Raw genomic sequence first — 500008 nt, 5'->3', positions numbered from 1 at the left:
CCAGCTGCTGGACCCCAGAGGACAGCACCACCGGGATCCCCATTAAGCCTGTACCTGTAGCATCAGGAACTTGTGTGAGTAATAAAGTGTTGTGTGATTTTCAACTGCATATGTTTCATGTGGTGTAATTCCTCTGGCAGTTAATTGAATTATTTTGCGTAGGCTTAAAATTAAAATTGAAGCTTCTGGTCTTTTCGGTCCTAGGCCTTCCCTTGCTCCTGCTTGTGTAGAGTAGCCTCTTTGCTAGCAACTGCTTGAATGTCCCGCATCTGAACAAAGTTTATCTCAAGGGACGTCTTAGATAAACACCCCAGATCTTTTCCCAGGATTTACTTGGGACAATAAGGTCTGAAGCTAAGAGACCAGTTGGCTGGCTTCAGAAATGCAGGTGAAAGTTCCTGGTATGATGGATCAGAAGAATAGAATAATAGCAGAAGCAGTGAAAAAGCATTGGTTTCTAGAAATATTCTGAAAGGTAAAGCCAACAGGATATGCTAATGGCCTTGACAAGGGGCATGGGAACAAGAAAATCTAGGTGACTACAAAGTGTTGGGCCTGGGAAACTGGAACCGCAGAGTTAACTGCATGAAAGAAGAGGCTGCTGGAGTGGGCATGAGGAGCCCAGGTGCAGGAAGACAGGCAGAGGGTGGGTGAAAGGCAAGGAGTGCGGTTCTCTGCATGGCCCATGAAGTTCATACTGAGACATACTGATACTGAGACATACAAACTGGTAAAACAGAGTGTGCTGGTCCATTGTGGTCAGATCACAGGAAACCGTGAGTTCCAGCAAAGGACTATGTAATCTGCAGTGTTTGTGAGAGAGTCTAGGTAAAGCCTTTGAGGAACTCCAGTGAAAAACTAAAAGTTTACAAGAGCTTCACACCCAAGTTTTGAGTACTGTGCAGATGCTGCTGCCATGCTAAAGACAGGGCTAAATGGAATTCTTTAGTAAGAGCTTCTCCCGGAGTTTCTGAAACAGCAGCTAAGCCAATGTGGCGTAGCTGTAAGATGCTGAAAGGAGTTTTCAGGGGTGAAATCAGAAGGTTTAGGAAATTCAAGGAATTAAGGGGTCCATGGCAAAAGCACAGGGCTACAGGGCTGCAAAGGGTACATTTCCATTCAATAGGGGGACTGGGAACTGCAGAAGGGTGTACATTTACAGAATAAAGGAAAGGAAGCCCCTCATTCACAGAGAGAAGAAAGCCCAAAGGGAATAGGGAAACAATAAGGGAGAGGGGAGCCTCACTTGTCCCAAGTGAGGTTCAACCTTTGAGCTCAGGAGTTGCTATAGTGACCAAATCCAAGGGGAATAGTGACCAATCAGAGCGGATATCAAGGCACAAAGATCAGCAACCTTTGTAAACCTTGAAAAAGGGACTCACTGGGACTCTTTCCCTCTCGCCACGTGAGAGTCTGTGCTTACTTCTCAATAAATTTCCACCTTTGCTATATCACCTTTTTTCCGTGGTTTCATTCTTCAACTCCACCAGATAAGAGCCCGGGGAACCATCCTGCCCAGGCAAACACCAGGCGTTTCCAATCCAGATGTCCTATAGCAATACTGAGGACTACGGCTCAGGCGGAGTTGGTATATAGTAATGAATGATGCAATGCTGTGACTCACTTTGAGCAAAGGCCTCCTACAGGCTGTCATACACCAAAACAGAAGTCACAGATGGCAGGTGACACATGGATGAACATACTGTGCATGAAAACAGGGCCACATACTAAAGCTGACAGGTTCAGGGGAGGTTTACATGGCAGGTCCTACAAACTCAAAGACCAAAAGTAATGAATAGGATGGTCTGAACATAAAAATGCCTAATGGAAAGCAAGCCATGGTGGTAGTCACGTCCTACACCTTGATAAACATCAATCTTTACCTTGAGTAAGCCTGTCTATTGTCTTTTTGCATCTAAGATAACATACCTTTGAAATGCCAGAGTAATTTCTTCCAGACCCCTCAGGGTATAACCTCCCACCAGAGCACCAGACCACAGAACCTCTCATTGTTACCTTGTTGCCCAGCAATTATCACCAGTTTGGCTCAAATGAACTCATAAAAAATCTCTACAGGTTTAGACATTTCCTAGTCGATAATACAAATGTTAATATACTCAGCTCTGTGAAGGAAAGGGATAGCAGGAAAAACCCAGGATAGATAGGAAGTTTTGGAGTAGTCCTAATTTCACTGTGGCCAGCCATGATGTCTAGGTAAGGCATATAGTTGCTCAGTGATTTAAATGTTTTGTCACTAGATTAGAAAGAACATCTCATCTACCACTTAGAATCAAGTGAATTCAACAAAAAGTCAAATGACTCTTCCTACTTCTCCCTTCATGTGATAGTTACTTTTATGTGAAAACTTGAGAGTCACAGTGCTTGGGGGAATGTTTGTGAAGGTGTTTCCAGATGAGATTAGCATTTGAATCAGTGGGCTCAGTAAATTAGGTTGTCCTGCCCTATGGGGATAAGCATCATCCAACAGGTATCATCCTTCTCCCCTGCCTCACAGACTCCCTGATTGAACCAGAATATCTCATCTCACCTTCTCCTGCCCATGGACTACCAAGCATGTCAAAAGCAAAGGCTAACACAGGCCAAATAAACAAGGTTTAAGTTTATGTGGGCTGCAAAAAAGAAAAAAAGCTTCAATTTTCATAGAAACACAGGTTTATTTCGATAGAGACATGCTGAATACAAAGGGCCGAAATAAATGAGTAATTTTTAACATAATAGAACATTTTAATAAAAATTAATATTATTTTCTTGAACATTAACTGACCAGACAATGAATAACTGCACAAATTAATAAGTGTAAAGCTAATAAACATATTTTTCTGGTTCTCCGAAAGCAAAATATTTCCTGTTGTGCACACCAAACAAGTCAGTCCAAGACTAATGATGTGGCAATCAGCTGCTAAAATATTTGTTGCTAGTATTAGTGGAGAGAAATGGTGCACGTGTAAGGGAAATGAATGCAACACGATTATAGTAATCAGTCATTAGCAAACCTTGTAGTTCGTTATTAATAATTATGTGTAAGAAGATATTGTAAAAATTAAGTTACAAAATTTTTTATTAAAACATTTCTTACATACCGTTATATTGGCTTGGACCACAAAAATATTTGTTGTGGGCCACATGCAGCCTGCGGGCCGCGAGTTTGACATGCCTGATTTACACCATGTACTACCCTGGTTCTCGGGCCTTTGCACTTGGACTGAATTACATCACCAGCTTTCTTGGGTCTCCATCTTGCAGAGAGCAAAATATTGGAGATGATTTAGCTATCTACCTATCTATTATACAGCTTCTTATAACTTAGGCATACTAAGCAATATTGACAATTTGTATTTAGTAGAACATAAACACATGAGCACTCATTTAATATATTTTCATGAGCCATGATATGAGCTACATCACCCCTCTCTGTAGGCTACATGATTGTTCCTGGAGCTTAGCATATGCAGAAACAAATTGGATGTTCTCTTAAAACAATTGTCTCACAGGATAGAGGTAATATTTCTATTTGAATGGAGGAATATGATGGCCACGGTCAGTAAAAGCAAGACCTAAGGGTTTAAATTGTCTTCATAAGCTATGTATATGAAAAAAGGGGACTACGCCTATTAATTAACTCATTTATTTTGAATATTTCATACCCTTTGTCATTTCTGTGAATTTATTTTTGCTATTCCTCCATGCTCTGTCTGCCATTCTGTGCCCAGAAAACTCATCTTCATTCACATGCCTACAAAGGGCACTGAGTCTTTCACTGGGGGGCCTTGTCACCAAGAGCTACATGTGCTCAGTCCCTCATTCCCAGATGGCAGTTCTATGGCAGTGAAAGAATCTAGCCAATGGTTCTTGCAGGTGGCAATTTTATCTTACACATCTCTTCTCTGCTTATCCTGAGGGTTCTCATAGTAGATGACTTTATCTTCCTGTCTCTTGATCTTCCTGGATTCCCAAGAATATCACAGCACTAGCCAAGTATGTTCAGTAACTATATCCTGGTGGAAGTCAACTGGATTTCTTGAATATTTTGTTTGTCTTCTGCTAAGACAAGGCCTTAGAGAGCTAGGTGCTATGGAAGCAGATTTATATAAATACATCCATATGAAATGCGCTCTGCCAAAGCTCTCAGCTACTTAGAGTGAATTTCTTTAAACTAAAATCTCTTCAAATAATTTTGCTGGAAACCTGTGCAGTCGGGCCATGCTTTTTAAAATGCTTTCTATCAGATCACATTACCTACCTACACACTGTGGGAAATGTCACTTTAGAAAAGCCTGGTTGGCACAATTTCCCTTGCTCTATCACACGCTGTCTTAAATGGTTACCTTCATCACTGTTTAGGATAGGTAAGTCCAGGTGAGAGGTTGTACTTTCTTTAATGTTATTTTATTCTGGCCTCACCTAAAGCATGTAGGAAGCGTAAAAACCACCAGAGTGAGGAAGAAGAAACCTTTCCACTTTGACATTTTCTGCGTTTATAATATGCATATCTAGATACATGCATTGACTCACTTAATAACAAAATTTATGAATATTTAATAAGCATCAACTATTTACCAGGCAAATTATTAAGGGAGAAGGTACAGTGGTAAACAAAGACCATGGCATCAACCCTTGTGGATTTATAGTATATGATATATATTTTAAATAAGGACCCAATGGGACTCAAAAACTAATATATTCCTTAAGCATTGAATAATTTGACTCCAGTCCAGATTTCGTAAGTTTCTGTTTTCAGTGATATCCACTGGTTTTAACAGCCTCCTTAATAGTGATAATTAAAATTAAATTAACACATTGCTTTTACTGATGGCAAAAAAAAATAACATGCTGAAATTTATTTCAGAATGAATCAAAATTATTAAATAATTAGAAAGAACTATTCTGGCCAGAAAATTTAAAAATGGGGGTAATTAGAGCTGCCACCTGGGCCAGAATCCCAAGATGGGTGGCACAGTGGGCAACGTGCCCAAGAGTCACATAAGCTGAGAATCTGATTCATTGTTCTCAGTGGGAGCAGTTCCTTGATATTTGCTATATTTTCATTATCTCCCATGCCCATGAGAATCTCCTACACAAGTTCAGATTTTTAAATCTTAAGAGAGAGTTCATGACTAAAAAATAAAATAGAAAGAAATATGCAGATCCAAAGTCATAGAAGCCTGAACAGACTGTTGAACCTCAGAGGGAAGGCAGGGAGAGTGGATGAGAAGAGATCAACCAATGAAATTGTATGCATAACCCGTGGACACAGACAATGGGGTGGTGAGGGCCTGGGGGGTTGAACAGGTGCGGGCTGGAAGAGGTTTATGGGGGGAAAAGGAGGATCTATGTAATACTTTCAACAATAAAGATTTAAAGAAAAAGAAATATGTAAGTAGAAGAGGATGAAGAGGAGATGTATGTATGTATATATGTGTATGTGTGTATATATATATCCCTGCAGGGATTGGGCTGAAACCAGCTTTTTGACAATCCCAAGGGGTTCAGGATTGCATGAGGGTGCAGGCCAGGCCAAGAGACCCCACCCTGGTGCATGATCAGGGCTGGGAAGGGACTGCGGGAGGGCTACAGGGCGTGTCCAGCCCATCTTGCCCAGTCCCAATTGGCTGGACCCCAGCAGCAAGCTAACCTACTGGTCAGAGCATCTGCCCCCTGGTGGTCAGTGCACATCATAGCGACTCATCAAATGGTCAAATGAACGGTCAGACACTTAGCATATTAGACTTTTATTATATAGGATATTTCTTAAACCACCGCTCCCTTTCCAGGAAACAGAAAACTAACATTGGCTTTACTTGAAAGGCTGGTTCCCAAGAATTTCCACTGTCTCAGGCATAAGTCATGACAAAATATAAATAAGACATAGTGAGTTGGGGAAAAATTGCTCAGCCTGGGGTCTAACTATGTTCTCTGTTCTCCTACAGCAAAACCTCTCAACCTGTAGGACGAAAACAGATCTGCAAGGAGCCCCCCAGGGGGACAGACTGTCTGCCTGGATGATAGGTCTGTGTCCAAACAACAAAACTCTACAAGGTTTTAGAGCAATGCTTCCAAGAGAATAGCAAATACAAGCTGAACTTCCATTTCCGGCAGGAAGGAATGCAAGCATCTAATGTCTGCTTGGTGAAGCCATGAAAATAACCTGCACGTGATCACATTACAGCAGATGTGGAAGAATGAACATATTGGTTAGTAAACACTCGAATATTGTCAGCTAGGGCTCCGTTTGATTTCTATGCAGGCACATCAAATCGAATGACTGCCTCAGCTCTCTCTAGAATCCCAAACTACTCCTTAATGACCAGAAGGAACGGAGGTTTTCCACCAGGATATCTTCTCCACTAATTTCCTTTCATGAGCAAATTAACATTTTCTGAAATTAAGACAAAAGTAACACTTCTGTCAACATTTGGTCTTAGTTCACAGGAGATTTAAATGCCTTTAACCTTTAAATGTTGGTTATTTGCCCTCCAGAGTGACATAACTTCCATCTCGTGAGTTCTCTTTCATTCTCCGCCTCTTCACAATCATTATCTAATGGGAAAATTAATACACTATTTTTCTCAGTTGTAGCAAAATTCTTCTTAGGAAAGATGATGGTTTTTAGGGATTTCTCAGACACAAACACATCTCATTCATTTAGGACGTGTACATCTCAGTTGCCCAACCCATTCCTCTCCACCTGCAAGTCCTGCATCCTAAACACCTCCATGTTTTCTAAATAATGTACATATTTTTACTATATTCATTTTATAAATGTTCTACTCCATTTTTATGAAAAAAGTTATGCTTTTAGCACTCAAACATTATTGCATTTCCCTTTCTCTCTCTCTATCTCTTTCAAGGGCACACACACACTCATAGCCACCCTTTGTCCCTCCAATATAATTGTATTACATAAATAAAACTTGTGGTTGAATCAATATTCATATCTACATCACTGATTAGCTCAGTATTATTTATACTTTACCCTAGTAATATACTGTGATTACCTTTCCTTTTATGCTCATTGTTTTGCTTTTTTTAGAAATAACAATGGCTTTGTTTTTTTTTCATTTAACATGTTTAATCCTTTCTAACACAACAGCAAAATCCCTCTAAGTACTATTTCTCACATGACTGAACCCTGACATTTTCATTATCTGTCTGTGTGCTTGTTATTTATTTAAATAGCTTTGCATCTCCCATAGCAGTCACACCTCACCATTCCTTTTCGCCTCAGTTCCTCTACCCCAGTTTCCAAAATTCTCTCTTAAACCAGCCGTATTATTTTGGTGTTATCAATGAGTTAAATGAAACTGCCACATGTGCACTATTTTCTAGAAATTTGTAAATCATTTTTTCAATAAGGCCTTTGACAGATATATATATATATATATATATATATATATATATATATATATATATATATATCAAAATGAGAGAAACTACAAAAAAGAAAAAACAACAACAAAGAAAATCTTGAAAGAAAAAAGGAATAAAACAATATGCTTATATATGGGCAAATCTAAAGGAGTATTCATCATCTTTGTTTGAACTAAAATAAATAATTTGAAGGAAATTTAAGAAAATAGAACTAAAATTGGATAAAATTAAGAGTAAGTTGATCATAATTACTGTACTTTATGTTTCTTATATTATTCAGGAGAAGGCTAAAGGTATTACTTAATCTAAGACTTTATTATATAAATTTACTATAAATTAGAGGCCCAGCACATGAAAATTCATGCACTCAGAGTTCCCTCAGCTTGGCCTGCACCCTCTTGCAAGGAGCCCTTGGGGGATATCTGATTGATGGCTTAGGTCCGCTTCCCCTCCCCGCTCCCCATTCAGTCAATTTGCATATTAGGCTGTTATTATATAGGATAGGGTAACCATAAAAACAGAAAAAGTTGAAAAAATCTAACTATTTGAGAAAAACATTGAATTAAAAAGCACTTCAAGCAGTCATAGAAATAAACATAAAGGAGAAGCATTAAAATATCAAAATAATTAGCATAAAACATGATATAATTAAAATAGTAATAGTAGCATAGACTGAATTTTGAAATGTGTTTTTATTTAGAAGGCACACACTTAAAACATAAGGACACTGAAAAGCACATAGAAAAGTCAAAGACTGAAAAAAAAGTATCAGGTAAGTGCTAACCAAAAGACAACCATACCTCAATTTGTTAGAGATAAAATAGTTAAAGCACATTATTATACATATGAGGACCTCTGAGTTATGATACAATGTATAATCAAAATGAAAACATAAAAACTTTCAATATTTACCCATCTATTTACAACACATAAAGAAAAAATTGGCAGGACTAATTTCATACTACAATTGAAGCCAAATATATCAATGAAAAATACGTTCGTTCAAGCCTCTTTTTTTGTTAAATGAAAGTACATAATTGGAAATGGTAAAAATAAACCATTTTTAAAAGGGAAAAATATTACTTCACTAAATGTTACTTGTGGAAACATTGTCTTCTGATAAGTAGTTATACCTCTATATCATAGGAATGTTTCAGAATAATTTTTTGAGATATTAATTTCTGCTTTGCTTTGCTTTTTTAAAAAATATATACTTTATTGACTTCAGAGAGGGAGAATGAGAGAGAGAGATAAAAACATCAATGAAGGAAGAGAATCATTGATCGGCTGCCTCCTGCAGGCCCCACACTGGGTACTGAGCCCGCAACCCGGGCATGTGCCCTGACCAGGAATCAAACCTTGACCTCCTGGTTCAATGCTCAACCAGTGAGCCACACAGGCCAGGCAAGAATTATTTTCCCATTCACCCTACTCACATACACCCAAGGACTAATAGGGATTGGAGACTCGTCCCCTCAGGCAACATTTAAAAGATTTGATTTTTCAAAAGGAACTGAATTGTATTAGGCTCCATGGAGTAGAGAGAAGCCCTGGGTTTAGAAAGTACGAAGGCTGGGGTGTCAAAAGCTGGAAGGCAGCCTCCAGGAAGGTAGAGCTGGAGATCTGGTGCTTGTGTGTCTGTGTTTCCATGGCAGTAAGAGTTGGGTAGGGGTTACATGGTAGAGATCTGGTCCCCTCTAGAGCCTCTGATAGGTTGGCATTTAGACACAGAGGCTCATGGTGCCCAAGGGCCATGCCTGGGGAACTACCAAAAAAGACTTCTTGCTCCAATTTGGTAAGGGGATGTGGGATGGAATGAACCACAGCACCTTAGCAGGAGGCACAGTACATAAACAAGACTGAAGCCTTTTCTCCTATTTTCTTTCCTTTTTTTATTTTATTTTATTGATTTCAGAGAGGAAGGGAGATGGAGAGAGAGAAACATCAATGATAAAAGAGAATTATTGATTGGCTGCCTCCTTCACACCCCCGCTCCCTCTCCCCCCCACCCTCACCCCCACTGGGATTGGAGCCTGCAACCCAGGCATGTGCCCTGACCTGGAACCAAACACTGACCTCCTGGTTTATAGGAAAATGCTCAACCACTGAGCCACACTGGCCAGGCCTTCTCCTATTTTCTAAATTCCACCAGCACCAGCACCTCACCTTGAATATGACTTCAGGGAGGTCAAAGGGGAGGTCAAATCATCCCCCAAAGCACAAATTAGGTTAAATTGCTCTCCCCTTTCTAGCAAGTGAGAGTTGGGAATATGACTTAATTTTATTTTTGAAAGTGTTACCACATTTTTATTCACTAGAGAATTAAAGAGTACGATTCATATTAATACATACCACAAAAAGTTTTCCTGTAAAACATTTTATTTTCAATGTGCATATGTTTGACATTCTCCAGAGGACTACATTTGAGGCCTCCAGGTCTTATAAAAATCCTTTGGTCTAATTGAAACTGATTTTATATTTTGCTGTCTACATTTTTCTGAATCTGTGTGGGTTATTTTTGGTAAAATGATAAAAAAAAAAAACAAAAAAAAAAAACAGTGTAGTCTTTTCACTAATGGAAAGCATCCTCAATAAAAATCAGCTATCTTGATCCCCTTAGCATTTGAAAAGGATGCAGCACATGGTAGATGCTAAGTAAATAATGGATAAAGGAGCCCTGTGCCACCCCAATTCCCTTTCTCCTGTGGAGTAGCTGAGCCAACACAGTCAAGTGAGCTGTACAGAGTTACAGAGTCAAAGTCAGAATTAAATTGCAGATCTAATTCGAATGTCTTTTTCTTGGCACCGAACCCCTATGTTTCAAACTTTGGACCATGATCCACTAGTGCGCCTCAAAGTCAATATAATTGGTCAGGACTGGCACTTTAAAAATGGACTAAAAGAGAGAAAAAATGACGGAATAGCTCACAGAGCACAACCAGCACAGCACAGAATAACACAGGCTGCTAACCAGAACAAATCAAAGAAAATCCAGTGTGTTTAGCACAGTAAGGACTCAGTAGTGTTTTGTAAAACTTTTGCATATATAGGGTCAATAGGTAAAATGCATTTTTTTGCCATGAGCCTAAAAGGGTAGGAAGCCAATAAACTAGACCGTTTGTTTTCCCCAATCGCTCTTTAACATTTGCCAGAAGAAAATATCAACTTCTGACCTGGCTTTTCTAACTCTGTCCCCTTCATCTCATTTACATGTTGTTGTTTTTAAATCATGAAATTTTCTATATTTACCAAAGGTTAAGAAAACAGTAATAGGGATCCCTATGCACTAATAGACATTAACCTAGAGCCCCATTTGCCCTCCGTCCTCCCCAGCCCCCTTTTCCTAAACCCCCTTCCTTCTTTCCTCCAAGGCTCCACCCTAGTCTTAGTATAACCCCCATTTCTTCCCAGAGGGCAACTAGTACAGTAGGTCCTCAGGTTCCATCGGAGATCCGTTCCGACGCCCTGACATAATGCAATTTTCGCGGTAAGTCAGAACCCACCTACATAAGCACCTATGTCACTCACATGGAGCACATACACAGCAGTAAGGAAGTGAAACAGTAAAAAAAAATTAAAAGAAAGATAACAATTCCTGACCTTTACTTGTGGTAAATAAATAATAAGAAACATAAAGCACATATGTGCATACGTCAAAATGACAGAACTTTTTTATATATATAAATAAATGGGAGATGGCGATGTAACCACGAAACCACGTACTTCAAGTCCGACGTAACCTGAGGACTGTCTGTACTTTGAAATTGCTGTGCATCGTCCCATATATTGGTATGTGGTTTCACCACACAGCTATTTACCCACAATTCATTTATGCATCGTTGTCTATGTGGCACTCATTTGGTTACACATCCTCCCCAGCCTAAGTTTTTGAGCTGTATCCATTCGCCCTGAGAAGGACTCTTAAATTACCTTCACAAGCAGTTTACAATGAATATCTTTATACAGGGTCTCTTGTGCGCCTGTGCTATGAAATTTCTCTACCTTAGATCTAGCAGTGACGTTTATCTGCCTTAGTAGCTTATGGGCACCTTCAACATTCCGAGGTTTGAAGAAGTGACCGCATGTACCAATTTAGCCTTGCACCAGAAGGTATAACTTTTAGGGGAGCACATCCTTGACAACATTTGAAGTTATCAGACATCATTTTTTACCAGCTATTGGGTATGATATTACTCATTTAATTTGGATTTTGCTCATTATTAGTAATGCTGAGCAATTTCTCTGCTCAAAAAAATGGTTTATTGGCCATTCCTGTTTTTTTTCTTTTTATATTACTTGTTGCACCATTTTATTTTTTTCTGCTAGGAGGGGGAGGGTATTCTTTTTCTTATTGATTAGTAGAAATTCTTTATATATTGTGATTACTAACCGGACCTATATACAAGTCTCTTCTCTATCCTGTGACGTTTATTTAAAATTCATGATATGTTTCATTGCATGGAAGCCTATTATCATTGCTATTGTAAATTAATCAAAATTACCAACCTATTACTCTATCAGATAATAATTTATTTCTTCTTAGAAATCATTTCTCATTCTAATAATATACACATAACCTCTGAATTATATTTCAGAAGTTTTATAATTTTGATTTCCACATCATCTTTAATGCATATAAAATATATTTGTGTTTCTGGAGTGAGGTGAGAATTTGGTTTACTTTCCATTGGATAGTCAATTATGTATGAGCTGGCAATCCCTTTTGGCATGATGTCTAATACTATTTTTCTCATATGTTTTTATTGATTTTTTTTTAGAGAGAGAGAGAGAGGAAGATAGAGGGGTAGATAGAAACATCGATGAGAAAAATCAACAATCAGCTGCCTCCTGCATGCCCTCTATGGGGAATCAAGTCCTCAACCAGGGCATGTGCCCTCACCTGGAATCCTGGAATCCAACCAGCCACCTCCTAGTTCCAGGGTCACTGAGTCACACTGGCTGGAAGGTCTAATGCTATTTTTAATTCATGTATCAAGCACTCATATAAATTCGGCTATTTTGAAACTATTTTATTTGTTTTATTTTTCTGACATGCATAAACAGCAACTTGCTTTATTTAGATTTAACAACTTAAAAATTGATGAGCCATATTTTTCCTCTTCTTCCTTATGGATTTCTTACCTACTTTAGGCCCTTCCTCTTATGTATAAATTTTATAACCAGCTTTTTAGGTTTTATGTAAAACTTTTGTGAAATTTTGATTAAAACTAAAACAAACATACAGATCAATTAGTGAATAATTCCCATGTTTATAATACTGAGGGTTTTCTTCTAAGAAAAACGACATACTGTATTTTGGTATCCATATTTTATTAGTTTATTCCCTAAAAGTGTATTATTTTGTTGCTATTATAAATGGTTGGGCTTATTTTTAATATATATTTTTACATTTTGTAATTGCTTGTGCCTGGAATTATAAATGATTTTTATATACTGATCTTAGGTTCTCTAAACTTGTGGAATTATTTTATTAATTATAACTATTTGTCCACAAAATCTTATGGATTTCTGATATTAACAATCAATTGTTTGAAAAAAATTATCATCTGTTCTTATTTTAGACTTTCTTTCTCTGATTCCTATATCACTTTTTAATATATTAACTAATTTACCGATTACAGTTTGAATAGAGGCAATAGTAGGGGGAATCCTCTCCTGTTCCTGATGCTGTTTTTATCATGTATGTACACAGAGTTTTATCTAATTTGTATACACTTCTGGGTTTGTTGTGGTTCTTGTTTACTTTTTTACTGCTGTATAACAAATGACCACAAACATAGTGGCTTAAAACTACATACATTTATTATTTCACAGTTTCCATTTCCATGAGTCAGTCCAGGCACAGGTGTGCTGGACTCTCTACTCATGATCTCACCAGGCAGAAATCAAGGTGTTAGTCGGGCTATCATCTCAGCTGAGGCTTCAGGTAATCTATCAACCTCATTGGTTGCTGGTATAATTTCATTGCTATCCTATATAAAAAAGGCTAATATGCAAATTGACCAAACTGTGGGAACAACTGATCGCTATGACACGCATTGACCACCAGGGGGCAGACGCTCAATGCAGGAGCTGCCCTCTGGTGGTCAATGCGCTCCCACAGGGGGAGTGATGCTCAGCCAGAAGCCCTGAGCTGGGCTCATGGCTGGCAAGCGCAGCAGCAGTGGTGGGAGCCTCTCCCATCTCTGTAGCAGTGCTAAGCATGTCCGACTGACGGCTTAGGCCTGCTCCGTGTGGGCCTAAGCTGTCATTCGGACATCCCCCGAGGGCTCCCAGAATGCAAGAGGACACAGGCCAGGCTGAGGGACACCCCTGAATGCACAAATTTCATGCACTGGGCCTCTAGTGTGTTTCTAAGACTGTCCTCCCATTTTTTCCCTGCCTATTGGCTGGGATTAGTTTCAACTCTTAGAGTCTTACTTACCGAAGCCATCAGTAGACTCTCTTATATAGAGCTCACCTGATTAGATATAGAAATCATACTTGTAAATAAGAAAAGATGCAATTATTATTGGCAACCAATATGATTGTTAATATCAGAAATCCACCTAGAATAATTTGCCTTTTAATTGATGCAATGTAAACTGATTAGGGACTTCAATTCTGCAAATATCTGTTATAATTGCCATATGTTTTTACCTACGCATGAATCTACTTACACTAAAGAGGAGAAATTAATACAAGATGGGAATCGTGGGGGCCATTTTAAAGTTCTGCTTACCACAGTTTCCTAACTTTATTTTGGAATTTTTAAGTTATGTTTGTGAGATGAACACATTGTTTTCCATTTTTTTACTGTTTGTAGCATAACTTATTGCTGTCATTATGGTGTTAGAGAGTATTGACTCTGGTTTTATTCTTTGAATATATACTTTAATATATGCATTAATTTTGAACATTTTCAAAGTACTGCTTTAGCTGCATTTAAGCCACTTTTCCCTTCATGGGTCCATCTTCTAGTTCTGTTATACTGGATCCAGACTGGTAGGAATGATAAATATTATTCCAAAATTCTCACTTTCACCAATATATAGGATTTTCTCTGTCTCCTATACGGACACACAATACATGTGGGATAGAGTGTCAAGATGATGGGATCGGAAGTTGGAAGACTAGATTTTAGCTTCAAATTCACCATCAGCCACTGTAATATTCATGTTAATTAAAGAACTTTCTAATTCCTGTTGGAAGACAATCTCCATTTAATATATTTTTTATGTTTTTACATGCTACAGGTTTTCTGATCCAAAAGTATTGGCAAACTTTGCTAAACAAAGTTTTTTGACACACATGCCTTGGAAATTATAGGGAGTATAGTGCTCCAGAGAGATTCCGAGGTTTATCTGGCCCAGAACCACTTATTTACACACCAGCCAGAGAGCTTTCCTGCTCCTACCCAGAGAGGATTTGCTTACATTCTAGAGCAGCAGTTCTCAACTTGTGGGTCGTGACCCCTTTGGCGGTCGAACTACCCTTTCACAGGGGTCGTCTGAGACCATTCTGCATATCAGATATTTACATTACAATTCATAACAGTAGCAACATTACAGTTATGAAGTAGCAACGAAAATAATTTTATGGTTGGGTCACAACATGAGGAACTGTAAAGGGCCAGAAGGTTGAGAACCACTGTTCTAGAGTAAAGGCCACTATAGGGAAAGACATGCCAAAGTGCCTGAGCCTCATAAATTTGGAGGTTCCTCTATGTGATACAATCCCAGTACACATGAAGATGAGCATCTGGCCTTTACCTTGTCTAGAACAGGGGCATAAGGAACAGGTCCTGAGATGCTCTGAGTAATACATGGACAAATGTTCTCGTCTTTAATCCAGAGATTCTGTGTTTGCTGTCAGAATATCTATACATATATATAAAAGCCTAAGCGACCAGTTGACCAGTCGCTATGATGTGCACTGACCACCAGGGGGCAGACACTTAACACAGGAGCTGCCCCCTTGGTGGTCAGTATGCTCCCACAGCAGGAGCACCATTCAGCTGACCGACGGGCACCAGACACTGGTCTCACGGCTGGCGAGCACAGCTGTGGTGGCATGAGCCTCTCCCGTGGACACTCCCCTTGCATGCCCCCCCACCATCAGGACCAGGACTGGGATTGGGGCCAGCATCAGGACTGACTGCGTGTGACCCCACAGCTGCTTCTTGGTCATGAGCATGCCGGTATCGCCCTAAGACGGGCACGCAGAGACCGCAGCAGAGCAGCAGTGAGCCTACCAAGCGGCAGTGGCAGCAGGTGCAGCAGGGCCTAGGTGAGTGGGAGCAGCATGGCGCCTGGTCTGGGCTCAGGCTCAGGCTCCTCTCTGGCCTCTTGCCGCTTTGTGCACTACTACATCCCTCAGGGGATGTTGGACTGTCGGTTTTGGCCCGATCCCTGCAGGCCACTCTGATGGAGCCCACCAGTGCACGAATCCATGCACTGGGCCTCTAGTGACTCTATAATAATAAAAGCATAATATGCTAATTTTACCAAATGACCTTCCTGATGACCTTCCGGACAGGCACACTATGACACCCACTGGTGCCAGGCCAGCTAAAGTGGGTGTGATGCAATTGGTCAGGGACCTGCCATCGCCCCAAGATCACCCCTAAGAGGGAGACCCAGGTCACCAACTGGCAGGCTGCAGCAGGTGGGAGGGGCCTCCTTCTACCAGGGAAGCCTGGGTCCCAGGTGCCAGAGGGAAGCTGGTGCCGGCAGCCGGGGGAAGGAAGGCCCACTCTTGCAGAATTTCGTGCATCGGACCTTTAGTAGATATATAACTTAAACATTCTCAGACTCTTTTGGTGATGGGAGTGCTGTCACAGCCCAGTCTAGCACACAGAGCTTTCCTAAGACAGATGAGGTTGTGTTAATGGATATAAATGGGTTTTCACAAAGTGGAACAAAATCTGTAGCTCAAAGATATGAAGTGGACATGGTTGTTTTTTTGTTTGTTTGTTTGTTTGTTTTAAATATATTTTATTGATTTTTTACAGAGAGGAAGAGAGAGGGATAGAGAGTTAGAAATATCAATGAGGGAGAAACATCAATCAGCTGCCTCCTGCACACCCTCTACTGGGGATGTGCCCGCAACCAAGGTATATGCCCTTGACCGGAATCGAACCCAGGACCCCTCAGTCCACAGGCCGACACTCTATCCACTGAGCCAAACCGGCTAGGGCAGATGTGGTTGTTTTTACATGCAAGAGGCTGGGCAATATTTGAGGTGATCAATGTCAATTGTCCAGATGTGTTTATGTCCATAGTGTCTTTGTTTCCAGAAAGATGTGTACCCACAGAAACCATTGTGTGACAATAGAACTGTTTCTTAACAGAGAGGAAGGCAGAAAGGAGTTCCTCACTTGCCTCCCTGGCATAGTCTTGTCTAAAGGAAAAACCTAGATGGGAGGAGGGAAAGCAGGGAAATCCCTGCAAACATCAACAAAAACAAACACCTAAATGAAATTAACATCAAAGTTCACTATTTATTCCATAAGCCAAAGAGCGTTTTAGAAGAGAAGGGGGCTTGTCAAGAATAACTCATAATTTAAATATTTCTTTACAGGACCTCTTCTCTATTTCTCCCCATCCACCCACCCACAGATACCTCACAACTGTGGTACTTTGATGCTTTTTTTTTTTTTAATCTCTTCACTAGCTTATGTTCATCAATAGACTATAAAGCTCATGAGAGTACGGGCTATGATTCCCCTGATCACTCAATACCTAGCCCCGTGACTGGCCCTTGGTAACGCCTTGTAGAAAGGAAGGAAGGCAATGAGGAAGGAAAACATATGGAGAGAAAGAAAGGGAAGGACAAGAGAATGCCCACTTTCTGCCACCAGGACCAAGATGCTAGGAGGAAGGAGACCATGGATATGGATATTGAGGTCTTCCACACACAAGACCTCTGAACTTTTCAGAAAAGAGCCTTTACGCACACTTGACTCTCCTTGTTTTCTCACTTGGTTTGCCTACACATCTCTTTCTTCAGAGGTTACCAGTTTTCAAAGTCCCATCTATGAGCCTACCTGTAGAAACCCTGTCAGGGATGCACATGCTTTTCTTCCTTTCCTACCCTTTTGACAAAACTCTGTCACTTTATGATGAGTAGGAATGTATTGCCTACATAGCCCACGTTCGCTTCAAAGTCATGTTCGACATTGAAAATGTGGGGAGAAAATGACTGATTTGCAGGTTTGAAAATGTAGCGGAAAATGAAGAGCTGACAAGATTTTGGAGTTTGAGCGATGTGAAAACGTTCCAGTGTTTTCCATATCACACTCCACATCCACCACCTCTTATCTCCTAGAAGTGAGTACAATTTTTTTAAAGTTCCTACTTAGTAGTTATAGATGAGCCTAATAAAAAGTAGAATACTTACAGACATTAGTTTACATTTTTTTCTTTTTCTATTTTTTTCTCTTCCGAACATCTTAGCTTAAATATAGAGTTTTAGTCTGACATAAAGCTTATTTTGTTACTCAAGTTATTATATAGAGTTGAGCTTTGCAGCTTGGTTTGCTAAACCTATAGTTGAAAACTAAACATTTCTGGAGAAAAATGGATAAGAATATCTTATATTTATTGAACACAGCCAAGAAATTTATTTTTAATAAGTGAACCACAGATGGGATGCCATCTGTCAGCATATGGCATTGGCTCTTAAAGCAATGTTTACATCTGGGAGATATGACGCTTTCTTTGAGAGAACAAGAGGCATTATTGGACTACACATGAAAAGGAGTGATTTTAGATTCATGAATATTGTAAGTTTTCTAAGGATAGAATCAGCATGTTTATATGCATACAGTTTTCATATATTTGGGTGGATAAGAAAAAAGAAAAATCTGTTGTGTGTTTTTTTCTTCCACGACAGGAAAAACTATTGGTAGGAGATAAAAATATCACCAGGTTTCAGGTTTTTAATATAAATATTCTATTTTAATGTTTTCTATAAGAGTACTAATAATAGTATTTTAATTTATTAAAATCCAGACTATAAGCTTTATTTTATTCAAAAACATGTAGGGAAGACAATGTCAGTAACCTCAAAACATTTTATCTGGTATACTTACACTTTTTGTCTGCTTTACGACTTACACATATTTTAGTCAACTTCCAATTTAAAACATAATTGGAAATAATTTTTATTATTTTTAAATATAAAAGCACAAAACTGATTTTTTTTAATTACCATATATTGAAGGGAATTGTGTTTTTGCTTATTTGCATTAAACTCCTTGACTCCAAACAATTTGAATAAATTCTGGTTAGTATTAACTTTTTTCAATGTTAGTTCAAAAAAATTCAATACAGATTTTCTCTTTTCTTCTACCTAATATAGCAAACTTTATAGCTCTAATATATGCAAAATTATGCAAATAACAGAACTCTAGTGAGAAAATTTATTGAACAAATAGTCAATAATAATAATGACAAATACAATTCTAGTATATTATCTATGTAGCAGATACTTAGGGGATTTCCAAGCATTCTCTTGAATCTTGAAAATAACCTTTCTAAATAATAATTTTCCCCTAAAAACAGCTGAGAAAATGGGTTTGATGAAGTTAAGTAATAGGCCTAAGATCATAGAACATAATCAGCATTATCTGCTTAAAGACCCACATTCTCTCTACTATGCGATTCTGCCTCCCTTCATGAGAAACTACTATTGAAAAGCAAACATAAAATATTTATTAATTGTTGAATGGGAAAAATACTTGCTGTCCTAGTAATTACAAGAAATTGAACTCACAATGAGGTTGCAATTGCTATTTAGCAAGCTGAATGCTTTTTGTAAAAGATTAGAGAAATGGCTGCCATCAAATACTTCATACCTAGTTCTGCATGTATAATGTGTTTTGGAAATACCAAATAAGAGCCCCAAAGTGTTCATAATTTTTGATACCTTACTCCATTTTCTGAAGTTTTTATTTTAATAAAATAAAATATTAAGGAAGTTAAATTGATAAAAGTTTTTCCTGCAGCAAAATGCGTCTAGGAAGACAAATGTGATGAGATAAACCATCTTTAGTACAAAAATTGTTACATATTACTACATAATACATATTTAACACTTTTCTTGATGTAATATATTAAAAAGGTGATTATATAAACATAGCAACAAGGGTGAGACTTGATCTGATAGGCATCTGAATCTCTGCTTTTTCTTAGAAAAGTTCCTTATTTAACTTTGGAAACTTGGTTTCTCCATTTATGAGATGGAGATAGTAGTGATAGTAATAGAAACATCCCCATAGATTGAGCAAATAAATGAAAACTATTTAATATAGTTAAGATATTTAGATCATTATCTAAAACCTAATAAATGCTCAGTAAATTAGATTTTTTATTATACAGAATTAAGGAAAAATAGAAAATGTTTTTATTGCTGTAATCAAGGGTTTTACAGCAATACATATGAGGAAGTAGGCAAAAAATTTTTGAGTAATTATTTTATGGTGAATATATTCTTTTCCTTTGATTTCTTCTAGTGGCATCTAGTTAAATTTTTAAATTCTACTCCTAAAAAACCACTCTGGAAAGAAAACATTGGTAAAGAGAATTGTGACTGTCCAAAAAAAGAAAAGTTGCAAATAATTGATTTTTCAACATATTTTTTAATAAAAGAATATTTCCTTAGTACAAAAACAAAAAAAACTATAAACCTTAACTTCCACTAACCATACACTCTACCCAGAGCACTGAGTACCATACATTCAATTAGATCTTCAAAATGAAAGGCAAATGTAGATACTAATCACCTTACATCATTTTATTTTATTTTTTTACTCCAGAAAACTAACTTGATCTCAATACAAAACAGTAGAAGGTGTCTAAGGTGTGTATGTGAGTCTGTGTGTGCCGGCATTTTGTTCTCAATGAGTTGGGAATTCACTACTCTTACAGTGTCAGAGATTTGGGTATTGGCAATAAATAATCTTCTTCACCCACAAATTCATTTAATCCAAACCACAGTATAATGGTAGGTGCAGTTTTATTACCAAATTTCATTAAGACCTCTGAGTAATTTCTTTGAATCAAAGAATATCAAGTGGCTCTGCTCTAAGGATTGGCCATTCATTAAAAAGGGAGACTTGGCCAGGCCAGTGTGGCTCAGTGGTTGATCACGGACCCATGCACTAAGATGTCAGCATTTGATTCCCAGTCAGAATACATACCCAGGTTTCCAGCTCAATCCCCAGTAGGGGGGCCATGCAGGAGGCACTTGATCTATGTTTTTCTCATTGATGTTTCTATCTCTCTCCCTTTCTCTGAAATATATGTAATTTTTTTTTTTTAAAGAGAGAGAGACTTGCAGGTCCCTTTTGCATCAGTAGGAGAACATGCCTCAGAAATACAGTATGTTTTGCTAGTGTAGATTCAAGGTGACTGTGATGTGTAGGGTACTCAGGGGTCAGATCAGGTTTCTGACTTTATAAGGTATTTCTCTGTTTCCATTGGGGTTCTGTTGCAGAAAACAATCCATTCTAACTAGTTTGAACAGAAAGAGATTACTGGGTATTGAATGATTTTCAGAATTCCTGGAAAGCAGAATAAAACAGATCAGAGGAACAACTCTCAGTGACAATAAACCTATAACATGGTCATATCTGCCTCTCCTAACATCAAGGCCTGTGAGAGAAAGAAGTTGCTAAATCAGGACATCGAGGGAGCAGCTTCCTGATCCTGAACCAAGCCACCTTCATTGTGATCCACAGGAGCAGGATGGATGCCCGCCACCCCCTCTCTCTGAGCTTCACCTCAGTTCTGTACTCGGATCTGTGTGATCACTTTGATTAGTGGATCCTTCAATCACATCCAGAAACCTGCTAAGGAAAGGAGTCTAAGGAAATTTTACTTTCTAGCCTCTTTAGCCCAACAAAAAATACTAGAAGGAAATTGGAAAAATAATGAAGCAGCCAATTTATTATAATTGCTACCATCTCTAAATTCTATAGTCAAATTCAAGTTTCATTGGCTTGAAACAAGGTTATTCGGAAAATGTTTACATTTCATACCACAAAGCTGTGTATCTCTCTCTCTCTCCTGATTGATGCCACCTTTCCCAATGAAGTAATGTCTTATTCTTTTGAAACACCAGATCATTTAATCTGGACCCTACCAACATGTGTCACTTTGTACCATGTTCTATAGATATCAGTTATTTTCATTACTGTTCCAGAAAAGAATCCATAAAACTCTTTCAGTCCTGATTTATTATATATTTCCCAACTTTAGTGTAGTTCTTTCCAATAGAAGATGTTGATTCTTAAAAATGTTTATCCAAAAATGCATGATTTTAACATTCCTGTTTATTTATGCTGCCATAACTTTTGAATAAATAAATGAATGCACAAATTAATGTTTCAACTTTGACTATTCTCAATTGTTGTAAGACATTATAGAATTATGTTTATATAGAATTTAGAGCTATTATGATTTGATATAATGTCTGTGTATGTCAGTCCCCTGCCAAACTTTACTATCATAGCATAACACTGGAGGCAAAGCCCAATAAAGGCAATTTTGCAGAAATTTGTTACTGCTCTTCCCAGAATATGTTTCTTTCCTTCAAAAATAGCAGGTTCTCACTTTCCTGGACTCAGTTTATATTCCATGGGCTACTATTGTAACTATTTATTTGCATGTACCTACCTTTCCCCACCAATCCCTGCATTCTTATTACCAGGAAAACCCCACTGTTGAATAAATCCAACCCTCTTCCCACTTTTTACCTGCGTTTGCTCACTGGAAAGTGCCCAGAGGAAAACACAACTGTATGTTTGATGTATTTATGACCTAACAGGGCTCGTACAGGCACCGAATAATACTCTTATTTGCTGGGGGCAGCCATTCTCCCCTCTCCCAGTTGACAATTTAATACTTTTTTTGTCTTTTTCCTACAACCTCCAGCTATTGGCCCCTCCCTATCATCACCTAATCGCCATGTTCCTACAGCAATACAAACACTGAAGAAACAATAAAACATCCAGGCTCCCAACCACACATCCACCCACCCACCTACATCTGTGCTTATACACCGTGCCTCATCCCTTGTGCATATTGTACAGAGGCATTCTGCATATTCTTATCTAAAGCCAACTCCTCAGACCTGTCCACTGTCTCCTGTCTTCTCAAGGACCTTGCTCCATCAATTATCCCCCTTGGTGGATTCATCAAACTTTTCTTCTTTACTGGATTATTTCCATGAGCATAAAACATGAATATCTTAAAGAAGAACCTCTCATGAAACCTCTTTCCCTTCCAACTGCCATAATTCTTTGCTCTTTTTTATTAAAAAAAACTCCTTAAAATGTAATTTATATGCAGTATCTGAATTGTTCCTTCCATTGTGCCCTTAAGTCCCTAATAATGAACTTTTACTCCCACAATTCTACTGAATCAATCATTTCCTTATTAATTCTACTACCCAATCATGTGTTCTTTATTACCAATGATCTATGCATTGCTAACTTCCATGGTCAGTTCTCCATCCTTATCTTACTGGACCTATAAGAAATATTTAGCCCAGCTGATCACTCCCATCCTTTGTATGGCTTCTTTGTCTAGAATCTTAGACATCACACTTTCTTATTTCTCTTTCTACTCTATAAGCCAACCCTTCTTTTTCTCCATTTCTTTTCATAAACTTCTGATCTTACTGTTTGAGTTCCCAGGTCTCAGTTCTCATTCCTCTTCTTTTTCCTGCCTATATCCCGTCTAAGGGATCTTATCCAGTCTCCTGACTTAACTAGCATCTATAACTCTTAACTCCACCCAGTACTCTGTCTTGCAGTCTGGATTAATACAATCAACAACCTACTTAATATTTCCAGTTAAGTGCTAGTAGCATTTCAAAATTATTATGGCTGAAACTCAGTTTCTGATCTCCCCAAAGCCTATTTTTCCTACAATATTGTCCATCTGAGTAAAAAGCAATCCCATTTTTTCCCAGTTGGTTAGAGAAAAAACATGGATTCATCCGTAACTCCTCATTTTACTCACACACCTCATATCTGTCAGCAACTTCTTATGGGCTTGGCTTTCAAAATATAAACCCATATCATACCACTTCTCCACACCTCTACTGATAACACTTTAGGCAAAGGTGTTATTTGTCAAGATGATCTTTTGCCTGGATTATGTTAGTAGTCTCTAAATTGATGCACCTATCCCTTTATCAATCCATAGTCTATAAGTTACACCATTTCAAGAATTATATTTTTAAAACACAGATTAAAGCATGTCATTTCTTTCCCCCAAAATCTCAATTGGCTCCCATCTTACTAAGAGAAAAGGCAACATCTTCATTTCAGCTACAAAACCCTACTAGTCTTTTCTTCACCAAAACTGATATCATCCATTCCCTCTTCATTGTTCATTCTAATCCAGCCCCACAGGCCTCCCTTCTGTCTCAAACATGGCAAACATGCTCCCATATCATGGCCTTGATCTCTCTTCTGTGGATTGCTCTTCTTCAAGTAAATAGCTACATAAATAAATCTTTACTTACTTCAGATCTCTTTATCAGACCATCCGTTCTGGCTATTCTTTAAAAACACACACACACATATTTTTATTGATTTCAGAGAGGAAGAGAGAGGGAGAGATAGAAACAGCAACGATGAGAGAGAATCATTGATTGGCTACCTCCTACACATCCCCTACTGGGGATTGAGCCCACAAACCAGACAAGTGTCCTGACCGGGAATTGAACCGTGACCTCCTGGTACATATGTCAAAGCTCAACAATTGAGCCATGCTGGCTGGGCCTGGTTATTCTCTTAAACAGAAAATCCTCTGCCCAACACCACTACACTCCCTAGTCCTCTTGCCCACCTCTATTATTCTCGATAATATTTATGTTTATCTGGTACACTGCATATTTCCTTATGTATGTACTTATTTATTTGTCATTGGCTGTTCCCACTAGAGTATAAGATTCATGAGATCAAAAGATAAGATTCTATTTTAGTCCCTGCTTTCTCCCCAGAACCTAGAATAGATTATGATCATAACAGGTGCTCAATAAATACTTGCAGAATGGATGCGTGAACAATTCTTGCAACTTTCATTTGGAATTCAGTGTTGCAGCCCCTGTAGGTGAGTGGGCGCCTGGGATCTAACTGGGTCAGTTTGTCAAATGACCTTGGCCATAGTGATTAGTTATGTGAACTGAGCTAATTCAGTAAGATGTCTGCGGTGGATACTATTTTAAAAAGGGGGTGGGGCTTTGCCCTAGCTGGTTTGGATAGAGTGTTTGCTTTCAGACTGAAGAGTCCTGGGTTTGATCCCAGTCAAGGGCACCTGCCCAGATTGCAGGCTCGATCCCCACGTGGGGCAGTCAGGAGGCAGCTGATCAATGATTCTCTCTCATCATTGATGTTTCTATCTCTCTCTCCTTCTCCTTTCCTCTCCGAATAAATAAAATAAAAAAATAAAAAGGGGGGTGCTCTAGTTTCCCCTGAACTTGTGAATGAGAGTATGTGAGTCTATAGCAGTGATGACGAACCTATGACACGCGTGTCAGAGGTGACACACAAACTCATTTTTTGGTTGATTTTTCTTTGTTAAATGGCATTTAAATATATAAAATAAATATCAAAAATATAAATCCTTGTTTTACTATGGCTGTAAATATCAAAAAATTTCTGTATGTGACAGGGCACCAGAGTTAAGTTAGGGTTTTTCAAAATGCTGACACGCCGAGCTCAAAAGGTTCGCCATCACTGGTCTACAGCTATTGCTGCCAGAGTCCACCTACTAAAGTATGAAAGAGAAACTAACACACACTCAATAACTGAGCAAAGCCAAGAGATGGAAAGAAATTCAGAACTAATGATATTTTTGAACCTTCAATCCAACTGTGTTTAAAAGCACTATACTCCTAAACTTTTTAAATACTTAACCAAATAAATCTATTTTTAAAGCCATTTCAGGGTGGGTTTTCTATCACTTATAGACAAAAAAAATCATTACAGATATGTCCCAAATTAGGCCACGTAGCCTTTATATGTGCCCCATGATATCAATTTTATCAGCATTTACAAAATTTTAAATGTTGTTCTCTCTTTACTTGTCTGTCTTCCACATATAGACAATATAAAATAAGGCAATATAAGTATTCACTTGTTCTGTCCATTGCCTGATCCAGTATCTAATTCCTGGTAGGTAGTAGAATTGCTGCCCAGCTGGTGTTGCTTAGTGATTAAGCATAGGCCCATGAATCAGGAGGCCACGGTTCCATTCTCAGTCAGGGCACATGCCCGGGTTTCGGGTTTGACCAACAGTGTGGGGCGTGCAGGAGGCAGCCAATCAATGATTCTCTCTCATCACTGATGTTTCTATCCCTCTCTTCCTCTCCCTTTCTCTCTCTTACATCAATAAAAACATATTTAAAAAAAAAAGAATTGCTAAATGGATGTAAAAACTACCCAACTGTCCTTAAGTAATATGTATAATTGTTTTAAATATAGTTCATTATAATAAATGTTTGTTAAAAAAAAATATCATGGAAAATTTATTGTATTCCTTTTTCCTTTTTTCTCCAGCCATGTACATGCCTCATTTCAGTTGTCTCCATCTAAAGGCAGGATAGTGAAAAGACAGAAATATCATGGGCTTTGAAGTCACCTATGAAAATTATGTATCACCACTCTACCAGAAGGTAAATAATATGTGAGTTAGTTTGCTTATTTCTGAATTTCTCACTATAGGAAGGATCCACATTTCTCAGACTGCATTCAGAGGAAATCAACAAGCATGGTAGTTAATTTTTTTTTTAATTTATCTTTATTGTTGAAAGTATTACAGATGCCCCCTTGTTTGCCCCATTGACCCCCTGGTAGTTGATTTTAATTGTTATATAAGGAAAACTCATTCATATATTAATTCATTCAATAAATAGTGCTTTAATGAGACCCTTCCATGGATGGGTATTATAGTAAGTGCTGTTATGGACTGAATTGTGTTCCCCCAAACTCAGAGTTTGAAGCCCCAACACCCAATGGTCTATATTTGGAGATAGGGCTTTTATAGAGATAACTAAGGTTAAGTGAGGTTATAAGAATGGGGCATTAATTCAATAAAGCTGGTGCCCTTACGAGAAGAGGAAGAGAGAGACACTAGAGTTTTGCATCAGTGCTCAAACAAAAGAAAGACCATATGAGGACATAGCAGAGGATAGCCATCTACAAGCCAGGCATTGAACCCTCACTAGAAATCAAATTTTCTAGCACATTGGGCATGGAGGTCTAGCCTCTAGAGCAGTGGTTCTCAACCTTCCTAATGCTGCAACCCTTTAATACAGTTCCTCATGTTGTGGTGACTCCCAATTTCACTGTTACAAATTGAACATAATTAAAGCATAGTGATTAATCACAAAAACAATATGTAATTATATATGTGTTTTCCAATGGTCTTGGGCGACCCCTGTGAAAGGGTCATTCGACCCCCAAAGGGGTCATGACCCACAGGTTGAGAACCGCTGCTCTAGAGCAATGGACATACAGAAGGCCAAGAGACATATGAAAAAATGCTAAAAGTCAATAATCATCTGAGAGATGAAAATTAAAATGACAATGAGATTTCAGCTCATACCTGTCAGAATGGCTATTGTCAGCAAATCAACAGAAGACAAGTGTTGGCAAGAATGTGGAATAAAGGGAACCCTAGAATACTGTTGGTGGGAATGCAGACTGGTTCAGCCAATGTGGGAAACAGTATGGAGTTCCCACAGAAAATTAAAAATGGAACTCCCATTTGACCCAATGATCCCACTTCTAGAAATGTATCCTAAGAAACCCAAAACACCCATCAGAAAGGATATGTGCACCCCTATATTCATAGAAGTTTAACTTACAATAACTAAGATTTGGAAACATCCCAAGTGCCCATCAGCAGACGAGTGGACGGAAACCCTGTGGTATATTTACACGATGGAAAACTATGCAGCAGTAAAAAAGAAGGAAATCTTACCATTTGCAACAACATGGAGGGACCTGGAGAGCATTATGCTAAGTGAAATAAGCCAGTCATTGTAAGATAAGTATCACATGATCTCACTCATATGTGGAATCTAATGAACAAAATAGATCCATGGACATAGAGGCATGGAACAAACTGAAGAAATTCAGAGGGAAGGTGGAGGTATAGGGATAGGTGGATGGGGCGTGATTAACCAGGGAACTTATATGCATATAAGTATAGGCCATACAGGCAATAGTGCTATGAAAGCCTGGGAGGGGTGGGAGTGGGGTGGAGGGGGTCAATGGGAAAAAAGGGGGGTACATCTATAACACTTTCAACAATAAAGGTAAATTTAAAAAATAAACTAAAATAAACAAAATAAATGAAAGATTTATATTAAAAAATTTAAAAATAAAGCACCCATTTTTTTTTTGGATATTTTATTATGGCAGCCCCAGTTGATTAATACACCAACCTTCAAACAATTGAGGAAAAATCAAGTTCATGTGCTAGCTTTAAAGCTAATGTCTACAGGCTTCAATTACTTTAGGAAAAAAAACCTCAAACTAAAGAAAGCCTAATTACAAAGCAGCATCTGCCTGAAGGATTCCAGAGAGGGTGTGCTTATAATTCCACACTAAAATAAAGCATTTTACTCACTACGGAAACATAAGTACATAAATAGGTTTATCCTTATTATAAATAAAAATAGACAGATGGCTTTGGTTATATTGTTATAAATGTGTTGTTTTATGGAAAGAAGGACAGGATGAATGAGATAAAATGCATTAGTAGGTTCTTAGAGAAACCCATGAAATAAGCAATTTTGGAGAGTTTCTCTTCTGATTAAGATATAGTAGGACAAGGGCAGTGAAGGCCTGGCATGGGGGAGGGGGTTGAAGGAGTCAATGGGGGGAAAAGGGGGCTTGGTAATACTTTCAACAATAAACATAAATTTTTAAAAAATATATACAGTAGGATGTGGAAGACCACAGCACCACATTAACAATAAGAACAAAATAAATAAAATATAAAGTATAGTTTCCCATAAAGCTATTGAAGAGGAGTTGATTCAAAGTGCCATAATAAATTAATACCAAAGAGGGATGAAATTTTCACTGGTGGACAAAGACATGCAGATGCTTCAGTACCGACAGACAAGTGTCTGGGGACAGTGCCAATGTGCAGAGGAGAGGCAGGCCTTTGCTGGAGTGACTTTACAAGGAGAAATGAGGTGAATTTTAAAGGACAACATGGGCAGCAAGATAGATCATCTGGAAAATCCCCAAGTGTAAAAAATAAATATCCATCTTGACAATCCTCTCCTTGAGGAATGTTGATGAGGGAATGGCAGAAAAAGTGGCACAAGTAGCAAGGGATGAGGCCTGGAAAACAGTGTTTGAAGAGTCTCCGAGTGTAGAGATTTCGGGGCTTGCTGAAGTATAATATCAAAGGGAACCGAAGCCAACTAAGGCTAGAACCCAAACTACTCACAGCTCAAATCCTGAAAAGATGGAGGATTAGCTCTTCTGAGACTGCTGTCCTAAAAGTTTGGAATTAGGCTATCAGGCAAAGTGCAGCCTCTACAATGGAACCTGAAACCAGTGGTGAACACAAGCTAATTAAAAAGTGGGGGTGAAGGGAGGGATGAATAATTAGAGCCCATAAGATTGTTAGGGTAGTAAGAATACTCTCTGATTCTATAACGACGGATACATGTCATTATACGCTTGATCCAACCCCACACAATGTACAACACCAAGAGTAAACCACAATGTAAACTCTGGACTCTGGGTGATCATGATGTGTCTATGTAGATTCATCAGTTATAACAGATGCACCATTCTGGGGGAGATGTGAATAATATGCGAGGCTATGCCAGTGTGGAGGTAGAGGTCATATGATACGACTCTGGACCTTCCTCTCAATTTTGAAGGGAATCTAAAACTGCTCTGAAAAAAACACACAATTAGGTACTTAAACAAAATTCAGTCCAGGTCTTGCTGGAATCCGATAGAGTAGCCCCTTACCTTAACTGCCCTATGAAAGTCAGGGCTGTGCACTCTGAAAGATAGAGACAGAGACAGAACAATTTAAAATAGCATTATTCATGCAGATATACACATGCCATACTGCCATGTGAAGAGATATGAAGAAGTAGGAAAATGGGACTCAGAATCAAGAGTAAAATCAATCAACAGAAGCAAAAATTACTGGTAGTTCAGGTGGCAGAATTAATCATCAAGGACTTTAAGATAACTATTATAAAAAGTGTTAAATGATTGTTACATAAGACAGAAAGAATGGTTGAACATATGAATTATTCTAGGAGCACTATCATATAGATAATGGAGAATCAAACTGATGCTTTTGAAGGGAAAAATACAATATAAGAAATAAAATGTATTACATTGTTTTCAGAGCAGACAGAATGAAAGCAGAAGAGAAACTGGTGAACATAAAGCTACGACCCTTGTAATTATCCACACAAAAGTACACCTGGGATATAAGAGTGGATAAAACCTGAACAGAGGACCAGAGGCCTTTGAGAAATAGTAAGTTCGTACACATATGTCTAACTTGAGTCCTAGAATGAGAGGATATAAAGAATCAGGCAAAAAAATATTTCAAGAAATAATGGCCCCAAACTTTTAAAATTTGATGAAAAATCTCAACTTAGAACCTCAAAAAGCATAGAAAACACCAAAGAAAACAAGAAAAAGGAAGTTCATAGTGAGGCACAGAGTAGTTAATGATTTATATTATGATTGCTGGAGCTATTCTTAATATAAAACAAACACTTATTTTATATAAATATACAAATTTTATATATAAACTAGAGGCCCAGTGCATAAATTCATGCACAGGTGGGGTCTGGCTGGCCCACCCCAATGGCACCCGATTGGGCCAGGCCAGCAAGGGGGAAGGGACACAGGAGGTTGGCCGGCTGGCCTCGGAGTAGGGGGGTCGATAGGGGCCAGGCCAGGCAGAGGGGGCCTGCGGGAGGTCGATGGGCCTCGTCCCCAATAGGAGGGGACAATCAGAGGTGGGGCAAGCCTAGGTGAGGGGCTGCGGGTCATTGGGGGGGCCACTTGGGGCCCCAATCAGGCTGATTGGCCATCGCAGTATGCGTCATAGCGACCAGTCGTTCCAGTCATTCTGGTCGTTCCAGTCACTTGGCTTTTATATATAGATATGTATAAAAATAATATGGCTATAAAGCTAATAGAGGAAGTAAAATAAAAAAATAAAAACAGAAAAGTATCCAAAGGAGGCTGTAATATTGACTACATGACAAAACACATTTGTCAAAACCCATAGAATTTTGTAGCACAAAAAGTATATGGAAACGTTATTTATTAAGTTTGAGTTTCCCAGGATAGACTGCAGGATGCAAAAACAACAACAAACCCTAATTACTATATTATAAATATTTGAAACAACCTGACTGAAGAGGGTGGGGGGGAAAAAGGTGCCAGCCTAATTGACTTTGTAAATGAATGAAATCTGTAAGAATAAATCTGTAAGGCAAAAAGAACTGTTCTACTGCATGACAGTCTAGTGATACAGTAATTTCCCACAGGGGTATGAATTAAGGAATCTGGCGCTGTTATACATGTAAAGTGGAATTGAACAATTAAGGGAATTGATGGTAGATTGTTGGAGCCACTTTTCTCACTGTCGAAGTGGAAGGTTACAAATAAGCAAGAATGTAATGGATTAAAGATAGACATAAGCAGAAACTGACATTTAGCTAACAAAAGAGGTAGATTGTTCCACATATAACACATTTTTAAAGATGTAGGTGTATACGTGGGTTAAGTATTGACCACATATTCTGCTGCTCTGTCACTATACAGGGCCTGTAAGTATCAACACCTCAGTATAAACAAGTACACCTTGTGCTGAGAAGTTGTTTTCTAATACCATCTTCAAAAAGAGTTCCCTGGCGAAATGGCTAAAAATGAACCTTGGGTCAGGCATTGCACCAAAGGAGGCTGGAGCTTTTTGAAGTGCCAGTAATAGACAGTGTTAACAGAAAAGAAAAAAAAAAATAGCAAGTATTCAAAAGATTTTAATTTGAGGAACTTATAAAACACTACAATCAAATGAGAGCTACACATTCTTTTTAAATACACATGGAACATGCTAGTTCATAAAGCACATATTATTAATTGTAAAAACCACAGGATAATTTCATTATACATAAAAATATTAAAAATTTAACATCAGCTCAAGTTTAAAAAAAATCAAAACCTCTCAACAGAGTAAGAATAGAAGGAATTTACTTAATCTCATAAAGTATATCTATGAAGTGCCTGGAGCTAATCTCATAGACAATGGTAAAACACTAGATAATCTCTTCCAAAGATTAGGAATATGTAAAGTATAGATATCCATATACTCTAATCTACACAATACAGGAGTTTCTATGTAGTAGAATAAAAAAATTAGCTGAATAGATAAGCAAACAACATGGAAAAAAAGATGCAAGACTGTTATAATTCACAGATGACAGGAATGTGTATAATTCAAAAAAATTAAAATTTTAATGGAACTTGCAAATGAATTAATCAACTTTGCAGTATTACAAGGATTATATAAAAATCAATTGTTTTTATATGCTAACAAAGGACAAATGAAAAACAGAATAGAAAATAGTACTTACAATAGCAATAAAAGCATAATACTAGTATACTTAGCCAAAAATGTAATGAAAGGCAAATAAGATCTCTACAGTGAAAGCTACAGAACATTGCTGAGGTAAATTTTTAAAAGCATTAGAAAGGCCTTGCTGGCCTGGCTTAGTGGTTGAGCATTGACCTATGAACTAGGAGGTTACGGTTCCATTCATGTCAGGGCACATGCCAGTGTGGGACATGCAGGAGGCAGCCGATCAATGATTCTCTCTCATCATTGATGTTTCTAACTCTCCCTTCCTCTCTGAAATCAATAAAAATATATATTTTTAAAAAGCATTAGTAAGTGAACAGATATATCAATTTCATACTTCAAAAACATAATATTGAGAAGGAAATTCTTTGCAAACTGATCTATAAATTCATGCAATTCTTGTCAAGGCTATTTTTTAATAGAAATTGATGAGTCAATTCTAACAATTACATAATATGCAAGGAACTCAAAATAACCTCCAAAAATACAGAAAAAGAAAGATATAGTCAAGAGATTTGTACTACCAGATTTTATGACTTAAAGTTGTATTAAATTTAGAAAAGGAGTTATTGGTGTAAAAATAAAAAGAATTAAAACAGTGTGGTTTTGGACCTCATCTCCAGCAATGACAGAGTCATAGAGGTCAGATTTACTGTATTAAAACAAATGAAAAATGGGGAAAATATGAAACACCAGCTTTAAATGCCTGGAACTTCAGGCAGTGACCCCTAAAAAACGGTAAAAACTAAAATGAGCCTTATGATTGCCAGCTCCCTTGGCGAAAGCTTCCAGACTACAGTGATGAGGAAAGCACTGGAGACTGTTGTCTTCCCTGGGCTGAAGGGACTAAGTTAAGAGACTAGATACACCAAGAGAGAGAGAGAGAGTTTTGCTGCCCTTTGTAAGGGAGAGACAATACTAGCACAGGCAGAGGGATCCAGAGATCTGCAGAGGATCCTGCCTCAATCTCCAGCTAAGTATTGATTACCAAACACATGTGAAGCTAGAAAAAGAATAGCCCTAAAAAGTTAGAGGGATAAAACCAGAAGTTCACACAGGGCAGAGATGAATGGCCATACACCATATCACGATGTTTTGGTCACGACAGACCGCATAGATGAACCTGGTCCAATCTATAGTAATAAAAGTGTAATATGCTTATTAGACTGGACATCCTTCTGGACGACCTCCCGGATGACCTTCCAGATGAAGCCAGGGCTGAGGCAAGCCACCATGGTTGTGAGGGTCAAGGCAAGCCGCCATGGCTACGAGGGCCAAGCCTTCTATGAATTTCGTGCATCAGGCCTCTAGTAGTATTTATAATAGCCAAAAAAGTGAAAATAACCCACATTTTCATTAACTGACAAGTGCCAGGTAATGACATCATGTAGCAATGCCCGGCTTCCTCTCCCTAGTGACAACTAGCCTCCTTGCAGTTTCTTCAGCCCAAGAACACTTTACACTTTAACCAAATGTCTGTGAAGCATTTTCCCATGCCTCATCTCATTTGATCCTTACAGAAGTCCTGGAGCAGGTAGATAGGAGACCTGGTGGAATCCTATTTTCTTTCCATTAGCCAGAAAAATGGAGATTTAGAAAGTTTAGAAACTTGACCCGACTGAAAAGAAGAAATGGTGGACCTTGAAAATGACTTCAGGTTTTCTCCTTGTGCAGAGTATAGTCCAACACTGCTGCAGTTAAATATTTTACCCTTTGTTCTCCCTATGTGATCTACAATAATAATCTTCTTCATGTTGATATTTACTGCTGTGTTGCTAACAATTACCTGAAAGAGAAGTTGGGGTGCTTCACTGGGCTGGAAAAAGTTTAGCCAAATAAGAAAGCAGGTCTAATTAAGCAAGTTTGTTCTATATCTATAAAAGGCTAAGTTGATTCACACCTGCATGATACATATAAAGCTCTCACTGGTGCCAATCGCATGCATGTGTTTTGATCGGTCATTGTCGATCGTGAATTTGGTTGACACTTCTATTTAGAGAAAGGGTGAATAGCGATATTAAAATATTTCTTCTAATTAATTTCCTTTCAATGCGTACAAGTTTGTGTACTGGGCCACTAGTTAATAAATAAAATGTGACATATCCATATAATGCAATATTTTTAGGCAATAAGAAAGAGTGTTGTACTAATACATGTTACAGTGAGGATGAAACTTGAAAACATTATGCTAAGCAAAAGAAGCAGTTATATGATTTTATTTTATAAAATATCCAGTATAGGTTAATCAATACAGACAGAAAATAGATTACTGTTTATGTAGGACTCTGGGGTGGGAAGTCTGTTAATGGATATAGAGTTTCTTTTGGGGGTGATAAAATATTCTAAATAAGTGAATTATATCTCAATGAAGCCATTAACAAAAAAATTCTGCCTGAGAAAAGTAAACGACTGTGTTGTGTGAGTGGTCACGATAGCAGGTCTCCCTTAGGAGATAGCAGAGGAAGGAGTCCTTGAAAGACACTCAAGGGAAACACCGGTGTATTGACAGGGTCCTACTTCTTGACCAAGAGGTGGTTACATTAGTGTTTACTTTATGATCATCCTTTGAGGTATAAATGTAGGTCTTACGCACTTTTCTGGATCTGTGTTTTACTTCAAAATAAAAAGTCTGAATAATTTTTTTAAAATAACAGTACATGTATTTATATTCATCATAAAAAAGAAGTAATAAGAGTTGGGAGTATTATCATAGTGACAGTGCTCTAATAGTGATAAAATAAGTAAAAAGATACACGAAATAGTTAAGAACTTAGAATCCAACAAGAATTGGAGGTTGATCAGAAAGCAAAAGAGAGGGCGTTGTTAAGGATTACTTTTAGCTTCCTTACTGTCAGGCATATTTCCTTTTCAACATCAAGTAGAGTGGATTTAGATGGGTGGCGATGGTTATGAGCTTCAATATATTGGGTCTGAGATGTCTTTTAGACATCCCATTGATGTCAAATGAGAGATTCATTTATATATTGGAGCTTAGAGGCTTGGACATTCTGCTGGACTTTGTCCATTTGTGCCTAGATGTACCCCAGATCCTTCTCTTCTCTCTGTATATCCAAAGAAGGCTATCCTTTATGAAAGTCATCAACTTTATCTATTGACCTCTGGGCAGGGTTATCCTGATTGAGTTTGTTCATTAGAAGGTACTGGAAGAAGATCAGAGGATGGAAGGAGAGTAAAGTTCATGCCTCGGGGTGGTCAAAGCTCCCCGGTTTTGACCCTATACAAACATCTGTAACTTGTCCTCTATTAAACTTTCCTTAATTGGTCCATTTAAATGTGTCATCTGTTTCCTGTCAGGAGCTGATGTAATTCAGGAATAGGCACAAGAAGTGGCCCCAGGAAACACCCTTAAAATAGGTTTCTGGGATTGGTGTTAGCATATTTGAGAAGCTCACAGCTTCCTGGCTTCAGGAAGCAGGACACTGATAATCTCCGGCACGCTGTGACACTGTGATTAGTCAAACAATCACGGGGGTGCAGGAGATGAAGTACAGACGTGATGGAGGCAGTGGAGGATCAAGTGACTGTGACACTTAGTCACTACAGCAATAATAGTTACAACAAAGATTGTAGCAAAGAAGAAAAAAAAATGGAAGGTCCCCTTCAGAACATGAATGAAAAATCAGCAAGCTTCTATGGAAACTTAAGAGAGTCCCTTATCTCCAATAGCTACAGGGTAAATATAAATGAGAATCGAGTCTAAGGACTGAAAGTAATTGAATGGTTGTAAGCCAACTAATGAAAAAACCAGCCACATATCTTATGCTAAAAAGGGCACTGAGGGAAAAAGAACAGGACCCTGCAATTGGGCAGACAAGGGAAAGGATAAGAATTATGAATTTCCAAATTCTAGGTATATTCATATGAGATTTGAAAGGTAATAAATTGGACTTACGTACCCAAGGAATGGTGTTGACAATAAAAGACTAGAAAATTGAATTTGGGGCTCCATGATGGCTTACAAGTAATGAGGAAGAATGCTAGAAATTCTCTGGCATAGTGGCTCTCAGCCTTGGTTGTACATTGGAATCACCAAGAAGCTTAAAACAGAAATTAATGTGTAGGTCCCACATTAGAGTCCAATTTTAATATTTCTGGGGTACATCCTGGGCACTGGGTTTGCTGAAGCTCCCCAGGTGATTCTAATGTGCACTCTGAGTTGAAAACCACCTGATGATAGAGAAGGAATCTGAAGGTTTAGGGATATGGGAAAATTCTAGTAGATTTCTTATGTGCAACTTGCTAAGCTCCCTTCTATCAGTCACCCTGAAAGAACCAAGTGGACACTCCCTTAGCAACGCATCTTTGAAAATCACTGTGGTGAATGTCTTCTATAGGCCAAAGATGACTGATGGTGGGAGATGCTTCAGTAGAAATGGCTCTGTATTTCTGTGGAAATAATGGTATGCCAAAGAAGTTGAAGCCAGATTAAGGGTCATAGCCATAAAAAATAAGGTGCTTAAAATTGCATTCATAAGGCAAGGGTTGCAATGGCAATAGTGTGCTGATTTGCATTAACCTGTGTCAGTGACTTACTGATTACTAAGTCCCTCAGAATGAAATAGATGAGCAGCCTACTGAGGTGTGGCTTAATATATAAAAGAAGAAAATTTCTTAAGTCTAGTGTTAAAAATCTAATTCAAGTCATCATGATGCGAATTTATAGCCTCTTATCTAGTTCCAAGATCTAAATGAAAACATAGGCCTGGAGGCTCTCCATTGAAGGGGAGGTTGGTTCCCTTTGAGATAGGATTTGCATCATAGCCATTGATCAATATTGGGTATTGATCATAGCATATTCCCTAGACCTCTGTGTGACCTATAGCCAGTTACCTGGATAGCCCTGCACTGGCAAAAGGGAACTACTCAGAACTTCAGGAAGATTACTAAATAAAGTCTCTGAACTGCCACCAATCACTAAAAAGTCTAAATGCAGCCTGTCCATGAGGAGTAGGCATTTATTGAGGTCCAGTGATAGATGGAATCTTAATTCATCTCATAGGGACCACTGGCTTATCCTATGGGTTATTTGTGGAGGATTATGACAGTATAAAGCAAGTGGAACTTCTAAAACTGTGTTCACTGACAAGAAAGCAAAGCAAAAGCAGTGCTGCATTTGTCTCTTCAGGTCCACCATCTGCCCTGTCCCCCCTGATTTATGTCTCTCACAGCGTCAGCAAACTCCCTGAAATCCTGGTTGCTGGGATTCAGTCAATGGCAAGCACCAAAGATCAGAAGGCAGAAGGAGAATGTTGTTGGGTTGTTTATTCCTCCAGTTTCCTCTCCTCCAGGCCTCAGACTGACATGAGCTGAGAAAGATGAGGGACGCAAAGTATGAAAAGCATTCAGGAATAGGCTGATACAGTAAAAGGGTTTTTCCTTTTGTTCTCTTTATAGGTGATAGATTCCTTTTTATGTAAACCAATTTTATCATTCCGTGCCCCGGGAAAAACAGATGTCCCATTCAAAAGGTCTTAACTGAAGTTTAATGAAAGGACTACTTACAGAGATGCGGGCAGAAATGACAAAACTAACAAGGGATGGGGAAATGACCAGACAGTAGCAGCCATTGGAAGCCATTATTACCCCTAGAGCTAAAGGGGAGGTAATGATAGAATCAGCCCTCCATGAGAGCTGAGTCCATGGAAGAAGGGCCAAGCCATGAGGAGATACCACTGTGGAAACAGAAACTAACCAGGCCAGGACACAGAAGAAAATGGAGACTATATATTTAACCTCCTTCTACTCATCACCTTTCCTTTCATGTTGTACTTCCTTGGCCAAATACAACTAGAGCCCAAAGGGCTAAAGAATCAAGTCATGCAATCTAGAAAAGTCAGAATTCCAGGGCAGAGACCAGAAAGAAGATTAAGAGCGATCTGGAGAATATATGGTTGGGATAGACAGACGGTATGGGGTGGGTGAGCGGGAGAGCAAACAGATAAAAACCAGCACACCACGGAATCATTTTCAACTGATTTCGTTAATGAGCAAAATTGAAAACAAAAGACCGAATGGAAGTACATTAAAAAAAAAAAATAACATTTGTCAAAAAATGCTTTGAGTAAAAAATCACTGTAAAAAAGGATATAAAAAATGTTTTTGGAACCAACATTATTTATAACAGTTCCAAGAAGCTGGATTGAATAGCATAGCTTTGATTCTTGCTTCCCCTTGATCCTGAGGTACATGTTATCTTTGAAGGTTCAGAACAATGAATACTTCTGTGGATTCCCTTGCATCTCTGCATTGATGCCTTTGAAAAAGGTAATTACTATAAATAGCTTCATTTCTGCTAAAAATTATAATATGAATTTTTTATGCACAAACAATAAATCAACCCAAACAGCTGCCTCACTATTATTCATCATAACAAACGTATGATGTAGCCAATTGGAAAAAACTGCAATTTTCCTAAAGTGCCTCTTTGAATTATTCAAAGTTTCTGTTGCTGCTAATTAACTTAGTTCACATTACCACAATGAATCTTTGAAAATAAACAAAATACTGAGCAAAAATAGAAGTACAGATGCTAGTAGTGTTTTATTTTCTCTGATACTATGCTTGATACATCTGTCCCAAACAGGCAGAAATTAATGTAGTAAACTGATATCTTTAATGAGTTTTATATATAACCAAATATATATTAACAATGATAATTTAATATGTACTCTGTATAATACTTGAGATAGATAACTTGGTAATTTCTCTGGGGAAATGGTGTTTGTAGCTATCAAAAACTGAAGTGAGAAGTGGGTTTGCAGTAAATGCACCATCACTTCCACTGCTTCCTTATTTCTCCCAGTTTTTACACACAAGAGGCAGCCTACTTCTCATATTAGGCTATAGACATCTCTTATATCTAACATTAGATCTCTTCTTGGTAAGATCACAAAAGAAATGATGAGGAGTGATAAAAACAATCCACTTCTGAATGAAAAACCAATGTATTTTTACAACCACGTCCACTGAATTGCTAAACTGCCATCCCTCAACTGGAAGTCACATGTCCCTAACTTGAAACTTTTTCCATTTAAAACATCATTGAGCTCAGATCCATCTGATTTAATGAAAGTAGAGACACTGAAGACTGATAATTCTATATATATATATATATATATATATATATATATATATATATATATATATATATATATATATATAGTATTATATAACCTTGGGCAATCTCTCAAACCTGACCTCCTTCATCTAAGAGATGTACAACTTATTTCACAGTCTTGTTCAAAGAAATAACTAGTAATATCTGCCAGGTATGTTGGAATTAGATGAGACAGAATCTTTATGACATTAAAGGATCTATTGTAAAAAGATAACAAAATAAATCATGTACTGGGAAGCAGAAGCAAAGTGATTAATTTTTTTCCTTATGCTAATTAGACATTTATGAATAGGATTGGAAAAAAAAACTTTCTCATGGTACCTTTCTTAGTCTTTTGGCTACTATAACAGCAATACTATAGACTAGGGGCCTTAAATTACAAACATTTATTACTCACAGTTCTGGAGGCTGGGAAGTCTGAGATCAAGATGCCTCCAGATTTGGTAGCTGGTGAGAACCAGCTTCCTGATTTATAGATGACCATCCTTTCACTGTGTCCTTATACGGCCTAAGGGGAACAAGAGAGTTTCTGAGGTCTCTTTTATAAGAAAACTAATCCCATTTATCGGGGTTTTATCTGCATGACCTAATCGCCTCCCAAAGATCCCACCTCCAAATGCCATCACGTGGGGGATCAAGCTTCTGCTTTGAGTTTTAAGGGAAGCAAACATTCAGTCCAGAGCAACACCTGTTGAAAAAAATAAGTCAACTAAGCTGGAATTACAACAGCCCTTTTGAGGACAATACATCCCATGCTCCAAAGAGTATTACACTGAGGCAGAAATTTTATCAATACTGTATAAAACTGAAGAACATCTGTTTGTGCTACTTCAAGTAAATGTATTATAGAACAAGAAAAAATTTTAAATTCCTTAGAGATTTGAGAAAGAATAAGATGTGAAAACTAGTCCCCATACTTTCTTGTTATCTCTTAGACATGGGAAGGTAAGTGGAACAAATACAATCCAGACAAATTATGCTCTATAAAAAGATGACAGCCCTAGTTGGTTTGGCTCAGTGGATAGAGCATCGGCCTGCAGACTGAAGGGTCCTAGGTTCGATTCCGGCCAAGGTCACATGCCCAGGTTGCGGGCTCGATCCCCAGTGGGGGTCATACAGGAGGCGGCCAATCAATGATTCTCTCTGATCATTGATGTTTCTATCTCTCTCTCCCTCTCCCTTCCTCTCTGAAATCAATAAAAGAAATATATTTTTTTAAAAAGATGTCAGTAACATCCTATATAATAAAAGAGGGATATGCTAATTAGCCAAGATATGCTAATTAGTCACAGCCAGTATGCAAATTGACCATCACTCCAACACCCAAGATGGCCTCCCTCATGTGGTCAAAGAAGACTGCCCCCATGTGGCCACAAATATCATCCAAGTATTATACATGCTCCAACAAGTTTTTAAATTTTTATTATTAATTTTAAGACTAATTTTAAGAGCAGTTTAAGATTGACAGCAAAATTGAGCAGATGTAGAGATTCCCCAAATATGCTCTATTGCTACAGAAGCACAGCTGCCCCCATTATCAACACCCCTTCATAGAGTGGTACATTTGTTATAATTAATGAACCTACATTGACACATCCTACTAACCTAACATCCATAGTTTACAGTATAGTTCACTCTTAGTGTTGTACAGCCTATGGGTTAGGGCAAATGAACATTGACATGTATCCATTCTTAGGGTGTCATGCAGACTAGATTTACTGCCTTAAAAATCCTCTGTGAATGTTGTCCCCTTAAGCATATTGTAACAAGAATAAAAGTGAAACAACTATTCTACTCCCTTTGATTATATATGTTCCTGACTGTGCATCTTATATTCTTTCAGGATATCACTTAGTGACTCTTCACAGCTAGTCTTTCTTATTAGGACTAAACAATAAGACTTTCCCTCAGCCTTAGCCAGTGGCTATGTGAGAATTAAGTAATAAAATGCAAACAACATAAGTCACTAATGGATGTTTTAAAAATCTGATTGTTCTCTCATTGAAATCATTACTTGAAAATCATGTTTCTTTTTGATCATTATGAACCAAAACTGGCTGCCACTATCATTTCTATATGATCCACAGCTATCCTATATAATAAAAGCCTAATACGCTGTGTCCGGCCATTTGTTCCACTGTTTGACCAGTCACTATGACATGCACTGACCACCAGAGGGCAGATGCTCCAACCGGTAGGGACTGGGGGAGATGGCCGGATTGGCCCTGATCAGGACTGGGCAAGAGAGGCCGGTGCAGTCCCTCCCCAGACAGCCAACCTCCTGCAGTTCCTCCCTGGCCAGCTGGCCCCAATCAGCCCCATCTGGACTGGGCAAGACGGGCCAGACATGCCCTAGATGAATCCATGCACCGAGCTGGTTTCAGCCCGATCCCTGCAGGCTGGGCCAAGGGACCAGGCAGCTAGTGTAATATAAATAGGAAATTTAAAAATATTTCCCAAGTAAAGGAGAGGAATTTCCTGGTTTGGATATCTCAACTTGACTTAAGATTAAAATGGTAAATAGAAAGTTGGTCATTTGGCAAGTAAGCAAAAGAGCATATGATAAAATGATACTTTAATAAGCAGATGTGCAATGTTAATATAGAGGTTATATCATTATATCAAATTCCATTGTTGCAATGGACATATGTTTATTGTAATAAACTATCATCAAATTTTTCAACAGACACATCTACATTTTTTTAGTGTAGCTTTTTCTTCCAAGTTGTCAAATATTGAATGTGACTGTGAATTTATTTGGCCAGAAAGGGAAGAGGATGAGAGGAGAAACTGGGAGTCAAAAGTGATTTATTTTAAGAATAATTCATGTTTGTCCTGTAAATAATCCATCAATTTGCCAAGTCAGCACACTTAATGTATTTACTTAGTTAAGATTGCATGTTTTGCTTATATTCACGTGAAAAGAGAGATCTGGAGTCCAAAAGAATTCAGATTATATTGCTTTTTAAAGTAAATTCAACAACGTGGAAAGGAACTTGGGACTAGATAAACCCCAGTATAGCTTGATAAAGAACACCTATATCTGACTAATCTAATTTAACAAAGTTCAAGATTGATATATATGAAAGATTTAGGAAAAGACAAATCATTTAAAGTATATTGATTTTAAAAAGATATTTTGTTACACAAGATGATATGCCAATATAATATATACTAATTAATGAGGAAAACCTGGCTTAGATATCATATACCCACGAGGCCAGTGGTTCTCAACCTTGGCTGCACATTAGAATCACCTGGGAATCTTTTTAAAATCCTGATTTCTGGGCCTCATCCTCCAGAAATTCTGTATTTTTGTTACTAATGTTGTGGCCTCACCCTAAAACAAAGAAACAGAATTTCCGGATGATGAGGCCCAGAAATCAGGATTTTAAAAGGATTCCCAGGTGACTCTAATGTGCAGCCAAAGTTGAGAACCACTGCACTAAGCCCATGGTCGGCAAACCACAGCTCGAGAGCCACATGCAGCTCTTTGGCCCCTTGAGTGTGGCTCTTCCACAAAATACCATGTGCGGGTGCACACGTACAGTGGCCCATAAGCAGAAGTCGGTATTTTGTGGAAGAGCCACACTCAAGGAGCCAAAGAGCCGCATGTGCCTCGCGAGCAGCGGTTTGCCGAGCCGCAGTTTGCTGACCACTGCAGTAGGCTAATATATAATTGGCTGACTAATAATGTTCACAGATTTTCCTCATCTTTGCTCAGAGATTGAAAAGATAACAGGATTTCATAGAAGCTGATGTTGAAATCTTGGTTGTATTTATATCGTTTATTCATAATCTAGAGCATATCTTCAAACAATCCCAGAATTCTCTATAACTGGATAAATTGGGCTTAATAATGATAATGAGATTTAATAGAGAAAAATTCAAGGGAAAGATTTCACTTAAATGGAAAAACTACAAAGATACATTAGAGAGAATAATTGGTAATACACCTAAACGAATTCAAGGTCATCTTTTCTTTGAATTTTTATTATACTTATTGCCTGAAATATCTATTCTTTTATTATAGTTATGTTGCATTAATCAAGAAACTTTTCATGTACTTATCATTGAAGCCTTTAAAAATATTTCAACTCCATTGTAGCAGAAATCATTTTTACTATCTTATATTTTACATTATATTAATTTCAAAGAGACAAAATAATGTTCCTCTGATTATGTTGGGAGGATAGTTGTTAGTATGAAAGATGTGCTCAAGGTACTGAAAAAAATATAAAATAAATAGTTGATATTACAAAAATAAAGGAACATGTTCAACACAATCTCATTTGCAAAAAAGAGAGAGAACCAAGATAAAAATTACAATAAAGGGATACACAGAGAAAGAGTAGCTAATAAAATGTCTGAGAAATTATAGTTAAGGAGGTAAAAAGAAAACTAAAGTCAAGGGTTTTATGAGTCAAGGATAGAGAATGTATAATGAGACCACCATTGCATAAGAGAATAATGAGCAGTCATCAATTAAGTTCCTGAAACAGCTGAAAACTTGGTTAGAACAAATATAGTGCTAGGCACATAGGAAGTTCTAGAACTGGTTTTGAACTCTTAGCCTCAGTGTCAAATGTTCTTTGACAAGAAGAAAGTGGAGGTCATTAATGTTAAAAATATAAAATAATTAATATAAATCCTTCAAAACAAATTTCAAAGAAAATGTTTGCAGATCACACCTCAATAAAACTAGGGGATGTGTATGTGTGTGTGTGTGTGTGTGTGCACGCGTGTGTTTGCCTGTGTATAAAACAATTATATACATCAAATATATGAAGAATTTAAAATATTCTATAAATATAACAAATACAAAGAACCTTTGGACAATGGAAACAAATCTGTTATTAGAAGGTTACAAAACAATTACCAGCCCCATCAAAACTAAGGCGTGACCATTACCAGGATGGAGGCAAATGCAACATTGAGTTGAAAACAAAGGAACTAAGTAAGCATTGAATTTAAAAAGCTTGAAAACAAAAATAAAACAAACCTAGTGAAAGAAGCTGAAAGACAAGGCAGAAATTAATACACGTGAAACTAGAAAAATTAAATTAGAATTAATTTAAGTATATAATTAAGAGGTGAACTTTTGAAATATAACAGTAAAATAGACACATTTTCTAAATAATCTAATCCAATAAAAAATAAAGACTGTTATTTGGAAACCCAGGAACAGGTGAGATTTTGAAAAATTACAGTGCTAAGGTGTAATTCTCTGAACACATAACAAAACCAATGAGGAACATTTTTTCTAGAAAAGTTGAGACTGTCAAATTGACTTAATAAAGGAACAAAATCTAAATATGCCAATAACCAATTGAAATACTCATAAAAAAAAAAAACAAGCTAGTCTCTGAAAAGGCATGAAGCTCACATAGTTTTAGCAAAAAATTCTTCCAAACCCTGAGAAGGAGCTGATATTCTTGTGTTGTTTAAATTGTTAAAAGGCCTGGAAGAAATGGAAAGTGTCACAATTCATGTTATCAAATTATGTTGCTAGTCTCTAGCTACATGCCCCTACTCAGCCCTAAGCATTTATGGTAGAAATCAGTTAGTTGCCTTAAATGATTCTCTTCCTCTTTTGCAAAAGCGCCACTGAAGAGATTCTTCCAGGTGGAGATCAGTTTTTACTGAGAGGGAAGAAAAGAAGAAATTCCTCAGACTGGTGAGAAAGGAGAGATTTATAATTCCCTAAAACCTCAGGGGCCTGCACTCTGCTCTGGCATCATCTAAGAAGCAGTAAAACCTCCGAGAGAAATGGCAGCTTGGGGATCTAGGACAGACCAATAGGTGGCTTGGGAGCAACTGAGGAGCAGAGATGACTGATGACAAGGGTTTCCTCCAATGCCTGGGTGCTTTGTAAGACCAGAGAAACTGTACTGCCTGAGTCTACTAGGAAAGAGACCCGAAAATAACTGACACTGAATTTCCTGCCAACCCAGGGGCACATGGACTTGAAGTTGGAATTAAATTGATTTAAAAGTAGTAAAAACGGTGATGCTTCTTTGTTTGTGCATCAAGATCATACCCTCCACATATAGATTGTTTAAAATCTTAAATACCGCCGAAACCGGTTTGGCTCAGTGGATAGAGAGTCGGCCTGCGGACTGAAGGGTCCCAGGTTCGATTCTGGTCAAGGGCATGTGCCTGGGTTGCGGGCACATCCCCGGTGGGGGATGTGCAGGAGGCGGCTGATCGATGTTTCTCTCTCATCGATGTTTCTGACTCTCTATCTCTCTCCCTTCCTCTCTGTAAAATATCAATAAAAATATTTAAAAAAAAATTTTAAAAAAAAATCTTAAATACATTCCAAGTTAATTAAATCCAGGAGACTGCAAAAAAAAAAAAATCAAGCAGGCTTAATTCTACAAATATAATAATGGCTTTTTCAAAAGTCTATTTGTATAATTGATCAAGTTAATAGCCAAATGTTAAAATTATGATTGTATTTCTAGCTGCTGAAAAAGAATTTGAAAATTTCAGCATTCCTGAGTTTTAAAAAATTTTGATTAAACAAAAAGCTCCAATGAAATTTGTTTAAAAAGGGGCACATGCCTCTCTTATGATACATTCTTTCACACAGTATTATTTTATTTTCATAACAATTCTACCCTGAATTTTGGACATAAAAACTTTACCCTGAAAGATTAAAAAACAGAACGAAGATCATACAGATTTAATGATGAAGTTAGTATGGAGGTAGTCTATTTCTTTGCAGACTTACTATGCCATGAAATTACATTGTCAAGCCTGCTGGTGTGGCTTGGTGGTTGAGCATGGACCCATGAACCAGAAGGTCACGGTTCAATCCAGGTGCAGGCCCCAGTGTGGGGGGCGTGCAGTAGACAGCCAATCAATGATTCTCTCTCATCATTGATGTTTCCATCTCTCTCTCCCTCTCTCTCTCTGAAGTCAATAAAAATATATAGTTCTTAAAAATTACATGGTCAAAATAATAATAAATGAAAAAGTGAAGAATTAATCTAAATACCGGACTCTGGATCCAATGCTTCCATTACTGGAGTTGGGTCTGTCTCTCTCTCTAATTTACACACTCTTCCACTACAACCTTGCCTCCGGACTCAGCTTTCCCAGATATCAACATTGTGCTTACAACCTATGACAGACTCCATGAACCTGTTTTGCATGAATGAATGAACATTTTGAGTTGAATCTGTGTGTGTGTGTGTGTGTGTGTGTGTGTGTGTGTGTAGGGTGGGTGGGGGAGTGGGGGGGAAGGGCAGTGATATTGAAATGTTTAACTTACAGGACATTGTATCAGTTGATCAGAACAGGCACCAGCCAGAAACAACCATCACGATTTTATCCGTGTGTCCTGGTAGTCACCAGGCCTAGCCAGACCCTAATTTTCTCCTCTCCCATGAAAATGCCATTGGAGTCCCAGCTGCATCTGACCTAGTGGTGGGTGCCAGACGCGCCCCATTTCTTCCGTGGAACGCCCCCTCCACCCCAACCCTGAAACAGCAGCTGGCTCACCACCATGGATTCATATGTGTTCAACAAAGTCTGTATCTTGAGACTTAGAATTTGTCGTGAGAGGCAAACAAATACTAAGGGAATTAGTGTCTCTTTAAGTAGTTGGGCGTTTAAGTAATCCTCCTAAACTCGCTGGGCAGTATTTTCCAGGTTTTCTGGACATGCACAGGGAAACCGTGTAAAGAGGAAAACCTCGAAGCTAAACTGCGGAGGGATGGAGACGACGGGCAGCCTTGGTTTCTCATCTCAACTCTTGCTCGCTAGCTCTGTTCCTGCAGCAGCAGGCAGGGTGCCACCCGGGGAGAGAACCCACGGCGCATGGTGAACATTAATAAACAGAAACCTCATTTAAAGCGGAGGATGGAGGAGAGACCTCTCACTCACCTGTCACTCAGCGCGGGAAACTGCCCCGGCATCTCCCACAGGAAGTGGTATTTCTTTATTGCAACTGCAGGAGGAAGAAGAGCGTCCTCCTGGCCCAGTAACAGCCCAGCCAATGGGAGGCTGCCATAGTTCAGCCAATGAAAGGCCACCATACTTCTGTTCCTCCAATGGACTTTTTGTTTACAAAAGCCCCGCCATAAAAAGAGATTTTTGTCTCTCCTAAGTTTACCTTTTGCTAGGTTGCTGCAATTTTTTGTTGATCCCTGATCGACCCATTTTGTCCAGCTGTCTATCGGGTTACCCTATGTCGGTATATATTAAGGAATTTATTAGAGATTATTTGCTCACCTAATGATGGATGCTGGCTAAGGAGTCAACACGTGGGGGCCTGGACATCTAACAGGCGAGAGCCCCAAGTTCCCCGGGGAAAACCGTCGGGTAGAGGAGACCACAGCAGAGTGGAACCCCATGAGAAGAGCTGGAACTCCACAGGGGAGCACTGAAGCCTGTGTCCATGCTTGTTGCTTCTGACTTTGCAGTGAGTACCTTGCGCAAGCTGGACCCTTCTTCAAGTTGTTGAACCTGTGTCCGACACACATAAGCCCCAGAAATAAGACGATTTGAAAGATTCAGGAGTGAAGGAGGTAAGTCAGCCGATTGGCAACAGCTGATGTGTCCTACAAAACAGCTGCTACCTTCCTTCCTCGCTCCAGCTCTGGAGAGAATCTTCTTTATCTCTGAGCCTAATGAAATGTACCGTTAAAGGGGATTCTGGGAAACAATTCAGCCCAGCCAGGTGGACCCATTACAAAGCTGTTAATTACATTGTGGCACTAACACAGATGAGTCCTTGTTGCTTGTAACAACAAATCCCAACTTATGCAGCAGGGAAATGGAAACTGGGAACTGAAATATAGTAGGAAAGAAGATATATGGGGCCCCAGAATCAGATCACAAATGATAATACACGAATAATAAAATGTTTTATAGTTTAATTTGCAACAAAATATATTCAAATGATTCTACAATCCTAAAAATTACCAGAGGGCAGAATTAACCTGGTGGGCTTGTATTGTATTTTCTAAATCGTTTGGAAAACAGGGCAGATATCCATTTGTTGGAGAGGGTGATAAATGGAAGGTTGGCGGTATCCTTTATTTTAAATACAATAGTTGAAGTAGGTGACTTTTCAAGATTCTTTCCACCTACGTCATTGTATTGTAAACCAAAATTGTTCAATTGCACTTATTCCCCTGGCTTTAATTAGCTTTTTCATATTAAGACTCTTTTGGTCTAACATAACATACCCATGACTTGTTGGCTGGTGCAAGTGTTTTCCATGAAATGCCACAGGAAATAAAAAAAAACTTTCAAGAATAACTGCTTCCAAAATTTGACTTGGAACAGATATGCAATACCTCCACTGCTTATGGAAAGCATACATGATCTGACTCTAAAAAAAAGCTTCTTGATTTCGGTAAAATGACTCAAGGTTAAACTTTAAAACTGAATAAAAGCTGAGCTTATCAAACTTCTCCCAATTGGCCTAGACAGCCCTTGTACTGGACCAGGTTTAAGCCAAGGGAGGATGTCTTTGTTTGATACAGTTTGCCTGTATTTTCTGAGATATTCTTCCCCCACCTCTCAACTCCCAGTTCATACCCAACCACAGATCACATTAATTGCTACTAATTATACACTATAAAAAGATACCATTTGGACGAACACATTCATACAGCCTTGCTCTGTCCTTAATTTGGTCTTCTCAGGAGAATGCATTCATTGTGTGTGTGTGTGTGTGTGTGTGTGTGTGTGTGTGTTTAAAAGCAAGAAAGGGAATATAATACATAGAAACTAATTTTATTTGTGGATTTGTCACCCTTTTAATTATATTATGTCCATTGGGAAAATACAGATAGAAATAAATAATTAAAAGCACCAAAAATTGAGCAATCATAGTTCAGTGTCTATCTTTTCACATATCCATATATTTTACATGATACTGACTAGTATGTATATAGATATATATTAATGATATATGAATATTTATGTATAATTTATATGCAAATATGTATGTAAATTATATGTATATGTATCCCCAAAATGTATACACATATTTTGAATAATTATAAAGGCAGTGTTTATTAAAATACATTTCATTTTCAAAATTGAGCTATCCATTAAAGTGTGTATGCTTGTTGGGGGGACACCCTGTTTATGTAATTTCATGCATCATATCAGTCAAGCTGTTTGGAATATGGAGCATGCAGATCATTTCAGTGCCCTTTTTTGGGTTTTGGAAAAGGAAGTTGAATACTTCTCTCCCTCTCCCTCAACCACACTCTTTGAAGACATGTGGGTTGGTGAAATTCCACAATGTTTTATGGGCCTAAGTTCCAGAGGCTTGTGAATTCACTAGGCATTTTGTGGAACCTGTAGGACTTGGTGGTTTCTCAGTGCTGGAGAAATGAAACCTCTCTCTGGCTCCTGCCTTTTCTTTTCTGATAATTCTCTGCCTTCTGAATTTATTACAAAATAAAAAATGCGCATAGGTGCCACATGTGCCCAGTCTAAGTAGGCCTGAGATGGGTGCCTGGGACCATATTTGCCTACACATTGGCACAACCCCCCCAAACCAACTTGGGACCTTATGGACTTTAACCCAAAGCTTTCCTAATTTACTTTATCTTGTTCTGCAAAGATGGAGTGCAATGGTAGTTTTTAAACATGTAAACTAATACACATATCTTTAAAATTTTTAATTTTACTATGATTTTTAATTCTCACCTGGGGATATTTTTTCCATTGATTTCTAGAGAGGGTGGAAGGAAGGGAGGAGGAGGAGGAGAGAGAAATAGAAATATCAGTGTGAGAGAGACACATTGGTCAGGGCTGGGGAACTGGCAATTGGGGTACATGCCCTTGACCAGGGATCTGTGACCCACATCTTCTTTAAGTACTCTGTCTGCTCTTCGAGGCAGAGGATCACTTCGGTGCCCCAGCCAAGAAGCTCGCTGTGGTGAGGTTGTACAGTGAAGAAACTCCCAGCAGAGTCTTCCAGGCATACTGCTCATCTTCACTGTGCTTTGTGATTGCCACCACTTTCTCTGCCACTAGGTAGGCAGAATAAAAGCCATCACCAAATTGTCCAATCATGGAGATGTCCGAACCAGCCTGAAGACCCGCCATAGCTACTTTTGTACCAGACTTGGCAATGGCTCCCAGAGTATTTATGAGATGAGCTTTGGTCAAGCCAATGCCTGTGTCCACCAGAGTCAAGGTGCATGCCTGGGGGTTTGAGATGATGTCAGTTTTCAGCTATTTTTCACTGTCTAACTTGGATGGGTCTGTCAGGCTCTCATAATATATCTTATCCAAGGCATTAGAAGTATTACTGATCAATTCCTTAAGGAATATTGCCTTGTTGGAATAGAAGATATTGATGATGAGAGATATGAGTTGGCCACTTCTGCCTGGAAGGCAAAAGTCCCCACCTCCTCCTCTCCATGATGTACTTCCTCAGGCAGCTTGGAGGTGAAGACATGCAAGTACTAGGGAGCAGGGTGGGCAGGGACTGTGTTTTGCTCACACACTACAAGAAGAGTACACGAGGGTAACTCAGAGCAGCTTAAACAAATCTTAACTATGTCTCTGAACTTAAAGTCACATAAGTCTCACTTGAACCCCAAATAATTCTGACTAATGAAATCCTACTTCTATTGCCTTGTAATCGACTTCTGGCTATTTATACAGCCTGGCTGTTTTCTTTTTCCTATCTTTTGATCCTAGTGCTTTATCTTTTGTCTCCAAAGGAATAAAAACATTACTTACTTTTATTCTATTAGTGGATGCCTATTTGTTTAAGACTTTGAACACCTAATTCTCTTGCAATGTAATTATCCATTTTAGAATGAATCATTGATTCTGCCTCATGGGATGAGCAATTTGTATGCTGTATTTTTTTTCCTTCACATCCCACAACTCTCACATTTTGCAGAATAATTTTGAGTTTTATAATCAGATGATTAGTATTAATTAAATTGCTACATTATGCATCTAACATCTGTTTATATCCATTTTAGCAATTGTTTGGAAATCAACTCTCAAATTTTACTGTTCCTATGGCCACATGTTTTAATCATATCTCAGTCATTATATTTTTTCAGTTCTCAGGTGGCCTGAGTATTTCCTAAATAATATTTTTTTAGAAAAGATATTTAGGTTCTTTATATCATGAGTCCTTAGAAGCATATGAATAGTGTCTCCCCTTTTGTAAGTCATATTGGTTAGGATCATATTTGGTTATATTTAATAACAAAAAAACCCACCCAAATGAAAAATGGCTTAAAATATATTAAAATTTATTTCTCATATAAGAGAAGTCTGAGCATAGGATGTCCAGACTTCACCTGATAGAGTCATGAATGTTGTTGGTGACCCAGTTTTATGCGTTTCCTCGCTGCAGCAGTTATCATATTCATGATCTCAGCTGGTTGCTCCAGTGCCAGTCATCATATCCACTTTCTAAGCAGGAGAATGAATGAAAAAAGAGATGGGAAATGATGTTGTACTTCCATTTCTAGGAAAATTTACACACTGTCGGTCACATTTCACTGGATCAACAAGAAGAAAATAGTCACAATTGCAAGGAAAAAAATTATAATATGTTTGACTAAAATTGAAGGAAAGAATGAACATTAGAAGTCACATACAAGTTCTGCTCACACATTTGAGCAATACCTTTAATGAACATATAGAATTCGTGGGTTATAAATATTCTTTCTAAAATCTCTGTCAATATCTCTCCATTGTCTACCTTTTTAAAAAAGAAAAGAAATTATCCAAATTTTCTCTTTTGTAGGTAATATTTTTCTTGTGCTTCTTCACAATGGATGCTTGTTTAATTTGTTCTTTTTCTTTGAAATTATTTTTAAAAATATGACATATGTTTATATACATATTTTTTATTAACTTATTTGGTATTCAGTGGTCCTTTTAATGTTAAAATTACAATCTTTATTTCCTCACAGAAAAGTTTTCTTTTTCTATTCTTTTTTTTGTTTTGTTTTGTTTTTGTTTCTCTTTCATTTGTTCTGATTTTATTTTCTGGAATTTTGTATTATTAATATATTGTCTTTCTTAGAGTTCTAGCCTCAGTAAGATTTTTTTTTCTCCCTTATCTTTTTTAGTTACTTCTGAGAGAATTTCTTTAGCTTATTTCCTAAGTCCCTACTTGAGATTGTCACTTGTAATATATTTCATTTGTCTGAGGTTTGCTTTGTAAAATTTAGTAATGATGTTTTCCCCAGGAATATGAGTTCCTAATCTCATATTGCTCCATGTTGGTATATACAATGTTTCTCCAATTATCCGGTAAATAAAAAAAGGAAGAAATTTGGGTTTCTTTCCTCTTTTATGAAGTCCATTTCACAGGATTGCATTTGTACTGATTCTTCTGCACTACCTTCTGTTAGCCTACTGAGTCCTTTCACACACCTGGTGATTTTGCTCTGCATGCTCTTAAACAAGAGGTCTGTGCTTGCCTAGTAATATAACTTGTGGTTTATTTTTCGGGGGTTATGCTTAAGTTTTCATCCCCTGCAAAAAAGGAGGAGGATGCTTATATTTTCTGTGGGTTGATTGTGGTAGACTGGGGATCCAGATGGCCACAAGGCACAGGGAAGGATGTGTTTTTGCTTGTCTAGCAGGTCCTGTCCAGCCACTAAAGCAGGTGACTGATTCCTGGCCCACTCCAGCCTGTAAGGTAGCCAAGAATTAGTTGTGAAATGCGTTTTCAAATGGGAAGGTAAAAGTTACTAGGAAGCTAAGCCTTGAAGAAAATTCTTTACTATTGCAGTTGGTGGCGGTTGCTTCTCCGTGTTTGTTGTATGTCAAGAGAGGTTTAAAGGAATCTGCTGTGACTAGTCACTTGAGTACAAAGAGCTCTGACATAGTATTCACCTCCATATCATCTAGCTAGCTAACTCTCACCTTCATTCCTTATTATTCCAAGCTTAGGTTGTTATTTTCTGGGTCTTGTGATGAGAAAAGCTACCCACCTACCTAATAGACAGACCTCTCCTGTGCCTCCATCTGCTTGATACTTGTCAACAATTTTTCAAAGAGCCTCAACCTTTGATGGAAACCCTATGCTTCCAAGTCATGATAAATATATTCTTATTTTTAGACTCCTGTGTAATGATATTTAGTAAGAAGAAGGGAATGCATGAGCCCAAATAACCATTTTGAATCTTAAAATGTGAATTTGTAGCCACACCATTGTATAAAGGCCAATTTTCCAAACCACAAATATGACTTATAATGTTTCTACTGATCACAGTATGTGCTAATGTAGGATAAAATATCTTAATTATTTTGAGAGAAATAAACTTGTTTTAGTTTTTAATGTTGGTAAACCTTATGCACATATGAGTTTTTTGAAGCTGAAATTATGTTAACTTTATCTAAAAACCAGGTTTAGTACAATTTAGGAAGGACTAAATTGATAAAAAGGATATACCTCAAGTATTTCAGGGTGTTTTTTTTACTACAGAATTGTGTACTTGATATTTTTCCAGAGTGTATAAAAATTGTCAACTAAATCAAACTCTAAAAATGCCAGTGGTCTCCCAGACTCAAAGGCCTGTGGAGCAAAGTTTTATCTTTAATTAAATATTGGTAATACCTACTTGACAGATTAAAAGCCATTTTTATCTGGTTAACTTGATTAACTATATAATAATATGTTTTTAAGAAAAAATATTAAGCCCATGCACACAATCTTCCATAACTGTAACATGCCCTCACAGAGGTGCATCCCACCTGCTGTCTTCGCTTATAGTCAGTGGGAGCTGCTGAAATCGCCAAATCTGGCCACCAGAATCCCAGATGCAGTCACTGGGTGAATCCATCTGGTACTAGTGAGCGATAAAGGACAGGATTCTTTCATTTCAAACTTTCAGAAAGTTAAAAATTATTTTTTAAAAAGATTCATTGTGAAGAACTTTACCCACATTAAACACACACACACACACAGACACACACACACAGACACACACACACACACACACACACCCTCATCAATGAAGTTTGCTAAATTATTAACCTAAAGTAAAAATAAACATGAAAGGTTGTGCTATACAATGGTAATTACAATGCCTTTCTCCAAACATAGGTAATACTGATAGTGATAGTGATGGTGATGATGATGGTGGTGGTGGTAGTAATAATGATAATGATGATGATGATGATGATGATGATGATAGAAGTTATTATGGCCTCTGTGTTGAATTTTCTTTTCCATTCAGCATCCATTCACCCCATGCCTTTTAACAGCTCTGGATTTTTTGTTTTAACATCCCTACCCTATTGTGCTTGGGCATCCCTGCCTTAAAATTAGTCCACTCCCTAGTCCCAGGTATAATAGGTTGTATAATCCAAAAGCCAGGTCACAGGACCAATTTCTGGTCCTATGATTTTTGTAGGGGTGCAGCCATAAGGTGGTGAAATTACAGAGAATGTAGGGGTTCTTCCAGAGCTACTAGGAGAGGGTGACTCCCTTTTAATGAATCCAGGATTGCTGAAGCTACAGAAGTATTTGGATGCTGCCTTGAGGAAGAAGTTCACATGAGGATGGATTCAGAAAGAAGGCAGTAGAGCCAAGAGATTAAGATAGAGAAAAGAACTTTAAGTGACTTTGAGGAGTTAAAGCAGCTAGGGGCAGTTAGGAGCTGGACGGAGGGGTGGGAGGGGAGAGGTGAGGAATGTAGAAGGGAGGTGCAACTGAAGCCTGCCAGTGTGAGCAGAAACCAGTTCCTCAGCCCCACCCTGGACTGTGTAAAATCCCAAGAACAAAGGGCCATGATCCAGGGCTGAATACACAGGATGAGGAAAATGAGCTGGAACCCTGAAGTTTAACATGTATGGATGTTGTTAGAGCCGATTTTTTTTAAACGAACCAATGGGAAGTGAATAGGGCACGTAGTAACCCCTAAACAAAGGAACTGCCCCCGTAACTGGGTTGGGTCCCCTCCCCAGATCCTGTCAGAGGTATACATTTATAAGTAGGAAGACTTATGGGACTGCTATACATTTATACATAGGAAGACTTATGGGAAAGCTCCTATATCAGGGAGCTTTTGTGTAATGAAACTTTGCTTTTGCTCATCTCTTTGTGAACTCATTCTTTGCTTTCATGAGACAACAAACTCTAACCCAAACGGAAATTTTGATATCATCTTCATTTAAACTCTGAACCAAGTCTTTCCTGAAGCCATTCCTACTCCTGGACTTCTCAGGCCATTCTTCCCAGTCAGCTCACACTCTTTCTCCCTTGCCCACTCCTCTGTAGCAATAAATTTGTTTTGAAGAGGCCACTCTAATTCTTACTCAGGACATTGCATTTTCTGTTTCCTCTGCCTAAAATGCAACCTCCGCCACCCCCTCTCCCACCTCCAACCCCCCCGCCCCCTCCCCCATACACACAAAGCTATTCTCCTTACTCCCTCCTGCACTTTCTTCAAATCTCTGCTCAAATACCATTCCTAAGAAAAACCCACCTGATTCTTTTCTAAAGAAGCACATCTGGCCATTTGCCAGCTTTCACCTGCCAAAGTTTCCTCACTGAACAGCATCTGCCATTTTATAATATAGCCTTTGTTGTTGTTGTTGTTATTGTTGTTTGGTGTGTGTGTGTGTTTGGGGGGGGGGGAGACTTCTCTGCTCTCCCATTAAGGTATCAGTGTCACTTGGGCAGTAGGTTTGTCTGCTTTTTCACTGTTGCATTCCAGCATCAAGAATCTTGCCTATTGTATAGTGAGTACTGTTGTATAGAAGAGATATTGATATATCTCAAGATGGTCTCAGAGGGAAAGGGGGGTGCTATTCATTGTTATTGCAGGATTACAACAGGAATAAATCAGAACTGTCTCAGAAAAAATCTGGATGTATGTTCACACTAGGTATACGTCAATGGCAAATAGTTTGCTACTAACTTAAAAAGTATAGTAATCTTCTGAGTAAACTATGGGTATAGTTTTCAGAAGACCCAGAATTGTCATTCTGCCTCATTCGTAAACAGAAACATAGTACATTTCTGAAGCACACCGGCAATTCCTATAAACAGAGCTTTCATAGATAGGCAATTATTAGTTGAATGAAGGAATACATAAATGTATTAATAAATCCCTATGGTGTTATTTTAGCTTAATCCTGGAGTAAATATTCTCTCACAGCTAAAAGTATTGTAACTGTTAGACTATTCTGTTAGTGTTTTAGGATATAGAAAGCTTATATGGTTAAATAAAAAGTAAATGGAGGAAGAGATAGACAAGTAGGTTCTGCTTGACTGGAGCTCTTAAAGGCTAGTCTCTAGTGCTTTCCAAATCACTGAGCTTAGCCAGGAGAGCTTAAACATATTACCCTATGATGTTTCTGTTTCCTTTATCTAATGGATAATAAAATAATTTCATAGAACTCTCATTATTTTGCACTTAGTGAAGGAAACTAATAGCTAATGGACTTTCGCCCAGCACAGATCCTGTCACAGGTATACATTTATAAGTAGGAACACTTAATGGACTGCTATACTTTTTAAGTTGGTAGCAAACTATATGCAGCAGATGTATACCTAGTGTGAACATACACCCAGATTTTTTTCTGAGACAGTTCTGATTTATTCTTCTTGTAGTCCTACAACAACAATGAATAGCACCCCCTATTCCTCTCAGAACATCTTGAGATATATCAATATTTCTATCTATTCCCCTTCCTAGGGTTAGTCCATTGTAATCGTCTGAGTAAACTATTGGTACAGTTTTCAGAACACCTGGAAGTGTCATTCTGCCTCATTCATAAACAGAAACATAGTACATTTCTGAAGCACACTGGCACTTCCTATAGACAGAGCTTTCATAGATAGGCAAGTGCGTAAACAAACAATGACAGTGCACATGAAAAGGACTAGGGAGGAAGAGGCAGCTAAATCTCCAACCTTTTCACTTATTTCCATTTCCACAGCTGCGATTCTTTTCCAAACCACCATCACCTTTTATTGGACCATCTCTATGAACTCCTAAGTAGGCCATCGGTTTCTCTTTTCTCCTCCTTCTATCTGTTAGCAGCCAATGTGAGCATTCAAGACACAAACTGGATCTTATCCTCCCATCACGAGGATTACCCTAGTAAATAAGTGTCTAAACCAGGTGCTCTACAAAACAGAGCCTAAGGCAGTGATGGCGAACCTTTTGAGCTCAGCATGTCAGCATTTTGAAAAACGCTAACTTAACTCTGGTGCCGTGTCACATATAGAAATTTTTTGATATTTGCAACCATAGAAAAACAAAGACTTATATTTTTGATATTTATTTTATATATTTAAATGCCATTAAATAAAGAAAAATCAACCAAAAAAATGAGTTCTCGTGTCACCTCTGACATGCGTGTCATAGGTTCGCGATCACTGAACTAAGGCAAAGCCTTTGCGCTAAGACTCTATTGAGGGGCTCAATTCCAGGATGGCTGGAGTGAGGGAAAGGGGAGTGAAGCAGGAAAGGAGATAGGAAATGGGAGGCATTTGGCCAATACCAGTCTCTGTGTGGCTGTGCAGGTATTTTTTAGATAAGGTTACCATTTCAATTAGTTCACTTTGAGTAAAGTAGATTATCTTCCACAGTGTGCAAGGGCCTCATCCAATCAGGCGAAGGTTTGTGAGAGAAGTCAAAACTCTCTCTCCTGAGAAAGGAGGATTGAAGGATTTCTGCCTCCACAAGGCCTTTGGACTGGGGAATGCAACATCACCTCATGCCTGGGCCTCCAGCCTGCTAGCATGCCCTGCAAGTTTCAGACTTCTCAGCCTCTACAGTCACGCCTGAGCCAATTCTTTAATATCTCTCTCTCTCTCTCTCTCTCTCTCTCACACACACACACACACACACACACACACACACACACACACACCCTATTGGTTCTCATTCTCTGGAGAACTCTGGAAAAAACAACTGGGCAAAGGCTCTGAGACCACCAGAGAGAACAGATTGTTCAAGGTTCTGAGAAAAGGTCACTGCAGTAGAGTGAAGGTCAAGGGTATGAGTTGAGCCTGGAAAGGAAGGCAGGAGCCAGATATTCAGGACCTAAGGCAGCAGATTTTCATCATTATTTGGAGTGCAATGAAAAGCTATTGAATTGTTTCAAGTAGGCTGGATTGGAGACACTGAAGTTTAAAACCTGGAGACCTGGTCCTAGCTGGTTTGGCTCCGTGGCTAGAGCCTTAACCTGCGGACCAAAAGGTCCCAAGTGCAATTCCGGTCAAGGGCATGTACCTTGGTTGCAGGTTCCTCCTCAGCCCAGGCCCATGGTAAGGGCTCATGCAGGAGGCAACCAATCGATGCATTTCTCTCACATCAATGTTTCTGTCTTTTTCTCTTCCACTCTCCCTAAAAATCAATGGAAAAATATCCTCGGGTGAGTATTAACAACAGAAAATAATAATAATCGTCTTACCTAATAATAGACAAACATGTAAATTGACCATCCCTCCACTACATTCACCAGCCAATCAGGAGAGTATGCAAATTAACCCAACAAAGATGGCAGTTAATTTGCATACATAGGCAAGAAGTGGTGGAGCGAGACTGAAGGCTCTGGCTGGAGCAGTGAAGACTGAAGGCTCTGGCCAGACCAGCGAAGGCATGGGTCCCGAGTGCTGGAGGAAAATCGGTGCTGGCAGCTAGGGGAAGGGAAAGCCTATTGAATGAATTCTTCATCCAACAGGCCTCTAGTAATAATAATAAAATGAAATCTGGAGACCTGTGTAATATTATAGGTGATAAATCATGTATCCTGAACTGGGCTAAGGCCAAAGGAGAGGGAGAAAGGAGTCAGGTAGCATTTCCTTAGCTTTCCCTATTGTGTTTACACTGTAGGTGCAACTCTGCTAGGAAGTTTCCTGAATTCTGGGGTAAAGATTTTCTCTTCCAACCTGCATCTGTAGCCCTGGAAAAGGTTTTTATTCATAAAGCCAACTTCTTACAGGCCAGAGAGGTAAGTTAATTTTAAATTCATGTTCCAAAGTCTTCTTTGTTTTTGTTAGTTTATTTGTTTTAGACTCTGAAAAGTTTAACATTTTACTCAAAAGTTTTCAGACATCTTACAGGAACTCTTCCTCTGGATGAGCCCTGAAATCAGTGTAAAAGTGATATTAGTATACTCCTGAGTCGTTTCTCTTTTCCCCTTGACTTGGTGTGCTAAAGTATAAGTTGCAAGTTCCAGTAAAAAAAAAAAAAAAAAAAAAAAAACTTGCAATTAATGCTCAAGTAGATATAATTACCAGTAAAATTAGACAAGAGCCAACTTTTAATTTTCTAGGTATATGGATCTTATGCTGAGAAATTCACCAGTGCTTAAAGGAGTCTTCAAATCTTTTCTGTAGCCCATTATATTTTTCTAGTATTCTCATTTTCTCCCATAACTCACAGTATTTCATATCTTTAGCACCTCTCCTTCCCACCCAACTCTTGAAAAATTTCAAGTATGGTTTTTTTCTCTCATACTTGATGGTAAAAACAGAAGCATTCAGAAAGGAAGTCCTTCCAGTGATCATCTAAATCCTCCCTGGTCTTCCCCCCACCAACTTCCCTTCTTCCTCTGATTTCAATGAAGAAAATGTTCCTTCATATTTCAAAGATCAGTCCCTCCAATGGTCAAGTTTCAATCAATTATCCTATTGTCTTCTCCAAGATTTTAATTCCTTGGTTATTTCTCTACTACTACTAATTCCTCCTCCTCCTCCTTTTCTTCTTCTCCTTCTCCTTCTCCTTCTCCTTCTCCTCCTCCACCTCCACCTCCAACTCCTCCTCTTCTTCCTCCTCCTTATTCTTCTCCTTATTCTTCTCCTTCCTCTTCTCTCTTCTTCTTCTTCTTCTTCTTCTTCTTCTTCTTCTTCTTCTTCTTCTTCTTCCTCCTCCTCCTCCTCCTCCTCCTCCTCCTCCTCCTCCTCCTCCTCCTCCTCCTCCTCTTCCTTCTCCTCTCTCTCCTGGATTATCTATCAGCATAAACACAATGTAATTCCCATTTAGAATGAAAGAGAAGGAGGAAGAGACACTGCTCCTGTTTCATTTCTTCTTCCAGCCACCACCTCTCCTCTCTTCTTTCCTTCGTCAAATGGTAATATTCCTGGCAATTATGGCAGAGTCCCTCTGTTCCTGGGATAGTAACTAACTTCATTCATCTTTGACCCAGTCATCAAATATTTACTTTTGGAGATGCGACTATATTTTCAGATCATAGTAATTAAGGCTGCCTTACAGTCTTAAAATGGTAACAACCTCTGTGGCAAGGTATATGGTCTGTCCACTTCTGGAAGCCCACTAGCCCACAGATATTAAACACAGTCTCCAATAACAGATCCCTCTGTAATAAATAGTGTAGATTCCAGCTGCCTTATTCACTGTCCCATTTCCGAAAGGTGAGGGAGAGGAATGATAACTTTGCTTCTCTTGAAGATTCCCAAATGCCTGAAAGATACCCATTATCACCAAGTCTTATGAAAGATGTTTCAGGCAGGGACTTTCCTACACATATAAATAATACTGTTTGATTTACCAGGCTCTTAGAATTATCTTACTTCCCCAAAGTATCATGCCATCCAGCTCTAAAATCCTATATAATAAAAGGGTAATATGCAAATTGACTCTAAAGGCAGAACAACCAGGAAAGACTGGTCGCTATGACACACACACTAACCACCAGGGGGCAGATGCTCAATGCAGGAGCTGTCCCCTGGTGGTCAGTGTGCTTCCACAGGGGGAGCGCCACTCAGCTAGAGGCTGGCTCATGGCTGGCCAGTGCAGTGGTGGTGGTGGGAGCCTCTCCTGACTCTGTGGCAGCGCTAAGGATGTCCAACTAATGGCTTGTTAGTTGGACATCCCCCAAGGGCTCCTGGGCTGCCAGAGGGATGTCTGACTGCCAGCTTAGGCCCAATCCCCAAGGGAGCAGGCCTAAGCTTTCAGACATCCCCCAAGGGATCCCAGACTGCAGAGGGCACAGGCCTGGTTGAGTGATAGCCCTGAGTGCACAAATTTTCATGCACCAGGCCTCTAGTCTATATAATAATTCCTATCTTAGTTAATACTTTGATCTGATTTTATTAAAATGTGAAATCATGCCAATGTCTTTAGCTATTAATGTATTATAATATTTACATCTTTAGTTAGCAGATATTATTTTCATTTTAATTTTGGTCCTGATGACAGAGCTAAAGATAGACTCATTGCCTTTGAGTTACTAGTTATGTGGGTAAAAGACAATTATGTATTAGCAGTTAATGAAAAGTAAACAGCGTAGGACAGCAATTTTCAACTTGTGTGCTGCCAGAATTTTTAAAAGATGCAATACCTGACCATGGAGTCAAGGACACTGACTTCTTTTCTCTTCAATTATCAAATAAAAAAAACCTACAACAGTCAATACAACAATAGCTATCAGTGTGAATCAATAAGAAATTATACCTATATTTTTCTCAGATTGGGAAAAATATATTTTTAGGTGTGCTGAAGAATTTTAATCATTAGTTTATGTATCCCATTAGATGAAAGTGGTTGAAAATCACAGGCATAGGCAATAGTTAATGATGAGGTAACCAGCTAAGGGCAGAAATGTTCCTAAATTGGCTTGGGAAGGTCTCACAAAGTAAGATTACATGTGAGCTGAGATGGAGTTTTTAAGTGAAAATATTAAAGGAAACATGATAATACCTTAGTTTCAATTATTTTATTAGGTTGAGAGATCCAGGTGAAATGATATTCAGTACAAGTAATTTGGGGGGAAGGAGATAAATAACATGGTCAAGAGAACAAGGAATCCCCAAAGAATACACCTCAGGAGATAGCAGTCATCTATTACGGATTAAGCTCACACCATATGCATTAAATGATCTTTACTGCCTGCAGTTTTGGTGCTCTTACTGTCACTTGCATGTTTGGTAGAGGAGGTAGATTTGGGCTCCATTTGAGGGAGTGTTTCCCACGTTTCTAATAAAAGAAGGTGATGGAACCAGGATGGGAATTGACACAATCAGACTTCACCCCTACGGTCTTGTCAGTGACCCTATGGTATCTCCAGCAGCAGCCAGTGGACCCCCTGGGTGGAGTTCCCAAAGGAGGAAAGAAAGTGCAGAAAGCACTGCAGGGTAGTGAGGTTCAGAGAAAGATAAAGCGAGAATGAGCCCAGCCCAGCTGCGTGGCTCAGTGCTTGAGCATCAACCTCTGAACCAGGAGGCCAAGGTTTGATTCTGGTCAGGGCACTTGTGTGGGTTGCAGGCTCAATCCCCAGTGTGGGGCATGCAGGAGGGAGCCGATCAATGATTCTCTCTCAATATTGATGTTTCTCTCTCTCTCTTCCTTTCCCTTCTACTCTGAAATCAATTAAAAAAAAATGTTTTTATGTGTTGTTGTTTTTTTAAAGAGACAGAATGAGCTGAATCTGGCAGTCAAATCCACCAGCATTGCTTTGAGGGGCTGGGGCAGCACCGGAAACTCAATGATTTACCTTCCCAGGACACACCTGAGGCGATGTGGCTTCAGGAGAGGCTGGCAGCCAAGGGCAGGCTAGCCAGCATTCCTGAGAACCATGGGATTAGGGGGCCCGCCAATTTTCCATCAACTCCCGTCTCTAGATAAAACAAAAACCGTCTTACTGAATATTAGAGAAAAGTCCACGAGAGGAACTCCTTTAAAATATCTGGGATTTCAACAGCATCTTCCTATTGATAAATTTCAGCTGTTTTTCCAAGTTAAAATTCAATTCTCACCCTTTAACATTTTCCTTAAGGCTTTAAAGTATGTTTGAAAAACAGTATTAATGCAATATTAATATGGGGAAATTGCTCCTTTTGGGGTTAAATAGATTTTGTTTGGATCATTTTATTGTCTTGTCAGTAAAACATTAAAACCTTGATGCTATATTTACTTTAAAATAATCTAAACTTTCAGTTTTGGTACTCTGTAATCTGAATAGGGAATTTTGATTTATGACTTAATTTGGAATAAGTTGAAGGGAAGGGACATATTAAAAAAGAGTAAACATCATCCCATATCTTCACTGAATTTTTAAGTTCTTATTTAAAATGATATAAGTAATTTTTCCTTTTTAATGACAGTTTAGTGTTAATTTTTCTGATCTTCTCAAACGTAGTTAGTTCGGAAATCCCCTTGATCATAGCTATGACTAATTTATTTTTAATTGGATACAGATATTGCTTAACTTCCTCTAAATGTGGCAGTTTTCTACCATTCAATGCAGCAGTCTTCTTGTGAGAAAAAAATATTTATTCCAAAGTGAAAACAGGTTTCTCGGTGGGTGTTCTAATGTATTTGTCACTTGCCTGTTCTTGATTATTTTGGCATTGAATGTATCTATTTGACTTCATAGAAGATTTTGAAACAGTTATTGTACTTTAGTGTTCTTTCTCAACATCTTCAAGTTAAACTTTAGAATTTTGCTTTCTGCACCTACTAATATAAGGAAACAGCATCACGTTCAATCGGAAATATGTAATTAGATTGTGACTATATTTATGCTGGTTACTAGCTTATATATGGAAATATAATGAAGCTAGGCTCTGAAGGGACCATTTAAATTGTGAATGAGTATGTAGATTGTATATTAATATTCCCATTTTTAAAATGACGTAATTCTGCCTCAGACAGGTTAAGTGATATGTCTAAGGCAAGCATGTCAAACTCAAAGGCTAACATGGGCCAAATAAACGAGGCATGTGGCCCGTGGGCCACGAGTTTGACATGCTTGGTCTAAGGTCACACAATTAGGGATAAATAAAACCTGCTGTCTGGGCCCACCACTCATGCTCATTCAATTAGCAAAATGGCTCCTTAAAATTTTGTTATTTGGGTGCCTGAAATTCAAAATATCCCAAATCGAACATGTGACTTTTCATCCTTCGGGTTAGATGTCTCTTAGTTACAAACCAAGAACCTGAGTCATCCATACTGCTCCCTCTTCCTCAACCACCCCCCAATCATTTATTCCACGTTCTGGCAATTTTATTTCCAAGATGTCTCCAATCCATTCACTTCTCTTCATCTCTGTCACCACAATCCTAATGCAAGTTCCCATTATCTTTCTCCTGAGTGAGATTATTAAAATAGCTAACTTGTCTACTGTCAGCCAGTCAGGCATCTCTGCACTGCAATATCACATTAAATCTGATAATGTGGCCAGATGCTCGCAACTTCCAAAATTGTCCTGTGAGGCTCCTTATCAGCTGTCCTCCATCAATCTCTTCAGCCTCACCTTGCTCTCTTTGCACTAGACTCACTGAGCTTCTATCTCTATTTGTACTTATCCTGATTCCACTCAGTACATGGCCTGGGTTTTTAATATTCTCTCCTTTTTGACCAAGTTAATATGAACTCATTCTTTGGCTTTCCTCTTAAATGGCACTTCCCATGGCATCCCCCTGACATACCTAACTAGGTTCAATCCCTATTCTAAGCTCTCATGGCACCATTTACTTTTTTCTTGAAGTACTCAACACCATTATCCCCTTTAATTCTCAAAATAACTCCATGGAGGTGGCTTCAGTATGTTTATGTTCTATCATTGAGGGAACTGAAGACTAAAGAGGCTAAAAACATTGTTCAGGATTCGAGGGATAATAAACAACAGAATCTGTGCTCTTGATGCTATAGCTGCCTCTACCTATTTGCCAAACGGATGGGTGGACAGACAGCTGAGTGGGCAAACGCATTAACATCAGCAGTTGGTTTTGTGTATTTGAAAAAAGAAAGAGGAGGAAGAAAGGCCATGTGGTGGTTCTCAACCTTCCTAATGCGGCGACCCTTTAATACAGTTCCTCATGTTGTGGTGACCTGCTGGGGTCCAACCCCAGCGGGTCCAGGGGTCCCCAAAGGTGTGGACGGAGTCGGCGAAGAAGGAATGACACGGAGACAGCGTTCAGTTGATCAGCAGCCTAGCCAGGATCTCCAGCCAGGATCTCCAGCGAAGTTCTGGTCTGGATCTCCAGCGAAGTTCTGGTTAGGATCTCCAGCCAGGTTCTGTGTCCATGTTCTCTTGCTAGGTTCTCCAGGTTCTCCAGCCAGGTTCTGTAGCCATGTTCCCTCACTAGGTTATCCAGCCAGGTTCTGTCACCAGGTTCTAGTCAGGTTCTCTTGCCATGTTCTATAGTCAGGTTCAGTCCAGGATCTTTTGCCATGTTCTCTCGCTAGGTTCTGTCTCTGGGTTCTGTTGCCAGTTTCTGTCCAGGATCTTTTGCCATGTTCTCTCCAGCGAAGTTCTTCTGTCTCTAGGTTCTGTGTAGGTTCTGTCTTCTAAGTTCTGTCTCTTTCTGTCTTGTTACATCTGTATTTATACCAGTTGATTCAATCCTATCAATCTCTATTACAAAGGTTAGGGCGTTTCTTATCTCCATTCCAGGGAGTAAAGATTATGTAGCTTAAGCATGATTGTTCATAGTTAAAGTGATTAATTACCAGCCTGGCACTTAGTTGAGGGGTTTTATTCCCTCCCTAACTTCAGGGGAAAATCCCTACCTGGGGAAACAACCTTTCTCAGAGAGGAGACCTTGGTTAAAACACATAGTGCCAAGAAGGTGAGCAAACATTTTAAGAACAGTATGCCATATATGCCAGGTCCTTTGAAACAGCAAGGATGGACCAGTTCCTGGCAGTGACCCCCAACCATAAAATTATTTTTGTTGCTACTTCATAACTGTAATGTTGCTACTGTTATGAATTGTAATGTAAATATCTGCTATGCAGGATGGATTTAGGCGATCCCTGTGAAAGGGTCGTTCGACCCCCAAAGGGGTCGCGACCCACAGGTTGAGAACCGCTGATCTATAGGTTGACAGTGGCAATCAACTGTTTTGATCATAGGTGAGATTAATGGAAAAAGATCTGAAGAGTGCCTCTGCAAGACAGTGAGGAAGCAACAGGTGCTGGCTGATTTACCAAGGTTGGGACTGAAAGAGAAGTTGACAGCAATTCTAAGAGTATGACCTATGGGATTGGGAGAGTAATGCTGAGAGTATTTTGAAAATGCCGTGAGACCCCTCAATTTCAAAGATTGTGTCAGTTATGTTCTTCAAATGAGTTTTGCAAAACTTTCTCACATCATCGCTTTGCATGACTAGAATTACTTATTCTAATTTGTAAATCCCTCTGAAACGTATCATTTTCATATCTTATTATTGGGCCGATACACAGTGTTGTATGGCTCTCTTGAGTAGACCTCATCTGTGCTCTTTTATATCAGCTAGCTATTTATTGATCATTGAGAGTTCAGCAATTTCATTTTATTACTGATTTCTGCTCGAAACAAAAGTCAACATTACTAATTATGCAGAATACAAATTTGGAAGGCAATTGCTCTGAGGTTAAACTTGCCTCTCCATTCCCCATTATTAGCAGTTTTATAATGCTTTTGACAGTAACTATTTTTTTTCTGGAAATTTTCTTTTAGTCAACACATTTTCAAAGCATCATTTTGCCTTTTGGGAGATTTCACTAAGACAAACAGCATGTTTAAATAATAATAATATAAATTATATACAATATAAAAATAGAGCCTCTAAGAAACAATCATGACAAAGTAAAACATTTCAGAGTCTATAAAGCCTGTTCTTAGAGCTTTATTTATAAGTACACAGGTGTTCTGTAAGAAACAAGAGTGACTCTGTAGATTACATCCATGAAATGGTTTAACTTGAGCACTGGGTATAGCCTCAGAAGCTCATCTACCCTTGCATCACACAGAATGGAACAGTATGAGTTTGTTTTTCTCTCTTTTTTTCTCCTTTTAAACATAGCTATGTCAATGTAAACTTATATGACTGATGATTTCTTAAATGAGCTTTTATACCTAGGCTGTCCTGGCTCTATTCTATGGAAATTCTTTAAAAAAAAAAACACAAAAAAACTTTTTTATTGATTGTTGAGAGGGAGGGGGAGAAAACATCTACTTGTTGATCCACTTATTTATGTATTCATTGGTTGATTCTTATATGTGCCCTGACCAGGGATCAAACCCACAACCTTGATGTATGGAGACAATGCTCTAACCAACTGAGATACCTGGCCAGTGCCTTTATGGAAATTATTGAGAGGAAAATTATCTTGAAAAAGAAGTCTTAGAAAAAAATATTCTTGTAACAGACTTGTTTATTTGGTTTTTGTTGTTCTTGTTTGGGTTGATGGGGAGTGATAGAAAAAAAAAGAATAAATCCATGATACTATAAAAATAAGTTAATAATGAATAGAATTATTCTTTTACTTAAAAGAATAAATCTGTGCTACTGTAAATAAATACAAATTAATGATGAAGGCAACTAAAAGCTATGCAACCTTGAAAATATTACTTGATTCTTTTTTACCACTTCTCCATGTGTAGAATGAGAGTAAAAGTAATACCAACTGCATGGAGTTTTCCCATGGGCTAAATTGATTGTAAAGAAGTTGGAAGAGTTCCTGGCTTAATACAAGGACATAATCAATGCTAGTTCTTATCATTGTGAAATGTTAATTTCAGCACATAGGTCATTTGTCCAAGGAGTTTCATGGCATCCCATAATCTTCAAATCAAACTTTCTTTCTGTCTTTCAAGGGAATCCATAATCAGTTCTTGCCCTTCCTGTCTAATCACTTACTCTGTGCAAATACAAGTCACATGCCCTGGTAAGACTGTCTCTTCACTGACCTGTAAATACCGTATACTAATTACTTTCAGTGTACCTCTTTTAAGAACTCCTGCATACACTAATTAATTAATATCCCCTTATTGAGTTCGTTGATATCCCTTATTGATGGTAACAAGGATTTTGCATATTTCTCATTTTATTAACGATATGGTGCACATATTTATAAATATATTGACATTTAAATCCCAATTTGAGTATTTTATAATAATAATTTGAAGCTTATCTCAAAGTTTAACATGTAGAGAATTGTTGTCAATAATTTAAGAAGATGAGTGTCGATTTATCTCCAACACTTTAAAATGTCCTCAAACCTGGTTCAATGAAACAAAACAGATATAGAAATTCTCATCAAAATATACAACAAAGGCAAAGCAGAAAACCCACTGGACAGAAGGATGACACAAAATATACATATTCTTAATGTTTTGAAGGCCAATAATGAAAATCAAACACTTACTAGAAATTTTTAAATAGAACATTTGAATATGTCAAATTAACTATTTCTAGCAAAGCTGTTTCTATATATTGATGGTAAAAATAAATTTAAAATAGCCAAAAAAACTGAAAATGTTTATATTATTTATCAAAGATGTCAAAGGATTCATAACTTTCAATGACTGCAGTCATCCCATTTTTAGTATCATAACCTAAGTAAAAATGAAAAGAGATAGGAATTAAATATATCTATAAGGATGTGCACCATATCATTAAAATAGTAAAAAAGAAAATCACAATCCTTCTTCATCAACTTGGCAAGATTATTAGTTAGTATAGGGGTTTTATTTTCAAATAATGGCTAATGACAGGAGAACATGCTTGCAAATTTGCATGATATGACAAAAGCCAGGTAGCTCAAAAATATGAAAACTTAAATGTCACTTTCAAACCATATGTCACCCTCTCAAGAAACTAAACAAAACGATCAAAGACAGTAAAGGTGTAGGACATTTTAATCAGCAGCGAAACAGGGAACAGCATCAGACACAAATGTCAAGGATTCTTGACTAGTGTGTTGCAGATGGAGACAGATTGAAAGACAGACTCATACTGCTCTGTCCAAGAAAGTGATGCAGAATGGCAGGAAGAATTAAAAAATTCTGGCATAACATCAGAGTCATCCCTGTTTCAGAGACAAGGTGAATAGTCAAGAGTTTTCTGCATGAGCAATGAGGACCTCAACTTGGGGTTTCTTTATTTGCACTGGATTAAACATAATCAGATGCAGCACCTGTGGACTTTTTGAAATATTTGAGGAAAGAACACTGGGGACTGCACTTCTTTCTCATGACTCTTCTCTCGATAGAAGACCAGCCTGGATGTAGTATGAGAAAATGGACATGCTCTTTATCCTCCCTAGGTCTCTGTTTCCTCATCTGAGCATTGGGAACAATAGTCGCGCCTACATCATGGGGTGGTGAGGATGAAATAGGTAATCCTAAGCAAACTCAAACACATAGGAATATCTCCCTGGGTTTTGAAGACCATAAGAATTATAACTGACAGTCTGGAAGTGTGAATTTTGAAGGTGTGTGATCCATTGGATTAGAGAGATGGAACTAGAAAGGTCTGTAGTGGAAACTTGCCTGCACTAGTTGTGCCCTGTGGGGAAATTAGAACAATAAGACTGGGCAGAAGGAGAAGTTGAAATTCAGTGTAGCTGCAACTAGGGTTTCATGTGAAGCTCTGAAGATGCAGTGATCCTTCAGAAATCACAAACCAGACATTGTGTAGGTATGGACTGTCCTTGGACAGGGACCTAGCTCTAGGGGTTTGGCGACGGGGCTACTTTTGGTCCAGGGCACCTCCTAGGGAGGCTTGTGCTATGAGTCGTGGCAAACAAGGCACCCACCAGCTGGAGTACAGGCACCTCAGTCTAGGCTGGGTCTCAGAGCATCCGCTACAGAAGAAGCTTGGAACCTTTTAGCCACATCGATGTTTCTCTCTCTCTCTCTTTCTCTCTCTCTCTCTCTCTCTCTCTCTCTCGCTCGCTCGCTCTATCTCTCCTTGCACTCTCTAAAATCAATAAAAATAAAATAGCAAAGATTTCCTTGGCATGCGCTGGGATCGAGGTGCTGCATTGTCTAGTGTGATGAGAATTCTGCCACTGGGGAGCTTTGGGGGGAGGGGTTCCTCCAGGCTGCAGTGAGAGAAAAACTCCATACCAGGTTGTGAACTCAGAGGAAGAGAGACCTTCTGTGCTCTCTGGCTGGAGCCTGCAGAAGCTGAAACCCTCAGAGCTGTGTGGTTGTCCACTCAGAGAAGTTTAAACCAACTCGTTAATGGATCCCTGCCAGTATTATGTGTTCTATGGTTGGAGGAGATTTTAGAATGTTTCATGTTATATTGTCAGGATGAAAATTTGATATTTAATGTAAAAAAATAAATTAAATTGTAGGATAAATCAACCCAGTGAATATCTCAATATGATATTAGCTTTTTAACTAATCAAAAGATTTAAAAAAATGTTTTTATTGATTTCAGAGAGGAAGGGAGAGGGAGAGAGAGATAGAAACATCAATGATGAAAGAGAATCATTTATTGGCTGTCTCCTGCATGCCCCTTACTGGGGATTGAGCCTGCAACCCAGGCATGTGCCCTGACCATGAATCGAATTAGGGACCCTTCAGTCTGCAGTCCAGTGCTCTATCCACTGAGCCAAACCAGCTGGGGCTCAAAAGATATTTTAAATTGAAGATGGGTAGATATCTATACACATGAAAGAAGGTTTTTGTCTGTTTACTGTTTGACACTGCAACTACACACACACACACACACACACACACACACACAAAGGTGAGAGGCGTTTTCATAAAATTTATTAAAATAGGTCATGCTTATTATAAGTAGGACCATGGAAAAGAGAATGGTGATTTCCAGAGAACTCCTGAAAAGTAACAAGAACACCAATTGCAAAGGTGATTAGCAAATGAATTATATCTCCTGTTTGAATGCTCAGTGGTGACAGTGATTTGTTTGTTGAACATTTGGTGGGATAGCTGTTTGCTAAATGTTTTCAGAATCAAGATAATCACTCCTTAACAAAAGAGCCAATCCAATTTCATGGATGTTATGCAAGTTTTCCCTAAGCTAGAATAAAACATAAGACACCAAAGCCATATTGGCGTAGTAAACACAATTTTAAGCAAGGATCATTTATATTTAACTTTATTTATAATTCTGGTTTTTTAAAAGAATTTTCATGTGAAGAAGAAAACTAGAATTTTCTAAGTGAGATCTTTAGAATACCAAACTTTAAATAGAGATGAGAACATATTTTGAAAAAGTAAATTTTCAGCAGGACACTTTGAGAGAGATTATACAATAATGTCTTTAATGTTGCAAAAAAAATCACTCCTCTTTTTAAAATATAAGATTATCTTGGCCTGACCAATGTGGCTCAGTTGGTTGAGTACGGCCCCATGCACCAGGAGGTTGCTGGTTGATTCCCAGACAGGGTTCAGGGCAAGTGCCCAGGTTTTGGTCTCCATCCTCAGTAGGGGGCATGCTGGAGGTGGCCAATTGATTGATATTTCTCTCTCAGCTATGTTTCTCTCTCTCTCCCCATCTCTCTGAAATAAAAAGAAAACATATTTTTTTAAAAAAAAATTAGCTTGGTCCATAGGTGAATCATGGACACTAAAATTATCTACTTCACATATCTACACAAAGTCTGAAAATTTGGCTTTAACCAAAGGATTAGATAATTTTAACCATATCTGATGTACCTATCTAGGTGCTGGGAACATAGAATAAAATGAACAAAGCAGAGGTTCAGATTTCATAAAGATTACATTCAATTTGGAAGACATATACAATAAACAATCTTTAAAAGATGGACAATTTTCTAGCTCCCATATTTACACAAAGATTGCTGATGTGTTTTATTAAGACCTCCTATTATGCAAAGCACTGTGGCAATCAGTTTTAAGATGGTGAATCTACTTCTTGACCTTTCATACAGGCAGTAGCATGATGAACATGCATATTTAGAAGTATGGAACACTGCCAAAATTCAGACACACAGTACTAGGCAACTGGGAGTGAGGGGGTGAGGGTGGGATGTTCTATGCCAATTTCTTAGCAATTGATTATATACACAATAAAGCATGAGTGATTTTCTATGGAAATCTGTGTAAAATTATGAAATCCCGCTCCACTTATGGGAGTGAGTCACCACTTGTACATTGACTCTATGGCTGCATCTTGTTGGGAAGAGAGTTCATCCTTTATTAAGTCCAAGCCCTGTAATGCACCACTGAAACGAGATAAAAGAAGGCTGTCACCACGATCCAAACACACACACAGAAACATTCCAGTGCTTCAGAGTCTGCACCAAGTAACTGCACAATTGAAGAAAACGTTGATTCCAACGTATATCAAGTTCCCTTGCTAATCAAATATTCAAATGCCTGTTTAGTTGACACGAGGAATGAAGTGAAAGTTGCAATGCAAGAAGGTAACTTTTCTGAAGGGCTCTTACTCTAGGTAAAATTTCAGACAGTCTAATTTTCACATTCAAAAGAAATTTATATGCCAGTTCTTTTTCAAATTGAAGGATAGAAATTGCATCTTTGGCACTGTGTTCTTTCCTGTGATACTTTGCATCATTGCACATATTTAGAAAGCCAGAATTAACCCTTAAATTTGAAAAAAAATAGAGATAAATATATTTCAACATTGCTACCAGTTAACCTTTTCTGATTGGGTTGCTTAAATATGAGATGTTACTAATAAATGTTAGAAGATTTTAAAGTCATTGTATAAGAATTTACACATGTAATACTAAAAGTTCACTGTAGTGCCCTGGGAAGTAGGCAGTAGTACAAACACTGCTGTCAGTGTTCCATGAATATTAACCTTTTCTCAGTCAGTAGTAATTCAAATGGATTTGATGTCCATGTCTTCCTATGCTGCAATAGGTCATTTTTTTTTCTTTTTGGCAGGTAGCTCTTGTAATGTAAGTTCCCTTTCTGTTTAACTACTCATATCTTTTCATCAGCATCATGCTTGGCTTGACCCTGAAGTCATCCCACACGCTTGGTGCAGAGAACCTGAGTTATTTTGTGGATGTCTGTTACATGATTAATTTATACATTCTTAAATTTGGTAAATATTTTTTAAGTGGCTACCATGTCGAAGACAGTCCTCTGGGTGCTGGGATTATAGAATAAACTGTACAAACCAGAATTCCAGCTTTCATGAAGCTTACATTCTAGTGGGAAAAGATACATGATGAAGAAGTAAGTAAAATGTGTAGCCTGTCAAATGTAAGTGCTCTATAAAGCCAAGAAAAGAGAGAGTGTGCAATGAGTAGGTGAGAGGAGTCTTGCCATAGTGAAGATGGTTAGTGAATGCATTGGAAATACAGTGATATTTGAGCAAGAATGGAAAGAAGAAACAGGGTATGCAGGCGTCTGGGTGAAGGGGGTTCTATACTCAGGAAACCAATGCAAAGACTCAGCAGTAGAAGTGAGTCTGGTGTGTTCAAGGAACAGCGAGAAATATTTAGGCTGAGTAAACTGAATGGTGGATTTTCTCATTGCTGAGACTAAGAGGGGTAGGGTTTGGGTTGGGAATGAGCATCAGAATTCCAGGTTTTGAAGTATTCATTGTGAGATGTTATTTGACATCCAAATGGAGATATCAAGTAGCAGGTTGTATATATCCATCTGGAGTTAAGGGAGATCTCTGGGCTGGAGATATAAATATGGGAGACCTCACTTTGTGTGTGTGTGTGTGTGTGTGTGTGTGTCATGAGGTTGGATAAGTGAGTATAATGAGAAAGAGAAATGATCCAAGAGCAAATTTTGGAAACAATAAACAGAATTTCTAATTGGCCTATGTGTACCCTGGGAATGTCCATGGAACTTTCTAAGAATTCAGACTGAGAGAGTTTGGGGGAAATCAATTTCCATGTTCTCAACATTGTTACAAGTAATCATGGCTAGAATTAATTGACCAGAGACCTTTCAGTTGAGCTCCTAAATGTTCTTATTTCCCATCTTTCCTTTCAAAATATTTTACCTTTACGCACTATACGAACAAATGATACTCTTTTCACACATTGTGAATCTTTCTATGTTGCATTGACCCCAGGGGTTAATAACTTTGGATTTCAAACAAAGAGAAATGTGAAAGCATGAATGTCTAATTGGAATCTAAAGACCGAGAACAGATTTTTATACACATCATGACATGGTTTCCAATTCTTCTATCACCACAAAATTGGATGAGACTTTAATACAGTTATTATCTAAAACATTATTAAAGGTAATTTGTGATGATGAATCATTTAATTTGGGGGCATGTAGTCTGAAAGATGATCAAAGGACTAAGTTTCATTTTTATAAGGAAACCTCTCCTATTCTCAGCTATGTGAATGCAGTTCCTTAGGGAGCACACATACAACAGTGAAAAAGGAATATGCATGGAGCAGAGTAATAATACATAATATTCCCTGATGGATACATGAACTACAGGAAAGAAAGCTCCATACAACACATAAAGAAATACAAGTGATAACGTTAAATCAGAGAGGGAGACAAAGTTTGTGATGGGACAGGGGAGGTTTCCGCATTGCTGTGAATGTTGTCTCCCAACTGGTGGGTACATGAAGCTGCATCGTGATAAATTATGAAGTTGTCCATCTCTGGGGAATTTTTCTAAAGGTATATTTCACAATATAATGGCTTAAAATGACACTAGGGTAAAATTCTATGATGGGAACACAATAGAAAGAATCATCTAAGGAGAAAAAGGAACCCTATATAATAAAAGCCCAGAGACTGAAATGGTGGAACGACCAGAACAACCAGAGACCAAGGCTATCAGGCAGACGAGTGGTTAGGGGCAATGAGGCAGGTAGGCAGAAGCAGTTAGGGGTGATCAGGCAGGCAGGCGAGCAGTTAGGAGCCAGCCATCCTGGATTGTGAGAGGGATGTCCGACTGCTAGTTTAGGCCTGATCCGCAGCAGGATTGGACCTAAATTGGCAGTCAGACATTCCCTGAAAGGTCCCCGATTGTGAGAGGAGCAGGCCGGGCTGAGGAACTCCCTCCCTGCCCTCCCCCGTGCACAAATTTTGTGCATCGGGCCTCTATTAGCTTATAATTTCCTACTGCAAAAGAAAACTGTGTTCATGTATGTAAATGGATAAAGTTATGCATCAGTCTACTACAGTTGAATGATTTCACTAGATATATTTATAGATATGATGTCATGGTTTTATGGGAAATGATTGTATTTAAAATATGTTGGCACTTATAACTGCGCAACTATTTAACCTTACCATGAAAATATTTAGTTGTTAACTAAAAAACAAAATGGGCAAGAGGTACACAGATAAAAAGTTTGAAGACCACTGGTTTAGAGGTCAGGAAGTACAGTAAAGGATACTGACACTGAATTGCCAATAGAAGAGAAGCAAAACTGGAAGCAATGTGTAAAAGGTGTATCTTTTTTTTTTTAAATATATTTTATTGATTTTTTACAGAGAGGAAGGGAGAGAGATAGAGAGTCAGAAACATCGATGAGAGAGAAACATCGATCAGCTGCCTCCTGCACATCTCCCACTGGGGATATGCCCGCAACCCAGGCACATGCCCTTGACCGGAATCGAACCCGGGATCCTTCAGTCCGCAGGCCGACGCTCTATCCACTGAGCCAAACCGGCTTCGGCAAAAGGTGTATCTTTGAGAAGGGCATTTGCATCTCTGATCAATACATAATACCCTGAGAGTTTAGCTAAGATAGGACTGAGCACTCACCACTGGATATAGCAACTAGTGATGGTAGGTAACTTTGCCAAAAGCTCTTTGGGGAAAGTTGTTGGGGCGAGGGGGGGGGGGGGCGGGAGCTTAACTGAACTGTGTGAAATGTGTTTAAGCCACATTCCCCAGATAAATGTGGGTCAACCATTTTCACTCTTTGTGTTACTACAGTCATTTGAAATTCCAAGAAGAGCACATCTTTGGCCTTGGTTGGTTCATGTGCCTATTCCTTGGGTTGGCTGATTAGGGCTCAATAATGAAGACAATGGTGCAATTTTATTATTATTTTTTATTGATTTGAGAGAGAGGAAGGGGGAGAGAGAGAGAGAGAGAGAGAGAGAGAGAGAGAGAGAGAGGGAGAGAGAGAGAAACATTGATGTGAGAGAGTGGGCCGAGCCAGCTCAGCCAAGGGTTCGAAAGCCTGAGTGAGGGCAGTGAATGGAGGAAGAAACGACAGACAGAATAAGCTGGGTCTAGGTCAGTGATGGTGAACCTTTTGAGCTCGGTGTGTCAGCATTTTGAAAAACCCTAACTTTGGTGCCGTGTCACATATAGAAATTTTTTGATATTTGCAACCATAGTAAAACAAAGACTTATATTTTTGATATTGATTTTATATATTTATATGTCATTTAACAAAGAAAAATCAACCAAAAGAATGAGTTCGCATGTCACCTCTGTCACGCGTGTCATAGGTTCGCCTTCACTGGTCTGGGTGGATCTTCCTGTGCCTGGCTAAGGCCACAGAGAGAGATCCAGAGGCAAGCTGAGCCTTTATTTTATAGCCAGAGGTAAATAAGGTAGTGGTCACCACAGTTACAATGTTCTTGTGAGTTTCACTTGTTTTGGCAGCACTGGCTACATCTCCCTCAGCCCATTAGCTACCCAGATAAGATCTAGGGAGCGTCATAAGGTCAAGCCTAATTATGCTAAGAGGACTGTGCCCTCTAAGCTGGGACTTGCTTATGGCTTTGCCAACAGGTCAGTCCGAGGCTTAACCCTATAGCCGCGCCCTACAAGAGAGAAACATCAATAGGTTGCCCCTCAAACATGCCCCAACTGAGAATCAACCTGGGTATGTGTCTGGACTGGGAATCGGACCCACCACCTTTTGGTGTACGGGACAATGCTCCAACCAGATGAGCCACACTGGCCAGGGCAACAGTGGTGCATTTTCATTTTGTCTTTCCTATCTGCCATGTAAGATAAAGTGTCAGCTTCATTTGAGAAGGGTGCCCATGGAGTTTGTAGCAATGGCTGTCCAATTGGTTAGGGATTACTCAGGTAATTAGATCACAGCTGTTTATACCCATGGGAGAGAGAAAACTTCTAACATTCTAGGCCTGAGTCTGAAATTAGTTCTGAATTGTTGTGAGGCCATGGAATTGGAAAATGATCTTTTATGTGAGGTAACAGGAGACTGTTCCTACAGCTTGTGATGATGGTCATTTTTTCTCCATTCCCATAGGCTGTGTGGGGGAGGAAAATACCCCAAATGAATATCTGATTCTCTTTAGGAAATGTTTAAGGAAGAATGGGTGCAAGCAAGCAATGAACTAGTGTCAACTATACATAGCAAATAGCACTGTAAGTCTGGAATTTACTGAAATCTGCACTGTCAGTCAGATATTTATATAATGGATGTCCTAGAAGAAAACATGTGAATATATAAATCTAGATATTGGTAGAGGAACATAGATGACAACATTGAGTAAACCATGCTTAGTTTCACATGGCTGAGTTCTTCATAGGTGAATAATACTTCCCAATATTAAAAAATCCATATCATATATATGCATATTTAGGTATGCAGGACCACCAGGGAGCGCCGCTCAGCTGTCTGACAGGTGCCAGACGCTGGGCTCAGGGCTGGGAAGCGCAACTACGGTGGTGCGAGCCTCTCCTGCCTCCACAGCAGCATGCTACCAAGTGGCAGCAGCCCCACTACTACATCCCTGTGAGAATCGCACAAAAACCTGCATTCCAACAACCCCAAGGGGTCCCTGTGAGAGGCAGGAGGCCAGGCTGAGGGACCCCACCAGTGCATGAATTCACTGGGCCTGTAGGATATATATATATATGCTTATATAGGGTGGGACAAAAGTAGTTTTACAGTTGTGAGTATGCAAAATAGTTTATTCTTGTATTATAATTTATTATACTAGAAGTCTGGTGCACGAAATTTGTGCACTGGGGGGTGGGGTTCCCTCAGCCCAGCCTGCCCCTCTCACAGTCTGGGAGCCCTCAGTGGATGTCCTACTGATGGCCACAGTCTGGCAGCAGAGGCTTGGAGCAGGCGTCGTGTGTGTGTGTGTGTGTGTGTGTGTGTGTGTGTGTGTCTGTCTGTCTGCTAGGGCCTGCCCCCAGCCATGCCACGTAGGCTCGAAGCAGTTGCCGTGTGTGTGTGTGTGTGTGTGTGTTGTGTGTGTGTGTCCCCACTGGGGGTCTACCCCCAGCCACATTGGAGGCTCAGAGCAGGCACTGTGTGTGTGTGTGTGTGTGTGTGTGTGTGTGTGTGTGTGTGTGTGTCTGCTGAGGGCCTGCACCCAGCCACACTATGGAGGTTTGGAGTAGGATCCCCTCTGTGTTGATCTCTCAGGCTCCTGGTCTCCACTGCATGTTGTACTCTCCCTTGAGCTATGGCCAGGATAGGGGTGCTGCTTGCAAGCCGGGCTTTCCTGCTCCAGGATCTCAATGGCAACCCAGGTCTCCATGGCAACCGGGGAGCAGGCCCAGCTGGGGGCTGTCTGCAGGCCGGGCTTTCCTGCTCCCGGATCAGGACCAGTTGGGGGCTGCCCTCAAACCGGGCTTGCTTTCCTGCTCCCGGATCAGGCGCAGCTGGGGGCTGCCTACAGGCCGCACTTTTCTACTTACCAATGGCCAGATCACCACAGCGACCCAGGGCCCAGCGGCACTTTCCTGCTCTCCAATAGTCATAGGGTCCCTGCTGGGGGCTGGGCTTATCAGTGTGGGGCTTAGGCGGCACGGGGGTCCCAGCTGGGGGCTCAGGTGGCACACAGGGGTCCTGGCTGGGGGTGGGGCTTATGCCCCGCTGCCCAGGAATGCACATGGGGCCTGGATGGCAGCTCGCGCTGTCCCGCCCTGTCTGTAGTATAGGATAGAGGCCTGGTGCATGGGTGGGGGCCCGCTGGTTTGCCCTGAAAGTGTCCCGGATCAGGGTGGGGGTCCCGCTTGGGTGCCTGGCCAGCCTGGATGACGGGCTGAAGGCTGTTTGCAGCTGGTCACACCCCCTTCAGGGTGGGGGTCCCCACTGGGGTGCCTGGCATGTCTGGGTGAGGGTCTGAGAGCCATTTTCAGGCTGGAGGGCAACTTAAGCTCCCAGCCTCTCCTTTTTTTCTTTTATTCTGGGATTTATTTACCTTCTATAGCTGTCACTGGAGCTGAGAGCCGGCTCCAGCTCTGAGGGCTGAAAGCAGGTTTCTGGGTCTGTTTGGCTTCTATAATTGAAACTCTGTTGCCATCACTGCAACTCCAAGCTCTGAGGCCAAAGCTGGCTGAAAGCAGGTCTCTGGAGCTTGTTTAGCTTCTATAATTGCAACATAGTTTTTAGAGTGCAGCTCAGAGCTGGGCTGCGGCAGGCGGGGAACCTTGGCTTCCTCTGTCACTGGAACAAGCAAGCCTCCTGTTCACTTCAGTTGTGTGGCTGCTGGCTGCCATCTTGGTTGCCAGTTAATTTGCATATCCTGCTGATTAGCCAGTGGGAAGGGTGTCAGGGTTATGGTCAATTTGCATGTTTCTCTTTTATTACATAGGATTATTTTCCATAAGAACAACTGTAAACCTACTTTTGCCCCCCCCGTATTTGTTAGAATTGCTTTAAATTTTGCCTTAAATCATTTTGATTTAAAATTTTTATTTTGAAATACATCCTATATAGCAAAGCAGTGTATCTTTCTTTTTAATGTAATATATACTTTTAAATGTTGTAGGAAAAACTTTGAAAACATAATTGTCATTTTCAGTATTTTTTGTTTTATTTGACTTATGCTTTTGGATGAAATTTAACAGTGTGAATTTTGAATAATATTGTTTTATTTTTAACCCTTTAGAATGTATAAATTGAAATGGTCATTGGAATAGGCAACAAAGCAGTATTGATGAAAAAAGGGTTATAATTCGCATACATTCACATTTGTAAAGTTTATAATTCAATAGTTTTTTGAAAAGAAACTCCTTACCAATTATTCTTCACCTCCTATATCTCCCTCCTCTCATGACCATCCGCATCCCTCCACCTGAGGAAACCACTAGTCTATTTTCTGCCTCTATAGATTTATCTTTTCTGGACATTTCATATATAGAAGAAATGTGGCCTTTTTTCAATAAATATAATGTTTTCAAGTTGCATCATTCCTGTTAATATACTACCATTGTATGGACATACCACATTTTATTTATCCATTCATCCATTGTTGAACATTTGGGTTGTTTCAACTTTGGGGCTATCCTATACAATAAAAGCCTAATATGGTAAGTGTCCAGTCATCCAGTCGTCCGTTCAACCAATCAAAGCATAATATGCTAATGATATGCTAAGGCCACTCAACCACTTGCTGTGATGTGCACTGACCACCAGGAGGCAGACACTCCGACCGGTAGGTTAGCTTGCTGCTGGGGTCCAGCTGATCGAGACTGAGTGAGATGGGCCGGACATGCCCTGGAGCCCTCCTGCGGTCCCTCCCCATCTGGCCAACCTCCCGCGTCCTTCCCTGGCCCCAATCATGCACGGGTGGGGTCCTTCGACCTGGCTTGCACCCTCTCACAATCCGGGACTCCTCGGGGGACGTCAGAGAGCTGGTTTTGGCCCAATCCCGCAGGCCAGGCCTAGGGACCCCCCTGGTGTATGAATTCATGCACCGGGCCTCTAGTTATACATAATGCTATTATGAACATTTGTGTACAAGTTCTTGTGTGGAGATATGTTTTCAGTTCTCTTGGATATATATCTAGGAGTTGATTACTGGTCATATGATAACCCTATTTTAACTTTTTAGGCAACTACCAAACTATTTTTTTTAAAGCAGTGGCACCATTTTAAATTTCTACAAGCTATATATAAGGGTTCTAATTTCCTCATATTCTTGCCAACACTTGTTATTATCTGTCTTTTTAATCTAGCCATCTTAGTGTGTATAATGTGGTTTGCCATGGTGGTTTGGATTTACTTTTCCTTAATGACTGGTGATGGTGAACATCTTTTAATGTGCTTAATTTTCAACTAGTGTATTTTCTTAGGAAAAAAAAGTCTATTTAAATACTATGCTCCTTTATAATTAGATTATTTTAATCTTTTTAAATTTACTTATATTTTGTGCCATTTTAAGGTTAAAATATAGGCTTAATGAAATATAAATTTGATAAAATTGAACAAATAGTGCTCTTTTTAGTTTGCCTTATATCATTCAATATTTTAAAATTTGCAAAGCACTATATAAGTAATACAGTTGGATCTAAATATCAAATTAGAAAGATGCTAAGTATAATAGAAGTAATAGCATTTCATCACATAAAATATTTTAAATATTTTTATGATCTGATAATTTACCTATGGGACCTTTTTACATTGTTTGAACACAATATATAAAATCCATAGTTCATTTCTAAATTTAAGCATTATTTTACAAAATTTGTTGATAATTTCAGTTACTACTGCCTCTGCAGAGCAAAATTTTTCAAAGTTGAACTTTATACAGACAATAAACTATCTAAATTTTATAAAGTAATTTACTTTGGCATTATTGTCAGTGAAAAACAAATTATGTGGAACGTTTTTATCATAAAACATTAGTTATGGGAAAATTTTTCTCTCTAAATATATAGTACTTTATGAATTATATATTTTATCACTAATATAAACATTTCCAACTCATCAACAAATCACTCAACCATAATCCATAATAATAATGCAGTAGTCTTTGGTATTTTTCCTTCTTTCAATCAAATAAAAAACCAAACCACAATTTTATACATGATTTCCAATTGTTCTGATTTAATGTCAAGGTCAATATATGAGAATTGGTGTATTTATATATCAGCTCATTCATTTATTTATACTTCTTAAATATTTATACACATCCATTTGTTGTCTTATGCTGAGCTGGCCTGGTCATGCTTATTGTTAAAAACTTGCACATGGATTGTGATGGTATCCATTTTATAATTGTACAAAATGAATCAGTGAAGATAGGCCAAATGTGAGTCTCCTAGTCCTGCAAGGCCCAAGCTTGATACTCATAATTGTGTTGAGAAAAAAAGTCATGAGAGTGAGGAAGCAAAAGAATACAGCCAAGCTAAACATCTATCTAGCAAAGAAGTGTAGGCAGCTATCAGCACATCCTATATTATAAAAGCCTAATATGCTAAGTGTCCGACCGTTCTTTCAACCGGTCACTGTGATGTGCACTGACCACCAGGGAACAGATGCTCTGACTGGTAGGTTAGCTTGCTGCTGGGGTCCAGCCAATTGGGACTGGGCGAGACGGGCTGGACATGCCTCCTGCAGCACCTCCCCAGCTCCAGTCTTGCACCAGAGGGGTCCCTTGGCCTGCGCCCTCTCACAATCTGGGACCCCTCGGGGGATGTCAGAGAGCCGGTTTTGGCCTGACCCCTGCAGACCAGGCAAAGGGACCCCACCAGTGCATGAACCCATGCACTGGGCCTCTAGTGTTGACATAAAAGGGGTTCCCAAAACATGTGTACACACTTTAACTCCTGATAACTCACTTAATTTTCACAACTTTCAGGTTTAACTGATTTGAAATAATGGGTAAAGCCAGATCAAGCTTTGAACAAAGAAAATGTATCCACTGGACTTTTTTATGGGAACACATCCTATATAATAAAGAGGTAACATGCAAATTGACCCTCGCACCCTCACAAGATGGCTGCTTACGACCAGGCCAGCAGGAAGGTTAGTGAGGAACGACCAAACAACTGAACAAACAGGTTGTGTGGGGCGACCAGGTTGCCAGGGAGGTTAGTGAGGGATGACCAAATGACTGAACAGCAGGCTGTGTGGGGTGACCAGGCCAGCAGGGGGGGCAGTTAAGGGACAACCAGGCTGGCAGGGGGGCCAGTTAGGGAAAACCAGGCTGACATGCAGAGGCAGTGAGGGGTGATCAGGCTGGCAGGGGTTGCAGTTCAGGGCAACCAGGCAGGCAGGCAGGTGAGCGATTAGGAGCCAGTGGTCTAGGATTGTGAGAGGGATGTCCGACTGCCGGTTTAGGTCCGATCCCTGGGATCAGGCCTAAACCGGCAGTCGGACATCCCCCAAGGGGTCCTGGATTGGAGGGTTCAGGCTGGGCTGAGGGGACCCCTCCCCAATGCATGAATTTAGTGCACCGGGCCTCTAGTCTATATATATATAAAAGTCTAATATTCTAAGTATCTGACTGTCTGGGTAATGACGTCATGTAGCAACGCCCAGCTTCCTCTCCCAAGTGACAACTGGCCTCCTTGAAGTTTCTTCAGTCCAGGAACATGACTGACTTTATAGCCAGGTGCAAACATTTCACACTGTAACCAAATGTCTGTGAAGCATTTTCCCATGCCTCATCTCATTTGATCCTCACAGAATTACTGGAGTAGGTAGATAGCAGACTTAGTGGAATCCTATTTTCTTTTCATTAGCCGGAAAATTGACATTTAGAAAGCTTAGAAACTTGACCCGACTAAAAAGAAGAGATGCTGGACCTTGAAAATGACTTCAGGTTTTCTCACTGTGCAGAATATAGTCAAACACTGCTGCAGTTAAATATTTTACCCTTTGTTCTCCCTGTGTGATCTACAATAATAATCTGCTTCATGTTGATATTTACTGCTGTGTTGCTAACAATTACCTGAAAGGGAGGTTAGGGTGCTTTACTGGGCTGGAGAAAGTTTAGCTACATCAGAAAGCAGGTCTAATTAAGCAAGTTTATTCTATATATATATAAAAGGCTAAGTTGACTCACACATGCATGATACATATAAAGCTCTCACTGGCACCAATCTCACGCATGTGTTTCGATCTGTCATTGTTGATCGTGAATTTGGTTGACACTTCTATTATAGAGAAAGGGCAAATAGCAATATTAAAATATTTTTTCTAATTAATTTCCTTTTAATGGGCACGAATTCGTGCACCAGGCCACTATTAAAAGATAAAGTTGATGGTAGAAAACTAGCAACAGTTGAAGAATTGAGGGCCTACAAATACAGAATGAAATGATTTTTGATGTTTGCAATTCCATTGTTTCATGTTATTAGCAGTGCTGGGATCAGAATGGCCATCAGTTTGAAAACAGGCATTGACCAAAAAAAATAGATATAGATATAGAGATAGATATAGATATAGATACATATTCATTTCTGTAGGTCCTTTTAAGTTTTTGAAAATGGACTGGATGTTAGTAAACACTGACTTGATAATCGTTCAGAGTGTGTCTACATTTTTTGGGACATCCTGTAGATAAAAAAAAAAAAAAAAACACCCCTAGAACATTAGTAAAAAAATTGTACAACTAGAGAAAATAAAAGCCCAAATTGTAAATGTCTAAGACTGTTAAAGGTTTAAATTGACACTCGGTTCCCCCCTTTTAGTAGGCACATATCAGAGTGCAAATGCTATGAGCCCACAAGGAAGACATGTTCCAATATAATGCCCACTACAGATGGCAAATACGGCAGAGCCAAGGATCATGGAGAAAAATAATGGACTTGAGACTCCCCTGCAAGGGAGCAAAATTGTGGTCTAATTAAGGAAACATTATATTCCATTCTCACCCCACAAGAGAGAAGATCCTGGCCATCTCTGCTTAGTGGGATTTCATGATAGCTGTGGGTCGGGTTAGTGCCTGCCACGTATCTTTCATTCTTCTTATTAACACATTGGGAGTGCTTAGTGCAGTTACTCTGTCCCTGTTCTGCTACTGTGTAGAGAGCCTGGAGAAATAACTCCTGTGTTCAAGAGTGTCTGCAGCAAGAGGAATCACCCTCAGATTTGATATGGAGTCTACTGCATTGTACCCAGAGAGCAGGCTTTGAACTTGCTGCCATGGCAAAGTGGGACTTTTGGAGTGACTTCTTTCAGGGTCGAGTATATGTTGCTGTGGGAGGTAGAGTGGGTTGAATATCTGGTAACCTGAAGGACAAAAAGTGATAGTTTGTAATGTTGTTCTTCAAATATTTCCAGCTTTCAGCCTCCTGGGCATGTGGAGGACTGTACATCCTCTCCCACTTTTTGAGTGAATTATGTGACCGAATCTGGCCAGTGGGTTATGATGCGAGAAGGATGTCATTTTCAGGATGGAGCTTTTCATTGTGGTGTAAGACTCAATGACTAGCCAGGTCTGAGATAGTGGCCGCTCCATTAGCCTTAGTCCAGAGAGAGTAGCATGAAGCAAAGCTCAGAGCCAACCCCCAATGCACAGGAAGATGAGTGAGAGATCACTTTTGTTGTTATGAGCCATTCAGGGATGCAAATTGTTTATTACATTATAATGTAGACTTTCCTTATGGTTATAGGGGCAGTAAACATGTTGGCTTCTGTAACTAAATTAAAGCATTTTCCAAATTAAATGGTTAAACATTTGATGGTTGAACTGCTTGAGGATACATTATGAATAAGAATATTAGCTTGTTTATTTTTGAAGTGTGTTGGCCTTATGATGAAGTGGGATACCTTTCCTTGTGAAAAGCAGGTTACCTTTTAAATAGGCAACCCACTTACAGTATTTACAGTGACGACCAGTGTGCAATGACTTGGGAACAATGGAAGTTAATGTGGCGTTTTACTTCCCATCTCTCCCCAGGATACTTGGCACTTTCTCTCAATCTTCTGGTTGCTTTCTCAAAACAGCTGGGACTTAAATCTTAAAACAGAGAGACAACATTGTTCTACAGATTTTAATGGCCAATTAAGCAGGTTTCAATTTATGAATCCATCTAATATGTGATTTAAAAGGGAGTTGTTTTTTTTTTTAAAAAAGGTTTTTTTTACAAACTCTGAGTACCTCTTCACTTTCATTACCTGAGTAGATAGGGTTAATAAGTTTTAATCTACAGCCATAAATAAAAATAAACTAGAGGCCCAGTGCATGAAACTGGTGCATGGGTAGGGTCCCTAGGCCTGCCTCTTGATCAGGGCCAATCAGGGCCTTCTAGCTGCCATCTGGGACTTTCCTTCTGGCTGCTGGCCAGGGCCTTCCTTCCCCAGCTGCCAGGTATTGGTGGGGGCCTTCCTTCATTTCACACTGCCCCTGGTGGTCAGCACACATCATAGCGAGCGATCAAACTCCTGGTAGAACTCCCGAGGGGACACTTTGCATATTAGCCATATATATGTGTATTATATTATATATATATATATATATATATATATATATATATATATATATATATATATATATATATATATAATAGTTGAAGGGAAATAAAATATTTATTTTGTCATATTTCTTATCTGTGTAAATTTTAATAATATTAGATTATGTTTATAGGGATACCAAGCAGATAATTACATGAAATATTTTCATTATAAATTAATAAAAAGCTACTGATTTACGCAAAAAGTATAAGCATCAGAATACCAAAATATCATATGTATGTGTCAGAAATATATATATATATATAATCTATATATATATATAAAAACCTAAGCGACCTTTACCACCAAATGACTGGACGACTGGAATGACCAGTGGTCCAGTTGCTATGAAGTGCACTGATCACCAGGGGGCAGATGCTCAATGCAGGAGCTGCCCCCTGGTGGTCACTGTGCTCCCACAGCCAACCTCCGTCGGCCCCTTCTCCCTCCTGCTGGCCAGCCCCTTGGAATAGTCCTCGATCGCCAGCCAGGCCAAGGGACACCACCCATGCATGAATTCGTGCACTGGGCCTCTAGTCATATATAATATCATTTATATGATATTGCATGTGGCTCCTTTTGTTACTAATGGCATATTGGTTTATAGCTTTCCCCCATAATCTATTTTTCTCTCTTTCCATGGACTCCAAATTGAAGAAAGACATAGGGTTTGCCACCACCACATACACACACACACATATTTTATTGACTTTTAAAGTAGCAAATACTAATACTAAGTCAAAAAGTTGAGGGGAAAATAAAGACCCTATTTACTTAACATAGAAAACCCCAACAGTAGTCCTCCCAGTTTTCCCAATCCTCTATAAGGGGGACCACCCTTTTGTACATTGATTCCTAATGTTGGCTGCACATGATATCACATGGGAGCTTTAAAAAATGTTGATGCCCAGCACACCCTGAATCAATTAAATATAAATACTTTGGAGAATGTTATAGTTTATGTGTCAACTTGACAGGGACAGGAGGTGTTCAGATATTTGGTCAAACATTATCCTGATGTTTCTATTAGGATGACTTTGGATGAGTTTAATAATTAAATTGACAGACGGAGTAAGGCAGATTATCCTCCCTAATGTGGATGGGCCTATCCAGTCAGTTGAAGGTCTGGATAGAATGAAGACTGACCCTCTCCTGAGCAAGTGGAAATTCCTCCTGTCTTACTGCTTCAAGCTGGAATATTGTTTGTTTGTTTGCTTTTTCCTGCCTTCAGACTTGAACTGAAACATCTGCTCTTTTGGGATCCCAAGTCTGTTGGCCTTTACATTGGAACACACACTATCAGCTCTCTTGGGTTTCTAGCTTGCAGACAGCAGATTTTGGGACCTGTCAGCCTTCATAATTATGTCAGCCAATTCCTTATAATAAATCTCTTCGGATGGATGGATGGATGGATGGATGGATGGATGGATGGATGGATGGATGGATGGATAGGTAGATAGGTTGACATGTGATTTCATGTGGCCAATGAAATACAAGAAGTCATGTTTGCCACATGATGTCATGTTCAAGAGCCAGAGGGAGGATCTCTATATTATCTTTCACTCCACTATGATGATCACAAATGTTTAGGAATAGGTTGCCCAGGGGGTTTGATTCCTGGGGTGAAGATGATATGGAAAAACAGTGAAGATGACATGGAATGGAATGCAACTGACCAAGAATGGGCAGGAAGCATGAGTGAGAAATAAACATTATTATTAAGGGTATAAGTTTTTGTGTAAGTTTGTATAAGTTTTTCAGAACGTTGTTTACATACACATACAGTACCTGATTCTGCCTCTGGGTTTATTGTTACGTGAGATAATGTATTTTCATATGGGCTATGGCATTTAGGTCATGGTTTTATGTCGTTTGAATTGGTATTTATTCAAGTTGTATACCAGGAAGACTCCTTTCAATTCTTTAAACTTTCCTTATAGTTTTGTCTTCCTTGAGTCTTCCCTGCTCTCACAGGATAGTATTATCTTTCTAGTTTCTCTCACACAGCTGTACATATTTTTCTGATCACAGCATGAAAGTGATTTGTAATATCTTATTTTTATATTGCTTACCCACTAGTCAACAAATTCCCCAACAGGAAGATCCATGTGTCTCTGGCATGTAGACCAGTACCAAGCACTTAATATGATCCAATATACATTTGAACTAAATCAAATAATCCCTTAATGTGGAAATGGAAATACTTTCAACTGTTTATAATTATTTTCAATATTTACATGCATTGACAATCAACTATCACAGTCTTGTAATTTTTCTAAAACCATCAAACATAAGTTAGAATGCATAAAAAAAGAACAATATATTTTCTTTACGTATAATTTTACTCTTTCCATTATTTTTTCTTCCTACCAGGTATTCCTTCTTTTATCATTTCCTTTTGTCTTAGAGAACTTCTTTTAGCTGTTCTATTAGAGTATGTCTGTTGCCAAGACAAATTCTCTTCATCTGAGAATGTCTTAACATCCCCTCCACCATCTGAATGGCATCAGTTAATCATCTTTTCTCATTCAAGTTGTGGTTTTTTTCTGTTCTGAGTAGGATGAATGACTTTCCTAATGTACCCTGGACATTGTGTTTGTTGTGGCTAGGAGGCAATTTAGACTGTTTAAACCTTCTATTTTCGCTTGTAGGCACCATGTTTGCTTTTAGCACATAGGTTCTGGCCTACTTCTGTGGGCTCTAGTACCAGTGACAGTTAAGTTTTCATAACCTTTTCGTTGCAATTCTGACCTGTTTCACTGTCTTGATGCTGCTCAATTCCTACTGGTGCTAAATTAATATCCTGGGTCATCTTCTGCCAGTGTGGGGAGGAGAGCCAGAAGATTGTGAGCATGGGTCTCATGCCACTGAGTGGAGGGCAGGGGTGGATCACTTTGCCTGAATAGTAAGTGTCTCAGTGATTTATGCAACTGTGGTTAGGTTGGTCATTGGGAATTAAAAGATGCCCTTCAGCTGGATCTCAGCCAGCTGGTGCCCTAGGTATGAACAGGTCTTGGGGCTCTCCAGGAGGTCTCTCTTAAGCTTTCCCTTTCCCGCCACTATGTGAGATAGAAAGAAAACCTAGGACACTGCAGTGTTGTCATTCCTCAGGTCCTGAGCTCCATTGCTGGTCCACATTCTTCTTCCCAGCTCTCTGAGTCCTTTTATCATTGGCTGTGAAATTATTTTCCAGGGCATTAAGTTGTCCTCAGAGGGGAAGGTGTGGGGCTATGTAAGCCTATACCATCTTGTTCCAGAACTGGAAGTCTCCAAGTGCTTTATATAATAACTTATTTAATCTATACAACTCCTTTGAGATTGGATATTACACAGTCCCTTATTTTCCACATATGATAGATTATAGAAGACAAATTAAAATTAATAAGATCCCTACAAAAGCACCAAGGAAGGGGAACATATAAATGAAACACATGAACATATGTGTACATGCACACATACACACGCAAAAAAAGAATTATGACCATGATCCTGAATGGATTTACAGTTATTGTACCTACTTTAAACACAAAATAAAGCAATTTGGAATGAACGAACAAGTTTTTGGAAGTTACTTCACTTTGATATACTTTTTTTGAATGACATTAGAATGCACATTTTATTTTTCATCATATTGCTTAGGAAATCATACATGGGAATATTATTCACTGTGCTATGCTCACTAGTAAGAACACAGCTTTATGAGTTACTATTTTTAGAAGATACCACTAGTTAGCAAGACCTAAAGTAACATTTCTAGGTTTTCGGACATTGTATTTGTTCAAAAATTCAACTTCTTTGTTTATACTTACAGATTCTTCTTTATATAATGTTTTTTCCCCCTCAATTTACATGGACTTGTGATATTTATACAGTGTTTTGGTGGGAAAATATTCCTTTTGTCTAATGTAACTAAGGAGAGTGTATCTTAGTCATAGAAAAGAAATGAGGTAATCCTATTAATATGGACGGGAGATGAAAGGGTTGACTCAAGTCAGATTATATTCACTCCAGTAATTCTCTATTAAATGTCTTAATATTGTATTTTGCATTCATCATCCTCAACTAAAAATAATAATCACAATGAAAATAGGAACATTAATACATTATTTTACTGTTTATATAAGTTCACAGACATAGTTTTAATTTCATTATGATAAACTTCCTTCATGAACTACTGAGTGGTCTAGTTCTTTGGACCCTGGCTGGTTGGATTATGATCTTGGCTCTAGCCTTTCCTAGCTGAGTGACCTTGGACATGTTTTTCAACCTTTCTTGGCTTTATTTCCCTCATCCCTAATTTAATGTAGGCAAGTTACTCAACATTTTGTCCCTCAACTTCATTGTCTGTAAGATGATACAGTTTTCAAGGAGGATTAAATGAGGAAATAAACAAAACACTTGGAATAATACCTGCATACAGGAAATAATAAATGTTACTTATTATCATCTTTATTTTATGCATGGTTCTACAGAAAGCACATGCAAGAAATGGATGTTACCTTGTACTAACTTATTTTATATTGTCGAAGTGAAATTGAATTTTCTCTATATGCTCTTTCACAATTGCATTTTTGAGTTAAAGAAACAGAGTGGTAGCCCTGGTCAGTGTGACTCAGTCGGTTGGAGCATCATCCCATGCACCCTAGGGTCATAGGTTCGCTTCCCAGTCAGAGCACATACCCAGGTTGTGGGCTCACTACCCAGTCAGGACATGTACAAGAGGCAACTGACTGATGTTCTCTCTCTCTCTCTCTCTCTCTCTCTCTCTCTCTCTCTCTCTCTCTCTCAAATCAGTAATAATAATAAAAAAGTTTAAAAAGAAATAGGGTGGTAGATAGCTCTGAGGAAGACATTCACTGCTTGTCACAGGTATGCCACTTTGGAGGTCAGAGCTTTTTACAATATCCTTTCGAATTTTAGCACAACCCTTTAGGAAACTGTGACCTCATGCATGAATAACCACCTCTTTGGACTAAGGCCAAATTGGCATTGCCATGTGTTTGTGTATTACCAGTGAGCAAAAAATGGTTTTTACATATTAAACTTAGCAAATGATTTGATGATAGGAAACACTTGGGGCCAATTAAATAAAACGGTACCCCCTCAAAAAGAATTCCACAATTTTCATTACTAGATCTGTAATTCTGCAGTAAATTGTAATGAATTGTTATGTTTTTAATTACAACAGGAAAACATTTGTGGAAATGTGTTTTCTTTATTTATTATATTACGTGTATACATAATATTCTTGATTTTGACTATAGGCCTGCAAAGCCTAAAACACTTATCTGGTCCTTTTCAGAGAAGGTTTGCCACCTCTTGGGCTAAGCCACTAATGTGACTCTTTGTATGAGAAAATGGCTTTTTGGGCATTAGGTAGGCATTTACTTTTAACTACATATTTTTCCAATAGTGGTTATGAACTGCCTCGGTTTTTCAGATTTGATTTACATCTAAGATATATACTATTTAGCTTTGGGATTTACAAATATTTATTTTGAGTTTATGCTAGATACAGCAAATTTCTTTGTACTTTTAGCATGATATGATTACCCTGTAGGAGAAAGGTCAACCTTTCTGAAATTAGCAGAAGGATGTTGCAGAAGGTTTGAGGGGCTCCTGTCCCTTCCCTCTGAAATAACACAGAAACATCTTTTTCTTCTGTGCAAAGTCAGAAGGCACATTATTAGATTTAGTAAGTCAAAGATTAGGCAATTTAAAACTATTTATAACTGCATTTCCTTTGCCTCCATCCTTAAATTCTTGCAAATTTATTTTAACCTCATAAAGCCATTAACATTTTCACTGTGTACTCTCCCTTGGGCCTTTAAATGTTAATGAGTTTTTTAACTTGCATCATTGAGTATTAACTATTTCTTTTGCATTTTTTGGTTGTTGTTCTTGCCCAAGAATCTTAAGATATTTAATGTTCAAATGTCACTTGACTCCACCTTCACCTCCATAATACACTTTTAATTAGATATAGAACAAGTCCTGCACAGCACCCTCGAATCACAGAACTTGAGATAGTTTATTATGATGTTTATAAAATGGGATTTGGTGTCAGACCCGAACACTGATTCCTACTTTGCCACGTACTAGCTGTATGAACATGACCAACTGAATAAAATTCCTGCGAGCCCCAGTTTTCTTAACTGTAAGTGGGGGATAAAAATAACCTCTAACTCAGAGAATTGTTGTGAGAATTAAAAGTGATTGTCCAGCCCTAACCGGTTTGGCTCAGTGGATAGAGTGTTGGCCTGCGGACTCAAGGGTCCCAGGTTCGATTCCGGTCAAGGGCATGTACCTTGGCTGCGGGCACATCCCCAGTAGGGAGTGTGCAGGAGGCAGCTGGTTGATGTTTCTCTCTCATTGATGTTTCTAACTCTCTATCCCTCTCCCTTCCTCTCTGTAAAAAAACCAATAAAATATATATATTTTTAAAAAGTGATTGTCCAGTGTTTGGAACACAGACGTTATTTAGTAACTATAGTTATATTATTACTGAGAACTGGGAAGGACTTATGGTTCAACTGGTCTATCCCAAAATTGCAGACATGAAAAAAACTGAGGCCAGAAAAATCTAAGTGATAGATCTTCATAGCTTCCCAAGAATTCCACTTAGCAATACAGTAAGATTTCACACTTTTAAAAAATATATACATGTTTATTGATTTCAGAAAGGAAGGGAGAGGGAGAGAGAAAGAGAGAGAGAGAGAGAGCGAGTGAGAGAGAGAGAGAGAAACATCAATGAGAATCATTGATCAGCTGCCTCCTACACGCTCCCTACTGGGGATAGAGCCTGCAACCTGGGCATGTGCCCTGACCAGTAATCAACCATGACTTCCTGGTTCATAGCAGGGCAAGATTTCACACTTTTCTTTCTTTTTTTTTCTTTTTTTTTTTTTTAATCCTCACCCGAGGATATTTTTCCATTAATTTTTAGAAACAATGGAAGAGAGAGGGAAAGACAGACAGAAATATTGATGTGAAAGAAAGACATCGATTGGTTGCCTCCTGCCTGCACCTTGACCAAGGTCCAGACCAGGGAGGAGCCTGCAACTGAGGTACATAACCTTGATAGGAATCAACCTGGAACCCTTCGGTCTGTAGGCCAATGCTCTATCCACTGAGCCAAACTGGCTAAGGCCACACTTTTCATGTTAATTTCACTAAACACAACTTCACCCCTTCCAAAGAGTAATGTGGGACATCATTATTATGAAACCAATCTTATCCATGTCCACTCTTTTGTTCATGGGATCCTGTAGGCCTGGGAAGGGCTTGATCTTCTATTCTTCAAGTATAGCCTCAGCCCCACCCTTCCCAGGGTTCTCCAGGCCTTCCTACAAAAAGCTACTTGTGCCCTAGCTGGTTTGGCTCAGTGGATGGAACGTTGGTCTGCGGACTGAAGGGTCCCAGGTTCAATTCCAGTCAAGGGCACATACCCGAGTTGCAGGCTCTATCCCCAGTAGGGGGTGTGCAGGAGGCAGCCGATCTATAATTCTCCCTCATCATTTATGTTTCTATCTCTCCCCTCACTCCCTTCCTCTCTGAAATCAATAAAAACATATATATATATAAAAAAAGAAAAAAGAAGCTACTTGTCATAGTAGCAGTTAATGGAAATATCTAATCTAGACTCACATTGCATATAGGTAATTTTAAAATGTTCATTTGTTAGTAGCAGTAATGATAAAAATAACAATATTGCCCTTTATTTAATGAGCACCTAGCTCTCTGCCAGACACTGCTGTTAATTTGAGAGATACCATCTTTTCTTATTTAACAAGTTTAATTTTATTCACATCTTGTTACCATTAAAGGTTAATTCATAAAAACGTTTTTTGCTATTCTAACATCCTTTGCCTCTCATCTCTTACAAATAAATTCCCACTACATAGCAGAAATATTACACTTGCAAATGGAGCACATTGAGCATCTTTTAAATCTTTAAAATATGGCTTATGAACAGTTTTACACAGCAGGGTACCTATTGATATGTTACATATTAACAGATCTATGGTACCATATGGATAATCAGATTTCGTTGATAAAGATGAAGTTGGCATTTTTGTCAGGAAAGCTATTAGGGGAGTTGCTATAGTGTGGAATTTCACTTTACAAAATAGATCTTGAGCATATCACTTTTAAATCAAACCAGAAACTAGACCAGCTCTGGGAAAACACTCATATTTACCGTATGCATCATGTAAACCAGAGAGATAGCATCTTTATCTTCGCATAATCATGAAAAGTATCATTCTTCCCATTTATAGGAAATATTAAACTGGGGGAAAACAAGTATAATAAATGTTTTAACTGGCTGAGAAATAATATTTGGTGCAGCTTGCTGAGATGGAGGCTCTTTCCACCTCTCAAGGTCATGGCTTTGGAATAGGAGCCTAAGCTCTGGTGGCCTCTGTGGGGCTGTACATGAAAATATTTTGGTGCCCCCTAGAGGTTATCCGAAGAGTGCCATTGTTTAATGGCAGTGAACTGAAGCCAGCCAGTTCAGCAGGTGCTACCTATGGGACATTCCCGGCTTGATTCTCAGTACAGGCTCAGGTCCAACCTCAGAGAAGCTCCCACAGAGCCGTGGCTCTCAGACTTCAGTGAGTATTAAAACCACTTGGAGGACTTGTTAGAACTCAGATTTCTGGTCTCCACCCCCTGACTTTCTGATTATGTGGGTCTGAGGTGGGGCCTGAAAATATGCATTTCTAACTACAATTCCTGGTGTTTCTGAGGCTGCAGGTCCAGGGCCCACAGTCTGAGAACCAGTGCCCTCGGGAATCATCTCAACATTTAAGCCAGTTGCAGAAGCTGGTTGGGTTTCAATTTCCTTGGGGCGCTGGTGCTGTGGATATTCTCTCTCCACTGCTCCCTTTAGATGACCATAGACATTTATAGCAATATATCTTCTGCCCGAGGAGCCATTTCTGACCAAGTACAGATATCTTGACCCCTGGGAGTTCCAGAGGTTCTATAATAGGGTTGATTGTAGGAGAACCAATTGGGATTTGAGATCAGAGAACTCAGATTCTGATTTCAGCTCTGCATTGAATCAGACCTGGCCAAAGACTAACACCCTCACCTGAACTCAAATAAAATAGCAACCTTCTAGAACCACACTGTGGTTTTAACCCTATCCAATGGCTTGGCACTTAAGAGTGAAACAAATTTTGGTTCAACTTTAATCTTTAATGATCTGAGGGTTCCATATCTGTATTTTCAATACAGAGATATTATGAAAAAATTATAATTAACATGAACATCTTTTGCAACAATGCAAGATCATAGTATGAAAGCAGTTAAATCAACAAAATTATTCTGTAAGTTTCATGAATTTGATACTAATACTGTTATTTACCTTTGTTTTAACTCATATTTACCTTTTTTAGTAATTCTCTTCTCTTTTCCTTTCCCCCTTATATCCCAATTTCACAAACTCTTTTTTCCAAAGAAAATGCAAATAGAGAAAATGTCTTGCTCTGTATTTTTTTTAAAAAACTGTATAGGTTGTTAAGTGTCTAAATTGTTTTCTAAATTACTTCAGTAACTGTTTTTGTTCTTGTTTTTTTTCAACGTAATAGGAAATGTGAATGTTGACTCTAGTGGATTCCACTTCTGGTTAATCCAGGTCAGGATTTATGGAGACCTCATGTGGTGACAAGAGGCACCACAAAGGGCTTCCTTCAGGAGGGGGGGAACAGAGTCAAAGAGAAACTCAGAACTCATTTGGGAGCAACATAGAATTAAGACCTAGAACTTAATGGTAGTGAAGCAAGGTAAGGCCTCTAAAAACACATTGAAATAATACTGAAGAAACAATATAAACTATTTGTAAAAATGAGAAATCTGGTCACTCATGTATGAATTTCCCTTTATTACCTGAAAAGTTGATAACACAGAAATTAATGTGCCATGTCTCTTATGGATTAGTTGCAATCTTCCTCTTTTTTTCTTAATAAAATCCTTTGGACATACCTTCCTATTTAAATTTGCATCAGGTTAAATTATATGTTTCTGTTGGCCTGTTGCTCTGAATGCTACTTTCAGCTCTTTTCTCCATTGTACACAGAATGGAAAGTGAGCCAGAGAAAGAATCGAACTTGAACTTATGTCTATGACTTGCCTTGTGTAACGATCACACAGCATTATTTGTGAACTAGAGGCCCGGTGCATGATATTTGTGCACTAGTAGGGGGGTGGGGGCTCAGCCTGGCCTGTGCCCTCTTGCAGTCTGGGAGCCCTCTTGGGATGTCTGACACGGGGAGTGGGCTAAGCTTTACAGTCAGACTACCTTAGTACTGCTATGGAGGCAGCAGAGGCTCCTGCCACCACGGCTGCTCCTGCCACCACGGCTGCACTCGCCAGCCATGAGCCCGGCTCTGGGCTTCTGGCTGAGTAGCGCTCCCCCTGCTGGAGCTCACTGACCACCAGGGGGCAGCTCTGCATTGAGCATCTGCCCCCTGGTGGTCAGTGCATGTCATAGTGACTGGTCTTTCCACAGTGTGGTTGATTTGCATATTAGCCTTTTATTATGTAGGATATTGGAATACAGGATATTTTTTTTTTTTTGCAAATAAAATATAGAGAAATGATTCTATGTGGTGGGTAAAATTGAACATAAATCATCCTGTTGCTAAGACGGTATAAAAATTGTGAAATTAATGAATTTAGTGTGGTAGTAAACATATTTCAACCATATGATTCACTGGTATAGACTAAAGAAAATTCACTGGGAATAGAAGGGGGTAGAGAGGGATAGGAAAATTCTTTATCAATGATAGGTACTTGTTCTTTATCTCATGTTCCTTTAAAGAAAATGTGAATATAGCTTCCACCTTCTCCTTCTTAAGAACTTTAAGGTAAAATCTAGAAGGACAAATGAGAGTTAATAAATGTCTGGGATTCTTTAAAAGAACCAAGCAATGTAAATCTATGAGTATGCTAAGAGCACCTTGTCTTTGGAAATGTCCTCAAAATGCCCTTAAAAGTTTTCGAGGGCAGGCAAAATGACATAGGTAGAGGTAGCTATTATGAAAAGACATTTTACATAGACACAGACTATATAGTGCAGTGAAGGCCTGAGGAAGGGCCTGGAGTGGGGTAGAGGGGGACCAAGGGGGGAAGACATTTTGAAAAACTTAAGTAGGAAAAATGTTAATGGGGATAAGGGAGAAACTTCAGATTGAGTATATTATTGTGTTAAAGAAATCAGTCCGTTTCAGAGTTCCTACTGTGTGTCCAGCCTATTGTTAAATGTTGGACATAAAAAGGGGAACTGAACAGATCCTATTTCTTTCAAATGGGTGACAGATAATTATACAAATAATTATCACACTGTGAAATTGGCATTAGGCTGGGGGCTTGCACAAATTCCCCTGACAGCCCTGATGGAAATGGGGCAAGGGAGGGTTAGGTGAGGCATTTAAATTCATGCAAAGTTATTGATGGATTTATATGTCAACAAACCAATAGCGACATTGGTTTAGTTGGGGGGGGGGGGGGGCGGTGAGGGCGGAGCTGGAGATTGGCAGCAGTTGCCAGACACACATCACATTAGAAAGACAAAAAGAAACCAGGAAATTCTCTTCCAAGACATAGTGGGGGAAAATATTCGTAACTTCCTTCCGATACAAGGTGCTTGCTAGGAATTTATTTTTTCCCTCCTCATTAAAATCACACACATACTCAAGCCCTTAGAGTTTTGTGAGCATATTACATATTCAAGACATCAACTGAGCATGGTATTGTCAAGCGTGTGATGATAAGGAAAGGGTTAAACGGAAGGGGGTGTTCCAGACAGGGGAAGGCTGGATGGAAGGTGGAAAACCACCGTTTTCCCACTTGCAAAAACTCTGAACTTTGAAGCTCCCCAAAATACACGTGTGCGTGTCTGTGAGCGCAGGCAGATCTATTTCGGTAGGATTTAAAAACATTTTTTTAAAAAAATCATCCTCTGTCTGTCTTGCTGCGCTGCAAACCCCGAGCAGCCCCCTTAGGATCGCGTGGCAAAGGCTGCAGCAGAAGCACCAACTGGCAGCGCTGTTTACGCCGCGTTCCAAGCCGCCCTCTCCCCAGTCCCCCACTGGGAGCCACCATCTCCGAGGCTGGGTCACCCCTGGGGACCTGGAACTGGGGGCGGGGGCCCGGGAGCCCGGGAGCCCGGTTCCTCCCCGGAAAACTTTGCTGCGCGTGGGAGCGAGGGCGCTAGTCCTGGTGCATGGGAACGCGCCGCCAACCGCCTCCTCGCCGGGCGCTGGGCTGTGGCCCTACCTCTCCGGGCGAGGTGCGGGCTCCCTGCGCAGCCAGTGGGCGGGGCCAGCGGCGCGGGGCGGGGCCGAGGCTGGGGGCTGGCCGGGTATATAAGGCGGGTGGCGCCGGTTTAACTTGGGACTTGGGGTTATTTATTTGGCCAGCGCGCCAGCCGCACAGGCTGGTGGTGGAAGTGGTGGCGGTGGCGGCGGCAGCGGCCTCAGAGGCTGCCACAGAAGGTGATTAAAAAAAAAAAAAAGCAGCAGCGAGTGATGGGAGCATCGTGGCTCCCGGGCGCCGGCTGGAGCTGCGGAGTTTTCGGGGCGCGGCGGGAGCGCTGAGAGGAAGGGGAGCGTCCGGTCCGGGACCCGGCAGCCGCTCCGGAGGCGCTGGCCGGGCGGTTGTTCGGCGGGGCTCGGCGCCAGGCAGCCCAAGCGAACAACTCCAGGCACCGCCGCCAGCCACCTTCCCGCAGCCGCGGGAGCCCAGGCTGCCGCGTCCATCCTATTGTTTAGACACTTGCCAGGAGCTCCGGAGTCCGCGGAGCCACCCAGCCCTCGCTCCGGGTCGCCGCCGGCCCTCGCCCCCGCTTCCCAGCCCGGAGAAGGGCGAGCCGAAGCCGCCGGGAGGGGAGCAGGGGCCCGGAGGAGACGGGCTGCTCCGGACGGGACTGCGGCCGCCGCGTCAGGTGCAGCGCCGGGAGCCGGGCGTCGCGACGGCGGCAGGAGGACTCCCCGCGTGGCCGCGGACGGGCTGCTGAGCCTGGGAAAAGTTCCTCACTTGGAGGAGGAGGACCCACTTGTGGGCGGCCGTCGAGGGGCGGAGCGGGGGGCTGCGCCCGCCCGGGAGCCCGCTCTGGTTTCTTCCACCTTTGCCATCAGGTGTCTGCAGCGGAGCTGCGCCGTTTCCCGGAGACCGGACGGGCCGGCACCGGCGCGCACGCGGACTGCCATTCCGCTGCCCCCTGGGCGCCCACCGGCCAACTGCCACCACGCCATCCCCCCTCCCCCGGACACTCCCGCAGGACCCAGCACGCGGACACCTCCACCTCGGCCTTTCCACTCCTTCAGGCTGGCCTGCCAGCGGTCCTCTAGGAGCTCTCGTCCTCAACTTGGCCTCTTGGATTTCCTCTGCCAGGGTCGTGACTAGTGGATATTACCGCCGGCTGCTGCGGCCCCAGCGCCCTTTTGTCTTTTCTGTTTGACCTCCGGGCAGGCCCGAGTGCCAAGCATCGCCTAGGACGCCCGGCGGGAGGCGGGATTGCGGAGGCAGCCTTCCGCGAAGTGCATGTGTTTTTGCAAACCGCCCTGAACGTGGGCTGTCGGGAGACAGCGAGGACTAGCCCCCGCCGCCGAGGAGCCGCGGGTCAGGGGAAGCCCTGCGAGGCAGCCGCGCTGGTCTCCGGGAGCAGCTCCCCGCGCCCCCTGGCTGTGCGCCCGCCTGTGCGCCCCAGCGCGCCATGCCCAGTGGCCCTGCACGCACGGTTCCTGGCCCACCGGGCTCCTGCGCCTTCTAGCTCCAGAGAGCCCGCTTTCATCAAGGACAGCGTTCCTATTGAGCCTCCCTCTTCTGCCTCTGAGCCTCCCGCCGGAATCGGATTCACAGAGGAGGTGGTGGAACCCGAGCAGGCCCATTCCCCGCGCCACGGGCTCTTGCCCCTTCCTGGCTATTGAGAGCCCAGGTCTTTCCCACCAAGTTGGTCTTGGCGACTCGTGATCTCCTCCCGGCGTCTCCAGGGTCTTCGAACAGCCTGAGCCAGACCGATTCATCTTCAGGACCTAAAGTTCTGCAAGGAGCGCCCGCCCCGCCGGAGTAGGGTGGAGGGGAGGTGGGAGGCGGGTACCTGTGTCAAGCTCTTCTACCTTGAATATTAGAACTGTCACGTCCGCCGTATTTCCTGCACATTGACCCGGGCACTCTGGGTTGCTAGCCCTGCACCAGACCCTGGGCCTCAGCCCCAGCGCGTTTGGCGCCCAGCAGCGTGCGGTAGAGGAACCACCGGCACTGGCGAGCGAGGAGGCGGCGGCGGGGGAAGATGCGCGGCGGCGGCTGGCAGACGCTGTCCCTGGCTCTGGGCTTGGTGCTGGCGATCCTGAACGAGGTGGCGTCTCAAGCGTGTCCGGCGCAGTGCTCCTGCTCGGGCAGCACGGTGGACTGTCACGGACTGGCGCTGCGCAGCGTGCCCAGGAACATCCCCCGCAACACCGAGAGGCTGTGAGTATGGGCTCTTCTCCCCCCCCCCCCCCCCAACCCGCCCCATCAGGGTCCTGTGCCTCAAGCATGGAGACTGGAAGGACTTAGCGGCACCGGTCCCTGTGCCTGGGGCAGCCCCCACTAGCTCTTCTGCACGCGCATCCTGAGGTTGGAGGCTTTGGGGGGGCGAAGGACAGGAGGGCGCTGCCCAAGGAGGGGCGGGACTGTTGGCAGCTGCACTGGGTCCCTTCTCCCCGCTCTTGTCCTGACGCACGTAGACCTGTGCGGTCCAGTTCTCTGACCTGGGGCGGCAAGGAGATTGATGGAGGACAAGTGATCTCGGGTGCTCGGGGCAAGGAAGACGAGACTTTGCTCCCCAGACTCAGTCAACAGAGTCACCTTGCGTTGCCAAGACTCGCGGGGCAGTTTCCAGGCCGAGTCCCCACGCTGGTCGCCGCGGGGTGGCGCAGGGACTGGCGCGGGTCTCAAAAGCAGAAACCTCCACTCCTTGGCTTTGTGTAGCCCCCCTGGGTCCGCAGGGAGGGGAGAAGGGATCCTGAGGCGTCTGGATCCACCCAAGAGTCACGGAGGGAAGGATGCCCCGGGAAGCTGTGGCCACGCGTGACTCCCTGTCCTGTTTCCCGCCCCCCCCCCCTTTCTCTTGGGAAAAGCAGGCTGTGGTGGGCCCCTAGGGACCTGTCCCAGAGGCGACTGTAGAAGCGGTCCACTTCCCAACCTTAGGCGAAGTTACGGCTGCCTCTCTAACCAGACCCAGCCCAGTTCAGGTCTCACTGTTCAGCGACTTTGCAGCCCTTGGCTGCCCCCTCCAGCCCTTTCGGCGGGGCCTTAGTGCTCCCGTCCACCTTTCTGGCAGTCTCTGTGTCCCTTCGTCTGGCAGCAGCTCCCCTGCCTTCCCCTCTTCCCGCTCCACTGCCCGCAGACATCCCCGCCTCCTTGTCTCTGCGAGTCTCTAATGAAGAAGTAATCCCAGCGCCGGTGTTGATGGCCGGCCCACGCGCTCCTGGTGGGGCACCCCTTGAGTTCAGGGAAGTGGAGCATGGAGGCCGTTCTCTTTGTGATCACAGTGGGCAGTGCTGGTCGCTGCCCAAGCGCCCTGGGCGCACTCCACTCGCCATTTCGCATGGGCCTGGTGGTCAGGGTGGGTGCGGGACAAGGACGGCCAGGGCCAGCGTTCCCGACTTAGCTTCCAGGCCTCTACGCCCAGGATATGAGGGTTGCACGCTGCAGAGAGGACTTGCTCCAATCTGCACGTCTCCACTAGCAGGGCCCTCACTCAGCACGTAAACCAAATTGAACTTATCTAATCCACTTGCCTGGCCCACAGTTTAAAGGCCAGAGTTGAACCCTTGATAGTTTGCAAATGGCTCCCCCGTCCCAGCCTCACTCCTTCCCTCAGCGCTGGGTAAGTTGGCGCCTTACTAAGGGTGTCTTATTAAAATGTGAACCACCACATGTGTCCAGGGTTGGGAGTAGGGCATTGTATTATGTCAACTAGCCAGTGAAGACCTCAGTAATTGTAGGGACAACTTGATGGTACTTCGCTCAGCTGATGTGGAGAGTGGGTTGGGGAGAAAGCAATGCAGAATTCTGTTTCAGCACTTGGCATGTCATGCTATTCAGAACAGTTCTAAGTTTAAGTACTAATATGTCTTAACTTAACAAAAAGGGACAAAATAGCAAGTGAGTTTTATGTCTTTGGGGGAAAAAAATCCATATGAGGAATCTACTAGTATAGAGTTTTCAGAAAATAGTTTACTCAGTGATGGCGTATACAATTCTATCACTGACTCATTAAATATAGATTTCAAACACAATCTTATAAAGTCAAAGTAAGAGAAAGCTTACTTCCGTGAAGGAGAACGTTTAAACCACAGCGAAGCCTGGTTTTACTTGACATGATTGGAACCAGGGCAAGTTTAGATCTTGACCTAAGATGCCAGAGAAGGGGTTGTGTGACTCTTGAAAGAAACTTGGTGCTGAAATCTGAGCAAAAAAAAAAAAACCGTCAGGGCCTGAATACTATTTGCATTATTGCCCCAGCTAGTAGTTTTCACTTTACAGCCACAGCAGGGGGCGGGTGGGCTGGAGGGGCGGGGGGGGGGGGGGGGGGTAGAAGGGGCTCCCTAAGTTGCAAAAGAAGAGTTTAGTTTTCATACAAACATAGAATTGTTGGAAGGTAAATGCCTATAAATGCAAGTCTTTGAAGTGTAGGTCTTTTGATGGCACTTTCTTCTTTGCCTTAGGAAGTTCAGCCACCCTGCCACCTCAGGAGAGAATTTGGGATATTCAGGATATTTAAAATTTGAGAGTAGTATTAAAATATTGTTCCTTTAACTTTTTGAAGGGAACTTTTTTGGGGATGTGTCTAACAATAATAGCAGAATTCCTGTGAAGTTAATATACATATGCTTATACAAACAAAAGTTGAATAATCTTGATTGTAGGTCCTTGCTTTTTATCACTTTGAATATTTCTTGCCACTTCCTTATGTCCTGCAAAGTTTCTATTGAGAAATCAGCTGACAGTCTTATGGGCCCGCCCTTGTAGATTACTGTTTTTCTCTTGCTGCTTTTAACATTTTCTGTTTGTCTTTAACCTTTTGCATTGTAATTATGATGTGCCTTGGTGTGGGCCTCTTTGGGTTCATCTTGTTTGGGACTGTCTGCACTTCCTGGATTTGTATGTCTATTTCCTTCACCAGGTTAGGGAAGCTATCATTTAGAATAGAAGAACTTATAAATAGATTCCCAGACAAGAAAAAGCTAAAGGAGTTTATTACCACCAAACTACTATTACATGAAATGTTAAAAGGTCTTCTTTAAGAAGAAAAAAAAGATTAAAAATATGAATAATAAAATGGCAATAGATACATATCTATCCACAATTGAATCTAAAAACAAAATAAGTGAGCAAGCAGAGCAGAAACAGGCTGATAGATACAGAGAACATTTTGATGGTGCCTAGGTGAGAGGGGTTTGGGGAATGGATGACAAGAGGTGAAGGGATTAAGAAGTACAACTTGATTATATGAGGCTGTAAAGCATAGCAGAATCAATGATGTTCTAATAACTGTGTACGGTGTCAGATGGGTGTGAGATTTACCAGAATGATCACATAGTAAGTTAAACAATGTCTAATCACTGGGGCATACACCTGAAACTACTATAACACTGAATGTCAACTATACCTGAAAAATAAGAAAAATGATTAAAAAATATAAAACTAAGAAACGAAAATTGAAAGCACTCCTCTACATGCAAAAAAAGAGCACTTCTTGTGACAAGATAATCCGTTTTCATGTCTCATGCCAGCAAGTAGGGACTCTGTAAACTTGTTGATGATCATTTAAAAAAATTCCTACAAAGGTTACCCCTTTATCTCTTTTACTTTGTAAACTGCTTTAGTCATTGGAACTGATCTTTAACTTCAAGTTCTCATTTAGTTTATGTTTTTAATTTTTAACTAGCTATTGATAAAAAAAATTGGGACTTTCATTTTCTTTTTTGTTTTCTCAGGGATTTGAATGGAAATAACATCACACGGATTACCAAAATGGATTTTGCCGGCCTTAGACATCTACGAGTTCTGTAAGTGCGTTCTTCTGTGTTTTGAATAATTTTCTTTCTTTTTTTTCAAGCTTGCATATTTTGAATTGTTACTGGTGTCAATATTAAAAACTGTCCCAATAACAAAAACATAAACATTTCCAAGGTCTTGGTTTTCTTTCTTTTTTAGTTTATCACTATATAATACAACTTTTATTAAAATGTAGGCTTTTATTTTAAGGTTGGATGCAGGCCATAGAAACAGTACTGTAGAAATGGCCTCAAGTGTTTGCAGTGCCATACCCTAAGTGCCTTAGACATATAAAAATGTAGAATAATTACTTTCACAATATGAATTAGTAATGTGAGACATTTGATGCACTTTTAGGATTTTAGATTTACTAGAAATAATTTAAGTGGGTCTGCATTTTTACTACTAATATAGAAATGTTTAGCCTTTTCTGTCAGACAACACACATATAATTTCTAAAATTAAAATCAAGCAATCCAGCTTTCTACAGAGTTTATGATGGGACATGTTTTTTTATGAAAGTACACTGGTCATATTTTTAATTCTTATATTTTATATCTCTGTAACTTTTATAAAATTCTTGTAATTGAATTACTTCTTTCATTAGTGAGTTAAATTAGTTCTGAGTGAAACATCATTTGAGATTCAATATAATGTAAAATTCTTTTCCCCTCAGGTTTGTAAATATTTCCATCACAGTGAACATATACTTGGATCATTGTGTGTTCAGTGTTCTTTTAAAAGACACACTTGAACATTATGAATGTGTCCAATTTCTGATGCATATCCATAAGTTAACTGAACTATGTGTATGATGAATTATTATATATTTATTCTCTTAGTTAAGACCTCAGTTGAAAGTCAGTTTACTGAAAAACATCCATCAGAACTGCAGTGCCATAGGTTGTTTTCCAGAAAATACTATGCTTTAAGGTGCAGAGTTTTGGCCAGTGAATTTCATGTCACTGCTAGGATTTTTTCCTGGAAGTTTTGGGGTGTGGATGCTATTTCTCCTCCCTGACTTCTCTCAAATATATCATCATTGAATTTGATATTAAATCTCAAACCAGAGCAAAATTTAACTTCATAAAGAGAAAGAGAAAGAAGTTGCACATTTTAGTTGCTGAATTGAAACTTATTCTGACGGTGAGGGCTAACGTTAAGACTCCTGCTATATTTTGCATTTCAGTCAGCTCATGGAGAATAAGATCAGCACCATTGAAAGAGGAGCATTCCAGGATCTTAAAGAACTGGAGAGACTGTAAGTATTTTCAATTCCAAACTTATGACGACATAACTGTGTTTTTAAAAATACTTGAATTTCAAAGTCCCTGCCTTTAATTTCATGTCTTAGTCTTTGAAAGTTTATAGAAACAAGAGGTTGAATAAGTGGCTTTCAGACTCATTTAAAAAAAAAAAGACCCCCCCTTTTTTTTTGCATAAACAGGACTAACTTGAAATGAAGCTAAAAATACAGACTTACTTTCCTGAAACATTTACTCCCTTGATAAGCACTGCTTTGGTACTTTGAGATGTACATGGTTTTCTTATTGTTCATCTAGTTTGTTTTATTTGCTTATGTAGGAAGAAAGGTGGTCATTTTATTTGCAATTATGCTGAATTATGGAAAAGAAAAGTTTTGCTAATAGTATTTTTATTTCCATGCTGTTTCTTTGTGTGTCATCAGTGATAGTTGACGAATTATTTTAAATTCTTAATGATAAAGATTTGCTTTCTGATATTTAACACTGACGGTGAATATTGTTAATTACTTCTATTCACAATTGTATTTCATTATTTTATAGTGACTTTCTAAGTTTTTCTGCTGGAAAAATCATTTAAAGATTAACAGATATAGAAGTAAGAATTATGTCTTCCAAGGGTGGTTATTTTTTTCCAAAAAGGGAAATGGAATTCAGACTGTAAAATACTTTTTTTTTTCAGACACAAAATTTTAAGGATTGGTATATATTACCTGAGTGCCATTACTATATTATATCTACAGTGTGTATCTACAAAGGACAAAACATCTGTCTGTAATAATTAGGATAAATTACACACTTTGTAATTTGATGTATGAATTCCATCTCTCATATGTCTTGATAATTCAAGTTTAATAGATTTGCATTTTAAGGGCAAATACAACTTTTTTAGATGTAGCAAGGATTATTTTAATGTTTCCATGCCTGCTTTAATAGGTACTTTAGGTAAAAATAAAGCGCTTATTTAAAATAATGAAATATTAAGTTAGTTTTAGGCATTGTACATTCACATTCACTGGACCTAAGGGCAAAAGTAATTGTCTCTAAATAGAAAAATGCTTGTCAAACTCTAAGATATGTGTAAATATATAGGATACATGTTTATCACCTCAAGTACATTAAACACAGAGATGCCTAATTTATTTTACTATAAAATTTTATCCATGGTAAATCTTACAATATAGGGAATATTATTCTGGAATTAAAAGTACATTTAAAATCACTACTTTGAGGTTGTTAGGGAGAGAGGAATAAAAATAAGGCAAACATTTCATTAAATTTATAAACGAAGTCCGTAAGTTCATTACCTATTCTTCATATATAAAAATACTCTGAAAATATTTATTCTTTGATTTCCCTCATAGGCTTTTATGAATAGCGAATACCTAGTATCTTGTAAAGGTATTTTAATGTATTCATTTAAAAAGAAGTATCGATATAATTTTAATGTTTAGTAAGTTGAATACATAATTTTAAATGATCATTTAAATATTAACAGTTTTTTCATGAATAACTTAACTAGTCACCACATGGAAACCTATATGTTTGATTCTTAAACAACTTTCAAATTATTGTGGGAAACTTAGTGGCTTTTCATGCAGCTTCTATTTAGGTTGTATAGTAAACGTTTTCAGAAATATTCCAACATATCAAACTTTTAGAAACATTACAACATACCAAACTTTCTCATTATTTTTTAAGCCACTCCAGGGTATCATTTAATCTTTCATCTTGAATAAATTAACTTTTCTTAAAAATTATTAACCAGATGCCGTATCATCTGAAATTTGATTGGAGTTGTAAGTAGGTACTAGTTTTTGACTTTGACCTCCCCTGGGAATGTCACTTCATCGCGGAACAATTTTCTGTTCTACTAAGATGTGATCAGATGTTGCAGAGTGGGAGGAGGATTTGTAATTTTGAATGAAAACTAATATATATGCAGGACTTCTTTAAATCACCCAGCTGTTGGCCGAGAGCAAATATTTCATATTTGTGAGGAAAAGCTGAGAAAATTCCTTTTGTTTACAACTGCCAAGTCCATCTGATGGAAGCACATTGTTATCTGACAGCCAATTCATCTCCTTGGGACTCAGGAATTCAAAACCATTTCTTAGGAACATTGTGGATACACTTTTCAAATATTTATTTTTAAAAATACATTAAATGCGAAGGCAGTTTTGCTTAAGAATTCATGCATCCAGTTATTGTGCAATAAACTATTTTAATTTTTTTTAGTATATTATATTAAAAAGTGAAAATAAAAGAAGCTATCCAGGGAGTTCTTTAATAACATTTCTATGGCCTGTGATATATATCCTTATTTTAGTTGGTGGTATCCTTAACATCACAGAAATTGCCTTTTTTTTTTTTAAGCTCCAAGTGTAAGAGAAAGGAAATAATCAATGAGTTAACTTTTACCTAATTATATGTTTTATGAGCTTACATGTTTTTTTTTAGCAATTTAGATGTGAATTTTTAATGGAAAGTCCAGATTATGAAAAGGTGTATGATTGCAGATTTATGTTGTAAATGCCATTCATACAATATTTATAGTAACTTAATTTTCATTCTTTGTGAGAAGAAAAATAAATAAATAAAATTAATTTTATTTGTGTGCAAGTTATGGTTTTAAGTTATTTTTTTACATTTTAAAATGGTAAAAATCAAAGCAATTCCAAATGATGATTGTATTTTAAAACTATAAGCTTTTTTCCCCATTTTATTTCATGTTTATAGAGTTTTATATCTAGAGAGAGAAGACAAACCTGAAAACAGAAAATAACATCTGTGCCTTTTTAGAAATCCAACTTTTTATCTATACGAAACAGGGTCATGTTGTTAAGTTGAATTAAATTTTATCATAGAATGAGCAAGTCATTATTTGTAAGCCAAAGCATTATAGTTAGAAGAGAGGGATTTATTCCCACCTAAAAGAATCAATGACATGTAAGACTATTAGTGAAAATCTCAAGTAGATAGATATTAAAATCTACCCCCCGCTCCCTTTCTCTTCACACTTCTTTCTGTTGTGTAGAAAACAACATCAGATGGTATGATCATCATCAGAATTCATGCTTACGAATCATTGTAAAAGAAATAAATTTTAATCAGGCTTACAGAGCATGAGCACACATTACTTCGGTATAGACAGTTTCTGACTGTACTCCCAGAGCTGATGTGGGCAGCAGCACCTTTTCATGGGTGCTCTATGCTGCCAGTAGTGCCTGCACATCTGGGATGAAAATGAAGCCGGGAGAAGGTTCCCCAGGTAGATTCTATTGGCAGGTCTTATTGCTTCATCCAAATGTTCAAATGAAATCCAATGTACTTGCATGACTAGTTATTAATTAAGTGCAATGGAAATTAATTAAGGGAAACAAACTACAAATAAGCTATAGTAAACAACTGAAACTTTTAGGAAATATACTTTTTTTTTAATACTTCACAGAAGATACCTGTATATATCTGCAATAAAGCCTCCATTTAGAACTGTCAATTCAAGGTATTTCTTGGCTGGTACATAACGTTTTAGGGCTAAAACAGTCACTTTGGGACCCAGGACTTTTGTGTGCTGGGCTAAAGTTTTGTTTTTCACTTACAATTTATGGGCTTATGCTATAGTCCTTAAAGTTCTAGTTTAGGCCTTTTAAGGAGACCCAGGCCACTTCCGTGTTTCATTAGTGAAGTTCATCTGCTTTAGCGAGTTTCTTAATAACACAAATGCAAGAGCGTGAAAAGGTCTTTGAAAATGTTTAAGGTTATCAAAAGAATATTAGGACATTTTATCCTACTTGCAATGAAATGCTTAGATGCAAAATAAAATACTGATAGGCCTAGATTATGTTAATGACAACCAATCACATACCATAGAAAGCCTGGGACATTAGGCTTTTCATTAACTTGACCCTCAGTTTATACCCTCACAATAAGGAAACTGCAGAAATGAAAAAGGCAAGGGCTAGGACTGCTCTTCTTTTCTTACCAGTCCCGTGTAAACGTGTGCTTTTCAAACCAGGATTGCTTTAAACTCTCCAAGTTGTAGACTCTCTGGGTGCAAATTGCAATTTTCCTACTAACTTGGTCATGAGTCCTGAAAATATGATAGTAAAGCCATCTAAGGAATCCTGGAAAATAAACCTGTCCCCTTACTATTTTAAAGTTTCTACCAAGGTGATATAAATGTACTCATCTTAATTCACAAATAAATCCCGGTTTAGCAGAGCCTAAATATGCCTCAACACTACACTGTCCTGAAAGGATACGTAAAAGACACATCGATTATTATTTTTTAAGGTGGCTCTGCATTTGTTTTTCTGCATGCACACACCATTTATATGTAAGCCTGTGGCAGCCAGTGTGAGGCTGAGGCTGAGGTTTTGTCACAGGTCGTTACACATGAGTTCAGGTAGAGAAAAGGCTGAGGAGCCGGTCTGAAGGAGAGCACCCCTTATCCCTTGTTCACCAGGGATGGGTAGGGTAGGGAGTCCCTCTCCTGACTAATCCTGCAGTTTGTGGGCAACACAGAACACATTCCTTTTCTTAACGTGGGGGCAGACTCACATGCTAACCTCCTTGGAAAAGAACGCAAGCTCATCTCAGAAGAATTGTTCTCTGGCAACTTTACACCCGAGTTTAAAACCAGTACAGTGATTTTCTTGGGAAAGGCTCTTTGAAGAGCATATCAAACCTTAGAAACTGGGGCAGAGTATGTACACTGCATCATATAAAAATGTTCAAGGATAGACTCTATTGCTTCATCTGTGATATCGATGAAACGTCCACTCGCACCTGTATGTAAGTGGTATTGAACTATTTTACATGACATTTACGGACTAGAGTCTCATAAGGCTTTACTGCCCGTGCAGTGTTAGAAGTGTAGCCTAACACTGAACCCATCCGACAGCGTTTCTCATGCACCGTTTTTATGGGCCTTGAAGTTGAGCGGTGGTGAGAAGGCCTGTTTGCTCTTTGGGGGCCGTGTTATAAATGCTGAAGCAGCGGGCTGTGTATTTTTCCCACATCTGTTTTGGGCCCATCCTTTGTGACAGTGTTTGCTGCATGCTGTGTCTTTTATACGTCTCCCGAAACGAGTCGTTTACTTTGCACTGTTACAATGTATGTGTGGAAGCAGTGAAGGTCAAATATTTTACATTGAATTGTCTTTCATTCCTGTTGGATACCTTTCTGCTTGAAGTATGCCTTCTAGACTGAATATTCCAATTTTACATGGAGTGAGAGGCTTGCCTACATAGATTTCACATGGCTCTCTCCCCTTCCCGCGCCCCCCCCCCCCCCCAATCCAAAGCAGTTTTTTTACTGCTGGTCGGGAAGGAATATTGGTGAAAATGCTGTCAGAATGAGAGTGTGGGAACAACAGGACTGGTTTGGTATTAATACCAAACGTTGGTACATTGCTTTAAGATAATATTTGCAACAAAAGTATCTGATTGTCCGACTTTCTGGGTCCATCCACTATCCACTCCGCTCAGGTGGGTGTTCCCCAGCCATGAGCTAGGTTCTGCTGAGGCATCTGGTCTTTCTATACGCAGTTGCCTGGTATCCTATGGAATGTGTCAAATCCTCATTGGTTGTGCTGTTGACTATGCTTTTTAAGCTGATACAGATGCTTTTCCCTCCTTTTAAAATCAGAAAGAATAGATAGGAGTGACATCGGAAACCCTTGGTTTCAATTCCACTGTGAGATCTTGATCAAATTGTTTTATCTTTGAAAACTTTAGTTTCCTCACTTTTATTTAGGACAGAGTTGATTATTATATCTCATAACGGTGTGGAACATGATTTAAGTAAGATAATACATAGTTTTACAACAGGCTCAGTACTTAAAGAATTATGTGGGGTTTTTTAAGGATTATGTGTTTCTTTATGTATTTCAAAATTTCCTATTTTTTCCAAAGCTCAGTTTAAGAATTATTTTATATTATGAATCTAATAAAATGTATATATAATGAATTTGACTTTTGAACATTCATATCTACTATTGTTTTCATTCTGACTCTTATCATATGGCATATGATTAGAAGAGATGTGAAGAAAGTACAAAAACCCCTTCAAGTTTCATTTTAGAGTATTTCTCATAATCTCTCTGAATATGCAGAGAAATACCAAGAACTAAAGGGCGTGAAGAGGAAGCAACATTTTTACTACTAAATTTTGATCTCTCTACCATCTATATATATAAAAGCCTAAGCGACCAGACGACCGGGTGACCAGACGGTAGCTATGACGTGCACTGATCACCAGGGGGCAGATACTCAACACAGGAGCTGCCCAGATGCTGAACATAGGAGCTGCCTCCTAGTGGTCAGTGAGCTCCCACAGCTGGAGCACAGCTCAGCTGATAGATGGGGGTCAGATGCCAGGCTGATGGCTGAGGAGCTCAGCTGTGGCAGCACCAGCCTCTCCCTCAGACAGTCCCCCTGCAAGCCTGAGCAGCAGCACCAGGCGCAGCGGGGCCGGGATGAGCCGGAGTGGCCTGATGCAGCGCCCAGGCTCAAACTCCTCCTGGCCGCCTGCCGCTTCATGCACTACTTCGTGCTGTGTGGAATCAACGTGGACAGCGGGCTGGAGCCCGACGAGCTAGTGGGTAAGGCTGGGCTGTGGCAGCCTGGATGTCCACTGATCCCCGCAGCCCAGGCCAAGGGACCCCACCATGCACCGGGCCTATAGTGAAATATAAAAGATGAAATTATCAATATCATTGTTGAGATATACATTGTATATTATTCATCTAATGGTAGCTAAGTGTTAAAAATCTTTGCTTTAAAAAATGTGAAGATAATACATTTTGAAAAGACCAGTGAAAATTTAACTGAGAAGGTATTTATATATGTGAAATGGGAGACTGTAAATGATATACTCTCTAAGGCAGCATTTATCAAATACTTGTTACAGACCAGGCACGCTGCTAAAACACCTTATGTTTACAATTACAGGTAAATATGAGGCATACATTTTTCACTGGCTTTGGTAAAACTGTTTTCACTTCACATTTTGAATTGGGGTGAAGGTGGCGAATCCTGACTGAACCGAGGTGCACATTGAAACAATAAGAGACTGTAACCTCTATCAGCGGGCAAATCGCAGGAGCAGCAGACAGGCAATGTGAAACAATGCTTGTCAATAATGCTCAGGCTGCCCTTCAGATGGAGGTTGTGAAGAATCAGCATTTCAGAGGACAGCTGTTTGGGGCGATACAGACAGATCATTCACCCCACTGAAGGCACAGTCAGAAACAGCCCACAGCACAGAGAAAACAGTTATTGGGATCCCTCTCATTTTTGTCTTACGGAAAAGTGTCTCTGAGACTCATTGTCCACCTTTCCGAAGCCGTGAATTCCCATCCAGAGGATTCTCAATCAGCCCTGAGATCTTGTGGGCAGATTCCATCCGGCTGGTGCTGACACAAGAGCTGGATGTCACTAAATCCGTGTCACCTCTCCTTGGATACAATTGAGTATCCTTGCTCGGGACAATAGGTAACTGACCCACCTAGTCTGCCCATGGAGCTAATGTATGCTGGCTCCTAGAAATCCTCCTCTGAGATACCCTTAATTCGCTGCGTGCTGTTTTCCTGTTCGGGGACTATTAGGTTTTAACTTCTTTAACTCATTTGCATTACAGTTGTTATTATGACACTTGCATCTTCAAGCTGCTAGGAAGTATTCTGTGGCATTAAAAGAAGAGAGGTTACTTGTACTCCAGCTCTATTTAGAAATTGCTATGCACCTTAATAGTCTTTAAAGTAATTTTGGATTTTTTAAGTATCCTCTTCATTTAAGGATTTAATTACTGGACATGGCACAAGAAGTTCTGGTTATAATTTTTTTTTTATCTTGATTGATGATTATGGAAGAGTGTCACTTTTTATTTTAATGTTTCTGTTTCCACTTATTCTAAGTATTGATGGAAGAAAGAATAGAAGAACAGGAACCAGAAGTGTATTAATACTCTTTTAAAGGAGAAAGCATGGTCATATTGCTTTTCTGTGCCTGTTACAACTTCACTTATCTGTTCTATATTGTATGATACTACCTTGTCTTGTAAGCATGGCTGGTTTAGAAATATTAAGATCATTCATAATAAATTTCATGGAATGATGATAAAGGACTTGAATTCAGAGAAAATAAATGTATTTTTCATTTTGTGTCAACTGTAGCTATTTTAAACAGATATTTAAGATAGTAAGCTGAACATAGAGCCAGTTTGTTTTTAAAATAAAACTTGGTGACTTACTTTCAGGTGGTTCATTCATTGTTAAGAAGTGGGCTATATAAGGTATGTTTTTCCCAAGGAAAGATTGGTGAGAAGGAAATTTTCAGCATCCTATTATTTTGAATCATTATTTAGGAATGCTTAGACTGTGTCCCTTTGAGAGGAGTGATAGGTTCTGGACTTGCCTCACCTGAATTCAAGTTCCAAGTCTGCTATCTGTGTGCTGTGTGCCTCCCTCAGGACAGCAGTAATAAGAGCACCTACTCATGGGGCTGTCCTGGAGAATGAGTGAGGTCATTCATGTAAACCTCTCAGAACTGTGACCATCGCATAGTAAGCTCATGTGATGTGTTAGCTATTGAGAACCACTGGAAATGTGAAAATAAAAATTAAGAAGAAGACACTGCACCCCATCTGAAATATCTACTTTCTCACAATATCTGAAATTGTACTGATGTAGGCCCATCAACAAAAAATCTAATAGCAGCTATCACTGCATTATATATCTGAATTTTTAAAAACATTGAATTCCTGCCTAGCTAGTGTAGCTCAATGGTTGAGCATGGACCTATGAACTAGAAGGTCAGGGTTCTTCTTCTATTCCTGGTCAGGGCACATGCTTGGGTTGCAGGCTCGATCCCCAGTAGGGGGCGTGCAGGAGACAGTTGATCACTGATTCTCTCTCATAATTGATGTTCCTATCTCTCTCCCTCTCCCTTCCCCTTTGAAATCAATACTATATATATCAAAACATTGAATTCCTCCCAGTTTGTAGATGGTATTAAGAATGGCAGAGGGGAGGGAGGTGGATGGAAGGGAAAGGAGGTAATTGCTCTATAGGGCACATGAAAGCAGGTGTGGCAGTAGGTAGGTTCATGGGAGAGCATGTAAAACGCAGGGGCATATAGCTCAGGGAGCAGGCCAGAGGAAAGTTGGCAGAATTTAAAATACATATGCTAGGGCTTTGCTGGATTCCATCACAATGCAAAAGGAGCAGTCTATTCTCATTCCTAGAACCTACTGAGTGTCAGGGAAGAAGGGAGAGAATACAAAGATGCCATCTTTATACTTGAAGAGACACAGACCAGTGGGAGTGAGTACCTATAATACAGCATGACTGCCTCTTACTTATCAAATGCTGTGGGGATGTGAGATTGCAGCACAGGAAGGAACTAACTACTGGAGGAATCGGGGGAGTTTCACAGAGGATGTAAGACAGTGCCATTTGGAGAACAGGGAAAGCAGTCCATACAGAGAGCAGCCTCTGCAGGGACAGGACTGGAAGGAGTGTGCTAGAGCGTCTGGAGAATCATTGATGATGTTCGTTAGTCCGATGGTTTGGTGCAGATGATGAGAGCTCATCTCTGTCGTTCAGAAATCCGGGTTGGCTCTTGAACAATGGGGATCTTTCCAAGACTGGTTGCTTCCCTAGAAAAATTCTCATGGCTACTCTTGTGAATCTTTGTAACTCACTTTTAAAAAAAATAACAAGTCATAAGTAAATAATATTTTATGACAATCATGTAGTAGTAGACTCTGAGAGCATTCCTTCCTCAGAGTCAGGCTCAGCAAATAAAAATAAATAAATAGAAGCTTTTGTTGCACTTTAGCATTAACCTTGTTTTGTGCTTTATTCGTAACAATCCGTGTAAGTGGGGAATAAGTGTACCCTTTCAGGACTAATTTTACTATGTCCCCCTATTTATCTTGGCATGTTTTTTATGAGTATGTATTTTATTAAGTGCTGAGAATGTTTCCGAAGATGACCAACTTCTCCACAGTATGAGTCACTAACGAAAGTTGTGGTTGCTGTTGTAGCCTCATGGCATTTTAGACCTGGAGGAGGTTCTGAACTCCACCTGGCCCAACTTCTCACCTTGTGCAGGATTTCTTGTCACTACACTTTTCGCAGGGGGAAAAAGAAATCGGGAAGCCTCTGAATGAATATGGGACACAAAGTTGGGAGTCTTAAAGGCAGATCATTCCATTTCTTAATATCTGTGATTCCTAGAATGGTCTTTCCCATGATCTACTTTCTTAAGAGTTATAATCCTTTGGCCATGTCTGCCCTCTGGAGACCAAATGTATAATTCTGCTTACACCAAGGTGGCCATTTAAATATGTCACCATCAATTGATATGCCTTCCTTTACTGTCCCCTGAACATTTATCTTTAAGACTTATGAAATACCTCCAGTTTCTTCAGTGTGACATTAGTTTTTGGGATTCCTTACCCTTTTCTAGTGCTTTATAGCAGCTTGTATGTCATTTAAGTGTGAATTTTGCATCAACTTTTCATCATTTTATTCAAATTTGGGAAAAGCAGAGTAATACAAATTCATTTTTATTGAAAGGTTAAATTGTATACCTGAAATGAATGAGGTTGGAGTATTCATACATCTAGGCCTGAATTGGCCCACTCTTTAGCGAGAGTGCATGATTCAAAAGAACTTAGCATTGAGGGTCTTTCCAAGACTGGTTACATAGCATTGAGACTTAAATTAGTTAGAGTTGGAATCAAATTCTTTTCTAAAACATTGAAATCATTATAATATTAGCTAAACATTTTAAAAACATAATTTAAGCATCTGGGACACCAATTAGTAATAAGTCAGTATCAAATTCAGTCAAGGCTCAAGAACGATGGGTTCAGGATTGAACTTTTTGGTTTCCCTCAGATTTTGCCTATCACACTGACACTTTTGCACACATTTCTTTCTGCAACTAAATCAGAGGTAAGGAACATCTGGCCCAACGGCCATATAGGGCCCTGCAAAGTCATTTGGTATGGCCCTGCCCAGGCTTTAGGGATGAGTTAATTAAATGTTTGACCAAATACAGCAGGCTAATTTTAAAGTTGATAATTTTGTATGGGCTGCAAATGGTGTTATAAATATCCAAATGGACCTTGGCAGAAAAAAGGTTTCCCAACCCTGAACTAAATGAAAACCTAACAAAATTGAGTTTCATCTCCCCACAGTGCCTTGGCTGATAACATAGGCCTTTTGGGACAGAGTATGAATTATTTTAGGGTGCCACTTACTGTGATATTTCTGCTGAAGGTTGAACTCTCTCCTTACCGAGCCACCAGAGTCTGAGTCAAATCCTTTTCCATTGAGTATATTCCGGTTGACTGATACTGCACGGGATGTGGCTGTAGCCCCAGTAATCATGATCTGAGTAAGCATAATGGAAAATTGCCTTAAAGACTCATCTAGCAAAAGGTGTAACCAACTTTTGATTTGCAATGCTTGGATTCTCTTGAATGTCATTTCTTTCTCTCCTGCAAAACAGGATGAGGCATGACACTACCAAATCAAAGTGTCATTGTTGGGTATTTTCTGTGTAACATACGCTTTTTTTTTCTTTTTCTTCCCCAAAAGGCGTTTAAACAGAAATAACCTTCAGCTGTTTCCTGAGTTGCTGTTTCTTGGGACTTCGAAGCTCTACAGGCTGTAAGTAGACCGAATTGGTGACCATTGCTCTGGGTAGCACCTTGTGTTTTATGAAATGTATTTCGGATTTGTTTCCGTGTGCTTTCTTGGAATGTATTCATCGCTAGGTTCATGGATTAAGAGTTTGCCTTTATTGTCAATGGAAATTTAAGGTTGGTTTCCCCGTGATTCCAGTGGTTTTGTTTGCTTAGCATTGACTTGTTTATGAATGTGTGATTGTGATTGCATCATTCTGGTTTGCTCATGTGATGCTGGGGAGGAGATGTATCTAACTTCTCTTTGAACACTTGATTCAGTTCTGATGGGAAAAATGCCACCACACTTCTTTTTCGGGGGAAGTTGGCCTCGTTTCCTTATCAAGTTAGGGTTCTGAATGTGAGTTTTTTAAACATTGTTTCTGTATTATAAGATATTTAAAAAGGACTGAACATTTCTTCTTATATGTTCCTTTTAAGGCCAGAATTCCAAACTTCGCAATCTGAATGACTAAGGGTTTCGTATCAAGTATGTCACTGAAGTACTTGGGAAGGGGTGTAATATGAGTTTTAGGCAGGATCAGTTTTTCCTCCCTGAAATGCTTGTTCTCTGACCTAGTATATAATAGTGAAAACACACTTTTGAAAGCTTTTACAATTAGATTTTCAGCCATGGGAGTGATTTCGTGCAGATGGGCGATAAGCCACAGTGTTGGGAAAATACATCGCAGCAATTACTGATGTTCACGGGTGTTGTGGGAAAACTGTTGGGCTGTATCTGCTCAGGATGGCCCCCGCTGGGATGGTGGGAAGTCCCACATGGTCGTGTGTGTAGGGATTGCTCTTTTCTGAACTTGATTCTGTGGCCAAGGCTCCGCAGCCTACAAATTCAGTATTGTTGTCAATTCCAGAAGAGGGGAGACCGTCCTTCCACAGCCCTGCCCCCAGGGGAGCCAGGATCTCTGTGGGGACCTCCCGGTACCTCAGCTCACTATAGAGAGAATCTCCCCAGCAGGAAAGGTGTGGCCCGCTAACAACACACCGGATCTTCCTCTAGAGTCTGACTTTCCCGATACTGTACCTGCAAGGAGAGCCCATCACCTAGCAGTATTTCTAGGCTTTGTGTTCCCTGCTGGTTAATTGACTCCGTTAAGTAAATTAAAAAAAAAAAAAATCAAAGAAAGAAGCCCAGAGACTGCCTTTTTAAACAATAATTCTCTCTGGACTAGTTTTACCCAGGAAATAGGATGTAAGCTGTTTTAAAGATTATATGTATGTATATAAATTGATCCTTATCCTAAATAATAAAAGCCTACTATACAAATTGCCCCCTCGGGCAGTCGTTCGACCAGGAGTTCAACTGGGAGACAGTGAGTTCGACTACTTGTTATGACATGTGCTAACCACCAGGGGGTGGTGCAGAACATGGCAGGCGTCCGCCAGGAGAGAGCTTGTGTCCAGGAGAGAGCATGCTGCCTGCCTGTCTTCTGTGTGGCAGCGCTGTGCAGCCCAGAGGCCCACACTGTGTCCCAGCCTGCAGTGTCCAGCCTTCTCACCGCATCTCTGCAAGGGGACTCAGGCAGAGGGGGGCACATGGGGGCCCCAGGGCCCAGAGGTCAGCTGGGACCTGCCCTTTCTTGCCAGACCAATATGAGTCACTAACTACCCTCTGGAGACCAAATGTTTCATGCTTCGATCACTGGCCAGGCCTAGGGGACCGCACCTGTGCACAAATTGCGTGCACCGAGCCTCTAGTGTTTAAATGCTTGTGCTTTGTTTCTAAGAAGGATCATAGAAACGGGGTTAAGAGTATTCTTTCTGCTTTAATTTTGGGTGACTGATGGGACTTGGAAGCTTTGGGTTCAAGGCTAGTATACAGTGAGCACTGTTAAACTACCACTTTGCTAATTGTGTGCTTCTAGAAACAATTCACATTGTTTAGGAAAGTGTCCATTTCCTAAGAAGCTGTGAAAATAGAATTTAAACAGAATGACTGTCATTTAGCATTTAAATTATGAAGCCAAAAAGGTGAAGAAACTTAACACTATCTCTGAGAAACAGGAAGTTTGATTTTTTAGAAGTACTTGGGTTAATTTTTTTAAGAGTCTTCATTTCAGGTGGTATAATCCAGTTCAGAGTCCTCTACCAGCCAACCATATTCAGTTATCATTTTTTTCCTTTTCTTTTTTTTTATTTATTTACAATATCACATAGTACAATATCACAGGGGATTTTCTTTAATGGTTTGTTATAATTTTGTAACTTAAGCTGCTCTATGAATGACGGAGACTTCAAACCTTAAAGAAGTGAATTAAAGAAAGAGAACCCATGAAACTGTAAGGCAAGGATTTTCAGTTATTTAAAAGCGTTTTTAAAATGGGAAATGGTTAGCTAGGCAATGGGTCAGGGCTGTGATTTCCTGTATAGCTCCAAGTTCTCCCCTGGGGAGTGAGGGAAAGTAAAGTTTTGTTTGTTAGATGGCACTGGTTGCAAGTGGGACTTGACTGCTTTGATATTCCTGAAGTTAGCCCTTGATGGCTCAGTGTTTACAATCCCTGGGGGGTTGACACCTGACACAGACACTGCATACACTTAGAAACTTGGAGGTGTCATGTTTTTCAGCATCTTCACATCAGGAATCTTCTTTTGAGTTGAGGTGCTGTTGTCTCACTTGGATTCCATTTAGTGGCTTGTTAGCAGCGAGTGATCTTTCTCTGAGAGGATTACTCACAAGCTACATGAGACGAGTTGTTTATGATGAGGACCACTAGTTAAATTAAACAGCCACCATTAAGAATTGTTAATAAATAAAGGAACAAAAACTTGGGAAGCCAACTGCCTGGTTAGTGTAATTTCCAAGAGGAAGGGCGTAAGTTCACATTTTCTTTAGATGATACAGGTGCCTACTAGCTCACCCTAAGCAAATATTCTAACACGTAGGAAAATGGGCTTCGGGAAGCTTCATTTTTAAATGAGCATTTTAAAGGATAGTTTTGTATGTAGATGTGTGAGCTGGAGAGCATTATGCTAAGTAAAATAAGTCAGAGAAAGATAAATATCACATGCTCTCACTCATTTGTGGATTATAATGAACAACATAAACCGATGAACAAAAACAGATGCAGAGACAGAGAAGCATCGATCAGATGCTCAAAACTCAGAGGGTAGATAGGGGATGGTGGGGGTGAGGGGGAGAAATCAACCAAAGGACTTGTATGCATGCATATACGCATCAGCGATGGATTAGGACAACAGGAGGTGAGGGTGAGGGCAGGATTGGGGGGGGGGGATGAAGGGACATTGGGGGGATAAGGACACATTTGTAATATCTTAATCAATAAAGTGAAAAAAAATAAATAAAAATGAAGCTTCCCTTCACAGCCAGAGAACAAAGGATGTAGGATTTTTGACAAATAACAGGAAAAATATTTGGGGACAGGGAAAGTATTTGACTGGTTATTGCATGTGCATATTAATCGATCCATAGTTTCCCCATTATGTGATGTAATAAAGGCATACACATCTAGAATTCATGAAAGAAACACACTTAGAATTTAATTTCTCGTTATAAATGGTTGCATAATGCTAATTAACATCTCTCTTTTCCCAAACCTACTGTATCTCTAATCCTTACTTAGGACAGTTTTACAGGATATATAAGCAATGAAAACGTTTACAAGTTTAATACATTGTTCGTACACTGATGTTTGATTTTTATCATTGTTTGCTTAGATTAAAGCTAGTCTGATGTACTGGAAATGGCAAAGGTGGGCAAAAGTAGGTAAATAATAATAAATAATGCAATACTTACTTAATAAATAATAATGCAAGGATAAACTCTGTTTCTCATACTCACAACTGTAAGCCTACTTCTTCCCACCCCTGAGTGTGTACATATTTGTTGCACTTGTGTAATGACTAATCACCATTTGACTCTTGGCTGAACATGAGATGCCAGGTGAAGAGCACACAGACTACCCTTTGGACTCTCAGTGCAGTCTGAAGGGAAGAGAGGGCGCACTGTATATGAATTATGATTCGGCACGGTTGGTTGCTGCTAGCGGCCAAATATGCTTTTCCTTTGCTGTCTGCTCCAATTTCTCTTTGGACGGGTTGAGAGAGCACTACATGTTCAGGTCAAGATGTTTGCTCAGAAATAGTAGTACAGTTGCAGCTGTGTTTGTTGGAGCAAGAGACTAGTTTAAATAGCATTACCATTTATCCAGTCCATTAACAGAACTCTGTAAAATAATACCAACTCTGCATAAACTAGAGGACAGCGTAATAAAATTACAAGCACTTGTTGACAGATGGAAAGTGTAAGTGGAGGGGAAGTAGAGGGCCTTCGGTTGGAGGTTAAAAGAGACAGTGCATAGTTTTCTTCAGGTATGTAGATACTCCATCACCTCCTTGTTTCCTCCTCCAAAACCGAAGTTGTGTTTTTGGTATCAGTGTAAGGAGTGGAGAAAATTATGTTTAGAGCTATCTGGAGCTGGTTAACTGACAGCTTTTTCGGTGGCTTTTGAAATGGTCAATTACGATTGGTTGAAATGTGTGAGTAGCAGTTAATTATACATATGAGTAGCATATACAAATCTTCCTGAGAAATGTCACCTGAAAGGTGACTTACTAGGGAGTGATTCACACTTTTCAACTTGAGTTTACAACTACTAAGCTGGGCTTATTAGAGAGGAATTTCACTGGCAGCCCTGTGGTGGAGTATTTGGTTATAAATATTTGCTTTGTGGTTTTCAGTTTATTTCTTTCAGTATCATTATATTTACCCAGCCTTTGAACATAAGCTTAAGTATCCAACGCATGTAGCAAAAACTCATTTTTCACTTGTATCTACCAAAACAAAACAAAATTAACAAAAATAAATACATAGGTCCCATGATTCATTTTCTTTACTTCTTTGAATTAAAGTTTTTTTTTTAATTTCTCGTTCATAAGGGGCATTTATTATTCCCCAGGGAGCTTCAGAGCCATGAAATCATCTAACATTATAGATAGTAATTTTAAATCTAAGGACTTTTTCATGCCCCAGTGCAGGGGTCCTCAAACTACGGCCCGCGGGCCACATGCAAATACAAATATTGTATTTGTTCCCATTTTGTTTTTTTACTTCAAAATAAGATATGTGCAGTGTGCATAGGAATTTGTTCATAGTGTTTTTTTTTAACTATAGTCTGGCCCTCCAACGGTCTGAGGGACAGTGAACTGGCCCCCTGTTTAAAAAGTTTGAGGACCCCTGCCCCAGTGACTAGTTACCTGAGACAAATAGAGTTTGGCTGCTGAATTTGATTGATCAGGTCCACTTATTTGCTATCATATAGGATCTCAGATTCTCAAAGTTGTTTTTGATAATAATAATTGGGCTTTTTTAGAGGGAAACATAACCTTTTGTTTTATGATGTTAGAAATGAATTTGCAAAGTATAACAAATATACAGTTAAGCAGCCTTTTTTTCCCTTTTGCTTCGTCCCATAGAAGGAGCCTTAGTTTTTGATTTTTTAATATTGATAAGAGTAACAGATGTTCCTGTCAAAAAGGCTTAGACAATTCAGAAAAATAAAAAAGAGGAAGTAGAAATGATTCTTTATTTCACCACCCAGATATAACCAGTAGGATACTTGTCAACTATTAACTTAGTTTTCTTTTTCCATGCAATGCATATAAATGCTGGTATACATGTGTTACGGAAACATTTTGTTTTATATCCCCAAAGTCTAGTATAAGGCTTGGCCTTTAGAAGGCTCTCAGTGTTTGATGTATTGAATTCAATCGCTGTGGGCTCCGGGTTTGTAACTTGCATGAGCAAATAGTAACACTGGGAAGGCATTATGAATAATGGAAAACCAGATTCGATTTAAAGGATATCTTGGCAAATTAAATGTTTAGTCCCCTTAAGTTTTCAAAACTGTAGGAGGGTTTTGGTAGACACAGCCAAATCAAAATGAGCTATTTTTCACCTAAGCAAAACATCTACCCCGATTTAACATAATACTGTACTTATATAAAAGGAACCTTCCAGGTCTCTGATGTCAATGTAGTCTCATAAGAGTCTTATATTTAAGGATAAAAGCGGAATACAACCGCGGAGACCAAGTACAAATTCCCCTCGAATTAATTTCTGCCAGCTCTGGTGAAAGCGCGGGCGCCCGGAGGCGTTAGGTGCCACCGCTATCTGCGGCATTGTCCTCTTGGCCTGTTTGGCCCCAGCCACCATAAATCCGCCGAGATTGTGCAGGAATTGCAGGTTGCAGTTGCTACGGTTACCGTTGTCCAGCCAGATCGACATCATTACTCATCTAGTGAGCTGCCGTGAGAGCTGCAGCCGCGTGCTAGAGCTGGGGCTGCCCAAGAGTTCAGGGGCGGAGGAGAAAAGTTCCTCAGAGCTGGCAGTGCCTGTGTGACCCTCCCGCGCAAGGAGATGCTACCTGCATTGTTAGCACTGGCATTTTGCTAAGGGGAACAGGTTGACTCTTTAGCTTTAGAAACAAAGAACCAGTAAGAGAGATAAAACTTACAAAGTGTTAACTGACAGTGAATAAAAAAAACCAAGGCCCTTATTATTAAGTAACTTATTAATCAGTATCTGGGCCCAAGGGACTCTGTTCTTGCCACTTTAAAAAAAAATAGAGATATATGAGGAGGGTTTAATTTAAGGAGATTACATAACCAAAGATTTGTTTATAAGAAGGTGGACAAAAGACTTGATATGGCGGTATCTGCACCCATGTCACAGTGGCCATTCCCATTTGCTATGAAAAGGGGGGGGGGCCATTGAATAGGACTTACTTTTGATTTTGCTTTTAGAGCAACATGTAATCCTAGGATTTAGAAGTTATGCATCCCATGGAGATTAAGATTGTATTTGAGATTTTGGCCAGGCCTCATGTTGATAGTTTTTACTTCAAAGCAATCTCCATTAGAGGACGTGTTGCTGGAGAAAGTCACAGCTTTGCAGGTTTCTGTTATTGCCCGCCACAGAGCTGTCTACGAGCATGAAATCCACAGCATCATTCGAGGCCCAGGAAAGTCAAGTGCAAGGGTCTCTCCTACTCCCCTGTACTTGTCTAGAGGGCTGCTTTCCCAAATGCAAATGTTTCCATCCCCACCAACAAATACCCATGGCGTACTAACTTGAATCTGGAGGACACAGTGATGCATGCTGGGGACAAAAAGTGGCATAATATTCAGCCCCATATAATATGTGGTGTCTGTGGGCCTCAGCCAGGCTAACATATGACCTGTGATATGTACATCGAAGCATAGAGAGTTCACCTGCGAGAGTGATTGTGTTTCCTGAAACATGGATTAAAGTATGTGGTTTTCACATCAAAAAGATGCCAATAGAGTCACATCATCAGGGGGTATTTTAAAATTTGACTTTAAGTCATAAAATTGCTATTGCCATCTCAAGAAGATAGTTTGGTGACTGACGTTTACATAAATATTAATTTTAGGAAGAGGGGTCCGCAGCATTTTTGTTCTCTTTACATTACGTTTTAAGACACTGAGGTCAGTTACTTGATATTGTGAGAGCGGTGGTGTAACGCGCTGGCGATTCGGGGCCTCCTCAGCCATTAGTGGCTCTGCTGTCTTGGGAAATAGGTTGACTCCTGCGGAGTCCAGTTTCCTTATCTGTAAAATGTGAAGGATCCTATTTACCTCCTGAGGATATTCCAAGTGATAATTTCGATTCTGTATTCAAAAAAAAAATTGTCAACATTCAAGTATGGTAGGAATTGCATTTGTATTATCATCATCCTCTCATTGCAAACTGAAGTAAAAGTAATAGTCACACAGAAGTCCTTGCAACTTGCCCACAGTCAGCAAATCACCCCTTTCTTGCATTTATTCTCAGTGTAATAACATGTGCATAAGCATAGACAATTTTTTACTACTATAAATTAACATAAGATGTGCATTTGTACCATTTTATTTCTCCTTATTTGGCCACGTGAGGTATATGAAGGCCAGACTGTTCTTAATAAGATCTCTTACCCTCTCACAGCTGATGATTCATATAGTTTTAAAATTCCTATATAAAATGAAACAGGGATGGAAACAGAGGCTGTGACTCAGAAACTACTTATGTTAGTCACGTATTTAGGCTGTTGTTTTAATGATGTGTTTTCCTGAGTAGCACAATGCAGGAAAAGTACAAACTAGGATATCTGACTAGGCTATTCTGAAAGTTAAGAAGATTTACATATGTTGCTAAAGAACATTTTTATCGCTAATTAGAAATTTCAATTTTTGAAACAATATAAGATAATTTATTAATGTAGCTTGTAACATGAAAATATGTTTACATCTATGGAACATTCTGTGATCTTTAATAAACGTCACTTGACTTAAAAGTTCATTTTTAGACTAAACACTATGTCTGAATGCAGTGCAAATTGCAAACCTTTTAACACTTTGGATTTAAACAACCTGAAATAGGTTTGAGCCAGAAGTTAGTTTCGTTTTGTTTTGTGTTTTTTTTTTAACCTAAACATGAGCTTCGCAGTCAGATGAAGGTGGTGTTTGTCCCTTCATTACCTGTTGCCCATAACCAAGTTAGTTGCAATCACTGAATGTTTTTATAGGGAATATCTGATAAATTGTGATATAAGAAACTTTAGGCAGCAATTTAAAAAAAAAATGCACAAAAAGCAATCCTAAATTCTACAGAAGGAAGCAAAGAAAAGTAAAAAGTCCTATCGATAGCAACAGCCAGGGTCTAGGGTCCGACATGGCTGTGTGAAATGTTATTAAGAGAACATCTGTGCCTCCCCCACATGAATGTGTACAGCTAAGTATGGCAACTGGATTCAGTATTTAAAAAAAAGAAAAGAGAAATAAATAAGTCTGGAAACAGAATGGGAAAAGATAGCTTTGCCCCGTCATGATAGGTTCCTTCTACCAGTGAGAGATGAAAGCTTGAAGCATGTGAATAGCTGAGAACCACAGAGAAAGGTCGATTGCTTCCCCTCCAACAGTTCCAATTGATTGAAAAAAAGCCTAATTTAAAGTTCTGTTTGTTCTGTGTCTTAAACCATCAGGATTCTCTTTTAGGACCGGGAGGAATGCTCGGGCGGAAAAAGAATCTGAGGATAAAAAGTCATTGCAAGCCGACAATTGTTCCTAATCCTCACAAAATGCTGGAGAAATTAAATTTATTCTTTATTGCTCCAAGTGTTACCTAGGTCACTGGGCGATGGGAAAATTGGACTGGAAGTCGAGTAGGCGCAAGCTTTGTTTTGTGTCTACATGCTTAACCTTAGACACGACAAGGCATCTTAGAGTGTTGTGGGAACTTGGTTCAGAGCATTAACACCAAGACTTTTATTACCCCGGATTTTAATAGGCCGTGCTGTCAGGAGATGAAAATGTTGTGTTTACATTTCGGTGTTAAATGATCATTTAATTAACACCTGAGGGGGGAAAAACTTGTGAAATTCTTAGTGGCTTTTATTGTTGGTTTCCTGGGAGGTTTTAATATCCAAGTTTCATTGAGATTTTTTTTTTCTAAGTAGAGACACAAAAGACATTATGAACTTCTTAAGGAAGACAAACAGTTTAACCTTGACCCTTTTTTCTAAAATATTAATTTAAATTACATTTAAAATTTGGTGTACTTAATTTTCAAGTTTTTGACTAACACAAAAAATAAGTCTTAATTGAACACTTTATTTTTGTGTAAACATTTAATATTTAAATATTATTTGATTTACATTCTAAACTTTCTACTGTAAGACATTTGAAATTGACAGTTTATCTTAAGTTTAATACAGTTATAATACTAATTATAAATATTTTACATTTTTTAACTACCATTATAGTTATAGTGTTTAAAGAATCAGGCTTAAAGCAGGTAATGATAGGCAACGAGATTTTGTGGAAGGAAAGGGGTACATTATTATTATATTTTCATGATGATTTAGTTAGAGCCAGTTACTATCATATGATGAAAGAGGTTTATATGTAGACAATAGGGAGAATGATGCCATTAATATAAGAATTCAAATTCACTTCATCAAGTACTAAAAGATTAGACGTTATTAAATGTCTTAATTTATTCTTGATCTTTATTAAAACAATGACCTCAAAAGAAAAAAGTCTTGAGGCCAGTTATTAACATTTGGAAAATATAATATGCTCTCTCAAAGGCAGCCGCACACTCTGAACACTTGGTGACACTTCATTTTTCTAAAAGTATTAGAATTTATACCTGTTATTCCTCCTATTTTATATGGATATGCCACTTTATACTGAATATATGGAACTTTAAAAAACAGTATTTACTGGAGACATGCTGTTAAAGTAAAATCTTTCTTAATTTTTCCAGAAATGAGCATGCCATTAAGTGTAGTTTTTCTAAGTACGCTATTTTTATTCATACTGAAACTAAAAAAGTATATGCTTTTTTTAAAGTTTAAATTCAGATGCCTCAGGATAAAACCTGCCTTTCTGTGTTATTCATGGTAAAAGAGTGCAGGGAGGATTGAATGTTATTACAATCTCTTAATAGAAAGCCCTGCTTTGAACCAAGAATTAGACTCTCATTTAGAAAATACTGCTGAGCATTACATAGGCACGTCGTGCAGTGTTATATGCTCTCCTAACTTCTATCAAGTTTCAGCTTTTTTCTAAAACTTCCCTCGTTTTTGTTTTGACCCACATTGATCATTTCCTTCCCAAAGCTGCCTCTCCACTCACTTTCTAATAACAAAAGCCCCCATGTGGGAACATTGCTTTAAACTTTATCTGTGTTACATAAGGATCTTACACTTTGCTTTTTAGGTAGTTGCAAGATACAAAATGCTTGGAAGTTTAAAAGTATGAACTAGAAATAGAATAAGAGAGGAAAAACAAAATCTGATTATTTCACATACTGGATACCCATTATATTCTAAATAATATTGTTCATTATGCCAACCAATATTCCAAACCTACTGTGTGTGTGTGTGTGTGTGTGTGTGTGTGTGTGTGTGTGTGTATGTGTGTTTGGGAGGTGGAGATACTAAGAGCTAGAGAAACACAAATACTCTGTCAATATTAAAAATGCTTGGAGAATAAACATTGAGGGAAATTATAGGAAATTTCATTTAACATAAGATAAATGCCTTGCTTTTACACTAAGAAAGCCAGTGATGTGTACTTAGACTGAGAAAGTCAGTGTTGACCTTTTATACACTGATAATTTGGAAACTATGGAAGTTAAAAAGAGAGATTCCAGGATTTATTTTAGATAAGGTCTCCTGGTTTGTTTCTTAAAAAAAATAGGAATGGCTGTTCTAAATACAAATACTATACTTAACAAATATATTTGGTAGTTATTCTATTAAAATCATTACATATAATGAGATTGAGAGCTGGGATATCTATTCTACTCTGTAGTGATTAAGAAGTTAAAATGAACTTCCCTTCTGAATGACGCTCTCTTTGCCTGACTTTCAAGACATTAGACTGATTCAACAGGCAGTCTTCCATCTAATCATTGCGACCACAGCGCGCATGCGTTGTCCCAGGCAGGCCCATTTTCCTAATACTGCTTGGAAATTTCAGCTCATTTCAGGACCCCTTCCTTCCTTCCAATTTATAGTAGCTTGCCCTCCTCATATAACCTTACCTCTAATGACACTGTGTAAAGGCTTCGATTTCCTCCAAATAGTCATCCATCATAATGCAGTGATTTTGAGTACAGACTTGTCTCACTCTGCCAGAGTGTGAATCTCTGAATGTGTAACCATGGGCATGTCACGCATTTACCGGTCCCGTGACTCAGTTTCCCCTTGTGTAAAACTAAGATGATGGTAGAATTTACCTGGTGGAAGTATTGTGTGGATTAAATCATTCAGTCAATGATTAAGGCTGAGTGAGTATGATGCTTGACATTTAGTAAGTGCTAAGTATTTTGTTGTTTATTTTTTGTTTTTATAATTATCTTCCTCTGTTATGATCTGTCTCATATATTGTGCTATTAAGTATTATTCCGTGCTTATAACACATGCTAACTTTTCAAAGATCCCTTTTCTAACCTTTGTCTTTGTTTTGCATACAAAGATCTAGGCTAGTGCAAGTTTGGTTAATAAATACTTGCTGGCTGAATGCTCGATGGACATTAAGCCTGAAAAAGACAGTAGCAATAGTTTGGATTTGGAGTGAAATACATTGTGGCAGGAAGGGAACAGTGGATCTGACGTCAGAAGGCGTGCTAGTTATGTGCCCAGCTCTGCTGGTCTCTAGATGCAGATTCCGAGCAAAGGTACTTGATGTCTTTTTAAGGACCAGTTTCTTTGCCAATGTACAGTAGCTGAGATAAGAGAGGAACCACGTCTGATGTGTTCACCATCACATCACCCCAATTTAGCACAAGGCCTCCTGGTTTCCAGGGGATGCTGGAACAGAATTGAGAGAAGGAGAGGAAATCTAACATATCAAAGATTTGTTCTAGCTCTTTTTCAAAAATGTATAGGGCCTTCTTCATTGGACTATTATGAATGATAATAGTGGAATTATTCGTGCTAATAAACCAAGAAAGAGATCATTAGATTGCGGATGAATGAGTTTGAGGTTGCTCTCTCCTATTAGCATTTATAAAATAAAGGGGGTTCCTTTACTAGATAAATAGAGCCTGCTTATATTTTTCGTGGCTCTGCTATTAAATGTGAATTGTTTGAAGGTTTAGATTTAAAAAAAAGATTAAAGGAGATTTGATGGTTATGCATTATTAAGTGGTTATCCTGATACTTGATAATCCCTCCATATGAGGTAAGTGGTGTAAGATTGAAGTAGTTTCAATAATCACCCGCCTCTCAAACATCACTAATGATAGCATAAAGAAATGACTCAAAAACCAAGCAAGGCAGATAAAGGGGGTTGGTTGAGGCAGGTTTTTAGGTTCGGATTTGTGTGGTGGTCTTTTGATTGAAACAGGTTTGAGAGCCAAGGTCGACCAGGATTTTCCGTGATTCTCCCTAGTAAATGCATCGTGCGCCCAGGACAATTTGATTTTCCTGACCTTTTGAGGAAAATAGAATGTATAGAACCTGAGTGCCCTGGAGGCAACTGGAATCTGGAGCCTGTTTCTAAAGGACCAGCTCTCGCCCTGCCTCAGTGCGGGTTTTCTTTCCCCCTCTGTAAGGGGAATGAATTCCACACCTAATGAATAGTTTCAAGGAAAGTTGTTAATCAGGTACTCCAAGTGACCACCCTGGATTCTTCTTTCATTACACAGGGACGTGATGGAATGAGAAAGCAGCATAGTTACATTTGATAAAAGGAAATACCTTTTTCCTCTCCCCACCCACCATGTAATCCTCTGGAATTTAGTTGACGCAGGGAAATTACTGCAGCAAACAGCGTTTGAAAAAGCGACGTTGTGTGAATAACACTTGTAGCTACAATAGCTACATTAAAAATCACATCACCATATTTCAGGGCAAAGTGTTTTTGCCCAAGGGGGTCTGGAAAGGTTTTTTGCTCTTTATTCTTGTCATTCTTACAGCAAAGCATTGCACCAGGGGCAGGGTGACTATTATCAACATTAGTTCTTATTCTTCTCTGAGTTGTCGGTTATTGTTCTGCTGCCCTGAGATGGGGATGCCAGATCAGAATCAGTTGGAGAACTTGAAGGCAGTAGGACAGAGGGGCTGAAAAGAAGCATGAATATAACAGGATGTTATGAAAATGGCCAAATGTTGTTCTTTAACCCTTTCCCATTCAAAAACCATACACTGATGTAAAGAGAGAAGAATGGTTTAATACAACAATGGAATCCAGATATTGCTTTATTTTTAAGTTAAGTGGCCTGGTTTAACACACTATAAAAGTGCAGAGAAGCATATGTTGTAGAGGTTTAGTTATTTCCAAATGAATGCTATACCCATATTATCAGTATGGTATCTGTTGCAAGTTACTTTAGCTGTATTTTTATAAGATGACTCAGGTTTAGATTTCTTCTCCCCAGTTCTGGTCATCTTATATTTATTGTATTTTAAAGCAGTGAGTCCTAGAGAGTGCTTTCTGATGATACAGGATAAAGTGCTGTGTGGGCAGCTGTGTCGGGAAGTAATGGAAGTCATATCCCCCGTGGTGACCGCCGGGCACACTGGTGCGTCTGTCTCCACGGCTCTGTGCCATAAAGACATAAAGAAAGCTATGTGACTGCATAAGCCTCCTCTTTCTCTGCTTCCCCCACTTCACTCATTAACCCAAGTGACAAGAACAGCCTGATAACTTTTCCTTAATTGTAATTGTGATTTGAAAAAAACCAACAACACAAAAACTATTTTAGAAATGGTAGGTCGAAATTTAATTTTATTTTTTGTGTACCAATGTGGTCAGATGAATAATTTTTTATAGCTCATTAGCTTGAGAAATCTGTTGTTTTCTTTTTTTTAGCCCACCTTTGAAGGTAAACTTTGCATATTTTTGTTAATTCCAGGGATAAAGAAATTTAGAGTCTTCTGTAAGAATTTTAATAACTTAGCACCAGTATTTGCTTAGATGTGTGTGTGTGTGTGTGTGTGTGTGTGTGTGTGTGTGTGTGTTAGGTAAAAGCATTCGATTTGTTACATGTATTCACACAAACATCTAAGCAAATGCGAGTGCTAAGTTATGGAAACTTTTACAAAACGATTAAATTTTTCTAGCACACATACACACAGCATCGCTCAACTACTACTTTAACGACTGAGGATATTTTATGACCTCACTTTCTCCTGGCCTTGCTTGTGTAGTTGTGGCACTGAGACCTGCACTGTGCAGCATTCTTCAGCAACACGAGGCAGGGTGCATCCTCTAGGTGGGCTGCAAGCTTGCTGGCATCTTTCTCATTCCAGAGAGGGCGTTAAGCCACAAGTGTTTTATGTACAATTTGTATATGGTTGATGGATTTTGAAATCAACATAGAGTTCAGTTTGTTCAGTGTTGTGTGTTTTTTTTAATCAAAATCAATCTCTCTAAGACTAAATGGTACACACACACACACACACACACACACACACACACTTAGATATGATATGATGGATTAGGGATAGGAATAAAAAGAAAAAAAGAATTAATAATATGATAAATCTCCTAAGACAACTGTTTTTCATGGATCTGACAGGTAGGTGCTTCTTACCAGGATACTTATATCGATCATTACTGAAAATTACAGCCCCTCTCTTAGCTCCCCCAGTGTGCTGCTTCAACTGCCAATTCTTATTTATGTAAATATCAAGGGAAAAGATATCAAAGGAAACACCAGGTTATGACTAAAACAAAACTACTTTGAAGCCTGATGGTAAATAGGTTTAATAGAAATAATTCACTTCAAATATATCCACTATTTACAAACATTTATTTTTTGGATTTTAATTAAAGCATAACAACAACCCATTTTGTAATAGTTAGGTGCACTCTGCATAAGGAAGCTGATAATCCCAACCCTCTCTACTTCCCTTTTCTCTTTTTCTTTTTCTTACCCCCATCTCCACAAAAATGTTTGTTTGTTTTTCTTTAGTTGGGTAAGGTTGGAAATATCCTTAATCCAGTTCCATATTGCAATATAAAAGGGGAAGGAATATTGTACATGCAGATTACCCTACGTAGGATACTGACAAGAATATGGGATTTTCTTTTTTTCTTTGTTTTATTATTTTTCCCCATCACCATTTATTCTCCCTCTACCCTCTTTTTCTCTTTAGGCTCATCGCCATCTATCATACTGTTTATTTTACTTATTTATCTGGTTCCTGTCCCTCCCAATTAAAATGCCAATTTCCTGGAGGCAGAGAATAATAGTAGGTGCACAAGAAATATTGAGTGAATGAATATAGCTTTGCAGCAACATTGACAGAATTGGAATCCTAGTTTCAAACCTTCTTAGTATGACTTGGAGCATGTTGCTTTTCCTCTCTGCCTCAGTATCCCCTTCTGTAAGATGGAGATCATTAGCACATCGATGTCACGGACCCATAGAGAGGAGTGGAAGATGCACTACATCCGCCACAGAGTTCAACTAATGTTAAATATTTGTTCGTAAATCAAATAACTCTTCAGCTGGTTGAGAGAAAGGAACCAAACATCTATCATCATCTGTTAAAGTCATTGGTTTATTGCTTTCTGGCTTTGGGCTGAGTACCATCCCACACCCACCTCCTCACCACCCTCTAGTATCAGAATGGGGAGCCGAACTGGACAGAGTTACATCGCAGGCAACGTATTCTTTCCCTCTTTCCTTCTGCGAGTTTCTGAGTTCACCTTTTTCTGTCTTCCCCGTCCTGCTTTTGAAAAGTCGAAATCCCACCTGGCTTTGCTGTGAACCAGACACCACTCCACTGCCCCTCAACAGCGGCTGCTGCCATTCAGAGGGTGCCACCTCCCTGCCTGGGCCAGCTGCCTTCCCTCCTGTGGCTGTGCAAGACCAGACAAGAGACACCTTCCAATGTGCAAATAGGCTTACTTACTTTGTTTTTAATATGTTTTTTTATTGATTTCAGAGAGAGAAAGGGAGAGGAAGAGAGAGATAGAAACATCAATAATGAGAGAGAACCATTGATTGGCTGCTTCCTGCACGCCCCCTACTGGGGATCAAGCCCACAACCTGGGCATGTGCCCTTGACCAGAATTGAACCTTGTCCTCTTGGTTAATAGGTCGATGCTCAACCACTAACTAGGCAAGCCAGGTGGTTTACTGACTTTTTAACATGATTAATTCACACACAACTAGCTGAGGAAATTAAAAGTATGCTACCTTGACTAAGTCTAGTATATTGTAGAAATTGTTTCATTTTGATATTCTGATTGTTAACAGAATCCCCTTACTAGGTGGTTCACTCCTTGAGGGCTTGGGCCTCTTCTTTCTATTCACCAGAGAACAGTATTCACATAGAGCAGACACTCAAATACTCATAGGCTGATGGACAAGTGCAGTCAGGACAAAGGATCCAGCGCCATCCTTCATGACAGCCGGGCCACAAAAAGCATTTGAGGCTTGAACTTTTCAATATCGTTGCATTTGTTCTTCCTTGATGGTGTTTCAGTTTAAAGGGAGTAGCAATCCGTACGCTTGTTTACAAAATCAATATCTCTCTATCTATATAAGATGCGCACTTATATATAAGCGGCTTTTTTTGTGCCGGTTACTTAGGGTGATATTGTCCCTTCTATTTGTGAAAGCCTGCACAAAATGCTCTTTGAAAAATGGCATCTTTTATAGCATGTATTGATTCTTTCTTAACATTTTTATACATTTGTCTGCGTGTGTGATTCTGTTTCATTTGCAAATAAGACAATAGTGCCTCAACACTACTACAAAATCGAACTTGCTGGAGTCGCAGGAAGTGACCGAGGCAGCTGGTTTTGTGTCCTCACGCTGTGTCCATCCGTGGACTGCCACGGCCCCGCTGACATCATTTTCTGTGCTTCCACGGTTCTTCGCCATTTCTATTAGGCTTCCCATTTGGTCACTATTAAATCCAGCAATTTATTCCTTTCCACCTAAATTGTCTTCCCTGTACAAAGGAGTTCACAGCGCCCGCACCTGACAGGCCATTATCTTAGCTGAGCAAATCCAGTCCCACAGACAGTGAGTCATCACAGCTCAGCTGGGATGCTGGGAAACGGGGAACAGTATCGTGGAGGGCAGGACAGGGGGAGTGAGTCAGCGATGCCTGGGGGGTGGGGATCGGCCAGCAGCAGTGAGGTTATCAACCCTCTGTCCACCCTGGCCTCACAGACCATGGGGCAGACAGACGGAAGTTTGCATCCGCGCAGTGTGCACTGCCTCTGCTCCTGATTTGGTTGTAGTCTGTAGGAGCTCCTCAGGGGACTGTACTACCCATTTTACTTTTCTTGCCCCAATTCAAAGCGCTTGTTTGTTTAATGGGAGGAGCACACTGACATTCCGTGTGTATGGCTGGAGGCAGCTAGGTAGAAGCTTTGGTGCATTAACACCTGCTTTGATCCCTTCCTTCCATGCAGAGAAGTGGTTTCTGATTGGAGGAAGAGGTGGCAATGAGGATGGGATGGGGGATGAAGTATTGAAGACATTGAATAGCCTTCGTAGATGGAATACATGACCCAGGAGCCCTGCCAAGTGCTATATTCATGTTACTCAGGACTCATTTCTCCAACACCATGAAGGAGAACCAATAACAGATGAGGAAATTGAGCCCCCAAAGAGATGAAGTGGCAGGCTGGCATTTGAATACAGCGCTGTGCACCCCAGCACACATAAATGCACTGGGGACAAGCATTTCTTTTAATTAGGTTAAAAAAAAAAAAGACTAGAAATTCATGAGCCTTCTCATGTATTTCACATCCTCACCATGTTTTATGCATTGTTAGCTGTGCTTACACAGGTGCCTGCAGGGAGCTTGTCACGCTCTGTGTCCCGCCCCATCCCATCACTTACCCAAACTTGGAGCTGAGTGTCACCTTGACACATTCCCTCCCGTGATCTCCCCTGTCGAGTTCTGCTGACTACCTCCCGAGGACCACAGCCATCCATCCATCCTCTCCTGTCCTGTCTTTCGCAGCCTTCCTAACCAGGCTCCCTGCTCCGTGATTTCTCCACCCACACCATCGTCTGTCCAACTGCCAGAGGTGGCCTGAAGGACAGCCAGGATCCTGTCCTTTCTCCAGTCCAGAATCACTGTGCACCTTAGCGCAGCAGTTTAGATTTTACAGGACCTTTCCCCATGCATTGCATTCAAAGGAACTCTGATATGTAATTTTCACTGCCTCAGTTTTATAGATAAAATAACTATGCCCTAAAGTGCTTAACTGAGTGACTAGCCCACCATTACAGGGCTTGTAAGTTCATAGAACCCTTATTTTTCTCTAAATGTTGACTAATACCCACAGTCTGTAGTCTAAATTCCTGCCTTGGCCTTCACATTCCCTCTGTGGTCCCAAGTCATCGTTCTTATTTCTTGACGTTTTCTTATTTTACCGTACACTGGAAGAGTGATGCACGTAAGTTAGCTACTCTGGAGCCTCTGGACATTTGCTTCTGATATTTTCTTCATCACCAGGGAAACTTCTATTCACCACCCAAGATCCAGATTGTGCCTCCTCCACCATGAAGGCCGACTTGATTTCACTAAAGAAATTTACTTAATGCCTCAGGCGAACAGTGATATCCATTTGGAGGTCTCAGTCCAGCCAAGCACAGATCATACCACTTTCCTGGGATGCCTCTTCCTTCTGGACTACCTGGAAGGATACCCCTCACCCCCCTTTTTGCTAACAGTATGCCTTGTCTCTCAAGAGGATGTTACAGCAGAGGTCCTATTTTATTTATCTCACCATTACCTTAGGTCCTGGCCCCTTATTGGGACCGCCTTCTTGACTCGGGGAGAGCTTACTTCCTTTAAGACTGAACCGAAGGAACTCAGATGTGTGTGTGTTCTCTGAGGCTTTTTTGGGGGGTGGGGGATGGTGGAATTGAATCCTAGCCTGCTCCCCCTTCAACCCCGCTTGGCAGCTTTCTTATGCCTCCGTTCATTTCAGGTGACAGCTGTCTGGTAGCAGAATGAGTTTGTCCCCCTCTCTCTCCTTCCAGACTTCAAGCTGTTGGTGGCAGCTCCTAAGTCCCTATCATTTGCATGCTTCCTGCACCTACCCTGTCACTAAATCCATAGTACAGGCTCCATAAATGCTTGTTAAGTAGATTTAAGAAGGACATTCCATTCTTTGCCTCCAACTTAAATTTCTATCATGGAAAGAGAAAACTTCCTTTTGAAAAAAAAGAAAGCCTTCAGTAACATTATGTCTGATTTTTAAACAGTTCATATATGCAAAAACTATGTTTATGCGTGCAGATTGGTAAGGCAACGCAACATCAGGTAAACACTCCTGGCAATTATTCTGTTCCATCATGTTGATTATGGGGGCGTATTCTGTTAATTTGTTTGAGAATTTGTAAAGAAAGGACAGGTGAGCCAGCATACTGTGGTTAAGAGCACCACGATTTTGGGGGGGGGGGCGGACAGGACAGGGTTAAAAGTCTATTTTGCGCAGCGTGCTGGGTGGGAAACACTGTCCTCTCCTGGCTGCCTTACGGGTAAGTGAAGGTCATAGACCACATTTCTTACTGGCTGCTGTGAAGACTGAGTGTGTGATGTAAATAAAGTGCCTACACCATCACTTCTCAGTGCACATCACTAGTGTGTTATTAGAAACTGACACGTTGCTGGATTGTGTGCTTTCTCTAAATCATGTACTTGAAAATTAGGACCTTTCACTTTAATTTCTGAAGTGCCAGGATGATGCTTCATGCAGTGGATGCCTACGGAAAAAGCTCTAGTTTTCTTTAATTTATCAATAAGACATAAACTGAAGGCCGGAAAATAGGTGGCATGGTTAGTGGGTTCATTATATGCTTTTGGCTTCAGTAGTAAGGAAAACTAGCCCCTCACCGAGCAAAACATTGAGAAGTAGGGCAGGCCATAGCCTTTCATTTCTTTCTGTTTCATCATGTTTCCATTCTCAACTTCAGCTTGTCCTAAGGCTTTGCTCCTGGTTTCAAAATGGCCATCATTTAGGGTTTCAGGCTCACAGGTTTCTACTCAGTGGGAGAGAGAAGAGGAAAGAGGGGACAGAGAAAAGGGGGGAAAAGGAGGGGGAGAGGAGAAGATATGTGCTCTCCTCAAATGGATTCTGAATTCCTTCCTTCTGAATTGAGCCAACTTAGGAGAGGTGCATAACGGTAGACCAAGAAATGCCATGGGGTGATTGATTCAAACTAGTTGAGACATCTCTCCGGGCTTTGGAAGGATGGGTAACTGAATCTGATTAGGATTCTGTTAAGAAAGAGGAGAGACGGCTCATGGATGTGGGGAAGTAATCCACAGTCTGCCAGGGTTCAGAACTTAAATTTTACTTTTTCATTTGACTTTACCATGGGGATTTCAAACGTTGCTGTTAGAGCAAGTTTTAGTTTAGGTTAGTTTTAGTTTAGTTTTGTTTAGTTTAGTTTCTTACCTTCTGGCCCTTTAAATACAGTTCCTCATGTTGTGACCCAACCATAAAATTATTTTTGTTGCTACTTCATAACTGTAATGTTGCTACTGTTATGAATCGTAATGTAAATATCTGATATACAGGATGGTCTTAGGCGACCCCTGTGAAAGGGTCGTTCGACCTTCAAAGGGGTCGTGACCTACAGGTTGAGAACCGCTAGTTTAGGTGCATAAAACTGCACCTCTTAGAACTGCTGATTTCTTTTTGCTTTCACATGGAGGGATGGTAAAGCCTACCTTTTGGGTTCCCTCATAGACCTGGTCATTGTGACCCAGAGCATCCCTGGTTTACTCTGTTTAGGTCCTTCATATTCCCATTCAAACATCACCTCCTCTGGGAAGCCTTCCGTGATCCTTCAGATTAAATCATCTTCTCTTTACATATCCCCACTCTATTAGGATAGTTTCCAGAACTGTTTTTAAATACATGTGTACTTGTATTGTTGATGTAAGAAATGTCCGAACTTATGCAAAAGCCACTAAACACAGCTTGGGTGGGGCTGTAAATTGGATGAGGTGGGGTCTCGGGCAAGACAATACAGATCCTCCTTAATGTGTTTGTGGCCCCCAGAGCCTCGCCTTGGTGCTGGAGCTCAGAGGAAGCAGGACCTTGTAAGTTTAGTTCATGGTGCTGGCCTTTTAAGAGGAGCAGTTGGGTCTCCAGCAGCCTCTGTGTCACAGAGCCCCAATCTGAACTGGTTTTTACAGCTCATAGTTATGGGACTTCTTTCCCCAACTCTGGGAGCCTAGGCTAGGGGTCTGGCGTGGGGCTGGGACCCCTTGCTCCTCCATGCGGCCTCCGCACAGACAATCTCCCTCCTGATTAAAAAAGCGGCCCACGTGGACGCTGGTCCAGCCCGTTCTGCACCTCCGCACCTCCTACCAGTCTCAGTGCACTTTCTTCTTTACTTCTCTACTTGTAGGACTTCCATTCAGCCAGCTCTCCGGCAGGTCTGGATGATGGTTGTTCTGTATTTTAGTTGTAATTTGATGTGGTTGTGGGAGGCAGCGAGTGCAGGCGTTTGCCTATTGGTCTCTGGATGTCATTTTTCATTCGCCTTAAGAAAGGGATGAGTGAGTTTAGGGTAGTGACATCCTGAACATCCCATGCACCACTGTGGGCATGCATGTGTGTGTCCTGTGCACCACAGCATGTGTGCATGTGTGTGTATGTGAGTCGCATGTGTACCAGCTGTCCCTGTGCATGTGCTGAAACAGAGCCTGGACCGACTGTGGCTACGGTTTGGCTTCAGGCTTCCCTCAGGCCCAGCCCAACACCTTCTGCTTTGGAAAGGCAGATCCACTAATTCTAAGCCAGTTCCGAGCAGATGAGTTCTTTAGGGTGAGTCTTCTGTTCCCCTCTCATTGGCCTCCTCTAACTCTTTAGATGTAAAGCAACTACTTCATTTCTTGTCTGCCTCTGGGATATGATGCTAATGAATGAATGTTAGGCTTCTAATCACAACCAGACAGCTCTGCTTGGAGTCAGAATATTGCTCACTGGAATCATGGCCCAGTCATTTTCTAAATGTGTGAGTGAGGCAAAATAATTAACCACTCTGAACTCGTTTCTTTCTCTGTAAGATTAAAATAATATGAATTCACAGATTTGTTATAAGAAGTAAGTGGCTGGCATGGTACTAAGCGCAGAGTTTATAGAATTTTTGAGTTTTGAACATGTTAACGGCAGGATCCTTTTTTTATGTTTAGTAGCTGTAATAAAATCACAGCTGTTTGTGTGAGCTTTGATGTGATGGTTACCTTAAAAGAAAAGTTTGGGCCTGGCTGGTGTGGTTCAGTGGTTGAGTGTCCACCCATGAATCAAGAGGTTACCGGTTTGATTCCAGTCAGGGCACATGCTGGGTTATGGGCTCAATCCCCAGTGCATGCAGGAGACAGCCAGTTGATGATGTTTCTCTCTCATCAATGCTTCTATCTCTTTATCCGTCTTATCCGTCTTTCTTCCTCTCTCTCTAAAAATCAATAAAAACATATTTAATAATAAAATAGAATGAAATAAAAGTTTGTTCCTTGCCCTATCTGGTTTGGCTCAGTGGATAGAGCGTCAGCCTGCGGACTCAAGGGTCCCAGGTTCGATTCCGGTCAATGGCATGTACCTTGGTTGCAGGCACATCCCCAGTAGGGAGTGTGCAGGAGGAAACTGATCAATGTTTCCCTCTCATCGATGTTTCTAACTCTCTATCCCTCTCCCTTCCTCTCTGTAAAAAAATCAATAAAATATATTTTTTTTAAAAAAGTTTGTTCCTTATCTGTATTAAACTAGTTAAAAATGTGACTACTTGGTTAGTTAGTTGGCTAATGGCTGAATCTGTTTTCTGAGAAAATAACAACCTTCTAGCCTTTTTTGGGTCTACTTTAAGGACCAAACAACACAAGGTTGCAACTGTGGAGCTGTCATCAGTGCCTGGAACCAGGCTGAGTCAGATGGGTGTTACAGGGCCTGGAATAAAAGTCACTTCTGACTGGAGCACATAGGAAGCAGCACAGCAATTCCATTTTAGGGGATTTCTGTAGTTTCTAAAAGCATGAGAGAGAAAAAAAGCATCCATGCAGAGAGAAGGATATTAGTTGAAGTGGTTAAAAAGCTGTGTTTATTGGTTTTGTTGTATTAAATTAAGTAGAGATCACCCAAGAAGTATACATTGGAATCATGTTAAAGAACCCGAAATGCTGGGCTAAGGACTTCATTCAGACTTTATCTAGCAGGCAGGTGTCATCGGTCAAGATAATTCCCTGGGAAGGCTAGAGATCGGTCACGAAATAATGCCAGGGTACAAAGCCCTCATTTGGGGTAACACTAGAAGGACACATAAGGAGATATTTGCAATGAAATTGCATAGCTGTGATATGATGGTTTTAGGTAAATAATGAAAGTTAAAATTTTATTAAATACTTTTTAATTGATTTCAGAAAGGAAGGGAGAGGGAGAGAGAGAGAGAAACATCTATGATGAGAGAGAATCACTGATAGGCTGCCTCCTGCATGCCCCACACTGGGGATCGGGCTGCAACCCGTGCATGTGCCCTGACTAGGCATTGACCTGTGACCTCCAGGTTCATAGGTCGATGCTCATCCACTGAGCCATACCCAACTGGGCAAGATTTTTAAATTGTAATCAAAGCCTCTATAAACAACAACAAAAAAGCTAATTCCTTAAGCGTTTTGATTAGTTGAGGCACTAATGATGACCAAGTGGAGTTCCTAGCCTGTGACTGTGTGACATGGATCACAAAAGCAACTGTTGTATCAGGGTTTGGGATCACTTAGCTTTATTCCTGACACATATACCAACCCCCCTTACTCCGTTGTTTGAGGCACTGGAGGCAAAGGTGTATGACTGTGGCCTTCATTTTCCATAGGAGCATGAAAGAATGATACACCCCCATGCTGGACAGGCCCTAAGAGACTTAGGTGAGAAACAGGTGCCCGATGTCATGTGAGCTGGCCGAGGGTGTTCAGCCTGCGGAGGAGGCACCTTCACTGTGGCTCCTGAGTCGAGCCTCCCCGCGTTAGGGCTCCCCTGAGACTCTGCTGCCTAGTCTACTCCAGCTCCACGGAGCCAGGTCGTCTTTCTTAGAATTTCACCTTGTTGGCTTTTGTTGTTATTTAAAGACACCTTTCTGAAATTCACAGAACTACATGTGATGCTTATTGTATCTCTTTGTCTTTAGAAAGCACCTGTTCGAGGTGCTATGCTGGGCTCTGTATAGACCCAGGTAAATATACAAAGGCCTTAGCCTCCACTGGGTCTCATGTTTCATACATTTTGAGATTTATATCTTGAGGCCACCGGAGTAAATGTTTCACTGTCAAATTTCTCCCGTAAATTCTCCAATCTCACTTAGAGGGTATTTTGCTTTGTTTTGTTTATAATCCTGGCTAATATTTTTTTAGTCTAAAGTAGAGGGAAAGGAAATTCACGTATTGCTTGTCTTTTGCAAGGAGCTATCTATGGATTTTTAAATTATACAACATTCTTTCGAGGAGGAGCCATTATATACTTTAGTTTACAGATGAGAAAGCTGGAAGTTGACTAGTAAAAGGTAAAGCCATTTTTAGAATTCATGTCTTTTCAGGTCCATAAAATAAGCCATCTCATGTTACGAAGTGACATCATAATATTGACAGAGACAAACTGAAAGACATTCAGAGAAATTCACTGAGGGTATTAAAAGGCCTGAATTGCCTAGCGGGATCATTTGAGGAAAGTTGAAATGTATAGAGGAAAGTGATGGGTATTTAGGTGCTACTTAATCAAACATTTTAACATTTCTGAGGGGTATCTTCTCAAAAAAAAAAAAAAGAATCAAATGTTAGACGTCTAAAAGGACCACAGTGATTTGGCATTGGAATAAACAATCACTGTTTGCACCAAAGGCCCCTGGGGATGGCTTGCATTGGGGAGATCGCACAAGGCCCATGTCTTAAATGTTTCTAATTTTAATGTTACTGTCATTGAATTCCACTGCAAAGTGAATCTGATACAAAATGACAAGATGTAACATAGGTTAACCAGAATTTCTCCCAAGCAAGGATGATAAGGAGCCCCTCCCCCGAACACTTCCTGGGGCCCCTCTCCGAACCACGGTGCAGGCAGTCATCTTAGTTTATTAATCTCTGGGGTAAATAATTTCCAATTTCCATTTCAATGGAAAAGTACTAATTTCACTTTAATTTAAAGCAAGGCCAGTTTGTGTCACCGACTCCTGATTTTTGGGGGGAAGTCCTCACTCAGATTTGTACTTGGGCAGAAGACACATCAGCTGTCTTAACAGCCAGTCAATGCAACTTGTATTTATAGCAATTCCCCTTCAGCTGTGGATTTGCTTGCCTTGGTTTTGGCTACCTGCGGTCAACCATGGTCCAAAAATATTTAATGGAAAGTCCTGGAAATAAATAATTCATAAGTTTTAAATTGCATGCCATTCTGAGTAGCATGAGGAAATCTAGGGCTAGGATGTGAGTCATCCCTTTGTCCAGCATCTCCATGCTGTAGAGCTCCCCACCCGTCAGCCACATAGTAACTGTATTGGTGATCAGACCAACTCAGGTTATTGCCTTGCTTGTGCTCAAGTCACCCTTATTTTACTAAATAGTGGCCCCGAAGCGCAAGCATCGTGACGCTGGCAATATGGAATGCAAGGAAAGCCATAAAGTGCTTCCTTTAAGTCAGTGGTTCTCAACCTTGGCTGCGCATTAGAATCACCTGGGAATCTTTTTAAAATCCTGATTTCTGGGCCTCATCCCCCGGAAATCCTGTTTCTTTGTTACTAATGTTGTGGCCCCACCCCATAACAAAGAAACAGAATTTCCGGAGGATGAGGCCCAGAAATCAGGATTTTTAAAAGATTCCCAGGTGATTCTAATGTGCAGCCAAGATTGAGAACCACTGATATAGTGCTAATCACAGTTCAGGCATCCACCTGGGGAATTGGAATGTGTCCCCCGTGGATAAGGGGAACTATTTCATTGCTAATTCAATTCAGTCCTCACTCCACCCTGCTCCCCTCAAAAGTGACTTGGCACTGCCTGAGAAGCTATTTAACCCAATAAAGTGAAGTAGATCAAAACAAAATCTTATATTATTTCCAGGATTTTAAGAAGTTATCTTGAAACATCCGATTTGTGCACAATCATCTTTTTCTTCTAAAAGTCTTAAATCTATGTTCAGTTGAAAGGGCACAACTCTAAGTAAATCTACTTATGTTTACAGGCTTGATTTTTCGACAGACGACTTTTGAAAAGAAAGAGCAGGGAACGAGAAAGGACAGATGTTGTTAAATAAAGTGTTAGCAGAGTTTTGTGCTCAGATGATCTCATTCTTTGACACAGAATACGCTAGAGGAGACTACATTTTCGCTTTATTTGTACAGTGGTCCGTGTCATACATGAAATCTATTCAATCCAAGAACATGTCTAGGAAACAGTACTATGTTCACACATGTTGTATGGATTGGTCATCCACTGATTTTTTTTACATATGGTAGATATTTTAGAAAAACTAACAATTCAAACAAATGTCCATTAATTACCTCCTGTTATACCAATAGGAACAAACTGGTAATGCAGTTCCTATTTTCTTGCTCTAAACACAGAGATATCAGTTAGCTTATTATATTATTCCACCCACTTATAATAATGTCAAATATTTAAAGAGATGTCATTAGTAGCATGTTGCATTAAACAAAGAAAATAAAACTAAAAATAGACCCATGACTTGAACTGGAAACAAGTCATAAAAATGTAATTTTTCAGTTGCACAAAAGTTACCATGGCGTTACCTTTCCTTTAGTGTCTGCTGGTGATTTAATTTAATAGTTTTAGAAAAAGTGTCTATGGCTGTGTTTAAAAATTCTAATTACACTGATTGGCAAAGCAGTTTCCAAATACCAGGGTTATTTGTAGAGGACCAGTGAAACCGACAAGTGATTGGCATGTAAACAACCCCACTGTGCCCTTATATTTCATTCTGTGATGCTCCAGTATAGACACCAAGCCTCAGGAAGTTACCCCTGTGCCATTTTTATTAAACTCTTGGCTCTCTGAATGTAGACAATATTGTGCCTTAGCTGTCTAAATGCACCCCTTTCTTCTGTGCTTCCACACCACCCTTTCTCAGTGTGGTGGGATATCTGTGAAAGGAACAAACGCTAACTTTCATTTAACATGTTTAACTGAATTTAAACTCTGAAAAGGAAAGCACTTTGCACATTTCGTCAAACAGATTGAGACCATCTAAAAGAGAATGAAAGTTATAGCCTTTCTAAGTTGAAATTTTCTGCCTATGACTTAACAGGTGTCATGGAGAAATTGCCCTTTCTTCTCTGTTGCCGGGGTCCAGCCCCAAAGTCCAGGGGTCCCCATAGGTGTGGACGGAGTCGGCGAAGAAGGAATGACACAGGGACAGCATTCAGTTGATCAGCAGCCTAGCCAGGATCTCCAGCCAAGTTCTGGTCTCGATCTCCAGAGAGGTTCTGCTTAGGATCTCCAGCCAGGTTCTGTAGCCATGTTCTCTCGCTAGGTTCTCCAGCCAGGTTCTGTCCAGGCTCTCCAGTCAGGTTCAGTGTCCAGGTTCCAGTCAGGTTCTCCTGCCAATCTCTGTAGTCAGGTTCAGTCCAGGATCCCTTGCCATGTTCTCCCGCTAGGCTCTGTCTCTAGGCTCCGAGGCCAGTCCCGGTCCAGGATCCTCTGGCATGCTCTCGCCAGCGAAGTTCTTCTGTCTCTAGAGAACGTTCTGTGTAGGTTCTGTGCCTAGGCTCTGTCTCTCATGGTCCTGTCTTCCAAGCCCTGTGTCCTTAGTTCTGTGTTCTGAGTTCTGTGTTCTGAGTTCTGAGTGTTTCTGTCTTGTTACAACTGTATTTATACCAGTTGATTCAATCCTATCAATCTCTATTACAAAGGTTAGGGCGTTTCTTATCTCCATTCCAGGGAGAAAAGATTATGTAGTTTAAGCATGATTGTTCCTAGTTAAAGGGATTAATTACCCGCCTGGCACTTAGTTGAAGGGTTTTATTCCCTCCCTAACTTCAGGGGAAAATCCCTACCTGGGGATTCAACCTTTCTCGGAGAGGTGACCTTGGTTAAAACACAGCGCCAAGAAGGTGAGCAAACATATTAAGAACCATATGCCATATATGCCAGGTCCCTTGAAACAGCAAGCATGGACCGGCTCCCGGCAAATTCCCCCTTTTTTATTTTTTAAAGGCAAGCATTAAAAAGAAAAACCTGAAATGTTCTCTTGTATCCATTTTAAGAGTAGGATTGGCGCTTTCTGCTATTACCTGAGTCCTGATCTATCACCCCAGGGAGAGCTTGCCAATCCTGCACTTTCCCAGGGTAGAAAGGCTGCAGTGGGGTTAAGGATAAGGCTCCTTGGGCCTACCTTCTCCCATGCCATTACATTTACCTTTCCTTCCTCAGAAAAGCATGGACATACTTCTTGTATAAAACGTTCTGTCTGACTGGGAGTAACCTTAATTCCTCTGCTAGCAAGCATATATGTTAAAAGATCAATACAGAGTCTTTTTTCTTTAGACTCAGTATGGCACATCTTCTTAATCTAAAGATCAATACAGAGTCTTTTTTCTTTAGACTCAGTATGGCACATCTTCTTAATCTAAAGATCAATACAGAGTCTTCTTTCTTTGGACTCAGTATGGCACATCTTCTCAATCTAAGTTCTGTACTATCCACCTTCTTACCCTACTTATCCTCTATAGGGGGGTCTGTAGCACCCTGGTGGAGTCCTATCCGTCCCGAGTGTGGGGTTTCAATGGGGGGGGCTTACCTAAGGGAATCCTGTTCCAGGGGTTCCCAAAGGTGTGGACGGATTCGGCGAAGACTATCCACCCTCTTCCTACGGTGGAGTCTGATCCGTCCCGAGTGTGGGGGTTCTCAATGGGGGAGGGGGGCTTACCTAGGGGAATCCTGTTCCAGGGGTTCCCAAAGGTGTGGACGGAGTCGGTGAAGACTATCCACCCTTTTCCTATGGTGGAGTCCTATCCGTCCCGAGTGCGGGGGTTCTCAATGGGGTGGGGGCTTACCTATGGGAATCCTTTTCCAGGGGTTCCCAAAGGTGTGGACGGAGTCGGCGAAGACTATCCACCCTTTTCCTATGGTGGAGTCCTATCCGTCCCGAGTGCGGGGCGCTTACCTAGGGGTCCCTGTTTGGGCGCCATATGCCGGGGTCCAACCCCAGCAGGTCCAGGGGTCCCCAAAGGTGTGGACGGAGTCGGCGAAGAAGGAATGACACGGAGGCAGCATTCAGGTGATCATCATAGCCGGGTTCTCTTGTCAGGGTCTCCAGCCAAGTTCTGGTCTCAATCTCCAGAGAGGTTCTGCTTAGGCTCTCCAGAGAGGTTCTGTCCAGGTACTCCAGTCAGGTTCAGTGTCCAGGTTCCAGTCAGGTTCTCCTGCCATTCTCTGTAGTCAGGTTCAGTCCAGGATCCCTTGCCATGTTCTCCCGCTAGGCTCTGTCTCTAGGCTCCAAGGCCAGTCCCTCTCCAGGATCCTCCGGCATGCTCTCTCCAGCAAAGTTCTTCTGTCTCTAGGCTCCGTGTAGATTCTGTCTTCTTGATTCTGTCCTAAGTTCTGTGTGTTTCTGTCTTGTTACAACTGTATTTATACCAGTTGATTCAATCCTATCAATCTCTATTACAAAGGTTAGGGCGTTTCTTATCTCCATTCCAGGGAGAAAAGATTATGTAGTTTAAGCATGATTGTTCCTAGTTAAAGGGATTAATTACCCGCCTGGCACTTAGTTGAAGGGTTTTATTCCCTCCCTAACTTCAGGGGAAAATCCCTACCTGGGGATTCAACCTTTCTCGGAGAGGTGACCTTGGTTAAAACACAGCGCCAAGAAGGTGAGCAAACATATTAAGAACAGTATGCCATATATGCCAGGTCCCTTGAAACAGCAAGCATGGACCGGCTCCCGGCACTCTGTCAATAAGTAGGTGGCAGCTTGGCAATGCAAGCACAGTATTATGTTGTGTGCAATCAGAAACTCTTGTCATTGTTCTTGAAAGTGGTTTACTGTTAATATATCCGGGTTTCCAGAGTGCCAGTTTGTCCCCTCTCTCACACCAAGGCTTTGTCTCCCCACTTCTTTACAAGGAGCTTTATCTTTACCATTTTTAGTTTAAAGTCTTTTTTGTCTGATATAAGTATAGCTTCTCTTGCTTTTTTTTTTTTTGGTTACCATTTAAGGCTAAAGTAAGCCTCTCATAGGCAGCATTTTGTTGGATCTTGTGTGTGTGTGTTTTCATCTATTCTGCTATTCTATGTCTTTTAACTGAAGAATTTAATCCATTTACATTTAAAGTAATTATTGATAAATGAGGATTTACTATTGTCATTTGCAACTATTTTCTTATTGTTTTAAGATCCAATATTTCTTGGTTCTTATCCTTCTGTGTTATTTTTGGGTGTTTTGATGACTTTTGATATCAGTACACATTGACTTCTTCATCATTACCTTTGTGTAATTATACAAGATTTTCCCTTGTAGGTACCATGAGGTTTATATGATTAAATATGTAGCACCCTATTTTAAACTTACAACAATTTAACTTCAATAAAATGTGTATACTTCACATGTTTATGTCTCCTCACATTTTAGATTATTGTTGTTAAAATTTACATATTTTATGTTGTGTAATTAATAACAGATTATTATGTTTATGGTTATTTTTACACCACTATCACCATATCTTTTTTATGATGTTAATTAACATTCTTTTACTTTTACTCAAAGAACCTCCTTTAGCATTTCTTGTAAATATACTTTCTGTCCCTTTGTCAAATTATTCTTCAGTTCAATTATAATTTTTTTTTCAACTCTAGGATTTCTGTTGTTGTTTGATGGTTGCTGTTTTCTTGTGAAACTTCTCATTTTTTTCATGCATTGTTTTCCTAATTTTATTTTTATTGTCTGTGTTTTTTTAGTTCATAAAACTTTCTTATGATGAAAAAGAACCTTTCTTAGGATGATTTTTCTGAATTATTTGTCTGATAGTTCATAGACCTTCTTTTAGAGCATCTGTTATTGGAGCTTTGTTAGTTTCCTTTGATAATGTCCTATTTACCTGACTTTTGGTGCTCCCTAATGCCTGACATTGGTATCTGCACATGTGAGTTATGAGGCTCCTCTTCCAGACTTTGCAAGCTTTACTTTGGCAGAGATAGTTCTCCACTAGTTAGTTCAGTTGGGTTTATGGGTTTTCTTACTAGTAATGCCTTTAGGCAAGTGGCGCCTGCTTTTATGGTCTAGTTTGGGTTATGTAACTCTTCCTGCCGTGATGACAGGGATGGGCCATGTGCAGTGGGCTAAGAACAGTTGGCTAGGCCTGCTGGCTTTGCTCCCTACCTGAATGAAGCTATAAGGATGGCTTCCGCTGTTGCCTTGATTTCCTGGTTAGGCTTACTAGGTGGTTGAGACTGGGTACTGTAGTCAGTATTAAATGGGATTATGAATTAGAGTTCCTGACCGAGAAGAGCCTGTATAGCTTACTGTTTGGGGACATAAATCAGGCCTGAGTGTGCATTGAATTTTTGGTCCATTGGGGCAACAGGTTTTGCTCTGCAGGTGCTGTAAGCCATGGGCTGTTCTCTCCGTTCAAGTGCCACTGCATGTAGGACTGTTAAATGGGCTTCACAGCTTCCTATGTGCTTTCGTTAGGTTCGCGGGCTAGAGAGGCTGATGGCTGTATTTGGCAAAAAGAAGCAACATGAATTAGAGGACCTGCCAGGAGCTGAGGGGCAAGCACTTCTGAAACTGGCAAAACTCTGTTTGTTGACCTACACTCCAAGTTCCATGACCAAACAAGGCGCTGACTTTGCTGTGGGGCTATCAGCTGTGCCCGCCTACCTCCTGGATGGGTGCTGTTGGGCCACACAGCTTCCGGGAATTGTCACCAGCCTTCTTATCATATGGGGCTGGGAAGTCACAGCAGGTGGGGCTATGACTCAGCACCTAGCTCTGGCATGGGCAAAGCAGGCTGTTCTAGGTCCAGCAAAACCACTCCTTTGAGAACCCGAATCAGGCCGATCTGCCTCCCGCTGAGCTCCCTGGTCAGTGTGCCCCAGCTTGATTCTGCAGATGAGCAAAGCCGCTGGTTGGGATTACTACTTGGGCACTGCAGTTATGAACTCAGTCTGCCAAGATCTTGAGCTGGTTCTTACAAAGCTACCCCCTTCTCCATCACTGCCAGGTTTTCAGTATTGGGCCCTGCACATTCCATTGCCATTCGTGTGGTGAGAGATCAGAGTAGGGGCTCCTATGAAGTGGCCCACAATGTTGAGGGAGGCTGGTTGTCCATCCTGGGTTCTTTCCCTTTGAAGGAACCAGAGGCTCTGTGTGGTACTGTGCTATACTGGGGAGATGCAGTTAATGTGTAGCTGCTTCTCTTACTCTTCTAATCTGGTCTGTCTTGGTCTCTGAGGTATAGGGGGTGTTTCAGCCTCACCCCTGTGTTCTAGAATTCCCTCAGTGTTGTCTTGTACTTGAATAGATATTAGTTCTTCTTGTGAGGAGGAGCAAAGTGACATCATTCTAAGAGTAGTTTTCTTAACTCACAGCATTTCTTACTGTACTTCTTAGTCCTTATTTTTAAAAAAGCTTTATTTCAGCCTGCTTTGGTAACATATTTTAGATAGTTAATAAAACTAAATGAGTACTATCATAATAATGATTCTTTTAAAATAGTTCACATTTTCAGTAATACATTAAAAGTGAAAGCATGTTATCTAAATTGAAGCTTTTATGGTTCTGATTTTTTTTTTTTTTAAGTTTGGAAGAAATTCTTTTGGTTTGTAATCATTTTACATTTCTAAAATGTTCTAATGATTGCCTCAGAGTTTGGAGCCAAAATGTTCTTATTTTTTTTTTCCTCTTCAACTTGAATGCTAAGAACTTGGATGCTTTCAGTGAGCTATTTGCCAGCAGATGACAATTTATTCCAGATTCAAGAGAAACCACGCACAGTAAAATCTGTGTTTGCTAACCAGCAAAATCTGGAAAATAACATTTTTGAGATTCCCCAGGCAAAAATGGTCAATCTAATAAATGTCAACAAGGCTAACTCTAATAGGGGAGGGTGACTATGGTGGAACCAGAATAAGGCTGCCAGAGATTTATTATATATTCTTGCTGCTAATTTTAACAATCCCATAGGATGTTTACAAACAAAAACTGTATACCTGTATAAACCATGGTCTTATCATTCCTTTGTCAGACTGCAAAGGATAAATGGGAGGGGGAAAAAATAAAAATAAAAGAAGAAAAAGATCAACATGAATTCAACTATATCCTATCTTCATGATGTAGCTCTTAAGATTTTTATGTTAGTATATACCAAATGTTTGTAAATTATTTAGAACTTGGAACATGGTTTTCTATAGAAACCCGATGTTGTAAATATTGGTTCCGTTCCCAGGCCAGTGGCCAGTACATACATCCTATTTAATTCATATGAATCTGAGATACAATGCCAATGTTTGCTTCAGTCCTGGGTTCTAAAAGCATCTGTGTAGGAGGGAGCACTGGAATGGGTATTTCTCTTGGTTTTCTGGAAAGAGAATGGTTCCATAGAAATTTTCAGAGGGAGCCATTTTCCCTATTTGTTCTTTCCTTTTGCGCATCTTTCTCAGGGGTTCCGGAGCCGGTCTGTGAACCTATATGAAGGCAGGGCCCAGAGGTTGTTACCTCACCTGCTCTTTAAAGGGAAAGCAGTCAGCTGGGACAGATTCGCTGGAAGTTATGGCATTTGGACTATTTTATTGCTCTGGACTTTTTGATAAGGCTCATTAACCTCAACTTTCTAAATGACCAAATTCTAAGTAACAAGATAAAGTTCAAAAATAATTTATGAAGTATGAAAAAGACAAATGAGGTACAATAGAAACATCTCAATACATTTATGGATGTTTAAGGACTTAGGTCTTCGTGGTGGTTTTTAATTTCTTTTCCTCGAGTCCCCCTTCAGAATGCGTCATTTCTATCCAAACTTTATAATTTTTCCAATAGGCCTTAAAGTGATGATGGCTGAGCCTTTGCTGAGGTGAGGTAGTATCAGGGATGTTGATGGTAAATTCTTCGTTTGCAAATTGGAGTTTGCAAATTAATTCTTTATTTTTCAATAAAGTAACATTGTTATTACTCAACAAAATTGAATTATTTTATTATACAATAAAATTGTTATTATTGTAATTTTATATTTATTTCAGTGGCTGTATTACTTTGTATAATATGTTTCCCCTGCTTTCCTACATTCATAAGTGATTACGGATTGTATCGGTTTCTTTGCGCTGTGTTAATTCCCACTCTCGCCACAATCGTTGTTCTCAGACCAGCTCAGGCAAGCAGGTTAAAGAAAGCTCACCCAATGGCTGAATCGTAGCAGCCACTCTTCATTAAGAGATGTAGCTGTTTCTTAAGAGAGATAAACCTCTGCACTGCTTCGAGCAATCGGAATGAACACACTTAAATTTTTTAAAAGTTCCTTCTGAAATATTTATGCATCACCAATGGTAAAAAACATTTTGTTACCAGGATGTTAAGCCATATTTTTTATGTAGGAGTAACTTTCATTTTTGTGTGTGTTTAGTTCAAAAAGTGGCTTTTTTTTTTAGATGACAAAAGAAAACAATATTATTCATGAGATTATACATCTTACTTGGACGTTTTATCTATTTTATTACATTGCAATTTAATGCCTCTTTTCTCTAGTGACTATATGCGAGTCTTCATGATTTCTTTTCAGTTATAAAAAAGATATAATATAAAAGTAAAATATATTAAAAGCCAGAGATTTCCAGTGTGCTGGTAGGTCTTTCATTTTATTTGCATTGTCTATTTTATTTTATTCTATTTTAAGCTCTGGGGTGTGCTGGTCAAAAATGTGCGCTGTTCAGACCCAACAGGGGGAGCCGCGTCCATGTCCTATGGAGGTTTCTGGGCATCACTGCTGTTGCCCATTTGTCAAAGCCAAAGGCTCTCCTAGTCTTGGCCATCTACACGGCCGATAAAAGGAAGTCGTCATTAAAAACGCCGCAGTATTTTGTACTAATTATGATTTAGCCTGTAATACTAAGTTTAACCATCTCCAATGGTCATGTCAAGGGAAGTCTGAAATAAAAGGTCACTGTTTTCCAGTGTATGATATTTTTATTCAAGGTAAAGCTAATTTTGTAGTCTTTTCATAATAAAAATCAGTGTAAAACATATAGGACATTTTAATACTCACAAAAATCATTGACATGCATATTAGTTTTAGATGAATAAAAACGGGTGTTTTTTCTGCTTCATAAACTAATAAAATATATAAAATAATTAAAATCACATGAGTCTATTATGGATTTTTTTTAAAATCCACATGTGTTGTTTTCTTTAGAATAAAGATTTTCAACTAGGTTCAAGGTCTTTCACAATGAATCAGTTAGGGTGGTATTGGATTTCTATAATTGTTTGGTTCTGTGTTCTATTCTCAAGGTAGAAAGTGTGGTTTTACTTATTTGAATTACTGTGGGGTATATGGTTCATAAAATATTCTCAGAGATTATAAAAATTTTCAGTCTGATATTTACATTTATCTTGACAAAGGACATGGAGTTATATTGTACAAGGACATCTAAATATTTTCATAGTTTACAATATATATATATATCATGACATAATTTTCTGTGCAATTAGCAACATATCTGTATATCCTAAGTTATAATCTATGAGGAATGTGTTTGGGTTGCCTCACATTTAGATACACACACACACAAACATCCTTTTTGTTCTGAATTATAACAAAACTTTGGTCTTTACTTCCAATATCTTTAGTGACTAACATAGTGATGAATGTATAGCATATGCTAAATAACTGCTTAATATTTGATTGCTTATTTAAGTTTTAAGGGAAATAAATCTCCAGCGTATTGTTTGGTTTTGGCAAAAGAAGAAATTTATGTATTTTTCCTCTATGAAACCCTTTTTCTTTTTTTCTTTAACCTTAGCCTCTGTGATGCCTAGAGCTTCAATGGAATATTGCTATGCTAGTAGGAGCCAAATTTGCAGTTTTTAAAACTTGGATCTGCTATTTATAATTTTCTAATTAAGAGCTTAATATCATTAGTCCTTTATTCCTTCAGTGTAAAGTACAGTGTTTGCCACCTAGTAGCTATTGCCCAAAAGGTGGATCAATGAGTGAATGAGTGAATGAGTGGGTGAATTATTACTTGCTATGGAAGATTATATAGTCCTGTTTTCTTATATATGAAATTTGGTGCTCACTGCCCTGTTTGCTCACAAGGTTATTGGGAAAATCCCATGACATGTGGAAAAGTTTAAAAAATTATAAATATTTTACAATTGTGAATTTATGAATAAAGATAACACTACACTTTTATCACTTGGAATATTGACTATTTTTGGATACAGCTTTCTCATAATATCAAGAAAGAAGTTTTTGAAATTTTCAATTTAAAGTGTCTAATTTTTGCAGTATTGTAGTGCATCACGCTTGTAGGAATGGCCAAGATCCATGTTTGCTAAAATGATTTCCCTGTTATATCCATATACCCTTTTGTTCTTCATGGCTTAGAACGTCATTTTGCCCCACTGGCCCTGCATTAATGGAGCATGCTAACTCTATTGTGTTTGCTACTTTTATAACCTTAGTTCCAAACACCCTGCTTTTAATTTAAGTGCTACATGGTTAAGTCTTCATGTCACGAATTCTAATTCCGTGATAGACCTAAGGAAGAGAACTTTATTGAAACCTTTTCCAAATAACATTTAAATTGATAAGATTATTTTGATTAGTGATATATTGAAGGAATTATGTGTTTTCATTTGTAAATAAGAATTGAGATTTAAAAAAAATTGTTAGACTATTTTAGAATAATCGTATCCCTCATGAGGAAAGTTGTCTTGACAACAGTAACATTTATAATTAGAAATGATGAATATTTTATTTCTCAAAGGGAAATTCTCCCTAAGTGTGCTAGACAGTGATTGGGCTAAATGTTCATCAGGCTTAATCATTTCTAATGCAAAAATACACCTAATATCAACTTTCTGACACAGTAATAATAAGGTTTTGCATTTTAGCTTAAGGAAAGAATTTTCATATGCATTTTCATATCCATATTCAGTGAGATAAGAAAAGGATATATTATTGACCTCATTTTATGGAAAGATTTCATATCTAATAAATGGCAAAAATAGAACTAGAGAAATGCAGATGAGTTTTTTTTTCTTTTCATCATTTTGCCATGGGTACAGAGGCATATGCCACATTTCAGAATTGTGCTTTTGCTCGTGTTGTAATCTATTTTTTCATAATCTAGGATTTATGTCTTTTTAATTTGCAGTGTTTTATTTTAAAGTATATGAATGAGGACTGAGCTAAAATTAAAATACCTAATACAAATGTCAGTCTTTTTGTTCATGATTTAAATAATTGACTATTCAAATGAAAAGTCAAGATTTAAACTTCATTTTGTTCCGTTCATGGTTATAATCAGTCTGAAAACATTTATCTGGTGCCAACTACATGCCAGTCAACATGGAATGTTCAAGTTGAATAGAACACATTCCCTCAAGGACTCCTGTGGGAGGGAAGGAGGAACACACCTACACAAAGCAGTGGCCAGACCTCAGAGTACTGAAATGGAAATTGCTGCACAATGTCAAGGATAGAGCATTAACTTCCAGATAGAAGGTCATAAATGCTATGTGGACGAGGTGACATTGGAGGTGGGTCATGAAAAGGAGTTGTATTTGTGTAGGGAGTTTAAGTTGGGGGTGTAACATCCCCTAGAGGAAATGACATGTGTGATCCAAAGTAGTGAAGGGGCAAGGGTGAAGAGCAAGTGATGGGGATAAGATGGGATGTTAAATGGGTCAGACCAGCCGTGGGCAAACTGCGGGCCGGATCCGGCCCGTTTGAAATGAATAAAACTAAAAAAAAAAAAGACCGTACCCTTTTATGTAATGATGTTTACTTTGAATTTATATTACTTCACACAAACACTCCATCCATGCTTTTGTTCCGGCCCTCCGGTCCAGTTTAAGAACCCATTGTGGCGCTGGAGCAAAAAGTTTGCCCACCCCTGGGTCAGACTCTAGAAAGCCCTGTGCTTCTAAAGCAAATAGTTATCATCCAGTAAGGTCTGTTATCATGCATTCAGTGGGTTATGGATCACACCATTTGCCTGATTACATGGGATCTGGAGCTGACATGATACAAATTCACAGTCTGTCATCATCTTTATGACCATGTTAAGAATCTATTCACTTACTGAAATCTCATGACAACATTGCAGCAAAGTTTAATATGAGAGATACTGTGTCATTAATTCAAACAGTATACTTTTGAAATTTTCAGTGGATGTATCCCTGTGAAGAATTGGAAATAACAGTAGTGTTACAAGGAATACCTTAGTTTTACTCTTGTGCAGGAATTTTAATGCAGGTTCACTGATTTCTATTAAAAATATAGAATTTAATTCAAAGATTTTCAGTGGCTGAATTTCAGGAGCACGCCTATATCTTATCAGCACCCTTAGAAGTCAGTCCTTTGCCCTAGCCGGCTTGGCTCAGTGGATAGAGCATCCGCCTGCGGACTGAAGGGTCCCAGGTTCGATTTCGGCCAAGGACACATGCCTGGGTTGTGGGCTCAATCCCCAGTGGGGGTGTGCAGGAGGTAGCTGATCAATGATTCTCTCTAATCATTGATGTTTCTATCTCTCTCTCTCCTTCTCCCTTCTTCTCCGAAACCAATAAAGAAATATATATTTTTTAAAAAAGTCAATCCTTTTGCTTATTACATGCAATGAAACAAGGATTGAACCAAAGTATATTGGCTTCGTATATTTATCTAGAGGCCTGGTGCATGAAATTTGTGCACAGGGTTGGGGGATTCCCTCAGCCCAGCCTGCACCCTCTCCAATCCGGGACCCCTCAAGGGATGTCCAACTGCCGGCAGTCAGACATCCCTCACTCAATCCTGGACTGCTGGCCCTAATCGCTCACCTGCCCGCCTGCCTGATCGCCCCTAACTGCCCGCCCCCTGCTGACTTGATCACCCCTCACTGCCTCTGCGTGCTGGCCTGATCGCCCCTAACTGGCCCCCCTGCCAGCCTGGTCGCCCCCAACTGTCCCCCCTGCCAGCCTGGTCGCCCCCAACTGTCCCCCCTGCCAGCCTGGTCACCCCTCATGGCCAACCCCCTTGCTGGCCTGGTCACCCCACTCAGCCTGCTGTTCAGTCGCTTGGTCGTCCCTCACTAACCCCCTTGCCAGCCTGGTTGCCCCACGCAGCCTGCTTGTTCAGTCATTTGGTCGTCCCTCACTCACCCCCCTGTTGGCCTGGTCGTAGGCAGCCATCTTGTGAGGGTGTGAGGGTTAATTTGCATATTACCTCTTTATTATAGAAGATTTCATTTATTTTTCACTGAAGAGGAATTTTTTATTTGCATTTATCATTAAACATATTTAATCTTAGAGAAGCTCTAAGTTCGATATATAATTTCAACTGTGATATGTTTATTTTGGAGACAGTGCATGAAGGCAGCAAATTTCATAGACATGAAGGAAATTACATGAGATGCCTCTTTCTCTCCTCCTATGTACCAAGCTGTATTAGGACTAAAAAACATCGAGTTCTATAACCTTGGGCTTAAGGCCCTCAAGGGGCACTCTGAGTCCACTGTCCACTGAAAGGACAAGCATGCTAACAGTGGAACAGCATTAATACTAAGTCAGAGGTGTGATCACAGTTTCTGTGGGTATAAGTGTGCATGGGAACCATGTCAAGACCCTGGATAATCAAGGCTGGTAGGAGCACAAAGGCCTTGCTATCAATACACCAGAATAACCAAAGGCTGCTCTGGGCATGTGCCTAAAAGGGATGTCCAAGGACTCTGAGCCTGGGAATCCTAATCAGGCCAAGATACCATGAGTGGGTGCAAGGACACAAGGTACACTGTGCCCTTGTGTAGAAGATATGATTGAAGTCACTGTTGGCACGAAGCCTTCTTTGTCTAAATGGTATAAAAGTAGGTTACTGACCAGCTACTTGGCTGGAGTAGGCTGGAGTCGGCTGAGGATGGAGTGAGAGGTCTGCTGGAGAGAGAGCAGCTGGGCAGGAGAGATCAACCAAAGGACTTGTATGCATGCGTATAAGCCAAACCAATGGACATGGACAACAGGGGGATGAGAGCATGAGTGGGAGGGGGGGATGGGGGTTATTGGGGGGGGGGATGATGACACATTTGTAATTCCTTAACTAATAAAGAATTTAAAGATTAATTTAAAAAAAAGGTAATTACATGCTCCTGGGGCTAAGGACTGGGGCAGAGCCCTCCAGGTAGACAGAATGAAGACCCAGACCTACAAAAGAGAATGAGAGGTAATGAGGGGAGCAGTGGGAGATGAACCTGGGAAGACTGGGTTGAGTCACCCTTAAATGAGGTGATGGTTGCCAGATGGGAGGGGCGTTGGGCTGGGTGACAAAGGTGAAAGAATTAAAAGGTACAAATTGATTACAAATAGTCTCAGGGATGTAAAGTGCAGCACAGGGAATACAGTCCGTCTGGCAGTTACACTGGGAAGTAAGTAAGGCAGAGGAAATGTGCTCAATAATATTGTGATAACTACGTTTGGTGCCAGTGGGGGTACCGAAATATCAAGGGGAAGACTATGTAAAGTATATGATTGTGTAACTACTAAGCTCCATATCCAAAACCAATACATAATAAAAAAATAAAAAAAAATAAGTATTTGTTACACTGGAACTGGTAGATCACAACACACTGGGAAAAAAAATCATGATCTATAGCATGTTAAGATACTGAAATTAATAAACAAATTTCAGTAACATTGGCTAAGCCAGGCTTATGTTTTATATTACATTTAATCAAATGTATACAGAATACCATGTGTGGGAGACCTCCAGTTATACTTACAGATTGTGTACTTGGGTTAGAGAGCTTGGGGTACCATCTGAACCAGGGGGAAATGATGTGTTTGGGGGTTGGTTCCTATTTTCTGATGAAAATGTACAAGTATTGAAAAGTCCTAAGTAAGTTCTGATGTCCACATTGAATTGCTTCAGTGTAATTTGAAAATTACAGATTTTCAAAGCTGTAATTTCCTTCTGCGAAGCTTTACAAAACTCTTACCCCTTCATTGCTATTAAAATTTAGTTTGTCTAAGAAACAAGCCATAGAGCCTTGCTCATCCTAGAAGAACAGGATGGAAAAAAAGTAAAACAATGGAATCAGTAAAAGATGATAAAAGGGGTGTGTGTGTGTGTGTGTATGTGTGTGTGTGTGTGTGTGTTTTAGCTTATGAAATTAAAGCAGCAGGGGGCAGTAGAACATTTTGAGTATGGATAGAGGAAAAGGAGGACTGGTCAGTGGAGAAGGACATAGGCAGTGTTTTTTATTTTTATTTTTTTATGTACAGAATTTCTTTTTTCCTGTTCTCGAAATCCTGTAAGCTGGGGCTAAATATTCACATGTAGTCAACATTAGTAGTAAATGGAAGTCAGCCATCAATAGTAAATAGAATTTGTTTCCACTGACAGAATATAATATCTTTCTAACTCCCTTTTCTTTTTGTGTATAACTGAAAATTCTGATAAGTAGTGTAGAGGGACTTAAATTAGGAAGTGTGAGAATTATATGCCAGATAATGAATTGACAGTTTAGGCTTGCACAGTATGAGGTCTTTATCTCACCTCACTTTCTCATACTCTAACAAGTCAAACCGAACCCAGTTGGCATTCCCAGAGAAATTTTCCCTGCATCTGTGCCTTTGCTCATGCTGAATCTTCTACAGAGCCTTCCAATGCTTTTATATCCATGACTCCAACTTAAAATCTGTTCTTCAAAACTTATACTCAGGTTCTAGGTCATGGGGACCACTTCTGGTGTTTCACTGAAAGCAGCTGCACCCTTCATGGCATTCCCCACAGCAGTATCCAAGCACTTAGTTTAGGGTACTCAGTATTTTGCCTTATTTTAAAAGTGGTCATTTGAATGAAATTTGTATATTCCTCATAGGATTGTCAACTCTTTGAGTGCAGAAATTTCTCTCTCTGACACGCATGCAGCACCTACTATAGTGTTTATTCTGAGTTGCAGATTTGAGTGATATTTGTTTAACCATTAAATGTACTTACCCTTTTAACCTTACCTGCTCTGCATTCAGGCATTCAAGAAGATGGGGGGAGGGGGGAGGGAGGCGGCTAAAAAGACAGGAAACTAACGTTTATTAGTACTTAATTACATACCAGGGATTCTAATTTTTTGTGTCCATTTTTTTAAAATCCTCATAGCATCTCTTTAAGGTAAGTATTATGACGTCTATGCGGATGGGGACACAGGGCTCACGGACTGTGACCTGCCAGAGCCACAGAGGTGCCCTGAGGCAGCACTGGGATTGGAGATCCGCACACCTCTCCTCTCCCCGCACCACCTCCAAGGCCCACGGTGTTTTCACTACACAGCAAGCAGTTGCTTATTATCTACTATGTGCCACACGCTGCTTTATGAACTATTGATTCTACATTGAATAAAATACTATCCCTGTCTTTGAAAGACTCACATTCCCACAGGGGAGAGATGAAAGTAATTATTATGATTCTGAATGAAAAGTGCTTGAAATGTGTCCTGTGGATACATGGCAAAGGGACCATTAGCTTTGACAAGAGACACACCTCATGAAGAACTGGAGATCAGATTTTTAAAAATTACATTTTTTAAGGTGACATTAGTGGCATGCATATATATATATATGCATATATATATACTAATATATATGTATATTAGTATCTGTATATTGCCTTGTGTAGTCATCACCCAGAGTTTAGTCTCCTTTTGTCACTATATATATTTGACCCCCTTTACCCTCTTCAGATCATATTTGAATGGTGATGGACCTTGAAAGATTACAGTTCACCAGATGGAGAAGGTAGAAAGCCTTCATGGGCAGAGGAAGGAGTATAAGATTGAGACCCTGGAGAGTATAGTGAAAGTCTATCAGTTCATAGGGTGGGAATGAGTTGGAGTTTGCATAAGTGATGAGAAGAGTGTGAAGATGCCTTCATATGATCATAGAGTCCCTGGAGCTCTCCAAGGTGCCAGTAGGTCACTGGATGCATTAAATCACAGGAGAGCAAAGGCTCAGAATCTATGGATTAGATGTGAAAGGAGTGGTTTGTACTGAATCTTTCAGGTCAGACAGCACGTGTGAAAGGAAATAACATGATGAAGGACCCATGAGCTTCGAAGTCCAAGAGAAGAAACTTTGAATCCCAGCTCTAACACTTTCTGGCTAGGCCATATTGATTGGCAATCCAACTTCTTTGAGTTTTAGTTACTGTTTCTGTAAAATTCCCACTACTTCTCAAAGACGAGTAGTGGGAATTAGAATGTGGGATATAGCACCCAATTGACAGTGGTGTTTAGTAAACACAGCTTATCTATAGGTTTTACTTTTCTACAGCCGGACATCCTGTTATAAACATTTATTTGCTTTATCTACTACCTGATTTCTCCATCCACTATGATAACCTCTGCCTTTGTCACACCACTAAAACTTCTTTTGCTAAAACAATGGGAATCTTCCTAATTTCCTCTCACTAAACCTGATGATCCAGTCTTTGTCTTCATTTTCTACAGTGGACAGAATTTACCACTATCTTATATTCATACATGAGTATATCCTCAAATTTCTTGCTCTTTTTTTCTTCATTCTATACATGCTTTCTGGACAAGCTTGGCAATTTTCAAGTATTTTTGTTTATTATTTTTTCTTTAATCCTCACCTGAGGATATTTTTCCATTGACTTTTTTATAGAGTGGATGGGAGGGGAAGGGACAGAGAGAGAGAGAAACTTCAATGTGAGAGGGACACATTAATTAGTTGTCTCCCACACATGCCCCAACCAGGACCAGGGATTGAGTCTGCAACCCAGGTACGTGTCCTTGACTGGAATCGAACCCCAGACCCTTCAATCTGTGCGCAGGCTGATGCCCTATCCACTGAGCCAAACTGGCCAGGGCAGGAATATGTGGTAGTTTCAAGTTTTAAACTACCACTGACAACCCTAAAATCTAGATCTCCATCCCAGAATTTCAGATTCATATATGAGAATTCTTGCTATTCATATAAACTTGGATTAAAAAGTTAGCAATCTAAACTTAACTCCCGAAAGAGTTCTCTTTCTCTCTCCATGCCGATCTTCCTTCATCCCATCACAAATTGTTCAATTTCCTCTATTTTCTTTTGCAGTTCTCAGGACACTCACTATCTGAGTCACCTAGGACACAAACCGGGGTGTCAGACTTGGACTTTTCTCTCATCTCTGCCTCCAGTAAACCTTAATCCCCGACAGTCTGACTTCTAAGTATTTCTTGAATTTTCCTCTTTCTTTTCTATCCTGTTTACCAGTGCCCTAGATTTTCACATTGGTCCAAAATGGTCTTGCTGCCTAGCAACATGCTTCCCATCAATAACTTTACCCCAATTGCTGCAGAGCGCTCTGTCCCCAACACCACTCTCCCCGTGTCATTAGACCGAAACTCTTTCATGCTACCAGGCCTTATTTTATAACTTAATTTCAAGTTAGTTTCCATTTATAAACCTTCAAAAGAAGGGAATGTGTTTATTATTACCTGTATTCTCAGGCTCTATCACAGTATAGGCAGTCCACAAATTTCTGTGTTCTGAACCCAGTATTTTATACCAAAATAATTTTTTTACATTTCATTTCTAGTGAGTTTATTGGGGTGACATTGGTTAATAAAATTATATAGGTTTCAATTGTAAATTCTATAATATATCATCGGTATATTTCATTGTATGTTCACCACCCACAGTCAAGCCTCCTTTTATCACCATTTCTCCCCCTTTACCTTCTTCTACCTCCTCCCAGCCCCACTTCCTCACTGGTAATCACCATACTGTTGTCTGTGTCTATGAGGTTTATTTTGTTGTTGTTTTTCTTTAATCCCTTCCCCTTTTTCAAATGAATATATAGGAAATTTAAAAAACACACACAGTTTTGAATTTAAACTCTGCATCCTACTTCAAAAACATGCTGTTATAACAGGATTATCCTGCAGATATTTATGTTTACAGGTAAACATTTATAACTGAAAATGTGATGCAATAATGTTGCATGTCTTTACCTTCTATTTGGAAGGCAGTGTTAAAAATTAAAAATGAGGTAATAATCTTAGCACAGGACTTGGTGCATTGTAGATGGACATTCTAGTATGTTATTTTATTTTTTAAAAATTTTTTTATTGATTTTTAAGAGGAAGGGAGAGGGAGAGATAGAAAGATCAATGATGAGAGAGAATCATTGATCAGCTACCTCCTGCATGCCCCCCACTGGGGATTAAGCCCGCAACCCTGGCATGTGCCCTTGACTGGAATAAAACCCAGGATCTTTCAGTCCTCAGGCTGATGCTCTCTATCCACTGAGCCAAACCAGCTAGGGCTAGTTGTATTTTAAATACAAGTTAGTATGGAAACACTTATATTTGTACTATTTTTTCCCCTCAAAGTTATATCACATACTGTTTCAGGCAGTCAGTAGTAGGTTGGGAGGTTTTCCTTATTTTTTTTTTACTATTATAATTGTAAATGGACTTTATAGACTAGTTAGTAAATTATACAGAATATTGAGGCTTGATTGCTTGCTAAATTAATGCCAATTTTATTTGAAATATAGTCTATGAAGTCACTGAAAATGCGTATCCAGAAGGTTATTTGAGTTAGTATTCAGATGCAAACAGACTGAGTATTTCATGCCTCTCACTCCAGTCATTTCTGTGAGCTTTTCCCGTTCTGATCGAGGAATGCAATTGAAATTGTTCCCTGTCTAAGCCGCTGGTCATTCCACTGGAATAGAGCTCTTTAGCCTTGGTGTTCTCTACGAGCACTGCGCTGCTTCCTGGGCGAGCTTAGCTAAAGCATTTAGTCTCCTGTTATGACCATGACAGTGTAGGTGTGCAACATGAGAAGTTTGTATTTTCAGAACAGTTTCTCAGAACTTTTCTTTTCTTTTTTTTTCTTTTTTTAAGAAAATGAAACTCTTTCTTGTAGGATGAGATATTGGGTTTCCACGAACTGTGTTAAATATCTGGTTTTAAGTTACAGCGTGTAAAATGTAGGTTACTCACTATTTAGGCATTTTAATGGGAACCACAAAGAGTTTAATGATTATAATTAAAAACTGTCACTTATGTCTGATAGTGTGATTGTCAATTTATTCTGGAGTGAAATACTAAGGGCTGTATAATTGCATCTCCGTCAGAATGTCTTGGGAATGTTGTGTCTTGCCCTCCACTCCCTCTGCCCTCACAGCACGCAGTTTGCTGTGTGGTGGGAGGAGGGATGACACAGGGGAACGTTCTGGGTGGCTGGACCAGAGCTGGGATGGAGCATTCTTTTCTAGCTAAACCTCAGCAGCTTCTTTGGTTAAAAAGTAAACTAGGAGCAAAGTTTCTTGTTTCCTGCATCACGCCTGGATTTTGGATTTGTCAAATTGGGCTCCATTTAATTCTTATAATCTGTATAATAAATGTGTCTTTGTTGTTGTGAAGATCTTTTAAAAGCACAGAGAAAGTAGTTGCATAAAAATATTCTTAAAATTCCTGGAAATATCTCCTGAAGGAAAGCCAGTGTGATAAATATTAGAATGAACTTTTGAGCAATATTGTATTATTAACTTATGAGAAATGTTATATTATGAGATAAAGATTTTTCATGATTAAATCATATTGAGTTTCTCATCAAGAGAAAGGTAGATCACCTTTTATTTATCTTGTATGGACTTCATAAGTTCACATTGAAAGTTATAAAAATTTTGTCAGTTTATTGCATACTTTGGAAATAGAAATGTGTATATCTGAGGTATAAATTGTTTTAGATTATTATTTTAATTAATGTTCTCCAAATATTTGAAGAGTAATTGCCATTCTTAAATTGTTATAGACATCATGTGTTATATTAATTTCACATAAAATTAATATACAAAACATATTAAAGGAAAACCCACAACATGTTATTTATGGTAAAACTTATAATTAATCATTTTATCTCTATTCAAATGACAAACTTACAGCAGTTTACTTTCTTTTAATAATTATTATTCTAGTAATTATCATGGGGCTCTGTCTATAAGTAATTGTTTATAATTTTTATTATGAATTTTCAATATAGAGATTATTATTGTGCTACTACTTAAAATGTATTTGATCAATATTGACCCTTAATCCAAGCTTTCTTGTCTTTGAGAATGTTTTTTCACATAGAAGATTGACAGAAAAGAACTCTAACCCTAATAAGAATGACACCAAAGGCTTTGGATTGCCACAGCAGACTGTGACATTTTGGTAGGAAGGCTTTTCATTGAATAGTGTTAGTCGAGTGATTCCATGGCATTATTACCTTCTATCAGTACCCACCAATCCCCAAGCGTGGTAACCATTGGTATTTCCGCTAATACTTCATTATCTGTGTCTCTGCTTGCCTTTATAGATTCTTATCTGAGATATTTGCAGTGTGATCTAACTTTACAGTGAAAACAAGCCGTGATGTATCTGAATATAAGGAAATAACCCAACATTTTTGCCTGTGGAAATTTTTAAATTATAAATGCTGATTATAAACATACACGCGAATTTGAGATAGCCAATAATAATCCCTGACAATCACTATGAAAATATTGAAAAAAGCATTTAAATATGAAAAAGGATAAATTTAATGATTCCACTGCATTAATATGATTATTCTAGAGCTACAGAGAATAGTCCAATCAATGATAATCAAATTTTATTCAGATTAACTGAGACTTAATTTGCACACACACGTGGTTATTAAAGTATATATGTCTTATTTCAAGTTATTATTAAATTTATTTTTTGGCCTGAAAGCTTTTTTGTTTTTATTGTTAAACATGTATCTTAGACTATCTTTATATGATTATGTTGGAATTTGACATGATTAGGAGACTTTTTAGTTCCATGGTTAGAATAGTGTTTCTAGACTAGTTGCAGGATTTTGTTCCTAAACCACATTGATTGAATTAATTACACTCTTCTGGAGTCTCTTACACAATATTTGCCTTTTTCAAAAAGTAGACTTCTGATTGTTTTCTGTCTCCTATTTTTTATTTTTAAAAATATCTACATCACCGCTTAAATGTCTTAGAGCCTATATTTTTACAGATATTTTTATGGCCACGAAATAAATATTTTATATATTGGGACTGCAAATGAAATGCTATTTTTGGTTCGTAGATCTTACATTGTTTCTCTGTCCTGGGGCTAGTACAGTTATAACTTAGATGGTAAGCATATTGCCAACCCAGATCAGATATACTGCTATGTGCTGACAGGGAAAGATATACATTCAGGTTTCTCTGATGCTCTATCCAGTATCAAAAACACCTGACTCTATATTCCAGCTCTCTGTTTATTGACCATATTATCCTGGACAACTTTCCGAGTCTTGAGTTCTTTATCCATATATGTAACAGAAATAACCATATCTTTCCCCTAGGATTAAAGAGATGTTAAGATGTGGTAAAGATTAGAAACACTAAATGATGGCAATGTACAAACAACCTTCCTTCCCAGTTGGAGAAGCCAATTTCACAGTTTTAGAGGTTAACATACATACATACTTATGCAGCAAACCTCTGCCTTGAGTAAATGTATGAGTACATATTTACTGAGTTCCTTCTATTTGCCAGGCTCTGTTCTAGATTGTTGAGACACATGATTTAACGGAACAAAGATCCCAGTCCTTGTGGAGCTTAATGTTTTAGGAAGTATCACAAGCTTTCTTTAAGCTCACTAGTGTTTGTTTCAAACCAGGCCAGCAGTCCTAGCTATCTGTTTCCGTGGCTTACTCTATGCACATATTCCCATGAACTAATGGAAAGAAAGAAAAGTAGAACAGGATAAGAGTTATATATTTCTCATATAAAAAGATGTTTATGACTTGTTTTAAAAAGACAAACAATATAAAGGAAATTGAGTAAATGATATTAACAGGTAATGCACAAAGAAGGACTGCAGATGGCTAATAAGTTCATGGAGAGCTGCCCAAGCTCACTAGTAACATGGGAAATGCAAATCCAAGGATATCCGGTACTCTCCTCATAAAATTGGCAAAAGGGAAAAATATCGATATCATCCAGTGTTGGTGAGAGGATGGGGGAAATAAGCACATTTCAACATAGGGATGTAAATTGTAACTTTTTTGGAAAGGGATCCGTATTCGGTAGCAAAATGAAAAATGAAAAAAATGTGATCATGCCCCTGATTCAGCTATTGGACTTTTAGTAAACTTCCTTTTAGAAATGAAAGTACCAGTATATACAATGATGTGAACTTTTTATCAGTGCGGAGATCAATATAGAATCTACTGTGATGTTTTCATTATAGGTGTTTAGTAAACATTTCAGTCATTCACTAATTGAAAAGTCTATATCCAAAAGCTTTCCCCCCCTCTCTCATATATATCTGTTCCTTAGGTTAAATGAAAGCTATTGTTACCAAGGTACCTTTGTCCAGAAATGATTTTCCTGCTGAGTTTGGACTTTGCTTGATAATAGGAGTGAGCCAAGCAAGGGTAAGAACAGAGCCCATAATAAAGTAACTTCCTTCTTAATTCCCACCAATCTCCAAAAATGTAAACTGGGCAAAGCTTAATGAACTTCATACATTCATTTGCTCTATTATTCCAAAGTTTATTGCTTGCTAAGTCTTGGGAACCGGGGAGGGGGGGGGGCGGGTGGTAGGCGGGCCAGGGGAGGTCGAGGAGAGATTTGTTCATGGTCTTTTTACCTACAAGGGGTTTACAGGTCTACAGGTTATAAATATGTCGTCAATTCCATGTCACTAAATTGCTAATCTTCATCTTAGGTTAAGGTTTTATTACATGCTTATTATCAACTTTACACAACAATCAAAACCTCTTCATTTCTAACCCATAAATACATACTTAGTGAAGGAGATGAAGCAGGGGTGTGCTCATGCCCTGAAAACAAGTGAGAAGACAGTTTAGAACTACTATAAAAAGGGCACCATGGACACTGTGTGTCGGGTCCCAGTAGACTCAGGCCTCATATTCTAGTTTAAGAAGCTTTGCTTAGACTAATCTGCTAAAAATGCTTCCGTTTAGTGAAACTTCTATTCTTCAAGCCCAGAATTTTAAGCAGGAAAATGTATTCTAGTAGGCATTTATCCCCAGGATTCTCATTGTGAAACTATTGGCTTTTATTATATTTATATTTTATATACTTATCTTTAAATAAAATAATCAAAAGAATAAAATTATATATTTTATATAATATAAAATATTACATTTAATGTGTTCAATAAAATATTTATTATAATTACTTAATATGACAATATTTTTATAGATTTATATTTATATCTTATTATATATTCCTTTGGAATAGGTGTACTGTGCCAGAATGACTATGATTTTATTTATACCTATACATTAGTGTCCACTGGTATATTATAAATTTTTAATTCTTGTGAATATTTTTCTGTAGCATTAGCCTCATATTTCTGGCAACACTTGGGCTTTTTTATTATCTAATTTCCAATTCACTGTTTTTTGTTTATTGTGAGTAAGGAGAGCACATAACCAAGTTGGCTGGATTATGTTTGAAGTAAGTATTCATAGGCCCAGAAGGAAGTCCCACAGTTATCTCCTATGTGCAAAATGCATGGCCTTCCTTCATGGACACATGTGTAGGATATTTTGACTGCTGGGGGCCTTCTTATTTATTTGTTTGTTTTACTTACTGGTTTTGGCCATATTCTGAAGCATGAAAGGTGTCAGATGATTTGCCAAAGGTATATGCCAGTAGGAGAACTTAATTAATGTCTGCTACAATTTTATGAGATTTTCTTTCTATATATCTATCACTTAGTATTAATGATGACACAACTTTTTTTAAAAAATATATTTTATTGATTTTTTACAGAGAGGAAGGGAGAGGGATAGAGAGTTAGAAACATTGATGAGGGAGAAACATCAATCAGCTGCCTCCTGCACACCCTTTACTGGGGATGTGCCCGCAACCAAGGTACATGCCCTTGACTGGAATCGAACCTGGGACCCTTCGGTCCACAGGCTGACGCTCTATCCACTGAGCCAAACCGGTCAGGGCTAATGATGACACAACTTTTATAGGTCTCATTTACATATGCCGAAAAAGAGCTTCACTCTTGAGGTCAAATTTGTAAAGAAAACAAATTTGTCAGAGAGCCTTCAATTTCATGTGGAATCTTGCAGGTAATTTATTAACAGAACTTTCAGTTTACAGGAACTTGTTTTGTCATTGGAAGGCATTGCTGGAATGGGAGGTGCCATGAATTGACATTTCAGTCAGACCTGAGTTTGAACCATTGTTCCTTTATGAGGTGAGGTAGAGTGAGTTATTTAACCCCTCTGAGCCTCGGTTTCTACATCTGTAAGATGGGATAGCAATACTGCACTTCCCAGTGTGTTGTGGAAAATATTACAAATACAACCAGCCTCGGGCCGGGCCCTGTTCCCGCCACAAATATTGTTTGCGATGAATTACTGCTGCACAGGGTGAACCATGATGCTGGCTGCAGGAATGCACTTTTCAAAATCGTTCTTTTTCTTCTCATTAGAAGATAAAAGAATAAACGATGAGGCAATCCTAAAGAATGTACATCTCCATGTTGTGGCTGATTCTCAACAAAAAGGCGAAGCCATTTAAATAAAGGATTTCTGTTGGATTTCCAGCTAGAGAAATGAAACATTTTCCAAAATGCTATGTGATAATTTCCTGATGTGTTCTTGGGGGGGAGAAGGTCCATTTTTTTTTTTTGCACATTCATCATGGCTCTTAAACTGAGTAAGGATGAAAAGCATGTAGTACTTGCCTTGTTCTTACATCAGAAGAATTTTTTCTTTTGTCCATTTCATGCTTGTTTCCAAAGGCTTAAAATGAAAGCTTTGTTTCTGCAATAATGGCTTAGTGTAGGCTTACGTTGTTGATCCCCTCGGTAGATGCAATGTAATCCACTTTGGTAATGTGAATTTTTAAACAATCCTCGGCCTTTGCCATTAACCCTTCTCTACTAATGATAATACTCTCCACAAACTACAAAGGAGCCCGGGCCCAGCTGAACAGTAGATTTGGAGCTCACTTAGCTGAATTTGCATTTCTTATTTTAGTAGCAGTGAATTGCTGAGCATATGTTGAACTTCATCAATACCAAATGTGGAAGAGGTGATTGTGAAACTAGCTTTCAAGTGCGAGCATTCAAATACAAACACGGGAAAGGAGGGGGAAATAATGATGAAACGAATCACAAGTGCTTCCCATCCCAAATTTCCCTCCAAGCGGCTTTGGCTGCTGTTGCTTTTTGCAATATTTTTTAACTTGACCTGCTGCTTTGCTCAATTCATTGTAGTGCAAATGTCCCCCATACAGCTGCGCAGGAGTCACTTTTGCCCCCTCCTCGGTTCAGGCTACTTGGATAATAACGCACTTTGCACACAAGCTTGGGAACCTATTGAACGTTTCCTGCATCTCAAGCCCTCAGAGCCTGGCTCAGCCGCTCGCCACGTTGCTTTAGGAGAGAAATGGTAAATTAGTGAAGAGTAATTTTACTCCATGACATATTTTCAAACTAACTTTGAAAACACATTTCCACTTGGTGTTTGGATTCCACTTTGGGGACTTGGGAGAGGTTTCCTGCATTTGGTTAAGTAATAGAGACGGTGGACGGCTAAATTAAGATGTTCTTTGGGGATTTGTAGATATTTAAAATTTTGCCTAAAGTAGAGAGGACTTTACAGCGATTCCTATCGAAGCTGTGGTACTGTATGCCTTCAGGGCTATGGATTTAATAAACAAAAGATCTGTCTCTGAGCTTGCTGCACAGTAGGGGGCGGGCATAATTATATACTTTAAAGGGGAAGGACTGTCGTTATTATTTCACATGTATTGAGTGCCAACATTTCGCAATGCTGTTGTACCTGACATAGAATTACACACAGTCCTTGCCCAATGGACTATCTATTTAAATTAGACACAATCTAAATATTTCTCTTAAGTAGTTCCTGTGTTTTCCAGTTTGTTACACAGTGCATTGTACAAGTACAGAAATATCATTGCACTTGCAAACATTATTTAAAACTATGAAGGCTTTCAAAGACAGAAGATAAAATGAGATGTGATTATTGAACTGTAAATTACTCCTATTTTTCAGTTTTTTTCCTTCAACTATTATTATAGATCTAACTTGGAATGGGAAACAAGAGGGATATTGCATTTAGAAAATTATGGATGCACCCTTTTGATTTTTACATGGGAAAAATTATAATTTAGCAATAATAATGGCACATATTTATTTAACTGGGTTTGGAATTATATTTATTTGTGTTTTTTAAATTTAATTGTGTGTGTGTGTGTGTGTGTGTGTGTGAGATTTTTTAAGAATTTCTATCAGTCTGAAATTCCACAAGGGCCAGGATCAAATTGCACATATTAGGCACTCACTAAAAATTACTGAAGGGATGAATGCAAAGGGTGTGCAAATGGATTTCCCTGTCAATCATTTTCTCAGGACCATTTTTTCATTAGATTTTAGAGCCTGAGGGGATACTGCTACACTGGCTTTGGGCCAGCACGAAAAAAACAAAAACAAGCAAACAAACTGAAAACCTTCCTGGGAATTCTGTCCAGGAGTCCTTGTTTGGAATGTCTTCTTTCTAATGAAGCTGTTTCTGGTCTCTGAGCAAGGCATGGGCCTGAGGATTGTCTCAGGGCTGTGGAGGGCTTAGGCTGCTGCGATCCCCGCCAGTGATCAAAGGGCTCTTTCTCACTGGATGCTGTGTCCAGGGAGGTGTCCCCATATACAGCCGTCAGCTTATTGACCTGCTGTGTGGACACACGATTTCTATCAACTGTGCTATAGGCCAGAGAGTATTAGGGAAGATGTGCAGGTAACATAGAAAAGAATATATGTCTTCCTGTTGGTGCGGGTCCAGCGGCAGCCTATTCATTCAGTTCCGTCTTGATCTCAGTGCACATCGATTCTCAGCTGTAAGACTTTGGCTGTCCTTTCAGTGGTCAGAACAGAGGACCCTTGGCATCACCATGCAGTTATCCAGCCTCAGTTTGCATTTTTGGTCTGCTATGTACTATCTGTATTATCTAAGTCAGGTTACTTAGCTTTTCTAAGTCCTCACCTGCTTAACTGTAAAATGGGAATAATAACAGGACTGAGCTCTGATTTCATGTGAAAATTAATCTAAGCTATGTACAGTATTTTGAACATAACTGCTCTGTTACTATATTACTATTATTCTTATTGTTGTAAATTACTGTGTATCTCAGAGTGTCATGGTCAAGTACAAATATCAAAAAGTCTGATGCATATATATATATATATATACACACACACACACACACACACACACACACACACACACACACACACTAGGGGCCCGGTGCCATCGTGCACTGGGTGTGTGTGGGGGGGAGTGTCCCTCAGCCCAGCCTGCCCCCTCTCACATACTGGGAGCCCTCAGGCGTTGACCCCAGCCCAGGCCTGACACCTCTGACAGAGGCATCAGGCCTGGGCTGGGGGCAAAGCCAGTGATGGGGGGAAATGAGGGTCCCCTGCTGGGCAGGAGAGCGGGTTGGGGGCGAGTCGCCCTGCCGGCCCACGTGATCGGGTCCCAGGTGACCACCGGCACTCACGCCCCCAACCCGCTCTTCCGGGTTGAGGGCGTGAGTGTAGGCAGACGCCGCAGCTGCCCCGCTGGCTCGCATCCCGGTTTGCCGGCCGGATCGGGTCCCGGGTGACCGCTGGCACTCACGCCCCCAACCCACTCTCGCGGGTTGGCGGCGTGATTGTGGGCGGACGCTGCAGCTGCCTCGCCGGCCCACGTCCGGGTCTACTGACCCGGACGTGGGCCTGGCGGGATCAGGTCTCAGGCGACTGCTGGCACTCACACCCCCAACCCGCCCTCTGATGGCGCTGTACCATCCTGCCTGCAATATGCAAATTAGCTGCCATCTTTTTTGGCAGTTAACTGCCATCTTAGTTGGCAGTTAATTTGCATATCTCATTGATTAGCCAATGAAAAAGGTATCGGTCGTATGCCATTACCATTTTTCTCTTTTATTAGTATAGGATATATATATATATATATATGTGTGTGTGTGTGTGTGTGTGTGTGTGTGTGTGTGTGTGTGCGTGTGTATCTACTCTTTTGATTTAAAATACAAAATGTGCCCTGGCTGGTTTGGCTCAGTGGATGGAGTGTTGGCCTGCGGACTGAGGGGTCCTGGGTTCGATTCCGGTCAAGGGCATATGCCTGGGTTGCAGGCTCGGTCCCCAGTGGGGGGTGTGCAGGAGGCAGCCGATCAGTTTCTCTCTCATCATTGATGTTTCTAACCCTCTCCCCCTCTCCCTTCCTCTCTGAAATCAATAAAAATATATATTAGAAAAAATAAAATACAAAATGTGGATATTGCAAAACAATTTTATAAGAAATTATCGTTCTAATCTGCCTACACTACAAAGGTAAAGCTTAGGAAACAGGCTGATGGTCCCCTCTTTAACCATCACAGCCACTCTGCCTACTTCCTCCTGCCTACACATCCCCTTCCTTAAGCTCCTTATGCTTCTACTAGGATCCCAGCGTGTGATTCGAAATCGTGCGGCGCCGCCCACCCTCCGGTCCAGCCCTGCCTCCCTCTCCAGCCCTTGAAGCAGCTGTGGCCACTGCTGATGAGAGGCTCCCCCAGCGCAGGCCCTCCCCCAGCGCAGGCGAGACCCCTGCAGCTCTGTCCCACGAGGCTGCAGGCACAACCTCCTGTCCTGTCCACCTGTTATGGTGTCCTGGTTAATTAGCATATTTCTCTAATAAATATATATATTCCTTCCTATGCTAGGTCCCTCCTGCTCTAAGCTTCCTCCTGACCCAGTTGAACCTGAATACTTTTTTTCATTTAAGCCTTGACTTCTTACTCTCGGCAATGGTCTCACTTTCTACTTTGGTGAGCCTCTGATCTAATTTCTTGAAATATTTCTTCTATTTTCCTCAACAATTCTTCTCTTTACCCCTAGGCCTTTTTACTCCCCTCCGGTTTCAGAACACAAAGTTTTTTCTATAATATTCAAAGTCAGTAATTTTGTCTTACTCTCCATGTAAACTTCCCGTCAGTTGCTCCTCCAATCCTCAGTCCTTTCCCCTTTTTCTTGGATTCTCTCCTTTATGCCCTCAAGCTTCCCTTTATCTGTTTGTCTTCCATTCACTCATCATACACTCTTCTCCCTGCCTCTTGGCTGAGGTTGGGATTCCAGAGCTCACTTATGTTATCACCAAATATGCTGGCCTCTGTAATCACTTAGCTTTCTTTACTCTCCCTGCTCCCTTTCCCCATCCCTGCCTTTGTAAGTTCGTGGGAGGGTTCTCCTCTTATGTGGAGTTCTCTTCCCCTCTTTCCTCTTCCTTCACTTCTATGTAGGCCTTCCCTGTCCAATATCACGTGCATGTAGACAATGTACAGATCTGTATATCCCTCTCCAACCCGTTCTCAAGCTCCAGGCCTTTAATCCAGGACCCTGTGCTAGACACCCCCATCTGTCTGATTTTGAAACAACCCCACTCAGCCATCTACAAGCTTAACTTATAATTATAACCTTTCCTCCAAACTAGGGTCTCCTTGTGGTTTTCTCGTTCTGTTAACAAGCCCACATTCTACCCAGAAGCCCAGGCTGCAAGCCACTGAGTCGTTTGATAGTCGCTTCATTGCCAAAGTTCTGCTGATTTTTCCTCCATATGGTCCTATGGATCTGCCACTTCCTTGCTTTCTCTGGGCCTGGCCCGTACTGCTTCTTGCTCTGCTAATAACCGGCAATCCCTCCCTGACCACACCATTTCTAGTCTCTCTAGAACGTGAGGCACATAAAGTCCAAATGGCTTGACCAGCCATTCAGGGCACTGGCTCACAATGACTAGCTTCTGGCCCGGGACCAGCAGATCTAAACACATATAGATATTTCCCTGATGCTCAGGCCCAAGGATGCTGCCCAGGGGAGACCTCATTGTGAGAAGAAACAAGAAATACTGTCTCACACTCTGCTGCCCATTCACTGGAGTGGAATCAGGACAAGGAGAGTCCAGAGCATGAAGAACAGAGAGCAGCACCCGCCTCAGGACAGGCCAGCCAGATTCCAGGCACATGGCTCCTGCCTGCCTCGCTCTCCAGAACCTCCCTTCACAACTGAGCCCTTTGTGAATGCTGGGCCCTCTGTGCCTGCCATGCTGCCCATCTTTCTTTCTGTTTGTTTAATCCAACCACTTCTTCCTCACCCACGTTTATGTCTCACTTCCATGAAACTCCTCTGAAATAAAATCCAATCCTGTTTCTCCAATAGCGAGACTATTTCTTTAAGGACAATCATGCATTATTCTCCTTAATCATTATATTCTACTAGAGGCCTGGTGCATGAAATTCGTGTACAGGGGGAGGATTGGAGGGGTGTCCCTCAGCCCGGTGTGCACTCTCTCCAGTCCAGGACCCCTTGGGGTATGTCCTACTGATGGTTGGATTGGGCCTAAACTGGCATTCGGACATCCCTCTCACAATCCTGGACCGCTGGCTCCTAGCCACTCACCTGCCTGCCTGCCTGATCGGCCCCTAACCACCTCTACCTGCCAGCCTGATTACCCCCTAACTGCCCTCCCCTGCTGGTCTGATCGCCCCCTAACTGCTCTCCCTTGCCAGCCTGATAGCACCTAACTGCCTCTGCCTCAGCCCCTGCCATCATGGCTTTGTCCAGAAGGATGTCTGGAACATGCCCAGTCTAATTAGCATATTACCCTTTTATTAGTATAGATGTCTTATGCCCAAAAAAGAAAGTCGATGCTGAAGCCCCATTTCCATTCCCCTAGTGTCTAGCACAGAGCTTTTTAATAGTCTTTGATGATGAATTTTCAGAACGACACAGACTAATGGTATTGAACATTCTGGACTCTTTATTACACCTTGTCAATATAGCATCAGGCTCTAACCACCAACTCTCAGGGACACTATGCCACTGGCTTAGGTGGATAAGTACTGTTTTAAAGATGCTTTAGAACTTACGAGTCCTTTCATAGGAAAACGGCATTAGACCCTCATAAAAATCCTGTGATGTAAGTACTTTTATTATCCCCATTTTGCAGATAAAAAGACTAAATATCTTTGTGTCTAAAAGAGCTGTTCTCTTTGTGAGAGTGGAAAGACTATGGAGTTTAGAGCAGGAATCTCCCGCATGGGCAAATGTATTAACACATTTAAAGTTCTTCTTAAATTCTAAGGAGAACATTTCAACTGAAAATGTATTTTGACCTTGGACTTCCAGAGTATTTATGCATATCAAGATTCTGATATTTTGCTTTCCAGGAAGAGTAAGCCAGCCTTTCAGTCAAATGTCACTGAAGAGAGTAAGGCACTTGGAAAAGAGAATGATGCTGTCCTTTAACCCTTAGAGGGTTGGAAGGAATTATCAGAACAAATGCTTATAGGTACACACATTTATATTGAAAATTAGTGGAAAATGAGAGCTGTAATATAAATTGAATAAATAAGATTTAAAGACTTCTTTAAAATTTATGACAAATGCACATAAGTTTCAATCTAAATTTTAGCCTTTTTTCCTGCAAAAAAAGCAGATGAGGGAACAAATCCATTATCTATGCAGATACAAGAATTCAGACAAAATGGAAAATGTCCTTAACATTCTATTGAAAAAGGGATATTCCATTTCAATTCATTGAGCTGTAGACCTTATTAGGTACAGAAAAATTCCTGGTTGGGCAGCATCAAGATTATGTAGGAGAAACAGCTAGGCAGAAACTTTCATAGGCTCAATTAAGTTACTCTGTCACTAGGTAGGGTGCTGTTGATTTTTCCTCTTTAATTCTTCCCATGTGTCTTGCACAGTATATTGCATATAATGTGTTCAATTTATTTTCATGAAATCATTTACTTTATGCCTAAAATAATATTTTTAATTTGTAAGTTCATAACAAGATACTTAAGATACTTTGAAGAACATTTGATTAATGACAACTGAAAATTTGCAAGGCAGAAGCATTTAAACACTTAAGGAGGGGAAGACGTAATAAGATGGTAAGCAGTTGTGTGTGGGTGGGTGGGTGGGGGAGGGGGGAGAATGAAAAGCAAGTCAGGACCATAGGGTGGTGAAATGGAGCTTGCTACAAAGTAACTGAGATTGGCCAGGCATTGTGGCGAGACCTAACCAGTTTGAGGACCAAATCACGTGGCATTTGCGACCCCTGGAGTAGAAACCTTGGACTCAGGACCTAGGCGTGACAGCACCACTTTTGCTATTTCCATATTCCCAGTGCTTTGGGCCAGTTGAGATGATGTAGAATATTGTATTGGTGAGGCACTGCTCACCCCACTGGACTAGGTAGTCCCCTGCTCTCGTCCATTGGTGTTAAAGCAGAGATGGTCATTATGGGGATATTCTTTTAGAAACACTTTTTAAACAGGAGGATGATGTAATGATGTAACCAAAGGGGAAAAAAGTACCAGTTCTCAATAACCCCTGCAAATAGAATCAGGAAAAAGGAAAAGCCATTGGAAGCCATGCAGCCTCCCTCCTTCTTTCCTCTCCCTTCCCCTCCCCTCCCCCTCCCTCTCCCTCCCCCTCCCCCTCCCTCTCCCTCCCCCTCCTTTTTTTTTCCCTTCCTCTATTCCACCCTTTCCTAAGCTCTTCCCTTCTACTTCCGTCACTCCTCTGCTCCTTTGCCTCCTTTCTTCCCCTCTTCCTCCTTATCTTTCACCAAGTGCAAAGAGAAGCTGTTATAGAAGCTGGCTTTCTAACTGCTCTCACGTTTATCTCCCTTCTCCTTAAAGGAACAGCCTAAACTAAATGAGAGTCTTTCAGAATAATGCTCTAGGACAGTGGTTCTCAACCTTCCTAATGCCGCGACCCTTTCATACAGTTCCTCATGTTGTGGTGACCCCCAACCATACAATTATTTTCGTTGCTACTTCATAACTGTAATTTTGCTACTGTTATGAATCGTAATGTAAATATCTGGTACGCAGGATGTATTTTCATTGTTACAAATTGAACATAATTAAAGCATAGTGATTAATCACAAAAACAATATGTAATTATATATGTGTTTTCCGATGGTCTTAGGTGACCCCTGTGAAAGGGTCATTCGACCCCCAAAGGGGTCGCGACCCACAGGTTGAGAACCGCTGCTCTAGGGACAAACAACAACAACGATGTCTTACAGGACAGCTTTAGTCTGATGTCCAGTAAACTGTGATGCAATTAACTGTGGCCAATGGCACAGGTCAGGAAATCCAAGCCCACCCCTGTATAGTGGAGAATGTAGGTGTAGGGGTAAGGTGTGGCAGATTAAAGAAGAAAACAGGAGAAAGAAAAAGAAAATATTAATTTAGCAAAGTAAATGTCCTGAAAAGTATCTGCAACACCAGTCTACCAAATCATTACCTCAGATTACTAAAATGTAACTTGCCTTTATATAGGTACTAGAGGTGCACCGGTGGGGTCCCTTGGTCTCGCCTGCGGGTTCAAGCCAAAACCGGATTTCCGACATCCCCTGAGGGCCCCAGATTTCGAGAGAGTGCAGGCCAGGCCAAGGGACCCCACTGGTGCATGATCGGGGCCAAGGAGGGACGTAGGAAGTTGGCCAGCCAGGGAGGGACTGTGGGTGGGCTCCAGGGCATGTCCAGCCCATCTTGCTCAGTTCCAGCCAGCTGGACCCCAACAGCAAGCTAACCTGCCAGTCGGAGCGTCTGTCTACCCCCTGGTGGTCAGTGCACAGCATAGCGACTGGTTGACGGGTCAACTGTCTGTCCCCTGGTGGTCAGTGCACATCATAGCAAGTGGTTGAGCAGCCTTAGCATATCATTAGCATATTACGCTTTGATTGGTTGAACGGATGACTGGACACTTAGCATACTAGTATTAGGCTTTTATTATATAGGATAACCAGGTATTTTGTCCGTAGCTTGACCAAGGTTTGTTATAAGCCCTGAGTAGCAGGTTACAGTTTTTGTAATGTTGTTATAAAGAGCATAATCACTTATTCTCCCAAGTTTTTATATTAGATGATTAATATGGATCATACATTTATTATTTTTGAAAGCATCTCTTTTACATAATAATTACAAATATTCTGCCCTAAATTTCATTAAAGTTTATTTTAAGAAATAATCCTAAATGGAACATTCGCAATATCTGTAACTTTGACATGAAGGACACCATTCCTTCCTTATGCCCATTGGTATCTCTCATTTAAATATCAAAACATGATCTCACTCATATGTGGAATCTAATGAACAATATAAATTGATGAACAAAAATAGATCCAGAGACATAGAAGCATTGAGTAGACTGTCAAACCTCAGAGGGAAGGCAGGGGAAGGTGGGGTGGGAGGGAAGAGATCAACCAATGAACTTGCATAACCCATGTATGCATAACCCATGGACACAGACAACAGGGTGGTGAAGGCCTGGGGTGGGGGCCAGGGTGAGCTGGGAGAGGTCAATGGGGGAAAATGGAGAAATATGCAATACTTTCAACAATAAAGATTAAAAAATAAATATATTATCAAAACAACTAAATGACTCGTTGAATCCCAAACTGGAAGGGATTTAGCTCTCCATAAACAAAGCTTTTTCTTTATATTTGACCATAGTTTTATATATGCTGTGCAATCAATAAATATTTGCTTCATGATAAAAGAATAAATAAACGACTGAAGGAATTCATCTTAGCTTTTGCTGTGACTCCCAGAAATTCAGTCCTCGGTTTTGCTTAAATGGTGGTGGCTTTTCTTAGATAAGTGTTCCTGCTAGGTTCTTGCTCATCCTCATTTACTATGTTAATGTTCTTTTAGGACTGTACTCTATCTGTGCCCTTCAAAAATCTGTTTTAGAAGTAGTTGGAGTATAAATAGTGTGAAAAGTAAACTGCGTATCCTGACATTTACAGTGGTGAGGATAGTTCCTGCTAAGGATGACTCAGCCTGCAAATCAAGTTAATGGAGGGCTATCTAAATATATTTTAGAATAATTCTGATCGCAGAAGAGCTCTTCTGAGACTCTAGTGTTTCTTGTTTTGTTGCTGTTTTTCTTCCCATCAAAACGGTTCTCACTCTATGCAAAAAGAAGTGCATTATGACTCAGTTGGGCTAATTTTATGAAATGAATGTTTTGAAGGGCACTTAACTCTCTTGAAGCCTGTCATAAGCCCTACATTTTTTCACTGTATGAACCCAGTTTGGGTTTCTGTACCTCAGAGAGCACAGCTACCCATCTTGCTCATTCCCACATTTGAGCTTTTATTCTTTCTGGATCTCTCTTTGCATGTGCCTGCTTTTTTTATTTTTTTCTTCTTCTTTTCAACTATTTTAATTTTGTCTTGCTTTTCAAAAGCTGGCTTAGGTTTAACCTCTGTTGGTAAGACTTAATGAACTCTAAGTGAATCTTATTCCAAGTCTCCTTGGAATTACTACTCAGTTTTTACTCTATTAATTTGCCCTTATTTGTCTGACATGTTGGAAACATTCTGAAGCCTTTTTTTTAAGCATGGGAATGAGTTCAGACTCTCCAGTTAGAAACTTTGCTAAGTGTTTCTTAAACTGCGCCTTCTTTTCCTTTTTAGATTGTCGCCTAAGCACACAATTTAGTGTTCTGTGAGGTTAGGGAATGCTCATTCAATGATGTTGCCTCCTCGACTCTCAGATTAAAAAACAGAATATGGATTATGTTTGTTTTAACAAACATTTGGTTAGGAATTAGCACGGGAATTGTTTCCTGAAAGCTTAAATTTAAACTTCCAGAGCTGCAGCATACTTTTTGATAATGTCAATACATTCAGCCCTTTGGAACAACAGGGCTCTAGGCTAGTTTCTTTGTTTCTTCTCCTATTATTCCTATACTTTCCAGATTGATGGGTGCATATGGCTTTAATTAGCAAGTATATGCTGAGGGCATGCAGAGCTATAGCTTTTTCCCTGGCTTTTCTAATGAAGCTCGTTCCTAACAGCAACATTTGCCAGATTATTTTACTGTATTATGACATTAAACATGGACCAGCACACAGGTCTGCCTGGTTGGGAGTGATACCTTTCCCCCTCTCACTGCTTATTTATTTTCCAGGAAACTAATTTAGTTTGGTTATAAAATGAAACCTCAGAATTCCGTATAAATGAGTTAGGTTATATAATATCGATAGCTAGGCTGAGAGAGATCCTATAAATAAATAAATAAAAATTCTTAAAAAAAAAGATTTATTTTAAAAATGAACACATGAAGCTGTATTGCTTTTATTGCATACCTTTAAGACTGGAAATGACGTTGAATAATTGTTTTTCTTCCTTCTTTTAATTAATTGGCTAGCATTCTTTATAATTAGTAGGCAAAGACTATTACTAAAGTGTTTTAAAATTAAAAGTTTATTTTATTTCACTGGAAAATCAGCAAAACTCACCCTTATTCTGCTAAGTGATTAACATTTTAAAAACTTATTATAATTAAAATTTCAGCAATAAATGTTCCAAGTATAATTTATGCTTATGTATCAAAAGTTAAAATGATATGAAACCATAGAGCACTGTGACCTCTGCCCTTATTTGAATATCTATCTTATTTGAACTTGACAGTCTGATTTAGGTCAAAGCCATCCCCACATTGCCTGTTTCACATATGTGTACAAATATGGGCCTTTCAATCTGAAGCTTATGGACATGTATTAATTTTTCAAACAATCTCAATTACCACATGGACCATGATGCATTTGGCTTTTAGGTCATGCTCTACATTAAATAATTGTAGAAAATGAGAGATATTAGGATTGTGTAGAGTGCAGTGGTCATCAAAGTGTTGTTCCAGGGAACCTAAGGGTTCCTGGGTACTGTCCCAGGGATTTCAGTTCTTTGAATGGTTTAAATGGAAATATGGGATTCAACTGATACATTTTGATCACCACTGAGGGTCCTGAAATTTTTTTTGGTAGATGAAAAACTATCCAGACAAGTGAAGTAATTTGATGAGTGATACATACCAAATATTTTGCTAATATTTTAATTTGAACCCATGATTATGAGCTTTTAAAAATGTTGTTATTGATTTTTTACAGAGAGGAAGAGAGAGGGATAGAGTGTTAGAAACATCGATGAGAGAGAAACATCGATCAGCTGCCTCCTGCACACCTCCTACCGGGGATGTGCCCGCAACCAATGTACCTGCCCTTGACCGGAATCAAATCTGGAACCTTTCAGTCTGAAGGCCAACGCTCTATCCACTGAGCCAAACTGGTTAGGCGATTATGAGCTTTTAGGTGGATAAAACCCTTTAGGTAAAGAGGAGAAATATATTTTATTTATATTTTTACTATTAAACAAATAATTAGTTTTTGAACTTGAAAAAGTGGAAAAATACCAAACTTCTAAACTCTATAATAAGTTTAAATTAGTTAGCTAATAAACTGCATTTTCTGTTTGCAGCTTGTCTTTTTTTTTATCTTTAGCTCCAATTGACAGCTTTTGCCACAATAAATAGGATAGAATAAGAGGTACACAAGTCATTTGAAAAACTGAATTTGGATATTTAGAATTTTCAGGAAAAACAAAAAACAATGGTTATTAGATTTCAGTCATATACCTGGCATTCCACTAGACGCTGTATTTCAAAACAAAGAGCAAAATAAGGGCTCAAGGAGAAAGGAATTCACGTTCCAACAGGAAAGACAACCTGAAAATGGACTGTGGTAGAGTGGTGATGATGCTTTAATGGATAAATGGCTCTGGGTCGGGCCTTGAACTGAGAATAGTGTTCCAGAAATAAGAGCGTTGGCGGAAGGGAGGCAGAGAAAGACAGGCCCGGGGAGATAGAGACACAGGGAGATATTGATTCATGATGCTGCTGCTAACCCCAGTCATGGGAGCTGGAGAATAGGGCAGAATTTGAGGAATAGGACATGGCCAGTCCCAGATATTACCTCGACATATCCAGTAACAGAAAATAGCTTAGCATTCAGGCAAGAGATTAAAGATGGAGATATCCATTCACTCACTCATTTGCTATTTCATTCATTTGTCCATTCATTCATTCAATATTATTGTTAATTGAGACTCAGACAATAAAATAGTCATGATGTTAAGGAAGGGAATACAAGGATGAAAAGACATGGACGATTTATTCAAGAAATGTATAGTCCATTACAGACATTGATATGTAAACAAACTTATTTAGTTATTAAGAGAATTAGAGTAACACTTATATGAAATAAGAGATATAACTACAATTTTTGTGTAATCGTGGTAAAATAATCACAATACTTTATAATTATATATTACATAATTATATTACATTATCCTATATTATAAAAGCCTAATATGCTAAGTGTCCAACCGTTCATTTGACCCTTCAACCAGTCTCTATGACGCACACTGACCACTAGGGTTAGCTTGCTGCTGGGGTCTGGCTGATGGGGACTGGTCAAGACGGGCCAGACACTCCCTGGAGCCCTCCCGCAGTCCCTCCCCAGCCCTGATTGTGCACCAGTGGGGTCCCTCGGCCTGGCCTGTGCCCTCTCGCAATCTGAGACCACTCGGGGGATGTCCGCAGGCCAGGCCTAGGGACCCCACCTATGCACTGGGCCTCTAGTAATTCAATAAAGATAATTGCTTTCATGGGGACATTTCCTAAGTGTGTTTATTGCATAGAAGAAAGAGCAGCATATACAGTCTGGAAGGTTTCACAATGGAGGTAGCATTTATGCTGAGGATGAATGGATGGTATCAGAAGTCCCTTCTAGTAAAACCATGAGTACATTTGATCTAAATAAGCCAATCAAGTACACATTTGGACTGAGAAATGAATTTTGCTCATAGGTCTCAAAGTCAGACTTTGAATTCTTCATAAAAAAAAAAAGGCCTCTACAGTTCCTAAAACAGTCTAAGCTGAGTTGATAATACTTGGTCAGAATAATGCTTGTGGTTGTCATGGGCAATGAAGATGTTCAGAGAGGTACTAATTATTTGCCTGTGGATAATGTGCTTAGTTAGGGTCATGAATAATTCCACAGCAGACACTGCCAGGTTTTAGTTGCACCCCAATCATCCTGAGAAATACATGGGCTGCCTTTTAGAGGGATGAGTTTGCCTTACCTTGCCCACCTTCTTTAGGGTTTTGTTAAGTTCCATAGCTATTGCCCAGCCTGTGTGGCTCAATGGTACAGTGTCGACCTATTAACCGGGAAGTCATGGTTCAATTCCCGGCCAGGGCACAGATGTGAGTTGCAGGCTCAATCCCCAGTGTGGTTCATGCGGGAGCCAGCCAATCAGTGATTCTCTCTCATCATTGATGTTTCCATCTTCCTCTCCCTTCCTCTCTGAAATCAATAGAAAAATATATGTATAAAAGAAAGATAATAAAATTAGAATAGCTATGGAATTTTTAAAAAATGTATTTGTAATGATTTCAGAGAAGAAGGGGGAGAGAGAAAGAGAGAGAGAGATAGAAACATTAGTGATGAAAGAATCACTGATCGGCTGCCTCCTGCATGCCTTTTATTGGGGATCATGCCCACAACCCTGGCACACCAGAATCAAACCAGGGACCCTTCAGTCCACAGACCAATGCTCTATCCATTGAGCCAAACCAGCTAGGGGTCTTTCTTGCATCTTTCTTTTCCTGTTACCACTTAAGTTTTGTCTTGTTTTCCCATTTAAACCTTTAGCAGTGATCTACAAACTTTCTGACTTCACACCTCTGTGACCACAACTTTGTCAATATTGGCTCTGAAAATCTAGCTAAGGGATCAGTCTTTTTCTTCTTCTTCTTCATCTAGTGTATAGATTTGTCTTTTCAGCTGGTTTAGATTAAATCAGTATTCCAGGAGACAGCACTGCTAAACCAGATGTGTTTGCCAAACTCTTCTCCTTATAGACCCTGATGTTGGTTTGAGGTCTCCAAATACCGCTGAAATCTTAAATGTAATTGTGCAAAGTGTGAGTGAAAATAACGTATGTGGTGATAATGACGTGGTTGATGTTAGATGAGCACTATTGTGAATTCTTCCTCATTTACTAGTATAACACAGCAGCAGTTTGGGATTTTCAGAAACCAGTTATTCTTTTCATTTGGGTCCTGTTGTGGAAGGCGGGGGGATAGTGATAACTGCTGATTCACAGCATGTTTGAAAGGAAAAACTAATTAATAGCTTTAAAGCACTTGCAAAGCATGAAGTGTTCTATACATAATAATTATATAATCCCCCAAGATAGTTATTAATGTTTGCTAGCATGCACTCACTAACTGTCATTTCTCACACTCGGGTTGGGGACTTCTTTTGATTTGGGAAGGATATTTTCTTCCTTTCTCCAGAAAAATGACAATGGGGGAGGAACCTATATAATAGTGAGGCTTAATTTGTGCCAAAATATTCATGTTAAGATATAAAATCATGCCCTATGGGATTAAAATACTTTTGCAGATCATATAGTCCAATTTTTGACAAGGAAACGGGAGTCATAAACCAAAGGTAAATTTATAAACTCTCAATCCCCATGAGTATATTAAAATTTGGTTTCCAATTGCAACAGCCTTTAGAGTAAGCCAGTAAGAAAGCCAGCAAAAACAAGTAAACAAACAAAACTTGCTGTAGACAATTAAACTCTTTTGTAAACTCATTACACCCAGCTTTTTGGGGCATGGACATATACCATTATGTTGTAAATTGGTTTTGCATTTTTGGCAAAAGTACTGTTAGAGGCAATGGTTATTCAGTTGTTACTCAGTGTCTTTTGTGATGCCTGGCATGTTATTAATGTGTAACTTTTATTAAAATTCTGTATGGATTTCTGTATATTAACACAATAAACAACATTATAGAGAAAGGAGATCATGGTGACACAGGGGAAAAAAAACAGTACTACTTGGAGACAAAGAATTGTGTCAGAAGATAACACTTTCTAGGTATAAAGTGAGTGAAGTACACTTTACAGCTATTGTTATGAAATTATATTTATCTACAAAAGCAGTACTATGGATATGCAAGAGTAAATTAGTCAGGCAGTGGGTAAGAATACTGCATTCATATTGAAAAAGAGAAATTAAATGTTTTGTATGATGTTATAATCTACAAATCAATTATGTAAATGCATTTATGTTTCCAAATAGTAATCACAGCTAATTATAGCTAACAGTCCTTGAATACTGTGATGCCTGTCACAGTGTGTGGGTTTTATATGAAGTTTCTCACTAACTTTTTGTATCAATCTTTGGCACTAGTTTTTTAAAGAGCTTGGTTGAGATATAATTCACATACTATACAATTTAATTTTTAGAGTGTGTAAGTCAGTGTTTTAATATATTCATAGAATTGGGCAATCATCACCACTATCAAATTTTAAAACTTTATCATCATCCCCCAAAAGAAACCTAGTACCTATTAGAAGTATCTCTCAATCTCCATACCCCTATGCCCTTGGCAATCACTTTCTGTCTCTATGTATTTGTCAATTCTGGACACTCATATCAATAGAATCACATAATACATAGCCTTTTTTGACTGGCTTCTTATGCTTACTGTTTTCAAGGTTCTTTTATGATGTATCATGCATCCATATGTTATTATTTTTTGCTGCAAAATAATATTCCATTGCATGGGTACACTATGTTTTGCTTATTAATTCACCAGTTAATGGCCATTTGGGTTGCTTTTACTTTTATAACTAGAGGCCTGGTCTTGGATTGTGAGAGGGCACAAGCTAGGCCGAGGGACCCCACCGGTGTATGATCAGGTCCAGGAAGGAATGCGGGAGGTTAGCCATCCGGGGAGGGACCATGGGAGGGCTACAGGGCATGTCCAGCCCATCTTCCTCAGACCCAATTGTCTGGACCCAGCAGCAAACTAACCTACCGGTTGGAGCGTCTGCCCCCAGGTGGTCTGTGCACATCATTGCAACTGGTCAACAGATCAACTGTCTGCCCCTGGTGGTCAGTGCACATCATAGTGAGCAGTTGAGTGGCCTTAGCATATCATTAGCATATTATGCTTTGATTGGTTGAAGAGCTGACTGGTTGACCAGACACTTATCATATTAGGTTTCTATTTTATAGGATGCTGTGGTAGGCATTTATGTATCAGTTTTGTGTGGATCATTGGTTTCAATTATCTTGTATATATACCTAGAAGTACAATTTCTGGGTCATATGATATTTCTTGAGGAACTGCCAATGTGTTTTACAAAATTGCTGGATCATATTATAATTCTACAAACAGTGTATGAGGATTCCAGTTTATCCATATCCTTGTCAACACTTATTATCATCTCTCTTTTATATTAGCCATCCTACTCATTTTGAAGTGGTATATCACTGTGGTTTTGATTTGTTTTTTCCTATTAACTAATGATAATGAGACTTTTTCATTGGTCACTTGTATATAATTTTTAGAAAAATTTCTATGAGAATTTTTTCTCTATTGTTTAATTAGGTTATTTGCCTTCTTATAATTGAATGTACAAGTTCTTTCTGAATTATGACTACAAGTCCCTTATTTGATATGTAACTTACAAATATTTTTTCTTATTCTGTGTGCTGTCCTTACATTTTACTGATGGCATACTTTGTAGGAGAAGTGTTTTTAATTTAGAAGTCCTCTAATTTATCTTTTTTTGTTGCTGCTGGAATTTTATTGTCATATCTAAGAAAGCATTAGCTAATCTAAGATTAAAATATTTATTCCTATGTATCTGCTAAAACTTATATTTTTAGCTTATATTTTTATTTATGATGGGAGATAGATGTATGGCTTTATTTCTCTTCATGTAGATAGCAAGTTATCCCACCACCATTTGTCAAAAAGGTTACATATTTCACAACTTGTTGAAATCAATTGCCCAGAAACATAAGGCTTTACTTCTGGACTTTGAATTCTTTGCAATTGATATATATTTATGTTCTTATGCCAATATCACATTGTCCTGCTTTCTGTAGCTTCTTAATCAGCTTGAAATCAAAAAGTATAAATCTTCCAACTTATTTCCCCCAGAATTATTTTGGATATTTTTGATCCATTGGATATCTACATGAATTTTAGGATTAGCTTGTCAATTTCCTGGGATTTTGATCAGGATTGTGTTGAATCTGTAGACCATTTAGGGGAATATTGCCATCTTTAATAACATTAAGTCTTCTGATCCACAGACCTGGAATAGCTCTTCATTTGCTTTGGTTTTCTTTAGTTTCTTTCAATAGATATTTCATTGTTTTCTGCCGGAAGCCGGTCCATCCTTGCTGCCTGACACAGTCGCTGCAGGAAAGAAACATCTGCACAGCATATGTTTCAAGGGACCTGGCGTATATAGCATACTGTTCTTAATATGTTTGCTCCCCTTATGGCTGTGTGTTTTAACCAAGGTCACCGCTCCGAGAAAGGTTGTTTCCCCAGGTAGGAATTTTTCCCTGAAGTCAGGGAGGGGATGCCTCTCCTAGAAAGGTTGTTTCCCCAGGTAGGAATTTTTCCCTGAAGTCAGGGAGGGGATGAAACTCCTTAACTAAGTGCCAGGCGGGTAGTTAATCACTACAAACAATCATGCTTAAGCTACATAATCTTTACTCCCTGGAATGAAGATAAGAAACACCCTAACCTTTGTAATAGAAATTGACAGGATTAAAATCAACTGGTATAAATATGGATGTAACAAGACAATAAACAGCAGAGCCTCTCTGGAGATCAAGACCAGAACTTGGCTGGAGATCCTGGCTAGGCTGCTGATCAACAGAACGCTGTCTCTGTGTCATTCCTTCTTCGCCGACTCCGTCCACACCTTTGGGGACCCCTGGACCCGCTGGGGCTGGACCCCGGCAGTTTTCAGTGCACAAATCTTGTGCTCCTCTTGTTAAATGTATTCCTAAGCACTTTTGTCTTTGTAATGCCATTTTAAATAGACTTGTCTTCTTAATTTCATTTATATTCATTGCTAGACTATAGAAATATAGTTGATTTTTGTATATTGATCATGAACCTGCAACCCTGCTGAATTAATTAGTTCCAATTGTGTGTGCATGCATGCGTGTGTGTGTGTGTTCTGTAGGATTTTCTACATACAAAATAATTTCATATGTAAAAAGAAGTACATTTACTTCTTTCCTTCCCAGTCCAGATGTTTTTTAATATTGTTTTTCTTGCCTACTTGCACTGGCAAACAATTTCAATACAATGTTCAAAAAAAGTGGCAAGAGCAGACATTTCTGTTTTGTTCCTGATTCTTGGGGACTGCTGTTTTTCACAACTATGATGCTTGTGGGGATGCAGGTTCCTAAGCCTACCTTGTTGCTGGGGAGTGGGAAATGGTAACAGACAAATCAAAGCATTAAAGTCTTGCTACGTTTATTCCAATTTAGCTGTTTTTCTTATGTTCTCAGATTGCTGCAGGCCTTTAGTTAATTTTCAGAGCTTTCAAAAAGTTAAATCTGATAATTTAGCCATTGCTTTTCATGCTTTTATTGAGTAGTACATTTTCAGAGATTCTGACAATCATTCTAGAAGTGACACGAGATTTTTCATGGGACATAGGACAGGAAAGGAAAAATTTAGCCCAAATCAAGGTCTTACATAAGTATTCTTCCCTATTTTTAAAAGAAAGAAAACATTTCCTCCAGAAACATTTCTTAAAAAAGTAATGCCTTCTAAATTTTTGAAAATGTCAGTTTATTTAAGAGTATCTACAAGTTTCCAGTTACAAAATGATTTAATGACTTTTTAGAGATTATCTTTTTCTTTTCAAAACAAAAAAAGTATTTAGAGGAGAATATTCTTATTTATACTAATTTAAAATGAAAAGTATTAAACTTTATAGTGTGCTATTAAATTCTGAGGGGGGAAAGAAACTTTCGATGTATTAGTAGTTGATTGAGAAACCTTTTATGTTTTATTTTGTGAGCTGAGAAGTTGGAAGTAAGTTCACTCTGTGGTTGTCAGCACACTCAGCGTTTCTTTGGGTGGAGTAAACCTGAAGGTAAAATTCAGTTTTTTGCTTCGAATCCAGCACATGCCCCTGAATCATTCCTTAAGCACTCATTCTTAAATCATCATATGATTACACACTTTTCACCTCCCTTTTTTTTCTTTGAGAACAGATTGACTTTGGAACACTCCAAAGTTTGCCAGTCACATTCCAGCAGCTGAGAAATTTGCTTTGTTCTGAGAGAATCTGAACCAAGCGTGGAGCCTGATCTCAAAATGTGTTCACTGACAGATGTTTCTCTCTAGTCCATTGTTGCTGCACTGGACACGGAGAAGGATGCTTTGGCCCATTGAAGGTGGCAAGACATTGATTTTTCAATATTTGTTTCAAGTGTCGAGCCACAGAGAGTTCTTTTGTTAATTTGTTTGAAAAATAATGCAGGCCCAATACACAGTATTGTATTGTTTTTATTTCATGTGTTTGCATAGTGATCATTTAGGAGAAAACATTATGAAGAATGGATTCAGAAGAGAACTTGATGAAGGACTAGTTAAAAATATTTTGTCAGGCCCAGCCAGTGTGGCACAATGGTTGAGCATTGACCTATGAACCAGGAGCTCACAGTTCAATTCCAGGTTAAGCACATGCCCGGGTTATGGGCTCGATCCCCATTAAAGGGCATGCAGGTGGCAGCCAATCAATTATTCTCTCTCATCATTGATGTTTTTATCTCTCCCTCTCCCTTTCTCTCTGAAATCAATAAAAATATGTTAAAAAATATTTTGTCAGTTGCATTTACTTTAGAAGGTTGCTTAGTCGTAATAAATAGATATTTGCTCCAAAGTTTGGTGCCAATTGACCTAACCAGTTGTAATTTTTGTAATATTATTCAGCTATTTTTTCCAAGTTCACTGTGATTGGCTTGATAAAAGAATGAGAAAACTCAGGAATTTACTTATTGTATCTAGAGCCATTGATTTGCATGGGAGTTACAATAAAATGACTGATGGGGATGAGCTTAAGGCCACCCCACTTAAGGGACTACTTACATTTAGAGAAAGAAAAACCAGAGGAATCCCATTGAGGTGGAATAGAAGAGTGGGCCCAGGAGCAGTGTGTTCCAGAAAACAGCCAGGGAGGAGGGTAACTTCTCATCCCTTGGTGATGCTTAGGCACATCAGAGTTTGCACGTGGCTCAAGCACATGCATCAGCTTAGTGCAGTTTTGAGATTGCCCTTCTAGCCCACACTTTTCTCTCCTAAAGAGAAGAAATTTGTTTTTCTTTTAAAGTGTGAAGATGTGGACCTAAAATTAAGCCATTAACACAACTGAGGAATGGTTTTCACATGTTCAAAGTGTGAATAGGGCCGTCTGAATCCCATTAACTTTCAACTACTGACCCCTCTTCCGTCATCACTGTGGTCATTGGATCAACATTCACAGCATCTTTAAATCAGAAGTGTTGATACCATGTAGGACTGCACATTATTTTCTTCTTAATATGTTTAGTGCATTATACATTTTTGTTAGAGGTTGGCTTCTGATAAAACAGTTAAGAAATATGCATACATTTTGGGGGATCTAATTGCTTCCCTATGTCTCTCATAAGAGTATTCAAATTGTTTTATTAGAATTCTTTCAATAAACTACTGTAATAGGAAGTATAGTAATTATTGCTTTTTTTAAGGAAGGGCAGGTTTTTAACTAGCGAAGAGTTTAAGTAGTAGTCACTAGATTAACTGGGAAGTTAGTTGCAGAGTCAAGAGTGACATTTGGGTAACAACACTTAATTCAGTTGTCTCTTCAGAGCTCAGTGCTAACAGATGATAATGGTACCTGTACATAAGCCAGTCAGATATGAATTATTAAATATTTTTGGGCAATGTAGACCCAAGTGGGTAAGAAGCAAAAAGGCTGATATCCACTCGCAGCAAATGGCTTAACCGTTCTTTTCTAAACCGATCCATCTTTGACCTTTTCCTTTTTGCTTTTCCTGGGTTAAAAAGAACAAAAAAAAAAAGGCCATCCGGCATGGCTAATGGTTGAGCGTCAGCCTATGAACCAGGAGGTCACAGTTCGATTCCAGGTCAGGCACATGCCCGGGTTGCGGGTTCGATCCCCAGTGTGGTGCATGCAGGAGGCAGCCGATCAGTGATGCTCTCTCATCATTGATGTTTCTATCTCTCTCTCCCTCTCCCTTCCTCTCTGAAATGAATAAAAATAAGTATGTTTTTTAAAAATGAACCAAAAATTTGTACAGGTACCAGTTGATTTTTATTCTAAAAGAAAAAAAAGATGTCACTAAATATGCCAGATTTTTCAGTGGATTAAAAACCCTAAATTCAGTTGCTTCAAACCTGCTGAATAAATTAGTTGTAAATCCAAGGGAAAAGCAAGAAAACCTGCCAACTGTCACTCATTGGAATGGAGGTGCTCATTTTGGATAAATTATTAGGTAATTTTTCAAGGATATCACTCACAAGTAAGGCCTTTTTGGTGTGTATTTAAATGATTTATTTTCAGTCTTTCATAAATTTAAATTTTTTCCTCATCCACATTGTCACAGCTTGACAGGGCTGCTCGGAAGCTTTTTCCTCCCTCATGTTAGAATTACAGAGGATGGAGGTAATTTTTTTAATATCTGATGCTGAAGAGGGGCAGCGCTCTCCCGCCCACGCTGGTCAATTTTACTGCATCAGTCCCTTGTTGGTCACCATGACTCCCCTCCTGATGGCGAAAATGACTTCCATAACATTCAGGGAATTAAGCTGGTGCCGCAAGCTGCCCCTGAAAGATTCAGAATGTGGCCCTTTGATGTCAGCCTTGGGGCAGGCTATTCCCAGCATCACTTTTAGTCAGAAGTATGGAGGTGTGTATGGGGACAGGATTTACATATCTCACTCCCGTGGAGCCTCCTGGTAAATAATAGACATGAGCAGGCAGTCTGGCATGTATCAAGGCGAATCCACCTTATTTCCTGACACGCAGAGTGAAGCTTCTTTTGGGCTAAGGGCTACATGTAGTCAGGGTAAGTAGGCTTATGAGCCCACTGTCTGAACCTTTTTCAGTAAAGAAATAAGTAAAAATGGAATGTATGATTTGATGAGATCAGGGAAGAGTTCCTCTGTTATTTATGCAATCCCTGTTTATGAGAACAAATGCCAACCATCTACTGTTCTCTTGATCAATAAATGGACTAGGAGGTTAACTGAATATTTTGACAAAATGTCATACATTATGCATTCCGTATGGATTGCAAATGTTTCCAATATTGAAAAGATAATACCAGGCTCTTTAACATGATAATATAACTGGACCTGATTTAATTTGGGTGGTAGGAGAGGAAGGGGGGATTTCTAAAAGGCAGTTTAGGATTTTATAGTTTCTTAAGAGTCTACTTGCTCCCGTACTCAAGAAATATTTGTTAAAAGCCATTGTATGCCAGGAAGAATCTTAGTGCCAGGGGTGTGAGCAGTAATTGAACACACTCTCTGCTCTCCAGCAGCTCAAAATGTAGTACCGACACAGGCACACAAACGAAGATTGTAGGAGAAAAATGGGATGTTTCTAATTCTACTCGGGCTGCTGGGTGGAATCTTCAGAGGGAATGTTTAAAAGGAAGGAAGCTTCGCAAATGAATCTGTATGTGGTTTTCATGTGTACTCGGGCAAAGGATGTTGTCTGAAGGGGGTGACAAGTGCAACATTACAGAGGCATGAAATGCATTACCCTTTTTAGATCTCACAAGGGGATTGGGTGAGTCTACAACATAGATTGTTTTGAAGACAGTGACAAGATCTGAACCTCCAGTCGAAAGACCAGCCAAAGTGTAATCCTGAAACAGCTTGTATGCCCTGCCATGGTCTTAGATTTTTATCCTAAAGACTCTAAATCAAAAAAAAAAAAAAAAAAAGCACAGCACCTGGGGAATGAGAGTAAAATATCTGAGGTTTAGGAATACTTTCTGTTTCTCACAATGTTGTTCTTATCCTTACCTGTCTCTTCAGGGTTCCATTGGTGCCAAATACATAGTCAAGTGAATCTAAGATCATTGTAATTTATCCTTAAGTAGTAGTATTTTGTTCATAGATCCTTGCTAATCTTCTTTACCTGTATTCTGAATACCTCGTCCCCCTGTCTTGCCATTTCCAAAGTCTTGTTTTCTCATTCTCTCTCCCTCCCTTTCTCCTCTCTCTCTCCTCCCTCTTTATCTCCCCTCCCCTCTCTTAGTTTGTCCCTCTCTTTCCACATTCTATCTTTCACAAGTTAACTGCCATGCATCCAAAACGGAAACCATCCCCTATTTCTTCCATAGGCACTGGCATATTTACGAATTTAAGTTAGCATAATTTTCTTTACACACCCAGAGATGTCACTAACAAGTCTGATTTTAAAATTGGGCGACCAGAGTTGATACGCGAGGTTTGCAGCTATAGATGCCCATGGCGTGTGGGGGAGGTCCATCCCTTACATCTATAGACACTTATGGCGTACAAAGGGTTCATATTCCTCCAATCACAGGAGGAGAGGGGGAAACACAACCCACAAAAACACATTCAGCGGTGAGTTATGGTTATTTATCCATGTATTACCATCTCTTTTAAAGCAAGAGGGTACCTGTCTCTTGTTCATTAAATATTGATTGGAAACCTGGTGCTGCTTCTCTTTTGGGCACTTAGGATATAATAATGAATAACATAATCAGAGAGGCCCGGCCTCATGGTGTTGACATTCTGGCCGGATGAGAGAGACAATAAACAGTAATATATTAGAACATGGTACGTTTTTTAGGGGGAGAAGATAGAACAAGTAAGGAGGGTGGTTGGTTTCGATTTCAAACAGAGTGGCTGGATAAGCCTCACTGAGAAGGTTTGGGATGAAACAAATCCTTTAAGGTGGAGAGGGAAAGTGGAGATGCAGATACCGGGAAGGGCAGAGAAGGCAGCATAGAGACATTAAGGAGGGGTCGTCAATAGTCCCCAAGATGGTGAAGGTCTTGCACTTTGTGGATGTGCTTTCAAAGTATTGGAAAAAAGAGCAAGGAAAGCATTGTCCTGCTGAGCATAGAGTCTGGCAAAGAGAAAGTTAAGGAATGGCTTTCCCCTTCCATAGCCATGGAGAATGTGTCCTCTGTCGGGTAAGAAAGAATTGGACGAGATACTATTCTGAGTCAGTGTTTGGACCTCAACAACTTATCCCTCAAGCAGACAGACATCTACTAGTACACAGCTCCACCCATTGCTTTGTTTACGGTGCCTTTCAGTGTTTCAGATGCAGTTTCCTGTGATTGGTAATCCACTTGTTTTCAAATAGAGGGAGAGAAAATTTCCTCCAGGCATTTGTCATTCCTCATTCAACATGGACCCAGAGCAGGTCAGGACTGAGAGGATACATCCGTCTGCAGGTTAATCTAGTGGAACGCCGCTGAGAGGGGCCTTTGATAGGAGACGTAATTATCGCAGGAAAGTGTTCAGGCCTCCGCTGTACAGTCAGCATCCTGCCCTTCTAAAATTCCCTGAGTCTGAAAATCAAATCAACACAAACTTTACTCCACTGAATAATTATCAGCTTGTTGATAAATACACTTTTTAAGAGACTAATTACTACTAATTTATTATAATGCCTGCCCACACTAAGTATTTAAAATAGTTGTAGCTTCTTTTGGTGTTACGTAGATCCTATAACTTGTGCCTTTTATTTGCAAAAATCACCATGAATGTACTGATTTTTAAATTCTGTTTATTTGACAAATAAGGTAATTTTTTTGTATAAAATTACATTTTTTGTTCAGGTGATTTACTTCACAGAATTTGTTCTTGTTTTTAGGAGTCATAATCAAAGATAAATTTATTAGTAATGGTCATAGGTTTCAAAGGCAATAGAACACATTTTGTGTTCAGTGGGTTAAATTAAGTTGCTAGATTTCTTTGGATAAATGGGCAGATAGGGACATGATTCTTAGAAATGTGTACAATTTATGATTACTAATGATTAATCACATTTCTAGGAAATTAGCGTTTTTTCCCCCTTAAGTTTTCATCCCATTGTGCCTTTAAATTATCTGAACATCTGCTTAACACTGTGTGCCAAAATCTGTGGTTAATAATGTAGATTGCATACGTACCTTTTTTTGATTGTTGGAAACATAATAAAAATAACGGAAGTCCAGGTAAATCTTCCAATATTTCATGATCAATAACTCAGTGCTGACATGACAAAATGAAAAATTATAGTGTTGTTTATTTCATTCCTGCTATCAGGAATAATCAAGACTCAGTACATCTGTTAACAGGGTTGTACCAAGTCATTTTAACTTCATAGATTCTCCACATAGCTTTAGATTTTGGAAGGGCTGAGTACGGAATCTGACTCATGCTACATACACGTCTGAGCTGTATTTCATAATGAAGTTTTACTGAGGCTAGAATACTGATTACAAGTCTAATAATTCTAAGACAAAAAAATTACATTAGAATATGCTGCTTTAAAATAAAAATATTGACTTTATTTATCTCTTTGTCCCTTTGTTAACTCTTTAAAATAGGTATCTGATGGTCATTTGGGTTGAGCCATTCATTCATTCATTCAGCAAATCTTTATCAAACACCTATAGGTTCTAGCTGTGAATACACAGGTTAATGATTAAAGCTAAATGTTTATGTTAGGAAACACATCAGCTTTCTATTTCTGATAATTGGTTTGGTCTTTAGAAACATAAAACTTTTAATACAATTGTGCATTGACATTCAATCATTTAGCCTTTTTGTTTGTTTAGGATCTAGTCTATGCAAAGCATCTTTTTAAAAAAATCTTTATTGTTGAGAGTATTGTAGATGTCCCCCTTTTTCTCCTCATTGCCCCCCTCCACGCGGTTCCCACCCCACCCCAGGCCTTAGGTAAGATCCCTGTCCCTGTCCATAGATAAGATCTTTGGTTAATCTCTTCCTGTCCCCTCCCCCCAACCTTCTGAGATTCGTCTTTCCTAAACATTGAAACCACACAGATAGAAGCATATGATTTTTTTGCCATCGTAGCTCATAATCTAGCAGACCAGGGTAGACAAACACACAGAGACACACCAGTGATCAGGGGATAGTGATAAAGTGTTAAAAAAAGAAAAAAAAATAAAGAAAACAACCTGCTATAAAATAATTAGTAGGGCCCTGACCAGTTTGGCTCAGTGGATAGAGTGTTGGCCTACGGACTGAGAGGTCCTAGGTTTGATTCCAGTCAAGGGCATGTACCTTGATTGCGGGCACATCCCCAGTAGGAGGTGTGCAGGAGGCAGTTGATTGATGTTTCTCTCTCATCGATGTTTCTAACTCTCTATCACTCTCCCTTCCTCTCTGTAAAAAATCAATAAAATATATATTTTTTTAAAAAGAATTAGTAGGGCCGAAACCGGTTTGGCTCAGTGGATAGAGCGTCGGCCTGCGGACTGAAGGGTCCCAGGTTCGATACCGGTCAGGGGCATGTACCTGGGTTGTGGGCACATCCCCAGTAGGAGATGTGCAGGAGGCAGCTGATCGATGTTTCTCTCTCATCGATGTTTATAACTCTCTATCTCTCTCCCTTCCTCTCTGTAAAAAATCAATAAAATATATTTAAAAAAAATAAAAAGAATTAGTAGGGGACAGAATTTGTTCTGATTAGGGCAATCTAAGAAGAATTATTTGAGAAAATTTTTAGATAGTATCTACCTTTTCATGGTGGGCTTCAATATTTTGATGATAATCCCTCTCCCCCTACTCCTTCACTGAAACACTACTAGCAAAAAATTTGACATTGCCTGGATATAGGAAGATTTACATTTATAGAATAGCCAGCCATCTGTTGCCACTGACTGAGGCAGGGAGAGTAGATATATAGTTAACATTGTCTTTTAACTTTCCTTTTACTGCCAAACTCCTCACACATGATTTGTGTCCTTTCCCATCTCCCATCTTGACACCCTGGATATTTGTACTCCATCCACTCTAGTGAATTATTTTCTGAATGGTCACCCTTGATCCCCATCTAGCTAACTATAACCTTTAATCATATTAAACCTGCTTAACCTCTTTTATTTTTTATTCATTTCTTTATATATGAGAGCTGTTTTTCCCTCCATATAACATATTTTTGAAAGGCAAGGAAACATGGTTAATTTTATTTCCTGTAATGTACATCTTGCCAATAATATAATTGATGCTCTATAAATTCATGCAGATTCATTTTGGAAGAGATTGTATTGGTGGCATCCACCATTAGTTATTGCTTCTAGAATGTGGAAGGATGCAAAGAGTATTTCATTCATTTAAATTTTAGACAGTAAGATATATTGCTGTCTATCTTTTCAATAAAAGAAATTTTATTTTAAATTCCCATCCTACAAGGCAGATGGGAAGTTAAATCTCAGACACGATGGCATCCTTCAGGATTCTATAAGAATTGAATACTACCCAGAAAATAATGGCAGGGCCAGTCTCTTTAGTTCATCTTGGTCAGTGCTGATGCATCCCCACCTCCACAAATCCCCATGGGTCCTTGAAAACCTGTAGCTCTTCAGCCCTTTGCCTCAGTTATGGATTTTTTCCAAGGCTGAGCATTTGAGTGTCCAGAGCCAGCATCCTATTGCACACTAGGACCTTTTCCCTATGGTCCCTATGGGTGCTTTAAGGTCCTTTGGCCCTTTTCTTGTCCATAATGAACTCCGCTTCCTGTGTGACTGTTCTTGATCCTGCTTCTCCTAGCTTTGTAGAGCCAGCTTCCTGGAAAGAGGCACCTAGGAGCAAGAAGTCTCCAAAGTCTGCATTTGTCCCATAATCCAAGGTTTGTCAACTTTGGCGCTATTGACATTTTGGACCAAAGAATTCTTTGTTGTGAGGGGATGACCTGTTTATTGGAATGGTTAGCAGCATCCCTGGCCTCTGTGAAATAGATGCCAATAGCATCCCCCAATTCTGACAATTATAAATGTCTCTAGACATTGCCAAATACCCTCCGGGGAACAGAATCACCGTGCTTATGAGTCACTGTTATAATTCAAACTTACTGAGATATGAAAGGCTCTCAAACTATACTGCAACTAATATATAGTTAGGAAATATTAATTCTCCTTTAGAAAAAAAAACACATTAGAAAATTAGTGGGAATAGTAGCCAAATTGGAGGATGGTCATCAAAAGGAAGGGAGAAGGCAGTTATGAATTAGCAAGATATTACTCATTTTCCAGAACACTAGAGACTGGATCAGACAGAGGAGGCAGGTTTCACATTCATCCGACCTAAGAATTGAAGTATACTTTTCATGAACCATATACTATTTCAGCTATGCAATTCACTTTGCAAGATATTTCCATGCACACGTAAGAAGACTGCATTCTTTTCCTTAGTTTGGAATATTGCATTTGTAGTGGGCACTAGATTACAGACATAAAATAAACTCTTCACTAAAGATAAGTTGAAATGTGAAATGCCCATTAGTTTATTCAAATTTGTGTGTCAGGAATGCTAATGGGCTTGGACTTCCATGGACTATCTGCATAAGAAACATCAGGCTTAGCTCAAAGCTGGTGCTCTTTCCTGTTTTGCTAGACTCTCATTCTTTTAGGACAAGTTAGCAACTGAAATAGAATTTGAGAGAATTGAATGTGCAAAGGTCAGAATGTGGAGGACTTCTAAAGAGGAAGAACAGCATGTAGAAATTATGCAGAGTATGATGACTACAAGTGGTGTGATATGGCAGATGCAGCAAATGAGAAGGACAGAGTGAAGGGAAATGAACCTATAGAGTCAGGAGTTCAGTTGTGGGGCCTTTATATGCTATACTAATGAGCATTGACATTATTCTCTAAGTCACTGGAGAGCCATTGAAGGATATTAAGCCATAGCATTTCACGAAGAGATCTATGTCTTAGGGAAAATAGACCCCAACTATTACTATTATAATTTGAACATTGGATTTGAGCAGATACAAGTCTCTTTAAAGATGCTACGTGTGTAAACCAATCAAGAAAATTGAGGTCCATCACCAAAATTGTGCCAGTGGTGACTTAAAAAAATTAATTAATTGTTATTAAGTTTCTTTTTTTCTAATTCACAACTTTGTAAATTTTAATATGCATCCAAACCACCTGTTAAAATGCAGATTCTGATACAGTAGATTTGGATGAGGCCCAAGATTCTGCATTTTATACAGGCTTTCAGATCATGCAAGTGCCTCTAGTTCATGGACAATACTGTGGGTAGCCAGGTTCTAAATGACATCCACTATGCTGGGTCTTGGAAGAATAGGTCTAGTCATGTAGTATTTGAGATGTCCTAGGTGACTGGAATATAGGTGCTTCGACTCTGTCAGTAGGAGTTGGTTTGATTCCCTCGCCAGCTTTGACCTTCATCTCACTTTCTAGTTCTACACTCTCTGGTAGCTCATCCTCCATTGTTCAAGCTTTGCAGAAATAAATGACTTGTCTCTTTCCTAATCGTCTCAGTGGAAACTCTCAATACATTGCCTTGTTTCCAATTAAGTCGTTTATCTGCTTGTGATACAATTGCTGTGGCATGAAGACTGTGATGTTGCTGCTAGCCTGGCCTCAGGTTAGTCTATTCCTAGACTCAGAAGTAAAATCAACTTCAACTGAAGGGCTTGGGCTAATAATGGGGAAAGTATGCCTTCCCCAAGGGGAAAATCAGGGTGCTGGACTGAAAATGTGATTAGATTTCTACCATTTACAGTGATTGGACGTGTACCAGAACTTTACAAATGTTCTTGATGTCTTAGACATTTTTTCATGTTGCCATAGTCCAAAAGAAATACTCACAACTTAATTTATTTGGTTGTTAAGTCCAATAACTTAATAAGGATTTATGTTCTAACAACTTACAAGAGTTCTGTTTATTAAATAGTTAAGTGCAAACAACTTAATAAAGATTTATGTCCTAACCACTAAGTAGCTGTTCGATAAAATAATACATATAAATTGAAAGAAAAATAATACTTTATCCTCTAAGGAGATGTGTGCACCTGTTGAACTCCACACAACTTCTTGACCTGCGGATAAGATTAAATTTTGCCACCCTCATTTCCTGTTCTACATTGATTTTTTTTTGCAGTAATTCCCCTTTTTTTTCTAACAGCAATCCCTGAATCCCAGCTTTACAAAGATATGATGTCATCAAAAGGAACATAGTGTGAGCACCGTATTTCTTGGAACTGCGAACTACCTTCAGAAAATTGCTGGTGTGGTCTCCAACAGATGTTCAATATCATTGTGTTTCTCTAGAAATTTTAAAATATCCTGAGAGCCCTGCGAATTCCCCCAAGTTGCCTTGGTGCATAGTTTGGGAACCATGGCCTTAGACATTTTATATTTGAACTTCCTATGAGACATCTGTGTAAAAATGGAGAATCAAATGTTGGCTCTGTGGGTTGAGTTTAGGTAAGAGGTGTAGGTTGATGGGCCATCTCAGTGTAGGGGTCTGATTCCTTCTGTGTCTTAGCCTCAAGACCTCTAGGATGGTAGACATCTTTCCCTTCTCCTCAAGAGAAGAATGACATATGTCCCCTTGGCCACCACACAGCTTCATAGTACACTGTCTTACTCTTCGATCTTTTGAGTGCTGAATCAGTCTAATTGATGTCCTCCATGGAATATCTCATCTCAGTATTTGCATTTGCCTTTAAAAATAAGCTACAAAAATAGTGATTCTTTTTGGTCTTCGAAACTGAATTTTTCAGATATTCACATAAATAACAGAGGTGGCCATCATATATTTTTTGTAATCATGAAGCTTTAGACTTTGTTCCTTTAAATGTAACCACATGTAACATAGCTTAATTAAAGTCGTTAATAGAGTATTTTCTCATTGATTATGTTTTTCTCCTTGCTTGTTTTAATGATGTAGTAGTAATACCCTTCAACCTTGATCGTTAAAATAATTTAAATGTAGTGTGGAACCAGCAGCTTTCCCAAAGCTTGTGCAACTTTCATTTTACTAGAGTCAGTAATGTTCGTATCTCCCTAGTCCACATATGAGATAGAATAGGCCATCGTTATCCATCATTACATCATCATTATATCACTGTAACTCATCTTATAACATTTCTCATCATCTCATGAAGCTGTCACTCATACTGATAGTTCAGAACTACCTCTGTTACAATTTCTACCCATAGTTCAGAAAATAAGATGTATTGAAAATACTAAGTATACTACTGTTATATAAATAATTTTTCAGTTAAAAAGTGAAAGGTACTAACAGTTATTTAGTTACAAAGAAGTACTGTTGTTTTTCTCTTTGAGTATGTACATAATTTCAACTTTATTTATAAAAGCAATATAATTTTAGACTGCTTATTTGTTCCTGTTAGGTTCTCTTTATAGTATCTTTTAATACGGCAAATGAAATATTTGAGAGTATTAGCAAAAACATTTACAATTGTTTATAGTAGACTTTGAAACACAAGATCATTGAACGTGTTTGTTTTTGAGGTTTGATGTAATTTGTTTCTTAAATAACATAAACATGGCTTGGCTATGACATGTAGTTTTGACGCGATGATATTTTGGGACATGTGTTAGCAATGAGTGTCTGTGAGTACTTATCACGTCACATAAACAATGCTGCTTTAATGAGGTGCTGAAAAATGTTCCTGCCTAGACAGCTGAGTTTGTTTGTGCTCACCCATGTCAACAGAGTTCCACAAACGATAATGCAGTTCCTGTTTTGAAGCTTGTCCTCCCCACAGGGCTCTTAAAAGCTTCTCTTAGTTCTTGTCTTGGCATTTAATTTACTGGGGATTGACATGTGACAGTCATATTCCTGAGTTCCATTTGTGTGGGTTTTTTAAAATATATTTTTGTTGATTTCAGAGGAAGGGAGAGGGAGAGAGAGAGAGAGAAACATCAATGATGAGAGAGAATCATTGATCATCAGCTGCCTCCTGTATGCCCCACACTGGGGGTGGAATCAGCAAACCTGGCAAGTGCCCTGACTGGGACTCGAAACATGACCTCCTGGTTCATAGGTTAGCGCTCAACCACTGAGCCACACGGGCTGGGCCCATTGTATTTTTATCGTGAAAATATTTGAATTTCTCTTATAGAACAAGATAACATCGCATGTGTTGCTTGTTGAATAGGTTCTCAGTTTATGCTGGCAAATGTCCGAGCTGCATGCCTCTGTGTATGTGATTTTTCCTTTGGAGAGCCTTAGTATTCCAATGAGTAATTGAACGACTATATTACGGCAGTTCTTACCCTGGCACTGACTGAACTTAAAATCATCACCGTAGCTCATTACATGATGCTGTTCATCACTGGCTGACCCTGTCACCTCTGCAGGTTGTGTGGAATAGAAGCCACTTCTCACCTTGTAGTTTTTCTTGATAGTTATATAATTCAAAAATTTCATTATCATTTCTCTGGTGTTTATTATTAGGAGTTAAGATATTTTTCACTCAAATTAATAGAAGCTAAAAAGTAGAGCAATTTGTTGATGCATATTAAATATTAATCACCAAGCCTAGAGGTTTGGGGCATAAAATATGTCAAATTGGGTAAACTGTACATAATGTTTTGGCTGTTGGAATGGGTCTATTAACTTGGACCTTCAAATTTGCTAGTTCTCACAGCATATTAATGTCATGGCAGAGTTTGATCTTTTGTCTTTGAAAAATTTTATTTAGTCCACAAGTATACGATAAAACAGGAAAAAGTACTTTATGCTAAATCTTTAGGAAGCATGCTGTTGTATAATCAGGAGATGCGATTGGACTGGGCAACAAGGAGTAGCATCAAATGAGTCCTCAGAGCGCATCACACCTGCCTGTGTTCTAGATTGGGTCCTGAGATTGGGTCCTGGGTTTTCACTAGAGGCGCTGTAATAAGAAAAATAGGTTTGTATTGAGTCAAATTTGGGGTACACATAGCAAGTATAGATGTACATGCTTTCTGACATAATTAATACGTGTCAAAGGTAGACAGGTCTTCATGAAAATTAAGGCTTGAACTTTATAGAAAAAAACAACCCAAAACTAGCAAACCCTTACTTTATTTTTGTGTGGGTTTTTTTTTATTAATCCTCACCTGAGGATATTTTCCCATTGATTTTGAAAGAGAGTGAAAAGGAGGGGGAGAGGCAGAGAGAGACACGACGACTGGTTGACTCTCACAGGAGCCCTGACCAGGGCGGGGTATTGAGCCTGCAACCCAGATACCTGCCCTTGACGGGAATTGAACCCAGGACCCTTCAGTCCACGGGCCAATGCTCTAACCACTGAGACAAACCAGCTAGGGCCAGCAAAACCTTACTCTAAAGGATGATGAAATTGTAAGATTAATGCATAACTCAATTATTATATTCTGAATGTAAAGAAATACTCTCAAAGGCATCCCTTAAAAAAGCAAGCATCGTGGCAACAGTACTAAGCTTCTTTGGGATATAATAAAGCTTTTTTACAGCAGCCAGGCGTGCTATCCAAAAGTCTTTAAAATTGCACAAGCACCAAGGCAGGATCCAGTGCCAATAATGCCAAACATTGAAAACTTTAAAAAGCAGCTTTTTTGCTTAGAGCAGACTCATGTACCACTTACTGCCCTGTACACAAATGGTTGTTTTACAACCATATTTGCACACTTAGAGAGCGCAGGTAAGGACATCAGAACCCGTGGATCCTGAGCGCAGCTGCAGTGTCCCTTCAAGGAGCCATGTGTCTGGTCCCCTGGTGCTCTTGTGCCAGACAAGGAAGTGAATTTCCTTGGAGAAGAAAGGTCACATCCTTGAACAAGGAAACTAGAACCGGATTGATTCTGGGGACTTGTGGTGGGGACGGTCATTGCACTAAGCGTAGCTTATTCTAAACTCAAGTTACTAACTGAGATTCTGGTAACACTGCACATTCAACTTTGAGAATAGGCGGGATCACAGACAAATGTGCACTTTTCATAACTTAAAAATAATCACGCTCTTTGCAGAGGATATGCAGTGATTGGTAGTTATTCTAAAACCAGAGCAAACTGCAAAGAAAGGTGAACGCTAGCATTAGCAGTTACTCAAATACCTTCTCAGATATTTCTTCCATTTTGTAATGAACTTTTTCATTTTCTCTCAAATTGAATCCCAGGCAGGCCTTATTTTCTCATTTATGTGTATTACATAAAAGCATTTGATGCTAAATTGAGATGGAAAGGTGGTTTTGCCTTCCCTTTCTGGGGAAAAAAAATCAAATATTTATTAACTGCTTTCTATTGTTGTCTTTCTCTTTGGAAAGTAATTTGTGGTCAGCGGAGCCCAGCGGGGAAGCTCCTTTTCCTCCAGATGGCGGTGACATTTGAGAAAGCCCTGGGGGATTAAAGGCACTCTAGTGAGCACTCACCGAAAAGTCCTGACACAATTTGACAGTCCTAATCTGGGTCCTGAACTGATTGGACGACCAAGGGCACGGAATTCTCATCCAACTGTGCAATCACCGTGCACATTTTTAAGGGCAACGACAATGCTCCCAAGTTTTGGTGCCTATCTTAGACAAAAAATATATATATAAACCTTTTCTTCATGGCATGTGCTCAGAAAGGCTCATGAAGTTACCTTCATGCCTTAAAAAAAAAAACCACCCAAACACTACCAGTATTTTTGCATGAATGAGCACAGCGTGTTGTCAATGTCTTTACTCTTTATTAAGTAGGGTTTGCAAACAATCTAAATGGTTAAATGGTAGAGGAAACTATAGAAATTGATCTCAGTGAGCAAAGCCTACCAAATCTAATTATATGTTGTCACCATCTGCTGAAATATGATAACAATTAATACAATTACTGTCAGAATTTCAAAGAAAAGTAAATAAAAATGTGTGCGCATGGGGTGTGTGTGTGTGTTAGAGAGTGACAGAGGGAGAGAATATAGCAAGAACAAGAAAGAATAGCATCTTATATGTTCCTTCTTTTTTTGCTTTCCCTCAATTTGTTAATTTTTGTTAAAACTAATTGGAAAGATATTTTCCTAATTTTTGAGTTGATTAAAGTTATCAAGTTTTGGTAAGGTGATTTTATTGGTTTGGAATTTTAATTATAACCACTGCAGCTTCCAAAATTACCATGGCAACAGGTGGGTAATTATCAACACTGCATATAGCTTCGGTGTGTAATGCATTTCTTCTGGTTGAATGGATATTAAACCATACTGCTTAACACCTACTCTGCTAGGAAACAGAGTAGGTTTGACCATGGCCTGTAAATTGATCCTGCTTCTATAGCTTTCTTTTACTGCAAAGCCATTGAATAAGGGTAATTTGTGCCTTTGAGGGTTTCTAAATGTATTACAGCTTGACAGAAAGCTCGTTTTATTTTATTTTATGTCAAAAAGTGATGTGTTTAATTACTACTCACATTTCCTTTTGTAGAGTTCTCTGCAAGAGAATATACCACTGTTGTTTTTGGTTGCAAAATATGTGTTCATGACAGATGACATTAACACACACAAAAAAAGTATTTTCCTAAGAACATCTTGTGTTTTTAATTCTGTTCTTCATAGCAAATGCAGGTGAGCCTTGCATAACACTCATACCAAATTAAACCTTTGAATGAAAACATAAATATCGTCTAAGTCATATCAGCTCTAAGAAGATAGTATAACCCATGCTTTTTTAATGGTCCAAACTTTATTTATTTCTAATATTCCAGGTGGTCTTTTCAGATGACTTCCAGCTGTAAAAAGGCAAAAGTGAATGACCACCTATCAGAAATTATCCTTTATATAATTCTGATTGTTATCAAATTCAAATTTTTTTCTTAAATAGCCAATGAAAGAGATAATACTCAGTTTATTCCGAGTATTACTGCTAATTATTTTTTTGGTCATCCAATATCATTCAATTTATAAACCCAATGCATACATTTGACTGAAGTAGTGATGCTTTTAAGGAGCTAGCATTATAAGAAATCGATTTATGTTTAAAATACACAGATCAAGTAGCCCTATAAGTAATAATGTTAAATAGGAAGTCAGTTAAATGATTATAAAGCTGCATGGAGCTTTTTATTATTCAGTCTATTTTTAATGGACATTTCATTCTGGATTGCCATTCAGGATCTTGAGATCATTAACTGAAACATAAGAAATCAATATTAGAACAACAGTGAGCCTAAGAAGATGTAGTTAAAACTTGGGAGTCTAGACGCTTGGATTTCCAAGGTAGATGATTCTACAAATTATCAGAGAAAAGCTATATGTGACCTTCTCTTCTACTCTTCCCTCTCTGTCCTGGCCAGATGTCCCAGCATATATCATTAGTTATCATCAATTTTCATTTAGTGTGTTTCCATTTCCAACTAAAGTTGAGCTTACCAGTGGCACAGGATGAGATCGCCTCACTATGTATCGGTGCATTGTGAAATGGAGCCTAACGCACTATATTCATAATATGGATTGACAACTGAGAAAGAGGTGAATGCTTATTCACACAGATAGGTTAACCTTCCTGAAATAGAGCCCAGTGCATGAAAAGAACATGGAGAGTATATCAACTTTCTCTAGATGGGTTTCTCTAGTTCTGTCTTTATTATTTACTCTAGGTCATATTTAAACACTCTCTCTCTCTCTCTCTCTCTCTCTCTCTCTCTCTCTCTCTCTCTGTGTGTGTTAAAGGAAGGATACACACACAACATGTTTCTGTGGACTCCCCTTTAATGGATCTCTGCCAGTGTGACCATTGTTTCAGTTGCTGTGGCTGCTCAACTGTGCGAGGTTGCTTGGAAACGCTCCTCCTTCAGCGCAAAGCTTCCCAGCCACTTGCCATACCTCCCAGTCCAGGGCTTAGAGATGCAGGAAATCCAGCCACTGGCGTTTCTTTTCAAAATCTCCTCAGTCAACTAATGATCTTGTACATGGAGAAAAGAGAAAAATAGCTTCCCAGTCTGTGGGGCATGCATGTTTACAAAAAACCAAAAGTTTCAACAAGTTATAAAGTTGTTGGCCCAAGGTAAAACAAACTAAAATGTTCCTCTCAAAGTGAACGTCTTATAAAACTTTGTCAAACCAGTGTTTTGTCATGTGCACGATTATTTAAAAACATTTAAAATGAACATTTACCCCAGTCTCTTCATCTGGAAATTTGGATCTATTCCCATTAAGGTTGCATCATAGTCTCATCACCCCTTTAAAAATGGGGAGGTCAAAAGTCAGATACCTTGATTTGGAATTTTAATGCTTTTATTATACTTTAAATAAGTTTCATTATTAGGTAACAGGACATTATATTGCTTACTTTTTTTCCTTGGTTAAATTTGTCTGAGTCAGTCTTGAGGGCTTATCTATAATAATAAAAATGTAATATGCTAATTAGACTGGACAGCCAAACAACCTTCCGGACATCCTTCCAGACAAAGCCAGGGCTGCAAGGACTGAGCCCCTTGCACGAATTTCATGCATTGTGCCTCTAGTGGAATATAAAAGTGGCCTTATGTTTATAACAGATTACCTGGCTTTGGTATTAGGTCACTTTCTCTTTTAAAGTCATTTAACAGCAACCTAATAATGAAAAACATTTTGATGTGATATTTTTTTCCACTATTAATCCAAGTATATACTTCTGAGGTATAAAACAGGAATATTATACCAACACGTGTGAATTAAATATATGCCACTACATAATACGTAAATATCATTACTAGCTTTATAAAAAAAGACTCTTTTTAAAGTAACACTAGATAGTTTTCATTTTTTTTTTTGTTATAAGTAGTAAGAAATTATATGTTTGTTATGTAGGACAAGAAAGGAAAGATGTTCTCTGCATTGTTTAAGAGGCATGCTATCATTAGATATGACTTAACCTAAATTTAAAATTACTTAGACTTTTGTCTCCTAACAGTTTTCTCTTTTTTCCAGTTAACTTCCAAATTCTGATAGTCTATAATTTTAACTGACTAATTAAACACAACAACACACCCTTTTACAGCTCTCTATTGGCAGGTCACATAGATTAAATTGGTTATTAGATATTGAAACTCTCTTATATAATGGTTATGTACATATTTGAATACTATTTCCTAACTTATTTTTTTAAATAATTTCTTCATGTACATGGATTTTAGTTTTTGTAGAAATACATTTTAAGTTTTTTCATGTCATTTTTTTTTACTTTTAAATAACTATATGACCCATGATGGTTATTGATTTGAATTTATCCATTATATTGTTTGTGAAATAAAGAATTTAAATCATTGGCCAGGAAAATCAGATATATTTCTTCATAATCTCATTCCTTCTATGTCTCCTTTGCCTAAGTGTGCCTCAGGATAGCTCTTGGGATCTGTTGGTCAATTGCTGATGATATTAAGTTATACCTCAAATATCATAAAGTGATGATACAGGCCTTACTACATCTGTATTGGCAGCAAAGCAGAGGCATATTGCTGCCTGTTTAAGCACGTACCCTCTCTGTTTTTAATGCAGACCAGTTAATTGCGGGCCACAGATTACTGTAGTAAATACACATCTTGTGTTTTCATTGTCATCAGGGTGGGAGTCTGATTTTCATGTGAATGTAAATGGGTAAGGCAGGTAGAATATCAAAATAAGCGTCATGGAGTGATTTTGAAATAATTATCAAGGAAAAGATGAAAGAGCTCAAGTACTTACTCTGTGGGAGACAGCCTGTCTCCATGGTGCTTTATGTATTTTGCCTCATTCAAGCCTGAGAACGGCCCTATGACTTAAGTAGCATTGTTTCCATTTTACAAATTGAGGAACACTTGCTCATTGAGATTAATTTAACTTAGATTCCTCCCAGTCTTTCCTAATTCCAGAGGTTATGACTCTCTACTACACCTCCGACTTTCTTACTATGATAGGCAGAGATGATATCTGCAATGGCCTATGAAGTCATCACCTTAAGGTAGATAACCATAGCTGCAGGAGTTTAGAGGGTTCAAATCAATAGCGCACTGAAGAATAGATGCACCGTGTGCAAAGCAACAACCACAACAACTAAGGCACAGTTACGATTTCTGTAAAATTGGGCCCCATATTTTGAGTTCTCAATAAATAAGGGTGAGTAGATATTCTGATGTTTCCATAGAAACCGGGAAAAATACTCTGGATCTTTGAGGACCATTACGTGCCACGCCCACAGTAAGAGATGTGAAAATAAGACATGGTCTGTGTCCCTATGGAACTCCTACTCGTGGACTTCACTGCCTTAGCAAGTCATCATGACGAGCTGCGGTATGTGAAGGCAGGGTGATGCGTGCTGTGGGAGCGTGGACGGCGTCCCTGTGGAGGTGACATTTGAGTAGGGTCTGGGAGGATGTGTTCACCTGGGTTGAAGGAAGGAGGGGTTTCAGATGGCACAGACGGGCCGGTGAGGCACTCCACGTGGCCTACTAAGTCCGTGCTTTAGTGAGTCAGGAGAGGTTTCTGGTGATTTTCAAGGAGCCAGTATCATGAAGGGCCTTTCATGGCATTCTGCGGGATTCACATGCCACCTTGATAGATAAAGAGGAGATCTATAAAGCACGTATTAATTATAGACAAAAGAAGTTCAGATTCAACTGTTGGAAAGACTGTATTTGTGGTAGTCAGGAGGATAGGGTACAGGCAGAGAGGTAAGAGGCAGTAATATTAATAAGGCGATTATTACCTTAGGCTGAGGAGCTTAGGCTCTAGGCAATGCTCGGGGCTTGAACCAGTCATAAGAATAAGACCAAAGAACAGGTACTGAGAAACCTTGAATTAATGTCATTTATTATATTGAAAAAACAACAACACGCAAAACATCTTCAAGTCCTTGCTTTAATTCTTATGGATATATACGTAGGAGTGGAATTGCACAGTCACATGGCAATTCTAGGTTTAACTTTTTGATGAACTGCTATACTCATTGGCTTTTATAATTATAACATGAGTTATAACACATGTTTTCTAACAATGATGCTATTAGGAAGCCAGTGATTGCCACATGAAGAACTCAGACATTTTTTTTTCTTTAAATGAGTGAGTGCGTTTGTGGAGGCAGTAAATACAATGTCAGCTGTGACTTTCCTGGCACTTAGCCCTCCTTATGACCCATGCAGATTGCAAGCAGGTAGTAGATTCATCATGGTGGATGGAGATGGCTTAATAGAATGAGGAAGTGGAATGAAAGTGCTCTTCTCAAGAATGGGACTGCACCTTAGAGAGGATGAGAAAATGAGGTAATGGATGAGAAGAAAGAGTATTCAGTGAGCAGCACAGAGGAGAAAGGGTGTAGTATGTAGGTGGTACACTGCTCATCCCCTGTCTTCACTTTAATCCAGCTCCACTGAAAGGTGCATAGGGATAGGAAAGCTTTGTACACTCTTTCCCTTTAAGTCCTCCTACTAAAAATCCCACAACGACCAATAAGCCTTGCATTTTTCTGTAGAGAGCTGAATAGAGATTCTATTCTATGTCAGTGAGAGTTTTTGGTGTGTGTGGCGAGGGAGGGAAGGCATTTTGCATTTTGGCTTAACCTTCCCTTGAAATTTCTAAGTGCTTTCACCCCCATTTCATTCCAGACAAATGCTGCAAGGCTTTAATATGAAGGGAGTCTCAAGAATCCAAATTATAGATGTAAACTTTCCTTTTGACCAGTTATTTTTTTTTAAAGGACAATAAGAGGAAAGAAAGGAGAGAAGGAAAGAAATAATGAAAGAACAAAGAAATACTTAAACGGTATAGCATTTTTATTAATGCTCCTTCAATGAAAGTAAATCCCTAAATTCTGAAAGCTCTGTGACCTTTGGGTAGGTTGTTTAAACTCTCAGGTCCTAAGGCCCTCTTTTGTAAAATAAGGATAATGATTTTGTTTCTGTTTTGGAAAATAGGCTTTTACTACTCAGTGTGAAGGAAAGTCTGCATACTTTTCCTCTCTCTCCCTCCCTGCTTCCTCTCCCACACTAGATTACATATTCCCTGAGGAAGGTGACAGAGCCTAAAACTGCATTCTGTGACATAACAGACCAGAACAAAGGAAATACTGATATCCCTTGAAATTTTAAACCACCTTACTAAAGCCAGTTCTATACACCTAACTTAAAACTTCTGGAGTTGGGGAGTGGAGGGTGGGTGAGGGCAGGGAGAATACCATGACAAGAACATGGAGCAATGTCTGGAGAGACTATAATACGTGTCCTGGGTACTTGAGAAATGACAGACTCTGAATACTTTTACTGGATTCTGAGAATTTGCAAAAAAGTAAAAGCTTGTTTTTCTTGATTTAACTTTCTAAGCCAATTTGCAAATTGTCCTAATTTTGATGTGTATATTTCAGTTAAATTAATTTTTATATTCTAAGAATGTTGTTTCAGTTTTTTATATTTAGTTTTTGAACCTTGTATCTTTTTTATTCCTCAGCAATGTGTATGTTTTCTTTTAAAAGAGACTTTTTAAAATATTTAAACTATATCTAAAATACATATGCATAAGGGTTTATTTTTCTTGAAACTTAATCCTAAAGGTTTTGATTTCCTGTTTATTTTTTATAAATTTATTTTAACCGCACACTTCTGTTATAGAACTTAAATATCAGTGTTATTTTTCTTAAAATGTTTTCTTTAGAATTTATTTTCCAGGAGGAATAAAAATATTTAAAAGAGAGATTTTCATGTTTATAAATCACATTGGGACTGGGTCTCTAGGTTAAGTACACCTTCCAATACTGAAAAAATAACAGCATGTATGTGCTATCAAACCATGATAATAAAAGCAATAAAATATAAATAAACCCTAGCACTAAATTTTGCTTCAGATGTCTAATTAAAATTATGTGATTAGTTTGGACATTTAGAGTGAATCTCATGAAAAGTAAATATAGAGTAAAGGACCATAACATTAAAATAGGATATTACAAACATTTGTGATTTATATGATTTTCTTAATTTGGATCATGTGGATGATCTTTAACATGTATGACCAAAAGTAAAAGCACAATTGAGCCACAATGCCATTTTGAAAACAAAACAAAATTCAGGTGTATTTCATTCATCTGCAGTGATCCTTTAAACGATAGTAGTGTGTCTTCCTTACCGTAATTACTTTTGCAGACAAGAATAATAACTTGGGGACGATTGCATCTCCATTTGCTTACTTTGGTTTCTGTCCTTGGGTTTCACTCCTGTCCCGTGGTAATATGTCAGAGTAGGAGCACCTGTTTTCCACTGGGCTTTCAGGGTGGGTAAATTCTTGTAACACAGCTATGTATTCCTAATCAGAATTCTTCTGGAATTCGGAGGGATATTCATAATACCAATAAAAATAGTAAATCAACTGCAGCCAATGAAATGAAAGGTCTTACAGACAGACTACCACCCTCACAAAAAGAAAGAAGGAAGGAAGGAAGGAAGGAAGGAAGGAAGGAAGGAAGGAAGGAAGGAAGGAAGGAAGGAAGGAAGATGTCTACCAGGTATGAGCACACACACACACGCACACACACACACACACAAACTTTCTATGCAGACTTAAAAGCTTTATGATTCAAGTTGATGAATCAGGAAATCAGAGCCATTAGAATCTAGAAGTAATGTAAAGGTTGATAGAAAAAAACTAGGCAACATGCATTTTCCTACAACAAATTTTAAGAGGAAAGATCACGACAGAGTAATGTTTTTAATGCACTGGAAATATTCCCATCTTGAAAGAGATCGCTGTGAATTGTGGAAGGCGGAGGAAAAACTGTTCCTGGCTGAGGAATTGCAAACGTATTTTGAAGTAGTGTTTCCCAGTTTCTATGTTAAGATAGCAATAGGAAAGTTATTTTCTTGAATATGTGTCAAAAACACACAAACGATCAGATCAGAAAGGCCATCTTCAATTGATTTTCAACCTGAAATAAACAAGGAAGGGAAAGCTGGTCCATCAGGGTATTAGGCCTGTCAGCTTGTGTGCAAATGATTGATTCTGAGAAGCAGACTTTACACTCGGAGACATATCGGGTGCAGCCTTTGTGCCCCATGGAGTGATTGCAAATGGAATAAGCTAGCTTTCTGCATCCTGTCTGATTGCTCGTAGGCAAATATGTGTAAGCATTGGTTTTAATAATGGTTCAAATAGTTGAAAAATAAAGGGTCTGCATTTTAGGAGAGCTGGGCTATTCACCCACTAGCTCTCCACGGCAAAGATCCCGGGGTTGGGGGCGGGGGCGGGGGGAGCTTAACTGCTCTGTGTATCATTTTCGAAGATAAAGAAAAGTAAGAAAATCTAAAAATTCTTAAGTCAAATTAAGTTGTAGAACCTAAAAATCAGACAGTTACCATCCTATAATAGCTTGCTTTCTAGTTGCCAACATTTTATGCTTAATATCTTAACTGCCATTTCGTGTAATTACATGTAAAGTTGTTTTCCTGTAAGACATTTTCCTGTTCTGAAGGTTATTTTGAGAAAAGCTCGAACTTCATTTTCTCTCGCTCATATATGTAAATTAGCCAGCGCAAGCAAATAGCTTCTGTGGGAGGCCAGGTGTTTTCAATGATATAATAACTAATTCCAGGCTATGAATTTTATAACCCAAATACTCAAGTTAATTTTTAAAATAAACTTTCTGGAGGTCACAAAATTAAACTGTTAACTGCAGCATACTATGAAGTTTTTCCTGGTTTACATGTTAACGTTAGAGAATTTCTGAGAACTATTCTCACTCTTCCACAAAATTAACTTATCAATATAGCATGTTTTATGTGCACATACGTAGATTTTTATATGCTCTCTACTAAAGTTACACTTCTTAAAATGGTATTTCAAGTCCACCACAATTTATTCCCAATCTCTTTCCAGCTCCCATTCTCAATGTTTCCTAACCTTCAATTGACTATAAACTTTTTGTTATTCTGAGTGGTCATTCGCAAATTGTTTAACAACAGGTTCAGCATAGATACCAGCTACTCAAACCTTTGTATACCCTATAAGCGTTTAACTGCTGGATATTAGCTGTAACTTTTTTTCATATATACTGTATAATGTCTTACATCCCTATATCAGTTAAAAGTGATTTATGTAGCCCAGCTGGTGTGGTTCAGTGGTTGAGCATCGACCCATGAACCAAGGGGTCGCTGGTGTGATTTCCAGTAAGGCCACATGCCCAGATTGCAGGCTTGATCCCCAATAGGGGGGTGTGCAAAAAGCAGCCTATCAATGATTCTCTCTCATCATTGATATTTCTAATTATCTCTCCCTCTCCCTTCCTCTCTGAAATCAATAAAAATATATTAAAAATGATTCATGTAATAGAACATACAATTTGCTGAATCTCAGACACAATATTGATATATCCTATATATTAAAAGCCTAGTATGCTAAGTGTCCCGTCATCCAGTTGGCTGTTCAACCAATCAAAGTGTAATATGCTAATGATATGCTAAGGCCGCTCAGCTGCTCGCTATGACATGCACAGACCACCAGGGGGCAGGCAGTCAACTGGTTGGCCAATCGCTATGATGTGCACTGACCACCAGGAGTCAGACACTCTGACTGGTAGGTTAGCTTGCTGCTGGGGTCCAGCCGATTAGGACTGAGCAAGATGGACTGGACATGGCCTGGAGCCCTCCTGCGGTCCCTTCCTGGCTGGCCAACCTCCCGCATCCCTCCCCGTCCCCAAACATGCACCGGTGGTGTCCCTTCGCCTGGCCTGTGCCCTCACGCAATACGGGACCCCTTGGGGGATGTTGGAGACCCTGTTTCAGCCCAATGGTGGAACAACCAGTTGCTATGATGCACACTGACCACCAACATAGGAGCTGCCCCTTGTTGGTCAGTACACTCCCACAGGGGGAGTGCTGCTTAGCCAGAAGCCGGGCTCATAGCTGGCGAGCACAGTGGCGGTGGCAGGAGCCTCTCCCATCTCCATGGCAGCTCTAAGGATGTCCAACTGATGGCTTAGACTCACTCCCTCTGGGGTTCCCGGACTGCGAGAGAGTGCAGGCCAGGCTGAGGAACCTCCTTGAATGCGCAAATTTTGTGCACTGGGCCTCTAGCAGTATGTGTGTATGTGTATATATATATATATATACACACACACATATATATATATATATACACATACACACATATACATATGTGTATGTATATGTATATACATACACACACACACACACACACACACACATGCTAGAGGCCCCATCCACAAAGATTAGTGCAAGAATAGGCCTTCCTTCCCCTGGCTGCCAACACTGCCTTCACTCTGGCCAGAGCTGCCTTCTGCCTCTAGCCTTGTCACGTCAGTTTGCATATTCCCTCATTGGCTGTGGGCTCCACCATCTTTATCATGAAGTGACAGTTAATTTGCATATTACTCTTTTATTAGATAGGATATGAAAGTCTAGAGGTAGGCAGGCAGTTCAGGGTTAGTATAGCTCCTCAATAATAACTTCAGGACCCCAGGCTCTTTCTGTTTGTCTGCTGTACCATCTTAATATGTTGGCTTTGGGCCTCATGATTATCAACTCATGTCCACAATATGGCTGCTGCTTCTCCAACCTTTCATCCATATTCCAGGCAAGGAAAAGGATGTTGTGGAAAATGGCAAGATAAAGGACTATACCAGCTTTTGTGTTTTTCTTTTTTTTTTTTTTCTTCAGTAAAGTAGGAACTCTCTCAGACACCTTACCTAGCAGTCTTTGGCTTACATTTCACTGGCCAAAACTCTTGCAGGGATGCCCCTACCTGGAAGATGGCTAAGCAGAAGGAATGTCATTGAATGAACAGTGACTAACACACTGCTTTTTATTCACACTCATCCTCCCCTTGGAATGCTCTTTCTGTCATCGCTCATGTGATTTTCATCCACATGGTGTGTAGAGGTTGCCCATTTTCTCCTATTCTAACCGCAGAGCCACCCCTCTGTATTTTCCTATGGAATAGCACTTTTTAACCTTTAAAATATGTGCAACTTTGTCTTAATCTTGAGATCAAAGACTATGAATCAGACTCTTTCAGCTACAAGTGTCAAAAAATAATTTTAACTAATTTATTCCATAATTGATTGGCTCCTTTAATATGGGAGTCTAAGGTTGGCTGGCTTCAGGCATGTCTGGAACCACAGGCTGAGATGTGTCCAGTATTTAGCCCCTGAGTCTGTTTTCATTCTCAATCTCATCCATCCTGCTCCATCGCCCTCTCTCCTCCCATGTTCGCCTTCTCCCTCTTCTTTCTCCCATTCTTTATTCTACTTTCCTTGTGTGTGTTTTTCTTTTATAAAATAGATTCATAACACATTGTGTAAAAGATATATATTTGCAGCTCCTAACTTACCTGGTTTTTCATTATGGGAGAATCAGGAGACCCCCACCTCCCACCTTGCTCCCACATGCATTTAATCAAATATTTCTGGAAGGAATATGATTAGCATTGGTTGGCCACGTTTTCATCCTTTCGCAAATCAGTGTGGAGGGCAATAGGATATTAAGATTGGGTAGGCCTAGGTCCGAGGACCATTGTGATGGCCCAGATTGGATGAGGACTGCCATTGATGGTCCCACCACAGCCATATGTGACGGTGGGAGAAAATGCTTTGCAGGCTAAATAAGCACTGTTATTTTCCTCTCATCTCTCATAGCATGTGTTTCAGTGTCTCAGGAGCCGTATTTAGATCATGTGATGCCATTTTGTATTTTGAATTCATATGAATTCCCAGTGAATAAGTTCAATTTTTTTTAAAGTAAGGAAATGCAGCCCCAAATCACATCCAAAAAAAAAAAAAAAGTTACCTCTGCTATTGCTCTTTCAGCAAATATTTATTGACTGCCTAACGCTACACCAAGGCACAAATTGAAAGATGTTTTATTCTTTTAGTGGAGATAATTGAGATGTTTTTCTCTGTACTTAAAAACATTAATCTGACAGAGGCAATAGTAGGCAATACCTAGTCCCAAGCAGAATATATTCAGGGAGCCATTTGTCTCAAAGCTTCTTATAAAACTGTACAGCATTGTGTTCAACTTTAGTGAGTGGAAATAAGAAGCTGAAGAGAATGAATTCAGGTATTTACTTTTAAACCAGTTAAAGAAGCATTTGGTTCATTTGTAGGTCTCTCAGAAAACATCCTAAGCGTAAGCATATACCTCCCAGTAAAATAAGTTCATATCTGTACTTATTATTTCTCTGTTGTCCCCTTGACTGATCCAGAAACATTGACAGGTGAAAGATGTTAGCATTTCTTTCTCCTGCAGATTTGTCACTTGCTGTGAATAACTCAGTTCATTAAGGACTTCCGGTATGTTCAAGGTCATTCGCCTCCTGGTCTCTGCCATGGGGTTTGGAATGAGAAAAGGATGGACTTTAAGTCCCATTGCCTTTTTTGTCACCGTTGGATAGAGTCATTATCTCTCCAGAAAGCAGGTATATTCTGTCCTGTGAAAGCTCCTGGGGATGGATCCATTCAGCCCATTCTCCCAGGGGTGAGAAGGCTTGGAGGTGGTATCAGGGGCCTTCGCTGGAGGAGCAGCCCTCTGGGCTTTCTTTGGAGGATTGATTGGTTTGTAAAGGAAGACAGATAACACTGTCCTCTTTCACGCTCTCTCTTACTTCCATTCTTGAAAACTTGAAAGTTGTATACAATCAGAAGTCTTACTTGACAAATTCTCTAAACAGCTGAGGAACTTTTAATGGGACTCTTCAGCTAAACTGAAATCACGTATATAATCCAGCTCTGTATTGTTAGGTTTTCAGATTTTTTGAAATAGTGTGATGAGGTAGAAAAGATAGAAGGGCAGGGGGTAGGGTGGGTGAGGGGGAATGCAAGGGAATTTCTAAGACCAGTCATCTCCCAGACTGACTCAGATTAAAGGTCTCAATAAGCCTCGGGAAAAGGACATTTCTAAACACAACTTTTAGACTTTTTTAAAAAAAGATAGTTGAAAATAGTTCTACGTGTTTGAGATAAGCCATACCATCTCTCTACACTGTAGTGCTCAAAGTAGATGCCACCGAACAAGTGAATGAGGAGGATTCACAGCAATGACTTCCATTTCAGTCGAGTAAAAATCAATGCAAATAAATGCAGTATCGATATACACAGAAAATGCTGAGCGAAACAATGGACCCTTTTCCTAGAGCAGTGGTCGGCAAACTGCGGCTCACGAGCCACATGCGGCTCTTTGGCCCCTTGAGTGTGGCTCTTCCACAAAATACCACGTGCAGGCGCGCGTGTACAGTGCGATTGAAACTTCGTGGCCCATGTGCAGAAGCAGCAGTTTGCTGACCACTGTCCTAGAGGAAAGCCTTAGTTGTTGAGTGTGTCTTATTCTGGACTCGTGTGAACAGAGTAAACCAGAAACCTTGATAGATTATTACTCAGTATTTTGTAGCAATGAATAGGCTTTACCCAATTTTCTGCTGAGGAATGGGAGAGGGAATAATAAGTGTTGACTGAGAAGGTAGGCTTTTGGGAGGCCTTGAGGAAAGGCAATTGAGGCATCGGTGCTCCACACTGTGAATAGGATTGACCTCATATCAGTAGAACCAAACCAAAATGATGGGAGGCAGGGCTTATTTATTATTTTGGTTGATGTTCATTGTTTTTCTTGAAGAGGGAGGCCTTATATTACACAGAAAGTTCACAGTAACACTTCTCAAAACTAGAAACAATATTTTAATCATAAAAATAAGGACTGAAGCTTAAGATACACTCTTAGGCTCTTCCTGTTCTCTACTTGACTTTGAACTGTAAACTTTATAATGACTTCTTTGTCAGGCTGTGTCCAATCAGGGTAAATAAAAAAACAACAACAACCAGAAAAAATAAAATAAATAAATAAATAAATAAATAAATAAATAAATAAATAAATGCAGTATCAAATTCGAACACCTACTGTGTGCCCCGGGTCTTTGCTGGGATCTGGAAAACTCCTTTTAACTCATTACTATAATCATGGCTTTGGGTCTAGTGGAGGGGGTTTTTTGAAGTAAAGAATGCTCATGATAAAGTTACTGGGAGAAGTCTAGAAACTTCTTTGTTCTTCTGCTTCATTCCTTTGGTAAAAAGGAAGTGGAGCTCCAGCTTACTCTCAGCCTGTCCCTATCGCTTGGCATGTCTGGGAGTATTGGAAGTGGCCCTATCTTACATTTCCTCCCTCTTGGCTGAAGGGGTTTGGCATCTTCTTACTAGCAGAGACCCATGTGTCATTCTGAACCTAGTGATGATGTCTCTTCCAAATCTTTATTCTCCTTTGGATGAAAGACTTTCTACTTTGTATCTGGGGGGAACTTTCCTTACATGAATAATTCTCAAGGTGTTTTCTGTGTCGCAATGCCATATCATATGAGACCTTGCTAGAAATAACAATACTGCCCCCCGCCCAGACCACTGAGTCAAACATCTAGGGGAGGACCCTCCACTGTGTTTGGGCAAGTCCTCCAGGAGATTGTGCCTCCCACCAGAAGTTTGAGAACCACCTGTGCTTTTCATCATATCTGTAACTAACGCTATAGCCTGCCTTAGCCAGGTTTAATTCTTGATGTGTGAAAAATCACATTCACAATGTAGAAAACACCTTTCTCTTTCCACAAACATTGACCAGAGTAGACTCAAATAGGCTGCTTTGAAAATTAAATACCTCCACTGATTTCTTTTTCTTCTTGCATTTCTGAGCTAGTCATTCTCATCCTTCCCATTAAATAGGGAGATAGGCACAAGAAAGGAGAAGCATCTTAAGGGGATACAGCAGATTTCAAACGAAATACTATTTTTTTGTACTTAAGATACAAAATGGTGGCGTACATGCCTGGAACCAGCCTCACTAGTTGTGAGTCAGGAATTTCAAGTTCAGTTTCTAAGTGGGACAGCGGCTCTAAGATTGGAATCTTTAGCTTGCTCAGTCATTTTCATTTAGACCTGCCATGGGCATCTCAAACTTAGGTGTAAAAGGTAATTTATTATCTTTCCCCTCAAACCATCCTCCATTTCCTGAAGTCACAACCTTGGTGAATAGCCATGTGATGGTAACTGTAAGCATCAGTTTGGGAGCTGGATTGATCTGGATCTAAATAGTAATCTCATCATTTATTACCATTGCGACCTTGAACAACCAACTTCTTAAGTCCACATTTTCTTATAAAATGGAGGAAGTCCCAATTCCTTTGTGTCATTGTGGAGATTTGGATAAAACATATGCCTGATCAAATGTTATTTATTATCCTAAAAACACCTCCTCCTCAACAGCCTCTAAGTCAGTGGTTCTCAACCTTCTGGCCCTTTAAATATAGTTCCTCATGTTGTGACCCAACCATGAAATTATTTTTGTTGATACTTCATAACTGTAATGTTGCTACTGTTATGAATCCTAATGTAAATATCTGATATGCAGGATGGTCTTAGGCGACCCCTGTGAAAGGGTCGTTTGACCACCAAAGGGGTCACAACCTACAGGTTGAGAACCGCTGCTCTAAGTGACCGAGTCACAAGGCAGCACTGTGTGTTCTTCAGAAATACCTTTCAAATAGTATTGCTTTTCTCTCAACTAATTGCTCTTCGAAAAGACAATCTCCAGTTATTTGGAAATGACATGGTTTCCTATTTGCTCTCCCTGCCTCTAGCTGGCTTGCCCTCAGAGCCACCGCTGTAGTTATGCAGGCTCTGGAGTGCACATGAGCATCATGTCCAAGGGGCACCATCAGATGCGAATGAGACCTTGTAAGGGTCTGCCTGCACACTCACACACACTCATGCTGACACACTTACACGCTCTCAGTCTCACACAGCCATGCACACATCACACACATTGACGTTGACACCCACACAAATGTGCACACTAACACCAACTCAGAGACCCCTCCCTTGCCGCGCACACCCATTCAGACTCATTCACATTCACACACAAATTTGTATATTTTTTAAAGACGAAACAGCAAAATGCTTTTTCCCCAACAAAATATATGTTTCTGTAACTGTACTGAAGGAGGAATACCTCTTTAAATCCACATACAGGTGTCATTGGGGCACCTCTTCTGACTCCTCTTATCTCAGCTCTCTATCATTGGTACCCACCATTATTCCTGACCAAAAGGAGTTGTGTAACAAATTACTTTTCCTCCACTGAATACATATAAATTCATCCAAAATATTGTGTTATTGTAAGGATTTTTTTAATTTGGCCTAAGATGGCACATTTATTTATTTTAATTATAAGGAAGAACTCAGTAGACATGCCTAACTACTTAGGTTTCATTAATGACTATTCTGTGTGATACATTTTTAGCAAAAAGAGAAATTCCAGTCCGGCATCACTGCTCTCATTGCTCTGTCTCATGGAATGGTTAGAGGGATTTGGATCTACTTCCTCGGCCCCTTTCAGAGTCCTGCTATCTAACATTGTTTACATGTACCACGCACTCCGCCAGCCACTCTGACACCTAATTTCATTTAGTCCTCACACCAGTCCTGGGGATGGTGTGATCTTCACTACCATTCTACAGATGAGGAAAAATTATTTTGAGAGGAATTTGCTTGATGTCAAATGGTGCTTAAAGGGCAGAAATTGACTTCAAATCCAGATTTATCTGCTTTCAGAGTTAGTGACTTTTTATGGCCAGTTACTGGACATTCTTTTGTGGCCTCATTAAATTTAATAAAGATTAAAGTAGAAAAGAAACCCAAAGAGAAGAGGTGAAATACAGTTCAATATAAGCATTCTTTAGACTTTTAAAAGTCATGATTTTATGTTACTTTTAAAATATAAAAATATATTTATATATTACTTTTCTAATTTCCAAAGTTAACTTTGTTCTATTTAAAATGTACATGCCTTTGGAGATTTTTATATTTCATTCTCTTCGATAGCATGGATCCTGCTAAATTTTGGCTTTACACTCAGCAAAATACCTTATTTTTTTAGTTTTATTCTTGTTGATATATTTACTTGCTTTCTTTCAATTTTACACTTTACTTCTACAATTGCTGTATAATATAAAGCAAGCCATGGACAAGATGTTTAAGCCCACTCAAAGCTTCAAGCATCATAATAGCAAAACTGAAGTAAAATCTATTGATGTTGAACAATATTCATCTCTAGAGTTGGAAAAGATCTCTTAGATTATATCTCTTTTATTATGTAACACCCTTTTGTTTTAAATGTTCTGCAATGGGATAAACATCTTATTTTATAAACCTAATGGAGAGGAGACATCACCGTTAAAGGAATCATCAGATGTGGATATGTTGTCGGAGTGTGTTTACACATGGAAGTATTATTTACTCATTGCTTGCTCAGTTCCTTGTAAATAACAGGTGTTAGATGCTGTTATTATATTTATATGTGAAGCAGCATTTCTAATCTCAAGTCACTTCTTTCAACTAGCATATCTTTGACCCCCCCCCCCATGACATTTTTTAAAGCTGCTAGGGGATTTATAATCAAAATTAGTTTGGCAGCTTTCTGGAAGAGAAGACCTTGCTAGAAGAAAAACTTCTAGTCCTTATGCCTCTATCATCACACTCAAGAAAACCACTTTGACACTGAGTTTGACTCTGCTGTTGACTTCTACTGGATTGGCTCCTCTGTATTTCACTTTCCAATTAAAAATGGAACACAAATACCAGTGTTTGAAATGCCTAACTCATTAATGTATGCAGTGCTTCACAAATAGGCTATTCCATTTGCTTTGAAAAAAATTTAAAGAAACTCAAGTATTTTTCTTTGCATATATGTTTAACGATGCTCAGTATTGAAGTCTTGGTGTCACTCCTTATAAATTCTGTCTGTCTTTTAATATAATAGTAGCTAGTACGTATGTATAGTTAATACACACACACACACACACACACACGTGTGTGTGTGTGTGTGTGTGTGTGTGTGTGTTTAATATATTAGCTTCTACAGAATTCCGTAGGGCTTCCTTTAGCATTAACTTACTCACTTGACAAATATGTATTGAATCCTTTTGATGTGAAAGGCTTGCTTCTAGGAGCCACATACATAAAAATGACCAAGTGTGACACCCATCCCAGTTCCTCCGGGAGTTCCGAATCTGCTGGAAGAAACAAACAATTGAAAACCAATGACGACACCATGCAATTATGGCACCATGCGTCTCTGGAGTAGCACTTAGAAGAGGCACAGCCCACTTCAGGAAATGCTGTAGCAGAAGTGGGAGTTAACTGGGACCTGTGTGGCAAAAGAATGTTTGGCAGCATGAACAGTGAGCAGAGACTAGAACAAGCGTGTCAAACTCAAAGGCTAACAAGAGCCAAATAAACGAGGCATGTGGCCCGTGGGCCTCAAGTTTGACATGCTTGGACTAGAAGAAGGAAATAGTAGCAAAACCAGGTGAAGTTTTGTCTCCTAGGAATTGTTCTTATCTATGAGAGTCAGTGTGTATAGCGGTCAAACTCACACTCTCTCGATTGTCTCCATTTGAATCTCTGCTCTGCCACTTAGGAACTAAATGTGAGTTATTAGCATCACTTCTCTGCATCTCAGCTTCCCCACTTGTGTAAGCGTGGGTTTTGGAATCATACCTACACTGGGGAGGTACAGTGAGGATTTCATATGATAATGTGTTGAGGGAACTTAGAGAAAAGGGCTGCAGGTACACAGAGGGCACTTAGATTAGTTTCCTAGGGCTGATATGCAAGTACCACAAACTGGAGGCTTGACATCCAACATCCAGTCCCCTGGTTCTCTCTGGATTGTGGGGGAAGGATCTGGTCCCAGCCTCTCTCCTTGGCTTATAGATGCCCCTCTTCTTCCTGAATCTCTCTGTGTTATCTTCCCTCTGGGTGTGTCTCTGTGTCCCAGTGTTCCCTTTTTTATACAAGTCCTATCGGTTAAGGCCCATCCTAATGACTTTATCATAACTCATTATATCTGCAAGAACCCTAATTCACACTAAGGTCACATTCTGAGTTACTGAGAATAGAATTTCAAAGTGAATGGAGGAGGACAGAGTTCAACACATACAAGTACCCAATCAAAAAGTGCTCATTTTTCATTGTGTAGTAAGTAAACGTTTAGACAAAGTAGGTGGGAAGAAGGAGGAACTTTGAGTGGGACCAGCTGCCTCTTTGGAAGGTAACAATCATTGCTCAGAACTACACAAAGGTCCATTTTGGCTTAATTTTGATAGTTATGTGAACAATGGGAAAATCAAAGTTTTCATTATGTACCAGTTAATTTTTTTCACATCTCAAGTTGAAGTTCTACTCTTGGTTGTCTCTTACTCAAATTCACAGTTGCATACTTCAGAGCTTTGGTGGAACCTAGAGGTCAGCCATTCCAGCCAACCACTCACAGTGGAGGAATCAGGTCCCACAGTTGAAGGAAAGTGGTTGCAGCCCTATTAACACCTACTAGCCACAGCTATCTGCCCCTCTGCCCTCTAAGTGCCTTGAGGTTACAAGGACCCTGGTAGCATATAGGTGCTTCTGCCTGTAGGCACTTGATTCCCTGATACTTTCTTTTTTAAATAAATTTTTATTATTGATTTTAGAGAGGAAGGGAGAGGGAGAGAGAGACAGAAACATCAATGATGAGAGAGAATTACTAATCAGCTGCCTCCTGCATGCCCCCTACTAGGATTGAGCCCGCAACCCGGGCATATGCCCTGCCCAGGAATCAAACCATGACCACCAGGTTCATAGGTCAACACTCAACCACTGAGCCATGCCAGCCGGGCAACTGCTACTTTCTTAACCTGCTTCCTATTTGTGTGAAGAGAAAGATTGCTCACTGAATGGATGAAGTAAGCTTGCACTTCAATCTACTGCTTTCACTTGACCCTAACCGCTCTGATTTTGGACTTTTGCTCTAGATTTCCATTTCTCTGTTCTCTGGCATTGATCTACCGCTTCTTAAGGAGTTTAGTCCTCTTAATTGCCTAAGAGTCGATAGTTTCCTGCTGACCCTCTGATAAAGGGAGTTTTTGTTAATTGAAATGTAGCCTATTCCTGTTGCTCCATTCCTATCCTCCTCCCACTTTTTCTTTTCTTTTTTAACTCTTTCCTTCTCTCTTCTCTTCCCTTTCCTCCCCTTTTCTCTTCTTCCATTTCCTCTCTCCTTCTAGTCCTTTGCTTCTTCATCCTTCTTTTCCTATTTCTTCTATAGCCAGTAAGTAGGAAACATACCTCCAGTTGTTAGTGAATGTTCATAAATTAACACCTTAAAGAAATGATTGTGGGGTTTTTAGCTGTGATAATATAAACTCAGAGTTTATATGCACTCAATACATTGATCACTTTTCTGCCAACTGGAAAGACCACAGGAGCTGCAATTTGTTAACATTTCAGACACAAATATGTTGTCAAATTTGACATTGAGCCTTTTTCCTGTTGCTCTCTTTTTCTTCTCTTTTTCTCACAGCATCATTGGCATTCTAGTTGGGAAGAATGGAGCAATGGGACATGGAGAAACATTGTTACATGGTTAATGTGTGTGTGTGTGTGTGTGTGTGTGTGTGTGTAGGTGTGTGTGTGCGCGCGCAGAGGATATTACACAATTAGTTACAGTCAGTGTGATTTCCAACATTTTTCGCTTGCAGAACTGGACCATCCTTACGTTGCTTATCATGTATCTGTTTATATTTTAAGTGGATTAATAATAGTGCACACATCCATCCCTTGTATAACTGTTGAAGAAAGAATGGCATCATCAGTCCTGTTGATGAGTTCTGCTCTTCATGTTCTGTTGTGTCTCATTGGATATAATGGTAGGAAATGTGCAAAAGAAGACTAATGCATGACTAAAATATGCACATTCTGTGACAATGGACACATACAGCTTTGCCTCTAATATTTGCAGCAATTCTCTTGGTCTGCACTTAGAGATCTGAAACCATATTTACATTTTTGAAGTATTTATTATGATAATTTATTGATGATGAATAAAAGAGTAGATGTCATATCACTGAAATTTGAAGAAGCCCAATGAAAGTGAATGTATATATTAAGAAATTTGAAATAGAATGGGAAAAAAGTCTCTAATAATATACAAACATCTGTACTTGTCTGAAATGATGGAAACATTTACTTGTATAAAATAACAATCATGAGTCCTATTCTCTCCTGCTAGGCAGTTGTAACAAGTCATGCAAACAAGGCAGATAAAAAGCTCACATGTCACTTAGAGTCAGATCACTTGGATAGTGATGCTGTGACATAAGGCAATTATCATAAACTCCTTATTCAGCATATCTGGATTTATATACCCTCCTACAGAATAAATTTGTAATGATGGGAGCAGTTTAAAAGGCACAGCTGCTTGTGAGGTTGTTTTCTAAGGTTTCAAGTAGAAGAAGGTAGACAAGATATCCAGGATGTTGGCCACATTCAGTGATCCATGCAAGTTTGGAAGCTTCAAAGTCTGTAGAAACCAGTGCTCCCCTTTGAGAACAGTAGCCAAAGTACCCATATTCTACATTAGACAATAAGTGAATTGGGAGCAGAAACCGATTCATGGCCACCAAGGGCCCTTGAGGTAAAACTTAGGTGGAGACCAAGGGAAAACAATGTGACAGACCAGTAAACCCAGTGTGTGATTTTAAATGTGTTTTGGTTAAATCTGAAGGTTGTGCATGTGAGAGGATAAAGGGTACTTGGAAAAGCTTTGTACCTTCTGCACAATTTTTCTGTACCTAAAATTGTTCTAAAAATTAAATTAAAAATTGAATAACAAAGTTTCCCACAAGACAAAACATCAAACAAACAAAAAAGCTACAAACCCAGGTGTCTTCATTGGTGAATTCTACCAACCTTTATAGAAGAAATAAAGTAAACTCTAGATAGACTTTTCCAGAAAATAGAAGAGGAGAGAATATGTCCAAGCACATTCTATAACAGATCAGACAATTTTTGTTACAAAAAAAAATCCCCCAACAAAACTGCAATTCAGCATACATGTACATAGATGCAAAATTATTTTTCAAAAATTGAGTGAATTAACATAGCAATAAATAAAGAGGTTAATCCACATGACCAGTTGGGGTTTATCCCAGGAATACATTTGAAAAATCAATCATTGCAATTCAACCTATTAAAATTATTTTAAGAAGAGAAAACACTTGATAACATTTAGCACTTATTCATAATAGAAAGAAAAACACTCAGCAATCTAGAAATAGAAGGGAACTCCTTCAAATTGATAAAGGGCATCTTTGAAAAACCTAGAGTTAACTTATTCTAACAGGGTAAATGCTTTCCTCTAAGTTCAGGAGTTAGGCAGCCACTCCCTTCTGACCTTGTTTAAAATATTCTAAGCAGCCCAATAAGTCTTAAAACATCATATAGCTTGGCAAAGAAGCAGCAGGACTCTCTAACATTATTGTTTTTGCAAAAATCTTGGGGAATCATCAAAAAATTACTCAATCTAAGTGGGCTTATCAAAGTTGCAGTATGCATATTGCTTACTATTCTTGCCTCTTTTTCAAATAAAAAATTGAAATTATTGTCCAGACAAAAGCTTATATGCAAATATTCACATTAGATTTTTAGATAATAGCCAAATAGCAAAAAAACATAAAAAAAACCCCAAACAAAACAAAAAAACTCATTGTTCAGCTATTACCACGCTTAAACAAATGTGATAAACTTATACAATGGAACACTGCTACTCAGCAATAAAAAGGACTTAACTATTGGCACCTAGAACAACTCTCAAAAAGTATTATGCTAAGTGAAAGAAGGTAGATAGAAAAGACTCCAAACTGCAATTTCATTCACATAATATTCTAAAAGAGGCAAAGTTATAATGATATAAATAGACCAGATGTTGTGTGGGGAGGTCAAGACTGAGGAGAGAGATTGACAGCAAATGGGCATGAGGGAGTTCTGGGGGTGATGGACTAATTTTGCATCGTGATAGGTTTAGTGATTATATGACTGCATACACTTGTTAAACCTCTGAACTGCATACTTAAAATTACTTAAATTTCTTTCTCCTTAATTATACCTCAGGAAAGCTGACTAAAAGTAAGAGACAAAAATCTATCTTCAGATAAATCTTAACAATTATACTGACAGATGTGTCACTAAGGATATTTTTCAGTAATTGGTTCAGAGTTGTGGGCTGATAAATGGATTGAAGCAAATCATGAGAAGAGCTTAATATTACTTTAGAAAGCGGCCCTTGGACGATAATCCTGGAATATAGCCATACAAGGAGATCAGCCAATCCTAGCCAGAAGTTTAAGTTTTCCATTTTTTAATGAATTCAGGTCAAGCAATGGCACTTGTTTTATAATGATGGTGACAAGTTTCATATGTATTAGTACATGCTTTACAGTTCTGAAAGCAAGTTAGCATAAATTACTGTATTGGCTGAAAGATCTTAAGGCCTGAGACATGTTCTGGCTATGGGAGCAGTTGATAATGTTCATGGGATCAGATAGGTGTCATCAAGAATTGGAATGCTGCCTGACCTGGTGTGGCTCAGTGCTTGTGTTGACCTATGATCCAGGAGGTCTTGGTTCAATTTTCTGTCAGGGCACATGCCCGGGCAGCCAATCAATGTTTCTCTCTCATCATTGATATTTCTATCTTTTGCTCCCTCTCCAAATGTATGTTCTTTTGACATTTATTTGGTCATAATTAAGTAACATCTCAAATTTAGTAAAATCCAATTTACCTAGAAACTCCGTATCACTTAATTTGAACTCTTTATAACTAAGCCATAATCCAGAAAGTAAAGGAGATTATTATTCAGATCACTCTTTTCACATAAGTGCCACAATGTATATGATGAAAGCATGTGTATAAAACTCACACATTTGACTCATAGGAGAATAATTTGAACTGTATTCAAAGTTGTTGACTCTTCTTAAATATAAATCTATTAAACTGAATTTTCTGATTATCCCACACAGCGATTACTAAAATTAGCCAATTGAAAGGAGGCAAGAAGACAGATGACAGTTGGAATTAATAATTTCTCAGTTACTCTTCATTAACCTTGACAGATTAATGTGTATGGCTTTATGTGAGACTTAAACATTGTTTATACAAACCTGTTTCTTTGGCAAAGGGTTGTGTTTTTGTTAACCAACACATTATATCTTTACAAATCATCTCAAACATAAATCTCTCAGAAAATATTCTTCATTAAACATTTGATGTCCTATGAATTTAATTTAACTTACTGAGATATGAATAGTGATGATCCTGCAATAGAACCAACCAGAAGTATGATGCAAAAACCTCATTTTTCCATTGTTAAACATCATATCAAAAATCCGTTCTTGAGTTCTCAGCCACTGATTTATTGAGAACTATTTATACATATCATACAATCCAATTTCTCCTAAATGGGTATTGGGAGAGATTGATACCAGGCATAATCTGGAAATAGGGATTATAAATATTTAAGAGGATAATCTGGGATGTATCACATACAAGGACCAAAGTAATAGGTTATCAGGCTGTGTAGTAATGCATCATTATCTCTCTTGTATGCCTACAGTTTTAAGTACTTTGTTCTATTAGAGGAATTGAAAGGTAGCATTTTCTGAATAGCAGTCTCATTCAGATGAACCCACAGAGTAATGGTGGGCATTTGTTATGGAGTTAGCTCCCAGCCTCTTGTACACTTTTCCTTTGGGAGGAAAAGTGCCTCTTGGTGGAGGCAGGACCTGCTTTCTGAGGTGGGCACCAATCTTCTCTTAGCCTTCTGCCTTACAGAATAGAATTTCCTGCCTGTATCCTGGTGGGGAGGGGGGCCTGACTACTTCCCACCAGTCAGACGTGAGCAGAGGGAGGGGGCCTTTCGAACCAGATCATTTCATAGCTGGGGAAAGGCCCACTAGAGTAGTTCTTAAACTTTTTTTTTTTTTTTTTTGGTCTCAGGACTCCCTCATATTCTTAAAATTTGTTGTGGAATGTAAATAGATTGGTTTATGTTAGTTACATCTATATATTATCCCCATGCTATATCTATATCTACATTTACTTGGAACTTAAAGCAGAAGTTTTAAAAATGTTTATTAAATAATTTTTTATATATCTTCAACCTCTGCTTTTACCAATCTTTAATTTTTTTAAGTTTTTAATTACATTTATTGGATAACATTGGCTATTAAGATCATATAGGTTTCAAGTGTAAATGTCTATGATACATGATCCATACATTGAATTGTGTCCGCCATTTTAAATAGCAAAATAATCCTGTTACAACGTTAACTTTATGTATAAAATGTACATATATTTTAAAAATATATAATATATATTATATAGCATATAAAATAGAAATATTTATATATAATATACATATATATATACAGACAATAAAATAATTTACATACTATATGGATACAGTAAATATACTAAAATAAACAATGAAAAGAGTAGTATTGCTTTACATTTTTGAAAATCTTGATTTTTGGCTGAAAAGAAGACAGCTAGGTGCTCATATTGGCTTCCGCACTCAGTCTGTTGAAATATCACAGTGTCATGTAGCCTGTAGACAATTCTGCTGAACATTAGCTAGGATGAAAATGAGACTGCAAAAGGAAAATACTAGGCATAGCAGAAGAGGAGGCAGAGGAGATGTGGCACCTGGTGGAGGAATCCATGTGCCATTGCTGAATCCAAGATGTAAAACACTCTATCCAGGGTCCAGAGCCAGGCCTCCAGGAGCCAAGGGCAGTCCCTAGCGGACCCCGCAAGGAAATGAAGACCTCGTTCTAGCGCCACACTTAACTGAATTCTGCCAGCATCCTGAATAATCCTGGAAGTGCATTCTCCCCTTCTGCCTCCAGAATGGAATTCAGGTGTGAACACCTTGATTTCGACCCTAAGAAACGAAGTTCACTGAGCTCTAGACTTACAGGCTGTCCTATAATAAGCTTGTGCTGTCTTTAAGCCACTCCTATTAAAATATATATCAAATAATTTAGTTTATTATAATAACAAACCATAAGGAAAACTATACCCATCTCTACACAGGTAGAAAAAACAGTTGACAAAATCCAACATTCTTCCCTGTTTAAAAACAAACAAAAAACTTGATGAAACTGAGAAGAGAAAGGAACTTCCTCAAGCTGATAACTGACATGTATGAAAACCCCCATAGAACATCACACTTATTAGCGAAAGACTGCAAACATTTCATAGATATGATACCAAAAACATAATCCTAAGAGACCAAGTTGAAACTCTGGACTTCATTAACATTTAAAACTTCTGGTCTTTAAATGATACTGCTCAAAGAATGAAAAACAAGCCATAGACTAAGGAAATATATTTGCCAATATTATATCTGATAATGAATTTATATCCAGAATACATAACAAATTCATAGAACTCAAAGTCCAGTGAAAGTCAGTGACTTCTGAGCTCAATTTTAGAGTACATTTAGGTCACTTACAGAAAAATAGGCTGAAAAGAGAGAAGTAAATTCCAAGAGCAGCATTAAAAATATTGTGGAGATATGAGCTAAATGAAGGTTTTTAAAAATGTAGTTAGTTCATTGTAGCTTGAACTGAAAATATCTGTTTTGGTCTCCTTATCTTTAAATTTGTGAGTGTGTGGTGGGTAGCTATTAATACATATCTATCAAGTGTAAGATAATCAAATGAGATCATTTCTGATAATGTAATTTATAAGTAAAAATTGCCGTAGGAGGTGTTATTATCATCAGTAATATATTATTTTAATTATTACTAGAGGGTATTATCAATATGTTATTGTAATTATTAAGAGGAATGTCATCAAAATGAAACAAAATACAGGCAAATAGCATCTTAATATTATTATAAAAACTTTAGGCTCAATGCAAGAAATTTGTGCAAGAGTAGGCCTTCCTTCCCCCGGCTGCCGGAACCAGCTTCCCTCTGGCACCTGGGACCCGGGCTTCACTCCAGCCCCAGCTTCATCCAGAAGGACGTCTGGTCTAATTAGAATATTACCCTTTTATTATTATAGATGGTTCACACTTGCAGATCCCTAGGAATGCCTCCATTGCTCTTTGAGGACTGCTCTATGAGGACTCTCTGTGACATGGCAACTAGATAGAGTCTATCGAGGTGAACGTATGTAGCAGAGTCCTCAGCTGATAAACATTGGGGTGCACAAAGAGGCACAGCATTTATATGCCTATTAGACTCCTTTCTGGCTCTCTGGATTCAGAGCAGAGGTTAAGAAGGAGGAATGGTAGAGTTCAATCTAGAGAGGTGGTGGCTGTAGGATCACCAGGGACCAGAGCAAGAAGCCAGGGGTGCCTGCATCTGTCCACCTCTCGCTGTTCAGCAGTAGAGGCCTCCTTGCTAGACATTTATGGATATCTGATTTTTTTATAAAACCTGAATATCTTGGTTCTTACCTGCTTACAGAGCTTGGTTCTCCGGTCCTTAGGTAAATCCCTTCTCTGACTTAAATTACCCAGAGTTCTATTTTTGGCATCCAAGAATACCAGCTGGCTGTGTATGGTCAGGTAAATGAAATTTTGCTCTGAAAGACATTAGAATTTAAAACTCTTCAGGGGTCCCCACACTTTTTTGATATTTTTTCTCCTGTCAGGAAAAAAATGTGGGCATATAACCTCAGTATATCTCCCTGCAAGAAACTTAGATCATTTTTACAGACCAGACAAATCAGAATTAATTAATCAGTGTTTATTACTGTACAATGTAACCTTACTATTCTAATTAAGTACAAAGGCTGCTGTCTGATAGAAATGCAAAATTTTCTAGGTAGGTGTTATTTGAAGAGAAAAGCTGCAACGCATTAAATAATCGGCACTATTGGTCTTACCTGCACCAATGAGCATCTTTAAATGTAAACAACTTGCATGGATGTGGCAAATCCTATCAGAATTTTCAAGGCTAATGACTTGCAGTGGAATATAGGAAGATTGATGTGGAGATGTATTAGGATACAAGTTGTATAGGACTTGATATTTTCTCACAGAAGGATTCCAGGGCATGCATTGAGTTCCTAAAACTACTCCAGTAGGTTGGGTTGAAAAGTCTTGAAACATACATCACAAAGTTCCTGTGGCAAGGCAGGCCTATCTCTGCATTGAAGAAGGAATGTACCAGATGCCAAGAAATCTGTACTCTACCAAGAAATCTGTACTCTACCTTTTTCATTTTTTTAGCATTGGATTTAACCTTTTTTTTTCTATTTTTTTGTTCTATTCTTAGTTTTTGTTGTATTCTTCATCCAGTGTAGTGCTTCTTTGACATTTTACAATTGAAATTTATTAAAACTTAACTGAAAAACGTATTATTTTTCAATCATAATTGTTGAACATTTTTTAAAGTCTTACGTTTTTATAATATACTAAGTTAGTGACACTATTCCTAAAATACGTTAAGCAGTGCTTTTGTTTTTACTTCATTGAAAAGTACTGAAATCCATTACTTAATTATATACTACAAAATTCTTAAAACAGTGCTCAATTGCTTTAAAGTTAATTTTCAAGTTAATTGAAACAAAAACTCACATTTCCAGAATTCATAAACTTACATCATTTTGTTGCCAGAATTGTAATTTTGGAGTACCCACAACCGATCTACTTACAAATGGAAAATATTCTGTGCCTCAGGGAGTATTCAGACAAGTCGCTTTATCACAAATATATGTTTGGTCGTAAAGGCCAAAAAGCCTTTTAGTAAAAACTATTAGAGTTGTTGCTGCAACTTTGTTTTTCTTTTATGGCGGATGCATTAGATTGGAGCTGGACTTCTTATGACATAATTTATTTGTTGGAACCATATTGTTGAAAATCTGAATACTTTAAAGTATATGGTTAAAAATATGTTTTCACATGATTTCTGACTATCCACTGTAGCATACTGATGATAGAATATTTGGGGAAATGATTGGTGGCTTGGTTATCTTTCTGAATTATAGATTCTGATAATTCCTAAACAGACTCATGTTGTCAGGGCAAATTTATATAAGGCATTGTAACTATTTTCGTAATTCTTTACCACAAATTGTTTTAGTTTTCTAAATTAAAAAAAAAAAGTTTAAATCCAATGCTAAAAAAAAGGAAAAAGGTAGAGTACAGATTTCTTGGCATCTGGTACTTTATTTGTTTTGAAGACCACTTAGTCTTATGAACTCAGGTTCAAAACAGGTATCGTTGACCGCACTAGTGTGCTGACCCCTAGAGGAAGAAACGGGTACTGACTCAGTCATGAATGCAGGATTATAAAGGGACTAGTGGCCTGGTGCAAGGATTCATGAACATTGAAAGGAAATTAATTAGAAGAGATATTTTAATGTTGCTACTTGCCCTTTCTCTATAATAAAAATAAAAGCGTCAGCCAAATTCACGATCAACAATGACAGATTGAAACACACGTGTGCTATTTGTGCCAGCAAGAGCTTTATATGTATTGCACATGCACGAGTCAATTTAGCCTTTTTATATATATAACTAGAGGCCTGATGCACAAAAATTTGTGCACTTGGGTGCGGGGGGGGGAGTTCCCTCAGCCTGGACTGTGCCCTCTCTCAGTCTGGGACCCCTTGGGGGATGACCACCTGCTGGCTTAGGCCTGCTCCCCAGAGGATTGGGCCTAAGCTGGCAATCAGACATCCCTCTGGCAGCCCAGCAGCCCTCAGGGGATGTCCACTTGCCAGCAGGGAGCAGACCTAAGCTGCAGTCAGACATCCTTAGCGCTGCTAAGGAGGCAGGAGAGGCTCCCACAACCACCGCTGTACAGACAGCCATCAGCCTGGCTTGTGGCTGAGCAGAGCTCCCCCATGTGGGAGTGCACTGACCACCAGAGGGCAGCTCCTGCATTGAGCATCTGCCCCCTGGTGGTCAGTGTGTGTCATAGTGACCAGTCATTCCCAGTCTTTCTGCTGTTAGGGTCAGTTTGCATATTACCCTTTTACTATATAGGATAGAGGCCTGGTGCACGGGTGGGGGCCGGCTGGTTTGCCCTGAAGTGTGTCCCGGATCTCGCTGGGGCGCCTGGCCAGCCTGGGTGAGGGGCTGATGGCTGTTTGCAGCTGGTCACACCTCCTTCAGGGTGGGGATCCCCACTGGGGTGCCTGGCAGGCCTGGCTGAGGGGCTGATGGCTGTTTTCAGGCTGGCCACACCCCCTTCAGGGTAGGGGTCCCCATTGGGGTGCCTGACCAGTCTGGGTGAGGGGCTGAGGGCCGTTTTCAGGCTACCCTGCAACTGAAGCTCCCAGACTCTCCTTTTTACCTTTTTTTTTTTTTATTCTGGGATTTATTTACCTTCTATAATTGCAACTCTGTTGCCTTCACTGGCGCTCCCAGCTCTGAGGCCACGGCTGGCTGAAAGCAGGTATCTGGTGTTTGTTTAGCTTCTATAATTGAAACTTTGTTGCTTTTGGAGATCAGAGCCGGGCCGCAGCAGAGGAGGAACCTTGGCTTCCTCCATCACTGGAGCAAGCAAACCTCCTGCTCGCTTCAGCTGCGTGGCTGCCAGCCGCCATCTTGGTTGGTGGTTAATTTGCATATCTCACTGATTAGCCAATGGGAAGCATAGTGCAGGTACTGTTAATTACCCTTTTTGTCTTTTATTAGATAGGATAAACTTGCTTAATTAGACCTGCTTTCTGACTTACCTAAACTTTTTCCAGTCCATTGAAGCACCCCAACTTCTCTTTCAGACAATTGTCAGCAGAACAGCAGTAAATATCAACCAAAGCAGATAATTATTGTAGATCACACAGGGAGAACAAAGGATAAAATATTTAATTGCAACAGTGTTTAACTATATTTTGCACAGTGAGAAAACCTGAAGTCATTTTCAAGGTCCACCATTTCTTACTTCTTTTCAGTTGGTTCAAATTTCTAAACTTTCTAAATCTCTGTTTTCCAGCTAATAGAAAGAAAATAGGATTCTACTGAGTCTCCTGTTTACCTACTCCAGGACTTCTGTGAGGATCAAATGAGATGAGGCATGGGAAAATGCTTCACAGACATTTGGTTAAAGTGTAAAATGTTTTCACCTGGCTATAAAGCAAGTTGGGTTCCTGGACTGAAGACACTCCAAGGAGGCTAGTTGCTAGGGAGAGGGAACTGGGTGTTGTTACGTGACGTCATTACCCAGAGCTCACAGCAACCATTTCTGGGCTGGGTCGGGCTGTGGGCCGCATTTTGCACCAAGGAGTTTCAGTAGCGTTGGCTGGGATTTGGTGGGCTGTCACTCCGGGGTGGTGGCGAGGCCTGTGTCTCACTTTGGGGAAGCCGAGTGTTTCTTTGTCAGCTCCAGGTCTGTGGTGCCATTTCTTTGTAAATGGCCAGTGTGCATTATGGCAGCTCCTTCATTGCTCATCTGCCCCCTGGTGGTCAGTGCATGTCATAGCAACCAATCAAACGGTCAGAGAGACACTTAGCATATTAGCCTTTTATGTATAGATAGATACCAACTATCACCAATCAGTTCACTAGAGACTACTAGTAAGCCTGTGTTCTTCCGGTGAAAATATAGTCTGCCTGTTGTCAGCAACAAGGGTGTTTATGTATATCTAATAGTTAAGAGACACCTATAAATGCTTACTTGCTCACACTGTTTGAATTCCTTCTGATTTCTTCCACTTTGAGAGTCTATGGAACAAATAGAATAGCCTGATTAGATTTGTTTGCTTCTGGTCCTCGCAGTAGCCTGAGTGCTTGGGCCACTGGGAAGGACTGACCAGAGTTATGGGGAGGTTGTCTTCTGGCGAGCCAAGTGTTAGCATTGCTACCTTCAGTCAACAAGTATTTTCCAGTAGGTTCATTTTGCTCTTGAATATTAAAAAATCTTTAAAACCTTGATTTTTAAAGTAATATTTCACCCTCTTGGTTAATTTAGAGAAGCCACCCCAGCATGTTTTGGGGCTCCCCTGACTGGACTTCATGTTGCCGACCACATGTGCATGTGTCCCTGGGAATGTGAAGTAAACGACTAAGCCTTTTGAGTTATGAGGTTCAGGCTTGCATGCTTTTCTCACGCTGCTCCTCCATTCACACTTTTCTTTCCACAACAGCTTCCTACTGGAGAGGATGAAGCCATCATCATATTTTAACTTGGAAAGTTTAGGCTCATTACTAACCAACCATTCATAGCTTGTCAGGCTGGGCCAGGGTTAGCTGCTTGGCCTTGCAAGCTACCTGCATTGGCATTCCCGATACTGGTGACCACAGGGACTGAAGGCAGTGCTCTTTCCTGGGACAGCCAGCAGGACTGAATCAATTGCATCCTTTTGTGCTTGGAGCTAGATGCAGATTGCCTTTGCACAGCATGACTTAATAAAAGATGCCGCCTCTTGGCTGTATTATTTTACGATGATTATGATGACGTTGTCTCACTTGCATTGGCATCAGCCTCAAACACACAATGAAAGAATTCTTGGTGACTGTAGTAGGAAGTGTGAGAACTGCCAGCCTTTGACTGTTTCACAATTCGTGCCTTAAAGTCAGGCAAGTATAAAGGGTTTTCAGTGACAACAACAACAACAACAACAACAAAACATAGAAAACTTTTGAAAACATTTAACTAGGGAAGATAAAACTTCAAAAAAATTTACAGCACGAACTCCATTCCAGAAAGTATTTTAATTTTTTTAAAGTTATGTTTCTCAGTATTTCCTTATCAATAACACAACTTTATTTAAAAGATTCCTTTAAGAAATTGGAAATTCTATGAAGTTCCTGTTTAGAGTCATGGTTGGATGACCCTTTCAAAATAAGGTTTTTCGGCCATGGGTGTGTTCTGTAGCATTACACCTCTCCAAGCAACCTACTAATCCTGTCTATTCAAACGGGACTTCCTTAAAGCCCTGTGTCCCTTATAAATGGATGCCACCTATTCTGCTATTCTTCACACTGTAGGACCACATGGAGAGAGAGGCCCAAACCTTGCTAAAGCACTTTAACTTCCACTTTTTCATGCTACTCCAGAGCGAATCCATTAGAAGGCAACAAAGCCTATGTGTGTTCCTGTCCCTCCTGACTGTCAGCACACTGCATTTCCATAATTCTGCAGGAGGCATTTTTATAAAAACAGCTCTCAAGCTCTGTTCTTGAAAAGGCATTTGTATACTCATTATGCAATTCTATTATTTGTCAGTTGGGAGTTCTGTAAATAAAGCGCTGAGGTCTAAGACTATAGTAGCTGATGGCAGTGATCTTGGACAGAGTAATTTCTTTTTATCTTGATAGCACACAGCTGGTCATGAAATAGTAATATCAATCTTTGCTGGTGGCGGTGGGAGCTGGTATTTTTGGACAGTAAACCCTGATGGCTCAGAGACTCTCTGGTAGAAATGTTGCTTTTTGCTTGCATACCACCCCCCGCTCCCCCGTCCACTGTCCTGACCATCTTTTACTCTAAGATAAACAATATGGAAAACTATTTACTGGAAGTGTATGATCATGTTGCCATTTTAATTATGTAATTACAATTTTTCTATATTCTGAAAATATTAAACATTGAGGAGTAGGTATTTTGCTAAATAACATAAATTAGAGGGTAATTCCTAAGCTGAGACTTGAAGGATGAATAGATCTTTGTTGGCTCACTCCAGCATAAAGAGGCACTGCATTGATCAGGAGAACGCCTTTGGGCAAACCCAACATACTTGGGATGGCTGTTTTAGAAGATGCCTGTAGTGGGCAGCAGGTCTGAAGATAAAGATGCCTAGGGGGAAACCTGGCTAAGCTCCTGAATCAAAAGATTTTACATTTTGCCCTGCAGGCATTAGGGCCCTTTGAGAGAATTTGTTCAGGAGATAAATGATGTGATCCAACTCACCTATTGGAGCATTTCAGCAGCAGTGTGTGGGTGAGCCATTATTCTCTTCCTTAGCCAGTTTAAATAATCATAGCATCATTGGCCACATTGCTAATAAAAATGCTAATTGCCTTTGTAGATAGCTGCAAGCTGGCTCTCAACATAGATGATTAAGTTTTAAAATTTTAACCAGTTAATTGCTCTCATATAGACCAAACTTTAACTGTTGAAAATATGCTTTCTATAAATTAAACCCTGACCTTTTACCTGCACTAAAACCCAATTATGGATTTTTTTTAGAATTAAGCAAACAAAAACAATTTTTTTTCACTTTTCTTAGAAATTTATTATATGATGATGGAATTTCTGAAACAGCTTAGACAAGAATTGTTTTGTTTTTTTAATGTTAAACATTGTAATTAATTAATATAAGTAAACTAATATTTTTGAAAGATGAATCATAAAGATAAAATGTCCCCTTGGCTTGTAGCTAGCCATCTCCTCCCTGTACCTTTATATGGACTTTCCTCTGTGTGTATCTGCGTCCTAATCCCTTTCGTACAGACTCCTATGATACTACGATCCTAATGCTTAAGACAGGTGCAGCTATTGCCTTGAGGCATCTTGTACTCTGGAGGGCAAGAGTTATATCAAATAAATAAACTTTACAAATAACAACTTCCAATGACATTGGGCTATAAAAGAGGGCATCTCTCCTAGTACTGAGTCGCAAAAGCCACACTAATTAAAATGCTATATAAGTTGAGATCAAAGAATGAAACATTTAGTTACCTAGGAAGGAACAGTTTCAGTGAGTGTTCCAGGTGGAGAGTATGATGTACGGGAGTGGACATGTATATGTATTGACTGTAGAGATTCTGGAGACAGGCAGAGGAGCCAGATCTCATAGAGCTCAGCGTTTCTGTAAAGATTAGTGACTTGATGCACTCTAAGCCTTTCTGTTTGTGTTGCTAGTATGGAAATGAAATGATTAGGCTTATATTTTAATAGGAAGGTACACTTTAACATTCTATACTTTTGAACTGTATGAATTTGATTTACTGAGCATACCTATACATCTATAAATCTGTGGGGAAAATTAATTGAATGGGAGATGTGGGTGTGGAGGAGGCAGATAGGAGGCAATTTAATAATGCATAAGGGAGACTGTAGCATGTTGGCCTAGAAGGATGACTGAAGGAATGAAGAAAAGTAGATAGATTTTAGAATCTTTAAAAAAGAGTATGTAAGACTTTGTGATTGCTCGGTAGAAAGATGAATATACCATGGTTTCCAGGTTTCTCATTTGAGCATCTGATTTATGAAATATAGGATGAGGTGCAGGTTTAGATATGGGGAAATTTATAAGTTTAGCATTAAACTTTTTTTTTCTCTTCAAATTAGGCCTTTAGTGCTATGGACTAAGGAAAATGGTTGGATGGGTATCTGACTCTGGAGTACAGAAGAATGCTCAGGACTGTCGATATAAATCTATGTCCTAAACATAGAGATGGAAATTGAAGACATTGGGTTTGGGTTATGAAGGAGGAAAGGATGTGGAATACTAAAGAAGAGTATCTAGGAGCACCTATGACTTGAAAAAAAGCCAACATTTAATGACCAGTTAAAAGAGGAAGTAATAAAGGAAGCAAAAGAGGGAAAAAATGGAAATGTGATGATCTCTAGGAAAGAGAGTTTTGAAAAATGAGGGGATGGGCCCTCTGGGTGCAATACTACTGATAGGTCAAGTACAATGAGGGCTAAGTATTTTCCATGCAATTTAGTGAAATGGATATTGAGGCCAAATTAATTGTAGTGAGATCACATGAGGTAAAGTAGTGAGAATAGAAGAAATATTGGAAAACGCAGGAAGTGAGGACAAAGAATATGAGTAAAAAAACTCTTGTTTGATATTTGACTTTGAAAGATGTGGGCAAATGTGACTGCCTGGAAGAGGAAAGGGAAATGAGCGTTTTTTGTTTTTATTTAAGATGGGAAGTAAGACTTGCTCACTTATGGAAAGGAACCTATCGAGAGGGTGTGACTAAAGTTAGAGGAGAATGTTCATAACAGACATCTCCAGGGTTCTGGGAAGATAAGACAAATGTAGAGCATAGAAGAGAAAGAAAAAAGGTGCAGAAGCTGGTAGGTTTATAGCCTCAGATTTTGGCCATTAAGAGAACTTCTCTTTAATACCTTTCTATTTCCTCAGTAAATAAAAATCAGTAGCTTCTGTAGCATGTTAGGAAGGCTGGTAGAGGGAGATCAGAAGTTTCAGAAGAGCTGAGACCTTCAAAAAGAGTGATCATGAATCTACATAGATATTAACCCACTCTGAGATTGTCCCATGAGCCCTCAGCAGCTAAGATGCATGTGCAGGGAAGATGGGCAGTTGGATTCATTCATGGTGGGGATCTGAGGGCATGAGCTACAAAAGTCCAAAAGGGCAAGTGAGCTTAGATTATTTGTGAGGATATGTTTGCAAGAATGAACCACTGAATCCATGCTAAATGGGCTCCCTCGTTGTCATTATTATCTTCATTTATCATCATCGTTTGAATAAATGTAGAATTGAAGTCAGAAAGGCCTGATAGAAAGAAAGTAGAAGAAGTGATTGTAAAGGGTGAGTGATTCTCTTATGTCATCACCATGCCTCTGTCACCAAAAAGGCACTTTTTAAAATTGCCTCTCTCTGCATGCTGACTCCAACCCACTCAATTTAGCAGACCTGCATCCGCATCTATGCAGGGTTGGTTCACTTACACTCAGCTCAGGTATCTCTGCAGACATACCTGGGTGAGCAGTTCCAATATCTAGATTTAGGGGAGAAAGTAGACAATCCCTTTCTGCCCCAAGACTAACCTCTGTTCTGCCATCTTCTGTAAGTGGAGAGTTTATGAATGGATTTTACAGTCTGTGTTTGATGCCTAATTTGGGACTTTGACTAAGTTACTTCATCTAAAAATAGGATAGAATCAATATCCATTTCATAGGTTGGTAGTGAAGACTGAAGGAGTTACTGCATGCAAAGCATTTGCCCAGTGACTAGAACATCATATTTAATAAATTTTAGTTTTTTTAAAAAATAGTATTCTTATTCGTGAGTTCTAAATAGTGGTTTAGAAGATACTTAGATTGTTTTTAAATTTTTATTTTAAAATGTTTGCTTTACTCTTTTCTTATTTGATTGGTGATCTTTGAATAGATGCCTCTCCTTTACTCTGAAGGCAAAGGGGGATACGTGGGAAGGTGAGCCCCTCAGTGCAGTGAAACAACAGACATCCTGGAGGTATCTGAGCAGATGAAAGGAAGAGACAGGATGATGGGCCTTGAAGGATGGGCACAGTGAATAAACAATAAGCTTCGAATCACATAAATGGGTAGATGGGAAAGCCAACATTCAAATCAAAGACTCAAAAGGCTCCCAAGTCTTAATCTTCTTCTAATATTATTCTCTAGTGTTTTCATGGCACCTAAGAAAATTGAGTTACAATTATTGCTGAAGTCACATGTAAAAATCAGCATTAAATTATCTATGTAAAACTCGAATTATTTTAACTCATGTACTTTTTAGTTTATATAAGAGCAAATAGGAAAACAATTATAATTCTGCTTCTTTCTAAAAGTAACACGAACAGTTCATATTTATTATGTGGCTTTTGTTTTTCTGTAGCACTTTTTTTTGGTTTTCTACAGTCAATTTTTAAACTGCATATATATCAACTATCTAATTAAAGAAATTATAAGAAATGTAGCATTATTGCTATACTGAAGAAGGCTATTAGTGAACTGTGAATAATGTGGGATGTTAGTTTAAGCATATGTATTGCTCAACTGATATAGCTTTTATTTTTTTTACATACCCCTGTACTTCCTATCCTACACAATTTACCTTGAGGCTCCAGGTTAATTCAACACATGCTGGTCTATGCGTTTCTGGGTTAATGCCCCTCAAGAATGCAACTAGTGGCCGAAACTGGTTTGGCTCAGTGGATAGAGCGTCGGCCTGTGGACTGAAGGGTCCCAGGTTCGATTCCGGTCAGGGGCATGTACCTGGGTTGCGGGCATATCCCCAGTGGGAGATGTGCAGGAGGCAGCTGATCAATGTTTCTCTCTCATCGATGTTTCTAACTCTCTATCTCTCTCCCTTTCTCTCTGTAAAAAATCAATAAAATTTATTAAAAAAAAAAAAAAAGAATGCAACTAGTGGTCTACACATGAGAGGCCAGAGGTTACTCAAGCTTTGACAGTCATCAACAAATGCCACTTGCAACCTTAGATCCTCAGTTCTTTGAGGAGAAATGAGGACAATAGCATTGACCCATTTTCTCAGAAATGATTAGAGAAAAAAATTAAGTATCTACATGAGAAAATGTTGAAATCATGAGAATTTTTTAAAACTAAGATATGGCAAAATATTTGATTTAGATGTTAAATACTTTTTTTGTTTTAAAACAATAAAATGGTGAGATACTAAAGAAAAGTAACACAAGTAGAACTACTTTGTTAGCTCTACATGGTACATAAGTGTAAGGTGATATTGTTATTACAAAAATATTCGCTCAGTTAAAATTCTCACATTTTTAAAGAAATGTATCGTAAGTTATTTATTATATTTAAAAATTTAATAATTGTTCCCATCAAATTTCATTTGGATCTAATATGTTGCTTGTATTAGACTAAGAAATAGCTTGTTAAAAATGAAGGCTACTTTTATATATTATATTTTGGAGTTGAATAAGATACAGTTGGAAAATTGGAAAGAAACCATATTAATTTTAAAATATTGCTATTCCATACAATATTTAGTTGGTCCAGGAAATACAAGTAAGTACTATTAAATGAAAAATACATATAGATGGTAATTATAATTAATCTAGATATCTAATGATGCAATAATATTCCTATTTTGACCGACCATGAATTTTTGCTTAGTAACATACATTAAAATACTATTGGTGATCCACACACCAAGTTCTAGGAGTTTCCATTGAAGACAGCATTACAACAGGCCATTGAACGTCCCTTTTTTGAGCCTTGTTGCTGGGGCCATGGTCTCTGGATTGCTGTTCTGTTAGCATGATGAACTAATTGACCTGGCAGGGCTCCCTGGGGCCCAGCAGCTTCTGCTGAGTTCATCAGGAGTACAATTTGTTGTTTCATTTCCTCTTCTTGTCCCATTGGGGAAATTGAATTGTAAAAAGACTACCTACTGGGAGCATTCAGTGCTCAGGACTGAATAAGGGACTTTATTTATTTATTTGCTTGGTACTATCTTAATTAGCAAAGAAGGAAGGACTTTATTAGGGAAGAGTATGCTGTGGTTTGGATACAGATGCCTAAGTGCTGTTAGAGAAGCATTGGAGGCAAGGTTTGATTTACGATTCTCCAAGTGGAGGCCCTTTGTAGGTGAAAAGTTTATATATGACGTTACTTTGCTCTTTAAGTGCTGTTTCCAGTTTTAATATTTATTAGTCATCCAATGTAGAAGTTGAAGAGAAGTCAATGTTTTTATATTCATTTTTAAAAATGATTAAAACACCCACAGTTATGAAGTTTGGAAGATTAATTCTGTGAACCATACACACTTGAAGTTTTCATTTTTCCTGCAATAAAGATGGATTGCCTGTCCATAACTGTATCCAAATGTTGACTTGGACAACTTTTTAAAATCTTCAAAATATCCCAGTTGCATTATTTTTCATTGTTCTGAGCACTCAAAGGCAACAACAGAGACCATGTGACCTAAATATGATGATGAATGAAATCGGATAATATCCTTATCTTACATTTTTGAGAATTTAGTACTAGTTTCTACTGTATCTTAGCAAATTCTTAAGTGTACTAATGAGGTTTTCTAGGATGTGAGTTAAATATCTTCTAAATTAAATTTAAAATGTTTTCTAGAATTCTAGAATGCCATTCGATAAGCCACCTATCCTGAGCGTAGAGGCAGGATATGAACATAGGCTCTAGAAAAAGACAGCCTTGACTTTGGTCTTGCTCTGTCGCTAGCTTTGTCACCCTGGGCAAACAATTTAATTCTCTAAATCTTATAAGGTTAACTCAAAGATGATGAGAGTTAATACAAGGGAAGCTCTTGGAAGCGTGCCTAGCACATAAGAATTGCTCAGTGGGTATTAGTAGTCATATATGGTTTTTGACAGACTGGCACAAAACCTGGTGCCAGTCATGTGTTCAATAGAGAATTCATAAACGAATTAATTAATGAAAGAATGGGCAAGAGGAAGTGTTGCCCCCCCCAACCTAGAATCATTACAAATCCATGTCTGTCTTATACATTGAAACAAACAATATATATCTGTATAGTTATAAAATTATAGTTAAATGTAGGAAAGGTTCTGAAGAGCTTAGAATCTATATTTAGATAGGTGGTACTATAAATATGCTATATTTTCTAAAGAATTTGAAGGTTAATTTGTATTGTTCAGTAAGTCTGGATGACTAAAATGAGAATTTAAAGAACTGATCATTATTAAAATACTGTGAAAAACTCCCCAGGATTTTTTAAAAATATGCATTATACTAGTAAGCCCAGTAGTATGGACTGCGTGATTTATTTTACATAAATCTTATTTATATAGAGTTCAAAAAATTGATAAAAGTAATCTACTCTAAGAAGATTCAAAATTGTGTTATCCTTCGGGAGGTAAATGACTGGGATGTCATGGGACAGGGAGTCGCTGAAAGTGTTTTGTATTTTGACTGTGGTTACTTGAGTGCATTCATCTTGTTAAACCCTACCAAGCTGTGCTCTTAGACGAGTGCACTTTTACATGTATATGTTATGCCCCTATAAAATTCAACACTGCCTCTGTAAGCAACTTGCTGAAAACGCTACTTTGATCATTACTAGAAACATCTCTCCTCCCAGATCAGACAAGTCTTACTACTTTTTGTAAAAATATGTTTTTATTGATTTCAGAGAGGAAAGGAGGGGGAGAGAGATAGAAACATCAGTGATGAGAGAGAATCCTTGATTGGCTGCCTCCTGCGCGCCCCACACTGGGGGTCGAGCCCACATCCTGGGCATGTGCCCTGACCAGGAATCAAACCTTCACCTCCTGGTTCATAGGTCGACGCTAAAGCACTGAGCCATGCTGGCCGGGCAAATCTTATTACTTTTAAAGCCAGAATTTTGTGTGGCATAAATGTGGCTCATGTGCACCCTCATCACACGCCCAGGCTCCTGCTGCTGTCTCTAAACACAGGATCGCTGCCACCAGGAGATTTCAAAGGGCCACAGTGTATTACATGAACACTAGTAGCTGGTTTGCTGATGAGGAAGATTTTTAAAAGCGCAGGCCTCTCTTCCAAGCACTAGAATGTAATCCCCCAATCCCTGCTCTTCTTTAATTTCTATTTTAAGTCAGAATTTTATCTTGAGGAAAAAGAAATTGAAGGGATGAATATGGAAGAAAATGGACTGACATGTGATTAGATATGGTAATGCTGAATCACCAGTCCCTATAATCTGGATCAAAATACTTCCTTCTCCAAGTTGTGAAGGACAACACTGGACTAAAAATCATTCTGGAAATGTCTGTCTTTTGTAGTTCTGTTTGGTTTGAACCCAACAATACCTTCCCTTTTGCCAGCTCTGCCTCAGCGAACCTCCTTCAGCACTGCTTGCTACTGGGAGAACTTGACTTCGGGATCTTACATCTTGGTCCCAAACACACCAGCAAAACATCAGGACACTCAGCTGTCAGGATCCTGGCAGTGTCTTTAGAAGGCCAGGTGACTGTGAAATCTCTCTTTGCCCACTTCTTTTTTGTTTGAGCAAAGCTCAGTGGGCAGTGGTTTCAGCACTACATGAGATGCCCATAGTCAGCAGCTTTTGATTGCACACTGGACCTGGAAGTAGCTGGGGAAAACTAAAATGTCTTTGCATAGTTTAAGCTCCTTAGGTATCTAATGAAAAATGAACATAGTGGAGGAGAGCCAAACACTGAAGTTTGTGTCCATTGCAGTGTGGAAGGCCTGTTCTGTGGTCAAAAGCAAAAACAAAACAAAGCACTTTGATTGGCAGTGCTTCTGATAGACAAGTCTTTTCCTGTAGAGGCTGAGATGGGGCTCCTGATAAAGAAAAGCAGAGGGAAGGTGAGGAAACAGTAGTAATCAGCTATTGTTCCTTATCTCCACCTGCATAACATACTATGAGATAAATGTAAGTGAATTATAATGTTCCATATGAAGTATAGTCAGTTTTATGCTTCTTATTTTTACTCATTTGTTAACCAGAGGGCTTATTAAACAGCTATCAATCTCAGAGATCAGCTGTAGACACAATATCCATGACATGACACCTAGCTCAGAAGCTCACAGCCAAACGATAGGAGACAGAAATTGGGTAGAAACAAATTAGTACAATATAATGTAATAAAAGTAGACAAATAAAATTATCCTACCAGGAGAATGTAACCCCCAACTTCAACCTCAGGCCAAAAGACCCTTTCGGGCCTCAGTTTTGTATTACTATCTCTGTTTGAATCTCAGGACTATGCACATCCTGCTTCTTATTCTAAGGGTGACAGTGTGGGGCCCTAGCTACCTTCTCTAATATTTATGCTCAGATCACAGAAAGAGGATGCTTTGCCCCAAAACTGACCCTCACTCCATTCCTCTGTAGGCTAAATTTCAGGTTACTGACCCTATGCCAGTGATGGCGAACCTATGACACGCGTGTCAGAGGTGACACGCGAACTCAGTTTTTTGGTTGATTTTTCTTTGTTAAATGACATTTAAATATATAAAATAAATATCAAAAATATAAGTCTTTGTTTTACTATGGTTGCAAATATCAAAAAATTTCTATATGTGACATGGCACCAGAGTTAAGTTAGGGTTTTTCAAAATGCTGACACGCCGAGCTCAAAAGGTTCGCCATCACTGCCCTATGCTGTGCTCAATTAACCTCCTCCCCACCCCTCCCCCTAAGCACCCGATGATACTGCATTTGGTTTTTGCCTGCTTCTAGTCCTTCTAGATTATAAATTCATTTGGGGGCAAGGACATTACTATCTCATTCAGTATGGAAACCCAGCTTTTGACTCTGGAATTCAATTTAGAGTTCTTGAAAGTTTCATCACCCTAAATAGAAACCTTGAGTCCATTAGCAGTTGCTGCCTACTCCAGCTCCCAGCACAGTAGTTGTGTTTGCTCTACTGTTTGACCAACTGCTGTCTACTCTCTGTCTGTATGGATGGCCTATTATTGACATTTTATATAAGTGTAATTATACAAAGTGTGGCCTTTGTATCTGGCTTCTTACTTCACTTAATGTTTTCAAGGTTGATGTTGTAGCGTATATCGATACTTACTCCTTTTTATGGCAAAATTATATTCCCTTATATATTTTATTTATTCATTCTTTATTTGGTGGACTTTCAAATCGATTTCACCTTTTGGCATTTTGAATAGCATTGTTATGAAGATATTTTAGATGTGGAGTGTGGAGTCCCTGTCTAAAGTGCACCAGATGTTTAAGGCCAATCTGAGCTTGGGAATCCTAATCAGGATGTTCAAGGCCAAGTTACCATAGGCAGTTGCATGGACACAGCAGTTTCACTGTATGCACTGCGCAAGCATGCCCTTCTATAACCCAAGTATTGTGGTCACTATTTGGCCAGAGGCCTCTTTTGTCTAAGTGGGTATAGAGATACGTTACTGACCAGCCTGTGGCTGGCTCCTGTATAGTTCCTATGAGCAGCGGGGCTGCGTTGTATGGAAGATGTATTACTGACCAGCTGGTGTTGGCCGTTTTGCTAGGCAGGCTCCTGTGTTTGCCACTGTGTTAGCAAGAACTGCTTTGTCTAATGGCTACTTGGGCTGCAATAAAGACTCTTGGATATGACCATGACTTCTCATGTCTTCTCTGTCTTCAGATGCCCAGCGTCCAAGGAGGTCCAGTCCCTAGCAGAGGAGAAACTTCCTCTAACATGGAAATCAATGTTTTTATCAATTTGGGGCCCTGGCTGATTTGGCTCAGGGATAGAGCGGCAGCCTGTGAACTGAAGGGTCCCGGGTTCGATTCTGGTCAAGGGCATATGTCCCGATTGTGGACTCAATCTCCAGTATGGAGAATGCAGGAGGCAGCTGATCAATGATTCACTCTCATCATTGATGTTTCTATCTCTTTCTCCCTTTCCCTTCCTCTCTGGGGAGGGGGAGGGGGGGCGGGGAATGGAAGTTTTTAGTCATTATTTTTTTATTCTTTCCTCCCCGTTCTTTTTCCCCCTCCCTCTCTCAATGCAGATTTTGGTATATTAATGGTGTTTCACAGATCTCAGACAATGATTAATTTTGATGAATACCTTTGCATTTGAACACAATATATTTGGGGCATCTAAGGACGCTCTTTTTGAATTTCCCAGACTAGAGGTAACATTCTACTTGTGTATTCTATTTGGGGTACTTATGATGATACAGAATTGATTGAGAGTAGGTATAATCAAGTTTGGATACTTTCAGGGAATGAATGTCTACAAGTGTGCAGCTGGAGCAAGACTTATCTCATTTGAGATCAGGAAAAACCTTAGTAAATATTTAAAGCTCTGGGTTGTGCAACTGGTTAGAGGAAGTGTTTGCTACGAGGAGTGTTTCAGCTGTTATAAAAATAGCAGGTATGGTTTTTACTGCTTACTAAGTTTCCATATTCTCAAATATTACCACATTCAGTTCTTTACACAGATATGACTATAGAAGCGTTATGAATATTTTAAGAGTTTTAAAACAATTTATAAATAAGCCTATTTATCTCAAAGTCCTAAGTTACTGCCTTATTACAGTTTTAGCTACCATCTCTTGTGGGAGAGCAGGGTCAATGCACTCTTCCCATGGAAAATGAAAGTTTGAACTTTGATAGATCATATGTAGAATGGCTCTGTATTCCTATTTTACAGAGAGGAAACTGAGGCTCAGGGAAATTAATCATTGTAGTCAAAATTATTTTTTTATATTTATATATGTTGGAGATAGATGAAATTATGTTCAAGAAGATTATGAACATTTTGTGGACAGGGATTTTGATTTATTCAGTTTTTATACTCAATTCCAGATAAGTAGTAAACATTCAGTTAATGAACACGTAATATTAATATCAGTAAATTTTATGTTTTATTCTGGCCCTTTTGTTCAGGCATTTGTTTCTTAAGTTCTCACTTGTATTTCCAAATCCTTGGAAAAAGAAGAAGGGTAATGTTTAGATATTGAAAATGCAACTCTTGAAAGTATTATCGTCCTTTCTTCTGCCATAACAAAATACTGCAGATCAGTAGCTTCAACAAAAATTTTTATTTTCTCACCATATGGAGGCTAAAATCTAAGATCAGTTACACACTTTGGAAGAGAGAAAGAGGGAGGAAGGGAGAGAGATTCCGTCCTATGGATTAAGAACCCACCCTTATGACTTCCTTTAACCTTAATTACCTCCTTAAAGGCCCTGTTACCAAATATACTTACACTGTGGGTTAGTCCTTTAACCTATGAATTGCGGTGGGTGGGGGGGGAAAGGCAGATTTCAGTCTATAATACCTTCCTATCTAATAAAAGACAAAAAAGGTAATTAACAGTACCTCCGACACGCTTCTCATTGGCTAATCAGTGAGATATGCAAATTGACTGCCAACCAAGATGGCGGCCAGCAGCCATACAGATGAAGTGAGCAGGAGGTTTGCTTGCTTCAGTGATGGAGGAAGACAAGGTTCCCCCACTGCCACAGCCTGGCTCTGAGCTCCGAAAGCAGCAGCTCCAAAAGCAACAAAGTTTCAATTATAGAAGCTAAAAAAAACCCAGATACCTGCTTTCAGCCAGCCCAGGCCTTAGAGCTGGGAGTGCCAGTGAAGGCAACAGAGTTTCAATTATAGAAGGTAAATCAATCCCAGAATTTAAAAAAAAAGGAAAAAAGGAGAGGCTGGGAGCTTCAGTTGCCTGCCAGCCTGAAAACGGCCCTCAGTCCCTCACCCAGACTGGCCAGGCACCCAGTGGGGACCCCCATCCTGAAAGGGGTGTGACCAGCTGCAAACAGCCATCAGCCCCTCACCCAGGCTGGCCAGGCACCCAAGCGGGACCCCCACCCTGATCCGGGACACCCTTCAGGGCAAATCAGCCAGCCCCGACCTGTGCACCAGGCCTCTATCCTATATAGTAAAAGGGTAATATGCAAACTGACCCTAACAGCAGAAGGACTGGGAATGACTGGTCACTATGACACACACTGACCACCAGGGGGCAGACGCTCAATGCAGGAGCTGCCCTCTGGTGGTCAGTGCGCTCTCACATGGGGGAGCTCTGCTCAGCACAAACCATGCTGATGGCTGCCAGTACAGTGGTGGTGGTGGGAGCCTCTCCTGCCTCCTCAGCAGCGCTAAGGATGTCCGACTGCAGCTTAGGTCTGCTCCCTGCTTGCAAGTGGACATCCCCTGAGGGCTGCCGGGCTGCCAGAGGGATGTCTGATTGCCAATTTAGGCCCAATCCCTCGGGGAGCAGGCCTAAGCCAGCAGGTGGTCATCCCCCGAGGGGTCCCAGACTGCGAGAGGGCACAGGCCAGGCTGAGGGACTCCTCCCACCCCAAATGCACAAATTTTTGTGCACCGGGCCTCTAGTTTCTTATATAATGATTCTGAGATATTGAGGAAAATAACCACTTGAAAAAATTTACAAATGAAGAAAAATCATATTGCCCTCCTATTTAACATTTAAAATTGAGATATTAAAGTATTATTTGTATTAATTAAAATATTAATTGAGTAAAACATGAGCTTTACAACAATTAAGCAATTTAAGAATGAGCAAAATTGTTCTGATAACAAGAGGAAAAATGCAATTCCTGTTCAACAAGTCTTTCATTGAGTTCTCATTCAATTCACATAGGAGTTATTTAGAAAGTTCCTTGTTCAGTTAAACAAGCAAAGCCTGATCTTGAATGTATCTGACTGGCCTCCTGTGATTTCCCAGCCCCAGGGAATTCCTCCCTGCGAGTCACTTAAACCTTTAAGGAATCTTTTCTTCACTCAAGTTTGAACATGACTACATCAGCATCCTGGAAACAGAACGGAGCCTTGAGTTCAAATTTGAGCTTTCCCCTTTACTCATCAGGGAGACGTTGAGGAAATCACATCATCTTGTCTTTTATTACCTTATCTCTGAACTGGGATAGTAATATCCACCACATATGGGGAACCTGGAGATTTCACAAAGTTCATAGATGAGGGTTCATTACATTGCTTGATTCATCCTCATTTCCTTCCCACTTCACAGTGATGTTTCTATTGACCTATTTTTTATCGATTCATTTTTAGGAGAGAGTGCTACCAGTTCTTCTATCTTTCCTACTACTCTCAGCCTCTATTAATAACCTGAGAGCTGTCTTCTTCCTTCCCAGCTTGCTCCCACTTCAAGACTTTATATGTGCTTTTCCCTCTGTGTTCCAGATCTGCACCAAGCACCCTCTTCCTCATATCTTCTGTGCTCACTAAAACCACCTCCTCCAGTGTCCTCTAATCCACTTGTCCTGAGTAGCACAGTAGCACATGCCTTCCTTCCAGCCCCAACCCCAACCCCAACGGTAGGCACAGTGCCTCCCTCTTTACGCTTCACCTTGATAAGTTGCCAGCACTCTATGAAATGGTCTGAAGTGTTCGCTGTGTCTCTCCTACGTTAGAATGTACTACTTGGAGACACAGAGACATTTTGAACACTGTCAGGTTTGACAATAAGTATCTGTTGAAGTAGTATACATACGAATGGACAAATCAACACATGTAGCTATATAAATAACAATTTAAATGCCTTTTATCTGATTTAGGAACCCATTTTATCCCTTGGACTATTGTTATTTTAATTTCCTGAGGTTTCAATAGTAGGTAAATAAAAAGCGCTAATTAATGGAATTTCTTCATTAAAAGAGTATCAGAGAATATTATTTTCTGTTTCCATGAAATGCATACCATGCCATTATTTGCTTAGTTCTGTAGCTTCCCAGTAGATGGCACCATTGCGACTCTCAGTGCTGCTCCATCTTGATAAGGAAGTGTTAGGAAACACTTCTAATTTCAAAACATCTGCAAATAGTGCAGTGTAGTAACACTCACAGTGTTGCATTCGAAAACAAATACTCCTACAATACCTAGAAAGTATGTCAACTGTTAGAAGCCAGTAGCTATGACAAGAACGCCCACAACTGGTATGTTTGTATAATTTTTTACATCTAATGAATTTTATAATTTTAAGATTTAAATAATTTTAATTATTTTATATAGAATGTGAATGCACACACCTTTGCTATCTCTCTTACAAATTCTGAAAAATTTCACACATTTTCTGCTAACTCCTTACATTGTCTGTCGTGTCGCACATATTCCCAAATGTACAATAGCCACGGCGGGTGGGAGCATGCAGTCACTAGCCTGCTGGGCTTCTTTCCGTTCTGGTTGATTTAGCTTTGTCCTACCTGGATACACATGAGTTACCTGGACTAAAGTAGGCTTCTAGACCCACAGATCTATGAGTCTCTCAGTTACGAGATGCTAGATGTGGTTTCCTATGCTCTCAGTAATATACAGTCAGACTTGCCCATAACTTGAAAGCAATTCCCTCATTTTATGTCTTAAAGCCTTCTGTTCAAGTTTGCTTTTTAAAATGGGGAGCACATTTTTCTCTAGGAACACTGCTTAATGATTGTTATGCTAGCTGGGTAGTCCATAATGACATTGTAAGCTGTGATCTGATAAGTCCTCTGTGACTTTGAGACAATAGGGTGTAGTGGTCAGAAGCAAAAGAATTGGTGTCTAATGAACATCAGTGAGTTTCAGTACATGCCCAGCTAATTATTAACTTATTATTTATAATCATTTACTTATTTTATTTACTACTATCCCTAAGTATTGCTATTGGGATGAATTTTGGCAAGTCACTCAGAGAAACTGAAAACACATACTGATGGGCTCCATGGAGTATGTGGCCCGATTATTCCTGTGGGAAACAGGTGTCGGAGAGTGATTCCAGATCCAGGCAGCACTGGATGGCAGTTCCTCTTCCTGCCACCTGTATAACCTAAAGCAGGTGACGTAACCTCCCTGAAGCTCAGTTTTCCATCTTCAAAATAGGAGAAGGTGATACTTACCTGGCACTATTACTATATGTACTTAATTATGGTATTTTATGACCTCACGTGCTTTCAAATGCATTCAGACATTTCAAACATTGTGTATAATGCATGATAGCTATTACAAAAATCCATGTAAGTATGTGCAAGTCAGACTTTAAAAATATTCTTGACCAACCCAATAGATACCAAGGTGAATGAAGTTCCACACTAAAATAATCATCAACATAAAGACTTTATGTAGCCCTAGGGAGGAGCAAAGATGGCTGCTCTCTGGACAAAGACAAAAGGGAAGTAACACAGCATTGCTTGAGTTTGAGGATAAAGTCAACCAAAGCAGAGAGCTGCTTGACCAGTGACAGTTTGATGCTAAGTCAAATGTTCAAAATGTCACTGTGGCCAGATGCCAGAACCAGCGCATGGGTTACATGTTCAGGTCTGAAAGTTGAGGGAATATCTTTGATTGGATTCTTCAGAAACAAACTCTGATACACAGATACATGTGAAATCATTTGTAGGAAGTGTTTCTAAGCAGGGAGGAGGAACTGGGAGCAGGAAGGCTGAGATATCAAGTTTGGAAGGGAATCACATTGGCTCAGTCCCATAGGAGAGCACTGAAGGCATCATATGTCAGACCAAGACGTGTTCTGATCCTGGACTTGGATCTTAGAGTCAGTCCTTGGTTCAAGGCTATGTGTGAACAGTCAGGGGGGAAGTTTGTCCCGGCCTTCCCAGGGTGGGCTGTCGGAAAGGCGGCTCAGGTGTTGGTTGTAGAGAGTGAAAGGATGCTGAGAACTGCACAAACAAAAGTGATAAAGGGCTCCATCCAAGGAGACATGGCAGAACACAACTGGCTTCTGCTACAGAAATCAGGGTGATTTATGTCCAAATGTGAGAATGAAAGGTGAAAGTCTTTTTTTTTCTATATTTATGTTTTAAAAAGCTGGCTATTTTTTGTGATATTAGCTGGCTATTTGGGTGATATTATGTTTCCCCCTAGCCATAGACTGTTTTATATTCTTGCTATTTTTAAGGTATTTAAAATTCATGGTGTTGCATCTGTAAATATAAGAATCACAGAGATCTCTTAGATGTGTGCAGTTTGTGGAGTTCTTGCATGCATATTTTGTTCTTGAACCTATGAAAACTTTATGAACTAGGGAAAACATGAAACCCTTATTGCTGGGACAAAGTACTTACATTGCTAGAGGATATCCAAGTCACAAATAAAACCCAGAAAAATGTCCCTCCTGCCCAGCTACTTAACCAGCTACTAATGAAGGAAAGCTCTAGACAGTGTGAAAATGTTTAGTCACAACAATAACTGTCATTATTGTTATCAGCATTATGCAGGAATGGCCATGGAATAGATACTGTGTTTATGTTGCATATATAGAAAATGTGAGGTCTACCATATTGCTTCTCCTCAAACACTTGATGTCATTTACATAACTCTGCAGGTACCAGATAACTTTTGTTTTCCCTGGACATTTAGGTCTGCTTGAGAAATCTATATATTTTGATTCTTGGAGATAAGGAGAATGTTTTCTATGAGTTTTTAGCTTAAATCAGGGACCATCCACACCCATTAGTCCATTGACAAAGCCAGTGATTCAGTTAGAAACCAGTCACTGGGTCACAGTGTCAGCTCAGGCATTTAAGAGTAACTTTTCTTAACCAACAAAGAGCAAAGTTACAGGTGTGTTTTGCACAATCCTTGCTATGTGTCAATTTTATATTGTTCTTTTCTCATGTCTTCATCTCCTAAATCTTGTATTTTTTATAATTTCATCTAGTCCCTCTCCACTTGCTAAGGACTAAATTGTGCCTCTGGTCTCCAAATTCATATATCGAAGCCTTATCCCTTAATATGACAGTTTTTGGGAATGGGACCTTTAGGAGTAATTTTACGTGAAGCCATGAGGGTGAGGCCCTTATGTTGGGATTAGGAGAGACACCAGGAAGTTTGCTTTCTTTGTCTCTCCTCCCTGTGAGGACACTGAGAGAGGGCAGCCATCTGCAAGTCAGGAACGGAGCTCTCACCAGACACCAGTCATGCTGACCCTCTGGTCTTGGATTGTGAACCTCCAGAATTCTGAGAGAAACGAATGCTATTGTTGAAGCCACCCGGTGTATGGTATTTTGTCCTGGCAGTTGACTAACACCATCTTATGGAACTAGCACCTAGGACAGTGATGGCAAACCTTTTGAGCTCTGCGTGTCAGCATTTTGAAAAGCCCTAACTTAACTCTGGTGCTGTGTCACATATAGAATTTTTTTGATATTTGCAACCATAGTAAAACAAAGACTTATATTTTTGATATTTATTTTATATATTTAAATGCCATTTAACAAAGAAAAACCAACCAAAAAAAATGAGTTCGCGTGTCACCTCTGACAAGCATGTCATAGATTCGCCATCACTGACCTAGGACTAGAATAGAGGGAATTAACAAGACTAGTTAATCAACATTGCAGCACTTGGCCCAGATATTAAAATGGAAACAACCTTCAGGTCCCTAAATCTGATGAAGAAGAATCTGATGAATGTCATTTGTTTATTAGTTGTTTGCCTTTCCCAGAAAGTTAAGCACAGCTTTCAAATCCAAAGTTTGTCTGAAAGTGACTTTAGTCTGATCATTACATGCTGCTCAGAATTCTCAGTCTTGCTGGTGGAACATTTTGTAGTAACCTTTAAAAATATAAACATTTTATTTTTCTCCTGCAGCGAGGAGAGCTGAGTCATGATGCGTTCCTCCATCCCTCTCTTCACCATATGTCTCCTCCTCAGTGTTGATTTCCTGTTGACATTAAAAGGAGCAACACATATTAAGGAGTTAAGAAGAAAGCTTTAAGCTTGATGATTAAAAAGCTTTAAGTTGAATGATTTTTGAAAAGCATAGGTCAAATTTTTTTATGAGGTCATTAAAATGCATTGTGAATCATATCGTTCCTATTATACAAGAGGTGGTTGTATTGAAAACATCCATATTCCTTTCTCCACATCCCCCAGAAGGCTAAGAAAATAACATAAATCAATGTATTTCTACAGTGCAGTGAGAGAAGGGGGATCCTGTGAGAAGCTGGCTAGAATCTGACAATTCAGGGACACAGGGCCTATGGAGCCAGCTCTGATGTACAGAGGCTCTCTCAGGATCCTACTTCAGACCTCCTAATACATTTTGCATTGCCATTTTAGTGAGATGGCTCAAATTTACATATCAAGATATCTATATCACAGAAAGGTCTCCCAGATTGGATGTGTTTCCGGTGTGAATTATAGATAATCTGTTATAAGGAACTTTTAAAAATGTTTTCTGATTTGTCCAACTTTTCATCAAGGTGTCCATATGAAATCAGGAACTAATCCAGGCATGAATTAACATGGTTGATATATTTAACACAGGCATAGCATGTGGCCTATTTTGGGAAAGAGATACATGTTAAAGTGAAAATTAGTGGAGAAACTTCTGTGCCGGTGATACATTTGTGCTCTGTTCTCTACATAAGAATATTCATTTTAACCATAGGAAGTTGCCAATATTTGACCATTTCGATTTACACATAACCCCTGTAAATTTCAACTGGTTTGATCTAATAGTATGATGCCATTTAAAATGTAATTGTTTATGCTATTGTGGGGCTAGTTGAATTCTGATACACAACATTTTTTATATACAACCCTCAGCTTTAAAGTTTCAGCTTCTAAAATGTCCAGTAAGAGGAGAATGCATAATTGGAATGCTAAGACCATATGGAGGAAATTTGATTAGGAAGATTGCTGCTTGCAGTGAGCCTGTGAAAGCTCCATTCAGTGAATAACACACTGAACGATGTAAATATTGATGATCATTTTGCACACATGTTAAATTAGAAATAATGAGTCTTAACTGTTGATTTCTACATATTTTTCTCAGTAATTTTGGAGATTCCCCCACTTTCATTTCTCCTCCTCCATACAGATGTGAAATCACTTATTTTGTTTTATTGCAAATAATGTACATAAAGCTTAATGTTATTCTCTGTTTAGTTCATTTCTTTTATTCATATTGTGTGTTGGGCACTATTCTAAGTGCTGGGGACATTGGTTGAACAGATCTAACAGGGTCCCTACTCCCAGGAAGTTCACATTCTAATGTAAACAGTTAAATGGCTTTGGTGTAACGAAAGACAGTCACCAAAAGGGGGCGTTAGAGGCTCTTTTAATTACTCAGGTCAGGCCCGGCCTATCTGAGAAGACATTTATACAATGACCTGAATAAGATGGAGCCAGAATGCCATAGAAGTGACTTCACTTCTGAGGGATCTGATACAAGAAGACAGGTTTTTTGGGAAACAGAAAGGACAGTGGCTATGAAGCAAGAAATGAGGATATTGAATTATCTTTCTATTTTTTTCTCTCCATTTGGAGGTTTTAAGTCCAGAAACGCTATTTAAAATCACTTGGGGGGCGGGGGGATGCTTTAGATAATGTGTATTTAATCTATTCACCTTACTTTTGTTTCCTCTACCGAAGTTTCTTTATACTTTCTAAGACGCTATTCTGTCATCACTGCTACAACTCAGCCATCTGGTTTACCCCATGTTCCTTCTGTTTCTCTCCTTCCCGCCCAGTCCCATCAAAGGAGAGACACAATTTGCATTGTACTACAACCAGATTTTTAGAGTACACCCGAAGTAAATTTACATTTAGACAAAAAGGGAAACATTGAGATTGGGTGGGATCCTAATTTTGTCAAATTTTCTAAAAAACAACTTAATTGAGATGGAGTAGGGATGTTTGAAAACCAGCAAGAGAGACTTGGGGAAATGGAAAGATTACAAATAAGTACCCTTAGTGAATATATCACAAATATTCATCCTCTACTCTTTTTTGCAAACTTCCTGAATATTTACCAAGAGAAATAACCTAGAATTCTAGAATTATAATCCCATAGTCTGACTCATTCAGAATTTGAGAAATACAATGTTTCAAATGTTTATACAGACCTATCATTTAGAATTTAAATTATGTTTTAAGGTAGCAGACAATAGTACTCTTCTAATTATAAATGATTAAGTGATAGAGTTCTCATTAACCATGGAAAAACATTTGGCTCTTACTGCTTGAAATTTCACAGGGGAACTTTCTTTGAATTGGCATTTAAAGGACATATAGTAAATATTCGTTTACTGAATAAATAAATGAAATAAAGGCACTATAATGTACAAACACAATACAAATGTAAATGTTTTGAAATCATGCTATGTGTTAACATTGTTTTAATGAGTGAGGAAAGTTGCAAGCTTAATTTGTGTTTATTTACACCACTAATAATTGACGACTATAGGTTTATTTAAATGTTTGAGTTTTAAATATAGCTTTCCATTACATATCTTTTATAAAAGGAATGTAATCTTGGCTCATGCAATCAATCTGATGTACCACTTTCTGGTTAAAGGGTCTATTGGATTTGTCTCTCTCTTTATTGCTTAACTTTTTTAGACTGATCTTGCAGGCAAAGGCAATATTTTTGCATTGCTTTATAGAATTAGTAAATTAAATGTATAAATGAAACAATTCATTCGTTGTCAAGTTACCCATTGTTGACCCAGAAATAAGATGCAGGGCACAAATGTTTTTGTTGGCATCCTTTCCATTGGTTATTGCCACTTTCCAGGACTGTTAAATTGAGTCAAACTAACCATAAAATACCTTTATCTGCTCATCAAGTTCAGAGCACCTTAGCTTCATGAAAATGACAAAGTTCCATTGTCCTCTGACACGTCTTGCTTCTGAATTAGATTTCCCTTTCTATCTATGGAATTCTAGAATAAAATCCTAGTAGAGAAATGTTTTGAGAGATAATTAGAGAAAATAAGTCAAATAGTTAAAAGCACTGAAGAGACCTATGAAATTTGTCATAGCTTTAAAAATACTAACCATGTTAAAGCAGCTTACATAAATGTTTCAATATTTATTCAAATATTGTAGTGACCATTTATCTATAATAATAAAAGGATAATATGCTAATTAGACCAGATGTCCTTCCAATGTCCTTCCTGATGAAGCCAGCCCTAGTCCTTTCTGGGCATTTACATATTTTTATAAGTAGTCACAGGAGTATTTGTTAAGATGCGGTGAGATACCTTTCTGTTTTCAGAGATTTACAGTTGTCATCAGCCTTTGTTTTCCATCCCCAGACATCTCTTAGTAGTTATTTTTATAGCGATCAGTTTTCATTGGCCCCAGTTCAAGAGTAACTCAAATTTTTAAGTAACAATGAATGAGACTTTACTAATGTCAGATTTGCAAGTCCAAATAAATTATATCTATGTATTTCCCCTTGTCTGCATGCTTATTTTTGCTAAGTAGTTGATTGACAAGGCATCATTCACCCCATGAAAACCCCCATCTGTTTCCCAAGGAATGGTGAATGCTTGTTTCCCTGTGAAATGTTTATACATCTTAAACACTTTCAAGTTCATTGTGTTTATTGCAGTTTTGTTTTAACTCTAGTTATTTCTAGATTGGTCTTAAGCTTCAGACTTTATGGACTTGGGTAAACTTTATGTGTTTAATAGATGGCTTTCTTTTCTTAAAAAAGGATGCTTTATTTTGTCACAAAGTTTTATGCTTTGTTCAATTTCTTGAATGTTTTTGTTATTGCTTTGAGGTTTCTTTAGTGTCATTTTTTTTTAACCTATGGCCCATATATTTCCAAGCTTTCAACAGATGTTTTGTTTTTAATAAATACTGTCCAAGAGACTGGTGACTTTTATTTATATAAATGAAATATCTCTGAAAAAAAGTCTATAGTTATGTGTGTGGTGTATATATATGGTAGAAATCCAAATGCCTATTCAAAGACATGATATATTGATTAAAATGCAATTAAAACTTACCAGAAATAATTTTCTAAAAATGTTTCCTAAATCGTCCTGTCTATAATCAGTTTGACAGATAAAAACCCACCTTCAACAAATTGAAATTCCTTTAGTAAATTCAATTTTAAGTTCCTAAGAAATTCTTAGAGTCTTTCAAAAATCAGAAAAGATAATAAAATTTATATGGATACTTTATTTATGAAAGTGCTCTTTAGCTGAAACCTTAAGGTAGTATATGGAGACACTCAAGTATAGGTTTATTTTCAACTGCATTGAAAGATTGTGTTCCCCCATTGGCTCCACATTTTTTCAAGCATGGCCTGCCACTTCCTCCCACCCCAATCCTTTGCATGACCACGTGATTTTCAGGACTCTTCTGTACCATCCCTGACCCCTCCATTTGGGCTTTGATGCCATCTTTGGTGCATCCTGGAGACCTGTGTTTTTCCCTATTACACTATTGGATGAATGAGTGTTTTTGGTCAGTGCTCCCTTCTAGGCTATGAGCTTCTTTTTTATTGGGATTTTATTTTTTTTAAATATATTTTATTGATTTTTTTACAGAGAGGAAGGGAGAGAGATAGATAGTTAGAAACATCGATGGGAGAGAAACATCGATCAGCTGCCTCCTGCACATCTCCCACTGGGGATGTGCCCGCAACCCAGGTACATGCCCTCGACCGGAATCGAACCTGGGACCTTTCAGTCAGCAGGCAGATGCTCTATCCACTGAGCCAAACTGGTTTCGGCAGGGATTTTAGAGTAGAATTATATTTATTTTTTTTTCTTTTCTTTTTAAAAATCTTTATTGTTGAAATTACTACATATGTCCTCCTTTTTTCTCTTGACCCCTTCTAGCCTGCTCTTGCCCATCCTGTCCCAGACCTTCACCACCCTATTGTCTGTGTCCATGAGTTATGCATAAATGCATACAGGTTCTTTGGTTAATCTCCTTGCACCTACCCACCCACCCCAGCCTTCCCTCTGAGATTCGCCAGTCTGTTCCATGCTTCTATGTCTCTGGATCTATTTTGTTCATCAGTTTATTTTGTTCGTTAGATTTCTAGACTGTGAGCTTCATGAAGGCAGGATGCTGCCTGCTTCATCATTGCCTTCTCAGTGCCTAGTGTGGTACCTGCCCCATCCGTGCCTGCTGACTGTGGCTCAGCCAATGCTTGTTGGGTGACACAGCTCTGAGCCTGGAAGGCGGAGGCGGTGGGGCAGGAAAGGCTATCACCAGAATTGTTACACATGAGCACAGCACTGACTAAAATCTCCACCATGTAGGATGTGGAAGAGAAAGGGAAGATTTGTCGAATGCTATCCATGAATGAACACATAGTTGAAGCTAGGAAAAGAATAAACATGGTGCCCAGGAATCAGATTATTTAGAGAAGAGGGAGTTTAGTATAAAAGAAGGTTGGAGAAGAAAAATATTCCCCAAAATAATCATATTCCACTGGATTTGGCAGGGGGTTAATCAATCAGAGATGACCTGGAGAAACTTCAGTGTAGAGCTGTATTAATAGGAAAGACTCCAGAGTTTGACAGGTAGGGCCACTTGCATGCTGGTGATAACTAAAATGGTGAGGAACAGATAAATAGTGTAGCTTTCAGTTCTGCAAATTCATTGAAGAGGAGAAGAAAGAGAGAAAGAGCCTTAAATGTCACTTAAGGAAGCAGAGCTGAAGCCTCGAGAGCAGGAAGTGAGACTTGGCTGAAAAGCCATTGACGCAGAATAAAAGATTACCTGGTACTTAATGATGATGGAAATGATGATTTAACAATCTGTGGTGATGAGTAGTGTACAGAACGGGCCAGGCTCCCATGGCTGCATTTACTTTAGAACAGTCATCTGGAGAAGACTTCACAGTTATCTACACAGAGGTCAATAGTGACTGAGAGGTGGTTAACCTGCCCAAGGTCCCCAAACTAGTACATTTTAGAGTTGGGAATGGAACTGAGTGAGAGGACCTTACCCTCCACCCTCTACACTTTAACCGCACTCTAAGCTGCCTTTGTGGTATAGCTGTCCTGGGTTCAAGGAGTATGTTTATCTTATCTCATTTGACCTTGAGAAAATCTACAAGGTAAGCATGAAAGGTATTCACATCTTCAACTGAAAGGCAAAGAAACAGGCTTACAGGAAGCTAGAGAGGTGCCTGGGTATCCATGTTCTGTGAAGGATAGTGATTCAGTCTGAACCAATAGCTGTTAGACTTAATCGCATCTGTTTCCACTAAACCAGTGGTTCTCAACCTTCTGGCCCTTTAAATACAGTTCCTCGTGTTGTGACCCAACCATAAAATTATTTTCGTTGCTACTTCATAACTGTAATGTTGCTACTGTTATGGATCGTAATGTAAATATCTGATAAGCAGGATAGTCTTAGGCGACCCCTGTGAAAGGGTCATTTGACCGCCAAAGGTGTCGTGCCCACAGGTTGAGAACCACTGCACTAAACCATGCTACTTCCACGGAAGGTACACCATTAGAAAAATTGTATTTGTGCTAATACTTGTACTATAAATCAGTACGTGTGTGTGTGTGTGTGTGTGTGTGTGTGTGTGTGTGTGTGTGTGTGTATGTGTACCTGCACCTGTTAGATAGCTGTTAGATGCAGGTTCCTGTTAAAAAACATTGCACATACTCAAAGGTCATAGGGAAATCTGTATTCTTACGGAATAGGTCCATACATCCAGAGAAGCGGAAGGCATTTTGTGAAAAATTTATCGTTGTGGATTCTAAACGTTGAAAGCAAATGGCTGCATTTTAAACCACTCTACAGGAGCTAGTCATGGTATGGTGTTTTGTGCCCCAACTTAGTAATAGCTGCATGCCAGTGTCCTCGTAGGAACTGTCGTGCCCAAGGTTGCCAGGTGTTTTTGATCAAGGAAAGGGAGGCCACCCAGGCAAAGCTATGAGTTTGCATTCTTTTGAACTGCAGCCTGACAACAATGTCAGATACTAACAGTCGTCTCTAAAAATTTACCAATAATGATTAGATATGATACTGCTTTTTCTTTCCAGGTCTTTTCTTCTTTCCCCTCAAGTATGTGTTCTCTACTGCTTTTAACCTCCCTTCCACTCACTCCTAAAGCTTCTGACCTAAATTACTAACCTGAAGGAGGTAGAGAAAGGAAGGCGGTGGGGAGGGAGAAAGGAAGAAAACCCATTTCGAGGTCACTCATGATGCATGCTGTGCCGACTGCCTTCACGCTCAACTAATTCACACACCAGCCCTGCAAAGTCAGTGTTTTCACATCTACTTACACCAGAAAGAAAAGCGAGGCCAGAGAAGGAATAACTTGTGCCACGTCTCACAGGGAGGAAGGGAGGAAGATTCATAACCATGGTTTTTAACTCTGTGGTAAAGATTCATTACCATTCGAGGTTAGGTGTATTGTGGCACATAATCGTGATCAGAAATAATTACCATCCTGTGAAATAACACACAGAATATCATGCATAAACGTTCAGAGTAATTTAAAGTAAATACCTAAATACTCGCCATTCAGGGTGCAGAGGGCACCTGTCACCTCACCACACCAGCCCCCATGTCTTTTTCTGTCACACCTGCTTCTGGCCTTCATAGAGGAAGATACCATCCTGATCTGTGACCACTCCTTGCTTTCTTTTCTTTAAAACCTGTTTTGAAGTGTGTTTTCTTCTTGTTATTGTTACCTAACAAGGGAGATTTCGTCGTTTTCAGGTAAGAAGATTGATATTCACTGGCAGGTAAAGAGGAATATGCTTATGATAAAGTGTTTGCTTTTCTCACCTTGAAGGTCATGAGTCTTATGGTTTAGACTCGCAGAACCATTTCTCAGCCTTTGAGTGCCACTAAGTGGCTGTCACAGAAAATACAGCAGCTTGCAACTTGAGCTATTCTGGCTGCTAATAGCTGATCTGCCTTTGGGTTCCTGATCTCACTTCTGCGCGGCTTCTTAGAACTTGGATTTAATTGCTTACAGGGGGGCATCTGTGCAGTCCTAATTTTAAGTGGGAAATCACTGACGTGCTAACGTGGCTGTCTACCTCACTGCCCACTTAGGACTCCCCCGGAGCCCGGTCACTGCAGTCATCTGTGGGGGACTGGGCGGGGGCTGTGGCCCCAGGCCTGCTGGTCAGGGGATGTGCCTCACTTTCCCTTCATGGTCAAGGAGCTTTGTGTCTCAGAAAACAATCCACTTGCTGTAGTTCTGTCGTGAGTTGCCAGGACCCTTAATGGCACAAATGGACCTTTTGATATTTACTCTCTTAAAGCTCCTTCCTGGGGATCAGTCTGCCTCTGAACACAGGCAGTTTGTGGGCATTTTCTGGGCATCAGAGGTGGTTTTAGTAATAGAAAGAAAGTAACTTTATAGCACTTTTAAGACTTACCTGTGATGGCAGTTTATTGGTTCCTGTTTAATAATCAATGCAGAATTTGCGTGTGTGTTTCGGGGGGGAGACCTCTATGATATCCCATAGGCAATCCTAATTTTTCTAAAAGTTGAAAAGTAGATTCTAATTAAATTACTACCCTATATTTTGAAAAACATAATCTTCCCTAATGGCAAATTTGATCAATTCACATATTCAGCAGATATTTGCAGAGGGACCTATTAGATACCAAAGTTATCAGCTTAAGTTAAAAATATTTCTACTTTCATGACCATGCAATGGAGGAGGCATACTATGGGAATTATTATTATAAAATTAGTATATATTTTCCCAATGCTCTATAATGGAGAACCTAGAAATAATGATAAAGTAAGTGAATAAACTAAAATTTTATATGAGATACTTGAAGAAAGTCAAAGAGGTTCTTGGGTTGGAGAACGAGTGGGAAGAGAGAAGAGCTATTTTCCATGAGGGGTAGGGGAAGGCTTCTCTGAGAACAAGACATCGGAGCTCAGTTACCAATGCAGAGAGAGAGTCAAGAATTGCACAGCATTGGAGACCACGAGACTAGAAAATGCAAAATCCCAGCAGAATGCATTTGATGCGTCTGAGAAACAGAAAGATGATTGGTGAGTGAAGAAGAGAGAGGGAGGATGTTGGGGAGAGTAGAGGGGCACGTCCAATCCCTTCGGTCCTGGGTGGATTCTCTTCTGCAGATAGTGGCTTTCACGGGAGGGAGTTAGGCTCAGGAGCACCATCATGCACTTTACATTTTCAATACGTGGTTGTAGCAAACAGCATGTTCATGTAGATCTTCTGAAGCAAAACTAACATTCAATTGCTGGGAAGTTGATGAGTTTTTAGAATGGTACAGGACTCAGCATGTTGGTTATATCAAAATGAGGCGGACACAAACCATGCAATGGAGGAGGCATACTATGGGAATTATTATTATAAAATTAGTATATATTTTCCCAATGCTCTTTTTTCTTGTATCTTTCACATTTGCCTATTGACCCACACTCACAGGCTACACTTGCTGGAGAGTTACATGCTCCTGCTCAATTGTGTGGTTCTGGTCCCAAATGAAGTACATCTTGTTGTGCCCTTTCCTCCCTCCCTCCCTTCCTTCCTCCCTCCCTTCCTTCCTTCCTTCCTTCCTTCCTTCCTTCCTTCCTTCCTTCCTTCCTTCCTTCCTTTTTTTTTAAAAAAAATGTTTTTATTGATATTAGAGAGAGAGAGGAAGAGAGAAGGAGAGGGAGAGAAACATCAATGCTTCAACATGGATTGTCTGCAGCCTGCACTGCCCCTGCTGCGGATCAGTTCACAACCTGGAAATGTGCCCTGACTGGGAATCAAACCAGTGACTTCTTGGTGCATCAGTCGATGCTTAATCACTGAGCCATACTGGCCACTGCCCTCAGCTTTCTTGAGGAATATTATGAGAAGCTGCTGTGACTTACTCTTGTATTTGTGTGGGGATGTTTTGAGGACTTCATGCCCCATCTATCACATGACCCCCAAGCAGATGCTGTAGCATTGGGGGGAAGTGTGTTTTTCCTTAATGGGGGGCTGGAATGCCTTCATGTCAAAGACAGGGTGTCTCCTCTTTGCCAGGGATGTGGAGCTGAGTCACTCTCTTACTTAGGGTTTTCTGTGAATGAAGGACCCCAAAGTTAGCCTTCTCCATGGGTTATTTATATATGCATCTTATTGTATCACACGAATTTCTGTAAACTACTTAGAATCCTTTCTGCATCCATTAACAATATGTAGGTATCATAAAACATGCTCCACACCCCTATTTACTTTAAAACAGCTCCTAACAGGTACTTTCCTGAGGCCTTTAATTTCCCTAGAGTGGCAGGCCGTGGGCAGGAGTGGTGGATCCCTCTCTCACCACAGCCTTCACCTTCTGTGCACTGCCACCCGTATGCACACCATGAACACGGTCTAACTCACGCTCATATGCCGAAGACTGTCCGGGAGAAGCACAACTTTCTGTCTCTTAAATAGACTCCATTGGTTACTACAGATGGCGATATATCCAAATATAAGCAACTAGTCCTTGACATTGGCAGTCTCACAATCTTATCTGAGGACCCTGCTCTTTCCTCCGGATTTGTAACATTTTTTCTCAGACCCCGAAAATGTGTTAAAGAAGGGACTCTCCCCTCCACTTATTGTCTTCTCTTCCAGATCATTTCTAAAACAATGAGTTCTTGTGCTCACAGGGAAAAAAGGAATGCAAGGGAGAGACCCTATCTTATGAATGTAAAAAGAAGTCGACTTCATATGCCAAGAACATAGACATTCTTTGTAGGTGGGAAAGAGGGGGCTGGAAAGACAGACAGAATCCTGGGAAGTTAGCATCGTGCCTTCAGGTTTAAAGCAAATATTTGCTTTTTCTAAGACACAGCAGCCAACCCCGAGCAGCCGGCCTGGCAGAAGCCGGAACGGGAGGGCAGAACACATCCTTTGTGGAAGTCAGATACATACATTTCATGCTCTTTAACACCGCCTCCGCCTGCAGGCCTTTCACCGCAGTCTGGCTGCTTCCCCAGCGGGAACAAGAAAGGAAACGTGATTAAAGTGCCCTCAGTAACAGACAGCAGGAGGCAGTGGTCTTGGCGTCTTCTACCCAGGGAGAGCGGGTCCTTGAACAAGACTCCTGAGAGTTCTTTGAAGAAAAGACGCTGAGACTCCCAGGGCTAGCGGAGGTCTGCCATAACGTGTGTTCATTTCCTCTACTTCCTAGGGCTCCTTTGACTTCTTGTCATAAGAGCACCACCCTCTTCATTAAAAGAAGGAAAGAGAAGTGCAGCTCCTAGCTGGGGCCAGGGCTCATGGTGCTCCCCTGGGCGTGGGAGTGTTCAGACCTGACTTCTTCAAGGCAGTCAAGTAGAGGCACATGATAACTAAATCCGTGTGTGTGTGTGTGTGTGTGTGTGTGTGTGTGTGTGTGAGAGAGAGAGAGAGAGAGAGAGAGAGAGAGAGAGAGAGAGAGAGAGAGAGAGGAGAGAGAATGTGAAGGAATGAATGACTTGAATGCAGGAAAGTTTTTTTCTCTATGCTCAGTGGCCTGGGATATTGGATGACCAGAATTGCCTTTGCCTTAGTCCAATGAACAGGCTAGGGTTCCCCACACGCCCCCCTTTAGGACCAAACCCTGGACCTTTCTCTCTCTTTAAAAGGGCTAAAAAAAAAAAAAAAGGTTTGCAATCAGTATTCAGACATTCTTATAACTAATAGGATTAGGGGCGTTACAAAGGGATTTGAACAAGATAATTAGTTTACTGCTTAGTCCACAGTGGAGCAAGTGAAATCCTTCTGAGAAAAGGCAGACAAAACAGGTCAGAAACTGTGTGGGAAATGAGGTAAGGCCTCTCCACGCGGCCCCCGGCCCACTGGAATATTATGAAAGGCCTGCAGAGCCTTCATTCATTGCTGCAGACGTGTTTGCCCTTTCTTTTTCTTTTTTTTTTTTCTCTTTTTTTCAACTTGGCCACCAGAGGTGTGAAGAAAAGTGACTTACTTAATTTGAGGGTTTATGGGTGTTGTTCCTGGACACAGTGCATTCTGTTCCACGTGCATAAATGCTGCCCTCAGACTATTTTTCACAACGCGAAAGAAAAACTGAAGAGCTCTTATCAGGCATTTTACAAGCTGGAAAAAATGACACAATTAGGAGAACTCTAAAAAATCTGACTTTCTTGAATAGATTCATTAATTTAGTTGCAAAAGAAAAATCCTACAAACAGAAATGGGAGGGGCGTGCTCTGTCTTTAATTAAAGTGCTGACTTAAGTATCTGTGCTCTCATTTGGAGAGTTTTCACTGTGGCAGAATATGTTTAAGAAGAGCCACTGGAATTTTTGTTGCTAATTCAAGTAAATTTTATTTCTTTCTCTTTTTTTAAAATATGTTTTTCTTGATTTCAGAGAGGAAGAGAGGGATAGAAACATCAATGATGAGAGAGAATCATAGATTGGCTGCCTCCTGCACGCCCCCTACTGGGGATCGAGCCAGCAACCCAGGCAAATGCTCTGACCTGGAATCAAACCTCTGACGACCTAGTTCATAGGTCGATGCTCAACCATTGAGCCACACTGGCTGGGCAGTAAAGTTTTTTATAGCCACATTACATTCTCCCATCTCCTCCCCATCGTTTTACAAAAACAGTATTATCAACTGTACTGTTGTTGTCTGTCAATCAAAGATATGTCAGAAGAATAGTAAAAACACCATAGAGTCCAATGGTTCTCAACCTTCTGGCCCTTTAAATACAGTTCCTCATATTGTGACCCAACCATAAAATTATTTTCGTTGCTACTTCATAACTGTCATGTTGCTACTATTAAGAATCGTAATGTAAATATCTGATATGCAGGATGGTCTTAGGCGACCCCTGTGAAAGGGTCGTTCGATCACCAAAGGGGTCGCGACCCACAGGTTGAGAACCGCTGCCGTAGACTTAGTTAGCTTCTGGATCTTATAGCAACCGCCCACCGGATCAAAGCCAGCAGCAGTCCTGAGACCCTTGTGGTCGGGCCTGGGCACAGCTCTAACTTAAGACTGGGAGGGGGGCAGCACGCATTCCTGCCCAGTGAACTGTCTACAGGCCTCACAGAAGTGGGCTTTCTTCATCTAGTTCTCGGTGAAAGAAGGCTGGTTGGCAAAAGGACCCGCTGGGCTAGGAAAGCATTTCAACTGCATCGTGACATATTGTTCAAATCTGACATCAGTACAGCAGCCCACATGTGTGCTTTCATATTCCCGGAGTTGGGTTTGTGTTTATTCCTTTCTCCCGCTTGGACGGAATGCATACATTGTGTATTATTTTCATGCCACAATGAAATGTCTTGTTCGTTTCCCTCTGCAAATAGATGAAGCTGTTCTTTGCCACTGTGTCCTCAGTCCTGGGTTTTGTTTTAAGATGCATTTTGAAATTAATCTTTTATAGCTGGGCAAGTTCCTCTTTGAGCAACGATGTCCAACTGGCCAGTGGGTTTTACACTCTAGCTTTTCCCTGCTGGCAGAAGGAATATCTTTGTAATTTATCTATAATCTATCTATATACAACCAAATATGCAAATTGACTGAACAGTGGAACGGCCGGGGTCGGGGGGGGGGGGGAATGACCAATCACTGTGATGTGCAGTGATGACCAGAGGGCAGATGCTCAATGCAGGAGCTGCCCCCAGCCCACAGGCCACAGGCGTTGACTGGTGGTGGTGGGGGGCAGGGCCGGTGAGAGCTGGCGCCAAGGTAAGTGCAAGAAGGGCCCTGATCACCCCACTGGTTGCCCCACAGATTGGCCCTGATCACAGGCCAGGCCTAGGCACCCTACCCGTGCACATATTTCTGCACCAGGCCTCTAGTTTATCTAGAATTTATCACCCTTGGGAATAAGCTCTTAAGTGGTCTCTCTGCTTCCACTTTACACCCTCTCCTGTGATTCTCCAAACAGCAGCCTGAGTGATCCTGTTAATGTTAGACCATGCCAACCCCTCTGCAAGGTTCCCCCCTGCAAGGGCCCCCAACACCCTAGTGGCTTTATCACAATCTGCTAGTCCCTACCTTATCTTGACTCCCACAGTCTCTCTGAGACTTCACCTCCTACAGCTCTCGTCCTGCTCACCGTGCTCAGAAACACGTGTCTCCTTGCTCTAACCACGCTATGTCAGGAACATTTCTACCCCAGGGCCTTTACACTTGCTGTTATCTCTGCCTCGAATGTTCTTCTCTCAGTTAGCCATGTGGCTTGCTACCACCTTCTTCCTATGGTTTATAATTTTTTCCCAGATTTTATGAATGCAGACAAAATTATATAACATTTTATTTCTTCAACGTCTCATGCCGTATTTTCCTTTCCTGCTCTACATTTTTCCATAGAATTTCTATCATTGGAGATACCTGTCTGCTATTATCTGTTCCTCTCACTAGAATGTTAGCTCTGCAAGTGTTAAGCCTCATTCATATCTGTTTCCAGGAACATGCAGCAGGGCTCTGCACACAAAACGTGGTTCATACATATTTGCTGGGCGGGTGATTATTTTCTTTGTCATTTTCAAGGCTACGTTTACTGAGTACTAGCCATGTGGCAGACACAATGCTGAAGTAGTATCTCCATCTTAGCCATAATACTCATAGAGGTTCACCTCGGCTGGTGTGCTCAGTGGTTAGAGCACCCACTTGCACACTGAAGGGCTAAGGGTTTGATTCCAGGTCAAAGTCACATACCTCAGTAGCAGGTTCGATCCCTGGCCCCTGTGTGGATGTGTGAGGGAGGCAAACAATCTCTCTCTCTCTCCTTCTCTCCCTCCCTCCTCCTTTCCTCCCCCTCTCTCAAAAAAACAATGGAAAAATATCCTAGAGTGAGGATTAATTTTTTAAAAAAATGACTCATAGAGGTTACATGGCTTGTTCTAAGCCACAGTGTTAGTTTTTTTAGAACTGCTGTAATGAACGCTGAGAAACTGTGGGGCTTACACAATATAAATATACTGTCCCACATTCTAGAAGCTCGGAGTTTGAGATCGAGATGCCACAGGGTTCTCCTTCTGAGGACTGTGCGGGAGAAGGGCTTCCATGCCTCGCCTAGCTTCTGGCTGGGAAGCCTGGAAGCCCCTTGGCTTACGGAAGAATCACCCCCATCTCTGTTCCTCTTCAGGTAGCATTTTCCCATGTGTCTCTCTCAGTGTCTGAGTTTCCCCTTTTTTTAAAGATGCCCATCATTTTTGATTAGGGCTCACCCTAATAACCTCATTTTAACTGGTAAAGACTCCATCTCCAAATAAGTTCACACCCTGCAGTACCGGGGGTCAGGACTTCAGCACATGAATTTGTGGGGGTCAAAGTTCAACCCGTACCAGCCATTCATTTGATCAGTAGAAGGGCCTTGATTCAAACTGGGATGCCAGAGCTCACAGTGCACTACCATCCGAATCCATGTGTGGGTTTAGTAATATCTGCTAAATGCCTACTTTGTGCTGTGGATGCTGCAGGAACTTAGACAAACAGCATTCAGCCTCTGTTCTTTTTTGTTTGTTTGTTTAATATGTATTTTATTGATTCCAGAGAGGAAGGGAGAGGGAGATAGAAACATCAATGATGAGAGAGAATCATTGATTGGCTGCCTCCTGCACACCCCTAATGGGGATCAAGCCTGCAACCTGGGCAAGTGCCCTTGACCAGAATGGAACCCGGAACCCTTCAGTCCACAAGCTGATGCTCTGTCCACTGAGCCAAACCGGCTAGGGCCAGCCAGCCTCTGTTCTTGAGGAAATCTCTACAGAACAGGAGAGGAAGACGTTAAGTTAAAACCTGTGGCTTAAAGCACCCAGCAAGCACCTCACTTTCCATTCTGAATCACATAGAGCTTTCCCTCTGTTGGGTTTATTTTGCCAAAGCCTTCTAATGAAATAGTTTCACCATTTAATTTAATTTTCAGTGGGCTTGCCAAAAGTACAATTAATTGGTAAAAGTTCCAATTACGAAATTTTGCTTGGGGAAGCAATCTGTCATCTCTTTCTATACCATTAAATTGAACCCTCTGCTTGTCATCCTGGCAGAACATCTTGATATACTTGAAGAAACATGGTAGGGGAAATAAAAATGTATATATTGTCAGTGCTACACGGCAGGGTTTCCAAATACAGATGATAGCCTGGTTGGGTTAGGCCGATCCATCACTGGGCTGCATCGCCCTGGAGTTGGAACTGCATCTGGGCTTGGCAAGGATGCGTGACCACCAGGCTGAGTGGGAACCATGTGTCCATCTCCCAAAGAAGACAGATCGTCTTGTGTGCTGTTGGGATCGGATATGCTTACGTTGCAGACTTTGAATCAGTTTCAGAAGCCGTTCTACAGATGTTGGCCGCTTCAGGTCTGTAAATGGCAGAGGCTGTTGTGAACTTCAGCTGATGTGTACAGCCTAAGAAAGTGCTGAAATACGGGGCAATAGAAAACAACACAAAGAATAAAACAGGGACTGCGTGAAATTTGCTGAAATGGTGTCGTCTGTTCAGTGACGTCCTCTAAACCGTGGCACCTCTGAAACGGAAGTTGCCATTTTCTCAGGTTGAGGCTGAATGTTTGTGATTTTAAGTTCTAGAAGGTTCTTTGGTGGCCTTTACTCCTTGCAGTGGGTTGGATTTATTTGTAAACTGTGATGGATGTGATTATTGAGATATCTTTTTGCAACACCAGCTAAAATTCATTCAATTATCCTCTCATATTTGGGAGGGAGGGGGCTTCATTTTAGCCGAGGAACTAGGGAAGGAGTTGGAATGCCCAAAGCAGGCCTTCACGGAGCACCTTAGCTTCTCTGCACATCTGAGCACCGATTTTCCTTGCAGTTAAAGCTGCACCCCACGCCTGACTCAAATATCGAGCCTTGCATTAACAAGACTTTGCTCAGGGCCACAAGGTTAATTGAAAGTGGCTGAAGCTTCCATATGAAAAAAAATTTTTTTTTCTCCATAAACAGAAAACTTTTAACTAATAGACAATGTGATCTGTGATGGCCTTGAAATCCGTCGTTGGGCAGGCACTGGTGAGACACAGCCGTGTCAGTGTGGCAAGGGGAGCGGTGCGTCCTGGTCCAGTGCAGACCCTCTTCTTTCATGGCCTGGCTTTTACCTCCTTCACTGATGCTTTTGTTGGCTGATACGTTTTGTGACCATTTTCTTACATCAAGTGTTTATACCTCTTGCAAAGAATGTTCAATCTTTTGTTTAAATTTGCCACAAATATGCAATGTGAATACTACCAACAGCATGTCTAGGTAGGTTTGCTTGCTTTCAATATGCAGTTTCTACAAAATAATAGCACTATTGGTAACTGGTGATCAGGTTCCCTCATCCAATCTCTCCTCTCTCTCTCTCTCTCTCTCTCTCTCTCTCTCTCTCACACACACACACACACATGTACACAACTACACATACATGTGCATCATCAGTAGCCTTTTCATCTCTCTGAATGAGGATGTTATAGCCCCGAGGTTTGCTTAGAGGAGAGTAACTTCCAATCTAAAGAAAAGCTTTTGGAAATGTGTCCTCTCTGCTCACTGGCTCTGATAATTCCCTTGTAGATTATCAAACATCCCATGTACTGTACCGCAGCCAAAACTTTACTTTTTAATCATTTCTTTTCCACTCTACAAGAACCATAAAGTACTTTATTGGAAAAAAATGTCCTTGTAGTTATCATGTCCTGGGTATAACATAGCCTAGTTAATCAGAAAACCAAACTCCTATGGATTAAAAATTATTTTACTAAGACAAGCACATAATAACATTACAACCAAGCAAAGGATTCAATCAATATATGTATAAATTGCTATTCATACATATGGGAGAAAACCGAGGAAGAAAAATACAAATGTTAAAATGGTGCATAGGGAAGGAAAATGTCTGGGGAAAACTTGAATTGGTTTCTGTGGGGCCTTTTTTGATTTTTGTAAATATATTTTTTATTGATTTCAGAGAGGAAGGGAGAGGGAGAGAGAGAAATATCAATGATGAGAATCATCGGCTGCCTCCTACATGCTCCGCACTGGGGATCAAGCCCACAACCCTGGCATGTGCCCTGAACAGGAATCAAACCGTGACCTTCTGGTTCATAGTTCGGCACTCAATCACTGTGCCACACTGGCTGGGCTCTGTGGGGTCTTAATGAGCTCATAGTTTCTTGTTGTAGAGAAAGGAGATGTGCATGTGTGTTTGTGTGTGTGTGTGGGGGGGGGGGCGGGGCACAGGCAGCTAGCAAGCTAGTGTGTACAAAGGCACTTGGCCAATGGAGAAGGTGTATTGTGTTGGAGAATGGGGATGGATTTCATGAAGGGTAAAGGGCATGGAAGAGGCCAAGATGTGACTGGGATAGGAGAGAGTCACAGCTGGCTGACTTAGAAATCTTTGCAGCAAGGAATGAAGCGACTATGTTTGTGTTTTTAAAAGTTCCTTGGTTAGAAAGATGGATGGTGAGTTAGGGCATAGACCGGAGGCAGAGATTCTGTGTTTCCTGTGAAGGAGAGGTTAGGAGCCTTTGCTGTGTCACCAGCTAACCCAAGGAATTGTCCCTCCAATTGAAACGATGCCTAAAGTTTCATGTCTCCTTATCATTTTTCTAGGGTGTGTTTAGGTAAGTTATGAATTGAGGCTTCTTTCAGATGTGAGAGAAGGCTGAGGAAAATAAATGAAACTTGGAATGTTGCTAATAAGATACTGAAATAGAAAAAGGCTACTTCTTCTTGCTCCAATAGTTTACAAGTGACTAGAATAAGTCACAAGAATACAGATCTTGGAGTTGAATAGAATTTTGTTTCTCATAGGTCATATCATGCCTGGGAAATCTCCAAGTCCTTTATAGCAATATATCAGGGAATGCAGTGACATTTTCAGCCTATATTGTTCACATTATTTGTGCATGCACACGCATAGCTTTGGTGATTAGAAGTCTTTTATTAAAAGATGAAGTATTGAGAAAGACACAAAGGATTCACTTTGGTCTTTTTAAAAGGGCTACTGAAATTTTGGCTTAACATCTCCCTGTGTGCAGACACAAATGGATAGGACTTAATTTTTCCCACATGAGAGATAGCTGCCTTCTTGGAAAAGGCTTAACATATGTCTCAAGAACAAAACCTTGAAGATTATAAAGGTTTGAGAGATTGGTGCTTTAGGGGACAAGGCATGGAAATGATACATTTTCTCATAAAGTTTAAATGCATTTTGACCCAAACTGATAACATTTAGCTCAAGGCGCTTGAGTGCATCAGTCATTCATTCATTCATCACAAGTTTATTGAAACATGGCTAATGCATCAAGTTATCAGCTATGGGGAGAGAACAGGAGAAAAGCAAAAAAGGAAACTAAAAATGTAATTTGGAACTAGACCACAAATGGCTTCATAACCACGATTAGTAAGCATTTATTGAGCACTTACTATGTACTAGTACTAGTCTGCAATTCTCTATCCTAGAGGTCATCATGGAATTTTTGAGGGTAACTGAAGCCTTGAAAGTAGATCAGAGCATCCCTATGTAATGGTTTCCCTGGAGAAGAGAAACAAAATATGAGGTTGAGATGGAGCACCCAGTGTGGCAAGAAGAGAATCGGGAGACAAAGACAGACATTCAAGGAAGACAAAGGGTCCAGAGTGTCAGATGCTGGGCTTGCTTTGGTAGTGACAACACCATTAGATTACCAAAGACAAAGGGAATGCTACTTCAACACACGCTGGGAGAGGCCTGTGTTAACGTGGGTCAAAGGGCATCATCCTTGGAGATGGGGAGACACCAGACAGAGTTACTGGGAGTACAGATACATTCATCAATTTGGTAGGAGAAGGAACACTGTTGTCGAGAAATTCCACTTCTCTCAGTGGATTAGACGACAGACTTATTTTTCCAGATCCAGGAGGCGAAGGGTAAGGTGGGAAATTGGAAGAGAATGATCATGGAAACCACTGGCACCAATTGACATCGTGGCAAATGGACAAGGATGAGAATGGCTCCAGGAAGGGGGACTGCCGGGCGCCCCTGAAAGTGAAAACCACAAATGTGTAGTCATGTCATTCTCTTGTTTTATTTTTATTCTGCTGTTTTGTCTAAAAGTTGTCTTCCGGGGGGAAATGAACTTACTTGGCATTTAACTATCTTGCAGGTTTTATGGCAGTTGTGATAGCCTTTCTAGTAAGTGGCTTTCCTTGTCTTCAGGCTCTGGAGTCAGGCACACCTCTGTCAGATTTGGGCTTCATCATTCTAAATGGAGAACCTTTTGACCACATCACAGTATTTTTAAAAAAATTTTTTTAGAATTAGCAATGATGTCACAGTGCAGAGCCCAGGACAGTGTGTGATAAATACTTGGTCTCACCATTGCTGTTTTCATTGCTATCTTTTAATAACATAGTACATGTCTTTTAATTTCATTTTTTAAGAGAAAAATTCTTTAAAGTCTCTGAGCTTGCCAATTTCTCGATTCCATGTCTTACCTTCTATTGCACTCAAACACCTTTAATGAGCAGGTCCACCTCCTGCAGGAAGCTCTCTGTGATGCGGCAGGGATGCTCAGCTCTGCTTCCCAGGCCTAGGTCTCTGTTACATACTTGAAGGTTTAATTGCATTCTGTCTGGGTATCCGAACCCATACTTTCTTTATAGCATCAACAATAGCATCAACCCCGTTATCTGGACCCAAAATCAGTGTCCTTGCTGTATCCAGTGCCTCAGAGGGAGCTGAAGACAGCGATTCAGTGGAGCACTGGCAACACTGATTGGCCCCAGCTCCTGCATCCTCCTGCCCCTCTCCTGGCCATTAATGCAGAGAGCTCTGCAGCCAGCCCTGTTATTAAAGTATCTGCTATTAAAATGACAAATTGGTTTCTGTTTCAGTAACTCAGAGTGCTTATAGACTACTCTTTCCAGAATTGTGTTTTTATATTAACGTGTTAACTTAAAAGAAGATGTTCCTCGACCTGAACATCATATTTGAAGAATTCACCATGTTTTTATACTATTAACGTGGAGCTATTTTTAAAAGATCTTTTAAAGAATTTTCCAAAGTTAAATGAATTTTTCTCAAGTAAGAACTGTAGGAATGCCTATTATAGAACATGTTACAAAGGATTTACGTAAAAGCAGAAGATTGAAAGGGACTTGTGCCATCTCCTCTTTTAGACATTATCGCTGTCATTTCTTCTAGGAGGTATCATTTCCATCCTGGATGTAACTAGGCTGTTTTTACTGTATTCTGTGAGCAGCAACATACTTAGCTACAGGAGAATATTATTATTATTGTTGGGGTCATGTATTTGATTTTGCGGGTATGCCCATGTATATTGTTCCAGTAACAGGTCCACAGATTTTGTAAGTTTCAAAGGGTTCTCCATTCCCCTTTCTCTCATGAAATATAAGAGTCACTGCTCTAGTGGAATGGACTTTTCAGTTCCATAGAATTGGGTCCCAACACAAGTTCTACCACTGGCTAGCCTGGCAGCCTTGGAGAGATGAAGTGACTCTCTACCCTTGGCTGCCTTTTGAGTTCCCTGAGGATGTCAAATAGGCTAATGAGGCAGAGTACACAAAACCCTGGCCCATAGTGGATGCTTCGTAAATGCCATGGAGACTTCTTCCTTCTTGTCTAAAAGCCATCACTCCAACCGTAGCATCCCTCTCATTCACTCACCATCAGAGGCAGAAGCCAGCTGCTCAAGGCTCTGGGCACAACTGTCTGAGAGCTTAAAGCACTGAAGCAAACCTTTCCTGCTCAACTACCGCTAATTCCTTTGGCCCTTCTGCATAGCCGGTTGTCAGATGGGAATTTTCTCAGTGGTTTGCCCACTTAAAGCAGTATGTGTCTGGAGGCAGGCAGATGAAGGGGGAAGCCTGTATTGTTAACAATAGAGCAGAGCATGGGCTTGGTTTCTGATTTTTCTCTGGTGGCCCTGGTTGTCTCGGCTCTGCGGTAAGGAAAGGATCGACTCAATGTAATGCTCCATGGTTCCCATCAGCCCTGGATACCATGTTCACCTACTGATGCAGAGTGAGAGTGAGGAAGCGCTACTTTTTAAGGGATGGGTAAAAAAGAAGAAAGAGAGATGCAGAAGTTATAGGGGAAGTTTGGAGAAAGTGTTTGAAATTGTATCCAGGATTTCCAGCCAGTCTGGAGCCAAGGGAGGCCAAAAATCAGTATGCAAGGGTAACTGTCCAAATGTCTTTTCTCTTACTGTCAGAAATGCATCAGGCAGCTTACACGAAAGCACTTTACAATTGCAAATTAGCCCTGACCGGTTTGGCTCAGGGGATAGAGCGTCGGCCTGTGGACTGAAGGGTCCCAGGTTCGATTCCAGTCAAGGGCATGTACCTTGGTTGCGGGCATATCCCCAGTGGAGGGTGTGCAGGAGGCAGCTGATCGATGTTCCTCTCTCATCGATGTTTCTAACTTTCTATCCCTCTCCCTTCCTTGCTGTAAAAAATCAATAAAATATATTTTAAAAAATTGCAAATTAAGAACAGTTAAAAGGAAATATGCATTATTGCCAATGAACAACTGTATCAGGAAGACCCTTCTGCATGTTTATCTATTTAAATAGTTCACTAAATTTTATATGTAAAACATTACAAACCTAAATTCAAGACCTAATTTCAGCTTTCCACATCATTAACTGTATGTACAGAGAATGAATAGTTAACACCATCAAAATAAATGATGTTCAAAAATTCTAGTGTACACCCAACTGTTCTTTATTGTATCGAATGAGAGCATTGATGAACATCTTATACATTTTAGTTTTGGTGGCCTGTATTTATTTTATTTTTTTTTATATTTTTTTTATTGATTTCAGAGAGGAAGGGAGAGAGAGAGATAGAAACATCAATGATGAGAGAGAATTATTGATCGGCTGCTTCCTTCACGCCTCACCCTGGGGATTGAGACTGCAACCCGGGCATGTGCTCTGACCCAGAATAGAACCATGACTTTCTGGTTCATAGGTCAGTGCTCAACAGCTGAACCACACTGGCTGGGCTGAGGTGTGATTTATTATTAGTATTTTCCCCAGAACAAGGCGGGAAGAAACTTAGATGTAAAACCCAGGATTTCCAGGTACACAGGAATTGTGAGCAGGACAGAGACTGATGAGAAGGTGGCTGGCTGAGGGAAAGGATATTCTTTAGAAGGCCATCCATCCTTTAAAAAGACAGCATCGACTCTCCTTCCCTGTTAGCCACACATTATGTGATTCTGACTTCCTAAGACCATTCATTAAAAAGTAAAAAAATAAAATAAAAAAATCCTAGGTTTTTTGGCAACAACTTTTAAGCCCGACAGTTTTCCTTGTCAGCTGGGAAGGCAGCATAGTCTATGAGGAGCCAGGGCCGAAAGTGAGGGACCTGTGCAAACAGAGAAGGGACAAGGGGTCAGGCCCATGCAACCTTCTTACCAACGAAAGATCAAGAGATTCTCCCTGGGCCCGTGGTGCATCAGGAGTCACTTTGAGTTATCGTAGCTGAAGTAGCTTTCTTTCCAACTATTCCTGTTTTAAAGCCTGTTTGAGGTGATCCCTATTATAACAGTGCTCTCTTTTGAATCCCAACATTCTTTCTTGATCTGGAGAGAAAAAGATGGAGTTAGTAGGTAAGATAGTCTCACAGGGAGAGTGCCATGTCCTATGTTTCCTGGAAGGAAATGGGTTGCAGATTGTGAAAAAGCCAACAGGTAGGTGCCTTGCCCTTTCTGCAGGAGAGAAGCTATGGGAGAGAAGGAGGGGTGAGTGTCTTTGTTTGCCAAGGCAGGGCTGGGGTGAAAGAAACAGCTATTCAGAAAAAAGTGAAACCTAAGAGACTCAGTATCCCTCTTCTCTTCCCTCAAGTTCCCTCCCCTCCCTTCTCTTCCCTTCCCCTTCCACCCCCTCTCTCACTCTCTCTCTATCACACATGCACATTAAATAAGCAGATGATTAATTCAGAAGCAATCATTTGGCAATAGCAATAAAGGGAGAATTATTGGGGTTTTTGGTCATTTTACTCACTGGATAGTCGAGGAGAAAGAAGGGAATGAGAAGTAGTATTAGGGGAATCCACAGCTCTTCCTCACTGGCAAGATTTTAAGAGTGAGTCTGAAGAAAGAACTGATTGGCCAAAAGGAAATGGGGTATTACTAAGCCTTTACTGACAACATATGGAGCCCAGAAAGTACATGATCCAGTCTACGTACCTTGTCATCCATTGTCTGTCTGAGAGGCTTAAATCAACCCACTTCATAATCCTTCAAAAATGTTCACTAATACTAGTGTGCTAAGTAAGAATGCACTAGTTTAATGGTATTAAATATGTTGGTTGTATATTTTGAGGATTACTCTTCTATGTGACCGAGTGGCCACAGTTGTGTAAGCATCCTAAAATATGATTCTTAAAAATGAGTTCCCTTCAGGAGTAACAGGAAAATAAAATTCCCACCATTTCTAAAAGGGCTTTCTGTTTTGATTTTGTATTGGATTATGGAGATTCATTGTTTTTCTTAAAAATTCAATTGCTCTTAATTGTTATTATTAGTAACTATGGATATCATGGCAGGCTTCATTAAAAGTAGAGACAATGTATAAATCTTATTCTATTGCATTGCTTTGTAACTTACAGAGACATGTATTTTTAGCTTTGATTTGCTTAGAAAGAAGAAAATAGAACATCAACCTTGTGAGCATTAATTGGACTATTAAGGAATTTAAAAATGACCAATAATTAGAAACTGGAAACAGTACAGGCAAAACACAAAACTATGAAAGCTTGAGTATTTACATTAAAAAATAGGATTGAAGCTACTTAATTCATAACTTGCTAAACAAATTAAAATCCACTGCAATGGTTATCTACCTCAGAAATGACAGCTCAATGCTTTTGTCTGTGTTCCTGAAAACATAATTTGAAATGTCTAACCTGCTAAGAGTATAGTCAGTAATAGAACCTGTAGACTTTCTCTTTGTTTGTTTTTTACAATGTCATCAACTTTGGTTTCCTGAATAGAGAAAAGTACCTTTGATAAAGTCTGAACTTAATCAAAATAAAGTTGGGTACAGACTCTTCATTGTATGTTCAAAATACTTATTTTATCTCTAACAGAACATTAGAGAAGTACGTGTACTTCTGTCTCCCTGTACATACAATTAAAATAATGTTGCTCCCCCTCTCCAGTGAGGCTACGAGAATGGCTATGAGATCCCATCAAACTGACTGAGTCAGGAGGATACCCTTATGGCATTCAGCTACATTTCCTTCAATGTGACATTACAAACAGAGCACCCCAGATCAATTGTATATTAGAATTCCGTATTGTAAGCACATTTTAGGTTTTTACAGTTCTATTCTATTTTCTTCTACCTGGATTTCTCATGGCCCATTGCTCTAATATCAGAAAGGGGAAATGATAACCATCCCATCTCCTTACCTACTGCCAGAAAACATGTAACTACTCCAGACAGAGGAGGCCATATCCTATTTCCAAAGATGTGCTCTACAGGGAAACTTCTACCCACATTTCTGATCAAGGAAAACTTTCATCCACTGACATTTTTTTTTAACCTCACTCATTCACTTTAAATGGCAGATGCAGTTTCCTTTGCAGATGAACCCTTTGTTCCCTTCTAATGCCACTTGAAAAATACTACAAGTTAAAAAAATGTTATATTAAGTTTTGTTCATGTGTAAATATTTCCCAAGATCTTGTAAAAACAAATATTCATACTTTGTTGGTTAATTTCCTATTAACACACACATACATGGCATGCGTGTTGGAATTATTTTATCAATGAATATTTCTCACAAAGCTATCCTGCAACTGAGAACTGTGCTTCAATGCGAGTCCTGCCTGACTCTGCTGGGGTTAATTTTCTATGTGTATTAACTAAATATAGTTTGTGCATATATCATTTTATGCAGTACTTTGAGGCAAATTGATTTAAGTGCTTTTTTGGAACAGTTGTTGGGCAGAATTGATTCGGGGCCAATAGATGGACTTACACAGCAAAACTGTGCCTGGGTTTATTCTGGCATCTAAATAGAGTTAAAGCAAATGGAAGAGTCCGTAGAGCCGGAGTGCCATTCTCCATCAGCTTGAACTGAAATGCTATGATGTACGATATGAAAAGAGCTTCGGTAACACAGGGTGGGTCAAAGTGCCCATTGACAGCTGGCAGAGACACAAAGTATTTGAGTTGCATTGGAGATTTTAAAGGAAATTCCGTTTTATTGAAATCGCATAAGCTGACATGGTCCAAGTAGAATTGATGGGGTGTCCTAATGGCAAAATCTGCGTCACAAGCTAAAGAAAACTTTACCAAGTGGCTAGATGTGAATGGTGTGTGCAATATGCATATTAGATGCATCAGTTCTTTCTCTCATGCACACTCTGAGCATCTTTCCAAACCAGGAACAAATCCAGCCTGTTGCATTGTAGCCTTAGCTTCCCACGGGCAGGGGCTTTGTTCTGCTCACTTCTTTAGCCCCAGTACCTGTTAAATGCTCCAGTAAGTTCCTTTCATTTCTAAGGCTCTGTTTCCTCATTGGTGTTAGAGATAGGATCTGCTTCTTAGTGTTATGAACATGAACTGTGTGATGTGTGTAAAGCAACAGAACAATGTCTCAGAGAAGAAACAAATCCCTTTAAACTAAGTATATGGAATGGAATTGCACTTGGAGCCATTCAGCTCTGACTCTTTCTTCTTTTGCACAAGTTGCCAACATCTTGCTTCTATATTGCTTGGTACCTCCCATCATTTCTTTCTCTCATTCTCTTCCTGTCTTCCTTTGCCAACCCTACCCCTGTCACCCCTTCTCTCTCTCTACCCTCTTCTTTTCTCCCTCTTCCTTTCTTACTTGAACACAGCTCTTAGTTAGTTCTTTGATTTTTCCTAACCTTCTTTAATTCTCTCTGCACTGTAGCAGTTTCCTCTCTGCCCCATTACCACGGTACGATGGAACAACAGGCAGTGGACCGAGAATCGCCGATCTGAGCTTGGATTGAGGCCTTTCTGCTGGCAGGGCAGGCGGACAGGGGTGATGGAGACCCCGTGCTCGACCCCACTCTCGCCCTCATGGAGGCCCGCCCGGGGTAGCTCGCCATGTTTAGAACCAACAGTTGCTTTCCCCATTTTATATCTGGGGTTATTTGTGTTTTAGATATACTCAGAAGTCAGGATATCATGAAAATGTGACTTCCGTTCCCACAAAATGTCTGCTAGCTGCATAATCAAGGGTGGTTTATGCATTAAGTGGAGACATTAGCTTAAGATCGCCTTTCAAAAATTGTAAAATGACTTTATACATTCAGAACATTATGACATAACCGGATACGGGTTATGAACCTCTTATCCTGCTTTGTAATTCAGGGACGGTATATGATGAATTTAAATTTTCTGAATTTTAAAATGTCTCTTAAAATAGCTTGGTGCTTACTGGGATTCTTTTGAGTATTTATTGATAATGGCAGCAACATAGTTCATAACTGTGCAAAGGGCTATTCTGTTTTATCCTGAGTCGTATTTTGTTAGGTATAATTGGCTAAAATTTTACCTACATTAAAGTCATATTTCAAAGTCCTGTTTGTTGGTATACAGTTCCACATTAAATGAGAATATGTAACATTTCCTGAACATTATTAATATGTGGGAGGGCCTGTGATAAACATTTTATGTCATCTTTCCAACAGTTCTATATAATGTTCTAAGTGTTAGTCTTAAAGGTTGGAAAATTAAGCCTTAGAGAAGTTAAGCAATCTAACTCAAGGTCATAGAGTTACATGGCATTTCCAGGATAAAACTCAGGTGATTAAGGCAGAGACCCAGCCCACTGAGGGAATGGAAGGAAACATGCACAATTGCACGTGGCTCGCGGCAAGTCTAGCATTTATCTGGTGCTTTCTCTAGGCTGAGATCCACCAAGCATTGCACAGGCTTTCAATTCTTTAAAGCCATAACCAAGCATCTTTTATTTTCCCCATTTTATAGAGATGAAGGGGGCGAAGGTTTAGAGAGATGGAATGGCTTGCCCAAAAGTAACAGAGCCAGCGTGAGGCAGAGCCCAGATGTGGGTCCAGACACTCCTATTTGAGCGGCATGGCTCTTAAGCACACATTGTACTGTTCTCTGTTCACAGGAAGACATATGATTGTTCTCACCTGGCATGTGTCACATTTAATCAACCTTGAAATGCTCTACTTTTCACCCTTCCTAGCCATGCTTCCTTTTTCCGCCCTTTAGAAATAGCTACCCTGCAGGGAATTCTGAGGAAGGAGAGCAAGCACTGATGGGGAACCCTTCCCCTGCCCCTGCCAACTTCTCCCCAATCTTGCATGAGTTCCCTGTGGTGTGATCCTTGAGACACTCTAGTGATGCCAGGTAATTCAATGCACAAGACTGCACTACATGTAAACTAGTCTTTCTCTTAAATGATTGCAAACACATCTCTCTCGTGTGCAACTCTTTTTAAATCCACAACACAGCTCTTTGGTTCTTAAATGCATGAAAATAATCATTTTCCATGAAATGCATTATTTAATGCTATGTTATAAAAAAAGAGCTTCAGTAAGTAAACTATACTTTTTGACAAATTAGGAGTTTAAGCTGCGATGACTTTGGGTTGGCATCATTATTTCCAACCCACATTTATATTTATTTGCTTTTCTAAGTTGAAATCTGGGCAAATACTCATTTATCATTACTCAGTAGTTTCCAAAGGAAGTACAGATTTATGATATTCCTGGTCAGACTCTAAGAGAGGTTAAACTGGGGAGGAAAATAAAATTACCAGTAATTAAATTTACAGGCAGGTTTGCCATCTAAAGCAAATTTATTGCCTCGTAGTGAAAGATAGTTGAGACACTTTCACATAAAGTGAATCCATTTTTACATGATATAGGTATTATATATTGCTGTTTCAATTTATATAATTAAAATGATATCATTGCACTCTGAGGTTAATGGGATACTCAACTGGAAACCATACGTCCTGAGCAATAAAATAACAGCACTGCAGTGTCGGCTCTTTGGTTAAAAGCTGATGCAGTATTTCAGCACCGTTAGATTACATTTCATCTTTTAAAGATCTTTAGAACAAGTAAGAGACAAAGACCCTCACGATTAATACAAGCATACTCCTGAAAGTTGCCTTTTTTTAAGAAAGGAAAGGACTAGTGAGGATCTATAAAGAGTGTTTAGGATAAACATAGTTGACAATTATTTTTTCCCTACCTCTTTTTAAAAAATTATTTCACAAACTGCTTCATTTTAGAGTTATAGGTTTGTTTTAAATTGAAAATCATTGAGGTCTTTTAAATATGAAATTACAAACTTTCTTTGATCATAATATTTCACAATTTTCCTACCTAAATTACAAGTAGGTAGAAGTAATGTCCATGTAACTAATATATATCTCTCTATATACCCATGTCAGCATATATAAGCTTCTCTTCTCTCTCTCTTTCTCACTCTGTCTTTCTCCCTCTTTCTGTCACACATGCACATATATTTAGAAAATATATTATTTAATATTTATTTAGCTCTATATCAGTACAGAATACATATGTGGAGAGAAAGCAGTGAGAGGAAAAACATGTATTCCCACTTTGTAAAACAATTGTATCCCAAGTTCAAAACAAATCGAGAGCTGTTTTTATCTGTACAAATTCTGTGAGCATGATCAAAAGAATATATCCTGCCATTGATTTATAGAGGTAGAATTAGGGGAAGAACACATAATCCAATAAATGCAGTTGAACCAATACAAAGAAGTCTTTGAGGAGAATGTGGTGTCTGAAAAGATTCAAGATGGTCTAAAGCAGTAGCCACTTTCTGAGGGCCATGGACTAATCATTGGACTTCTGTTATATTAGGAAATATTAAATCAAGTGCAAAAATGTCACAAAGGAGCATACTAAATACAGTAGTCTCCTGTAGAGGTAGTTACTGATTTTTGAAATTTCCTTACAGAGTCTATTACATCTATCAACTGAAGAGTGGATAAACAAAATAGGGCATATCCATACAGTGGAATATTAGTTGGCAATAAAAAATGAAGTGCAGACACATGGAATAGCACAGAGGTGGGAGAGGGGAGTGACTGCCAATGAGTACAAGGTCTCTTTGGGGGTAATAACAATATCCTAAAATTAGATAATGGTGATCATTTCATAATTCCATAAATAACCTAAAAACTTAAATTTTACAGTTCAAATAGGTAATGTTTTAGCATATCAACTATGTCTCAGTAAAGCTATTAAAGCTATTGCAAAAATTTCTCTTAGGGGGGAGGTCATGATTGTTGAAATGTGACGTTTGCCAATTTTATTGATCAATTCCTGACTTGTGGGTGTTTTTCTACTGAAACTGATGGTTGATTCTCTTTGTATGCCACACGTTTTATAAAGGCAGAATTGAGTACACACATTGGCATTGGCTTTTCGTTGAACATGTATGATTAAGAACAAATAGGGAGAAGAAAACAAAAACAAAATTTGCTGTTGTGATGTATCTAGATGTTGTGCTGTAATGGTTCTAGCACAAATGTTCCTGAAACCTTAGATCTTGTTTAGTTACTCACTCGTCTTGTTTCTTACTGTTAATAAGATTAACTGAAAACTCCCCAGAATTTTATTATTCTGGATTCCCAATGCAACCTCTCTTTTTTCCTTCTAATTAAATGTTAAATGCAGCAAAATTCTATCTTCTTACCATTCACTCCCAATGATGTCACCCATAAAATATCTGTGTGTCTTTGTCTTCCTGTGCTGCTCTTTTCTTTAGCATTAACTTCCCATAAGTGAATAGTGGATTTCTGATATAAAGACATTGAGTTGTGTTCAGGAAATAATTATTCTCAGTTAACATCTTATTTTATTGACTAAATTATTAAACTCACACATATTGAGAGCATTGCAGTGTTTTTAAGTATCAGCTGAGACTGAGTTTAGATTGAATAAAGGCTTTGATGATTTTTCTTTTAAAATGTGTGGTACCTGTACTTACACAATCATTCCAACTTTGCTATTTCCTTTTTCTTATTGATCTCAGTAAAGGTATTTGGATCTCCAAAAGAGTATTTTTACCATATATTCAGAAGCCCAAAGAATAAGTACATCATAGTCTTAATTTACCAGAGTAGAAGATGACATTTCACATAAGATATCCTAAGAGAGACATCAAATATCTGTTAAGTAAGTAATTTACTTGAGAACCTAAATGTCATTAAGTATAGTACTAATTTGCTATTCAGTTACGGACATTTTTACTTATGCTTTATTGGCCACAGCCAGGCACCGTATTAGGCACTAGGGAATCATGATGAATTATTCAGTAGCCATTCTCAGGGAACTTTCAGCTCCAGTGGGATGTGTCAATGAGTAATGTAGCAATCACAACCCAGTATATCAGTTAAATATAACATGTTATAGGAACATGGGGAAGGGAGCCTGCTCCATAGGCTATTTCAGAGAAAATGAAGCAAGGCTATTTAAGGGCCGCTCCAAGGCTATTTAAGAGTTGATTTAACTAAGTGAAGGACAACATGAAACTATTTGAGGCAGAGGGAAATGGATATATAAAGGTTTAACAGGAAAAAAAATACATGAGTAAAGTAGATTGTGTATGCACATGTATCCTGTGAATCTATTGTGAATCTATATGTAAGCTTAAGTAACTTTATCATTATATATATATATATATATATATATATATATATATATATATATATATATCATTAGGTTATGCACCTGAAATGAATATAATGTAATATGTCAATTATACCTCAATTGAAAAAATAAAATTACCCCATAGCTAAGTTTTTGTTTTGTTTTCACTATCTTCTACCATCCCCAACACTCCAGGCAATGGACTATTTTGGGGACTGTGTATATTTTCTTACTGATATATTTTTCAGTTCAGTCATGTAATGATCACCTTACTGGTCTGCTTTCCTTCCCAAATATGAACTCCTTGAGCACAGACAGTATTATTTTCATCATTTATTTCTAAGAGCTAGAAGTGTGTTCAGCACACACTGCGCTCAGAACATAATTCCTGATTTGAATTGGATTCAACTGATGGAAGTGCAGGAAAGTAACATGTGTGAGTGCCTTTGGGTGCTAAGACTGGGCAAGGCGCTTCACTCATCACATAGAAAACACCAGACCCTCCAATCCCTACAGTACCCTTGGCACAGGAATGTTTGGTAGTGTTTCTAGAGTTAGAGAAAATAAAATATGATTGAGAAAAATCTCAGTAATTTAGCCGAGATCACATGGTCCTATATTTTTATGGAGGAGAGCCAAGGATTCCTATTCAAACCCAATTCCAGGCCTGTCCCAGTATACCACCTTCCAAATACCAGGCCATCTGGGGAAGGGTTTGGGGAGGTGAGGCCATTATGGTTATCTCTGTGCTCAGAGGTGACAAAAAAACATGGGTTATTGGCTCAGTGGCCCTTCTCATGAAAAACATAGATATGGGAGGTTGTGTTTTTATTTGTTGCCATACACTGTCTTTCATTACCTGATGACTCTAACCAATTAGGTAACTCCTCCTCAAATACACTTAATAGGAGTACTGATAGGCAACCCACATGGGACTTAAATATCACTTGACAAGATTGATATGAATATGCAGTAGTGCAATGATGCTACTTTGAAGAGAAGAAAGAGAAAAGGGAAATTATTCACATTGTGAATTATCATTTCATGGTTAGTATCCTTATTTTAAGGTTATTACATTGTGGAGAACAGAGTTTTAGCATGTCCTCTCAGAAGGTCCTGGAGAGCAATGGTGGAGAAGGTTGCACACTATGAATGCCCTTAGTGCCGGTGAACTGAACACATAAAGAGGTAAAAATGATCAATTTTCTGCTATGTATATGTTACCACAATAAGAAAATTGGCCTTTTATATCCTACATATATGCCTTTCATGCTGTGCATAGTCTTCTTGGCTTTAATGGTGCTTTTCGTTTCTTATTTACTATTGGCATTCACTACTTCCAACTGGATGGATATAGAGGAGCGCCATGTTTATAAAAGCTAGAAGTACCATTGGTGGTAGATATGCCAATGGGCTGCTAATGTGCAGTTCAAAGCCAGTGAGCATGTTACCTAGCAGACAGGTTGCTGGGCAGCTCCCCCGGAGGTTCTCCTAGTGTTTCTGGAGAGGAGCGCTGAGGTCTGTCTGCTGTTTAAACAACCTCCCCAGAGGACTCTTCTGGGTGATCCTACAACCACACATTGAAACCACAGTGCCAGAGAGCCAGAACTCTCCAGAAGCCACTTCTTGTACGAGGCAGGAGAGCTGTGGTTAAGTGTATGAGGTTTGGAGGACAACAGAGCCAAGTTCGAATCTCTGCTCCTCTAGCTTACTAGCTCTATGAGCTCAGGGAAATTGTGTAGCCTCTGTAAACCTCAGTTCTTTGTCTTTAAATGGGACTAAAAAGTACATCCTGATGTGATTATGGAAACAAATAAATCTAACTGTGTGGCCTGATAGTCATTGCCCAATATAGATTAGCTTTGGGTATTATCTTATTTCATCTATTCTGAAGTGCACACTTTTTCACACTTAAATATCTGTGGAGTCTTACAGTTGTCAGTTAGTTGTATAAAAGACTTCATGACACTTTTTATTAAGAGTCATGAAGTCCTTTACACAACTAACTGACAACTGTAAGACCCCATAGAAAGCACAGTCTTATCAATTATATTAGAGATTAGAAGAAAAATATATATTTATTATTACTACTAGAATTTGCTACAGGCTCTCAGTGACAAAACAATTTCTAGTGGAAGAACAGCCCCAGTGATACCTAAAAAGAGACCATTCATGCATCTATCAAAGAATGATAAAAGAACCTATTCTGTGTAGGATGGTAGTAAGGCCTGGAAAGGAAAGGACATATGTAGAGGAGACAGCCCCGCTGTTCAAGAAGCAGCAGTCAAGTGGGTAATCAAAAGCATCATAGAGGAGACAGAACTATCACAGAGCGATGGGTATATCAGATTTCATGCTGTCAATGTATGCCTTTGAATGAATGAATGAATGAATGAGGGAATGAATGAGGGAATGAGGGAATAGAGGTGAGAGTGGGGAAGGAGCACAGCTGACTTTCCCACTTTCCCATGTTGAAATTGTGAGTCCACTGAGCATCGGGGACAATGACCTGCAGATGTGAAGTGTGTTGATATGTACCATCTGAAAGAAGATTCATGTATGTAGTGCATAGTTCCATTCTCACCATGGTCGAAGGGTTGGTAATCTGTGTTCCTCTCTCTGATCTATTCGTTGAGCTCTAATTTCTGATCTCCAGCGTTTTATGAAACATTCCCTTTCACTTCCCCTGTGCTGCCTGATACCAATATATCTCAAAGCCCTCTCGGAAGTCCAGTTTTCTCTCCTTATTTCCCTCATTGTGTCTATAATATTAGATGCGACTACTCATCAGGGCACCAGGCACAGGCTTATACTCAATATCTCTGTCTCTAAGGCATGTTGCCATGTTTTTGTCAGTTTTTACTTCAGGGTTTCTTTATCTTTCCTCACCTCCCTTAGGAAGGCCTATCACATGTCAGGAGTTCTGTAGAAACAAGATGAATGAAATCCCTGCCTTTTTAATATTTTGAGAAACCTCCATACTGTTTTCCACAGTGACTGCACCAATTTACATCCCCACCAACAGTGCTTGTGAGTTCCCTTTCCTTACATCCTCACCAACACTTAGTATCTCTTGTCTTTTCTATAGTAGCCATTGTAGCAGGTGTGAGGTGGTATCACATGGTGGTTTTAATTTGCATTATTTGTATAGTGATGTTTAGTACCTTTTTAATGTACCTGTTAGCATTTGTGTGACTTTGGGGAAAAATTATTTAGTTTATCTGCCTACTTTTCAGCAGATTGTTTAACTCAGTGGTTCTCAGCCTTCCTAATGCCACTACCCTTTAATACAGTTCCTCATGTTGTGGTGACCCCCAATTTCATTGTTACAAATTGAACATAATTAAAGCATAGTGATTAATCACAAAAACAATATGTAATTATATATGTGTTTTCCGATGGTCTTAGGCGACCCCTGTGAAAGGGTCGTTCAACCCCCAAAGGGGTCGTGACCCACAGGTTGAGAACCGCTGGTTTAATTTTTTTTGCTATTTAATTGTGTGTGTGCTTTATATATTTTGGATATTAAATCCCTATCAGATATGTGATTTGCTAAAACTGATGTCAAGTAGCTTACCCCTTATATTTTCTTCTAGGAGTTTTGTGATTTCAGGTCATATGTTCAAGTCTTTAATCCATTTTGAGTTGATTTTTGTGTATGGTGTAAGATAGGATACAATTTCATTCTTTTGTATTGGCTGTCCAGTTTTTCCAACATCATTTATTGAAGAGCTATCCTTTCACTCTGTTTTTGGAACCTTTCTCTCAAATTAATTGACCATATATATATACAGATTTATTTCTGGACACACTATTCTGTTTCATTGGTCCGTGTGTCTGTTTTTAATGCAATGTCATACTGTTTTGATTACTATAGCTTTATAATATAGTTAGATTCAGGGAGCATGATGCCTCCAGCATTGCTCTTCTTTATCAAACTTTCTTTGGGTATTCAAACTCTTTTTTGTCCCCTACAAATTTTAGGATGGTTTGTTGTAATTCTGTGAAAAATGTCATTGGAGTTTTGACAGGGATTATACTAAATCTATAGATTGCTTTGGGTAGTATGGATATTTTGACAATATTAATTTTTATAATCCATGAGAATGCAATACTTTTCCATATTTGTGACCAAAATATCACAAAACTTTTCTAGTCTTCAATCCCAGCTTTCCAAGTACCACACTTGTTCTCCCCAAATTTTCTTTGCACTTTTTGAATTTTGTTATTTTCTTAATCAGAAAATTTGAGGGTCTTCCAGCTCTTCCCAAGATGACACTAGCCTTAATTTACATTGAAGACCTTATAATTTGACCTGGGGCCAACTCCCAACTTTATTACTCAACATTCTCCAAGTAGAATTTCCTAGTTCACTGGGGACCGATCTTTCTCCACCAACACTGCCCAATATGACTTCACTGCTCATTGTCCCTGCCTGCTCTGAAATTTAATTTCCAGTTTAATCTTCCTAAAAATCAACTCCAATCAAGCCACTTCCCTACTTTGGAATACATTTTTACACTCTATTGCCTAGTGATATAATTACAGACTATCCTTGGCAGCTCCATCTCGCTAACTCAGTAGTTCTGACTCATTCCTCTCGTTCCACACAGTTCACAAAACATTACCATAAGTTATGTTTCATTTTTTCTTCGATAATCTTCAGGGAACAAAGCAAATCCACTCAGGGCTATGTAGCATTGCCTAATGGAATAATTGTAATATATATATGTATATCCAAATTCTCTATAGCGCTTATTATGTGGCAGGTATTTCTGAGCATTTCTTAAAGTATAAATTCATTGAATCCACCTAACAGTCCTATGAAGTAGACACAATTATTGTTTCATTTTACATCTGAAGAAACTGAAGCACAAAAAGGGTATACAAACTTCCCAAGGTCACATCCTATATAAAAAGCCTAATATGCTAAGTGTCTGACCGTTTGTTCGACCAGTTGCTATGATGTGCACTGACCACCAGGGGGCAGACACTCTGACTGGTAGGTTAGGTTGCTGCTGGGGTTTGGTGGATTGGGACTGGGCAAGCGAGATGGGCCAGATATGCCCTGGAGCCCTTCCATGGTCCCTCCCAGGCCCCATCATGCACAGGTGGGGTCCCTCGGTCTGGCCTGCACCCTCTCACATTCTGGGACCCCTCAGGGGATGTTGGAGAGCAGGTTTCAGCCTGATCCCTGCAGGCCAGGCATAGGGACCCCACTGGTGCACGAATCCATGCACCGGGCCTCTACTGGTTAATAAATGGCGGAGATATAATTTAATAGTTGGGGTCTGCAGTCTATGTTAGTAATTCTTTTGGCATACTGCCTCTCTCCTTGGATTCCTGCCCCTCATCACCAGCCCCATTGCTAGAGGCGAGAATTACTGAGCTCAGTCATTTTTATCAAGGTTCAAAAGGATCCCATTGTATTTTGAAAGTGGCTTGAATCCATCAAGCCTCCAATGACTCAATACCACTGTGATCTCCTAGATCACCTTTCTCAGGTATCACGTGTGGCCTGTTTACCATATATTAACTTCGTTACCATCAAACTGGGTGATATATATCACATCTCTCTAACTCAGTGGTTCTCAACCTTCCTAATGACATGACCCTTTAATGCAGTTCCTCATGTTGTGGTGACCCCCAATTTCATTGTTACAAATTGAACATAATTAAAGCATAGTGATTAATCACAAAAACAATATGTAATTATGTATGTGTTTTCCGATGGTCTTAGGCGACCCCTGTGAAAGGGTCATTCAACCCCCAAAGGGGTCACGACCCACAGGTTGAGAACCGCTGTTCTAACTCATAATGGACACAGCAACTTGCTCTTCTGATTTCCTAATTTTGTTTACAGTCCCCCGAACCTAAGTTCAAAGTCACTTCTGTCTCCTCTCTCACTTGCCTATTCCATATTCACAGACAATTTATTTCTATGTTTTGGTTGTTCATGTGTCTCTGATACCACTGGTTATCTTCTCCACCTTTTCTATCTACAGCGAGAGATGCCTCACCCATTAATTGGCCCAGGATAAGCAAGCCATGTGTTAATGGTTCTTATATTGCTTGAGATTCTCACTACCCTTTCTCCAGCCAGCGCAGGAGTCTTGTATGTGGTCTTCTGAATGTGAGCCTTTGACCCCAAGTATTGGTTGCCAGTTTATTTTATCTAAGGAAGAGCCTCTGTCCTGTTTCTTTCCACTACCCTTCCATACATTACCATTGCTAAAACAAGAGCTCGCTCCTTAATTGGTACCAAAAAGTCTATACCATCGACTTGTCCTTCCAACCTCATCTCCCATTACTCCACTCTAAACATACCTGACCAAAAGCTACTTCTATAAATGTTCTCTTTTTCCACCTCCATATTCTTGCTTGTGCAATTTATTTTACTGGAAATGCTGACCCTTGCCCTGCCCTCTACCTTTACATCTTAACACATTCACATTACCTTTCTTCTTACTCTTGTTTTCTCACTTTTTAGATCTCATTGGGCTAGGAGCATGGATCTTTACTGGATTTGAAAATTCCTGAAGCCAGGAATGGGCTTTACACAGCTCAGCAATCCTTGCAACATCATCCAGTTTCTTGCACATATTAAATCAATGTGTTGGCTAGAAATAACGGCTAATCCCCACTTGATTCTATGTAGAAAATACGAGCCTTTCTTCTAACACCATCTTACCCATCGTTTTGCAAATGTCATAAATCAGAGGCTAGAATGCGTTAAGAAAAATCCTTCTAAATTCTAAGCCACAGGAAGGACACATTGAGATTGATTACGTACCTCCTGGTATCACCTTTAAATTCCCTAAATCTAGACTCAATATGTATCTGTTTTGTTTCTATACAATTACTTTAACAATCTGTCTCATCGTTTAGCACTAATGCCTGACATCCCTGAAGCTTAGTTTCCTTTCCTGTAAAACAAGGATAATAATACCTACTGTACATGATGGTTATGGAGATGAAAGGAAATATAGATCAAATTTGATACTCTATTAGTTCTTAAAATTAACTATTAAATACAATAGGCACTGAAAACATGTTTAGCAACTTCCTCCTGTCATGAAGACCATGCCCACTTCCCTGAAGGGACCTGGAATCCACACTGGCGTTGCCTGCAGAGTGGGCTGGCACAGGCAGAGGCCCCATAGAATTGCCTGGGAAGTAATGTACGTAATCCACACAGACACCACTGACCTTCGGGGAGGAAGGAGCTCTGAAAGTGACAGTTGCTCACTCTTTTGTAGAAAGAACAGACTGGTAAGGGTTCGCAGGTAAAACCCTTCCCTGTCCTAGAATTCTGCCTCAAACCAAAAGAACGAAATCAGAAGGACTAAAATCAAATTCAAAAAGAATGGGTTCTGATTGCAATCCACAGATCCTCAGTGATGTCTCATGCTCCACATAAATATCCCCTGCCTTTCCCCCGACTCCACATCTCCCCATTTGAGACTGTGACCCGGGGATAAATTGTGCTAGAGACTCAGCAGAGGTGAGTCCGCAGGTGGTGAATGAAACGGCTCCGGCTGGCTGGATGGGAATACATTGAATTAATAGCGACACCACAGTAGAACCACTACTGTTGGTTTTCAGGGAGCATTATAGATTCAAATTTGCTTGAATTCAATCTTTTGTCCCTCTTCATTTCTTACTACTTTCTGATGTGTTTTCTTTCTCCAATATCTCTCTTTACCTTCTTCTTGCTCGGTAGCCTCCTTCGAACACTTTCTAGTATCGGGACTTTTAAATACGTATCGTTAACTCTCTGTAATTAAACAAAGTAAGGAAGTAAACAAAGTAAGGAAGTTGGTCTCAATTAAAGACAAGCTGGAGAAATAAGGACTTTTTAGGGAAATGAAGCTTTATCACTCTTAGGGATTTCCCAAAACAGCAGTGACAGAGCCACAGTGCTTAGGGAATGGGTGGCCGCCTGAACTTCCACTCGAGCACATACTGCCCGTTCACTGTTGGAAATAATGTATGCGTTTTTGCTTCCTTTTTTTTTTAACTAAAGACCTTTACTCTTTAAATAGACTAATATTTATTTCTTTACAAATTGCTTAGCAAACATTTTTCTTTGAACACTGTGGATAGTGAGCTATAAATGCAAATCTTAGTTGTTTAAAACTTAGTGTTAATGAGGTCAAGACCACACACTAAATCTTTCCATCTGCCAATTATCCTTATTGCGTGGCCATAAGTGTGTGAGCAAGGAGCTCTGGCCATGAGAAGCTTCAGTATGAATCTGTCCAGTTTGCCTCCACATCGTTGGAAAATGGCTCTGTTCTCATCAGCTATGCTCCGTGGTTCGTAGCTTCGCATTTCTTCATGAGCAGCAGTTATCTTAAATTTTTAGTGATAATTTTAGCACCATACTGGTTATTTTAATCATTTATTTATTTGATATTTCAACTTTCTGCTATGTAGTAGTTGCTTAAAATGAGGCAAGCATTTTCTGCTTTCCAGTGGCATTGCTCATTGTGTATTTATATCCTACTTGTTAAGGCTAATAACACTACGTGAGCACATGGAATTGCATCCGAACTCGGGAAGTAAAATAATGTTCTATTTCATGAGATGAGTGATTTTTTTTACTAACTTCTCATTCCGACTTAGAGTGCTTTTCTCCTTTGATTAAAATGTATTTCTCAATTAAATTAAAATGCAAATACAGACAGGCTGTGTTTATGGTTATAATAGAATTATTTAAAGAAGGTTTTAATTCAACTTGCTATTAATATTTCATGCAAGAACTGTTGGTTTTATTGTTGGGTTAGTACTGCCATGTTCCATTTTCAAGATTACTTAAAGTGCTATGAAAACTTAATCATACTGCGCAGATTTTATCAATTGTTGCACTCTCTTCTCTGGGATGTTAAAATGGACTGCTTTCCTATATACTTTGTAAGTTATGTCAGTGATGTAGAAATATCAGTGCTAACACTTTAGAACCCCTTGAAATTGAGTTATGAAAAAATTTCTATTTGTTTTGAATAAATATTTTATTGCACAGAATTGAATCAACTCTTAAATTTAAGAGAACCATATTCTAGAATTAATTATGCAATTAAAGATCTGGAAAAGTACTTCAAAACACCATTTAGTCTAGCCTTGTAATTTATATGAGAAATATAAAATGTTTGTATTAGAAATTGCATGTTATGCTATGGATTTCATTATGATGTTTTAGTACATTTTTAGAAGTATTCTATAACTTCTCAAATAAATTGATTAAAATAATTAAATATATTATAGCTTGATCTTATTCTCTTTTTTTGTTATTTTTTAGAGACCTCAGTGAAAACCAAATTCAGGCAATTCCAAGGAAGGCTTTCCGTGGAGCAGTTGACATTAAAAATTTGTAAGTAGTTTTTTAAAAATGTCTACGGCTTTTTAAAGCCATCCTATTTTAATGTTAAATTTATATTAAAGAAACAGTAATGAGAAGTGGTGAAAGCCCAATGTATCTTTATGCTTGATTAGGAGAGCTTGTAAAGTAAGTTTTATATTGTTTTCACAATTTATCGGCAAGGATTCTCATTTAGATGTCTTGAATCTGAACTGGTTATCAAATTCATTCTTCAAACCTTGTGATTAATCTTGTTAAATCTGAGAAGTGATTTGATTAAAAGATATTTGCAATGTATTTTCTGCCTTTTACTGTCAGCTTATTTCAATAACTCCCTTTTCGGTTGTTACTGCTGTTTATTGGATATGCAGACTATAAACTATTTTTTCCAGAAAGAGTAGATAATATTTTCTCGTTAGAGATACCTACAGCCTAGAGCTATAGCTTTCTAAAATAGCTTTTAGATCACCATTTTCATTAAACACCAACAATATGAGAGGAGAAAAATTATGCATTTCCCTTTGTGTGAATATTTTTCTTACATCTATTTTCCTTCATATCTTTATGGAAGAATATATGCATAACCTTCTTTAAATAGGAACAAGAAAAAAAATACTGCTTTCTGTATGTCCCCTTGATCAATCTTTAAACTGTAGTGTTTGTTCTAAGTGCCCGTGGCTCTGGTGATATGTATTGGATTTAAAATCTCAGTGGCAATACTAATATTGCCAGTATATACTTTTATACATTTTAAAATACCATATTATCCTTTGAAAATGATGGTTTTGGATTGCCTGTGAAAGTGAGGGAATAAAATGTTTCTTTATCCTTTGCATTAGCTTGAAATGTAGGGGGAGAGAAGCCCCTGAATGCTGAGCTTAACTATCAGGAATTCAGTACTTTTTAACTGGTCATAAACAGGGCAGGGGCTGTGTCAAGAATTAACTTATATTCAGGATTCTCCATGGTGGGATCCAACATTTTTTTCAATGGAAAAAGTGAGACAGATGTTCTTCCTCGTCAAATAGGATGATTGTTTATAATGCTACACGTCTTGGCTTCTATAGCTTCTCTCCCGTGTAAATGGTTTTTGTTGTAAATGTGTACTTTCTACATGTACAAGTCAAGAGAAAAATAGTGGCTTCTGGATGTAACTGTGTCGAGCCATTGAAATCGTGGTCCTAGTTTTTTAAGAGTGTTTACATGTTCAAAGGATCTTATTTGCTTTCTCTTTATCTTCTTTAGCTAGGGCTCCGAGAAGTCTGCCTGTAGACTCGGCGATATAGAGTGTTCAAAACGGCCTCTGTATATTATGTCAGAACATAAAGATCCTATGTAGCACCTACTCAAGTTGCCTATTTGTCACTGTAAAAGGATAGTAATGGCTACAGTTGACCACCCTTTGGGAATGCACTTACAATCTTACCATAGTATTATCTCTAAGTCCTTAAAACAGGTGGCTTTTGCTTCTTAGGAAAGATATTCATGGAATCCGAGTCTATAAGTAATCCTTCTGCCGAATTTAAGGATACAGTTTGGAACAGGATGCAGGTCATGGTGAGATTCTTGGTAATATCCTCCTCTGTTATCCTTAAAAAAATGTGATTTTAAAAGTTTAGAGATAACAAAAAAGTAAAGTGCTAGCCAGTGTGCTGAAGGGAATGCATTATTGACTTAGCAGGATTTTTGCAAATCTTTTTTCCCCACATGCGTTATCCCCACCCACCAAAAAAATTAATGAGAGTTATTATGTATTCAGTGAGATGAGATTAGTACTGGAGTCTCAGAATCTTTTGGTATTCATTGGATTTGGAGCTATGACAAATTAGTAAACTTAGCCTTAGTTTTCACTTTTATAAAATGAACATAATAATTGCTTGGTTTTGTTGTGAGTATTAGGGGAGAAAGATATGTACAAGACTGTTTCTAACAGTAAAATGCTGTGAAATAGAGTGGTTTTCATTCTGCAGGTACTCACTAATCAACAGCTAGAAGTTAACCTTGGAAAAGATAGAGTAAGAAGAGAGAAAAGCAGGACATTTACAATAGTAGTAATGGAGAAGAAACCCATGTCCATTAGGGGTTCTTTAGACATGAGCTACAGAATGGAAAAATAAAATACATCAGAAAGTGCTAAATGACTCACCCAAGATGCCAATATTAAGTGCTATAGGTGCTGAGGAGAGCAAGAGATATAAAAAAAAGGATTGTTTGAAGTTATTAGGGAATTCTGTAGGAAAGAGTTTATAAAAGAAAATATAAAGGAATCTTTGGAGAGGTTGGTTTGTATTCAGAAATAGTGGCAAGGGTGGGATGGAGGAAGTCAGAATTTACTAACGAGGCTGTACAAAGATAGAATTTATTCCCACTATTTTTACTGCCTTTCATGTAACAATGGGAAAGACTATCAGAGCAATGTTGAAATACCACAATGCATTTTTAGGTTTATTTAATTCATTAGGATCATAGCTAATGAATATAGTTTGAACTATAATTAAAATGTAGTTCAAACTACATTGTTCAAAAAATGTCCAGTTTCATGGGTCTTTATATAAAGTTCAAATTTTTTTCATTAAAAGTTAAAAATATATCTGGTCGATCTCTTAAGAGGACTTGTATGCATGCATATAAGCATAACCAATTGACACAAGACACTGGGGGGTAGGAGAGGCTGGGGGAAGGTCAAGGGGAAAAAAAGGGAGACATGTGTAATACTCTTTGTAATGCCTTAAGCAATAAAACAAATTTTAAAAAATAAAATAAAAAGGAAAAAAAGTGAAAAATATATATATCTGGTAAAGTATATTTAATATGAGGGTAAACTTGAGTTCATAATATTATTAAAGGGGTGACCATACATTATCAAGTAATGCCTCAATGAAGGCCAAATATATTTGCATTAATAATATTAGTAATATTCAGTGTGGGAAGGAGAGGTACAGACCTATTTGCATTTCAGGATATGCATTTACAATCTGGACAATCCTGTATGGTGCCAGGATGGCTACTGTTCCTGGTCATTGAGAGTAAAAGAGAAAAAAAAAAAAAAGGTTAGACAGAAGGAATATGTGCTCAGGTGGCATCAAGGTGGTATTTTGTTTAGCACTAAAAGCCAACCTGATGCACCGTATTGGGTTTATTGGATTTACTACAGTCAGGCCTTCCTCAGAGCAAATTCCAGTTATTAGAAGACTTTCAGTGGAAGGACTTTCTTTAATCGGGTGGATTGGCTAGCTATGCTCAAGGCAGCATCCTGACAATATGAAACTGATGCTGTGGAAATTTTGCAGATTAGCGGATCTTGGTCCTCTTCCTGCAGGCCAGCCACACAGAAACCATGCCAGACAGAGGGACATTTATCTTGCTCTTCAGCATCTCCGGGGCTGACTTCCCATACCCTTTTGGCTTTTCTCTATTAATTCCTTAACCGGATTAAAATTCTTTATATTTTATTTTGTTACCTAAGTTTCTCTGGCTGCAATGGAAACCACTTGCGTTTTCCTGACATTTTAGACGGTAAGATCCGAGAATAACAAGATCATATTAAAATACCACCTAAATTATAGTGTTTATAACAGTCCCCGGCTGCACTTTTCCATAAGATTTACATCTGTGTTTTCAAACTCCCCAATCAAGTATGAATTAAAGTATTGATACCATATCATTACCAACCCAGGCCTCACCAAAATGGTAATCACAGTTTATACCACTTTTTTAAAAAAATCAATTTTGCATATATCTCATGTATTTAACACTGATTCAGTAAAGCCTTCACTGCCTTCTGATCAGATCTTAAACAAAGACATGTTACATTACGCTACTGTGTTTTTTTTTAAACAAGGATTTATGAGATATTTCCATTTAATTGAATAATGTTGAATAATTTAGGGGAATATTCAAATTAAACCTTGCTTTATTGCTGAGCCTTGCAAGCTTATTCTCTCAGTATGTACTTTCTGAGTATAAAAATCCTTCCAAAATCTCTTGAATTTATAAGAAAACATCCCTAGTTATAGTTATTCTAGGATTTCAATGAAAAAAAGTACAAATATATACACTTAAAAATTAAGCAGATTGCTAGTTGTTATTCATATCACAAAAGCAAACTCTGTCATACTTCACTATTAGTTTATTTAGTGAGTCCAAGATGGATACTTAAAAATAATTAAATTTCAACAAGCATTATTTCAGCTATACTGTGTAATATAAATCACACTTGCCTTTTTTCTAATTTCATTTTGCAGTACATCCTCCAAATGTACAGCATGTTCCAGTGAAACTTTACTTTTCATTGTTCATAAATAAATTCCCTTCCATTTACTTGCTTTATCCCAAATGCATTAACCCTCCATCTGGTAAGAACCTTACCATCATTGTCCGGGAAATCTTCCTCTTGGTAAAAAGTACATTATGGAAAATATTACATTTATTCTTTTTTTGACATGCATTAATTGATAGACAAGAGCCTAAGTTAAAGAGGATCTAGCTTGGTTCTCTTTGAGTAAGTCATGGTATCATTTGGGAAACAGATGTGTATGACCATGACATTTAAGGAAACAAATTACCCAATTTGGGTTGCAGTGATTATTGGCAATAAGAAGATTTGGCAAACAGAAGAGTTGATTTATATTGTTATATTTTCCATACAAATGCAAAACTTACTTTAGATTTGTCACATAACTTAAGTCAGAATTGCAAAATGTCTACTCTAATCAGCTAGTTTACATGTTTAGGGCAAGACATTTCTTTTCATACTTACATACTTATTAAATAATTATCATACAAATAAAATCTATTGACATCAAATTGAAATTGTAGCTTTTAGGGACCCCAGCTCTTTTCTAGAGTGTTTTCGGTAAGATGAGGCTGAAGAGACTGAGAAGGGGAGATCAGTTCCTCTTTCAAGGGGTCTGCTATCCTTGGTGTTGGATTAGATGCCTCAGGTCTTCAGTGGGACATAAAACCATCTGAACAGACCTGTAGAGATGACTCTACACTTAGATAGAGTACATTGAGTTTTGTATTATGAGGCCCAGAGCTCCCCTTAACACCCAGAAGTTTGTCTATAGACATAAGAGGTAACCAGCTGTTGTTGGGTCCTTGAATGTGAAATATATCAGGAAGATGCCCGTAGAACTGTCCATGGGAACTGTCCGTGGTCCTGTAATTTTCCTGGTTAATACTCACTCTAAAAGCACACTGAATTCTGTGATAATCCCCAACAGCTATACTCAAGTGTGCTTCCAACAACCGCTCCAAATTTGCTTTCGTCAATGATGGCATTCTCTCATGTAACAATGAATCTATACAATCTTCATAAACACTTTCCAAAACAAATAAAACACAAGGATGTCTGATTAATTGGGAATCCAACTCACATATGTACAAAATAGGAATTGGCATGATTTTGCTGTGGCTGTTATGTTGTACTGGAGACAGGCCAGCTCTTTAGGTTCCTACATTCCTGAACACTGAACAGCCTCTCTTTGCTACCTCTATACTATTCAGTGGCATGAAAATTAAATTTTGATCTGCATTTCACGTTCTCATTAGGTAATTTAACATTGCAGGCAGATTTATTTTCACAAAGCCTTCTTTTTCATCCCGTCATTATTTGTTTTAAAATCATTCAGTGTATTGCCTGGCCAATGTGGCTCAGTGCTTGAGCTTCAACCTATAAACTAGGAGGTCTTAGTTCCATTCCTGGTCAGGGCAGGTGCCCGGGTTGTGGGCTTGATCCCCAGTGGGGGACATTCAGGGGTCAGCCAATCAATGATTCTCTCTCATCATTGATGTTTCTATCTCTCTCTCCCTCTTCCTTCCTCTTTTAAATCAATAAAAATTCATTAAAAATCATTTAGTTTATATAAAAAAACACTTTGTTATAGATACTATGGCAAAGCCTTATGGACACAGAAGAATATTGTCATAGTTCTGCAGGGTCTATAGGAATATAGACTCTTCCCTGAGAAAGAAGTGATTGTTATTAAATGGCATAGCAGCTAGTCTCTTTAGACAACCTAACTGCTCATACCTGACTTCCACCCAGGTTCCCATCCCTCTCTCCCTCTTAATCTGCACACAAGCTCTTTGCTCAAGCCCAAATGGCCTCTCTCTGGAGAACATTTACTGTAAACAGTGTAGAGCCTCTGCTTACAACTGTTCTTTGATTGTGCCAATCTCCATCATAGGGAATGCTGTTTTTATTTTTTGTCTTCCTGGAATCTACCAGATTTTTAAGGATCAGGTTTTTTCCAACCCTCACACATGCTTATTTCAGACTACTGCAATCTCTTTCTTCTCAGGATTTGTTTACCTCTCTTCATTTGCTGGGTTCTTCCTTGAAACTAGGCCATCAGAGATTTAATTGAGCCTACCCCTCCCCACACTTACCCATTTTCAGAATGAGTAATTCCTGAATCTGTTACCCTGGCCACTTGTTATTGAGTGGGGGTTCCAAATGTACATAAATTTAAATTTGAATCAAAATTTCACCAACTATTTACTACTATTTTGAATAAGTTATTTAAGTCTGTGAGCCTCAGCTTCTCGTTTATAAAATCAAGATGATAATACTTAACTTTTATTGAAGGTGTTATGAGGACTAATGAGATGGTGCATATACAGTCTCTGCCAATAGCTGTGCATTGAATAAATACGCTTGTTGTACATCTGGTCCTGTCCAAAGCATTCAGCCAACATTTGGTCCATGCTGAGTGGTCCTTGATATTTGGTGCTGTTCAGAACGCCTCTGCTTAGAATGTCCCTGGTTTCAAATAGTCCTTCAAATGTGTTTCTACTGTTTGTTTATAGGATTAAGACATTTAAAAGTCTATCATGTTTTATTGGTCCAATAATCCCATTGTGCTTGTATTGCAGTAATTACCCATCTTGCCTCGAAGCCTGACTGGTGATGCCACAAGGGTTTAGGTCAGCAATTTTCAACCAGTGTGCCACAAGAATTTTAAGACATGCAGTTACCTGATTATTTAGTCAGGGGCACTGACTTCTTTCCTTTTGGATTGTCAACCAAAAAAATGACAACAGCTAACACAATAAGACCCATCTTCTGTAAATGAATCAAAATTATACATAGTTTTGATTTCTACAAAATTATACAATGGCCCTTACCAGGTCACTCAGTTGGTTAGAGCATATTCTCTGCAGCAAAAAGTTGCAAGATCGATTCCTAGTCAGGATGTGTATGGGAGGCAACCTATCTCTCTCTCTCTCTCTCTCTCTCTCTCTCTCTCTCTCTCTCTCTCTCTCTCTCTCCTCTCTCTCTCTCTCCCTCTCCCTCACTCTAAAAAAGTCAATATAAAACATATTCTCAGTCGAGGATTAAAAATGAATAATAATCATAATAATACAATTTCTCATCGGAGCAGCAAAAATATGCATATTTATGCTATACCTCAGAATTTTAGTGATTAGTTTACCTGTGTCATGAGATGAAAAAGGTTGAAAATTGCAGGGTTAGGTACGCAGTTTGGCTTGGACCAAATGTCTCTGTGAATCTTTTGAACAAGACCAAATGTTTGTTCATCACAACTGGTCGCAATTATAGTCAATTTCAGTTTCCACCACCTTCGATTATTTTGCTTAGTGTAACCAGAACATGCAGGTCAACTTGGTTGTCTTTCATTTATTTTTGTTTTTGTCTCTCTTATAGCTACTTTTGTTTCCTCCCAACAATTGACAATTGAATGTAACTTCATACCATAAATTATTTCAATAAAAACTGAAATTCTTTATTCCTATGAAAAACAAAGCAAAACACAAAATGTTGTTTGAAAGATTGCAAAAAGGTTAATTTCACAAATAATGAAAGTTATTTCGCATTCCTCAGAATGGTCCTTATCTTGGTTATTTTCTTGACTAATACCCAGGTTAACTCAGATTATGATTTTATGCTGAGGTAAATGATAAGAGTCGCTGAAACTTCTGTCTAGGATGTTCATTTATATGGATCAATTTACATCATTCTTATGCTTCCATTCATTGTAATTTAAATCCTAGACTAGTTCTTAAACAATTGTTATTTGTATAAGATTTGTATGGTTAAGCACTTATTGGCCTGAATTTTATACATGCAAGGGAAAAAAAAAATAGAACGGGTCATGCCCAAATCCTTAAACCTTAACAGCATTTTTTTCTTTTTCTCCTACTTCACCAGTTAACTGGCATGTGTCCAAAATGGAAACCATCCCACATACCATGATATTTTGATTTTAATTTAAAAAATCACTTTGCAATGAATATTATAAAAATAAATATATTACTCACAATTTGGGTATTCTTGAATATTTTTAGTTGAAAATTCTCACAAAAAGATGATCTTAAAGTTGGTCAGGTCTGCCACTTAGGGAAATTTTTTTTTATATAGACGCACGTGGCATATGGGGAAGGCCTGTCGTTTGCATCTACAGACGCTTATGGCGTTCAATGAGTTAATTTATATGCTCCATCACCTTTGTTCCCAAATAGCAAAAATTTCTCATGCCCTCATATTGATCCTTATTACTCTGATGCATTTTAAGTCAGCTAAAATTTTGGATTTTGCCATCTTATAATAGTCATATGAATATGAACGGAACTTGTATTTCCTGTAACTTAAGGAAAAGACACCTGGAAAGCCAGAGCAGAGTCATAATAATTTATTTTGAGACATTGAGGGAACCTGACTGACTTAGAAATTATTAGAGATGTTTTATGTTCACTATTGTTTCAGAGTTAAGAATAGTTTATGTTCTAATTCTTTCAAAAATCAATTTGTAATAAGATATTGAAGTGAAATATGAATTTTCTATGGGTAAGAAAAAAAAACACGAACTGAAGTTAATTTAGGAAGGAAAGTTTTATACGTATAACTCAAACATAGTATGCTATTTAAACTTAGACAAATTAAAAAAGGAATCCCCGAGAAACACTTAAAAGTAACAGAATACAACGTCTCTAACTACATTTCAGAATGCCAAGTTAGCAACGGTTTACCTTTCTGTCATTTAATATAGCTATTTTGAAAACTTATATTTAGCAACATTATATATTGTCTCTCATCTAGAATTGATCAAAATCTGAAACTAGGCTAAATTATTTTTAGTGTTAAAAATATCAGACCAGCTTTAGAAATTTGTTGTTTGTGAGGCACAGAGAGTTCCATCTCTAAACAAAGACAGTGCGTTGTCGGAGACTAAATTTAGCAGTATGAGGGGGGAGAAACGGGTGTCTAGAGTTATTTTAGAGCACCAGGAGAGGTGTTGCCACTGAAAAGAGAATCATAGAAGGTTGGTGCCAAGAGAGGTCTTGAAGGTTCTCTATTCATTGTAATATTTTCATTTTTATGAAATTAAAGATAAAGCAAATGCGTTAGAACACACCACAGACTAGGGCAGTGAAGGATCGGACAGAGAGGAGATTTGGAATTTAAACAGAAAGGGGTTGGAGGTAGAAAAATAAGGAGAAGACACAAAATTCTGCGCTAGCACATGTCCGCTGACGGTCTGAAACTACTGATAATACCTTCTCTACCATGTTTTTCTTCCCAGAAAATCAGGAAAGTGGTAGTTTGCTTCCTCCGTAAAAGCGGCCCCTATGCCAGGAAAGCATCCTGAAGTCGCCCCGACGTGCCTAGTGCTCTTAGCATCCCCAAATCAACAGATTTCCACTCTGTCTGGCTGAATAGTTGTGACATTATTTTTTGTTGTTGTTATTGTTTGTTTTTTCGTTAATCCTTACCTGAGGATATTTTCCCCATTGATTTTTTAGTGAGAATGGAAGGAATAGGGGAAGAGAGAGAAAAAAAACATACACACACATTGATATGAGAGAGACACATAAATTGGTTGCCTCCCTCATGAGCCCCCATCAGGCCAGGGATGGAGCCTGTAACCAAGGTACATGCTCTTGACTGGAATCAAACCTGGGACCCTTTCAGTCTGTGGGTCGATGCTCTAACCACTTAGCCAAACCAGCTAGGGAAGTTGTGACATTACTTTTTGGAGAAGAAGGGGAAAAAACTTTCCTCTTACTAATTCCTTAATTCAAAATAATTTCATGGCACAAACGGAAACCTCGTGTAAACAGGCTGCCTGTCTCCAAATGCATGGCTGACAACAGATCCTTTTTCGTTTACAGAAAGCAGAAGTGCCAGGGTTTGAAAGGTAGGGGAGAAGGGAGTGAGCCATTTGAGAAAAAAACGAGGTGCAGAAAAACAGTCCAGAACCCCTGAAATAAATTACACTATTGCATACTTTTGACACTGTTTATCTTGAACCCTATGCAAACAAATGGAAGTTTATGCAGAATTTTTCTCATGGGCAGTCATGCGGGCTCGGCTATTTCCATAAATATTCCTTTGAATAGAATAAAATCCACCAGTTGATGAAAAAATTATTCATTTTGATTTTGATTGTCCATTCACAGGTCACATTTTCATAAAAATAACTTTGTCCTCAGAAGATATGTGGACAGAGATAGGATGGCGTCCAGAAAACTTCTAAGGAAACCTCTGGTCCTATGAGAGCCAAATAGTCTTAATGTTTTAGCACCAATAAGTGCTAAGATCTCCGTTAGGAATCGGAAGCATGTAACCCAGAGCAATGCTACAGAGGTGAAATTAGCGAAGTTCCCAGGGGGTCTCAGTGTCTGGTGGGAGACAGAAAGTAGCCTGCCTTTCAGTTCTTGTAGGACAGGGTTTGCTGGAGTGCCCGCCAGCGTGCTGGCCCCCCTTTGTGGATAGTATGCATGATTTAAAAGAAGCTTTGTCAGCACTGATTTATACTTTGACAGCTCAGGATATTAAGATATGGGCAAACATACCGCTCACCCTTTTACAGATTAACCTGGAGACTGCATTAGGCAAATTTGAGAGCATTAAAAGATTTTGCCAATTTGTCTGGAAACAATTTCTCTTTCGTAGTGTGTCAAGGGTAACACTCCATGCCATTGTCCTCTTTTAAATGGCTTTGATAAATCGTCTGAAAGGTTAGAGAATAGTCGTGTAGATATATATTTAGCACTTTAAAATAAAAAAAGGTTATTCGCTTAATCGTTAAATGAATTTAATCTGTAAAAATCAAGAGCGCTCGAAAATGTGTTTCCTTGGAACCCGCAGCCGCCGTATTATATCATGGGTCTTTAAAATCTTCTTGAAAATAAAATCATACTTCTGCATTACTTCCCAATAAGTAGAATGCTTTGGGCTATTACAGCAGCATGAATGGTAGCTATTATTTGGGGAAAGCCTTCGTTGACAAAAGCAATAAAATTGCATCTTCTCCGGAGTTTGCCTGTTTTTTAATATGGCATGTCCTAGATTGTACCATTTGCATGACATCAAGAGAGCCTCCTGTATGATTGTGTCCCCTGGAGACCCTCGTGAAATGAGATGTATATTTCATGAGACATTGTGGAGGTACATAATTTCTAGAGTAAGGAATTCAAAGAGGCCCCTCTGGATTCACTCCTTGCACTTTTTTCCCAGTAGTTTTATGAGAGAAACGGCGATTCTGTGGGAATGTTTAAACAGTGGTTGCAAGAACAGACCTCGGATATGAATTAGCCCTCTGGGTGAATGCTGAGCTGGAAACCAGGACGAGATGCAGTCATACTCTGATCCCAGTCTTGCCCCTGCGCAGCTTCACGTGGAGCTGACAACCCCTCTGATTATTTCATCAAACATCCCGCTTCTATCCCAAGTGAAGCACTGAAATACTTTTTCTTCACTGGAATAATAATATTGCTAAGCACCAAGCTACTAGATTTAAACACTGCTTATTAGGAAGAAAAAAAAATGGATAGGACAGGTAGGATTTACTACTTAACCATTCCTTTTAACAAAGTAAATTCCTTTGTGTAAATAAGGAAGTTTTAATTCCAAAAACAAGTGGCAGGAAAAAGCAGACTTAACCAAGTTTGGAGCAGCCTATTCTTTTTCTCCAAACTTTGAACTTCAACAAGCTGCAAGAAAAGATTCATTTGTTTCAATTTTGTGTTATTTACGAGGAACAGATACAGCCTTTTAACTTTTTACCTTAGATATAGGTAGCGTTTTCACGCTGCTGCTGCAGTATATGTTTTGTAGGGGTTTGGGCTGAAATTAGCATCTTTGAGAAAAACAAAAATGGTTATTGATTTCCTAATATTTTAAACACTTATTTCCTGGAGAGTGGTATCACTCAGGAAGTTCCCTCACTGAAAAGGATGCCGCGTTTACAGGGCAGGGAATTCGTATATAATGATAAACAATGCAAATTATGAGCATAGTGACGCTTAAAATAGAACAACTGCTGGCTTGCTACGTGGATTCCTGGTTGGGACTGCGGGAAGATCTATGGTACCTCATTTCTCTTTCTTGATTTGGAGTTCTCGAAGGAAAACTGCGTTTAAAAAGGAGAAAATCTAAAAGTAGTCTCGCTCTTTCTTGCCAAGGATAGTGAAATTAACATGCAGCTGGGCTTCTCTGATAAATGGATTCTGTTAGGTCACTGAGGGGGTGCGTGTGACATTAAGTGATTTACAGTCCTTTACCTTAATGAAATTGTTTCAGCAAGATGACGCTGAAAGCTCTTAATGGATAGCTTTTCTTGATGTAATGAAATTGCATTCCTATGGCATTTAATATAAGGTGCAGTTATTATTTACAGGAGCTCTCCAAGGGCTGCTATTTGCACAGACAGTTCAGAACAAAAAGAGATTTCAGTGGCGGGCGGCATGGAGGCCAGAATGGCTCCTGACATTCTTCAGCCGATGAGTGTATATGGGAGAGCATTTCAGTTCCTGCAGGCAGGGCTTCTTCGTCCCTTCAAGAGACTTCCTTTCCCTCACCCTGCAAGTCTTCAGCCTTTTACACATATCCTCTCATCCGTTAAACAGGCAACTGGATTACAACCAGATCAGCTGTATCGAAGATGGGGCGTTCAGGGCTCTCCGGGACCTGGAAGTGCTGTGAGTACCTCTGATTTCTCTGACTCCTCACGAGAGCTTTGTGTCCGGGGGGGATGCTAATGTGGAAGCTTATCTGTTAGCTTAAAACCCAGGGTCAAAATGGTCTCGTAAAGAGATGCCTTAATAACTCATGGTGAAAACAGGAAAGAGTCCAAACGGGTGTGTGCAAGACCTTGTGCGTAGCTGTATGTTAAGGTAACATGGTCTATGTAAGAGGGACACGCAAATGTTCACACATAATGTCCTTGGCGTGTCTCTTCTTATGATAAACTATTCTGATTCACGGGATTCGTGGGAATTCCCAGGATTGCTAAGTCATAAGATAACATCAGTTGTATAGGAAAAATCACAACAAAAAATAAACCTCTGTGTAGCTGATATGTGGGTATAGGTTGTAGTTGCTATGCAATGGAAAGATATTGTCTCACTGTAAAATGTCCTTTTTGACCAGATAACTTGACATCGTTTTTGCAAGGTTCTTTTGAAATTGACATTCTAATTTTAATGAGCGGCCCAATAGGTTCCATTCAAGTCTTCACTACTGACTTAGTAAAGCACAACTCACAGATCTGAACTATCTGGGCAGACACGACTGACAGAATTGGTTAGCAGCAACTGAATAATCTCTACAGATCCTCGACTTAGTAACCTAATTTAAATTAAATGATTAATTATAATAAAAATAATTTTAATGAAAACTAGAGTTCCTAACGCAAGGGAAGCCACCTGTCCATTTATGAAATTTTTTTTTCCAGTCAAAGAGTCAGCTTTTTACAGCTTTTAAAATATACGTACACATTTCTCCCCCATATAAACTGTTTTTCTATGCTCTCATTTATCCCTGACTCAATGTATGCAGAAATCCAAAATTGAATTAAATGTGAAGAAGTTTTGAATTTTTAGCCCAGCTGGTTAAAGTTACCCAGGAATCACAAAAGCCTCCTGAAAAAAAGGATTCCATTGCTTTATAAATTAAGTTTGAGGAACAGGATGTAATTCTGAAAAAAAAAATGTAATGTTTCGATCAGAATGACTTATTTTGCAATATTTTCTATATGATTTTGATTTTAATTGTGAATAATTGAATAATAGAGTTTTTAGCTGCGTCATGTGATGTTGTTGCTAATTATTTTTAAAGGCTTATGTAAGAATAAGTTCATTGAGGTAAACTATTATAAGAATATATACTGTTCTCTGACCACAGGAGAAGTCATCTTGGTTTTGATTGATAACAGCCTAACTTTTAACTTTTTCTATAGGAAAAATATTCCAAGTGCAAACCATACACAGTGTAGTTATAAGGCCACCTTTTAAATTGTGTTCCAGAGCCAGTTTTAATATACGAAGCTCACTGATGCTAATTCAGAGTCAGAATAATTAGGATACAACTATGGTTTCATGATACTCATCTGATGTCAGGACGGTAGCCAATGCCAGTAAACTTTGTATGTGAAGAGATTGCCACAGAAGTTATTTAATTCAGCGGAGCTAATAAAGCCAAACAAATTGACACTAAATCAGTGCTCCTAACTAGGAAGATGAATGATAGCAATCATTTTGTGGAAATTTGCTGAGTGTTTTGGACAAATTGAAAATTCCTAATGTACTTTGTTATTAAGAGTTTAAATATTTATTAGATGTGGAATAATTTATATATAATATATTGAGTATATGTTGAGTACTCTATAGTGACAGAAAGAATATAAATAATATGTATACTTTAAAATATTTACATATTTACATGGAGAGAGAGAGAATATGTGAGAAAGAAAATCTGCTATGTGCCAAGCACTGTGTTTGGCATTAAAATCCCGCTACCAGTTAATACAGTAACTATTAATTTGCTTATTTGTTGTAAGTTAATATAATTGCTTTCAGAAACAGTAAATTCATGAAAACACAATCACCTCATTCATTGTGTGCTGTGTGAGCAAACTATCTAAAAAGTGACTTTAAAAATACCTCCTGTCATGACCACATCAGAGAGTAATAAACATTTTATGGTTCATGGAATTAAAATCGAAATCTAACATTTAAAACTCTTTTGGGGACCTAATATGTATGTCTCAAAAAGATACAGATTGGTCTGAGTTTGTTTGCTAAAAAAAATAAAATAAAATAAACACATAAAATCAGCACAGAAAGCATGCCTTTCTTTCAAAAGGATTTAAACATTTATATTGAAAATTTATAAAGTCAAGCACACATTCTTTTATCATATATGTTAATTTTAAAATTTTTATAATTCATATAACCTTTAGAGAAATTAGTTGATGAATTTAAGGAAAAATTGAATGAAGTACTGAAACCACTGGAATTCATCAAGCCCAAATACCTTGTTAGGTAAAAGAAGTTCGCCTATTATAAACATTTCCTCAGGAGCTTTTTTATGGAGTTCACTTCTAAAGGGCTGCAGGAAGTTTGTTCTCTGTTTTGCGTATTTTTACCAATCATAGCTCTTTAGATTAAACCATCTCACTATGTGGGAATAATGAAAGGACGTTAATTTGCACATACATCAATTCAGGCTCCCAATGGTTTAGATTTTTTAAAATTTTAATTCAATGAACCATTTATGAATGTTTGAATATACTGAGGCCAAACAAGAGGAGTGGTGATCCAGGGCCATTAATGAAAATTTGTTAGATTAGGTAGAAAGAGTGAATAAAGCTCAAGAAGGGAAAGTTTAGGTAGATGAAAGCAAGTAGGCCGTTTATCACCTGTATGTTCATGCCCTTATTGTGGAATTCTGGTTGGTAAAATATAGAACTTTTTTTCCTAAATATGGAGATACTATCCCAAAAATAACTTTGAAAATTAAATCTAGATCAATGTTTACTTTTTCTTTGGAGGCTAGACTAGAAATGAAATATATCCCTTGAGTTGCTAATTTTAGGTGTTTTTTTTTCTATAGAATGCACATAATTTAATTTAATTGAAACACGGTGATTCATATCCATTAAATATCAAACTCTCTGCCAAATCCTATGCCTGGCACTAAGAAAATAGAAAAAATAAGTCCAGATGTAAGTCCAAAGGGGCCTACATAATTAGCAAGACTAACATTTTGTATTTCAATACCAAGATGTCCTTTGTACAAGAATACATTCTCATTACAAAGAGAGAATTTTGAAGTTGAACACAGAAATGGACTTTTGCATGACCATAGCATAAACATATCATCAGACCTAATTAATATGTATTTATTATTAACCTTTAAATACAGTTTCTTTGGTTCCACGTATTGCTCCATTACCAGGTCCCAGTATCAAAACTGCTTTGCCGACATAGATACTGAATAAAAATGCTAAGATAATTTATTTCTTCAGTTGCACTATGCAAACTAACATTTTGAGAGAAGACTTCAAATTGATAGCCACCAGCGTCAGCACCAAGTGAAATTCTGTTTTCTGTGGCATCATAAGAAATTATAGTTTCAAATTAATGTGTGTCTGCTGCACTGAATTACTTTAAAAAAGATCTTATCCCCCAAGTCACATTTTAGTATGGCGTGTACTCTGGAGATTTTCGCTATAGAAAGTCAGCAGCAATTTTTAGGGCTGAAAAAGGGGTCATTGGAAAGCAAATCCCTTTGAGAAGTGAAACCTTTTAGTGCAAACATCAGGATATATTTAAATGGCGTTTGAAAAGAAATCTCATTTCACTTGAGTACATGGAAAATGCTACAGGCTTTTAGATAGCATGAACCAACCAATTCAATGCATTATAGGTCCTGCATAAAGTGGGCTTTTTTTTTTTTTTACCCCCTATGTGACTTAATTCAAATCACTTGGATTAGTTCTTACATCATTCAATACATTGCAAAACTGGAGAGCAAAGAGGGTCAGTGCATGTTCCAGACATGTAACTGCTGTGCCCTACTTTGCTGAGAAGTTTAAATTAATCCCTCAACCCCGAGCACCCCCCGCATCCCACCTTTAACAACGGTAGCCGCCATCTGGCCTAACGTAGCCTCACAAATGTACCTTGTTTCACCCAAGCAGACTTGGCCCATGGACTTTTTGAAATATTTGAGTTGGTTGCCAGTATTTAAAATTAAAAATTAGGAGAATTGATCTAAAAATTTCAAACTCGAGCTTCTTGAGAAAATCAGATTCTTCAGCAGCCTTCCAGTACCACAGAGCAGTAGTCCGTGGGAGCTGGATACTAACTCTACAACAAAGAAGAGCATCGCTAGTTTTCCAGGGCCCTCCTGGTTCCCAGCTGTGCGCTGCTCTCCTTCTCTCTCCCTCATCATATTTTTGCATATCCAGCCTGCTTCTCTCATGTTTATTCCCTGCCTGGCCTTGGTAGGCAAGTGAATTTGCAATCTCTAATTACAACCCTTCTCCAATATCAAAGGTATCCACCTGGGCTATTGATCCCATCTTTCTCGCCTCCTTCAGCAGCTTGTCCTGTTTAGTCAACACTGTACTATATGCTAGAATCATATTCCGTCTCCACACTGTCCTCACACACTCCTGGAATAGCTGTCTTCACATTTTGTTGTCACAACCAGACTTCCCCGAAGACAGAGAGGGAGAGAAAAGCGAATTCTTTTCCTTCATCTTATTAATTCTAAGTTTTTGTAACTTGAGTAATTCATTTCACCAGTTGGCCTATTTGTTATTTTCAGACAGGTTTTATGCCTGCCTTTTTTATTTTTATGATATTCCATATTGCCATAAAAATAAGAGCCATTCAGGAAATATTGGATGATAATACGTGAGGAGAAGTAGCAGTAGAAATAATAATAACAAACTAACAATGCTTGTTAGGGGGAAATAGGAAAAATTTGAACCAAGAAAGAATTATGCTTATTTTCACCATATCTCCCATGACCACCCATCTTACTTAGTCTAGTTTCAGGAAACCATGATCATCACCACGTAGCCCTAAAATAAAAGGACGGTATCTGGCTGCAGCTAAAAACTTTTAGAATATATTAAGCTTTTAATATACTGCGGCAGAATGTCACTTCGTCCCCACCCAGAGCAAGTAGCACATATAGATATCATTCTTATTACTCAGAGTTCAACAGTGGCTGATGTCTACAGGAAATAATAATCAGCAGGACTGTGTTTCAGGACCTGGCAGAAGCGACTCCATGACACTGCTGTGAGATTTCAGTGGGAGCTTTCAAATATGTTCATTTACTCACGGGCACTAATTACACATGACTCCTCTCTAAGGAAATGTGACTACTTAATGTTTCCAATTGTGACTGTCTCAGGCTTGTTTGTCATAAACAGACATGCATGCAGGTACAGGTGCATCAAGCAACATAGAAACAGTAAAGGTACTGTGGCTGATGCCATACGTTTGTAATAAATATTTGGTAAAACTGAATACATAGTGATATGTTAAAATATACAACTTATTTGTCATCTTGTTTATAATATAGTGCATTCTCTATGCCATCTCAACCCAGTAGTTGTTTTATATAAACATAATCGCTACAAGTTTTCTTCACATTCGTATATAGAATGATTAGTACATTTCCTATCTGAAGTCTTTAATTATTTTCTTTTATTCTACAGCACTCTCAACAATAACAACATTACCAGACTTTCTGTGGCGAGTTTCAACCACATGCCTAAGCTTAGGACTTTGTAAGTAGTCGCAACATATATAAAGGTCAACCTAATCAATTAGGGATGCCCCCTGAGTACTATTTTTAGAAAGCAAAAAACAAGTAGTTCATTATGGTGTACACAAGGAAAACACCAGTTTTATTAAAGTTCTAGATATGATATTTGAGCAAATTATTCTGAAAACTTGAAAGCTTTCTTTTAAATGATATGTGTTCTGGGAAGTTTACTTTGAGTTATTGTGGAGGTCACATTTCATTAAGAAATGGAAGACTCCTTGATTGGCTGTCAGAAATGATAAATGATAAATCTTTATGTTTTTATTACTGTATGTCAAGCAGACCTAATAAAGCTAAACTAGCTCGCCAACATTCTTTGTAACATAAAATTACAGCATCACCTTCTAGTGTTTCTGTAATTAAGGTTGTGTCAGCATTTCTATTTAAAAATATCTTTTCAGGGGTTACAGATGGACATTAAAATATTTTAGGTGAATAAAAAGGTTCTCTAATAAAGTATTTGCTACAGCTATGTGTGTATTTTTCTCTTGGAGAAAAATTAATCCTTAAAGCCCGGGGTGGGGATATTTATTCAAAGCATTTTCAGAGATGAATCTCATTTGAACTCAGTTTCAGAATCACCTTGACCTAAAAAAGCTATATTATATACAATATGTGAGAAATAGCCAGAAACATAACCAAAGCATCGGACTTTTGGGGAAAGTATGTGTTCTTAAGTATGTTTTGGAAAAGCCAATATTTTTATTGGCTTTTCAAAATACGTTTTTTTTTTTATAACAGCTGGTAACTGGAAACATTATGTTTATTTTCTTTTTTAATAAAAAATCAATTGAGTTGACAGAATTTTTAATAATTAGGCAATATCAATCTTAATTTAATTTTTTTCTCACTAAAGTGTATCTCTGTATACAATGTTCCATCTTTATAATGTTCTTGGAATATGATTTAGCAAAATAAAAGAATTCTGAAAGTATGCACATAGAACTAGATTTCGTTTCCTCGGGGCTATCAGCTTGAGACTAAATCTGTCCGAACTAACAGCCCAGTTCACTCCAACTGTATTTAATGAAATTGGTTTCTCATTAAATTTAATTTTAAAGAAACAATTGGATCGAGCTTTTCTTCTTTGCAAAATAAAGCCACTCGGACCGTAAACTCATCCATCATCTGCGTTTTTGATAATGTGCCTCATTTTCTTGTAGAGACCCACCACAGTCCGTCTTACTAATGAGGCTTTTCCATTTTTTCTTCCTTTCTTATATCACATGTGCCCATGTAACTGAACCATTGTACTGGGTGTGGTTCCGATGGAAATGCTTCGAGAACGATGATGTAGGATGTGCCACTGGCTTCCAAAGGACGTCACTCTGACTTCCACGCAGACTGAGCCGAAGTTGCCCAGCTTTCCCACAATGTAGCTTTTTGCTCTGTGGTCTGCCGTCTAGTTTTCATACAAGGCTCTTCCGTATCTACAAGCTCAAGGAGAATGTAAAAGAGCCATCTAACTTTCAGTTCCCTTGCTTTGCTTGTTTCATTATTCTATATTATCATTGCTACTTAAAAATTCCATTTTTATGGTCCAATTATCTTTCTGGACTGAGTTCCGTTTTAATATCCATTACTGTTATTGGGTTAGAATTGAGCACATCAGCTAAAAAGGGCTAAAATGGTATTACTGTGTCATAGATGATTCTGGGAACGATGCTTTGATTTATAGCTTTGGATGTCCTTTTCTTTAGTTTGAGAAAACATAAAAGCCAGTTTGAAGTCATTTACCTAATTTAGTGGATACATTTGTCTGATGTTTTATTAATGGTGAAGTGCTATTTGCCACTTGGAAGAGATCCACGATCGGGTGTGGATTCCTGCCAGCGCAGAGGGGGCTCACTTAATTCCTTCACTCCCAGCCACTTATGTCTTTTAATTCCAGTTTCTACTCTTGGAGGGCAGGTCCCCAGGCGCCAAATGCTGCTGATCCCTTTTTCTGATATTGTACAAAAAGAAGGAAATCATAATAGGGCCTGAAAGAAATGTTTTCTATTTTAATCCAGACCCACGGATGTTTATCAATTTTAGAGAGAGGAAGGGAGGGAAGGAATGAGAGAGAGAGAGACAGACAGACAGACATCGATATGAAAGAGAAAAGAGAAACGTCCATCAGGTGCCTCCCATATGCACCCTGACCAGGATCAAATCTGCCACCTTTCCGTGTAGGGAACGATGCTCCAACCAACTGAGCCACCTGCCCAGGGTGGAAGAAGTGTTTTATGTTGAGTTATTATTCTTTCTTATCGAGCAAAAAATGAAAGTGACCTCCTAAAAAAGATTTTGCAAGCAGTTCCTGCAGAGACTAACTAATAATTCAAACTGGGAGCCACGAGTTTCATTAACGTGCCTCCTAGCCCTACCCGCCTCTTTACCCGCCCGTCCCCCAGCGCCAATCGGCTATCAGTATGTCGGCCCTGCAGAGCGATTTGCCTTGGATTTGTCTCTCTGCACCGTTTTGAATGAACCGAGGCAAAACATTCTCACGGTCATGTTCCAGTTTCCGCATATTTACTTAGCTCGCGGGTGAAAGAAGAGAGACTCAATGCTGTGGTTGTGAACCAGCCACATTTTTAGACAAGTAATATGATTGCAAGTTGCTAAGCTTTATCTAATTCTATGTTAAGAAACAGAGCTATATATTATTACTAAAGATTTTTCCAAGTTTTGGAATAACTATTTCTGTTTTGTTTTGTGTGTATGTGTGTGTGTGTGTTTTGCTTTAAACCTCTTGCCCGCCATTTAGTCGACTGCATTCCAACAACCTGTACTGTGACTGCCACCTGGCCTGGCTGTCGGACTGGCTGCGCCAGAGGCCTCGCGTGGGTCTCTACACTCAGTGCATGGGCCCCTCCCACCTGAGGGGCCATAATGTCGCTGAGGTTCAGAAGCGAGAATTTGTCTGCAGTGGTAAGGGAGAAAGTGCCTTTATGTGGTCTTATTGTATGCTGTCTTCAAGGACACTGTGAAAAATGCATGCTCTCAGGGTTTCGTGTTGCTCACTAATGTGTGCAATTGTGTGCTAATCACTCTGTGGAAATCCTCTGTTTTAGTGGTGATAATAATATGCTCTAAGACATCAGTGCAGGCTTTATAATTACTGATTACTTGTACCTAAGGAATGATGAAAGACTTTTTCAGCTTTCACTCCAGGGGAAATATAGGAAATCCCTAGATTTTCGTTCTCTTTGCTGCTCGTGATTTTCCCTTTAAGTAATCATTTATATCTACTTTTATGTTAACAATTGGAAATATGATTAATTAACCCTGGATCTCTGCTGGGAAATTCAAAAAAAATAACTATAGTTGCAGAGTGACAAAATACTTTCTGTGTATACATATATAGTAGGGGTTGAGGTCTACTTAAAAGATGTAAATGACTAGTTTTTGTAACAAAAATCTGAAAACAAAAATAAGACATGGGTGATATAAAATATCAGTAGGTGACATTTACTTAGTTCTTTTCCTCTGCTTAAACACCAATCTAAGAATTTCACATATAGTCACCTCATTTTACCTCCCTCATAACAGTTTTAGGGAAATGTAATATCTATATTAGAGGTTAAATTACTGAGAAAAATATACTAAGTAACCTTGTTCACGGTTATATAGTTTAAACCAAGGATCTCAACCTAGGCAGTCTGATACCCAATCCATGGATAGATAGATAGGTAGATATTTATATATATTTATAAAATTATATGTTAATACAGGGTGGGGCAAAAGTAGGTTTACAGTTGTGAGTATGCAAAACACAGAGTTTATTATTGTATTAGTATTTATTAATTATTGTATTATTTTGCATACAAAACCTGTAAACTTATTTTTGCCCCCATTTATATTTTATTGATCCATATTAACATATAATTTCCTTTATAAATACAGGGCTGATTCTCCTTTAGAACTGACTGTTCAACAAACAATAAGAGGCATAAATGGTTACCAGTTTCTTAAAGGAATGAGAAGAGGTGCCAATATAGGATTCTAAGTTATTGTTACCTTTTAGTCCTCTTTATGTACTTTCCCACACTTTTTATAACCCACACAAAATTTCCTTGTGATGTCATGAAATGTTCTCAATAGGCCTGGTTGAATTTTTTTAAAAATTAGATAATGAAATGACTCACAATTTGTCACTAACCACTTTTTCTCTCTTCACTTCCCTCCCCCCCCGCCCCCCCCCCCCCCCCGGCTCATTTTCTAGATGAGGAAGAAGGCAAGTTCACGTTTCTTTTTTAGACTGAGAGTGTGTTTGTGGAGTCTGAGAGGTGTTGGGAGGGACAGGGTTAGCAATAGCCTGCTGCCACTGCCTGGCATATCCCCACCACGCAGGTGCTCTCCCTGCAGGCCTGAGAGGGTTGTCCCTGCTGCAGGGCCAATGTGTGCACCTGCCCATTTGCTAAAATACTGCTGACACTGTTGTGCATCCTTCAAACAGTAAAATCTCATTTCAAAATAATTTTGTTTTCAAATAATGATTAGTTAAATTATATACCTGTGGGAAACTACTTATGCCAACATTTTAGGCCACAGGAAGCCAAAAAATAAAGCATGTCAATTAACAATGTCAGAGTGACATGTTATAAATTATTATAGTAGCTCCAAAGAAAATGGTCATTTTGAACCCATTCAGACATTAAACTAAGCATGATCTAGTTTCCCCCCACATTTATGGCCACGTGATTACTTAGTTAAAATCAACAGCTATGTCTACCAGGAGGGACATTTTTATTTTTGAGGTAAAGTAAGTTAAGCTGTATAAGTTTAGTAAAGACCAAGCTCTATTTAAGCTTATTAGAAAATGAAATATAGGCTAGTCTGAAGTTGCTGTATTTTTGGAACACAGAATAGTTTTGAATAAAATTTTACTTTTGGAATCTGAATTTAGACTTTCTCACCATGGTTTCAAGTCTTACACTTATAATTGGTACTAGAGGCCCAGTGCACAAAATTCGTGCACTCCGGGGAGATCCCTCAGCCTGGCCTGCCCTCTCACAGTCCGGGAGCCCTCGGGGGATGTCTGACTGATGGCTTAGGCCTGCTCTCTGTGGGGGAGTGGGCCTAAGCCATCAGTTAGACATCCTTAGCGCTGCCGCCAAGGCAGGAAAGTCTCCCACCACCGCCACTGTGGTCACCAGCCATGAGCCCTGTTTCTGGCTGAGCGGCACTCCCCCTGTGGGAGCACACTGACCACCAGGGGACAGCTCCTGCATTGAGCGTCTGCCCCCTGGTGGTCAGTGCACATCATAGCGACCAGTCGTTCCACCGTTTGGTTGATTTGCATATTAGTCTTTTATTATATACGATAATTCCTTTTAAAAATCTCATTTGCTTCATCTGGATATTGACCCCAAAATTATATAAATGCATGCTTCCTAAAGTATATTTTGGAAACAAAAGACCATTTTATAATCAGGTATATAGAGAAATGTTTTTGACATGCTTTGTTTGTTATTTGAGATAAGCTTGCATGTCTCCCAATTATGACTTTCAGGAGGAAGAATATACTTGCTGTTTATGTTTGTTTTATTTGTCTTTTTTAGGTCACCAGTCATTTATGGCTCCTTCTTGCAGCGTCCTGCACTGTCCAGCCGCTTGCACCTGTAGCAACAATATCGTAGACTGCCGTGGGAAAGGTCTCGCGGAGATCCCCACAAATCTGCCTGAGACCATCACAGAAATGTATGTGTCCTGAAACCCCCTTGCACCCCTCCTCCTCCCCAGGGATCCAGACCCTGACTTTCCTTAGGAGAGTCTGGGTTTATCAAAGGCAGATCTGATCAATTAGCTTAGACAAATGTTCCTTTCAGAATGGTATTGACCCTCACTCTGTTTAATTAAGTATCTTGTCGAAGTGGCTAAGATTTGTCTTTTTTAAGCACAGGGAGAAGGAAAAGGAATGCATTTTAAGGAGAAATAGTAAGTTTCCTTCCCTTGAGAAGGGGTTATTGGGCTATTTAGGGACAATAAGCAGGGCTTTACTAGTCTGACTGTGTGGGTCTTCCCCAGTTCGTTTCAAGCCCGGAGTGGAGGGAAATAAGGCAGCTGGGGTAATAAATCATAGAAACAGGATGGCTAGACGGTGTTTGGTCTCCTCAAGAGCTCACATTTTAAAAAGCAGTTTAGCTGTTGTGTGTGAACTATTGTATAATCCGCCACAACGTATAAAAAAGGGTAATAATATAAGTCAAAAATATAAGATACTTAAATTCATGAGCATTTGAGCCTACTTGGGTTGATGTTAAAGCCATCAGAAGTTAAATCCCCTTGACAAAGTGGTTCATACCTGTCTGTACGCAGCTGCAGCGAGCATTTGTCCCTGCCAAACCAAGGTCATGTGCAGGAAACAAGGCCATGTGTGATGTTAGAGGGATCCCTTTAACCAGCTTGAGCATTAAACATTAGGGAAAATCTTTACCTCAGTATTCACTCACTGAGAAAGCACCTCTTATCCACCTAGGTGCCATATTATTGTTTTAGAAGCCAGTTCTAAATTTTAACTAAACAAATAGCACTGGGCATTTTTGGATGAAATAATAATGTAGGACCACTTCTTGTGATAAATCTACATTGTAGGCACAAAAAGATCAAGTTATTTTCAAAAACTATTTATTATTTCATTTTTATTTTTTAATAATTTATTGGGGTGACATTAATTAATAATGTTATATAAATCTTAGGTGGACAACTTTATAATAAAACATCTATATTCTCTATCATGTGTTCACCACCAGAAGTCTAGACTCCTTCCTTTTTTTTTTTTTTTTTGCCAATTCACTGCTCTAATTTATTTACGTGAGAATAACCTTAGTTCCCAAGACCCATTGTCACTATTTTAAAGTATCTAGTGTGTGCTTAAACATGTGCTTACAGCTTTGCTGTCTTAGACAGGGTCCTCTGAGGAACTCTAGAATTTATGGCCATTTGACCCAGACATGGATAATGAAGGCACATAGTATTCCTATCCTATTTCTGATTGATGGGACACTGCCTTGCATAGAAGACACGTGCTTAGTATTTTTTAGCTGAATCTGGGAAGGAGAAAAATATATGGTTTTAGAAGAGGTGGGTGACATCACACAAAAGAGAAACAGCAGGAGCCTAGGGCAGCAGTGGCAGCGAGTTATGTTTTAGAGATTGTACCTTTGAGGTGAACGGGAGTACGAGGTGCATGCCAAGGCACAATAGACAATAAACCCAAAAAAGGACATCTCTCTGTATACTTTCCAAGCCACGGGTACTAAAGGACTTTCATCTTAGAAGATGTAATATATGATGAAGTAGATAGTAGTTTTAGAATAGGGTATAGTACACATATCTTCATCTATCCAGGCATGAGCATTTATTTATTTGCTTATGTGTTTATATATTTACTAGAGGCCCGGTGAACAAAAATTTGTGCACTCGGGAGGGGTCCCTCAGCCCAGCCGGTGCCCTCTCGCAGTCTGGGACCCCTCTGGGGATGACCACTTGCTGGCTTAGGCCCACTCCCCAGGGAATTGTGCCTAAGCTGGCAGTTAGACATCCCTCTGGCAGTCCGGGAGCCCTCGGGGGATGCCCACTTGCGAGCAGGGAGCAGGCCTAAGCTGCAGTCGGACATCCTTAGCACTGCTGAGGAGGCGGGAGAGGCTCCCACCACCACCGCTGTACTGGCAGCCATCAGCCTGGCTTGTGGCTGAGCAGAGCTCCCCCTGTGGGAGCACACTGACCACCAGGGGGCAGCTCCTGCATTGAGCGTCTGCCCCCTGGTGGTCAGTGTGTGTCATAGTGACCAGTCATTCCCAGTCTTTCTGCTGTTAGGGTCAGTTTGCATATTACCCTTTTACTATATAGGATAGAGGCCTGGTGCACGGGTGGGGGCCGGCTGGTTTGCCCTAAAGGGTGTCCCGGATCAGGGTGGTGGTCCCGCTGGGGTACCTGTCCAGCCTGGGTGAGGGGCTGATGGCTGTTTGAAGGCTGGCCACGGCCCCAAGCCACCCAAGCTCCCAGTGGGGGCTGGCTGGAAGCAGGTATCTGGGATTTATTTAGCTTCTATAATTGAAACTTTGTTGCCTTGAGTGGAGGCCATAGCCGGCCAGGGCAGGTGGGAAGCTTGGCTTCCTCCATCGCCGGGGCAACCAAGCATCCTGCTTGCTCCAGCTCCATGGTACCAGCCGCCATCTTGGTTGGGTTAATTTGCATCTAGTTGCTCTGATTGGCTGGTGGGCATGGCTTGGGACATAGCAGAGGTGCAGTCAATTTGCATGTTTCTCTTTTATTAGATTAGATTTGATTTCAGAGAGGAGGAGAGGGAGAGAGAGATAGAAACATCAATGATGAGAGAGAATCATTCATCAGCTGTCTCCTGCACTCCTCCTACTGGGGCTGGAGCCAGAAACCTGAGCATGTGCCCTGAATGGGAATTGAACCATGACATCCTGTTCATAGGTCAATGCTCAACCAGAGGCATTGCCGGTCCAGGCCTGAGCATTATTAAATAAACACTATATAAAGGCAGCATGAATATCCATAGGCCTTTCCACACGTGACCAACACATTTGACATCCAACATAAGAGCTATGAAATGAGGTACAAAATAGTCACTCTGAGAAAGGAATAAATTAAGTCGAAGGTATGTATTGCAGAGCGGGTAAATTGGGGGTTACAGTGTGAACCAGAGTTAGAAAGTTTTAGTTAGGACCATGGGTCTACCCACTGTTCACTATCTGTGAGACCGTGGGCAGTTACTTCTCATCCACGAGACTGTCTCCACATCTGAAGCTGAGGATTATTGTGTGTTTGAGATGGAGTAATTAATACATGTAGAGCTTTATGTGTTTAGCGGATAGCAGTGGTTCTCAACCCTGTGGGTCGCAACCCCTTTGGGGGTTGAATGACCCTTTCACAGGGGTCGCCTAAGACCATCGGAAAACACATATATAATGACATATTGTTTTTGTGATTAATCACTATGCTTTAATTATGTTCAATTTGTAACAATGAAATTGGGGGTCACCACAATATGAGGAACTGTATTAAAGGGTCGCGGCATTAGGAAGGTTGAGAACCACTGGTATAGTAATCATTCAATAAATGATGCCTTGATCATTGAAGCCTTTATATAGGAGGCAGCCTGTGAGGTAGGCCTTGAAGAATAGATAGTGAATAGAAATGCAGAGACGAGAAAGACTTTCTATCTTAATTGAACATCGTAAGCAAAGGCAATAAGAACAGTAATACGAGACACTACAAAGCTCACTTTGGTATGTGAAACTTGAGAGAGCAGGAAAATAAAGTGAGAAAGCTTGGTTGGAGCCAATTCATGGAGGGCCTTGGATAGTATAAAGATATTTGTCTTTATTTGGAATGCAGCTGGTTACAGGAGTTTTCATCTGAATCTTCAATATTAATGGATCGGACAGCATATGCAGTGGTTGGCAAAAGGAGAGAATACCAGTCCTGGGGCCTCTAGGAGGCTATGATGTTGATCGAAGGGCGATGTCATGAGAGCAGGAGGTAATAAGTAGCTGTCGGAATGATGATGTGGAAGCAGATATGATAGCTAATAGAGAAGTAGACATAAGGGAATTTGAAATTTAATGAGATGAGAGAATAATGGAGAAAAATGAACCAAAGATGATGCCAGAGTGTCAAGTATGAGGACTGGGAGATTGTGGTCATATCGTGTGTAAGAAGCTGAGGAACCCAACCAAGACTGGCAAGGAAGAGGGTGATGAGCAAAATTTGTGAAATGCCTAAGTGCCACCGAGAGATTTGGAGGCACTAAAGTCAAACAGGCTGTAAGTAAGGAAAGACTGAAAGCAACACGAGACATTTAAAATGGTTTATCTCATGCAGTCTACTTTTTTTGTATTCTGCATGCTCTATAGATTTTGTAAAATGGTGGAATTTAGTAACATAAAAGTTATACAAAATAATATCTCCCATTGGTTTTGCCCATATTGGGGAGGTAGTGTATTCGGTAAAGCTAGAATAAATTAAATTTATAAGTTGAGATGACAATATATGTGAAACTTTAGGTGTATTTTACTTCTCTGGTTATTACATTATCAGCTTTATCAGTAGAGCAGCTGATAATAAATCATATTGATCTTCAACTCCAACAAAGTACCGCCATTACCATCAGTTATATTGGCATAACTTACCAGCTTAGTAACTTACTTCTTTTATTACACTTATTTTTTATTAGAATAAAGGACATCAGTAAGATTCAGAAAATGTGAAAATAAAGATATACACCTTTTAAATTTTTTTATAGATTTCAGGTTTTTAACATATAAGGAACTGAACATTATAAACACCTATATTTTTCAAATACCTTTTAAATCTGGATTTTACCATGAAGTGTTAGTAGAATTTCTTTATTGGAGGTTATTATATATTTCACTCGATAATGTTAAGTTGATTTCCTATGTGGTATGTCCTGATTCCTGCAACTGTCTCATAATATAATTCTGACCAAAAGAAAGTATGTATGTGCTCTGTGTTGGAGTAATCAAGGGCCAAAAAAACCTTGACCATATTTTTTTTTCTATTTTGTGCTTGCACCTATAATTAAAGTCAGAATTGAAATAACTTGGAGAAGGAAGGATAGAAAGAGACTAACATTTGTCCAATACCTGCAATGTTGGGTATTATACCCACATTATATCATTTGATCTTCTCATTGACCCTTGTGGGGTGTATTTGGAAAAACTAGTGCAGAGGCAAATGTTAAGTAAAGATTGGTGGTTTCCTCCCAGAGGCCTCATTATCCTGATGATTTTACCATGACCCAGGTTCTGTCCTCCCCTTTGCAGGTTAGAAATCAGATTTGACTGCACCTACTCATTACATGTTGTAATTATATGTATATTTGTGCATTTGTTCCTTTTCCCTACTAAAGTTGAGGTTCTAATGGAGACAGGAACTGATTCTGGTCTAATCACCATTGAATGCCCAGCAACAAAGCTAACACCCAGCACATAGTAGGCACTTGATAGATATAAGTTAAATATTTATTAAATGGATGGATAATTTAAAAATTAAACATTGAGAGATGATTTATCTGTGAAAGGATGGAGCTGCATTAAACAAGGTTAAAAAATAAAACCTGAAAGAGCAGTCCTTCTCTTCCTGTAGAAAAGAAAATAGTGCCTTTTAAGCATAAAATCAGGAAAAGTAAATGAGTAGGCCATTTAATGGAGTGGCCTATAGCTCTTGTTTCTTGCACTCACTTGGATTCCACTCTCTCCATGATCTGAGAGCTCCTTTTCTCTATTCAAAGCTGACCAACCCCGCATCTAACAGGCTTCCTCCTTCCTTAGATATAATACTCACTCCAGTCTTCTTACAGATGTCTTAGGCATCTTCCTCTAAGGCAGCGTTTCTCAACCTGTGGGCCACGACCCCTTTGGGGGTCGAACGACCCTTTCACAGGGGTCGCCTAAGACCATCGGAAAACACATATATAATTACATATTGTTTTTGTGATTAATCACTATGCTTTAATTATGTTTAATTTGTAACAATGAAAATACATCCTGCATATCAGATATTTACATTACGATTCATAACAGTAGCACAATTACAGTCATGAAGTAGCAACGAAAATAATTTTATGGTTGGGGGTCACCACAACATGAAGAACTGTGTTAAAGGGTCATGGCATTAGGAAGGTTGAGGACCACTGATCTAAGGCCACATTCCCTCCGCAAGGAACCCATGCACACTTACCTCACAGGCCTAAAGGCTGCCAACCTCATTTTGCTATTTTAAAAAGATGGGGCTCAAAACAGTTAGGAAATCTTGTAAAACAGAAATTCTTCAATTGCAAAATGGCTAAACTGGCCTCAGTCTTACGTTTATTTGTCTCCCTAGTTCATGTCCCTTTCTTTATCCAGCTGCCAAAGGAAGGTGGGCATGGCTCAGCCTGTTGGGACAGTGTACAGGGCAGTCATTGAAAACATCAGTAGAAACTAACTGATTACTCAGAAAACCAGGACATTAAGAACTTTAAGAAACTTACATGTCAAAAGAACGTGGAAGAGGCATAGAGAAGGCATGCAGGTACAGGAATGCTTGCAAAACTGAGGGCTATCTCAAATTGTCTCATGCCTAGAACTACTGTAATGTCATTGTCTTGTTCTGTGTTAAACATCCTCCCTCCCCCTGGCTTTCATCTGCACAGAACTTCTATTTCTTTAACTCGATATTTTGAATCATGTCACACTATTCTATTAGACTGCAAGCTTCAGGGGGGCAGGACCATGTTTCTTTCCTCACCATTTCTGCCCCAACACTTAGCATAGTGTGGGTGGGGAGGACAGTGCTGGGGATCACAGCAGGATATGCCCCAAGCCCCCATATGACAAAGGGATTTAGATTAATGAAGACTGGGCGGGGGTGGGGGCGTGGAATAGAATGTGTAATATAAGGTGAAATTAAGTTTAAAAGAAAGAAGCTGTTTCTAGTACTTCGCTATGTTGATCTCTGCTTGTTGAAACCTTGTTTTCATTCAGATGGAAGGCCAGAGGCAAGCCTGTGTATGAACTGGCCCATGGCAACAAATCGTTAATAGCAAATTGATTCTGTGTATATCAAATCCTCAGAATTAATTTCTTAAATCACATTTCGAGGTATAAAATTACAAATACAGTGTGATGGATGGCTATAAAGTAGACATTTAGTCCTCTTCAATCCAGTTATAGATTTTCTGTGGCATGTCACCTGTTCAAAACATTATACAGAAAGTCCATACATCATGGAGAATAGTTAGTAAGAACATAAATTGTAACAATTTAGAATGTCTCTGTGAGTCTTAATATCTACTGGTTTTATTCTTGGTTGCCTTTTTTAGGGCTCAGAAGCTGGGAGCCCTACAAATCTGTATTGCTGCTCCTGCTGCTGCCGCTGTTTTTTTTAGAGAAGATGGTCAGGGAAAAGTTTAAATCATGGGAAGGGGAGGGGTGTAGCAATGTTATCAGAACACTAAGTGTTGTTTCAACGTTTTCTAAGATGGATTGCAAATTCTCAGAGACTAGAACTGTTTCCAGACATGCTATTCAAATAGATACGATGGAAACTCGCTCTCCTGTGTACACTCACTGGACTACTCTTAGTCCGTCAGTGATAGAAACGGCTGAAAAGGAGCCACAATGATGGAGCGGATATGAGTGAGGTTTGGGGGTCCTTTTGTTCTTTTAGTCTCTTCTGGACCACTGGCACGCGTACATATAAGGAAGTGGAAATAAGAATAATTCATGAATGCTGTATCTGATTACAGCCTCCATTTGTGATACTAACTTTAAAAACATACATTTGTTCCTCTTTTTTTTTTGTTTAGACACATTTACCATATATTTTTAACAGATTTTGCATGCTATTGCTGCTCTGACTCCTTCCAAAATTTTGAATGCTTAATTCTTTTAAATTCTACATACAAAAAAATACATATGGATATTTGTAATCCCTCTCACCCTTTTCACACTTCCCCCCCCTGAGTGCCGACTCTGAGTTCAGCAATACTCAGTTCTAGCCTTCAAAATGTTTACCCTGCAGAGAATTGAACTTTTAGACAAATAGAAATGTTTAAATTATATGATAATTCATAAAATGCGTGTGCACGGGGAACACAGAGAAAGGAGCCCCTTGGTTTGCCTGGGAGAATCAAGGAATCTTCAAGTCTGAAACAGAGAAATTGAGGGCTTTTTAGACAGGAAAGAACATGTGCAAAACCCCAGTCAAGTGAGAGGAGTATATCTTTGAGAAATTAAGAGTTTTAAGATGCTAGAATATAAAGCAGAAGTCTAATCTTGCAGGATCGCCTGTTTGGATGACAATAGGATACAAGAAAGTGTGGAGCAGGGTAGTAGCATGGTTAGATGTGTTAGAAAAATCTCCCATCGTGTAGTGGAGAGTGGTTTGGAGGGAAGGAGCCCAGTGATGATGAGATAGCAACAGCCTGTCTGTGCCATGGTGAAGGCCGCGTAGCAGCAGGCAGCGATGGGAGGAGACTCCAAGAAGTGGCCCTTGTGCTGTAGGGTAGTTTCCTACAATCATCTATAGGAAAAAGTGGGTACCATCAGATATGAAATAAGACCTGGGTAGACTTCAGCATAAAAGTAAAGGCAGCTGAGGTATAGTCAGAGTATTATTCATTCTCAGACTAATGAAAGAGTCTTTTTTTTTTAGGAATTAAATTCTAATTTATATTTATATAATCAGCTGGAAAGATTAAGTTGAAAATTTATGTAGTTCAAATTTCACTAGTGATCACGGTGCTGTCTAACTTTAGGGGAAAAATAATGGATAACTTGGCTAATAACTCAGGGTGGGGGAGAGTGCAAATTGTTACCCATTCATCGAGTAATACTATCAAATAAGCGATGTATAAAGATAATTTGCGTAATATTTTTAAAACTAAAATCACATGGGGGACTTTGTTCAGTGCCTAATTCATGGTAAGTGTTCACGAGGTTTTAGTTATTTTTTTTAATTAAATATATTTTTATTGAGTTCAGAGAGAGGAAGGGAGAAGGAGAGATTGAAATATCAATAATGAGAGAGAATCATTAATCAGCTGCCTTCTGCACCCCTGTACTGGGGATTGAGCCCGCAACCCAAAGATGTGCCCTTGACCAGAATTGAACCTGGGACCCTTCACTCCATAAGCCAACACTCTATCCACTGAGCCAAACCATCTAGGGCAGGTTTTAGTTATTAATGAAAAACAAAGCAACAGAAATTCTGTTTTTCTTTGCTGGATTGCTAAAGAAAAATCACATATGAAAATGTAGTGTTACTGGCATTATGTATCTATACTCTGTCCCCCTGAAATTAATGAGCCATATGCCTCTACTTTTCTCTCTAAACCTAAATCAGGTGATATGTGCATTGAGTGTACCTGTGTGTTTGAATATGCATCCATAGGAACGCATGCATGAACATGTTAACACTCGAAGGGTCACTGCCTGAAATATGAGGCCAATAGGAACAAACACTCATTTTTGTCTTGCTTTACAGGCCCAAAGGCCAAGTGGAAAAAAGAATTAATTCTACTATGAAAACATCAATTGAGTTTACACTCAGGGGAATGTACCCTAAAATGATGTCACGAGAAATAAAATAAGATTAAGGAAATGGACAATTTTCAGCAATAAGTCATGCCAAGCAAGGAAGGGATGGCTGATAATTAGTGTGGGCACAGTCCTAATGCAAAAACGTTAGTATATGCAAAGTCGGTCCCTCTAGGGGCCAATATTCTTTCAGCTGCTGAAATATTTATTAAACTTACAAAGTTCTGGAGACTGCAATTACATAACAGAAATAATATTCGGGTCTAAAAGAATCCTGGGCCATTTCCTGTGGGGACAAATGAAGGATTTCAATGGCATTTACTACTCACATTAGAAGTAACATTCCAGAAATAGAAAGGCCCCACTTTAGAAATATTATGTAAGAGGCACGAGAACCCCTAACCTCAAAGAAACATCCCCGCTTCCTCCTTTTCGAAAGCCGGCTGATGTTCCTTAGGCTGAGGAGGTTTGGCCACACTGGGAAGTCCCAGGTTCAGAAGCTGGAGTCATCCCACACCCCCTTTCACCCCATCAAATCTATATTCTGTGCTCTGGCAGCTGCTTTTGCCATTTACATTAAAAGCAGATGGGGAAATTGCAAAGAACTGTCAGTTTTATTGCCATGCATAATCGGCATCTGGGCTGTGTATGTTACAGATACCATCAATCCAATCTCATACTTTCCTGGTGCTGTAAAAACTTTTTCAGGTTTTTTAAAATGTGTTTTTCTTTATTTCAGAGAGAGGAAAGGAGAGGGAGAGATAGAATCATCAATGATGAGAGAGAATCATTGATCGGCTGCCTCCTGCACACCCCCTTCTGGGGATTGAGCCAGCAACTCAGGCATGTGCCTTGACTGGGAATTGAACTTCGAGCCACATTGGCCAGTCAAAACTATTTTAGTTTCTAAGCCACATGTTAAACATGTTTATCATGGAAATTGCAACTATATATACATACATATGTGTGTGTGTGTGTGTGTGTGTATATATATACATATATATGTGTATATATATTTATATGTATACATAAATGAATGATATATGTGTATATGTGTTTAATAGTTACTAAGTTATCTGCCAATCTGTACTGCTTATTTGTTTAAAAACATTTTTAGAACCATATGTATTTATTTTATATTAGAGATCAAATCATGTACCAGATTTATTCAATTATATAATCTATGTGTATGTGTATATGTGTGTGACTAAAATGTATTGTAGGCATTATGTAATGCTAAGTGTCATATGTGTGGTTACATATATACTCATGTATATTCTCATTTTTTTTTCTTTTCCCATTTTTTGTGCAAGAAGAAAAAAAAATACCATATATTTTCTTCTACATCTCATTATTTACCAAAACACTTAGGGTAGGTTTTACTTTCCTCATTTTTCAGAAGGAGAAACTAAGAGACAAAGAACTTTGCAAGGTCCAGAAAGCCAATGAGTGACGTAAATATAATGCAATCCCAATCTCTGTAAGCTTCTAATCACTGAGCTACACATGGTCATCTTTGTGTATAGACAGATACAAAACATTAATGTCTCTTGGAGAGAGAGCTACTTATGTGTTGGCATGTAAATGTTGTTTTGTATGGTTTGTCAAAATAATGTAGTTTGAAGATATTGAGACTAATGCCTGGGAATTGAACCATGAGCTAAAGTGTCTTCACATCACTTAATATCTTCTCTGTGGCTTCAGAACGAGTTGGAGCTTTTTAATTGCCCAGCAACGCTGCACTGAATACTCTACTGATGTAAGACTTGATAGTTTTTTCATTTTCTATAATCTGAATTAGGCACTAGAAGGTGACATGTATTGGTTGCAATCCATTCTTTAGGAACTCTAAAAGTATCAAGACATGTTTTATTCATATAAAAATCAGTAATTAATGAATAAGAGAAAAATGTCTGTGAGTGGAGAGGAAAGGTCTTTATTGGTTAAATTATTTTGAATTGTTGGATTGGAGCAGTTAGAAAACTGTCTCCATTTTTTTATCTCATTGAGCTTCTGACTAAAGCTTCCTTATGGTTTTGATGAAGTGGTAGCAGCAAATTGCTTTACATAAAACAGATAGATGATAGATAGATAGATAGATAGATAGATAGATAGATAGATAGATCGAGAGAGAGAGAGAGAGAGAGAGAGAGAGAGAGAGAGAGAGAGAGAGATGGATACACACACATACACAATGATTAAATGTTTTAGAATTGTTCACATACATTCTGTGGAGAAAAAGGGAAATGGTAAGGTCCTGTCTACTTTTATACATTAAAGAAAGGTTTTCTTACACCATGTGATTTATAGAATTTTCTCCCTCCCTTATTTCGTTTTCTAAATATATTTTTACTTTGAAATTCCAGATAATGAATTTTCTTTCAGTGAAGGACTAGCATTTGGAAGGCTCTTAATTATGGTGGATTTTAGCCATTACACTATCTGTTTTTATAACCCTAAATGTTTTTAATTTGATTCTTCATGGAACAATGGATTCATATTTGCATCTTATAAATTCAGCAGATTCTATGCTGTTAAAATAGAAGATCAGAGGACAGCAGAGATAGAAAATGTACATTTCATTTGCTTTTTGAAACCTTCACCTGAAAAGTCTTAATATTTTTCTTATTGATTTTTTAAATAATTTGGTTTAAATATTTCCCCCTCTATTTTGTAGGAGTAAGGATACCATTTGGGATATGTGTGGTTTACAGTTTATAAAATATATCCTGGTTTTCTTATTTTCAAGAACCTGAAATTTATGAAAGGTAGTTATATGAACTTGTTTTACATGACTGTTAAGTGAAATCTACTAGTCACTCAGACTTTTTAATTTGTTCTCATCATAGCATTATAATCTTTTGAGCAAATCTTTAACAAAATGAAATGTTTCATTGGCCTGGATTTGAAGAAAGTTCTAAAATCAATAATATGCCAACTATGGCTTTCTTTTAACTTTATTTTTATTGATTACATTTTAAACTTCTTAAAATTTAACTATAAGAATGGATTACAGCAAAAAAAAAAAGTGTCTCTAAACCATCAATTTGTAATGTTCTAGTCTATAATGCATTAGGGAAATTATTTAAATACCCTGTGTTATATTTAGAACTTTTGAGAAAAATATGCTTGTTAGAACCTACATAGGTAATTGAGGTGCCAAACCCACATTTTCTTCATAAAGTTTATTTCTTGTCTTCTGGGGTAAATCTGCCGCGTAAGAGCCAACAACTTGGTGGAGGAGAAATTTGTAAAAAATGGAATACAGAGAGATAAAAGCCCTTGGGAAGAGAATGCCCTCGGGTATATAGAGAAAGGTACCGCTAACCATACCCGAGGAAATAAAGTAAGGCTTCCAAAGGTGGCCGTGTTTCAGTCACCTTCAAATGACTGGACAGTATTATGAATAAAGATGTAAAAGTATTACCTAAATGGCTAATAATTGGAAATGATTTGGGAAAACATTTTGATAATTGGATATTAAAAGACATTAAAATAATGTCTTCCAAAAATTTTAATGATATGAGAAAACATGTATGATATGATATTTGTTATAAAGGATACAACTCCAATCCTTTGTATGCTAATACTTCAATTATAGAAAATAATAAGTATGCATGCATAAGAAATAAACTCACCAATTTTAGTTGTGCATTATGGGCAATTAAATTTTATTCCTTACATATTTTATAAATAAACTTGAATTTATCTTGAATGTAAACAGAGTTACTTCTGTTTTTTAGAGGGAGAATTATGACTAATGGTGCAGGTGATAGAGACAGGATTTTACCTTTTGAGTAAGAGAGGAAGGGACAGAAACTTGAGGAATAGCTCAGTGTGCAGGGGGTTGAAAGCAAAGCGATAAGGTGAGGAAAAGAAAAGTAGAGTGAGAACCAGGGGAATGTAGTGTCACATGCAAGGAAAGAAGGATTGTTACCGATATCAGATGCCACATTGAGTTCAAGAGCAATGAGGATTGAGAAGCCTTGAAAGGGCTATGGAACCGTAAAAGACCAATACCTAATCAATGTTACTAAATCTCCTAGGGATCTTTTATTTGTTTTGAATTGATGTTCATTAATCAATAATGTATATATTAAAGTATTACCAGCATTCAATAAAAATGAACCAATGTATATGACACATTTAATCATTATGTATACTCTCATTTATAAATATATAAGTAGATATAACATCTATTTATATATACATATACATGTATATATTTAATCCAGGCATGAAAGTGGAGCTCATGCCGGGTATTTCAGTAGAGGGATTTAATATGAGGAATGAATATAACAGTCCTAGAAGATGACACCGAAATTAGAAGGCTCTTCACCCCCAGGACTACAATGACCTAAGAATAAAGTGAGGTTATGCTAAGTCAGGAGGTGGCCCCAGCCAGAGATGAAATTAGGAAGAGAGGAAAGGACTGCTGAGAACCTTCCCTGAGGGGACAATATCCTGGCTTCTCCCCTCTTCCTACCTCAGTCTCCAACCTGTACCCCTCATTGGCCAAGTCACACAAAAGCCAATAGGCAAAAAGCCTAGTTCCCAGAAGCCAGCTGTCTTGGACATAGGGCAGAAGAGAAGAGGAGAAGGGTACTGGAAATGTTTAATAGGATATGCATATGGATAGACATGAGGCTGAGAGGCACCATTTTTGATGGACTAAAATATTTACAAAAACACTTAAAATACATATGTATTTCTTTTTCTTTCATAACCAGGTGGGTAGAATCTTGTCTTTCTCTGATAGAAGAACCATAGAGTAGAAAATATGAGAGTTATTTTCAACTGTTTGATTTTAGTGCATCATAAAAATACTTCAGTTGTGTTTAATGCACTTTGCTGCAGTGCTTTCCACATGAAATATTCACATAATGAATCAGAATCCAGACAGTCTTACTGAAAATGCCTGTAGTACTTATGGATTTAGAATTTAAGATTTTGCTTCATAAGAAGCTTCAAAATTAATTTTCTGAGCATAACAATTTTTTTCAATGTATAATACACTTTCTGTAGAGGACATAAAAGGTTTATAAGATTTAATATTCTACAATAATTTCCTTTGTGGAAGAGTTATAATTATCTCTAAAACATGTTATATATCTACCCAGTGTTACTACATATTTCTCTTACTGAAATAGGGTTATTAAAATGTACTCCTGAATTAATTCCCTAAAGGTGCTTTCTCTTTGTACAAAGTCCAGTCTTAAATATTAATGGACATGCAATGCGTAAAAATTAGGATTTTTTATTGTTCTAATTGCCTTGTGTCTTTTTTCCAATCTTGCTCCACATTTAGGTCACAGAACAATTAGCTATAATGGTCATTTTTTAGGGAAAAAAAGAAAATATTACTCATAAAGTGGATCAACTTTTCTTCTTGACATGAATCGCGGGTCTGAATTAAACATAGCTCAGGTTTCCATTTAAAAAATGAATTTTTTTATTGCAGACGTCTGGAACAGAACTCAATCAAGGTCATCCCTCCTGGAGCTTTCTCACCATATAAAAAGCTTAGAAGAATGTGAGTGAAAAATGTTCTGGGATATGTGTAATTTTTAAAATTTTACGGGTCATGACTGTGCAAAGACATCCATCTAAGTATGAATATTTAGGTGTTAGCTTAAATATTAAGTGATGGGACTGTTTGATGCTAGTTCTATAGTATGTAATATTAATAGCTAAACTGTGTAATAGTTTAAGGTTCTCTCTAATTTTACATATTGATTCACATGAGTGCAGTCAAGTCTTAGATGCTCTATATTCAAAAATAAGACATGGCATCTTTTATAACTAAGAAAACAGTCAATAATTGATTTAAAAGGGTGGTGACGTTTTAAAATGTAGGACACTTTAGACGTTTCATGTTACAAATTATATACATGTATTGATGGGTGCAAAATCAGCATACAAAGGCAATAAATAGCTTTCTCCTGCAGTAAATCTCGCTGCCATTGTATTTAATATAACCTAACCCTATTTCTAATCTCAGCGACCTGAGCAATAATCAGATCTCCGAACTAGCACCAGATGCCTTCCAAGGACTGCGCTCCCTGAATTCACTGTGAGTATTGACCACAGCACTGAAGGAAAGCACACTTAATCGTGGCTCTGTGTTTTCATTTGGATTTTTAAAAATTGCTCCTTTAAGCTTTTGTATTATGAATTATTAATAACATTAATTATGATTAGTCATTAGTGAATTCCACTGTTTTCATTGAGGAATGTTACCTGTCACTAAAATCAATCTGTTATAGCCCAGCCGGTGTGGCTCAGTGGTTGAGCATCAACCTACGAACCAGAAGGTCACTGTTTGATTCTGGTCAGGGCACATGCCTGATTTGTGTGGTCTTGATCCCCAGTAGGGGGTGTGCAGGAGGCAGCCAATGGATGATTCTCTCTTGTCATTGATGTGTCTATCTTTCTCTCCCTCTCCCTTCCTCTTTGAAATCAATCAATAAGTAAAAAAAAAAAAAAAAAAAACAGCCAGTTTTAGGGTATATATTTTAGGACTTGATAATTTCGCTATTTAGAGAGCAAGAGTAAAGAGCCCCCTTTTTATCATTTTTGTTTCTGAAATGAAGGGGAAATGTTTATTTTGGAGTGCTCTGGTCAATGTTGTATTTATAATCCTGAAGCCGCTAGATCTCTGGGGACAGCGTCAGTCCCCACTAGAAGGATGCTGGCTGGCGTCTCGCAGAGAACAATGGAAGGTGTTCAGGGAGAGACCCCTCAACTCCCTGCTTTCTCACCTTCAGACTCCCCTGAAAGAGCCAGCTTTAATCTCTAACAGTTCAAAGATAAGAACAGTTTTATAGCTTTTTAATGTCAAAAGGACTTTCAGGGAGATAGCTAAAGTGGTTCTAAAATAAATAGGTAAAGTCTGTCATTCCTTTAAACTTGTAAAAATTTTCAGAAGTTCATCAAGTAAAGTCACCTTTATTTCATATTTTAACTTTAATGTTTGGAAACGAAGGCTTGCATGTATTTTTAATGAGTTGATGCTTAGAGAATGGTTCCTACTGATGTAAATTACTGCAGAGCTCTATGAATTTCAGAAGTCCTTGGGAGCCAGTGAGAATTCCATGATATAAATGTGCAAGACCCAGATACACACCAGGGTTTATATAACAACTACACGCGCTTGCACCAAGGGGAGGACGAGACAGATGCGCTCGCCTGGGCACGTGGGTTTTCAGATTGCTCTGCTCAGAAAACTACATATTTCTTTTAAAAAAGAAAATAAGAAACTATCACTTCAGCAGTGTCTGCTTAGGTTCATTGTTTGTTTGGGGTGTTTATTTGTTTGTTTTACTCCAGAAAGTCCAAGGCTAGGGAAACAATTGTTGGCAGAAGATGTAAAGTGTAGTCCTGTATTGCCCTCAAGGTGGGCTGTCAGATTCTAAAATACCAAAGTTTAATGTAAAACACAGTTAAATCACCCAAATTGTCCATAAAGTACTGTGCGTGCTATTCTGGACAATAATACTGTCCAAAGTAAATTCAGCCAAAAGGGCAGAACAGAAGTCAAGTCCATATACCAATTCCTGGTCCTTCAAGTGTCTGTGCCTCAGAGGTAGTCAGTAAATGTCAAGAGACGTGGAGAATTCTTACTAAGTCCCCTGTGCTTCAGCTGTTCTGTCTCTAAGGTGGGGGCAAGATTACTCCCCTGCTGGTTTTGTTAAAGCACAAAGAGAAGAATTCAAGAGATACCAGACATGGCCTTGACAGATTCTTCTGATTCTTATCAATTTGTATGCGTCTCGATTTTAATTATCCCAGAGAATTTGTATACCCCAAATCCTCAAGCTATAGTTTTCCTCTTTTCCCATTTCTTTAATTAACCCCTTGCAAAAGATTGTAGTTCCCTTATTGTAATTCCCTCTCTTCACTAAGTAGCTCCCCAGTTCCACGGAGGTCTGCAGTGAAGGGCTGTTATATTTTGATTCTCATTTCTGTATTCACACTTCCTACAGTCTTGCCTTGGAGTCCTGTTAACTCTCCTGCTTGGGACCATGCATTTTACTCCTGGTTTTCAAGGGAAATGAAAATGGGAGTAACCTCTGCTTTCTCTTTACTGTCTTTAAACTTGCTGAGTGTTTTACTTCTCAGATATACATTGTTTTTAATTTATAAGTATAGCTCTCTACGGTATATTTAGATAATGAAAACTGCCCATAGCACCTTTTACATGATAGCCATCTTAATAGGTTTCTGGTTTGGATATCTTTGTCTTGAGTAGGAGATCTAACTGGACAGATGAATTCAAAGCTTGGGCACCAGTGTTGCTGCATCCTAGTACCTAGATAGTGACCTACTATCCTAGAGTGGAAACTCCAATGGTGAAACTAAGTTTAGAATTCCTAGCCTTCCTTCTAGCAGCAGGTGCAGAAGCTGCGTTAAGATGTTCCTATTGTTCCAAAGAACTATAAAAACTTCTCCATCAGCATAATTGTGCACTGTATATAGAGTGCTGAATATAAGTCATATGTAAGAAAACTGTCATTCTTGGTCTTTGGATGGTATTATGCAAATTCCTCACGTATTTATATTCTTTTCAGTAGAATTCATTTTTACCTTTTAATTTCTTTCTTTTAAAGATATATTTTACTGATTTTTTTTAAAGAGAGGAAGGGAAAGGGATAGAGAGTTAGACACATCGATGAGAGAGAAACATCGATCAGCTGCCTCCTGCACACTCCCTACTGGGTATGTGCCCACAACCAAGGTACATGCCCATGACTGGAATCGAACCTGGGACCCTTGAGTCTGCAGGGCGACGCTCTATCCACTGAGCCAAACCGGTCAGGGCAACTTTTAATTTCTTTTTAACATTTGTTTCCTTCCTATGAGCACAGCACACATTCTCACTGACCTTCTTGCACTTGATGTCTTTATGTGATGACACGTCTTTCCCTCATTTTTATAGATTTTTATATCTTTGCTTCTTTTTCTTTTTTATCATGTTGATCTTATTGTATGTAAGAAAAACATACCCAGCACTAGTACTGCTATCCCTTTTTGTGGAGAAATCCCATTACCATCCTATGTAGTATTTCTTTAGTATAATAATTTCAAGATTTGGGGTTCATATACCCAATGCCACCTACACAGATAGATTTCCTCCATCCTTGTCTGATCCCCTTTTTCTCCCATGAACCCAAATTGTCTCATTTACAAAAAAATAAAATTATCTTTTTGAACATAATATATATAAAAAAACAACAATGATTTTCTGTAAAAATAAGTTTCACAATGCAAACATGACATGCCTCCCAGCTGTTCCTCCTTTCATTTGAGCCTACCAAATAAACAACCTACCAAATTATTTGCCCATAAATTCTTATGTGGGCCTCCCACTATTTCTATGCATTATATTTCCTCCTTTAATTCTCAATCGGTTCAAAATATGAAACTCCTTCAGTATTCAAATTATTCTTTTGGGTTGCTCTTTGAAGCCATACCTTATTCATCTTGGTCATATCGGTGCCTGGGACATGCACAAATGATAAACATTCAAAAAATAAGAGTTGGAGTTAGTGTAATTGGGCACCAGGCTTACAACCTAGCAATGTTCCTGGCACACAGTAAGTGTACAATATCGATTGTTGAATGAACTGATTGAACAGTAATGAGTTGAGTATCCTGAATTGATGCCGTAATCTGCTCCTTTGTGTTCCTAAAGGCTCCTCTTTTCTTATTCTTGATCTTAAAACATTTTTGTTTATTCTTACTTTACCCATTCTTTGTTCCCTTACCTCCTTGACCCTGACAATACAGGTTTATCTCTTTTCTTCTTTGACTATTAAAATTATTTCTTCTGTTAGTGATTTACCTTTAAAATATCTATTTTAAAGAAATAGAGAAACAGCGATCAGACTATTAATCCCCAGAGGGAAAGTAGGGGATGGTGGGGGTAAGGGGAAGAGATCAACCAAAGGACTTGTATGCATGCATATAAGCCAAACCAATGGACATGGACAACAGGGGGATGAGAGCATGAGTGGGGTGGGGGGGGGGGAGCGGGGGAGGATGAGGGTTAATGGAGGGGATGAGGACACATTTGTAATTCCTTAACTAATAAAGAATTTAAAGATTAAAAAAATCTATATTCTACAGAAATGAATTTTTGTTTTGCTATGTAACTTTACCATGGTAATCTATACAGATTTAAAGTCTCTTTACACAATATAACACCCAGCTTTATTTATTCCCTTGAGAATTTTCTTAAATTTTATAATATATCCCAACTCTCACTGACATCTTAAAAGGGAAGCTTTATCCTCACTCTTATTTATCTCTCTTGTATTGTTATTTTCCTCCTTTTCAAACAGAAATCATGTACTGCTGTCTACCAAACATATTAATTATTTAGACTCTCATTTAAACTTTTTCTTCATGTATTATGGCATCCACTTATTTAATTTTCAAAATATTTTTTTGTTTGAAAGGGTTTTTAAATCTGTATTTTTATATTTATTTTTATTATTGAAAGTATTATATGTCCCCTTCCCACCACCCTCCATTTACCCTCTCCACCCCCTAAGCCCCTCCCACTCAGAGCCTTCACCACACTATTGTCTTGTCAAAATTACTTCTTTTAGAATTATTTTTTTCTCAGTTTCAAAAGTAATATATGTTCATTGTAGAAAATGTAAAAATTAAGGAAAAACTGTATATATGCAAATTCAAGTCAACTCTGGATGGCAAATCATTTGCCATCCAAAGATATTTCACATTTTTTTCTGTGTCTGTGTTTTTGTTTAATTTTTAAACAAAATTAAAATTATATGGTAATTTATTCCTTTATATTATGCTTTGAAAAAAATTTATTAAATTTATTGGGTTGACATTGGTAATAAACTAATACAGGTTTGAAGTGCACAATTCTATGATACATCACCTCTATACTGCATTATGTGATCACCACCCAAAGTCAAATCTCCTGCCATCACCATATATTTGACCCACTTTACTCTTTACTACCTCCCTCTCACCCCCCTCTTTCTCTTGTAACCACCATGCTGTTGTTGTCTATGAATTTTTGTTTATTTGTTTTTCTTATTTGTTAATTTCTTGCTTTCAAATTAATATCCCAAATATGAGTGAAATCATATGGTTATTGACCATTTCATCTAAATTACTTCACTTAGCATGATATTCTCGAAGATCAATCCATATTGCCACGAATGGCAGTGTTTCATCTTTTCTTTTGGCTGAGTAGTATTCTATTGTATATATGTACCACATCTTCTTTATCTAATCATCTATTGAAGGACACTCCAGTTGTTTCCATATCTTGGCCACCATGAATAATGCTGCAATGACCACCGGGATACATATTATCTTTACAAATAAATGTAAAAAATATGACAAGTTAGCAGTGCACAGTTTTATGTAAAGGCAATAAAATTATGAACTGTGTTCATTTTGTTAATTTTTCTTGTTTTCCAAACTTTCTATCATAAGCATCATCTCTGTATAGAGTGCTTACTAACTTTCTATTTTCCTGAATACAGATGTGTTGGACTAACTTGTTATACTGGTTTGGTGCCTGACATTATTTTTTCATTTAAATTATGTTTTTCCAGTGTTCTCTATGGAAATAAAATCACAGAACTTCCAAAGAGTTTATTTGAAGGATTATTTTCCTTACAGCTACTGTAAGTATTTGATTGTTGCTGATCTGTCAAACCAAATGTTAAATTTTGTCTGTGTGCCATTTCATATCTTCATGGGGGCTTCATAAAAATTCGACCCAAAATGACATAGTTTAATAAAATGGAAAAGATTTGCCTGGTGCTAACATTGTTGACAGTTATTTATTTGAAGACACAATACTTTGAAATTGTCCCCAAACCTTTCTCTCCACACTTGTCACGAATATATGCATTTTATCTACTCTGTCATTTAATGCTTTTACAATCCCTGCCCTTAGTGAAGCTTCTCTGGTTTGATTTAACAATAGTTGGAAAGGAGAAAAGCATGGTGATATATTTGTCCACCTTTGTGCAAAGAATCTGCAAGAGTGACAAGCTGGAATAACACCCCCCAGCACAAGGACGGTGTGCAGGAGGCCAGAACACAGCAGTGCACTCAAACTAATCTTTAGTAAGAGATTTCTCTGTCAATCCCTGGGTTATATCTTTAAAGACCGCTCTGCTTAGACAACAGCTAGGTCTCTTTTGCCTCAAAAAAACCATTTACTGTACACATATATAACACTAAGACTTGACCCCAGGTATTTTAATTAATGCTTATATGAAAAGGAAATTAGAAAAAATATGCTGTTATTAAGATCGGCCCAGCTGCTGTGGATGCAAAGATGAGTGTGATGTAATTACTTCTCTCAACTAGTTCATAGCCAGTCTACTTTACAGTTTTCAAATGTATGATTTTACTTATATGTGGAATCTAAAGATCAATATAAACAAACAAAACAGAAACAGGCTCATAGATGCAGGAAACAGAGTGATGGTTGACAAAGTGGAGGGGGTTTGGGGGCTGGGTGAAAAAAGTGAAGGATTGAGAAGTACAGATTGGTAGTTATAAAATAGTCATGGGGATGTAAAGCACAGCATAGGAAATACAGTCAATATTATTGTAATAATTATGTATGGTGCTAGGTAAAATACTAGAAATAGGGGGAACATTTTATAAAGTATATGATTGTCTAACCATTATGCTGTACACCTCAAACTGATATAAAATGATATTAAATGTAAATAGTAATTGAAAAAAATTATAATAGAAAAGTCAATATCAAAAAATAATTTAATTTGGAATATTATTTTTTTCATAGAGCAGCTGAATGGACTAGTGTTTTATGGCTTTTATTTTTTTCTTTATGGTGTCCTTGACCGCAGAGGTTGGGTCTCACCCACCTTCATCTACTGCAAAGCTCTACATCTAGAGAATACATGTAATCACTTTTTATTGAATAAATGTATAGGTACCACTAGATTTGGGCTTTCTTTCAACTGTGTGAGCCTTGCTTTATCTGAAACAACTCCAAATCTTCAACCTGTGGTGCCTAAATTATTACAGTTTAAATGTCCATGTTGAGATGAAGAGAAATGTATTTCTCATTGGTTTTTTTCTCAAGGACGGAAACTTGAAGGTAAGTCCAGGAGGTGCTACCCTTTAACCCTACGACTATTTGATCAAACAGATTATTGAACGCCAACAAGATAAACTGCCTGCGGGTAGATGCTTTCCAGGACCTGCACAACCTGAACCTTCTCTCCTTGTATGACAACAAGCTCCAGACCATCGCCAAGGGGACCTTCTCGCCTCTCCGGGCCATTCAGACCATGTATGTACATGCTGTTCGGATCATATTTGATGACTGTTGTTTTCACTCAAAACTGGGGAGTTGAGCTCCTTGCACGTCGTGCATAAAAGTGTTCTGTGTGTGTTTCCGAAAGGCATTTGGCCCAAAACCCCTTTATTTGTGACTGCCATCTCAAGTGGCTCGCGGATTATCTCCACACCAACCCAATCGAGACCAGTGGTGCCCGCTGCACCAGCCCCCGGCGTCTGGCAAACAAAAGAATTGGACAGATCAAAAGCAAGAAATTCCGTTGTTCAGGTAATTTCTGACCACATGTGGCATTCCCCCTGTGTCACCAACTACAGTGGTTACAGGACAGCTAGAGACAGTTGGCCTTTGGCTGAATTACCAAATCTTATAGAATCATATGTCTTTGTCTTTTATACATATAGAAAAAAATAAAGAGAACCGTAAACACAATTCAGATATCCCTCCTAGGTGTACCATTTTTTTAACAGTAGATGAAGCAGAAGAAACAGGCTGCTGGCCAAGAAAAAAAGATGCATGGCTACTTCATACTGTATTCCCAGGGTCCGAACTGAACAGGGGCCTCTTAGTTAACTCTCAGTGCCTTTGAAGCCTGTTAAGTCTCATGTTTGTTGTAGTATTCTCCTCGAGGAACCCCAGGTAATTAATCATGTTTTCATTGCTTCAGGAAATGAACTGAGACTTCGTCACATGATTTGCTCAGGCTCAGAAGTAGGGGGAAATCTCCTGATCCCTTACTGGATACTGGCTTCTCATTTTGCATTCTCTTATTTTGAATAGGACTGTAAGGATACATTTTTTTTCCCCAAAAGGCCACCTGTTAACATGTTAGGAATATTACATTTATTGATAGAAAGCTAACTCTAGATGCATTGTATTACTATTAAACAGAAAGCTTACTGCATTGAAACTTAGTATTTGCTTTGGTCTAATCTGTTCTATTTTCTTATGATAAAATATATTCTGTATGTTTTGAGTAGTATGCTACCCTACCACTCCAGGCATGGTTCACATCCGGCAAGTTAATTCATACTAAAAAGCTAATGTCCAGACAAAGCTGGTTGTTGCCCGAGGTTCTGGATGTGTTTACTACTCACTGTACATTATTATACTTCAGCCCCTGCTGAAGATGTACATGTTCACTTAATGACCTGTAGCAACTTTAGTCCATTCTTAATCTAATATAACTCATATCTCTGCTTGCTGACATTCAGGTACGTCTTCTATTTTTTGTCTCTTTTTTTATTTAGCTAAAGAGCAGTATTTCATTCCAGGTAGGTTTTGCTCGGTAGTAGGACTAACTACAGACACCCTTTCCTCACCTTAAAAAAATATAGCTTCTAAAACTTTGATATGCATGCTTTTGAAAGTACAGTGGGTGCTGTGTAGATAGATGTACTCTGCATAGATCACTTCTAGCCGTTCCCCGAACACCTGACCTTTGCATGCAGCGTCTGATGTTAAATATAGATATTATTAAGCACCCACCTTGTTTCTCCCTCTCTCTCACTTTGGCACATTACCTAAAATTTCTCACAGTAGCTAAAATGTTTGAACCTATGGCCTTCTACTTAAACCATTTTCTCTCCTTACGTTGTATATCTGATCTTTCAACCTGTTTTTAAAATGTAGCTTGTTGAGCTGGTTTTAAAGACAGCGACTCCCTGTTGTCAAAGAGCTAGTTCCACATGAAATCAGCTACCAGCACACAGAATGGTGGTTTTCAGTCACGGGATTTACTTTTTTATAGTTCTCATACTAGAAAACTGTGACTTTTTGCTTGACTTGGCTTGCTGTTGCTTCACTTTTTATGCAAAAACAGCAGCTTCCTGCTGATGGAAATGCACTTGCACTTGCTCTGTGACTTCACATCCATGCACACCTGGGGTCACAGTTTAACTCCACAAAAGCAACATTGACGTGCATCCTGACAGCATGAAAGTTCATGGGCACTGAGTGCCTTGAATAATTTAGGCTGATGAATGAATGATGAAATGTGCTTAGGAAAGTAATTGAAATGTTTTACCACTACAATCCTAACAGGATCAAGGCTGAGGATTCTAGAACTAGCTCTTTGAAATACGTTCTTATTTTTTCCTTGCCTGCCAATTGTGTAAAATGCCTCTTGACTTGTGTTTGTTTTTTTTAAATGCCTATATTTAAAAAATATATGTTAAGTAGTGATTGGCCACATTCACCATCTCCTGGGTATATTCTAGACTATAATGTATTTTAACATCTATAAATAAAAATATATTCTGTAGTGTTAGTGTGAAAAACCATATCTATTTTTTTAAAGAATTCTGGGTTTGGTCTCTCTTTTAAGGAAATAGGTATTGCTTGCCATTATTGAATTATTATTTGAATAATGTTATGCATTTAACAGATTTTCTTTTATTACTTATTTTGAGCTTGAATGATCAAATAATATTTTATATATTACATTGGCTGAATAAAAAGTAACATGTTGAACAGCGGTTGATTGGCTTTCACTGGCAATCTTTAAAATTCATTATTTTTACCTAATTTTTAAGAAGAAAGTTATCTGAAAGCTATTACTTACCCCCAAAAAAGTTATATTCTAAACACTAGAACACCTCTGGGATAAAACATTTGTATTATTTAAATCCCCAAATTTTAGTGGTTAATATCACTGTTGCCAAATTATTTAATCTATTATATTTAATATACTTCATTACTTACTATTACACTAAATATATTTGAAATATTTATTTTATTACATAATATATTATTTTAACCCAGGCATATGCCCTTGACCAGAATCAAACCTGGGACCCTTCAGTCTGCAGGCCAACACTCTATCCACTGAACCAAACCAGCGAGGGTTATTTTAAATATAATTCATTAAGAATTTAGAAATATTTCAGTTCAGCAAATAAAGAACAAATCAGGTTGTTTCAGTAAATTCTGATATGTTTTGGCCCTTTATTGACAGCAGTCAAAATAGGTTTTGGAAAATACCTTCTCTATCAGATATCACAGCTTAATTGTCACTATCTGATCATTTAATTTACATTATTTAAAATAATAATTATAGAATTCAGGACTCAGAAGAATACTTTTTCCCAGCTTTAAATTAAAATTTGAGCCATGAAATAAGAATCACTGTCATTGTATTGAAGGTGGATTATTTTTAATGTAAGATACCTATTGTACCTTTATTTAGACTTTGTTCCCAGTGTTTTCTGATTTTAATTTTAAAACAAAAGCTTCAATCCTTGGTACAACAGATTTTCAATAAATGTCATGGCATTAATTTCCAAATGTAATGAAACTATTATATTCAGCTTTGAAAACATTTACCTGATTTCCTTTTAACTGAATGACATTATTTATAAATTGGAAAGGTCATTCTAAAGCATGTTAGCCACAACCTAAGGATTAATGCAAACGTGCTCATGATAGTCCTTGCAGCTCTCCATTATTCGTTTCTCACTTAATTTCACATGTTTACTTGCCTACCACTGTTCTGTCTGGCATTCTAGATATTACCGTGATAACTCAAAAGAAAATCTATCTTGCAGAGAATTCATCTTTTCAAGGAATTGACAAGGGCTTAATTTGTATGCATCTTGGATGCCATTGCTTTTCCTGCAAGACCCCTTTGCTTCAAAAAATTATTAGGAAAGTTTACAAAGCACGTGCCATTCCCCGATCATTGCCACAGTAAGAAAAGAAGAAAGAGACCTTAGTTAGTTGTATATATATATATGCCTATTAATCTTAACGGGGATTACTGTCTTTCTTTCCTTCTTGGTGATTTTTAATTTTGCAGGAGTTCACCATTTGGGCTGTAAGTAAAAGTGCCTGATCTGAAACATACTGTCCTCCCTTTTCAATCCTGACGTACCTTCTAGTCTCAGTCCTTTGTGCCCATTTTTTTCCCCCAAGAAGAAACCACAGATCTTTTGAGCTTCTCTGTTGTCCCTGTAGCTCACCTCCAACTTCTTCCTGGATGTTGATCCCGAAGCGGTTGTTTCCATTCCGCAGCTCTGAGGGACGGGGGAGGGACCCTTCCGTGTAGCCCCTTTGTGTTTCCAGGAACCCTCGGTAGTAAGGCTCTCACTGCGGTCATAGGCCTTCTGTGGGACGAATGCATGTCACGTACACAGTACAGCATCTCCAGAACGTCTGTAGCTTCTCTCCTGCTTCCCTTCACCTTTCCTCTCCGTCTTACCCCTGGCCTAGTGGATGGTGTAGTGATGATGTAGCGAGATTTTCTGTTGTGCTTGATCTAACCATGTGCTTGCCAGGTCTGAGGAAAACATGGTTCCGTCAAGCACCATGGAACGTCACGCAGCTTTCTACAGCATGGCGAGCTGCTGAGGCTTAATTCAGGACTGACTGGTCTCTCTTGATACAATCAAAATGCAAAAAAAAAAAAAATGAGGGCCTTGGAGGCATTTCTGAAGAGTAAGTGAGAGGGAGAGAATAATCAAAGACCATAGAAAAATTAAAAACCTGAGTACATCTATTTGCCTGGAAAGCCCTAATTTTAAAATGATATATAGGGAGATGTGGATGACTGGATACCGTTTAAATTCTTGACGCTGAGAAAAAAAAAAAAATCTGTTTAACAACGAAATAGCCATTGTGTGCTTAGCTGTCATATAGGCTAGAATGGCTCAGAACCGGATCAGCAGACAGTACCGCTGTGAAAAGCTCATCTCTATTAATGTTTTCCTGTCCTGTGAATCTAGTTACTCTTTTTTCCAGCAAATTCCAAGCCCTTGTTTTAACCCTCTCCTGACATCCATTGACCAAATTCCCCCAAGTTGTCTCCCTGCTGCATAATCTATAGTTATCTTCCTTTTTTCCTCCTACAAATTAACAAGCATTCTGACCTTTAGACTCAGTATCTCTTTTATTTTATTTTTCTTGGCTTGACTCCTCAATAGGTACAGAAGATTATCGATCAAAATTAAGTGGGGACTGCTTTGCAGACTTGGCTTGCCCTGAAAAGTGCCGCTGCGAAGGGACCACAGTCGATTGCTCCAATCAAAAGCTCGCCAAAATCCCAGACCACGTTCCCCAGTACACTGCAGAACTGTAAGTCACTCTCCCCCCAGAATCCCGGACCATATTCCCCAGTACACATCCCCAGTATACATTCCCCAGTACACATTCCCCAGTACACATTCCCTAACACACATCCCCCAGTTCACATTCCCCAGTACACATCCCCAGTACATATTCCCCAGTACACATTCACCAGTACACATCACCCAGTACACATCCCCCAGTACATATCCCCCAGTTCACATTCCCCAGTACACATTCCCAGTACACATTCCCCAGTACATATCCCCAGTACACATTCCCCAGTACACATCCCCCAGTACACATCCCCCAGTACATATCCCCAGTACACATTCCCAGTAAACATCCCCAGTACACTATCCCAGTACACATTCCCCAGTACACATCCCCCAGTACATATCCCCAGTACACATTCCCAGTACACATCCCCAGTACACATTCCCCAGTACACATCCCCCAGTACACATTCCCCAGTACACATCCCCCAGTACACATCCCCCAGTACACATTCCCCAGTACATATCCCCAGTACACATTCCCAGTACACATCCCTCAGTACACATTCCCCAGTACACATCCCCCAGTTCACATTCCCCAGTACACATCCCCAGTACACATCCCCCAGTACATATCCCCAGTACACATTCCCCAGTACACATCCCCCAGTACACATTCCCCAGTACACATCCCCCAGTACATATCCCCAGTACACATTCCCCAGTACACATCCCCCAGTACACATTCCCAGTACACATCCCTCAGTACACATTCCCCAGTACACATCCCCCAGTTCACATTCCCCAGTACACATCCCCAGTACACATTCCCCAGTACATATCCCCAGTACACATTCCCCAGTACACATCCCCCAGTACACATTCCCCAGTACACATCCCCCAGTACATATCCCCAGTACACATTCCCAGTACACATCCCTCAGTACACATTCCCCAGTACACATCCCCCAGTTCACATTCCCCAGTACACATTCCCCAGTACATATCCCCCAGTACACATCCCCCAGTACACATTCCCCAGTACATATCCCCAGTACACATTCCCAGTACACATCCCTCAGTACACATCCCCCAGTTCACATTCCCCAGTACACATCCCCAGTACACATCCCCCAGTACATATCCCCAGTACACATTCCCCAGTACACATCCCCCAGTACACATCCCCCAGTACACATTCCCAGTACACATCCCTCAGTACACATTCCCCAGTACACATCCCCCAGTTCACATTCCCCAGTACACATCCCCAGTACACATTCCCCAGTACATATCCCCAGTACACATTCCCCAGTACACATCCCCCAGTACACATTCCCCAGTACACATCCCCCAGTACATATCCCCAGTACACATTCCCAGTACACATCCCTCAGTACACATTCCCCAGTACACATCCCCCAGTTCACATTCCCCAGTACACATCCCCAGTACACATTCCCCAGTACACATCCCCAGTACACATTCCCCAGTACACATCCCCCAGTACACATTCCCCAGTACACATCCCCCAGTACATATCCCCAGTACACATTCCCCAGTACACATTCACCAGTACACATCACCCAGTACACATCCCCCAGTACATATCCCCCAGTTCACATTCCCCAGTACACATTCCCAGTACACATTCCCCAGTACATATCCCCAGTACACATTCCCCAGTACATATCCCCAGTACATATTCCCCAGTACACATCCCCAGTACACATCCCCCAGTACACATTCCCCAGTACACATCCCCCAGTACACATCCCCCAGTACATATCCCCAGTACACATTCCCAGTAAACATCCCCAGTACACTATCCCAGTACACATTCCCCAGTACACATCCCCCAGTACATATCCCCAGTACACATTCCCAGTACACATTCCCCAGTACACATTCCCCAGTACACATTCCCCAGTACACATCCCCAGTACACATTCCCCAGTACACATCCCCCAGTTCACATTCCCCAGTACACATCCCCAGTACACATTCCCCAGTACACATCCCCAGTACACATTCCCCAGTACACATCCCCCAGTACACATTCCCCAGTACACATCCCCCAGTACATATCCCCAGTACACATTCCCCAGTACACATTCCCAGTACACATTCCCCAGTACACATTCCCCAGTACACATTCCCCAGTACACATCCCCAGTACACATTCCCCAGTACACATCCCCCAGTACACATTCCCCAGTACACATCCCCCAGTTCACATTCCCCAGTACACATCCCCCAGTTCACATTCCCCAGTACACATCCCCCAGTTCACATTCCCCAGTACACATCCCCCAGTTCACATTCCCCAGTACACATCCCCCAGTTCACATTCCCCAGTACACATCCCTCAGTACACATTACCCAGTACACATCCCCCAGTACACATCCCCCAGTACACATTCCCCAGTACACATCCCCCAGTTCACATTCCCCAGTACACATTCCCAGTACACATTCCCCAGTATACATTCCCCAGTACACATCCCTCAGTACACATTCCCCAGTACACATCCCCCAGTACACATCCCCCAGTACACATTCCCCAGTACACATTCCCAGTACACATCCCCCAGTACACATCCCTCAGTACACATTCCCCAGTACACATTCCCCAGTACACATTCCCAGTACACATTCCCAGTACACATTCCCCAGTACACATCCCTCAGTACACATTCCCCAGTACACATTCCCCAGTACACATTCCCAGTACACATTCCCAGTACACATCCCTCAGTACACATTCCCCAGTACACATTCCCCAGTACACATCCCCCAGTACACATTCCCCAGTACACATTCCCCAGTACACATTCTCCAGTACACATTCTCCAGTACACATCCCCTAGTACTCATTCTCCAGTACACATTCCCCAGTACTCATTCTCCAGTACACATTCTCCAGTACACATCCCCTAGTACTCATTCTCCAGTACACATTCCCCAGTACACATTCCCCAGTACACATCCCCCAGTACACATCCCCCAGTACACATACCCAGTACACATCCCCCAGTACACATTCCCCAGTACACATCCCCAGTACACATTCCCCAGTACACATCCCCCAGTACACATTCCCCAGTACACATCCCCCTGTACATATCCCCAGTACACATTCCCCAGTACACATTCACCAGTAAACATCACCCAGTACACATCCCCCAGTACATATCCCCCAGTTCACATTCCCCAGTACACATTCCCAGTACACATCCCTCAGTACACATTCCCCAGTACACATTCCCCAGTACACATTCCCCAGTACACATTCCCCAGTACTCATTCTCCAGTACACATTCTCCAGTACACATCCCCTAGTACTCATTCTCCAGTACACATTCCCCAGTACTCATTCTCCAGTACACATTCTCCAGTACACATCCCCTAGTACTCATTCTCCAGTACACATTCCCCAGTACACATTCCCCAGTACACATCCCCCAGTACACATCCCCCAGTACACATTCCCAGTACACATCCCTCAGTACACATTCCCCAGTACACATTCCCCAGTACACATTCCCCAGTACACATTCCCCAGTACTCATTCTCCAGTACACATTCTCCAGTACACATCCCCTAGTACTCATTCTCCAGTACACATTCCCCAGTACTCATTCTCCAGTACACATTCTCCAGTACACATCCCCTAGTACTCATTCTCCAGTACACATTCCCCAGTACACATTCCCCAGTACTCATTCTCCAGTACACATCCCCCAGTACACATACCCAGTACACATCCCCCAGTACACATTCCCCAGTACACATCCCCAGTACACATTCCCCAGTACACATCCCCAGTACACATTCCCCAGTACACATCCCCAGTACACATTCCCCAGTACACATCCCCAGTACACATTCCCCAGTACACATCCCCCAGTACACATCCTCCAGTACACATTCCCAGTACACATCCCTCAGTACACATTCCCCAGTACACATCCCCCAGTTCACATTCCCCAGTACACATCCCCAGTACACATTCCCCAGTACATATCCCCAGTACACATTCCCCAGTACACATCCCCCAGTACACATTCCCCAGTACACATCCCCCAGTACATATCCCCAGTACACATCCCTCAGTACACATCCCTCAGTACACATTCCCCAGTACACATCCCCCAGTTCACATTCCCCAGTACACATCCCCAGTACACATTCCCCAGTACACATCCCCAGTACACATTCCCCAGTACACATCCCCCAGTACACATTCCCCAGTACACATCCCCCAGTACATATCCCCAGTACACATTCCCCAGTACACATTCACCAGTACACATCACCCAGTACACATCCCCCAGTACATATCCCCCAGTTCACATTCCCCAGTACACATTCCCAGTACACATTCCCCAGTACATATCCCCAGTACACATTCCCCAGTACATATCCCCAGTACATATTCCCCAGTACACATCCCCAGTACACATCCCCCAGTACACATTCCCCAGTACACATCCCCCAGTACACATCCCCCAGTACATATCCCCAGTACACATTCCCAGTAAACATCCCCAGTACACTATCCCAGTACACATTCCCCAGTACACATCCCCCAGTACATATCCCCAGTACACATTCCCAGTACACATTCCCCAGTACACATTCCCCAGTACACATTCCCCAGTACACATCCCCAGTACACATTCCCCAGTACACATCCCCCAGTTCACATTCCCCAGTACACATCCCCAGTACACATTCCCCAGTACACATCCCCAGTACACATTCCCCAGTACACATCCCCCAGTACACATTCCCCAGTACACATCCCCCAGTACATATCCCCAGTACACATTCCCCAGTACACATTCCCAGTACACATTCCCCAGTACACATTCCCCAGTACACATTCCCCAGTACACATCCCCAGTACACATTCCCCAGTACACATCCCCCAGTACACATTCCCCAGTACACATCCCCCAGTTCACATTCCCCAGTACACATCCCCCAGTTCACATTCCCCAGTACACATCCCCCAGTTCACATTCCCCAGTACACATCCCCCAGTTCACATTCCCCAGTACACATCCCCCAGTTCACATTCCCCAGTACACATCCCTCAGTACACATTACCCAGTACACATCCCCCAGTACACATCCCCCAGTACACATTCCCCAGTACACATCCCCCAGTTCACATTCCCCAGTACACATTCCCAGTACACATTCCCCAGTATACATTCCCCAGTACACATCCCTCAGTACACATTCCCCAGTACACATCCCCCAGTACACATCCCCCAGTACACATTCCCCAGTACACATTCCCAGTACACATCCCCCAGTACACATCCCTCAGTACACATTCCCCAGTACACATTCCCCAGTACACATTCCCAGTACACATTCCCAGTACACATTCCCCAGTACACATCCCTCAGTACACATTCCCCAGTACACATTCCCCAGTACACATTCCCAGTACACATTCCCAGTACACATCCCTCAGTACACATTCCCCAGTACACATTCCCCAGTACACATCCCCCAGTACACATTCCCCAGTACACATTCCCCAGTACACATTCTCCAGTACACATTCTCCAGTACACATCCCCTAGTACTCATTCTCCAGTACACATTCCCCAGTACTCATTCTCCAGTACACATTCTCCAGTACACATCCCCTAGTACTCATTCTCCAGTACACATTCCCCAGTACTCATTCTCCAGTACACATTCTCCAGTACACATCCCCTAGTACTCATTCTCCAGTACACATCCCCCAGTACACATCCCCCAGTACACATACCCAGTACACATCCCCCAGTACACATTCCCCAGTACACATCCCCCAGTACACATTCCCCAGTACACATCCCCAGTACACATTCCCCAGTACACATCCCCAGTACACATTCCCCAGTACACATCCCCAGTACACATTCCCCAGTACACATCCCCCAGTACACATTCCCCAGTACACATCCCCCTGTACATATCCCCAGTACACATTCCCCAGTACACATTCACCAGTACACATCACCCAGTACACATCCCCCAGTACATATCCCCCAGTTCACATTCCCCAGTACACATTCCCAGTACACATCCCTCAGTACACATTCCCCAGTACACATTCCCCAGTACACATTCCCCAGTACACATTCCCCAGTACTCATTCTCCAGTACACATTCTCCAGTACACATCCCCTAGTACTCATTCTCCAGTACACATTCCCCAGTACTCATTCTCCAGTACACATTCTCCAGTACACATCCCCTAGTACTCATTCTCCAGTACACATTCCCCAGTACACATTCCCCAGTACACATCCCCCAGTACACATCCCCCAGTACACATACCCAGTACACATCCCCCAGTACACATTCCCCAGTACACATCCCCAGTACACATTCCCCAGTACACATCCCCAGTACACATTCCCCAGTACACATCCCCAGTACACATTCCCCAGTACACATCCCCCAGTACACATTCCCCAGTACACATCCCCCTGTACATATCCCCAGTACACATTCCCCAGTACACATTCACCAGTACACATCACCCAGTACACATCCCCCAGTACATATCCCCCAGTTCACATTCCCCAGTACACATTCCCAGTACACATTCCCAGTACACATCCCTCAGTACACATTCCCCAGTACACATCCCCCAGTTCACATTCCCCAGTACACATTCCCCAGTACTCATTCTCCAGTACACATTCTCCAGTACACATCCCCTAGTACTCATTCTCCAGTACACATTCCCCAGTACTCATTCTCCAGTACACATTCTCCAGTACACATCCCCTAGTACTCATTCTCCAGTACACATTCCCCAGTACACATTCCCCAGTACACATCCCCCAGTACACATCCCCCAGTACACATACCCAGTACACATCCCCCAGTACACATTCCCCAGTACACATTCCCCAGTACACATCCCCCAGTACACATCCCCAGTACACATCCCCCAGTACACATTCCCCAGTTCACATCCCCAGTACACATACCCAGTACACGTCCCCCAGTACACATTCCCCAGTACTCATTCTCCAGTACACTGCAGAACTGTAAGTCCCTCTTCCTACAGAATCTAGTTTGGGATGGAGGAAACAAAAGCATCAAAATATTAGGATTTTTGTCATGCCCTTTTATTCTCAATAATTACATTGATCTTTGTTAATACACATTTGCATAACTCTTCTATGTACAAGAGTATTCATGTATGTGTATATATATATATATATATATATGTGTGTGTGTGTGTGCATATAATATATCCATATATATTATATAAATCCTCATATGAGGATGTTTATTGATTTTAGAGAGAGATTAAGTGAGAAAGAGAAGGAGAGAAATATTGGTGTGTGAGAGAAACATCCATCAGTTGCCTCCTATATGAGCCCTGCCTGGGAATCTAACCCACGACCTTTTGGTGTATGGGATGATGCTCCGACTAACTGAGCCACCCAGCCAGGGCCAAGAATATTTTAGAGGCTATCTTACTTCTTCTTTCTGGCCCAAGATACAATTACAGAAATTAATTTATCTCTCAAAAATCCAGCTAGTACCTAGTAATACTACTTATAATAGCATTCACTTGATATTTAATTCTTAGGCATTATTTATGCCCAAACCCATTTCTATACAATGCATAGATGTTTTGCATATTTAGTCTTTACAGCAACCATATAAAGTAGTTTGAGAATCACCATTTTGACTGTTCATTATGAATTGAAAAAGATAGTCTTTTTTATCTGTTTTATTATCTCACTGACTCATGGCTGGAAGAACTTGGTGATTATCAGGTATTAAAACACAAAGGGTAGCATAGCAGGAAAAGCTGAAAAGACAAAGTGTGATCAGATTTATATTTATCACCCTAACAAAGGGCCTGGCACATGCTTGCTGCTAAAATATGTTCCTTGAATCATTTATAGGTACTATGCCGTGGACATTTTGCCTTTACTGACTTTTCTAAGTGAGACGTTTAATGTTAGTGTTCTAAAAAATCCAAGAAAAGCCTGGTGAAATCTCATCATTTTCTTAACATCGTAGCCATGTTTATATGTAGCACCATCTGGTATCTGTCATTATCCACTTTGCATAGTTGCTTATCTTTCTGTGCATGCATAATCCTTTTGTCTTCAATGAGATTACGGCCCCTCGATGGCAGGGACTGTGTTTTATAGTTGATCTCCCACTGTGTCTAAACTCGTGCCTGTTACTTAATGAATTTTGAACAATTGGAATAATTAAAAATAATGTAACGCTTTCAGAGAGATGACAGAAACTAGCTCCCTGTGATGATAGTGGTGCTTTTTTATTCCTGTTAGTTCATTAAGCTATTCCAGAGCTCCAGGACTTCTAGAAAGGCATGGAGAGCATGCAGCCAAAGCCCTGAACTCTATTTTTACAGTCGTATTGGGAGCTATGCTTATTGCCTATAATACTACAAACAGTAAATCCAAATCTCATCTTCCAGCAGGAGAATGCGTTAAGGAGGCTTACTTGTCAATCAAGAATTGTATTAGAAGCAGGGCCGTGTGTGTCTTAAGAAATTAAGAATTTTTTAAAAAATTATACCTTTAAAAATTAGCACCTGGAAGAAAATATTTGCAAACCGTATATATTATGATAAAAGACTCCTATCCAGAATGAATAAGGAATTCTTACAACTTAACCATAAAATTAAGAAATAAAAATGTACATTATCCAATTGAAAAGTAGGCAATTACTTGTATGGACATTTATCCAAAGAAGATATACAAATGGCCAATAAGCACATGAAAAAATGCTCAGTATCAGTAGGCATTAGGGAAATACAAATCAAAACCACAAAGCGGTAACACTTCCCACCCACTAGAATGGCCATTAAAGCAAACACACAAAAATAACAATCATAAGTGAGAGAAATAGGACCCCTCATACATTGCTGCTGGGACTGTAAAATAATGCAGGCCCTTTGGGAAAAAAGTTTGGCTATTTCTCAGTTAGACCTCCACTTCCCATGTGACCCAGCAATTTCACACAGATGTAAGGACTGAAAATATATGTCCACGGAAAAACTTGTGCACTGATGTTCAGAGCAGCACTATTTATAATAACCTAAAAGTGGAAGCAGACCAAATCTTCTTCCACTGATAAATGAATAAACAATGTGGTATGTCCATACAATGGAGGAGTATTTGGCCACAAAAAGGAATGAAGTATTGATAAATGCAAGACTAGTTTGAACCTTGTTAAACATTATTCAAAGTAAAAACAAACAAAAAAAAACACAGAAGGCCATATTTAATATGATTCCATTTATATGGAATGACCAGAATGGGAAAATCCATGGAAACAGAAAGTAAATTAGTGGTGGCCAAGAAGTGAGGTAGCATGGGAACAAATTGAGAGTGATTGCTAATGGGTATGGGACTTCTTTTTTGGGTGATGAATATATTCTGGAATTAAGTAGCAAAAAATGGTGTCACAATTTTGTGAATATACTAAGCACCACTGAATTATATACTTCAAAAGGGTGAACTTCATGGCATATACATTATATAACACTAAAGCCTTTAAATAAATAAAAATTATGGAGTAAGTGATTAGGAAAAAAAAATGGCCTAAAATGCTTTCAGGGAGGGGACAGTAAAAATAAAGAGAGTTTAATCTGATTTTCAATTATTGGCTTTCTCTGCTATGTGCTTCTTATATATTTTATTTTGATCATTAAAATTTGAGTGAAATGGGGAAAAATTCAGTACAGTTGGCCTTGCATAGCCTTGGGTTCTACGTCTGCAAATTTAAACAACCTTAGGTCAAAACTATTTTTTAAAGTTGCTTTGCTGCTGACATGTCCTACTCAAACATAATTAGGCTTACAGCGGTGGCCTGTTCCAAAGGTGAAACATCTACAGGCATATTTCCTTGTTATTATTCTCTAAACAATACAACATGACATCTATTTACATAGCATTCACATTGTATAAGGTATAGGTAATGGAGAGATGATTTAATGTAATCAGGAAGATGTGTATAAGTTATGTACTAATACCTCATCATTTTATGTAAGGGACTTGAGTACCCGTGGATTTTGGTATGTGTGGCAGTCCTGGAACCAATCCTCCATGGATATTGAGGGCGCGAGGGCATTTCCCACAGGTCTTCAGTGATATGTGTCCTATAGTTTGCTTCAGGGTCGTGATCTAATAATGGTATCCCTCTGTATGAGAAATAAAACGCAATCCCTTCCTGACCCTTGGTGTTGAAACGTTGCTCTTTCTCTTTCCCTAGGCGTCTCAATAATAATGAATTCACCGTGTTGGAAGCTACAGGAATCTTCAAGAAACTTCCTCAGTTACGTAAAATGTAAGCTGTGCATTAGCCATCTTTGTGAATTTCTGTTGAGTTTTGTTGTGTTTTTCCGACCCCTTGGCAGTTTTATTTCAATTTCTTTGGAAATTGGAAAATATAAAAAATCCAGAGAAATGTTCCTATGACTACCTGTGGCACGAATTGAGGGTAATCTCTGAGAGGAACCAGAGTAATTGGCATTTTTCTGTATATTCCAATGATGCCAACTCCATTTCCCTAGCAGAGCAGTGGCATCTTTCTGTAGCTCAGACAGCTGGTCTGCTGTGGGCCCGCAGCAGGAATCCAGCATCTAAGCACATGGTGGGGGCTGGGGAGCAGTCATGTGTTGTAACTTCCTGTGCTATTCCCCAAACCGTGCTGTTATTTCTCTTTCAGCACTTTCATGTCAACTATTTGACTTTTTGCTTCATTAAACTTTCATTAGGAGATAGTCAAAATTAATAATTGCTAAACTGGCTTGATAGTTCATCTGTGTGACTACATATCTACAAATCATATTTCAACATAATTTTCTCAGCTCAGCAGTTTCAGCAACATTCAAAACAGTACTCTACCCCCCTGCGAATGAGGGGAGGGAGCCGCAGGGCAGAGGCCAAGAGTCCATGGAGCACCCTCCTCATATGAGAGGGGAAAGAAGCATTCTTCCATGCTACCCGTGCTCTTATACATGTAACTGGCCCACGGTCACATAGACTATAAGAGGCAGAGAGGACTAAAACTACTTTTGTGTGCTTGACCCCCGGGTTATATACTGTCTCCCAAAGAGTTTCTACTGGCTTAGTTGTCCTCCTTTTTCTCTGACATGAACTGCTCTTTTTTGTTGTTGTTGTTGTTATTGTTTAGCTCTAAGGTTCCCTTCTATACAATATATATTTTTTGAGAAGCTACTATGGGCAATGTTCTGAGAGGCATAAAATGATACGTAATAATCACCCTCGTTCTGTGGACATTCCTGGTCTTGGAATGAGCAGTGAGAAAGAGAAAGAGGGAACTTATAGAAAGGTGTTGCCTCAACTGGACATTCTTGCCCTCCGGGCAAACATGGTAGTCTTTCATATCACACAAAATTCTGACAGTGGAGTTGGTTGTTTTGACCCATTTTTACATGAGAAATTTCCCGGGAACAGACTTATATTTGGATATATCTCTGAAGCTATGTAAATGCTGGTATATTTTAGCCCGTCCTCCTTTTTACTCAGTTGCCTTCTTTTAGTCATTAATTCAGGAACACTTCTTAATCAGGAGCATTTCTTTGAAAAGTTCCTCATTAAGTTTTGTGGCAAACAAAGGTTTATTCAACTCAATACCTGACCTCAAGAATTGTATACTCCTAGAGACCCATTCAGACCATGTTGACAATGACCAGGCTGGTATTTTTCACCATGAACATTACCCCTCAGAAGTGTTATGGCTTTGGCTTGGTGGAATCCCGAAGCCGTGTCCCTTCAGAGCCCTGGGCAGGGCAGAGATTGGAGATGGTGGGAGACTGTTCAGTAGGAGAAAATGATCAAACATGTCTCGGTGCCCTCATTGTGAGAAAGAGATTGTGTAAAACCTGTGTTTCCACACTTTTTATTTAGAAACTTTAGCAACAATAAGATTACAGACATTGAAGAGGGAGCTTTCGAAGGAGCATCTGGTGTAAATGAAATACTTCTCACTAGTAATCGTTTGGAAAATGTGCAGCATAAGATGTTCAAGGGATTGGAAAGCCTCAAAACATTGTAAGTATTCTCATCGTGTTGTGATTCTTCTACAGGATTGTACTTCATGGTCATTACAATCCTGGGAGGGGATGGAGATTCCATTCTTCCTCATCACCCCAGCCATAGCGCTCTCTCTCTCTCTCTCTCTCTCTCTCTCTCTCTCTCTCTCTCTCTCTCTCTCTCTTTCACACACACACACACACACACACACACGTTGTTTGTGGATGCAGATTGTCTGTTCCTCTAATACCCTGACTTCAGCATGTTGCCTGCAGAAGAGAAAAAGGGTCTCTCCTGGCTGCGATTCCACAACAAGAAGGTCTTTGCTCTACTCCTTGTGGAGCTTAAATCCTCTGATCAGCCTCAGAACAATGGTTCTTCTTCCTTTTCCTCAAATCCCTCCTTCTAAGACTCTATCTTGGACCCAGGTCCCTGGCTTCAGCATCTGCTCCAGCCCCCTGGCAGAATATCATTTCCCCTGGGGAACCCCTCTGGCTGCCCTGCAAGGTCTTAGTGCAAAAGACACTGACTGGTGTTGGAACTTTTACTACCAATTTCCAAGCAAATGTGCCAAGGGTTACGTTACGAGGACTCACTTGCCCCGGGGTTGTGAGCTTGGGGAAAAGAAATTCTGTATGTTTCTAAAGGTTGCTGGCCAAGGAGGATGGATTTGGATTGATTCCTAAGGACAACGCTAGAGTTACTTGGATTTCTACAGAGCACTTGTGTACTTTTTATAATCTCCAAAGTATGTAATTAGGTTTGGCAAAAGTGGTGGCCTGAACATTGGGAGAGACACAAAGCAAACTCTGAAGACAGCAGGAAACTCTTTGTCACCAAGCTGCAGCCCTAGGCAATGGTAGTGGAGAGGGGCCCCAGCTCCACTGTCTCCCCTAAACCCTCTCCTCTCCCTCAGCCCTCAGAGCCACAACCAGGGCACTGAGAGCCTGGAAGTCTATGGCCTGCTCTTCATCACAGCAGAGAGCTCTCCTCCAGTCAGTGGGGATGTTACCAGCATCCCAATTTCAAATCCTGCTCAATAGCCTCTGCCCAGGGAAGTAGAATTGTGCCCCTTGAGGCACAGCCTGGAACCTAACCATCCAGCAGGACCCAGCTGCCACCTGCTGACCCCTCTCGTGGTTAACTTGGAGCCTCTTCAAGATGTTATGCAAATATTCAAATATTCCTTCAGCCTTTTAGGACAGAGATACTGAGTGTGTAGAAGAAGGCAGAAAAGTTATACCATGGGTGGCTGCATCTACTCCTGCCCCCGCACCCCACCCCTAGGCTGTCTCAGGTAACGCAGCAAAACCCAGATCCTGCAGCAAGCAGAATTCTTCCTTCGGAGACAATAGTTGAGGGACTCTTTGTCATGGGAACCTTCTCCTTGAACGGGCAGTAGGAGGAACAGGAACTGTAACTCCAACTGTATTGGTCTGTCCTGGGCTGCCGTCCTGCATGACAAACCAGACCGGATGACTTAAACAACAGGAATTTGTTTTCTCACAGTTCTGGAAGTCCAAGGTCAAGGTGCTGTGAGGGTTGGTCCCTGGCGAGGGCTCTTTTGTTGGCTTTTAGATTGCCATCTTTTCACTGTGTTTTTATTGACCTTTCCTTTCTGCCTGGGGGCACAGAGCTCTGTGTCCCTTTCTCTTACAAGGACACCAGTCCTATCCTATTAAGGCCCCACCCATAAGATCTCATTTAACTTTACCTCCCTAAAAGCCCTCTTTCCAATGCAGTCACATTGGGTATCAACAAGGGCTTCAACATATGAATTTTAGAGGAACACAGCTCCATTCATAACACCACAGCAAAGACCCTATCAAAACATTTCTTCTGACTAGTTTCATTCACAGGATTCATCTTTCTCCTTCATTATGTTCCTAGCCCTGTTTTTGTGCCTCTTAAGTTTTGGCACCTCAGCCAGACATCCAACTGGCTCACTACTTAATCCCACTGTATCACAACGAACATAATGGAGCATTCAGAGCCAAGCTCCAGATAGTCAAAGGCCTCAAGCAGCTTTATCTGGACCTTATATTCCGCTCAGTGGTAACTTTCAGCTTGGAGCTATAAAGATTTTCGCAAGACACCCCACTGTCCCCCGAGTTCTTAACCCTCTGGGACTACTAAATCTCTTAGCAGTGCATGTCCATATTTCAGTGAGTCTTGGTTTGAATCCCCGCTCCCAGGTGAAATGTGGCAGGGATTTTTGTAGTGACAGAAAGCTAAGCTTTCTTCACCTCCTTCCAGGCGTTCCTCACTCCAACAAGGGTGAGACCGAGTGCTCTTTATTCTTCACGGTGAAGGGTGGAGCTGATAGAAATACTTTCTGTTGTGCCTTTGTGCCATAGCATAAAATGATGTCTTCATGAGGGCTTCGTCCTTTCTTCTTTTCTTACCCATGAGTTGGCAGGATGCAGAAGTGGGTGTTTCTTATTTATCCTAGGATTTTAAAGGAACACTCTGGTGTTCATTTGTTCTGCCTCTTTTTTTTACATCTTGCAATCTTCAGAGTCATCAACTCACGATTAGAAAAATTATGGGAAAGAAATGAACTTTTCAGCATTTCTGAGTAAGACTTATGGCAATGACTCATTTTGATGTGGGGATTTTAGAAACCTTCTGCAATTTTTCTAAGCCCCACAAATAATCAGTTTAAAAAAAAACCAAGAACAGAGCCAAAACTTGAATACAGTGTTAATCCTATTAATGATAATAACTAAAAAAAAAAAAGAAAAGAAAAGCAAAAGAAAAAAAAATGGTCAGAATTGTTTAAAGAGAAGACCCATTTCACCTTCACTGTGAACAACTGAGATCTTTATTGCTTCTTTTAAGTTCTGGACTTAAAACAATGAAACAGTTTTCATAATTAAAATGATGTGTGCAGGCTCTGTAGACGTTCAGTCAAGTTTGACTCCTCTGATGATGTTGACACTGACTTGGCCTGTAAGTCCTTGAGATGCCCTTCGCCCTTCATCTGCTGTGGTTATTGATTCTGTTCTGCCTCCTCTCTGTTCAGCCTTCAATGCAGTACTGCAGTGAATACACAGATCACAGGGCCTTACGGGCTTACAGAGCTGCAGGTGCCTTGGGACGTTATGTAATCAGGCAAACAAAGTGATGACATCCAAGGGACGCATCCTCCCCTCATCAGGTGGGGTTGGAAATCCACACCTAGGCTCACCTTGCTTTTTGTAACTGAGTGTAATCATTGTTTTATTTTTGCACAAGGCTCTCACTACATAGCCACAGGGCTTCCTAATGACTAGAGAACATTCAGGAAACAGTCCTGACCGCTACAGATTTGCAGAGGGGTTATCTTGGTCCTCAAATGGGCAAAAGTGGTTGCCTGATGCTTTGTCTTCATAACAATGTTCTCTTTTTCCCCCCTCAGGATGTTGAGAAGTAATCGCATCAGCTGTGTGGGGAATGACAGCTTCATAGGGCTGAGTTCTGTGCGGCTGCTTTCCTTATATGATAATCAAATTACTACGATTGCACCAGGGGCCTTTGACACGCTCCATTCCTTATCTACTCTGTGAGTATGAAAAATAGTCTTCATCTGTGTATTACTTGGGCCTCTGTGTTACATTTATTACTTTCATTGATAGCACTTTAATGCACTGTTAGGCATTTCATAAAACTGTGATCAAGGATTAAGTGGTGGTGGTGTTTTGTTTTGTGGGGTTTTTTTTGACAAATTTCTTCATGTTAAACTTATTTTAACTTTCTCTAAACAGATTACCTACTATCTTATATGAAAATGTAACCAAGATCATAGTATTGTTCAATCAGTTTTTTTTATAATAATGTGCTGTGGCTTCATTTTGGAATTTTAATTTTATTATAACTTATCTGTGCTGCAAGCAAAGGAAATGCTTTATCTTTCCCTGAGTGTTCCTGCACGGGCATCTCTTCAGTATAAGTATCATCCAAACAGAGTTGATAGGGTCATTTCTACCACCCGATGCTCAAGTGCCATTCACAGTGACAGGGGCTGAATCCAGGTGACCTGACCAGCAAGAAGGGCTGTTCACTAGAGGGCGTTAACTGTGACATTAGGAAAATATTAAAGAAATAGGTTGAGCCTTTCCAGAAGGATATTTTATGTAGGTTAGGAGGTTAGATCTAGACACAGAACTTAGAAAGTATCAAACACACAGACACACACACACATACACACACACACACACACACACACACACACACCTCCAAACAATACATTGCAGGCATATTACATATCAGTATCTAAGAAGCAGTGTTTGAAAATATAAGTATTACAACTCAAATCAGATTCCCCTGTAATGGTGACATACTAGTCTAACTCTAAAGGTAGTTAGAAAGAACGAAAAAAGAAGGGCGGGGGGGAGTATGTTCAACATAGCTCAAGTCGCTGAAGAAATAATTTGAGGAAAGCATCCCTCCATCAGGAAAGTACTTAATCCCCTTCCCACATAAAGTGTGACATTTTACATGGGGTGACTAATTTGTGCATATTAAACATGGCATGTTTATAAATAATGGGATCGTCAATAGGTTTGTGCTGAAGTGGTGAGATGCCAAAAGTGCGGAGATTTGTAGAAGTGAATTCATTTTTATAACTGGCATTTAATCAACTCAGCTGTCAGCTTCGATGAGAAACCTATTCTCTTGAGCAAATAAGAAATGGAAATCTTGAAATGACAAATTAATGAAATAGCTGTTGTCAGGTTAAACTCAATAATATAATGTAATCAGCCTTCATCTTTATATTAAGTTGCTGCATTATCAGGGCAGGGGCGTCTGACAGCAGCTCAGACCTCAGACAAGTTTAAATGATCTCTAAATGAGCTATCCCTCAGGATCCACTGCATAAGCCCTAAATTGCTGCTTTCACTTTATTTTTTGCATGAAATTATTTGAAAGAATTCCGCATATGAAAGTCTTGTTATTTTGTAAATTTTACACATACGTATTTTAGCAAAAAAAAAAAAATGCATCCCATATATTGTGATGGGATATGAATTGAGGGCTGGGGCGGGGGATTATGAAACATAAGGAACCATTTCAGCAGAAATCCTGTGGGAAGTGGTAGAATAGGGTTTTGAGAAATGAGGTTTCTTTTTTAAGAAACCCTGACTGAACTCAACTCTGCATTGCTTGCATGTGGCGCTTAGAAACCTCTTGGCCAATCCTTTCAACTGTAACTGCTACCTGGCTTGGTTGGGAGAATGGCTCCGGAAGAAAAGAATTGTAACGGGCAACCCTCGCTGTCAGAAACCCTATTTCCTCAAAGAGATCCCCATCCAGGACGTGGCCATTCAAGACTTCACCTGCGATGACGGTAAGGAGGCCGCGCCTGGCCTGTGGCCCCCAGGCGTCCAGGTGACTGTGCTGGTGCTAAGGGTGCAGCTGCCCAGCGTATCCGTCCAAAGATAGTCCTGGCGCATCTTTTTCATTGCTTTGTTATGTTTTAGCCAGAGGACACTTCCTTTCTCAGAGGGCACCTTCCTATCCAAATCTACTTTGTGCTTTTGAAGGCTGTAGATTTTCCAATTTCCAACTGGCCGTTGGTACTGTTTTTACAGCTTCATTTTAACATTTCTTTATTACCCAAAGCATCTCTTCCAGTAGCTATCATTTCCAAATGAGAAAAGCAATTGACTTCTAAAATAAAAATGCTAGTAAATCCAACAAAAGTAATAATTTTCACTTTTTCATGCACTCTATGTATCATGGCATTTTACTGGAGTAACCCTGTCAGTACACGAAACGGGTTCTGTAATTATTGCCAGTGAATGCAGAACTGATTTGAGTTCATACTTTAAAATGAGGGACCCTCCCTGGCCAGCATAGCTCAGTGGTTGAACATCGACCTATGAACCAGGAGGTCAGGGTTTGATTCCCAGTCAGGGCACATGCCCAGGTTTGCTGGATCCCCAGTGTGGGGTGTGCAGGAAGCAGCCGATCAATGATTCTCTCTCATCATTGATGTTTCTATCTCTCTCTCCCTCCCTCTCCCTTCCGCTCAGAAATCAATAAAAATATATTTTTAAAAATGAGGGACCCACACCATTTTTGCTAAACATTTGAAATAATTCTGTCCCTTTAATATCTCTTCACGTCTGTCTCCTTAATTCAGTTAACACATAGATTCTAATTAAAAGTATAATTTATATAAATAACTGCACAAAGACAGTAACTATTATCATTGTATTGATGATACCCACTGGACATTATTTTCTGGAATTCTGCCCTCAGCTGTCTAGAAACGGAGCTGTATGAAATGTATGGTGTCTGTAAATCCTTACTGCCCTCCACATCAGTGATCATATGGCTCGAGATGGTGCTTGTTACGTTAATTTAAAGCCATAAAATCATTTCTAACCTCTTCAAAGCTGCAAATCTGGGTTTTCCTGTATGTCTTTTGGCAATTTAGGAAATGATGACAATAGCTGTTCCCCACTGTCCCGCTGTCCCGGGGAGTGCACCTGCTTGGACACAGTGGTTCGATGTAGTAACAAAGGCTTGAAGGGTTTGCCCAAAGGAATCCCAAGAGATGTCACTGAATTGTAAGTAAAAGCTTGTCTTTCTTTCTTTTCTGAGTAATTAATATGTCATACTCCAAGGGAAATGGGCTTCACACCGAAGTTTTTACAGTCCTGTTTGCAGATTACATTCTAGGGGCCATTAATTAGTATCACATAAAATCTTAAACAAATAAATGGACATAAGACACTGGGGGGTAGGGGAGGCCAGGGGATTGTCAAGGGCGGGGAAAAAAAAAGGAGACATATGTAATACTCTTTGTAATACTTAAAGCAATAATAAAAAAAAAAAACTTAAACAAATAATACGAAAGGTAGTTCAGAGACCTTGGGAAATGCCGGTTGTGTGTGTTTCTCTTCTTTCGGTGCAGGATTTCTCAGTGCCTTTATTATGCCCAGGTGCACTGTGGAGCTCCAAGAGAGGGTGGTAAAATGTGAGGTAGCTCCCATACTTACTTGTTTCTATAGCCCTTTTCCCATGGAGTATGTTGCAAGACTAACGTCCCATCCAGTGCACCATGGGAAATGCGGTATATTTAGTTTATCTACAGTGTCAGGAGATCCCATTTGGTTAAGTATCCCTTACCACTGTGTCTCCTGGGAGAACATCTCACCGTATGTGGTGCATTAACATCTGGGAGGTGGGAGAAGCTGGCATAATCCTTAAAAAGAAATGTGTGACTACCCTTTGGACTTGAATCAGAGTCCCTCGGTTTGTAAAGGGTGTGGGGCCAGTTAGCTCTCACATTTTCATTACTGACATTTAACCACAGAGTACATTGCCAAGGCACAATATCCAGACACTAAGCACCACCCACACCTCCTTAGCTGCCTCGTGCTATGTGGTGCTCTGTGTGGGAAATGGAATAAATCAGAGACTAGACTGCTTAAACGGTATGCATGTGTGCTCTATTCCATTCCTTCATCTGTGTACCACGGGCCATGTACACATGCCTGACGTGCAATTAAGTTATTTTGCCTCATTGAGTTTTGTCTGTATGGAACCATGCATCAAAAACGATGTAAGTCCAACTCTACCTCATGCAAATGCGTACCTGTCATTAATGCGGATGCATCCAAGTACCCCCAATGAGCAGCTTTGATAAACTTTGGTCCATGCGGAACATTCTTAATGCGGTTTAAGGAGATGCCACTTCAGTTGTCAAAAAACTTGTTTTCAAATCCTGTGCAGTTCTCTGAATCTTAATTTGGTCCTGAGTGGAACACTTAGACAGAAACCGTGTGGTCTTAGCGTGTGTGCACAGAAGGTCCCTCTCGGATTTGAATAGTTGTGAGGTGGTCGGTTTCTCTCTCTGACTACCGGTCGCAGTTGTTAGCTAATGATAAGCACTGTTTTGTGTGTGTGTGTGTGTGTGTGGTATGTGATAAAAGACTTAATTCTCACTTTAATGTGTATTTAGTTCAGAAGGTTACCCTCCAGAGTTGGGATGCTAGATGCCTATGGAATAGTCTGTATGCATTGATTCTAGGTTCACCCCACCAAGGACATAGCATACCATTCAGATTGTCTTGATGCTAAATCTCTTCTTGGACCATTTAACTGGCTATCTCTTAGTCATTTTACCTGCTTCCCGTTAAATAATTTCGACCTTGATTTTTGAAAACAATTTGCCCGGCTGGCATGGCTCAGTGGTTGAACGTCGACCCATGAACCAGGAGGTCATGGTTCTATTCCTGGTCAAGACACATGCCCAGGTTGTGGACTCCATCCTCAGTGAGGGGTGTGCAGGAGGCAGCCAATCAATGACTCTTTGTCATCACTGATGTTTCTCTCTCTCTCACTCTCTCTTCCTCTCTGAAATCAATAAAAATATTTTTTAAAAATCATTAAAATATTTAACATTCTTTCATTTCCTTACTAAACCATATATGAGAACCTGTTTGATCCATGTCCTATCTATGCCATTTCCGTGTTTCTTTTATCATGTAGTCAAGTCTTCCATCTATTTCTCTACAAATGTTTTAAAGTAATCTCTTTTGCTAAAGAAAATAGATTACAGAGATGAAAAGAATGAACTCATCTCTTGTAAATTCTAGGTTTACTCCCCCAGAGAGCTTATTCTTAGAACTACACTGAGTCAGCAGTATTTCTCTTTATATATGCTTGTATTAGAAAAATGCCATGTGCTTATTTTATTGAATTATTAAAGAATTTGGTGAAATAGTGTTGGTGGAAAATGTTAAACAAACGGTATCTATTATTTTTAATCAGTTCCATATAATTTCCCTCTTAGATTGTTTTACATGTAAACATGCATAGCACTACATTCTGAAATGAAGGGAGAGTGTTGAAGTACATGGGATTATGCTGCCCTCTAGTGGTAATAAGAAAACATTTACAAGAAGAAAGGAGGGAGAGGAGTCGAAGTATAGTCTGAAATTTTGAGTAGGCATGAGGACTCATCTCATGTGCTGGCTCTTAATCAAATATTTACTATGTACTTTGATAATTTGTGACTTTTTCATAACTGTTTTCATTTTTAAATAGTTGAAATAGACTGTTATATTAGGCAATTTCTCAGTTATTGCTGTATCCTGCAAAAAATATAACCTCAACCCCGGATCTTGAGATTGGCCCCAACACTGAGGCAGGAGGCGGGTCACATGCCCCTGTGCCAGAATTGATTGTGGGCACTTCTATTCAGATGACCCAAGTTAGTGAAAGAATGTTTATCCCTCCCCATCCATATTCTGGGAGAGAAGAGCCTGGGAGGAGATAGAATTTAGTGTGTGTGTGTGTGTGTGTGTGTGTGTGTGTGTGTGTGTGTGCGCATGCGCACATGTGTGTGTGTGTCATCATGGATATTTAAGCATTCCTTTACTTTGGTGTCTTGCCAGTTAGCCCAGAGCCTATCTATTCTCTGATTATTCTGCTGACTCTCATCAGAAAGGGACACTTTACTTACGTGTGGTTATTTGATTATTACTTTTGCATATAGATGCTATTTTTATGCACTTGGTAAATGTGATTTTCTAAGAAACCTCCTACAAGTAATACCAGCAAGTAGATATACAATGTTAAAAACTATTTTAAGGTATTATTAATTAAAATCTAATTCTGTTTAAATTCCCAAATATCTCCTTTAAAACACTCATTGTTGTTTACTAATACGCTGATAATATTACAGCGGTAGAGTGGTCTCGCCCTAGGCAGTAAGGTTCTGCCCGTGGTGCGTGCCTTTCCTGGTACTGCCTCCACATAAACACAAGCAAAGTGGGGTTTGACTACAATGTGCTTATTTGAATGAACCTTCTTGCTGACAAGAAAATGGCGGGACACATGCCTGCCTTCTTAGAAAACCACGAAGAACTGGACTCACCAGTCTCTCCTAGATTTTAGAGTTTAGCCCAAGTGATCCACAAAAGAATCTGCTGGATTGGACAAAGCAATTTTTTCTTTTTCTTCTCTTCAAAGCAGTCTCAGCTAGCAACATGAAATCTTTTTTTAATGTTTTTTGTTGATTTCAGAGAGGAAGGGAGAGGGAGAGAGAGCTAGAAACATCAATGATGGGAGAGAAATATAAAAACATCAATGATGAGAGAGAGTCATCGATTGGCTGCCTCCTGCACGCCCCACACTGGAGATAGAACCTGCAACCAGGGCATGTGCCCTGACCAGGAATCAAACCACTCAATGCTCAACCACTGACCCACGCCGGCTGGGATATGAACATGACATCTTGAAGTTAAAATCACTAAATGCTTCCTTACCTCCAGTAAGAGTGAAATATTCTTCAACTATTCCAGGATACACTACTGTTACTTTTTAAAAATATGCCCTAGCCGGTTTGCTCAGTAGTTAGAGCATCGGCCCATGGACTGAAGGGTCCCTGTTTCACTACCCAGTCAAGGGCACATACCTCAGTTGCAGGTTCGATCCCTGGCCCCTTTCCAGGCGAGTGTAGGAGGCAACAAGTGAATGTGTTTCTCTCACATCCATGCATCTCTCTTTCTTTCTTTTTTTTCCTTCCTTCCTTCCTTCCTTCCTTCCTTCCTTCCTTCCTTCCTTCCTTCCTTCCTTCCTTCCTTCCTTCCTTCCTCTCTCCCTCTCTCTCTCCTTCCTTCTTTCCTCCCTCCCTTCCTCTCTCCTTCCCTTTCTTCCTCTCTCTCTCTCTTTCTAAAGATGAATGGAAAAGATATCATCAAATGAGGATTAAAATAATAATAATAATGGTAATAATAGTAATAATAATAATATTGTTTCCATGTTTTTAGGTACCTGGATGGGAATCAATTCACATTGGTTCCTAAGGAACTCTCTAACTACAAACACTTAACACTTATGTAAGTACCATACGGTATGTTTCTGCCTTTGACTTCTCATTCTATTTCATGAAAATGGGATAGCAAGGGGCAGAGATGTAGTGAGCCTTTCGGATAATATAACTCACTCGCAGTCAGAGGCTCCCCCAAGCTCACCTGGTCCTGGATCACTAGCTCCGGCTTCACTGTGTATCAGTCAGGCCATGGCGAGGCCTAGAAAAGGTCCTCTCATCAAAGTACAAATACGGTTAAGTCTGTGTATCGAAGGATTGTAAAGATTTGGCACGAAGGGTACTGCTATTCATAATGAAATGGGCTATTTTATGACAAGCCAAGGAAAGGTAGAAAAACATATTTTTATTCTTGAATTTAAACAAGAGATGGTAGGTGATAGTAATCTCACTGGAAACATAAATCTAGTTTATTAGGTTTGATTCTCTTTATATAATAAAATATGAATTGTTATGGGCTTCCAGTATTCGAATTCATTTTACAAAATCTATGTTTACTTCTACAGTATTTAAGAAAATGTGACAAAGACGCTGACATTCTGAGTATAAATTTCAAAACACTGTTGTTTTTTTAGTTTGGTTTGATGTCCTAAGATAATATCTTTTTCTCATTCATGTATGTAAATAATTTTTTACTATTTTAAAGTAGATATAAGATTATATTTAAGTACACAAAAATTTCTATCTAGTTATGTGCAAAATATTTTTAAAAATATATAACCTCACCCAAAATAATGTCACACTTAGAGTAGCCTTGATAGAAATTGATAACATTTCTCACAAAACAAAATATTAGCAACAATAGTGAATGTAAAGGGAAATACTTTATCTTGTTTAAGTCTATCTGGTTTTAGAGTAAATATGACTGGCTTAGGAGGCAGATTTCTATTATTCCTGTAATAAGGAGGTTTATTCCTAACTAGTAAATTCTAGAAACCGAGGTAGCAGAAGATGTTGAATTTCTCAATGTAAATATTACCCTCTGGCAGCGATTTTCAAGTGGAGTGCTGCAAAAATTTTTAAAACATGCTATGCCTATTTAGCCAGGGGCACGGATATGTTTTCCCTTAGGTTGTCAAATTTAAAAAATCACAATAGCCAACAATTTTGAATGCATCAGAATTATACCTCTTTCTGCCCTGGCCAGTATTGCTCAGTGGTTGGAATGTCGACCCGTGCACTGAAGGGTCATGGGTTTGATTCCTACTCAAGGGGCACGTACCTGGTTTGCAGGTTCTATATCCAGCCCCAGATGGGGCACATGTGGGGGGAAACCAATAATGTGTCTCTCTCACATTATTGATTTCCCTCTCTCCCTCCCTCCCTCCCTCCCTCCCACACTCTCTAAAAAAATAACTCACATAAATGAGTGAGGATTAACAACAACAAAGGTATACCTATTTTTGTGTGAAGTCGGCAAACATTATAATATAGTTGTGGTGTTCTGCGGAATTTTAATAATGAGTTTGTGTGCCATGAAATGAAAAAAGGTTGAAAATCGCTGCCCTAGGAAGGTGGAAGTTAGTTAAAATGATGCTTACGATTTTCAATTTTCCTTAAAAATACGGGAAAACACTTTGTAAGAAGCACCCAGGACTGTTTAGATGACACGCTATGAAATTAAGGAAAAAGGAATACCCTCCAAGGCGCCTTGTTCTGCCCTAGTTATTTGTTTAACAGCAGCAAGAAGCGATTACGTGCATTTTGTTCTGTTAAATAAACCTTTAAATTGCTGCAGTTTCCAAAGGGTCACTTGAGCAGAATCAGGTCATTTGTGGGACAGTGCGTGATTATTCAAAACCAATTTGAAAATGAAAAATGAGACTTTGTAGATCCACAGATGGTTTCACCAAGGAGTCATTTTGCTGATATAGATATATTTATTTCCTTTTAAAAGGTAGGCATAGTACTTCAGCAGTTGAGAACATGGATTTTAGAGCTTCCATAACATCCCTACTATTTTCATAATATAATAGGTCCATTTTGCTGATCCCTTTGGTGCTTTAATAAAGGAATGGATAATTAGCTTTTCTGGATCTTGCATTTAACAATTCACGTATTTTACTTCAAAAAAATTTTGTGAATATAAATACACACACATAAATTAACATAAATTATATCCTAAATTATTTATTCATGAATTTTTCTCTTATTTATATATTTGGCATTTTGCTTTAGGAAAACATTAGTGAATATATACACCTTCACTAATATCTGTGTCATTGTTGAATACAATGGGGTCTTGACTTACAAATTTAATACGTTCTGTGACGAAGCTCGTAACTCAAATTACTCGTATGTCAAATCAATTTTCACTATTACAATGACACGTGATGCCGGGCTGATGTTGTGGCGTTCACTGTGACGTTCACTGCGCCAACTAGCAGTGGGGTATCTGAAGCTGGCTCGTAACCCGAATTTTAGCTTGCAACTCAAAGCAAAAAGTTGGCCGAGAGACAGCTCGTATCTTGAAAAACTCGTTAGTCGGGACACTTGTAAGTCAAAGCCCCACTGTATATGGAGGTGTATATATTCATAATTTTTCCTAAAGCAAAATGCAAAATATGTATATGTAAATGTTATATATGATTATATTTCATTATATATTACTAGAGGCCAGTTGCACAAAAATTTGTGCACTCGGGCGGAAGGGGGGGGGGGTTCCCTCAGCCTGGCCTGTGCCCTCTTGCAGTCTGGGACCCCTCGGGGGATGACCACCTGCTGGCTTAGGCCTGCTCCCCGGGGGGTTGGGCCTAAGATGGCAATCAGACATCCCTCTGGCAGCCCGGCAGCTCTTGGGGGATGTACACGTGCCAGCGGGGAGAAGACCTAAGCTGCAGTCAGACATCCTTAGCACTGCTTAGGAGGCAAGAGAGGCTCCCACCACCACTGCTGTACTGGCAGCCATCAGCCTGGCTTGTGGCTGAGCAGAGCTCCCCCTGTGGGAGCACACTGACTACCAGAGGGCAGCTCCTGCATTGAGCGTCTGCCCCCTGGTGGTCAGTGTGTGTCAGTGACCAGTCATTCCCAGTTTGCATATTACCCTTTTACTATATAGGATAGAGGCCTGGTGCATGGGTGGGGGCTGGCTGGTTTGCCCTGAAGGGTGTCCTGGATCAGGGTGGGAGTCCCTCTTGGGTGCCTGGCTAGCCTGGGTGAGGGGCTGATGGCTGTTTTCAGGCTGGCCACACCTCCTTTAGGGTGGGAGTCCCCACTGGGGTGCCTGGCCAGTCTGGGTGAGGGGCTGAGGGCCGTTTTCAGGCTGGCCAGCGACTGAAGCCCCCACCCTCTCCTTTTTTTCCTTTCTTTTTTTTTTCTGGGATTTATTTACCTTCTATAATTGAAACTTTGTTGCCGTCACTGGAGTTGAGAGCCAGCTCCAGGTCTGAGGCTATGGCCTACTGAAAGCAGGTATCTGGGGTTTGCTTAGCTTCTGTAATTGAAACTTAGTTGCTTTTGGAGCTCAGAGCCACACCGCAGCATGCGGGAAACCTTGGCTTCCTCCATCTCTGGAGCAAGCAAGCCTCCTGCTCACTTCAGCTGCATGGCTGCCATCCGCCATCTTTGTTGGCAGTTAATTTGCATATCTCCCTGATTAGCCAATGGGAAGTGTAGCAAAGGTACAGTCAATTACCCTTTTTGTCTTTTATTATATAGGATATATGCAAATTGACCATACCTCTGCTACATCCACCAGCCATGACCACCAGCCAATCAGGAGCAAATATGCAAATTAACCCAACTAAGATGGTGGTTAATTTGCATACGAGGCACCAGTGGCCTGTTTCCGGGAAACATCAGAGGGCTCCCAGGTCACTTTGAGGTAGGCCCCGTATGGGCCCTGAGCACCCTAGGAAGGGTCTGAGCCAGGGGGCTCCTGGGAAGGGCCTGAGCCTGCAATAAGAGCCAAGGGGGCCCCTGCCCAGGCCTAACCCCCAGTCAGAGGCCTTAGGCCTGGGCAGGGGCTGAGCTGGGGATCAGTGTGAACTACAGAGGAAACACCTTTTCTGACCACTCATTGGCTAAGTTCCCTGTATGCCTCTGGTAATATTCTTAGTAACTTCGGTACTAAGAATCCAAGAAGGTGATGTAGGGTTTTTCCGCCTCACTCCTGAAGAAAAAAACGAAGGTATGCTGCTGGAGTGCTAAGAAATGTCATATCCTGCCCTAGCCCGTTTGGCTCAGTGGATAGAGCCTTGGCCCGCAGACCGCAGGGTCTGGGTTCGATTCTGATCAAGGGCATGTACCTAGGTTGCAGGCTCCTCACTGGCCAGGGCCCAGGTCAGGGCTCATGCAGGAGACAACCAATCAAAATGTTCCTCTCACTTTGATGTTTCTCTCTCTCTTTCCCTTTCTCTTCCACATTCTCTAAAAATCAATGGAAACATATCCTCAGGTGAGTATAAAAAAATAATAATAAAAAAATGTCATATTCTATGAAAGACACATCTTGAAAATGCCTAAAGAAAGTTGTCATTTTTTCATGGTGAAGGGACTGGAGTCTGTGTTGATGAAAACACCTTGGTGGCTGTGGTGACTGGCAGTGGATGCAGCAGCAGGGTGATGGGGCTGACGCCTTCCCCTGATCAGCCTGGTGGCCTCCCACAAAGGGAGGCCAGACTGCGGCTTAGGCCTGCTCCCTAAGGGGAGTAGGGAGGGGGCTTAAGCCATCAGTAGGACATCCCCTGGGGGCCCCCAGTATGTGAAAGGGGGTAGGCTGGGCTGAGGAACCAGCCCCACCCCCCAGTGCATGAATTTCGTGTACCGGGCCCCTAGTATTATATATAACAAAAATAAGATCAAGTTCACTGAATATAAATTATAACCCATAGTGCAAAATGCACTTATAAATAGCCATTTAGCTTTGGTAAATAATTCACATCTCTCTCATTTACTTATCATTCAATAAATAGATACTTACTGAAGACCTAGTACGTATTGGTGACTTTGGCCAAGGGCAGAATTATTTTTTTGCTTTTTTTAAAAAATATATATATTTTTTTTTAATTAAATCTTTATTGTTCAGATTATTACATTTTTTCCTCTTTTTTTTTCCCCCCCATAACTCCCCTCCTCCCAGTTCCCGCCCCACCCTCCGCCCTCACTCCCCACCCACTGTCCTCATCCATAGGTGCATGATTTTTGTCCAGTCACTTTCCGCATCTCCCACACCCCTTTCCCCCCCAAGAATAGTCAGTCCATTCCCTTTCTATGTCCCTGATTCTATTATAATCAACAGTTCATTCTGTTCATCAGATTATTTATTCACTTGATTCTTAGATTCACTTGTTGATAGATGCATATTTGTTGTTCATAATTTGTATCTTTACCTTTTTCTTCCTCTTCCTCTTCTTAAAGGATACCTTTCAGCATTTCATATAATCCTGGTTTGGTGGTGATGAACTCCTTTAGCTTTTCCTTATCTGTGAAGCTCTTTATCTGACCTTCAATTCTGAATGATAGCTTTGCTGGATAAAGTAATCTTGGTTGTAGGTTCTTGGTATTCATCACTTTGAATATTTCTTGCCACTCCCTTCTGGCCTGCAAAGTTTCTGTTGAGAAATCAGCTGACAGTCGTATGGGTATTCACTTGTAGGTAACTGAGTTTCTTTCTCTTGCTGTTTTTAAGATTCTTTCTTTATCTTTTGCTCTTGGCATTTTAATTATGATGTGTCTTGGTGTGGTCCTCTTTGGATTCCTTTTGTTTGGGGTTCTCCGCGCTTCTTGGACCTGTAAGTCCATTTCTTTCACCAGGTGGGGGAAGTTTTCTGTCATTATTTCTTCAAATAGGTTTTCAATATCTTGGTCTCTCTCATCTTCTGGCACCCCTATAATTCTGATGTTGGTACGCTTGAAGCTGTCCCAGAGGCTCCTTACACTATCCTCGCATTTTTGGATTCTTTTTTCATTTTGCTTTTCCGGTTGGATGTTTTTTGCTTCCTCGCATTTCAAATCATTGACTTGATTCTTGCGCTCCTCTGGTCTGCTGTCGGGCGTCTGTATAATATTCGTTATTTCAGTCCGTGTATGCTTAATTTCTAGTTGGTTCCCCAATATAAGATCGAGGGTCTTATTAGTTTTCGTGTAGATCTCATTAAGTTTATTGGCAGCTTCTAAACAGTTCTTGAGAGACCTTAAAAGTGTGGTTCTGAACTCTATATCTTCCTTTGACAATTTTGTCCTGTTTCTTTGTCTCCGCATTTTGTTATGCTTCCTTGGTGCACCCCCTAGTGGTCTTTGTTCGCAGTCTTATAGTTAAATCTTGATTGTTGTAGCTAATTCCAGGGAGGGTTTGACCTCCAGGCCAAGTGGCTATGAGAATCAGCTGTGTCAGCAGTGAGAGAACTTCTGTCCTCTAGGGAGGTGCTAATCTAGCCTTTGCCTGAGGCTATCCGGCAAATGCCTCTGTGCAGGGCTTGGGCGGGGCGGGTCGCACAGGATCAACAGGGTGGGCCGGAGAGAGCAGTTATGGCGGCTCTCAGTCCTGTCCCCAGGGGCTCTGCCTCTCTGAGTCCCAGCACCCGCTGCAAAGCTGGGAGAGAAAGCTGCACTCACTCTGACCAAAGCCAGACAGTCCCGCTTCTCCCGTTTGAGTCTGGGTCCCTAACGACTCGCCCGGATCTGGTGCTCAGAATCTGCAACTCCCTCACCATTGAAAACAACAACCGCGCCCTCCGCTGCCAGCCCGCTCCGCGCACTCCGCACCTCAGAATTTGACTTCAGCACTGCGCCTCCTCTGAGTGTCCGTGTGCGTTTCTCTTTCCTCCTAGTTGTAGGACTTCCACTCAGCCAGCGTTCCTGTGGTTCTGGGTGATGTCCCTTCCGTTTTTTGGTTTCACTTTTGAAGTAGTTGTTCAAAGCAGCAAACTCTGGCGTTAACCTATGCCGCTATCTTGGTTCTCCCCAAGGTTGAGCAAAAAAATATATTTTTAATGACTTCAGAGAGGAAGGGAGAGGGAGAGAGAGATAGAAACATCAGTGATGAGATAGAATCATTGATTGACTGCCTCCTGCATGCCCCCTACTGGGGATTGAGCCCACAACCTGGGCATGTGCCCTGACCAGAATGGAACCCAGGACCCTTCAGTCCACAGACCAATGCTCTATCCATGGAACCAAACTGGCCAAGGCAGAGCAGAGTTTTTAATTAAGGCATTTTGTTGTTGGTGGTGGTGGTTTTTCAAATATGTGTTTCTTGATTTCAGAGAGGAAGGGAGAGGGTGAGAGAGAGAGGATATATTGGTGAGGATATATTCCCAAGAAAATAAGTATGTGTAACTGATGGACCTTTCAAAGACAAAGGTTTCTTTCCCCCCATACAATGTGTCCATTGTAACTGGCCTCCACATGCCTTTGTTCTGGGACCAGGCAACAGTCACAGGGTCTGGGGAAGGTCACAAGTCTTACAGGAGAGAGAGGAGAAAGGACATGGGAAAAGTGAGCTCGCTCTAAATCTTTTCTGAAGTGAAACTGGCTCGTGTGCCTACGCCTCATTGGCCAAAGCAAGGCGCATCAATTGTTGTGAATAACATTATAGTCTATTCCAGAAGGTTGCCCGATGTCTTGTTATTTTCAGGTAAAAGCTGAGTGCTAACATTGTTGCTATGACCTTGAACAAAAAGACCTTCTCTTTCTATGAATCATGAATATTTCCATGTCTGTGCTAACAGTAGACTCCATTTCCTTCTTTTTCTCTTTCAGAGACTTAAGTAACAACCGAATAAGCACCCTTTCTAACCAGAGCTTCAGCAACATGACCCAGCTCCTCACCTTGTGAGTGTGAAAGTGCGGTACTGAGTTTTCATTAATTCGCTGGGCACAGTGCATTTTCTAGGCACTGGACATTCCTGGTAAACAAGACAGATAGCATCTTTGCCCTTGAGGAATGTAAATACTTGCTGGGAGAAACAGACAAATAATGCCTCAATCAGCCAACAAACACAGACATTACAAAAGGTGGTGGGTTCTATAAAAGACAGAAGGGATATTTACACCTGTGGTGGAGTTAGAGGAGATGCGTAAGCAAATGTATGCAGAAGGTCACCTTCTGGAGGGCATAGTTGAGGCATCAGCACCTGTGGAGGTAGGAAGCTTTCTGGGCTTTACTTAGGAAATATATTGTTTCACTAAAACAATACAATATTTTTTAAACAATATTAGGTGTCAATATTCTCAATTTATAAGATACTAAAATAACCTTCTTCTGAGCCACTTTATTTTAAAAATGACATCCGGCCCTTTTGGGATGCCTGAGTAAGACCACTTGGCTTCTATATGCTTTCAGGATTCTTAGTTACAACCGTCTGAGATGTATCCCTCCGCGAACCTTCGATGGATTGAAGTCTCTTCGATTACTGTAAGCATCTGATGTTCAACAAAGAAATTCTTCTCAGGGATCGAGCTGTCTATTTACTACTGGCTTAACTGCTTTGTTGATCCTTGGGTGTGTTTGGTTATATGCATTAGGATTTACTACAGATTTGGAAAAGCATATCTGACTACATCATTGTTCATCAGCTTTAATTTGGACAATATAATTTTCTCTTCTGTCATGTTTTTGCTGTAATTGCTTATTTTATAATATACAACTAGGGGCCCGGTGCACGAAATTCGTGCACTGGGTGTGGGGGGGAGGGAGTGTCCCTCAGCCCAGCCTGACCCCTCTCACATACTGGGAGCCCTCAGGCGTTGACCCCCAGACCCCTCCGATTGCTGGCTCTGCCCCTTGCCCAGGCCTGATGCCTCAGCCAGAGGCGTAGACTCCCATCACCCTCTGATCACCTGATCGGCCCCTTGCCCAGGCCTGACGCCTCCGCCAGAGGTGTCAGGCTTGGACAGGGGACCCCCACCTCCCCTCGATCACTGGCTCTGGCCCCCGCCCAGGCCTGAGGCCTCTGGCCCAGGAATCATGCCTGGGCAGGGGACCCCCATCTCCCTCTGATCACTTGCTCCACCCCCTGCCCAAGCCTGATGCCGCTGACCCAGGCTTCAGGCCTGGGCAAGGGGACCATCATATCCCCCCAATCCCCGGCTGTGCCCCCCGCCCAGGCCTGATGCCTCGGCCAGAGGAGTTGACCCTCATCACCCTCCGATCACCAATCACCGGATCAGCCCCTTGACCAGGCCTGAGGCCTCTGGCAGAGGTGTCAGGCCTGGGCAGGGGACCCCCAGCTCCCCGCGGTTGCAGGCTCCGCCCCTGCCCAGGCCTAACGCCTCTGGCTGAGGCGTCCGGCTCAGGCAGCGGGGACCCGCAGCTGCAGCGGCCCCGCGATCGTGGGCTCCGCTTTAGGCCCAGGCAAGGGACCCCTAGCTCCCGGGACTTCCAGCTTCGACCGTGTCCAGCTCCCATCGCTGGCTCCACCCCTACTTCCTGCTATCACTGGCCAGGGCGGAAAAGGAGCTTGATTCTCCCATCATGGCTGGGGGGCAGGGCAAAGGCGGCCCCAGGGCCGCCTTTGCCCTGCCCCCCAGCTCTTAGCTCCCCCCTGGGTTTCTGATCACTGTCAGTGGCAGGGGGCTTCTTCCTGCTTTCCCTTTTGCCTCCCTGCATTGTGCCTACATATGCAAATTAACCACCATCTTATTGGCAGATAACTGCCAATCTTTGTTGGCAGTTAACTGCCAATCATAGTTGTCAGTTAATTTGCATATAGCCCTGATTAGCCAATGAAAAGGGTATCGTCGTACGCCAATTACCATTTTTCTCTTGTATTACTGTTGATATTTAGAGGTATGTTTTACATAGAGTCAACTAATTCTGAAAGAAATGTAGGAAATGTTGTCTTTGCTGATTACATAATAAGTGAATTTTAAAGCATATAAAATAAAACATGATCCTCAAGCCCAGTACCGTCCCTAAGAATTTACCATTACCCAATTTGATGTTCTTTTATGATCCTCCCTTATACATATTTGGTTTTTGTTTTGTTTTTGTTTTTAATGTATTTTTCTTGATTTCAGAGAGGAAGGGAGATAAAGAGAGAGAGAAATATCAATGATGAGAGACAATCATTGAAAGGTTGCCTCCTGTACACCCTCAACTGGGGATTGAGCCCACAACCGGGGCATATGCCCTTGACCAGAATCAAATCTGGGACCCTTCAGTCCACAGGCTGACACTCTCTATCCACTGAGCAAAACTGGCGAGGGCAACACATTTGGTTATTTTGATGGTATACATATTCCCTGGCTATATCAATTTTAAAAGCCATAAATAGGAATTGTTCTTTTTCTGTCACATCTTCACTACCATTTGTTTTACTTCCAAATTTTCATAATTCTGTTCATCACTCTAAAGAACAGCCCACACGTTCACTTTGGTACCAGTGTGCTAGTAATTTCAGCAATGATTTGCAGGGGAAATTACTGTCAAGTGTACTGGAAGAATACGAAAAATAAACATCATATTGCCCTTCAAATGGGATTTTGTCAATTTACAAATTTATTTTTTCCACCAACTATTTAATAGAGTACCTGCTTTAAAGCACTCCTGCCAATATTGAATATCATCAATCCTTTCATTTCCATCGTATGACAAAAGCAACTTTATTTCCCATTTCTGATTTAATTTGCAATTCCAATTACTCGAGCATTAGAATATATTTTTTTTTTTATTGAGCATTTGTGCTGCTTAATCTATGAGCCTGATCATATCATTGCCCTGTTTTTATTGGGTACTTTGTCTTTTCCTTATTAACTTACATATCTTTGTACATCTAGCACTTGACTCTAAGTTTGCAGGTCTTTTCACAAAGGAATTATTCCTCGTATCTAATATGTGTTGCAAATATTCCCCATCCTCTTCCTTATATGTAATCTTTTATAGTATGAATATATTTTCTGTTCTCAAAAATGTGTCACTCCTTTTCATTATGGTTGCTGAGTTTTACACAATGATTTTGAAACCCTTTCCTATCCTGTTTATAAAACGGAACTCTTCTGTATTTTCTCTTACTAGACTTCAGTTTTATTTTTACATTTAACTCTTCAACCTAGAATTTATGTTATGCATACGACTTGAGGTAGGAACTAATTTTTTGCTTTCTGAAATAGATACCAAAGCTATTTATTGACTAGACCATCTTGTCTGCACTGATTTAAAATGCTTATCATCAACTGAAGTTTCATATACATGCACGGGGATTTTTCTGAACTCTCTGAGTTATAGGAAATTGAATTTTCTTTTTCTTGTTTTAGTTCTTTGCATGGAAATGACATTTCTGTTGTGCCTGAAGGTGCTTTCAACGATCTTTCTGCATTATCACACCTGTGAGTACCTAGTTCATGATGTGGGTTTAGGCTCCAACTGTCCCTGACAAGCGAGTTTGCAACACGCATCCTCTGCTGCCCCTTTTATTGTCGCATCATCACATGTGAATGGTTTCATTTTAAAGAAAATGTAAAGATTTTCAATGTAGATATGGTGAACTCCGCAAGATGGCCTTCATTTATCCTTTTGGCCCATACTCCCCATTAGTTGAGTTCTCTTTGCTTACCCAACATCCTAACCAATACCTTTGCTCTCATTGTTCTCTGATTCAAAAATATTGGCTCTCTTCCATTCAGTCTCTCCAAACCCAGTTGTTCTAAGACACATCCCAAGTATCACCTCTTCCATGAAGCCTACCTTGTTGCCTCAAACAAGGTTCGTTTATTTAGCAAATATTACTCAGCAATAGCTATGGTTCCATGCAGAAATAAATGAGACAGAGTTCACGACCTTATAATGTGGTAGAGGGCAATAGCCAAATCATCACACTGGGTGAAACACTTTTCTGTGTGTTCTTTGTTATAGCAGCCATTTGCACCTCCATATTTCCTGGAAGTGCAATTTTAGAAATTAAAAATATGGGATAAATGGGATCCAAAAACTCAGCTGGGTCAAATTTCATGATTCTGTTATTTTCGGTTGTATTGTTAAGACCATGGCCAACCTGGACAGAAGTTGGGGGAGCGGTCCTAGGAACCACAGCCTTCCTGGGGCAGGCTGCATGGGCATTCCCAGGGAGCGGCTCTCTGCTTTGGCTTAAATGTCAGTGTCACTGGGCTCCCATTTCCCCAGAGAGGTTGCCTGTCATGTCCCCTCTTGGTTTTGCCCTTCCCTCCCAAACCCACCAAACCCCAAGGTATGACTGTAGAAAATTGAGACGGGGGATGGGCGGAGGATAGGAGTTAGTTGTCAATCATGCTACATCTGAATTTGTCCTATGGGGGCTGTGTTCTCCATGCAGGTGTTTGCACATCTGATTGTTTGGTGCCTACAGTGACTAATCCTTCCAACTAAACGATTAGGGGGCAGGAAGCAAGACCTCTATGTTTTCCATATTTGAACCCCAGCACCTCAAAGTCAACATCAGGACCACTCAGGGCTGTCAGTTGCCTGAGACATGATGTTAATGAAAGCCAATAGCTCTGGGTGCAAGACTGTGGTGCTCTCTGGCAGACCAGACCATGCAGCACAAAGAAGGAAGCGGCCGTCCCATCCGCTAGGTCAGGGTGATGGAGCAGGAAGGGCTGCCCTGGGCAGCGTGACTTGAGCTCAGGGGAACATCCCTTTCTGTGGCCACCCCACTCACAGTGAGGGCAACTCGAGTTCCTACTCACACAGGCAGCAGTTTGTCCTGTGTTCTGTTCACTCCTGTATTTAATGTATGCGTTTGTCTCTTTCTCCCTAGGTTATAAACAGCTCTGCTCTATGCACTTTTTCTGCTGCATCCCTCACATAGTAAGGAATTAGCAAATGTCACTAAGGAAAAGACCAAATGACTCAAAAACATCATGTTGCTCATTTTTTATTTGTAAAAAGAATTTGAATCTGATGCAGATATGAGCTTAACTTTTACTCCAGTTTTTTTGTTTAGAGTTGGGCATTAAAGTTGCAATGTGAAGTATTGTAAAGTATTTTACAAGCATATTATGGGGATTTTCTAATAAAACAGTAACTTCAATTTTGTGTAGACCATAGACCTAAAATGTTATTAATCTGAAGTTAATTATCAATCGGAATTAATCAGTTTTTAAATGCTGTTTTATGTATCTCTTGTGCCCAAATTTGGCAATTTTACAAACCCAATGGTTAGCTTATTTGGCCTCAGGTTCTTCATCTGTGAAATGCTTTATTATACTATTGACATCAGAGAGTTGCTATTTTGGATAAAATGATGTAATTCGAGTAAATACATGGCTTAGCACAGTCCCTGCCTATGGAATGACGCAGTAAATGTTAGCTATTACCTTGATTACTATTCCTATCGCTACTGCTGCCTGTGTGAGTAGGAACCAAAGCTCTGAAATGAAACCCTTTGTAAAGGGACCTTCATCCAATGACGGTCTAAATCAGCTCTGGCGAACTAGCGTCTCTGTTTTCCCAGGCACTTTCTCATCTTTGTGCCTGTGTGCTCACTGGTTTTACCCTGGAACATCCTCCCCACCCTTTCCCACCTTCTTGAGTCATCTAAAAGCTTAGACATTTTAACCACCAGTCCCCCCAGAGTTATCCTCTGTCCACAGTCCCCTTGTAAATCCTTCTGCTAGAGCACTTCTAAAGGAAATGTGTGTGCACGTATGCGTATAGGTTAATCTCCCTCGCAGCAGGAGCTCTTGGGAGTTAAGAGTAATGTAGGTCTCATATTGGGGTCCCCAGAACCCAGCACCGTGATTGCGTTCTCATTAAATAATTGGCGAATGAAGGCAGCGTTGATCTCCACCCAATTTAAACCTGTCTCTGCAAATACCTGGACGCTGTCTAAATTTCAGGTGTGTGTTAACACTTGTGATGACTCACTAAATCTCAGTTGCACATAATCCAGGAAAATGGGTAACCCAATGTCTTCATTTTCTTCTAAGTTGTTTTTGCCAGTAAATCTATAGGGAATTTCTACTGAGCATCACTTTATGTTCCCTTAGGAAATAATACGTGTGTGTGTGTGTGTATGTGTGTGTGTGTGTGGTGTTTTTCAGAGCAATTGGAGCCAACCCTCTTTACTGTGACTGTAACATGCAGTGGTTATCCGAGTGGGTGAAGTCGGAATATAAAGAACCGGGTATTGCCCGTTGCGCCGGACCTGGAGAAATGGCGGATAAACTGTTACTCACAACTCCGTCCAAAAAATTCACATGTCAAGGTATGGTATTTAATCATTTTTATTTCTGTAAATAAAATTTGCCATGTTTATTTCAAAAGGGAAAAAAATACCATTTGCTGCTAGATTTTTAAAGGTATCACTGAAAAGCCCCAGTAACTACTGTTTCCACCCACGCGTGGGCAAGACAGAGCAGTTATCTGAGGCACCCAAGTAAAGAATGAGGCTTTTCAAATAAATTGCAGAAATAGTCCATTGGAAATTACGAAGTTTTCTTTAAATTGCATGAAGAAGTGAAGAGTGCACAATTTCTGGAAATTCCTCTCATAGCCTCTAACAAGTGACATGTTTTGCTTTCGCTTTGTCTGAACGTGTGCCCCGCTCCCAGGGCTGCCAGGGCCCTGTGGCTTCCTGACGCCAGGTAAGGAGATGAGCCCCCCGGTGTCAGGCCAAACCTCCCCTCTGGCCTCTCGTGCTGCCCTCTTCCTGGTATAATATGGCTGTGGCTTCCTTCCTTCCTTATGTCCCTGGTTTCCCCTTTGTTTTATGTATTTGTGAATCTGCAATAGCATCTTATTAACAAATATTTTTTCTATTATTACAAGAATAGTATATACTCAACATAGAAAAATCTAAAGAATAAATTCTAAACAATAAGAAATGTTTCATTTCTGCAAAAACTAAATCCCAATACCTAGAGGTAAACATTACTAAACTTGTTTTGCATATTTTTCCATGTTTCCTAGTCAAATGCATGGGTTTATTTTTTATTTATTTTTAAATATATTTTTATTGATTTCAGAGAGGAAGGGAGAGGGAGAGAGAGATAGAAACATTAATGATGGGAGAGAATCATTGATCGGCTGCCTCCTGCATGGCCCACACTGGGCATGGAGCCCACAACCTGGGCATATGCCCTGACCAGGAATCAAACTGTGACCTCCTGGTTCATAGATCAACACTCATCCATTGAGCCATGCTGGCCGGGCTCAAATGCATGGATTTAGATTCCTTACCAAAGATGGGATAGAAGGTTACTGTCAATCTTAATTTGTAGATTTTCAAGCGAGCCACTCATCATTACTAGATGGAGGACAGAAATTCTTGAAAATTTTAAATGTATAATCAGTAAATGTTTATTAAACATGTTTTATGTGTAAAACTAAACCCTAGGTATCATGGAACATACAGATGTTCGTGTTATGTTCTTGCCTTCCAAGGCTTGAAAACCTAGCTGAAAATATAAGCTTCCAACATTTGCACCTTTAGGTGAGAAAAATGTATCTAAGTAGGTCATAGTGTACTTTGGGTCACAATGGGTCTTAGTGTGCATGGGTCACAGTAGGCCATAGTGCACAGGGGGTCACAGTGTACAATGGGTCACAGTGGGTCATAGTGTGCATGGGTCACAATGGGCCTTAGTGTGCATGGGTCACAATAGGCCATAGTGTGCAGGGGGTCACAGTGTACAATGGGTCACAGTGAGTCGTAGTGTGCATGGGTCACAGTAGGTCATAGTGTGCAGGGGATCACAGTAGGTCATAGTGTACATTGGGTCACAGTGGGTCTTAGTGTGCATGGGTCACAATAGGCCATAGTGCGCAGGGGGTCACAGCGTACAATGGGTCACAGTGAGTCATAGTGTGCAGTGGGTCACAGTGGGTCTTAGTGTGCATAGGTCACAATGGGTCTTAGTGTGCATGGGTCACAATGGGCCTTAGTGTGCATGGGTCACAATGGGCCTTAGTGTGCATGGGTCACAGTGGGTCTTAGTGTGCATGGGTCACAATGGGCCTTAGTGTGCATGGGTCACAATGGGTCTTAGTGTGCAGGGGATCACAGTGTACAATGGGTCACAGTGAGTCATAGTGTGCATGGGTCACAGTAGGTCATAGTGTGCAGGGGATCACAGTAGGTCATAGTGTACATTGGGTCACAGTGGGTCTTAGTGTGCATGGGTCACAATAGGCCATAGTGTGCAGGGGGTCACAGTGTACAATGGGTCACAGTGAGTCATAGTGTGCATGGGTCACAGTAGGTCATAGTGTGCAGGGGATCACAGTAGATCATAGTGTACATTGGGTCACAGTGGGTCTTAGTGTGCATGGGTCACAATAGGCCATAGTGCGCAGGGGGTCACAGTGTACAATGGGTCACAGTGAGTCATAGTGTGCAGTGGGTCACAGTGGGTCTTAGTGTGCATAGGTCACAATGGGTCTTAGTGTGCGTGGGTCACAATGGGCCTTAGTGTGCATGGGTCACAATGGGCCTTAGTGTGCATGGGTCACATTGGGCCTTAGTGTGCATGGGTCACAGTAGGCCATAGTGCACAGGGGCTCGCAGTAGGTCATAGTGTACATGGGGTCACAGTGGGTCTTAGTGTGCATGGGTCACAATAGGCCATAGTGCACAGGGGGTCACAGCGTACAATGGGTCACAGTGAGTCATAGTGTGCAGTGGGTCACAGTGGGTCTTAGTGTGCATAGGTCACAATGGGATTTAGTGTGCATGGGTCACAATGGGCCTTAGTGTGCATAGGTCACAATGGGTCTTAGTGTGCATGGGTCACAATGGGCCTTAGTGTGCATGGGTCACAATGGGCCTTAGTGTGCATGGGTCACAATGGGTCTTAGTGTGCATGGGTCACAGTAGGCCATAGTGCTCAGGGGGTCACAGTAGGTCATAGTGTGTAGGGCGTCACGGTGGGTCATTGTGAGCAGGGGGTCACAGTGTGAGAGCTGAGGCCCGGCTAAATCCAGGTTCACTATGCAGCAATTATGGAGCAGTTTAGCTACACTGTGCCTCAGTTTTCTCCTATGTAAGCAGAGGCAATGACAGTACCTACCCAAAAGAGCTTTGTTAACACTAGATAAATCATTACATGTGGAATCTTTAATTTAAAAAAGCCAATTTTATAGAAAGAAAGAATAAATGGTGGTTACCAGGGGCTGCAGGAAAGGGAAAATGGGGAGCTATAGGTCAAAGGCTTCAAACTTTCAGTTATAAGAAGAATAAGTTGAGAGGATGGAATGTTCAGTATGATCACAGTAGTTAATAATACAATGTTGGACTGGCTAGTGTAGCTCAATGGTTGAGTGTCTACCTATGAACCAGGAGGTCATGGTTCAATTCTGATCAGGGCATGTGTCAGGGCACATGCAGTCTTAACCCCTATTTGGGGACATGCAGGAGGCTGCCTATCAATGATTTTCTCTCATCATTGATGTTTCTCTCTCCCTCTCCCTTCCTCTCTGAGAAAAAAAAATAATAATAATAATACAATGTTGTATACTTGAAAGTTGCTGAGTGGATCTTGAGCAATTTCACCACACACAAAAATGTTAACTATGCAAAGTTACAGATGTGTTAATTATCTTAATTCCACAATATTGTGTATATTTCATCATCACATTGTACACATTAAATATATACCATTATATTTGTCAATTATCCCTCCATATAGTTGGGGGAAAGGATTAGTTGAATTAAATATATACGTAAAACACGTTACCTTACACACAGAAAGCACCCAACATAGGTTAACCACTAATTCTATTATAACTCTTCAAAAGACCAACAAAGACGAGGGACTTCAAAAGACGAGGGACTCTCCATGATTTATTGATGAAAGAAGGAATTTTCAAAACCTATGTTCCCTACAAACATTTTTAACTTGGCATCTAATGCTTTTTTCCATAACTATGAATGGTTGCAAAATATGTCATTTGCAGTGCACTATGTTTGACTTTTAAAAAAAATTCTGCCCTTACTCTTTTAAATGTATTTGGTGGAATCTAATGTAACAGCTAATTTTAAAAGACAAAAACAAGCCCTTGCCGGTTTGATTCAGTGGATAAAGTGTTGGCTGAAGGGTCCCAGGTTCAATTCCAGTCAAGGGCACATGCCCGGGTTATGGGTTTGCAGGAGGCAGCTGATCAATGATTCTCTCTCATCATTAATGTTTCTATCTCTCTCCCTCTCCCTTTTTCTCTAAAATCAATAAAAATGTATTTTTTTAAAAAGACAAAAACAAGATTCTTCTTTTTTCTTTTTCCTTGAACTTACATTTTTCTCCTTGAATTTCTATTTCCAATACCTCAGAGAATTATATCGTTCTTTGTTACAAAAAAAAAGTATATATAATTAAAATTTTAAAAAGTTTCCTGCCACCAAAAATCTGTGAGTTTTTAAGTTTTTTTTATTTTAAATGAATTATTTCCGTTAATACTTGAGCCATTGATTGGGACAGCATAATTATTTACCCATATTTTAATATTGTTATTGACAGTAGAATGTTATTGGAAATGACTCTCTGAGATTATGTGCATTGACTGCAAGAGCCTTTGCAGTATTTTGCATTGTTCTTTGGTGGCTCTGTTTCCTTGGGCAGTGCCCTGTGGCGGATTCCTGGTGGGCTGAGAGGTACCCTATCCTTTGTAAAGTGGAGATGATTGTCCAAGGGAAAGGGAAACTGGCGTAACTCTTATTCTTAGGAATGAGAGTGGGCAGAATGGTTTCAGAAAGGTTGTGTGGGGGAAGTTGAGAAACTACAGATTGATTCTATTACACTTCTCTGTGCTCAAGGATACATGTACTCTATTTTGAAAAATGCTAGTGCTTCTCTCTATTTCTTAAAGTTTAGAATTTGCCAGAGATATTTTTTTTGGGGGGGAAAAGTCATGGTAACACAAATTTGAGAAAAGCTACATACTTATATTCCATCCTTAGAGCATCCTGGTTCCCATTAATTGATTAAATGTTCTCAAATCCAAACACATGCATGTATACATATATACATACGTACATACACGTCTGTTTAACTCAAGATTTATCTGACTGACTTACCTTTTTTGTGCATTTGGTTAATGACTATATAGAGTCTCAGGTACTTACTGTCCTGTGAATGGAAATGTGCGGGAGGGGATATTGGCCTATCTGCCTGATGGAACGTTGTGCAGTGATGGAAATATCCTATGTCTGCAATATCCTGTATCGTTGCCGCTAGCCATAGTGGTTGTTGGGCACATAATGTGGCGAGTGCAACTGAGGAAGTGCATTTTAAATTTTATGTAATTTAAATGTGAATGTAAATCGCCACATGTGGCTAGTGGCTACCATATTGGGTAGAAGAGTTGCTACAAGGGCTCAGAGGCAGGTTGCTGGGGTCCAACCCCAGCAGGTCCAGGGGTCCCCAAAGGTGTGGACGGAGTCGGCGAAGAAGGAATGACACGAAGACTGAGTTCAGTTGATCATCATAGCCGGGTTCTCTTGTCAGGGTCTGGTCAGGATCTCTAGCGAAGTTCTGGTTAGGATCTCCAGAGAGGTTCTGCTCAGGTTCTCCAGCCAGGTTCGGTCACCAGGTTCTAGTCAGGCTCTCCTGCCAATCTCCGCAGTCAGGTTCAGTCCAGGATCCCCTGCCATGCTCTCTCGCCAGGCTCCGCCTCCAGGCTCTGAGGCCAGTCCCTGTCCAGGATCCTCCGGCATGCTCTCACCAGCGAAGTTCTTCTGTCTCTAGAGAACGTTCTGTGTAGGTTCTGTGCCTAGGCTCTGTCTCTCTTGGTCCTGTCTTCCAAGCCCTGTGTTCTCAGTTCTGTGTTCTGAGTTCTGTCTCTTGCTGTCTTGTTACATCTGTATTTATACCAGTTGATTCAATCCTATCAATCTCTATTACAAAGGTTAGGGCGTTTCTTATCTCCATTCCAGGGAGTAAAGATTATGTAGTTTAAGCATGATTGTTCGTAGTTAAAGGGATTAATTATCCGCCTGGCACTTAGTTGAGGGGTTTTATTCCCTCCCTAACTTCAGGGGAAAATCCCTACCTGGGGATTCAACCTTTCTCGGAGAGGTGACCTTGGTTAAAACACAGCGCCAAGAAGGTGAGCAAACATATTAAGAACCATATGCTATATATGCCAGGTCCCTTGAAACAGCAAGGATGGACCGGCTCCCGGCAAATTCCCCCTTTTTTATTTTTTAAAGGCAGGCATTAAAAAGAAAAACCTCAAATGCTCTCTTATATCCATTTTAAGAGTAGGATTGGCACTTTCCGCTATTACCTGAGTCCTGATCTATCATCCCAGGGAGAGCTTGCCAATCCTGCACTTTCCCAGGGTAGAAAGGCTGCAGTGGGGTTAAGGATAAGGCTCCTTGAGCCTACCTTCTCCCATGCCATTACATTTACCTTTCCTTCCTCAGAAAAGCATGGACATATTTCTTGTATAAAACGTTCTGTCTGACTGGGAGTAACCTTAATTCCTCTGCTAGCAAGCATATATGTTAAAAGATCAATACAGAGTCTTTTTTCTTTAGACTCAGTATGGCACATCTTCTTAATCTAAAGATCAATACAGAGTCTTCTTTCTTTGGACTCAGTATAGCACATTTTCTCAAACTAAGAATCAATACAGAGTCTTCTTTCTTTGGACTCAGTATGGCACATCTTCTCAATCTAAGTTCTGTACTATCCACCTTCTTACCCTATTTATCCTCTATAGGGGGGTCTGTAGCACCCTGGTGGAGTCCTATCCGTCCCGAGTGTGGAGGTTCTCAATGGGGCGGCTTACCTAAGGGAATCCTGTTCCAGGGGTTCCCAAAGGTGTGGACGGAGTCGGCGAAGACTATCCACCCTCTTCCTATGGTGGAGTCCGATCCGTCCCGAGTGTGGGGCGCTTACCTAGGGGTCCCTGTTCGGGCGCCATATGCCGGGGTCCAACCCCAGCAGGTCCAGGGGTCCCCAAAGGCGTGGACGGAGTCGGCGAAGAAGGAATGACATGGAGACAGCGTTCAGTTGATCAGCAACCTAGCCAGGATCTCTAGCCCGGATCTCCAGAGAGGTTCTGCTTCGGATCTCCAGCGAGGCTCTGCAGCCATGTTCCCTCGCTAGGTTCCCCAGCCAGGCTCTGTCCAGGCTCTCCAGTCAGGTTCAGTGTCCAGGTTCCAGTCAGGTTCTCCTGCCAATCTCTGTAGTCAGGTTCAGTCCAGGATCCCTTGCCATGTTCTCCCGCTAGGCTCTGTCTCTAGGCTCCGAGTAGATTCTGTCTTCTTGATTCTGTTCTAAGTTCTGAGTTCTGAATTCTGTCTCATGATTTCTGTGTTCTGAGTTCTGAGTGGTTTCTGTCCGGCTCCCGGCAGCAGGTGGCCGTGAAGGGTGAGCATGCAGGTGTGTCTAAGCCAGCTGTGTGGAGAAGCAGGCCAGTGTGGGACCAGGGCGCTCCTGGGCGGAGCTGCAGGAGCAGAGCTGAGCAGGAGCCAAGTGCTAGAGGGGTTCCAGGGCCTCCAGGAAACGGTTGAGCTGAGACTGGTTAATTGACAGATGATTTAAGGGCTTAGGCTTCTCAGCTGGACTGTGGCAGTTTAGTTTAATATTCACTGAGTTATCAAATTAACGGATTCTATAATGTTCAAGGTGCTACCCTAAGCTGGGTAGCAGACACCATGGGTGTGCACCAGTTGGCCAGCAGTGTAGGCATTCGGAAGTGAACAAATACAGCATAATTGCATTTAGCAGACTTTGGGATGTACTCACTTTTGCTATACCTAAATATAATTAAGGTTCTGGGCTAGTTCAACATTTATAACATTTCAGATTGGATCTCTGCCCATACTGCCACGACTACTAAAAATAGTAACAGTGACGACAACAACGAAAGCCAGTTTGTACTGAGCAGTTTGCATTGTGCTGAGAGTTTTATGTAGCTATGTATCTCTAACTTTTCACATCATTCCTATAGCAGATACAATTATTTCCACATTTGAGAGAATAAAATACTGTAATGTAGGGAGATGATTTAGTTAAAAATCACTCCGCTGCTGAGTGAAGGAGCCAGATTTGAGCCCCGTCTGACTGCAGAGCTTGCCGCTAAAGTTAATGTCCTAATTTTCAGTAAAAATATTTTCAAAACAAATTATCACTATAAATAAGATGCTCCCCCACCCCCACTATTGAGAAAATGAAAGTTTGAACCACTCACATGCTGCTATACATATTAACATAATAAATGGATTGGTAGGAGGCAAAGTGTCCTAATTTTCAATTAGAATAATTCAGTGTAGGAAATCTGAGTGCTTAAAAGCAATAAAATGATGCTCCTTAAGGATTTTATAATTTGAATTGTTTATATTTTAATGAAACTTTTCCTGTAGTTATGCCAGTTTAATGTGTTTTATTTTATTCATGAAAACATGTAAGTACATACTCCTTCTATTAAGGTTTGTAAATATGTAATTTCAATTACAGCAAAAAGAGGAATATTCTTTATTTGAAGACATGTTCACATAGCTATAATTAAATATAATTTAGGGGTTTCCTCTGCTAGGAAAGACTGGGCTACTATCTTGAGTAATTAATTTTTTCACAACAATTTTTATCCTACATTTTCAGAGTATTTTCTTTATGGTATAATCTCACAGTTTCAGCAGAGCAAACTCGTGAGTCCATGGATATTATCAAGTTCCCTTTTTAAATAAAGTTTTAAAATTAAAAACAATGGAAGAAACTAATGAGATGAAATAGATGATCAGAGCATATTGAATTAATACCCTGTAAAACATTCTTGAGTGGGAAACAGATGGATATGACTTGTTTTTGTAACCCAGAGGTCCTGCTCTCATCTTTCAAATATCAGAGGAAATTAGAATGATTAAGCAGTTCACAATAAGGCCGAGGTTTTTGCCCTCCCCGGGTTTTCATTGAGAAAGTCAGCATGGGATGTAAAATATTTTAATGTCTAATATTCCCTGTATTGCTCTTGGTTCAGAAAGATTTAGCTACACAGACAACTAAACAGTTCATGTTTAATGTGACATACATTTATTAAACCCTTGAATGTGCTAAGGAGTGAAGAATCTAATGCAAATGAATGATGTGTTCCTTCTTTCATTCAACAAATATTATTTGAGTTCCTGTTATGTATCAGGCATAGATAGTTCTAAGGTGTTAAGAATACAATAAGTAAAACAGAGAAGAAACCCAACTCGGCCTTCATGGAGCTTAGAGTTTACCAATGGATTTATTTAAATAGACAACTCCAAAACAATATGGAAATTTGGTGATAGGAAAAAAATGTATGTGTCTGTATGTGTATATATATGTATATATATGCATATATGATATTAATGTTAATATTCAAACCAACCAATTATGGAACTATAACTGATACCACTACCAGACCAATCAGGCCATCGGGAGATTCTGAGTCAAGTGGAACAGAGTGAGATGAGAGGAAAAGGCCCAGTGGGCTCTGTCTGGTAGCCATGAGCTCAAACAGAGGCAGAAATATGGTGTCAAAGTTCCTCTTTTAGTAAAGGTCAGCTAAAGCGTCAAGAAAACTTGAGGCTCTTTTGTATCCCATGATATTCGACATTTTACCTCCACGTGGTTGTCTCTTCCTCTAATTTTATATGTTAAGAATCTTCTGGATTCTGGAATCCTGGGGGAAATTCTGTATCTTCCAGCAATTACATTGTAATATTGTTGTTTTTCTCAGCAAGGACAGCATCTTCTTTTCAGGGGGAGTTTTTAACAAGCTGGAGGTCTTTTATGTCTCAAAATTATTAGTTGCTATTATTGTGATTGAAATAAAGTATGAAGGCAATTAAATAATTTAGCCCTAATTAGAAATAATAAAAACTCAGTATATCATTTTTAAGTAGCTTTAGTTAGAACTTTGTCACTTTTTATGTTTTTTATTGGCACTACTAGCACATAGTTATAATTTTGAAATAACCTTACGTTTGCAGGATTATGATTTTCTCACTTGCTAAAGAAATATTCAGGTGTGTACTAGTTATTTGCCAAAAACACCATCTTTAAAAAACAAATAAGGGAGGGGAGTAAAAGGGGAATGGGGAACATCTATAATACTATCAGCAATACACACACACACACACACATCTTTATTCCTATGCTGACTCCTCTTACCACTCTTGTTTTTTCACCACTCTTTAATATTAACATGAGTGAGGTCCTCTCCTTAGCCTTATTAAATTAATTGATCTCAACCTCATGGCTTCAAATATCTAGTCATGACTTTTCTTATAATTTCAGATTCATATTCTCACACATTTAGTGAATTACTCCCCTTGATCACATATGTGTGTGTGTTTAAAAATAAATTGTAATAAAACAAATACTTTTACAGACTAAAAAATAAACAAGGACTATTTTTATTATACATTTTAGATTTTAAAACACTTGATTTTAGAGACATTTATTTTCATAAGTGATGAGAACCAATGATTAGTATTTTTTCTTAAATAAATACATTCACATTCTCTCTGATGCAGTAATTCCATAAAATAATTATTGATATTTTCCATTTAAATGTAACTCAAGAAATTCATTTACTGGCCTAAGGTTGCATGTGTATGTAGCAAATGGCCAAGCCAGGTGATTCCAGGGGTGTAATACCCATCCTTTGTTTTTAAACCATTTATGGGATTTTTATGCAGATTTATGGGATTTTAACCACCTATTATCTCATGACCATCTCCACCCCTCCAATAAAACTATAGAGATACCAGCAACTTCCATCTTGACTATTTCCATGGCTTCTTTAGTTACTTTCATTTGCTCTCTTTTCGTCTTAGATAGTTGTTGCCACAACTCTTTCTTGCACATTCTCTTTGCCTTTATTCCTGTGGTGACTCCTCTTACCACTCTTGTTTTTTCACCTCTCTTTAATATTAACATGCGTGGGGTCCTCTCCTTAGCCTTATTAAATTAATTGATCTCAACCATGGCTTCAAATATCTAGTCATAACTTTTCTTTTGAACTTCAGATTCGTATTCTCACACATTTAGTGAATTACTCCCCTTGATCGCTTGCAGAAACTTAAAACATATTCCAAAACATACATTTCCATTACCCACATCCTCATACAGCTGCGTTCTGTAATTGATACAAATATGTCTTTAAAAACTCAACTATTTCACTTGGCTTTGAATTCCCAAAACTTAGCATAGTATCCTGCACACAATAGATCCTCAATGAATATCTGATAATTGAATGACTTAAGGATGGAATTTTAAAATATGTGATTGGTATTCGTGCTTAAGAAATGCAATAATGTAACAGCAAGGGGAGTGCAGAGTATTTGGTTTTAAATGAAAACCTCTTATTAAATTGTGCCCAACCTCAGATACCCCCTACATTTTATTTTTAGTTATCTTTGACATACCTTAGACTTCTTACAAGTGTTGTGCTAGACGATTTTGTTATTTGACTCATGTTTCCAAGGAATACCAGAATGAAGGCAGGCTCTGGGATATAGCTAGAAATTTGTGTCTGGAGTTTTCAGCCATAAATCAAAGTGCGATACAATTCTCAGTGGGTGGCAGTATTGGTGTCAGGTGCGCAGCTCATGATTTGAGTCAAGTAAGCAAGGCTGCCTACAAGCTTTAATGGATTTGAGGTCCGGCAGTTCTTCCATTAAAGATTAAAGTAACTGACAAAGACAAATTGTTAACCAAACTTTCTTTTCATTTCCCTTTGAATTATTAAGCTAAACACACCTCCAGTCCAGATAGCTGATGCTGGAAGGCTCTCTTAAATCAAGACCAAGTCTTAAATCAGTCCTTAGACTAGCCTCTTTCATTTCAGTGACATTAGTAAATCCTGTATCCCTGGAGCTAGATTTTTTTTTCTCCTCTATAACACACATATTAAGAGGGCTAATGTTTTGGAAATAATTTAACAGTTCTTTTATTGTAATGTATTTTATTGATTTTTTACAGAGGGGAAGGGAGAGGGATAGAGAGTTAGACACATCGATGAGAGAGAAACATTGATCAGCTGCCTCCTGCACACTCCCTAAGTATGTGCCTGCAACCAAGGTACATGCCCTTGACCGGAATCGAACCCGGGACCCTTGAGTCCGCAGGTCGATGCTCTATCCCAGTGGTTCTCAACCTTCTGGCCCTTTAAATACAGTTCCTCAAGTTGTGACCCAACCATAAAATTATTTTCATTGCTACTTCATAACTGTAGTTATTATTGTTATGAATCGTAATGTAAATATCTGATATGCAGGATGGTCTTAGGCGACCCCTGTGAAAGGGTCGTTCGACCGCCAAAGGGGTCGCGACCCACAGGTTGAGAACTGCTGCTCTATCCACTGAGCCAAACCAGTTAGGGCTTAACAATTCTTGTAACCAGTTTACTTTGGGAAGGAGGAAAGAATGAAAATTGCCAAGTTATATCGCAGCAAGCTGTCATCCCTTAAAGAGAACCTCTCGTTTTTCTGTGTTGTGCTGTTATTTCTGGTGGTTGTCCATACCGAATTTACAAATCAAACTTGCAGTCTTAAAAATGTAAAATTATTAACTCCGAGTGTTGTTGCTCAATGGATAATTATCTCTTGGCACCCACTTCCATTCCCCCAGGGTTTTGATAATAATAGCCCTTACAGTTTGTCCAAATTTGAGCAGCTCCTGACATAGATAAAAGGTACTCAGTGAACTTGTGATGAATGAATGAATGGCAAGCTCTAATTTTCCCAGTGTCTGTGTTAAATTTTGGTAAACAAGCAGAGGAAGACTGTCTGTCTCCTTTTCAGTAAACCACACATGTTCCCCCCATCACCAATTATTTGGAAGTCTGGGGAAGAGAGTCAGAACTCACTGAGGCTTCTGTGCTAGCTGTCACTGTAGTGTGTACTCAAACTTTCATTAGCATCTCATTTAATGCTGAAAACCACCCATTGAAATGGCTGCCAACATTCTCCTAACTTTACACGTTTAAGAGACAAATTTAGATTACCAGCTTGGGTTGATAGACTTCCTATTTTCTATCCGTTACTATGCATTATGCTAAAAGGCTTTTCTACTTCCTGTTCCTTGGGCACCTTCTTTTCACCTGAGACTAATCAAATTTGTAAAATCCTGCAAGTGTTGGTTTGTTTCTAGAGAGCTGTGCAAATTCTTCACTATTTCATTATGACTCTTTTTTTAGCATCTTCCTTTAACTTTGATACCATCTTATTAGGAAAGCAGATTAAAGATGTCATTTCCCTTGAATAAGAGCTTTACAGGAGAGGATCTCAGAGAAAGTGTCCTGGGCAGAAAATGAATCATCAATTGAAGACAAACAGGAGATAAAAGATGGTCTTATAAAAGGAGCAAAACATGAGTAGGAAAATGAATGAGAGGAGAAAACCGGATATAAGGCATAGTTGCCCCTTGAACAACATGAGTTTGAGCTGCATGGGTCCACTTATACATGAGGCTTTTGTTTTGTTTTGTTTTGTTTGTTTCTTTGTTTTGTGTGTTTGTTGTTGTTGTTGTGTGTTTTTTTCAGGTAATACCTGTAGTGCTTCCTGTCTGCAGTTGGGAGTCTGAGGGTAGACTGTGCTCATTGACCTGTGCCTATTTTATATAGGGGACTCGAGTACCTGAGCATTTTGACATCCACTGGAGGTTCTGGAACAATCCCCATGGTTACTGAGAAACACCTTTTGGGGGAATCAAGAGTTATATGCAGATGTTCAGCTGCTTTGGGTTCAGTTCCCCTGACTCCTGAATCATTCAAGGGTCAACTGTAGTTCCAAGGGATTAGAACAGAGAAATAAGGTTTAGATCAACCATGTAAATGTATAAGTCACAGTATAAGAAGGATGTTTAGTTAGGTGGAATTCCAGTCGAAATAAAGTAGAAAGGAAGTTAAAGTATTTGGGCATATCAGAGGATGCTGCTATTTGGAATTTATATAAGTTACAAACAGCTTTTGAATTACCCTTTACTCAGACTTGAGTACTAGAAATAAGAAATTATCATTAAAAGCTGACTTTCAATGAAGTATTTTTAAAAGGAGAAGCAAATAGTAGCAACTTTCCAACCTGAGGGAGTTAGAACTCAGTGTTTTGCTATTTTCCACACCTTGATGTCACCAAAACAGTTCATGGGTTTAAGAAAGTGTCAGAAGAGGCCTGCGTATGTGGTAAAGCTGATTATTTTTATTCCTTTAGCTAAACTGAACATATACAAGGGGACAATGATCTCCCTTTGTATTCCAGTAAGAATTTCCATATAGAAAATAATTAAGCAGGATTAGCTATATCACAAACCAATGCAGTGAACTTATATTGTACATACTAATATGATACTGTTCAGTGGGTATTTATTAAATGAATATTGACTTTGTGTTAAACTCGACAGGGACTATGTCAGCCTGGCAATTTTGTCACCTGCATACTCTATTGAATTCTTCAAAATGTATCCACGTATCCAGTTTTTCCTCCCTTTAGTGTCTCATTTAAATAATCAAACATAATTTTTGAAGAATGTCACATTCCATAAAATAAACTTAGAAACTGTCAACCCTGAACTCCTGTATACAACCACAGCCTTACAAGGTTGAAAGCACAGAAACAGACAAAAAGACAATTTTTCTCAAGGTCTTGGGAAGTGGCCAGATGAACGTGTCCAGTCCTAGCATTTGCTGACATGCCGCTTTGCCGGATGCAGTCTTAGCTGCTTTATCCAATGCCTTTGTTCAAGATTAGATTCTTTTTCCTTCTGGCCTAGCTAAGGAATCCATTACCAGTTAGCTATTTCCTTTCCTATCGCTGATTCTAAGTGTGATAACTTTAGCAAATACAAAGTCATTTATTGTGGAGTATTTCATTAATTTAACTTTCTGCTTTAAATAACTGCCACCATTCATTTCTGCAATATGCTGACTAGCTAAAGTTTTGTCCTTAATTGATAAATAAGTTGGGAGGGGTGAGAAATTGAGTTTCTATAAAGATCACTTCAGCGTTAATCCCAGAAATTTCCCAGCTGCAATTTGATATAGAGGCTGCATTAGTTATACTGGTTTCCAAGAAAAAGTGAAGAGGCCATTGGCAAGGCCGCCCTTAATGGCTGAGGTGTCACTAGAAGCGAACAATACCCCTCCCTGTTAACACCACCATCCCCAGATCTGTCATGCATTTCAAATGGTTAAATAGGAAGAGGAATCTCTATATTTCAAGCTTCTTATTAATAAAAAAGTTGACTAATACAGAGAACTATTCTGTTTTTTATTTCACTTCAAAAACATTATACGTGCTTGGCTGCCACTTCCTAGGGTGAGAGAATGCTATTAAGATGTGAAGTTTTGCCGAAACCGATTTGGCTCAGTGGATGGGGCGTCGGCCTGCGGACTGAGGGGTTCCAGGTTCGATTCTGGTCAAGGGCATGTACCTGGGTTGCAGGCATATCCCCAGTGGGAGATGTGCAGGAGGCAGCTGATCGATGTTTCTCTCTCATCGATGTTTCTGACTCTCTATCTCTCTCCCTTCCTCTCTGTAAAAAATCAATAAAATATATTAAAAAAAAAAAGATATGAAGTTTTGCCTGGCTGGTGTGACTCAGTGGTTGAGCATGGACCCATGAACCAGGAAGTCACGGTTCGATTCCAAGTCAGGGCACATGCCCAGGTTGCAGGGTAGGGGGTGTGCAGGAAGCAGCCAATCAATGATTCTCTCTCATCATTGATGTTTCTCTCCCTCTCCCTGGAATCAATAAAGATATATTTAAAGAAAAAAAAGATATGCAGTTTTCATGCCCATATTCTCTTTCATACATAAGTTTTTGTTGGTAGACTAAAAACTCACAAACATGAACTCTGATTGGTAGAGAAATATGATGAAAGGTACTTTATATGAGCAGAAGCCATACAACTGTTTGGGGAGATATCCCTTGGAAGGTTAGAGCAGGGACAGTAAAGGGGAGCATGCTGTACAATTCACTCAAATAACATTGCTAAAAAGGACATGTGATCAAACATGTGATTGAAATTGTTGCTGTTGTTTCAATGAGGATAAAGTCTTTTAAAGAGACCAGTAATAGCGAGACATGATTAAAATATTTGTATCCTATATAATAAAGGGCTAATATGCTAATTAGACCAAACAGCAGAACAACCATCCAGATGAGCTTCCGGATGGAGCCGGGGCTGCAAGGGCTGAGCCTCTTGCACGAATTTCATGCATCAGGCCTCTAGTTTTATATATAAAGATGTCACCTTGAAAGAATGTCCTCACCTGACAGTTGCCAAGAGACCATCTAGTGAGGTCTCACCACCAGTGCAAAGCAGCAGCGATGGAACGTAATTTATTTTTAAATATATTTTATTGATTTTTTACAGAGAGGAAGGGAGAGAGATAGAGAGTTAGAAATATCGATGAGAGAGAAATATCGATTAGCTGCCTCCTGCACATCTCCTACTGGGGATGTGCCCACAACCCAGGCACACGCCCTTGACCGGAATCGAACCCGGGACCTTTCAGTCCACAGGTCGACGCTCTATCCACTGAGCCAAACCGGTTTCGGTGGTGGAACGTAATTTAAGTGAGGACAGTGCAGGTTCTACACTGTTAGCCATTTATGGTATAAATGTGTGCAACCAAAGGAAAAGGGCTGCAACTGAATCTGCTTTGAATCCAAACTTTTTATGGATCATGAGTTTTTTAAAAAATATATATTTTCCGAAAAATGGGATAGCAAGTAGAGATCGTTTCATTGGGAAACCCTTCTGGGTGAGAATGATACAGAAGGAGATCGTGTGTTTGGTTTATTTCCATGTGCATAAACATAGGGTGTTTTTGCTTTTTTGTTTTTTGTATCTCCTGTATGAAAATAACACTACTGAACTAATGTTATCAGGGCAGGTGCATAATATTTCATGTTTAATTGATGAATTTATATTTTAACTGATGAGTTTCTACTTATTCATAAAACTCACCCACCCATCTCCCAGTGTACATGCACACATAGACACACACACAGTCCTCTTTGGGATGGGTGACATGTCTTTCCATGGCAGCTGGCTGAAATTAAGATACAGGCAGTGGCCATGGAGCTCAACTTCTGAAGCTAGTTGCCTGTTGAAGGAACTGACCCTGTAACATTAGCATGATTAACATCATGTACTAACCACCTAAATCAAAACCCAGAGTCCCACTCTGATGTTGGGGAGTCTCACCATCCCTCAATGAAAAGGCCTCCTGTTGCATTCTTGCACATAATATGATGATGCTGATTTCTGGTTTTGTCATGGAAGACACTTATATACAGATATGTGACCAATAACTTTTATACAAAATATACTGTTACATTAAAGCATTAAAATAATCCTAAGTGATCTAAAAATAGAAAGCACAAGTTTCTCACATTTTTCAATTACTTTTTAGGTCCTGTGGATGTGACTAGTTTAGCTAAATGTAATCCTTGCTTATCAAATCCATGCAAAAATGATGGCACCTGTAACAATGATCCAGTTGACTTTTATCGCTGTACCTGCCCATATGGTTTCAAGGTGAGTCGAAGCTGTCATAGGAACCATGATCTGAAAGCATCGCTCTCATTGCTGGGCCTGCCTCATTTTAGTGTGCTGTCAACTACCTTATTTTATTGTGCTAACAACTACTTTACTTACACCCAACTCTGCTTGGCCATTCCTTCTCCAGGGGCAGGACTGCGATGTCCCAATTCATGCATGTATCAGTAACCCATGTAAACATGGAGGAACTTGCCACTTAAAAGAAGGTGACAAAGATGGATTCTGGTAGGTCATTCATTAGTCTGTGATCTGTGTCTGAGGTATTGGAGCAAGAATAACTAAGCAAACACACATTCTTCTTTTCAAATCTGGGAACGTTATTTTAAAATGAATGCCAGGAATCAATTCACAAGAACAACATGTGTGAGTCCCTCTCTAAGATATTGCAACATAAAAACAAATAGAGGTGTTTCAGTATTTTCAGCTCAGGCAGCTACAAAATCCAGAAATTGTAAAACATGTACACGCACATATTATGATTAATCAAGTTAGATTAGATCAAGACAATGGAGTGGCTATATTATGCTAATCAATAGCCAACTAGTCTTTTGCTGAAAGTTATGTATTCATTTGTTGCTGTGTGTATTGCTTTAAAGACAGTGTGTAATGAAAAGATGTAGGTCCCACTGAAACAGAAAATTAATGATTCTTTTCCAACCCCAAATATAAGAAGATAACCATGCTGTGAACATTTTTAATCTGGAATTATTTAATCATACAGTACAATTACCTCAAATGTACTTCATGAATTATGAAATAGAGTTCTTATGATGACACTAATAATTTTGCATAAGAATGCTAATGTACTACTAAAGCTTGTTAGGAATATCACTTTTTATAATAAATAGGCTTCATTTCTGCATTCTGTTATGAAACTGTCTCTTTTTCATCAGGGCTTTTCAAAGATTATTCTGATACCTAGCAAGATGAAATGTACAGAGTTTTATGTCAATGGAAAAAAATTGCATTTGTTGAGACATAAAGAGAACATTCACATTTTATAATTGCAAGGAAGACAAAATTTGTTTTTCAAATTCCCTTTTGGTTTTTTTTTGAGACATCAAGAACATTATACATAGGGTAGTAGGTGTTGTCATTTTTTAAAAAATCAGAACCAGTTTCTCGTCACTTGTGAGCAAAGATGTATTATTTTATTAGAGCACAACTTGAGATTAAAATAGAGTAAACTTTGCTTGTGTTGTAGATCTGCAGATATATTGGATTTATTGACTTACAGGGCCATTTCCATCCAGCATTAATTTTTTTCGAATTGTTTCTGATTTGCAGGATATTACCTTGAATGAATGCTTACAACATGTCATTTAAAAGTCAATTTTTTGTAGTTAAAAGTTCTGTAATTGAAAAGTGTATTTAGTATTTTTCAATATGTAGACCACATGTTTTTTTTAAATGCAGAGTTGTTATTATTATTATTATTATTTTTACTTTTCCCCCCTTTGGTGTTCAGGTGTATTTGTGCTGATGGATTTGAAGGAGAACACTGTGAAATCAATATTGATGACTGTGAAGATAATGACTGTGAAAATAATTCTACTTGCGTTGATGGGATTAACAACTACACATGCCTTTGCCCACCTGAGTACACAGGTAGGAAATGCTCAGCCATCGGTCCATGTATCTAAATGCATCATGGGAATCTTGCTGCATGTGTTTAGTAAACCATTGCATAATTCAATAACTGGTAGGTGTTTGGGAAATTAGAGGTAATGTAAATAACAGCCAAAGTCAACAATGGTTTCAGCCAACCCAATGAAAGACCCGCCAAGCTCGGTTATCTATCATGTTATTGCTATCCAGAAAAATCAGGAGTTACATACTGAACCTATTAGTCTCACAATTGAATGGTATCACACACAATGCATTTTTCCTGTGCTAACCAACACATGTAAAAAGGGCATTTTTTAATATAGTCAAAACATAATTAAGCATTTTAGATTGTATCCATACTTGCTTCTTCACCAATGAGTGCTTTAATCTAATAACTCATGTTCTTCAAAATAAAATACAAATATAAAAATGTTGACCACTTTGAATACTCTTATGAGACTGTCACCTTCTTTCTGACGTTTAATTTCTTGAGACGATAAATCTCATAAGGCTGTTCAACCTACTTAACTTCTTCCCTGGATAAGCCAATTGGCTGTAAAGTCAACATCAAGCTTATAACTTGGCTATCAGAATATCTATTCTGATGTAGTTTTGTGGCTATGAAGAAGAAGCGTCACAATTACAGTCTTGTTTTCTTAATAGACCACTGAGAGAATGTTATGCATTTTATTTGTAAGAAAAAGTGGAGCAGTGAATTCTGTCACTCTTTTTGCAGTTACCATTTTCATTTGGCTGGGTACATTTCATTCGCTGCATGTATTTCCACATGATGTAATACATAGGAAATAACTATGTAGATGCCTAAGGTCGTATCTCCAAACATGAAAGATGAAGTCACATCGTATGACTAACTGTCCCAGTATTGATTAGGAAAGCATGGACATTTAAGCATTTATGGCATGCCCCAACTCTGCATTTCACTAAGTACCTTTCTTGATGGGAAAATGCGAGATAGAATAATGGGGTGTTGTTTTGACAACCCAGATCTGTCTGAGTGCCTCTGAAGCGGCCTTCTCATGGTTGGATTTTTTTTTTTTATACCAGTGAAGCACCCAGTGCCATATACAGTAATATATTCAGCTACAGTAGAAAACTGAACATGTTATATCCGCCAATTTCTCTGTTACGTATATGCAGCCCTTGGGCTCCTTAAAGGGCAGAATTTGAGTGTTCTTTGATATTTTGAATTAGTGAAGGAGAGCAAGTGTATTCGGCATGCACTGAAGCCCCAGGGCCTCCCCTCAGAATTGAGTTGTATTGCATAGTCTCATTCAGACCTGTATATAAAGCCCAACGTCTGCACTAAAATCTGTTACTTAGATAGAATCATTTTCTTTTTCTGCTATTGCTCTATCATCATCACAGAAAGAGTTTAATTCACGTAATCTTTGAGGCCTTTTTAAACCAGTATACTCTGGCCAGGAGAAATTGGACCAAAGCACTTCAAATGCACCTTGGCCAGCTAATGAGATCCAGAGCCCAGCAACAGGAATTGGTCAATATCCTCCTTGTGTTGACAACCCAGGCTTGAGAGCGCTGAGGTCTTTGGATTCTCACGTGCCTTTCTTTTTTTTTTCATGATCAATTACAGAAGGTGGAAGATTCTTCTGAGTTGGTTTGGAGGGGTTCCCCTGCTTTGGCTTGAGATCTGCTGTACTTTCTTCTTTATCTGTTTCTTTTGAGTCTGTTTTATCTTCTCAACCTACATGTGCCAACCTCCCTTCCTACACTTGATCCTCTGGCCCACATGTTATCTCCACCCGAAGTGACTCCGTTTAGTGCGGCTTCCTCTGAAAAATGTTATGAAGCCTCATCTCTCTGTGCCAGATCTCTTTCTCTGAAACATAAAAAGAAAAAAACCAAAACTTAGCAAAACCACTGTTTAGCCAAAACGTGACATCTATTAAAGCTATCACGTGGGAATCTGCCAGGACTATCTGTCAAGAGCCATTTGGTTCTCCGGAGGCTCGTTGAGTCATTTTAAGCACAGCTATTACCGATATCAGTTTGCCTGAATTTTGGCAAAGTATAAACAAAAATACTGAGCTCAGTAGAAACGTAATAGCATGAAGATATTACCACTCTGACTTGGGGCTGAGTCTTGTGGGCAGTAAAGAGTTTGATGATTTGGCATTAGAGCAAATATCTAAATGAGGCGCTTTTGTAGCTCATCTATTCACTATAGCATTTTTGTCCATATGTGAGATGAGCTCATTTGCAAAATATCAAACAACCATCTGCAGATTTTGAAGTTAGTGGCACATAGTGGCCTTTAATTATAGGAAAATATAAATCGGGCTCCGGAGTTTTATATCCTGCTTCATCCAAGTCCGCAGTTAGGGAGGAATTTTTGTATAATGCGGCTGTATTGTTTTAGATGTAAGTTTGGAGTCTGATTAATGAGCATGAGATCTGGGAACAGAAACCCTGCTATGCTCAGGGAATATAATAATGTTGTCATTGTTTAAACATCATTCAAGTCACAAGTTGCTTTCTGTTTGAAGATTTTTCACTCGATGCCCCAAAGGCATGGATGGGAACTTGAACTCTTTAGTTGGAACAAATAAAACTTCATGGAAAAAGCTCATAAATTATTATGGGGGAAGGCTTTACATTTGGCATCCGTGGCAAGAGTCGGACTGGACATACTATTGCTAATGGAGAAAATGCAGAGATCTGAAAGCAGTTTGACGGAGAAATCTCGATGTGATGGGCAGGCTATAAAACACGACTACAAATATCAAAAATAAAATGAACCACCATTGGGAAGTTTATTAAATTTATTTAAGCCTGTGTAACCAGCACATTATAGTAAATAGTTATTGATTTATCAGAGGACAAAACTATCTGCTTTTTTCTGCTTCAGGGATTAACAACATACATTTTAAGGGTCAGTATTGATTTTATATTATCTAAAACTTATTATACCCTCCCCTCCCCCAGTTATCAAAACTGTTGTTTTCTACTTAATTCAGTCCATTATCTGTTCCAGTTGTATAATAGATGGTTGTTGATGGCTAATTCTTCAGACAGGTTAATTCTTGAAAAGTTTAATCCCATATGATTCTAAATTGAAACCACTACTCTAAGGATTGAGCATAGTTAATTTTGGAAAAGTTTGATTCAGTATTATTTTAAATTAAAATACACCAAGAATGGAGCAAGTCAGACTCAGAAATTGCTAAGCAAATAATTTAAAAATTCACTCTATGGTTTTAATTTTAGCTTGAGAAATTGTTTTTTATTTTTTAAAATCATTGTTGTATCCTTTCTAAAACCAAGGCATTTCCTGAAGGTGCATTTTCAAGGAATCCCTACAATCACATAAGCTCAAAACTTACAAAAATGAAAATTATAAACATGGCACCCCAGCCATGTTGAGAACTTGGCGCCCTGTCTTAAACTCTGGTATGAATATAGGTGTTGACTTGGAAAATGTGTTTTTGCATGTTTCCCGAGAGTCAGACCCTGGATCTGCTCTGTCAAGACTATGTTTCTTAATCAACCCTACTTTCATGGAACCACATGCAAAGATGACACACAATTGATCACACTGTAACCCAGGATGTCACTTAATGGGATTTCCCAAATTCCGTACACGACCGTTTCCATACCAGTTGGGCATGTAAAGATGCGGAAAACATTGAGACCATTTTAATCTTTCCACGTTGTACCCTTATCTCTTTGTTTTCCTAACCTCCCATGCCCACACACTAACCATGACGTGCACGTGTTAAAAAGTAAGGCTGGTTAAGTGACCTGGTTGAGACGCAGATCCCTGGCTCCCTGTGATGGCGTTTGCCTATCGCCTCTTGTCCCCCTGTTTGTGCGCTTGGCCGGCTGTAGGTAAGGAATCCAAGCCTCACTTCTCCTCACCCGCCCGCTCACTCTGGGCCCTTCTGTTATAAATACACTAGCTTCCTGTGCTCTGCTGTTGTATCGCAATGTAAATAGTCTTTTGTCTCTTCTGTCTTTGTCGCTGCCAGCTGCTAATCTGAATGAGGTGGAAAAAGGTTAGTCGCCTTTTAAGTCTACTATGATTTTTATTTGTTTCCCTCTTTCTTTTAAAGCTATATGGATGTCATTATGTGTACATGGTAAAAGGAATGTGGAAGAAATCTGAAATTAATATGCTGATTCAGTCATGCAGATCCTTGATGTATGGGTAGCTATGCCAAGCACTATAAAAAGGGCAGCTGACATGCACTTGTCCAATTTGTAGAAGGCTATGAAAGAAACCTCTGAGCGGGAAGAGGGTGGTGAAAAAGAAAGACTAATAATTGCTACTTTCTACTTGTCTGTTTGCTTTTACTCTTTAAAAGATATTACAAACATGAATTATTTTTATAATGAAAAATGTAGATCATTTAGTATACCTAGGGTATAGATAGAAGTATTTTCAATACTGGGAATTTTTCAATAACCTTAAAGTAATATCTTTAGTAAGTTGAAACAAGAGAAATATTGAAAGGTGTATAGATTTATGTAAACATTTTATAAATAAATATGACAAAGCCCAAGAGGTTGGTTTATAGAATGACATTGTTGAATTCATGTTACAGTACATCATAAGTACTAGGTAGTATTTTTTTAATGTATTTTTATTGATTTCAGAGAGGAAGGGAGAGGGAGAGATAGAAACATCAATGATGATAGAGAATTACTGACTGGCTGCCTCCTGCATGCCCCCTACTGGGGATTGAACTTGAAACTCAAGTGTATGCCCTGACCAGGAATCAAACCATGACTTCCTGGTTCATAGGTTTACAATCAACCCCTGGGTCACGCCAGCTGGGCAAGGCATTATTTTTAAAACATAAAGAGAGCCATATCCAATCATTGACATCAATATATTCTATATGGCTCCCAAAATCCATCAGGGCCCAGGAAAGGGAGTCCTAGAAATGATCAGGGCAGTAGGCATGCCTGAGAAATCACCACGGAACCTTTGTGAAGCCTTATCTCAAAGTTTCAGAATGATTGCTAATAACATTGGACTTTGACTCAATCTGTTGGCCAAAAGTCTTTAAGTGCCAAGGGCAGGCTCAGCGGCCTCTGAGGAGCCCCATGTGTGCCTGTCTTGACAGTGCCAGTTGTCTGTGAAGCACTGGCAGGAAGATTACAGGGCTAATGCGGGTACGTTACACAGCAGCCCACCCTGTCTCCTCTTGCTAAGGACTTCATTTCTTTCTGTTGCATCATTCAGGCGATTTACTGTGTTTGGTCACTTACCAAACACAATTAAGTTGACAAACATGAAAAAAAAAAAAGGTTTCATATTGTAAAATGTAAAAATCTAGCCTGGTCAGTTCTCTGTGGATTAATGCATTCAATACCATTCTTGGTCAAATGCCATCTCTCCTTTTTCCAAGTACTAACTCATGTGGTGGTCTGGGGCAGGGGTGTCTAAGGTCTGAGTCTCTCAGAAACAGAATAGCAATTGTTCTGTCACAGGAATATGCCCTTAAGTAGCTCTGTGCGCTCTCAGGAGCAAGCCTGGCAGTGCGATCGTATTTCCAATCACCACGTGGTTTCATGTGTTGACTAAATTTCATGCTTAGGTTTATAAAACATGTCTTTTCTTTCCAAGAATCTGCTGATGACTGAATCTGCTTCTAAAAGCAGTCAAACTGTTCTCTATTTTTTAACCCCAAACTTAACTAGAAATGAAATTTCAATTTCTTTATGACAATGAGGGTAATTTTCTTAAATAATAAAAAAAAAAAAGTTCTAGAATTAGCTGACATAGGGAAACTGTTTAAATCCCTGTAGACATGAACAATAAGGGTTGGAGCAATAACTTGTGTAAAACGATGAGAAAGCACTTACCCAAGGATCCACAGCTTATAAAGAGGGGTCCATCCAAACCTTGCTGACCCCATGGCATGCCCTCTGACTTGGGGGACTTGCACTAGGACCAGTCCCTGCTTATCTGCTGCCACGGTCCAGGCTCAGAATCATTACCTCTCACAATGGCCCCAACTGACCGATGATACCCAACAAGCTTTTCTGCTGCTGTCTCGCCAGCTTGCCATACACAATGTCCAATGATGTGCATTTGGAAAGCGTAAAGGGAACCACAAAATTCAGGTGCTGACAAGCAGTCTGTTTTATCTACACATGAGGGAAAAGAAGTATCCAATCAATGCCTGCAAATTTAATCTACTAATTAATTATCCCTGATGACGAGTCTACTTTCCATCACTGGGATTCTGATGAATTTGTCCAGCTAATGGGAGAAGCTTAGGTTTCTCATCCTAATATTTAGGATGGGGCCACTCCCAGTCTTTATTTCCTTTCCTTTTTTTTTCTTCTGTGAAACAGGGATAATGACATCTATCCCACCTCAGAATAACATGGAAGGATAGATGGAAAAACACTTTAAAATGTTACATGTCTATCTGCGAGAGATATCAGAGCTGCTTTGTATGACTGATGTAAAGTTTGCATCATTTAATTCCAACCATCATCACTGCACTGACATAGATGAGCTGACGCCATTCCTGATGGCATAGAAATTCTTAGGATTATTTTGATGTAGAAAATCCCACCTAATGGAAATTACACGTGTAAATGAAATTTTTCTCCCCATATTCTTTAGTACTGCCTTTTTAAAAAGTATTATTTTTTTTTATGCTCACTATGATGAAAAGGCTTTATTTGGTGTTAAGCCTTTGGTTCTCTTCACCCCCTTACTCTACTTTGAAGTGGGAGGAAATAGTAAATGCTGAAGAACTCTTGGGCTTGGTTGCATTTTTTAGGTTTGGTGTATGATTTTGGATTTTCATGATCTTTTAAAAATAGTGACCCCTTCTGTTATTAATTCTGCCTCGAGATGTGTCAGGTCTTTATAGCAGATTTAATATAGTTGCAGTCATACCTGCAGTCTGTTTTAACTATAGAGAATACATTGGCAGCCTAATGATATTGTGTGGTTTGCATTCATCTTTCAACCTTGCAAAGCCTTCTTAAAAGCCTTTGAACCTCAGAAAACATTTTAATGATCCTGTTTGCTCTTAAGTTAATAGGCAGGGACCACTGAGCCCAGAACAACAGTCTAGCTTAACGAAGCCTTATTCAATCCAACTTGGATTTATTTATTTTAAAAAAGGATTTAAATATTTCTGCAGTTTCAGTAGCTGTTGGAATTAGCTCCATTATTTAGTTCCAATGAGGAAGTACTGAAAAAGACTTCCTTTTCTGTTTATTTATTGAGGAGGTAAGTTTTTCCATTTTGAAAACTCAAGAGATATTTATTGAGAAAATACCTTATGCAGGACACTGTGCTAAGCTTCCAAAAATGCATAAAACATTACCCTTGTCCACCGGGCAAAATCTTTGGCTTTGGTCCTCACTGCAAGTTCAGACTAGGCCAGTTGTTTTGCTGAAGTCATCATTCCTCGCATCCCAGGAAAATCAACAGCATCAGATAGATAGTTACTCCACCAGTTCATGAGCAAAGAGAGACCCCTGCCTATGAAAATGAATCGAATTCTCTGGCAGACAGGCATTATGGAGCAGTCCATTCTACATCACTGAGAACATAAAAGGATTGTCCTTGTTGGAAACATTTTCATATCCACATTTATAGCATGTTTTTTGGAGCTTTCCTATTTTGCATTATGGTTAACTCCATCTCACGAGGTTACTCTGTGGCCATGCCCTGCTTGTGCACGTGTCCCGTTTTGCACAATTTTGGCACCAAGAGGACATTCATGAGCGGCTCCCATATTTTTAGGAATTCACAGTCCCTCAGGATCAGTTCTCGGTATTTCTCTACTAACAATGGGACTTCATTAAGTTCAGGGAAGTGCATGTGATCTGGATTGTTTATTGATCCTATTGCGAAGGTCAGTTAACTATTTCCAACTGAGAGGACACATTTCAGGACAGTTAACACAAATAAGAAAGCCTCAGATATGGAAAAAGAATCTTCAGAAAATGTCGGCTATTTTGAAAAAAATAAGAAATAGAGTCACGCCATTTATAAGTAATCCTTTACTAATGGAAATGCAGTCAATTGTTACCACCAGCACTGACAAGATTAGAGACTGGGCATCTGCCCATGGTAATGTGCTATGAAATGTGGGCGAAAAGCTTGAGCAGAGCCTGCAACAAATAGTTCCAGCCTGGCCCAGCAAGAAAGGAGGAAAGGGAGATGATTTTCGTGCAAGTCCAGTTCAGTTAACCTGACCTGGGATGAGTCCCAGAATCTCATCATCTGTGTCCTCCCTCTATGTTCACCCATCTCCCTGCTCCACTGCAAGGTCTGAGAGAGGACACAGAATGTTTTTCTTCTTTTTAATCCTCACTTGAGGATATTTTTCCATTGGTTTTCAGAGAGAGCAGAAGAGAGAGGGAAAGACAGAGAGAAATATCGATGTGAGAGAAACACATGGGTTGGTTGCCTCCTGCACGAGCCCAAACCCCAACCAGGGTCCCGGCCTAGGAGGAGCCTGCAACCAAGGTGCATGCCCTTGACTACAATCAAACCTGGGACCCTTCAGTCTGCAGGCCAACGCTCTATCTACTGAGCCAAACTGGATAGGGTGAGAATGTTTTTCTTTACACAAATAAAGATCAAATGGAAAGCCACAGTGAAATATTACCTCACACTTTTCAGAATGGCTATCATCAATAAATCAACAAACAAGTGCTGGTGAGGAAGTGGAGAAAAGGAAACTCCCGTGCACTGTTGGTGGCCATGCAGATTGGTGCAGCCACTGTGGAAAGCAGTATGGAGTTACCTCAAAACATTAAAAATGGAACTGCTTTATGACTCAGCAATTCCACTCCTGGGAATATATCCGAAGAAACCCAAAACACTGATTCGAAAGGATATATGCACCCCTGTGTTCATTGCAGTGTTATTTACAATAGCCAAGATTTGGAAGGAGCCCAAGTGCCCATCAGTAGATGAGTGGATAAAACAGCTATGGTACATTTGCACAATGGAATACTACTCAGCCTTAAAAAGGAAGGAAATCTTACCCTTTGCAACAACATAGATGGACCTGGAGAGCATTATGCTAAGCAAAATAAGCCAGTCAGAGAAAGACAAGTACCATATGATTTCACTTATATATGGAATCTAATGAAATAAATTAAATAGGAAATGTACAATTTCTGATAAGAATTGGATGGAGTTTTTAAAATTTGGTAGGGAGAGTCATTCAGATCCATTTATCATAACCTTTCTCGAGTATGCACTTAAGTGCTTACACACACACTTCCTTGATTCTCAGGTTCATCCCCTCCATTTCCCCTTGGGATTGTCATGATTTAGCAGACGAGAGTGTAGGGGTGTCTGAGTCCACAGTCTGCCCATCTCAGGCCAATGTCAGAACTCAAATCTGCTACTCGTTTTCCTTATATTCTCTGTTTCCTTAGATGGTCCCTCATGCCATTGGGGTCGCCTTTATTAACATTTAAAAACATATTTTCCCTCCAGATGCAATCCAATAAGTGTCATCTGTCACATTTTCCAGCAGCCATCAAGTATCTACTTTGTGACAGATAATTGCTAGGTAATTCAATGGGGATAAAGAGGCACAAATATCCTATCTAATAAAAGAGAAACATGGTAATTAGTGAACAACCACTACCCTTCCCATTGGCTAATCAGCGAGATATGCAAATTAACTGCCAGCCAAGATGGTGGCCGTCAGCCAGGCAGCTTGAAACTAACATGAGGCTTGCTTGCTTCAGTGATGGAGGACTCCAACGTTCCCCGCCGGCCTTGCCGGCCTCTGAGCTTGCAGTTTAAGAAACATTGTAACAAATATAGAAGCTAAAGAAAACCCCAGAAACCTGCTTTCAGCGAGCCTGGGATCTCAGAGTTGGAGTTATACATTGTTTCGATTATAGAACCCAAACAAACCAGATACCTTCTTTCAGCAGCAGAGGCCTCAGAGCTGGAGCCAGAGCTAAAGCTGACCCAGAATAAAAAAAAAAAAGAAAAAAAGGAGCAGTTGGGAGATTCCGTCACCCTCCAGCCTGAAAACAGCCCTCAGCCCCTCACCCAGACTGGCCAGGCACCCCAGTGGGGACCCCCACCCTGAAGGGTGTGTGACCAGCTGCAAACAGCCATTATCCCCTCACCCAGGTTGGCCAGGCACCCCAGTGGGGACCCCCACCCTGATCCAGGACACCCTTCAGGACAAACCAGCCAGCCCCACCCATGGACCAGGCCTCCATCCTATATAGTAAAAGGGTAATATGCCTCCCAGCACCAGGATTAGCTGAGCCACGAGGCCTCCCAGCACTTGGATCAGCGGAGCCGAGAGGCCTCCCGGCACCGGGATCAGCGTGGCACCGGGATCAGCGTGAGGGGGGCAGCGCCCAAACCCCCTGATTGCCCTATGGCTCTGTGTGTGACAGAGGGCGGGGCCACAACCTCCCTATCTGCCCTGCTCTGTTCGTGGCAGGGGAAGGTGCCCCAACCCCCTGATCAGCCCTGCTCTGTGCCTGATGTGGGGGAGCTCCCCAACCCCCTGATCACCCTGCGGCTCTGTGTGTGACAGGGTGCGGCGCCCCAACCCCCCCGCCCCCCACGGGCTCTGCTCTGTGTGTGACGGGGTAGAGCCATAACCTCCCCATCGGCCCTGCCCTGAGTGTGAGAGTGGCAGCGCCCCAACCCCCTGATCGGCCCTGCTCTGTGGGTGATAGAGGGCGGTGCCCCAACCCCCCCAATCCCCCCTTGGGCCCTGCTCTGTGTGTGATGGGGTAGAGCCATAACCTCCCCATCGGCCCTGCCCTGAGTGTGACAGTGGCGGCGCCCCAACCCCCTGATCGGCCCTGCTCTGTGGGTGATAGAGGGCGGCAGCCCAACCCCCTGATCTGCCCTGCCCTGAGTGTGACAGGGGGCGGTGCCCCAACTCCCCTATCGGCCCTACTCTGTGAGTGACAGGGGGGAGCTCCTCAACCCCCTGATGGGCCCTGCTCTATGCGTGACAGGGGGGAGCTCCCCAACCCCCTGATTGGCCCTGCTCTGTGCATGACAGGGTACGGAGCCCCAACCCCCCTCATGGGCCCTGCTCTGTGCATGACAGGGGGTGGCGCCGCAACCTCCCCATCGACCCTGCCTTGAGTGTGACAGGGGCAGTGCCCCAACCCCCCAATCGGCCCTACCCTGAGCGTGACTGAGGGTGGCATCACAACCTCCCAATCTGCCCTGCTCTGTGCATGACAGGGGAAGGCGCCCTAACTCCCCAGTCGGCCCTGCTCTGAGCCTGACCAGGGGCTGCACCTAGGGATTGGGCCTGCCCTCTGCCACCCGGGAGCAGGCCTAAGCCAGCAGGTCGTTATCTCCCGAGGGGTCCCAGACTGCTAGAGGGCACAGGCCGGGCTGAGGGACCCCCCCCCCGTCCCCCCTGAGTGCACAAATTTTTGTGCACCAGGCCTCTAGTATAACTATAAATAAAGGTCCTATCCTCAAGTAGTATACTGTTAAAAAATTAAATCTCACTTATTGTGTCCAATAAATTGTTTTTTGATAACTTCCATTGCTGTGCCAATGTAAGTAGAGTAAACTGGTACCATTTATTCAGGTTTTTCTTGAGGCAAGTAAGAGCTCAAATGCAAATAATTGAAGAATGATGCGCTTGACCCTCCAAAAATCTGTGTCCTTGGGATTCTGTCAGGAATTCAACCAGACTTCCTTCCTCGTTCCAAGTATATTTGAAAATGTCATAACAGATTAGTTATAACACTAGGATTCTGTTCCAGTTATTCAGGTTGCTGTCATAAATTCCCTTTCCATTATTGTCAATATCAATATATATATATATTTGCATAATTTAAAAATAGGAACAAGGACAGGCTACACCGTCAGCCACGGAACCCTCCCCACCCCATTCATTACCCATGAGCCTCAGAATGGACTCTGACATTTTTTTTTCTGTTTTAGGGAAAAAGAAATTAATCTGGCTACATTAGCAGAAACTAGCAACAGTGAAGTACAATATCTCAGAAGTGCCATAGTACTCATAACTGAAATTATTTTTATTGTAGACAGACATGCCCAACCTGAATTTAAAGGTCTAACTTTTAGAAAGATTCAGATGAGATATTTATTAATTCAAATCCACCCTTTCCTATTTCTCCATTAGTGTAAAGCAAATCAATACTTAACACAGAGTGATTTGAATTAGAAAATTCCAGAAATCCTAATCCAGAGACTATATGACCAACTTCTCTGATAAGCAGGCTTTGTGAACTGACATGCTAGGTAAGACATGCTGTTGCCCAGATCTCTTGGTAGATAGAAAGCAATGCATCATCCATCCCAGTAACTCTTCAAACGTTGCCTCTGATTAAAACAATTTACAAAGAGAACAAATCTCTTTAGGGGTAATAATAAATTTGTGGACCGTATAGCATAGTTTTCAGTAATACGTAAAAACAATAATAAGTCATTTAGGCAGTTTCTAAATGGAACTTCTACAGGGTACTGAAAAATTGGGCATCTCATTTCTCTAAATATTACAGATTGGAAGTTACAGGGTAAGGACTTTGTCATGCTCCCCCTTTAATCGTTTGCTGGATAGAACTCAAGATGTGTTCCCCCAACACTACATTATAAAAATTATTAAACCAAAGCATCTTTTTTAAAATGTTGGTCAAATAAAAAATTCTCACTCCAGAGTACATATAAATAGATGCTATTACAAGTGGTTAATTTCTTTTACACTATTATTCACTTCAGGAAACATTTAACTACCGTGGACTAGATGGAATCTTCATTATTCATTGATTTGCCAAAGCATCACCATAGTTAAGAATTTGGGAGAGTGCCATGAGTTAAGCCAGTATTTTTTAGAAAAATATTGTTTAAGAAATTTGAGTGCCTGTGTGGGAAACAGAAATCGTATTGGTAATAGCTCGGGTATCTTCCACTTGTGTTGTCTTGATGTCTTTGACATAATTAAAGTTTATAAAACACTTTCAAGAGTATCATTTTTATAACTAAAGATAGTACAGATATTAGTAGTTATTTTGAAGTGCAGCTGTTATTCAAAGTTCAAGCCAATCTCCAAATTTATGGTAAAGCTGATGGAACTAGGTATTGGACTCACTTTTCTCCCCCTCGCTAAGACACCACCCTGTGTGGTTCTCTTGCCTTTGTCACCTTTAATAGCCTAACGTCATCTGTCATTGGCACTTACTAATGTTTGGGTAGCCCGTCCCGCAAACCCTAACTGTTAATGCCGGCTCCCCTTGGAGGGAGGGCTGAGGGTTTATTGGTCCCAGTCAACCAGTGCTTTGCAGAGAGGCTTCTAGCCCGAGCAGCAAACGAAGGCGATGCCAGACTACTCTGTTGTACTCTGTGCGGACCTTGCCACGTTTGAAGTGCAGAGGTCATGGTCTTGGACCAGGTGCATCACTTATTACAGACAACTGAAGAAGCTCTGAGACCCGGGAGAAAATTTGAGGCTCAGGAGCGAACAACCTCATAGAATGAATTAAGAAAGGAAAGAGACATGAAGGAAGGAAGGAAGGAAGGAAGGAAGGAAGGAAGGAAGGGAGGGAGGGAGGGAGGGAGGGAGGGAGGGAGGGAGGGAGGGAGGGAGGGAGGGAGGGAGGAAGTATACTTTTATTCCCCACCCTAAACCTTGATTAAATTAGAATTTACCACCTGTATCGGTTTGCTAGTGCTACTATGACAAGTACCAGAGACTGGATGGCTTAAACAACAGAAATATATTGTCTCTCAGTTCTGGAGGTTGGGAGCCTGAGATCCAAGTGTCAGCTGGCCTGGTCCTCTGAGTGCTGTGAGGGAGAACCTGCTGCAGGTTTCTCTGCTTGGCCTGTAGCTGGGCACCTTCTCCTTGTGGCTCTTCATATCATCTCTCTCTGTCACATTTTCCCTTTTTATAAGAACGTCAGCCATATTGGAATAGGGCCCACCCTGATGATTTCGTGTGTTTTTTCTTTAAAATTGATTTCCTCTATAATGATGTTACCTCCAAATAAGTTTACATTTTGAGGTGCTGGAGGACTCCAACATACATATGTATTTGCGAGGGGGGGGGGGGGGGGGGACACATTCAACCCATAAGACCACATCACCATAGTTAAAACTCTTGATCTTTGCACCACAAAACTTGATCTTCTTTCAGTGTTGCCCGTGTCACTAAAAAGCACTTCCAAATATACACACCAGACACCTAGAAGTTCCAGACACCTCCTTCCCTCAACTGCCTCATCATCCAAATCCATCACAAATGTTCACCTATTTGGCTTCCTGACCACCTCTCCAGGCCATTTGTATCTCCTCTATCACCAATGGAGTGCAAGCCAAGTCATCTCTCATGTCCATTCATGTCTGCCCCTCTGTAATCCATCTTCTACTACAGCCAGAAAGTTCTTTTCAAAGTGCAGATGTCATCTGAACATCATCCATCTTCAAACCCTGCAATGGTACCCCATCAATGCTCATAGATTAAAGACATTCTACCAAGTGGGCCCAGCCAACTCCTGTGGCCATCTCTGGCACTACACTCTCCTGGGCTCACTTCCTGTCTCTCAGAGCTCACATTCCCCATGCCACCTCCTGCACAGAACCGCTGTCAGCCCTTGAGACCCCCACTTCTCTCTCACATCCCATGCTCACTTCAGAAAAGCCTCCCTCACAGTCAGTCCCTCTTCCAGAGTACCTGGACATTTTTCTGCTCAGCATTTATCAGATATTTTAGAGTTACTTGTGAAATTATTAGATTAATATCTTTCTTCTGCTCCACTGCTCATTATAAGCTCAAGGAGAATAGGGATATCATTTCTTTGTTGTCATTGCTGTTCACCATTAGACTCCAAGCATTTAACACAGGGACTCATACATAATTGCCACTCAAAACAGGATAATGTTAGAAATCTGATTTGCTGTCAGAATCATTAGAAAAGCCATAGGCAGATCACTCCATGGGAGAAGTTTATAGAACAGGTATAAAACTATTTTGGTAAGTTGGCAATAAGATGTAAACAAAACGATAACTGAAGATACCAGAAGTACAAATGAAGATAAAAGGGAAAGGCCCCTCGTGTTTAAAAAGGAAGGAACATTAGCATCAGTTCGGTTCATGGATCTAAAATGAAACAGGAGGCAAGGCCAACTCCAGGCACTATTTCCCGGAAGAACCATCAAAGTGCACCGAGATTTCTGCCTCTTTGCAATGAGATTCACAGTGTTGGTACCTTAGGGGGCTCTGGGCATCGCTGACACTTTGTTTTTGCCACTGAATACAATAACATTATTTTGTGCAGTTCAGTGTGATGCTCCCTCTGCTAACTTGCGATCTGCGTTATCCGTCTCTTTATAAGCATTTTTAAAATACTTTTTAGAGCCACAGTAGACCTTGTATACCTTCAATTTCAGAACCTCATTTCACCAATGAAGAATTGGGGCCCAGAGCAATAAAACAGTTCACTTCTCTGCAACCAGTCCACTCTTTTATACTGAATAAGTTGCAGAAGGCCATTCCAAGCAATAACTCAGCAACCCAAATGTCATCTCACCCGGTCAGAGTAGTTTCTGCCTATGATTTCTCCCTTTATGCTCGTTCACTCGTCACTCCAAACAGAACATTGACTCTGATGATTCAGCTTTTACTGCTCATATGACCATGACATTTATCATCCGAGTCAGGGCATCTGTGTGGGTACATGGGGGCACTATTGAAAATTACCTTGGGTCAACAGGTGTAAACCAGGACTGTCCTGAGCAAGCCAGGATGTATGGTCACATTACCAGCACATAAAGTTCTTCATAAAATCCACATGTACAGGTGTTCAGTATATAATGAATTGTATCTCTTTCTCGAGTAGGCTTTGAGGAATCGCAGCCTTTTAGGGAAGTGAACATCACTCTTCCCCTGTTCCATCACAGCGCACATTAGTGTAACTATAGAACTCAGGCATTTTCAGTCCCACTCTCTGCCATTTTTACCAGACAGACACAATCAGACATTATTTTCTTATAAAGAAAGTCATCTCTATTTAAGACACATGATGCTTTTTTTTTTTACAAGTTAGAACCAATCATACACTAACTCTCATATCCGGAAGTGGTGGCAATAGGCTGTTTGGTTGACCACTCTCTATTTCTTGAAAACACAGACAACTCACACACACACAACTTTGTAACATTTCATCAACAAAGGAGCTGAAAACTAGGAGCATGAGGAAGAGGAATTTCCTTGTCTCATCAGAAGTGAGGTCATAAATGCCAGGCAACCATGGTAGTCCACACTATAGCTTTATCATTGGGGACCTTTAAGGATCCAGGGCTGAGAGCAAAGAAATAGGCTTTCCTGATTGGTGTCAAATTACACAGTCAAGGTCTGTTTGGACCCCTGTCTTTTGAGGAGTTCTTGGGCACCGAAATTTAATCTGTATTCAACCACGTTGACCTTATCCACTCCAATGGGCTGACTTATCTTTCCTGATGCCGGGTTAAAAATATAAAGACCTGCTTATAAAATTAACAGATTATAACATTAACTATATGGAAAGAACATTTCCATTTTTCCTTTTTGTCACCTCACACTTCATCATCTCAGGAAGTGGGGCAACCACTGATGGTATGACCTGAGGCAGGCCCTGGGCCGTTGAAAAAGCAAAGTCAGGTACCTTTTATTTCTTCCTGATTTTCCACTCACACGTCTTGCTTTGACTACACACATACTGATGATGATGATGATGATGATGATGATGATGATATAGAGGAAGAGGAGAAGGAGAAGAAGATGATGAAGAAGAAGAAGTAGGAGGAGGAGGAGTAACAGGAGAAAAAGAAGACAGAGAAAAGAGGAAGAAGAAGAGCATAATTTCCTCTCAATACTCTGAGGTTTTGAGAAGTTTCTATTGATTTTTTTTTTTTACAGAGAGGAAGGGAGTGGGATAGAGAGTTAGAAACATCACATCAATGAGAGAGAAACATTGATCAGCTGCCTCCTGCACACTTCCTACTGGGAATGTGCCCGCAACCAAGGTACATGCCCTTGACCAGAATCAAACCTGGGACCCTTGAGTCCGCAGGCTGATGCTCTATCCACTGAGCCAAACCGGTTAGGGCATGAGAAGTTTTTCATTAGTGGCTAAAAACATATGAGCACAGAACTGTTAGTGCATTTTATTTCCATTATTCCTGGAAATACAGTGGTATTTTCAAACATCAAGTTTTTCTTTGCTGATTGAGAAGGAGATATTCAAGTCCTGCATTTATCTATGGGGCTTGCTACATTTCCCATCTTTGTTAAAGTATATTTTATTGATTTTTTACAGAGAGGAAGGGAGAGGGATAGAGAGTTAGAAACATCACATCAATGAGAGAGAAACATCGATCAGCTGCCTCCTGCACACTCCCTACTGGGGATGTGCCTGCAACCAAGGTACATGCCCTTGACCAGAATCGAACCTGGGACTCTTGAGTCCATAGGCTGACACTCTTTCCACTGAGCCAAACCAGTTAGGGCTACATTTCCCATCTTATATTGAGCTCCTAGGTCTCACCACTATGGGACACTATTTAAACTTTAAAGGCTGCCTCCCCCCAAATACGACATACTCCAATACAATTACAACAAATTAAATAGCCCAATGAAAATATTTATTTTAACATTTGGCCAGGGGAAATCTAAAATAATGTTTAAAGAAAAGAGCATAACCTAGTTATTATTCATGAGTGACTATTCAATAAAATGAACCAGAAAAAAATGTCTAAAGGTTAAATTGAAATCCAAGTTGAATATAGATCAGCAAGATAGAGTTATTGCCTTGAAAAGCATGACTCTTTCTTTCAATAACTATTATTTTAGTATTTCTCCAAACCATACTCTAAAAATATGTAAAGCTATGCATGCCAAGCATACTGCTCTCAATGTACTTTCAAAGAAAGGGAATTAAATAAGCACCAATAATATGCAGTGCACCCCAAACAGAACAACCCTACAACCTTACCTTATGATTCTCATGAACATTTAGTGGCGGCATATTTGCACAGCCTTTAGAACTCTCTGACACATAGTAGTAAGCACTATATAATTGTTAAGTCGGTAACAGTGCATACAATATGTACCATTAGATAGGCAGAAGCAGACATGGCATATAAAAATTGTACATAAATAACAAATGGTTAATATCTAGGAAATTTTCACAAAGAAGGGGACACAGAATGGATGTAAAAATTGAAAACAGAACTTATTAAAGTTACTAAAGCAAAATGAAACACCATCAGCTTGGGCACAGCTTTGAGATAAATTCATAAGCCAGTGAATAGACACAGGTGCCAAGAGTATAGGAATGGGAGATTGGGCTTGAATAGTGAATTAGGCAGTAATGGGGTGCAGAAAATGCTCTTGTAATACTTGTTAATATTACAGTATTTGGTGATACTTACAAGGAGACAAATCCTTTTTGAAGTAATCAATCTTACCAGAGAGTCCAATGTGTAGCTATGTAATGGTCACAAAGAACTATCATACACAGCTTTAGCAATGATTACTATTGCTGCTATGCTGTTCTTAGAGCATAGATTCCTTATAAGGTAAGAAATATTTGACATTGATGTAGCTTTTCACACTCAAGTTGGCACACTTAGTCTTAAAGCTGTGACTGATTACACACTTGCCAATCTGTTTAGCCAATAATTGCTTAGAATCATTTCCTTTCTCACCTTTTGCCCAAAACAAGCTTATGAAGAAATATCCAGTAGAGAAGAAAGGGACAACTCCTATATTCATCCCTCAGAGCTGAAGTCTTATTCTCTATGTTCTATCTCCAGCTCAGACTTCCCCTGGTGGTAGATTGGGAGATGATTGAGGGCAGGACCCATCATATCCATCCTGTAGCCCCAGCATCTAGCACAGAACATCATATAGTAAATCTTTATGAGCGACAGTTTAGATTGGCTTAATTGGATTGGGTTGGGTTGGGTCGAATCGGATCAGATCAAAGTGAATAAAAAGTAAAGCATGTACCCCTTTCTTATACTAACAGAAAGTACAACGTTTTAAATAAACCCTGTTTAAAAATAGCTCATCATATATAGTTGAGAAAACATTTTTGTACAGATTTAGGGACACAAAAAGCTTTCTTGTACAAGAAATATATGAGACTTTCAGTGCAATGAGTTCATCTTAAGAGACAGAGAAAAAATACCTACCTTATCATAGATCAAGTTGATGTAACACTTAGATGAGCACATTTATATACTTGCATCATAGAAAAAGATGCTTGCAGTGTGAATAATATGCCACTTTTAGTTATTAGGCAACTACTTCTACCCCTTAGCAAAGCGTTACTAAAAGGATAGTCTTCTAACAAGGGATGTGCTGCAAACTCCTCATTTTTAAACCAGTACTATTTAAATCCACATATGTTGAACAAATCAAAGTTCCAGTAGTTTCTTGGAAATGAACAGCAGCCTATAGATGTGTCACTAAAATAATTAAAAATTAATTCAGAAGTAAGATAGAAAAGAACTTTTATATTTTTCCAGTCCCCTTAATCTCTCACACAATGATTGGGAAAGTCCTCTCTCTGAAAATCTTATTTGACCTAATATATCTGAAAATGAAATAGAACCATGTTATTTGTATCTGAAGAAAGTTTCTAAGAAAGAGTCAGACATGCAGTTAACACAGTGTGTCTAGACTAGACTCCGCGTGGTTATGCTCTTCACTCACTTTTATTGACAAAAGCTATTCCTTACGAGCTGGCTGATGCCCAGAAAAAAGTCTATGTTCTCTATTTAGATTGATTTTCCTTTTGCTTTTTCCTGTCTATCTTGGTGGAGGTAGCTTAGAAGTATTCTCTGGAGCTATTGCAATAAGTCATCAGTGGGGAAAAATATCTTATTCTAGACTTATTAGACCTTGGAGACTATGAAGATCCGAGGATTAATTTTTCAGACGTTAAATAGACTAAGCCAGACATAAAAGGGTAAATACAGAATGATTCTACCTGCATCAAGCTCTGAAACAGGCAAGACTGTTCTGTGGTACTAACTGTCAGGATAGCAGTTATTTACCCCAGACCTCTGGGATGCTGGTCGATGGGGTTGCTCCTGCATGCGGATGTGGTGACATGAGTGGGCTCAGCCTGTGAATATTTATTAGCTATTCATTTATCCTCTGGGTAGATGCTATACCTCCATAAAAAGTCCAGAATAACATTAATATAATAACAGACATGAAAAGCAATCAGATTTCCTTTGTCTAAATCCAACAGTATATTCGTCACAGATCGCAATACTTGTGTTGTCCCAAATCATAAGCCTGCGTGCCAGCAGAACCAGCAGTTTGGATCCTCTGCTTCTGTCTTGTGATTATTCTCCCCCCAATCTCAAGCTGGGCCACACTTGAGGCCCATGGCACAGCCTGCTGCCGGAAGGCTGCCCACCTTCCTCTCTAATCTAACGCTGTTTGCCATGTTCACAGGCGAGTTGTGTGAAGAGAAGCTGGACTTCTGTGCCCAGGACCTGAACCCCTGCCAGCACGACTCCAAGTGCATCCTGACGCCAAAGGGAGTCAAGTAAGTCAGGGGCTGCCTCGGTGCTCACCACGTGGGGGCCCTCTCTGCTGGGAGCTGCTCTTCTCCACCTGCCCTCAGGCTCTGGCTTCACGCCTTTGCTCAGGATTAAAGGAACATACTCTCTGGGGTCCAAACATTTGTATAAATGGCAATAAACAGCATGGACTTTGCTTTAGTACACTGAAAAATAAAATAAAAGAGAGAGTTTTCTTTTTATCCATGACTCTTCCTAAGAAGGTGTGCATGAAGTAAAATAGCCTTTGACTATATTTATGAAAATGTCTTTGAAGGCTGACTAAATTTGGAATATCTGGTAGGTTCTTTATTATTTGAATGTTTAATTTGATCTGCAGCAGTGTTTTAACTCTCCAAAGTGAGGAAGAGAGAGGGCCCTATGTCCCAGGTTGTCCAGGGACAGTCCCAGTTCATGCCTGTTGTCTCAGCATATTCACTGATAGGACCCCCTTCACCTTATATACGTCTTGTGGGGGATGGTAAAGCATACAGCCACTCCGAGTAGAGAGCTCCCTCACCTGAACTCAGAACTTCAAAATCATTTTTTATGTCTTTCTCAGCAATCTTCCTGAAATAGGTTTGGTATCAAATTAAATTACATCTTTGGCACAATCCTGAAATATCTCAAGGGTCTATCAACAGCAACTTCTCTCCTTAGAGACAGTAGTAGTTTAGAGACCATCGTGCCCAAATGCTTCCTTTTAAACATGAGGAAACCGGGCCCAGAGCAGTCAATGGCTGCCCAGGTATCTCAAGGTTATTCATGGGCAGAGCTGGAGCTCAGATATATACTTCCCAGCTGGGTGATTCTTCTAACACAGGTGACCCCTAAGGAGTTTTGTAGTTTCTTAACATTGCAGCTGGCTTATTATGGAAGGTAAGCCGGACGCTCAGGGATGAACCACCCGGGTTCAGGAGTTGAGCTGTGCTTACATCAGACAACTAGCAAATAACATCATTTGTCCCTTTCCACAATATTTATTGAGCACCTGCCATGGGTCAGGGCACGTGGCAATAGTACCATCTTATATTTTTATACTGCTCTATAGCTACTCACTTTCACATACTTGATCTTCTCGATGAAATTACTCAGGCATCATTGCCATGGGATTCAGAGAATTAAAAGTGACTCAGGTCAGGAACAGTTTTGTGAGAGGAGATGGGATTCAAGCTGGGACTCTAACATTGAAATTTGTCAATGGATCATCAGACATTGTCTGTAGGATGGGAGGTAAGGGTCAGTATTACCAAGACCCCGTCACTGCCTTTAAAGACGAATCTGAAAAATATCTATTCTCAAGATATATTTAATTCTTTGATGCAACTTGGCTTAAAATTTATCATTTTAGAATATACAGATACAGTTGCAACATCTACTGATTCCATTTGATGACTTACTGAAAAGGAAAAGAATATCTTTTATACTACTTTTCAAATTTTAGTTTATACTTCCCAAAAAACCACAGAATTCTTAGTAAAATCTTTATACAAAATTCTGCATTGCATTTTTGTTCATCTATATACTGTACATAAATTAGTTGAACTCCTAATGTCTTTGATCTGCCCACAGTTGGCAAGTTGAAAGTCTATCACTTCCATTACAAATATCATTTCTCAGATAAAATCATCAGCAGAGAAGGTGGTTTTCCATAACTGCTTAGCTGCTATATAGGTTTCATAGGATTTTGTGCAATGCAGTTATAAGATAAAATATTAGTAAGACAATGGAAACCATTACAGAATGAGGAAGTTCATCTTCAAAAAGATGAATCTTTAATTCAATGTCTTCTATTACCATCATGAGATTGCATACTCTTTTTTCAGTTACAGTTGACATTCAACATTATGTTATATTAGTTTCAGGTATACAGCTTAGTGGTTAGACATTTATATAATTTACAAAGTGATAGCTTAATAAGTCCAGTACCCACTTGGCACTATACATAATTATAACAATATTATTGAATACAGTTCCTATGCCGTACTTTATAGTCCCCTGACTACATTGCAACTACCGATTTGTAGTTTCTAATCCCTTCATCTTTTTCACCCAGTCCCCCAACTCCTCTACCCTCTGGCAACCATTAGTTTGTTCTCTGTATCTATGAGTCTGTTTCTGTTTTGTTTGTTCATTTATTTGGTTCTTTAGATTCTACATATAAGTGAAATCATATGGTGTTTGTCTTTCTCTGTCTGACTTATATCACTGAGCACAATACCCTGGAGATCCATTCATGTTGTCAGAAATGGAAAGATTTCATTCTTTTCATGACCGTGTTCTATTCTATTGTATGCATGTGCCACATCTTCTTTATCCACTCATCTATCAATGGGCACTTAGGTTGCTTCCATGTCTTGACTATTGTAAGTGACTTTGCAATGACCATAGGGGTACATATCTCTTTTCGAATTAGTGTTTTGGGTTTCTTTGGATAAATACCCAGAAATGGGATTGCTGGGTCATAAGGTAGTTCTGTTTTTAATTTTTGAGGTTGCACACTCTTTTTTTCAGTTGTTTTTATTGATTTCAGACAGAGAGGGAGAGAGAGAAACATCAATGATGAGGGAGAATCATTAATCGGCTGCCTCCTGCACACCTTCTACTGGGGATCAAGCCGGCAACCACAGCATATGCCATGACTGGGAATTGAACCAATAACCTTTTGGCTCATGGATCAACACTCAACGACTGAGCCATACAGGCAGCTCTAGGTGCACACTCTTCAAAGTGCATCTTCCTGGATTATGGGTTCGCTGATTTGGGAACCTGTGGTTTTCACAGTCATTTGTGAGCTTGTTTTACAGCTGGATGTAGCTTAGCAGAAAGGAGGTGAAGTCATAGTATGTGCCATTACTCCCACATTCTAAAAAACTGCACATTGTGGGAAAGGGAGGTGCAAAAAGAAAATGGACTTAAAAACCAAAACTATTTGAATGCTGCTAAAGAAAAATCTCTCCTGACAAATGTTGTTTGAACAACTTGTACTGTTACTTCATTTTCTTATTACTAAACTGAGAGAGCTGGTTTTACTTCTCTTGCTTCATTATATACCTCATAAATCTCCTAAATTGCTTTGAGATATTTTTAGACCACGATATGCCATAAGCAGTATTTTCAAGCATGCATCTTACTTAGTCAGCGTTTGGGCTTCCAAACAGTATATTTTATAGTCTTTGCTTTCTTCCTCACTCCTGGCCAGATAATGGAGTTGAGGGAATATGATAGGTTTTATTGATAATACAACTTTAAGGAATTCCTAATTAAATATTTTCTTCCTGTTTTAAAGCTAGATCTGAGGAGCAAAAGAAAGACCAAAAGAAGAAGAAAAAAATGTTGGTTATAATGTGACTCCAAGTTCTAAGGGGCTTGAGAAATGGCGTTGGTAGAGAAGAGAATATAAAATAGCTCTTAGCCACTATGGTGAATGTATGGCTCTCTTATCTTTTGCTTTGATTTCTTTTCTCAGATAAATAATTCAGTGTGTTTCAGAGTACTTCTTTCTTTTAATGCTCGGCCCTTTAGCTCTGCTCACATTAACATGGATGGAGGCTCTTCTCTTGGTGCTTGTCCATCTATTTCAGTGTCTACAGCCACTTAGGGTCCACGTCACTTCAGACTTCTTTACTCTGCAGTGTTATGATTTAGCACTGAAACCACTGGCTCTAGGGGAAGCACGCTTATGCAGTGAGCTAGTTTTATGTCTTAATTCACACAGGCAGAGCTGAAAGTCTCTGTGCTAGCCCATTTATTTTAATTCATCAGTTATCCAGTAGCTCTTAAATCCCAATGTTGCATTTGCAGACAAAGCCTCTGGCGTTCAAGAATGTCCACATTCACTTGGGTGTTTTTAATTATCCTCATTCACTTAAACCCTAATGGCTTTAAAATAGAAAAGTGGGTAATTGCTACAGCCTAACCATAAAGGCTTTATAGAATTATAAAGACTTAATGGAATTATTTAAAAATATAACTACCGTTTATTGATCATGCATTATAAATCAAACACTATGCTAATTATTTTATAGATGGTAGTTTTATTAAATATTTTAACAAACCTATGAGATGGAAATGATTTTATTCTATATATGTTACAGATGAGGAAATGAACACTTAGATTACGTAACTTAGTGAAGTTGACATACACTTAAGAATAAAGCCAGGATATAAACCCAGTTCTAACAGCCAAGTCCAAATTCTGTAAAGCTAAACCATAGTTTCCATATTTGTCTTCTTAAAGTCAGCAAACCTTTTCTTTTAATTTATTGACTAGAGGCCTGGTGCACAAAATCTGTGCACTGGGGGGGGGGGCTCAGCCTGGCCTGCACCCTCTCGCAGTCTGGGAACTCTCGGGGGATGTCTGACTGATGGTGTAGGCCCACTCCCCATGGGCCTAAGCCATCAGTAGGACATCCTTAGTGCTGCTGTGGAAGCGGGAGAGGCTCCCGCCATCACCACTTCACTCGCCAGCCATGAGCCTGGCTCAGGGCTTCTGACTGAGCGGTGCTCCCCCTGTGGGAGCACACTGACCACCAGGGGGAAGCTCCTGTGTTGAGCGTCTGCCCCCTTGTGGACAGTGTGCATCATAGCGACTGGTCGTTCCACTGTTTGGTCAATTTGCATATTAGCCTTTTATTATGTAGGATTTTAGAGAGAGAGGAAGGAAGAGGGGGAGAGAGAGAAACATCGAGGTGCAAAAGAGACATTGATAGGTTGCTTCCTACATGTACCCTGACTGGGATTGAACCCACAACCGGGAAAGGTGCCCTCATCGGAAATTGAACCAACAACCCTTTGGTGCATGAGATGATGCCCAACCACCTGAGCCACACCGGCCAGGGCCTTAGAAGCCTTTCTTAAACCCAAAATAGAAATGCTCATGGGAGCCCAGTGTGTAAAACTGATAAATTACAACAAGAGAGTGTTGGGAGGCAGAGAGAGGGTGGAGGGAAGCTACCAGAAACACCTCACCCCCTGCCATGGCCATATCTGTAGGGGTCCATGGTCGCCTATAGCTCCACAAAGCATAGCTCAGAACCCCTGCTCTGGCCACACTGCTTTCCCTCAAGCAACTCAAGTCCTGAGACCTGCTGTCATAGTAGAGATTCCAATGATCAGCACTGGAGAGGGGCAGGTTTTACAGACAGCCCTACAGGGTTAATTATCAAACAGCCTCGTGCAGTGGTTAGAAACCCAGGCTCTTGTCAGATTTCCTGGGTTCAGTTTCTGGCTGTGGCACTCACAAGCTGAATGTCCTTGGGTAACATGCTTAAACAACGTGTCCTCTATTTCCCTCCCCTGTAGAGTGGAGTAATGGTAGCACCCATGTCAAGGGACTGTGGAGAGCTGCCGGGGTTCTTGTCCCAGCATCAAGAAGGGTTCAGCAAATCTGGAGAAGGCTGTGCATAGATTAAATAGGAGTCCAGAGACGAAGCATAATTTTGAAAGGCATTGGGGGTCAGAGGAGCCTAGCTGAAGGAGCTAAGTTCTAAGTTCTTAGGTCTAAGGTCTCCTCATCCCAGGACCCCATGCTTTTCATTAACACAACTTTTCCTGAGGTGAGGCAGAGATATACACTTCAAAGGGTCAGGGTTTCATATACACAAGCATTGTCAGAATGGGGGAATTAGCCTATGGCTGTCCAAGTGTTTGGCCAGTAGGAGGCAATAACATGTAGATTAAGATGCCCTGAGCTCTCTGGCAGCAAACAATCATCCCTTTTCAGGTTTGGGGAAATGCCCTCAGCCATTCCCAGATGCAGCCCTGCTGAACATGCTGGAGTTGGTTTCTGGCAGAGAGCATTCAGTGAATCCACATAAGCCAAGTGGTTAGGGCGGGGTCTGGCACAGAGGAAGTGCTCCAAGAACATCACCTGTATGTTATCCCTGGTCCTTCAGCATCAGAGCAGCTGAGACCCACCGGCACTCCACCAGCAGGAACAGGCTGAGAAGCTATGCAAGAGACTGGCCCCGGGATTCTGTGTCAGCTTCCCTGTCTCACTCCATTAGGTCAACCCGTTCTGCCATAATGATTCTCTGGGTTTATTATGGATTAGGGTATCCAGTGTTAACATATTTTTTCATAAAAATGCATTTTATTCTCTATTATCTATTTTTTAAATGTTATTTATTTGGAAATTGCTTAATATTTTCTAGTAAATTTGACAACATAGATAGCGCTTTTATCATCTCAACTCCTCCAATGAATTAGAGCTGAAAATAGTGGACACTATAGGCAAATAAAGTGGGGAAAAAGGGAGGAAGGAAGAGGGGGAAGGAAGGAGGGGAGGTGGAAGGGAAAGAGAGAGAGAAAGGAAGAAGAGAGAGAGAGCCACAGAGAGGGAGGGATGAAGGGAGGAAGAAAGTGGGAAAGCAAACAAGATAGAGAGAAGGAACCCTGTGCACTGATTCTATTCTTATTTGGATTATGGGTACTCACTCTGGTCAGGCGATAAAAATCACCATTCCCCTGACAGTTCCCAGTGAGAAGCCATGGGGTACTTTGCAGACCAGTACTGTGTTCTAGGCTTCCTTTAGTTTGGGGCTCTGTGAGCATGTCTAAGTACATTTTTTAAAGATGGTGCCATCTTTTCCTAGATGACATGCAACTGTTTGACTTATTTTGGCTCAGTTGGGTTTGAAATCATTTACTTGCTTGTTCAAACAGATGTGACTGCACCCCAGGCTACATCGGCGAGCACTGTGACGTGGATTTCGACGACTGCCAGGATCACAAGTGTAAAAACGGGGCCCACTGCACGGACGCAGTGAACGGCTATACGTGCATCTGCCCCGACGGTTACAGGTGCGAAGAGAAGTTCACATCTGTGTGGAGAGTTAGGGCTCACGGGATTCCGTGCACAGTGGCCATTCAGTAACACCTAATCAGCATGTTTCTCTTCTTTCCCTAGTGGCTTGTTCTGTGAATTTTCTCCGCCCATGGTCCTCCCTCGAACCAGCCCCTGTGACAATTTTGAGTGTCAGAATGGAGCTCAGTGCATCGTCAGGATAAATGAGCCCATATGCCAGTGTTTGCCTGGCTACCAGGGGGAGAAGTGTGAGAAGCTGGTTAGTGTGAATTTTGTAAACAAGGAGTCCTATCTTCAAATTCCTTCGGCCAAGGTTCGGCCTCAAACGAACATCTCACTTCAGGTAAGGTTCCCCCCCACCAGCAAGAGCCGATCTCATCGAAAGCCAAATCCAGCTCTACAGCATAAACACGGTGGTGGTTTGGGAGTGATGTTATTTGTCACATAGACAGTTACGGGCCGCAGAACACAATAACAGACAGCACCCCCTGTGGGAAAGCGTCAGTCTTCTCGCCAACATTTATGTTTTTCTAAGCTAAGTGGGAACCGGGCATTTTTATTCATTACTTGTTTGAGAAAATCACACACACAGTAACAAAATATATATCTTTGTTTTGTGCTTGGGTAAAGGCTTTTTATTCATTTATCTTTATGACTGCAGTCTGGGCTCTACACTCTGCAAAATATCCAGCGAGCGTCTTACAACTTTCCAACCGGAAACCTTTGAGAATAGACATGAAATTAACAAACAGATTTATTGCTAGTCTTTCCACCAAGTCACCTTTACCTCTGAGTCAGTGATTCAGTGCCCTGTAGACAAGGTGAGAGTAGATTAGAGGTAATACCTGTAGGTGACAGGGGGCAGGTTAGTTTTATCCAGTAAATAAAATATTCTATATGTTTTGAGTTCAAATGGTTTTAGCCTCTTTCCTATCGGTCCCACTCTGCATTTGGTTTACCTTGGCACCCAGGGAGGGGCGGGCCGTTCTTTAGAAGTCACGGGGAATGGGACCCCGGGAGGCAGCCAGGCCTTCTTTACGGAAAAGCCTGTCTCCCTGGCTGCCAGCAGAGCCACATTGATTGTTATGAGAAGTGCCCAGTGCTGTTTGGGCTTAGGTCCTAACTTTAACAGAACTGCTTCTTTAAAAGCCAGGAAGCAGGACAGAAAGAGAGATGTCCCTCTTCTCATGCCATCACAATAAAGAATTCGCTTCTTTATATGAAATATGAAAGTCGACCTTGCTCAGCGCAGTCGCATTTCACATATGCCATAAATACAGTCCATTACAGAAGCAGGGCGAGCAGGTGAGTGGAAAGCTGCAAGTGCAAGCACAGGCAGCGGTGTTTACCTAGGTGCATGTTATTGTTCTTTTTCAACAGAACAGAAACACCACCATTTTTATTCCTGATTAGACGTTATCATTCTCTGCTGAGAAAATATAGTTGATAGCTAAGGAGGAAAGCTTGATTTCCGTTAGATATTGTGCACTCTAATGCTGTGGAAAATAGTTTCCAGCTTTAATTTCCCGAAGTGTAAATTAGGTATGTAAATTCCTTGTTTTTGCATATTTCATGGGACATGCATCTTGAAGCTTTGGCATTGCCCATATGTACAGGAAGAGTAAAAATACGTTTATGAAAGTATCTTTAAAGTTCCTTAGGAATTTATTTGCAAGGAAGTAATTTAGACTAGGTCATCTTTCAAGTAATGATTTCAACGTACAGTATCGTATTTTCTCATAGCCATAAGGAAAACATAAAGCTTAGAAAAAACCCTTCACTAAGCAGCCTTGTTTCTTTTTGATGAAATGTGTTTGGGTGACGACCCAACCTACTAACGGAAGTGTCCTCCCCCCTTAGATTGCTACCGATGAAGACAGTGGGATCCTCCTGTACAAGGGGGACAAGGACCACATCGCTGTAGAGCTCTACCGGGGACGCGTGCGCGCCAGCTACGACACCGGCTCTCACCCGGCCTCTGCCATTTACAGGTGAAGATCTCTCAGTTACTGGGAAAGGTGAAAACTATTGTTTCATGAAGCACTGCTTCTCTGTTGTTTTGTAATGCGGAGGGGAGGGATCAGTTGGCTCCAGCAGACTCTGTGATGAGTGTGTTACCCATGGCATGAGTTGGATAATTGCGGGAAAGTCTTATTATAGGACTACAGGTCTCCCCCGCTACCCAAGAGTAGAACCTTCTCACAAAACCCTTTGTAAACCGAAATGGAGTAAAGCAGAAAAGCCATTATCTTAGGACATATCTGCTAAAGGACGCACAAAATGCACAGAGGTAGAGCACAGATGTTCTCACATGCAGTTCAAAGCTAGGGGATGCTGAGATTCTGGGTATGGGTCCTGGGAAGGAGCTTGAGGCTACCACAGTTGCTGCTCTGGGCGCCTCACTGTCTCTACAGAGGCTCACTGAAAAACAAACGCTACTAGTATTTCCCTTTCTAAAAGAAAAGCTGAAGCGTCTTATCTTCCCATTCCTTCCGTCAGATTCCTTTCTTTTGGTTAGGAAAGCAGGTGCTAATGTAGTGTCTCTCTTAAAGTAAAGTGGAAGTAGAGTGAACTTTTGAAAAGTGGGGAACACCTGTATTTACAAAGCTTGGTAGGGGTAGTATTTTGCCCTGGGGCTAGAAAGGAGGGATGCTGCTCCCACCCATCTGCTTGTAGGAGTGAGAGGAGGCAGAGGCTATGGAAATACAGGACCAGAAAAGGAATGTGGAGAGGATTGCAGGGCAGGAGCTCTGACCTTCAGTGAAGTGAGCTCCCAGGGAAGGAACCAGGGTTTTAAATACACAACCTCACTCTCCTACCTCCCAACAACCTCCTGCCTGGTGCTTCCCTGTGGCCAAATAGGATGCCAGAAAACAATGAACCCACTAGTCCCAGTAACGTAAGTCACACTGGAGCTTCCTAGGGCTCAGAGCCCGTAAAGATCTGTGGAGCATAGCTCTAGAGAAACAACTGCAGTAGAAACTCAGCACAGTGAGAAATATAAAGTTACTATTCATGCAACACATGTTTATTGAGCACCTACTGTGTGCAAGGCCCTGTTCCAAACTTTCAGGAACAAAACTCCTGCCCTTAGAGAGCTTTCATGTAATAAACCAATGGTTGCATAGAATATATCATAGATAATTTTATCATTCATTTTGGAAGTCTTTTTTTACATAATATAATGATATTGATGGTACATTGGGGACGTGAAAGGGAAGGTATTTATGAGGCATAAGACTAACCTTCAGAGCCCCTCTGTCCAGTCTCAACACTAACTCTGTCATCCTGCAGAAAAGTTACCTAGTAAATTTCTTCACATGTAGAAATAGAGTAGTCACACATTTAGAGCAGGGTCATAACGCTATATGCAGTCTGTTTTCCTAGGCAGGTAATTTAAATGAACTAAACAGACCAATTGAAAGAAAAGAATATGTTCTCATTCTGTTACTTATATATATATGGTTATTGATTTCAGAGAAGAAAGGAGAGGGAGAAAGAGATAGAAATATCAATGATGAGAGATAATCATTGATCGGTTGCCTTCTGCACGCCCCCTACTGGGGATCGAGCCTACAACCCAACATATGCCCTGACCAGGAATTGAACCATGACCATAGGGTTCATAGGTCCATGATTAACCACTGAGCCATGCCGCTGGGCATCATTTTGTTTCTCTTGAAGAGATCTAACGTTTAAGAGACCTATTCCTTTATTACAAACAGCCTTGATGTTGGCAATACAATAGGAGTGGTTGTGACTGGGGTGAACCAAAAGCAAATCTTTGTCCAAACAGGACTAGGCTACATCTCCTCAGTTCTCCCTGAATCTGCCACGTTTGCTACAACTCCAGCTTTTCCAACTAAAGGAAGAAATATCAAGTTTTTTAACTATAAAGTTTTCCCTCCTTTAAATATTGATTCAGATTATTTTAAAATACCCTTTGTGGTGAACACAATGCATCTGTAGGCCAAACAAGCTTGACAACTAATATGTGGGCATTGATTGGGACTAAGTAGAGATACTGGCCTGTATGTTGTTTGTGTTATTCATATATATATATATATATATATATATATATATATATATATATATGTAATCAATGTGTTTCAAAAGCCTTCATATACTATTTAATCCTCCATAACAGTTCCAGGAAAGTCAATGCCAATTGTAGCCATGAGTGGAATCCTTTTGGTGGTGAGCTAACCCATTTGGGAATATTTACATCATGGAAACAAACACATAATTATTGGTTTCCAAGTGAAATGAGATCGTTTCTTCATCTCCAAATGGTAATGAATTAGTGCCAACACTGAAGGTATTGATAGACCTTAAATCATATAGCCTCAATTTGATTCAGCCCATAAAAAGATTGCAGAATATTGATTTTTGTGGTTCATTTTTGGGGTTGATGTTTTTGTTTTATTCTATGCAGTGAAACAGTAGAATACTTTCAGAAACCATAATAAAGGCTCTTGAGGTTAGCTTATTAAAGCTAGTTCTCACAAAAATATGTATATTTAAAGCATTTCTAGATAAGTTGTAGAAACCAGGATAAGTCATACACAAATGAGGAATTACTATAAAGAGCTTATTTTGAGTTTATGTTCATTACCATTTTTGCCTAACAAGCAATAGAGTACACCCTGTGGCATTTATAAATACCATTAATACCATGTGACTCATTTTACAATATGAATCAGAAGTCTAGGAAAAGCATCGTTTTTAACTAATGCTTGCTCGTCAGTTTATGGCACAACACTCAAGAAAAGTTATTACATTTTTTAAGGAAAAGAAAAGAAACAACAATTACCTGAAATTCAAATAGAGAGATGATAGTCTGACTGAATTGATTAATATGTATTACATGTAAACTAGAGGCCCTGTGCATAAAATTCGTGCACAGGTAGGTCCCTAGGCCTGGCCAGCGATAGGGCCAATCAGGGTCTTCCACTGCCAGCCGGGGCCTTCCTTCTGGCTGCCAGCTGGGGCCTTCCTTCCCCAGTTGCTGGCTGCCGGCCGGGGCCTTCCTTCGTTCTGTGCCACCCCCTGGTGGTCAGCGCATGTTGTAGCAAGCGATCATACTCTTAGTTTCCCAGTTGAACTCCCAAGGGGACACTTTGCATATCAGCCTTATATATATATAGAGAGAGAGAGAGAGAAAGAGAGAGAGAGAGAGAGAGAGAGAGAGAGAGAGAGAGAGAGCGCCTGCCTAGTGGCCCGGTGCACGAAATTCGGGGGGGCTGTCCTTCAGCCCAACCTGCACCCTCTCCAATCTGGGACCCCCCTCAGAGGATGTCCGACTGCCGGTTTAGGCTCGATCCCTGTCGGCCCGATCGCCCACATCCCTCTCACAATTCAGGACCACTGGCTTCTAACTGCTTGCCTGCATGCCTGCCTGATTGCCCCTAACTGCTTCTGCCTGCCATCCTGATCGCCCCTAACCACTCTCCTGCCGGCCTGATTGCCCCCAACTGCCCTCCCCTGCCAGCCAGATTGACCCCAACTGCCCTCCCCTGCTGGCCTGATCGCCCCCAACTGCCCTCCCCTGCTGGCCTGATCGCCCACAACTGCCCTCCCCTGCTGGCCTGATCGCCCACAACTGCCCTCCCCTGCCACGACCCGCCTCCTCCACGCAAGGTGGCAGAGACACCAGGACCGGCCTCCTCCGAGCAGAGCCGCAGGACCCCCAGGCCTCGCTGTGTGGAGCGGCTGCCAAGCCCCACCTCCGCTGTGCACGTGGCCATCTTGTGGCAGCTATCTTGTGGCGGCGTCATGCACGAGGGCCACCTAGGCTTTTATTAGTATAGATATAATATGCACATATCAATTTTCCAATTTTTAATAGAAATTTGGTTTTGTATAATAGAGACCACAGGGAACAATTAAATTATTTTAACACCCTAGTATTTGACAGGTAAGAATCATAGTGCCTAAGATGTGTGTTCAGATCTAGACTTGGCCAATTACTAGGATATAAACTCAGGCAATTTTCTGTACCTCAGAACTCATTTCTGTAAATAATGTAGCATCTTCCCTATAAGGTTTTTCTGAATATTGAATTGTAAACTCAGTGCTGTCCTCACTCCCCATTTTCATTGTCTTCATTCTCATCTACCTAGTAGCAATACAGGAAAATTTTCCTGGTAGCTCTTTCTGGGGTGTAGCAGAGGAGTTAAAAGTGTACCCTCAATCCTTATACATTAACACTAGAAGTATAGCTTGTTTACAGTTTCTATGGAGAGCATTTTGAAAATATCTATCAAAATTACAACTATATTTACTCTCTAACCTATAAAATCCCACTTCTGGAAATTGTTCCTACAAATATAGCTGAAGACATAGAAATAACATGTGTGTTGGGTAATTTGCTGTGGCATTGGCTGTAAAGACAAAGGTTAGGAAGCAACCTAGTTTTTATCTAAGTAAACTATGTACAGTACATTCACAAAATGGAATGCACTGTTAAAAAGAAAAGGAAGGGAGGGAGGGAATGAGGAGGTTCTCTATGTATTACATTGGAAGGTTTCCAAGGTCTATTGCTCAGTTCAAAGGGGATAAAAAAAATAAGGCAGAAACAGTGTCAAACATGGGTGAATTTTTGTATTTCTATCTCCATGCATTTGCATAGACAAACTAGGGAAGAGAGGAAACGGTTGGTTGGAAGCAACACTTGTATGTGAATACCGTTCGATATCATTTGGGTTTTTGAACTATTTGAATGTTTGCTCAAACTGAAAATTGAAGTAATCAAAAAGAGCAGGTGCTCTAAAGACAGTGTGACTTAATTCCAGTCCCAGCTCTGCTGTCTGTTACCTGTGTATCTTGAGCATATGGCTTAAGCACTCTGGGCCTCACCTGGTAAATGGTGATAACCTATCAGAGTTCTGTCTCTGTGGGACTGTGGTAAGAATTTTATGATTTGATACATGTAAAATATTTAGAACAATACATGCCAAATAGTAAAAATGATAGCTATTGGGATTATCATTTTGGAGTATCCAAAACTGGGTTCATTTCCTTTGCTTCACCCAAACCTGGGTCCCTGTCATGATCCTAACTTCATTGAGAGGCAGTACAAGTTTCCCGGGAATATATATTTAGATGTAGTGGAGTTACTATTAATCTTTTTTTTTCCTTCCTTTACCTTCAACTTGAAATTGGTCTCAAGTCTTAATTGTGCTCCTACTAATTTCTGGCATTTATCCAAATACTTCTGACCTTGCTCAGACAACTAGGATGTGAACTTTGATGAAAGGTATTCGTTCCCCATCTTTATAGCAAAACCCAGCAACAGCCCTGTTGCTTAATACATATTTTGTTGAGTTAAATTAAATTTTCAAAATTGAATGTGTCTCCATGTTAGCTGACATTAGAGAAGTACACTACCCTGCTGTTTTAATGAGAGGTATTTTTATGTATTCTTACCTTAGAGAATTTGTTCAGTTTAACTGTGTAATTTGATGTTGTAAAAGATGACTATGGTAAACTTTTCTTCAAATTGTGCGTTATTTAATGTGCTGTTGGAACATCGCACAAAGGAATGATTTTGTGCAACAGGTGCATCTTTGCAGTTGCATGGTTTCTTTTCAATGTTGATGGAAATGGATTTTATTTTAGTAAAATGAAATCTGACAAAATTAGGGGAACATAACCACATGTTAAGTTATTGTTTCTGTAGAGTAATTTTTGCTTTAAAAAGTTTCATTTTAGATGTCAGTTACTGTCTCAAATGAATCTGTATGAGAACCATTATCTCACAGAATTGTGTCTAGAGGGAATAGTTAACATTGCTTTAAGTGTGATTCAGAAAACCCAAGATATAGTGATTATTTCTTTCCCATTAGGACTAAAGTGGCATGCACGTTTCATCATTTTATTTCCTTTTCTTTTGTTGTTAATCCTCACTGGAGGATTTTTTTCCCCCATTGATTTTAGAGAGAGTAGAAGGGAGGGGGAAAGGAGAGAGAAACAATGATACAAGAGAGCCACATAAATTGATTGCCTCCCACATACGTCCCAGCCAGGGTGGGGATCCTGCAACCCAGGTACATGTCCTTGACTTGTATCATACCCACAATCCTTTGGTTCATGGGCCAACACTCTAACCACTGAGAAACACCAGCCAGGGCTCATTTTATTTTTTACATCTGATTTCAAAAGGTTGTGGTTTCTTGTAGACACACTTACTGCTAACAGGGCCAGACATGCAGGCAGTGGTGTAGAGCAATTGTTTTCAAACAGTGTGCATCAGAATCACCTGAAAAGTATGTTAAAATGCATATTCCTGGGCTCCACCTCTAGCTCCTGACTCACATCTCAGATATGTTCCCCAGCTTTTGTTTCTCTAAGTTCCCAAGTGATACTCTCATCCAGGAACCATGATTTCAGAACCAATCTTATAAAAGCTCTGAATGTGCATCTCTTCTCATATCTGAGTTCCATGACATCATGCTTGATGTTGGCCTTGAAATCAGCCATGTGGAGAGTATTTCCACCACAGAAATCCCTAAACATCCAGGTTCTTTTTCTTGTTTCAGAGAGCTGGTCATAGGGGGTATAGCTCAGTGGTAGAGCATTTGACTGCAGAGAGCTAGTCATTGACATTCGCCAACATTAGATCCCTGCTGTCCAAGGGATCCAATCAGCAGAGATGACATGAACTGCCTAACGAGTGAATGAATGTAGAACATCACACGTAGCCTAATTTTTAAACTGCTTAGAGAATAGCATCAAAAGGGACTTGGCAATAGTGCCATGAATGAATAAGTGAATGAACAAATTAGTAAATGAATGAATTAGTGAATGAATGAATGAATGAATGACAGCCTAAACTTAAAACTACCATCAGCAGTAATCCCTTGGACAGAAACGGAGTAATTCATTTTTCTCTCAAGCAGGCTGATAATTTATTGCCTTTCACAGTGACTGTTGTCATCTCGATAGAAACTTTAAACATTTTAATAAAAATGGCATGCCTTGTTTTTTAGATTCAAATTAATGTCATTTTCCAAACCAGACAGCTTCTTTGAAAACATGGTCAACTTTTTAAAATCTAGGAAATCAAATAAATAGCTCACAGAAGCACAGGATTGTACCATGCATTAATTGGCTTCAGTAGTTAAGGAACGCATACACCTTCCGGGGAATTTCCCCTCCGGCTCTCAGGCTTGGTTCAGTGCACAGGCTCTGAGTTAGGCAACTTACTGGCTTGGCTTAAAAAATATAATAATAATAATAATAATAATAATAATAATAAAAAATTGGTTCTCATTGGAGAAACAGAATCAATATGGTCTTCTCATTTCCAAGATAAAACTCGGCCCTTCTCGATATAACATGGGGGAAGACACCACTTTTTACCAACTTTATAACTTTGAACAGGTTACTGCACCTCTATGTATTTACATTTTCTCATCTGAGCAATTGGAATTAGATCTGCTTTTCATGTGTGATTGGGAGAATTGTAAGTAATGAGTGCAAAGCTCCTAGTATAGTGATAGGCACATAGTAGGTGCATAATGATTGTGGTTTATGGATGCTCTTCATGCTCAGTATCCAGATGCTAAAGAATAAATACCCAAGTGCAAATGTTATTGTCTTACATGGGGCTCTGACTGAAGGCAGAATTCACTTTCTATTTTAGTGCATTTTAATTAGATAATTTGCCTCTGAAGTACTGGGTAAAATATAGCTTTACTTGATAAATTCATTATTTTATAAAATGTCCCTGTGAAAACTCTTATGCATATACATAAATACCTTTGATCCCCTTTGGCCCGGACATTCCTTTTGATTTAAACAGATAGGCAGGGGAATTTTTATTACCCTCCCACCATACAGTTGAAGCATCTTCAGCCAAGAGATATCAAAATGAGGTGACCAGTTGAATTTGTCTGTTTTTTTATCCCTATTTAATTGCACAGAATGTGCCAACAGATACTTTAAATTTTTAAAGCAAAAAGCTGGACCTTGCATAAGCCAAATGAACTATTTATCTTTATTCAGTTACTGAAATAACTCAAGATTTATGGTGGAGATAGAAATATGAAAGTCACTGTTAGTGTGTCCTACATAAATTAGAAAAATCTGAGACAGGTTAGAGCCTCTGTTCTCTTAAGCCCCAAGTTCTTAAACTCTTTCTCTGTAGCAGACCACAAGACACAGTTGAGTAACTGCTTTGTTTTCATACATCCATTTAGGAATGCAAAAATAGAAAATGTCAGGTAACAGATGAGTATAGCAAAACGGAATTACATAATAATGGTAATAAATGCAATTTATGTTCCCAGTGGAAAGGCTCGATGTTAAGTGGTTCACTTGTGACTTCTGTGAGTCATCAGATATATAGTTCCCGAGGGGGCAGTGAGAGAGTTTATCAATACTTGTCAGAACGCAGAGGGACCTGTGCGTTGCAAGTGGGTAGGTAGACGATGACTGTGATAGACGGTAAAATCGATGATGGATGTTTTATTGTGTAACAACTGCAGTGTCGGACACTGCCTTATTTTAAAAGGGCATTCCTGGTCCTTCCCCAGTTTAGGGTATGCTTTACAGGACAGCGTGAAACACCAGTTTAGAATACTCTTAGCTCTCACATATCCGCCCCAGGCCCTATCCCCACAATGCCACCTTAGAAAACAAAGAATCTAAAAATATTAGGATATACTAGTATTCCCAGAAGTGGGATCGCTGAGCAAAATGAATTGACCAACAAAATAAGACCCAAAGAATGGAGGCATAGAACAGACTGACATACCTCAATGTGCGGTTGCGGGGACAAGAAGAGATAAACCAAAGAACTTATATACTAACTAGAGGCCCGGTGCACAAAAATTTGTGCACGGGGGTGGGGTGGGGGGCGGGGAGTCCCTCAGCCCGGCCTGTGCCCTCTCGCCGCAGTCTGGGACCTCTCAGGAGATAAGGTCCCCTTAGGCCTGCTCCCGGGTGGCAGAGGGCAGGCCCAATCCCTACGTGCAGCCCCTGGTTGGGCTCAGAGCAGGGCCAATTGGGGAGTTGGGGCGCCGCCCCCTGTCATGCACAGAGCAGGGTGGATCGGGAGGTTGCGATGCCACCCTCAGTCACGCTCAGGGTAGGGCCAATTAGGGGGTTGGGGCACCACCCCCTGTCACACTCAAGGTAGAGTCGATGGGGAGGTTGTGGCGCCACCCCCTGTCACGCACAGAGCAGGGCCAATCAGGGGGTTGGGGAGCTCCCCCCCCACATCACGCACAGAGCAGGGCCCATCAGGGGGTTGGGGTGCTGCCCCCTGTCACGCACAGAACAGGGCCCATCCGGGGGTTGGGGAGCTCCCCCCCCCCGTCACGCACAGAGCAGGGCCCATCAGGGGGTTGGGGTGCTGCCCCCTGTCACGCACAGAGCAGGGCCCATCCGGGGGTTGGGGAGCTCCCCCCTGTCACGCACAGAGTAGGGCCGATAGGGGAGTTGGCACACCGCCCCCTATCACACACAGAGCAGGGCGGATCAGGGGGTTGGGGCGCCGCCCACTATCACCCACAGAGCAGGGCCAATCAGGGGTTTGGGGCGCCACCACTGCCACACTCAGGGCAGGGCCGATGGGGAGGTTATGGCTCTACCCCATCACACACAGAGCAGGGCCGATCAGGGGGTTGGGGCGTCGCCACTGCCACACTCAGGGCAGGGCCGATGGGGAGGTTATGGCTCTACCCCATCACACACAGAGCAGGGCCCGTGGGGGGGGGGGGTTTGTTGGGGCGCCGCCCTCTATCACCCACAGAGCAGGGCTGATCAGGGGGTTGGGGCGCCTTCCCCTGTCACACACAGAGCCGCAGGGCGATCAGGGGGTTTGGGCGCTGCCCCCTGTCACGCTGATCCCAGTGCTGGGAGGTATATTACCCTTTTACTCTATAGAATAGAGGTCTGGTGCACGGGTGGGGGCCGGCTGGTTTGCCCTGAAGGGTGTCCTGCATCAGGGTGGGGGTCCCCACTGGGGTGCCTGGCCAGCCTGGATGAGGGGATGATGGCTGTTTGCAGCTGGTCACACACCCTTCAGGGTGGGGGTCCCCACTGGGGTGCCTGGCCAGTCTGGGTGAGAGGCTGAGGGCTGTTTTCAGGCTGGGACTGAAGCTCCGAACTGTTCCTTTTTTTCTTTTTCTTTTTTTATTCTGGGCCAGCTTTAGCTCTGAGGCTCCAGCTCTTAGGCCTCCGCTCCTGAAAGCAGGTATCTGGTTTGTTTCGGTTCTCGAAACTCTGTATCAACTCCAGCTCTGAGATCCCAGCCGGCTGAAAGCTGGTTTCTGGGGTTTTGTTTAGCATCTGTATTTGTTACAATGTTTGAAACAAACATAGGCTCAGAGGCCTGCAGCGGCAGGCGGGAAACGTTGGAGCCCTCCGTCACTGAAGCAAGCAAGCCTCATGTTAGTTTCAAGCTGCCTGGCTGCCGGCTGCCATCTTGGCTGACAGTTAATTTGCATATCTCCCTGATTAGCCAATGGGAAGGGTAGTGGTCGTATGCCAATTACCATGTTTCTCTTTTATTAGTGTAGATAGGCATAGCCCATGGACATGGGCAATAGGGTAGTGAAGATCTGGGGCTGTTAGGGGCTGGGAGGAGGGAGGGAAGGAAGAAAGAGGGGGGATATCTATAATACTATCAACAATAAACATATATTAAAATAAAAATATTAAATTCACAACACATCTGTTAAAAGGCCAGAGTGTGGCCTTCATCGGAAAAGAAATGGAATTCAGCTCAGTGATAACTTTTGCCAAGTTCTAGAATGATCAGCTTTGACACAAAGCTTTCGGGAGGAGAGAAACATAGTCTGAATTTTATAATTGGGAAAATTGAATCCAAATCCAGGTTTCATGTCTATACACTTCAGATGCCTTCTCATAGCCTTCAGACTCTCATGATAAGATTATGGCATATTTTTTTTACAATTCTTGATTTTTAGTAAATGTACAAGTTGGCAACCATCATATGAGGTCGTTTTCCATAGAACTTCATTCCTGGGCTATTTGGGAAAGAAATCATTTATACACGTTGATTGTATAGTACTAGGTACTCTAGGTGTGTTGTCTTTTCTTTGTAAAAGTGACGCATAATAATTAGAAGCACACACTCTATAACCCGGCAACCTGGCTTCAAATTCGTTTGGCCACAGGCTGTGCCACCTTGAATACCCTAGGTGCCCAAGCCTTAGAGTTGTTATGAGTATCAAATGAGTCAATACATGTAAAGTTCTTAGGGCAGAACCTGGCTCATAGTATGTGCTATATATTTCTTTGGTCTTATCAATCACATTTCCCTGATGAGGAAGATAAAGCAGAGGAAAACTACCTGTGTCACAAACCCAGTGTCACAAATCTAATGAGACCTAGGACAAGTTGAACAAGGTTTATCTCCCAGCATTGTCCTTCAGGATATGGCCCCTGAAAAATCAGATATTTTAAAATGCATTGTTTAGATGTCCTTCCTGAAGATTGCTTGAAGTCTCAAGACTATGTGTAACTATAATCTCATTAGTATTACTAAAAAATTATATATGTTATGCCTAATACAACTCCCTCACATTTTACTTACATAACATATATTTATTGAGCATCTACTATATAACAGACACTCTACTGGATACATTAAAGAGTAAAGAAATAAGTAATACATGGCTCCTGCTTTAAGGTTGCATACTCAGTTGTACTATAGCAAACACCACCATTGACGATGACAAGCCTGGATTGATTGTCTAAAACTCATGTGACCCAGAACCCATTCCCCAGTACATTGGGCTTATTTTTACAATAATTAAGGTCAGTGTTCATAGAACATTGATAGAAAACCATTTTGAGAGTTGCATATGATCACAAAGGAAAAAGTGATTGACCACTACTTTCTCTATGTATATCTTTATTTTAATGTTTTACTTAAAACTTTTAGTAACTTGAACAAGATATGCCCCCAAACAAGCTGCTGTGTTTTTGCCAGTCTTTTAATCTTAAAATTATTATTAAAAATGAAACTGAACTAGTTTCTTTCTGAAGAAAACTCTGACATAGCATGGCATTATTTATATACTGATACTAGAGGCCCAGTGCATGAAATTCGTGCACGGGGCGGGGGGGGGGGTGTCCTTCAACCCGGCCTGCACCCTCTCCAATCTGGGACCCTTCAGGGGATGTCCAACTGCTGCTTTAGGTCAGATCCCTTGGGCAGTCAGACATCCCTCTCACAATCTGGGATCACTGGCTCCTAACCCCTCACCTGCCTGCCTGCCTGATTGCCCCTAACCACTCCTGCCTGCCAGCCTGATCGCCCCCTAACTGCTCCCCTGCTGGTCTGATTGCCCCCAACTGCCCTCCCCTGCTGGCCAGGTTGCCCCCAACTGCCCTGTCCTGCCCTGCCAGCCTGATCTCGCACCCAACTGCCCTCCCCTGCTGGCCTGGTCGTGCCCCCAACCGCCCTGTCCTACTGGCCTGGTTGCCCCCAACTGCCCTCCCTTGCTGGCCTGGTCACCCCAATGGCCCTCCCCTGTTGGCCTGGTCACCCCCAACAGCCCTCCTTTGCTGGCCTGATCTCACCCCCAAATGCCCTCCCCTGCTGGCCTGGTCACCCCCAACTGCCCTCCCCTGCCGGCCTGATCGCCCCTAACCCCCTGTGAGCTTGATCTCGCCCCTAACTGCTCTGCCCTGCCAGCCTGATCTCACCCCTAACTGCCTCTGCCTCGGCCCCCACCACCATGGCTTTGTCCAGAAGAAAGTTGGACATCTGGAAGATGGCCAGCTGACCTGGTCTAACTAGCATATTACCCTTTTATTAGTCTAGACCAGGGGTCCTCAAACTACGGCCCGCGGGCCACATGCAAATACAAATAGTGTATTTGTTCCCGTTTTGTTTTTTTACTTCAAAATAAGATATGTGCAGTGTGCATAGGAATTTGTTCATATTTTTTTAAAAAACTATAGTCCGGCCCTCCAACGGTCTGAGGGACAGTGAACTGGCCCCCTGTTTAAAAAGTTTGAGGACCCCTGGTCTAGACGATACTAATATCTAACATTTAACTTTGCTCTTTCCATATGCTGGATGCTTTGCTCTGCATTAAAAAAAATCATTCTCTATAGACCTCCCATCTACACTAATAAAAGAGAAAAATGGTAATTGGCGTACTACGATACCCTTTTCATTGGCTAATCAGGGCTATATGCAAATTAACTGACAACTATGATTGGCAGTTAACTGCCAACTAAGATTGGCAGTTAACTGCCAACAAGATGGCGGTTAATTTGCATATGTAGGCACAATGCAGGGAGGCGAAAGGGAAAGCAGGAAGAAGCCCCCTGCCACTGACAGTGATCGGAAACCCAGGGGGGAGCTAAGAGCTGGGGGGCAGGGCAAAGGCGGCCCTGGGGCCGCCTTTGCCCTGCCCCCCAGCCATGATCGGAGAATCAGGTGCCTTTTCCGCCCTGGCCAGTGATAGCAGGAAGTAGGGGTGGAGCCAGCGATGGGAGCTGGGCACGGTCGAAGCTGGCAGTCCCAGGAGCTAGGGGTCCCTTGCCTGGGCCTAAAGCAGAGCCCACGATCGTGGGGCCGCTGCAGCTGCGGGTCCCCGCTGCCCGAGCCGGACTCCTCAGCCAGAGGCATTAGGCCTGGGCAGGGGCGGAGCCTGCAACTGCAGGGCGCTGGGGGTCCCCTGCCCAGGCCTGACACCTCTGCTGGAGGCCTCAGGCCTGGTCAAGGGGCCGATCTGGTGATTGGTGATCGGAGGGTGATGAGGGTCAACTCCTCTGGCCGAGGCATCAGGCCTGGGCGGGGGGCTGAGCCGGGGATTGGGGGGATATGATGGTCCCCTTGCCCAGGCCTGAAGCCTGGGTCAGAGGCGTCAGGCTTGGGCGGGGGGTGGAGCAAGCGATCAGAGGCAGATGGGGGTCCCCTGCCCAGGCATGATTCCTGGGCCAGAGGCCTCAGGCCTGGGCGGGGGCCAGAGCCAGTGATCGGGGGGAGATGGGGGTTCCCTGTCCAAGCCTGACACCTCTGGCGGAGGCGTCAGGCCTGGGCAAGGGGTCAATCAGGCGATCGGAGGGTGATGGGGGGCTACGCCTCTGGCTGAGGCATCAGGCCTGGGCTGGGGGCAGAACCAGTGATGGGGGGAAATGAGGGTCCCCTGCCCAGGCCTGACACCTCTGTCAGAGGCGTCAGGCCTGGGCAAGGGGCTGATCCTGCGATTGGAGGGTGATGGGGGTCAACGCCTGAGGGCTCCCAGTATGTGAGAGGGGGCAGGCTGGGCTGAGGGACACTCCCCCCCCACACACACCCAGTGCACGAATTTCATGCACCGGGCCCCTAGTTAATTATAAGAGGGATAAATATTTACTAACTTTTACTGAAGAGAAAACTGAAATTTATTGGCAATTAAGTAACTTATCTAAAGTCAAAAATTTAATAAATTCAAGACCTGGATTTAAATCCAGGTTTACCTGACATCAAAATCTGTATGCTTAAACACTAGTTGATATTTCTACTCAGCATATCCCCTTAGAAAACCGTCATATTTAAGACCACTAAGAGTTGCAATCCAAATTTATTTAGAAAACAATGTCCTCATATAGCATTTTTAAATGTTTATTTTAGTGGGATAATAAATGTGTAGAAGGCAAAAATATTGATTTTTATATCTAACATTTTTGAAAGATGACATTTGAGACAGGTTATCAAAGATCCCTGTACACAGGGGCTCCTTTAAGCACTTAAAATAGAGAACTTCAGGTGTTTTCACAGTTCTGCAAAATGCTTTATATTGTTGTCAAATCACAAAATCTATTTTAATGCAGGAAAAAAGAAAGGAAAAGATTAGACTTCTGTGGTGAGAAGCATTGAGCAGAAATGTCAATACATTCTTCTGTTATTTCCCAGGCTTGACCTGTTAGCAAATCTAAATATCAGCTCCTGGGAATTTAAGGAAACACCTTGTGTAGAGAATATTCGGTATTCACAATCTCTCTAACATATGCTCTGATATTTCCATTTTTGAGCCTTTTAAAAAAAATTCTTTGCAGTCAAAACACTATTATATTAATTCTGTAATATTCGCTATTTACTTTTGGGTCCAATTCGCATTATGCCCTCTTTTGCATCTATACTGAAAGGTGAGTATCTTCCCAACATGCACTGTGCCTTGATCCTGTTTTCTTTGTGGGTCCTGTTCTCATCTTTGCTGACTGCAGGACTCCTGTGAGATGTACAGCCCCACTTCACAGCCACACAGCACCTGCGTACTGATCGCACCCAAGTTCATCCTATTCCCAATCCTCACGGTTCATTGACCTCAGTTTTTAACCATTTTGGGACTTTTCATAAGCCCCCTCAAACTTGTTGGAACAATTGCTGGACCCAGCCCTACAAAGTTATAGAAGAGAAACTGAAGAGCCACTGTCAGCACTGGACTTCTAGATACAACTATGTCATGCTTTCTGTTTAATCTGCATTCCCTCCTCTTCACTAAACGTAGATTTCTTCCCAGGAGCATCATTTGATGGGTGGCCTTCTGAAAACTGCAAAGAAAGTAAGAGTATATCATCAATTAACACATTTTAAAAAGTGCAGCCCAGTCAATGTGGCTCAGTGGTTGAATATTGATCTATGAACCAAGAGGTCACTGGTTCAATTCCTAGTCAGGGCACATGCCCAGGTTGTGGGCTTGATCCCCAGTAGGGGGCGTGCAGGAGGCTGCTGATCAATGATTCTCATCATTGATGTTTCTCTCTCTCTATCCCTCTCACTTCCCCTCTCTATAACAATCAATATAAGCACTTTTTAAAGTACAGTGATCCTACCACCTTGGTTCTTCCTGTATTCATGTGTATGTTTGATTCTAATGTCTTATGTGCAGATTGAAGAGAGCAGAGGCAATTATTTCCTAACATTAGCGTATGTAGGAGGTATCTGACGCAGGTGTAGGTTCCTTGTCTTGTAAATGGAACGTTTGTGGCATTTTAAATCAAATACATCAAGTATCTTTTTAATTTCTGTATATTAGGAGAAAATGACTGGATAATGATAAAATGTACTCATTTCCACTTCTCCCAATGGAAGAACAAGCTTCTATCTTGGCTAGGAATAGAAATTTTATCACCTTGAACATATATTTTATTTTTAAATCAACCAATGTTTTTTATCTTTATTCATGTTAGATAGGAGTATGTTCTCCCACGAAGTGTTTATTGGATTTGTATTATAACTTCTTTTCTTTAATATGAAGAACATGGAGGCACCATCTAAGTTTTGTTTTTGTCTGTTTGTGTGTAGCGTGGAGACGATCAATGATGGAAACTTTCACATTGTGGAGCTACTTGCCCTGGACCAGAGTCTCTCCCTCTCCGTGGATGGAGGGAGCCCCAAAATCATCACCAACTTGTCAAAGCAGTCCACTCTGAATTTTGACTCCCCACTCTATGTAGGAGGTAAGCACTCTTCCAAATCCAGTGGGTTCTGATGTGTGATTGTCATCAAAGTCTGATTCTGAAGTTGTTGGCGCCTGGTCCCATGGTCATTGACCAGTACTGCTCCATCCCTGAAAGACAGCAAGGATAGAAAAGAAAGAGCCCAAATAAGCTGTTAAGGAACCATTTGTAATCCCAGCTCTGGTTTTAACTAAATGGGTCATTGGGTGGAGAAGAACATTGGTATTTCTTTCTGTCTATCACATGCTAGGTGATTTACACATTATAGAAATTCATCTTATTATTTAATCTGGTCTATAGAAAAAGGAAGTGGTGAGAGGACAAATCAGACAATGAAAAAAATGACAAAACAGGTTTGATGCACAGTGTGGAGTGCATGACCTCACCCCAGCTCCCTTGAGGAGGTGAACATATTACCATGCTGGAATGTCTGGGCCACCAGTGGCTAACTCATCAGATGACAGGATAATTACTAATGAAATTGAATGAATGAATGAATGAACAAATGAATGAGTTAAATGTACAAATTGCATTGGGATAATGAAAAGTATTTTTGTTTAGCTGTTACCTTAATGTGGGTGAACAAGAGAGAGGGTTGGGAAGGCAGATGATTTGGGCTTTGAGTGACAAAGACTCTGGACTTTTATTTTAAGCAAGAAGAAGTCAGATGAGTAAATAGGTGAGGAAGGAAGTATCAGCAAAATTCTGAAGGAGCCCAGAGGAGAGGATCCACAAAAGAGAGAGCTTCCACTCTTGCCTCTATCTGGAGGAGCCAATATAAATTGAAGACATAGAATTTCAAATTTCAGGCAAAGGAGCATGTGATGTTGAACTGAATGAAATCACATTGGGTTGAGTGAGGTGGCTTGACTGATAAAATTACTTTACAGATAAGTAAGCTAAGCTTTTCAACAGGTCAATGTAACTGATTTCTCCACCATGACAGGTAATTTCACGAAGTTCGCCTCATTCCCTTCAAAATAGTAGTACCGTTGGCTGCTGCACAATGTCCTCAACCCCTCAAACCCTTCCTGGAAAGCTTTGTTTGGAATTGTGCTGAACGTCCAGAACACTTTTGTTTTTAATAATTTCTGCAATAGAAAATCTTAGCACTTAGATAGAAAGTTAAAAGTCTTTGGTCCCATTCTGTAAATATTTATTGAGCATCTCCCATGTTCTACAAACTAAGTTATTACATTTGTCAGAGATCTGGAGTTGAGAAAGAATCTCTTCTGTGCCCACAGGCGTGGGGAAGGCAGGCACATTTTCAAATAATCAAATGTCTCACCTGTTAAGTCTGCACAGCAAGTTGACTGATGTAGTTGCTTCATAGGAATCACAACTATGAGGTTCATTAAAAGACAGAGCCTTCCCTTTGACCTGGACTACAGTTAACAGCTGTTGCCTTGGGATGGACAAGGCAAGTCACAGAGGTACCTGAGATGGGAGAGAAATCATATTTACTAAGCACATGCTATGTGCCCAACACAATGCTTCTTTGACAGTCTTATTCCTCAGAGACTTTAGGGAGTGCAAGGGTAATTCAGATGAAAGAAACACAAGGCGATGGTAGAACCGCAGCCTTGAATGCTCCATGGCCAAGCCAGGAGGACCGGGTTAGCCAAGGAGAGCCAGGGTAAACAAGCTGTCCTCTCTCTCCCGGTTTGGAAATAGGGACACACCTCAAAGATGACACCATGCCTTGGGCCCTGTGCAGGAACACTGTCTATCAAAAGAGGGAGGCAGCTTTACCTTGCCTTGGGTCATCAGTTACCCATGATATAGACCTTGTTCAATACAAAACAGTGTAATCTTTACGCTTTTCTGTATAATAATCAATCAGAACATGTAGCATTGTTTGATGGGATTAAAAAACAATAGTTAAGACCTGCACATAAAGACCCCTCCGTGTGTCACAATCTCCTAATGCCACAGAGGACGTCAGCTTTGACACTTGATCCCTTTTGTTGTCATTTTAAAACATGTAGAGTTTATTAAGGCTAAAACCGTCTACTAAGTTATCGGTTGACTGATAAATTGATTGACCTCCAGCTATAGCCCATGGCATGGAAGAAAGGCTAAAACAACACAGGGATCTACTTCTGCTTATCATTTAAGACCTAGTTCCCTAATCAGAACTGTGGCAGGTATGCAAACGGTTGACTCAGAATACTTCTTCATTGTATCATGTCCTATTGAAAGTAAATACATGTATGATGGATCAGCATTTACAATTTACTATGATCAAAGCTGGACTTTTTACCATTGTTAGCTTTGGGAATAAAAGGAACACACTTCCTAATTGTCCCTGCTGAGGAACATCACCAGTCAGTAATTTAACCTTAGCACATGCACATATGGACATTAAAATCCACACATATGTGATGGACAGATAAATTAGAAGAACTTACCCCAGAGCAAGGAACTTCCTGTCATGGTCCTCTGCTGGAAATGGCAGGCTTCATCCTTCTGACCTGGCTCTACACTGCAGCCCAGTCTCCAAGGCCAGATGGACATCAACTAAAAGCCTGAACTCATGGAACTTCAAGCCAAGTGCATAGTTGAGTACCCATCAAAGTGTGATGGGGAGGCACCTGCATCAGAATCACCTGAGTAGCAGGTTAACATTTAAATCCCTGCATGACACACCTTCCTGCTGAGTCAGAATCCCAGGGAGGGGAGAGAAAGGGGTCAGGCCCCGCCTTCCGGGCATGCGCTTCTGGTGGCTCTTATGTATGACCAGCTTGGAAAAAACTGTTTCAGTCCATCCATTCATGTTGTAGATGAGAAAACCAAGCCCTAGACCAGCCCAAGTGCACCCAGAACCACCAATAGAGACTTCGACCTCTAGCCTTGTGATGCTGTGCACTTAGCTGTCTGACTCTGGCTCCTTTGAATGGGAAAGATGATGATGCCATGAGGCAGGGCCCAGGGAGTACTCAGGTTCTTGGTCATTGTAACCATTTGAACCCCCTAGAAAGTGAGAGCCAGGGCTTTCCCCTCTTGAACCCTCCAGCCAGAAGCTCAGAGTCCAGGCACAAGGAGGACATGAACAGCCAGCAGGAAATCAGCTTCTCTGCAAGCCTCCACCATCCTCCCCTTCTCCCACCGCAACCTGGACAGTTGCCTCCTGTGGGATCTCATCCAGGAGCTATTTCTGGGTCTGGCTTAGGCCGTGGAAAGATTCCTCAGTGTTGCCAAATGTGGGTTACTCCATGACTATCACTAGTGGAATGAATATATACAGAGATTGCTAATTCTGTGTTTGGAGGAATTTCTTTTGTATTTCTGATGTCTTGGAATAGGATGGTTTCCCTCTCAATTAGCAAGAAAAACAATGATGTGAATGAGGTGCTGTCCTGACAGGAAGCATGGCGAGTGTCTGAGGCCCTGGCATCCACGGCTGTGCTCCGGATGTTACCGGTGGTGACCTGAATTAGTTGCTAGCTTAGAATTTGGCAGGACCAGGGTCACAGTCACTGTGAACCCCCAGCTCTCACCCTCTGAATCTGGATGGACTGAACTGTGATGAGAGATTGCAGAGGTTCATCTCATGGCCTGACTCTAACTCAGTCCTGCTGGGTGGCACTGAGTAGACCCTTGGGCCTTGGGCCTTTTGTCTTTAAGAGGCAGGATTAGTCAGAGATTACTAACCTTGCTTTGTAGAACTCCAGGCTTCCAGGGGGGTGTCCAGGTAGAGGGGTTGAGTGTGGAGACGGGAGAGAGTACTACCCCACCCCCTTCCCAATCCTGCCTTTTGGGAACAGTAGCTCAGCTTTTAGGTTTTATATATGTATGCCTTCATGTCAGGTTTGGTTTGAAACAAATATTAAAAATTGAAGATTGACCATCAATGAACTAGGTCCTTTCTCTAGTTGTACATTAAAATTGCCCAGAGTATTTTCTTTAAAAAGAGAAGCAGAGAACACACATCTCTCCCAGCTGGTATGACTCAGTGGTTGAGTTGTAAACCTATGAACCAGGAGGTCATGGTTCGATTCCCAGTCAGGGTACATGCCCGGGTTGCAGGCTCCATCCCCAGTGTGGAGCATGCAGGAGGCAGCTGATCAGTGATTTTCTCTCATCGTTGATGTTTCTATCTTTCTCCCTCTCTCTTCCTCTCTGAAATAAATAAAAATATAATTTTTAAAAAAGAAAAAAGAAACACACATCTCTTCTTCCTCGCCACCCTGCCCTGAAAATCGGATCAAGGAGGTCTGGGCTGAGTTCCCAAGGAACAGTATTTCTTCAAAGAGCCCATGGGATTCCCTAGTGCTTCCAGGTTGAGACCACAGGACCAGATGCTCATGCCATCAGCCTCTTCTATAGGCGTGCCCCACACACTGCCACCCTGCGGGAGAGCTAAGAGCATCTGGGTGGTCAATGGCTGAGGAGTCCCCAAAGAGCCTGACCTCTGACTCGCTGTCCCTCCCCAGGCATGCCCGGGAAAAACAACAACGTGGCTGCAGCCCTGCGCCAGGCCCCCGGGCAGAATGGCACCAGTTTCCACGGCTGCATCCGCAACCTCTACATCAACAGCGAGCTGCAGGACTTCCGCAAGGTGCCCATGCAGACCGGCATTCTGCCCGGCTGTGAGCCGTGCCACAAGAAGGTGTGTGCCCACGGCACATGCCAGGCCAGCAGCCAGTCTGGCTTCACCTGCGAGTGTGAGGAAGGGTGGACCGGGCCCCTCTGTGACCAGAGGACCAATGATCCCTGTCTTGGAAATAAGTAAGTTCGGGCTACTTGTTAGTGAGACATGCATATGGCAATCCTCAAAGCAAACCCTAGGAAAGGGAGGGGAGGAGGAAGGGAGAGAGGGACGGAGGGAGTCAGCCCCTTACACTCTCTCCTTCATATTTCCTCCATCCTCCTCCTCTCTGCTCATGCATCGTCATTCCTGCCTTCCTGCTCTCTGCAGATGCGTGCATGGCACCTGCCTGCCCATCAACGCCTTCTCCTACAGCTGTAAGTGCCTGGAGGGCCACGGGGGCGTCCTGTGTGACGAAGAGGAGGACCTGTTTAACCCCTGCCAGGCCATCAGGTGTAAGCACGGGAAATGCAGGCTGTCGGGCCTGGGGCAGCCCTACTGCGAGTGCAGCAGCGGGTACACCGGGGACAGCTGTGACCGAGGTAAGCCAACCAGCTGGGCACCTCCGCGTCTTAGAAAAGCAAGAGGGCCTTGTCTTTGAAAAGAGAGAGAAAGGGAGACAATGGGAGTGAGCCAGAGAGGGGGGAGTGAGAGCAGGAAGGCCGGGACTTGTAGTTGCTGCTGCTGATTGATTTCCCAGTGTCATGAAGGCAGCAGAGGGGAGCTGTCCTAACCTTCCGGGTCAAGAGTGTACCCGCCTCGGCTGTTTGCTTCCACGCTGATCTGCTGTGAAAACCCTCCCTTCTGCCTTATGTAGCAGCCCACCTAACTGGATTCCTTTCTTACCTTTATCCGATGTTCTCACCCAAATATATTACCAGTTTGTCTCCTGGCACAAAGAGGCAGCTAATAAAGAGGCTCTAGCTTGAGGATAAAACCACCTCTGACAGAATCAGAATGGTTTATCCCAGCGTATTATGCAGGTGTGAGGGATGGGGCGGGTCTGAGGTGCTGGCCCGCCTCTCTCCTCCCTCGTGTCTGTGGGACCAGCTCGCTCTGGCCTCCAGCTGGCCCAGATGCTGCTGAGTGTATCAGAGGGACCAGACGAGGGGAGCGTGCCCACGGAAGCTCTGAGCAGATGGCTCTTTTTGAACTCATTCTTACCGGGGTAATTTATGAAATCCGTGGAATGTTCTTTGTATCAAGTAACAGACTGAATGATGTTAAACCCCAGGTCTAATAAATTAAACCGCATACTCTCGGAAATGTCTCCCTGTGGTAAACAGATCCAGCTGCTGGGAGTGTAAAAACAGAAGAGGCACATTTTTGCCATTAAAAAAAAAAGGGTTAGGGACCCAATTTTCTTGTCAGTCCAGTGGCCATAGTAGTTACAGCTCACACTGATAATATTCACTGAAAATAAAGGCCCCAAAGAAGCATTTTTTTCTAAGAACAGCAGGCCAAGCCACCAGTCCCTATATGCCCTATAACTGACAATAGCAGGAAGGGACGGGAAGGAGAGGCGCCCCCTGCTGGCTCCGGGGCGGATGCGCACTCCCTCTGCATGACTCACAGCTGGTGCTCTGTGTTCTTCCCTAGAAGTCTCCTGCCAAGGGGAGCGGATCAGAGATTATTACCAGAAACAGCAGGGCTACGCCGCCTGCCAGACAACCAAGAAGGTGTCCCGGCTGGAGTGCAGAGGCGGGTGCGCGGGCGGCCAGTGCTGCGGGCCCCTGCGGAGCAAGCGGCGGAAATACTCCTTCGAATGCACGGACGGGTCGTCCTTCGTGGAGGAGGTCGAGAAGGTGGTCAAGTGCGGCTGCAGCAGGTGCGCCTCCTAACCGCCTCCCGGGCTGCTGTCTTGGCAGACGCTGTCTCCTGCTGGGCCACGCTGGACTCGCGAATGCTTCCTAGTGGAAATATTTGAAATATATTGTAAGATACAGAACAGACTTATTTTTATTATGAGAATAAAGACTTTTTTTTCTGCATTTGGAAGGGAAAAAAAATAGAAATGCGTGAACCACAGCTTCCCCGACGCCGGAGAAGTGGGAAGGGAGGTCACCCGGAGGCATTGGAATAGAGATGGGGACCAAGCACATACCCAGGGTGCCAACCGCGAGCCTGAACTTGAACTTGGCCCGAGCACAGGCCCGTGAGCCCGCATCTGAGTCACTGCGGCCCACGGGGACCAAGCACATGTGTGAGTGAGGATGCGAGGCGGAGGGATGGAGCCCAGGAGTCGCAGATAGGACACATGGATGAGAAATATTTTGTGCAAAATATAGAGGCCCCGGGACCTGGGTCCCACTCGTGGGAGACAGGATGGGGGTGCTAACATGTTATCGTGTTTTTATACAGGTCGGCATGCTAGCACAAGAAGCACACAAAAGTTTATCGACCGTTTTCCAGTATTAATTTTTTTGTAATATAAACGATAAAGGAGATGATAAAGACCCAATAGATTATTGATAAATAAATTAGTAATATGATTTTTTTTGTTTCTATGAGTTCTAAACAGCCCTATACAGTATTCCGTTTTCATGAGAAATATTTATTGTATCAAAGTACATTGTGCTTAACATGTTAGGCCATCCTTTTGCTGTTTCTTGATGCTTTAATATATATTAATTTATAATTGTCCTGATATTTTTGTACATTTTTTTCAAACTTAAAAATCAGGATCTTTTTGGCAATAGTACTAACATAGGGTGATATCTGGGGATAAAGATGTGTTGGTCTGTTGTTTACTTGGACATCTGACCAGGGGTGTCACTGACCTACTGGCCTCACTCAGGACACCTGCAGAGCCCTGTAAAGTCTATGAGTGAGACAGTCCTTGTACAGAAAGTGGCCGCTGCAACTGTCCTCACAAAACAGAGAAGGCATGTAGCAATTGACACTAGGAAGTAGATCTGTTACAAATTAATACGTCCTTGACCCTTTTGGCCCTTTGGGGGAGTGGAGTGGCAAAAGAAAAGGCTGTAATGACAAGAACTGTGATTTTTTTCCCCCCAAAACAATAAAGCTCCTTTATGACCCTAATGTTCCCATGTTAACATGTTTGCTGCTAAATTATAATGTAGAATTGAGAGTGATTTATAGTGGACTGTGCTCTTCCCTCCTCAGAATCCCAGGGTACCCTGTAAAGATGCAGATGTTTCTTTCCAAAAGCTCTTTTTACAAAGACAATTAGGTGTACATGTATCATTCGGATGTGCTCTGTCTTTCTCCAGACTAATATCAGTGACACTACTGATGTTTGTAAATTAAACAGATATTTACTGCATTAACAGCTTGGTGAATTTCTTAGAAATTGCACAGTGTTTAGAGTCCCGGCCCTAAGAATCCCTTAATCGTAGTGATTCAGTAAGAACAGAGAAGAGAACCTGTATTTTCTGTTGTCAGAAGTTGGCTTGCAGTTAGCATAGTGTCAAGTCTGGGGACTTGGGAATGACCACATGGAAGAGAGGAGTAGAAGGACACATTCTATGCTAGCAGGAAAAGTGCCTATTCCATTCATTTCTCCCCCAAACAGTATAAGGTGTAACCTAAGTAAAGCACAAATGGTATTTTTTATTTTATTCTTTTTTCCTCAATTGGAACCAGATGGAAAACAATGAAACCAGGACTCCCTTTCTTCCAGGGCACTCTCAGGAGGAGTTAGTAATGGCAAGGCCCATCCAGAACAGGGAAATAGCATCATCCTAAGAGGCTTTCTTGATTTTCCTGTAAAAATATCATGATCACCCACGTGTACACACACACACACACACACACAGTCTCTCACAGACACAAGTTGTTCAGACATGTATCCATTCTTGTTTTAAATGTCTACATTTTAATGATAGAAATACATAGTGATAGTAAAACGTTTTTTTAATTTCCATCAGTTGCTTCTTTTTTTCCCCCCAAGTGTTGCGTATCACTCATTAAGCAAAGAGCATATAGGATAATGATATGGTTTAGATTTGTGTTCATAGGTATAGGCTATCTTAATAGCTACTGTTTTTTATATGCCAGGCACTATACCAAGGGCTTTCTCTGAGATACCTCATTCAACTCTCACTGCAAACCTATGTACAGGGTTGTCATGCTCCCCACTTTACACAGGCATTAACAGCTCAGAACAGAGAAGCTGAAATCCTGTGTCCATGTGCGAGAGAGGCAGGCAGTAGCTCCATAACTACAACCCTCCACTAAGGTTCTTTTAACCCTTCGAGCCTCATTTCCAAAGCTCAGTTTTTCTCTCTCTTGATCATGTTGATTTAAGTAATCTAGGTTAGAGACGTTTGTTTTGGTTTGGTTTTTTAAAGGAAAAACAAGAGATATCTTAGTAGTTTCCAAACTGTATTCTTTCCTCTTTCCTGCTTATAAAAGCACAAAATAGAATTATACTTGCCGGAGATTTGGGCTGAGTTAGCAAGTTTCCTAGGGGATTGTTTGCCCCATGATGGCACTACTTCCTCCACATGAGCCCTTCTTTGAGAAAATTCAATAGCCAAATAATTCCCAGCAAATGAGACAAATTAAAGGCAATAGTTCATGTTATAAAGGGCTCCTCACTTTGAAAGCCTTGACCATAAGATTACGTTAAGAAGGAAACGAACTATTCTAGAGAATTCCCAGCAGACTGCAACCGTTAAAAAACATTTTGCACATTTCAGAATCAAAGCTACTGCACGGAATAATGTACTTTTGTAATTTGCAAAGATGGAATGATTAAACATCTTTAATGTGTTTACTTTTAAATTCTCACACTAGTGAGGCCCCATCAGGAAATGCCATGGATATTTGACATGTGTTCAATTTAAGATATGTTTATTAAATAACTATTTCAATCTTTCAGATTTCCTGAAATTATTTCTAAGCAAGAATAGACTAACCCTGGCTTTAAAATTGCTCTGAGCATTTTTTTTTTGAAGGCTTGCTTAGTTAGCAGCAATTCTTTCTGGAGAAATGGTTGAAAGAATTTGAAATTGATTCAGGACTTAAAGGTTTTAAGCCTTATGGTATCATCTGCCTCATAGTGCGACCATTATTTCAAAATGAATGTTTGTGAAAATATATAGATTATAAAAAGTATATGAAGCTTTATATAAAGTATATAAATCTATGTAAGTTACATAAGCTATTCATTCTTAATCATGTCTGTGTCCTCCAATTTCATTTAAAAACACATTATTTCCTATCTCCTATCACATGCAAAAAACTATGCTAGACTTTTGATACATAGTGTCAGATAAAGCACACCTCTTCTGCCATTTTATTCATTTTTTTGTTAATAATCACCTTAGGATATTTTTCCCATTGCTCTTCAGAGAGAGTAGAAGGAAGGGAGGGAGGAAAAGGGGGAGGGAGAAAGAAAACATTGATGTAAGAGAGACACATTGACTGGCTGCCTCCCACACGCACCCCAACCAGGGTGGGGAGTGAAACTGCAATGGAGGTACATGTCCTTAACATGGAATCGAACCCAAGACCCTTGGGTGCACAGGCTGATGTTCTAATCACTGAGCAACACTGGCCAGTGCTCTTCTGCCATTTCAGAGCAAACACTCTATGCAGTTGGAGTAGAGGTGAGAGTAGGTAATAGATTTTATACAAACGACCATACTGATATTATTTTCAGACTGTGGTAAGGGCCCTCAACGGAATTGTAAGATAGAAAATGGTGTAACAGTGGATTCATATTGAGAGGTCAGGGACTGCCTCTGTGGAGAGGTGACATTTAAGCTGAGTCATAAAGATAAAGTAGGATCTAGGATGGAAGCGGATGGGAGTATATGTGGGGGTCAAGGGTGGGGTCCGTGCAGAGAAAGCAGCCTGCGTGCAGGCCTGAGTCGCAAAAGAACTCTGGTGTGGTCCAGGAAACAAAAGAAGTAAGTCTGACCAGAGTGAGGCATATGTGTATTTCATGTGTGGAATACAGCGGCTACTTTCTGCCTTTATAAACTCACTCCATATAGTCCACATTTTTCTTTTGAGCATCTGTTTGCAGTGAACTTTTAAAATGTCAACAAAAAATGGATTTCCATTTTAAAATAGCAACTAGTTAGTTGTGTTTAATGCAGTTCCCCAACTGCCAAATTAAATACCTCTGAAGCAACAGAAAATATAAACCCTTACAATAGCACTAAAAAATAAGAATAATACATCTTGCATTTAGAGGAATTTTCACGAACTCAAATGCCGATGAGGCTGGATTGAAATAAGTAACTGCTGGCCAACACGTGCTTTGAAACTGAAGTGCATTCCTTTCTCTGGATCCCAAGGCCAGAGGTTCAGGAAGTGGGTCAAAAGGAAAACATCAAATACCTGAGCATTAAGGTGCAGCCGTGTGAGGATATTAGAAAGCTGTGCCTCCAACTGGCAAGGTAAAATCTTTCTTCATCTACTAGGATGTTCCAGTCTCATCAATGATACCAAACTGCAGGAAATACTAGGGAAGAGCAATAGTATTTCTCTGAATCTCAAGAGATGTAGTCTATAAATAAACTACTGGAGATGTGGATTGAGCCTAGAAGAGCCATGATAGCAATGCATGCCTAGAATGATGGAAAGAGGGAAGTACTGGGTCAATACAGAAAATCAAAGAACAGTTACATTCTATTGACTCACTATTGAGCTAATGAAATGATTTAAGCAAAAGCATGTGGTGGAAATGATACAGATTATATTTAGGGTGAGGGCTAAGTAGTTCAGAGTTCCTTGGTCAGCCTATAAGTCTACTAAGATTATCTGAATAGGAGAATGGTTTCTCCAGACCTACAGTATGAAATGTTTAGATGGCTGCAGAATTTAAAATGAATTGATCAGGTGACTATTTCTTAAGTCTAAAAAAAGGTAAGGGCCAGGATTGAAAAGGGAAAAATATGGCAAATGAATTTGAAGTGACAACACAGACTGTAATGTGACAGTGAAAGAATTAATAATTCACGATGACATTGGATATATTTGGCAGGGAAGAAGGGGAAATCAAGCCTTACTCCTTATTTTGAGCTTGACTATTTGCTTCTGCTTTTCTGATGCACACGAATTGAAGATTTGGTTGCAGTATGGTGACTGCATAAGGCTGGAAACAGCTTGAGAACCAGAGTTCCTAACCAGGGAAGCCCAGCTTTCTGACCTCAACCAATCCTCCAACCAACTGTTGAATGAAAAATGATAAATTTATCTAGATCATGTTTTTAATATCTTTAATTAAATATCTTCAATCAACTCTCTGTAGGATAAAAATTCAAACTCTTTAGTATGGTATTCCAAATCCCTCCTAATGCAACCTTCTCAAGCTTTCCATGTGTGCTTTTGGATTGACAAATGATAGGAAAGAATATTTTTTAAAAAAATTGTGGGAGGAGCTATCTAAAACCATAGATGTAAGATTCACCCACATAGAAGTGGTAGTTGAAGCCAAGAAAATGGATGAGTTAATTTAAAGACACAATTGAGCCCTAACCAGTTTGGTTCAGTGGATAGAGCGTCGGCCTGCAGACTCAAGGGTCCTAGGTTTGGTTCCGGTCAAGGGCATATACCTTGGTTGCGGGCACATCCCCAGTAGGGAGTGTGCAGGAGGCAGCTGATCAATGTTTCTCTCATCGATGTTTCTAACTTTCTCTCTCCCTTCCTCTCTGTAAAAAATCAATAAAATATATTTAAAGACACAATTGAATGAACATGATCAGAGGACTAAGACTCAACTTTAGTTGATGCTCACATTTCTGGAATGGAATGATCTCAGAATGGAGGTGAAGAAAGAACAATTTGAATAAAGTCATGCAGAAGTAGCTGGATCGTCATGGGTGAGGAGTAGAGGTGGTGAGAGAAAACTACCCTCACAAAAAGTATAAAAGCTAAGGAATAGGAGAGTCAGGATGGCAACTGGAAGAGTTGGTGAGGTCACTAGGCTCTCATTCAGTGAGTCAGTAGAATTGGTTAATCCCCTATAGTCAGAGCCTTGAAGGTATGGGGCAAACACTAGAGGTATGTCCTAGAAGGAATAGAGGAATCTGGAAGAGCAAGACCAAACTGGGTCATCAATGACATGGGCTAGTGGGACAAAGGGAGACAAAATGTAGGGCCCAGACACAGTGGGATTGAGGGAAGAGGATGCAGGAGAGTGAGAAGCCACCAGATCACCCCAATGAGGTGAAGAGAATAACATGTAGGCAAGAATTCTTTTCCAAATGGATTTCTCTTTTGCCTTCCTCTTCCTCCCACAAATGGGAAATGGAGGACCCTTAGGAGTGCTCCCTGTGTGCAGAGATGTAAAATCCAGCTGAGTGCAGGCCTTGCCATCCTGCGTTTGGAAGTAGCTTTGTCTTTGTGTCAATATGTGGGTGGTTGAATTTGGATTCTAAAGAAAATCAAACATTGAAAAAAAGCACACACACACAAAAAAAAAGGGAGTGGAAGAAACTGCCACAGAGACAATTGTCTAAAAGTCTTGCTACCATTAATCTTACTCTCCTTCCTTGAAGCGGCTGGAATTATTTTCAGTTTGTTCACACCGACTGTGGCAGAGAGATTAAGTGACTCGCCCAAGGTCACACAATCCACCTCCTCCGACTCCAACCTTAATGCAGTATTGATTCCCGGAATGGATAGGCAGAGGCTGTGAAGGGCCGCATGCAGTCATGCTGGAGAAATGTTTCTCACGCGGAGTTATTTTGGCTTTGTAAGAAAAATGCCCATTAAGAGCACTCATTTTCCCAATAAAAACACATTAAAATCTTCTTTTATCTCTCATTTGGTAAAGGAAAATAAATAGCGCTTTTCAGTGGGATTCGCTTCCAGGAACTGAGGCTGGAGAGGTGGAATGAGCTTTCTGAGGCAGCTGCAGAATTCCAGGTCACCGTTCAGGTCAGGTGTGCCTCGGAGTGAGTGGACAGGAAGCAATTCATTCTATTGCTGAGATCGTCACAAAGACGGGATCAAACATGCCCTAGTTGCAAAGCCATTCCAGGTGTCATAGCATCCTTTGTAATGAAAACAACAACAGCAACATGGAAATAAACTAGAACTGAGAGTCTCTTTGAATGAGCGTGCCTGATAACCTCTCTGTCCACAATCTCAGAGGCGTGCATATCCCAGAAAGGGAAGTATCTGTAAACTGCCAAGTCTTGCAGTTATTTGATCCTACTTGGTTTCTGCTCACAATATTACCATTCAATTACCTCGATCACCAGTTCTTACTTTCAATTACATCTCCACATTGATTTTCTCATTTCTATTATTCCTACGTTAGCTGCCATTTTTCTCTCCTGATGCCTGTCAGCTCCTTTTTGGAGCTGTGAAATTAGCAGGAACACATTGCTGAATGACATGCACAATGCTCTGTTTGATTAGAAATGTCTCGTATCATTTGGCAGAAAAAGCATGGTGATCTTACAATGCAGAAAGTGAAATAGGATCCCTATATCTCTGTCTCCTCATTTAATTTTATTTCCCTTTCTTTCCCCTTTCTTCTAAATGCCTCCATATTTTAGAGAATTAACATCTGATTGTACCAATAAAATAGTCTGAAAATTAAGAGTTGTCATATAGCAATTCCCTTCACAGCTGTGATCACAACACAGCACACACTATCACTCCTAGAGTCTTCAGAACAGGCTCAGCTCTGACCCAGCCTAGAAGGAGACTACACAAGGGAATGAAGCTAGAGGTGAGGGTGACTGGGGCAATCTGGAAGCATGACTCCCATACACAGTGTCTACAACAAGAGTTAGTCATTTGCATGGAAAATGCCAAAGGAAGCACTGGCCAGCGACCAACTCTGGGCCAAACTCTAAAGAAAAGAAATCTATGTCTGATATCTCCCATAAAACATAGAGCGCCAGACCATTACTACTTAGTCCAAGTGCTTTTCTTGCTCTAAACTCTCAAATACTAGTCTTCCTGGTAGACTGTGTGCTACTCAATATCTACGGACCTTGGCATCCCCAAATTTAGCTGTTTAATACATTTTGAATGATTGCATGTGCTAGGTGCTGGGTAGAATATGCTGAACAAAAGAGAGGTGGCCTCTGCCCTGTGGGACTTATGTTCTAGTTGGGAAGCCAAGAAATCAAGTAAACCAACAAATAATTATATAATTAAAAAATGTAATAAGTTGTGAGGGCTCTTGAAATAGAAAATAACACAGGAAGGAGCCTATTTTGATGTAAGTTGGTCAGAAAAGATTTCAGTGTGGAGGTGATCTTTGAGCGACACCTCACATAGGATAAGGAGCTCCACCAATAAAGAAAAGCGTTGTCGGAAGAAAGAGAATCAGCCCACAGAGGCCTGTGGTGAGAAGTGTGTTGGAGAACCAGAAAGGATGAATGAGGCTATGTCACCCAGAGGGGAGACATGGCATTAACGGGCACTGCAAAGGGAAACCGGGGCTGCCTGCTTGATCATGAAGCACCTTGTAAGGGACAGAATTTAAAAATGTATTCAATAAAATAGAATCAGGAGCATAGAAAGGGAGTGGACTGACAATTCTCCGGGGGGAAGGGAGTGTGGGGGGTGCGGGAAGAGACTGGACAAAAATCATACACCTATGGACAAGGACAGTGGGAGGGGTAAGGGCAGGAGGTGGGGTGGGAACCGGGTGGAGGGGAGCTATGGGGGGGGGAAAGAGGAACAACTGTAATAATCTGAACAATAAAGATTTATTTTTAAAAAAATGTATTCAGCATCAGATATGAAGTCACTGAATATTCTTAAAAACAGATTTGATATTAACTAAAAGTGTAAGCTCTCCCAAATACTCGATCTAAGAGACGCTATTGAACTCCTTTCTGCTCCTCCCTCACTCCCCCTGCAACAGCCTTGCTCTTCACGCCCCCTTCCCTTCAGCTCCACCCAGGAGAGCTGTGTTTTCTTCCCCAGGCAGCTAGCATTTAGGGATGAGGCACAGTGTCCCTGTTCTTCTGGATTAACATGGAGATGGTGACAGAATAAAGCTAATCTTTCTTTCTATGGAAAAAGGAGCCAGACCCAGGTCTTAGTACAGTGTTTCCTGTTCCTCAGGAGAGATCCCACTAATGCCACCAACTACAGGGCATCCAAAAGGTGAAGTTATTTATCACAATATGGTGAGGGATTTTTGCCTCCTTTCTTCTCCAAGCCAAGACTTTTCCTGCCCTTGAAGTCAATACCAACATAATTTGCTCAAAAAAATGTCAATGTGCTAGATCAGGGGTCTGCAAATTTTTCCTGTAAATAGCAAGGTAGTAAATATTTTTAGCCTCGTGGCCATATGGTCTCTTTTGCAACCACTCAACTCTGCCACGGGTAATCTGTAAACTTCATTTATAGACACTGAATTTTATATTTTATATAATTTTCATATTCATGTGTCATGAAATACTATTCTTCTTTTGATTTTTTTTCAAACATTTAAAAATGTCAAAGCCATTCTTAGCTCACAGGCCATATAAAAGCAGGCAGCAAGCCAAATTAGGCCCACAGGCCATGGTTTGCTGACCCCTGTGCTAGATAATTGCAATACAATATAGGGACGCTGTTACTCTCTGTTCTGGAAAAACTAATAGTCACATTCAAGACATGGTCACATGATCAAATAATTGCCCTATAAAGTGGTAAGTACCATAACCACCACATGGACAAAGAGCTGGGGAAGGTTAAAGAATGGCTGAGGAACCCATTGGGAAGGAACTGGGTCGCTGAATGGCCACGTAGAGCAGAGCGGAGCCAGCCAGCCGGGACCCCTTGGCTCAGAACTATTACAGGATCAATTCGTTTCTGTGGTTTTCAAGTCATTATATTCTGGAGCCCTTTGTAACAGCACCTTTCTTTACCTTCACCAGTGCACCCTTCAGGGGGTCATTGTGGATAGCAAATGAGACCGGCCATGAAAAGTGCTTAGATCATTGCTTGGCAGCTGGTAAATAATTAGTTATTATTATTATTATTATTATTATTATTATCATTTGCTAAGGTACAATCTTCTTGGCATGATCTGAAGCCCTCTACACCCCCCTCTCCAAAAAAAAAAAAAAAATCAGAGGTGTTCATAAGAGAATTACAGGAATTGGATTCAATCATAAGAACTCGATTCTGGACAGATCAAAACACCAAATGCTCATGGCATATAATAATGATAACAATGCTTACTATTATTGAGGGCCTACTGTGTGCCAGGCCCTGCACTAGGAGACTCATTCTTAGAGCATTCTTTTGGATATGTATTCATATCTTGTTATTTTCCTGTTCAGAAACAAAGACCATGGAAATAACGGAACATGAATCTTAAAGGCAATCATCATTTGAGTCAAAGAAAAAAGCAACCCTACCTCAATCAAGATTCTCACTAAACTTTTAGATAGCTGGCAATGTAGCTGACATTTAGGAGGATATAACAAATGACCCACATGCAGGGAGTTTCTGAGCCATCTGAGGGAATGTTAAGTAACATGCAACGTTTTAATTCCATTTGTCTGGCTCCTCCAGAGCTCGCTCTTAAGGGACTCTAATCATTAATCACCCAAAGACTTTGTGTCTGCATTCAGGCTGCCTTTTCTGGGAAAATGATATATCTTGAATTTTAAAGTCACAGTAATGATCCCCAAACGAGGCCAGAGTAGTAACTTTTACCATTACCCTCACTATCAGGGTCTCTCGACCTACAGGACAGTAGCAGTTTTCTCTCTGGGGCGATGACTTTGTATAAATATGCATGCAAATATAATAAGACTTTGTACAGGAAAGGTTTCTACAAATGGCTGCACAGACTCTGTATTTTCATTAAGAAGATATCCTGGGACCATGAAAGCAGTTTTCGACTCTGTGGAGTAAATTCCCTGACATTTAGAACTCAGGAAGTGTTTTCCCAGAAAAAGAAGGAGAAAATTTACACCACATGGATAAATTCCCAGCTAGTCCTCCCCTCTCCCACGCCACCATCAACCATCCCCACCCCCACTCTTCTTGGACCAGCCCAGGACAAACAGAGCAGCTGCCAAAGGAAGTGATCACTCCAGGTTGCAAACGTCTTAGTTTCCAAGACAGACAAAGGGATATGGAAAAGGAAAGAAAAAAAAAAGTCACAATCTCAGTTGTAGAGAAACAAGGGGAGTCCAGGGGCTACTTGAACCTCATGGCAGTGGTCATGGCAAGGACGCCTGTCTTAGCCAAGCTTTCATCAGGCTCCTTGGAGTCCTCTCCCTGACTAGGTCTTGTCCTTTGCCTACTGAGCTCGATTTTAGCAAAGATTCTTACTAAGTCAGTTTATCAAGAATCCCTCCCACCCTTGACAGCCAATAGAGCTTCTCTAACCTCACTCTTGGTCTCTAAGTTCTTATCCTCCCACTAGTTAATGCCTAAAAAGCTTTTCTTAGTAATTTTCCATCTAGTCCCTCACCTTGCCCATTGCCTGTAAATCACTACATTTTCTAATTATATTCAGGGTTGAGTTCAATCTCTCTTCCCTGTTGCAATAGTCTTGCATAAAGTCTTCCTTGCCACTTTCAATAAGTGTCCAGGCACAATGTTTCTTTTACAACCTTGAAACCAGGGCTGGAATTATCTATGTATTTTGTGTGACTATAGTGAGCTGTAGATTTTGCGTAGACTCCTGATATGTATCCTGCATAGTCACTCTCATAACCAGGTTTTCAAACAAATTGATGGGATAACCTGAGCTTGCTTGTTATTTCTTATTGACCTTCTATTACCCTTTAGCACAGTGGTTCTCAACCTTGGCTGCACATGAGAATCACCTGGGAATCTTTTTAAAATCCTGATTTCTGGGCCTCACCCTCTGGAAATTCTGTTTCTTTGTTATGGGGTGGGGCCACAACATTAGTAACAAAGAAACAGAATTTCCGTAGGATGAGGCCCAGAAATCAGGATTTTAAAAAGATTCCCAGGTGATTCTAATGTGCAGCCAAGGTTGAGAACCACTGCTTTAGCAAGTTGTTTAACCTGGACAGGTGTTAATGCTTCATTAAATTAACATGTGTTAAGTGGAACACAGGGTGGATGGTGAGCAGAATTTAACAATAGACCAAAGGGAAATTGAAATAAAGAAGTTTTATTACTCATAGGTCCTGGAAGAGGTAAATGGTGTTCCTCAAGAGGTCAACGGGGAGGTCAAGGCCGGGTTCTGGCTGAGAGAGAGGTAAGACCTGAGGCACATGCTTTTATTAGGGTCTTTGGGTGAAATGATTTGAAATTTCTGTGCTTAGTTTGGTCAATTCAAACCAAAAAGGCCCTGGGAGACAGGGGAAACTGTTGCTCACAAAGACTGTTGGGGGAGTCATATCAGGAACTTGGCTATAACTATGCAGGCTGTTATTTAGCATATGCACTTCCATGAGATGGCTACTATCAATTTAAGGTCCCTGCAGGTTGTTTGGCCAAACAAAATGGATGCCAAGACAGCAATACCACAGGCTGAGATTTCACCGGTTAGACTAGGTAAGAATAGCTGTCCCTCCCAAGTCAAAGAGGTTGTCCTGAAGTTCAGTGAAGAAACCAAGTAAGGATGTTAGTGGCAAAACAACACCAGAATGTTACCAGACCTTGGTTCAGCAATCCCAGTTCTTGAGTTTGGCTGGGAAAGAATTTAGAGCCAAGGAAATCAAATTACAGGAGAAAGTTTGTTTACAAAGTCAGAGGTAGAAAAAGTGAGCCAGCTGGGCTGCGTGGGCTTAGGAAACTAGCTACAAAGGCCAAGAAGGGCCCTGGGAGCTTAGAACAAAGAGAGGCAAAGAGAATGTGTCTGGGGGAAGGAGAGAGGGAAAGGCATGGGCATGCTCCAGAGAGAGAAAGAATGCTCTGGGTCCTTCTTCCTAAGGGTTTTAAAGCCAGGGATTTTAGGGGAAGTCTTAGAGGAGGACCTCAATAAAATATTTATCAGCTTTCCAGGTGTGTCCCCTCAGAGTTGTGGTCTTCATGGATTGGTCAGCTCCAAGGTAGGGGTCATTAGTCACTGCATCCGGTCCTAATGTTAGCCATGGCTTTGCCTCTTGCTTCTTTTCTGGGCCTGGAGCTGAAACACAACTGAGGCCTATATATTATTGACCAAATCTCTGTTTCTGTGGTCAACAGACCCCATGCTTTGTTCCTAAGATTATTGATGCTGGTCAGAACCTCATTGTATGGAAGGCTTAATACTTAAAGGAGTAGACATGCAGGGGAGTCATATGAGGCTATTCTCTGGCCCCCTGTTCCTCCCCTAAAAGAGCATGACTAGTGTCATGCCAGGGGAGGAAAGGTCAGGGGAGGGTTGAACTGCATGACCAGCAATATGCTAGGGGAGGAAAGGTCACCCTGGGGTGAGGACCCACCCTACAATTGTTCCTTACCTGGCTTATAGCTCCTACTCTGCTCATGTCTGTCAACTGCCTACTATGTTCAAGATGCTTTGTGAAAGGCCAAGGTATATCAAGGGAAGCTGTCGTGTTTATTCTGAGGGAGCAAATATTCAGGTGATACTAAGACATTTGGGGAAATGCTCAGAACATATTAACTGAAAAAAAACAGGCAACAGAATAGCATAAGCAATATTCTCCTAATTGTGAACTATACCATTTGAATTGTTAAAGAGAAAACCATAAATGGTGTCACCTGTATTAAAGCCCATGATACCAAGCCTAGATTTAATTTTTGACCTAATTGCTATTTCCACCTCTCCCAGAAATATAATCTTAATCGACCAGTCTGGAATTTTCTGGTCAACACCAATGAGATATTGTGTCCTTGGGCCCTCTCCATTTCCCCGTAGATAGAAGAGGCAATCCGCATGATAAAAGCCCTTGTCCTTCCCTTCCCTCCAAAAAGATGTCCTGGCCTAAAAATAAACCTCTCTTTTCTATCCTTAATAGTGCCCTTGCTTCACCTTTCTCCTATAAAACCCTTCTATTTTATACAGCCCTTGAGTGCATCCTTTTAGTTGTTGGATTGGATGCTGCCAGATTCATGAATTGCTAAATTAACCAATTAGATCTTTAAATTTGCTTATTTCAATTCTATTCTTCAACAGAAAATTCAGATAAGAAGGCAAACAGTAAAATGTAAGCAGTGATTTTTTTTTTTTTTTTTTTTTTTTTGCTAATGGGCCTGTTTTATACCAGCACAAATTTTCCATGTGATTGGAAACTGGAGTGAGTAGGTGGTTGGATAACCTGTTGAAGGGACACTTGGCAACAGATATGGAGGTCTCACCAGGCTCACCGGGAAGTTACATTATAGAACTGGCCTTTAGTTATCTCCCACACTCCTCCCACAGGGTTTCTACCTTTTCTCTCTTCCTCCTCCTGGCCTCCCTCTCTCTCTCTCTTGCTCTCTTTCAAGAGGGGAACCAAACTGTTTCCTCCACACCTAGGCCCTTTGGCTCATCTTCTAAATGTCTCTTTCCTTCACAAAATAAAAACCAAGAGAGGAATTGTGTTGAATATATTTTTCTCCATCTCATTGTCTCTACCTCACTTATTATTTTGTATGTGAATATAAAATGGATATTGCATGTGGAAACCCTGTAAACTGTAGATCACTATGGATATAAAAATTGGCCATTTCTTATTCTTGGTTACTCTTATTGTAGTACTGTTATGCCCAGATTTCAAGATCCCCCAGAGACCATGCGAGGGAGCCAGCCGTGTCCGATGCAAAAGCAAAGAGTCCTTTATTTCAAACCCGGGTCTGGCTCCCCTACCCTCCTTACTGACATAGCAGCAGGTGGCAGAGAGAGACCTAGCCCGATGGGAAGAGGAGTTTTATAGGTGGGTGGAGTAAGGGCAGGAGAGGGGACTGTGGGCCCCGCCGATTAGCCAGGTGCAAGTCGGTGTCTTGTTACACAGGATGTGGTCATATTGATGGCGTGCACTTCCCTTGATTATCATTGGTTAGTCCAGAGAAATCCTGGGTGTGGCCAGCAGAGGCTTGGGCTTCCGGGAAGAAGCCTTGCCGAGCACATGGCTGCCCAAAAATGGAGGACCCAGGGTAAGATGGAGGGCATAGTCCTCGCCCTTTCAGTCCTTGTGATACTGTTAGTTGAATTAGAACTGAAAGTGTGGTTGTCTCTCTCCTATTCCATACCACAAAGTTCTGTACAGGCAAGGGAATCTTCTCTGTGATGTGCTCAATGCATGGCCTGTGATCGCTGTTAAAAGTATTTAGGGGATTGTAGGAGTCAATATGTTTGATGAAAAATGGAAATTTAATCAGAGGATTATTTCCTTGGTAACAAATGAGATTGTGGAGCAGGTCAAAAGCTACCTAGCCAGGGTTCAAATCCCAGCTGTTAGTAGGAAGTTAGACATGAGTGGCTGGGGTGGGGCCTGCTTTGGGGTCCTGACAGGGGTCAGACCAACATTGCCTTCATACCGCCTCTCTATGGGCAGCTCAGCAGCCAGCACACCGCCCTGTGCAGATTTGGAACCAGCCAACTCTTGGAGCAAGCTCAGAAAAAAAATGACATGACCTCAATGTGGCCTAATTTAGGGCCCTGGAGTAATTATGATAAAATTTGCACTGTGGTTTTGACACCCTACTCTACCCCACCCCACCCCACTCCATCCCACCCCCCACCTTGGGTTTTCTGTATGCATTATGGGTAAGGGCATGCATAGAAGACATATCCTATATAATAAAAGGGCAATATACAAATCAACCCAATGGCGAAATGACCAGTTTCTATGACGCACACTGACCACCAAGGGGCAGACGCTCAATGCAGGAGTTGCCCACTGGTGGTCGGTGCACTCCCACAGGGGACACGCTGCTCAGCCACAAGCCAGGCTTACAACTGGCAAGCACAGCGGTGGTGGTGGGAGCCTTTCCCACCTCCATGGAAGTGCTAAGGATGTACGACTGCGGCTTAGGCCCGCTCCCCCTGAGACATCCCCTAAGGGTTCCTAGACTGCTAAAGGGTGCAGGCCAGGCTGAGGTATCTCCTCCTCTGAGTGCACAAATGTCATGCACTGGGCCTCTAGTAGTTATATATAATCCTTTTCTGTCAATCATACCTGAATGCAAATGAAATTCTCTACCCAGAAAATCCCTCATTTAAACCATAGAACCCAGGAGTTCCAGTCCATTGTCTCTCTCAACTGGCCCATCCTCACTGGGAGTGTATCTTCAATAAGTCTCACTTTGCTTTACTTTCATTTTTGTTGACCTTAAAAGCTATTCTGAGTCAAGGAGAAGAACCAAGATCTTAGCTGGTAACCCCAATTGGCAATGCAGACATTGTGACCTTGGGCAAGTTACTCAAGCTCTCTGCACTTCATTTTTCTCATTTGAAAACTGAAGATAAAGATATCAGCTGCCATTCAGGTCCTTGTGAAGTTATTGATTAAAACACCTGACATGCTTGAAACGGTTCCTGGGACCCAAATAAGTTTTTGTTAAGTAGTGATTTTTATTTTATGATTATATTTCAGATTGTGTTACTTTCCCATGTCAGAGACACAGAGACTCAGACATGTCCTTGTTATCAGTGCTGGGCCCTCTATGTCCCCATCAGTGGAAATGGGCAAACAATGTCACAAGAAAAGGAATTTCCTGAGACTCACATGGGAGAATGAGTAGCATTTATTTGTGTGGAATTAAACCCCTGAGCTTCCAAAGTCCCCTCTCCTTCCATCCCACTGTATCCAGCTGTGTCCTTAGCAGAGCTAGGATTAAAGCCATTGCCCAGAGATTCCATTCCATATTTGCACTGTTCAATCCAGTAACAGGCTAGCTTAGTTTTTCCCCAGCTGTAGTCCATTGCCTGTTGGAGTCCATATGGCCATGGCCTCTAGGTCCACATGGCTATGTAGGGAACATGGACAAGTACAAGGAAGCAGGAGCAAAACTAGAGGAACAAGAGAGCCAAGAATTTCTTTGTCTTGAAATTATGTATTCACAAATTCTTCTGGGCTTGCATTAACTCCACCCCCTCTGGCCAATGATCTTTGTTCCAGACTGGACTGACAGGCAGGTACCTTCCTTACATCATCCTAACTTAAGGCACATGCACTTTCTACTTTGAGTTGCTATTATCAATGCATGATATCCTCTCTCCTACTAGAGCAGTGGTTCTCAACCTTCCTAATGCCACGACCCCTTAATATAGTTCCTCATGTTGTGGTGTCCCCAATTTCATTGTTACAAATTGAACATAATTAAAGCATACTGATTAATCACAAAAACAATATGTAATTATACATGTGTTTTCTGATGGTCTTAAGTGACCCCTGTGAAAGGGTCATTTGACCCCCAAAGGGGTCGCGACCCACAGGTTGAGAACCGCTGTACTAGAGGATCAATGTATTGGAGGTGGGTTTATATTGGACTTCTGTTGTATTGCCAAAAGAATTTAGTTCAGTGTTTCTCCTGTAGTAGACTTTTAAGGTATATGATAAATGCAGTAAAGGACAGTAAAGGGGTTGATCTGAGAATATAGGGACAAGTAGATGCAGTTTTGGAGCCTGAGTTGAGTAGGTAGGAGGTACTGGGCACCCACAAGTTGATACAGGCCAGTAATTTTCCAACTGTGGCCATGGACTGGCAGAGGGGGTAGAGGTCGGGTGAGGAAGAGGCTGAGAACTTGGGCTCCAGCCCACTCTCCCTACCTTAAGTGAGGGCAACTCATTTTTCTTCTAGTTCCCTTTATAGAGGAGGCTTCATATGTGTATAGGACTCTTCTGCTTAAAAAAAAAAAAAATGGAAGAATGATAATTATCACTTCATGCCTACTCAAGGGCTGGCTCAATTAGATAATGTGGTATTTGGGATTCACTTCAAGTCCCTTTTGCTGCCTGTGTTGACTTCAGAATGTTGTATGCATTTGTTAAAATGGTCCAGAGTTAAGGGTGATGTGTGTTTCCAAGGAGAAACATTTCTGATAAATTCATCATCGACCTTCCATTACCTCTATAGTATAGTTTTCAAAAAGGTGAATGCAAGTGTCTCACATAAATATAAAATGAACCCACAATAAAGATTTTATTTAATGTGTTAATTAATGAGCGACCCTCTAAGATATTGAAACCAGCACGTCTCATGTTCCATGGTCACATGTGGCTTGCAGTCCCCATATTGGACAGTGCAGGTAAGGGACATTTCCATCATTCCAGGAAGTTTTGTTGGAGAGCACAGCCAATGGTGAGTGGTATGAATAACAAGCTGGCAGGACTATAGCTGATAAGATGAAGGGAGCTCTGTGTGGCTCAGTGACAGAGAGTCCTGGTAAATCTGAGGAAGGGCTGTTTAGGCTGATAGGTTGTGTCAAAGCTCCAAGTCTGGAAGAACAGGAGAGCTGGAGGAATGAAAGTCTGGACAGAGAGACAAAAGGATGAGAGACCCATGTCCCGCATGGTTCAGGGTTCGGGCTCTGGAGAAGGGGCTATTCTCAAATGACAGAGATGAGACAAGAAATACTAATTTGGAAATTGGGGGGGCCAGGTGGGAGCCCAAAGCAAGAGGGAGGACTCCACTTGTGCTCTGCCCTTGCCATTCTTTTATTCAGTTTGGAATACACCTTTAGCCCTTAGGCAGGCAATTTCCAGTAACAGACAGACTATCTTATCAGTAAGGGTTTACATGACTATCTGGTGGGGAAGTTACTTCAGCTACCATTGTCTCCACTAAACAGTCAGTGCATAGCCTTGACCTTTGCCAGGGCTCAAGGCTCACCAGCATTCCAGGCTCCTTGTCCACACCTCTCTGCTAGTAAAGACAATAAGCAGCTTCCCACAATCTCGAAGTGTACTCATTTCGCTTGTGACTCTAAGAGTCAAGTTTTTCTTTCTTTTCTTCTAGAAGGGTTCTCTTTGGCAAACGGGCAGCCAGTCTCTCCTACATCCAGCAACTGTCCTTGGGGCTGAACTAGGAAAGCCAGAGGAGGGACTGAAATGAAAGTTTCTGTTTATCTAATATTCACATAGCACTGCTTGTATATATAAGCTTAGAATTTGGGAGTTCTTAGATTTATCCTCATTGATATAAGGACTTATCAGTCTCAGTGTCTTAAATGGACTTGAGGTAGGTTACCAAGTTACATCTACAACCAAAGTGGAAAGGCAACACTAGCTTTGGAGTCAAGCAACTCCAGTTTTCCTCATCCGTAAAATTGGACACCAGTATTTGCTTTACTGTATAACTGTTATAGATACATAATGCACGGGAAGTCCCCCTCAACCCCCAACTATGTCTGGTACATAGGACCAGCTCAATAAATAGTAGGTCTTCTGATGTTATTTGCCTAATAAGATAAATGAATGAGATAAGGTGAAATGAGGCTTGACTACTAACAAGAGAGAGTCAAAACATTTACCATGTGACTTCTTAAAGCTTTGAGAAATGGAGAAGGGCTGGAACATTAAATTCTGAGAAACTAGTGGCCAAAACAGTGAGAAACATGATCCCAGCTCATGTCCAGAAAATGAGAACAGATCAGTTGTCTGGAAAAACCCAGAGTTTACTGACACTGAAGCTAGAGACAAAGTTTAGGAAAGGGACAGTGGTTTAGGAAGTGAGTCACATTCTCAACCAAGTCCTCAAATGAATAACAAATGTTCTAGAAGCATCTCTTGTAATTTCCCTCAGGGGCATTTTACCAAAACCAAATTTTGGGGAAAAGACACCCAATTCTATAAGAATCAACAAAATAAAATCTAAGTTAACAGCATTCTAATTATTTAACTTTAACAACATTCAAAGATCCACAGAAATGAATGAACATTACCTTTATGTCTTTGCTCTTCCAAAGGGGGTGGGGTTTACTTCAAGATGTGTGCAAAACAATCCAAGGGGCAAAGCGAGAAAATATTGCAACTTTCAGCTACATTTACTTTTATCCTATCCTATTTTGTTTCTATTTGTTTCAATGTATATATTTTTCCCAGTACTATATAGGTACCATCCTATATAATAAAAGGCTAATATGCAAATCGAGCGAACGGCAGAACGACGGGTCACTATGATGCACACTGACTACCAGGGGGCAGACACTCAATGTAGGAGCTGCCCCCTGGTGGTCAGTGCACTCCCATAGGAGGACCGCTGCTCAGCCAGAAGCCGGGCTCATGGCTGGCAAGTACAGCGCCGGTGGCAGGAGCCTCTCCTGTTTCCACAGCAGCGCTAAGGATGTCTGACTGCCAGCTTAGGCCCACTTGGGCCTCTAGTCTATAAATAAATGAATATACCTATACTAGAGGCCCGGTGCATGAAAATCCATGCACTCGATGGGGGGGGTCCCCTCAGCTTGGCCTGCGCCCTCTCACAGTCAGGGAGCCCTCAGGAGATGTCCTACTGATGTCTTAGGCTCGCTCCCCGAGGGAGCCTCAGTCTGGCCTCCCTCTGCTGGAGACAACCAGGCAGGCTGATCAAGGGATGGCGTAGCCCCCATCACCCCACCGCTGGTCACTGCCACCTCCCCTTCCCCATCACCGTTCCCTCCCTCTGCTCACTGGCACACGCCTTGGCTGGCCTGGCACTACCTGCTTGCTGGCCTTGCCCCCCACCAACTGGTCATTCCGCCATTTGGTCAATTTCCATATTACACTTTTATTATATAGGATTAGCCAAGTATGCTCAAAAACATTTAACTTGTGTGATCAAAAACTTTGGAGACTTCTGCTTTAGTTAATCATCCATCCCTGAATACTGAATGTATATCTTCTCAGAATTCATATTTAATAGTCATTGCACAACAGGCTACTAAGGTTGTGTACTCTGACCAGAGCCTGGAAGGCTTTCATTTTTCAAGTTTCCTCTGCCTTTAGAGGCACCACAATAAATGGAAAAGTCACCAATAATTGTATAAATTACAGTGTTTGTGTTCCAATACCACCAAGGTCAAATACAGCTGAGTTTCCAGCCAGAGGGGATGATTCTGTCATCCCATTCTTTTTCACTCAGGGAGTGGAGGACATTTATGTGAATGTGATTAGGGCCTTAACCTGGGTACTTGATGCACAGTAGATGTTCAGGTAGGTTACCTACCTGTCCTTAAGGGCTCTCCTTAAGAGCTGGGCTGCTTTATCCCCAAACACTGGGCTTCCAGTTTATTCAGTCCTGGGGCAGCTTCTCCCCGAGGAGACCTAATGTTTGGTCAAATGCCCTTAAGAAAATATAATAATATAAGTCTGTGCTAACGTCTTTAAATTCAAAGTTTTGGGAAAAAATTGACACCAGTTAGAAATGAAATACTATGATAAGAGAATATTCAATTCCCTCCCTCACCCTGGAGTAAATTCCCCTTAACCCAGTGGAAGGAACACTGATTAAACAGGTGTCTGAATGCACCCTGCTCTCAAATGCACTGTAAGCCATCGTATCAAGGTGGCTAGCAGGTGACCCGTGTCTGAGTGTCTGACTTTCAACCCCCAACTGGAGCATGTATCCACTGTATGACCTTGGGCTAGTCACTTTACTCCTCAGCACCTAAGTTTCCTCATCTGTTAATCACACCTACCTTACACGGTTGTTGTGAGAGTAAATGACAAACTATATGGCATACTTAACAAAAGCACTTATTAAACATTCAATAAATAGTAGCTACTATTATCAGTGATGCTGTCTCATTCCCTATGTAGAGTGTTTATGCTGAAAAAGTGGAGTGGTTTTTGTTTTATTTTTTATTTTTTGTGATAGCTGCTCTATTTTCAGAAGGGAGATTCCAAACCCAGAACATGTGAGATCATCTTCATCCAGTGCTTTGGCTTCTATATTGGAACCGCCTCATTCACTGGTTTCCTCCTGGATCATGAATCTCAGCCACCCTCCTGTTTGGTAGAACATCTGGTCACTTCAGTTGCCCTGGTGTCCACAAAGACATCTGCTTCTCCTAGTCCCCTCAATGCTTCTAGCCCTAGTCCCTAACCACAAGGCAGGGGGGCTCTTGCCCTATCTAGCTCTCTGGACCACAGCCCCAGGCCCCACAGCCATGCTCACTCTCTTCCTTTCCAAACCTCACCCCAAACTTTCCACTTTGCTTCCCATGATGATGGTGGTTCAGCTCCGCCCAGAGAGACTCTACTTCTATCTCCAGTTTCTTGACTTTTCTTGGAATTGGACTGAAAACCCCTTTTCCTTTGTTCTTTTGTAATTTTTCCTTTGCTAAGTTTGACAGTAGTTAGAGCCAGTGATTTGTAAAAGCTTCTAAATAACCCTTATCTTTCTCTATTGGGAACCGCAGCAGGAAATACTTCCAATATGAGTTCGGAATGAAACTTAACAGCCCATGAAGTGTGTTGGTGCTGGATTCACAGAGCTTCGTGTGCTGAAAAGCCACTGGGTGTTCACCTCCAGGTCAAGGCCTCGACCAGCATGATTCGGTGAGTCTCTGCATCTTAGAGAACTCTTCTGGAAGACCCTTTTGAGAATATCACTCTTTAATGCTATAGTAGTAGTTCCTACATCAACACTCCCCCAGTCTGGATTCTCAACCAGTGTTCTGACAAGATAATTAGTCAAGATCAGAAGCCATGGGAGAGAGACTTGACTTTCAAAATCCAGTTACCAGCAAAGGGAGACTGAGGAAGCCTTTCCCCTGATTGAGCCTGGGTTCCGTGTCCGTGGGTTGGAGAGAGTAATGTCTATTTCACATTTTAATCCTGGGAAGGATTAATGACAGGTGAGTGAGGTGCCCAGGACCGTAACTGGCATAGGAGAGGTGCTTAATAAAGAGTAATGATTAATTGCAATCGTTTAGAGTGGTGTAATTTATTTTCCTGCGATGAGTTTGCACTTTCCTCTGTTTTGATTGGGAGTGTATGAGCGCGGGGTCCTAACACTGGTTAGCTCATGCTGACCAAACGCTATGATCAGCAGTTATAGATGTCTGAACCAGAAATCAAGGAAATAAATTATGTTGGGGTGTATGGTGGAACAAATCTTTCACACGATGGAGCCCTTGGGTGAAAAATTACACAAGTGAGTGATGATAAGTGCATGTTATTAAAGACCTGGGGTTCTGCAGCCTCTGGCAGACGCTGAACAAGCCTTTGAACAGCCCAGAGACTTGGGTTCATCCTCTGAGAACGTGGATAGTCTATTGTGCCTTAGCAGGGCTATTGTGACGGTGAGCATTGAGATAATACGTTAAGTTCCCAGCACTGGCCCCAGACACAGTAGGCTCCCTACAAATGCTCATTTTCAACCCTTCCTTTAGTGGCAGGATGGTAGGAACCATCGTTCTATTCCCGCCTCCACTCACCGAAGCACACATGCCTGGGAAGGAGTCTTATTCCTGAAGATGACAGATCACTAATAGCAGGCGATTAGGTTAGACTGCGATCCTGAGTCCAGGAGATGTGCTGCCTGCTCTCGGAGATCTAATTAATCTCACGGTGACGTCCTGATTTCCGAAACAGGGGGCTACTCTCAGAATGCCTTTAGAGAGTGCCTTTTATTCTTTTTCTCCCACCCACAGTTTCAACTTTTAAGATGGATTTTGTTCCAGCTGCGTTTAGCCCCGCCGGCCTCAGCTGGCCACCACCGCGCCTCTTATCCTGATGGGCTCCTAAAATCCCCAGGAAGCTTTCTTTGTGTCCATCAACATCCAAACCCACCCCCAGCCCCTTTTTTTGTCTTTGAGAGAAAAGTGCTTCTAAGAGCTGGGGGAGGAGTGTGCTGGGGAAAAGCCTTAGAATTATTCTGGCTGAATATGGTATTTGCTTCCATCTTTGATCTCGGATGCAGTAAAGTGTCAGCCAGACCAAAGTCGTTTTATAGATAGGTCTGCATAAACGAAGTGGAGGGACTTCATGGTTAATTGATTAAATCGTTCCAAAGAAGGTGTGAGATCAAAGGACTGCCTACGGGGTTGATGTGTTCCTGGGGTCCCACAGGCCCTGCGGGTGACACTAATGACCTTGGGCTGAGAGTATTCAAAGGCTGATGTTTGTTTGTTTTATTCCAAAATGCGATTTGTGTTTCCCAGGGCTGCCTGGTGACAGGCTGTATTGTGGGCCCCCATGGCCCCAGTCTGTCCTGGGAGGGGGGCACTCAGTGGGAACAACAGCCGTGGGCAGGAGGGCGCGACCCTGTCATGTTGCCACCAGCACCTCTTTCTGCCAAACCCCAAGGCAACAGACTCCATTCTATTACTGGAAGGCAAAGACCACAGCTCTTTCTCTTTTTTCCTTTCTTCCAGTAACAGTCAAGGAGAGGTTCACAAAGTGCAGGATCCGTCTCCGGAACCGAGACAAAAGGGAGACCAGAAAACTTGTCATTGTCCCCAACCGTGCTGATAACAGGGCAGGGGTCTGCTGGGCCCTCACTTCTGTGAGGCTTCTCCAGTTACAGGAAACTTAGCAGGGAGGCCGTGGGAGAGGATGTGCCATCTGAGAAGCATCATGGCTACGCTGGTGACACTGAGCATGAGCAGTGGCGTAGCAGCTGCCATATGTCAGCCAGCTGCTCTGTGCCAAGCGCTGGCTCTAAGTGCAGCACCCGCCTTGCAAAGTCTCATTCATCCTCCTTCAAAATGGACATAACTGAGGCCAGAGCGTGGAGGTGGCTCCCTGAGATCATGTGGTGTGAGCTGAGCTCTGAACCCATATTGGTCCAGCTCTGAAGTCCATACCTACCTCCCCCATCACCCTGTGATGGTCTGAATTGTGCCCACTCAGAATTCGTATGTCAAAGTCCTTACCCCCAGTATCTCAGAATATGACTGTATTTGGGGATAGGGTCTTTAAAGAGGTAATTGCGTTGAAATGAGCTCATTAGGGTGGGCCTTAACCTGAGATAAATGGTGTCCTTATATAAAGGAGAAATTTGAACACAGACTGTTATAGAGCAAAGACCCTATGAAGGCAGGGGTAACCTTATGACCAAGGGGTAGGAGCAGAAATGTGCACAGAGGGTGAGGAAGCTCAATAAGAGAGGGTCCTGTCAAGAATGAAGGAAGCTCAGATCAGGAACTGGAGGAAGATGAGATTAAAAGAAAAATAGAGCAGCGGATTGAATAGTTTCCCCTTCCCCCAATGTATGTGTACCTCAGAGTGTGACCTATTTCAGAAATAGAGTCTTTGCAGACTGAATTAGTTAAGATGAGGTCATTAAGATGAAACCTTAATCTAATGAGTGGTGTCCTCATACAAAGAGGAGAGGACACACAAAGAGACATAGGGACGCAAGCCATGCAGAGATTGAGGTGGCAATTGAGTGCTGGGTCGACAAGGCAAGGAAGGGCAAGGACTGCAGGGACCCACCAAAATCGAGGGAGAGGCAAGGAAATATTCTTCCTTAGAGCCTTCAGAGTGAGCATGGTCCTCTGACACTTTAATCCTAGCCTCCAGAACTTTGACAACAAATTTCTTTTGTCTTAAACCACCAGTTTATGGTCATTTGTTAGGGCAACCCAAGAAACTAATCCAGTTAGGTTGGCACAGATCAAGATTCTCACCGTGGAGTCAAGAATACAAGGGTGCTGGGGCTTCCTAGCTAGGAGACTTTCAGCAGAACAATTTTATTTTTCCAACTGTTATTTCCTAGCTATAATATGGTAAGATAATAATGCTACCACATATAACACAGACAATATAGACTGGCCAGTGTAGCTAAATGGTTGACCTATGAACCAGGAGGTCACGGTTCCATTCCAGGTCAGGGCACATGCCTAGGTTTCAGGCTCCATTCCCAATAGGGGATGTGCAGGAGATGGCCAATCAATGATTCTCTCTCATCATCAATGTTTCTATCTCTCCCTCCCTCTCCCTTCCTTTCTGAAATTAATTAAAAATATACATATATATTTAAAAATACAGACAATATAAATTTAAAAAATATTTCTTACTCTTAAACTACAGTCTTAGCTTGAGCTGCTAAAACAAAAATACTGCAGATTTGGTAGCTTAAACATCAGACATTTATTTTTCACAGTTCTGGAGCCAGCCTGAAAATCCAAGATCTAGGTGCCAGCAGATCAGTCCCTGGTGAGGGCCTATTTCCTGATTTGTGGACAGCCACCTTCTCACTGTGCACTCATAAGCCCATTCGCTGTGCATGCATGTGTTAAGGGAGAAGGTGGGAAGGGGGTGAGGGAGGTATCTTTCTTCTTCTTCTTATAAGGGCACTAATCTCACTGTGAGGGCCCCATCCTCATAACCTCCTTTAATACTAATTACCTCACAGAGGCCTCATTTCCAAATACCACCACACTGTGGTTTAGGCTTCAGCATAGGAATTTGCAGGGGGCACAAACATTCAGCCCATAATAGTTATTAAAACTAAAAAGAGTTATATCATCCACACCTACACTGACTTATATAGTGAAAACCTCGATCCACTGTTATCTATTGATCAGAAAATGTCTACAGACACAAGAGAGATCTATTGTCTTGGAAGATGCAGGATTATCTCATCTAATAAAGAGGGAATATACAAATTGACTGCCACCCCATAGCAGTCAAGATGGCTATGCCCACAGTGGAGGCTGAGTTCCCATAACGAGCCTTAATGAGCAATCAGCAGGGACCTGAGGCTGTGTCCCCCGCCTGGTGGGGTTTGACAGGGGACCCCAGGCCATGCCCCCCTCCTGGTGGGGCTTGACAGAGGACCTCAAGGCGCACCCCCCGCCCCAGTGCCGGACTAGGGGACCTCAGGCCTCACTGCCCACCCTGGTGCCAGGCCGGGGGACTTGAGGGTGCGCTGGGGGACCTGAAGCTGCACCCCCTGCCCAGCAGGGCTTGATGGGGGACCTGAAGCTGCGCCCCCTCCACCTGCGGGGCTTGATGGGGGACCTGAGGCTGCGCCCCCTCCACCTGCGGGGCTTGATGGGGGCCCTGAGGCTGTGCCCCCCACCCGGCGGGGCTTGACAAGGGTGGGACTGGCCGGGTCTGGATCTTGCCTAATGGGGATGGGGCTGGCTGGGTCTGGATCTTGCACAATTTTGAGGCACCGCGGGTGGGCAGGGACTTGATTCTGGGTCCCGCGGCGCACCCCGGATTCTGACAGGAGGAAGATTTTCATATGAATTTTACTAATTTTCTTTAATCTCTGGCACTTCTATTATAGAGAAAGGGCAAATAGCAATTTTAAAATATTTCCTCTAATTAATCCCCTTTTAATGTGCATGAATTTTGTGCACTGGGCCACTAGTTTGTCTATAAAACTAGTTACACTGGCATAGCGACAGCAAGTGGACACGTAGCAACTCAGGTGAAAAAAACACATGTCCAGCAGGCCAGCGCTACCCATACCAACTTCTATTTTGATCTGTGTCCTGGGATAATTGTTCAATTCTTTCCAGACTGTGCCTCTTGTGGGTAAAGTCTTAAACTGAATGTTTTAACAAGTGGTTAAGAGACTGAACTTTCAAATCTGTGAAGTCATTGCTGTTCCCAACCGGGAGAGAATTGGAGGCAGCTCTCCCGTCAAAGTCTCACTGGTGAATTCCTCAGGGTTGATCTTACTGCTCTCAGAGCTATTCATCATTTTAGTGAGCATCCTTAGAGGGGGCCTCTGGTGATTTACATGCTCCGGATAAATTATGATGCCTCTTATGATGTTATCATCATTTCAGCTCACGGATTCAAACAATTTCTGGAAGAGACTTTTTTTCACCCTTTCTAAAATGATGAACAACTCGCAGACAGATTATATTGTAGTTGTCAAGGAAAATGATATAGGTGTGTTTTCTTAAAGATAAACAACTCAGCCACCACAGCCAGTCTGCCGAGCAACCGGAAAAGATTGTCCACTGAGATTTCACTGCATATCCTACCTGGAAAAGAACATCAAACTAGCTTGGTCTTTTATTCTAACTCTATTTAATAGTGATTTTTCTCCTCTAGTTTTACCAAGCTACTCCATCTTTGATAGGGAGTAACCTAATTAAAACAAAAAGTCTTCTTCTCTATTCCAATAAATATACAAGGTCTCAATGCTCAGCATAGACCTTACCTGATGAGTGGATTGAGCCTTACGTTCTGACCTGTCCTTAATGTTCTGGACTTTTCCTCAAATCAAGCCTGTCTTGTCAGACTCATGTGGCTTCTGTGGGTGGTGCACCCTGCCAGAACTTCTTGGTGCTGGACCATAAACTTCTAAAATGAGGGTGGCTGGCAGAATAATGCCTCCCCCTCAAAGATGTCCAGGTCCTAATTCAGGGACCTATGGATGTGTTGTTACATGGCAAGGTGACTTACGGTTGCAGATGGAAATGTTTGCTCATCAGCTGACCATGAGATTGGAAGAATATCTTGTAATGTCCAAGTTGGCCAATGTAATCCAGGTGTCCTTAAAAGTGGAAGAGGGAGTTGGATTGGTCTGTTCATAATGATGTGATGTGAGAAAGATCTGACTGGACATTTTGCTGGCTTTGAAGATGGACAAGGAGGCTACAAGCCAGGGAAAGCAGGTAGCTTCTCAAAGCTGCAAATGGCTAGAAAACAAGCTTTTCCTAGACCATTCAGAAGAGAATGCAGCCTGGTCAACACCTCAATTGTAGCCCAGTGAGATGTATTTGGACTTTTGATCTCCAAGACAGTCAGATAATAAATTTGCATTGTTTTAAGTCACCATTTGTGGTCATTTGCTAAAGCAGCAGTCGAAAAGTAATACAGTGGGGCCTTGACTTACGAATTTAATTCGTTCCGTGATGGAGCTCGTAACTCAAATTACTCATATGTCAAATCATAAAGTGAACAAGTGAGACATGTGATGCTGGGCTGATGTTGTGGCGTTCACTGTGACGTTCGCTGCACCAACTAGCAGTAGGGTATCTGAAGCTGGCTAGTAACCCTAATTTTAGCTCGCAACTCAAAGCAAAAAATCGGCCGAGAGACATCTCATATCTCGAAAAACTCGTTAGTCGGGACACTCGTAAGTCAAGGCCCCACTGTACAAGGAGATACAGTGTTTTGTCTTCCACTTTGAACATCCAGCCTGGTGCTCACATTACAGCTCCTTAATAATTGTTTAATGATTGAATGAATTCTGTCCATATGTCAGAAAGCAAGCTTCCTCTATCGTTCAAATTCGTTGATGCCTCGCTTTAGATCAGTGGTTCTCAACCTGTGCGTCGCGACCCCTTTGGCGGTCGAACGACCCTTTCACAGGGGTCGCCTAAGACCATCCTGCATATCAGATATTTACATTATGATTCATAACAGTAGCAACATTACCGTTATGAAGTAGCAACGAAAATAATTTTATGGTCGGGTCACAACATGAGGAACTGTACTGAAAGGGCCAGAAGGTTGAGAACCACTGCTGTAGATGCTTCTACTAGTAGTTCTCTTTTCACTTGAATGACAGTTGACTACCACACCTTGAGCTCCCATGAGTCAATCTGCCCCCTTAGACAGGCCCTAGATTTTCTTAGGTGGCCCATCCTTACTTGAAAGGGCATGCCAATGCCCTTCTCACTTCTGTAGCCTTCTTCCTACACTTCACTTCATACTTGGTGTTCAAACCTCCTAAAATGCCAGGAATTCCCAAGCACACCATTTCATAGCATGCCCCCAAGACACATGCTGTTCCAGCGGGAGTGGAGGCGGGTTTGTTTTTGTGATGGGTATATACTTGTTCTCTTGGCATAGGTGACAAACTCATATTTGTTCTTCAAATCATGGAGTACTCTAAGGAGACTTCTTTGACTTCTTAGATATAGGTAATTATTCAAATCTTCCTATTGGCTCTACTTTTAAAATTTTATTGATTGATTGACTGATTTTAGAGAGAGAGAGACACATCAATTTATTGTTTCACTTATTTATATATTCATTGGTTGATGTTTTTATATGCCCTGATGGGGTTCGAACCCGCAATCTTCCCATATTGGGGCGACACTCTAACCAACTGAACTACTCGGCCAGGGCAGCTCTACTTTTTTTCTAATATATATTTTATTGATTTTTTAAAGAGAGGAAGGGAGAGGGATAGAGAGTTAGAAACATCGATGAGAGAGAAACATTGACCAGCTGCCTCCTGCACACCCCCTACTGGGGATGTGCCCGCAACCAAGGTACATGCCCTTGACCGGAATCGAACCTGGGACCTTTCAGTCCGCAGGCCGACGCTCTACCCACTGAGCCAAACCGATTAGGGCAGGGCAGCTCTACTTTATTTTTTTAAAATATATTTTATTGATTTTTTTTTACAGAGAGGAAGGGAGAGGGATAGAGAGCCAGAAACATCCATCAGCTGCCTTCTGCACACCCTCTACTGGGGATGTGCCCACAACCAAGGTACATGCCCTTGACTGGAATCGAACCTGGGACACTTGAGTCCACAGGCTGATGCTCTATCCACTGAGCCAAACTGGTTAGGACAGGGCAGCTCTACTTTTATAAAACTTTCTCACTGTGGCTTTTGACACATTTGGTGCTCACTGTAAAACTTTCCTTCCTTCCCCTTCCCTCTCTCATATTAGTGTCTAGTAGCCAGGAGCAGTATCTTTGATACAGCAGGCTTTTAAACACTATGTGATGAGCTCATAAATAACTGGTATTTAGGAATCTGGTCTTTGAAATTTTAAAGTGATAAGATATTTGCATCTATAGGAGGAACAGACATAATTTTTACTCAGGAGAGAAGAAACTTCTGTTATCATACCTGGAAATATAGGAAGGCAAACATGTAACTTCATTTTTTAATAGTATATTGTTTTCACCGATACAAATCACCAATATATTATTAGAAGAAATTTGTTTAACTATTTTGTGTTGCGAAGTTGGGGCTGAATTAGTGTATGGTATTCAATTCAAAGTAGATGTTTTATGGAATTAAGATTTTTTTTTTAGTGTGTGCTCTCATTGAGGTAAAGGAATGTAAGAGGAAAAACAAAAAGATCCCTAATGCTAGTAAATTGTGTTTAATGGAATTAGTTAAAATTATTGGCTTTTTAGACAGCAGATTCTGAGGAAAACATTATCTCCCTAACTTTTTGCCCCCCTCTCGTATCTGTTGAAACCTCTTTGAAATGAGCATGGGTTGAGAGGAGGAGGTTAAGGTCAAGTTTACAGAACTGATTCAACTGACTCGATGATTATTTTGTCTGTCCTCATGATTGATTTCTCTGTGTCATTCAGAATTAATCAGGAGAAAACTCAGGTAATCAAATCAGCTGAGCCCAAGTCTGCTTCCAGGACCATATGTGACATGGCTCAGGAGTTATTTTCTTCACATGCCATGTCCACTGATCATCAACCAAAAGGGGAGCCTTGGGTTTTCCCCATGGAACTGTGATTACGGAGGGTGAGGGGCACTGAGTTTTAGTTTCATTAGAACATGAAGGAAGCAGCAACTATGTGCTTTATAAATGGTTGATGTCACAGAGCCTGTTTTCAGGATATTGTAGGTCTATAATTTGAAACTTGAGTTTATGACTGCATTGTTTTCAGTGATGTAAACATACATATGGATTTTAATTATTTTGCAAACAACTCTTCCTTTAAGAGAGAAGATTCCCAGATTCCAAAAAAGAAAGTATGCTTACTAACATCACTTAAAATCAATTCTGTACTACAGGGGTTCACAGTGTGTGTGGCTCAGTGGTTGAACATGGACCCATGAACCAAGAAGTCATGGTTCCATTCCTAGTCAGGGCATATGCCTAGGGTTGGGGGTTCGATCCCCATTAGGGAGTATGCAGGAGGCAGCTGATCAATGATACTTTCTCATCATTGATGTTTCTATCCCTCTCACTTCTCCCTTCCTTTCACTGAAATTAAAAAAAAAAAATTTAAAAAAATAGGTGTGAGCTCTTTGCATTATGGTCTAAGGCTCTTGTTGCCTTCTTCTATTAAAAAAAAAAAAATGAAGACTCTTGACAGGCAGGCATTAGGATCATTGGATTTAACAAATAAAAATACAAGACATTTAGTTAAACTTGAATTTCAGATGAACCACAACATTTTTTAGTACAATTACATCCCACATATTTCATGGGGCATACTTATGTCAAAAAATAAGTGTTATAGTGATATCAAGTACAGCATGGAGAATGTAGTCAATAATATTGTCATGGCTATGGATGGTGGGTAAAAGAATTATCAGGGGGATCACTTTTTAAATTGTATAATTGTCTAACCACTATGCTGTACACCTGAAACTAATATTAAATAATATTAAATGCGAACCTTAATTGAAAAATAAAATTTAAAAAATACATTTGTTTTATAACCTTTAAAAATAAAAAATAAAGTGTTGTTTACTTGTTATTTAAGTTTAAGTGAACATTTCTATTTGACCTGGCAAATCTCACAGGTACTTTTTGGGATATGCAATTTTTAATGTCTTTGAACAACTGCATTTTAGCAGCAAGTATGTGAACCCAGCTAAATGTCCTTTTAATGACCATCTTTAATTATCTGATTAGTGGAGTTATAATTTAAAGGATGATAAATAAGGATGAAGGTTCACATGGGTTTACTAAAAAGTTAGTAAGTGCCGTTTGGAAAGAGGATGACACTAAGTAATGACTCTGGGAATTGTGCTGGGAAATTTATGACAGTCGCACAGTACTTTGTATTCCATTTGATATATGAAATGGGATTACTGCCATACACTTAGGAGAAAAATATACCTCTTGGATATTGTGGTGGCTAACATGATAGAGTGAACTTGTTCAAGGAAGTGTGGGAGTAGAGGAAGAAGCTTGGGGTCGGAGTTCATCAGAATAGCAATTACCCAAGCGGGTCAAAAAATTTATTTTTAAGAAAATAGATTTTGATAATTGAGGTCTAGGAGGAAACCACCTGGTTCATCCAAAAATGACCTTCAAAATGCAAATACCCAAGTGATTTATGTCATTTTTAAACTTTGTATCTCTAGTTAATGGCTATACTCTGGCTTATTTGGGGGGTGGGGAAACAGCTGGCTCTTATAATTATTATTATGGGATTTGAATTGTAAAAAGAAGACACTCTGTTCTTTTAAACATTCCTTATGCACCTTCATAAACAACCTGTTGCCCAGCCCCCACCCTCACCCCTGGCCCTCCAGCTATTACATCACTACGCTACTTTCAATCATGGGCTCTGTCTGCATAACTCTACAAAGAGTTCTGCCAAAGCCCAGCATTCAGCCAGTCATCTGGATATACTGTCTACAAGATTCCAAATAACAGTTTTTTAAAAAAACATCTGGGTCTTTGGCCATGATCAAGCGAGCTGTGTCTTTTTTCATTGAGAATGCTTGGCCTTCTACAGACAAAGAAGCACATTTCCAGGACCAAAAGGTGCACCCCTGGCTTCTAAACAGGCTAATGTCTAAACCAAGATTTTTCAATAATGACATTTTGGACCAAATAATTGTTTGTTTTGCGGGATGTCCTGCACATTGTTCAATGTTTAGCACTTGGCCTCTACCCATTAAATGCCAGGAGGCTCTTCACCTCCCTGCCGTGACAACCTAAAAGGTCTCCAGACATGGCCACTTGTCCCCTGGAGGGACATTTGAGAATCACTGACTAAACTATTCAATATTGATGGTTTTATCCCTGTATCCACTAGCACAGGAGGTGACAGTTAAAGCTAAGTTTAGTCTAGGGAAAGTAAAAGAGTGACAAGGGTGGAAATAGGATAGGATAGTGGGGAGTAGGAGAAGAGCAGTAGACTGGTAATGGCCCTAACTATTACATTCATTCATTCATTCATTCAGTCAGTCATCATTCTTTATTCATTCCCTTGTTCATTCAATAAGTACGAACTAAGGGCATACTAAGTAGAAGGAAGTGTTCCCAGAGCTCTGGACTCAGTAGGGAAGCAAACACCAATTCTCTGCCCTGAAGGAACTTATGTTCAATAGAGTGTGGGAGACAACGAGTAGGAAGATAACTCATGCATCCAGTGTTAACAAACGCAATGACGGAAGTGGTGTAGGAGAAGGAGAGTGATGGGGAGGCTCTTAGTCAGGGTCTGGTTAAGAAAACAGAAAACATCAGCAATTTTAATGGCGAGAATGTCATACGAAGAGTGGGTTGACCAGGTATAAGATGACAAAGCCTGCACCAGTGAGAAGAGGACACTGCGGTCACCGGAGGTAGTAACTACAGGAAACTCCTGCTGCTAACACAAGGGCTGGGGAACACAGGGAGCAGGATGTAGTGAATAGAACCTGGCAACTTGGAAAAGGTGTTCCTGGAGGGAGGATCCAGACCACTGAGGAGGAGGTGGCCTTGCTGGCTGCTGTTGGTGCCTGTGGGGGTAGGATTAAGTTTGGGGAGAGTTGGGGATAACTGGCCAAGGGGGGTAGTGTCTCCTGGGGACATGTTAAGGCTGCCTCTGAAAGTATAGCACACGTCTGTCCATTGAAAGGAGCCGCTGAACTGGCCTGACACTGGCACTGTCAGGTACAGCAAGCCAACAAACATGGGCCAGACTCCTCCCCACTTCGGCTGCCTTCCAGTTTTCCTCTAGCGCCCCCTGTAGGAGAATTTAATAGGGAGTCCTCTGGCATAGGGAAAATGTAGTCTGCAGAGATGCAGCCCTGGCAAGGCAAAGAAGAATATGGAAGGCGGGGGAGGGAGGGGGCTAGAAACTGAGAGACAGAGCCTGGAAAGCAGCGCAGGGAGGCTGTTTTATACAGGAGGTCCTTGGGACGTCCTCCGCCCTGCTTCAGAGATGTCTCGGTCATTGTCTCTGTGCGTGGCTGTGCTTTGGAGCATCCACTGCACTATAAACCGCTTCAAGGGACAGGCAGACTGTTATCTATATTATCACAAAGTACGTATTAAGTGAGTGAAAGAATGAAGGAATGAATGATCCCTTTAACATGATGCTATTGTTATTTTCTTCAATTGCTTTATTTAATCTCGAAATCTAGTTTTATACGGTTAAATTTAAAGTAGAACATAAATGTCCTGGAAATTAAGCAACCATAGCTGAAATATTGCTTGTCTACACCTGATACAATGGTAGCATTCGTAACTTTTTTAGCCGTGTGTGTGTGTGTGTGTGTGTGTGTGTGTACTTGTACAGTATTCAATCTGACTCTGTACAGTATCAACCAGGCACCCACAGAAGCTGCGTGCAACCTGAAAGAATTGCACCCCATTCCCAAAGGACTCGGAATATTGATTTCTGTGTGTGCCATCTGGCGCACATCACCACTTTTAAAAGGTCTTTTCTTTGATTTATGGAGGTCTCTTGAATCCTATTCTTTTCTTTTTTACAGATATTAACAGTGCCCATCAGCCTGCACCTCACTTCAGTCTCGCGCTTCACATCTTCAAAAAATAGCTTCCCTCTCAGAAGTAACCCTTTGGTGGTAATTGTCTGAAGAGAGAAGTTAACTCCTTCAGACTCCCAGGGCATCATTGCTAAGTGTCTTGTAAAACTCTCTCCTACTTACTACCTGGAGAGGGACAGGGACAGGGCATCTGGAAAATAGCATCCAACGTGTATGCGTTTATTTCCTTCATTGTTATCTCAACGGGGGACCCGAGTTCATCACTCTTAAGAGAAAAAAGCCCCAGAGAAGCTTAGTCGTGAATAAGAACAGGATGAGGCTAAAGACTGGGGAGGATAGCCCCCCAACACACCTAGAAAGTTTGACTACTTAACGAACCTGAGCACGGACTGGGCCACTGGAAGGAGGCGGGGAGAAGGCTGAGGGGTGGGACCTGCCTGGGCTAGGTAGCTGGTCCTTATGCCAGCTTTGGCTGTTCAAGGTGACTTTACTTAATTGTCTTCAAAACTACCTCAGATGCTGTTAAATTTAACCAGTATCTTTATCTCTTTTCCTCCGGAGAAGCACATTAATACTTTCTTGCCCTGTTTCTTAAACATGTTTTTAGGGCCCATGAATACCTTGCTCAACAGTTATGGTTTTTAATACGCCCTCATCTTGACTTTTAGGGAGGAATGCCTACGGTGTTTTTTTTTGGATGGCCCCATTATTGAAATTCCCAAGATCTTCTCCTCTTATCAAAGATCCTGATGCATTTTAAATTCAGAATTTTGCCTCTAAAAAGGATATTTAAAATAATGGCACCGTATTATTCATGTCTCCCATGATTCCTAATTATAGCTCTACCTCGCAATCAGGCCATTGCTGAAAGACCATTATAGACCACACTGAATGTTTGATACAGGTTAGACAAGTTTCATGTTAAATAAATGTAACCCAAACTGACAACCCATGATAAAGTTTAAGTCCTGGGCCCCAAGCAAATTTTCTTACAGGGACCCCTTTTTCTTCACGTTGAGGTGAAAGTCTCCAGCAGAAAGCATTTCCCTTGACATTTGCAAGCCCTATGAGTGTCCTTGAGTGCAGTAATCATGAAAATGCAACTGGCCTGTTATATGTGGTCAAAAACAATTTTTCAAAGTAGCTCAGCAGATGTAGTACGTTATAGTCATTCCCCTGCACTTACTATTTGATCAAGATAAACATTCCCAGTCAATGCTGATTGCATTTAGCCTGACCGTATCCTTTGTACATGTTTCAATGCTGATCCTATTTTCTGCTTTTAACGGTATAGATATATGGCAATAAAAAGAATAATTTTGCTAGAAATTGAATTATAAATGTGTTTGGTTCTTTATTAATAAAACCTCTGCCTTGTTCAACATCATCAGTAAATAGCCTTGATATTTTTTCTCTCTTCAATTTGCCAGTTGACAATACAAAATATTAGCTGGGGTTGAAGGCTGAGAAGCAAAAAGAGAGATAGTGAGTCAGCACCACCTAGTGGCCAATACTTAAAATTTGACTAAAGTTTTTGGGTCTTTTTCTTGACAAGTCACTAGAGATACTGGCGGTATCTTCCCTATCTATTTTGAAATATTTTTATTTCTTTAAAAATTCTAATATAAAATTATACATTAAATTAAAATTTATTTCATCTCTGCTATTCATATGTTAACAATAATAAGTCAAGTAAGATGATCTGTGTGGGGTGAATAGTAAAAGCAAGAATTGACCATTATCTGGTCATCTTTCCAGTAAAGATAGCTAATTTTAAGAATGTCCCATCCGCCCTGACTGCTTTGGCTCAGTGGATAGAGCGTCAGCCTGCAGACCGAAGGGTCCCAGGTTCGATTCCAGTCAAGGGCATGTACCTTGGTTGTGGGCATATCCCCAGTAGGGGATGTGCAGGAGGCAGCTGAATCGATGTTTCTCTTTCTCTCATCGATGTTTCTAACTCTCTATACCTCTCCCTTCCTCTCTGTAAAAAAATCAATAAAATATATTGTTTAAAAAAGAATGTTCCATCCTAACTTTTTGACATTAATTATAAACTATATAGACATCACTGATGAAACTACCTTGGGCATATACATTCACTCTGCTCTTTAGACTCAATTTATTGCCAGTCAGACTGATATCTTTTGGTAACTCAATGTGGGAGCCAGAGACCAAATTCAGCCAGTGCTTTCCAACACAGAATAAGTATTTGAGAAATTCTGGGCTGAGATTTGGAAGTTTAGAACACAGATTAACCTTTTTATCGAGGTTTGATGTGGCTTTTCAATTCTGCTCAGTGGGACAACTGGAATTTACTCCACAGTGTTGGGGAATCGGGTGTATTATTTTCCAGAGAAACAAAACAATCGGATATGTTAGTATGTAGAAATATGTATTTTAAGGAATTAGCTGATACAACTATGGAGGCTAGGAAGGCTAAAATCTGCAAAGTGGACCAGCAGGCTGGAGACCCTGGGGAGAGCTGATATTGCTCTTCAAGTCCAAAGGCTGTCTACTAAAGAATTTCCTCTTGATCAGGAGAAGTTATTATTCTGTTCTACTTCAACTGACTGGGTGAGGCCCACCCACATTACAGAGGACAATCTGCTTTGCTCAAAGTCAGCAATATAAACATTAATTTCATTCAAACACTTCCTTACAGAAACATCTAGAATAGTGTTTGGCCACATATCTAGACACTGTGGTCCAGCCAAGTGGACACACATCAGGTGAAGTATGCAGAGGGCAAAATGAAGGAGATGGGAGAATTTGGGAAAAGCTTTAAAACTGCTTATCATCCAGCTCAATAACTTGATGGCTTTATGTCAGAGGTTCTAAACAGCATCTCTATTTGCCACTTCAGCACCATTGGAACTGCTGGCTCATCTGGCCAAGGTGACAGAATGGCTTGCATGGCAGCCTGGACCTGTGGAGAACCTTCTTTTGTTCTGGGCCCCACTTAAAACTAGAAACTTTTCAGCTCAGTCAACGGGTCAGAGTAACACACTCAAATGACAAACATGTCACCTTCAAAATATAAAGACATAAGCATTGTGTCTTTTTTATTCATTGTAGGAGGGGTCAGATGCAACAACTTATCCTTCACCATAGAAGTAATAACTCGACATTCCCCACACCACTGAACCCCTGGAAATTTCCCTGAGATGGAGGTGTGGATTTTGGTTAGATTTATTCCCCACAATCGACAAACAAATGCCTTACCAATAAGTCTCGAGTAGTTGCTACTTCTTGTTCATTAGGTCCAGTCAGCACAATGTAATGGACCAGTGTGATATCTTGTGGGAGGGAAAGGTGATTAAGGTCCTTACAGACTAAATCATGCCATGGGCTTGGAGACTTGACATACTCCTGATGTAGGACAGTGAAGGTGTATTTCTGGCTTTGCAAGAGCTTCAATAGGAGTCACCACCTGTTCAGTACATGGTAATCCACTGTCATTCTCCAAGATCCATCTGTTTTCTGCACAGGCCCAATAGGTGAACTGAATGAGGATGTGGTGGGAATCATTACCCCTACATAACTTAAGTCTTTGATGGTGACAATAATCTCTGACATTCCTCCAAGAATGAGTTATTGCTTTTGATTTACTATTTTCTTAGGTAAAGGCAGTTCTACTGGCTCCGACGTGACCTTTTCTACTGTCATAACCTTCACCCCACAGGTCAGGGAATCCATGTAGAAAATTTGCCAGTTGCTGGGTGTGTCTATTCCAATTATGTATTACAGAACTGGGGAAATAACAATAGCTTGGGGGAGTCCTGGGGGCCACTGTGGGACATATTTGAGGTAAAAGAACATTAACCATCTTCCCTCCATTAGCAGCTCCTCTGATTGGTGGCCCCAGTGACCTGTGAATCTCCTGGAATCAGTGTCAGTTCAGAGCTTGTGTCTGAAAATCTTTGGAAAGTAGTCTCTTTTCCCCCCACAATATATAGTCACCCTGATAAAAGGCCATAAGTTTCTTTTAGGGACAACTTGGAGAATGAGTAACAGTTTAGATTTTGGGGAGTGTGGTGGGGTCCTTCCTCAAGAGAACTCATCCTCCCTTTCATCCAAGGGGTCCAGGGTCTATAAACCAACTCAAGTCTGGGAATTGATTGAGGAGATGTTAGTCTTGGTATTGGTGATTCAAATTAGACTTCTGTTCACTTGACCTATAAACTCTCTCACTAAAAAATAGCAGGTAAATTTAGTAAGCTGCCTATCTATTTGTCTGCTAGAGACATGATTATGATCAATAGTCAGTCACTACCATAGGTCCCTGTGAGCCAGACTATTCTGATTATCGCTTTGACTCCACTGTTCAATTTGCTAACCACATCCACCTTGTGTTTGGTGATTAAGTGTGGCCATATGGTCCCTGCCACCCTGACATCCAATTATCCCCACTGTATTTAGGGATCCAAGTTTAGGGGCAGCAGTTTCCACTATAATTTCTGACGTACAAAGAATAACCGCAGAGCTTTTCAGCGATGCTGGGGCTACTTTTACACATTCCTATCTCCCAATCATAGTGAAAAGCACATTCCATTTGGCTTTCATCACCCTGCCAGGCTGAATATGTAGATCTCACATGATGAATCCACTCTAACATTCTGGTGTCCCTAAGTTTTTGGCTACCTTCTTGTACAGTATAATAAGGCTGCTCTGGCATTTCAAGTGCCACCTTTTGGTCCTTGTTTCAACCAACCAACCAACCAACCAACCAACCATCTGGAAATACAAATTTAAAAAACAAATAAAACATTTCCACAGCAAAAGACTATACCTAATACACACACACACACACACACACACACACACACACACACACACACACATATATACATATATGTATATATATAATTGATTTCACAGAGTAAAGGAGAGGGAGAGAGATAGAAACATCAATGATGAGAGAGAATCATTGATTGGCTGCCTCCTGCACGCTCCACACTGGGGATCAAACCCACAACCCAGGCATGTGCTCTGACCGGGAGTGGAACCTTGACCTCCTGCTGCATAGGTCGATGCTCAACCACTGAGCAATTCCAGCTGGGCATATACCTAGTACTCTTAACTCCTGCCGTTATTTATAGAGAATGAAATTATGTGAAGAGGTTTTTCATTATAATGTGACATTGTTACCATGGACAGCTGCCAGATGTACAGAGAGACAAAGTCAAGGCTCTACGTTTATGTTAGCCCTGTAGTAAATGACTTTGTGAAAGAGGACTCATTGACCCAAGATCAGCAGAACAAGGATTAATTGTCTAGGGCTTAATGAACTGTTTTAATTGTGGTTAATGTTCTACTTTCTAACAGACATATGAGAAACCCATTCCTTTGGGTTTCTACCTTTAACCCTCAACTTAAAAGGCTATACTTGTACTAGGTGGAATAAAACAGTCTTTAAATAGTACTTATGTTGACACCTTAGACTTTAAAAAATACTATAAAAAATCCCAAAATAAGTTATAAACTAAATATACAACTATTTCTGTAAAAATAATATTTCCTGCACTTCTTTCAGCCGCACTATGTTATACTTATCGACTCAGAACATATGTAATGTTGTCATCATAAAGTATTGACAATGATAGCAAATTCTTGGCTTTGAAGTTTCACAAGTCAAGTTCAAGGATTAGTCGTTACTTGGAAGAATTGAAAGAATATACCATCTTTCAGAGTCCAGGGCCAGATCTGAATGCAAAGGGATTGTGTGCCCTGCCCTCCCCACCCTGCATCCTGATCCCAAGGCAATGTCCCAGAACTAATAAGGGTCCCTGAAGCTAGCAGGGTGCAGGATCAGAAGAAATGCCCACATGGAGTGTGTAGGCAAAAGATTCAAAGACAGTCTTACAGGTTCCCATTATCTCCACAGTGTGTAACCCAACAGGTGGGCTTCTCTCGCTTCAGGTGGGAAGAATGGAATACTACCTGAGAGTATAAGAGGAGCTTAACATTCGCCACGAATGAGAATCTGGGATGAGGGACATGCATGAACAAGCTACATGGAGAGAGGACACATGGATGAGGAGAAGCAAATCTCAGCAGCTGACAGCAGAGGCAGGTGACAACAGAGGACCAGACTTCTCACCCCTCCAACCTTCACCACCACTCCCTCCTCAACACATTTCCAAGGAGAAGAAGCTTGAGTTTCTTCACAGACTAGAAGGAAATTTGTGAAAGAAGCCGAATTCAACTATGAGTCATACAAGAAGCTACTACTTGCACTAAACCCATAGTCAGAGATTATAGCCAATTAATTTAATTAGTTTCCCTTTACGTTTTGCATTGATCTCCCAACACCTAATGATGTGTTCCACATATAGTGTGTACTCTGTAACTATTGAACACAATGCATTGGTTCAGTTGGTTGTATGTTTGTACAACGATCTGAGGACATCTCCCTCTCTTCCCACACTCCAGTGGTTGCCACTAGCCACACGTGGCTGTTGAGGACATGAAATGCGGCTAGGCTGAATTGAGCTGTGCTGTGTAATACA

The 500008-nt window shown here is 40.2% G+C and overlaps 1 protein-coding gene across 4 annotated transcripts; it reads left to right on the top strand.

Annotated features, from left to right (window-relative positions):
• Positions 1–98674: 98674 nt before the first annotated feature.
• On the top strand, positions 98675–459702 carry SLIT2 (slit guidance ligand 2). 4 transcript variants are annotated; one of them, XM_059674503.1, is made up of 37 exons: positions 98675–100430; positions 103946–104017; positions 105196–105267; positions 116886–116957; positions 297998–298069; positions 310934–311005; positions 316546–316617; positions 319408–319571; positions 322205–322343; positions 337179–337250; positions 337719–337790; positions 343318–343389; positions 344898–345041; positions 345154–345317; positions 346298–346321; positions 349967–350117; positions 360392–360466; positions 362053–362196; positions 365579–365722; positions 367341–367507; positions 368603–368735; positions 372948–373016; positions 380708–380779; positions 381291–381362; positions 384203–384274; positions 386966–387129; positions 404260–404384; positions 404536–404633; positions 405877–406016; positions 426473–426566; positions 433246–433383; positions 433490–433730; positions 435248–435378; positions 451668–451822; positions 456259–456553; positions 456744–456955; positions 458013–459702. In XM_059674503.1, exons 1-37 carry the CDS (start codon positions 100252–100254, stop codon positions 458252–458254), a joined length of 4596 nt encoding a protein of 1531 aa, XP_059530486.1. In that variant the 5' UTR covers positions 98675–100251; the 3' UTR covers positions 458255–459702. The 4 variants fall into 4 exon arrangements, with proteins under 4 accessions (XP_059530486.1, XP_059530479.1, XP_059530503.1 ...); XM_059674496.1 differs by having other exon boundaries at positions 319408–319583; XM_059674520.1 differs by lacking the exon at positions 346298–346321.
• Positions 459703–500008: the final 40306 nt, after the last annotated feature.

This window comes from Myotis daubentonii, chromosome 1, assembly GCF_963259705.1.
Source record: "Myotis daubentonii chromosome 1, mMyoDau2.1, whole genome shotgun sequence".
Lineage (NCBI taxonomy): Eukaryota > Metazoa > Chordata > Mammalia > Chiroptera > Vespertilionidae > Myotis > Myotis daubentonii.
This window is presented reverse-complemented; position numbering and strand designations above follow the sequence as displayed.

Excerpts from the sequence above, each read along its gene's own strand:
- SLIT2 (XM_059674496.1), top strand. The coding sequence starts at position 100,252 with ATGCGCGGCGGCGGCTGGCAGACGCTGTCCCTGGCTCTGGGCTTGGTG. Across the intron at positions 100,431-103,945 it reads CCCCGCAACACCGAGAGGCT|GGATTTGAATGGAAATAACA; the intron begins GTGAGTATGGGC and ends TTGTTTTCTCAG. Across the intron at positions 404,634-405,876 it reads GGTGACAAAGATGGATTCTG|GTGTATTTGTGCTGATGGAT; the intron begins GTAGGTCATTCA and ends TTTGGTGTTCAG.